General features: G+C 43.1%; 6 protein-coding genes across 9 annotated transcripts; 5 read left to right on the top strand and 1 right to left on the bottom strand.

Moving 5' to 3' along the window:
- Positions 1 to 58,984: 58,984 nt before the first annotated feature.
- unc5db (unc-5 netrin receptor Db) lies at positions 58,985 to 292,381 on the top strand. The gene is made up of 17 exons (XM_030104321.1): positions 58,985 to 59,167; positions 159,387 to 159,602; positions 190,196 to 190,339; positions 191,958 to 192,061; positions 212,175 to 212,355; positions 213,090 to 213,257; positions 235,851 to 236,015; positions 238,090 to 238,122; positions 240,527 to 240,712; positions 247,479 to 247,841; positions 254,438 to 254,522; positions 267,479 to 267,650; positions 275,729 to 275,956; positions 284,152 to 284,301; positions 288,593 to 288,757; positions 290,742 to 290,920; positions 292,129 to 292,381. Exons 1-17 carry the CDS (start codon positions 59,095 to 59,097, stop codon positions 292,379 to 292,381), a joined length of 2,865 nt encoding a protein of 954 aa, XP_029960181.1. The 5' UTR covers positions 58,985 to 59,094.
- A 10,643-nt stretch (positions 292,382 to 303,024) lies between these two features.
- On the top strand, positions 303,025 to 315,480 carry LOC115398517 (tumor necrosis factor receptor superfamily member 10B-like). Of its 2 annotated transcripts, none has more exons than XM_030105324.1 (10): positions 303,025 to 303,135; positions 307,606 to 307,744; positions 307,833 to 307,961; positions 308,061 to 308,172; positions 308,288 to 308,379; positions 309,464 to 309,559; positions 310,473 to 310,513; positions 311,011 to 311,094; positions 312,809 to 312,842; positions 312,938 to 315,480. In XM_030105324.1, exons 1-10 carry the CDS (start codon positions 303,118 to 303,120, stop codon positions 313,231 to 313,233), a joined length of 1,041 nt encoding a protein of 346 aa, XP_029961184.1. In that variant the 5' UTR covers positions 303,025 to 303,117; the 3' UTR covers positions 313,234 to 315,480. The 2 variants fall into 2 exon arrangements, with proteins under 2 accessions (XP_029961184.1, XP_029961183.1); XM_030105323.1 differs by having other exon boundaries at positions 311,011 to 311,268.
- A 6,028-nt stretch (positions 315,481 to 321,508) lies between these two features.
- Positions 321,509 to 325,347, top strand: cyb561a3a (cytochrome b561 family, member A3a). 3 transcript variants are annotated; one of them, XM_030105326.1, is made up of 7 exons: positions 321,509 to 321,527; positions 321,988 to 322,133; positions 322,991 to 323,195; positions 323,663 to 323,871; positions 323,955 to 324,109; positions 324,187 to 324,355; positions 325,149 to 325,347. In XM_030105326.1, exons 2-7 carry the CDS (start codon positions 322,014 to 322,016, stop codon positions 325,173 to 325,175), a joined length of 885 nt encoding a protein of 294 aa, XP_029961186.1. In that variant the 5' UTR covers positions 321,509 to 321,527; positions 321,988 to 322,013; the 3' UTR covers positions 325,176 to 325,347. The 3 variants fall into 3 exon arrangements, with proteins under 3 accessions (XP_029961186.1, XP_029961185.1, XP_029961187.1); XM_030105325.1 differs by lacking the exon at positions 325,149 to 325,347 and adding an exon at positions 324,578 to 325,142; XM_030105327.1 differs by lacking the exons at positions 321,509 to 321,527; positions 321,988 to 322,133; positions 325,149 to 325,347 and adding exons at positions 322,203 to 322,333; positions 324,578 to 325,142.
- A 7,759-nt stretch (positions 325,348 to 333,106) lies between these two features.
- loxl2b (lysyl oxidase-like 2b) lies at positions 333,107 to 366,035 on the top strand. Its single transcript, XM_030105322.1, has 14 exons — positions 333,107 to 333,169; positions 335,646 to 335,993; positions 336,149 to 336,324; positions 350,103 to 350,314; positions 353,623 to 353,839; positions 356,109 to 356,292; positions 358,718 to 358,869; positions 360,471 to 360,638; positions 361,655 to 361,820; positions 361,895 to 362,135; positions 362,359 to 362,474; positions 363,491 to 363,627; positions 363,707 to 363,818; positions 364,056 to 366,035. The coding sequence occupies exons 2-14, from the start codon at positions 335,657 to 335,659 to the stop codon at positions 364,124 to 364,126; spliced, it is 2,289 nt and encodes a 762-aa protein (XP_029961182.1). The 5' UTR covers positions 333,107 to 333,169; positions 335,646 to 335,656; the 3' UTR covers positions 364,127 to 366,035.
- A 7,782-nt stretch (positions 366,036 to 373,817) lies between these two features.
- LOC115398522 (golgin subfamily A member 7) lies at positions 373,818 to 389,293 on the bottom strand. The gene is made up of 6 exons (XM_030105330.1): positions 389,240 to 389,293; positions 387,166 to 387,291; positions 384,647 to 384,799; positions 380,192 to 380,293; positions 377,453 to 377,505; positions 373,818 to 374,454 (listed from the first exon to the last, which is right to left on the bottom strand). The coding sequence occupies exons 1-5, from the start codon at positions 389,246 to 389,248 to the stop codon at positions 377,464 to 377,466; spliced, it is 432 nt and encodes a 143-aa protein (XP_029961190.1). The 5' UTR covers positions 389,249 to 389,293; the 3' UTR covers positions 373,818 to 374,454; positions 377,453 to 377,463.
- A 37,690-nt stretch (positions 389,294 to 426,983) lies between these two features.
- sfrp1a (secreted frizzled-related protein 1a) lies at positions 426,984 to 444,940 on the top strand. Its single transcript, XM_030105328.1, has 3 exons — positions 426,984 to 427,500; positions 432,853 to 432,933; positions 443,527 to 444,940. The coding sequence occupies exons 1-3, from the start codon at positions 426,984 to 426,986 to the stop codon at positions 443,850 to 443,852; spliced, it is 924 nt and encodes a 307-aa protein (XP_029961188.1). The 3' UTR covers positions 443,853 to 444,940.
- The last annotated feature ends 50,081 nt before the right edge of the window (positions 444,941 to 495,021 follow it).

Below are 495,021 nucleotides of genomic sequence, written 5' to 3'. Positions count from 1 at the left end.
ACAGGCAAAGAAAAGGAGCTGAACCAAAACACATTCTCACTAGCTGAAAGTTCCTTCAAAAACTGTGTACAGCAGTGCTTTGAAAGCAAAGTATGGCCACACCAGATGCTGATTTCTTTCCTGCAAATTCATGTTGCAATTTGCATTTCCTAACAACAGTGAACCAGTGACACATAATCTTTGAAAGCACCCGTGCCGTGGCTTTGTCTGTTACCAAGGTGTCAAAATTAGATTTGCACTTGTTGAATAAAAACTACTGGAAGACTTTTTCAGGAATCTGAATTTGACCAGGAAAATGGCTCATTTATTTTGAATACAAGTAGATGTGACTGTCAGCGTGTGGCTTGATCATATTGACTCAGAAGATCAGAAATAGACTGAAGATCCACCAATCTAAAGTTCTTTACATGTTGGTTTAATTGACCTTTACATTTCTCCCTGTGCCTCCATACATTGGCCTTGATGCACAGCCCTGTGTGGGCTGTGATTAAAAGATATGTTATTGGTCAGGGATGCACTGATACAACTTTTTTAAAGGGTGAGTACAAGTACGAGTACTAACCTTTAGCTACTGTCTGGTACCAAGTACTGATACAAGTGGTTCATTTCATCTCTTTAATGGAAATAATTATTCACACTCACTTCAATTATCATTTTGATTGTTGCTTCCCTTTTTCTTAATTCTGGGTTCTTCAGTGATTGAAACAAATCGAAACTTTGTATCATACAACGCTACAGACGGTAGCCCAGTACCATCTGCAGTGCTTGTAGTCTTTACTCTGACTTTGTGATACATATTTTGGAAACAGGCACATGTTCATCTTCAGTCTTATTCTGTTCTTTTGCTCTCTGACAGAAGTGAACGTCAGTGTTTATACCTGCTGGATTCACTGCAGATGGTTCATCTGTTTTGACAAACAGCTCCTTTTTTGTTGGATTGACAACTACTTAATCTCAGAATTTGCAAGCCAAACCTCAATCTCAACCGTAGGGCGGTGGGGGAGAGCAGTCGCCTGACGATCGGGAGGTTGTTTGTTCGATTGCTGTCTCCCCCTGTCTGCATGTCGAAGTGTCCTTGGGCAAGACACTAAACTGTGAATTGCCCCCGGTGGATGGATTGAGTGCGTTGCATGGCAGCTGCCTCTGCTGGTGTGTGAATGGGTAGATTTGATAATGCAGTGTAAAGCGTTTTGCGCTCTGCTAATGCAGATGAAAAGTGCTATATAAGTGTAGTCCATTTACCATTTATCAAAAGAAACTTTGTAAAGATATGCGAGGGAGGTTTCCAGAATCAGTGCAAACTTCTCAAACAACTGTGGAAAATAATTCCTGTAGAGACATCGGGAAGGCCGAGGGGTTGGCGGGAACATCCAGGAGGTTGTTAGACAGCATGCTGCGGTCAAACAACACATTCTACGACCCAATGCATTTTGAACAGACTGAACTTCTATTGAGTTTTTATGAACTGGGTGCTTCAATCTGAATGGTACATGAGATCAGATTGTGCCAGTTGACAAATGTTGCCTCCCAGAGGTCCTGACCATTTGTCTCTTTTTCAATTTGCTCACAGTGTTCCCTCAGTTTGAAAGTGTAGACAGAGCCTACGGAAACATGCTGTGTTTGAAGTGTTTGCTGGACACCAAATGACATGGGCAATGCATGTGTGCTGGTCCCCAGTGCGTCACTACTGCACCCGTGGGAAAGTGCTCTTTGAACAAGATTGGCAATCTTTGATCTGTCCAGATGGAGCAGATAGCTAGGTCACGGGTTTTTTATATTTTAAGCTGAAGATAGGGCCGGGAGCACACGGTAGTCTCAGTTAGGGACAGATCAATATTACAGTTTACTATGTCAATGATAAAAAAGAAAGAGAGGGAAAAAAAAAAAAAACCAAGCCACTGTTTTAAACTGAACAACACACCTTTATGGTCTGTGTGATTTACAGCCTACATCAAAGTTCATACTATCATCAGCGTAAAAGAGCAGTGTAGGTAAATCTGTCCATCTAGCCGGGTCTTGCTTTACCTTTGAGGTCACTTTTATGAGTAGAAGCTCATGTCCCGACCCGGCTGAGTTTCCCTCCCCGACTGAAAATCACCTGGGTGAGGGAGTGACTCCGGGCCAAATCCCCAGTGATGGATCCTCCACCAGAAAAGGGGGGCAGATTGTGATAGATGGGCAGATCCCAGAGCCATTTCTCAGCTGCCTCCGCCAGCTGGGCTGTCCACGGTAATGGCCTCTACAGGACACTGCAGCACGGAGCTTTTTATATTTGGAAAACAGAGAAGTTGTCAGGTCTGTGCCAAAGTCAACGTTTAAGTCACCTTTACATGACAACCAGGGGTCTAAAAGTAACCCACGTGTTTCAGAATACTGATGCTGACACAAAACCACTAATCCTTTCCCAAATTCAAAGTTATCTTATGTTCCATCTTCAAGGGTCTCAGTGTGTGTCCATCAGCATTAGTTGTATCAGAAACCACATCAACCTTTTTTCAAAGCAGCTTCAATTCTAACATTAAGAGGAATAGTAAAAAATATTGACGAAGAACACTTTTGTAATTTTGAGCATTTTAGAGTTGCACATCATTAACATTCACCCACGTGAGTGCACATTCATTCAAGCAATCACACATAAGTGATAATGACTATCATGTACGGTACTCGGATCTTAGAGAACTTAGAGAACTCGTAACTTAGAGAAGTGATTTTCTGCTTGGAGGACTGCAAGTTTGAATCCCAGTACAGACACTGTCTGTTTCTGAGCAAAGCCCTTAATCCCAGCAGCCCACCATTATGTACTTTATTGATTGATAGGATGTGTTTATAGCTATGTGTTGCCATGAAACAACCTCCGCTGTGTCAACGCTACATGTGTGAGCCCTGAAACTCTTTGTGTCACAGCTAACTCTGCTGGTTCAGATGTCACTGGTGGTTAAGTTGCTGGTGTTGTACAATCTATCTTGGTTGTATCAGGAATCTTCACAGGTAAAAATCCACCATGCAGTATTGGTTCAAAAAACTGATAAGTCATCACGGTATCGGTGCATCCCAAGTTTTTTTTCAATATGCCATTGTTAGCCTTCAAGATGTGGAAGTAAATAAAAAATTGGATCTTGTACTAGAAAAATTATTGGATTTTTATGATATTATGGTAAAACTGTAATTTTACGTAGTTTCTTCATTGGATACTGTATAAACAAGGAGAATTGCATGTAAAAACTTCAGTGATAGTTGATGCTGAATCATTGCTGGGTGAGAAAAAGAACTGATCGCTTCTTCTGCTGATTATGAGTAATCCTCTGAATCTGCAGCACAGCATTTATCAGGCACACTCAAAAGCAGAGGCAAAGCGAAATGAACTGGCTACAGGTCAAAGCAACATAAAAGTGCTAAAAGATTAGCTTGTGATTGGCAAAGTCTGATAATCTGCTACCCCTGATTTCCCTGTGACTCGGTGGCCAGATTTGATAGCAAGCTTTACAGGAAAAAAAAGAGTGTTTTCTCCCCCCTCATTCCCCCTGCTTCTCATCCGCCCCGCGCCTTGAGAGGTAGGAAAATAGACTTGCCGTTTGAGCAGCTTATCTATGGCAACATATGAGGAGAGAGCAGCCATGTGAAGTTCCAGGAGAATGTCTTGTTTTAATTGCTTCTTTAAAGCCTGAGCGGCTGCGCTGAGAGAGCGGGTACATCTGTAGAGCTGCACGGTGGCTTCACAGCGTTCTGCGGGGGAACAGGCGACTCTTCCCTCAGAGCTCATTCACAGGTCTTCATTCCAGCACTTAGTGGGGGCTTCACGGATTAAACCTGGGTTTTTTGTTTGGATGCATAAGAAAGCAGAACTTACAAACAGCAGAAAGACTAAAAATGATGCAGTTAGTATGCCAGGCCACAAGTTGGTGCTGGTGGTTGTTTTTGTAATAAAACCACAAACACACACCAGTGCAGAGAACAATTATTGGGATGGATAATCAGATTTTCAGAAAAATGTAAAAACACATTTCACAAGCGAATTGCTTAGCTGAGCGATGCTGGGCACACCTTTCATACAATGTAGCTGATTAACCCCTCCACCCTGGAGCAAACACACACACACACACACACACACACACACACACACACACACACTGTAAATGACACCTCCTCAAGTGTGTTTCCAACACAAACAACCTCATGTTTCATACATGAGAGACAAAATCAGAAAAAAAAAAAAAAAAATCTGAATTACAATTTAAAGAAAGAACTTCAGTGAGAAAAAGAAGCTCCTGCTTAATCAGAGCTGTGAACGGGAGAAAACCGAACTGTCTTATAAGAATGAGTCAGTAATGGAAAATGGACTGAATCAAGGGGGGCGTGCTCACCTCCACGGCCTCAAGGTACTTTACATTTTCTGCTTTCCACTCCCAAACACACTCCCAAACAAGCATTCAAACACACGCACACGCACACGCACGCACACACACACACACACACACACACACACACACACACACACACACACACACACACACACACACACACACACACACGCATGCAAGTTTGCACAAACCAACAAACTTAAGAAACACACAGCACCAACATGGCAAAGACAAAAAGTACAAAGAAGAAGACACATACACAGACACATGTACGCAAACACTTTAATACAAACATACACACAAGTGCTTACACATCGGTCCCAAGTTATATCTTTCCAGACTTTGTCATCTCGAGTTATATCATGAATTATATATATTTATATATAAATATATATATGTATATATATATATATATATATATATATATATATATATATATATATATATATATATATATATATATATTGCTTGGTTTTTTTAACTTATTAGGAAACTGCTCTCTGACAGTTCATGCTTAGGCGAATGGTGAAGTCTATCTAAATACGTAACCATTTAATTTAGAACTACTCGGTAAGGGTGGAATCTGTAATTTCAATTAAGGCTGCGTTATGCATGCTTGAAAATCTATATGAACTCTAATAGGCGTAGAGGTACAACAGTTGTGCCCACCACTCAGGTAATCTCAGACATTTCTCTGCATTTTAATATAACCTAGCGAAACAGAGCTGTGTAAGGAAAGTAATTTCATGCCTTCTGGGGACATTTAAATGGCTTATATTAATTTCCTAAAGCCGACAACTCAACCTACCCCTGAATCCAGCCTTAGGTCTGCAACACTAATGACCGAAAGAGCCATTTTTGCTGTCTTCTCACGGAATGAATTTTCCTGGCATGGCATAACATGATTAACTCTAAAAATAAAGACAAGACGTTTTATAAACTGATAAAGCTGAGCAAACTGCCTTGCTGCATCTCCGCCATTCAGTTGTGGTCTCAGTGTTGTATTTTAATACCTCTTAAGTCTCATGTATGCTCTGTGTTAGATATGGACACATGAAGTCTTTGGTTTGTTAAAAAAACATTTAACAGCGGAAATTGCCTGTACTTTAAAGGGTTAACCAGGAACTTCCTGAGATTAGAATTGTTCCTGACACAGCGAGTGTTATCTGCAAAGTATTTTGAAAAGTGGAGGAATACTTTGCAGCACTTTCTATTCACGTTTGCTTTGTTGACATGCTAGCTACTGGTGCCATTCTGCTGTTGTGTCTGCAATGCTGCATTCAGGTCCTGCATGGAAAAACACCAACTCTTCCATTCCCTCACAGTCACAAGGATGCGTTCAGGTACTAAACATGGTACCATTAGATTTTCCGTGAATCAGTACTTGTTACCTATAAAAGTACTGAATGCGGTACCTATCCCTAGCAATAATAGAGTGAAACGGACTTGGTAACAAGTGAAGAACAGAAACAGAGACAAGGCTTCATTTTTTTATATCAAAGTATTACATCTCTTCTGAAAAACTATTTCTCTCCAAACCTCTGGCTTCTGCAATCGGAGCAACAACCAGAACCTTCTGTTATACTGCTGTGTATCTGGGTAACCCAACAGGAGTAACCACACACACACACACACACACACACACACACACACACACACACACACACACACACACACACAATGTTAAATTGCGTTTAACCCAAATCATAATGACTAACCTCGCCCTAACCCTTCTCGTAGTTCAGGCGAGTTGAGTGTCAAGCCTCCAGCGTCTTGCTCACGGCCCCTTCAGCAGGCTCGACAGGATTAGCACAGGGTCACTCTGACAATCCTTCAATTAGAGGACAAAAGTTGGTCACAGCAGAACTAAGTGGCCTCGACACTAAACCTGCAACCTTCTAAAAATCGCGATCGGTTGCATCGTAATGAGACCCGGACTGGTCTGGTCTTGTCTCTCAGGAGCCTCCAGGGTGGCAAAGTTTAGAAAGTGAACTTTGTAGTTTTGCACAGGAAACTCAAATTACTGTAACTTCTTTCTGGACTCCCACATATACGTAGCTGAGATGATTTTTAGCTCGAGACTGTCTGTAGGTTTCAGGATGTGTTGGATTCTCAGATGAAGCAGGTGAAGTGACTCGGCAGCAGAGTGAAAGTCTTCAGTGAAAATGGCTCCCTGGGGCTTCGCGCATCTGCGCCTGCTCTGCTTTGTAAAACACGGCTCCCGGTTATTTTACATACAAACACTGGAGATTATCTCAACACTTGCTCTGCACGCTATTTCTATCGTCGTCACTGTCACTGCAAGTGTTAATGCCACTAATACTTGCTCCAGGTTTTCTGTGCCTAACTTTTAAAAAGAGGTTTATTTAAAAGCCACATTTTCTAAGCATTTCTATTGTGTGATTTCAAACAGTCCTGGCAATTCAGCTAAAGCCTGGTCACATTTGTGGTATTTCAAGCAGAACTAATGGTTCCATAATGTATTCTGTTAGTTCACCACAATTGATTTCTTAAAACTGGAATTTGTTATGAATTATGATCCGTAAATATCTACTAATGTCTAGTCTATCTATACATTATTTCATATATTTGTATTATTTATATTTTCCATTTGTCATATATTTATTTATGATAGTAGTATTGGTTTCTGCTTGCTGTTCATAATTCTTTTTCTCTCTTTGATTAATACCCCTCCCCTGAAAGCGACACACTAGTTTTCCCTTTGATTACCTCACCTACATTCACGCACATGCACAAAAAGCAGAAAAAAAAAAAATCCAATATAGGTTTTCAGTTGAATTTCATGTGGCTGTCAGAAAGAATAACATGCAATCGTTTGAAAGGGCCACATTGAAAAGGCCTGATTGATTTTGCCATTCAGGTCTGAAACTAAGCAAGGCAGCTTTAGCATTCCACCCAGGTTATTCATGAATAATCTAATTTCTCTCCCAGCTAATCACGGGGTTGTTTCGCAGCCCCCCACCCCGGCGGGGCTTCCCTTGTCCCACCTTTATTTTACCTCCGCAGTGGGCTGCTCGCCACACTTTCAACACACCGTCTGAACCAAGATTGTGGAAGAAATATTACCAAGGGCCGGGTCATCCATCATCAGGGCTGCCCAGGCTGTGAAATACAGGCCGGGCCCGACCAACAATGAGTCCTATCTTGTATGTTAGACCTCATGCTTGTGTATTTATCACCTAAGCGGCTGCTGGTCGTGTGATTCATTGAACGGAGTGGCTGATACAACATGCTGACTACGTCTCTGGCCAGTTGGCCCTATGCTCTATCTATGATAATGCTCCACACCGCTCTTTTTTTCTTCCCCCCTCAGTTCCCTCACAGAAGGAACTGCAGCTTGTATTTGTGTGCGCGTTCTTTCCTCCTTTTGTTTTGCTGTTTCCGTTCTCCCACTGTCGTCGTGCTCGTGGGTTTTTTTTCCCGCTGTCTTTCAGGTGGCTTCCTAATGAGGGCCCGCCGCCTGAGGATCATGTCAGCAGGAGTGGGGAAAAGTCGGGGAGGCCACAGCGGTATTTAAAACGAGTAACAAAGTACTTTATGCAGGCTTGTGTCTGAAGGCAAAAGGCTCAGAAGTAAGTTTGTGAGAGAGTACGGTGAAGTCTTAAGTTTCTGGATTTCTTTGTGCACTTCTTACCCAAGGTCATGATTTCCTCTGGTTTGCATGTAAAATCAGAAACAGACATGATGATGGGCCGTATTGAGAATTGAATCTGATAACACGATCAATCGAGCGTGTTTGGCTCTGTGAATATCGACATCAGGTGCAGAACATTTCCTCTGCTGGCTCCCAACAACTTTTATATGTAGATTTATGGTAACAGGGTTTCTGTGTCGTACCCCTTCTTTAAGTCTTTCAGTCTTTTATTGAATCTCATCTTTTGCTTTGAAATGTTGCAACTTGGACCATATAAACAGATGCAACATTTCGATGACTTTATTCAGTGTTCATGTAAATGGGTCAATCTGATCCCAGAAATGAAAAGAAATCAATCAGATTGACAAGAAAGTGATGCAGTCGAGTCAGAGGAATTCAGACAGGAGCAAACGAGCTTCACGACATTGAGAATTTCAGCCATTGCAGTTGATTTTGAGCTCTGTTCTGAAGTAAACAGATACAAACCCACCGCCTGTTTGCTTCTTCCTTCACATCAACTCTTCCACAGTCATTTATTCATCCTTAGATCTCTTTGTCATCATCCTGCTGCAGGAAATCCCACCGACAGCAAAGTGAGTATAGGAAAGGACGACTCTGCTGGCCGCACGCAGACTTCAGGACAGATGCCGTTTGCTTGCTTGTAGACTAAAACCCGGCTGTTGATGGTGTTGTTACAACTGCACGCCTACCTGGCTACTTTCCTCTGTGAGTTCATTATGCACACAATCTGTGACAGAGTACATTAGTGGTACGCACTGTACAGCTGCCAGCCGCGGTAATCTAATAGTAATGTATAAATTCTTTCTGGCAGGCCAATAAAACTCAGATTAGTTTCCCAGCAAAAGGTACACTCGTGCGGCTGCTGACAGACATGCGACGAGAGCATTAGCATATCATCGCCGCCACCGGCTCTCCGGGGACGGAGGCGCTCGGTGCTTCCCCGTCAACCCGGCAGTCTCCTGGTGCCGCCGACACAGGAAGGCACTGATTCGGTTAACGACGACTTGATCGGACGCATGTTCACTCAGAGAGGGACGTCTCATCGGTTCATGAAGACTGCAGGTGCCGGGCAAAGTTAGAAAAAAAGGGACAAAAAGTGACAAAAGGATTATGGAAATTGGAAAGCGAAATCTGTTTTTTTAATTTGTTGCTTTGCCTAGAAAAACTGTAAAACACATTATTATCTTTGTTTTTTATTTATTTAAAAGGAGACAGTGATAAAGACAAACAATGCAACGTTAGCTTCACATGCTAAAAGTGAATTAAGTAAAAATGGGACCAAAACACATTTTGTTCTTTTGCATTATTCATAAAGAAGAGAGACTTACATGGATATTTTTTTTTTCTCTGTGCAAAACTGAATATGAATTTTTCTCCGGCTCGGCTGTCGGCTGTTAAACGCTTTAAGCGATCGCTGGATATTACCTCAGTTAGAGGCCAGTCATTCCAGCACAATAACGCTTCCATTTGTCCCCCCGCGTTATAAAACGGATGTGAAGGAATTGTCCATAAAATGAAGGTTTACTCTCCTCCCACACACACATAAAGCGAGCGCCGGGCGTATTTTCCAAATCGCGATCGGACATCCTCTAAGTGTATAAAGATGATAATCTTTGTGTTGTAGTGTCCTCGCCGTGCGTGTCGGAGGGTCACCTTCCAGGAGGAGCCGGGCAAAATGATGTTTTAGATGCCAAGCTGCTCTCCGAGGTTCCTCACACACCCCCCCCCCCCACCCCCACCATCCCACCCCACACACACCACTACCACCACCGCCAACAGTATGAAGCGTCAGCCTCAAGGCCTGCTCTATATTCATGACATAAACACTGCTCATACCTAATATTTGTGAATAGTTCCCATCGTGTTCCCGTAAACAGTGGCCGCCCCGCACACCCATGGCACCTTTATTGATCTGTACGCAATAAAAGAGCCCAAAACTACCTCAGGAAATTAGATTTTTTTTTTTTATATACAACAGAAATATGCTTGCTGAAATTGCATTACCTCAGTGCATTCATAACATTTTTTTTTGTCTTAAACAAAGTTAGAAATTAAATCCCGGTCCTGTGGGTGTTGCTTTTTTTGTCCCCTGAATTAATCCTCGACCCAGCTGCTATCAACAAAAAGATCTTTAGTAACTAAAAGAGAATTTCTGCCTTGAGGGAAGGTATTCATGAACATTATTCTTCTCTTTGGTTACTTTATGAAACGCCGGGCCAGTTTGGGTGAACCGGTTTGGGTGGCCGGATTGTAGAAATTTCCAAAAAATCATTGATTTTTTAAGAGTTTTGGACACAAATCAACACTGAGACCTGAACTTAGATACAAGTGATGCACGCATAATGCAACAGCTACAAAAGTTCTGCGGAGAATTCACTGTATTTAATGAAAGTTTCACTAAAACTGGCTTTGTGTTGAGACTGTAATCATTTACAGTCGTAATTGTTTGATTTTGTGTGCATATCAACATTTTCACGTACACGTACTCTGCACCACAAGAAAGACAAGCTTTAATGTTTGATTTTTTTTTTTGTTATTAAGCTTTTTATTGAAAAAAAAAAAAAGAAAGAAAGGGACACATCTTATACAATAAAGGTTATCATGGTTCTGGTTTACCTGTCCAGCTCACCCAAGGCGAAATTTTGACCTCTGAACTGAACGTGTTTGACCCCCTGTTGTAAAGAAATGATTCTCATTCCAGCACAAAGCATTTTCTGACTCACAGAATGAGGTTCAACCTTCCCCTGCTTCTTCAAACTGTGTATGTAATCAACCAGCAGCATAAAATAACTTTTTTTTTCTTCTTCTCCATTGCGAGGGAATATCTCCCTTCAAAATGCTCCATCGAATTCACTCATTTTCTCATTGTGTCACATTGCTGCTGGTGTGGATCTCCCCTTCAGTCCTCTGTCTTTTGTACTGGCTCACTCATGCTGCCAGTTTGCATTTTGTATTCATACATATTCAATGCAAAGAGAAGCTGCTCGCTCGATGCTCATACAATGTAATGTGTTTCTGTGCGAGTTGGCCGATTGAGGGAAAACAGATAAATGAACCACATGATTACCTTCGGCTGGTTTCTGATCATTTCACAGCGACTGCAGGAAAATTGTTCCAGAGAACCGCCTTAATGTGGCCATTTGTTGTGTGAGTTTCAGCCCGGGCTTACGTGAATCATAAATATGAACGCTTGCGGAGGCATTTTTGTTTTTACTTTTATAGAACGACGCCGCCATCCTGGAGCACAGTAACGATTTCAGCTTCAACAGTTGTTCTGGCGATCAAACCAGGCACGTGGAGCAACAGACACCTGCAGGGAGCAAACCGCTGCATCTTCAGATCACATTATTAAATACCCTAAAGGGGCGTTATGTAAGATTTAGGTCCTCTGTTGAGCACTGGGTGGGTGTGTGGAGTTACTTGAGCACTCGTCTCTCCATTTACGTGATACTGTCTTCAAATGAAAAAGAAAAGCTTTCGCTGAGTTTTGTTTATACGACAGTGGTGCTCCAAACCGATGAACAACGCAACGTCTGGACGCAACCAGTTTGGATCTTTTCTTCAACACTCTAAACACCTCCTCATTTATCAAACAGTTTCACCGGCTCTTGATTCATTTTCTCTTCGACTTTAAAAACCCTCTCATCACCTTCACAGCCCTTCAGATTGTTCACACCTCACAGAAACCCTGGAAACACACACACTGCTGAACCCTCAGTTCCTCCTTTCCTCTGTAGGATCAGCCTTTTAGGCCTCGTTTACACGACATTTGAAGTGAAAATTTAAAGTTATTGTGCTTTTGTTTCAGAAAAGCTCCACGTTTGCAAGCAAACATTCTGAAAATGACGACGGCGGCGGAAACACTGACGGCGATGCAGTTAGCATGCCGGGCAATGCTAACTACAAAACGGATTACCAATGCACAGCAAAAGTGTTGCATTTTCACTGGAAATGGTTGTAAACTCTGTCATTGTCACTGTCTCCAAGCTTCCAGGACGTCGAACTGCTCACCGTCAAATCTTCACATCTTAACACAGTCCTGTTTAGATTGACCTTTCCGTCTCAAAAAGATCTGACTTCACATCATCTGTCTTTATTGTCTTCATCTCATTGTTTGTATGCTGTTTTATTGATTCCCTGTGCTTTCTGTATTTATGGGATGTTTGATTATGTACGGTAACCGTGGCAACCTTGAACAGGTCCTATAATAAAATGCATTTTATTCTCTTGATTAACCTGCACAGCAGCATGCTCGGTGAGAGCTGTAACGAATGAACCTTGCCTTGACCAATCCCTTTTAAAAACAGGATTTATAACCACACAGATTTAAAAATAACTTGCTCTCTGAATTGTTGACGTTTTACACATTCCTGTCAACTGTTGAGTAGCAACCACTTCCAGAAAAGATTTTCATTTTTTTTTTTTCTTTTTTGTGAGCAAAACCCTTGGATATATTATTAATACTGAAGCTGTCAAGTTTGCCGATATACTGAACACAACAACACTGCAGTTATTCAGAAATAGGAAAAATAATGGTTATTGATTTGACATTAAATGCATGTGCACCTTTATTTTTGATGGGTACAAACTTGTAATCAATGCTTAGTAAAGTAAAGAGCCCAAAGTTGTAGGAATTAAAAAAAAAACCAAAACATTACTTGATCAAATGGATCCAAAGTGGACCATGAAGAGGAATCGGTTATAAGTAGTGTTGCATTTATAACAATACCAGTGTCCAGTATCAGTCCAATACTGCATGGTGTATTTATAAAAGCTCTTTGATCAAATCCAGTAGGTATTACATGACGTCTCAGTGCTCGGTATCGGCCAGGAGCGAAAGGTTAGAACTCCCAATCATCCTTTAATAAAGTGATATTGGTTCAGTCGTAGTTTTTAGTCAAATCACAAAATGAACTCAAAAATCTTGAAAAGCAGTGCATGAACCTAAACTGAAGTGTGCGGCACATGTACCGAACAAAACTTCAACCGAACCCTCCTGGGATCTTTGCAACTGTTTTTCTTTTGCAGGATCCAAAAATCAGCTTTATTCTGTGGGATTGTAAAAAAAATAACTGATCTCATTTTCCATTTAGTTTTTTCCCTGAAGCATAAAAACTCAGCAGATGTGTTTGGTTCCTTTACAGGTAGAGCCCAAGGCCAAATGAATAAAAGTGTAATGCGAATATTTTTCTTCGCCCTTAAGCTTTGAATAACTGCAATGCAATTAGGTTGATAAAATGTGCTTTCTCAGTTGTGACGTACCAAGAAGTGAAATAATACTTTCACAAGAGGCCGTCGGGACACTTTCGCCCCTGAACGCGCCGCCCGGCCCCGGGTTGGATGACCCTGCAATACATGCATAAAGAGATGAATGAATAGGATGGCGATCTCCATTCTGTAATACTACACGAGCCCCCACCCTCCAGCAGCATCTGCCAGAGAGCCCAGGCAATGAACTCTCCTCCTGCGGGACATTACTATTGATAACCGAGTTACGAATCATTTAATACCATTAGAGTCCTTCTCCCCCCGTGCCTCACATGGAAATATCATTCCTAGCCCGATCTCCCACGCTGTGAGATTACCAAGGGTTGATGATGCAGTGGAACGGCGGAAGATTTGTCAAGTTAATAAAATGAGCTCCGGGGAGAGCTATTTCATGGCATCACTGAAGTATGTTTAAAGTAAGTGGGGGCTGATGGCGGCCTCTGCCATGCGCACAGAATCCACTGCAGAGAAGCTAAATCAAACGCCGGCTTTTGTTGACTCACACCGGTCACAGACGACGCCTGGGTTTACGGCCGTGTGGTTACCCCCTGGAGAATACGAGGCTGAATTGACCCCACATAAACCAATAAAGCACAAAGTCATCTTTTTGTCTGTTACTCTGCTGGAGCACACTTTAACTGTGGACAGAGAAAGAAAAGAAAAAGTAGGAGTTAGATCCGGGCAATTAGCAACCAATTAAAGCAGATTCTGCAGAGCGGTGTGCATCGCCATGTGAGACTGTGGCATTCAGAGTTTAAAAGAAACACGTATAACACAGGCATCATTACAGCAGCAGTGGACGATTAAAATAAGTAGTGTAAACCTTGATCATTATCTAGCTAGCATTCAAAGTCTACAGGAGACAGGTTGAAATAATGACTGAAATCTGAACTGATCCAAAATACTGACACACTGATGCTTATTGTGTCACAACAGTTTCATCAATCAGAATATTGAAAGATTATTTTGACTAAACTATCATTGGCATGCACCAACTAAGGCCCCATTTGACGAACAAGGTAAACTCAAACAAACACATGCATGCAGACGACAACAGGTGAGGAAACGTTAACAATGGGAGCTTGTGACTGTAAATAAACCTTGATAAGCATCATGTTTAGTTTGAACCTGATTTGTGCAGAAACCCCCAAATAAAAAGACGATCACGATGACAAATCCATCACTCCAGCCCTTCTAGTCAACACGGCAAACGTGAAATTAGCTCCCAACTTGTCAGTTTCCTTTTCGACCAAGTGTTTTGGCTCTCGTTGAGCTCTTTGTCCTGGTGTATGACAGTGCCTTCTAATTAAAACTTAAATCTTCTTTCAACCCTGTTTGGCAGCTTGTTTCAACAAAAACTTCTCTTGGACAGAAATCAGGTTTCATGTGTCTGCTGGCTGAGAAATGAGTCCAGTGTTTGCTCTGTTCAATTTTCCAGGTTATAATACATCGATATTAAACTGACGGTTTGTTCTCATGCACATGAAATCAAGACTACAGAAACGTACAACAGCATACACATATAGAAAAACATTCCAGTGTTTTGTTATTTCCATATTGTCTAATTTACGTAAATTCAGTGTTGATGATTGGTAGAAAACCCTTTTCCTCCCAGCGAACCGTGCTCACAACTCTCTGTTTAAAAATTCAACGTGAGCCACACATGTTGAAAGGTGAACTTTAACAGGAATGTCTTCCAACTTCTGATGTCTCACCAACTACGAGCAACGCGGGGCTTTGTAGAAATGCAACACAAGCCAGACACAAAGCGCAGACTCCTGACTGCGCTTTTAGATATACCTTTGAACTGTGTTGGTGTAAAAACACTGCAGCGCCGCATCGCTCCGAGGAGAGAGCGCCGCTTTAACAAAGCCTGGGTGAACGGTGGATTCCTGCCGGGGCCACATATGCTAAAAATATATGCGTGGTCATGGTAGTATCATGCACTTTGAATGAAAGCCTCCATTCAGCGGTGAATGTCTGAGGAGGGCTGCACTCTGCAACATGTAGAAATGAATAAAAATTCAGCCCTTTGGCTACATAACGTGCCGTGTGGTGGATTTCGTGCATGAATTCGATGAGAGAAACGGGATTCGATATGAAATCTTGGCTGTCAGAAGCTCAGATATACATGTGTTGGGGATGTTTGCACCTCTCGTCAGGATCGTATAACAATAATAAATATGGCGAGTGACACGTGAGCGTCTTAATGATACCAAACACCCACAGGATATGTTGTTTTTTAAATAACAGGCATGCCCTTTCAGCCCAAAGACACGCCCCATTGTTTATGCATTACGTTCTTTCATGCACGACCTGCACCTCGTGTGCCCTGCACAACCAGAGCCATCCACATTTCACTGCAGCAGCAGTCTGAACGTCTTCCTCTGGTCTCCTCTCTCCACTTATTCTACTGAGCTTTCCTCCTAACATCACATTTCCTTGGGCCCGTCTCATGAAATAATGTATAATCCACATGCCAGGGTTCTGTGTTGTGGCGTCTGATCTGTCTACCCCCCAGGTGGGCTGATTGCATTCCTACCTGGAGTCCTGCTTTAGATTCAGCGAGCACCAATTACATTAGCACAGCCATCTGGAGAATAATGGCTTCATGTGGGTGGTGGGAATGTTCTGTATGATAACATGCTCCAATACCGAGCTTTAATCAACACCGATGACTTCAGTTTCTTCATCCTGGAGTCATCAGAAAAGAGATATTCTGGTAACAGATGGAAATTATCCAATATTGTAATATAAGGTGAGACGAAGCTAGACTGAGACCTGCTGCTAACATCAGTCCCTGATAAGATCACAATTCTAACACAGTGTTTGTGTCTTTTGATTGAAAGGTGGTGGTGCTGCGGCCTTCTAGAGCATCTTCCTCCTCTAACATTGAGATTGTCTTATTTCTGAAACTAATTTTGTGGTTTTTGGTGATTAGGGAACTCAATGGCGTTTTCAAGTGAAAATGAAAACCTTTTGCTGTGTATTTAGCGTTCGTTTACGTGACAATGTTGCAGGGAGCCACTAAAAACACGACTCCCAGGGTGGAATTTATTGAGAAATGGGAAAACACGACTTTTCTGAAACTCTGAAACAACCAACAGCACCCGCTAGTGGCGCTACATTAAAACAATATTACTTTTCTGCCATTTTCATGTAAACAGACTTCATTTTCCAAACGTAGCAGTGTAAGGGTGAAAGTTTTCTGAAATGAAAAACACAAAAATTATTTGTTTTTTTTCTTGAAATGTAGTATAAACGGGGCCTCAGTCCTCTGGATAGTTTTGCACAAATACATGTTCAGGTTTGTGTGTTTGCTAATCTTTAGTTTTTCCAATCATTTGTGAGGCAGTTGAAGTTTTATTTAAGTCTCCAAAAGGTGAGAAACTGAATTTTGAAGACGTTGTAATGTAAACCAAAGCAGTAGGCAAGAATATATTTATTTATGAAGCATATACTGAAGGTGCCAGTGTGGATTATGACAAAGTGAAACGCAGCACTTTGCAGCAAATTAAAGCAGCGAATGCATGCAAAGGTCAGCCTTTGCGTTACAGTATGAAAGAATAAAGATGAGCGATCCACTGAGTGGGCTGTGTATTATGAAACACTGGAAGTCGAGCAAAAATCAAATCTGCACCATTGCAAAGAACGAAGGAAGGAAAAAAAAAGAAACAGCTCTTGCATTAAACCCTCCTCAGAACGGCTGTGAAGTGCAGTTGTGTTTGCTGGATTGTGTGATGCTTTACAGAAGCAATTAGCAGTGCAGCCTGTGATGCTCCAGCAGCTTGAACTTAAAGCAGCGGATGATGACAAACATGCAAATGTCCCCCCGCAGCCGCTCAGCCTTTCTGCATGAGGCTTTCATTGCTCTGCTGTGTGTGCTCTCTGCTCTCTGTTCCAGTGTTCTACATCCAATCTATTTCCTCAGCCTGAGCGCGGTACAACAGGATTAAAGATGCATGAGATTATCCCCATGTCCAGCAGGCTGGAATGAAGAGAGATCATGTTGAGCACATTGACCTTGTTGGAGGAGTTATTGGCCAAACCCTCACCTTTACAGAGAGCGTCTGTATTTAACACTGTGTGGGACTACTTCATTAGCGGCTTGGTGAGCTGCCAAACTGTTGTCCTCGGACACACAGTCTCACCGCCTGCCGTCGCGCCAAACAGTCTCCACTGCTCTGTCCTTTGGATTAAATGCACAACAATTGGAGGCTTAAAATAGTTGAAGTTTTCATTGTTAAACATTTTTTCTTTCCTTCAAACTGTTTATTTATTGATAGTATATCCAGGCATTTACAGAAATATTGTATAAAGACCATATGCATCATGCATGCACCACTTGGCTTCACCCCTTTACGATGTACATATATTGTTGAGGGGAGGGAAAAACAGAAGAAAGCTGAAATAGTTGCAGATCAAGTACTATAGTGAAGTCGAGTTTTGGCCTTTCTGTGCATCTGCAAACAGTTCCTCACCTCAGTGTAAAAATCTTATGTTTGAAACAATATGACTTTTAAATAGCACAGGGTCAATTCAGTCACTCCAGAGTATTAACTGTGGAAAAAAAAAAAAAGAGTTGGCGTGACTATAAATTCAAGTGCATTTCATTAGTTATAGTCAATTTCAGTGGGTGTAATTCAATAATTTCAGCTTGAACCTGCTCCTGTAAGCCCTCATCAAGCAGCACTCAGGGTAGATATGTTGAAATTACAACCACATTTTGAATTCCTGTCCTCTGAGGATTGAGTTGACTGATTGTTACCATTTCAACACCCTCTCACGGTCTTTTCCTCCGCACTTGCTAACAGTGAAAGGATGATGCATGCTTCATATTGTAGCAGACTCAGAAGTCACATGAGCGGTGGCGGCGGCTCTCTGTGGCAGCGAGATTCAGTGCACATCCCATCCATCATTTATGCATGGCTCTCCATTACAGGTTCATTTGAATGAGGGGACGCCGCACCACCCCAACCTCCCACCATCCCTTCTTCTTCTTCTTCTTCTTCTTCTTCTGCTTTTTCCTTTTTTTCTTGAGCTGGAAAGGTCAGTGATTGAATATAGCCTTCATGCTGAAAGTAACCTGATTTCCCTCTCGTAGTTGTGCAGTAATTCCCGGGCTCTCGCGGTTCGGTAAATAACAGTGCAGAACTTAGTATGCCTCAGAAACATTGCATTAATCTTTCCGTGGAATTGGTGGGATTACTCTCTGTCAATTTATCGTCTGGAATTGGGTTTGCTGTTCAAAGCGCTGCCACGTCCTCGTGTTGCAGCGTGCTTGATGGCGCCCAGCATGTGTCGAGCCACCTCTCGTGTCCGGGTAGCTCTGGTTTCAGGTGACCAGCTGTTGAGAGGAGGAAATGAGCCTCACCGTAATGATTGTCCTGCGGTTTTATGCACCTGGCCACTGGTTTATAACGGTCTTTCAAATTAACTTTGGACTAATGTCTCCTGGACGCCCTGATGATGGGGGGGGGGGGGGGGCGCTCTGTATCATTCCACTGTATCAATTTCTACATGGAGGAAATACAACTGGTGTCTCAACAAAGTGCCATTCTCAATTAGCAGTGGAAGCCTTCTCACCTTTCCAGGGAAAGGTTCAAAGTGTGAAAGGGGAGATTGAGGCCTGGAGGCTCCATCATGGATTTTTCTCCTTTAATGCACTGTGATTGATGATACTTTAAGTGGTTTAGCTTGCTTTGTTTCCGCAGATCTCTGCTTCAGAGGGAAGACGAACGTCTCTCAAGCTAACGCCGATGTGAGCAACACCAGAGGCGGCTCAGCCTCTCTACTCAATGCAACAATGATTTTTTCTTGTCTTTTTTTTTTTCTGGAACATGGACAGCATCGGCTGAGCACAGAGCTGATAGAAGCCTCTGATGTTTTCCATTGCTTTGGGTGAATAAACTGTAGGTCTCTCTGTCCTTGTGCAAACATTTTATCGCACAAGCAAAGACAAAAAGGATTTAACGAGGGTGTTGATCACCATCCTACACATTCTGCATTCTACAAAAAAAAAAAAAAAAAAAAAAAACCCGAAAATGTGCACATCACTGCGATCATGTACAAACAAACCATTAGCAGCAACTACACAGTTGCCCCTAGCATTCCAAAGCCCGGCGTGAGCAACTCGCTTAGCAGAGACATGAATTAGTGACGAGCCAGTCAGGATTGAGTGGGATTTAGTCAAACACGGGGGATACTTTTTGCATGGGCTCATAGAGACTAAACCAAGGGGGAAATGGTCTGATGGTGAGGAACATCGTATCGTAAAGAAGATTATTTTATCATCTGATAAACATACTCACTGCAGATCTTTGCCTATTGTCGTGATTACAATAGGAGAAAAGGTGTTGTACTGTAGTATGTTGGCAGAAACTTTTCAGCCAGGATTGTTGGGAAGGAGTAAATGGCGTCTTAAATTCTTAAATTTGTGTTTTTGTGGAGTAAACTGAAAGCCACTCTGACACCTCCCTGATCGTGCTGCATTGACAAATGAAGGACTAATAGTGAAACATATAAGATGTCTTTCAACTCTGTTGTTCTATTGTTCTCGCATGTTTTAGAGATCCGTATGTGTAGGTAGGCAGGTAGCAAGGTCTGCCCGACCTCTCCCTTCGAGTGGGGAGTTGTAGGCGTATTGTACTCCACTGCGTTGTGCGGACTGCAGAACTCAGCCAGTCACTGATAGGCTGAGTCAATGGCTGCAAGACTGTAGCTGAAGGACACGGAGGATCCAACGGCACTTCAGAAAAGAAAGGCACGCCAATAGAAAAGGGGCTGCTACAGTGTTACAGCCACACTAACTTTCCTGGAGTGCATCTGCAAAGTTTCAGGATGCAGACTTGACCTAGTTGGCAACAACAGTTATCTTTAAGTAAAACAATAGTCTCACCACAGAACACTGTCTTTGATTTTTACTGCCCTATATTTCCCTGCCACATTGCAGAGGTACATTTTAGTTAAGAATATATAATGGAAAAATACTGCACTGTTATCGATTCTAATGAGATATAAATTAAATATCGCCTCCATCAAGCTCAACCACAACTTTAACACGCCTGCTTATTATGTTAATGCACCAATAATAAAACATAATATACGTTGCCAGGGCTGCGCCCGGACAGCGGCTGGAAGCCCGCCAGCCCAGACGGAGAAATATGCGGCTATTAATTTCACATGCCCAGCATACCTCTAAAAGTCCGTCTTGGCTGTGCGATGTGTACATTGTGGAAATACTGCTCACTCCGCTCTGAAATTCAAGTGAGAGAAGACTCTGTACATCCAGGTTTCACACCGTAACTGTCATTTCATTAACCTGCTGCTTGGAGGGGGGGTTCACCTGTGAGTAGCCGGGTTAGTTGTGCTCCATTCAAACACAGAACGGGCTGAAAGACTGACCGCCGACGGCCCACTGAGCCACACACAACACTGGTGCTTTACAGTTAATGATACGGCCATAGTGCCAGTGCCAGCCGAGTGGCAGTTTCCACTGACATTTAACAGAGAAATTCCTGCTGCTTGATGTATTTTGCTAATGCTGAGGTTAACGAGATGCTGTCTGCAGAATCGAGACACATCCACCATTTCTTCAGACTGGCGTCCTTATGTATTTGCTGGAAATATGATTTTATCTGATGCAAATGTCCACTTTACAAGGGACGATTGCACCATCTTGTAGAATGTAATACTATTATAAATTAGCCTTTTATGAAGGTGATAAGCTTTGTTTGAGGTGGTCAGAGAGGCATTAGTGTGCAGTGGCATCAGGTATACTGAAACCCTGTATATGTGATGTGTTCAAGTCAAAATGCAGAATTTTCATTGCATTTTGGGAGTTGGAACTATATCAAATCCATTTTTTGAAAATGGCTCCCAAGGTTGGACTTTTGAAAATGCTTTAATTAATGAAGTTTTGGAAGTAATTGTTCAAATTTGGGGGGAAAAAAATGACTTTTTAAAAATGGGTACTCTGTGCCACAATAATAAACTGTAGTGTAAATGTACAGGTGATTATGGTCCTGTTTCACCAGACTGGCCCACTAGAGAGGGAGTTTGGTTGTATGTTGCTCCTGAACTAAAGTGTGTGTGACAGCCCTGCTCTCAGGTTTTCTTTTGAACATCTTCAACACAAGTAGAGGGTGAACCCACGACACTGGGATTTAACAGATATAACATGAGTCACAGCCATCCTAGTTCATGTGCATCACCTCTTTAATGTACACACAAATGGATAAACACCTTCCTTTGTGAATGATACAGTCTCCAGTACCCCTGAAAAAAAGCACAATGAAATTAAAACCCCTCTGATGATCCTGAGCTGAACTAAACACAATTATCTGAGTCCATTCAGAATATATGGCAGGAGCTAAAGAAGTGGCTTGGGAGAGTATAATTTCTTAATGCAGAACTCAAGTTGTAAAATATATTTAAATGGTTCCACTTGTTTGAATTCACAGACCTGAAATATGCACATTCCTGAGTTAAAGTTCAAAGCCAATAGCAGCTTCTCATAGACTGTCACTTCCACAAGCAGCTTATTATTGCCCAAGTACATCCCCCTGGTGATTTTAATCATGATCAGGATAAAGGAGAACGTAATGTAACATGAATCGAAAGCCACAAAGATGACTTTGAGAGGAAGTAAAGGTAGACAGACAGATTGAGATTAATGCAACTCCAATTGTGTGTTTGTCATATCTGGATTTTCCTGTAAACTTAACCAAATATGTTGTGTTCATAAACCAAACCCATTCCCTGTTTCTAATTCATTATGTCTTTGAGTCTTAGTGCCCTGTCATTATAAGTCATAATGTGTTGGGAGACTAAATCTGTTGTTATTCTGATAGTGATCAATGGTGCTTCACCAACAGATGACCCAAGATTAAAAAAAAAAAGCATTCCTCAACATACCTAAAGCAGGTTTGCCAAATCAGTTCGTATTTCTAAAATATATTCTCTCAGTGATGAGCAGCTCTGGCTCATCCTCCATGTTTGAACTGAACCAGATCCAAGCTTCTTGTCAGATGATGTATCCTGTATGTCTCCTGTTGAATGTCATTCAATGACCGGCAGTCATCAGTAATTACACCCAGATTTGTTCCGTGATTTCATGTCCTGAGTGACATGGTGTCAAGATGAGGACTGAGCTTTAAACCTTTCCTCTTTGGAGTCAAATACAATTAATATTTTTTTTTTTTTTCTGGTTTAAGTTATAAAGCAATCTGACACGTCCACTCATTAGTTTAATTGATGTACTTACTCAGCAGGTTGTGGTCATTTGTTAACACTGATTTATAGAGCCATGTTTCATCTGCATAATCATGACCGGAGATGTTGTAATGTTTCATGATTAGTGTCAGAGGGAGCATGTAGTTAAATGAAAGAGGTCCGAGGATGGGGCCTTGAGGAACACTATGAGTGACTTTCATATGCTCAGATTCGTAATTTCTTATTGACACGGAACAGTCCCATTTTGCAGGTATGATTCAAACCAATTTAATACAGGGCCATATTTTCCCAACCATTGTTCAAGTCTGTCAAGCAGTATGTTGAAGTCAACTGTGCCAAAAGCAGCACTGAGGTCTATTTGCAAGACAAGGTTTCAGGTGAACTTACACTGTTTCTGTGTTTTGCTTTCAGAAAAGTTTCATGTTTCCAGAGTAATGGCAGTAACAATAAAACTGAAACTCTAGATTCCAATCTTGAAAGAAACTTAAAAATGTTTGTTTTCAGATAAATATTTTACTGTGTTGACTCATGATTTTGTCTCAAACCATGTTTAGAATCGGCCTTTGACGCCCCTACAAATATTCTGTTTGCTGCTGTACCCCTTCTAAAGCTCTCTGACAAGCTACACACTTTTCAAAAAGAATTTTTTTCAACCTTGTCAATTTTAAATATAGTCGCCATTGGCTCAGAAAGACTAATTTTCTTCGCCAACACTCGGAGGCTCTCAAACACTTGAGGCTGGGTTTGTATGACCAGAAGTCTGTATAATACGCTCATGAGGTCTTGTTGGAGTACTGCACGTAAAAAGCTGTGATTGTAACCTTTAGTGACCGGCTGCTGGCCTGTGAGCTGCTGGCCCTCCTGCTGTGGCTGTGCTCTGCAGTTTCTCCCCAGGATCCCATTTCCATGTCACATATCTCTCCGGTTCAAACCACTTGTGGAAGCAGTGGGCCACACTTAATATGCTGCAGTGCTGTTACAGCAGTCTTTTCCCACAATCGTTAAATGCATTCAAAACATGATTTGGTGTCAGTGAAGCAGCTTTTAAAGCATTATCTGTCACACTGGCCACATGAATGGGGATGCCGCGCACACACCTCATTTAAATGACGACTGAAGGGATGTATTCACAAAAGGACACGTAGGCTCTCTATAGTCCCAACAGCGTGAGACATCAGACGGCTTTGATAACAGCAGCCTGGTGGTCACCCCAGCTGGGGGGCTCAGATCAACCAAGAGAGACAGCTGGGGGCCCAGCAGAATAGACCATCCATGGCACAGCTTGAACTCTGGATCATCCCTGACTGTGGTTTCTTCTTTTCCAGTCCTCTGGAGGATGAACTGGCGGGCTTTGAATTGGGTTTGGATCAGAGTGAGTTGGGCTCATCTCGGCGGTGCCGATAGGATTTGGCATTTAGGTGTGTAATTATTTATTTTGCTTCTTTTTTCTTTCAGCCCCAACACATGAAAACAAATTTCCTCCCGTCCTGATACGTGATTTGGGTTAATGGAATTTAAATACATTCTGACTCCGATCCCCACAAGAGCTTTTAAGCTAACAGTGACGGGGAGCCATGTGTAAAAGCGATGGAAGGGCTATAATTACTTGCCAAAGATGTGACTTTTATATAAACAAATTACCAGGTGTACAAAGCAAGCTCTGTGGTCTCAAAGAACGGGCAAAAATAAAGCCTCCCTGCCTTTTCCTTGCGGTGTTTGTCTCTTGCCTGTAATCCCATCAAAGACTCCCCTGCTTTTTGTTTTTCCTCTCCTGAGCGCTGAGATCCTCCCCCGTCATGGGCTTACCTCCCCTCGGGATTGGCATCTTGGAGTACGCTCATTGGCGATTACTCACTCCCAGACAAACATCTGGGAGCGTAAATACGGCTAATCCCCTTCATCACTGCAGTCTCTCCACTACAGTGAGCTCTTCCTCAAAATAAATACCAAAACAAGACAAAAGACTGACGACGGGAAAGAAGCACCTACAGCATCTGAATGGAAGCACGAGTCGCTGTTGTTCTTCGATGCCTGTTGAATGCAAGACATTAGAGGCTCCGGCTGTTTCTCTTTGCCTCAGCCAAATGACAAATGAACATTAAATAGAAGTACAAACATTGGCAGCAGTGTGTGGCCTTGGCAAATGAAGTGGCGGCTCTTTTAGTCTCAGAGAAAATAGGTGTTCAGCAGGGCCATTACCTTGGCAGGGGAATACGCACCTGCTGGTGAAAAAATAGTGCAATTTCTTGGAAAAATGATTACTCTCATGTTAGGGACAGGAACATTTGGACTGAGTTATTATGTTTGTGAAAAGGAAAATTGGCTTTGTCATGTATCATATTGTGTAACAGATAGCTTCAATACATGTGTTGATGTTCAACATGTTGTCTGCAGTTAATTTAGACATCAATTTCTCTCAGTGTGTCAAAAGCTTTATCCAACTGGTGGGATCTATAGTTGAGCATTAGTAACATTCATCTCGTTTCAATGGTACCAGGATTGTCTCCTGTCAGAGTAGACTCATTGACGACGTTCAGAGGAAAACTGAGACTTGTACTTCCACAGGTGGAAATGTTGCTGCCACTGTGTTAGAATTCAACATCAATCTACAGAAAGAAAGTAAATGATGGTCTGACATGGTGGCAACAGAGGAAGTTAATTTAATGTTTGCAAACAACAGCGTGCTATAAACATCAACAATGGGAGGACTTTTGAATGGACAGACGGTGATTTGGATGTGAGTGCGTTGACTGTCAGCTCTCAAACTACCAGGTCAACAAACAATAGGACATATATTGTTCTCTGCAGCCTGTGTCTGTGGTTTCATCACAAAACAACCAACAGTGCCAACTCCTAGCCTGACATGCTAACTACAATGTTTTCAGAATGTTGGTGTTTAAATGTGAAACTTTTCTGAAACGAAAATGCAAAAGCAATGTGTTTTCACTTAGAACATCATGTCAGCAGGACCTTAAAGTGAGGCGCTTCTCTTTGTTATTGGCGTTAAGCTGTTTATGTTCTTTTTGCAGCACTTTTTAGTCTGTTGTTGAATGTTAAGAAGAGAGGAAAACATTTACAATTACATGTAGTTTTTATGTTTTGAACCCTTTTTCTCACTGTCACCTCTGTAGTCTCCTCCATACCTTCACTTTCTGCCTCACTTCATCAAATGTCTGCCCTTCCCAGTCGAACATCAGCTTCTGATGTAAATGGTGACATGTGGAGTCATTCAGTGTGGATGTAATTCCTTGAATGCCGAACTGAAACTGTCACAAACGTCTTCATCGAATCTCGTCTGGATTACAGTAAGTCCCTGTGCTTTGACAAGTAGAGAGACGCTTTGTTACAGCTTTCATCTTCGAGACACGAATGACAACTGAATATTACCCAAATCCCTGCGTCACTGCACCCCAACACTTTAATTTCCCTTCCGAACCAAAGGGGGAACTGGTCATGTCACCCATGAACAATAGAAAATATAAGAGGCTGTCAGACATGTCACGATATTGAATCTATTAAGAACACCTTGTGAAGTGAAGATGGTTAACTTTAGGGGGAAAAAAGAGAAAATCCACCTCCCCACTTTTACCAATTAAAAGTTGAATTCAAGATTTATAAAGTCCAACTTTTCTCACTTCAGTACACTCAGGGATTTTACTGCTGTAGCTTTACTTGGTCTACTATGGCCAATAGCTTATGATGGGAGTTTGGCAAGCTACAGGTAGATATCCCTGGATAACAGACATTACCAACTATACTGCTTTTAAACATTTAATGCACTTCATCTCTCTCCTCAGTTTTTAGCAAGAAAGTTAGCAGGTTTCAACTTGCAAGATTTCTTCTTAACTGTAGCATTTCCATATTTGCTCTTTGCAAACTGTGCAGGAATATATTCTTGCTTGTTGGTTGTAATTTCTTTTTGAAAATAAGGAAAAACAAAGTGCAATGTTTCTGACTCTGTGTCTGATCTCACAGGTGGAGCCTTTATTTCCGTTCAGTAATGAGCAACAAACCGAAGGGAAATGTGTGCTTTAACGGCATGGCCGTCTCTGGTAATGAAGCTCATGCGGTCCCTTCATCTCGTGAACCATTTACCTTGGAGGAATATCATTCTCTGTGCACTTGCCAAATGCATCTGAAAAGAAGCAGAGATGGTGTTGGTGGATTGGCTCCAGTTTTCGTGAAACCACTGCACGGCCTTTGCAGAAAAGACCCGATTGGCCTCATCATCCCAGCATTTCACACACTGCAGCAGCAGTCAGGCGGCAGCCAACGGACGTCTTTCTCAACTAAATCAAATGAATTATCGATTTCGCCTCAATGCACTGACTATTCCATTTCGACAACTGCGACCCTGAATTCTCCAAGACAGGTGTACAAACAAACACGACACACAACTCAACCAATTTGGTTTTTAAAATGAATTAAAGATGAATAAAACCAACTTGATCTGCGATTCAGCTCGATTTTAGAATAGCAACCCGGCAGAGAAGAGACAAGCAAAGCAGTTATGGAGGTACTTAGCCACAGAGAGCTTTTCGCAAATAATACCTGCTCAACAATTATAATAATAACAAACCCTCAATGTAAACCACATCATGTTGACAGTTTTTTTCTCTGCAGCAGCATGAGGCACATTTGAAGTATGATGATGTGAAGTCATCCAGTTGTTTATTCAGATTGAAAAGGTTATTGCATAAGTCAAATTGGTTTTAATCCACACTGATTATGACAAAAAGAAGCACCAAGCACTTAAGTGAACGTCACCGGAAAGAATGAACCATCAGTCAGAGATCAGTAGTGAATCCAAAAGCAGACACAAAGTGGATTGTTGATTGAAGTTTTAGTCGAAGGTGAAGGTCTCCTGAAAGAGGTAATCCAAAGGAAAGTCCTAAACATGAAGAGAAACACAAAAAAGACCAAGGGATGTCTTGAGACAAGCCACAAAGACGATCTGGCACAGAGACAAGGGGGAAGGAGACACAGGTGAAACACAAACCGGACAAATGGACAGGAAGGGTAAGTGTGTAACAACAGAGACAAGAGAGGTGACTGTCAATATAAAACAAACCGGGTAAGAGACACAGCACTGGAGCTGATCTAAACAAACTGTGGCAAAGACAGAGTATGAAGGGTTAAAAGAGAAAAATACTATTTCACAAACATATATAGGCCAAGTACAGCCAAAATTTCTGCATGCAACCACAGATAAAGCTAATTTAAGCCATCATGGCCAGGGCTCCAAGAGGTCTTGCCATATCAATAAGAAGTACTCTGAATAAATGAAGGTTAACTTCATTAAATAGAGCAAAAAAAATCTGATCAACAGTCAAACCAGAATCTTTGAATGTAAGAACATTTTTCAGATCACTTCATCAACTTCCCAGCTGGTATAAAATGATTACTTCTGCGTGATGATTTGATGATCCCACAGAGTTATATCCCTAAATGATTCCTTGCTCTACAGGAGCATTGTTCAGTACTTGTAGCCTTTGGGATCAATGATCAAAATAAAATATTTGTTCATTTTTGTGAATTGAGATGTTGGTATTGTTTCTCATCCCATTCAGTCAGAATCCACTCTGAGAAATCCTCCAAAGCTCTAATTTTCTCATTGAGAATACACAAGGTTCAATCTTTTGCCACGGCACTATGCTTACAGCTTGTTATTCCACTTCTAAAAAGCCTAGAAAGCCATTAAATGCAGATTGGACCAATATGCTATCCACGTATATTTGTAAGTACAAGATGTCACATCTCTGAGCACTGCTGGGTTATTCAGCCCGGAGTAAAAACCATCTACGAGTCCAAATCAATTCCAAGGCCTCTAATTGATTTGGAGAAAGCCTATTGGGGAACTAAACAGGCAATAAAGGCTACAGTGTACGTCCATCTGAATGATAAAGCAGCTCCAAGCCACACATTTTCTTCCAGTTGGCATCAGGTACAACCACACGTGGAATCTCACTCTGAATATTTCAAGCGGCTTTAATAAGTGACCTTTTGAATCTCATAACGCTTGCATTACTTCTTCCCTTTCTCACTATGTTAAACAAAATTGATTTCAGCTGCACACCTTTGTTAGTTCTAATTATAAAGTATGTGCACACTGAGGCGGCCCGAGGCGCCTCATAAAAGCTGTCATTTGTTAGAATCACCGAGGCAAAACTATGGATGCTGAACACAAACGTATATCGACAGGAAAACTAAGTCAGTGCTCATCAGTCAGGTCTGTCTGCTTTGGAATACACACACGTGTGTTCATAAGGAAATAATTTACAATGGTGAAAGTTTTTTTTCAGATATTTGGTATTCAGTAGCTCCGCAAACTTTGTGACTCGAAGCTTCAGTATTAGAGGAATGCATTGGGCTGTAAAATGTATCTGGCTCATATGAAAGGTTTTCAAATGAATGCAATTGTTTGAAGAATTGTTACATATGCAGCTTTTTCTTTTTTACCTCAGTATTTTCCTCTAAGTCTGGGCTTCAGCAGAGAAAGTGTCGTCAGTGAATTCTGTTTTGTTTGTTCACCGCAATGTTCTCACAGACTGATTTCTCAGAGATGATTGAGTGGGCTGTTCTTGTCCGTAAGTCCTTGTCTGGCTGACGGCACTCACTGGTTTTCAATGAAAACCATCTCCAAATAGAGAATGTCTATCTCCCTCTTCAGCAGCACTTGCTTTTTTATTCATTTCACGGCATAATGAAAAGCTCACCTCAGAGTGAATCTTGGGATTTGAAACTTCCATGAGTTAAAGAATCTATCAAAGTGAAGACAATGTCACCGTTTTGCCGCCATAGAAGGCTGATCTGAAAAGTTGTTACTAAATTACCATCCAACAGGAAGTTGACGGAAATTCACCCAAAGCTGCAGCTCTGCTGTGATGGATGACGGACTGTATGTCAGCCAGACTGCAAGTCTCTGGAAACTGTAGAGAAACAAATGGAAATGAGTTTCTGCATGAAAAATGCATTTAATAAGTTTGGTTATGTTTCACAAACCAGAAAACATTAACATCAGTATTTTTCTCATTGTAAAAATAGAAGGACGATTTTCTTTTTTCTCATTTGGGGTTAGTTTAAGATTATTAAGACTCTTGCCTCCACACAGACACATTGTAAATGGATTTCACTGATACAGCACTTTTGAGCCGCTTGAGCAGTCCCCAAAGAGCTTTACACTGTTAATCACATTCACACACATACTCACACACCAGTGGAGGTGGCTGTCAGTCCAGTCTACACATGTAAACTCCAATGCCTCCTCCAGAATCTTTGGTTGAGAAGTGTGACCCCCCCCCCCCCCATCATTGGCACACACTCTGCAGCTCCCCTTCTTGAAAATGGAGACCACCATTATTTTGTGCCTACGCAGGCACAAATTGTTATTATTATTTTTTTTTTATCACATGCAAAGCACAATCTATACCTGCAAGGATGCAAATTAGCACAATTTATTCAGGATCTCATTAAATCCAGTGGTGTAGAGGTATGGCGGCGTGCACCAACGCAGCGACTTTGTGCTCCCACCTTCAGTGCGTTGCTTTATTTGTTTAACCCCTGGACCAGCAGGCAGGCATGGCTTTCCAGCGCCTCAGCAGCTACAAACCTGCCATCAGAGCTGCTGAGGTGGCAGAACAACTCAAACTCTTCTTTGCCCGTTTCAAGACCGAACCACCAGGAACAGCCACGTCCCCACCAGCAGCCGGGGGAACCCCCCCTTACAGTGGGGGGGCATGAGGCGTTTCTGGGCACGCTTTGAAAGACTGTACAGACCAGCTCGCTGGTATCTTCACCAAGATTTTCAGCCTTTCACTGCCACAGTCTGCAGTCCCATCCTATCTTAAAACCTCCAGTCACCCTCCTACCCAAGCAACCCCCACAGCCACCCTCAGCGATAACCGGCAAGTGGTGCTCACACCAGTAGTAATTAAGTGTTTTGTCAGGAGACACATCATGACCTTCAGAACTTCCAGCTTGGACCCACACAAGTTTGCCTACAATACAAACAGATCAGCAGAGGACGCTGTGAACGCAGTGCTACACACAACACTATCCCACCTGGAGACACAAGGCACCTACACTCGCCTTCTCTTCCTGGGTTACAGTTCAGCTTTCATCACAACCATTTAGTCAAGTGAAGAAAATGCTGAACCTTGGTCGACCTCATTCCACTTGCCTCTGGATTAAGGACTTTTTCACAGAGCACCCACAGAGGGTCAAGATTGGTCCCCACCTCTCACACTCAACACTGGTTCCTCCCAAGGCTGGGTACTCTTCTCACCTTCTGCACTTCAGACTACACCCCCATCCATACCAGTAGCATCTTTATGCAGATAACACCACAATGGTCAGCTGCATCCCAGGAGGTGGTGTGTTCTCTTAAAGGGACGAGGTGCAAGAGCTGACTGTGTGGTGTTGAGACAATAACCTGCTGCTGAACGCATCCAAACAAAGGAGCTCATTGTTGACTAAGGACCCACTGGACATTCAGCACATTCTCATGGGTGAGGCGTGTGTAGAAAGAGTCAGTGACTTCCGCTTTCTGGGAGTCCACATTGAGGAGAAGCTGATCTGGAATCACAACTCTCCACCACTGGCAAAAAGGGCACAAAAGACTTCAATTCCTGAGAATCCTCAGGAGGAATAACATCAGTCAGAGACTGCTGGTGTCCTTTTACTGCCCCACAGTGGAGAGCATCCTACATACTGCCCCTGTGCGTCGTTCACCAGCTGCAGAGTGGCAAACAGCAATGAGCTCCAGAGGATCACCAAGAGAATACGACTGGGTGCTCACTGCCCACACTGGAGGACCTTCATGGCACCTACTGCTTCAGAAGAGCCAACACCATCCTGAAGGACTCACACCATCCGGAACACTCCGTTTGACCTACTGACATCTGGAAAACAGTACAGAGCCATCAAAACGAGGACTAAGAGACTGAAAAACTGTTTTTTTCCCCCAACTGCTTGAACGCCACTTTCTGTTAACACGTGCAAAACCTCCGATATGTGTAATATTTTCAATGCAATGACATTAAAGAAAATCGAATCACTAATCGAGGGACGGACGGATGGATGGAAGGATAGTCATGTCAATGGCAGTCACTGTGGACTGACCACAGTCTGGAGTCAGAACAGACATATCAAACACTTTCAAACACAGTGATGAATTCTTGCCCTCCTTATATGCCTTGATCTTTAATTCTTTTCATCTTTTAGCAAGGAGAAAAGTGTCTTTTACAGTGCAATCCCCTTTCAGTTATATATTATACATACCTAATATTTTTTTGTCTTTAATCCTGGCCTTGCACCTACATTAAAATCATGGCTAAATGACTTTATATATAAGTCCCACACATCTTTTAGTGTCTCAGTACAATCCTTACATCTTTGCTAAGGGTTGTGGGGCTCTTGAGCCAATCCCAGCTGAGTATGTGCAAATAAAACCTTATTAAAAAAAATCATTGGTCAAGGCAAAATAAGCAGACATAAAGTAAAGTAGAAATTCTTGGTGTGTGCCAATTTAGATTAACACTATAGCACATATTTTATCTCTAAACAATGTCTTTGTCTCTTCTGTCTTTTCAATAGCCTCTTATAATAATGTATCTCCAATTTGCCTCTTCACCTCACACTGAAGAGACGCTGTTTGACATGCGTGTAAGGCTAATTCTTAGCTCTGTTGACACACATCCATGACTGCCTGCCAACTGTGATGGACTGGTGAGTTGTCCAAGGTGTGCTCTGCCTGACTGATTAGGCACTCTCTTCCTAAAGCGTCTGTTTGATGATGACTATACATTTCTCAGACTGGAGACCTGACCTGCAAATGTAAAATTAGTCGGTCATTGAAAGTAATTTACAAACATTTTGCAGTTTTCTGATCATAGAATTTCAATCATTTGACAGCCATGATTGCCTGATACCTGGTGGCCTCAGCACAAAAATAAAAATGACATATTGGTGATTAATTGACACATCTTGTGACAGTTTTATCTTTTTCCTCCCTATATCTGAATACAAATATCTCTACATCCTTTATGTTCTTCAAAAGGTTTGTTTTTGTTTCTTTAACCTCTATGAGGACAATGGAGAGTTGCAGTGAAAGCCTGGAAGCAGCTGATGGTAACAGTAGCTGCAGAAGAGATGGATTTTCAGAGCCATCAATAATGGCTTAATGCCAAGACTTCCTGTTTTTCATACAAAAGTGTGTTTTTCTAATGTTCTATATGATTTCCACCCAGTTTGCCACTGTTTTATGAGTATATAATGCAGTTCTTGACTCTTAAACAAACAATATCAGTTAAGGCAGGTGTGGCCCGGTTGGTAGAGCATATCGTCTCTCAGTCAGAATGTTGCAGGTTTGATTTCCCCAACTTGTCATATTTCAAAGCCTCCTTGTTCAAGTCTCTGAACCTCAAACTGCTGCCAGCAGATGGACGGTAAATGTGACTAATTCTGTAAATCCCTTTGGGGCTGTTATCAGTGGAGAAGTGCGATATAAGTGAACTTCATTCGTCAAAAGATTAAACGTGATTTATGTGTTTGCTGATGTTTAAGTATATTAATCCATGCTGATAGTTCTAATTACAGATGCCACAAGCAGTACAACTAACCTTTAGCTACTTGCCAATATCAAGTACTAATATGAGTACTTATTAAATGCCATAAGGCCTAATTTATAATCCAAACGCAAATGATACGCGAAGGCTGTTTGTTCCTCTGCATTGATGCTGAGCACATCTCCAACAGCCGACAACATGAATCACACAGTACGCATCTTCTACGTGTTTCTGTATGTATAGCTACTGCAGACTGTAGAGTGGAGACCAACATGTCTGGGACAACCCTTCAACAACGCCAACAAACAAGGTTCCACATGTCTTAATAGTCATAGTGCATAAAAAGAATAATATTAAATAAGACTGATTTTACTAAAATCATTTCTTCTACTTGTATCAAAGAATATGCACTTCTCCTGAAGTCAAGTATGTGAGTAGATTCGAAATAGTTGCTTAACTAATACAAAATGAAACTCTCCCGGCCTTTCAATGAACCCTGTTTTGAAATCGATCTTCTTTTCATCACAGGGGAGGCAGACACTTGATTTTCTTTTTTTTTTTCTTTTACAGTACTTTCAAATGCAGCGACGTGGCTCATTAACTGATGATTTAATTGGAACACCTTTACTCCGTTAAAGCCTCTCTTTGCCTCGGGGTCTGGGTGTGAGTTGTCCAGTATGATCTGTGGTTGAATCCTGCTGTGTCGCCACACCAGCTGCAGGCTGTAGATATCATTCCTCCAATACTTATGACTCATTTTCTTCAAAAAGACCAAAAAATAAGAAGGAGCAGTTCCAGACGACACAGTGCAGCACAGCTATATGCATCCTCAGCAGCTTTTCAGTTCAACATTATATCGACACAGCTGAGGCCCTTTAGTGATTCAATTTAAAAGATTTGGAAAGTGAAATTAGTGGGATTGTAATGTTACTGTAGCATTCTGGATGAGTCTGGGTAGTTAAGGCCAGAGATGAGGAACAAGATTCATCAGGAGCAACACAGAGTGAAAATGAAAACAACACTCAGGTTCCTTTAAGTAACTGTAATTATTCTCTTAATGATTTATGACCTAGAGTTTAAATCTTGTTCCCCCTGTTAGGTCTATTTTAGTGAATTGATCAATGCCTCTTTGCTTTTCAAAGTGCAGCTTAAAAAAAATAACACACACTGCATTTCCCTTTCATCACAACAGAAACATAAAATATTCTTTTTGCAGGTCACTTCACTCGCAATCCTCAATTTGCTTCATAATCAGTCGTTTTGACAGTCTGAGGAAACCCTCTACAAATAGCAAATTTAACGTTCAGTCCTGCAGCTCTCTGCAATCCAATAGTGGAGCAGATAACTCACAATCATGCATTTCCAGAAACAAGTCCCAGAATTGGCACACATACTTATTGGGAATTGCTCTTTCGATAACACCCATTAGTCACCTAAACATTTCAAGATGATGGCCATTTTTCAAGATGGCCATCATATTTTGCATTTAAATCACAATCTTGTTCTAGCTGAATGATCTTGGTGTCAAATCATAAATTTTTGACTATGTAGAATCTCAATTTGGAACCAGAGATTTGGAACCAGACCCTCACCAGATTTGCTTGCCTCCATGAGATATGTGACTGAAAGTGCCTGAGGATGAGCATCCTCTTCGGGTGCAGCTCCTCTTCCCATCTCTTGGTGGCTCTGAGGTAAGTCCTCTCTCTTTAAAGTTTTAGGCAAATTCATTAAGTGTGTTATTAAGGTTCTTCGTCATAACTTGTCTGAGTTCACAGGGCAAGGATTCTTTGTCTCATGAAAAAACATATTGGTCCTTCAAGGTTGGTTCTACACAGCCTGGTCTGGCTGAGCACTCACTGCTCTCCTTTTTCTGGCTCTCTTCAGTCTTTTGTTGTTGAACATTATGCGATAACTTTGGTGATACCATGCCTCGTTCCTCTTCAAAGTTTCTTCAGTTTCATCACAGAGTGGCTGGATCCAGAACAATAGGCATCTCATTAAGTGTGTGAAAGAGGGAAAAATTAGTCACAATCATCGTGCAGCAATCACCGTGCTCAACAAGGTATATGATCCCATTAGGTCTGGGACTAAGACTGTATGACCTACACCTAGTCCAGAGGTTGGCATTCCTGGTCCTGGAGAGCCGCAGGCCTGCATGTTTTCCATGTCTCCCTGCTTCAACACACCTGAATCTCATGAAGATTCATGGCCAAGTCCAGCAGAAGCCAGATAATGAGTCTCATTGCAATCAGCTGTGTTGAAGCAGGGAGACATGGAAAACATGCAGGGCTGCGGCCCTCCAGGACCAGGAATGCCCACCCCTGACCTAATCCGATCATTCATCCAGTACTATTTAAGTCCCGCGTGATCTGTTCAGCATCCGGGTAACTCCATGGAAAGCATTGTAAACCCCTGTTACCCTCGGTACAGCTCTCCTCCTCTGGCACACCCTGGCAGTCCAGGCACAGCTGTCTAACTAAACATCTAAGGCAAACTACATGTGAAAGTGATAGGCAGTATTTGGGATGCTTAACTAATCACATAGCTACACTAAGCATGGGGGTCAGTATCAGCTGAATAAGTGGAGCGGCGCTCCCAGTGTGTCCTGGTTGGGCATTGACGTCCGCTTTGTTGAGGTACTACTCTACACCTTCTGCTGCAAGTCTCTCTCCATGTTTCCAAATTTGGTTCCTACATTGTCCAAAGTGTGTGATTTGACACTAAAATGTTTCAAATAGGACAAGCCTGTGATTTTGCTGCAAAGTGCACACAAACAGGATGTCCCATGAGCATTTCCACCTTCATATGAAAAATACATAGTGCAATGTAATCTGAACAACCTTCAGTGTTATGGAGAAATATATTGAAACCAATTTAAATAAAATTGACTCTATTTGTCAAACTTTATGCCACTGAAATGTTCAGCAGTGTTAAACTTACACTGCTATTCTGTAGCCTCAAACCCTGTCTCCATGTACTTTACTTTAGTAATAATCTAAAAATTGCACCGGTTTTCACCTGAAGGTCCCTCTAGGCTGGAGTCACTGAGCCTGACGCCTCTTTTTCCTCATTCAGTGTAAAATATTCTAAATCTGGCAAAATGAAAATACTTTTCGAAAGTTCAATATTTCAGTTCCAGGCAAGTCAAAAAAGAGCTATAGGTCAGAGGTCAGCTTGGCAGAATGCTAAAGTGACCCAAAAATCTGTATGTTGATATTACAAGCAGAGTTAGTATAAACTGTTCTGTATGGAATCCCATTAAACTGTAGCTATGTAGCTACATTTGACACGAACATGTTAGAGAAGGTAATGATGTTATAACCCACAGTGAGCCCAATTCGGCTACAGTCACATCACACTAAGTTGGATTGAGCAGTATAAAAGTTGGAAGGATGGTACCAGGCACAAAAAAAACCTTTCAGTTGGAGGAAAACAATAAAAGAACATAATTTTAACCACTTAAGGAAGTCAATCATCAAAGAGACGAACAGTGACTCAACATACTTTTGACGGCTGAACGCCTTAAAGGATATGAATACTTGCTCCACCACTGCATTACACACATGCTGAAATCATATTTGCAATGCAATAAAAGAAAAAAAAAAGCTTTTCAAAGCTTCTCAGAGAAATAGCAAGCAATATCCAGTCCTCGCTAAATAATAACAGTTCCAGGACATCCGCAAATACAGACTCGGAACACAATGTTTTCGTGAACAACTCGTTATTGGCCTCAGTTTGACAAATGTGTTGCCCTGTCACACATGCCATTGATCTGCGGTGAGATAAACCCACATCCCATTGTTCCTTAATGTCTAAAGTCTCCCCAGAGAGCAATGCTGTATGCTCAACTGCCTCTGCCAGCCAAGACCGCTCCCCAATTTGCTGCCACTGCTCTTTCTGAATTCTGATCCCAACTCAATGTCCTTTTGAAGCCATGCATCAGCACCAATCCCAGCTGTAAACGCTGCCAAAATGTTTAATCACTGAGACCGAGCCGCACGTGAAACTCATTAACTGCTATGATGGCTTCATTTCTTTGGAGATGCATCAGCTCCAAGCTGCATCGCTGCTGCCAAACTCCATTTGCAGGAGTTTTACCCGGCACTTGTGTGTGGAAGGGTGCTTCCTGTTTGAGCACAAGGACCCATTAATAGCAAGTTGTCTGTGAAGTGCGTTAATTAAGAGTGAATCTTTAGTGTTGTCGGCCTTCCCATTTGTACATACCAAGCTACCACAAGGAAGAAACATTAATATTTTGTAGTTTGTTTTCAGCCTACGCCTTCTATTAGTCATTCGCACCTTGACCACCCTTTATTTTTCATGTGCCGATGATAATACGTACAGGCCACTGTGAGAGAAAAATTAAAGATACACATCAGGCCAGCAGTATCCCCCCTATTTCTAGGCATAGCTAATTTTTAAGACAAATTCAAGCTTTCTTATCTCTTCACGAAAAGCGCCAAAGACAATTTATCTCCTTGAAGTATTGCTGGAGGAGCGTTGTAACAGAGATCAGGAGAGACAGAGGAGGAAAAGTGTTCCTTTTCAACAGCTGCTGCTGCTCTCTGGGTATTCTCCCGGCGTGGAGTACGACACTCACAGACCTGCTGCTGTTTTATTATCAGGCAGTAATAATGTTTTTTTGTGTTGTGCTAAATGTGTATCGGTCCAGTTTTCTTTGATTGCTGCTTCATCAAAGTTTGTGGGGTCTAAACTTGAGCTTCGAGATTGTTTGTCCATGTGATTCAGATATGGTGCCTTGATTTCTCCTGAAGACATCAATAAGAGATTATAAATCAAATAAACATTAATGGACATGATGCATGTTGTACCGCTACTTTACTTGTACTGTTTTATCAGAAGACTTTTTTTTTAATCATCAATTCTATCCCTGTGATTCCTATTCGACGGAAGTGAACAGCATCTACAAATAATTACTTTAAAGATCAGCAAAATGATCTCCCAATTTTTCTCATTCATCCTGTATTTGCTCTGAGAGCCGACCCAAGCAATGACAAGATTCCACACTGACAAATCCTTTAAATTCTACTTGTAAATGCTCTTTGACTATATAGTTTCATATGCTTTAGAGCAGTATTTTGTTTGGACGTTGTTGAATTTAAATTTTCTTTGTAACTAAAACTACAAAAGACTTTATTGTAAATCATATTTCAGCTCTAGTGACACAAGAAATGTGAAAAGAAGCCTTGGACAGTCATAGTCTTTGTTTCTGAAAAGTTGCTTGATTACAGTCGTTTTTGAGACATTTTCTAGTATCCTGCTCATTTCCATTAATTTTAAGCCAAATATAAAGACTGAAGTCCCGGTTTGTCACCTGTAAAGGTGGAATACCCTATTATCACCTCTTTATGCCAAAGGAGAACCCTGCGTCACCTTGATGAAGAGAGCTCTGGTTAATGATCTTGCACACATGTGACAGAGTGAAAGAAATACCTGGCTTGTCTTTAAACCAAGAGAAAGATTAAAGGAGAGAGTAGCTGGTGGCAAGGCTTAGTGTCATTTACATAAGAAGGAGAGGTAAAGGTAAGAGCGAGGCTGGCTGAGTGAGCAGTCTTTCGGGCTGAACTTCCAACTCTTCCATGTGTGGATGGGTTTGCATGTGTATCGGTGCATCTGTTGTTGAGACTGTCAGCTGTGTGGGAAGACCTGCTGTGTCCCCCCGGAGTTCAATGCAGGGACACACTATCTTGTATTTTTAGTTTTTGCCATCAGGGTCGTTCCACAATACAATGTTGTTGTCATAAAAAGTTAAAAGATGGAAAATTCAAAGATATCCTGGGAGAGATCCCCCATCCATGGAAACGATGGTTCAAGTGTCTGTTTGCAGCGCTGCAGTGGATATGAAGCCATGCAGCATTACGGCCTAATTGTTTATTCTAGCTTGTGGAAGGGGATGTAAAGTGGCTGCTGTCATTGTTAATCCAGTGGAAGCCTGTCAACACAGTCCATTCTGGCTTTCAGTATCAGACAAACAAAGTGGTTGCGTGAGTTCTCGCTGACAGCGAGACGTCACTTTTATCTGTCGCTGAGACACATTACCTATTTTTTCTTTCAGTCCGACACACAAGTATCAAGTCAGCTGTCAAGGCAGTTTTCAGCCTTGGTAAAGTTTCATATGTATCCCATGAGCAGGGCTAAATGCTGTTCTCTGACTGGGTTTCAGAGGAGGCTCCATCCTTCTCAATGAAGACATTCTTTGGAGTTGAACTTAAGTAACCTGCTATCTGATTACCATGTACAGGATTTCTCTCCTGTCAGCAGGATGCTATGTGGAACTGGTGTTTCAGCTGCCCTGCAGTCGACCTCTGCAGATTGAATCTGATTTTGTGAAAGACACGGAAGTCTCACAGATCTGTCTGGCTTTTATGCACCCATTTAGCTTTTTTCCACTTATCACCGATGCTCAAACTTACTGACCGATCTACATAAGAAAAATAACCAAGCAATAAATTCAGCTAGCACCACCCCTGCAGCTAACAGCTGGGGGAAGAAACGTGGTCCTTACAAGCAGCTAAAGCTAACACAAACCGTGTGCCAACAGAAGGACTCGGCACCAATGCAAAGAGAGCACAAATAGTGCACAAATCCATCGGCAGCGGCTAAAGCTACACTAGCTGTGTTTGCTGAACAGCCAAATTAGATACCAATAAAGCTGCCTTCATTCAGCACCACCTTCTGAAGGTCAGTAGGGATGAAAGAACATCCAATCTCAGCACCTCCCTTGTTCACGTGATGTGGTCACTTACCAGGCTGAACCAATCACATTTACATCTGTTTTAAAGAGGTCATTATGACGACGTCCTGCTTGAAGCTTCAAAACGGGCTTCAGAACGCCACAGGGGACGTCAAGTAAGTTTCATACCAATTTACCCATTTACCTTCTGACTTACCCACAAACCAAGCAACTAATTGACAAAACATTCTATCTCACTGCTTAACTTCCTACCCATCCACTAAATGTCAAGACAAGAAACCTTCTCCTTAAAAAATAAAAAAATTAAAAAAAAATCATCCACTGGTGAAACATATTGGAGCAAAATAGTTTTTTTGGGTAAAGGTAGACAGAAATTTTAAATAAAGAATGAAGAGGGAAAAGTCGAGAAGTTCACAGAAGCTTTACTCAACTAAGCCAATCCAGACTGTTTCCAAACAACATTTTTGGTAAATGTGACCAAACAGTCATTACATGGCCATGCTCTATTGTTGAAAAAAAAGTACTAAATAATTTACTCAATTAATTTTCATTCTTGAGGTTTTGCTACTGTTTTCCTCTGTGCAAACTTTGTCCCTCTTTCCACTCCCAGCGTACCATGACCTGTACTTTGTACTCACAACTGTGCTGTGAGGAACATCAAATAAGCTGCATTCTGTTAGTGACTTTCTAAATCTTTTTGTGGTATTGCAATTTATTCATCAGTGGATGGAGTTTGGCCAGGGGTCATGCAAGTCTACTTGACTACAAACAAGTGTTTGACATTCCTTTTCGTTTTTTTTTTTAAAGATTTAACCTCTGATTAGTAATGATTTTTTACAAGAAAAGCATTCATGCATTCAGTGCTTTCAAGAGATCTGTGCACCCTCAAGGACACTCCCAAAGGGTTTTTGCTAAAAACCTTGAAGAAATCATAACCTCTTCATTCCTTCTTCATAAAAATACTTCCGTCAAAGGGAAATCTACGTAGTGGATTAAAATAAATGAATGTGAGCCAGCATATCTGATAGTAGTATTAGAGCATCAACGAGTTTCTTCCTTTTGAAGACCAATTTTAAATTGTATGAATGATTAAAGGCCCACACACTAACTTAATGTGGGCTTTTCTAGCCGGTAATATATGAAGGCTAACGTGCTAAGATGTGTTTGAGAAAAGCCTTGCTTGATCTGATCTTGTTTTTTACCCATTAAACCTTTGAGCTCCGGCTCCCTCTGAGCTCCCGTGAAGCCATCGATGTTAGAGATTGTGCTTTAACATTTAGAAAGTTTGAAGTAAAAACGTTTAGACTTAAAAATTCCTACAAAAAAAAACAAAAAAAAAAAAAACAGGAACTTTAAAGGTGCATTAAGGAGTTTTACAACCTTAAAAATACTTATTTTCCACCATAAATATGTTACACATTTTTAATGATGTGTACAATGTGCCCTGACATATTCATTACAAGTACCTCTAACAGCGCTAAATTGTCACTTGAAAGTTGCAGTGCCGGTCCGGCACCAGCATTTTTTTGGGGAGAATTTGAAAGGAATGACGTAATGCTCGCTCCGGCTCGTTGGGTTTCATTATGTCCACCATTACTCTGCCAGATGCTTAGTGAGCAACAACTGAGCAGGATCTTCCAGAAAGTAAGAAAAGACTGGCTTCTAGCACTGCCACAGCTCCAGCACAGACTCCACCAGGTAAAAGACACTTAAATCTTACTTGAGCGCTTCCAAACGAGCGAAGACGGAGTCCCCCTCTTCCGTGCACGGGAGCCACAGGGACGAGTTTTTCACTAAGCTGCGTTACACCCAAGGCCTGCAGGGGGTGCTGTTTCGCATAAAACGTGCAAACTCCTTAAGGCACCTTTAATGTAGCAGGAGATTTGTGATGATTTCAGGACTACTCGGTTACTCTTTTTTTCAGGGGTCTGTTGCTGCATCTTTGATTGAGCTTCACAATTTGTAGATTTGAAGGTGATTTTTCATTTTGTCACTGTAACAATTAATTTCTTCTTACACAATCTATCAGTCTATCATAAACCAACACAGTGGGACCAACAAACACACATTCTTCCAGACGGGTAATTTAGAGTCAACAATGAACCACAAATGCATGTGTGGTGGTGGGGCGTGGCCAAGCTCGGATGTGGGCCAGAGGGAGAGAGGTGGCCCAGTCGGCCATTGGGGGAGCGGCTGGGGAGAGTTGATTGGTGTCACTTGAGGGTGACTATTGATCGTTCCCCCCCTCCCTCTCCTTGGCCAAGCAGAGGCTTGAGAGGGCAGGGCGGATGGAAATTGACAGAGAGAGAGAGCGAGAGAGAGAGAGAGTTTCACCCACTGAGAGAGTTTCAAGCACAGAAAGTTCACGGGCAGAAGACTGCAGACGTCGGGAGGCGATGGTCTGCAGGGCAGACAGGTTTTAAGTAAGTCTGCATGATTAATTGATTTTAAATCGTAACTGACTTTTTGGGTTAAAAAGGTTTTAAAAACGCTGAAATCGTACATGAACGATTTCGGCTTTTCACATGAACATGCCCTTTTTGGTGCCTCTAAGCCACCGTAGTTTCTCAGGGCCAATCTCATGACGTCATGATGGAAGTGCGCGCCTGCCTTCGCTCAGCGTCTCGTAACTAACAACAACAAGCATGGCTACTGCCGGAGAAGTTAAATTTGCTCAGGGAAGTGAAGTTTTAGACTGTGTTCATACCGACTTGTTCATCTACGAGGGAGAACCGAAAAAAAACGGACACTGATCATAACATTTCATTTGTTTTATTTTAACAATTATTCAAAACTGTCGCCTTCAAAGTTTGAATGCACCGTTGCATCCGTGTTTTCCAGCTCTCAAAGGCGTTTGAAAACTCATGCGTAAGGATGCCGTGCAGTGCGTCTTTCGATTTTTGTTTAACCTCCTGGACGTCCTCAAATCTCTGCCCCTTCAGCTATTTTTTCATTCTTGGGAAGAGAAAAAAATCACACGGTGCTAAGTCCGGCGAATAGGGCGGATGACGCAGCAGGGTCATCCCGTTTTTCGCCAGGAACTGCAATACACGCAGGGCCCGGTGCGCCGGCGGGTTATCGTGGTGCAGCCACCACTCACTATCCCGCCAAAGCTCCGGACGCTTCTGCCTCACTGCTTCTCGGAGCCGCCTCAGGACTTGGATGTAGTAGTCCTGGTTAACAGACTGCCCAGGCGGCACAAACTCGCTGTGGACTACCCCTTTCGCGTCAAAAAAGCAGATCAGCATGGCTTTTTACCGCTGACCAGGACTGGCGTGCTTTTTTCGGCCGAGGGGAGTCCGGGTGTCGCCACTGGCTCGACTGCTGCTTCGTCTCGGGATCGTAGGCGTGACGCCAGGTCTCATCCGCCGTGAAGACTTTGCCCAGCAGCCCAGGATCCTCTTCAGCGTGCTGGAGGATTTCCCGGCACACATCCACGCAGACCGCCTTCTGCTCCGGAGTGAGGATGCGCGGAACCATCTTCGCTGCGACCCGCCGCAAGCCCAAATCCTGGGACAGGATCTCCTGACAGGAACTCCACGGAACCCCCGTCAAGGTGGACACCTCCCCGATCGTCCTTCACCTGTCAGCCAAGACCATGGCTTCCATCTCGCAGATCTTTTCCTGCGTGCGTGAGGATATGGGTCGTCCGGAGCGGGGCTGGTCTTCAATGGACATTTTGCCCCTTTTAAAGCGCCCATACCATTCAAAAACTTGCGTTCTCCCCAGGGCACCATCTTTATACGCCTCCTGGACCATGGTGAGTGTTTCTGACGCTGATTTTCCCGGCAGAAAACAAAATCTGATGCTTGCGCGCTGATCGCATTTAGTGATGTGTTCCGCCATTTTGTGCTTTTCCCAAGAAGGGGGTCCTGCTGTGTTGACTTCGGCGCTGTGTGTGCTTTCCCTGTGTAACTTTGTGAGACAATAATTTGCAGAGATCTGCACAAGAACATGCTGTTGCGAGATTGAACAACCAAGAATCTGAAATCATTCTTGTTTTAATTTTATAAACACAGTCCGGTTTCTTTCCGGTACCCCCTCGTAGATCAACCTCGAACCTCCTCCTTGAAGCGGCCCTGGCTCGATTCAAAAGTAGGTCGACCCAACATGAAAAACGTGTTCACACTGTCGCTCCAGGCTCGACCTCGAGCTGCTACGTCAGTTAGGTTTAGCCAAATACCTAGAGGTATATGAAATCCGTTTTATTTTTTCCCCAATTCCGTTTTATTTTTTCCCAAATTCCGTTTTTTCCGTTTTAATATTTCTGAATTTGGTATTTTGTTTTTTATGCTCATTTTTACCATAAAAAAAGGTGTCTGGTAAGTGGAAATGAATAAATGTCCACAATTTAATAGGATATAACAGTCGATTTAATGTTTAAAGTCCTGCAACAAAGAAATAATTTTCAATTAGTCGCATGCGTCCTTGCGAGTCCAGTCCACAGTATGTTGACAGCATTTACGAAAAAAGCTTTTCCCCTGAGGCATAAAAGTCCGTGTACTGTTCTGCTCTGTATTTAGCGCTTAGCGTGGAGTTTCATAACTTTCTTGAATGTGTGAGAGGGGAGGGAGCAGCTCGCTTGGACATCGTGTTGTTGCGTCGCGTCTCGTCGTGGCTGGAACGCGCGTTCACATTTGTTTTCAATTGTATTTTGACGCAAAATTGCGGAAAGCATTTGGCGTTGTGAACGCAGCTTTAGCATGTTAGCAGCGCTGTGGAAGTGACGTACACGTTGAAGCAGCTCGGGCGGTCCCCCCGGCATGTTTGCTTTGCACTATAAGGTTCCATTTTCTCCCGAAAACTGAATTTCAAACCAGATTAGGACGAATTCCGCAATATTCCGCGTTTTATTCCAATTCGGTTTTTATTGGCCATTTCCGCGATTCCGTCCGCGATTCCGTTAACACGGATTTCATATGGCTCTACAAATACCTTTGGTGTGAAGGGAAATTGTGACTGTAGACAGGGGCCTCCAATTCCAGTCCTCAAGGGCCCCAAACCTGCATGTTTTCCATGTCTCCCTGCTTCAACACAGCTGATTGCAATGAGGCTTGTTATCAGGCTTTCTGCTGAACTTGGTGACGAACCTTGATGAGATTCGGGTGTGTAGAAGCAGGGAGACAAGGAAAACATGCAGTTCTGCGGCCCTCGAGGACTGGAGTTGGAGACATCTGCGCCTGCCTTCCTACCTCACCTGACTGACTGACTGGCTGACCAACTAACTGACTGAGGTTTATTTTACGATGTAGGATATTTTTCTTTAACAAAAAGTGACTTTATTCATTTTACTTTTTGTTTTAAGTAAGAACAGGGACCTGGGGTGTGTTAAGATAAGGTGCTCTTAATCCCAAGGGATTCTTGTGTTTATTTGTAACAGAATTAAGTTCACTGGCAATAAGGATGCATATTTGAGATTGATTGTTCACTTTGGATTTTATAATTAACAGTTTTGCAGTATTCAATCAGTAACGTGATTGTAACTTTTGGACTTGGGATTTGTTGAATCCAAACAGAGAAAATAAGGTTCAATAAAAGACATTCAAAGTACTTTATTCATCCTTTTTTTAATTTTTTAATTTTTTTATTTTACAAAAAGTCGTAATCGTAATCGAAAAATCGTGTTTGACAGAAAATAATAGGGACTTTATTTTTAGGCAAAATCGAGCAGCCCTAGTTTTAAGTTGTTGTCTGGAGGGAAGCCAGGGAGGCTCTCCAGGCAGTCTGCTTTTTTGACTGAAAAATAAAATGACCAAAACCCCGAACCGCCTGGAGACCTCAGTGCTGCTGCACCCACGGGTAGGCAGTGACCTGTATGAGATACTCCTTAAGAGAGGCTCAGGAAGAGCATGCATACAGCTGAGAGATTTCCCCAGCCTGCTTTTAAACCAGGGACATTCCCAGTGTTCTCCACTATAAAGCCAAAAGGTGGCACCTTTGATTAGTGAACTGGAATTTTATTTAAAACTGCATTGCTGCAACAATTCTGTCACTTTTACCAACATCCAAGGGTGTCACTGGGACCATTAGAACTGAGAAACCAATCAATACAACTCACAGCCCGGTTAAATTACAGCAGCTCCGAGTTGACATAAACACCAAAGTCACATTTTTTATTGACTTTTCATTGAAGGTTCAATAAAACCCAGAGTTTCCCCTTTAACATGTCAGTGAGTCTCTGTTGTGCCCTCGGATCAGCTTCACGGACGACGTCGATATCTTCAGCTCGGACCTGAAGAAAGCCTGTCTCAGCAGTCAAAACATATCCCCACAGCTGCGCTCGACGCTGCAGACCTCCTCTCGCTGAAAACCATCCTCCACACAATGCCTGTGCCTCCACACGGCTGCAGCCCTGACCATGATGAATTACACTCCCTCTCCTCCCAGGATTTTGGTCCAACCTGCAGCGCGTCGTCGAATCTTCAGGGAAGAATAATGTGCCGAAGCATCCAGCAGACCTGGAGGATGAGCACGTACAGTTCAAAGGTCACAGCGAGCGCCGATCAGGCCCGAGTGTTTTTCCAAAGTCAGTAAGGTGGACCAGAAGAGACTCTATGCTTGGACGTGTTTGACAGCTCTTGAAGAGCGCTTAGCCTTTTCTTTCCTCAGGAGTCTGCCTGACTGTTGTCCTTATATTCTCCTCTCCTGGGCCACATTTCAATGATAAACGCATCATTTTAGTGTTGAAAGCGAAGAGAAACAGCAACATGCAGGACCGAATGAAGCTGCTGAATTGTTTTTTTCTCTTTCTTCTTTAGACAGAAAAGCCTTGTTTCTCACTTTTACTCCTACTACTTCTACATCTCATACTATCACAACAATAACCAATCCTACTGATACAACTACTACTAAGATAAAAGCCAAATACCTTTTGTCAACAAAAGAAAATCGTAAATAAGAAGTTGCAGAAATTCTAAAATTACTTTTTCAAAGAGCTTAGCATCATAATTCAGGAGCTGTGTACATGTTGATGCCTGGCAATAACAGAAACATGAAGTTTCTGCTGGTTGGTACAACATTTGGACCATTTAATCGTGAATTTTGAAAAAATCCATCTGAAAATGCAGACCCTGGTCTGTTCTGACAGTGGTGAAAGCTTCCTTCATCTCGAACATGATGCAGGATAACAAGCCGGGTTGTTAAGACGGCTTCAAAGTGAACTGACATGTTTCTTGTTCGATGTCTCAGCTCCTAAACCCAGAATTTGCATCGTCCGCCTCTCATTGAAAATCTATAAGCATAGAACGCGTCACATCTGCATGCTGGAGTCACCTCATCGGTTACTGGATCTCCTGGGGCTACCTACTGTAATCTTCCAATAGACAAAGCCTTGAGGCAGTTCGGCTATCAAACACTCTCACCGCCGGTTTGTTTCTGGATTTTCAACATGTTCCCTTGAAGAAATTAAGGTTTATCCCCGCAGGACGTTCCGCATTGCAACCACTCAATACCGTTTGACACAGAGGTGCCGAGAACCGTGGTTCTCGGAGCTGAAAGCTTCCTGGCTGGCGTGCCGCTCACCCAAAGCAAAAATATATAAATAAAGATGTCCAATAAATTTGAAAATGCATCCAGAAGATGTGCACTGTGAACTCCCTGCATGAGAAAATATGTTTGATAAAAAAAACCCAGCCTCACGTCTGGCATGATAAATGGTGCTGCTCGACACCCCGTCCTCCGAAAAGGCAGCCGGTGGTAATAAGAATACAGTAAGTAGTGTCATTCATCCTGTGCTTGGAGGAGCACACTTCAAGCGCCACATGCCAAGAGTAGCACTATTCTGCAAATGGAGAGCACCTTGCAGAAATAATTGAAAGGCCCATGCATACAGGGTAATAGAATTGTCTTCTTCTTTAGATGCTGCTGTGTGGGCAAATAGAGAATCAAAGGACCCGTGGCATTCCGTTCTGTGCTTTCTTAATGCATTTTCTTATGTATTATATATAGGGAACATTTACACATGGAGCATTTCAGCTGGGGCCACTGGCAAAAAGCATTCATTTTAATCCGGCTGTAAGTCAAACAAAAACAGAGCTGCTTTACATAACAAATGGCACCATAGCAGTTGTCATGAACCAGAAGAAACGTAAGGAAGAAGAGTCTTACCCCCATTATGCTCTGTCTCTCACATTGTGCTGCAGAATGCATTGTGACAAACCAGACGAAAATACATGTGAAATGTACTCATGAAAACCGGGAGGCCAACTAGAGCCTCAGCTGAGTGTGTTTTTCATACTGCAAAGGCTTGAAAAGGTGTGACATGAGTTTTCCAGTGAAAATGCATCGTTTCTGGGTTTCATTTTAGCAAAGTCTGCATTTATATGGAAACTTAATGAAATCAATGTCGGCTTATAGAGAAATGCTGAAAACAATGTACTTCACGTCAGGTCACGAGGTGCCACTGTTGATTGCTTTTGTAATTAAATCACAAATATGAGCAGAAGACAAAATGTCATTAACATGAGCAATTACAAGTACACAGACATCGGTGTGACAGATTTCCGATTTATTTGAGATTTTCTGACTGTACTTCAATGTTTTCTAAACTTTTTAATCTCTGAAGAAACTGCAAAACTCTTGAACTGATCCCGTCAGAGAGGACTTTGAAAATGCATCCAATAGAAAAGTCATTGGGGATAAACTGGGAGACAGATGAGGGCCAACAGGAGCTACTGTGGGCCACCCAGCCCATCAGACAGCACTGATTTCTACTCCTCGCTCTCATTTTTCTTGCACTTTTGGCCCGATTTGAGATGCAGCTCACTGAGGAACATCCTCATGGTAGCTGCTCCCCTTCGACCTCACCGGCAATCACTGAATTTTTAAAACAACAGGTGGGACCCTACTTTGAAATATATCATCATCAACACCAGTATTGTAAATTGCTGTGGAAAAATGTGCTAAATATGAAATCAGGTATTCATTTTTCATCTGGGTGGAATTAAAGCCTCACACCCAAGGCTATGTTTTTGAAGTTTTCACATGAAAAACACGTCTCCACATTCAGCCAGGAACAGCTTTACAAATATAAGGACTGAAAGAACCACCTTGGGCTCCCTGGACAAGAAATACTTGATTCATTAAAAAATAAAAAAAAAAAAGAATACAATCTCTCTCTTTGTCCTCGTTGCCAGGGCTGACTGAGACGCTCAAGTCTTGCGAAATAAGACATTTTTATGGCTGCCTGTCAATTAGAGAGTGAATAACAGGCCTGTAAAATGAGCCAGTAAACAGTGAAGTTAATAAACTTTCTCTGCAGCCTTAACACATCCGATGTGGCAGAAATTAAACACAACATTGCATCTCTTTTTATTCCTAGTCACTGGGTGTTATGCAAATGTACTATAACCTAACTTTTGAAAATGGTGCATGGCTTTTATGTGCGCGCAATACATCCAGTGTGACATAACGTTAACTATTGCAACTTTAATTTGGCAATATTTCACCAGTCTGGCCCACTCAAGATGAAATTGGGTTATAGGTTTGGCCCCTGTATTAAAATAGTCTGACACCGCTGGTTGAAAGTATTTCAAATCACAGACACATTTTTCCAACATGTAGGTCAAGCTTCAAGCGGAATGTGAGCCGAAACCTTGACTGAAAACTTTTAAAGATCCTTCTGTTGAAAAATGTTTCTTACAATGTGTCCTGCTATATCATTCATACCCTGTGATGTTTTATTGTAGCTGCGCATTGAAAGTCCTGTGAAATGTGGACTTCAGCTCAAAAGATATACACAAACCAAAAACAAAAAAAGAATTAATAAAATGGACTCAAGGATTCATCCAGTGTCATTGGATTAAATCAAAAAAGGTTCTATTGTTCTGTTGTGGGAAAAGGCTTCCAGATGAACAGATAGGAGTCCTCCATCTGAATGAAGAGTTTTGGAGGGACATCATCTTTCAAGTGGAATTAGTTGAATTAGTAATGAGTGGGGGACACGATGGGAAAGAGGTCAACACTGTGGCCTGAATGTATTCATCAACAAAAACTCCATTTAAGGAGTTGGCGTTGAAGATAATCTAAAGTGGTCACCATGATACCCAGCTTCCTGCGTCACGTCGCTCTCAGTTTAAGGGAGGCTTCTGTTGGTGGCAGGCGGATCAGATGAAGGGAAGCTGGAGGGATTAGGTGATGAAACTTTAAACCGTGTTGCTGGTTCCCCTGAAGACAGAGCTTTGGGTTTTGTTATGTACATCAAACCTTCAGTCACACATCAGAACAGTTCATCTGTCCTGTGATGAACTGCGATGGCTGATATTTTTAGAGACGACCTTTCTGTTTCACGTCACATGTCAGGAAGTGACCCTTCACTCAGGAGGTGCTGGACTTTTTAAAGGTAATATTTTCCTCCCCGATTGATACAGAAAGGAGAGCCGGAGAAGAAGTCAAACTGTAACCAGCCAGAGTCATAGAACGGGGTGTTTTATCTGCCGCCCATTAAATGGTAAATGCTAAATGAACTACACTTATATAGCGTTTTTTACACGGCATGAACAGAGCCCAAAGCACTTTAAGTTGAATTAAGTTGAATGTGAAGTGAATATCGTGTCATATTAGCGATTAAGACATTCAGATGAACTTTAAAAACGTTCTGGGTGTGGCTGTTTCGCAGAGTAGATAATCTTAGGCTGAGGCGTCACAGAAAATAATAATAATGATACTGAATGTGAATAAATAAATAATCAAAATTATTCTAAAAGGTCAAAAAGGAACTCTGACCTATCAGCAGCCAGTAACTCCACCCTGTCAAGCTCACAAAACTCAAGAATATTTTTTGTGTAACAGATTGGTTTTAGATTTCCATCCACAGGCTGTGAAGGTCTCAAGCCAGAGGAAAGTGGAGACAGTGGAGAGGACGGCTCGGATCATCCACAAGAGACCTGGATTCACTCAGAGATCTCACCTTGTGAAGGTGAGAGCGGTCAGGTTACTGCTGTCTGGCTGCACTCGTTCCTCATCCTCTACAGTCTTCTCACATTCAGAAGGTACAGTGACCCAAAGCCAGCAAAAAAGTAAGAAATGATTCAATTAAACTCAGTCAAACATTTTCCTTAAAGTCTGATTGGTGAAAAAGTGCATCCACTTGACGATCAAAAGTCAATTTTTCTCTCTGAAGTAATTCTACTTGTCGATTACCTCAACTGCTCGGCCATGTGTGATTATTGGATGATTTTCTTCCATAAATCAGTCACCATCTCCTTTTGTCTTGGCCAGACTACTGACAAGGAAAGATTATGAGCACTATTCAATAAATTCAGACACAACAAGACTATAAACACCATCACTGAGGCATCGGCAGTTGTCGAACAGTGTTTGTTGTCTGATGCTCGCCTGGTGTTTCCATCCGCCACAAACACCACGATGACTCTCTGCTCCAAGAGTGTATCAATTATCAGCTCAATTAAATTTAGCCATATTGTTTCAGTTTCATACAGCAGATTGCGTGACTGTTTTTTAATAATGCCAGCAGCAGATCACCAGGTGGAAATCCCGATATTGCTCGTGTAATTATGTTTTATTGTAGCCTAATGTGTTTCTTCATTGTTTCTTGTTTGGGAATCCCGAGCCTCTGCAGGCGCCACTTTTAAGATAAGCAATCAATATTAACAAAAATAGCTGTAAATATGTTATTAACCTTTTGTGGAGAAAGCCTTGGGCTGTTCCAGTGGTGACAGATTCATACAGGAACAAACAATTAATTGCTTTAAACCTCTGAGGGCCGATGAATTGTGAGGAAACGCTCAATTCAAACCTGCTAAAAAAGGGTGGATTCACTTCTCTGGAGTCAGGAATACCGTCGAAATCAAATAAAAGGTGAGAGATGGAGAGAGGAACCCACTATGAAATGTTTTCTCACTTCGGGTGATAAATTCTTCTTCATTCTTCTAGTACATGTGCATATATATAAATTACCATACCTGTGCCGTGACCAACTTGTTTGTTTGTGCAGCTTCAACACTAAGCACAACAAATGAAATAAAACTGAAATCTTTTCTCCATAAATGATTTCAAACATGAATTAACTTGATGTAGTCAATAAATGGAAAGGTATAAAAAAACTAAAGGAAAAAAAAACCCTATAGATATAGAAAAGGCTCGGGGGTCACCAAATGCACAACCAAACAATAGACATAAACACAGAAGAAGAAATAAATTCACAGATATACAATTGGAAATGAATAACAACAGCAGTGTATTAAGGAAAACACGAACATTTTGAAAACACTTTGACTCCATCTCTGAGAGATCACATTTAAATAATGCTTTATAGATCTTCCTATTTTACCTCCGCCAAGGAGGTTGTGTAATCATGTCGGTTTGTTGGTTTGTTAGCAACATTATGGAAAAAGTAATGTACGGATTGAAATGAAACTTTGTGGAAAGGTGGGTCTTGGGCTAACTTAGAATCCATAAAATTTTGGTGATAATCCGGATCACTGTCTGGATCCAGGAATTTTTTAAAGGATTCTTTATCATTGAGAGATAGGGAGTCTTACACATAGTTGGTCAGGCCCGCCGACAGGGGGGACAAACGGGTCTGTTGTTCCGGGCCCAGGGGAGAACGCACTGGACGCGGAAGCGCCGCGCACGGAGTTTCTGATCGCTTTCCATGTTAACCTATCTGACTGCCTGCACACAACACGCAGGGGAGCGCCGCACGCGTCGCGGCTCGCGCTCTGCAGTGCGCCCGCTCCGCTTCGTTCTATTTTTCACGCGAGCCGCGAACGCCGACAGCGCCATTTGTCAAGCTGGATCAAGCAGATCGGAAACAGAAAAGGCAAGAGAATCCGGTCAATTTTCAAAATAAAATAAATTAAATGACGATTAGTTACGGACGGTGTTGCTCGTCCGTCTATAATTTGTCACTTGGGTCTAATCACAAGAGAGATGGACACACACACAGACAGACATACGCACGTACGCACCCAATCAAACAAACAAAAATACATAAATACACACACACACACACACACACACACACACACTCAGCGACAGAGATTCACGTGATGCAGAAAAAAAGAGGTCAGGAGGAGAAAAAGTCTCTCCGCAGGTCACCAAAACACACACATCCATACTGGCAGAGGTAGAGTATTGTTGTTGGTGACTGATTTGAGCTGTGGCGGAGGTCTGCGCTCTCTGAGTGCCAAATTCTAGTTTAATATTCAGATGTTTTAATTCAGTTCTACTGCACTGGATTCTGAGATTAACTCTTTACTTCTGTGTTTCCCACTGTGAAGAACTTTAAATTGTATTGCATGAAAAGTGCCATTGAAATGACGATTAATTGATTCCTACTCTCGACTTGATTTCGTCTATGGGTGGTTTGACTTCTTTTTTTTCCGGATGGGTGGATTCATTAAGTGGTCAATCGACTGCATGACTGGAGGATTGATCAGTGTTCTGTCGGTTGGTTGTTTATTTGTTAATAAACTGATTAACTGGTGGATTTTCGCATTGATTGATTGGTCAATGGATCAAATGATTGTTGTTGTACTGATTGGTTGAAATGTGGTTCTGTTGATGCAGCTTGACCAGTTTTTTTTTTTATTATTGATTGGTTAATCAGTTGATCATCTGATTGGCCAAGTGATCAATCAATTATATAACAATTGGTTATTGGAAAAAAAATGAATAATTTTTCATTTAAGCTGCAACACTGTTGGGAAAGCCAAAGATCACATTTGACAGAGACATTTTTCATGATGTTAATGAACCTAATTGATGTTTTCTTCATTAATCGTTCACAGTCCTCCTCCTCCTCCCAGCTGTGTGTTTAAAATGGGGCTGCTGTACACGAGTCGGCCCACTGCTGCTCTCCAGTCAAGCATCCGGCAGCCAGTTGTGTACACTTGGCTCAGCTCTCGCCGTCCGTGAAAATAAAGTGCTGCCCACTTTGTTTTATCTGCATGGCTGCGCGTGCTTACAACTTGCTGCACTCCCAATCACTTTAAATGAAAAGCTACAAGAGGTGAGTCATTTTAAGCGGCTGTCCTCGAGTGCACCTTTCACTTCCATTACTGGCCTGTCGCAAGCCGCCCGTCCACAACAGGATGTTCTGAACGCCGTCAGCAGAGGTTGTTACATGAAGATCTCGGTTCCCTCTGAGCCGGAACGTGTTTCTTGTCTAGACGGTGACAATCAAATCCGACGTGTGGTGAAGTGCGGTCCTCTCCTATCAAGCAGCTGATCAATGGGTGGAATACTGAGAGGTCTGGAGGAGATGACAGACTGACAACCCCAGTGTTTTTCAGTGGCTTCTCTTTTCGTACAGTCTCTCATGAGTTCCACACAGAAGTAAACAAAAGCAGACTTCTCATTGCGATGACAGATGATTTATAAAATTAAAACCGAAAATGAAGAAAAAAGCTGTCATTATTGTGATCTGACACCGTTGGAAACTCTCGCCAACTGCTAATTCATGTGAAAACAGCAGGCCTGTCACAGCATCCGCATGTCAGTGACATGAAGACCATTAAAACCTGAAGCTGGAAGTCTTAGAAAGGGTGTTTGTCCTTCGCCATGTGTACTGAGGGCTTTCATTCCCTACATATGAATCCTTTGTCCTTTTTACAATTCTCACTCCCAACTGCAAAACACATCAAACTCTTCAAAATAATACATATCAAACAGATCTATTAGGTTTGAAATTACATTTTTTTTTCTAGACTGGAACAAGCTCACCTGAAACGTTGGCGACGCCTGGCTTTTCATTTAGTCTGCGTTCGCTCATTACACGAAGCCACTAAGGTTTGTCTTTTAATAAGATTTGTAATGTTATTACGCTCTGTTTATTGCTCTATTATCAGACATTGTTTCATTTCAACAGCGCCTTGTCTGCTTCTCCCACAAAGCAGGAGGATAAAAACAACAACATGATGAATGGACGTAGATGGATGGATTAATTCAGGCAATTTCTATCGAACGAGAAGGTGAGATTACACCGCTGTTACAAACACTCTTTCAGGCTTCAGCAAGAGAAATTATTAAGAGCCTTTCACTGCTTTGACAAGAGGAAACTTTTGAGTTTTGGCCACTTTATATTAGTTAACGGTTCTGTTTTGGTTTTCTGACAACTAATCGATAAGTGCTTCAGTAAGGCTGCCACAATTATGACAGACTAATTCGGATCTGGGCAGGCAGTTGTTGTGAGTATAGCTCCCCCAAGTATCTCATTTTCTTCCTGCCTGCGGATGGAAATCTAAAGCCATTCTGTGTGCAGCTTTCTGCTGGCCCTGCTGATTACCGAGCATCACTTCTGTGTCAGATGAGAGCGGGAATATAATCGAATGCAGAGTTTGTGCGACGCCGAATCAGGTCAAGAACTTCCTGACTTAACACCCTGAGCTGTGCTTGATGGGAAAAGAGCTCGTCTGTGATATTCTTCAACCTCAGCAGCGGAAAGTCGCTGAAAAATCTCTGGGTGAGATTACAAACAAGACTTTGGAAAGTGTTGACTTGGAGTTATTGTTAAAATAAGTGGAAACGCTCGACAAAGGCTGAATAAAGGCAAAGCATTTGTTTTTTTTGTTTTTTTTTTCTGAGGAAACACGTTGAGCTAAAAGTGCCGGCTTGTTTTGCTTTCACACTTTTTGTCCGTTTCATCCCATATCAGCTCGATGGGTTTAGATCTGGATGTGTTGAAGTTACCATCCTACTCATTTTCCTGATGTCGTCTTGGCATAGCTTGGACTCCTGACTGACTGAGCTCATACTAGAGGATAATGTAGGAGATGTTTGGGTTCATTGTACCTCTCGCTTTGTATCTGGACACCCTGGATCCAGTAAATCAGTCTCAGATCTTCACACTTCCTCCTCCCTGTTGGACAGTCGGCGTCACTCACTGGGGAACCGTCCTTTCGCCCACTACATGGTAGACATCCTGCAGGATGAACCCCAGATTTCAAATATTGACTCATCGGACCATGAGACCTTCTTCCGGCCTTCAGCAGTCCAGTGGTGGTGTTTCATGGTCAAAGACTCTCTATGGAAGCGTTTGGAATCTCCATGTTCTTTCTGTGTGTGGAAAGGTTTCATCCTTCAGCTTTCATTGTCAACATTTGGCAAAACATTTGCAACTTTTTGCAAATGCTCTGACTCCATCTCTGTGGAAATGGAGGAACATACATCTTTTCCGCAACAATTACTTCCCATGCTCAGTAGATGGTCGTTAACATTTTCCTCCTGAGCATCATGACTCGAAGTCCAGATTCCCCTGGTCCTGGTTCCAGTCCATATTCTCCTGTTAGGACTTATTAGTTTTAGAATTGACAATCTAACAGACAAGCCATCCAAATAAAGATGGTAGAAAGTTTTCAGATGAGTTTTAAACGGGCAGCAGAAGGCACGTATCATATTCTCACATTCAACTCATTCATTTGACTCAGTCAAACAAAAGTATACTTCTATTACAAGATGAATCATTGGCACTGTAGTGGAGTGATTGGCACTGTCTCCTCACTGTAAGAATGACTCGTGTTCAGCTCCGGGATCAGAGCCTTTCTGTGTGGACTCTCCATGTTCTTCCTGCTCATGGAGGTTTTAATTCAGGCCTTCCAGCTTTAATGGGGGACACGGAGGTCAAGGCCTTCTTAATTTTAGAATAGCTTGCAAATTAAAGTTCTTTAGAGCAAAATACAGTCTTTAGGACCCTTCTGAAACCATGAAATCAAAATCAAGCAGTCTGCAGATAATTATAGTCATGAAAATGTTCTTTCCCCCACCAAGAAACATGACATGCAATTTGCCACCTTGGTTAAGGCTTCAGGTCTAATCGTCCACACTTCAGAGTTCGGGGTTATTTTCTCCAACAATGGCTTGTTGTGAGTGTCTGTAAATGTCCTGCTCGGCTGTTGGAAGTTTCTCTGACTGAAGTTTGTTCACACTGTGGAACAATTCAAGTTCCAGCAGATCGTGACGTCCAGGCACTCGGTCTTGTTTACAGCTTTGTTAGTGAGTTGCTGAGTCTGGAGTGAAATCATGGTCCTTCTGAACGACTTGTTGAAGATGAATTTGAGCTTGTTTTCAGGTTGGGAGCCTTTGCCAATGTTGTTAGAATTCAGGGAAAAGAGAGAGTTGCACGAACCAGCATCTTTTCGGGCAAAAAGGTTTGAACTTCCTGCAGCCCTGACTCTGATTGAAACTGGACATTTATCTCCTGGTGCAGACGCTTGAAATCTGTGTCGTCTCCGACGAACACACTCCACTAGCATAGTGTGTTTCGCTGCAGTCTCAACTAACTTTAAATCGTTCACACAGAGTTTTCCCATTTCATTTTTGAAACGTCATGTAAACGGGACCTTACTGATGACTAAATGAATAGTCTGTAATGATGAATGTGAGTGTGTGCTTAAATATCTGTCTCTAGATGTGTGTCCTGTGATGAATGAGTGACCCGCTCAGGTGCCTGTAACCCCGAGTCAGATAAAGTGGGATAAAACATGGATGTGCCGGCTCTTCTTGATGTTAAATGTGTCAATAACACGCAGTTGAACACCAATAAAGAGGAATTAATTTTATTAATCACTCATTGCTTCTCCTGCTGTTCCTGAGCATTATTACACCTTCTGACTCTAATGACTGGGTGTGTTTTGATTTTGTGGCAGTAGAACTGTCAAAAAGATACAAACAACTAAGTTCTTGTGCCCCTTTTTACAAACTGTCCTAAACTTTAAATATGTGGCAGTTCTTCATTGTTACTGTGTATTTTTGACCTAAAACTGTGTAGCTCAAGTTTAAAATGATGGTAAATCTTATGTGTGTTAGGGTGGCCATGCTGCTGAAGTCCTGGAGGGGAGAGACTGTAACGATGATCTAACACAACGTAAAGCTTAATTTCTCTGCCATCTGGTAGCTTATACTTATGAAAAGTATCAGATATCAGCTCGATCTCTCATGCCAGACCTTTTTTACCATTACAATGAATTTGTTTTTGTGGATTTTGTGCAGCACTGGCAGAAAGCAGCAGGGCAGATGCAGAGATATTTAAACTAGTTTTTATTCACATGTTCATCCATCCATCCTCTGCAGCTGGATACACCTGGACAGGCACACACATTCATATCTAGAGGCAATTTTAGGGTCACCAATGAACCTCAAATGCTGTGGGAGCCACCCCCCAACGTGCGCGCACGCACACACACGCACACACACACACACACACACACACACACACACACACACACACACACACACACACACACACACACACACACACACACACACACACACACAATCGTTGAGCATTTAAAAATTCAACTCAATTTAATTGGGATCATTTGAGTGGATTTTATCAAATAAAACTTCTTCATTCTCTTAAAAATGTTAAGTTTGGTGGATAAATTAACACCACTTTCATTATTTTCAATGGGTGATCGCCCACCTGGGTTGTACATTTACTGATTTGGATTTTTTTCTATTTTTACGCATAAATCCAGTTGCCAGGATTGAGGCTCTTGAAGCTCTCTGTCCACCTTTTTGTCCTGTACAGAAGCAATCTTCACATTTATTCATTGGTGACAGTGACTGAAGGTTCTTATGAACCAGCAAAACAAGACTGAAATGCCTAACTGGATCAGTGAGAGGTGCCATTGTACTCTCTGTAAGTGAGTGACCCTCGACAGTTAAAAGAAATACACTGATTTCACTGTTTTCTGCCAAATTATGTTATTTTATGAGGAAGAACAAAAGGACTTGCACTCAGTGAGATTTGACTCCCTTGTTGCCTTCTTTTCGGCTCTTGCTCCAGCTGAGGTGGAGTTGTGTGTGTGTGTGTGTGTGTGTGTGTGTGTGTGTGTGTGTGTGTGTGTGTGTGTGTGTGTGTGTGAGGAGCAGTCTTAGTGTGATCGGTCCTTCATGTTGGTCCTCGGTCTCCTCCTCTCCGCCTCCCTTCTCCCTGCCATTGGTTAACGCACCGCGGGCTCCGGGATGATGAGGATGATGATGATGCCTTGAAAAAAAAAAAAATAAGAAAAAAAAAAACGGGGGTAAACTCGGAGCGCCCGTCTCCACCGCTGCGCACACGCGCACAGCCAAAGTGAAGTGAAGATGCGTCTTCTTCTCCCCCGATCCCCAGTCCAAGCCCTGTCACTTCTCCCTCTGCCGCTGCCGCCGCTCCTGCCTCTCCTCTCCCCGTCCGAGGGGAGCCTGGCTGCCCTGCTCCCTGGTCCACACGAGGAACTTGCGCAGCTCGGAGGAGGAGGAGGAGGCGAGAGGAGGCACCGGAGCTCCGGAGCGCCGGCACCTCTATAGCGGATCCGTGGACAGCTACGCGTCGGGATGGGTGGACGTTACCTCTTCACGACGGGCCTCCTGCTTCTAATTTATTGCTTGACCACCGTGATCTGCAAAGGTAAGCGCATGTGCGCGCGTACGGATACTTTGGGTGTGCTTTGCGCTTTTTTCCCCCGGCTCTTTCTTCTTTCTTCCTTCTTTCTTTTCTTCATATATATATATATATATATATATATATATATATATATATATATATATATATATATATATATATATATATATATATATATATATATATATATATATATATATATGAAGAAAAGAGATTTGTAATTACTCCACTGTGCACGTTGGATTTCCAGCTTGCGTGTTTTTGTCCCCTCTCTCTTCCGATGCGCGGCAGAGCTCTATTGATTGATCAGATCACGGCTTGCATAGTCAACTTGTTTATCCTTCTCAATTTCCCCGTCAAAACATCATCAATACTCCCATTCTTTTCTTTTCTTCTCTCGCTCTCTCTTTCCCTTTTTTTGAAACTCCTCTTTCCATGGATCCGTCTTCATGCCCGCGCTGCGTTCCGGGCTCTCTGATGCAGGCACGCCTGAGCAACAGGCACGTCGCTGTATTTTCCCTGGAAGAGTTGCGGTGCTCGTCCCTCTTTCTGTTTTCTTGAAACACTCCCCTGAAGTGGTGAAGTGGACGGTGTCAGGGAGGGCGGCTTTTCCTGCAGGACGCGCATTTAATTGAGATAAAGCACCCTGCCACTGACGCACCCAAAACGCTTTTCTGGAAGGGAAGCAAAGGGGTGCCACGCACTGTTTGATAGCTGGGAAAACACAATATACATGCACAGTGGTGTGATGGATAACACTCCTGCCCTACAGTGGGAAAATTCCAAACCTGAATCCAGGGTTTTGGAGTTTGCACATTTTAACTTAAGGTTTTCTCCTTTTAATTTATTTTCCTTCTGCAAGCCAGAAATAATCTATCTGCCATCACCAGTGGAGACTCACACTGGCCACATTGCAAAGCTTTCTTAGATAAAGTTTGATCATATATGGATTCAATTGAATTTGAATGACTTTAAATTAAATAGCGCAAATTACTATATGGTCACTTTGAGGCACTTTCTCAGAAAAAAAAGTAAACCCTCATAAGCAAGCATCATAACATAGGAAATAAAATAATAATAAAAAAAATCCATTTAACAGTAAGAATCTTGCAGACTGCTGTTCCAGTTGGGGTAAGGGGATGGGAGGAGAGGAATAGACAGGACAGAGTGGGGCAGTGAGCAAACAGACATAAATTAAGTAGCAGACGGATTGAAGCAGGAGGTTGACCAGTTGATAAACCTTGTTATCAGTGGTGTCCAATATATTTCTGTTGTCGTCCATGAAAATTGCTGCTCAGAAAAAGCGTGGCCCTCCTCTCCGATCTGATCCACACACCCACTATTACCTTAACACAGAGGCAGAGTGCACTTTCCTCTCTCTGTTTTATATTCCAGAAAGTGTCTGATTATGACTGTGGGAGGTTTTCTGATTACAGTTGGGGAAAAAAAGGTGCTTTTTATCTTGGTGCAAAAAAACCCTGTATCCTCAATGTTGTCTCACTCACTGTGAAGCCCATTTTGAAAACCAGGATTACACAACATGTAGAAAGTCGAGGAAAGAAGGATGTTTTATGAATTTAAAGTGGCTGTGTGTTTTGAATCTGGATGTTTTTCTATTTAAAAAAATCAGCAAAAGGGTTGTTGTTAAAGATATAAATGTTGAAAGTACACAAACATGAGTGTCTTTAGGTTATTTTCATGCAAATATCTAGTGCAGAGACTTGAGGGTGTTCCAAAACAGGCACACAGTTCTTATCAGATCTGCTTTGCTGTCATCTGCTTCTGTTCATGTGGACATTACAACTTCATTTCGGCTGCTCACGCATCCAGATTTACCGATTTAAAAATCTGCAGTGCATTACAGGCTTGTCAATGTAGGTTAACTGATACAGAGCCAGGTTTTCAATCCCATATGAAGTTACTGTAGCTTCCATACACAGTTTAAGCTGACCGTACGGCAGCCTGTGGAGCTGAACCGACTGCAGCAGTGATAGATTCTCACAGCATCATGACTCCATCGAGCTATACTGTGAAGACCAGCCTTTTTATTTTTTTGGATCTTTTTATTGAAATGTGTTGGACGATAATTTATTACCACATTGTGTCCAAATTTTGACACAGCATGCTGTGAAAACCTAAAATATACCTAAACTATGCAGACCTTATGTTGAAAAAGACGTGAGGAATGATGAAAGTACATCAGATTGATTTCCTCCTGAAACTTCCCTCCAGCTGGCTGCATATATTTATGAGGTATGAGACATTAAAGGAGCAACTCAGTGATTTATTATTGCCCCCTTTATAAAGCTGAGAAATCAGTTTTGAAAAAAAAAAAGTTTCATTAAATAAAAGCAAGGCCAAGAAAACCCTTCATGGCCCTTGAACCCTGTCATGATGCCACTCCATAGCTTCTTTTCCCACCTTTAGATAACTTTAAGTCACAGTTTGAAAAAACATGCTTTCATTGTGGGATCCAGCATCTTAGTGAAATCCGTGTTGATCAGTGGTGATCACAGTATCACCTCATCAGCGTAAGCAGGCATTTCAGGGTGAGATTAACTGAAATTTGACAAAGAGTTAAAGAATTTCATGTGTTTTTTTTCCTCTTTCCTGTCCTTTAAATTACTTGTTTTAGTTTGATTTCTGCTGGCTTGGATCAAAAGTTACAGCTAACTGAAAAATACTCCCGACATTCTAGAAAAGTAGGCAGAAGCTAAAAATAGAAGGGGTCTGACTGCAAAGTGTACAGGTCGTCCATTGTTGCTATACTTTCTGTGAACTCGCTGGCTCTCGATTGATCGTTGACTAATGATCGAGAGTGCTTTCTGCTACCTAACCAGAACTGACAGATAGTCAGTACATCTAAAAACCAGGAGGTGAAACAGAAGTACATGAATAACCTGCTGACTCTCCATTGGCTGTTGTAGTTTGCGACGTCCTGGGTCACTGGGAAGTGTCCCAATACTGTCAGACTGGAGGGTTACACTCCCGTACATGTAGACTGGGGAAAAGTCAAATTGAATAGCTACTATACTGTCAGCTTCAATCTTTGTCCTTCTTATTACAATAACTGAAGCTTAATGGCATTTTGTTTTATAATATTGTGAACTTGTAGAAACTAATTCCTCTTTGTGTGTAGAAATATAGCAACATGACTTGGCTTTAAAAGCACAGAAAGATCTAAATCTTCTCCACCACATTGTTTCTGTTTTGGCTGATGTGAGCAAAAGCCTGTCACTTCTCTGGGCCGTGGTTCCTTCAGCCTTCAGTATTTATGTTTAGACAAATTCACCTTCACAGTCTGGCTTTGATGCTAATACTACTTCACAGTTTAGAAGTTATAGCCTTCAGTGCTGCTTCACACTTCTCTCTGCTAAGGTCTCAAATGCTGAAACACGACCGTGAGTAAACAAACTGGAAACAGTAGTCGTTCTTGTAAGTTTTAAACACCACATGGTGACAAATTGGCTTCTTGTAGGACCCTTTAAGACAGTCCCAATGCCAAGATTTTTGTAAAAAATCTTTTTGTTCCTTCATATTATGTTTTTCTAAAGTTGACTCAATTGGTAAAGCATTGTGTTGAAGTGCCCTTGAGCAAAACACTCGGAATCACTGCATTCAGAAGTTTAAATCCAAAACTGTATTGCCAGTACATAGACAAAACCTATATAGTCATTGAAAATTGTTTATATAGTATATCATTACCAAAGCTGTCAGAAAATCTGAGACTTTGTGCTTTCATGTCAAAACAATTATTCATTCATTAACCTTTTGAGTGACAGAATCAAAGTAACAATTTGCACACTGTCCAGCTCTACAAATACACACCCCCGCCCCCGCCCTCCGTGTTACCAATTCTTTGTATGTCACATCAACTCTCAGGGGCCATAAATGTAACGACAGGTGTCACACGGACGTTTTCCCACAAGGTTAACTCTATGAAGCAAACAGCGCCCGCCAGGAGGCCGCATTAGAGCCCCGACAGCACCGGCTCACACTCAGCAAGATTTAAGCTCTTGAGATCTATGGTCGATGTTGGCGGCGCGTTGCTGGACTCACGCGAGGCGGGTCACGGAGGAGAGCTCCTCCACGAGCAGCGCTGTGAAAATGGCGTGGCCCGGGGGGAAACTTTAAAAGGCTTCTCAAGTGTCTCTCACAGTTCTGATAAAATGCATGAGAGACACAACAAGATGCATCTTGGTGAGCTGTGATTTTACTCCCCTATAGATGAAGGAGTGACGACCAACACATATTTATCTCCTAGTCAGCTCTACACAGACGTATAAAAAAGATATCGTGCACTGATCTGTAATATCACTGCTATCCGGGCTCCATATGAAGTGCTTGTTGAGTTTGTTTGGCATGCAGGTGCATTTAATTGGGATTTGATGATTAATTTATGGGATACGTGATCCGCAGGAGGAAAGGTCGCGTGTGGAATAAGGAATGTAATAAGGAAGCAGATTACCAGATATTTCACTAAGGATTTCAGAAGTCATCCGCTTCATTTATTAGTGATTCTACAAGCTTCACTGTAAGTTTTTCTAATGCTCCGTATGATTACATGGATATTAGAGTTGGGAGCATCCATTGTTTACCTTGCTGGAGGGAGTTGGATTCTCCATGCTCCCGGTCATCACCTCATTCCATAGACAGGGACGCACCGAGAAGTCGATGGCTTCTGCCTCCACCTGACGTCCTGCCACATCACAATTTACAAACCATCTTACTTTTTACGTTCTCATTCATTTGAAAGAATCTCCAAATTCCAGAGTTTTCTCATGGTCTCTTGCATACCTGCGGCTGACGCTTGATATCGGGGATTTATCGGGGATCTTTTTCCAAGTATGTGTACTCTGCTCAGTATCGAACCCGATACCAATATTAGTGCCTCCCTATCGATGAGCATCAGCGGACGGTGCCGTCTCCCCTCAGCACACTCCTCTCACTGAACTCACCGTCCTCACATGGCGAGTGGCGCCTGGTCTCTATGTTACCTGTCACCGCAGCCTTACTGTGGATGTGGACTTGTCAATCCTCCGCAGGCTTCGCGTCGACCTCGACCTTGCGCTCGCAGATTGCGCGTCTCTGCCCTTCTTCTCACGCTGGCATTAAGAGACAGAAGGAAGAAGAGAAACAGAGTACAAAGGATGCAAACAACAGGATACTTTTTGTTTTCGGGGGGAAAAAAGAAAGAAAATCTCAAGGTTTTTTTTTTTGTGGTGCACAGGGCTTTCATGAAAACAGACAAAGGTCAAATCTGTTATTTTCCCTCAGAGAAAGTAAAGGGGCTCTTATATTTTCCCTGCCGATCCCGGAATGAATCATCATCGTCGGGCTGCTGTGGGTGACAACGTGTGCAGTTCAGTGCCCAGATTTACATTTAAATGAAACCAAATGGCCGTACATTCAGAAATGATATACAGTAATGATCATGGTAATAAAAGCAAAGTCCTCTTTCATATTGGAGCGGCTCGTACGCGACTGCGCTGTCATTTGGGAACTCTGCAGGTACAGTCAGTGAGTAATGTCTTGGCTATGTCAAGACTATTACCTTCACATTTCAACGAGTGGATTCATCAGCAGGCTGCCTAAGAGGCTTAATGTAGTCAGCAATCAGCCCCTGCAGCTCATTGGGTTCCTCTGTCCGCTGTGGGGCTCAGCGCTGCTGAGCCATTCAGCTTTTTTCCAGCTACTCTATGTCATATGGATTTGTAGGTTTATGCTGTTTTGCCAATGCAGCAGTGCATTCACAGCGTCCTATCCAAGGATTTCTCCGTCAGTAGGGCCATCTGAGGAACGTAATCTGCCTCTGCCCGAGATGGCAAAACCAACCAAACAGAGACGTCTGCAAAAATGTCCGAGGCGGCTAACTGTTAATGTCTAAGGAGTCACTCATGCAGATATATTCTATATATTGCCAATTGATTCCTCTTTGAGAAGTTTTAGCATCTTTGAGCTCATTGTTTTGTTTGCACATCATACTTAAGCACCGTTTACACAGCAACACTTCAAATGAAACTGTCTGTACTTGGACCCTGAACTAAAAAGTGTTTGACACTCCCAGAGTGCAGCGTGTCGGCTCGATGACAGACTCTCCACATCTGCAGCTTTAGTGGGGTTTTTCTTCTCTGTTGTCTCGGTCCATAGGGGTGAAGGGTTGTCAGGGTCATGGACAGTCAGCGGCTCAGCGATGCGTGGTGCAAACTGCAGGAGCTGAGGAAAGTATCGGGATACACGGAGCATCGCAGCTTTTTTACATGTGAAGAAGTGAAACAGAGACCTAGACTGGAGAAAGTGCTGTTTACATGTTTTCAAGTGGAAACGGAAACCTTTGTGTCTCCCAGTTATGAACAGTCCTGTCTTTGCTCCATTCTCATGGCTGACACAGCAAGTCACTGCGAATTACAATTAAAAGAATAATCAGTTTCCCAGGTTACAGCTTCCAACAAATTCTAGAGTTAGTAATTATCTAACGAACATTTTCCCTGAGTTCTTTTTAAACCCCTAAAGAACAAAAGATTGTGAAGAGTGGTGAAAGTCTGTAACTATGCATCATTTTGTGAGCTCTGTAGGTTGGTAATAACGATGCAGAATGTGCATATTTTCTATCATCTGTTTGCAACTACAACTACACTCAGCAGCTTTTTTTTTTTTTTTTTTATGAAGTGAACATAATAGTTATGTAACTACTGATTTGTTGCTACATTAAAAAAAAACAAAAAAAAAACAACAACAATGCAACATAAAGCTTAATGGACACAGTCCCACAGCAGGGAGGTAGTATAAACCACGAGCAGCTCAGAACGTGACATTTTAGTGATCCGTGCTTTTCTTGCTCGTTCGCTCTCAACTTTGCCATTTCCCCGAGAAGCAGCTGTTATTTAGACTTCCTCCAAAAAAGAAAAAAAAGCTCGAGTCATGATGGGCTAATCTGTCCTGGGTGAACACGATCTCTTCCATCCCACTTAATCTGAGGGGGTAAGGCAATCTGGACGGGGTGAGGAGGGAACTGCTCGGTCAGAGCGCTGAGCCACGGAACAAAGCTGCAGATACTCTTCATCCATCTGGGTCGGCAGATCCAATCAGTCCTGCTCTTTGATCCACACGTCTTCATTTCACAGTCCCGTCTAGACTCCGGCCGAGCAGGTTTCTTTTTAAATATTGCAATCGTTGTGTATAAATCACGAGGACACCGCTTCCCTGAAGGCGAGAAACACTTCGGATTGAAATGTGGTAGGCGGAGGATTCAGTTCCCTGTATAATGATGACAAAAAAGCTTTGCCAAAGCAAACACTTTAGAAAGGACAAGGCTTTTTTTCCTCACAAATGGTGACTCAGGTAGAACAACAGTGTTTGTCCCAAACTTCTGATTGGGAGTGAGTCTCATCTCTGGCCCCACCTGTACATGTGTCAACCTTCACTTTCTGTGGGTGGGGAACTCATTGCACGGCAGCCACAGAGTGCTTCGGTCAATGAGTTTGTGAATGAGAGCTAAACTGGTGAGTATCCACATGCATTATGTCAATAGAAGAGTGACAGAGGTGGAATCCAATGAAGCGAGAGATGAAGGAGGAAAATATCAAAACCAGCCAGTCTGGTCCATTGAAATGCTTCATGGATTCACTTATCTCCTGCATGAGCGGTCCCTATTCACCCATTCACACACACATTCACACATGGAGGCAGCTGCCATGCAACGTTCTCAGTCTTTCCATTGGCAGCAGTTTCTGGCTCTTCAACATGTGGACATGGCGAGACGTGGAATTGAACGTGCAACCTTCCGACCATTTCAGAGGAAAGGATTAATATACAGTGCTGGTCCCCAAACCTTATTGCACCCTCAACGGGTTTCAAGCAACACGACAGAGTTCAGAGTACAAAAATACAGGTGGTGTATTTTTAAAATACTGGTGGAAGTGAAGCGTTTTTCAAAATAAAATCCAATGCAGATTCATAAATTTAAATGTACACTTTCAAAATAAAACTTCATGATATCTTTGCAACCTGGTACCAAATGCTACCAGCCCAGCACCCCCGTGACCCTGAATCTGTTAAAGCAGTGTTGTAGACAGATGAATGTTCATAATTGCTGAAAAGCCACGGCCGCTGGTCTGTTTGTTTCCCTGTCAAGGCCAGCTGTTGCGGCTTCTTTCTTCTTGGACTAGGAAGTAGGAGTGTAACGGTATTTGTATTCGTCCCGTACCGTCACGGTACGGGGGTCACGGTTCGGCACACACAATCACACGACGAATACACCAGTGAGTAAAAAAAAAAAAAAAAATTCCAACCTTAGATGGCGGTAATGAGCCTAAAAGCTGCCGGCAACCACCATTATCACAGAAGAAGAAGAAGTAGAACAAGCAGGTCCAAACATGAACAAACAAAGAAGAAAGTACAAGCGGAATGAGAGCTGCAGCGTGTGGCGGAGCGGATTAAACGGGAGAGTATTTGTTCCGCGTGCGTTCCCTCATACGGAGTGACGTGTGACGTGCCAGTAAACGGGAAGCAGCACAGTCAAAAAACCAGCAGAGAACGCCACGGTGGTGGAAAAACACTTTTTTAATACAAAACCCCGACATAAAAACCATTGGAGAGGCGAGATGGAACCAAATCGCGCAACAGCGAGTTGTATAAAGAGCTCTATAGCAGAATACGTGCGATCGCCGGCTGGTGTTATGGATTAACTGGTTCCCGTGTTAACGAATGACAGCGGAGGTCTGTGTAAACACATGCTGATTACAGCAGTTGTTAAAGTAAGACTCACAAAAGACTTTAAACGTATACACTCACTGTAACTGTCGATAACCGACGTTCGCCAGAACGACAAGATGTTTCAGTCATTATTGGTCACAAGTTAACACGGGCACCAGATAATTCGAAACATCGGCATGCGGCGCAGAGCTCACACCGAGACGTGCTGCTCCGCACGGCGGTGCTGTGGTCAGGGGAGCAGCCGCTCCTTCAGCAGCATATCATGGAGATTTTGGGACATTATTTGAGCAGATATCAGCAGATAAAAACTCTCTGCTTGGCGCTGAGGACTGCTGCTGCAGAGAGGAAGACCTGCAAGTTCCTCGTGAGACTTTGTGCGCATGGATGCTTTGTATGCTGTACATGAATACACTGGCGTTTAATACTATTGTTTACAATCGGATTGAAAAAACACCATGTAAACTGGGCCAATAATGTGTCGCATGGGAAAGCTTGGGAAAAATGTTCTGGTACATTTGTGAGCTTTTTTTACTTTTTCCCCACTGTACCGAAAAACGTACCGAACCGTGACCCTTACACCGAGGTACGTACCGTACCGTGGCATTTGTGTACCGTTACACCCCTACTAGGAAGTGATTTAAAACCGCAAGGAGAAGCCCGACCCTAACCCTAAGGAAAATGCTAAGTGTTTTGTATCTTCATCTTCTTACCGGAGTCCCACGGGATGAGACCATAAGTTTCACGGCTTATACGTTAAACACTTTTCAAAGGAAATGGCTGCAAATCATAATTGTACTTTGGTGAAATTTGGAAAATGCTGCTTTTATTTTGTGAAGAAGCGTAATGGAAACACAGCTATTGAGACCCTGGGCCTATTTACACACTAAGGATTTCAAGTGAAAATGCAAAACTTTTGCTGCTCCTTGGGAGAGTGTTTAAGTGACAGTGGCACTCGGAGTCACTGAAAACACAATTTAGAAAAAAAAAAAAAAAAGGCTCCTGAGGTGGATTTTTTCAAAAGTTTTCCATCTCGGTCGTTGACTGAAGCGCCCCCAACCTAGATTCATCAGGAAGATGAATGGATGAAATCTTTGTTTGATTCAGGATGTAATGTTTTTCAACTGCAGCAGCGATGGTCTGGTTATATCTGGGAATGAGGAAGTCGGGGAAGTCACTTTTTTGTAATTTCCTGGTTTGCCCTTCAGCCAGGATGTGACACATGGCAATACCAAACAGTTTCAAGACACTCTGCTGAAGTGATAAATGAATCTGTGCAAAAATATTGATAGCTAATAAGCCAAAGTCATTTTCTTTCTGTGAAGAATCCTACATGTGCCTTGAATGAACACATTCATTCCTGCAAACTCTAATTAATCACTTTTGTAGTATGTGGCAATTACTCTCAAAGAGACGACGCTCTTCATGAAAACGCAGAATTAATTCGGCTTTTTGCAGCAGACTGAACGCTGGCACCACATCTGTAACAGTAACGTACTCCAGATCTAGAGATGCCAGGTTGCAGCGGCTCCATGAACTCCTCCATATCTGTGTTTACAGATGGTGTGCACCAGATGAGCTTTTTACAAGGCTGCTTTATGATAGCATCCTATTTAGCAAACCACCAAGCGACCGTAAGACTGTCCGGGGGATGTGTGCATGTGTGAGTGTGCCTGTATGCACACACACAATTAGGAAACCCACACACACACACACACACACACACACACATACACACGGGCCTGTGTAAATTTTATTTATTTGACATTGAAATCACATATTGGATAGCATCTAGGTGTGAGCTCCTACAGAATCGGAGTCAAGTGAAAGGCAAAGCCTCATCTCTTATCAAGTTGGAGGGAATTCAATATTGTTATCGGGAAACATGTCCTGTTGATGTATGGGTCATGGCGTGAATCTGTGTCAGCTGATCTCCAGTAAATGGACTTTTGAATGACTCCAGTTTCCAAGCGAATCCTTCAGACTCCATTCACTGAAACCAAGGTGGAGGAGTGTCATTATTCCCTATACTGCCTGTTCCTAACCGCCCTGCTTATAATAGCCATGCCAGCATGGCTGTTTAGATGGTAATAGAGATCTACTGGTCAACTCAGGGTTTTGTGGTACACCGTAGAGAAGTTGGGTCATTTCTGTTAGACCGCCTGCTCAGATGTCAAATAAATAAAGTAGTGACAATAATGCTGCTGTCCAGTTGTAACCTGGATCGAGTTACATCACCTAAAAAAATAGATTCTAGCAATCCAGGTTATTGCAATTTTAATTCACTACAACTAACTCGATACACGCAAAAACACTGCAGCAGTGCTCTTCGCATCAGTCATAACCACAGTAGGAAAAACTTTCTGAACCTTAAAGTACAGTTTATCTGAAAATGCAGTGTTGAACTGAACTCCAGGTTCTTGAAGATGAGATGACTTTAATTAGAATGATTCCGGTTGTCAGGATGCCAGTGTTCAGTTTGTTGGGACAGAATCCAGTTTTCAAGCATAATATTAAATATAATTTAAAGGGATGCACTGATATCAGTATTGAGTACCATGTGATGTCCTTGGTTTGCAGATTTTGTGATATTAATGAGAATGACAGAAGAAAGACGGACTGTAAATTACATTATTGATACGTATCGATACTCCACATTGGCAAGTAGCTAAAGGTTATTACTCCTCCTTGAACTCGTCCTTTAAAAATGTGGAGTCGGTACATCCTTAATAATTAAAAGTAATTGATAAAGCAGGAGACAGACACTGGTAGCATAACGTTACATTCGGCTTCAGAAGTCTTCACCTCTTCTCTGTGACGTGCAGATCACATTAAAATCTGTGGCAAAATATGCATCCATGCCTCTTTTTTTCGCACATTTGTAAGGTCTGTGCGCCTTTTCCTCTAGAAGAGGGAGCATTCCGACCTCTTTCCACATATGTCTGCAGATCACAAGGCATTATATCGAAATGAAGGGGAAGAGAAGCATTGTGCACACGCTGTTCCAGCTCCTAATGGGTTGATTCAAGCCCTCAGCTTCCAGCCCGGCTGTAGACTCTTCCTCTTTCTGTACAGTATCATCTGAGTAACTCTGCCTCTGATTTTGCCCTCTCAGCTCATTTTGACTCGCTGATGTGAGCATCTGCAGGTTTCCTTTATTATTGTCTTCTTCCATTACGCCCGTAGTGGTTGAAACAAATACAGAGAACGAGGGAAGCATTAACTAAGACAGCAGGCGGCATCGTAGCCGAGCAACGTGACTCGGCTCCAGTGAGGGACCAGTAAGTGGAGGAAAAGCTTCCCAGAAAGCATAGATCCCCGCCGTTTCTTCCTCCTGGACGCCTGATGAATGGCCTCTGATATTCCAACCCCGATGGTCCTCTGCTGCTTCTGTACCTACTTTCGTGGCCTTGGGTCACCTGTTCAAACATGTCCTCTGCTGATCCATGGTGTGGCAGCAGGCCTACCGGGAGAGAATAACGCTGAAGGACAAGCTGTGATGAATGGAGCGCCGGGCTCCGGCCCCGGCTCGCTGTGCCCTGTCCTGCCTGGAGGACCTCTCAGCCTCGCTCACGGTCACGTGCTGCTCATTCCACCGTGCTGTTTGTGAACAGAGACCACTGGTCTCTGTCTTCCTCAGAGGAAAATCAGGGTTTTGCTTTGGATTCTCGTGCACACATGGCACATGATCGACCAATTTCTTCAGAATTATCTGGAATCATTGAAAAATGTGTCAGTTTTCAATGCCTTTATGAGGATGTATTCTGCCACTCTCAGTTGGTGGTGTTCTTTTGCTTGTTGTGTGGCAGCTTTAACTCAAAAACAGGGATGTCCCAGAATCTAAAAGTCAAGGGATGTTTTGAGTGTCACACACATAAAGACTTTTCCATTATGACCTCTGTTTGGAGAAGTTCTAGACATCATAGACTTGACATCAGTTTGATGCGAATGTTTCTTTATTCCTGAGTCCTAAGACTTTTCTCATGGTTCACCAGTGATGATTGATCCGTTTACCACCCACAAACACTTCTGTGGCTAACTTTTGTGGAAGAAAATCAGAATATCTTTGATTAAACCCTGACACACTGGAACTCACAACCTCCGCAGAGTCTCTGAGCCCAGCGTGAGTACTGAACTGTCCTGTGTGGTCCAGCAATTATCCAATTGAGGATATGTGAAGAGATTAGCAGATTCACTGGAGAGCTGAAGTGATGAATCTGTTGAATGTAACATAATTATCGAGCTACAGAATAGTCTGAATGCTGCATTTAAAACGGGAGAACTGCAGCTCTTCTTTTTTCTATTTATATATTGATTAAATCTGAGATGTCTCATAGATACAGAATGTGGTGGGCTTCCCACCATGCCACAGTCTGTTGGTGTATAGCGGTTAGTGGTGTCACCACACCACGAAAGGACCCAGGTCTGATTCTATACCATGACTTTGAACCTTCAGGTGATTGTACACTTTCAACTTTTACTTTAAAAAGACTTTCAATTTATTGTCTTGAATCACAGGATTAAACACAGCATTTATTTTTAAATGAAAAACAAAAGTGGCACACTTCCCTCTTCCCTCCGCTCGGCTTTTCAAGTTGAGATGTTACAAATAAGCCTTTAACAACCCGATTTAATGAAAATCTTCACATATAAACGCAATTCCTCACCCACTGGGAACAAAGTCTCAGCATCAAGCAGATTTGCAAACCCAAATCTGATCTGCAAACGATCTGTCCAAGTCAGTGTAATTGCGGTGAAAACATTGCTAACTGAACAGTATTTGTCGCACATGGATTAGCCCACACAGTGAAGGACGGGGTTCAGGAGAAGTGAGGCGCCTGTGTTTGATAAGGCTGACCCACGTTTGGGTCCACATCAACGTGCGACACCGAGAGGAAATCTTTGGAAAGTTTGCTTTTCAGTTGAAACTTTTCACTTTGCATGAAGGGAGTTTCACATCATCCCCCCTGTGTGGATGTCCTCGCTCCTGCTGGGCAGCAGAGGCAGAAACAATCCTAACGAGTCAGAAAAGAAAAAGAAAGAATGCTCTGCTTTTTGTCAAACGATAACCTCCTAAGATAACCTCCAGCCCCTGCAACCCTCCCATGGACTGAGGTTATTTAAGATCGACGTGTAAATGCTTGAATCGACTTTTGCAAATAGTCTATTTGTTTAGCCTTTGTGTTTCCTAAACTCTCATTTTCAACATACTCATATAGCCATGATGTGAGTGAACCGAAAAGGAAAAAGACCACCGCTATCCAACCTTTTTCATGAAGGACCCAGTTTTTTACCATCATAACTCGAGATAACCGACTCAGAACCTAGACATCACCAAACCCTGGACCTGCTTGCTGTGAGGCAGAAGCGCTAACCACTGCTCCACTGGCATGTTTTCGTAAGAACATGTACATGGATTTTTTTAATCATGTTCTTTTTAAAGACTCCAGTTGTAATTACCCCCCACCCATCCGTGGTTCAAACATTTTATCTCCCACATCGTTCATGTTGGTTGAAACCTGTTGCTTCTCAGTTCGCACCGTTTCACAGCCCTCGGCGTGTGTGTTCTCATGATGCTACTTCTCTATTTTAACAGCTGCATCCCCGATTTCTCGGCTCATGTCTCACTATTGCTATATGTCTGCTGCTTGTTATGGAACCGCGTGACCCTCAGTAAATAAATCACAAACAGCGGCTACAGGCTTCATGGCCACCGTCTATGTTGCACGACTGGAGTTAGTAAACTGCGGCAGGTGGCTTTGGCCGCCTCCCAGGGAATTTAACACTTCCGTCATGGAGGGATTGACCTGCACACTGATCTAAGCTCTGTTTGGATTGGCCACTTCCCATAGTTCTAAGAGTTGAAGCTAGCAGATGTCTGGAGATATCAGGGGAGCAGACGAGTTAGTGTCGGGTATTTTCAGCTTTGTCTTTGTTGAAACCGGGTGTTGAAAAGTGGCTTTTCAAGTCCAGACTTGAAGCATTTGGACAGAATTCTCGATATACTGGGTTGACATTCTTTGATTTAAAACGCTTGACCACAGTGTTATTATTTTTGAAATTACATTTACTCAGTCTAATGTCTTTTAGCTTCCAGGTAAAAGCTAAATTAATTTGTAGACATTTGCAGAATGGGCAGCGATTACAGCCTTGCAGGTTGTACTGCATACTTTGTTCAAGTATGGCACATAATATGTCATAAAAATATTCTGTTTCATGATTTTAAATTGTCAATCTGCCTCAAGGTTGAACTTGGAAAAAAGAAAGTGTTGTGCCTCCCACTACAGCAGAGATGTGACGAAAGTTCTGTCATTTATAATGTACAGGTGATTTCCTTCAGGACTGAATGTATAGTTAACAGAAAGATCCCGGGACGACGGGCAGGTTTACCTGGTTCCTGAAGATTAATCTCCTAATGGAGACTTTTGACTTCCTCCTGTGTGTTTACTCCCTGAAAACAGAAACATTTTGCCTCTGAAGCAAACTCCAGTAAAAACCTTGGTATAAATTTTGGGGAACCTTTTGTTGACCCTGTGGGACTCCTGCCCTGCATGTTTTAAGGTGTCCTCTTGCTGTGCAGGTTTAGTGTGATTTCTCTGGTTGTGGGAGTCAATCGGAGGAGTGTGAATGCTGCCATGTGTCGATCCCCCTCCAAGTACGTCACTGTGACATTTCAGAACCCAGATACACGACGATGACAGTGAAATCACATTGCTTTTGTCTGGAATTACATAGCCATGCAGGCAAATACACTTAATCAATAGTGTGTGTTGATTGGTGACATGTTCTATCTACAGAAGAGTCATTTAGTGCTAACCATTACACCACTCTACCACCGTCCTAACTATTCAATCATCTGAATTTGGCATGTTAGAGGAACAGAGAGGCTATAATAAGATGCAATGTTCTACGTTTATGGTTAATGTTCAAATTAAAAGCTGTCACCAACACAGTCTTTGGTGAAAAAGTTAAATCCTGCGATGATTGGTTGACATGTACAACATGAGTTGCTCACTGTTGGCTTCAAATAGCCAATCTGACGCAGCACACTTGGTGGTTGGGTGAATGAAGTTTGGACTGTGTCTGAGTTATTGCTTTCAGATAATTCAGTTTTCAGATGGCCAAAATTACTTGTTTGCATGTTTTACCTTCATACAATAGTGTGGAAATGCTTCAACTGGCACTGAAATTGCATTGAACAGATAAGTGGCAGAGCAATTTAGTGTTGCTTGAATTGATGTCATGCTATTAAACTGCAGGGTGTGTGTGTGTGTGTGTGTGTGTGTGTGTGTGTGTGTGTGTGTGTGTGTGTGTGTGTGTGTGTGTGTGTGTGTGTGTTTGTGGAGTGAATTGTTTCTACTAACTAAATGTTTTCCCCAAGCTTCTGTTTTGCCGGACTGGAAGATATATCGGTAATCCCGCTACGTGTCTCGGCGTCGTAGGTTTAAATCACAAGTGGCTGATGTTTTCTTGGCTGCTGCTAATAAGAAAAGCAGCAGTCACGGTGGAAAAACTGTATTGGGATGATAATAGATTTAATCATAAATGCAGCTGTAAACTGAGCAATAACCATTTCCACAGCTGCAGGTCCAACCTGCACAGGCAGGCAGAGCAGCTGCAGCCGTGCTCATTGCCACTGCCCGGATAATGTCACTGCTTGGCCTTTTGGGAACGATAATCAGCGCCACACGTAGGGTGTCGTGGTGGATTCCCTGTCTCTGCAATCTGCACATCCTCTGCTTAAACTGGCAACTCTATCAAATGCCAAAGAAGACACACAAAAAAAAGCATGCTAATACTGTTAAAAGTTGTAAATTGAAAAAGTGTTACCGTCATCTGACATTCAGATTTGGCCAGGTGTGTCTGTCTTAATAGATTAGACACAATGAAAGAAATGTTGGCGTTTTCAAGCAGATGTCACTGCATCAGTGAAATTCAGATCAGTTCACAGTTAGTAAGTAACATGGATTTAAAGGTACTTGGTACTTTTGTGATGCTGCTTTCTAGTTTTTTAGTCCAGACCACCTTTCCTGAGACTGAGTCAAAACCAGAACATCCTGAGACAATGACAGGACCAAGACCTTAAAGGACAGAGACCAGAAAATTTCAAGTCCACAGTTTAAAGGGTCGAGATCAAGTCAAGACTATGACCAGAGTGTTCTATGGCCAAGACGAGACAGAGACTTTAAGGGGCATTTTGGAATTTTTGATGAATCAGAGCCAAAGTTGACGAGTCAAGGTGTTGACGCTGCACAAGGAGGATTTTTTCAGGATTGCAGAGGATGCACGCACAAATCAGCTGATTGAGAGCAAGGCTGTTGCTCTGAGGAGAATTCAACCCGACTCTGGCAGGACTTCCGGCCACGCCATGTCATATAGCCAGATCTCACGAGACTAGCAGATGTTGTTTTTCAGGTGAAAACATGTTGGTTCTCAGGGGAACAGTGCCTAGACCAAGTAACTTCAGACAAAACACAGCGTCCTTCACGCTGTGTTCCTGAGAAGTTGAAAAACAAAGCATTATTCCATATCAGCCAAGATAAACAGGTCTCCAAACCAAGACCGCTCTCGAGTACTACACCACTGTTTCCATTGATCAATATTATTGTGTTCATATGGTTTGATTCCTACCTCTATTTTAAAGCCACTTCTGATTTGTTTGTTGTTCACTTCTAATTGTTCTAAATCATGATTCACTGTGAGCATCGATGGTCCAGACATGGATCTCTTGCATCCTCCTGTCAACCTTTTGTTTTGTTTTGCTCCTCAAAGGCACCTTCTTCAATCCCTTCTCTGCGTTATGATCTATTTGCCTTTGATAAGTCTGTTTGTGCACCGGCCACATGAGCCAACATTTCTCATGTAACATTAATCACCGCAAGTATCAAGGCGGATTGACGAACGATCGGAAGCGGCGCCTCGACAGTCCTGTCCACTGTGAAACGGAGGGTAATATGAAAATACATTTAAAGCCTGTCACCGTGGCAGAGACATCAGGCATTAGTTTACAGCATGCAGTGATGGGTTTCGGCATATTTCAAGATAGACTTCTGGACAGGAAAATGAGGTAGCCGTGTTTTGATGATAGCAGACAGCTGCTGCTATCTCCGGAGTTTTCCTTTTTTTTTGCTGGAAGGTGATGAAACACCTGGCATGTTTTCCCCCCTCTATTCCAACCTTTCACTGGCTGCTCAAAACAGTTTTTTTTTCTCCTTAGTCACTAGTGACTAATACATTACTCTTTCAGTTATACATATTCAGTTTGTTTTTAAGGCATTTTAATGAGCACGGCGTTTGATGCCGGGGAAACCTGTGGGATTTTTCACTGACTGACATAAAAGGTCCTGACAGGTGACTTGTAACCTGGTGAAGGATTTAGAGAAATGAATATTGCAGCGCGCTGCGCTCTGCTTTGTCTTGGCGCGTATTGGCAATGTAACTCTTCAGTTCGTCGTGTGCCTGAGGCTTCCTCCCACTTCCTTCTTTTCATGCTTGAAATTTTTCCCTTTTGAAACTCATTTTGGCTTTTGATACAATCTCAGAGTTCCTGAGGGTCAGCACCGCTGTGGATTACTCAACCCTCCCATGTATACCAACATGTATTCATCTCAACCTTGTGGGCCACGCGGCATCTTTGCTGATTTGCAGTGTCTTGTGCCCACACAGCATCAGTAGGAACAAATGCTTCTTTTGTTTGCTGCTGTTTGTCTTTTAGAATTGCATCAGTGTTGGATTTGAATTAATAGTGATTATGAAACCTGGTGGCGTGCAGTGTGTGACTTGCCTGAAGCCGCTGCGTGTTCGGGAACATCTCGTGTCGGCTGCTGCGTGATTCAGTCTGCTTCTTCCTACAGCTTATGGCATAAAACGCCAACCAGATGAATCCCGTCTGAACACATTCTTTCTGCAAAATGAATAATCTGCATTGAGCAGTGCTCAGTATATTACACAGAAAGTCATATATTGTGCTTTGTCATATGGTGATTGTAACAGAAGACGACTTCGCTGCATGCTACATGAAACGCTGTCACGCCAAATGAGCATATATTTTATTTTAATATTTTTAATATTTGTGGAGCATGCATTAAATATATAAAACTGACAAAAGAGGGCTGCTTGTACATGTATCAGCTATGGCCGGGTGATATGGGTGATATGTCTCAATATTTTTCCTCGAAATGATGATTTTTCTCTCAAAGATTTACCACAAGTACAGTTCTGCACAAGATAAATGTGAATTTTCTAAATAAATAAATAAAAAAAAAGGCTGAGAAAAGAATAGGGTGATTTTAGGGTTTAATCAGCTGTGTCAAACTTATATTAGTTCAGAGAGAAATAACAAACAGATATCCATAAAGCCAAATGTTTCAGTGTAAATTTAAGGGGTGACAGTGAGAAAGGGATTGGGCCATGAGTGCAGCTCGTCAGAGTGACAGAGGCTGCGTACAGGTGAGAAATAGGGAAATGGAGCAACTCTTAAAACTAACATTTTCAAGGAAAAAGGTTTGTAGATATAAATAATATTGTATTTTGGAAAAATCTAAAAATCGTAAATTTAAATACATAACCCAGCTCTATATCACATGTGCATTCTTAAACTGTCACGCATTCTAAAACTGGTGGCGTCACACCTGGTGGTGTTCTGGTGGGCGGGTCAGTAGGGGCTGTTGGCTGAGCCGCCGGCGGACTGACTGCTTCGAGGTGATTCACTGGGTGGAGAGCGGTCTCAACTTCCAGGACGGTGGAGGGGAGATTGGTGCAGTGTGCATCCCGAGATGGGTGGCCACCATACTGCTGATGTGCAAAGCTTCCCACATGCACAGCCTCTGCGTTGGCGCTTCATGTCCCTCCAACAGCGTTGAAGGCTCCACCATTGTACCTGCGTCTACAATAAGCTTAGAGCGGTGAGTAGTGTCTATGTACATGCTGCGCTGTGCGTACTGTAGACTGTAAGGCCTTTGGATGTGCACGTATCGTCACTGCAGTGGTTGTGTGGCGGTAGTTTGCTGTCACATATACCCTGGAATTTATAATTTGCATATGGATCATGAATTAGACTTTATAGTATGTAATATGTACTTGTATCGCAACACGGCATCAGCAAGAAGCTAAAGGTTAATACTCGTATTTGTTCTCATCTTTCAAAAAAAGTGGTTTCCTGCATTCCAAGTTCACATTTAAACGCTGTGGTAAATATCCAACCACTGGCGTATGAGCCATTGAACGCCTGCTATAAGTATCTCTCCTCAGTCTTTGAGAATGGCAATTTAATGTCATGTGTTCAGCAGAGGGACGCGATAAGAGTCATCTCTTTTTCACCAGCCCCCTCCACGCTCAGGGCATGTGAAATCCATATCCGCGCCACGAGCCCCGGATCTCCCGCAAAGTAACAGAAATCACCTCCCAACACTAAAAAGCTTTTAACGTCACCCGCCAGCAGGTCGAGGATACACTCTGCCATTAGTGCAAACAGGGAGACAGAGCAGGACTTTGGGAAGAGGAACATTTCAACATGATTTGATAGGCAACTGCACTTACTTATTAACTGCTGCGATGTTTTGCAGAGCCATGAATTTGAAATAAAGACTAATTAATGCAAAAATCATTGACTGGTGCTGACAAATCCATCAAGCAAATTGAGCCATTTAGTTTGAACAAACAGTGAGGTGTGCATTAAGCATGGATTTGTACACCAGGCAGCTTTTCAGCAGTTCAAAAGAACTCCGAAGAGGTGGTGGAGACAGACATACCAGGAAATAAAACCCCAGTCATAAAATGTCACTACTGATTTTCTTTAGAAAAGTCTCAGCCTCCATGGCGAGCTGCTGTAACTCAATAGACGCTTGCAGTATATGCAGACTGTGCAGAATAAATTGAAGCAGTCCATCACTACCTTAAGTCCTTGAGTAATGAGAAGCCCTGGGGGCTGTATGGAAAGCAGAATGGTAATTGTAGACAAAAAGGGTTTGAAAAACCATTTCTCGACGTTCGGTTGCACTTCAGTGGCATCCGGACTGTTCTACATTTAGTTTCCACCTCTGTCTGCCACGGGGGAGAGGATAGAAATGGAGAAACACATGTCCTTCTTTTAAATTTACTTTCATGGCACTAGTAAAAAAAAAAATAATAATACAATAAGACAAATATTCAGAGGAGAATTAAGAGGCATAATGGATTACATACAATTTAAAGTATAAAACCTTAAATCCGCGTCACTTCTGATAATCCCTGTGAGCTGCTTCTGCTTAAGAAACATCAAGTGCTGCAGAATACAGCGCCGCGCCGACTCTAAAAGCAGCATTGATTGGAAGACCCTCTTCTGTTGCTCTTGTAGTGATTACTAAGGTTTTAGTGTGCTTCAGGGAGGTGTGGCCAAAGGCTCAGGAGAAGTGAAAAAGCGTTGAAAAGATCTGGGGGAAAAAATACTGCAGTTACACTGCATAAATTCTACTTTATTTTGTACTTGATATCAATCAAGGTCCTGGTGTATTTACAGTTTTCATTTAAAGATTCAGACTACTCATCCTGAAATCTACTGAAAAAGAACTTTAAACACTGGATACATCTTAATTTGATTGCATAAGGTAGATGTGTCCAAATCTCATTTCTCCGACAAATAACTAAGAATGCTTACTCAGGATGTACCGATGCCAGTATGGGGCATGCTGGTATCTGCTTGTAGACGGCCCTGCATACACAGTGGTTCCCCCCGCCTGCAGACAACTGACCAACTAATTGCTTTAGTTGCCTTCAGAACGCCACGCTAACCTTGGATAATTCAACAAAGAGTGCACTGTGAAGGAGGTCCGGCGCTCTCGCTTATCCTCCTCTGCACCCGTCCCCGGGGCAAGCCCGCTATTGATAGTTCCATGTCGTTTGTTCTGCGTTCACTTGGAAGAACGGCGTAATTGAATCTCCATTTGCAAACGAACACAATCAATGAGGAACGACGTGGCTCGAGAGTTTACATTTAATGCTATGGACAACCACAAATCGCATTAAGGGAAACAGCACTGGAGCGTTTCCCTTACATGTTTGCGTCCTTCAAGCAAACTTTGGCTACATCATTTTCAAACTGTTACAAAGACTTACATCATCATGTTTTCATGATCTGATTCAAGGAAGCAAATTGCATTTTCAACAACAACACGGCCAAAACTTCAGATTCTTTTAATTATGTTTTGGTTTTAAAAGCACAGTGAGATATAAAGGGTTGTTCCAGTGATTTAGACAGTTGCTGCCTTGAAGTTTGGGAACACTGGGCCTCATGCAAGAAGCGCTCGTACAAAGAGATTTGTGAGGAGAAACTGCTGCTTTCACTAATTTAGATTTTTTTTGTACCATAGCAGTTTTCTGCCCTGTAATTTCTACTTTGATAATGAATTCTGGATTTTTTTTACGTTGGCCCAAGTATTGACACCTTGGTTCTGGACACTGCATGGCTTGACACTGCTTTCAGAGTACTTTTTCATGAACTGGCTGGCTAAGCTAACAGCTGACTGACACTGGACTCATCAAGAGGCTGTTCCTCTGGTTGGTATTAAAAAGTCAGGTTTCTGCCATCAGGCCATCAGATTGGGCTGTGGTTTTACACGTACTGAGGGCCCGAGTCTGACAGTAAGGGTTTTTCGTAAAAAAACAAAACAAAAAAAACAAACAAAAAAAAAAAAACTGCCTTGATATGAGTTTTTATATACATTGACTGCATGTTTGACAATGTACATCCAGTAATTTGCCCAATGTGCATCACTAAATATGGTATCTATGAGACAAAACACAATGCTGTTTGTTAATGTCAAGTTTGAAACAGCAATGTCTTTTTTTTTCCCATAATCTCTATAGGGCATGGGATCCTGCACAAGCTAACTGAGCTAGAGTTACTAGTATTCAGGGTACAGGAAGAAATGGGATATTACCAAATGAAGTGAGTGACGCTTTGGGATGTTGTGTGTTATTTTGCTTGAAGTAGTAATCAGAAAATGGTACTCCATGGTTTACAAAGGAATGTACACCTTTATTGTCACTAACAATAATCAATGGATCCCACACCATCAGACTTCCAGCAGTAGCCTGGTCTATTGATCCAAGGTATGGGATGATCAGTGTTTTCATTTTGTTTATGTCAGAGTCTCAGTCCATGTTCTGAATGCTGTTACAGAAACTGATTTTGGTGCAACGTGTAGATTTCCAGTTATATCCAGACTACAGTGACTCTCACTCTAGTCTTTGGCTACTTTAATCAAGGGTTCAAGGATCAGTTTTTAGTGATTTTCTGAGGCATATTATAGCTACATTGTGTAGATTTTTAAGTTTCTCTCATCTGTCTGTTGTTTAGGAGCAGTTTGACTCTCTGACCTTTGCTATGTAAGTGCCTTGCGCTTTGCCAGGCCTTTATCTGTTAACCGCTGAGCCACAGGTGACCCTACCAGGAGGGAAAGGCTCCTGCCAGCATCGCTGTCGGAGTCACTGAGACAATGAGCCTATCAACCATGGCAAGGTGCAATCCCCACACAAAAACAGTTGTACAAGTCATTCCGAAAGTTCACAAATGGAAGCAGAAACTTTCAAGAAACTAAAACAGATGAAGAAAGAAAAAGAATCCAGCAAAGGACCATGAGTAACTAAGGCCATAAAAATGTCTTTATAGTAGTTCTATTTCAGAGAAAAAGGTAAACAGGGTGCAGAAGCCAGGCCAATGCTTGAAGGCACTAAGATACCGACACCAGGATGGTGAGCTAATGGATGCAGTGATTGTTGGTGTGTCCGATGAATATAATGTCCAAGTTCTAATCTCCAATTGAACACCTTGTTCCATTATTAATATCCAAAACATACAGCGCCCAGTGCACTGACCTTTCCCAGACGTCCAGATGTGCGTCCGCTTCAGCAAATGCAAACTGCTCTGTCTTGAGGACATACAAAGTTCACCTGTCAATTACCTCTTGACACCCAAGACACTGTGATAAATGTACGTTACACATACAACGAAGCTGACTTCGTCATGGCCCTGTTCTGTTTTTAGACTTTGAAGCGATTGCGCCTGTGACACAGAGGAAGTTATACGATCGTCTTTACAGGCTGAATACCACTTGCCCTGATGAGCAAACTGAAGATGGAGGGTGCCCATTTAATTTAGTGGCGAGGCCGCTGCAGGTCGGCACTTTCATCACCATTTACGGTTTTGACTTTCAGTTATATTTCACGAGGGTGATGAAGGATCCTGTCCAGACGGTCGCTGAGACTTCACGCGATGTTTTAATTTGATAAATGGCATATCCCTTTGTTGTTTGGCTTTGAGCGGCTCTGGTATTTAACGCTGATAAATGTTACTTTGTACGGATTGTCTGTGGTCAGAGGACTCTTTTAAAGGCCATGTTTGTCATAATCAGTTCTTTGCTTCTAAGTGTAGTGAACCGTGCTTACAGGAGAAGACAAGAGCTTTAAATGTCAGCTGGAAGATGCGCTAGAAATCCTCTGCAGTTTGGCAAGGACATCTTGTGTGGCTCTCTTTGGCAGACAGCAACTTGAAGTAGTAATTGCTTTTTAGCATCACCGGTGTTTGAAGCCAGAGCGGATGTAAATACCATCAAATGAGATTCTGATGGTGGCCGGAGACGCGGAGGGGTGAGAAGTAATAAGAAGAAATGATATCACTGGGGAGAACAAAGTGCAGTGATTACATTTATTTCCACTGGCCTATTACTGGAGCGCTGGGGGAAAACGAACGCTGAGCTTTCTGTTTTCGCAGTAGGCCACAGGCCGTTAAAGAGCCCACAGACCTTTTTTATTCATGACGTGTCAGGAGAAACAGCTTGCTTTTACCATTGTCCTTTGAGGATTCCTGGATTATTTAGGTTGCATTCATTTGTGGGGAAAAGTGTTTTTTTTTTTTTTTTTTTTTTTTTTTTTTTTGTCGCTGATAAATTTTCGATTCTGGCTCTAAATACATAAACATGTACGTGTAGAGGATTGCTAGTTAACCACTTAGTGCAAATTCAATTTATAATTGGCAATGACAAGTGGTCTATTGATGCCAGATATTCACTTTCAGACAACAGCATTGCAAAATGGATGTGCGTTAAATTTTAAATTTTGAAATGTTAAAAGCACAGCCAGAGCTTTCATACTTCCAGAGTTGTGTTTGATGGTGAGCTCTCTCACACAAATATATTACTGGTTCAGACCTTTCTGTGTGGAGTTTGCATGCTTTCCCTCTGGATGCAGGGATTTTCTTCAGGTACTCCTGTTTTTTTTTTCTTTTTCTTTTAACAAACTCAAAAATTTGCAACAGACGTTGAATGTATCAAGTGAAAATGGAAAACTTTCATTGCGTTCTGGATGTCCATTTGCATGCCAGTGTTGCTCGGAGCCAGTGCAAACAGAACTTTTTGAAAATGGCTCTCAAAGTGGAGCAATTTTCAAAAACCCTCCAAACTCTGCCGCCATGGAAACAGACAAAAACACAAATTGTATGTAGCACTAATACTGTGCATGTCTGCCACAGTCATGGTAAACAGCTGTTCTGCTCAGTATAATGTTTTCCTTCAGAGTGCCATGACTCCCGGTCCACATTGTCCTGGTCCTGGTGGTTTTAGAATTGACAGTCACTGTAATAACAATCTAAATGGATGGTCTGTCCATATGAATCTCTGTGTTCTCCCAGTGTTAATGGTTGCAGGGCATTGTTCTCTACATGCACATGTATGTAGTTTCATTACAAAACAACCAACAGCACTGACCTAGAATGCCAGACACTCCGTTTTCACCATTTCTGTGAAAATGAACACTAATATACAACCATGCAAACTTCTCTGAAACAAAAATGCAAAAACAACACATTTTCACTTGAAATGTTGTATCAACGGTGCTTTAATTACCTTTAGGTGCACATGTCTATCTCTCTATTTACACTGTGATGGGATCCGCGTCAGCCCCTAACAACAATGACTTTCTATAGAAGACGGATGGATGGTTTGACTTCTCCCTGAAATTCATTTTCAGATTTTAGCCTCAAACACTGATGATTAATTTATTGTTTGCACAGCATAATTGGCAAAGCAATCAAAGCGTCTCTTCCATTCATCATCAGCTCACTTCCAGGTGTTCGCCGTGTCGTCCCTGCTCGCCGCTGGCGCCTCATGAGTCTGGGCGGCAGTGGCAGTGGCAGTGTCCTGACTGGCAGACATGATGGATACCCATCCATTATCAGGGCGTGCTTTCCTGCCCCTCATCCTGTGGGACTCGGGCCGCACGACATTTATTAATCGACTGCAGATAATTCCTAATAAAACAGCAGAAGTGCCAAGGCTGCACCGCTGAGATGTGGAAATGGCGCACATTGCCCAAGACATGATGCATTACCATGCCAGTGCTACCCCCCACCCCCACCCCTCCCGACGAGTCACTATCATTAGCTTAACTGTGGTGGTTTTTGCCTCCGAAGTCTCAGCTGGAGGATTGGACATCTGGGTGACGTGACTTTTCAGAGATGGTCAGATTAAAAACCTGTTCTTATCTCACCTGTGCTGCTGTCATTAAAATGCTTCACATGTAGAAAGAACAACTGCCCTTGTTTTTTCAGTTTTTTTTTTTTTTTTTTTTTTTTTCTGTTTAACAAAGCCACTTCAAGGATGTGTGAGTCATTGTAGCACACAGTGTGGTGACTTTTTTTTTTTTTTGTGGATTATTGTTGCGATTGAAATTTTTGTAATGAAATATTGACTGAGCCGTGCACATTGCCAAATCAGTGCTCCAAGAGAAGCCAGTGCATTCAGCGCTGGTTAATTTTGTATGTGACAACACCAAAAAAAAAGCCAAACCCTAAGTCTTCTAGAAGAACCATCATATTTTTACACGGAAGAAGTAAGAATTATCTCACATTTTCTCTTGAAAAGTGAGCTGACATAAAACTTTTAAGCCTCGTTGATTTCCAAGCCCTTCCGTCCTGTCAGTTTAACCACATTCAGGATTTTATCTGACACATAAAAACTACATTCTCAGTAATATCAAAGCCATTAATCAGCTTTTTCAGAGCATTATTAACCTTCTCACATTAAAACATAAGGTATTTCTGATCCATGAAGGGCAGGACTCAGCAATTTGGAAACAAGGACTGTAGCTGTACTAGTGGTTAAGTTTTTTTACGTTTTTATGGTGTGAAAGTAGGTGTGGAAGTCAGTGTGTGTATAAGACTGTCTTGGTGTGTTTGCTGTGATTTGCAGGTGATCTGTCTTCAGTTATGATCAACTGAAATTAGCTCAAGCAACCTGAGAGTCTAAACAAAATTTCAACTGAAAATACAGAAAAGCTGTAACTGATGTTGCCAGCATGCCAGACCACGAGTTGGCTCTATTGGTTGTCTTTGTAACAAAACCACGCACGCTCAAAGAGAACAGTAGGCTATAATCATTATCAATGGCAAGTACACCAAGTTGGACTGATATTCTGGAGACTGTCAGCCCTAAAATGACCAAATCCCAGGAGAACATGTACCAGGAGTCACACTGGAGACAAACATTGCTCTTATTGTCCATGGACTGAATTATGTAAAACAGCTGTTTACTACAAGCGTGGTGCACATGTGCAGCAGCAGCAGCACTTGAGAAAAGTTGTCTTTTCCGTCATTTCCATAGAAAATAGAACTGGAGGGTTTTTTTAAAAAAAGTTGCATTTTCTGTGGCTTTAAGCACCATTGTTGTGTGAGGAGACAGTGTAAACACAGCTAAAGTTTAGCATTTTCACTTGAAATGTTTGCTGTGTAAATGGCCGATGATCAGTAGCATTTAATGAGTCATTGAAATTTAATGATTTGGAAAAATCCTTTGTGAAAAAGGTAAACATACTGAAAGACTGATTGTTCATTTAGCGACTGACTTCATGGGATTTTTAAATGCCTTTTGTTTGTATTGTGCTTGCTTTAATGGTCTCTGGTCTGTGAGCTTCGGTTTGTTTTGTATCTTAATCTGTGCCAATTAATTATCAGTAAAATCTGTTGTTGGTGTATTTTCACATCAGTTCCCTTCTCTTGTCTTCTTTGAGCAGTGGGATCAAATTTCTGATGACTCATTCCACACTCAAGGCCGTTAACACATCCTGCATTAATCGGCGATGCGACGGCAGCTTCCGGTGTCTCATCTGCACTGAACTGACTTCAGATGATGGCTTGAACTGACTTTAGTATGTGTTACCTTGATTCAATGGAGTTGAAACTGAAAATGTCTCTTATACATTAAAATTTTGTTAACTCACGCACAGTAACGTACTGATCACTAATACACCATTTCATGTGGTGTTTGATGTAAAACCGTAGCAGAATTAATTTAAAAGTGGATGATGAGCTGCTGGAGGGTCTTGGTTTTCCTCTTAGGTCACACATTGAGATGGCTTCATTCAAAGAGCAGTTGTACCACATTTTGTTTTAATCCAACAAAGCCTCCCGAGCACAAACACACTATACCCCGAAGGTCCTGGAATCACTCGGATTGCATTCAGACAGTAAACAGTGATTGGAAATGTGCATTCATTTACTGAAGACCACCAGCAGTTTCATCACAGATTTCCCAGAAACACACACCAACGTTTTCTGGGATTAACTTCTTGAGGTTGTTTCCTTAGTGCCTTTGTAATCAAGGCTTTTTGGCTTGACTTACACTGGGTGCTAGTGAGTTTGAGGTGAATACTGTGCTGAAATCTGAGGGAATTCGGTTTTAATTTCCCTCCTGTGGAGCCTGTTTTGCTCATTTGACGACCTGAGAGCCTTTAATGCGGCGCACCGCTCCGGGTACAGTGACACCTTAAGTTTGAGAAACAAATGTCAGTCACTGTTAGCGTGGCCTGCAGGTCGTCTTTACCTTTACCCGGCCCTCACTGTGTCCGCCCAGGTGCAGCAGCTCCTCTCGTGCTGCAGGGCACAGCGAGGGGCACTTTGTCAGCTCTGGCTTGCCAGCAGCGGGGGTTTGCTTGTGCTCGTATTTCCAAACAGGCAGGCCTTGCTATTCACCACCTTTCCCATCATTTCCAATGTCATGATGTTCCTGAACCTGATGTCCGAGCCCCGTGCTCTTTATACCAATGCTTTTAAAGCTAAAAGGTGCCAGCGTATCAGCAAGACACTTCTTTGTTTGACAGTTCAGAGCTCCAACATTGTGATTCTATACGCTTTGCACGTCTCATCATTTCCTGCTACCTGACTTTTTTTCTCTATTTTGTGGAGCCAAAACATTCGATGCCCATTCATGGAGGGGAGCTGCTTTACTGTTTTGCCAACGAAATTCCATTTCACAGCTCCATGCTGAGAAATGGTCGACGCAAGGCAGTACACAAGATGGGCCGGCAGCCAACGCAGGAAAGAGCTTTTCATTAGTCTAATATTCCTCCTGTGCATTGGCTGCTTTATTATGCTCCTGTTTCCCTTACCGGGGAGACAGCCAGAGGCGGAGATAGGACGATGCAGCAGAACCTCTTGACCTTACATTTAAATGATTTGAAAAATTCCCTCAGTGCCGCGATAAATGACAAAGATGTATTACTGTGCTCTCAATATTTCTGCCATTTGTTGGTCAGAAGCCAACAAGAACATGATAAAATGTTTTACAACAGCTATTGCAGGAGTTCAGCTGCATTGGCTGTCATGGGGTTCCATTTCGACATGATTTGTTGAGGATAAAAAAGAAGCCGTCCGGTGTCCAGTTGACTGCAATCACCACGGCTACTTGCTAGTCAGCCCGGTGTCATTAGTCTGGCCACAGTGTGGTGTCTGAACGGTGCCAGCGATGTTTCTCTAATGGGAGTCGTGGTGAGAAAAGTGGGCTCCGCTTGACAGAGAAGAAAATAAGGCTGAAATGTTCCCAGCTGTGCAGATTTACCTGACCATTAGTTCACATATGCTCAGTGGACATATATATTTGCATTGTTTATAAAGAAATATTGCACCATTGGTTTCCACCTTCGGTGCCATTGGTCATTTGGGAAATACTTGTGCAGGGTTTGGCCTTCCCCGAAGCTAGCGTTGCTCAGTAGTAATAATCTTAATAGAGTTATGCCTCAGTGAGCATTGAAACGAGTTAAAAGAACCAATTTTTGTGACCAAAGCCCAATGGAAAAGACGGCAGACTGGAAAACACAGCTATTATTGAATCTGGTGCTGTTGTTGCTAAGAGAAAACTCTGCCCAATGGAGTTATCAAGGCTATGGATAGGCTATTAAAAATGAATGGAGAACCTGTGCAGACCATGAGTTTGAAATGGGGGTAAAAGCACAAGTCTCCAGAGTCAAAAGCGAATGCATGACTGTGCTTTTAGTCACAGTATATGACCATTGTGATATTACTTACAAAATTCATGGTTTCAAAAAAAACAGCTCTGTAGATTTTTGCTCCAGATTCATCTGTGATGATGGAAGCGGTTTGTTCTGGCTTTCATTTTTCCATCCTCATTTGAGAAATGACTTTATTTAACTTTATTTAACGACTTTACTCAAAGTAGTTAAAACAGGAGTGAAGAAAAGGTGATTAAATGTGAAGTATGGAGTGTGAAATGAATAAATGGGTTTAACAGAGGACATTCCTTCAAAAGACTTGGATTTCAATCCACTGAAAAATCAACATTATGCCCTGAACGTGGATGTGTAAGCTAAAAGGATCATTTTATCAACAGTGGTTTGCTGTTAGCAGTGAAAATATTCAGTTTGAAAGTGGGCAACCGCCACGGGTTTTGACTGGCCAGAGGTTATTTGACTGACATGTTGTGACTTCCTCTTGTTACCAGGCAACATCCTCATTTGACCAGATTTGTCACTGACAGAATCCTGCCTGCCAACATCTCTGCAACTGCTGCAAGTAGTTTTACAATTTCTGAACAAAATGTGTGAAAAAAAAAAAAGCTTACAGATATCAACATGTAACGCCGAGAAATTTTATATGATTCTTTATTTTCAAGAAAATACAGTTTCTGCCTGTCCAAATGTCATTATGTGGTGAAGTTTCCCGGTCTGCTGCCGTGCGCTCTGTGGTGGCAGCCTCCCTACGTTTCCCCTCCCCTCCTGGGTCTGTGTTCTGGGCGGAGTCGGCATGTCTGGCAGTCGAGTGGAGCTGCACACCTGGAAACTACCTTCATAATGAGTCTGGATCCTCCATTGTTGGTCTGTTTACCCTCCGTGGCATACCGCTCTACCCAGCTCCAGGATCTCTATGAAGATCCTTGACTCTTTTTCTGACCCGTAAGTTCCTCTGTCCTCGGATCCCATGGCTCTGCGGAGTTATTTCGGGGATCTACGAGCTCTCCGTTCATCTAATGAGCTCCTCCGTCCCCCCAACACCTTTTATTATCAACCTTCAAGCCTTCAAGTCTCTTAAAGACATAAACCAGTTCAGTTCTTTTTATTTGATGTAATTTCAAGCCTTACAGACGTGTCCACTGATGTACGTTGCACGCATTGTGCTATCGGCTCGGTCTCAGCCGGTGGACTCTGTGAGCCTCTTAACTCACTCCTGAAAACTGTGCTTCTCTGACTGCTCCCATGGAGCTTTAACTAAAACAAAGAGATTAATTGTGCCTCCAGAGCAGCTCTGCCTCTGAGAAGAATTTAGATACCTAAAATCCCCAGATCTGCGATTAAGTGCTGTGTGAACAGAAAAAAGAAAGACTGAAGCGTTGTTATTCCAGCATTAATTAAGTTGATGATGTGGAAGTGTTTTTAGGCATAGAAAGGCATCTTCCCTCCCCCCCCAATTCTGGAAATTACTACACATATAATTAACAGGGGATGCAGCAGGCTGCCAGGCTCTCTTCGTGATGTATTGCTTGTATTTTATTGCAATTCTTCAAACAGTAGAGGGAGTTAAATTGGTAAGAAAAAGTACTTAAAGAGCAAATACTCCTTTATGCTGCATTGGTCTCCACACTGGCTCGTGCCGAAGTGACTCCTCAGTTTTCATCACTAATCCAAGAACAGTTACTCTTAATTAAGTCCATCATTTGCCTTTGTGTGGTGCTCTGTTCCTGGCTGCGCATGTGAAGGAACTGGGAAAATCAATTAGAGGGATAGAGATCTGTGTACCTGAAATTAAAAACAGAAAAGACGTAAAAGGCTAAAGTCCAATCCCCAAGGCCGGGCTTGGCAGGAACGGTGCCATATCTTTGAATTCAGCTGGGTTAAATCCTCGCTGCCTGCAGGTCTGGAAACGGAACATTATTTTCTCAATCATGATGTCTAAATAGATGTTCCTCTTGGATCTGAGGACAGGTTCTGCAAGAAAGTGGCCAAGTCAAGCAATTAGGCTGTAAAGTGCCAAGTAAAGTGACAGCAAGCCAGAAGCAGGCTCTGCAGAGCCGCTTTCCTCTCCTCTGTTTCAATTAGATGGAAATAAATTCTTCAACCCACCACCGCCATGGAGAATAACGCGCTACTGTGGAGTGCTGCTGACGTGGAACCATGCATTCACACCCTCCCTGCATGAGTGCAACTCCATCCCTCTTTAGAAATTGACAGCAAGAGACAGGTGCAAATTATGTCCACTTAGCCAGATTATAGTGCTTTTCCACAGTCATGGAAAAAAAAAAAAAAAAAGAATAAAGGCTGTTTGGTTCCCTCAGTCATCATTTTTAATAGATGAAAAGCGCACTCTGTTTCCGGATTTAGAAGCGGGAGAGGTGTGTCCGGTCATCTGGCGTTCTCTTAGCTTCAGTAGGTGTAGCAACGGCTGGTATAGGGAAGCTCAGACAGCCTCTCCATATGCTTGCTCTCCGCCTTTCTTTTTATATCAGATCCTCCAGTAGACAGGAATAAACAGCTCCTGCATGTGCCACCATGCCACCATTAACATTTCAATACAGTAGAATTGTAAACTTTGCTGTTGGGAAATAATAACTTATTAAACAGCAATTCACCTTTTCATTTACTGCTGCACAAATCAGCATGCTGAATTTATTCCTTTCTGAGTCCTTGAAACATGAAAAGACCAGAAGAAAAAAAAAAAATCAGTTATTTGTTGGATGGAGGCGTGCTGCATGTGCAGCACTTTAGTGGCACTGAATGGCGTATCCATATCTCGAGGACGTGCAGCATTGTTGTTATTAAAAAATATCCAAACTGCAGACATCGCTGGTCCTGCTGCCTGCTGCTGATGCTGCTGACAAATGACGCCATGTCGCACTGGCCGGGTTGATTTGGGGATCTTTGAGAAAGATTACCTCCTGTATTAATGGACCACCAATACCCAATACCGGCATCGGTATCGGCCTGTCCCTAATTCATACCTATTATCCTGCCCTATATTTGTACTTCAGCATCATTAAACACAACTTAGAAACACGAACATGATTTAATGTGGATTTAACCTTGAAGCTGTCAAGCTCCACGCCCCTTTAATTTTACTTTTAGCCCAACCTTGAGATGAGATTCTACTCTAGAATTCAACCTTTGCACGTAAGCTGCTGCTGCCGCCGCACTGCCAGATCCATCACTCGCTGCAGTAACGCCTATCATTTCAATGTGTCACATATAGGAAGGCGGGCGATACATAACCGTTACCTGCCATGTCGGGACATTGTTCATCACTCACTGTGAGTGGTGAGAGACGTTCATTCCTCTCTGCAACTCAAAAAAAAAAAAAAACAGAAATACAAATGGGGGCTGTGTGGTGCTGCTGCTGTGTCCCTCAGGCTGGTAGTGGTGGTGGGAGGGAATTCAGGCCCCGTTTCAAGTGAAAATGCTTCGAGTTTGCATTTGTGGCTCAGAAAAGTTTTGTGTTTACGCGACAGTGTTCTGACTGCGGTGTCCGTTGGCATGGCAACGACAGAAACCCTGAAAATGATGTAGTTAGCTTGCCGAGGCCAGGAGTTGGCGCTGTTGGTTGTTTTTATAATGAAACCGCACACACTTGCACAAAGCTAAACCTAAACGTTAACAATGGGAGAGCATCTGGTTGTTTCCACTGATATTTTTGCCCCGTCTATATTGTGATGGAGCCAGAGAATTTTCGAAAGCTCCACCTTGGGAGCTGTTATGAAAAAGTGGCTCCAAGCACCTTGTCCTGCAAACGGACTCCAAAACACAACTAAACTGGAATGAAGAGCCCCAGGACAGCAGGGGGCATGGTAGGTGGTACATGTGCAGGTGAATGAAGAAGCAGCCTGCAGGAAGCTCTAATCGGTTTCCCTCAAATGAGCCCAGAGCCGCGTTCACCCTCCATGGCATGCAAACCATGTCTATCCAATCAGGCGCGTCACATGCAGCGTGGCCCCCATCGACTCGGCAGGTACATGCCTGTTTGTTGTCGGCATTGTGCTCAGCGTCTCTTCATTATTTCCTGGCGTATAGGGAGAATTTGCCAGATAAGAATAGCACCCTTGGTATTAAAGTCATTATCGTCTATTTGGGTATTGTTTGCTGCGTCTCAGAGGAGATTTCAATAAATGAAGTGTAATTAAGATGTTGGTGCCTGGATCATATTTTGGTCTCTGTTCTTGATATCAGATATCGTCTTTGTTTGTTCAAATAAGTTTTGACCATTTCCTTTATTGAGCTGCAGAGCTGCTGTTCAGCATACGAAGACGACACGTGGCAGTGTGTTCTTGAGTTTTCTGTGATAACTTAGAGAAGATTATGTTATTTTGAGGGTTTGCGAGCTCCCTTTGCTGCCAGACTGTACCAATTACATTTCAAAGACGGAGGATTAGAGCAACTTTTAGCTAAAAGGAAGGAAAAATAATGTCTCGAAATTTGTAACACTTATTATTTCCAGGCATTCTCCAGTATGAGCATTATAACTGAGAGACAGATTAAAGTATGGAGTTGATAAAGCAGAAGAAATTAACCCTTTGGGCCTAATTAACATTTTCTAGATTAGCATAATATTTTCCACTGGGATGTCACTTCCTCTTTAGCTCTTTTATTTATGAAACATCAAAGCTGAATTGGCTCTGAGATATCCCAAGCCTCCCAATTTAAGCGAGAAGGATGCGGACCCCGTGGACCTCCACCAGAGAAAATCATTGAGGGGATAATGAGGCAGCGGAGGTGTCAAAGGCTCCAGAAGGTCCTGCATTGGGAGATTATTACTCTAACGTGGATTCCTCAACAGCTTGCGCTGCCCACTAAGCGTTCATCCTTCAGTCATTTCGGGGTTTCTGTTGCAGATTTGCTCTCTTAGAGGACAGTCGGCTTGCTGTCTCCTGGAGTCACGTCGCAAACAGTCGGACCCACACTGACACTGAATTTATGCAGATGAAGTGCTGTTTGCCTAACTGTGCCCTGCCTGATAGGGCCAGACTGATGGATTTGCCAATATGTCGGGGCGACGCCACCTGGTCATCCACCTCCCATATGATGGATGCCATGTCGCCCGATTGATTCATCAATACTACAGCGGTTGCCTTATGAGAAGGCCTTTTCCTGAATTGATCAAATTACATGCAGGTTTGCATGAATATAGATGCAGCCTGATTAATTTGCTTTGTGGGCCCCGGGCAAAAATGCCCCCCCCTTCAGTTCCACACTTCCCACCTCATGCCTGAGCATTGTGTACAGCATTGTGATGCCGGAGTAATACGCAGCCTCAGGTTCACTGTGTGGTAATTCAGTTACAAATGAATTCATTTAGCATATATAGCTGCAGCAGTGGTTGAAATAAGGAAGCAAAGAGAATTCACAACACTTCTCTTCAGGACTCTTGATCATAAAATAAAAAAGGAGAAACTCAAAAGAAAATACCAGTTTTATATTGGTTAATAATTTGATTTCTGCAATCCATATTCTCATATTCCAGAACAAATAAAAAAGTAACCATATTACCACAAATCAAATGCTACACAGTAAACCTGAGGGCCTTCAGGGACCTCCGGGCTGGTGGGCACTGAGGCAAACTGTGGGGAAATCAGATTACATTTGACCTTCATATTGAGATGTATTACTTTTCCTCCAAACATCTTTTCAAACTAATTTGGATCTCCATGCAGGATAACTTTTATTACACAGTGAATCACTGAAATATGGCTTGGTTTTTTAACCACAGTGAGGTATTTTGAAACAAGCCTAAATCCAGGAGGCAATAAGTCTGTCTTATCTAATTTATTTATTTATTTTATCTGATCTAATTTCAGCTGAACTGAAGGAGCAAACAAGGTCGTAGACAAAAAAACAAAACCTATGTTTTGCCTGATTTTAAATTTTTTGCTTATTTCCATTTTCAAAATCTTCCATTATTTTATGGTTATCATGTGAGCTATGTTGCAGTAAAGAAAGAGTGACACAAGTGTGTGTGTGTGTGTGTGTGTGTGTGTGTGTGTGTGTGTGTGTGTGTGTGTGTGTGTGTGTGGGAAGAAATTCATATTGCTGTAAATAGATGGGTTTTGTGTGTGTTTTGACAAGTCTGGTACAAATTAGCAATAAAAAAATGAATAAATAAACAGACACATGAAAACATAAATTCAAATTCATGAATTAATTTTATCTATTGATGATGAATAAAGTGAGGATCATAATGTGCAGATAAGCTAAAATGGTAAGAAATTGAAGACACAGGCAGCGTCTGGTTTAAAGTGAAAGCCGCCGTATCAACTCCCACTGCCCCCCTCCACCAGAATCCCATAAGAAGTGATTCATCAGAGGAACCAAAACTGCCCGAACACTCAGGAATAATTGCTCTTCTTCAGTTTAAAATACTGCTGTTCTATTTGTAAAAATCAAAGATTCGATTTCAGGAAATTTTAACAATATCCACAGTTTGCAAAAGATGTGACAATGATGTCATTTTTTTCCTTTTTTAAATAAAAAGATACACTTGTCTCGACGAATCAATCCATCGAACTGCTCTGATTTTCAGTTCCAAACATAGAGTTTGAATATACGGCTGCTGTAGAGCAACAGATTTAGACAAAGGTTAGTGCTGAAAGTTTAGTGTTAAGTAGCGGCGCTTCGGCCGTCTACATGGAGAAAGTTCCACCAAACAAAGACCTAGAGGGTAGCTCTGAAAAAACAGTGGATGTGACTTGTGTGTGTGTGTGTGTGTGTGTGTGTGTGTGTGTGTGTGTGTGTGTGTGTGTGTGTGTGTGTGTGTGTGTGTGCGCGTGTGTGCCATGGCCTGGCGAGCTGTTGGGCTGCAGCCTGCCCTTGGCCTGCTGTCAGCTGCAATAGGCTCTTTCTTGTCACGACCCCAGCTGAGATAAAGTGGGTAAAGAAGATGGATGGACGGCTGAAAACTACTGCAGATCTCAGACCCAGTGTTGTGGAACGTGAATCTCTTGCTATGTTCTGCATCACACCGCTTCGCTGCCATGGTACATGAGATCTCTGTACTTCATTCAGCAGCCGTCAGAGAGCACAAAGACTGTAAACTGTTTACATGTTGCAGTTTTCATTGATGTTTTAACCCATGATAATCCTCAGGATATGTAAATGTATCCATGTTCCAGCATAGTTTTCATGTGTAACTGTGAAAAAGAGTAAAAGGCTTCATGTTTTCATTTTGAGTCAGGTTAATAGCTTCCATAAGGTTTGAGAGGGAGCTGCTGTAATTCAGACGGTTAATCTCTGGTCGTCGGGTCGAATCAGCAGCTAATCTACCATTACTAACCTCGGTGCTTCTCACCTTTTCACCTCCCTGCATTAGACCTCTGAGTAGTTTCTCGTTGTGATCTCTCCTCCAGAAATACCTCTGATGACAATGTTTTCGCCTGCTCTATTTATCCATTCACCCAGAGACGTGCTGACATGAAACCAAAGTTTTTCAGCTCAGTCATTTGAGACCATGCAATTACAAGTTCTAATTTAGTTAAAACCCCAGATGTTCAAGCCAGGCAGCTTGCCAACAAGGTTAGAAAAAGCACCTTTTTGTTTCTTGGTGGATGACAATCCCAGCACGCTATCGTCGGGAGTTCAAATATTCTTTTTTGGCAAGGTCTTAAAACATTAAAACAAGTCCACATAAAATGTGCATGGGGGTTTATTTGCTCTAACTGTGCAGAAGCCTGGCTCGCAGCAGAAGCCATCCCATATTAATGTGAGACAACGTGGATTCATCCTCCAGCAGATAGTTGACTCAAGCAGTTTTTCAAATAAAGTCTGGAGGCATTAGGTGAAACTTTGTTAGCTCCCCCAGCTCCTCCCAGCAGGTCTCCTGATTGCTCCGTGCCCATACCGAGACCAGGAAAAGCAGATGAGTGGATCTAATTGTGGTTCCGCTGCGCTCCGTGTCAGTGCGCCATCTTATACCACCGACTCCCGGCGAAATTAATATCACCGTGCCTCCTCTTATTTATTTAGCTCATCTCTTATTATATTCCTCAGGCCTCCAGACCTTATTGCTCACTTTCCCCCTCTTGACTGCGGCTTGCGGCGTTGACACGTAGACATTGGAGGCTCTTGATGAGCCGGGTCTCGTCTGAGGGCGCCGAGGACATTCACAGGTGTTTTTTTTTTTTTTTTTTGGGGTGCGATCCATCTCAAGGTGAGAGATGCACCCTTTCTGCTGCCAAGCCAAGGTCAGCCTGATTGGCGGATGGTGGAGCTGCTGGAAGGGAGGCGGTGCTCCTTGTTGTGGCCTGCCAGCGGGCTTCATGGTCCAGCTGGACGCCGCAGAGCTTTCTGCAGGGTCTCTGTGTGCAGTAATCAGCAGCACTGGGAATTCAAAGTAGCGGCTCCTCCAGGTACGTGATTGATGCATGATGATGTACATGATTGATGTAATTAGTCACCGAGGGAAACTATCTGGTGTAATTAACTCTGCAGCGTGGAACAGCACTTGGTATCAAGCCCTTGAATTTAGCTACAATTTCATGGCCTGAATTTAAAAAAAAGGAATATGACACTAAATGTTCCAGATTTGAAAATGAAAGAATTAGGCTCCCATAACATGAACATAATGTTGTGTCCACTGCTTGAAACCTGACTGGAATTACTTATTTTCCTCAGCTGGTGTGGCTTTGTGGTTAGAAACCTAATCTGTTGATTTAATTTTCCTTAAAAAGAAGAAAGAAAACACCGTGTGCCTGAGCCAAGCGCATGATGGATGTGTCACTTGGCTTATTTGACGAGTTAATTGAAAGCTGTGCTCTGTCCCCGGCTAGATTAAGTGCCGCGAATGACGGGTTACTGTCAATGAACAGGACAAATGCACCAGCCGTTCACTTAACTGGAAAATCAGTCATCAGCGGAGCAAAGGAAATTGTTCCGTCTGAAGAACGCCTTTCACATAATTCTGTCATGTGCCCCATTTGCTTAATTTGATTCACATGTAACTAATTCATTATAATGCAAAACAGCCTGCAGTTATCTGCTGTTGACTCAGTGAACATTCTGTTTCAAATTGGGAGTAAATTAATAAATATGGTCATTTTCTGCAGTTTGGAGTACAGTGAGTGTCACTTGCAAATATTGAGTAAAGCATAAAACCTACATCAGTAGATATGACCAACAAAGAAAGCAGACGCCAAAGTTGTAGCATTTTTCTACCTACAGGCATTGCTGATGTTTCTTTCTCTTGTTTCCTTGAGTGATTCTGAAGTCAATTTAGTATATGGTCCCCCAAGAGCAGGTATAAGAAGCCTCCGGCAAATGTATGGACAGCTCCTCGGAGAGCCGGTGCAACTGACAGACTTCCGATAGGCAGCCGGCATGGAAAGCCATTACAGCCATCAGTCCGGCTCTGGCGAAATCCATTATATGATCACCAAGATCAATCCATAAGGTAGCTTTTTTGATGTCTGCATTTGAAGCAGCCCAGGGTGATGGATGATTTTAGCCTCCGGTTTGCAGGAACCTGTTTGAAATTCCCCCTTTTTTTCATCTCAGATTGGTCAGTCAATACCTTCTCAGAAGGCACAGCTCCACATCAGTGGTTTAAGGTGGAGGTGGACGCCAGGGTACGGTACCACTGGGAGCGGGGAAAAAGAAATGGGAACAGACAAGGTTTTCTTGAGGTTCTACAGACGACAAAACTCATTATGACCCACCACCGTATTCCCCAAGCAGACAAAACGCAGTCCCGCCATTGAACAAGTCCATTACACATTGCACCCAAAACATAAACATATTTTCCTCCCTGGAATGTATTGACTTGACATGATAGATTGCCATTGAAGAGCCGCCATCCATCAGGGCCATACGAGCCTGTGTTGCTGGAGGCAACAAGCACACTGACAATTTTTTCTCAGAGTTTAAATGAGCATGCTCATTGGAGGCAGCACGGATCATTAGTTTTCCCAAATATCCGACACACTCTCACATGCAGCCCCCCACCACACACACACACACACACACACACACACACACACAACACATTCTATTTTTGGCTCAATGCATTTTACTGCAGTAAATGGCAATTCACATACAACTGCAGTAATGTAATTGAGCAGTGATGTACTGCTTGTTGACTCCTCTGATTTAATGAGCTGTCAAACTCTATGAAGATGCATCAAGAATCTGTCTTGCTTTCTTCACATAAAGAGCTGCAAATCAGACATGGCCATTAGTTCAGTGTCTGACATTATCCCATGACTTCACATTGTTCAACAACCTAGGAAGAAACCTTTCAAAAATCATTGTCCGTAGTAACTGCGGGGAATTGCTCGGGGGAAATGACTAAGAATTCAGTAAGCATTGCCTGACTCTTCTAATGGCTTTTCGCAAGAATTGCTGTGCACCATAATCATTAACATTGAAATATCCCCAATCACTGTGTGCGTGGAAAGCCCATCAGGAAGCAGGGGCCGGCCGCGATCCCCCTGCAATGCGCAGAGCCGTGCAGCAAACAACTGGTGTGGCTCTTGTCGCATTCCTGTCTAATGACCCTACGCAAACGAGCTAATGGGGATCCGGCATGATGCCGCCGTCCTACCTTCCGGCTTCATCGTCCATGGCTAATTGTCACAAGCCTAATGATCACCTAAATTAGCTAAATAGAATCTGGACATGTGTATGTGCTCAAACCGAGTGGAGAAGTGAGAACGATATGGATTTTCATAGAAAAATGCAGGGACCATGGGCAAATTGTCACCATGCGATCCATCCGATTGGCGCGCGCCATTTGGTCCGAGGGTCAAGTCTCCATTTGAAACGCTGTGAATTCCACTTTCAGAATATTCTACCGAGGCCCCATGGAGAGGCAGGTCTTAATATTGTGTTTCTCAATAGACAGCGGCTTTGCCCACATGTTTCTACCAGGATCATCACCTCTGTGTTGCGCACTGAACCAGAACCTGTTGCTATATTCAGTTTGCAGAGCTGGTCAGCCACAAACTCGAAAGCAATTGCAGTTATTTGTATTTGTTTGCAGTCCCTGTCCCATTTTCTGGCACACTGAGCCAGAACTGAACCAATATGGTCCCGAGCCAGGTGCCACCCAGTGTTTTCTTTTACTTGAGCGTGATTCGATACGGTGCCATTCATCGGGCTTCATTCTTTTTCAGATCAGTGGGATCTATGGGAGATTTCTTCCACACCTTATTTCATACTCTGGGGTGCCAGGGGTGGCAAATGAGGATAATGTGCAATATTGCAAGAAGAATTTGTTACACCTGGCTTATCAGGACCACGGCAGACAGAGCGAGAAGCTGTGATCGAAATAATAATCGCACCAGTCTGACTGGAGAAGAGTCAAAGTTATTGTTTTCTTGGAGGTACACCCCCAAGGTTATTATTTGCTGGATGTTAACATTTTTGTACATTTCCAAATTACACACCGACATGCACCTGGATCCTTGCTGTTTATACCTGGCACGATAGTAAACTGATGAAAGAGGAATACGAGCCGCATCGTTTTTAGCCGTAATGGCAATAATTAAGCACTTTTGATACAATGCAGGCACTGAGAGGAAGAAGAAACGAGAGGCGCAGACAAACAAAATCAGTCCTCTTTCTTCACTTTAGTGTGCCAATTAGCATATGATAATTAGTTATGGACAATTGGCCTCCTGGATGGTTTCATTAAAAAGTATCACACTGGGACCTCATTAGCACACTAATATACAGGGAACTGTTAGACCTGCTTTACTCTGGTGGATGGATCTTGTTTAAACTGGAGCAATGTGTTCACGGCCTGAAATGTTTGAAGTCTCCCGTAAAGCGAAGTCAAGTGGTGCGTTTGATTTGCTCGCGTCTTAACTTGTTTTTTTGGAGGTTTTATGAATATACCTGAGCGTTATGTAAAGTGTTTACAGAGTGCTCATCATGTGCTCAGTATCCCCAGGCGTGTAATTATTCACGGCGAATTGATTGATTGCAGCCACCTTGATGAGTGGAGCCAGGAGAAGACAACAACAACAACAGAAAAGGTGCTAATTTGAAAGAAGTCAAACATAATGCCTCTAAATCCCCCTGCTGCTTTTAGCAACTGTCATTGACGGGAAAGGTTACCGCCGCTCGCTGCCAGCCGAGGAGGGAGGGGAGTCTCCCCGGATCTTATCAGAGCAGTCCCATCCAGCGCGGCGTTCCACTTCCCTGCCCTCCTCTCCCCGCGTCTCCACTGAGCTTCTGACAGCTTCAGGTTATTTCACAATAAACCAGAGGAAGGCTGCATGGAAGCCATACTGCGAGGATAAAGAGCCAGGGCCACAGTCCCTCTCTTTTTCATGAACCCGTCTCTCCGCCGCCGTGGGAGAAGAATTGAGCCATCCTTAAGATCACACAGCAGATTCAAACTCGGCTCCCCTGTCGTCACCCCACGCTCCCAGACGAATGCTTCATGTAGATGAAGTGCAGCGGTTAGCACTCTGCTGTCACAGCGAGGCAGACCCCAGCTGGATGGGTGTAAAACATGAGGGTCATGGGCTAAAACAGGACCACAAATGGATCTACTCCTGACCACTGAACCACATACCACGTTTTAAAAACTTGAAAGAAAACACTGTTCCTTTTTTTTTGTTTTTTTTTTAGGAGTAGCAGATATAACATGACACTGAGACTTAAGCTGAGATATTAATGATACTGACATAAAAGTTAGCGATGTCGCTACTAGCAAACTATTTCATTGCATTTCCCACCAGTAACTTTGACTAAAATGGTTTTCATGCTGAGATTCTCATCATTCTCAGTTGTAATTGTCAGGTTTTGTGAAAATACAGACTTTCTCATCACACATGCTCTGCACCACAGCAAAGACAAACTTTACAATTTAAATTTAAAGGTTACCATTTGACTATTTTACCAGTTTGACCCACTCAAGATGAAACTGGGTTGAATATGCAAATGTATCATTGCATGGTTGACTCCCTGTCTGTGTTTCCCTCTGATGGACTCCTGACGTGTACAGGGGATATCAGGCCATCTTCCAAAGTCAGGAGACAGCTGGATGAATAGATGTCCTCTGATATCTCCCCAAGCCCTCCTCTCCACACAGAGCGCAAAGGCTTCCAAATAAAGACAGGCGGTGAGATGGAGGCAGCGTTCGGGGGACTTTCTAACAAGATTTGTTTCATAACAGCAAAGGGAGTTGAGGCAGAAGATGAATTATTGATATGAACTCAACTGTGACCCGCCACAGATCAGGGCGCAAAAGTTCAGTCTGCAAATCCGTGACAGCTCTCATTAAGAGACCGAGCCAGCCACAGCAAGACGCTCCCCAGTACCTGTGTTGCTGTCCACCAGGAATACCTCTTCAGATCTTATTGGGTGCCAGATGGTAAAACCACAGTTTGACAACAGGTGTCAAAAGCTAAAACTGCCAGGAAAAAAAAAAAAAAAAAAACAGCTCAACTCTGGAGTGCAAATTGCTCCACAAAATCTGAACCTGAATGTATAATCACACTTTGTGAAGGTGATTTCCTCAGAGGTTTAAGGTACTTGAAAAAGCCTTGCAGTGTTCTGAAAATCCTCAAGTATTCACCTTTGAGAGGAAAAATGGCTCATGTAAAACCGCACAGCGAAAAATGCCCTCATTTCTCACAAAACTTGAACCTCATTTTACTTCCGCTGTACCCGCCCAGCCTTAGAGGTGCTGCCGCCTGATCACGGTGGTTGGACTCAGTCGAAGCTCTTGTATATGATTATTTTCTACTTTCGCACGTTGAATCCGTTGCATCCAAATCTCACCTTGACACTATCAACTGGAGCCCATCTGTTGACTGCAGGGTGTGTTCGGCTTTGGAAACGAGCACCTCAAACTAACAATCACAGCCGTACGGAGAACGTCATTACTCACATCAACACCGTGCGGATATTCTGCAATAACAACCTGAAGCCCTGCCAAGATGTGACTGAGTCAAGCGGCGCAACACGGTGACATCTATCATGTTAATTTCAGATAATTAACTGTACTTTTTAAGTCACCGGGACCGTAGCCGGCTGAATCTAATCGTCGGACCTTAATTACCACCGCATGTGGTTTGTGCCGCCGCGGCAGACGTGATGAAGCGCGAGGAACGCGTTCGAGGGTGTTGGGGAGCTGGAGCTCGAAAGGCAACAGTGACTGAAAGTGCAACACGGTCATTCATAACAGCAACTGCTGCACATGGTGTAGAAGTGGTTTCCCAGAGCCGCACATAATGAAAGTCATGAATAAAATCCATACTCTGACTGTGGTGAATGGAAGACTGAGAACACAAAGCAGCCCATTTCTATTCAAAGGACTGCTGTCCATCTATGTGCCTGAAGTATTAGCAGCGAGAGTGACGTTTATACGCAGCTTACGGATATTCCTCTCTGACCATTTGATATTGCTAAACCTCGGCAACATGAGAGGGAATTTGATTTAACGTGATGGAAAAGTTCTGGCAAAATGTCACATGAAGGAGCACAAAGATCAGACACCAGTAGTTACTGCCACTGCTAATCACCAGATGTCTCTCATTAGCTTAACTGCAGCTCCGAGCTGTGCTAAATGCTACATGCTACATGCTAAAGTTTTAAACCACAAACTTTCAGTTCCAGTACTTTCATGCTTTCATGATTTTGATCAAAATTCTTATGGTGCTATCATAGTTTATCACAACTCAGAAAGGTTTTGTGTTTACGTGGAAATGTTCTGAAAACGCTGTAGTTTGCATGCCAGGCCAGGCTGAGTTGGTGCTGTTGGTTGTTTTTGTAGTGAAACCACACACACACACACACACACACACACACGTGTGCAGAGAAAAATACACTCTAAACATTACCACTGGGAGAACACAGACGTTCATATGGACAGAAAACCAGGATGGATTGTTATTACGGTGACTGTCAACTCTAAAACTACCAAGTCCAGGAGAACTTGGACCAGGACCAGGAGAATCTGGACTGGGAGTCATGACACTCCGGAGGAACACACTGTTCTTATTGTCCATCTACTGAGCTTGAGCAGAACTATTTCCTCCTGCTGTTGTGAGCATGTGCAGTTGCAGTATTCCAGAAAATGCATATTTCCTTTATGTCCACCTTCATAGCTCGAGCAAACAAGATCAAAGATGACTCCACCTGGTCCAAGGAAATATGTCTTATACTCAGACCACTGCAGTAGATATATTTATATTTTTGACCAACATTGTCTTTTATGTAAAAGTATCAGGTTTAAAACTTCTTAGCGATCTTCAGACCCAGTATAGCTGGGGGAAGTGGGTCCGTTATGATAGACCTGGCCTTTGTTAATTAGTGAGTCAGTGGAAATGTCTCGGTGGGAGGGCGGTGGTCTGTTTACGATGTGCTCATCCACCCTGACCACCTGCTGCGGGTCCTTGCTGCGCTCCTCGGTACAGCTGGAGGAGCACACAGAGCAGCGGGAGCTCATGAGCCTCTCTCCGGCTGACTGATAGAAATTAATCAGCAGGGGATGGAGGAGATGAACTCGTGTCAGCCTCCCGAGGAAGTCCAGACTCTGCCTGGCCTCTCCCACCTCTGATCGATTTCATCTCTTCAACATAACCAGAACTGGTTGACATTACATCCAAAATTCCCAATACACTTGCTTTAAGCAACCTATCAATATGAGCAAAAGATTAATTATACTGTGCCAATCACTTCACATCTTAGAGGTTGAGGGATTGCATCAGTCTGAGTTTTTTTTCTGGATTTTGTTTTCCTACCTCAGTGAAACGTGCCGATTTACTTGACAGTTTGTACATGCACCCCTATTAACCCGCCTTCCTGTGTCTCCGGCGGAGAGGGGGGCCCCAGTCGCTGGTCAGCGAGAGGAATGTGAAGGAGGCTTCAAGATAATTAACATTTCATTCCCAAGCAACAAGCAACCTGCTCATGAGCGGGCTTTGAAAGCTCTTCAGGGAAAGGAGCTGCTCTGAAATAACCCAAATGGGCTTTCCTTGTTTGCTAAAAATCCTCCTGCATGCAGGTGCTTCGGCTTCCAGGAGATTTTTGTGTGGAGGTGTCGTTTTTGCCTTCAGGCATTTTAAAATTTGGAGACTTTAGACAGTTTTTATCAACCACTTGTTGCAGCACACAATCAGCCTTTTTGTCTTTTGTCAGAGTTGTTTGATGTGGTATCAAATCTCTTCTTAGATTAAAGCCATGCGTCTCCAGAACATAACAATAAGCTTCCTTCAGTCTGGTTTCTCACATGGAGACCCGAGGTATAGTTGCTATAGACTGGACTGTGATTTCTTGGAGAGACAAATTGCTCTATGGAGTGCTTTTTACTGGGGATTGCTACACCATATGTACATAATATGTCTCATGTAGATTTAATCACTAACCTTTCCGACACTTTCAGACCGCAGAACTGGACCAATGCACCAAATCCCACATGAGAGTTTTAAATTATCATACAGATTGAAGTGGTTTCCGGTGTGTGATTCTTCTGATTTCCAGTACTTAAGGTGGAGGCAGGAGGTCCGGCTGCCTTGAATAGCTGCTGATCAGCCAACGGATGCAGAGCCGCAGGAGGAGGATCCCAGCAGGACCCTGGATTTTGACCTAAATGAATTTTTCGGTGGTCGCTGTGAAATCGACAGCTGCATTAATGCAAGAATCACTGGTGGTCACTGACATGTTCAGAGACTGGATGCAATGCGTAGCTAACAGTTGTGAATCATACATAAGCCCAACTTTTACACAATATTCCTTATTTATTTGCAGCCTTCCAGGTATCAGTATCATACATACAGTCTGCTGTTCAATGAAGCTTTAATAGGATTCTATACTGGACGTGCTGAGTGCATATTCATTTTCATCAGAGGGGTCCCGGGAGGAAACTGCACCTTTAACCTCACAAATCTTAGGACCACTTTCTCCCTGTTATGTTACAAGGCCGCTCATTCCAGTTAATTGAATCTGATTCCGAGTCTATCATCATGTACAGTAAAGTCACTTTAGCTAACCTTGACGTGGAAATCGCTAGGCGGGATTTCACCCGGTGGAATTAATCTGCCACTGGCCGTCCTTTTGTCCCCGCAGTGATAACATAATGAAGAATGAGACGGTGACAATATTTTGACATTCATCTGTGTGGCTGTAATCAGCAGTGAATCAATATCTCATCTGTTATCGTTTCATTCAACAGCCTCTCCACAGAGGGTCGGTCTCCGCTGCAACATCAGTTTTCTATCAAAGCGTCGGGCTCCTGAGATCTTTATCTGCTGAATCCTGAGCAGGCACAGATGCCCTTGGTGACATATAAAGGCAAAATCATGGATATGAATCACTAAAGTATGGAGTGAAAATATGGGGGAATGGGTAGGCGGGTTGGATTTTTGGCCTCTGAGGCGGTGTGACCACCTTCTCCCCGCTTCCTGTCTCTGCTCTGACGGCCGTCCAGCTCTGCGGCTCCCCAGAGACGACGGACAGGCCGAGTCGGAGGGAGCAATTAAATGGCCATGCTTGGTTTATTTACTTTCTGCAGAGATTAGAGCAGGAGTCCCTCTGATTCCTCTGTCCTCCGGCCCGACTCCCTTGACAGTAATTCAGACGACGCGTGTGAAATATCCCCCTCAATCCCCTTCACCCACCATCTTTAAGGAAGGAGACCAGGCATGCAAGGGGAGATGTATTTTGCATCGTCTGAACAAGCAGCAGAAGGGTGTTTTCCAAGACACGGGGGCTATTTGGATGTGATTTACGTCACTTCTTGCCAAGAAACCAATGACAAAAAAAAAAAAAAAAGGCCCAACCTCATTCAGAGCACTTGGAAGATTAAGTGCTCTCCAGTTCGGTGCCATGCTCATTCCCACTTGTCGTGTTGTGTTGAATGAAGGGACGGTTCTCTTAACCCTCGTTGTGGTATAGCTTTTGGCTTTGCTGCAGAACTATTTGCTCACAGTTAATTCCCGCTTCTGTGTTAACGTTTCAACGCCAGCACATTATTTCCCGCGACGGATCCTGAAAAGTCGGAGGCAACCAACAAAGCAGAGTGATGAGACGAATCATGAAAATGATACAAAGACCTTCTCCATCTGTTCCTATGTTTTGGCTGTGGGGGAGCAAAATGTGCCCTACAGTGGTGCAGTGGTTAGCATGCCTGCCTCACAATAGGCACGTTTACATGCGCTTGTAGGGCGAAGCGGATTGTAAATGTGTCATGTAAACCCCCGAGTGGATCCGCTTCACTCGGAATGGATTGTATTTTGGAGCCGATTGTACGAGGTGGTCTACACCAGTCAACAATCCGCTCCGTGTCCCTTATAAACGGCGCCTGACAGCGGAGCGGATTAAACGGGGGAATATTTGTTCCGCACATCCGTTCCCTCGTACGTAGTGACGTGATGACATGCGCAGTAAAATCAAAAACAAGCAGAAGAACACAACAGTGGTTGAAAACCACTGGAGAGGCGAGATGGAAGCAAATCGCACGACAGCGAGTTGTTCAAAGAGCTCTGTAGCAGACTACGAGCGATCGCCCGACCAGTGTTATGGATTAACTGGTTCCCATGTTAACGAGTGACGGCGGAATTCTGTGTAAACACATGCTGATAACAGCAGCTGTTAAAGTAAGACTCACAAAAGACTTTAAACTTATACATTTACTGTAACTGTAGATAACCAATGTTTGCTAGAATAACTACAGGTTTCAGTCATCTATTGGTCACAAGTTAACATCCAAGTTAATTCGAAACATCGGCATGCGGAGCAGAGCTCACACCGACACGCGCCGCTCAGTGGGGTGGGACTTCGGACAGGGGAACGCCCGTTCCTTGAGCAGCATATTATGGAGATGTTGGGGCATTATTTGAGCAGATATCAGCAGATAAAAACACTGTACTCGGCGCTGAGGACTGCTGCTGCAGAGCTAAAGACCTGAAAGTTCCTCGAGAGACTTTGTGTGCATGTCACAGGACGCTGTATAATCTGCTTCACCCAGGGTCCTTGTAAACGAGGATTCATCATGGATCGCTTTGCATGCCGTACATGTAAACACACGCATTTAATGCGATTGTTTACAGTTGGATTGACAAAACACCCATGTAAACTGGGCCAGTGAGAAGATTCCTGTTTGTGTGTGAATGAGTTTCCTCTGGTTACCTTCATTTCGTCAAACGAGCCAAAAACATGTGTTTGAGGTGATGTGCTTGACTCCAAAATTGGACTCGTGAGCCTCATGATACATGAATGGACATTACAGCAAGGAAGATGTCTTCTGAAATAAAGCTGTTTAAACTCTGAAACAGAGCTCCCCAACTCAGTGTGAGACAGAAGGCGTGGCCACATACAAATTAATAATAGAACATCCTCCATGCCTCCAAACACGACTTCAGTACCAAACAAATTAATTACCAAATATCAAATGCTATTTTCTCAACCCAGTTGCCATATTTTAGATGTGAGCATCAGTTTACAGAACCTGTAAATTAGATGTGTCAAACATAAGACCTGTGGACCAAAACAATGTGGCCAAATGACTAAAAAATGTTACAAATTTTAAAGACAATATTGATTTTTAATCAGTTTCATAACAGCTGCAGACACAGCACAACACTGAGACCCTAGCTGAGATATCGGTGATGCTGACATGATGCTAACAAACTAGCATTACCGTCAGAGCCATGCTGTCAGGGTGAGTTTGTAAAATCACCCATAATGCAACAGCTGTAGGAGAAGTTATTGTGATATTTTACTGTATTTTGCACCAGCAGCTTTCTTTAGAATAGATTTTATGCCAAAACTCTAGTCATTTTCTGTTGTAATTGTTTGGTTTTATGAAAATAAAGACATTTTCATCACATGTCGTCTGCACCGCAACACAGAAAACGCTTCAGAGTTTATATTTAAAGGTTATTATGGCACTATTTTACTGATTCTGCCCACTCAAGATGAAATCGGGCTTTCTTTGACCTCTAATGGCTTTTACACCTCTGGTATAAATATAATGAGTATATACCATACCTCAAAGAATCTGCATGATATCACTATTTTGTTTCTTCCTGTGTCTGATCTTTTTTAGTGTTTTGCAGAAAAAATAGATTTTGCCCTCAAATGCACATCAGATTCATTTGGCATGTGTGTATAGCCAGCTTCAGTGGGTTAAGGACTGGTGGAGGTGGAATGCGCTTCAGTCAGCCAATTCGACGAGCTCATCTTGGATGGATTTTCATCCTTTTAATGTACGTCTTGACTCATTTGCGTCTGCACATAATTAATCCCTCTTCCTTTGCTTCTTTCGCCCAAGGTAACTGGGTGTTTTTAAATCCTCTATAACCCAGACATCTTTCTCTTGATACCCGTGACCATTTTTTTTCTTCAGCGTATTCTCCTCAGATAGGAAACAGACAACTCTCGCCTCTGCTTTATGTTTGGATCTATTGCTAATGCTGATAATCCTCCTCTGAGATTGAATATGACCACATTTGTCTTTTTTGCTGTGAGCTGAAGAGCTCATCTGGCCATTCCAGTTATGAATGAAATACTCTGCGGACTTACAAGTCAGCACTTTAGCTTTTAGACACTTAATGCCCCGACTTACGGTGAAGTCTCCACAGACCGCCGATGACTGCAATGACCGCCACTCTCCTTATTAGCGTAGCATTAGCCAGGCGGGTATCTAATATTTAAAGAGCCTAACCTTGTTACCTGCTGGGCGTCTTCCTCTGTAATTTGAATATGCTTTGTGAGGTGTTTACTAAGGAGGCTGCATTAAATGGCCCATTGCCTCGCTTTTTATGTTAATAGTGAGAGTGATGATAATAATAGCTTTAATATTTGAAATGGCAGATGCTGTTGGGACCACAAGTGGCTACCTAATTAGACAAGCTTCTTCTCAGCACCTCATTTTGTACCTTTGACAAAGTTAGATAGGAGCATGTCAAGTGGAAATGAAATGGAGAATTGCTCATTAAAAGTGAACTCAGTGGAAGGGAACGTAGGAAAAACACAACTAATTCACTTGAGGACTGAATGGAGGACTTAATCATACTCCCTCGCCTACATGTCTCTTCACAGGGGTGCTTTTTTTTCCCTGTGAGAATCAGACAATAAAATGAAACAGTCACCTTTGACTGGGGAAAAAAGGCATGAACAAACATCACTGACATCAACTTTAAACCTCTCTGTGCAGATTTGAGGCGTAAGTAAAGAGAAGAGAGAAAGGAAGAGGAAGGGGAACAGAGCACATTTAATTACTTTGAGCATCCATGTGGTGTAATAGCCTCCTGCTGTTCAAACAACTAGCAGCGCCTCTTCAGCCTCTCCACAATGAAAGCTGCTGACGCTGCAGCTTTACTCCCATCTCATAGTCTCTGCCCTCAATCTCTCTTGATCAGGATCTTCTGAAAAAACTTGCAAACTTATGCATTTTTTTTTCCCAGAGCCTGCAGCAGCCCAGGAAGTCAATCTGACAGCAAATGACCAGGGAGCAAAGAGAGCTTTTACATTATCTTGGATAGCAGCCATCATGCAAATTGCACAAATGCTCTTTATTTGCAGTAAATTCAGAATATTGCTTGTGATACAGTTTCGGACGGCAAACACAGTGCGCATTGCTGAGTGCTTGAAGTAAATTGCAGGAAATAACCCTTTGTATCGGTTTGTGTATCTCACATTTATTGAAATGGTGATGCAAGGGAGTAAAACAAGCCTCTTCCATTTACAGATAAATAAAAAGCTGCATAAAAGACGCTTGACCTTCATAAAAGTCTGTGGCTCATTCGCCGCGGTCAAGAACATTGTACCAGCTTTTCAAAGTCAATTGAGTTTCCACCGAAGAGTTAGGTGAGTCCAGCTCCCAGCTCAATCTCCAAGGCTATTTTTATCCATCCGACTGACAGATCAAGTGGCACTGATCAGCACACCTGCTTCTCTGCGCTGAGGGGAAGAGGGAGTGAAAAAAACTGGAGCTCATACATCAATGTGTCACCGGCCAGGACTGTCCAATAGACCCCTGGGAGCGAGCTCCCACCGCTAGGTCGTGACCGGAGACCCACCCAAAGTCCCACATCCAGACTGGGCTGGCCTGCGCGCCACAATAAATGTCTATAAATTTCACAGTGGGCGTGTTGTTAACTGCTGCCTGGACCTGTTTCTTTCCCTCCCGACTTACTTCAAGGCAGTAGAAAGAAAAAGATTGTGAGGAAAATGTACTATTTTACTTTCGGAAACACTGACACAGCTTTTTAAAGGATAAGTAGATGTACGAGTACCAACCTTCAGATGCTTGCCAATTCTGATACGAGTACTTATGCAGCCCGGTAGACCTCTGATGTTGTTTGCATCTTGTTTAAGTACTGTTTAAGTATGGCTTGACTGTTTCTCAAACGTTTATTTTTTCTTGATTCTCTGTAATAAATCATTTTGACACAATATCTGAACCCTGTCTTGTTAATGAGTTCTTCGCTCTGTGGATCAAAACACAGAAGCTCCTTCAACACCGCTGATGGTGGCATCTTTTCAAACATGTTAATTATTTCTAGGGATGTCCCGATCAGGTTTTTTTGCCACCGAGTTCCAGGCCGAGTCCTATCATTTTGAGTATCTGCCGATTGCGACTCCCGATCCGATTCTTTTCTAATATAGTAAAATATGTACATTATCTATAAAAAAAACTAAAAAACTTATGAAAAGTTCTCCTTTTTATTTTCTTAACGTCAATTCAAAACAACACTTAGAACAGTGCATTTCTGTGACTAAAAAGAACAATCAGAAAATAAATACATTTTCTCTGTAATTACATCTTTCTGTAGCACGGAAAACCTAAATACATCTCAGCCGGGCACGCATTACTGCTGAAGCATGCTTCAGTGTGCAGCAGTGGCCAGAAACGTTCAATACAAAGTTAGGAGGCAGTGCAGCAACACGATCTGTACCCGGAAACAGGATCAGTTATGCATATGCGCGAGTTTGATGCATTTCATTTCCGAAGAAACAGCTGATTAGCGCAAAGAAGAAGAAAAAAAGACCCGGCGTCAATGGTAGAACTGTGCAACAGCGCTTCCGGGTTTAATGATAGAATTGTGCAATAATTCCACTACCGTAAATGTGTCCCGGCTTCAATGGGTTAAAAAGGAAATTAAAGAAAAAATAAACATATGTATCTAACCGAGTCCAAATCGGGAGGAAACTTCCAATCCCGAGCGAGTCCGTAATCACGTGATCGGGGCCGATTTCCGATTACGTGATCGGATCGGGACATCCCTAGTTATTTCCATTAACTGGATATCCCTGACCACCTCTCTTAGGTCCTTCTCCCAGGAGAGAGTGCTTGAGAGTTGTCAGACGGTCAGTATTTACGCTGTATGTCTCTCTTGATGAGGTGAGAGCAGCAGTCTGTAATGGTGCGGTGAACACTCGGACTGAGCTGTGACGGTCATGGAAACAAGGCTTTCAGGTTGTGGCTGTTGGCCTCGGCGGTCATTTCTGCCGAGTGATATGACAGTGGTAGCGTACAGGTTTGACAGATGGGAGACTTCTGATTCCATCTCCTGCTGGGCAGGTGAAGCCTTCTAATTGGGACCACAGCACAGAGACAGCATCGGTAGACCTCCAGAGGCCTTGTCACACCGCGGATGACTGCTGATGGTGGAAATGTTACAAAGGACAGGTCAGGATGGAGAAGCATGGGCTTTAAAAGAGTTGCTTGTTCAGGAATACTGCAGTTTCCTCTTGGATGCATTTTAGGCACCAAGCAAAAAAGAATAGAATGCATTTTAGCTGTTGGCAGTCAGCTCATTGGATGCTTTTTAGCATGTATTACGCAACAGAAGTTTAATAACTTCGCCGAATATGCTGTATACCGGGGTAAATGTAATTGTGAGCTTGTTTCAGTGGCGTATTTACCAGCTGAGAGCTCATAAAGAGCTTATTAAACTATAAAGGCATCAGAAACAGTGACAGCTATTCCTCTGTTGTGCACAACAATAAACGATGCCCGTCACACGCTGCGTTTGGTTGGCTTCGAAGTCCTTATGCATTTGTTCTTCAGTCTCAGTACAACAGAGTTTGTCTTGACATGGACAGAGACCAGCTAATGGGGTGGAGGGGACTCTGTCCACTTGTTTTGTCAAGTCTGTAGAGCAGCATTCAATGAGAGCATCGTCGAGACCCATCCACCTGTCTGATATACCAACTTCATCCTATTTAGTGTTGCCGGGATCCCTGCTGATTCCGGGAGTCGCAGGACAAACAACATGGAGACGTATCACTGACTTGAGAGCCACCAGTTAATCTAACATTGTTGGGCTGTGTGAGGACACTGCTGCTCTCAGAGGAATCCAACACAGAAAGCCTGATTGGTGAAGTTAGCTGGTTGTTTACACCATGAGGAGACTTATCGTGGCTTGCACTTCTTTCGGTTATTTGCACTAATCTCAGTCTTTCTTTCCTCTCTGTTTTCATGTGCTGGGAACTCACTGAACCTGTCACCAACCAACTCGTCAACCAGGTGAGCGAGCTTTTCTCAGATTGTGCTGGTACTCTTTCATTTCATGGCAGCTGCGGCTAAAAAAACACTGTCAAGATTTTAGATGATTATCTCCAAACTGAAGTGTGATCTGTTGAGTTATTAAAATTCCACAAAAGAAAACTTCAGGCAGTCCTGATGATTCAGAACTCAATATGAAACGATGATTTGAGTGAAACTGAAACTCCGATGACTTCTATCATGAGCAGTAGATGTGGTTATACCTTGACTCTCACTGATGAGGGTGAGCTGGTGTTACTTGCAGGGAAACTGTTTGAGTCTGACAACAAACGACCATTTTTAACGGTCTGGGTTTCTCGATTAACCAGGCTCCGCCCGGCTCTGCTTTTCCAGTATTGACAAGTGGCTGTTTGATTCATGTCCACATGGGGAGCCATGCATAGATTACTACAGTTTGTCCTCCATTGGGAGGAAGTGTCTGAGTTATCCGGCCAGCCCTCAGTTGACCAGTCATACGTCCTCCAGTAGAGCTCAGTGTGGACTCGTGGAGAGTCCCCTTGGTCTTCCTGTCCTGCTGTTTGTTGTATTTTCCTGTTCTCCGTGATGTATTGTCCTAATAATCAGTCCCACTAAGTGGACCTAGAATATACTGTGAGACAGCTGGCAGTGCCGTGGGAGAATCTGCTTCTGCAGTGGTGAGTACATTACATATTATTGAAAGGGTAGACAACATGGACCTGGAGGCTTGTTGGGTTGCACTGGGGACTTGGGAGGACCTATAAATCTGCAGGTGCAATATTCTTCAGGTTAAATAGGATTTTCCAACCACATACGAGACTGTAATTAATCTTGATCTTCAACTCCAATGCATAGTATGCCATCTGTCCGCTAGATCCTCGAAAAGGCCAGCTGAAATATGGAATCTGAGCACGAGTACAGGTGTGTGTATGTGTGCGTGCGTGTGATTGTGACTGTTTGGAAGTCTTTTGTTGCAAAATAGCTAAACTCTCTCTACCAGCACTGGCACAGATTTCCGATTATTTTTTGAGAGAGCAGCATATTGGCTTTTTTTTGCCGCATTGAGGATTTGGCTCATAGAGACGCTTTGATGAATGTCTTGACACATCTGTGACCATTATTTTAGAACACTCCAGAAAAATCAATAGTGTTTGCTCCGGCTGCCCGAGGCAATGATACCCATGAATGCTTTATTTACCTCTTTATGCGTGAAGATTTGAAGCACCATTCATTGTTGACTAATGAATGAACTGCCCTGCCAGACACTCCAGTGATGGTGCACAAGAGTATCTAATCACCTCCAAATGTCACTCGGCCTGTCTCCCCATTCATATTCCGTTCACCCTCCACCTCATCAATAATAGGTGAGCAGTGAGCTCAGCGGAGTCACGGCGAGGAGGATGCGCGTCCCTGTGCCCCTGCGAGGGCCCTCCGAGGCCCGGAGGCGAGGATGGCCGCTCCCGTTTCTCTCAGCTAATGAGGCAGATGTCAGTTAGGCCAAAGGAGCTCCTCCTCAGTGCATTGAGTTTCCAACCAAATCAGGGCCCACCTTCATAATTGGCACCTGATGTGTGGGATGAGCGCGGCACGCTGACATTCATTACACTTAATAATGCACTCTCGGCTCGGCGCGGCCCTGTCTAACCAGCTGTCTGCCCACAACCCTAATGCCATTAGGCTTCAAAGCCATTGTGTCAAGTACTGCTTTTGACACAAGTCCTCTGTGGCGTCCGAGCTATTTGTCCAGCAGCCCCGTCCTGCCCGCTTGGCCGTCCATCACTCCGGCGAGCTGGAGAGCGCCATGTTGGGCTGAAGACTGATTTCCTCCAGCCCCGTGTAGATATGCCCAGGGTACAGGCGGCACTTTGAGAAGAATGTATGATTATGGCCGGCTGTCATGCGGGCAGCATGGAGACAGCCTTATCTGGCTGAACCTCTCTGTCATCAGGTGTGCCGCTGGTGAGCCATGCTGGCTCTTTGCTGCCAATCAGAGCCCAGTGGACCGATGTCCCTGCCAGGGCGCCGGCGCACATGCCGAATCCCGAGCGCTCTGCTGGCAGTACTGGACCGGCCTGTCCTTTCCAATCAGGCTTGAGTTCCCCAGTATTGCTGCGTGTGCAGGAAGCGTGTCTGGGGAGAGCAAAGCTCCTTCAGCTCAAGGATCACAGGCCTTGCTCTGCTGCATGAAAAAAAAAAAAAAAAAACAGCCGTCTCTGATTCTGCCCCTCTACATTTTCCTGCCAGGGCATGCAAAGGGGAAGTCAGGCTAATAGCACTGCTTCCACAGTTTACTTCCTTTCTTTAGTATTGAAATGATCCTTCACTAAATAATGATATGTTATGATAATGATCACAGGAACTGGCATAATCACAGCAGTTCTATTTTTAATGTCACAGTCCGCTCATTAATTGTATGTTGTAAAGAGTTCATGATAGATTCACAAAAAATTCCCCTCTGGGAACAAAAAAGTAATCTGAATCTAATTATCAAAATTATTCTTTTATTCTTATTCATATATTTTTTATAAATTTGTTCCAGCATACTAGCAGCAACACACAGCATACCTAACCCTAAATACAAGCACATCCCAAAAAAATCTATTTAAACTAATAGACATGTAGCCATAAATATGCATATAAAAACCATACATACATGCAAACATTTGCGTGTGTGTGTGTGTGTGTGTGTGTGTGTGTGTGTGTGTGTGTGTGTGTGTGTCCGTGCATCCCATGTAAATAAATCTGTATTTTATGGCTATACATATGCACAAAGTAAATACATCAGTATGGAATATATTCTAATGTCTGCTCATTACACCAAATCAATTAGAAAGATTGAAAGAGTTATGCTAACATCGCTACTTGTAGTAATTATGATCATTCTGTGTAACACAGTTATCAACCTGTTATTAATTCTCCTGCTGCTGTTGCTCATATCATTCCTGTTTGTCACTAATTAGCCTCAAATGCATGTATTTGGACTGTGGGATGAAACAAAAAGACCACAAAAACGTTTTTTTTAAGGGTAAGTGATGATTTTCAAAGGTCTGATTGGAGATATAGAAACTTCCCCTGCACATGGCCCATGGGAGAGTTTTTGAAACAGGAGCGATTCATTTGTGTGAACAAACTTTCAGAAATAAAAAGATTCCTTCCAGTGCAGGATGGACCTGTCAACATGAAGAGAAACTCTTTAGCATGTAGCATTTATCAGAACAGTACTGGTATCAGTATCGGTGCATCCCTGGTCAACATGTTTTGCTTGTGATTACAGTTCAATGTGACGTGACTGAACAACCCTGCATTGCTCCGTCCTCGCTGTATCAGAAAGTTCTCATTGAAAAGCAGTGAATGTAATGAAGACGAAGAGCAGATAAAAGCTCCAGACTCGCTAAGAAACTTGAGACAGCCTTCCTTTTTATGTCCGAGTGTCTGCGCCCAGCATGAGGCTGCTCTGCAGCTGCAGACTCTGTGTGCCGAGGGTGACCAGACACTGATGCTTTGTCGGGCTGATATCACTCACTGTAGGAGCGGCGATGCCGATGGCGAAACGGGGCGGATTTATAAAACAGGTGCTTGACTGTGTGTGTTTGTGAATATGCATGCTGCAGAAATTAGCCGTGTTCCTTTATTGAGGGGAAACCTCCGGTGATAAGAACACAGGCTGCAGGTCTGCTGAGATAAGCGTCTGGATAAACCTGAAGCTTGTTCATGTGTTTATGGTAGCAGGCGATCTGGAAAGCTGGCAGCTGACATGTTTTTCTGCCATTAAGTGCGTCGTTTTAATACTCTGGTGAAGTTGTTTCCTTTCGCTCTCACCATGTGAGTTCACGAGCTCTCGCGCTGCTCTTCTTAACACTTCTTTTCTAAAGTTCCTTCTGAATTACACTGTAAAGTATCTGCATCCAGTTGTTTTGTTTACATGGTAGCGTTTTGAAAAATGGCATCTGTTAGTATAGCAACGGCAGAAACATTGAAAATGATGCAGTTTTCCTGCAGGGCCTCGAGTTGGTGCTGCTGGATTTGGATATGTGCAATAAAGCAAGGCCAGTTTATCTGTAAAGCATGGTGTAGCGTTGTGTTATTTAATAATGGTGCAATATGTAATAATGCAATCAATTTTTGCCTCATTATATAGTAATGCCATATTTCAATAAAAATCTCCTGCATATTTCAAAAAGATGCTTGAACACATTTTGTTATAAACTTTGTCACATTTTGTAATAACTTCTTACGTATTGCACCAATATTTTGGCATGGCACACCTTTCATACACTTAAAAGTGATTCACATAGTCAAAGAAATATTTAAAATCACATTAAAATTGTACAATATAACAGATATTAAGAAACTAAAAGAACAATACAATACAGAAGGCAATAAAACAGGAGAACAAATATTAGCAAAATTTCAAATGAAGCCAATAAAGATGCATTTGGAATGGTGTACTTTGTGATTTTCCTATGTTGCTATATAGTATTCTAAATCAGGGAAGCAGCAGCGTTTCCACCGTCTACATGGAGACAGAGCTGGAATGTTTTGGAAAAGCTTGTTTTTTGGGAACTGCTCTCGAAAAGTTGTGCTTTCAGTGACTCTGAGCCTCGCCGTCGTGTAAACAGAACCCCCAAAATGCAACAAAAATTTAGCATTTTCTCTTGAGATCATTTTGTGGTAAACGTCTCCGATTCAGATGATCCACACACAGCAGAACTGCTAAAAGCTGCAACTGATCCAATATTGTTAATTCAGCTCAACACAAAGGTCTGATCTCATGAAATTGATTTAGCCTCTCTGGAACGATACTTTCAGCTTCAGCCCCACTAAATGAAGACAAGACTACAATCAGCAGTGGTGTACAATCAGACAGTATCAATTTTACACCATCGTCGACAAGCTGAAGAAGAGGGGAACCCTATTGGCTGCCTCCCACCCAGTTCTTCATGGGGAGAAAAGGCTCACATTACATTGACTCATTATGTATTTATTCATTAGGCAAAAAGTTAAATGATAGTTGAGCGTCTTGTGGCGGCGAGATCGTTGGGAGAAAATAATCGGACGCATTCTTGTCTGATATTGAACCGCACAATAAAGCCTGTCAGCAAATTCTGGGCAAAGTGGAGCAGCTGAGACAAAGGAGAGATGAGAGGCGTAGATAATGACTGGTGTTGTTTTATTCATCGGCGGCAATGAATGCTGACCAGTGTTTGTTTGTGTTGAACTCATTGTGTTTGCAGTCAGAACTGTGAATCTGTGAGTGTGTAATTAATTCCCTTCTGACTGCCGGCCAGCTCCGGCTTCTGATGTACAGGGAGGGAAATGGAGTCTGGTTTATACTGTCAACACAGCCGTGAACACAACAGTTGTTTAAGTGACACTTCGACCTCTTTGGAAAAAGACCCAGCAAAAGTCCAGTTTTCAAAGTTTGCAGCAGCAAGTTACATTAACTACAAAGCTTTGCTTCAAACGCTCGCCGGCGGCTGGATCGATAACAATCACTGCTGTATCCCAGTCACTGTTTTTTTACATGGAGATTGTACAAAAAAGTAAGAAAATTGGTTTCCTTTGGTAAAGTTTCGTGGTAGTCAGTTGGAAAGTGAGTTAACTTCCCTGTAAAATGGCTCTACATGTGAATTTGTGGGATTACTGAGCAAATCAATTGTAAAATGGAATGTAATTTGTGAGAAAAGAGTTCACAATGACAAAATGCTGAATTGAATTGAAAATGTGAACAAATAAAGCAGAGAAAAGTTGTCAAACATAAAGCCTGTGAACTGAAACCAGCTTGCCAGACAATTGGAAATAGACATTTCTAGGGCTGTCAAACGATTAAAATTTTTAATCAGATTACAAATTAATTCATCATGATTAATCACAAATAATCACAATTTCCAACTATGTCTGAAATATACCTTTTTTTTCCTGTATTGCATTAACAAAAAAAAAAAAAAAAAACACAGGACATGATTACATATATTTAACATGTGATGTGTTTTTTTTTTTATTTTTGTGTCCTTGGGCAAGACAGTTCACCCACCTTGCCTAGTATGAAAGTTGTGAGAGTGAATGGTTGGTGGTGGTCGGAGGGGCCGATGGCGCAGATTGGCAGCCTCGCTTCCATCAGTCTGCCCCAGGGCAGCTGTGGCTACAGTAGTAGCTTACCACCACCCAGTATGGTGTGAATGAATAATGCAACGTAAAGCGTCTTTGAGTGTCCAGAAAAGCGCTATATAAAACCAATGCATTATTATTATTATTATTATTATTATTATTATTATTATTTAAGGCTCCAAATAAAAAAAATATTCAAAAAACTAAAACATGCACACCACAACGTAATGTCTGTGTGTGTGCAGTGTATCTGTACGTGCTCCGCGCGTCACCACGCCGCACCGCTGTGTGTGCAGGGTATTTGTATGGATGGATTTCTTTATCACTATTTTGCTGGTCCAGACCAGGTTTGACTGAACTAGAAGGAGTTTGAGATAGGGGGAGACATGCGCACGCGCGTGCGTGCGTGCGTGCGTGCGTGCGTGCGTGCGTGCGTGCGTGCGTGCGTGCGTGTGTGTGTGTGTGTGCGTGTAAACTGGACTGAATGAGCAGCTGTGAAAAGCAAACTGACGTCTGGCCCGGTCCACAGGTCCGAACCAAGTCATTTCAACATGACTCTTAAATCTTGCCTAAAAACGGATATAAGGAAAGTCAGAAGCTTCACTGCTCATCTTTCAAATGCATTTTCGCTATGAATGAGTAATGTTTTTAAGAGAAGTAAACCGACTTCCTACTTCATAGGAACCAGAAATCGTTGGTTCAATAAAGGAATAATCTGCCAACACAAGTTTCCTCTCTTTCTGGGGTTTTTGTTTCATTAATAATGAGCTTTTGTTCCGGAGTCCTGGACTCGTCTACATATTCACCGCCGTCTCGTCTCGTCGCGCGGCGCTTGTTGTTGTGCCACCAGGAAATCGATTAAAGTTTGAAAGGACAGCCTGAGCGGCGTTCCTGCCAGGCGGCATTAACAGTTCCTCAATGTGTCGAATCACAGTGCTGCACCACATCCAGATTAAACTTTATCTTCCCCCACTCACAATCTGAAGGTTTAAAAAACTGTGGTACACACACACACACACACACACACACACACACACACACACAAAGATTCTTAGTCAATACTTGTAATAACAGATTGTCCCAAATGTTCTGGAAGAGAACAAAGCTCCCATGAAGGAGCCGGCAGAGGAAAACATCCTCACACTTTGTGCTGCTTGATGTTGAGCTCAATAATACATGATGCGCACCTGTTCTGTTCCTCCAGCTGTTTTTAACCGTCTCCTCACGCAGCAGCAGGGAACTTTGAGAGGCGGGCAAATTGAAGATGTGGAAATGTCTCGTTAATCTTTGCTAATCGATTCAGCTTCCCCCGAACCGTAAAGTGGAGTCACTGCAAGAAGAGCTGCCTTGGATTGTTCAGACCACCTGAGACCACCTGAGAGCGCCGCAGGGCGCCACAAGAAAGAGACAGAGCTTTTTACCTCTTTACCTCCTGCCTGCATGAAGCAATTACACAAAACCTTCTGAACCGGACGTCTGTCTGCGCAGGAACGGTGGAAATGATGTTGAGCCACAAGTTAGCACTGGTGGTTGTTTTTGAAATGAAACCACACACACACACACACACACACACACACACACACACACACACACACACACACACACACACACACACACACACACACACACTTACTTACCTGCAGAGAGTCATTTTCTTTCTACTCACACAAGTAGAACTATTTACCGCAGTAGCAGCGTTTCAGAATAGTTGCATCTTCCCCTCCATTTCCATGGAGACGGAGACAAACATTTTCCAAAAGTTCCACCATAAGAGCCCTTTTCAAAAGCTCCCTTTGCAGTGTCTCTGAGCACTGAAGCAGATTTGTGTTTCCACTCAAACTCATAGATGTCTAAACGGGGCCTTTGAAGCAAATTCATGAACAAGGAATGGACTCAGATCATTAATAAAGGCTTTAATTCATAACAGAATTACTGCAGCTGGATCACTTGAATTAATCATCATAAATGCATCTAAAACAAAGCTGGTGGTTTTTCATGCTCACATACTGTAATTGTGCAACAGCCCCTGGAAAATGTGGATGTTCTCAATCTTTACCTTTTCTAGAGCAGTCCAGAAACTGCTTTTCTAAAGAACCAGTGGCATTTAATGTAACAATCCGTCCATCGTATTTGCTCACTGTCACATGAATCTGGTGTAATTTATCAATCGTGACATTTGGCCGATCGAAGGATCCACCCCAAAGTTTTAACTGAAGAGAAATGAGCAAGAATCCCTTCCTCTAGTCAGGAGAAATGCAGAAGCCCTTCAGAGCCTCGGAGTGGAGAAACTGCTCTGGATGGACTCTTTAATTGACAGTTAATCTCTGGGAGTTGCGGTGCACAAATTGCACAGTGGTGTAAGACAGAGTAATAAAGACGTCAATTTAATTAGTTTCACTGAATTTTCCCCGAGATGATGAAATGAAATAAAATACCACACCTGTCTCGAGCTGGAAAACCAAGATGAGAGGAAGTGGAACTCGGCCAAAGTTCCTATTTTGTTGATGTAGCAAGTAGAAAAGTCCATATTTAATTCATATCCCAGAGATAACTGGAGAATCAAGGAGACACGTAATTCCCCCCCTGCAGAAAGACTGACATGTTTGGGAAGCTGATGGTTCGCTTCCTGTCTTCCATGAAACATTTAGGCGCTTTGTCTTGGTGCGGCGGGATGAAACAGTCGTGCCCTCTGTGTACTTTTGCCCTCCGCTAAACTTGGCAGCCGGCAGCACTTTCAAGTCTGGCGAATGTGGGTCACACAGCGCGGCGCTTGTGGTCTCCGTGGTCTCGCTCTGCATAAATAACGACGCCTCAGCCGCTACTTCAAACGGGCTCCGCGGGGCCCAGAGGAGGCGCGCGGTGCCAAACGCCGGTGGAGACTTCCTTGTTTGGGAGACACTCGCTAAATTGTTGGTTTCACCCCCAGGCCGGGCGGGAGATTCGTCCAGGACGTTCATTAAATCTAAACGGGTCTCTCTGGATGTGTAAAGTCTGCCCACATCGGATTGGACCACAGGTTGTTGTATTTCAGTGATGCCCCGTTCTTCCATCCAGCCCGCGGCGTCCGACAGACTCAGCTCTGTCGCAGTCGAACCCACACGCCGTTATCTTTCCGTGGAGCCCCTCAGCAGCTCCTCTCGGGGAGATAATGAGGCCGTCGGCGGGGAGGTGATGTTGAATAAGTGGGATCTTCTCTGTTAAGTGTCAGTGGAATGAAGTCGAACCTTTGGCTAAGCTGTCCAGGCCGACCTGAGCCCAGCTGTTCTTTCATGAGGGCCTTTAAAAGCCCCGTCCTCCAGAACGTCTCTGTTCTTGCGTGCAGGAGAGCCGCTGCTCGTCTCCCGGAGCGCCGAAAACCGACGGATGCAGACTGAGAGCGTCGGTCTCACCCTACCCGTCACTCTCCGTGACGCTAAGTGGTGCGCTGACCTGCCGTGAAGGGCAAGAATGACAAGTTTAGGATGGAAATTTGACAGTGGAAGCTCAGCTTTTCCTGGAATTCAGTATTAATACTACAGATAACCCAGTCAAGATCATCAAGGTTTTTTTTTTTTTTTCCTTTTCCATGAGAAGCCAATGACTGAGAAACTTTAAAAGAATATTATTGAAGCAAACCTGTACTCCCTTTTTGTCTTTCAGAATCTCTCTTGTACAAACTGGATGGTAACATCATTTAGCTCAGATCTGATGTGGGTTCAGTCGCTCTTTGTAAAACCACATATATTTTTAAATTGAGTCTTTTATTTTGGAGGCCCTGAGGGTCAGACTACAGAGCTGATCACTAATCCTGCTTGCGGTTCAGCTGGTCATGAGCATAAATATCCATATTGTTGTGAAGATCAAGTTGCAACCTGTTGGGGGAAAAAATGGCATCAGTGATAATGCTGTCTGTTTTTAATCATCTGGGCTCTGAGCGAGCCATATGTTGCATTTCCTTTATTTGTGTAAGGCAAATTATCTGGCTCTCCATCAGGCACACAACTGTTAGATCTACTGGTCGCTGTAAATATTTAGTAACCGCTGAGCGCTGTGCAGTTGGCTCTGTGTTTAAACATATTGGCTGTGCTTTATGTCCGATTCATTTCATGTGGCACACACACTTCTACGCTGCTGTTTTTGGAGAAAGAAACAAGGGAGGATTACATGGTTTTTATTTTGATTGTCAATCCTGCTTTCTTTAAATCGTGCCGACGGCAGTACGGGCTGAAGTGTTGAGGAATCGCCTCCAGCAGAGCGAGATGTGGACGGAGAATTCAACATCACTGATCAGCTTATGAAGTTTCCATGCGGTTTTAGTTCTCTTGCCTTGTCTTGAGGCTGTTTTGGTTTTGAATCCCACCTCTGAGGAGTTTGCATGTTCTCCCTGTGCATTAGAGTACAGTTTTTTCCTAGAGACACACCGACACCAGTATTGGGTCCGATATTACCGGAGCACTGTGGTGCATCCCTATTTTTCAGGGTTTTTAATATTTGAAGTTCCACTTTGGGAGTCGTCTTCAAAAACTCGCCTTTTCAGCATTGTTGTCACATATTTGGACACCCAGTGTGTAACTGAAGTTTTCTCTTTTCACTTGAAAACGCTGTTGATCACATGCATTGAGGGAAAATTAAAAAAAAAAGAAGACATCAGTTGGTTTTGTGTGCAGGAATTGAAACATCCAGGTTTCTTTGCGTCTCATGATGCTTCCATCGATAGGCAGGATCAGTGGAATGGGCTTAACGGGAACTTATAGCACACACACACACACACACACACGCACGTATGCACACACACAAACACACACACACACACACACACACAGGTGAGACTTTAAACACTCGTCCTCTGATGTGTTTTCTAGCTATGCCGGCATGTTTTGGAAGAGCTTTTATCTTTCGCTGCTCTAATTGTGGGGTCAGTTGGAGTGAGTGCATCCCGTCTTCACGCTCTGACAGCCGTGGTGTAATATTTAAAAATCCTGTGTGTGCATCCTGTGTGTTTTCTTGTGTTGGAGATGCGCTGGCAGGCACTGGCTGCCAGATTTCACTCCGTCTCCGTGTCTGTCATTCAACTCCGCTGCTGACTCGGCGCTCCTGCTCGGAGAGTGGAGACAACAGCCGATCCATGGGAGAGATCAGGCTGTTTGGGGCCGCCTGCCTTTCTCCACGTCAGCTCTTCTCCATGCAGGAGCAGTGTTCAGGCGCACACACGCACACACACACACACACACACACACACACCCGTCTCCCCCTTTGAAACAGCTTATTTGACTGCAGCGGGGATCTTGAGCGGGGCTTGAACTCAGCTGCTGGAGCCGACCTCAAAGAAAAGGCACAAGGTCAAACGTGCAAGTATTGCCTCACACACACACACACACACACACACACACACACACACACACACACACACACACACACACACTCCATTCTTAATAAGCATTAATCGCCAGCTCTTTTGTAAATGCTGCCAATTACCAATGATTAGGCCCTACTAGCTGCTGGGAAAGTGACGGGGGTCAGAGCGGGAAGCTGCCCTCTCTTTGGCCGGACGCCTCTCTGCAGAAACCTGTGCGGTGAAAATATTTATCAGAGCAACCATTTCTCTTCTCATCTGTCAGTCTTTGATCGCCGATCGCCCGGTTCAGGAGCTTAGGGAAAGTTATAGGAGGGAAAACCTGCTGCTCACCTCGCTGCAGCCTCCTCCGGACTCGGTCCAGCTGCCGTCTGTCCCACTATTTTCACCACTTTCTCTCTGCAGAGGTGAAAATAATGAGACGCTTCAGTGAAAACGTTTAGTTTTTCCATTACCATTAACTTGTTTTTTAGCGTTTCTGCCATTTCTGTTTAAACAGACACTGTTTTCAAAATGTTTCCATTTTAAACGCAAAGCTTCCCTCAAATGAAAACCCAGAAATTCACTTGAATTGTCGTATAAACGAGGCCTTATAGTCTGGATAAAATCATGTGGGAGAGACGTGGAGTCTGCAGAGCGCCCGTGGACAGACTCTCGCCTTTTTAATCACAATCAAAGAATCGATTTCAAAGTGCAATTACAAATTGATTAATAAAATGTGCATTTAAATGATGTATTAAAGAACGTGCCACTCAATTTCTCGCTCTGTCTTTTTTGCATTGTAAATACTTTAATGCATTTTCATTGCACTTTGAGTTGCAGCAGACAAAGAGATGAAAGCATCTATTCATCAGCGCTGTATAAATATTCACACGCAGCACATATAAAATAATCATTTTGGCAGCGCACGGGGAAATATCCCTCAGATTTCACCGCCTGAGGGGAATTCTGTATATCATAAAATTAATGAATACTTTAAAAAGAATCGTGAAAACTTGAGACCGTTTCTCTTTAAAGTTTAACTCGGTGACTTGAAGTGTTTTCTACTTCGTTTCACTGCAGAGCATCACAGTTCACTCGCCACTGATCCTCATCTACCTGAGGAATCCGGAAAGTGGCATCAGAGCTGCAGAGCAATCATCGAAACTGTAAAAAACTCTCTGGGTTGTATCGGGATCTTGTGCAAGTATCGGGCCAAATATTGGTATTGATGACAAAAATGACAAAAACAACTCTCTCTAAAAATGTCCTACAAACTAAGCCCAAAGACATCCTGGTCAGTCTTTAAAGATCCGACATTGGGACACTACTGAAAAATGAAATGAGATCCGACCTGCGGAGCAGCAGCAGGAGCTTTGATCGGCCAAGTGCTGCTGCTGCTGCTGCTGCTGCTGCTGCTGTCGTCTGCTGTGCATAAAAACAGGCACACTGGTGGATGTGAGGGTCACAGCTTCACAGCTGTCCAGTCATGCCACCTTTAAAAAGGCTTTTTTTGCACACACATTTTTTAACAGTCCTTTTTTAAGTTTGAAATGAATGAACAAGCTGGACGCTATTTTATTTTATTTATTTTTTTTACATTTTTGATTACTACTACTCCCCAATGGATGTGTGCAACCGAAAAGATACACTCCCTTTGACAAGATATTAATTACAAGTTCCAAGTTTTGTATATTTCAAACAACAAAACAAACTGAAGACTGGTTTTTAATAGCTAATTTATAGGATGAATAGATTAGGATGTCACAATTTTCAATGGCAAAATTTCTAACAACATTTTTATAATATCACTTGAAAATTAATGAAGATGAAAATTGTATCATACAGTCTCCAGGTGAACCTCTGTTGCTTTATGTATCCTGACAGTGAATTTTTCACACACAGAAGTTCCACATTCAGTGCACAAACAGAAAGCTTCAACAATTATTCTTAACAAACTTACTCTGCAAATGTGGAAAATAATGAAACCTGACCAGATCTCTGACCGAGTAAGAAAACTGTCCATCATCTTTTCTCTTTCTGCAAAGATTTAAATTACATTCCTTCCCAGTAATATGCCTGCTCTGTGCTCGCCAGACCACAATAAGCAGAGTGAAGATTGTGGGCGGGCGTTGCCAGGCGACAGTAATGTTTGTCTTTTTGGCGCGTTCCCTTCTCTTCTACCTTATCTTCAGCTTGTGGTGGAGAAAGTGGTGGAAAATGTGTGAAAATGTAGAAACTGCACACAAATAGGACTTTCCGATGTATGATTCTTCTTTCCTTTTTCTTTTTTTTTTTTTTTTTAAAGACTGGTGCAAATTGGCAACTCTTGATTGCACCCGAGACTTTCGTTCTGAGGGACTGTGATCAGAACTTGACGTCTGCTGTTGAAGCCTCAGATCGCTGAATTATGTTTTGCTGTCACACTGTGCTGTAGCTGTGCTGGAAATGTCTTGACATCTCATTTACATTTGGCAAAAATAAGAAAAATCTGTCTGCAAATGAGGGAAAAATTGGACTGAGAAACACAGCCTTGCTGTTTTATTTTGTGCAAAAGGTGCTTTGGGGCGTATTTTCCCTTTAAAAATCTCATTTTCATATTGGCTGTAATTGCATCTTTGACAGGCTTTTCTTTTGAATGACATGAAAATGGGATGGCAATCCAATCGTAATGGCACACATTTTAGTAATGAGCTTAAAAACATTTACTTATCTTCTTAACTGCTGAATAAAGATAAAGCTTTGCCCCCAGTCAGGAATGCAGTGCTGAGCTGTGAAGCAGAGGAAGGGGGCGCAGATAAATAAATAATGGGAGCAGAAGGCAAACAGGGGATTTGAAACTCATTTGCATTGCACAATTGATTTCTCGCAACTACCCTGTCCGCAGTGTCAGTCATCCCCTCTTTTGAGTTTTAATTAAATCCCCGACTGAGTTCTGTTCGAAATTCTGATTTGAAACCCCCAGTCAATAGCGGCAAAGTGTCCAAAGACCGGGCCCCGTTCACTAAATCAATTCCAGCAGCGCTTCCAGGCCCGACCCGGAGCCGAGGGAGCCGGCTGCACAATGGGTGTCAGAGGAGATAATATCTACCCGCTTGTACCCCTCCGTCCCTGCTGGAGGGGGTGGGCTCTCCTCCACAGGCCCAGCACTCCGCCTTCCTCCTGATATCATCTCATTTCACTGAATTATAATGGGATGCCGCTCATAATGGATGGTAATGAAGATTGAATTATCCACAGTTTTAGCGGATCGGGAAGGCCTGTATATATCACACACTCACTCTCCTTATATACAAGACCATGTGCCGCATATTCACACCCGTCACACAATTAATACCCATTTATGTTAAATGATGCGTGCAGGGTTCCATTGTTCACACGTGAGTTTTTGTTGTGTTTGTAAAGTCCGATGAAGCCTGATTAATTTGTATCGTACGGCTTCTGCCAAAGGAAACGTGGGAAATCTGAGGCCCCAGACAAAAAGCGGCATGGCAGCCAAGGCGAACTCCACCGGCTCAGGACCCAAGCGCCTGCTTCCGCTCATTACGCCTCACCTCCGGCAGGTTCTCTGTTGCATTTTTAATGAAACGGAGAGCACGGCAGCGGCTTTCATTCCACATCCCGCATTCCTTCACACAGCAAAGTCGTCTGTCAGCGATGATAAACTCAAGTTTGGTGAGAGGTCAAGTGAAATATTAACAAGGGCCTGCAGCGAACCACCCCAATCAGTTACAGAATGATATATTCATAAATCAATGGGATTGAGCTGACAGCTGAGAGACAAAATGCTTTGGCGCAGTATGATTGGCATATTGGCTTTCAGAGCAAATTAAAAGTTTCCTTTCATCTTTGCTGGTTGGTTATGTTACAGTAGAAGTTCCCTGATTCCTCTGCTGGTGATCGCCCGATATGCCGCAGGATCTGTATTAAAAGTGTTTTGAAGTCAGATTTAGCAAGTTACCATTGTAATGACAGGATTTCACCATATTTTACAGTTTATCAATGACATTAACTGATGAATTGATAATATCTCATCATGTTTGGTCTGAGTAAAGTGAACCCTGAGCTGATTGTTGCAGTATTGTGGACCAATCTGTGGATGTTTGAATGCTGCCTCCTCGTGCACACCCAGTGGTGTCGTGGTGCCGAGGGAAGGGGCTATACTCTGGCTTTCTGCCTTCTTCTAAAGCAGTCCAGAAACAGCATTTTTTGAAACAGTGGCATGTAATACCACTCTATTGCTTTAATAATGTGTCCATAACATTTACCAATTCATAATATATTTCTGTTTCAGATGACTCTGATTGGCTTGTGCTGCACAGTAAACAGAGACAGTAACCAATCAAATCAGTGAATGCAGCAAATGTTATCCGATTGGTGGAAGAACGAATGGGCCATGCCTTCATCAATCCCTTGTTAAAAGAAAAGCGATCCGTCTCATAGATACTGAAGAGTGGTGCATCATGCACCGGAAATTCGGAAGTGGGTTTACGTAATGCTGACTGGAAAATAAGTTTATATAAAGCCCCTTATACCCTGGACACAGAAATGGAACGTGACACAAATGCCCTGCAGAGAAGCACAGAGGAAATGAGCTCGCACCAAGACATTAGCATCCATTCATCTTCAATACAGCTTTACATAATTAAGGATCAAAGAGTCAACGATGGGCAGAGGCAGGGTTCACCTGGACAGGTCGGCGGTCCATCACAAACACAGAGAGCCTGACACACATGCTCCTGTTTGCCATGATGAACCAGCTTAGATCACCAATTAGCTTCAGATGCTTTTATTTTGGTCTGTTTGACCAGGAAAACAACCCGCAGACACCAGGGGAGAACATGTAATATGAACCTCACTCGGAAAGCCTGAAACATTTTCCAGCTACGTTACCACTGACTGCCCACATCTTGTGGTTTCAGGAGGTTCAGTGTATGAGCACGCACGGATCTGTGCTGGACTGTCCTTGAGAATGGAAATAAAGCCAAGAAAGTCTGAAGTGTTATCTCCTATCTGAAGGGGAAAGACTCCCGAGTGAAACCACCTTTAAAGATTACCTGTATGAAATACACAGCTGTTTTACTCACTGATAACACCTGACAAAGGTGCTTTCTCCATGTCTTTCCTTTGGCAAGCAATAAAAGAACAAAGAACAAAATTTGAAAATTGGACAAAAAATATTGCTCAAAGTTTTACTCAGAGAACAAAACCCAGTATTTTTCCTTCAAGTTCAATGAAAGTTTAATGGAAGTGTCAAGGCAGCAGCACGCTATGGGTACAGCAGATCTAAAGTAAAGAGCACAGTGGATGACTTCCTGCCGATGTTTTGCCACTTGTAAACATTTCATAAGGCGTTGGTGTATTTTTCTTGTGAGGAAAAATCCCTCCACATTAACTCAACATGATAGAGAATGTCTAGAACTGTCTGGGATGCACGGGAATGACCCAAACACAGGTGGAACACCGGCTTGACACTGACGTTTCTTTGTTTTCTGTAATCGAGGTAGACGGCCACGAGTTGGTGCTTTTGGCTGCAATTAAACGAGAACGATATGCTATAAACAGTAATAATCAGAGAACACAGACATTCGTATGGACAGACCACCAAGTTGGATTGTTGTTACGGTGACTGTCAACTCTGAAAGTACCAAGTCCAGGGGAATCTGGTTTATTGTTGCGCATTCAGTTGTGTTGGTCTGAAATCCTAAAACAAGGCGTTATTGGCATCACCTGGACAGAGCTGCCGGACTGTCCACCTCTCCCTCTCCCGGCCCACGTAGGCTCCAACCCAATGACCCTGAAAAAGTAAACGTTGTTTAGAGAACAAAACAGCATGTTGAAATTACTGCTGCACCAACAGTGGAGACTAGAAATAAAAATTCAGCAGAGCCAGAGGGTTGAATTAATGCATGGACTCTATCTGGGCTCTCTGTCTCTCTGATTGTGGGAGAACAAGTCTGGTGAAAGCACCTTGAGTTTTTCTCGGCAGTCTAAGGCGAAGAGTGTTAAATAAGATTTATCAGAGCCGCCTCAGCTTGGGTTTAGAGGCCATTTCCCCTGAATCCCACCGTGGGCCCTCTGTGGCCCCCATCAGCCAGCTTGTAAATAAATCAACCCCAACCGTATGGCTCTCGTCTTTTGAGATTCAATTTACCTCACGACTGCTGAGCCGCTGTGCATCTCTCTCACGTCGGGAGGCGGCGGCGAGCTGGACAGTTAGAGTTTAAGGAGTGGGTGGAGGAGGGCAGGCTGAGGAGGCAGGCTTATGCAGAGTGAATCTCCAGTTTGACAAGTTCCAGCATCCGCCCCCGTGCTCAGTTTGACAGGGGAAATGAGTTGGAATTGGAGCTTTGTCAGGCAGTCACAGTTGGTAATTAGTTTCTGGCCTTTCAGTTGAAATGTGCCAGGAGACGGCACAGGTAACGCTTAAGGCATTTGGCAAAGCTGAAACAGTGATCAGAGCTATTCAGTCAGCCAGACACGTTCCATTCAGAGCAGGCTGCAGACCTTTTCGCATTTCCAAACGAGGTTCAACCGTCTCGGTTCAGAAAGACATCGTCTCACTGCTGTTTGATGTAAGTCTATTTTTATTTAAATGTCGCAGTCTATACATAGCTATGCCTTGAAAGACACTTTTTTTTTCTGGACGGAACTCTCCAATGATAAACAACATTAAGCTGAGGGATGAAGGTGTTTTGCAGTATATGAGGGAACTATGCAACTCTGAAAGGACCTGCAAAACAGCAATGAATGTTTCACAGTTTCTCTTGAAGTTTTTACAGCAAAAATGGTCCTTTAAACTCTGTTCCCAAACACACTGGTTTGAAAACTGACCATTGTGTTGACAGTCAGACACTCACCAGCCTTCACTGTTTAGTCGATATCAAGTGAATTTTGTGCATAAGCACTTAAGTTTTTTTTAAATTTAATTAAAATATGTCACACTTGACCAGTTTTTCTCAGTCTTGTTGAAATGTGAGAACATTACCCATGATTCAGATATACAGTCAACGGTTCAGAGACTTAAATGTGTTGCACTCAAGTCCCCTGATCGCTGATAAAACCTATTCCCAACTGCAGCAACACCCCTGAAGAGCTGTGAACTGACTCGTAAAACCAAGTCTCCTCTCAGTATCTCTCCAGTCAATTAAAGAAACGTGTCAATCTACCGTCTGCTGTTCACGACAGTTGCAGGTTTTTTTAGTGTGTCGCCCCTCACGCGCGCTTATCCCTCATTTTTGTGCCAGAGTTTCTGCTGCCATCTTTCTTGTTCTGGCACAAGAAGGTAATGTCCCCATTGTTAATCCCTCCTGCAAAGCTCTGATTAGCTCGGTTGATTTACCACCAGCGGCTGCAGTCATTGGTGCACATTAAAAATTCACTTTTGCTTAACGATCAAAGCCGTGCTTTTAATTCCGAAAACTAACACTCTCACAAATATGTTTAAAACCATCACTGAGCAGTAGAGGAGGAGATCAGTTTCATTGATGTTGACTCCAATGTTCTTTGGGTTTGCATGACTTTTCTCTGATTTCTTTGAATAATTGAAGAATGAATGTAGATGATGTCAATACATGTGAGCACTACGAAGACACCCTCCTGGTGGACCCTGGCACTGGTATCCAGTTAGATGGGATGGACGTTGTAAGCTTGCTTGTAAATGAATCGCTCAACAAGAAGGCTTGAATATGTGACTGGTATGGATATGTATAGTGATTGTCTCTAAAGAAGTGCCTTCTGTGAATCTGTATTCGGGCCTTTCTTAGTATTTCATATTTCTCGTGTTTTACATGCCTGTAATATTGAAAACTTAATATGACAGACAGATGGCCTGCACTCTCACAAAATGTCAGCTGATATGGACTCAAGCCTGTGTCTAGAAGTCAGACAACATTAGCTTAGGGATAGATGAACATCCATTCATCTTTTATACTCCATATATAGTTACATTGTGTTCAAGGTTATTTGAAGTTGAAGCCAAATCACTGGGTGAAGGCAGGGCATGCCTGGACACGTCAGCAGGCCATCACAGGGGTCTGCACTGCTTTATTCCATTCTTTTTCAGAAATGGTTCAATATCCATGCTAAAAACAGCTGAAGAAGGCAAAATCTGCAAAACTGCTAAAATTAATTGCCAAAAATACTCAGGAAAAAGAATCCAGAACACGTAAAAAATGACTAAAATCACTATAAACAGCCAAAAAATGTAAAATTGTTAGTATGGCTAAAACTGTTCCAAACATTATAAAATAAACACTAAAGTCAAAAGATAAAACTAAAGTGACTACAATAGCCAAAATGTCTTAAATGGAAAACTGATACAAATGACCTCATAAACAGGAAAGTGTAGCTGTGAAACGTTATAAAGGGAACCTCAGTTTATGTATGTTTAGCAAAAAAATGTTTTTTAAAGGTGCATTAAGGAGTTTGCACGTTTTATGAGAAACAACGGCCCCTGCAGGCCTTGGGCGTAACTGCAGCTTAGTGAAACATTCGTGCCTGTGGCTTGCGTCCATGTACGTGCACGGAACAGGACTCAAGCCACTTCCTCGCTCTTTAAGTGGCGCTGGAGTAAAATTTAAGTTCCTTTTACCTGGAGGGGCCTGTGCTGGAGTTGTGGCAGTGCTAGAAGCTGGTCTTTTCTTACTTTCTGGAAGATCCATCCTCAATACTGCTCAGTTAAGCATCTGGTGGAGTAATAGCAGACAAAATGAAACCTAAGGAAATCAGGTCAGGGGGAGCGCACATTACGTCACATCATCTCAAATTCTCTCCAAAAAAATTCTGGTTGCACTGCAACTTTCAAGTGACAATTTAGCGCTGTTAGCGATACTTACAATGAATATGTCAGGGACATTGTACACATCACTGAATATTTGTAACATATTTATGGTGGAAAATAAGTATTTTTAAAGTTGAAAAACTCCTTAATGCACCTTTAAGATGTTTTGTCTTCCTTTCAGATAACTGGCATGTTTTTTTTTGGTGCAGCCAAATTTTCATCTGGGGGGGGGGGCTGGAAGACGGGTTCTTTTGGCCCTGCTGCAGAAGTTCTTTCCTGCTCAGCCCCTCTCTGTGAGGGATTTCGTCTTGACCCCGCCATGCCACGCCATGCCACAACCTCACCTCGAGCTAACCTGTGGCACTGCTGCCAGGCTGCAGTCCTTGTGACTCTCAGCACGGAATAAATCTGTGCAAACCTCATCTTGTCTCCGTCTCTCTGCGCATGGGTCAAACGGCACTCCAATAATGACAAGTTTGAAAGGAAACTGATATCGAGCAGACACCTCAAAAAATGTGGCCATGGAGCCAGTCACAACTCAAGATCAGATTTTGTACTTTATTCTTTTGGTATGAGCAAAATAAATGAATGTAACATGAATGTTGGTAACCACACTGATTAGCATTCATGCTATAGATATTCCAACCAATCACAACTTCTGCTGTTTTCTCCGCTAGAAACTCTGGATTACACAAATATCATTTGCTTTTTGTTCCAAGAAGAAACCAGTAATATTAGCATGGAAATATATTTTATTTCTACTTAAAATATTCTAATCAGGAGCTTTTGGCCCTTGTACTTTCACACGATTTTACATGATAGGGTGCCAGCTTGAAAAATGTTGGACACTCTGCGAATGAGAATAATTAAGAGCGATTCACTTAATATGAACTTTCCAAAAGCTCCACATCACAAATCCGCTTCTTCAAAGGCAAAGAGACCTGGGGGAAAGCACAGAGAAAAGACAGAGAGGAAAGAGCACTGATTCCAGCAATGACACAAACAAAGTTATTGGCATAATTTATTTATAGGCCCTGGAGACTTTCAGCTGTGATGTGTAATAACCACTCAGGTCTCCCTGCAGTTTGGCACGATGTGCCAGAATCTACTGGCTTCGCTGGAAAGGTGGAAATTTCTCTGGACGGAGTGTGTCATAATATAAAGGTACATACTATCACTGACTGCTGGAGGTCTCTGTATGACAACAGAATGCTGCTACGGTACCACAGAAAAACCTCGATTTCCATCGTGTTTGACTGACAGAGCAAGAAAAATGTTAACAAATTTCAATCAAATGTTATAAAAGATGCAGCGGAAAGTGAAAACACACCTCAGAAAGACATACAGTGTCTGAGAAACATATGAGGAGCTGAAAAGGAGGGAAACTGTTGAGGAAGACAGTTCATGGAGGGATAAAAGCCCGGTAGCTCGAGCTGGAAGAAGAGACACAGATGTTTCTCAAACTGGTTGAGGTTCGTCAGTGGTGCCGTTACATCTGAAGATGTAAAAATTAAAGCTTCCTTTAGAAAAGTGCAACTTTTTTAAGTTGTCTTTGACTCTGTGATAAATTCTTCTGATAAGTGAGTAAAAGATGTGCATTAAAGATGGTACCTCAGCGATCTAAACTTTCAACAGCACAACTATGAAGACGTTGACGTCCTCCTGAAATGACAGAGAAACATTATATTAAAATAGAAAAGCAGAGCCATTATTCATACTGTACGCTATCTTTGAACTCAGAAACAGTCAGCCGAGCTTTCAGTGTCATCATTTTCCCTCACCTGCAGCTGCTGTCTGCAGTGATGAGAAACTCAGCAGCCTCCCGCTGGCTAAAGGTCGAGAAGGTGCGGTTCTCTCAATCTCACAAGTGGGTGTGCTAAGGAAATGATTCTGATGCCACAGTTTCGTGGCAAATACCGCTTGCCTCAAAAATCAACCCTAAGTTCAGAGCAAACAGATTCCGAGAGGAGAGCAACACATCTCCTCCTCCATCTTCTGGACTTCGGAGCTGGTGAAGGTGGGCTACAACCTGAACAGGTCAGCAGCCAGAACAGTAGCTTTTCTTTTGCTAAGACTAATCCAGAAACATAAACCTGAAGACCAATTCAAAGATCTTTATTAGCAGCAGGGAAGCGGTCTATCTCTGTGGCACTGAGACCTCGAAGGGAACCAGGAACGCCACAGACCGTGCCCAGCAGTATGGTAACCAGTGTCTGCACTCCGTCCTTTGGTAATCTGTAAATAAAACCATGGCACACTAAATCCACAGACAGGACTTAAGGTGGATCAATCACAGACTTAGGAAACCTCAGGACGATGTGAAAAGACCAGAACTATCTCGGAACTGGGCCGCCCATAACGGAGCAAGAAACAATCAGTGGAACAGGATCTGCATCACATTGGCTCAGACTAAAATAAAGCCATCAGATTAGATGATGATCGTTCGGCGGTGGCGCCGTGGTTAGCGCTCTTGCCTCAAACCAAGAAGCTCTGGAACGATGGCTAGTTCGAGTCTGTCAGACTTTGGTTTTAATGCCTAATATTTTTTGATGTAAGCCATGTTTTACATTTTGTTCAGTACTCAGAAAACACTTGAGTGATGGTGACAGGCCAGGTTAGTCACTAGAATGTAATCCAATTGAGCATGTGTTTTTTTTTTTGTTTTTTTTTTTCTTAAGCTGCAGTGACAGGCGAGTAGGAACAAAAAAACCTGGCTGCAGCGCAGGCATGTAGGAGTGTAAAAGTACGGCGTGTTTGCTCATGCGTGTCATCACAGACTCCAGATTATCACTGAAAAAGACAGCCGAGAACATGGGGGAGAATATTAAACGCGCTACGGTTTTTCTCCAGCACTTACCTGATGCTGCAGCGTGCCAAATGAAATTACAGCAGCGGCTCTACGGCCTCAGCCGATGTGTCAAATATAGGATTCTGCAGCGCAGACCAAACAAAGAAACACCTTTGTAGATAAAGTGTATAATCTACCTTCTCTGATGCTTTTTTTTCCTCCAAGTCTTTCATTATCACTCCCTGAAAATTACTAGAAGCAAATTAATTTAAACCACAAAACGTCTTCAAACGTCCCGGCACATCACAGGACGTTAAGGCGTAAAATTAATTTACCTCGTTGCATAACGAACTGGCTCTTTTGAGCAGGCGACCCGTGTCCAATCGAATAAAACCTGACAGCTCATCCGTCTGTGTCTGTGTATTCCTGTTCGATGCCCCAGGATTAACGTTTAATCTGATGAGCCCGTCATGCATAAAGGCGAGGTGAGCTGGGCCGCGAGGCGATCCATGGCTGGCGATGGATTCTGGGCCCATATGCAAATCGCTGTCATCAGTATTTCCGACAACAACGTTTCAACAGTGGCTTTAAGTCTAATAAAGGAGCGATTGATTCAGCAGTATTGTGGGGATTAGGACAGCAGATGCCCCATGTTTATGCATGAGACCCAAATATAATGCTGATGAGCCGGCAGCTCGCCGGTGGAGACATCGGTATTCATTTGGACTGCTAACAATGCTAACAAGGCATCTCAGCAATGTTAATAGAGTATTTTTGTTCTCTTCACACAGAAATAAAGTGACTTTACAGTGTGGTAATCACATTTTGAGGACTTCTCTACATGTTAGTGATGTGAATCAGGAGTTCCTTGTGCTGTGGCGTCCATCCAGAATTACATAATTGAACTAATAAATGTTTGTGAAATTAAGCAAATTCAATAACATAGTGTCGTGAGGGAACAGTGACCTTTCCAGGATGTGTCCTGCCTCCACGCTTATTCCAGCTCAGGAGACTCTCCACCCTCAATTGGATGAAGCACTATCAAAGAAGGATGGATTACCTTGATTGAGGTTGATTAAGACATTACCTGAGATCATGCTCTTCTTTTACATCCCACTCAGAAGCAAGGACATCTTGTGAAGTGAAAGTAAGCAGTTCCTGTAGAAAGACTTGGGTGACCAACTTGGTGACTTTCTCATTAAATTTGGCAACCATCCAAATCCTCTTTGTGACTTTCAGAAAACTCTGAAAGGTCTCTCAACAACTCTCAGCAACGTTTTGCTGGCGTTGTTTGAGACTTTCCTGGAGTTTTGGACACTTTAAATGAAAGCACGTCTGGTTGTGCTGTTATTGTCCTCACCGGGCTGTGAGCCACTCAGCGAGGACCCAGTCCTGGTTCAGAAGTCCTCCAAGCTGCAGTCACAGCAGTATACTCACCCCAAGGTGACTGAATGATACGCTAAGATGGCTGGTCCTGCTCCAGTTAAACTGTGACTGGGGCACCAGTCACACGATAATGTTTCAAGTGAAAGCGCATTGTTTTGGTGTTTTCATTTCAGAAAAGTGTCCAATTTACATGGCAACACTGCGAAAACAACATAAAAGTAATCAGGGACTCTAAAACGTAAACCATGCTGATTCATAACACCTGTTATTTCACTTTAATCCACATGGCAGCCCTGCCTGTTAGCTCAAAAAAGCATTTTTTTTTTTCCAATTCTCTAAACTTTAGCGATTCACCTCCTTCATGTGAAGCTTCAACACGATCAGCCGTGAAACTGAACGTGATGCACCAACCGCGGAGCAGTGTCGACACACACTGGCTGAATAAACCTTTCACACAAAGAATATGCATGAATCATGATGTATAAGCACGGACACCTCCCCAGTATTTTGCACATTCAGATAAAATCATCCCCCATCAGACCTTCATGCAGTCTTCTCTGACTGGTGGCTGTTATTTTGCACATCCATCCATTGCACCCATCACTGCGTCCTCTCAGCATATCAGCTTTAACGTCTTTGCACAGATATCTCCTTACTAACGTCATCGGGTCATTTCTGTTGCCCATTCAAACTTCAGCCCAATCAGCTTTGTCACTGAACCTCAACACCATCAAGAAGCGTAAATACACACACGGACCACCTATTTTCCAAAGTCTGGGTTCACCTATTATCTATTAACTAAACCTTTCCCTAGTTATTGCATAACAATGTCTTTTTAAATCAAGGAGCCTTTTATCACATCATGTCACTTTTTATTTTAGCCCCCATTCATCATCAGGCTTCTATTTCATTATGTCACTCCTTGTTTCCATTTTATGACATTTTATGAGGTTATGTCACTTTTTATTTTGTGGCAGCGTTTTTCTTTCAGAGTGATGTTTTCAGTTTCATCAAAATACTATAATCTGTCTTGATTTCTCATTATATCACCATTTTATGTAACTTTCTGAAGAAACTTTCTTTCATTGCTGCGCTTGCCTTTTTTGCATCTGGGGTAGGCAGTTTGTATATATCCAGAGCTACACATTTCAATAAACTTTTATCATTTTCCACAAATAGTGAATGTAACATTTCTTCAGAGCATCAAAATGCCTGCTCACTTCTCTCAGTTTGACCAACAAATAAATATATATTGCATGTATGGACGTGAGCATTCCCTTATAATCTGCGGAGGTTTCACATTCATCCCTGACTGGTATCAGCCCGTTACCCATAGTGCACTGCGTGTTGGATCACTGCACGGACTGATCACACTTATTTGCTGAAAATAGAAAGTTATTGTGGAGGAAAGCAATCTGAGACATACAACGCACTTTTTGGAAGCAGGACTGCACGCGGTGTGGTGGCTGGATCCCAAGTTCGACTCCGGTTGTTCTCCTTGTGTGTGTGTGTGTGTGTGGTGGGGGGGGGGGGGGGGGGGGGGGGGGGTCTGGGCATCCCAAAAAATTTAAAGATGAGTCTCTAATATTTTGTTAGCTGGAGTAAAAACTAACAAAAGTTAAGCTTCTTTCACAGAAATGTAGTTTATTCTTGTAAGTGTTGATGAAAATAAGTAAAGAAGTTGGAAGGAATTCACTGTACTTAAAGGACAATGTAGAGAGTTTATTCCAGTCAAGATATTAGAACAGTGCTCTCTAACTTTTTCTATAATGCAGATTCCTTTTAAGGAACAGATTTTTTACACAAACTGGCAGGACAGTGTATAAGGAGGCCTTAACGAGAGCTTAACAATGTAAATGAAAAAAAAAAAAAAACTGAGTGCAGGAAAGAAGCACTGATGGAAGTGAAGTGTTTTTCAAAATAAAACCCAATGCAAACTAAAAGAAATGTAATGTACATTCTCAAAACGAAGTGTTTTATTCTCTCTTCGTGGCTCAGAACCAAATGATCCACAGACCGATAACACCAATAAGACCCTTGTCTTGGAAAATTCTGAGATTTTTGTGAAGAGATTCCAAACAAACGGGATCCTGTCAATGTCACAAAGCAGGTGTAGACAAGAGGTCAGTCCATCTTACATTGGTAAGTGAATTTCACTGCCCAAAGTACTTCACACTCTCAATCACTTTCACCCAAAGAGATGAAATGGAATTGAACCAACAACCTCCGAATGACAAGACAATCAAGCCACAGTCACCACACACTGGCAGAGTTTCTTTATCAGTAAGGACAATGACGGATCAACTGCTTTCTCTATTCAGTAACTTTGTGGTTTCCTCCTGCTGTACAGGTTTTACTGTTTCAGTACTGGGTGCTCTGGTGCTCTGTGGCCTTCATTGTTATGTGTTTGGCATGGATTTGGCCTCCCTTGTTCATGTGTTGATCAACAACTAACCGAGCTGCCGATGCCAACTTTCCAGCAGCCACACAGAGTGATGAAGCCCGAGCTCGGAGGATGATTGAAATGGCTCTGGTACCCAACACAACACCTGAATGCATGTTAATGGGGAAATTTCTCTCCTTGTCTGTGTGTCATCTTCCAGGATTTCACAGGTTTTCATCGTTCCATGTGTTGACATGGAAAATATGCTGGGCAGAAATGAGATCTGACAGGGCCACAGTATGTCGAGATTCAGGAGTTTTTTACAGGTTTGAGTGGAGCTTGGAGTGATTGGCTGTATATAGGAGCTGAATATTGTAAATAGCATTTTGCCATTGATTAACAGCCACAAAAGCACTTTAGAATATTAATCATATTCACCCATTCATGAACCAGTGATAGTGGCTTCCATGCAAGGTGCTCAGTCCATCCATTAGGAGAAATTATGGGTTCAGTGTCTTCAGCTTGCAACTTTCCAATGAGAAGACTGAGATTTTTTTGCTCGTTAAAAGGAGAGCTTGGCTTGCAGAGCCTCTGTATTTTCCCATTCTAGGAAGGCTAAGGCCTATAACTGTCTCAGTAAATGTGTTTTGTAGTTGTGCTATGATAAATACTTTTTCTAATAAAACTCAACATCTAATCTAAACTAATGCAAAACTAACACTGTCACAAGTAATGTAATTGTTAATGCAAACAATAAAGCGTAACACTGACATTTGATATTGACATTTTTGATACTAATCTTCAGAAAGAAATCTGTTCTATTCACTAGAACAGGGATTTTTGATTATTAGGATAAATGTTTGGTTTGGTTTTGCCCCATATTTAAAGCATGAATTGTCATTTGAAGGACAAAATGTTGATGAAACATGACACTATCATCAGCATAGAGGCTGAATCACCTGGACCAATATTGTTATGGTGAACCTTCTAATTGGCTTGACGTGTTAGGTCAACCTAATTAGCAGTAAAGACATTTGAGGTCAGTATCGTAACTGTATTGACATTTTGTCCATATACGTAGTACGAGGTATGCTATTTACACAGCTTAAGTCATTAAAAAAGTGTTTTTGCCAATACAGTAGGGATTCTTCATCATTTAGAGATATATATGATTGTTTTGACACATAAATGCAAGCATGAACTGTCATTTGACGGACAAAATTTTAATAGAACATGGCAGTGTCATCAGCATTTAAACTTTTTAACCTGTACAACATGTATCTCACAATACAAATGCTAAAAGATGGTAATTATGATCACATAATTATCAGTAAACACGTTTGACTATGGAAATGTTGTATGTACCTGTCATGATGATAGTATATTACAACAGAGACGCTCAGAGGCTTGACTTTACGTCTGATTTTCATAAGATCAAAAATGGTACTTGTTCCATTTGCTGATTAGCTTGAAAAAATAATTTGCACATGTTAAAACTGCCTCCAATAGTAGAAATTAACACAAAAATAAAAGGTTTGGAGAGGCTGAAATAAAAGAAACATTGTTTTTGACCCAGTAATTGTAGCTTTGGGTTGACCTGTACTACCATGTATTGTGGCTACAGAAGGGTTTTTTTTGCTTTGTATCCAAACAGATGCTCTGATGTTCTACTCTGTATTTTCATTTTTAAAATGTATTTGATTGGACTTTTGCACTTCAGAAATTTTTGCCAGACTTCACCTTGACCTTACATTTTTGGAGATTTAGGCTTTTTGAAATGCTTTGATCGGCAAAAGCGTACTAGAGAAAGACTTCGTGAAGCTTTTTTGTGCTGACTTAAATTTATTTCTAGCAACCGGTCACAGTAATTACTGTATGAAGGTTTTTTTTTTCTTTTTTGGTTTTCAAGTGGAAAAGGGTCGAACAGTTGCTTTTATGAATACAGCCTAGAAATGGCAAAGAACAGCAGGCTTTGTTGTTCCACTGTAGGGTCACAGAGGTATCACTTGAGAATATCATGAGTGGCAGATATTTGATATTTAATAAACAGCTGATATCGACCCATCAGTCTATGAGAAACACCTTCAAATAATATAAAAGACAACATCCCACAACGAGCCTTAGCAGAGACAGGATATGTGAGGAGACCCAACATGGGGATTTGCTTCCCGGTGTTTTTGCCTCTTTCTGTCTCGGTTGCCCTTTCTGGGAAGTGCAGCAGCCTGTCAATAACTGTCAGAGGCTGTCTCAGTCAATCAGGCCTGTAAGGCTGCTCGGGCCTCTGGTGTAACCGGAGGATCTAACAGAAACGACCTATAACTGACACAGCTCCAGATCTATGCACTGTAATCACTGGGGAGCCCACCCCTCAAACTGCAGCTCCGCCGGCCGCCTGACAGTGGACACATGTGCTGTGTAATTGCTTTTCATACCATTCAACCTTTTAAAATTGATTACAGCCCGTGTAAGAGGCTTTACAGAGAGGTGCACAGGCGGGATAGAAGTGGGAATATTGCTTGACAATGTCATACTACAGAACGTGGATCGGTAAACAATGTGGCCGGCTCCTCTTTCAAGCACACATTGAGTCATCACCCACAAAGGGTGTAATCCCCCGGGGGCCTGTGTTTGACAGACCACATAATACATGAAAAAAATACCGCTCCTCCCGCTTGAAGAGTTATTTTCTTCTCAATTACTTACCTGAAGCAGCTGTTTTGCTCCGCAGTCCTGTGTCCATGAGGATGTGACCTTGTACATGTCTTGTACGGATATCTGCGTTTGTGTTCTCAATTGTCTTGAAGGGCTTGTGTGCACCTTTATTCTTGTCTGTATACACAGTCGGGGTTTATGAGTATCTCTACGTATGGTCACCCAATGATTAACACAATTATTTTCAAGGTCACTGTGTGTTTTGGAGCTGAAACTCCATTTCTGCCAGTGGCTTACATTTCATACTTTGCAGATATAATCAAATAAATGGGAACTTTCATGTGTCATTGAAAGCAGCAGGGTTTCATGCATTTGAGCCTAATGTGCTTCAGGGTGTTCAATGTTCCCTCTTGGTGCCTGTATAGTATTGTCAGCCTTAATTCACTGATGGGATTAAACGCGTTTCCAGAAAAACCTTTGAAAAAATATTAATCAGAGTCTGTTTAACCTGATAGAATGAGACGTACATACATGAATTGGTGTCGGGGTTGCACATGAAAGAAACAAGGCCGACGCAATGCAGCATGGTAGCATCACACAAAAATCACACAAGCACATGAAATCTTTATCCATGAATGATAAAATACGTGGGTGGAAGTGCAAACGTATTAAATCCCACAATCTGTTTATGAGAAACAATATGCCTCCATTCTGTGTTTTGCATAAAAGACAAGTGGATTATGAAATCCTCATCCTGAGGAGAAGAATGGGTGGAGGAGAAGATGGACAATAACAATGATGTTCGCTTTGGAAACACATTCAACCAAACAGCAAACAGGAATAAATAATGTTAAAGGACCTTAGTTTTTTATGGGTTTTCTGTTTTAGAGGACGCTTATGTCTCAGATGAGAGTTTCTAAAAAGTACTTCAATGCAGAAATGTGACGGCGTCTTCCTGCCCAGGAGAGTGAACGTATTAGTATGGAATGATAAATACTGTCACTCGGACAAAGAAGACAGAAATGCACCCAACAAAGCTTTGATGGATTACTGTACCAATCTCGAGCAAGTGTGTTGACTTTCATTCCATGCTGGAATAAATCACAACCAGTAGCTGCCAACAGATATCCCACAATGCTTTTGGGGAAAGCAGACTGGCAGTAATTTAAAGCGTTGGAAGCTCAGAATGCAAAGTTACCGTTCCTCCGATTTTCAAATCAGATTCAGGGTTCGAGTTAAGGTGAAAGTCAGATTGTTTTTTGTTGTTACCGTGTGTGTGTGTGTGTGTGTGTGTGTGTTCGGTGGTGCCGCTGTCCTTTCAGCGTCTCCGTCACCTGTGCCGTGGAGTTCACTCAGCGGTCTCCCCGCTCCGCCGTGTGCAGAGCCTTTTGCTGCATTTCTCTTCAGCCACTCTTTCTCCTTTAGTGTCAAGGATTAGCCTGACATCTCGACTCCCTGCCTTTCAAATGAGGAGGACTCCCGCTGAAAGGCTGAGAGGGAGCTCACCATGTAAAGCCCGTACTCACACTGCTGACGCTCCCCATCCCCCGCCTGTCTCAGTGCCTCCTGAAGAAAAAAAAAAAAAAAAATCTATGAGAAGTCCCCAGTGATCTCACGGATGTGAAAGGAAGAGTGTGTGGTTTTAGAGGACTTTTGCTGCGGAGCGGCTGTGTGAAATCGTAATGCCTAACTCAGTGAGGAGGCCCGGTGAGGAGGCGCGTAAAGTGCTGTCAGCGTGATCTTTCAGGAGCTCTTCTCTTCCCCGTGTCCATTTTTGTAGCTTCTGCAGTGAATTTATGCTGAGGCTAGCTGTCAGTTTTGTGGTGAGAACAGATTGTGGCTGTGACACAAACCTGTGTCATCATTTTCCTTTTTTAAAGAAGGGATCGAGGCCAGGCCTCTCTTTCACGCCGCTGTTTTCACTTTGGAAAATCAGCCGTCACGTTCTGTTCTGCCGTTTGTGAAGGTCACTAGATCTTTTCTCTGTGCTCAATCGCTGTCAGAGCCCGATTGGCTTCGGTTTACCTGCACATTTTAAATAAGAGAACAGCATGGAAGACCGTCCTCTGTGACATTTGAGTTCAGACCAGTCCCTTCAAAAGCGGGGGCTCCACAGGAAGCGTTTGCAGCAATGAGAAAGCGTCAACATGGCTCCTTCAGTGAGTGATATACCAATTTAATGAGTGTATATTGAGAGAAAAGATGAGAGAAGCTCTTATTAATACTTTAATTTGTTCAAAGAATAGCTTGGGTTATGACAAGACCAGGCACTGCACCTTCCCAAAAATAACCACAAATAGATATCAGCTGTATTAACAGAGCAAAAAGCTCTCAAACTGCACAGTTTATGGCATAAAGTGAATAAATGATTATTAAAAAAACGGGATTAACGCTCTCCAGTGCTTCACTGCTGACGTGCATTTTCTACAAGGGTCAGGAAGATATATACTGATTTAGGCCCAATCCCAATTCTCTGCTTAATCCTCACTCCTCAACCTTGATCCTCAATCTCAAATTAAGTGCCTCCTCAAAACAAGTGTTAAGGAATGTAAAGTCACTTGGAAATGGGACAACCCTTAAAGACAGTTACGTCCTTGGACCACAGGGGGCAGCACTGCGCAAGAGGGTAGAAGAAAGCTGGAAGTGCAGTGTTTCCTGCAGGAAAAAAGTTTTGGGGGGGGGTTCGGACCGTCGGGAGGGTGCTAGGGGCTCGCGCAACGCTTCTTTGGACCGTCCGAGAGAGAGAGCGCACACGCGTGGAGCGCTGTTTTTGGGTTTTTTTTTCCCTCCGCAATAATTTTGTAATAATTTTGGTCAATGATCCATAACAACGCCCTTTATAACTGTAAGTAATGCGCCCTGCTTTAGAAATGTTTAACATTTTGCATGTGTGACCTTGTTAATAAATGCATTCAAATGAATTTTCTTGATTTCTTTCTAATAGGGTTTGTAAATATTATCTGTGATAGAAACTTAATACAATTACTCCCAAAGTATTATACAAGATTTTTTATTAATAAAATAACAGCAAAACGAACTATTTAACAAGCATTCTGGATTATCCTTAACTCCAAGGTAGGTCTGGTAGAATCTCAAAATGAAAGGAGATAACGCTCCTTAAGGAATGGGACAGCACTTAACTTCACGGGAGCGCGCATTTTGAGGAATGAGGAGTAAGATTGAGGATTAAGCAGAGAATTGGGATTCGCCCTTAGCCTTTCAATCCAGACAACGTCAAAACACCTTCACCTTCCTCTATATGCTCTTACATATTTCACTACTGTTTACTAATGCTCCTCCCAAGCTAAACTTGGAACTGCTGAACAATACGACTGACGCCAAAAGAAGAGCTCAAGTCTTTGAATGACATCACTGAGGAGACTCTTACTGATGTTTCTTTCTAGCTGACCTTGGAAATTTGATCGGTTTTTGTTGCTATTGGTTCAGTAAGTGGTTTGTCTCTCAGAGTAATGAATCAGGTCAACAGCACTTGGTCTTTTGTCTTGGAAGGCTGTTTCCTTCACTATGCTGGTGGGTCAGTCAGCCAAGGTTAATCGTGCTAATGGGTCGTAGAGCTCATGGTCCAATAACACGACAAACCTTTGGCCATTTGTGCCGAAGGCTTCAGGGAACTTTATCCTGCCATCATTAAGGATGAACTTGAATTCTCAGACCCTGCTAAAACCGCATTTTCAGGGTTTGGTGTTTTTTGGGTGGAACCAGGGGAATAATTTGGGTTAAATGAAGAAAACTGTATTGCAAATCTCCTGTGATTGCAAAATTTAGCTCTGAGTGTAGCATAGATGGACCCCCTGGAATGTGACGAGGATTATAGACATGCCCTTCATTTTGACTCATACATTTCCTGAGCAACCAGAACATATCATCTGGTGATAAAACACCACCACAATAATCCCAGCAGTGCATTTCACTCAGCTCGCAGCACGGTGCTAAACGTTTGAAGGTTCTGTGACGCGATAAACATCACAGAAATGTACAGAATGGCATCTGTTACCCCTCCAGGTCGGCTCAGACAAACAGTAGCTTGACTACAACAATGGATCCGGAGAATCCATTGTGACTGAGATTCATCGTCAGGGAAAAATGAACGGTTGACATAATTACATGGCGCTCTGCAGGCGCTGCATTCCCACAGCAGCGGCACAGCAGCAGATGGTCGGATTTTCTTGAAGTTTGCTGTGGATATTTCTTTTCCCATGAGGATGGATCCCGGTCATGTTAATGATGGCCTGCACTTCTCCTCTGAAAGCATCACAAATCTGTAAAAAAAAAAAAAAAAAAAAAAAAAGTGATTCAAGATGATCATCGTCATCTTTTACCAAAGGCCGTTTTGGACAAGCTCAAGCTGCACATTTCAAGACTTTTCCTGGTCCCGGTTTCCAAACCTGTTTAATTTCACCTCAAAAACAGCTGCATCATGTAGTGCACTTTAGAGTTTTATTCAGTGCAAGTGCAAAAAGAAAACAGACGGATAGAAAGACATTTTTTAAATTCTTAGTTCAGATACTGACCTGTCTGGTACATTACAGTGTGCACAGCCGGGCCCCCCTCCCCTCCTGGCTCCGGGGTCCTGTCAGCCTTTCTGAGCCGTCACTGACGCCATATTGGATTCTCCACCCCCCACCTTCTCCTACTGCATGCAGACTGATACCCGGGGCGTTGATCAGCGGCAGGTCCGCGGCGCCGGTGTCGCGCCCAGTCAGGTGGAAACCCCCTGACTGGCAGCACGCAGGGCGGGGGGCCTTTTAGAGGCCGTGTTAAAATTAACCAGCGTAATGAGGAAATAAGTGACTTATCGGCGCCGCAGTCATTTCCTTCATTAAGGCCGATATTTATGAGCATCCATCACGGGCGGAGCGGGCAACACGGCGGCTCCAGGTTTATGGAGCGTGGATTGTCACCTTGTTCCAATTATCCGCCGCCTTTTCAACGCGCTGAATGCTTAAGCATTAAGAGAAAAGGACGCGGCACATCATTAGTTGTCGCGCAATGGGGGGAGAGGAAAAAAAAGAAAAGTGAGAGGAAAGGAAAGGAGGCTCAATCCTGTCAGATTATTTTTATTCATCACGGCAGCAATTAGCTGATTAGAGCGGAGAAGCTCGGTGGCAAGGAAGGTGGAGGCTGGAGGAGAAATCCATGCCCTCGCCATTACATGTGTTAGAGCTTTAAAAAGCCTTTTCTCTCTGTGTGAACAGCTTCGTTTTTACGATCATGTATTCATATTAAAAAAAAACCTGAACGCTCTCTCGCTCTGTTGTCAGCACAGGCGTTCACGCTTCTGTTTCTGACATTTATGATCAGTAATTAACAGGCTAACAACAAAAATAAAGGGGTTTACAATTTTAATAATGGCTATATAATCACATCAGTGCATTCGCTGATGTTTCTTTTTTTTTGATAAATATGGTAATTATGTAACATTTCAAGTGTTTTTTAATGAATATTTGCAGGAATTAACATATGAATCCACTTATTCTGTGCAGCAATAAATGTGAAATATTGAGTGTTAAACTCGTGAATAAAGGGATGATTGGATGTGTCACACGGGGTGAGAGAACCACAGACGTGGAATCTCGAGAAGCCTAAAGGAACGAAGGAGAAACTGAGCTGATAACAGGAGGGAAACCCGGCACAGCGGTGAGTTGAAGAGGTCACTCTGACATTAGCATCAAACATACGTTAATTTAACCATTTTTTTTTTTTAATTTGCAGTTAGCACTCAATTCAGAAGTAGCCTGAAGTTTAGTGGGCTACATTAAGAAAAAATGAAAATACCATGTGTGATATTTCTGACGTTGTCAGCAGGTGTAATCTGGACAATCAGATTTGGGTAACTGGATAAAAAATGTGTAACCGTACAGTCCAAAACATTAGATTTATGCTGCAAATCCGATCTTAGCCTCAAGCGTTGATCTGCTTCATTGAAGGCGAGAGCAGAGATCAGCGTGGACTTTCTGATACATTTACCTTATTATTTCAGTTCAAAACAACACTTCTGTCAGCCTCCGCAAAGAATAATAAAACCACTTTAACCTTTGTGTTTACTGCCAATACCAAATCCTACAGTCTTGGTTGAAAGCATTGAATCTGATATAAAAAGGGCGCTTGTGATTTTGTCTTTCTTGTTAGCTTAAAATCTTTGGTCTCAATTGAAAGACCCGGGTCGAAATGCAGATTAAACCCTTTCACACTGCCATGAGGAGCTGATTATGAGCTGGTTTAAACATGTTTTTTGGCCAGTGTGAAAGGGACTTTAGTGTTAAGAACTAAAAGAACCAACAGAACTGAAACAGGAAGTGACGGTCAGAACTACATCACCAAAATAAAAGTTTCTGTGTCCAAAAGGAGGTAATCTGCCACATCTCTGCACACAAATGCTACTGAAACAGCTACATTCTCAGCTCTTACTTCTTCTTGGAGTTGTTACTTTGTTGACTGTACTTTGTTGAGATTGTTTTGTCTGATTCAGTAGAGAATGACAGCAAACTCTCATAAATTGCTGCCTTACTCAAGTATATAAAGTTCATGTCTTACAGTGCAGCAGCAGTTTTAAGATGACTAAAATCTAGGAACCTTTGAAATTCACTTAAGATTTAGTAACATAACTTTCATAGTTTAAAGAGTTGTTCAGGTTTTAACATCTTGCTGGAACAATTTTTTTTTTCCAGCAATGATTTGGTTTTGCAGAGTAGGATGATACAAAAGCAAACTGCTCAGAGACTTGATGAAAGCTTGTCTTATTTCCAAGTAATCCAGTTTCATTCATGGACTGTCACATTATTGGCTGCAGTTTTCACTTGTTGAAAATAATTCTACTCCTTAATGGAATAATGCATCATATTATCTGCAAAATGTTATGACAATGGCTGAAATATGCTGTCACGCCATTGGCAAGCTATTACAATCTTGGCTTTATTACCTTGAAAAAGGCCCAAATTGTTATTATTATCATTTATAATCTCATATTATTATCATATTATCATTATTGATTTTATTACATTAGAAAGAGTACGAAAATATTATATTATTAATATTATTGGCTTTATTACATTAAAAAAATACCTAAATTATTACTTTATTGGCAACTCAAATGCAAGTTTCTCTCACACATCAAAGAGTTAAATTTGGAAAGCCGTAATGGACATTTTTTTTTTAGGTACTTTTTTTTACATTTCAGAGATCATACCATTAAACATTTAGCTGGGAAAATAATGAGCTTAATAATTCATTATGAGCCTTTTATTTTCTGTCCCAAAATGTGTCCAAACCTTCCTCCCACTGCAGAGATACAGAAAACTCTGGGACAGCCTAATAAATAATAGAAGGAACCATTAGAGGACAGCTGTGTTGCACAGCCTTTTTTTCTTCTCACTGCAGAGTTTTTCAGCTGTAAAACATATTTTTATCTGTCGCTCTGAAGCCTGGTTAATGCTGCTGATGGCAGTTTGAGAAAATCGCCCAATAACGTCAATAGAAAGTGAGCAGGAGCAGAATTTTTAAAGGTTCGCCACCTCTAATTCTCCCAGCGTGTCCTGGACTGGCGCTCTGCGTCGGGGCTTGTGCATTCATTATTTGTCCTCATGTGTTTATTCAGGTTCACCTGTCAGCGAACTGTGGCTATAATTGGATGAAAACCTTCAAAATGCATAATGTGGAAGACCTAATGAAGGCGCCTTGACCGCCAACAAGTGCCTTTCCTTTGTTTTTTGTTTTTTTTTGCATATTTTGGCATCAAATAACTCCAAGGAGAGGATGCAATAATTCAGCTTAAGTCATAACTTTGAGTAAAATCTATATTAAAAAAAAAAGCAGGGAGCGTTGTGAAGTATTGTTTTGCTGCTGTAATCATCTCCCTAAATGATCCGCCTTCCTGTTTACAGGGTTATTTAAAAAGCAGATTTAATGCTCATTGTTTTGTCGAAATTGCATTAGAGTTAATAGTGGCCATTATTTATCCACACCACTCGCAGGCACTGTGCTTATTTATTTATACAGCAAAATTTAAATACTGCTTATGGTGTTGTGGCAGTCTGACGTTAATATCCGCCGTTACAAAATGATGTACGACAAACATTCTGCCGTCTGCTTTTCTCATTACGCCGCGCACAGACGGGGAAACTTTGCAGGAATAAAGTTTCTGCCGATGCTGACGATGATGTTCTTCTGAAAACAGCTCTCCCACGGACCGGCGACGCGGTGAGCAGGGCGAGCCGGGTCACACACGGCGTTTACTTTCTTTTTTTAAAAATCCAGTGGTTCCACACAAACATGAGAGTGATAATTAAGCCGCGAGGTGTCACAAAGTGTTCCTTGTTGGAGAAAAGAAAGGAAATGAAGCTCTCTCCGTCCTGCGGTCGACACGGCGAAGCGCCGAGACGGAGGCGAGCGCGGCGTGAGCGAGCGGGCAAACAGCTTGCGGTCGCCCCTGTGGCGCCTTGCCTCCACAGGCAGTCATATATAGACACGGATAAAGAAAGCCTGCGGCCCCTCCAAGACCTGGACCTCGGATAAATGCTGCCGCGCCGGCTGTGATCATCGAGCATCAGAGGGATCGTTAAAAACTCTGATTTCTGTGCCGAGTTTTTGTTTTTGCTGTCAATTCATTAAATTTGTCGAAGGAATTAAAAAGTTGACGTTTTGCATCAGGCTGAGTTCCTCCACACAGACAGAAATAATGATGAATTGATTTCATACTGTACACAATCCCCCAAACTCATCTCCCAGCCTGTCAAAGGGAATCTAATCGGCACCTGAAAACAATCTGGCGGGACTTTTTCACCCGTCGCTCACTGATTATTCCGTCGTTGGATCTCATTACAGAGTCGTTCCAGGAGGTTTTTCTGTTTTTGCGCGCCGGTTTCATGTTGTTTACTGCGTCAGAGGTCAGAGTTAAATGGAAAACTTGGGTATATGGAGGATTTAAATCTGCCGCAGTCTGATGGGGAATCTACCGCTCTCTGTCCATAGGATCCATTTACACGACAATTTTTTGATTAAAAATCCATCATTTCTGTATTTTTCATTTCAGAAAAGTTTGGAGTTTTAGTTGCAACTTTATGAAAATGTTCATTTACACAGAAACAGCTGAACTCGGCTGTTTCTGTCTAAATGAATACTTTCATAAGGTGTTACGAGCGAGTGCCATTGGTTCTTTTAGGAATGTTGCGCGCAGAGTATAAGACACATGTGTCAAGTACTTCTTCCAAATGTTTTTCCATGTTTATTTGTCTGAAATGTCACTGGAGGCCCCTGTGTGTGTCATCCTCCTCCTTCACACGTGACTGGAGCCTTGACTTTAATCTCTTCCTGCGGCTATTTGAGTAATTGGAATGAATTTTCATATAAATATTTCCCTTTTGCCCCTCGCGGTGGCTTTCGGGGGGGCGCCCGTGTGTATGTTACAGACAGACAGGAACGACACGACTCGGGGGGCTTATACGAGCTGCGTTCAGGCGCTCTCAGTCAGCGGGGTGGTCTCCGCCGGGGCTCCGCCACCGCTGTGGCTCCCAGCTGACTCCGATCCCACCAGCCGCTGAGTCGAGGCTAATCCAATCGCACAGCTAGCCAGGAGCTGGTGGAATTAATAGGCAAGAGGGAGGGGTTTTTTTTTTTCTTTTTCTTTTTTTAATTAGCATCATAAAGATAAGAGCAGATAGTGTGGAACTGATGTGGAGCTCACATGGCTTTTCCTTTATTGATCAGTGTGTTCTCTGCTACTTCCAACACGTGTCCCTCGGATAACAGAGCACCTGCAGAGCTCCACGTGCTGATCCGGTCACCGTCGCTCCGGCAGCACTCGCTTCAGCTCCTCCTCGCATGACAACATTTACATCTGTGTGATCAACGTTTCTCCATCATACGGGCTGAAAAGTGCGGTTTCACTGGAGTTACTGGATTTCTCAGGAAAAATTCAAAGGCAGGCGTGAAACATTTGGAGGTTTAAAGTCATTTTAAACTGCCCCGTGTTGAAAAATGAGAAATCTATGGAGCACGACGTGCGTCGCAGCGGCTGGCGCCATGCCATGTCTCGTAATACGGAAGGAGGAAACGCCAATCAGAACACAAAGTGTGTTGGACGTCGCTGTGAATGCTGATTAAAAATCCAGCTACTGTTGACAAGGCTTTTCAAACCGTCTGAAATGGTTTCCACACAACCTCGAACTTAAATTTCACTCTGACCATCCTCTTCTTTTGGAGATATAGGTAAAGCAAATTGACAGTTTTCAAGGCTTTATGCACACTCGTAATGGGATAAGTGTGTTTTGAATGGTTTAAATGTCGCTGCCTGTAACTTCGACCTCCTGACGGAGATATCCAGAATCTCTCCTCATGCTCAGATCATCTGAACCTGGCTTCTCAGGTTTTCTCTCTAAACCGGCTCAGCTTTGACTCTCCGTCTGATCTGTTCATCTTTAATCCTTCCTGATGAAACTCACCTTCATGAGTGTTGAATAATCCCTTGCTGATGAGTGAGGCTCTGCGGGTGTGGCTCTACACGCGACTCCTCCAGATTCAGCGGCCTCATAAGTTTGTTGAGTAAGACTGTAAGTCTGACTGTCGCGCCTCAGTGAATCAGAGGTGACTGCCGCTACAACGCTCATAAATACACTGGACAACAAAGATACACTGTACTTGAGTTAAGATACAATAAACACATGAAACAAATGGAGGAATGAAGAGTTTCTAGTAACATTTCTGTGCAGATAAAATAGTTCAGCATTGAACTCGGTTGAAAATGTGGATTTCATTTATCTACATTAAAAGTCTGTCTCTGTTGCAGTAAAAGCTCTTAAAATATTCACTTCTTGACAACCTTGCAAACTGGATGTGAGCATATCTATCATCACTTCAAAAAATATTTATTTCTGGTCTCCTGTAATCTAGTTTAAGATTAGAACAGACTGTAGAGTCTAGTAGAACACAGAATGCACCAAAGACGGGACACTAATTCACTGCGGGACACACACACACTCACTTTAGGGAAACCAATCAATACCTTTTTTTTTTCTTTTTCTTTGCCATTGTATTAAAAAGTACAACCAAAATGCCTGTTTTTCAGTCAGCAATATATAATTATGGATAAAACACATTTCTGAATTGAATTGAATTTCCATTCTTGTGTTCAGACTGTGGGAGGCAGACAGGTCAACACAGGAAAAACATCCAAATGCGACAGAAATGCTCCAAACACCCTCAAACCCGGGGATATTTTCACAGTGAGGCAACAGTGCTAAAGGCCCGGTCACACCGCACGAACTTTGCTGGAGCGTTCCTTGAACGGTAGGGAGGGGGGCCGAATTTCGACAACGCTCATCACCGTGCACAAAATGGGAAAAAAAATCGAAAACACGGGCTTTGGCTTAGTGGTGCACCGCTGAAGCTGGCGCTGCTTTAGCGTTGGTCTAGCGGTGACGCGAGCGTTGGTATAGCGGCGTGCTACGCATGCAGGCGTTGGCTTGGCGGGGGTATAAAGTTGGTTTAGCGGCATACCGCTTGTGACTACGGAGCTGAACGGATCGTTTTGATACATGTTCTGATAGATTTTAATAGAAGTCGATTATTCAAGTTCATTATGCGACGTGGACAAAAGAAGAGGAAAGCTGGCGAAGGAAAGGCAGCAGCCTCCAGGAAGATCATTACTGAGCAGGCAGCTGAAGCAGTGGAGTCAGGTAAATAGATGTGGCCCACTGGTTGTGTCAAGACATATTTAACAACTGTGAAAAAATACTGTTATGTATATTACTTCAACCTTTTTCATTTATTATTCCATTGTTATATTTTGCAGAGACCAGTCAGGCCACAACAGCAGCCACTGCCAGCAGTTTTACTGTAACTTTGAGCAAATTCGATATAGATGAGGTCTGAACTCAACGGCAGCTTGATTCCAAATGAGTTCCTGGTCCATTTCTGTCCGTATTTATAGCCAAATTCTGGTCCCGCTCCGACACCTCTATACCAACGCCAAACCAGAGTTCATCGCCGCCATGAATCGCTGCTTCAACGCCGGACACCGTTCCAGCAACCCCGTGTCCGCTTGTAAAACGCTTGCAACCGCTCCACCGAAGTTTGTGCAACGTTTAATCGCCGCCCGGGCAACGCTGGCAAAGTGGTGGTGGACCAGCGTTCAAGATTTCTGCGTTGGCCTGGCGGACCCAAGCGTCCATGAACTTGCGTCAAGCGGTGCCAAACTTTGACTGGGCATTGGTGGAGCCGGGGTGAACATTGTCGGGGCGGAAAATTGCCCCCTCCTCACCGCTCGCAATATTTTATGCTGCTCAAAACTTTCGGAGCGGTAGGAGGGCCCCTCCAGAAACATCAGTGGTGGCCGAGCGTATACGGCGTTGCTTTAACGGAGGCCAACTTCTGTTAAACGGCGGTGAACGGTTACCAGCGGTGATGAATTTTTTTTCACCGCTCCAGGCATGCTTCAGCGAAGTTTGGGCGGTGTGACCGAGCCTTAACCACTACACCACTGTGCTGTGATAGCACAGTTTTATTTATCCCACATGACCCAGTGATAATCATCTGTAACACTAACAACAGGATTCAGCTCATGAAATATTAACATGACATAAGTTACTATCACAGCATCAATTAGCAATAGTGCATTAGTGAAATGTGGCACCATTAAAACTATAAGAGATATACGTCCATAGGTGATATAAAGACAGAAGGCATTTTTCCAGAGAGGAAGCTGTGGAGACATTAACCTGTAATGGAGAGAAGCTTTATGCTTCTGTCATATTGTTTTAGTCCAAACATGTCAAAGTTGATATGTTGAAAAAACCCCACCTCCCTGAAGAGAAGAAAAGAGAAAATACTAGTTCCTAATTTTATCTGTAATCATTTTGATGTATTCATTAACGATGGGAAGCATACGTTCATTCATTTTTTTTTTTTTTTTTTTCTCCTGCATATCTTGTCGATATGTCAGAAAGCCTTTTGTTGACACGCTGCTTGAGGACTTGAACACCTGATTTAGAGAGCGGGAGGCTCTTTGTTCACGGTGTGAGATCTTAAAATACAATCTGTGGCCCAGAAACTGCCTGAAGAAGTTACTATTGATCGAAATACTGCACGGCAATTACCAATAAGACACCGCTGGAGAGCGGCGGTGGCGGTGGCGAGCAGGCTTTTTCTTAAGCAGGAATAAAAAACCAAAGCAGGTCAGATCTAATCACGTTGGTGAGATTTGTTTGATGCTATTTTTCTGCTTTCACACTGGGTACATTCTGAGTACTGAGTACTTAAACCCATCGCTCCTGACATTAACCTAAGAAGTTCACCAAAATGTGCTGCTTCAGACAATCTCCAGGTAATCTGGGAATCTGATGCCGATCTGGCCCAAGTCCTGCAGGACGTCTGTCCTGAGAGAAAACCATCACCTTACCATGATGGAACGGTTTGACTGTCTCCATGAAAGCTACAGTGGATATAAAAAGTCTACACACCCCTGTTGAAATGCGAGGTTTTCATGATATAAAAAAATAACAGCAAGACAAATAGTTTCACAACTCTCTACACCTTTAATGTGACCTTTAACCTTTATAGCTCAATTGAAAAAACAAGCAGAAATATTTCAGGGAGTTGAAGTAAAAATAAAAAACAGATTATGTGGTTGCATAAGTGTGTGCACAGCCTTTTATATTTTTATGGGGATGGGACAGTGTTCAGAATTAACCAATTACATTCAAACTCAGGTTAAACTGGAGTCAGCACACACCTGTCACCAATTAAAGTTATAGACTGCTTCGGCTCTGGGGCGACTATCAGGTCCATCATCGCTAACCTCTCTGATATGTTCGGTGATGTTTTGGTCACAAACATATCTGTGGAGTGTGCATAAACGCGGGGTCCACTTTCCCTCATGTTTACTTTACACAAATGGCAATAATCGTCCGGCGCCATTGCGAAAGAAGTAAACACAGCAATGCTTCTTCTTCTTCCTGGTTTTGCTGTCACTCTGCAGTTACGTCAGCGGCTAGAACTGACACGATTGGCTCTGGGTTTCAACAGCCCCAGACTGACGGACATGCGCGGCGCCCAATCAACAGCTGCGGAACAGTTTAAACTGCTCCTCCCCTACGAGAAAGTGAACAAGTGGCTCCCAGCCTGAATCTCACTTGTGGTCCAGGCGGCGTTAGCCAGCCGAATGCACTGCAGCAGGGAGAGAGCAAAAACATGTAGGGTCACCGGCCTTCCGGGATTCACTTTGTGAATTAGGTTTAAATTATGGTTTAAATTATGGATCGTTCATAACTTTTCATTCTTTCTGTTAAAAAGCTCTATAATCATTATAGGGCTTTTATAGTATAATGTACACTAGACTACCAAAAACAACAAAGAAAGGGTTCCTCCCAGGGTAAGACCATATGCTAGTGCAGTAGGCCTTCACTGTAACGTATGTCAATTTGTTTCCAGCTGATTCCACGATGTAACTCTTTTACATCAAGTGTGAAATCATCCTTCCATATATTCCATTTTACAGATATTATTTGGCAGTTTATATCATACAGTACATCATGTTGAACTCCTTGGCTGTCTCAATTAAGCATGCATGTAGTTCATACATCAAGCAGACTTTCCTGCAGTTAAGATGGCCAACAAAGGCCATGTAACTGCAGGCTCCTAGATTTCCTATGATCTGAAGAGAGCTGTGCACAGGAGATACCCTCGCAATCTGTCGGATTCGGAGCAGTTTTGCAGAGAATAGTGGGCAAATATTGCCACATCAAGATGTGCCACACTGATAGGCTCCTACCCCAAAAGACTGAGTGCTGTAATAAAAGCCAAAGGTGCTGCAACAAAGTATTAGTTTAAGGGTGTGCATATTTATGCAACCAGGTTTTTTCAGGTTTTTTTGATTTTATATTTTTCATTTTTGAAGGTTTCAGTTTTGTTTTTTGTTTTTTTAATTGCATTGAACAGTTTGTAGATCACATTAAAGGTGGGAAAAGTTGTGAAATTATTTGTCTTGTCATTTTTTTACATCACGAAAACCTGGCATTTCAACAGGGGCGTGTAGACTTTTTATATCTACTGTACGTCAGCTGGGGGCCAGTATTCCAGGAAGGGTACTGATGCTGCATCAGAGGGTAGAAAGCAGACACAGAGTGATCTCATGGTTGGGGAGTTGAAGTAAAACTTTAAGTGAAGAAACGTGGGCATTGCCATGAGCTACATCATGCTTTCGAATGGAGGTTTATTCTAAAGATACACATGTACGGTAGTGGGTGTGTTTGTGTTATATCAGCGCGCTGAACTCAGTGTGTCTTGACAGTGGCTGAAATTCAGTTTGATGGAGATGTTCACCTGTCCTGTAGTCAGTAATATTCCCCATTCTCCCCCTCCTGTTTGTTTTATGTGTGGCCCCTCTTTACACCTGCATCCATTCATTTACCCATTTAACAAGGACAACATTGATTGAGAGAGGTGGGGAGAGGGCCGATTCGATTTCAGGGGACAGAATTGGATTTGCTGGTGGGGGCATAATAGCTTTCATGGGCTTTTACGGTGCTCAATAGCTTAGCTGGAGCCGCCGTGATGGGCTGAGGTGTAATTCTGAGAAGGATCCCGGGGATGGCAGGAGCACAAACATCCTGTTCCTCATTGTCCCGGCCCACACAGCTCTCTGGTCTTTCACCCAGTGGAGGCAAGCGCAAGATACCGTGTGAGGCCAAGACCTCACTCCTAGCTCCAAAACAAAGTCACGCTTTTGCAATCTCAAAGATCAGTGTTCCCAAAACTGTGCTCAGATCAATGAGCTGCCACCATGAACAATAAGCATGAACAGGGCCCTGGCCCGCTGGTCAAACTGAAGTCGAGAGGAGGAGGCGGGGTTGTCTAACCTGCCATGATTCGCCGTCTAAGATGGCGACACGTTGGCGCCAGCACAAAGGCTGTTTTTGTGCGAAGTGAAATCCAGGCCTTGTGACCGAGATAAGATGTATTCAGACTCCACAGCCACAATTTGGGTAATCAGTCCCCTCCTAATTCCTCTCCACTTGTTCCGCTCTGATTTCATTCATCTGCAAATTGCTCTGAGGAGAACAGTTTTGCAGGAATTGTGCTCAGTGTATACTCTGCCGTTCCCGCAATATGCTCGCCTGTGATGAATGGGGAACTCAAACGGCTGTCCACTGAGCAATCTTTTTAAATTTGCAAGCAGTTGCTCTTATGCTGCTGTTGGTAAAACAAAATGCACTTGAATGCTTTTTCTTTTTCTCCTTCCCTTCAGAACTAAATTGCTCACATGGCTGAAAACAACAGCCGCCGCGCTGCCTGCTGTCCGGTCGACTGCCGCCTCTCTCGAGCCAAACGTGGGGATGATGAAGCAACTTCTTGTTTTGTTGTTGTTTTGTCCGCAGGTGCGGCGGGTAATGCTCAGCCCGATGCGCTGCCCTCGGTGCAGGGCACGCTGCCGCACTTCATCCAGGAGCCCGAGGACGCCTACATTGTCAAGAGCAACCCCATCAAGCTGCGCTGCCGAGCGGCGCCCGCCCTGCAGATCTTCTTCAAATGCAACGGCGAGTGGGTCCACCAGAACGAGCACTTCTCCCAGGAGTACAAAGACCTCAACACCGGTGAGAGCACACCTCGGGCCGGGGCTGAAACATTTTAGGGTTTTAGAAGATCACTTTTTTCTTAATCATTTTTGTGTCATTAGACTGTTCTATTGGAAAGTCACTATTAAACAAGTTTACAGAGACTATACGGGATGAGTTTCACACAGTTCTACTTGGTTTGTATTTGTATTCTGCAGCATCACAGTGGAGTTTAAATGCCATGCAGCTTGATGGAAGATTAATTGTGAACAGCAGTGGCTGTCTTTTCATATAAGACACAGAGTAAATTCTCATACTGACACCAGAATTCTCTGATTATTATACACAACAGTGAAAGGCCCTGATGGGCAGAGGAACTGAGGTTTTCATTGCTGTTATTGAGTTCACACAAGGAAAACGTGTGAGTTTTGGGTGAGTTATGCTCACTTTTATAAGAAATAAAACTCATCATCAGGTACTTTACCCTTCATGAGTCACTTCTAGCTTTTTACTTGTTTCTTCAAAACTAACCATTTCAGGTTAATGACCATCTTTCAGCAGAAAACACATTGTTTTGCAGGACAGTGGCACCATGTGATGATTTGGATGAGACAGCAGGATGTGAAAGCTTTCTGAAACCGTCCAGTGAGACTGTTAGCCTGTACAGACACCACCTTGCTATGGATTATAGTCTCATTTTGGTCACTTCTGAAGCTTCCAAAAAACTTTGGATAAATATAAATACCATTTGACTGCATTGTACAAAAAGTAAATCTTGAAATATTCAACACCCAGGTGCTAAAATGTATTTTATTGTAAGAGGATACCATTGGTGAGACTAACTGGAGCTTCTCAAACACCACTAAAACTCATCTCAAGCTTATTTTATACAATACAATTTGGTTTCAGTAAAATTATATTTAACTTTATGCTTATAAACCTGAACAAATCTTTGTTTGAAAAAAAAAGCTAATGATAAACCTGTTTAAATCCATATTTTGTGGTTTGTTGGGTTTGTGGTCGACAACATATATTGAGGTTTTCATGACTACTGATCACGGCTTTCCTCCTTTGTACCTTTGAGCCATGTTTTCTTTTTCTGCTTGTCACTTCCTGTTCCACACACTGCATTGTGTCCTGTGTATTGTGATGGTTTGCAGAGTGATCAAAGCTGTTACTGCTATTGGTGCTGGTAAGATTAATACTGTGCTTTTCTCCTGGCTGTGAGCCGCCCTTGCATCTGGTGCTCGGCATCCTTGTAAAGTCTGAAGGCGCTTTCACCTCCGTCCGATGTGGAGATTTGACAGAAAGTAGACAACAGATCTCAGATGTTCTGTCAATGTGGTTTCCCTGCGCGGAGACGACACCAGACCTCTCATTTCAGCAATTGGACGAATATCAGCGTAGTCTGAGAGGGTTTGAGCTTAAGAGCCAACAAAGGCAGAGCGAGCGGCGCTGCTAATCACAGCTGGGGCCAGCAATATGTGCAGTATGTACTTATTTTAAGCTCCTGGCGGTGTCGGATGGAGGGTATAGTTTATACTGCACCGCATCAGCACATATTCAGCCGCTTTCACACGAGTCGTCGCTCACAGAAATTCCGAGGACTGATCTTGAATGCTGAAAAAAAAAACAGAAAAATCTCTGAATTAGCATTAAACTGTTTTCTTCTGACCGCAGCTTATTTGAGCAGCGGTGGTAAAACAGGTCTGCTGCACATTTGACGATTCATTTCTCAAAGTTAATATTTAATTCAAGAAGTGCTTCCTTGGAGTTTATGGAGTAGATGTTATGGGTCGCAGTCTGAAAGAATTTCATTAGTGTGGGTGGAGAACAGAGAGCTTCATTAAGTTCTCAAAGCAAACAGCGAAATGCTTCAAATTTGGCTTGAAAATAGGAAATACTTAATGACATTGACACTTTCAACTGCTGAATAATAGTAGAGGAGCTCTGTCAAGTTAAAAGCTCGTTCTGGTTGAGACATTATGTTACCAATCAGTTACTCTCATGCACCCTGAAAAGCTGGATTTACATATTTCTCTTCAAAATTAAATATTTATGGCAAAATAAACTGCAATTAGAGTCAAACTGCAGAAATAAAACATCAGATTAATTTGTTGCTGGACTGTAATTGGTACTGAGAATTGTGGATATTACTTTCATCCAGCTCGCTCCTGCAAACTGCAGAAACCCGCTGAAGGGTCCAGCCCAGCTTGTGAGGTGACGATAACTACAGTACAGAGACAGACTGGTCCAGTCCACTGGGTTTGGAGGCTGTGGCTTATTTAGACACTTCCGGATGGTTCTATTGCCTATTCTGCCTTGTAAAGGTCTCTTGATGTGTTTTACTGAACAATAAGTTGGTCCCAGTAATGTTAAAGGTCAAAGTTCATGTAAAGTCAGACACTATGCCTCCTTCCATCTCCATAAAGCAACAGTTCCAACAGAAGCTGATTGTTGTTCTTATTCTGTTAATCGGTCACCCATCTTTAATCCTAATTCATCGCAGCATCCTCTTTGAATTAACTGCACTTTTCTGGTATATTCAAAATTCTGTATGAATTTGTAGAAACATTGCTTATTATCATTCAGTCTTTTGCTGATGCTGGTATCGCAATAGCGATGACTCTCTGAACAATATGCCACAATCATACACACACTCAAAGGCCAAAGATATGCTGTCAAAGCCTGCTTACCTGAAGAGAAGAAAGTACCTGATTAAGCTTAACTATAATTTAATTTGAGTCAAGTTTCAAGTTTGGGTCCATTGAAGGTTAAATACAGGCAACTGCTGACATCTGATCGGTAGTCTGCACTAGAGATGCACCAGTACCCCTTTTTTAAATCATAAGTATGAGTATTAACCTTTACCTACTTGTGGAGGCTGAGTACTGATACAAATAGTCTTCAATTTGCTCATTAATCCAATAATCCAAACTCTCATGTAGCAAACAGCTTGTAGCACAAGTGTCATTGATTCTTCAGTGTTTCATGAACTAGTTTTCATCTCCTCTTGATATTTTCACATCAGAACACAATTCACCATCAGCATTACTCTTGTCATTCTCATAAATAATTTCCAAACCGCTAACACCACTTGTGTTTTGCAGACAGTTAACGTCACGTAGAAGTTGCCATGTTGCATTGTGGAACTTTCATGAGTATTCAGTGCCGTATCGGACCCGATGCTGGTATTGGATCGATCCATCTGGTTGAAATATGTGAGATATAGCTTGTTCCTCCATCTTTGATTTATACCGTGTTTTCACCATGCCTGTAGTGAGCCTCTCAGCTCGGTGGAGACACACTGGTGACTGCCTGTAGCGCCTCTGGAGCGTGACTTTTCATGTCTTTATCCGTCACGGGAGAGCTCCTGCTTTATTGGCCCCTTGTTCCTCTGATTAGGCACGTAAAATGCTACGCTCTGAAAATTAAGAGTTTTTCTTTTTCTTTTAGAAGCATCAATAAAGGTAATTCATCACTTCTAAAAGCTTGAATTGGAAGAATTAAAGAGATGTTAAGTACTTGTATGTTTTGACCACGACCTCTTAGCAGAGGGAATGAACCTTTGATCTAGCATAGCAGGAAACCTCAAAATCATGTCCGAGTGCTGTTTAAAGAAAGACAGTACAGCTCGGTGGAGGTTATGTGGAAGGAAGCGGTGGCGTGCCACAATAATTAAGTCCCTTTAGTTTTTGTCAGGTGGAGGCTTGTTGATTAGAAGACCTGACGGAGGCCTCCAGGAGGGATTTTTGGCAAACAGCGAAGCCGGCGTGACGTCTCGGCTGGAATACTCCGTGATTAGCTCGAGGAAGCCCTCTTTCTCGTATTCATGAAGGTCCCTTCACAGGAAGGAGGCTTTAATTGCCTCTGGAAGTTCATTATAGTGTGATTGCTGTGCTGTGAAATTGTTGTGAGCTTGATAATGGCGAAATGAAATTTGGAACTTCAGTTGTTTGCGGTTTCCGCGTGCAGCGGAAAAACCATCGAGGGGGAAGATTCACTTTGCAGAGATCCGCCAGCTCACTTCATATTCCACATCAGCATCGCGCATCCAGCAGGAGGGAAGTTAATCAGTGGATTTGACAGATAAGAGCGCGACGCTATACCGAGAGCTTGCACTGCCTCAAGGCTACAGCAAAGCAGCTGCTGCGTGAACAAAAGGCCAAAGTCAAATCAGAGATTTCTGAAACTAGATTTAACGTGAGGCTGCTGAGCTGTTAGAGAATGAAGCAAAACACATTTCTCCTCTTGCAGCTGATGTGCTGGAGCCATCAGTAGAAAAACAGGAGTCAACTCACTCTGCTCTGTTCTTCCACGGTGATTTGTAGCTGGTTATGCAAAATGAGTTGGTGATGCAGGAACCGATTTACTGAGAGCCTGAGATCCAGTAACTAAGCAGCAGTGTCATTTCAGATTAGGTACATACTGTATCTTTGTTCAATTCAGCTTTTTAACGAAGATATGATACAAATTTCAGTCTTTACTGTCTCAAACATCTCCGACGGTTGCATGGTTACAACAATCAGGGCACAAGCACATAATCATCAGATTAGAACTTATAATAAGACCACTAAAGCATTTGCTGCACGTTGTTGTTGGATCAGACCACTTTTATTAATGTTCCTGTTTCTGTGCCACAGAAGACAGTGTGATTAATGGCTGAGAAGCCTCCTCCTACGGAGTCGCAGCTTCCCTCCAGTGTTCAACCCCAAACCTGATCTTTTCTGTCGAGATGCTGCTCTGATACCCTTGTGGCTGTCTTTGTGCAAACGGAATAATTAAACATTGCTTTGCGTCGCTGGGAGGAAGAGTCAAAGTGCAGACGGACTCCACAAAATACAGAAGATCAGAGCTTCAAATACATAACAGAAGCTTGGATTTGGATTAACAATTCCCTTATAAAGCAATTTTTCACATTTTCTTCCTGAAAATTAATGTGTAATTAGAAATATCATTTAAAAAATTACATTTATCTGTTGTTCACAGCATATGTCATTTTGATTAGTTCCACCTGTGTTTTCCTCAGCCTTGACAGTATGTGGTGAAAAATAGCCGATTATTGAACGGAGGAGCTTTACCGTCATTATTATTGGATTATCGGTGTCGATGTAAACAGAGGCTGTGTTGAAAGGAACTAAACAATGAGGCGTAATGAAGGGACAACACCAAACGCTCCAGAGTAATCACTCATGCCTTTTACTGATAATAAAGCTGCGAGCAAACACCGAGTAGATATTTCAGCACGGTGACGGATAGTCCGCCAGGTTGGAATACGAATGGTGGCGTCTGTGTGAGAGAAATGGATTAAAATGTGGCGATCAGGTGAGCTTTATAACCGGTGAGGAGCTCAGCCTTTTAGAATCAGAGAAGAAAGCACCGTAACAGCAAACTTTTGGGCTTCTCTCATTGACGACTGAACCCGATCGAACCACCATGGTGGGGCTGTGCTTTCTGAAATGACCCTATACTGTTTCCCTGCATATGAAAGGATGAACTGCAGAAAACAAAACAAAAGAAAAAAAAAAGCATTTGGAACAACTGTGTCTCAACAAAGCTTGGAAATCCAATCAATGTGTTTGTGGACACAGCTATTGAAGTCCTTGTGTAGATTTGTCCTTGGACTTGCATATCTTGTCCTTTCAAAGTAATTATGGAACATGATCAAAGAAAACTATTTTAAAAAAACCCATGTTCCACCATATGGTGATGTTCTGCAGCGAGGTATATTTATCTACGTCATTACAAGGTGACTCACGGTGTCGACTGCATGCATGCAAGAGACTACATGTGTTCAGAAGAAAACCAGGCGATGTAAAGCTAGATTTAAACTTAAATCGGAATCATTAGAAATGCATACTGAATATGAGCTACTTCACTTGAAAAACTTCAGGTATTATTTGTAATTTTGTGGTCATATCAGAGTCAATTCCCCAAGGATCCAGTTGATCCCTTCAAAATGTCTTCAACATTGTGACAAGCTGTTTTTTTTTTTTTTCTTAAATACAGTTGGCTGATATTTTCATGCAGTTTGGGATGATGGTGTTGAGTATTGTGATAATGATAAATACAGAAGTGTTTATGCCGATAATGTTAATATCTTTTTTCTTCCCAGTAACAGTGCTCGCTCTCTTCTAGGATTCAGTCCGAACCACATGCATAGACAGTTTATTAAGAGCACACAGAAATTAAAAAGTGAAAATATTAAGGAAGAAGAGAGCAAACTGTAGAAGTGTACTTGTTTCTACTGGATTTAAACCAGGTGTTGTTTCTGACTCGGTTGGACCAGTGACGTTGAACAGGATGAGCTGTGGAAGCTCCTTCTTGGATGGAGACTGCAGGTCTCTACTCCCACAGTCCACGACTGATCTCAGCTTTGCTAAGATGGTGAAATCCAATATTCATTGACACTGCTTTTCTAAAGTATGAGTATTTACCATTGCATACTTGATGATACGGAGTACTGAACTTAAAGCCTAATTCACGGCTCGGTAACACTTTACTTGAAGCACCCCTGTATAACACATTATAAGTACATTATAGCACTGTATAACTGTAGTTATAAACACTCATAAATGATCACAATGCTTTATAACATCAGGACCGAACCCAAACCCCAACCCAAACCCTAACCCTAACCCTATGCTGTATAGTGGGTTATAAAGCATTATGATAATTTATGATCGTTTATAACCACTTATATTGTGTTAAACCGGGTGCTTCAAGTAAAGTGTTACCCACGGCTCATACACAGATGATATGCAAAGGCCGTGAACTACCTGCTCCTGGAGCAGAATGTCCCAGAAAAAGACCACTGTATTGTAGAAAACAGATTGTACCACAGTGACGAAAGATGTCTTAACAGACCGAAGATTCTCGCCCTTCTCGGTATTTGGAAATGACTTTAGCCTCCCATGTGTTGTTTGTCCTTGTCCGTTCATTATTGAGGTGGGCACCCTGATATTTACCCGGGATGTTCAAAAATGTGATGGTGTGTGCTTTAAGAACTTTGATTTTTTTTTTCTTTTTTTCCCCCCTGCTGTTCGGTCCAGCAGCATTTTAGTGAAGGAGTGTTTTGGTGGTTTCTGTCATTTTTCTGGATTCTTTTGCTTTGTGTTTCATTTCTTTTTACCCTGTTATCACCAGATATGAAATAAAGTTGAAGTCATTAAGTAAAATAAAGTTATTTTGAACCAGATCATAATTTAGTCCGTTTATTCCAAATATTTCCATTGTGATAAATTTTCCATATATTATCCAGTTGGATTGGTAACTGAACCAACAGTGTAGTAGTGGACTGATTTCAGATTAAACCAGGTGAGACAGTTTTCCGATGTTTTTCCCAAATTAGCCGGCTCTTGAAAGGTGGCGTCTCCCCTACAGGTGTTAAACCTTACAGATCGGAGATTTGCGGCTAATGTGTGTAATCTCTAAATGCTAAACAGATTCAAGGTAATGTCGGCCATTTTCCCTTCCATCAGTTCTGCTCTCTGCAGATCATTTTCAAAGAGCAAATTGGAGCATATTGCATATTCATTAACTCAAATTAGGCCCGTCTTGCTCATCACCGCTCCCACGTCAGTAAGTGCCTCCTGCCATCGCCGCTCTCCGCTGACTGACAGTTTCTCCGCCACTCCTTTTCCTCACCTCCTTCATTATTCACGCCATTTCACCTTCTTCCTTTCTGGTTTAAGGGGAGTTGAAAGAATTATAAAGCATTTTACCACAAATTATTCCGTCTCCCTGCACCGACTGGTTACTTACTCGCTACGATTGCGGCACTTAACCGTCCGTGACGCCGCCGGGGCCGGGTGGAATTTCCTCGCCATCGGCTGGTCCAAGTGGATTAGCAATTAGAAGAGCCTGAGGATGTCTTGGCTGTAGCCTCCAGCATGGCCTCGCCTGCTATCAGCGGCGAACGGCGAAAGCAAAAACAAAAACAGATAACGGCAGTCTTAACGGGCGGCTCTGTCCCGGCGCCGTAATAGACAGAAACATTGTGTATTGGATTAGTCTGGCTAATCAGAGGAGGAGATCAGTGAGGAATTGGAATGTTATTGATTAGGACGCATAGGCCCTCAATGCCACCAGGAGCACTTGATAGCATCTCTTATTTACCAACTAGCCTGATGAATCACTGGGCGCTGATAAAGCTGACAATGCCCTTGAGTTCAGCAGCAGCCAGCACGTGGAGAAGATCTGCAGTGTGTGTGTGTGTGTGTGTGTGTGTGTGTGTGTGTGTGTGTTGTACAACAACCCGAGGACAAGCAATCCTGCAAAGTGTGTGCTCAGATATTGATTGCATTTTTTATAGATTATTCGAGTCCCATCCATAAAAAAACACACTGTCAGCAGCAGTTGGCAGATTAGATTTTGAGCAAGTTCATTTGAATGTCACTCGGGCGCCCAAATCTTGTCAAATATTCGCAAACGAACGCGACCTGGACGTCTCCCGTCGCCAGGTTTAAGATCTTTTTCTTTTTTTCTTAAGACCTGGCCACTGCCGTTCTGGACCCGCATTCAACATCGATAACACAAAGAAATCCATCACAGAAGAAAAGGAGATGCCTTCCCACTCACTGTTGCCTCGCCGGACCACAATGCAATGCAGCCAAAAGGCACCTGGCATTTCTGAGCAGGGTCCAGGCTGCAGGCGCGCCCCGGTGTTCACACACAATCCGGCTTATGAGCAACAATATACTGTATTTATTTGCTCACAAAACCCCTTCAGGGAGCGAAGGCTACAAGCTTCACAGGCCTTTGCTGAAAGGCATTGTGGGATATATGGAGGTAAAGTAGAAGTAGATGAGGGGAACTGGGGACAGCAGAGATAGCTCATCTCAAAGTACCTCTCCGATGCACTCAGCAGGATCACAGACTGATGATGTATAGATAGATAGATATATATAGGTGTAAAAGGAAGAGAGGGAGGATTTGTCTCTGAAGATTGGTCTCAACAATCTTGTCATATAAAAGTGGATTTCAACACTTCTGCAGGCTTCAGAGTCGGATAAAACACAGGAAAAGATTCTTCCTCCATGATAAAGTTCCCACCAGGTCAGCTTCATATATTACAGCAGCTTAATAATGCCCACAGACATCTTGGATCAGATATGCAGTGGACAGGAGAAAAAGAAAAATCCTAATAATTTGCTTTATTCTGAAGGACCGCGCACACAGCAGAACTCAATGCAAGGCCACTGCAATTATCCCAGCGTTCTGATGAAGTCTGGACTAAATGCCTCTGTGCTATCAGAGAGGTTTCATCCAGCCATTCTCATGCTAACTAAGATGTGCTGAAGTCCTAAAAGCTGTCCGGCAATATTGAAAATAGATTTTTTTTTCTTTTCTTTTCTTAATTCAACAAAAGGTTTGGTGCAGTCTTGAAGCCAGACGTCTTATTTGTGAAGATCTTCAGGAGATTAATGGAAAAAGGATCCTTCAGTGAATATTGACAAAGGTTTAAACATGTTTAAATGCTAAAAACATGTGATATATATGCACTACGTCGTCCCAGATGAAGCTGGATTACAGCTCTTGGGACATAAATGAGCTCATTCAGTAGAGCACATTTACTCACCATTAATTTCACTACTTCGATAAATTTGAAGCCTGCTGGACTTTATTTACCAACTTTTATCACAACTCGTGCAGGGTCTTTTCAAACTTTCTTGTATTTTGATCTTAACCGTGTTTTATATGCTGTGTTTTCACTTAAAGCAGTGTGGTATAAATGGAGCCTGTGCCGTGTCGCACATCATATTTCCTTTAGTGGTATAACGTGCTACTATTATTTTCACCGAGCATGAATGAAATGTCGATTTGTTACTTTCTGGATCTAGCACTGATGCTTAGGAAATGATCATTTCCATTTGAAATACCTTTTCCTCACCTTTGTTTTGGCTTTCTCTGCCTTCATATCAGGCACTGTGATCTCCACAGCTCCTTCCTCTTCTTCCACTGGGTAGTCGAGGTGGCAGCTGTCGAGGGTGAAAATACTCCGCCGTTTCAGTCTCATGAGCAACTCATCCGGATACTCTGTTTTTGGCTTACGTCACAGTGTGAACTCACTTCCGTCCTCAAAATAGCATGTTTAAGTTAGGAAGAAGGCTACTGTCAGTCGTCTGCAAGTCCACATGAACTGGTCCGTGTTGTTTTAAAGGTTCAGTCATTTCTGTGTTTCACCTCAGAAGGAAACCATCCCGCCTGTTCTCTCTGCAGTCATCAGCTTCATAGAAAGCTTTCAGACAGCCATTGGGCTGAGTTTGCTGTTTGACATGAAGTTTGTTGGGTGCATATCAACACAATGACCATCTTCAGACAGAAGATATGGCCACCGTTCTATCCTTCCAGATGAGATGAGGAGTGTCATCCAATCGCTTCGAGCTGATTGGCTGACAGACTCCCTGCAGCCATGTGGGTTCATCCCCAGCACAGGCTCCCTGGATGCTCTGCGTCTGTCTGGGGAAATAATGAAGCGGCCATTTATAGTGGAAGTCAATATGTGTTCAATAAGAGATTCAGGCCCATGGGCACCTCGACAACGCTAATGCACACATGGCTTCCAGGCTGACTTCTGGTTCTAGGTCTCCACTATTTCGCCAATGTTTTGGTTGCTTTTATGAAAATTAGTGAACAAAGAACATAGCAGGAAGGTTGCTGGTTTGAATCTCAGACTGCCAAGCGATTTGAGTGGGGAAAATGAAAACCCACCCTGATTACCAGCATTATGTGCCCTTGAGCAAAACGCCTAATGCTCAGACTCCTGCACAGTGGGTCAAATCAGGGGAGTCAAGCACATTTCAGTTCAGGGATCACATATCTGCAGTGGGCCGGACCGGTAAAATAGAGCCAGCTAAAGTTTTTTCTTCACTGTGGTGTAGAGTATACGAAAGTTACGAAAATGCATATATTTTAACAAATGCTCCATAAAATAACTCCAGTCGTAACATAAAGTCAATTTTAATGAACCCTCACAGACCGTTAAAGGAACCCAAAAGTGTGCATATATATATAAGTTTAATTTTTTTAAATTTCTACCATTTCCTTGGTGATTTGACTGGATCCACTTGCGGGCTGGTTCTGGCCCACAGGCCTTATGTTTGGCACCCCTGGTTTATGTCCACATCTGTTTGAGCTACTGTGAGTTCCTGACAGTGATTTCTTCCTCTCCCTTCATCTATCATCAAATTTCATGTTTTCAGACTGAATGAATTAGAAAAAGAGACATCTCTCTGAAGAACAAAGGGAACCTGCTCAGTTTTTAAAAGACTTGTTCCCTTTTGACATTTAGTGAGTTTGTGTAGTTTCTGCATCATTTGGCTCACTGTTAAATAAAAACACCGACATCTGCTTTCATTAAAATCATTTTCAGCGTATTTATGACACGTGTGATACCAGTCACTTCATCACAGGGCTGCTTGGACACATAATTAGTCAAGTGAATCCGTCTGTTGGAGTTTGGATAAGTTGCTACAGCTGCCTAATTTTTTTTTTTTCTTTTTAAATCTTTCTTGCCTTCTCCTCTATTAATAACTCTGTGATATATATCCAAGACATGAAAGAGAGAGAGAAATATGAGGAGAGCTGTATGAGAGGAATATTACTGAGGCTTAGACCAATATGGGATTAGGATTTGACTCAGCGGTGTTTGGGGTGTCACTTGGTAAAGCCCGTAATGGATTCTACCGTTCCCCTTCATAAGAAGCTGCAGCCAAAGAATTTCATTAGTGTGGCTTTCAGCGGGGAGTTCATGTGTCTCACGATAATCTCCAGGAAGAAAATCTGCTGGAGAAAAACACTGAATGCAATCAGGTACACAGCTACTTTGATCCCTTTTGAGGAAGACACTTCTCATACTGGCTGAACACCAACAGAACATCTGCAGTCGTTTATTTACAGCAAAGATGAAACAAATCCTGAAAATCAGTCGATAAAGTTCAACCATTAGCTACTTGCTTGTATCCAGCACTGTTACAAGTACTTATTGAAGGCCTGATTCGTTCGAGTTACAAATACAAATGCAAGGTTTTGTGTATCTATCATGAAGTTGGGACTTTTGTTTTTCAGATTGGGATGCAAAAATATGTTTTGATACTCCGGAAAAGCCATAAATCTGAATTTTGACCAAATGCTTTTACATTGAGATAATGTGAAACAAAACAAAAAAGTCAGATGGTAAAGAGACAGTAAAGCGGTGGTTGGAAATAAAAGTTTTCCTGCTGCTGGAGAGGCCTCTGTAGAGACCACCGTCATCGGAAAATGAGCAAACTATTGCCTCAGAATGGAGCAGCACCGTCGACTGCCAGTGTTGCCTTCAGTGGTAATACATCTGATCTCCAGTGTTTTAGACTGTTCTTCACTTCAGTTTGTCAATTTTTCTCCAGAAAAAGCCCCGCTCGGTGGAGCTGAAGGGGTCGGCTTGTGGTTTGCGAGCTTTCTCTTTGATTTATTGTGCAGGTGAAACAACAATGATGAAATCCACACACAATAATGAAAAGATGCATTTTATGCCCCTTGAAATCTTCAAAAACGTCTGTTCCTGTGATGTTCCCAGGAATTAGAGATGATTAGGATTCACATCAGCCTCGGGAGATTACAGCGCTGTGTAGGTGTTCTTCTTTCTCCTCCTCGGCTCCGTCCCCTGAAGTAGACTCCGTCCTATTTCCTATTGTGAGGCCGTCCTCGGCATTTGCTCGCCCGTCTCTGGGAGACGCCGAGCAGGGCGCCCGCTGGGAGAGCTGACGGAGCTGCGGGTGCTGGGCGTACACCCGTCCCCTCCCACCCATATGTCCGGGACAGCGGGGGGGAACCATCACTCATCTGCACCGCCTCTCCCGGCGCCTTGCTAATCGTGATTACTGCCTCCAGGCGCGAAGTGTGAGAGGAAATCAGCATCCACCTGGCTCTATCAGGGGGAAACTCTTTATCCTTGTTTGTTCTAAAAGAGGAGACGTGTTTATACTGTTAGGACTCGCACGTTCTCCTTTATGTGATTTTAATTGAGGCAGTTAAGCCTCCCTTGGAGGAAACTGGCGATTAAGTACTTGGAGTTGCACACAAACATGTTTTCCGTATAGAAATCCTGGTGTTCAATTTTAAACCCGTCGTGAAGGAAGAGGGAAAGAAGAGTGGAGGGAGGAAAAAAAATACATTGACCTTTATTCCCAGCATCTGTAGAGTGTGAATGTTATCACTGGTGAGCAGCGAGCGGACAAAGCACTCCAAACTGCATTGTGTGTGTGTGTGTGTCTATAGTGACATGAATTTATTGCTGTTCCGGGGACAAAAATGTGTTTATATGGTCTTCATATTATGAGGACTTGTGTCCCCTGTGGAGGAAAAAGTACAAGTCCACAAAGGAAATGTGTACAATTAATAGAGTAATTAGAGTCACAGTGAAACAAGCAGCACAGTTATGGTTGGCTGAATAAATGTATGTTAAAGCAATGTTCCACAAAAGCACAGAACCAATGGGCCGTATTGCTCGGAGATGTGTGGACGACGATCCGATGAAAGGATACTCTGAGAATCCTACAAGTGCAGGAAACAACAAACACTTCAGATTTAGTACATTTACCTTCATCAATATGGAATATCGGTATTGAGAGGAGATTACTCTAATGGATCGATGTACATGCTTGATGTGACTTCAACCTCCATTCATAAGGTTACTGCAGAAAAAGATGTTGCCTCAACTGGCTCGCCACTACTTTAGTTTGTAGACTTTATTCTCTATGTTCTTCCTCAAATTTTGCCTCTGAGACTGATCACCTCCCACGTGGCTCTCTTTCAGTCATATTTATTACTTTCTTCATAAATTCTACATTTGTTTGTGGAGACTCAGTGATTCATCCAGTGATGAATGAAAGCAAACAAACACACAGGCAAAATCATTTTTTATAGGTTGAAAGGAACTTTTAATTCATTGAAAACCCTCACCAGGATTCTGTCTGCATGCTAAGGGGGTCAGAAGGACACATGGCTAAAGAGGAACCCGAGTGGAGGCCAGTGGAAAAGAGACATTAGATACCACCAAAAGACAGGGTCAGATGGCGAATGCTGGTGGAATACCTCTGTTCTGTCAGGAGCAAAGAGGAACAAGGTGCCAGTGCGTCGGGTGTGTGGTCGGTGTTTCACCTTCATTCGCAGTGACTCATGCAGACTCCTGCTTCCAGGAGCACAACAGTGCAAAACGCATGTTAATGCAAGTTCAGGGTTGATTTATCCAGCTGATCGTGATCCAATTTAAAGGCGTCTGCAGTGATGAAGACGTGTGTGAATGTGAGGCGATGATATGTGGGTGAGTGGTAAACATACATTTGTGAGCATATTTGGTTGTGTGGGATGTGTTCATATGAGAATGAAGGCGTGTTAAGTGTGCAGCAGGTTGCCCATCTGGGTGTGTGTGTATGACTTATATATGCTGTATCTGCTGGTATTTCACATGCACATACTGCATGTACACAATGACACAGTTTGTGTGTGTATGCGCAATGACATGAGGATATTGGAGTGTGTGTTTGTGTCCTGGAGGGATGTGTATGTATTCGTGTGTGTGTGTGTGTTGGTGCATATGCCCTTGTTTACATTGTATTAACAGTGTGTGCTTTAGCATAGCTCCGGAGGCCCATATGTGTATCCGTCAGTGTGAGAATCTGTTTGTTTACGTGAGTGTGTGTGTGTGTGTGTGTGTGTGTGGAGCGCAAAGGCCTGGGTAAAGCAGATAAACAACCTCACCTGCCAAGCGACGGGGGGGGGAGGGGGGGGGGGGGCTGGAGCCCGCCGTTGGGGTGTGTGTGTGTGTGTGTGTGGTCAGGGACCGGGGTTGCCGGGTGGGACGGCGGGTTGGTCTTGACAAACGGGCGGTGACACCTCGCCACCCTTTGAGCTACTCGGCCGCCGCAGCCTCGGCTCGCTTCTCCAGCACGCCGTGTATATCTCCGGTGGAAACGTAATGGCCTCTAAAGCCAGGATTGATGTTATCGTTGCCCCGGGGTTGCTTTGTGAGCCAGTTAATGGGGTTGTTAACCGGATGTGGCCCGGACAATACACCTCGTGCACACACCCGCTCTCTCCCCACCATCATGGACTCCTGGGGGGGAAAGGGGGGGCTATAACTTCTCTTTCTCCTCCAGATGATTTTATTTAGGCCCACCGCATGTTTGCTGCCTGAGCTGAGGACTTAGGCTGTAAAAGACTTTTTTTTCTTCTCTGGCAGGAGTGAATGAAGCCCTTTGTCGCTCCTGATGACTCAGCAGTTTTGGCTTTAATACCTGAGCTGTCACAGTGCTATTGATGCATGCACTAGTGTTTTTATATCCAATTTTCATTTTTGTGATGGGGCTCAGTGGCTTTTAACCGTAAAAGTGAGGAAGCCTTGTGGAGCTGCTCAGAGTTGAATGTTTCAACAAGTTAAAATCAAGAAGGAGAGGTTCACTACGTGCTTTTCTTTCTTTTGAAGCCGTAGAGCCGGCAGTGTAAACAGACAGAAGCTTTCTTGGAGAAGACGTCGTCATCAGTGTATCACAGAATCGTCTCTCCCTTTTCTCCTTGAACATCCTCACATTCAGTTGTTGACTTCTTTTCTCCTTCACAGTAAAATGAACACACAGCGCCTCGGTCGGGTGTTTACAAAACCAGTGGAGTTGCTTCACTCCCACAATGGCTCAGTTGGTACAGTGGGTCATCCTGAAGTCAGAAGACTGTTTGATTCCCCATCCTGAATCCTCCCAGTGCTACACCAGTGTGTTTAGTGGAACTTGCATGATTTTGTGGATCAATTTAATGACATTTCATTAAGTACAGCTTAACTAAGACTGAGGTTCAAGAAGAAACTTCAGAGAAGAAGCTTCTGAACATTAACTAACGGAGCAAAAGAAGCAATCACTCAAGAGGTGAGATAATCAATCAACCTGCAGACGACACAGTGAGCTTGTGCTTATTTAATGCTCCTAATGGAACAGAGCTGCTGTGGATAAACATTATGGAAATGATTTATATTTACACAGAATTTACAATGAAAACAGTGCAGTGAGCATGTTGGGCCACTAGTGGGTGCTGCTTTTCATGAACTCGTTTCATTTATTACTTTATTTGAATGGGACAATGCATGTTAATGAACAGACATCAGTGCTGTAAATATGCCGGATTTAGCTCAAGGCTAATTTCCATCCGTAGTCCCATGGGGTAAAAACATACCACCAAGACAAGAACATACAGGAGACACGACAAAATACAAAATACACACAACTGAAGCCACTGATGTGTACTGCAGACTTTTGGGTTCCTTTAAATTGGCTTTCTTTATCATTTTGACCCATGCAGTTTCTGCAGGTTAGGAAAGAAACGTTCTTCCTCATGCAATCAAGTGCACTAGAAAAGCACTGTTAAATTCAAGCGCGATCAGCAGACACACTTCTCACACATGCAAAGAACTATTTACTGTGACCTTCATGTGCACTCTTGGCTTCAGGGTTTGAGAACAGCTGCATATGGTTTTCCTTTTGATGCCAGGAGGACCAAGCGATTTCAAGGTTAAGGTGCTCTTTCTTCAGTAAACAGGAGTTCAGTGCAACGTAACAGAGCTGCTTTTTGATTCATGTGAGTCAGTTCAGTCACTAAAACTCCATCACTTGTTCCTGTTCCATTAAATTCTTGTGAAGTGTTTTTTTCTGACTTGTATTTCTTCCTTGATCTGTCTCCTCTATACATTTAGAGCTGACATCTCATCTGAAATGAGGACGCGATTGAATGGATTTGATGTGTTGATTTATTGATATTCCATACTTTTATCCAGCCAGAGTTTTCCTCTATAGCTTCCAGTGACGTTGACCCACTGACTCCGGAGTCCTGCTTCAAACTTTTCGGGCTTTTTTTAGCCTGGTTCCTTCATGTGTCAGTGAACTGGAGTCACCTCTTTGCCTCAAGCTGGACTTCCAGGTTCTTAGGTCAGGTCTTCATGTCTGTTCTTCATATCAGCCTCAAAGCGGAGCGAGACAGCTTGTGCAGTCCTGACCCCGAGGGCCGGACCGCCCTGTCCCTTTAAACTTAATTGCAGATTCAGCACACTCACAAAAAGTTGATAGAAAAAGAAAAGAGAGTATTTCTTCAGGCTGGATTTTGAGTAGCAATTTTTTGTGCTTTTCGTTTGCTTTTCGGTTTCAGTTTTGTTGCTTTGTTTTGTTTTATTGTAAAGCATAACTTCTGTTCTTCAGAGATGCAGTATAAAAACACTATATTTAATTACGTTGGTTCCTACTTTGTCACTTGAGGTATTCAAAGCGAACCCTCAAACCTCACCAGCTGGATATATTTCCAAAAGTGAAAGCAGTGGTTGTTCCCCGAGTGCCTTCCAGATGTTGAAGCACCTTCCCCTGTCTGCATAAAAATCCATTTTAATTTGAAAGATGCTCCTGAATGTTGACTTTTTAAAGCTACAAAACTTGTTTATGTATGTTTTGACCTCTAGTAGTGAGAAAATGTAAACGGGGCCTGATTCACCTGCAGTTTCAAGTGAAAACGAAAATCTTTCATTGGGTTTTAGCACGACAACAGTATGTAGAGCCACTGAAGACACAACTGTTGAGCACAGAATCTGTAAAAATAAAATGAAAAATTAATTGACAGCTGTTTGGGACACATGCACAGCTGCTGCTTCTTTTTTTATTATTTGAATCAAATCTTTGTCATCAGGAATGTTTCCTTCATGTCACCACGACAACACAACATCTGTATCTGCTCTTGACATTCCTTCATCTGTTGCTGGAAGTCAGAGTCGTTCTATCACCTCAGCATGAGGATGCTTTCCCAGCCCCCTCTGAGAAGGAGGGTCTCCATCCCTGACCCCACTGTCTCGCTCACGGCCACAGGTGAGGGTTGTGTCACTCAGTAAATGGAGACCTTCAGCCTTAGCTCCCTCTTCATCACAGCAAGGCAGCACGGCGTTACTGCTGACACCAGCTGGAGGGATGTCTTCCTCATCAACTGTACGTGGAGAACATGCTTTCCTCCTGCTCGTTAAAGAAAACACCCTGAACTTCCTATTGCAGGTTCCTTGCATTTCATTTTCCATCAGCACCTTTATTGCAAAGACAAACATTTTACTCCAGTGTTCTCAGTATAATGAAATCCATTTCTCATGTTCTTGGGGACCTTTGCTGAGCTGTGGATAAACCACATATGTAAACCATATTGCAAATCACCATTCAGTCCGACTATGTGGTACAATTGAAATAACCTTTATTATGCTGTGGGAAAAGCATCCAACGCACTAATTTTGGGTCATGGCCACCCCAAGATGAAAATCACTGACTTAGAGAGTAAAAATACATCAAGACACTCCAACAGAGAAAACCCCACAGTTCACCATGACCAAATAGTGGAAAGCAAAAACACATTTTTAACAGAACCTGTAGAACCACTCTCAGGAGGCCTTTTTCTGCTAATTCAGTTGAATCTAGGGGATAGTAGGAGAAAAAAGCACAAGCGGGCAGATTTTGGAGCGGGATTCAAACCTGGGTTCAAGTCGGGGGTGATGCAAGCAAAAAGCAGCAGACAGATTGTCATTAATTCACTCGCTGTGTGATGGGATCAGGTACATCAGACCACAAACTAATGCAATGCACCACTTCTGCAAAGCCAATTAACTTTTTTACATTTTTGGAGTTCCTGTCAAAAAGCAACGCAACAAACATGCAAACTGCAGGAAAGACTCCCAACTTCAGACTGGTGTACTCACAACTAACTCCCACAACTTCCAAAATCTCAAGGAAAACATTTCTGAACTGTGATGAGAATAAACTAAAACACTTGCCTGCCATTAGTGGACTGAACTGCTCCAAGTGTTTCATTCCCACAGGTTCATTTTTGAAATTGCTGCCTGCTTAGCTCTTCAGCAATGCTCTGCCACAACTAAATTACTTGCGCTTGCAAAGAAAATTAGCCTAATATGGTTGTAATTCAGACAAATTTTACCTCAACAACACACACAAGAAAAGAAGTCCTGATGATTAGGAATGAATGTGCTCAATATGAGGTTGTAAAGTTTTATTTTGAAGCGACTGCCAGTCCCCTGACACAATAGGCTCCTCTGTTTGTGGTGACTGTTTGCTTGAGTGGGCAGATTTGATGTATCAATCTGCATTTAGCTCCTCCACCCGGACACAAACAAATAGAAAACGACTTCCAGTTGTTCTGTTTGTGAGCCGCTGTAGTTTTAATTACCGCTTGTGCCACATTTGTTGTCACTACCTCATAACAATGGAAGACGTGTCAGTTGTCAGCTGAGTGTTTTGTGTTCGGCGCTCTTGATTTCACATTTTGCAGGCTGGAGATTGGGTCTCATTTCAAGGAGGCACAGCTGTGGGTTGGGACTGTCTCCGGTTCCCGGGCTCAGTGGGCACAGGGCCTAATGGAGTCCACAGATAAAAGTTCCACTTTTCTGGGAGGAAGAAAAAAAAAAACGGTGCACTATCAGATGTCCCTCCCTAAAAAAAGGCAGGTAAAATGGACTCCGCTGGCTCTTTGCTAGTGCACGTAGGAGCGTGCATGCTCCTGTGGTTTCCTGTATGCGAGCCAGATTTGTTGGGATGCAGTATGAATGTGGGCAGAAGTGAATTTGAGGATTGGTTTTGCACAAAGTCCGAGTCTATCAGGTGTTCCAGTTAGTGATCAGCAGGGTCCCGTAGGACCGGGAGCCAGACCCTGGGGGGTGATGACGCTCTTAATGCTCAGATCTGAAGTGTTGTGTCCTCGGCTTCACTCGCAGGAATCTGCTGTGGCTCTTATGGCATGTGGGCGGCACAAGTAGAGGCAGGCATATGGGAAAAAACAGATTAAAGGGACTGATTATTGGCTACTATTAAGTGCTGTCAGACAGACCTTTCAGAATCAAGACATTTTGCAATTATAAACACAGAAATTACAAGTATATATATATATATATATATATATATATATATATATATATATATATATATATATATATATATATATATCTTTAGAAGATTGAAGCAGAAACAGAAAAGTTTCTTGTTTATTTTTGTCCACTGAGCTTTCAGTGAACCCAGACACTGTGACACAAACAAACTGTATGTTGACAACTTGAAGAAAATAGTTTGATTTTCTTCATTGCAATTAAACCGTCAAAGGAGTCCAGACGTGTTTCAGATGTTTGAGGACTTGGAAACTTTCTTAACGCTTTACATTCCATCTGATTATTAGATTCCTTCACAAAAAGATAGTTTTCAGCATAACTGAAAGCATTTTTCCACCAACTAAATCATACTGATTGATTTTCTTTTCTTAAATAAAGCACTTTCTCTTATATGAGCTGACTAAAGTGTGTGTCTATCAGGTTGTTTCTGTTTTTGCTCCTCTTCCTAGATCTTAGCAATTAGTTTTATAACAGTAAAAGAGTCAAATTATGGTGGAAAAATGCACAATAAAATGAAAGGCTCATCCTAACTCTTCCTTAAAAGATGTTTCACAAGGCTACATATTCAACGCAGTGTACAATAAATGCAACATTTCCACACATCAAGTAATATTAATGGTCTTAATCATGATTTCATGACATAAAATTCAGATCAAAGTTCCTCACATTGAACAAACACACCAGCATAGTTCAGTAGAAAAAACACATGCTGGCAGAAGTGCAGCATTCTTTTATTTATTTATTTATTTTTTTTTTGGAACTTAATTTTTATTTCGTTTTAACACTGCAAATGCTCACACAGGGACATCTTCAGTGTTACATATGGATACATAAAAATAATTAAACAAACACATACATTCACATACATTCAATTCTGAAATAACAGGGCATTTATAGGACTCCATCTCTTAATAAACAGGTCTCGTTGTTTTCTCAATGAGAAAGTAATTTTCTCCATCCTATAGATTTCTTTAACTTTGTCAAGCCTGGTCCATGGTCCATTTTTAACCACATAGTGCGGCGATGCACTTCAAAGCGGCAGTCGGTAGTATTCGCAGAAGACATTTCCTACTGTTCCCATTAAAGTCATTTGGCATGACCCCCAAGATGGCGAGACGAGGGTCCTTAGTGAATGTCCGTTCAAAAACCATGCCAATGGTGGTGAAAATATTGTCCTAAAACAATTTTGGAAGTGCAGCATTCTTCAAAAATAAAAGTCAATGCACACTAACAGAAGTTTAATGTAAATTTGAGAAATAAAAACTTCTTACTCTGATTTTGTAGCCCGCTACCAAATGATCCACGGACCGGTACCAGTCAGGTGGTTTGATTTGGAAGATTCAGAGACAATAGATACCTGAACCTCCATATTTGAGAGGAAACATGATGCCGTCCCGACGGGATTTAATTAAAATCTCCCAAAACTTCCAAAAGCTCTTTCAGTTGACGGCCCTGTGAGAAGGACAACTGTTGAGGGTCCTGGCGCCAGAACAAATAGACAGCAACCTGCAGCTTGTTCTGTTAGTATGCAGTGACATTTGTGCTAATAAGGTCAGAAATGGGGGGAAAAAGGCTCGAAGGTTGGCAGATATTCATGATGGAATGGTTTGTACCACTGTCAGAAACAAAAGACGAACTTTGATCGATGTCAGTTGCAAATATCAAACATGAATTGGAAAAAAGGGAATTATTCAGGAGCTAAACCAGACTGGAACGGACATGTATATTCATCTTCTAGACAGTTTCAAACTTGAGGATTTGGTAGAAGAAAAAAAAAAATGTGCTTGTCAAAAATTAACAACTAAAATACATAATATTTTATATTTATTTTCACTGGAAATCATTCATATAGGTTCACACTGCGCAATAGTTTCAGTGATGCTGTCATTTTCTGAACTTTTAAATGCAAAATGTCTCTGAAATGATGTGCTTCCACTTGAGACGCTGTCATGCGATTGGGGCCCTGATGGTGTAAATTAAAAAAATAAGTGATGTACAACTCTTCAATCCTGCTCCTCTGGTATTGATGTGGGAAGCTGTTTGGCATTCAGAGCAGGAATGCTAAATCAGGGAAGAAACTGGCCCCAGACAGCTGCAGTGAACAGGGGCTAAGGTAAAAACCTGGTGTTGTGATTAGCCGTGCTGCCGTCTCCACTTGACACACTTCCATTTCAGACGTTACAATTAGCCGCTCAGGCAGCGCCGCCGTCTTTCAGCCATGATTGCCATTCAGTCGATTCTGTCATATTTTTTTGTCCTTTCACCATGGAAATACAATCCATAAACAAATGTGTGGACCGAAAACTTGAGTGTAGCAGATATTGACTGGCGATAATGTGATGAAGAGCTCCGCTGGTGAGCTGCTGCTGCTGATGAAGAGCGGACTCCTTCCAGCCACGCGTGTTGAGTTACACTCAGTCTATATGTACCATAATTGAGAAAACGGCTTCGGGAGCACATAATATACCTCTTGCTAACAAGTTGAGCCCCCGATAAATAAAGTGGTCGAGCTGTTAGTCAGATTAGCTTTATTAGCATGCAAGCACACAGCAGCAGAAATTATATCCATGGCAGATAAGAGCCGCTTCTCCACCGACTGTATGCTTCAGCCTCAGAGGGAAATCACGCCAGGCCGGTGTGCATGAAAAAGAAAACATGCTGATAAGGTTCCTTTCAACATGCAGGGACACAATGTGATGTGCTGCGTGACGTAAAAACCCAGCGTCCATTTTAATCACGCTAACAGTGGAATTTATGGCCGACAGCAGCAGCAGAAGATCTTTTCTCCTGGCAGCACCGGCACAGCAATAAAGTCTTGTTTTCCTTTTTCTTCAAAGCAGACAAAGGTTTATCGAATTGAAAAGAGCAAAAGAGGCTCTGATCGATGGTTGGTAAACCCTCTAACTCACCAGCCACCTTGGTGATTTACTTGCAGCTGGTTGCAGCAGTCTTTACGCTGCTTCCCGACCTAGACATGCTAATTTAAGAGTCCAAGCTTTGGGGCTTAAGCAGGGTTTGATTTGCAGGTCGGAAGGTCTGTCAGCAGTATGGTTCACCCTCCTGCTTTTTGAGGGAGAGCGATCGAATCAAATGAATTTGGACAAAGGCAAATTAAAATAAGTGTAATATTTGCACTTGTACCAAAACAGACATCGTCTACATCGTCTTTCAATTGAAAACACAAAAGGAGGTCTGGCATTTGACAAAATATACCTTCTTAGTGTCAGACTGAGAATTGGTGGTGGGGGAGTGTAAGGTTGAAGTCTTTTATGTGAATCTGTCTTGATAGGTGAAAACTGGTGTTAAAAAATCGCAGTCTCTTCATGGCCTCAGTTACATGACGTTTTCAAATGAAAAGAGAAACTTTCATTATGTGGCGTATTGACGATACAGTTTTCTGCTGTTTTGGTGTTAAAAATGCTGCTGTGTAAACGTCAAACGTTTAAAAAAATGATGCATTTTCACTTGAAGTGTCTCTGAACAGCACCTCGTGTGATCTAATGGTTGAGTAACACTGATACCAATTTGAATGTTTGGTAAAAGCTTTTCCTCGTTTCCTGCATTAATAGTCTGTTATAATAATCTGTTAGACTCATCGTTAGGGCTTCCACGCGAGCTGCTTTCTCACCATCGGGGGAAACTTGGGGTTCATGGTCTCACCGGAGGACACTTTGAGACGTAAAGGGTTTGGTGCTGGGAGTCAAGCTGCTGTGCCAGCTGAGCCACGGCCACCGCAGATGATAAAAGTAATTCTGCTGAAGGGTTGAAACGTAAACCATTTCCATTCCCCCTGGCGAGTCGCACCCCGTTCCTAAGCCGTCAAATCCAGCCCTGACCATGCTAATTCCTCACATGTAATCTCTCAGGGATTGACAGACAAATTGGCAGCAGAGAGAAAATCATCAAACACAGCAAACCACTGCTGAAACCAGTGAGAAGGGAAGCCGACATTTGGTTTATTTTAGCATCAGGTCATCAGTTGTACCATCAATGCCTGAGCCGTGGAGGCAGGATGCACCTCCAACAAGTCAGCAGACACTTGTTGACTTTCTGACTGTGGAAGGAAAAAAAAACATGCATTCCCAGAGAGGGGCAAATGCCTCACAGAAAGGCCCTCAAGCCAAAATGGAGACGGAAATAGGAATTTTGTTGTCGAGACTGTCAACCACTACACCATCCATCGTGACAAGTGCAATCTCATTAAGGCACGGCGACAGTTAGCAGTTGTATGAAATTAATGTATGAAATTAATGTATGCGTGCTGAGCTCCACTTGTATTTCACACCTGCTGCTCGCTGCTGAGCGACTCGCTGCGGAGAAGACACACACCAGCAGTCGGACCTGCAATCAATACCCTCATTCAAAAGCCATTACCTAGCCGCATTAAGGTAAAGACACAAAGAAAGCCTCTGATCGGCTCGCTCACTGCCTCTTCAAACCACAACCTGAATTACTGGAGCAGCCAAACAAGATGATCTGCTTCTTCACCTTTCATTTCAAGAAGCACCTGATGACTGTCATCCTGTTTACTGTCGTCATGGTTTCAAGGAGAAAACTAAATTTACATCAGAAATAGAAATTGTGTGATACATATTTTCATATTAGAAAGAAGAAAAACATACATCTTATTTTTCTAATCTGTTTTTGAAGAACATCTTTCCTCAAATATGTATTAATTTTTTTAAAGCTTTAAGTATTTAACCATACAGTCAGATCCCTGAATCTATCGCTAAATCCACATCTAGAAGTTTTAGGATTTCAGCCCTTTACATTACATGAAACAAATGAAAAATATCAGTAATGAAGGACTCAAAAGGAATCGTTCAGCTTTAATCTGATGGTTTTTCTCTGAGGAATTAAAAGTGATTGGGAAAACTAATATAATCACAAAGCAAATTGTCTGTTTTCTTATTCATATCAAAAGCCCCAAATTATGAGTTTTCACCTGAAATGATGCATAAACAGGGACCAAAATGCATGATTTGGACTGTAGGAACAAGCCAGGCGAACTGCACAGAACACAGAAAGGTCAGACTACAAACCGCTACATTCCCATACAGCCGGTATGGAGCTCATTCCAATTAGAGATTATTTATATCGGCCTCTTGGGAAAGCACTTGGCAACAGTGGTGAGAAAACAAACTTTTCTGCAGGAAGCAAACCTCCGACAGAAGCAGACTCGGGGTGGGTGACCATCTGCCTCGACCGGTCGGGTGAGAAGAGAGCGGCGGGAGAAAACCAACAAGCACCCGATTGTGTCTGTGTGCAGTCGTACATTCAGCCACTGCTTCTCAACGCCATTCCAGCCCTCAGCGGCGTATTATCTGCTGAAATGATCATGGATCAATGCTACACCCAGGGGAGCACATTCGAATGGAAGCGTTGTTTGATGTTATAGCAGACACCGGCCCCGATGGCTCTGACAATCAAGTGAACATTTGAATGAAATGATTTCCCAACACCATAACAAATATTTGTTGCCTCCGCTGGTTATTGGTTGATGTGGCACGGGGTGAAAACATGCCCCCGCTGTACAGGTGCTGAGACAGCCGCCCCCGGCGCTGACAGATGCCCCGATAATGACTTCTTCTCGGTAAACGCTGATTTTATTTGCAGGGTGAAACCTCATTTCATTCAATGGCCCTTCTTTTTCTAAAACACATGATGCCTTTCGCACTCTGCGACTTCTGCAGCTCTCCATTAACTCTGAGAAAAAAATCATTAAATTATGATACATCCTTCCAGTAAATTAGTCATCACTGCATTCAGGTAAAATCTTTTGCATGGCAGCCATCGCCCGTCTCCTCTGGTGTTCTCCAGGGCTTCATCCTCGGACCCTGCCCTCTTCTGAGTCTATCTATGGTTCTGTGTTTTGGTTACTAGACTTTTGGAGCCCTCTCAAATTGCTTCAAAGTTAAACCTTTAGTTCCCTTCTTTGGTGTCTATTTTTTGCCAAAACATTGTGGTGAAACCCAACAATGGACACACCAAGTTTGCAAAGGCAAGAGGTTAAAGGTCAAAGCATTGTGAGGTCAGAAAGTGTCCTCAACTCCAGGTTATGAACCACTGCTGAAGAAGTTGTCTCAGTTTAATTAACCTTGTTTTTCTAACTTGACTGAGTAACATTTCAAATATAATTAGTGACTTATTTTCCAAAACCTGTTGAGAAATTCCTCCCTCTTCAGTTTCCTTGTCTGAGTCAGACGGTCTCGTAACAATGTTGCCCGAGTTTTGAACAAATCTGCTTACTTTTGTTATGTAAAATACTCACATAATCATTGTGAATGCCACAGACTCGTATTGAACCGTTCTCTTTTTCGTTTCCAAGAATTACAAAGTATGAGAAATAAGCAATGAGCCATCGGCATGTCGCTCTCGTCTTCATCTCAGCTGGTATCCTTGTTCCGAAGCTTCTGCACTTCTTTAATGAGCGCAGCTTTACTTGATGTCCGACAACAAAATGATGACTGGACTGGGGAGAGAACCCGGGTTTGGACAGACTGTGCTACTATCGCCAAGCATTGGTGCGTCTGTTGTCTTCTCTTGGTTTAACACCTTTGTTTTCTGGAACACGTCACCCAACAGAGAAAAGTTCCCCCTTATATAGACAATCTGCCACACTAATACACTGTGTTCCCTCGATAAATAAACAGACTAAATGGACAGCAGTTTTATCAAAGTTCTGATAACCTCACAGATGTGCAGATCTAATATCCAGCTTCGAAATGACTTTTGGGTGGCTGTGAAGTCTAATCCTCTGCTTCAAAGCTGTTGGAGCAGTTTTTTAAGCTTGCCAGTACATGGCGCAGATATTGCCATTTTCAGAAGTGTAATATTGATTTATGGGACAGCGTCCATCCTCGTGTTTCTTATTGGATGCTTGATAGAGGAGAATATCGGGAAGTGTGTGAAGGGAGGAAAAAATGTATGGAACAAAAGTTTGGTGCTCCTCTCCAAAAAGCTGAGAGTTGAAACCTCTTTAGGCAGAAATGATCCTAATGCAACATTTTAATGAAGTTCTTGTCATCCACGTCCAAGTTAATAAGCTCGACGCGGGCTGAGCTGTTAAAAGCGACACTCGCTGTGCTCTTCCATCCAGTCTGAGGAGCCCCCCCCCCCCACCCCACCCCCGACTCAGTTCTCATTCCAGTCGTCTCGCCAGTCTTCCTCCGACTGATTCAGCCATTTTCGGAAGGATTTATCAAGTGACTCAGGAAACTGCGAAGAGCGAGGAGGGGACTGGGGAGGAGAGCAGATCAAGTGCTTTACTCTAATGAGCCCTGTCAACAGTACTCTGCCTATAAACAAATAGGGCTGACAGATGACACAGTGGCAGCGCTCGTCCCCGTCTCGCCGGCGAACCACCTGTCGACGTCGCTTTGGACTCCAGGAAATGTCGCTTCGACGGGAACACTTTCCACCGCCTCTCCTTCCTCTCTCTATCACTCTGACTTCGTCGTCTCTCATCCTCGTCTCTGAAAAAAACAAAAAGTGGCTCACACATTTCAGGGCATGGTGGAAAGTCATTAGTCATTATTTTCTCTGCTGTCTCTCTCCCCACACGTTCGCTGTCACTTGGCAGCTCGCTGCCCCTGCTCCAGGAATGATGAGTTATGCTCGTGTCTCACTCTCTGCAGGGTCTGCCACTGGGAAGCGCCCACCGTACAGCTGCTGCTTTGTTTAAAACCAGGGATGCACGGATGCCACTTTTTTACAAGACCAGTATGAGTGCTAACCTTTAGCTGCTTGCGGATACCGAGTACCGATATGGGTCCTTATTAAATGCCATAAAGGCTCTTTCATGCTCCATAGGCGGGCAGTGTGAGACGGCTGCACCCAGTGCATCCCTATTGAATGCCCCTCCACTCTTTTCCAAACCCGCCGGACACGCGGCGCTCTGAGATGAACCGCCTCATTTGTATTGGTGTCCTGCAACTCCTCACCTGCGTTCGGTGTGACAAAGAGGAAGAAACTCATCTTATTGTTGTTGTCACTTCAACCCGGAGCGGCGGAGACCGCCTGCCACGAAACATTCTCCATTTCTTAATTCTACCTGGAGCACCAGCATGGAGCCCCTCGCCATACAGCTGCTGCCATTCACCGGGGTTTAATTGGTATTCATACGGAAGTCTGCTCGGCGCAGCGCAAGCTGTGTCGTCACAGCATGAGGCTGCTTGACTTCAGTGAGAGCGTGCCAGATTAAAGTGTTATTTATCAGAGACGGTGGAAACAGCAGAACCAAAAGAGTCAAAGGGTGGATTCTGGGTCTTTTGCCATCCAAAGCACATTGCTACACATTGCTTGCCTTTAATCCAGCAGAGGGTATGAGGCCCAGAGGCTGCAAAATGCTCTGAGAAAACACATGTGACAGGCTCTAAGCCGATGACTCAGATTAAATATGGGTGCTGTATACCCATCTGAAGCTATACGACAGGGTGACAAACACTTCCCACTAGGGGCTTGCAGCGTGTTGCCTAAGAGGATTTTCAAATAGGGAACGTCTTTTTTTTTTTCCCCCTCCTGTCTTCTTTAATGCATTCAAATATAATAGGAGCATGTGTGACACACTGTGCTCACATGCCTTTTGTATTGCATAATACGGCGTATTGTTGTGGTGCTGCTTGCGCGGGGAGTCTGCACGCTGTTAAGTGTAGTCCAAATTATTAATGCTAATTCTGCTACAGCTGATTTAGCTTTGGTCTTGTTAGCAGCATTGAGCAGTGGAAACATACAGCAGGATCCCCCGGGGTCTGTGTTTCTGCCAATTTCCTCAGTGATGCTCTCAGAGCTCAGTGGAGAGGAGGGGAAAGCAATGATTTAGGAAGTGTGTCAGCCCTTCTTAAGAACTTATGCATAACTAATCCTGTAAAACCCATTGATCACTGGCACAAGCCTTTAGACGCATCAAGGTATTGATTAAGGACTCTTTAAGGGCCCTGATTTAGCATGCTGGGGTTTCCAATTTCAGGTTTTTCTCTTTTCTGCTGCTCAGCACACAAATAAAGCAGGCCTGAGTCTGGCTTTTAGGTGCATCTTTAAGACGAGGAACCTGAGTTCAACCCAAAATCCAAAGATATCTTTAAGGGATGCCGCTTTCTTAAAGGATAAATACAAGTACTAACCTATTTGACAATCCCAACACCTGATAATAAATGGCATTAAGAGCCATTGATACTTCATACACAAATATGTGTATCCCATGCATTGCCACAAATCACTTCCAAAGCTGATACTGCTATTAGTGTCAGTGCATCACTAGTATCTTTTTCTTTTTCAAATCTTAAAGTGATGGAGTTCGTCGTTCCAACATGTTTTTACTGCTTCAGCAGTCTCAAACACAAGATTAGTCACATTCTCTCACACACCCACCCAGTAATGGCACTGTCAGCCATGCAATGTGGTCGCCCACCATTGTGAGCACCTTGTATATCAGTGTCTTGCTTCGGGACACTTCGACACATGGACAGGTAGTGAATATCTGTCCACAAGCTTGGGAAATTGGAAGATGGCCCATTCTGCAAGCTTAACTCAAGCTGCTGAAGTGATTAGCAGCATCTATTCCTCTCAGAAGTAAACACACCACCGATTACTGAAACGATCCCATTAGGTTTTTGGGTCCATGTACTCCCACTGTTAATGTCTGTGGCGTATTGTTCTCTGAGTGTATTCGTGTGGACTTCATGACAAAAACAAACAACAGCGCCCACCAGTGTCCCAACATGCTGACTATATCATTTTGAGCGTGTTGCCGTGGAAGTGGACGTCGTTTTCAACATGCTGTCATGTAAAAGCAAAACTTTTCTGAAACAAAACTGGAAACATTGTCACATAAGCAGGTTCTTAGTGGTACTGCACAGTCAAAAATGAATAAAACTTTGTGTTTTGCTCACGTCCTACAGGCACACTCAGCTTGTGGCGATGGCACAGAATGAATTGATGGCACCATATCTGCCAAAACCCCACAGACAGATAAGAATAGAACTGCATTCAATAGAAGTGAATGCCAAGAGATGCGTTGGTCCTCTTCTAATATGGTAGCGATGCTGAATATGCTCCAGCAGTTACAGCATGTCTGCGGTTGACCTGACCATGGGGCGGGTACAGCTGACATTCAGCCAATAATGCTGATTTTCTGACAAACCTCACTCGTATGTTCTGTTCAACAAAGACCTATCTTCTGAAAACGTGTCACATGAGAATAGAGTCCATGTTTACTTCATGATTCAAAGTCTGCTGGCAGATTTCAGCAGGCTCATCACAGTTGATTACAGCCACACATTGATAGATGGTCACAGATTGTACAGAAGGCAAACATGGTCAATGGACTGCTCTTATACTGAGTTTCTCACTGCTTCAGCAGTCCCAAAGCATTTCACACTCTTAGTCAAGTGATTTATTTATTCAATATTTCCCCGCAAAATTACGTTATCACAGGGAATTGATGTACAATTTTGTCCTTCTCTCCAGTGTCATATACATGCCACCTCTCTCTCATCCACAGATAAGTCTATTGATCCAACACAGCACTTTCAGTCATATAGATTTTCATTGCCACCAGAGAATGACACCTCACGACACAATGCAGCTGACAGCTACAACTCCTGGTAGAAATAATGTCATTGTGCACAGACATGAAACTTGTGCACTCCCTTGCCGCGCCCTCATTCTAATGATTTTATCTCATCTCTTGAACCAGGCCTGAAGGTGCGCGAGGTGATGATCAACGTGTCCCGGCAGCAGGTGGAGGATTTCCACGGGCCAGAGGACTACTGGTGCCTCTGTGTGGCCTGGAGCCATCTGGGAACCTCCAAGAGCCGGAAGGCGACGGTCCGCATCGCCTGTGAGTATGAAGACTTTTCAGACTTTGTCAAGAGCGCAAACATTTTATTCAAACCGTTGCTTAGTTCCAAGGGGAACGTTGGTGTTTAACTAGCTGACATTATCTTTACACTTTTTTGTTGGTTGATTTGAATTCTTTACAATTGAAGAAACTGAACGTTCCCTTTACACACACACTGAATAAACTGATTAGAACAATCAAATTGACATTTGATCTGCTGTCAGCAGCTTCTTTTTCTCACAAACTATACTCAAAGTATATAACACAGAATGTCAACGCTCCCTACCAATAAAGATCTCCCAAAACAGGGAGTCGACACTGGCTGAGACCTGACTCCTTTTTGGAAGAAGACCAAAACTGGCTCATGAAGAGGGTCTCAGTCCACTTGTTTCATGAGCACAAGAGTTCAAATGGCAGCTTTTGTGTCTTCTACAACTGCCGTGCACCCAGTGAGCAATCACACCAGAGCCTGTTTTAATTGGGCAAAACCTGCCAAGTGTGAACGCACCCTAAACCAACGTGATACATGACACTTGTAACAATGAAAAAAGGGGAAATGTGATCCCTGCAGATATTCAGTCGCTCCTCGTTCACCAGGAGAACAGACAGCATGCAGTGAGACGCACTCAAGCAAAATTCACTGTCAGTCATTTAGAAAACACTTGAACCCCCCCCAATAAAAAAAAAAGGTCTGTTGTATTGAAATGATGCTAATTGACTAGGCTTCAGAAGTCTGTGTGCCCCCCATAACAAACTGAAGCACAACAGGGGCTTTTTTTTTTTAATTCTCATTTTGATTTGGACTGAATCGCATGAGCGCAGCAGGCCGATGTTTCCCGAACAGAAACTGAATCAGATTCATCAGCAATGAAACAATCAATTCCACTGAAGGCAATGCTGCCTAATCAAGTTAGACTCAATCAGCTCCTCACAGCCACTTGCTGTCCAAAACCAATACTGCTGCTCGAGGGGGGTTGAGGTTATCTAAAAGCCCTCCTCTCTGATGAATTTACTATTTTTTATGTTTTGTACTGACTGAAAGCACACACAAATCAAGCCTTGTTCAACAACAGGCAAGAAAAAAAAAAAAAAACATATTTTATTTTCCTGAGTCTGCAGACGATGACGAGCTTTCAGTTCATTTGGACTACTTTCTTACTCGCCAACAGAAGTGAGCTTTCAAACTGGAGGCTGTGTACAGAGTCCTTCCCATGGTCCGAACCCCAGGGAGGATGAAGCCCATTGATAACCGATTTAAATATTTCAAACGCAGAGTCGTATTTTCCCCCCAAAGCTCCCATTTTTAAGGTTCTCAATGGAAAGCTGCAGCAAAGGAAGCCGTCAAAGGCGATATTTTTTAGAAATGGGCCAAATAGGATCCGTCACTACTGTTTGCACATGAATGCCCGGGATGATTGGAGCCATCCTCCAACACTGCATCCGTCCTGTCCTTCAATCCACCTTGTCAACAGATCAGCCAGCGCAGGGCGATCGGATCCTCCCCATCCTCCAGGTTTTGAAGGTCACTGGTTGCGGGGCAGAGGGGGACGGGGGGGTTTGAGACCAGGCCGACCGTGACACTTGACACCTGACGACTGGCTCTTATCTCCCCTCACAGACCTGAGGAAAAACTTTGAGCAGGACCCCCAGGGGAAGGAGGTGCCAATCAACGGGATGATCGTTCTGCACTGCCGCCCACCGGAGGGAGTGCCGGCGGCCGAGGTAAGGCTGCTGCTCCTCAGCGCCTCCGCTCCTGAAAGAGGAGACGCTTATACTCCCACAGAGCAGAAAAAGACGTGCACCGGAGCGGCCATCCTTATTCTGTGAGAGTCACCCTGCGCCACACAGACAGTCGATTCTACCTTCAGCTCCTCTCGCGCTGACCTTTAAGAGATTGATATAGTTGTTGAGATACCAGCGATAAGTGCACATAAATATTTAGAAATAAAAGTGCTGGCTCCAGAACGAGGTAGCAACCTTCAGATGAAGCGAGTTCACAACATAAATTTTAATAAAACCCTCCACATACAAATGTATAAGATCACACGTGCAGCGATTCTCAGATTCAAGTCGGAGCAGCAACCTGGAAAAAAATGGATTAGACCACAAATTGAGCATAAATGATGTTTCTCCTCACAAATTCATTTGGAATTGAGTTTCATCTGATGGTTTTTTTCTTTATGGGTAAACAATCCAGCATTCCTGCATGGTCAAACATCTTGGGGCAGTGTCGGATGCAAAAGTCATCCAGACTGAATGGGAGCGAATATCTAAATCGATCAGTGAGGAAAAATTAGAGGAAGGGACCCAGAGGGACCAGGGCCTCATTTAACAGCCATGCAAATGCACAGATGTGCATACGAGCATTTCCACGCAAAGTCTGGAATTTTTCAGCTTTGTCAGTATTTATGAATGTGTGTCAATATAAACACAACTTATAACCATGGTGACACACAAAATCTAGTGGTAGAATGATGAAGCTACAAATAGATAACATGAAGAGAGTCACACTTGGTGAAAAGTCCACATTTGTCCTCTGCCAATTAGTAGTATCATCTCGATAGAAACAGATGTTCTGTATGTGGAGTGAAAGGCTGTAAAAGAAGACAGCTGGTTGAAATGTATGAGAAATACTCACAAGTTTCGCCAAACAATGAGCTCTGCAGAGAACGAGTTTTCAAAGTGCAGCTGATCTGTTTGTTTGGAGCACTGAGCGGCTTCTCAGGAGGGAAATGCACCAATTAATTTATTGTTTAATTTGTTTGTTTGTTTAGTCCGCGGGTTCTCCCGGGTTCTGTGGATTCAGTGACGCGGTGACAAAAGCTTTATAAGCGTCAACCTATAATACAGTGACTGGTAGTCCGGTGTCAGATTTTTTATTTGTCATGTGGGAAACTGGGGTTATAGTTAGGATCCATTTTTGATCTTTTTTTTTTTTTTCTGGCCAAAGCAAATCTTAATGGATTAATGCTGTGATTTGCACACTATATTGGAGAAAGAGACAAGGAGAAGCGAAGCCGTTCCAGAGCACATTCAGCTTCTTTCCGCTCAGGGATTACTTCCACTGACTTTAACACGAAACCACTTTTTTTTTCTTTTTCTTTTTTTTGTGCCTTCTGGCGACCTCAAGTATGGTGATTATGATCAAGTGGGATCCATCAACACGTTTGATAAACATGGATTTTTTTTTTTGTACTTTTCTTTCTATATTAAATTCGTAAGACAGAATTTAGAGCCTTTTGTACGCACGGTTTGATAAATGAGGCCTTAGGACTGTGGAGATGTTCGGCAGTCATGCCAAACATTTAAGTAAAGATGGAAAGAGGAGGGAAATACCCATCTCGTTTTTTTACAGACCTGTTGATCATCTTACATTGTACGCCCATTCTGTTGAACAAAACTCGATCTGGTTTTATGGATGTAGGAACGGAAGACCACAAACTCTGAGCTCCTCGGTTGTGAAATCCTAGGATGCTACAGCTAAAAGGACAAAGAGGAGAGAGAACAGACGACAAGGACGAGACACTGTGTGTTTATGACATGGAGGAGGGAAATACAACCGGTTGGAGAGTAAACAGCGTGTTGAATGAAACCTACAGCAGTGTAACCTTGAAAATGGTTGATGGTGATCTGATACAGCCTGAACTATCGACCTTATGAAATAATAAACAGCTTCCAGCCTGATCAGCGATGCTCCGAGACTGGAAACACTCCACCAGGGTGGAACTTGGAAGAAGGTGGAACCAGTAGAGATAATTTCTGTCGGTCCTCTCACTGTGATACTTTTAATCGACCACAGGCAGAAACTGTTACTGCGAGGCGTAGATCTAAGCTTCGATCTGAGCCAACATATGAAACAGGTTTTTTGCTGTTGGACGCATCGACAGCTGTTCGTGACTTTCACGTCTTCATGAGAAAGTCATGAAACAGAATTTCATGGCTGTGTTCAGCGGTTGCAACATGTGTCTGAGGAATGATTCATGAGTCTGCGCCTTTTTTTCAGTCCAGTAGATTCTTCCTTGAAGTGGACGGTGTTGATCATATATTGAGCTGATGGTGAAATCCTTGATAATCTGTGGCTTTAATGTGACCCGCGTTTCAAACCTTCTGCCAGGCTTGTATTGACGTGACGTTATATTGGTACGCCGGGTTACAGTGAGCGAGAAGAAGCTGACATTTAAAGATAAGAGCATCCACACGGCTCGGTATTACAGCTCGAAATGAACGAAGCAGCTTAGAAAGAGCAAGTTCTTTGAGTTCCTCAAAGTGCTGATGAAATACGAATCTCTGAGGTTTGAAAGTTCCAATTTATTCCTAAAAGAAAACATTTTGATACTCTGTATATTAAAACATACATATATTGGTTGCACAAGCACATAATGCCAGTACTGATACTGGTGCATTCTTGGAGCTGCATTCAAACTTTCAACTTATTGTATTTATTTATTTTTATTTTTATTTTTTTTGATGAACCATTGATTTAGTCATTTTTTTCAGCATTTTTTGTTGTTGCTGTTGTTGTTGTTGTTGTCATTTTACTGTAAATAAATTGTGATCGTAAGATGATGATGAAGCTACTAGCAGTTAGTTTTCATTGTGTTAGGATTCCAACAGCCACTGATATCATTTAATGTGAAAAAGATGGTTCAACCGAACTTTACCACTTTCAGTGTGACAGCTTCACCTGATGTTGAAGACCCGTTTACACAATGGTTCAAGTGAAACGTGTCCCTTTCTGAAAAGTTGCCATGTATGGCCACTAGTTGGTGGTTTTGGTTGTTTTTTGGCCCCTAAATCGATCCAACCAAAACTCAACGAAGGCTTTGCGTTGAAGTCATTGTCATGTAAATGGGCACGGAAACTGTTTCAGGAAAGACTTAAAAAAGTAAAACTTTCATCGTGTTTCTAATTATTTTACAAGAAATGCATGGAGCAGGAAGATGTCAAAGTTGAGAAAGTGAAATGACCTGTGAGGGAAAGTTACTGACCTCTACTGAGGGAAGAACCACCTGTCCAGAATAAGTTCTAGATTTAGTGTTGATGGAAAACCTCGGTCCCGAAAAGCCTCCCTGCCCTTGGAGGAAGTGGGTGTGATCTTATCAACATTTCCTAATCGAATGCCGTCTGCCTTAAACCAGTCAGAACAGCATGAGAAGGAATAAAACTAAATCTCATGTGAAATCAACATCAATCAATTCAATCACCCCGATATATTACCAGCAGTCAGGATTTGTTTTTCGCAATCTCTCCTGGCTCTTCATCACATCTGAATGTTGATATGAATTGAAAACGCTCACAAATTAGTGTCTCAGGGAAATAAATAAGCTCACAAGCTGGGTGGATTTCACATGTTGGTAACTTCTCCTGTCTCTGTTAAAATACAAAGTATTTCTTCAGTTTTTATTTGTAGTATTTCTCCTGGTCCATCCATGGTCAGGTACAGGAGCCCTGGACAGCCAACATCAAGACAGTATGTGATGTGAAGTGGCTCACCATTATTGTATTTACACTTCCTGCTGAAAATCAAAATAAGTACAAAAGAAAAGGCTGCATGTTAATCCAGTGTACATACAGCTAAGTTATGTAAAGAGGCAGCATGTTTAATTCCTTGATAATGTTTCTAATGTGACGGGACTTAATGACTTCCACAGCAGAGCAGCGCACTGAGAGCTCAGCAGGAGCTCATCTATAAGTCAGGAATCTCTCTGTTGCACACGCCGAAGATCTGCTGCACGGACACGGCGGTTTGGATGTCTGTCACATCCTGTGTTTTGGCGGGCGGAGACGTCTCTGGTGTGTGCTGCGCAGTGGTGCAGCGTTACATTCCTGTCACATCACAGTCACAATGTTCCTGGTTTGAGTCTCCCTTTGAATGGAACCTTTATGTCTGGAGTTTGATGTTCTCCCTGAGTCTCTATGGGGATTATTGAGTTATTCCAGCTTATTTGCACAATCTGAAGACTGGGTTAATTGATGATGGGTCATATTTAGTCTGCATTACAGTTTTTCACGATTGTCAACACACGTTTCTCAACACAATAACGGCTTTCTCAATACTGCACACACAAAACTGAAAACTGCACACACAAAATGCTAAACCTGACACTCCCTTTGCAAGAACACTCTTGTCATCAAATCTCTACATTGTGTTCACATAATGGAACTCATGTTTTCATTTGCTACACACAGTCGTATCTTCCAATGACACATACCATTCAATGAGCACACATACCAGCTTTTGCTGCACACTACCAAGCATTTACAGCACATTGTAGTGCAAAATTGAAAACACTACTGTAAGATGGAACACACCATATGAATGACAGTGACTCTGGAAAATAAGATATTTCTCCTTTCGTAAAAATGACTCAATGTAGTCTACTTTTTTCATTAAAAAAAATTTAAACTTAAAACAGCACACAAATATGCAGCCAAAATGTTTTATTTTTGGACATAGTTGAGGAATTACCATGATCAAGCATCATCATGCCTTCGGTTTCTGTCAGGTCAGAGGCCTCGTCCACATCACAGGCCATGTTCTCCCTATCTAGACATCTCTGGAAGAACCGCCTTGGCGCCGTGGCGCATGAATCCCTGAATGGACTCGAGGCTGACGTCCCCACAGGCTCCTTCCATGGCCTGGATCAGTGGGACCTGGGTCTGGGGGCTTCGCTCATACACCTTCAACCTCCAAGCAGAGAAGAACTCCTCTATGGGGTTGAGGAATGGAGAGTACAGTGGGAGGAATAACACCGTAAAGTGTGGCTGGTCCTGGAACCACTGACGTACAAGCAGAGCCCGGTGGAAACGCACACTGTCCCAGATGACAACATAAGTCATTCTTTGTGGATCATTAGTGTGATCTGGTGGAACAAGTTGTTCGTGGAGGTCATCAAGGAAGGCCAGCAGCAAGTCTGTGTTATAGGCACCAAGATGTACATGGTGATGCAGGACACCATGGTGATTTATTGCTACACACATAGCCCGCTGGTCTATGATATTTCTTCCCCTGCACCTCCTCTTGACCAGATTACAGTAAACCCAGCCTCATCTGTGAAAATAATGGTAGCACTTTACTTACAGTTTTTGCCCATTGCTTGAACACATTTTGCAAAACTTGGCTCATTGTGTCAAAACTCTACACACAAGCAAATGAGACACAACACTGGGAAATAAACCATTCACATCTATGTCAAATTGAAACTCTGCTATCAAAACCTAACAATCCTTTGTCAAAATGTCACTCTGATGACAAAATGATACCCACTTGCATCTTATGAAAGCACTTTCAGATCAGTAGCAACACACTAGTCTACTTTATATAAAACACTGCAGTCTTTCATTTTCACTCTTTTTATTCAGTTCCACAGAAGGCACGTTTTCACAGCAACCAAAAAATAAAATACTTAATCCAAAATCATTACATTGCAGTAGCGCATTTTACAATACAGTAAATTCAGTTAAAGCAAAAATAAAACAAAAAATATACTGTCAACACAGAAAAGCACAATTGTGCGTGGGCTTACAGTTTTTTTCGATTGCTAAAACACAAAAAGCAAAAATTTGGCACAATTTTCACAATTGCACCCATTTTGTACTGTAAATGTAAAGGACTGTTACAGTCACCTGTACATATTCATGTGGAAGTTCTTTGACCATCACACTGTTCCTCTCAAATAGGACCCTGTACAGTTGCTTCATGGTCATGTTGTGCTTTACCAAGATGCGTCCGACAGCGGAAACGCTTATTCGATCTATGTTGTTGAATACGTGCCAATCTGCAAGTATTTGTTGCTGTAACTGGTGGAGACGCATTGCATTGTTTGCTCTGACTGGGTTCACTATGGACAGTTCATGCTGTTGGGTGAACAGGCGCTGGCGCCCCCCCCAGGAGGTCTTCCAGACATTCTGTAGAAAAATGCAACCACAAATAGTTATTGTTTGCTTTTTTTTTTACTGTACTGTATATACTGTACTTAACTGTATTTACCATACACAGTACTGAAACATCTCAACACGTTATCACAGTATGTTTCACAAAGCAACCACTTTTGTTTGAAAAAGAGCGTTAGCCACCCTGCAATACAGTACATGTGATACGGTAACGTGATATGGTACAGTACTGTAAATACTCTAGATACAGTCTGAGTAGAGTAGAGAGTTGAAGACATACCTGTTGTCCAGTCAGAATGTCCTGATTATGGATGAAACTGTGAAACGGCTTAGATTAGGTTGGATCCTCTGCCAGCTTCCCTCACAGTCAGACCATGGTTTATGACCTGGTCCACCAAAGTTGCTCTTATGTCATTCGAAGTAATGGCCCTTGCTTGGCCTCTTCGACCACGTCCTCCTTTCTCTCTCTGTCTTCCTCTTCCTCTGCCTCCGGCTCTCCGTGCCTCCATGCTTGAAAAGTTCTCCAAATGGCTTCACTGAGGCCTTTTTGCAGCTGGCTGTTTGGTGTACAGTTTTGCAAGTAAGTGTTTTCAGGCACACGCCTAAGTATTTTCAATTAGGCAATGTGTGTTGTATTTTGAATAGATGTGTTTTCCCAATGGTACCTTGAGATTTCATTTTTGAACTAAGTGTCTTACGTATGAAATAGTGTGTAGTGTGCAGGAGCAAGTGTGTTGCAAAAAGGAGCAAGTGTGTTACAGAATTGCAACTAAAATGCAAAGCAGCACTTTTGTTTAGGGTATGGTTACACTTTGTTTAAGGTATAGTCACAACAACTTCAAGTTATGTTACTTTGGTTTAAGCATGTGTCTATAGTGTTCAAGCAATGGGTAAAAACTGTAAAGCAACACTAAGGAACTTTCAGTTTTTGTTGATTTTGGCGGCGCCAGTGGACAAAAGCGGTAGTGTTTTGCCTGAAGGAATACTACAGTTCCCATGAGGACTAGCGCGTGACGTCGTAAAACGCTGCTCCCGGTGGCATGCTGTCAGACTGAACTCACCTTCATTTGTTTCCAGTGGCTGTGTGAAGGACGGATAGCGACGAGGTAATGAATCTAATGGTGGCTAAACAATGTTATATCATGATGTGACGCATGCCGTAAAGCAGTCCGCACATTTGGAGTTTTTTAGTGTGCAGGGTTCCTACCACCCTCCTCACAGCTGCTTAGTCCAAGTGAAAGCAATACTGACGCCCTCAGGCCGTGACAGAGGGGTCATTCAACTAGTTATAAGTTGATGTATCATCACAAAAGATATTGAAATGTTTTATTACGGTTGAAAAGTTCCTTAGTGTCAGTTAAAAGCACCTCTGTATAACACATTATAAGTACATTAAAGCTCTGTATAACTATAGTTATAAATACTCATAAATGTTCAACATGCTTTATAACATTAGGCTTGGGATAGCGGCGGGAGCTACAGAGGCATACACCTGCGGTGCGCGGGGGGTGGGGGGGGTGGGGGGTGTCCATTCAACCTACAACACACTTGTGTGTTGTAGGTTGATACCACCAAGATGTTACATGAGAAGTGTGTATAATCACAGAACGTGTGTAGTGTTTTGACAAAAAGTTAATGTGCAATTGACTGCAGAATGTATTGTTGGTTGAAGCTTTGTTTAGACCACAAGGTGATGTGCAATTGGCGTCAGAGTGTAAAGAAGGAAAGTCAGAGTCTAGCGGAGTCATAAGGGAGTGTGAAGTAGTGACAATTCGAGTTGAGCGAAAGGTACGTGAAGTTAAAGTTGTGCAAATTGTCCAAAACAAAGGTTCTTTTCCAAAGACCAGGGAGGTATTTTGTTATTGACCTGACGGTTTCGGCAGCTGTCAGCTGTCTTCTTCAGAGAGTCACGTGATGTTGAAGAAGACAGCTGACAGCTGCCGAAACCGTCAGGTAAATAACAAAATACCTCCCTGGTCTTTGGAAAATAACCTTTGTTTTGGATTATAACTTGAAAAGACCAATGAACCTTTTTGGACTATTGTGCAAATTGTGCCAAAGTTTAGATTTTTGCGTGTTAACAGTCATGAAAAACTGTAAGAGTGTGAAGAAGAATTCTGGGTGACTGATCCTGCACTGCTGGGCTTATCATTCTGCTGCTGCTGGACTTCAGAGAGTGGAGATTTCATGATGCTCTTGTGGCAAAGAGAGTCCAAGTGCTTTAGTAATGTCTTGGAGTAAAATGGAAACATTTGTTGTGTGTGGATGAGCAACTGAAAATGTAACTGAAAACGACTCCCAAAGTAGAACTTTTTTGAGAAATCTCCGACTCCGTCTCCATGAAAATGATGGAAAATGCATCTTTTCTGAAGCTCTGCTACTCTGCATGAGCACCACAGACGTATAATTCTCGCTACCTACATTGTTTTCTGCTGTTTCTATGCATAAAGATATTGTTTTTAACATGTCGCCGTGTAAATAAGGAATTGAACTTTTTACTCTGCTCCAGAACAGAAAAGACAGAATTTATCAGCGTTTCAGAAAATTCATCCCCCCCATTTTCCATGGTTTCCATGGAGACAGAGTCAAAGCATTTTCAAAAGGTTTGGTTTTCATCGGCTCTGAGTGCCATCGTCGTGTAAACGAACACCTAAAAATGCATGTTTTGTGTTTTCATATAAACACTGTTTTTCAATGTAAATGAAACTGGAATGTTTCCATTGTCCTATGTTTAGTTGATCATATCACCAAAACACAGAACAAACTAGTGACCTGCAATCGAACCTTCAGCCTCTTTACTGTTTGTATGGTGATTATTATGAAAATGTTAACATCTGACTATGAAACTTTTCTGCCCTGTGGTGAACTCTGACCTGTTCAGGCTCAGATTGGATGTGGCTCGATGTATTGATCTGGATAAAGTGGATGGCCTGTCATCACTGTGTCTTCACTTTTGTGAAAGTACTTTTGTGCTTCACCAAACCAAACCTGCCAGGTTTGGATTTGCTGTGTTGAAAAAAGAAGATTTCACGCTGGCTTCATAATAACAGTTGATTCTGTGCTGTACTCGTCACTTTGAGCATTTAAATCATGCCTCGTGGCAATCCAAGTGCTGGCTGCCGGTGAGACGCAGGACAGATGTCTCTCTCAGTTTGAATAAGCTGCAAGTCTATCTTTTCACCACAATCAGACTGTCGCTGTCTGGTTCAAAAGGATGTCACACGGCACGCTTCCCTTTATAAACGCACATTTGTTTGGCGCTATATTTGGCGTGATGACAATCAGCATTAACAATGAACGATGTGTGTGGGGAAGAAAGTTGGGGGGGGGGGGGGTCAACCTCGGGGCCTCTCACTCTATAAAAGATTCAACAAGAAAATGGAGGAGGGATGTCAGAGTCCACAAGCAGGGATAAAAATAGTTGAATTGCAGCGGGAAGACCGAATCGCAATCTCCTATCTAGTCCTTTGTCAACACAAATGAGCCCCACCACAAGAGAAGGGAGTGAATAATGTAGGGTGCACAGGGCAGACGTCCCAGAGCCTAGTCAATTCCAACACACCTCGTCCATGAAATATTGAGGCGGCGTCCGGGAGCGTGGCAGTGTGAGGTTTCAGAGTGGAGCCAGTGGCGGACGGATGCAGCCCTGCGAACACGGAGCCGGAGCCTGCGGTTACACTTTGTTTGGAAATAAGGCCTCGTCAGCAGGGATGTCGAGGGGAGCTAATGAGTCTCTAGTCACTCACAGAGGAATCATTTTGTATCGTGTGGTCACCAGGGTTTATTTCAGCCTGCGACTGAAACCGAGCCGGGAGGTCTCCGGCTCTGTGGAGGGAAACTGGAATTCACCTCTGATATTCAATCCAGTCTGCAACTGGATCATTTTTACCAGAGCCAGTTTAGGGATTACTTGTTAAGTTTGTTCAGTTTTTCATGTTGGACTTTTAAAATCATTTTGGAAACAATAACTTTGAATTATATTGTCCATCAATATTTGCAATCAAATTTTCATGCATTGTTCGAAATAAATACAGAAAATCATTAAATTGGATGGATACCATGGGACTGGCAGGTTTCGACATTCTTGGTCACAATATAGAACATGTGAAATCAATAAGACGGAATTACCACTTCCTGGTTGAAATGGTCATATTTGGTCATAGTGTTTGAGTTTAACAGTGCACTGCTACGTGTTTAACATTATTGCAGTATCATCGACGTAGAGGCTGGGTGGGGCGCCCAGACTGAAAAGGTCTGGTGCAAACCCTGAAGTAGCATGTCGCTTCCTCAGTCTGCCTAGCTCTGCCTGTTGCTATGAGACCCTCCGCGCCTCCTCCCCCTCCCTTTTTGTTGTGATGTAAAATGCGTAATTTCCTGCGCGCCAGCGCGGAAATGTCGCCGGTCGACAAGCAAAGCAAGAATTATATACGAGGGGGGACCGGAAAGAAACCGGACTGTATTTATAAAATTAAAACAAGAATGATTTCAGATTTCTGGTTGTTCAGTCTCGCTACAGCATGTTCTCGTGCAGATCTCTGCAAAGTATCGTCTCACAAAGTTACACAGGGAAAGCACAAACAGCGCTAACGTCAACACAGCAGGACTCCCTTCTTCGGAAAAGCACAAAATGGCAGAACGCATCACCAAACGCAATCAGCGCGCAAGCATTAGATTTTTTTTTTTTTTACTGGGAAAAACAGCGTCAGAAACACTCACCATGGTCCAGGAGGCGTATAAAGATGGTGCCCTGGGGAGAACGCAGGTTTTCGAGTGGTATGGGCGCTTTAAAAGGGGCGAAATGTCCATTGAAGACCAGCCCCGCTCCGGACGACCCACATCCTCGCGCACGCAGGAAAATATCCGTGAGGATCTTTTTTCTGGAAGCCGAACACAGCGAGTTTGTGCCGCCTGGGCAGTCTGTTAACCAGGACCACTACATCCAAGTCCTGAGGCGGCTCCGAGAAGCAGTGAGGCAGAAGCGTCCAGAGCTTTGGCGGGATGGCGAGTGGTGGCTGCACCACGATAGCGTGCTGGCGCACCGGGCCCTGCGCGTAATGCAGTTCCTGGTGAAAAACGGGATGATCCTGCTGCCTCATCCACCCTATTCGCCGGACTTAGCCCCCTGTGACTTTTTTCTCTTCCCAAGAATGAAGAAAGAGCTGAAGGGGCGGAGATTTGAGGACGTCCAGGAGGTTAAACAAAAATCGAAGGACGCACTGCTCGGGATCATTACGCACTTGTTTTCAAATGCCTTTGAAAGCTGGAAAACACGGATGCAACGGTGTATTCAAACCAGCGGGGATTACTTTGAAGGCGACAGCTTTGAATAATTGTTACAATTAAACGCATTAAAAGTTATAACTACTGTCAGGTTTTTTTCCAATTCTCCCTCGTATATTGAAAAATCCCGCGAGATGTTAGAGGAGCCGATCAACTTAATCTGCATTTTGTCATCTCCGCTAGTAGTGGCTTGGCTAAAATGGACATTCATAGACATTTTAAAGTTGCGCACTATGGCTTTAATTGAAAAAAAAAAAAAAAAAAAAAACCTACAAAAATATGAAAAGTATGTGTGGAATGGATTTACACAGAGCTGTGGGGATATGTGGAAAAATCTATTTTAAAACAAATTAAATTTAAAGGTGCATTAAGGAGTTTGCACGTTTTATGTGAAACAGCGCCCCCTGCAGGCCTTGGGTGTAATGCAGCTTAGGGAAAAACTCGTCCCTGTGGCTCCCGTGCACGGAAGAGGGGGACTCCGTCTTCGCTCGTTTAGAAGCGCTCAAGTAAGATTTAAGTTTCTTTTACCTGGTGGAGTCTGTGTGGAGCTGTGGCAGTGCTAGAAGCCAGTCTTCTCTTACTTTCTGGAAGATCCTGCTCAGTTGTTGCTCACTAAGCATCTGGCAGAGTAATGGCGGAATAAATGAAACCTAACAAGCCGGAGCATGCATTACATCATTCCTTTCAAATTCTCCCCCAAAAAATGCTGGTGCCGGACCGGCACTGCAACTTTCAAGTGACAATTTAGCGCTGTTAGAGGTACTTGTAATGAATATGTCAGGGCACATTGTACACATCATTAAAATTGTGTAACATATTTATGGTGGAAAATAAGTATTTTTAAGGTTCTAAAACTCCTTAATGCACCTTTAAATTGTTTGTTGAAGAGACTCCTCCCTCACCCAGAAGCAGCTTCTTTGCAATCAAACAACAACGATGGCAGACAGAAGCAGAAGAGGATATCGGATTTTTTCCATTCATCTGTTTATGTTTTTTTTTTTTTAATCTATAATCTTTATAGATTAAAATAATTTTTAGTCCTTACTACCTGTCATGTCAGAGGTAGTGAGTTTTGGGGTATAGACCAGCCGCCAACCTCCACTCATAAAATATGAAGATAATGCAGAAGTGCAAAAAAGCTGTAATTCCAGGGTTATTCCAGCAGAGGGCGACGATGCTGGTTTCAAAAAGAGCCCCGGTCTCATTGGAACCTATTCAAAAATGCCGATTTTCAGAGTGCAAATAAACATATGAAGCGCCCGGTTTCAGAACATGTTTTGGTCTCTATCACTAGTTTCTATAACCGTGCTGCTTCACCAGACTCTGATTTTCACATAAATCATATGTTGATTTTATATTACGAGTTTTGCATGAATTGCCCTATCACAGCGCCTCCTCTGTCCACATCATGCGGTCACATGACAGGCCGGACCAATCACATTTACATCCGGTTTCAAATGTTCGATATGGAGATGTCCTGCTGGACTCGCTAAAGTATTCAGAACGGGATTATGGAACTCTATGGGTGACGTCAAGGAAGCGCTATCCATTATGTTTCCAATCTATGGTATAGACCCACCTGCCTGTTTTTTTTTTGTTTTTTTTTTTTGCATCTTCAGCACCAAGGACAGCGCTTAAAATGGCAGTGATTTACTGCTGAGAAAGTGTTTTTGTTCTCGTCTATTCTTGTCATGTGGTGAATTGCTGCTGACCTCCTTATGGAGAAAAAATGCAATAATATGTGAATTTTTTAGAACTTCTTAATGCAGCAGGGAAACAATGCAATGACGTCACTCCTACATTCATTCAGTTGGCAGCCCCCTCTGCTTAAAACACCCTCCCGCCTGCCCGATCAGCGTTGCTGTTTCTTTTTTAAACGGACATTGTTTTCAGAGGCTGCCTGAAAAACGCTATTTTACCAGCAACAAAATGAAAATCAATGTGTTTTCACTTGAAGCGTTGTTGTGTAAACGATCCTAAGTTGTACGTAAATGTGAAGGTGAGAGAGCGTGTTTTCGACTGCAGCGGTGTTGAAGCTGGTGAAGCTTTGTCAGTTTGAAAGCTGAAGTTTCTTGATTTGATTTCCACTTCCAGTCGTCACAGCGAGAAATCAAACATTCTGCAAAAACTTCCTATTCTTCCCTGTATGTTGTGTTTTCATTATTGTTCTCCTTTGTGTGGAATATTTCAATAATCAAGACGTGTTTGTCAAATCTTTGTACACAATGTTTATCGAACGTGGTTTTCATTCAGCTGAAGACAGAGCTCGGATAAATAAATGGACAGTGTTTACTGGGTAGGAACTGATGTTTGATGATTGTAATTTTCATTTTCTTCTCAAAAATGTTTCTCTGAGACTGTGTTTGCACACGTGGCCCAGTTCCTGGTTTAGACCAAAAGAAACAAACAAACAAACAAACAAACAGCAATACATTTGAGTACAGTTCTCTTTGTGCTCACTTTGGCATTTTAATCATCGGACCATAAGGACACAAACAGAAAGTATGTTGGATGCTGTTCTGATGCAGAACTTTCATAACTGCAATAACCCTGAGTGCTTGGCTAAAAGCCTTCCATTTTATTCCACATTTTGTGCCAAACATAGCTGCTTTTGTTATTGTTTCTGTTTTAGTGTTATTTTTTCCCATTATGTTGCTTTGTTATCACATTTTGTCCCTTGTGACGCCAATTATATTTTGATTATTTCATTACAACAAGTACTTTGGTTAAATTGGGTTGTGTTGGCCATTTGTTGTTTGGCTTGTCTGATTGTTGATGCATTTTTTTCTAGTCAAAATAAGTAGAAAATGGATTTGCAAACAAATACAAACACACATTTTCAGAATAACAGATGAATTTCCGTCTTGTTTTAATTTTCCTTGATTGTCGCGTGTCACCTTGCTTGTCACAGAAAATTAACTCTCTGGAGATTTCTGCCCGTACCGATAAGAAACTACCAACAGCGGCAGATTTTTTTTTTTTTTTTTTAAGAATCAGAAATTATTGCATAACCAAAAAATATTACTAAAGTTGAAATTTAGTTTTTTCACACCACATTTGTAAATATCTGGAATGCAATTAAAATATGCTGTTTCCATATAAAACTGTTTTCGTGTGAACAGGACCTCAGTCCAGGGATGGATGTCACCAGATTCTGTGGGATTCACTGTCGTGAAGACTGAAAATGTGGAAGCTTTTGGTGATGTGGCTCGTTTGGGGCTGCGTTGCTTTGAAGATTATTTGTTTGTTTTTCTGAAAAAAGTATTGTCATGTTAGGTCTTGAAGTTTCTTTTAATTTTAATTTTTTTACATTTTTTTGTTATCCTGGGAAATATGACTACATTGTTTATGCATTCAGCCACTGGATTAACTGTTCTGTCTACTTTTTCTGAGTGACTCGCTGCACTACTTTGTGGTACAAACTTGCACTGCAAGACTAAATAGGCTGGAGGAAAATAGAAAAACTTGTGCTGAATATATTGACCTTGATTTAACAAAATGACTGATTTATTTTTAGACTGGGTCCATATTTATTACACACAAATATTCCATGTTATATCTTCAAACTAAAAGCTGCAGGCTTCATTAAATTATTGTGCAGCATCTCAAGTGTCAGTATCATTGCAAAGACGTACACAGTATTTACATTTCGGAGATCAATGTTAATCTCTCCATCCTGCAATGATTTGAAAAAAAATAATAATAATGGGAGTTGTCTGAATATGATTGACAGATCAGCCTGGAGATGACTGAGTTTCTCCAGTAATAAGATCCTCTGAGCAGCCGCTCCTGCCCTACCATCCGCGCTCTCCTCTGGCTGTCTCCTCGCAGTAACTTCAAGTCGCAGACTTCCAAATCACTTCTGCTCCGGGTGCCACAGCAGCTGCAGCTACAGCGGAGTGTGCCGAGCAGCCGCCAGTCGTGAAGCGCGCGACGACAGAGCACTACACAAAAACACATTCAGAACAGAAAAAAAATACAGACTGACGAAAAGGTCTGTCTTTTAGATTCGTACGCCAGTGTTGAAATCACAATAGAGCTCTAGTCACCGATGTCACTGCAAGTCCAAACACATTTAGCCACATTACCGAGGCAGTGGAAGGAGGACGTTCAAGATGTCTGACTCAAACAACCCCAAAGCTGCATGACTACACTGGAGTTTATGTTTTTATGCTCCTTAAACAGAAAAGGAATTATTTATAAAGATTTTGTATGATTATTGTGATTGAAAGTGTGAGTGCTGACACTCCCCAAAGACACCAAAGTGGAGTTGGATACATGTCGGAGAGTTTCTGCAAATAAATTAAAAAAGTAGACTTCTACCCTGGACTGATGTTGTAAAACCAACCTTTAAAACTTTAAGTTCATTTTCAAACTTCTTTTTTCATTGAAGTGAAAATGTAAAACACACAAAGTGAACCACAGCAGAGTGAGTCTCCTTAAAAACTCCATTAAATGTTCAAAAATAAATACCTAATTCATAATTTCACTAATTGTCTATTCTTTGAAGTACTTTAAACGCGGTTCAATCAATCGCTATTGTCGACTAAGTTGGTTCTTTGTGAGAGCAACCGAGACGGACTTTAATACCCAGACATCTTCAGACATCCATTCAATGGTTAATCAACCATAAAGCACTCATCTGCACTCGCTGTGAATTTAAAGTTGGGACACAGGTGGGTGAGCATCTGTTCCACCATGAAAAATGTGAAGTATTTCACTTCAAGAGTACTTTGATTCCTCATATCAGGCGAGCAGACACTGCGATTTGCTTATGTTTAATATAACATAGAGGCTACTTATTTGTGATTTGGTTTCAGTGCTTTCCAATCCCAAAACCAATCCCCTGCTTTTACTTCACAGATATCAAGAGGTGTGAAAGCGCGGCAGATCTTCTAATTCCTGAAGAAAGGAGTGTATGAGGAGCCTGTATAATGAGTTTCTTTTGAGAGGTTTAGTCTGAGAGAAAGTGTGAAATGAACAACCAAACTGGAAGCCAATTTCTACGTGGCTGAACGAAAGCCTTTAATCCAAGATGAATCCCCTTGATCTACAGTAGCTCAGGTAGACAGGCCGGGCGAAGGTACAAAGGGGAATTCTCTAAATGCTTCTGCACTGCCATACAAGCTGTTCGCTGTTGAGCTTCACAAAGACATTGCAATGCTGCTCCGAAAACAAGTTAGCATTTAACTCCGTCCCACCTCCTGCTGCCCCCGTGCTTGTTACCTCTTTCTAATCCCTCTCCTGTTATTTTCCTTATAGGTCAGGGAAAGTGTCCCAGGGGAGCAGATGATGAGCTGCATTATTAAGCCAAGCAATTAGGCCCCTCCCAGTCCATGCTCGGAGCCGGGCGCTCCCTCTGTTTACCCCGTTCAGATAAGACCAGGAATGGCAATGCATGGGCGGGCCGCTCGGAGGGGAGGAGGGGTGGCATTTGAGGAGCCACAGGAGAGGCGGGCGGGGGAGGCAGGGGAAGGCAGGCCCACCTCGTGTTCTCCCCCGTATCTTTTCTGATTAACCTCCAGAGCGACGGAGCCGAGCTGAGCTGCAGACTCTCCCTGCTGCTGCCAGGCGTGCGGTTCGTATGAACACGCCGAGCCCCGCTGGGTTCAAAGCGTCTCCCAGCATTAGGTACAATAAGCACGCCTTTCTCCCGCACGTGCTGCCGATTGGCTGCAGGAGGACGATCCGTGGGGTGGATTAGCTCCATGCTCGGCGGTGTCACTTTTGATATGCTGCTCAGTGGGTCCCCCGCCGGCGTCCCGTCGATCCCCGGAGAGTCGGCCTGATGGAGAGGCTTAATCCATGTAATTGCATTGATGAGACGCTCGGCAATTAAAAAGTTCTGCCGCCCACATAAGTGGCATCGCAGGCAGCTGAGCGCTGTCCAGAGGACAGGAGAGCATGCTGGAACCGCCTCACCTCACGCTGCCTCGCAGCCGTCTTCAGAGGTGTGTTGAGGTCGGCTCTCAGCTGTTCTGCTACACTCAAGTCAGAATCATGAGTTTGAGGTTTGGATGTCAATACGACTGTTTAAAGGTCTTTTATCGTTTGTTCACATAATACTGTGTCGTTACTGTTCTGTCAAAGTGTTGGCCTTTGGTTATGAAATTCCCCTTCTCTTTAAATGGCGCAACATTTTTTTATTTATTCTCATGCGGAGCTCGTTTAGGAAATCTGTTAGACCCAACTGGAACCCTGCTTTCCATGCGGAAACGCTGGTCTGACTCTGAATGTTGCCTTCATGCAAATGGGAATGCAAAAACATTTACAGTCAAATTAGACTTTCTTTCTTTTTATTTTAACATCATTTGATGAGGACTTCATGAGTTATCGCTATTTCTTCCCAGGTTCCCAGTTCAGGGTCATGAACTGTTCCCACTCTGAAGCGGGACTTTTCCCACTTCCCCGTTCATTCCCGAGCACAGCAGAGGTGTGACTCAGTAGCCGTTTTTCTCCAGATGTGTTTGTCCTTCGTCACCTTGACGTGGAATGACCATCAGACCCGGTGAAACAGTCCGCGTCAGATGGCGAGGTCTCGATCAGCGCTCTGCTCATGAGTCTTCGTGATGACTGCGACGCCGGCCGCTTTACATCGCTCACCCGTCCTCTAATTGCCCATCCGCCGCCACATTACTCAGCATCTCATCATCAGCTGTGTGTGTGTGAGCGGAGCAGGAGGACGACTGAACCTGGCCATTTCGCTGAGGTTTAGAGGAGGTGACCTTCAGGGGAGATCTGAATAATGAAATCGCAGGGAGGAAGCCCCCCCCGGAAACCCCTCCGTCAGGCTGACACTGATGACCACATCCTAATTGAAACAAATGTGCCAATTAGGCGATTCATTTCTCACATCCTCCGCCACACACTCGCTGGGCTAATTTGTATTTGTCCCTTCATCTTTTTTTTTCCCTCCCCTCCTCCTGCCTGTCTGTCCCTCTCTTTGTGCCCCCCCCCCCCCCCCCCCCCCCCCCCCCCCCCCCCTTTCTCTTGCTGTTTTCTTTTTTTTTTTATCATTACCCAGGGACCGGTGGCCACAGACAGGCAGTCAACATGCAGTGCCCCCCCCCCCCCACCCAGAGCTCTGCTGGGCCAAACTAATGCCACCCGTTAATTGCCTCTTTGAAGTCACAGAGCACCCAGGATGAAAACTGAAATAAATACAGAAACACAGGAGACAGGAAGTGACGTGAATTGCCTGTGCTGCCTGTGTCACCCATGAAAAAAGGTGGCCATGATCATGAGAAACTCCATTTACACGATGACGTTTCAAGTGAAAACTCTCATCTGTTGTGTCTGTTTGTGATTGTTATAATCTTTGATAGAAATCTCTAAGGCCTGGGTCATGGCTGATGTTTCCTTCTGGGTTTTTTAAAAGCAGAGATTGTGTTTTTCTCTCTTTTTTTTTTTTTTTTTTTTTTTTTTTAGCTGATCGGCCAGGAATCTTCCAGAAAACATGCAATTTTTACATTTTCATTTCAGACAGGAAACACTGTGAAAAATATTTTCATCCTGTGAAAACACACATTCCTCCTCCTGCCAAGAGTGGCAGAACTGGTCCGAATGAGTTTGGAAAAACGACAGAATGTGAGAGATGATTGCTGTGTTATGATGTTCATTATCATTTTTATTCATGTCAATATATACCTGCAATCCATCACTCCTCTGGTCTGTGTGTCATTTCTGTTTACCCGCTGTCTGCATGCCCGCAGGCGCTTCCCATTTGCATCCAGCCTTAGTACTGTTGATTACAACGGGTGCCGGCGCGCTTCCTATAAATCCATCAGCCCGGCCCATTTTGCCGCGCTTTGAATGTAATTTGCAAACGCAGCGATGCAGCTCCCCTTACCAGGGTAGGAGCAGTAAGGCGTCGCTAAGTTTGTGATTCATAATTAGTTTCCCTCTCTGTTGCCGGTAATTGGTTCTAGTGCTGCTTTTGACTGCTTAATGACTTTAGCGTTGGTGGTTGCACTGCCTGGTTGGGGCTAATCAGCAGGGCGATAGTAAAGTGCGCCTGACCAGCATGTCTGTGTGGCGCCAGACTTCACACACTCCTCACCTCTGAATATGTAAGTTTGTGTTTAATTCTGTCGATTATGTCAAACTGTATCGACGCAAAACACATTTGATAACATTTAGCATCATGCAGTTATTGGGATGTTCTTGAGGTCTGAAGATGTGACGGTCGAGAGATCGACCTTCTGTCAACATGTCTTCACTGAGGAGCTGTTAAAGTTTTGTCCAGCCAAGAAACTTTCTTCATATAAAACATGCAGTTCGCATGACGAGGAGGAGAGCAGCCAGCCTGCACTTTTAGAGGAGCCACTCAAATGGATGCAGGAAAGATCCTCCCCAAGTGTTGTTTTATTTAAAGAGGTCATGAAGAGGTCAGGCTGTTTTGAATTATTAAAAAAGACACAAATAAAAATGAGCAGGGATGCACCGATACTACTATCGGCTCTGATACTGCACTGTTGTACTGGTAACGTATCGCCGCCGCCGCCAACATTTATAAAGAGTAGATCATGTGTACTCTGAGCCACAACAAAGCAAATTGTGAGAGTTTAGAATCAAAGGTTACTGTGGCACTATTCCACCGCTCCCTCAGGTGATTCGAAGTCAGACTCCATGTTGCAGTTCTTCAGTTTTTCCTCCTTTGCAGGTGGAGTGGCTGAAAAACGAAGAGCTAGTGAGCTCCCTGACCGACGACAACATCGACACCCGGGCGGACCACAACCTCATCATCAACGAGGCGCGGCTGTCCGACTCGGGCAACTACACCTGCCTGGCCAGCAACATCGTGGCCAACCGCCGCAGCGCCACGGCCACCGTCATCGTCTTTGGTACGTCTGCTGTTACAGCACATTACAGGACAGTGACACAGTGTTTACATGGCACTTCAGCTCAATTTGTTTGACTTCCTGCTCCCCTATACACAAGTGATTAAGAGACCCATCTCAGTGTTTCCACAGAAGCGCAATGTTTCCTTTTTATTCCAATGAATGCATTATTCAGAGACTCAATTTACTGCCTCTCATTTGAAATCAATGTGTACTTTATGAAAGGAAATAAGCCACTGTGTCTTAATCTCATTTAAAAGGAGTGTTGCTTATTAAGTATTTATTTGCCAGAGGCCTTCCAGAAACGCGGGTTCGCCCGCTAAACGCTGTTCCTCCACACTGGCATTAGACGGAGAGATCATGGAGTAAAGTGCTTCAGTCACGGCGCTAAGTGGGCGACTCCAACCTGTCGACCAGTTTGAGTCAGTGTCGCCTTCAGAAGTGGCATTTCCCTTTAATGGTTGTTTTCTTTTGCCTTCACACAGTTCCACGCCTTTATCTTAATCCCAGAGCAAGGAACATTGAACTGGCAATTAGAGAGAGGGAAGCATGCATTCTGCACCGTGAACGTTCGCCGCTCAATCTGCTGCAGTCGTTCTGCTGTGCCGCCTCGCCATGCCTCCCAGCCTGCATAATCATTAATAACCCCACGCTTGTTAAGAGTGTTTAACGGTGCCAGAGTTCTGCAATAACGCAAAACGCCTTGTTGTGCACTCACTCTGCTCCCACCCCCACAGTGAACGGCGGCTGGTCCCTGTGGACGGAGTGGTCGGCCTGCAACGTGCCCTGTGGGCGGGGCATCCAGAAACGCTCTCGGACCTGCACCAACCCGGCGCCCCTCAACGGCGGGGCTTTCTGCGAGGGCATGTCGGTGCAGAAGATCGCCTGCAGCGCGCTCTGCCCAAGTAAGTCCCTGCTTCCCTCAGCGCCTGGCTGTTGAGCCAAATGCGACCCGACCAACGCCGTTTGCCCATGAACGCTGTTGCTGTGTCGTCTCTCTATTCCTGATTCAGTGGTTCGTTGTTTGAAGGTTTTTCTTCCAGGAAGAGACATCAGTTTCATATTTGTTTTCATATTGTGGTTTCTATCAATTTGCACAAGTAAAGGCAGAAACAGAAAAGTTGAGATTGTAACAAGATTTTTTTGTTGGTGTTTTTTTTTTTTTTTTTTTAAGCATCACATTAGAATTGAGACCAGTTCTTGACTACAGATTGCTCCCTGGATGGGAATGAATCTTGCTTTCCATGAAGTGTTTCATTTTAATGCAAATTCTGGACTGCAGTCCAGTGTGGTTATCTTAACATTTTGCACGAATAAGTATGTCTTTCTGTGAAAATACTGCAAAAACTCAAGTTCTTTTCACACTTGTTTTTAGTCAAAATGTCTCCTCGCACTGGATTTAAGATAAATTCATTTAAAAGCTATGTTTCAATCACATCGAGGGACTAAGGCCCCATCCACACGAAGACAAAACGCTCATAGTTCCAAAAACGTTTGCCTGTAAAGACGGAGTTGATTCAATATTTATGACCGTCCACATGACTGTTTTCAAAACGGCCGAAACGTTGCAATAACAGGCCAGGCCATTAGGTGGCGCTTCATTGACAACAGCTGGAAATACATGGCAATATCATAGCGCCTCTGCCTTGTAGCTCCTTGTGATTTTTTTCATTGTCGATCCAACATTACATGAAGCATCCTGCTGACCGCCTCTTGACAAGATATAAAAGGGACATTGATGTGAACTGTTCTGTCTGTGGAAATCACCCTGAAACAACTCAACACCTCTTTTGGACGTGATGACTCCAAGATCTTTTGGAAGGATTTCTGTCGCTTTGCAATTAATAATTTATACAAGGACTTTACTTTGAGATAGGAAAATGTGTTTTATTGTTTCTTCAGAAAACAGGAAAAAGAAGGACAGATTTTTTTATCATCAATTTACTTATCCTAAAATCAAAATTCTTTAATCATAAATGCAAATACAGCAGGCAGAAGCCATCATTTTCCCCATTTCAGAAATGTACTCTCTTGTATAAAAATGTTAAAAGACTCTGAAAACAAAAAGTCTGTAAAAACTATCAGTATCTGTGAGAAATTTAAACCGTTTGAAAAAAACTGCTCGCTTATTGTGTACCCCCTGGCCTAATGTTTGCCATGTACGTGTATGTTTACAAAAAAAAAAAAAAAAAAAAAATATATATATATATATATATATATATATATATATATATATATATATATATATATATATATATCGGATCTGTTCACCCTGGGACCTGGTTTCAAATGCTGAATTCGTGTGGATGACAGGGTGAATTGATCAAATATTTTTGCGTTTTGACCTGGATTCGTCTTCGTGTGGATGGGGCCCTAGAGTATTTGAAGACAATACATCTTAAATCAAGACAACTTTAGCTTTTTCTGTCTCTCACTGATTGTATTTCAAAGTGAAACTACTTTTAATGAAACCACGTCAGGATTTGTTGCTCTGGTTTTTACAATGAAACTTGTCTTTGTACAAGTCCAAGTCAGTATCATTGTTTTCGTCTTCCTGTTCACGCATCTACAGGATTTTCTCCCACTTGATTGACTTGTACAAATGAAAAAGTAACTTTATACCTGTCAGAAGTTATTAGTCCTGGAATGAGAGTGATTAAGCTCGACAGGGTATCAAAAAACACTGTTCACCTTCACTTCTCTCTATTAGTACATGACAACCCCTTAATTATTTACACCTCCGGCAACATTTTCCTTTCACTTTACTTTTCACTTGATGCACTTTATTACTTATTATTTCTTTAAAGGCACTTTCCATGATCACAGCACGCCGCTGATCTTTAGAGTGTCTTAATGAGTTGGGTGAACATTAATTCCCTGCTCATTAGCATCACAGACGACCAATAATGTGCAGTGCAAGAGACGAATCCAGTAGTGACCTGACAGCAACCCTTCGCTGCTCGATCGATCGGGCTGAGGACGGAAACGGAGAGGAGGAGGAGGAGGAGGAGGAGGAGGAGGGGGTTATGATGAGAAATGAAGTGAGAGGAGGAGGCAGCGGTGAGCGAGGGGACATGACTCAGTGTGCTTCGGGGTGAGGAGGTGAGCTGAGCTACGACTTTACTCCGTGTGAGAACAAACACGGAGGGACTGTGTTGTGGCGTGGAAGAGGGCGGAGCCTGTTCCCACAGAGCCAGAGGTGATCTGGGAGGCGAACGGCGCTGCGTAGACAGACACCCTCACCGCCATGGACGTCTCGCTTCTTTAAAGGCACGGCTGCCGGAAAAGACTTATCGCTGTAGTTGTCCTCAACACGCTGAGGCAGGAGCACCAGTGAGCAACAAAAAGTGCTTCCAGATGTTGCAAATAAATAACCAAAATTGCACATGTGATCGTATTTCAACCGAAACTATCGGATATTAAAAATCCGGAGAAGAGGGAGCAGAAGTGGATTTTTTAATGTGCGTGATATACAAGCGCAGCACATGGAAACTGTAAACTTCAGCTTGAATAAGCAAAAAAAAAAATTTATCCTCTTTTTTTCTTGTTTTTTTTTACAACAGTGAAGGTGATGCACTGAAACAAACGAGTCTTTGGGTGGAGCTGCTATTTCTCTGCTTCCCCACCCAACCGTAGCCGTGAGCGCTCATCAGTGTGCAGGAGCGAGCCGGGCTCTCCGTGCACGGTGCTCCCCGCCTGAAGACTCGTTCAACCCGATTCAGAGAGCGAGGCACACAGAAGCAGGCAAACTTTCATCCGAATCTTCCAACTATGTCTGGAGCAGAATCTGCTGGAGAGAGAGCCGGAAAGAGCTCTTCTCTGCTGGTGAATAAATTTACTTCATTCACAAAAAAATACAATTTGAAATCCACCCGAAGTAGAACTGACACCGCTCACATCCAGGCTTCGTTTACACTATGTTTCACGGGAAAACTGGAAACGTTTGATGTGTTTTTGGCGTACATTTACATGGCAGCTTGACAACACAACTTTCTGTAAAGGAATCCAAAAGAAGTTGAAAATGCTCTACATTGCAAAAACTCAAAATCTTATCAAGTTTTCATGTTTTTACTTTATTTAAGATAAATCCACTTAAAAATTATGTTTCAGCAAGATAAAAAAAAAAAAAAAAAAAAGACTTGTTTAAGAGAACTCTTAAATCAAGATAACTTGTTCTACTGGCTGATTTTTTTTTCTAAGGTAAAATTATCTTTATTTAAGAAAAAAAATTTGCCAAAACACTTGGTAAGATTTCAATTTTTTGCAGCGTATGTAGTAAACAGCTCCTCTTCACATGCATCACACTGTTTAGAAAGCTTTGCAGTGACAACCCCAAACTTATCTGAAAGGAAAATGCCATTTCCATTTCTCTCTACATGAGACAGAAATTATGGATCAGAAATGTCAATAGCTATGAGTGATCCATGACATGGATGGCAGGCGACAGCTTAAACGTCTCTTACAACCAACGACTTGAAGCATTTATTCAGGTCCTGTATTTTCCTGCTTTTACAAGGGAGATGGGATCTTTATTTCCACCGGTGCATGGACTCATCCTGTCAGGCCTCCTGCTGTGACTCTATTCCATCCTCTCTCCCATGCGGATGTTACTGATTTAGGTACGTCAGGTAGGATAAGCTTGGACTGCATGTTTTCAATGTCGACTGAATCAGCGTTCCAGATTGTTATTACATCGGTCAATATGTAAGAAAAGCAGTGATATCCTGTATTCCAGCCGTGCAGCTCCGTGGTTTCATCTGGAGATAACCAGAAATGAAAACATTGTTCTTGGAGCATTTCTATGTGTCAAGTACATGAAAATATTTTACCTCCAAGAAAATATGTGAGCCTGAAGCGTGTTAGTTGCTGTTGCTGCTGCAGCAGACACACTGTTCCCAGGCAGCAGAAGGCCTCTCCTCAAACAGCCTCCCTCATCCGGATCGCTCTGCGTTCGGTCAGAATAAAGGAAATGTCTGTTGCCGCCTGCATCGTCGTCGTTATGAGAGGAAGCAGGAACGGACTCCGAGATGGGATTCTAATTGAAGACTGTTCTAAATGGGTTTGAGTCGTGAAAACACAAAACTTCCGTTGTGTTTTGGGCTTACGTTTCCGTTACCATGGTGCTTGGAGCCACAGAAAAATTCAACCTTTGAAAACGCTCCGACTCCTTCTTTTCTTGAAAATGCTCCAGCTGTGCATGAAAACTGCTTCTATAATAAATAGTACCTCTGTCCACGCTCCAGATGGACGGTAACAATCAATCCAGCTTCATCGTCCGCCCAGATCAATGTCTGTGTCTTCATCATCGTCATCAGTCTGTGAGCGGCAAACCCCCAGGTTTTTATTATTTCTACCCCACTGCACATTAACGTTGTTGTGTCTATACGCACAATTTCACTCATTTTACTGCACTGTTTCTCTCCCTTTTAACCTTTGTCTTCTGTTTTATATGTTCATACTCATGAAGCTGCTCTGTGTGTCTCAAATTGTCCTCTAGGGAGAAATACTGTAAAGTCTTTTGATTTGGTCTGATATTGATTTTAAGTTATTGTTCATGTGAATTGCTCCTTGTGCGTGTGAGAGCGTGGTTTCATTACAAAGACAATGAACAGCGCCGACCCGTGGCCCGGCATGCTAACTACATTGTTTTCAGTGTTTCTGCACAGACATCCTTTTTTAAACATTGCTGTCAGAACATGAAACTTTTCAAAACCACAGAAAAGCAAAAACGACGTGTTTTCACTGACTCAGTCAACACATGACAAAAAGGTTTATTCTCATTGGAAGAAAACTGATGAAGAACGGTTGAAGGAGGATGGAACGAATGAATTCTCCATGCAGAGATCCAAACAGAACGAGGAGTCGCAGTGGAAGCAGAACCTGAAAAGAAACAACAGATCAGTGAAACCCCGTCATGTGAGACGCGGAAGACCACCTGCGGTGAAACAGACGATCTGGCAGTGAGTGGAGGAAGTGAAGGAAGAGACTTTGTAGAGACGTCGATGGTGATTGATGTCAGGTATGCAGCTCAACCAGGAAGCTGCTCATGCAGACTCCGCCCACCACACAGCACACAAAAACTCCTGTTTTTGAGCTGAACAGACCAAAATCTTACAGTTTGAAACATTTTAAGCAGAGGTATGAATAACGGATATGTGTTCAAACGTCATGGGCTGATGAAGACGGTGATTATTATCTTGTCCATTCTGTGAGAATAAATGTGTCTTTATTTAGTCATATTTTGAATGTCTTTCTATAATAATAATACTCATATTGATGATATTGTTACATTATTTTCATGAAATTTATGTAGTTTAAATGTTTTCAACATATAATAGTTCTAACATGTTAAAATTAATTGATTATTAAATGAGTTGTGAGTTAATGAAGTCCTTATTCATGGAGGAGTGTTAGGATTTAATGAGCTCCACTTCTTCACACTCCTTTTTGGACATCCAGAATATATTGTCCTGCTGTCATTTATTCATTCATTAATCATTTGTTTAGTGAGGTATCTTTTTGATTTTGGAAAATTCCCATCCAGCTCAAGATACAGGAAGGTTGAAAAACCATTAGGAGAAGAAGAGAGTAACTTCAGGAGTGCCTGTAACCTGTTTCTGTGACCTCTTTATGACCTCTTCAGTCAAACCTGCCCTGCTCAGCACGAGTAAAGCTGTAACGATGCATGAACTCCTATTTACTGAGGAGACGAAGTCTGAAAGACTGAGAATAAATGAGTTAGAGATGAATAAATGATAAACACTGCAGTGCCTTCATCTGTCTTTATAGCTCAGGCTTTATCACAGTTAACGCAGTTTCTCAATGCATTGTGCTTAAAACGACACACTGCAGGTTCAGCTTCATTTCCTCATTTCAGTATGCACACAACATCAATATACACGCTCGGGGCGCTCCGCTGCGGCCCGGCTTCTACCAGGGATCGGCGCAAAAATCTGAAAGATGTCAGGTTATGCTCTCATAATATGAATTCTTAAAGTCATTTCTTTGAACAAGTTACTGCAGCGCGGAGCCTCGGGCCTCATAATGAAATCGATGGGGAGAACGGGGGGGGGGGACTGCGGAGGAGTGGAGCGATGGAGGGATTTATAGTTACATTTACACACTCTTCTCACAACACAGGTGAAAAACATGAAAATGTATTCATCCAGATTCTTACAGTCAGAAATACTAAAGAACAGGCAGAACCATTATCTGGGTGACGTTACTGTACCGGAGACCAAGGTCAGGCCTGTCTCAGAAGCATCAAGTCTCCTGCGATGTTCTGACTGCACAGAGGCAGCATTTCTGCCTCACTCATCTATTTAAAAAATAAAGTTGAAAGGTCTCAGGATTGTACCTTACTGAAAACAATGATCAGAGCAGTAAAGTGTAATATCAACAGTAAAGGCGCCAGAGCGTTGTAGTGAGTCGCCTTTAAGGAACAAGTGTGTAGTTGAAGAAGACGACTTACGGTTCTTTAAATTCATCCAGAACGTTTCATTGACGCTGTTTTTTCCTCTGCTCCTACAATAAATGAAAGAGCATTAAAATACTGCAGCAAAAACATGAGAAGAAAAAAAACAATTTGAGGACTAGAAAATTTGGTTCTCATTGTCAATTCCAGCTCTAAACCTGAAGAACACATCAGGAAGCTGCGATACACTGCTGAAGGAGACACTGGGACAATGAGTAGAGTGAGCTGGAGCACTTAATGTCAGTATATTAAACACAGGGATGTCCCAGCCTTCTCTCATGACTGCTGGTGTTCCACAGGGTTCATCTTCTACCTGTTTCCCCTCTGCGATATCGTGTAAAAACAGACCTTTTTCACTGCATCTCTACGAAGCCCTCCTTGATTCGCTGATTGGTTAAATTAAATTAAAACCTGACTGATCTACAAATTTCAAGCTGAAGATTGTCTAAATCTTTCCAAATCCACATTTCAAGCTGAAAACATCAAACCTCCTTCACTCAGTGGGACTCTGCTGTGGTGGAATGTTGGATACGAAGCCAATCAGCCTCTTTCTCTTCTTGATGATGTTCAGCACTGCCAGAGCTGCAGGCAGAGCAGATCACACCCTTTACCATGAGCGCTCCGGACCATATGACTCCTGTGTGGAACTGAGAATGAAATGTGCCGCTACCGTCAGTAAAAGTTGCTTTCTGGAGGCCTTGGTGGAGCTCTGGACGCATCAGAACAACCTGGATGGAAGAAACACAGACAGAGGAAAATAAATGAAACTTCACACTTTATGCTGGAGGAATGAAGTTGGAGGATATGGGATATTTTGGAGATTATCCAGGATATTAAGGAGGGTGTACTGACATGCTGTACCTGCTAATGAGTGGGATATGATGTGTTAACCTGCGTGCCAACATTTCTTCTCCTCTAAAGTGAAGTGTTAGAGCAGCTCAGGGAGAGGTTTTATTACTTATTTCCTATGCTCCTCACCTGTGGGACAAATTCTCTCTCGTCTTTAAAATCAAGGCTTAAAACACTATTTTACTCAATCAATGGTACATATTTTATTTCCTTTATCTTTCCCTCTATGTACTTCATTTATTCTCTTTTTTGTGCTATTTTTAATGAGTCATCATCATCTCAATCACTTCAGATGATGATTCTTAATGGATTTATTTTCTTTGTAAAGCCCTGTGGTGTGGCTGAGGTCTCCTCCCATTCTGTGATGACTATAAACATCCATCCATCCATTATCGGGTGGCTGGAGCCGATCCCAGCTGCTGTGGGCGAAGGCGGGGTACACCCCGGACAGGTCGCCAGTCTGTCGCAGGGCTGACATAAATGGGGCTGCACGGTGGTACAGTGATTAACGCTCGTGCCTCACAGCAAGAAGGTCCTGGGTCCAATTACCGACCGGGGCTAAGGCCTTTCTGTTTGCATGTTCTCCCCGTGTGTGTGTGGGTTCCCTCCGGGTATTCCGGCTTCCTCCCACGGTCCAAAAACATGCATGTCAGGTTGATTGGTCACCCCAAAAAATTGCCCCTAGGTGTGAATGGTTGTTTGTCTATATATGTATATTTGTCAGCCCTGTGACCGTTAAACAAAAAGGAAGTTGTTTTTTTTACATGTATTTTCTAAAGACTAACTAGGAAAACAGAATTCTAGAGAGAATTGATTTTACTGGAATCCAACAGCTTACCTGGGTGTCTGTGTTGCGGTTTCCCTCCTGTTTTGAAAGCGAACACACAACGCTCCATAAAATGTTCAGTTTGCTCCGGATGTCCTTTGTTTCATCGGACCAGATACTCAGGAAAGGATGTTTCTGATTTATCTGAAAAAAAATATATATAAATGACCAAGCAAAATGTGAAAGTGGTTGCACAGGTTGACAGTTTCAAACTGTTGCATCATGCAGACGACACGCACCACGTAGTTTAAGTGGTGAGGCGCGCTGACCATGTGGTCGCAGGTCTCACACAGGAAGAACGCCTTCAGACGAAACCCTCGACACTCCCACACGGAGCCCAGCCCTGTTCAGACAGACGTTACCTTCAAAAGGCCACGTATGTAAAACAGAATTCAGTGTGTTGGATGGAAACTCACCAACGATTGGCTCGGTGTTCAGACCCTTCACCAGCAGGTATTCGGACAAATGACTGCTCTCCTCAGTTACCTGTCCTGTGGAAGGAATGAATGAATGTCACAAAGAAAATAAAAGAAGTAAATGCTAACGTAGATTAATACCAACCAATCACAATGCAGAGGTACGTTGGGGATTGACGGAACACTGAAAGAGGGCACTTCACTGAAGAACCTGAAATAACAAAGGACTTGCTTGAATAAGAAGTGGTGTGATGTTCAGGAAATTAATTCTATGATTAAGCAAAAAGAGATATAAAGAGGATTCAGCAGGACTGCCATCTTCAGCGTGACCACGGATGTCTCTGAGCTTGTTTACACGCCAATGATTCTGTGAAAACGCAAAATTTCCGAACTTTCTGAAAAGATAATGCAAAAACAATGCGTTTTCACCTGAAACATCTGACATTGAGGAGCCTGGCCTGAGGAGGCATCTCTGTCAGGCTGTTAAAGTGCACCAGAGTGTGTTATTTCGGCTCACAACTGTTGTTCTGCATCACTTTTAGGCCCAAAAGTCAACTCGACTATGGTACATCAAGTTCACGCAAAGTGCTCTATCCAGGGAATCAATCCTTTGACTGAGGGACAACCTGCTCCACAGCCGCCCTCACAGCTGACAGTGGACCTGCTGCCTTGTTTGTCCCAGTAAAGAGACACTTCCTGAATGTGTTTCCTGCTCTGGACAGAACGATACGAACCAGTTAAAGGATCCGGCCATTTGACTGTCTTCTTCTGACTCGGCTCTCCGGGGTCTTCCTTCGGTTCAGTCATGGATCCAGAGTGTTGAGGAACCGGAGATGACTCCTCCTCCTGGAAATGTGGTGCACCATCCAGATTATTTCCATCTCTACTGGTAGATTTCTATTTCATCGTTTACTTTAGCCAGTGATCTGCTGACCATGTTGAAGGTGACGCTAGCTTTAGAGGCCTCCTCCACTGATTCAGGAGCGTCTTCGGTACTTCTGGCCACAGGTGGAATCGTCTGAAGGGTATCGGGTGGTTCAGATCCACCTCGATGCTTTTCTTCTTGTAGTTGATTTGTTTCAGAAGAGGCTGCAGCCATGGCAGACATGTAGTATGCTGCTTTTTCTTCTTCGTCATCATGAATCACTATCACCTTCACAAAAAACACAAAAATCCCAGGAGCAAACAAACAGAACATACAGATCCTTGTGCAATGAATGTTTTAACTTTTGCGATTACTTTCAACAAATCAATGCAATTCTAGCTGCTCCAGTCCTTTTTATTTTATCAAATTAATGTCACAGTTGAAACAAGAAAATGTCTTTTTATCTATTAAGACATCTTCACCATACTTGATGCTGTTAAGCTGGATCTAGATCCCAATGTTGAATGATGGATGAAAAAAAAGGAATTTCTCCAAGGGGATTAATTAAGCATGATTAGTTTAGTTTAAAATTAAAATAAAACATTGCAGCACAGTCCCCAGTTCAACTCGGGAGCCTTCTCTGTAAATGTTCTATTTGTAAATTTGGACCTCTGTTTCAAACAGAATTTCGAGTTTAAAGGGCAACTCCGGTTTTTTGACACCTGGACCTTATTTATAGGTGTGTGCATGCTCATATACTCACTCAGACAAACATTGTGCAGCTTCGAGTCCTTCAGAAGTTATTTAGATCCAACCGATTTAGCCGGGGCCACGGCAAGGGAGCTTCAGCACGGGACATAATCCCTGCAAAATCGCTCATTTCGGCTATATTTTTTCATCCGTCGCCAGTGTTATCATAAAGTCAGCTCGTCTACCGTCTTCAGGTGGGTCAGCCCATATATAAACATGAACTCGAAATAAACGCAATATCCTCTTAATACATTTAATCAACACTGCCGCCACAAAAACGCATTCTTACCTGTTGATGTGTTCATAACAAAACAATAATCCTGTTGTGGTTTAGGGCAAAGGCATCTATGATCTTTTCATGGTCCAAGGCTTGGGTTCAGTCCGAGTTTAAAGCCAACAGTGCCAGGTTGCTGCCCTTCCTCATCTCTTTGGTCCTGTTCTGGTCGTGGCATCTCAAGATTATCATCAACAGAGCAAGCCTGACTTGTTTCCCCACCGTCAGAAGTTTTTTTTTGTCCATCCTTGGACATTTTTGAAAAACAAAGCAATCCATCTCTACACCGTTCACCTCGCAAGCTACCAAGTTAACAAAACATGCCTCACTAGCCAAAAACGGAAGAGTTGGGCCAAATCTCGTGCATATTTCAGCTTTTTTTTAATTGACAGTTTTTATATTTTCTTATTCAAAGTTAGTTTGAATGTGTAATGCACAGCTGCAAATAAAATTACATAAAAAATTTAAATCATTGAAATTTTTTGGGGGTGCTACGGGGGTGCTTTGAAAATCCCAGGGGTAGCTGAGGCACCCCGGCGCCCCTCCCCGGCGCCCCCATGAAGTAAACTTAAACTTGATTCCACAGTTTATTCATCAGTTAATTGCGGATAAAAGCAATTACTCGGTGTAAGGTGAAAAAAAGAGACTCCCCTTAAGCTGTAAAGTATTACTGATGTGCTCAGTTATGAATCTGTCTGCCTGATTTGTGAATGCCAGTGAAATCCAGAGATGAGGGGCATTCAGAACCTTCTCTATCTTGATACATCTCAGCACATTTCAGATTAACACAGTAATATGTTTAATATGTAGAGAATTTTATACATTGCACAAATAAATATTCTTCCAGTTCACTTTTTCGGCATGCTTACATATACTGTACACACAAACACACACACACACACACACACACACACACACACACACACACACACACACACACATATACACAGTATATGTGCAAAATATGTTTGGTAGACAGAAGAACAGGAGATTGAAAGAGGTGCAACAAGGCGCCGTTTAAAAGGACAGAGCTTTTTTTTTTTTTTTTTTTTACTTTTTTTTTTAGAATAGTTCTTCCATCATGTGTGCTTTGATGTGTGGCCTATAAACTTATTGATCCTCAACTCTGCATGTCCTAACGTGTGATACCTCGTACCTCTGAGGACCCAGCAGTCTCAGCACACAGACGCTCATTTGCCATGCACGCTGCAGTTCTTGGTCTTTGTTTTCCCAGAATACCGGCAAAGCTCGGATTGGGTTTGTTGACGGGGGTCGGCGAACTCGGCCGCCTCGTGTCAGTTTGTTCAGACTGGGAGTCTTCGCCCTGTGGAGACACAGCTGGCTACTTTAATGACAACTGTGCAGGAGATTGGTGGGGAGATGTTCAACAGATGTCTGTCAGAAGTTTATGAAATAAGTTTTGAGCCTTTTTTTAGTCACATTTATTAGTTTGAAACTACTGCTAACAAATGTGAAGTGATATTTCACCTAAATGAACTGTGCATTGTGCGTGCATATGAATAATCATCTTCATTAAAGTAATAAATTAAGCGCAACACAATGAAGGAACTCGATTAAATATGTTTTTTGGAAAATATTGTAACATAATTTGGATTTAAATTATTCTCTGCAACAACATGTTTTTCTCTGAGTCTTAAAAGGCTGTGATTGTGTCCTCAATAATAAAGCAGACGAGCTTTACAGTTTTTGTGCAGCCTACACAGCATTGCATAAATAATTCAGCTCTTTTTTTTTAATATAGCTCTCAGCTTCAGTGGTAAACTTTTATTCCATTAATCAATACCAGTGAGTGGGTGTTCCTTTATATTTTCAACATCTCACTTTGAAAACCAGGCTGCATATTTATTCACATACAGGCCTTCCAGTTAAAACTACCAGCATCTTTTTTTTTTTAATGAAGATTGCAGAAAAGAATGTCGAAGCTTGGATGTCATTGGTCGGGAGGAGAAGCACTCTGATCAATAGCAGCGACTCAGCTGTGGACTTTTTGGGGCTTTTCAGGGTCGCTTCTTTGGCTTTCCCCGTGGGAACTGAACATTAGATTTGGTCGACACCTAAATGATGAAATGAGCCAAAGTTTTCGACTACCTCTGAGAATTAAATGAAGCCTTTAAATTCCTGACGTGAAATCATTCTCAACAAAATATCATAAAGGACTCCGATCTCAAAAATCCAATTTTGAAATTGGTTTTGGTGCCAGACAAAATGAACTTTCCATCCATCTTCTATATCGCTTTATCTACCTGGGCGTTGCATGGAGCATGGCTGCATACCACTGAATTTATTTTGAGGATGTATAGTTTCTGCTCCAGGATCTAATCCCCGGAGCACGAAGTAGACCCAGATCTGCCCACCTCTTATCCAGCTTCTGCTCTGCTTTATGAAACCGAGGGCCTGGAGGCTTCGGACAGTCCCAGTCAGCTCCTCCATTTGTTAATGCGTTGTTTACATGACTACATTCCAGGTGAAAATGCATCTTTTCTGTGTTTCTTTTCAGATAAGTTTCTTATTTACACCACAGCATTTTAAAAATTACGTTCGTTTTTTGGAAATGGACCTTATACAGCACTTGCTTCAGAGTCTCATTCACATATTCGCACAGCAATGCAAGGTGCCGAGCCCATCTATTTGGGGAATCAAACCTGCAACCGTCCCATTGAGAGACAGCTCACTCCGCTAACTGACCCACGGCTGTCCAAAGGTCTTCATATGTAAGGAGAAAAACCTCCAGTCTAAAGTTTTGCTTCTGTTTGGAGTTTGCATTAAAAAAAAAAAAAAAAAAAACCTTCTGATGATCCAGGCCTTCCCTCTGAAGGTGAGATAAGCCGAGCTGTGCTGCCGCGGCCTGCAGGCATCGCCGGGTGACTGAAGTGGCTTCAGGAAGCAGTTATCGGGCCCATCTGTGTCTGTGTGTGAGGCAGAAGATGCGGATAGGAAGGGAAGCACACGCTGCATTGAAGCCGTCTCAGTTTGCTGACTGACAGCTCTGGCCGGTTTTGACCAAGGCTGCACAGATTGTGGCTTAATGATGTGTGAGGCAGGAGAGCACGAGTAGGACGGCGAGGTCAGGGTTCGCCGCCTGACAGGGACGATAGCAGCCTAACAAGGATAACAATCCTGTAGAAACAACTCACTCAATACATATTGGCAATTTGAAGGTATGAATTAACCTTCAACAGGAACCCGTCAAGAGCGGCCCCATTTATAGAATTTGTTCCAAACTGGACATCATGAAAACAGAGAAGAAACAAATATTATTCCTCTTGCACAGAACTAAAAAAAAAAAAAAAAAAAAAAAGATGTTTCTTACTTTATTTCACTCAGCAGTCTTACTGTAATTTGATGGGTAGCTTTTGGGGGATAGTGTCAGCTAATCTCATCCAGCCCTAAGTGAATCGTCCTCCCAGAGGAAAACACTCGCCGTCTCTGACACACACCAGTCGTCTCTTGTTGTCACTGATGAGCGGGTTGTTGTGTGATGGTAATTTTCTCAGCCGTCAAGGACTGAGTGGAAAAACACCGAGCGATTTGTGCACTTATCTTGGTAACAGCTTCAAATGCTTTGAGTGGCCTGCTATCTATCAGAAGTCTGAACAGTAAGCATTTCACACTTTTCCCCCCATTTCTTTTTTTTTTTCAGGTTCTTATTTTGAAAATACTGCAGCAGCTCAAAGGAAGTTAAAATGACTTCACTAAAAGAGAAGCTTAAAAGTTTTCCAGATTAAAACACAGAATTAGAGGGGGTAGCCGAGAGACATACTCTCTCCAGCGTGTCCTAGGTCTTCCCCGTGGTCTCCTCCCAGTGGGACATGCCCGGAACACCTCCCTCGGGAGGCGTCCAGGAGGCATCCTAACCAAATGCCCGAGCCACCTTAGCTGGCCCCTCTTGATGTGGAGGAGTAGCGGATCTACTCCAAGCTCCTCCTTGGTGACTGAGCTCCTCACCCTATCTCTAAGGGAGCGCCCAGCCACCTTACGGAGGAAGCTCATTTCAGCCGCTTGTATCCGGGATCTTGTCCTTTCGGTCATGACCCAAACTTCATGACCATAGGTGAGGGTGGGAACGTAGATTGACTGGTAAATCGAGAGCTTCCCCTTTCGGCTCAGCTCCCTCTTCACCACAACGGATCGATATAATGACCGCATCACTGCGGCCGCTGCAGCGATCCGCCTGTCAATCTCATGCTCCATCCGTCCCTCACTCGTGTACAAGACCCCAAGACACTTAAACTCCTCCACTTGGGCCAGTGTCTCTCACCGACCTGGAGAGGGCAAGCCACCTTCTTCCAGTCGAGGACCATGGCCTCGGATTTGGAGGTGATGATCCTCATTCCTATTGCTTCACAATCGGCTGCAAACTGCCCCAGTGCATGCTGTAGGTCCGGGTTCGATGAAGCCAACAGGACAACATCATCTGCAAAAAGCAGAGATGAAATCCTGTGGTTCCCGAACCGGACCCCCTCCAGCCCCTGGCTGCAAATAGAAATTCTGTCCATAAAGATTATAAACAGAACCGGTGACAAAGGGCAGCCCTGCCAGAGTCCAACATGCACCGGGAACAGGTCCGACATACTGCCGGCAATGCCGACCAGACTCCTACTCCGGTCATACAAAGACCGGACGGCCCTTAACAAGGGGCCCCGGACTCTGTATCCCCGGAGCACCCCCCACAAGACACCACAAGGGACGCGGTCGAATGCCTTCTCCAAGGCCACCCACCGAGGGAACCGTAGGGGCAGGGTGCAGTGTGGATTGGGTGGCAGCCGACGGCAGGGTGCCCGGCGACCCGATCCTCAGACACAGAGACTAGCTCTAGGGACATGGAATGTCACCTCGTTGGCGGGGAAGGAGCCTGAGCTTGTGAGGGAGGTTGAGAGGTACCGGCTAGATATAGTCGGGCTCACCTCCACACATAGCCTGGGCTCTGGAACCCAACCTCTCGAGAAAGGCTGGACTCTCCACTTCTCTGGCGTTGCCCGTGGTGAGAGGCAGCGGGCTGCAGTGGGTTTGCTTACAGCCCCACAGCTCAGCCACCATGTGTTGGAGTTCACCCCAGTGAAAGAGAAGGTCACATCCCTGCGCCTTCGGGTCAGGGACAGGTGCCTCACTGTTGTCTCGGCTTATGGGCCGAACAGCAGTGCAGAGTACCCGGCCTTCTTGGAGTCCCTGGGAGGGGTGCTGGACAGTGCTCCGACTGGGGACTCCATTGTTCTACTGGGGGACTTCAATGCCCACGTGGGCAGCGACAGTGAGACCTGGAAGGGGGTAATTGGATCGCACGGCCTCCCCAATCTGAACCTGAGTGATGTTTTGTTATTGGACTTCTGTGCTAGTCACAGTTTGTCCATAACGAACACCATGTTCGAGCACAGGGGTGTCCATAAGTGCACTTGGCACCAGGACACCCGAGGTCGGAGGTCGATGATTGACTTTGTTGTCGTGTCATCTGACCTCCAGCCGCGTGTTTTGGACACTCGGCTGAAGAGAGGAGCAGAGCTGTCGACCGATCACCACCTGGTGGTGAGTTGGGTTCGCTGGCAGAGGAGGAAACCGGACAGACTTGGCAGACCCAATCGTGTTCTTAGGGTCTGCTGGGAACATCTGGTGGAATCCTCTGTCAGCATGGTTTTCAACTCCCACCTCCGGGAGAGCTTCTCTCATGTCCCTAGGGAGGCTGGGGACATTGAGTCCAAGTGGACCATGTTCTCTACCTCCATTGTCGAAGCAGCTGCCCGGAGCTGTGGTCGTAAGGTCTCCGGTGCCTGTAGTGGCGGCAACCCCCAAACCCGGTGGTGGACACCGGAAGTAAGGGCTGCTGTCAAGTTGAAGAAGGAGTCCAATCGAGCCTTGTTGGCTCATGGGACTCCCGAAGCAGCTGACAGGTACCGGCAGGCCAAGCGAACTGCAAAACGAGTGGTTGTGGAGGCAAAAACTCGGGTCTGAGAGGAGTTCGGGGAGGCCATGGAGGAGGACTATCAGTCGGCCTCGAAGAAATTCTGGCAAACCGTCCGGCACCTCAGGAGGGGAAAGCAGGTCTCCGCCAACACTGTTTACAGTGGAGGTGGGGAACTGCTGACCTCAACTGGGGATATTGTTGGACAGTGGAAGGAATACTTCGAGGACTTCCTCAATCGTGTCGCCACGTCTTCCATGGAAGCAGAGGCTGAGGTCTCAGAGGTGGACTCGTCCATCACCCAAGCTGAAGTCACCGAGGTGGTTGGTAAGCTCCTCGGTGGCAAGGCACCAGGGGTGGATGAGATTCGCCCTGAGTATCTTAAGTCTCTGGATGTGCAGGGACTCTCTTGGTTGACACGTCTCTGCAACATCGCGTGGCCGTCAGGGATGGTGCCTCTGGATTGGCAGACCGGGGTGGTGGTCCCCCTGTTTAAAAAGGGGGACCGGAGGGTCGGCTCCAACTATAGGGGGGTCGCACTCCTCGGCCTCCCTGGGAAAGTCTATTCCAGGGTACTGGAGAGGAGGATTTGACCGATAGTCGAACCTCGGATTCAGGAGGAACTATGCGGTTTTCGTCCTGGTCGTGGAACAGCGGACCAGCTCTATACCCTCCATAGGGTGCTCAAGGGCTCGTGGGAGTTCGCCCAACCAGTCCACATGTGTTTTGTGGACTTTTAAGAAAACCATGACAAAATATATGACTGGAAAAACAGACCTTTTTAATTTAACAGTCACAAAACAATGCAGGTGCATTTTGTGATCAGGTCTAATGAGGGGACACCCTACAATCCAAATGGTAGTGTCCCCTAGAGACAGTTGTCTCTTTAGAGGGACAGGCTATGAGGACTAAATGTAGGACATGTTTAAAACAAAAGCGTTGGAGCTCATTGCTGAAAAAGAATGGTCAAAAATACCACTTGAGACTTGCAAGAAGCTGCTCAGTAATTATAGGAAGAGTTTATTTGCTGCAATAGCTAATGAGGACTTTTATTTTATTGATAAGGGTGTGAATAAATCTGGACATGACACTTTTAGGAATCATTTTTGGCTTAAGTGTGTCTGCATCCACAGGACATCATGAGAACGACTCAAAACGATGTAGTTCGTATTCCAGGCCATTAGGCCACTGTAACTCTAACTCTGCTGCAGAAATACACCAAAGCAGAGAAGAAGACACGTAGCTCCACACTCTGCTGCGCTCTGTAAACAAACGCAACACAAGACGATGAAGCTTTATTAAAGGAGTCATATTATGCAAAATTCACTTTATAAAGGTGTCTTTACAGTGATATTGCCTCCCAGAGCCTCTGTATGATCCCCCAGAAGTGAAAAATTCAGTCACCTCCCTCAATTGTGCACTCCACTTCTAAGAAAATATACACTCAAACACGCGTTTCTGAAATCTCCCTCTTTCTGACGTCAGGAAGAGGAACACCACTCCCCCCCCCAGGAAGAGAATCCAGCCTTTGGCCGGCCCCCGAAACAGTCGCTCATTTCGGCTGTATTTTCTCATCCATCGCCAGTGTTTTCATAAAGTCAGCTCATCTGTCGTCTTCAGGTGGGTCAGCTGACAAGCTGACAGTTTTTGCTAACTTAGCCACAATTAGCTGGGATGGGAACGTAGCGGAGCTCCTCTCCCCAGCAGACAGGCACTTTGATTTCGGCTGCGGCTGTGACGGCGCCCGGGCGTCTGACTTCCAGGGGCCGAGTTGGGGCCGATTGGGTAAACGGCCCGGAGCTGCTCCATGGAAGCTGGTCCCGAAGCTGGCGGAGACGCACGGCTCGCGCGCAGCCGCTGGGCCGCTCCTCTCCTCGCCGGGAGGCTGCTGAGCCCCGGTGCCCAGTGGAAGCGTGCGGGGTGCAAACTCAACACACACCGGCAGCGCCGTCCGGATGAAGAGGGCTGCTCCTCTGAGAGGCCGTCGTGCTCTCAATATCACACGAACAACACATGATATAAACAGAAAATAAAAAAAAAAACACCTCATTTCGCTTCTGTAAGGTCGCTCTGCTCGTCCAGCCACATTGATCTGTAATTTATAGTACTTCCAGCAAGGATGAGTACATGGTTTATGTTTTGATCTCAAATGAGTCCTTTTCTTTATCCAATAGATACTTTTGTATGGTTCATTCTATATAAAAACGGTAATTTCCGCGTTTGCTACTGTCTGGGACACTGTTGAGCTGATTCTCGTGCCTCCCGAGGCGGTGGAATAACAACAGATAGGAAAAAGTTTACGTCCGTGAGGTCGTGCATTGTGTTTTATTTCGAAACTTCCAGTGTAACTTCTGTAAGGTGCTTTCTTAACGACAGTGAATTTACGAGATGGGCGTGGCCAGATGCGTTCAAGTTCATCACGGAAAATAGGCTGTCAAAAACAGGCTGTTCTGAAGAAGGCTCCTCAGAGCCACTTTTTAGAATGCTCAAACTCCGAACATAGGATGAATTTAGGGCAAGCAAACTTATATACTATGTTTTTAGGTGTCTGTGACCTATATGACGTGACTGAAAAATAGCATAATAGTTCCACTTTAAACCGGGAAACATCAGTATCTTCTGCAGAGCACTGTTAAGATGAACTTAAAAACTATTTTGACCGCATTTTGGTCATTTCCCTGTCAGATCCACTCTGTCAGGTGTGTGCTTACAGTCTTGTAGGCTTGTGCCTTGTGCCCAAGAGACAGCTTTCCACTTAAACGAGCAATCCCGTTTAATCTCGCGAGAACTCGTCACACCCCCAATGTAGACCCTGCTCATCCTGATATATTGTTTAAGGTGAGTAATGGGAGCTTTTAACTCATCCACGGGGGCATTATATTCATTAAAACCAGTCAGCGAGAGTGAATTCCATCTCTGCTGCACACAGCTATTTTTCTTCCTTTTTACTTTAATGTCATTCTAATAATATTTCACAAGTACAACTCCAAGTTTGTGAGGATTAAGTGTTTTCTTCCTGGCTACTTCAATTTTAAAGGTCATGATGCAATAACTAAAGCAAAAAAAAAATGGTGAACTGTGTCTCTTTATGGGAGTTTTAAGGAGTTTTGTCACTTAATGAGACTCTACTGCAGTGGCTTGGAGCCAACATGTGAAGAGCAAATTTACAGGGTAATTCTAATTGTCCTTTTGGATATACACTAATTTGCTATACATTGGCACTTTTTGTGTGACATGACAGAGGTTAAATACACTACCAGTACATGGAGACTTCAACATGAGCTGGTTCACGCACGAGAAGTTGTTTTTCAGACAAAAGGAAATTGCGGTTCAGCAGAGAAACTGTCTGAACCAAGAAAAAAAGGCAGAAAATCATGAAGCCTTGTCTGCTAAGCAGCAAAAATGTCACCAAAACAAATTAATGAGAATCTGGTGAGTAGCCAGAGCATTAAGAATAAAGAAAGAAAGAAAGAAAGAAGGCTTCATATCCAACCCTGTTTTTTAGACTTCTGTCTGAAAATTATCATATTTGTGGCCTGAACATGAAACTACTTTATGATTTGCATCCCTGTCTTTTCTATGGAAACATTTAAACTTTAAACATGAAACCTAAATCACGTGTTTTCACGTGAAGTGTCATGTAAACGGGACCTGACTGCACTGAGTGGATGAAAACAATAAAGAAAGACAGTTAATTCCCCTCTCAGTTCAATGAAAATCCTGTTGTTCATGTTGCTCACATGTTCATGTAGCATTTTATAATGCTACATGAACATGCGTTGAGAAAAGTACGCTCAAAATTGCATTTCGGAGTATTTCCGGATTCAAATAGCTGTGAACAACCAGAAAATGCAGAATCAAAAAGAGTGGACCTGTTACATCACAAATCCACTGGGCCGCCACGAGCTCGCACCCCGCCTGCTCCACCCTGCCCACTCTGATGGAAGCCCGCTAATGCGCCAAGCACATAGTGTCAAATAGCTACAAAAGGGGATTGAAGTGGAACGTTAATGAAGTATTTGTATTCAGTGACATTCTGAGGACACTTTAATGTTTAACGTGTTGTTCTCTGCTTAACTTTCTTTGTGGATTTATCACATTAAAACAGCAATAAACAGTGGCCCCACATGAAAACTACATTGTTTTCAGGGTCTTTGGCTTTTCCGTTGTGTCCTAAATGTGAAAAAGAATTCCAGAAGTGAGTTAAATATTTTTGTGTGAATGGAGTTGAAGTTTAATGAATGGCAGTGAGGATGATGGGAGGAGCAGACGGAACTGGAGCATGAGAACAATAAAAGCTGGAGAACATTCTGCAGTTTTCAGCCCTGGTTCACACAACCTTTAACATAGGTTGTTCAGACTCAGGTGAGCTGATAGTTTCTCCCTCAGAACTGAAGGATTGTCTTCCAAGACCCTTCCATTCCATCTGAATGAGCTCATTGTAATTTAATGACGTACACAAGTTTAATCTACCAACACTTGAGTAGCGTTTAACTTAAAGTACTTGATTGCTCTGACTCAAACCATGAGCTGAAGCCTCAGTGAGTTCCGTTGAGTCAACGTGTTGGGTACCACCTCCAGAGATCAGTCATCTCCACCGGAACACAAACATCTCTCTCGCATTTTAAGTAACTGAGTGAGAAGGCCACGACGTGTAGGAAGGCGGGGAGCGCCCGGGGAACATCACAAAGGAAAATTACCTTCTCCACCACCCACCAGGCTGCAGCATCCAACTGCTGCCAAGAAGTCTTCAGGCGCCATATGGCCGCCTCGTATTTGCTAAGCTAAGCCCGATGAGCTCCTTCTTGATCAGATAACGGAGCGTGGCAGAAGAATGGCGGCCATTAGCATGCACCAGGATGCCTTGGTTTCATCGCCTTGCATCAAATCTCATTATGTAAACAGGCCCGGGGGTAAACGGGGAGAAAATGGCTCTCAAGCTGTAGCGCCACGCCGCCACCATCCACTGTGTGACAAGAGGATGCTGAAAACACACAAAACCAAAAGTCATGAACAGTCATGTTCAGACATTTTTCTTATAAAGGATTTGTTTATTCGAAGAATCAAAGGTATCTGTCATTATTGCAGTATATCCTTCTTTATGCTTTATTTTAGTTAATAATCAATCATTTTCTGAAAAATGTTAAAATTTGGTGAAAAAAGTAACAACTATAATGTACTGTGGTTATAAGTATAATATACTGCCAAAATTGAAATAGCATTTTGCCGATAATTCTAGTGATGTATAGAAGTAGTAGTAATTTAAAGGTTGTTAATAGAAAACTGTTGGAAAATAAAATAAAACTGCCCAAAACGACTTGTGAAGAAAAATCTGTAAATAAACTGGTATGATTCTACACTTAGTCATCTTTCTGTATGCATATGTATTCTGCCCTTGTGTATATCTACAGATGTTTTGACTTCTTCCAAAAGTGTAAAAACGTTTGAGGTGAATTGATAACTCTTAGCTTTCAAAGTAGTGAAAGGTTCTTCTGCACATTTGTGAGAATTTCAACAGAAATCGTTCTGCTCACTCTTTGATATTTAACAGCTCTTCTCCAAGAAAGTGTACATTTACCATCGACTCATCTGCATACGAGGAGACATATTAACGTTTCTAGGCAAATATACTCACATTTCCTTATAAAAAGATGCCAAAATGGATCTTTTCTTAAGTGTGAACTGCATAAATATTCTATTTAAGATTAAGTGATGAGTATTCTCTTTACAAGCAGCTGAATCGGGAAGACTTCAGTGTTTATTTAAGGTTTATTGAATTTTTCCATTAAAATGCGCTTGTGTGCATGCGTAAGTGTGTGTGTCCAACCTGTTCCGGCTTGGTCACTGAGCTGAGGTGATGAATATTAGACTGAAAATCTCAGTAGTTACAAGCAACAGTAATGCATATCCTGCAGAACAATCTGATGATAATCAGTGAAAAGTGACTCAGAAATATTATAATGTAACTGTTTATTTCCATGAATCTGATTATGGAGAATTTTCAACAAATTTAAGAGAAAAAAAAAAAAAAAAAAAAAAGATGGCTAATTCGAGTCCAACCACAGCTGAATTTTCTGTCGTTTCAACGTCATGACGGTGCTAACTGCTCTGCGCCTCCTCCCGTTTGCAGTCGACGGAGGCTGGGACGAGTGGAGCGAGTGGACGGCGTGCAGCAGCCAGTGCGAGAGGCAGCGCAGCCGCGAGTGCAACTCCCCAGCTCCAAGACACCGAGGCAAGATGTGCGACGGGAACAGCGAGGCTACTGAGAACTGCACAGATGGACTGTGCACCCAGAGTAAGGCCTGCCCCCACCCACCCCCACCCCTTCTGCATATCTCCGTCATCATTACCAGCATCGTTCTCATCCCTCCACTCGCTGTGGCAAATCATCACTCGCATGTTTGAACAAGAGCAAAGAAACAAAGTGACGACGTGGACTGACAGTGGAGTGCCAGTGCATGGTCACGGCAGCGCTCTTGTGCGCTGCTCACTTGACATGTGGCGTGTCAGGCTGAGTCCGTCACCGGGTGAGACGTGCACGGTTCACTCCTGACTGACGCTCGGTGCTTGAATTGAAATGTCATTGCACATGCAATGGCGTCCAAAGTGATTCTCTAGACTGTACCTCCCGGTGGGAACACAGTTCCAATGCCTTGAAAAAGACTGTCGCACTTTATATCTGTGCTGTGATTTGAAAAAAGACATTTTCAAATCAGAAACTTTTTTTTTTTTTTCTGACTTCCAATAAATTGTCGGAGGTCTGTTAAAACTTATCTTAGTCAGCGACTGCTTCCTGCAGAGGTAGCCATCACTAGCAAATGTGCACAGCTGCAGCGAGTTAATGCTAATTCAGCCTTTGCCAAACCGCTCAATGTGATTCTGGGCTGTTATCCGCTCCGTGCATGCTTTTGTCCATTCTCTTCATTCTCGGCCGCAGATTTGGTTCGTGGAAAAAGAAATGCCGCTCTGTATCGACTTTGACATTTGAACAAAAGGGAAGGAAAAGGAAGTCACAGAGCAGTGGGTCTTTTTCTGCATCAAGATAATGGCTCTGAAGCTAGCTTAGCAGCTGACGGGCAGAAAGAATAACTGGCGGGGTGTGCATCCACTAAGCTCTGAGCTAATGCTTTAAGGTGCTGCTTATTTACAAAAAGCAAATAAAATAAAATTTAACTAAAATATAAGGCCTCATTAACAAAACAACATTTTCAAGTGAAAATGTCAAATTTTTGGTTGTATTTTGGGTGCCCGGGTACACGTTAAGACAATACACTAACGATGCACCAATACCACCTTTTATAAAGGACGAGAACAACTAACGTTATTGACTTATTAAATGCCATGATTCAAATGCAAATGATACCCTAAGGCTTTAGGTTGCCATGAACCATTTCTGCACAGCTGCAACGTCATGTCTGTCTACACCCTGCAATATATATATACGTGTATATATATATATATATATATATATATATATATATATATATATATATATATATATATATATATATATATATATATATATATTTATAAACTTCAGCTCCCTTGCTGTTAATGACTGGCTCATTCATATTTTAATAATGTAGCATCAGTGGTGTGTGAGCCCAAAACGCTTCAGTAGGTAGCATGTTGCACGGCTTGGCGTTACGTCCAAATGTCTCCACTGGTTGATTTACTGGTGTTGCCCCAACTATCTTTCTCCTTTAGCGTGATATTTTGACAGAACGTAGTTTACAGTCTGTCTTACTTTTGTCCTTCTCAAGATTAAAGAATCTCCGAACTGCGGACTTTGCTCATGCTATCTTTTATACAGGGAATATTGGTGTATCCCTGCAAGAAACCTAAGTAAAAACTACAGAAAACTGCAACAGTTGTGAGTTGTAATTGTTTCATAGTGAAACCAGGCGTAAAAAAAAGTAATAAAGAATGACCGAAAACAATGTTAAAAACTGCGCTGCTCATCAGACACTGGTATCTGGATTACAAATCTTAAAAAAACATGAACTGGTCACAACCAATGTAAATCAGAAGCAAGAGAAAGAGCACTGTTATTAAGAAGAGAAAAGCAGGCAGACCAGACGTAAGCTGCTATGTTCCGAATCATGCCAAATTCTTAATCACACTCGTTTTAGTCGTCCAGTCCCTTCTAAATATCTCAAAGTTGTCTTCCCGCTTCTGCCAAGTAATAATTATCTCTCTTGAAGCCACCTTTAGCCGCCGTGCGCCTCACGCAGGCTGTCACGCCGCCTCCCCGGCCATTATCAGTTCCTGTGTTTTGAGACCTCTCCTGCTCGTTACTCCACAGCGGCTCGGACTTTAATCACCACTTTCTCTCCTCTTTGTCTCACTCTATCTCTCTGTCTTTGCAGATCGAAAGCTGCTACATGACGTTAAACCTCAAAGTGAGTCCTCCTCTGTGGATTTCTTTCATCCTCCACTCCCCCGCCCCCTTCTTCCACCTGCCACTAATATGTAGCGTGCCCTGAATTCGGGGATTCAAAGGCGACGTCGGTTTTAGCAGTCAGCGGAAAAAGAGAGAGGCGTGTGTGTTTGCCTTGCTCGGCGCAAACTCTGCAAATAGAAGCATCATGGAATTGCCACCGTTTACTTGACTTTGATCTGAGCAACTCGCGGCGTTGACCCAGTGAGCGCTCATTACGCCGTGGTGTCATTATTCAGCGCCTGACTTTTTATGACAGGCGTGACATCACAGCTGCGTTTCCACTTCCCGCCAGGAGATATATTGGTTGTGACAAGTGAACATGTGCTACGTTGTGCAGGATTAATGGCTTGTAATCATTGCAAACGAGCTAATTTGACCAATTTACGGGCGCTGTCCCCCACGTTCCCGTGGCGGCTTCAATCACCCGCCGCGGTTTGCCCGGCTAAGTGATTGTCAGGTGCTAGCGTAGTCGGAGCGCTTTCATTAGCGTGCCACTTTAGCGTCAAAGTCGTGCTCACTTGCTGCCTTTGCAGGTTTTTAAGGAAAAGACGGAATGACTGAACGGGGGATGCATTAAGCTGGTGTGCGGCGAAGGATTGCCCTGCTAGGAATACTTTAAATTAATTTACCTGCGATTGGTCCTCGTGGCGACCGGTGACCGCCAGCTACACGGCGTGCGCTCAGATTGGCCTCGCCGCCAGAGAGCCGTCATAGCTGGTGGATGTTAGACCGGTGGCTCTAAACGCACTGAAGCTAATCAGTTTCCACGTTGGCTGCCTGAGCGAGATGTGTAACAGTTTGAGGGTAACGGCTGGATATTTATTCCTTTCTTGTGGTGCACAGCGAGGCACGGAGGAGGGAGACAGATGGGCCGCTCCGTCCTCGCCACTCTCCATCCCTCATGCTTCATTTCCATGCTGGAGCCGGTGTAACACGTCGTAACGCTTGCCTGTGTTTGCCCTTGAACATCCTCATTATTACAGTATTGTTTCCACTTGCTTTTCTTCATCTCCTCGCCGCTCTGTCTGCCCGTCTCTGTTAACCCTTCGCAGGCTGCTGGCGAGAAAGAAAAATACTATTTCAAGCCATGAACATGTAATCAGATCACTTTTTAAAGATACACTTGTTTCAGAAATTACTCAAGATAGACAGTCCATGGCCTACAGGAGGTTTGAGCGTATCACGATGTGAAAGCTGATCTACTTCCACAGAGTTGTCAAACATAAGGCCCATGGGCCAAAACTGGCCTGCAAATGGCTCCACTCTGGTCAAATCACCAAGCTAATGGTAAAAATCTTAAAGGGAATTTCTATATTTGACACAGCACTGAGACCTGAGGTGAGATAGTGATGCTACCATGAAATCTGGCTAAGCCATGGACTTAAAGCCATGCTGTCAGGGTGAGATTGTAAAAACCTGAAAAATGCAACATCGAGAAGTTTTTTCTTTTGACATTTTTCTTAAAAAAAAAATCTGGACATTTTATTGTATTAAATGTGTTTGACATCGATGCACTAACAGGACATTCTGACAGTTGAGCCTGACAGATGTGCAAATTTACACACGACATCAATTTTACTTCATGAATATAGAATATCTAGTGTGTTTTCATAACCGTGCAAAATGCCAGCATGAGTTTATGCTGATTGATTACTATACAACATGCTGTGTGTTTTCCTACATCTTAAAATGTTTGAAGAAGTAGGTGCAAATCAGACTCTGGTTTATCTTATTGATTGAATGTTTTTCTTTTCTTATCACGTTTTGGCAACAATGCAGCTCATGATGGGCTCAGCATGGATTTGAACCACATATCATTTGGAAAGTTTAACCAAGTTTGCTGCCAATGCAGTTTAATTATGTACTGCTTGGTGATTTTGATCAATTTTAAAACACAGACGGAGTGAAAATAGCTGAATGAACTAGTTGAAGTATGTTTCAAAGCAGCCGAGCGGGAGAGTAACAAGGTGCAGAAGCCCAAGAATGCGTGAAAGAATTTGCATGAACTGCTGAAATTGAAGGAATTTATTTATTCCACTCAACTTTATTTCTAGAGCACTTTAAAAACAACCACAGCCGAAGCAAATGGACATAAAGATATAAAAACATGAGGTGCAATCAGTAAAATACGATAAAATACAATAAAATGGCAACAAATAAAACAGGAGCAGAGTCTCAGGCTGGTTTAAAGCCAATGGATAAAAATGTGTTTGAACATTAGCAGTTAAATGAAGCCAGCAGGTTTTACTGTGATTGAAATTACCCAAGCATTAAGGGTTTTGTATGTCTTTATTTGTGCCGTGCTGAACCATGGTTTGAAACCCCCCCCCCCCCGCCCCCCCAATCCCTTCTTCTTGTTCCAGGTATGGACAGCTCCAACGACGTGGCGCTGTACTCGGGCCTCGGAGCCGGCATCATCGCCGTGGCGATCCTGGTGGTGGCCGTGATGCTGTACCGGAAGAACCACAGCGAGTACGGCGTGGACGTCATCGACTCCTCTGCGCTGACCGGGGGTTTCCAGTCCTTCAACTTCAAGACCACCAGACAAGGTGAGGGGGAGCGTGATACGCTGACACGAGTCGGCGGCCATGACGGGACCGCCGAGGTGATTGATGGCGTCGGTTTGTATGGAGCAGAACGGCACGCAGCCTCCCTCCCATCTGACCAGGATTTATCCCTCCATGATCAGTGAAAGGACCTGTCCTTCTATTGTGACAGACCTGCTGCTCTGTTATTGTGAGGCAGATGATCAATCTCTGATAGACGCCGCCGCCGCCGCCGCTGCGCCTCCTCTCTCCCTGCAGACCACACATTTGACTGTCAATCAACCAAACCCCCAACCCATCATCAGATTACACTGGCTGAAGCCACTAAGGGATGAAAGCGGGGGCTGTGGAACAGTGGATATCAATTCTTTTTTTTGTTGTGCGCAGCAATAACTTGTGTTGCTGGTGCGACTGTGGCGGCGGCGGCGAGCCTCGCTGCAGGCGTTCATATCAACTTCACTGACACTTCTGGGTTAGCACAAGTGATGGCCGCCGCGGCGACAGGCGATACATCCCTGACGGCACCACGCGGAGCCCCCCACCCCCCTGCCCCTCGGCTCCCCCCCCGAGGCCGTTTCCAGTTGGTCAACCCTCCCAGCGCTCCGGTGCACGACGTGGAGAGATGTGAGGAAAACAGTGGAGAGAGGAGGACAGGCGGGCCCGGGTCCACATCCAGCAGGTCATCAATCCTATTTAAATAGGCCAACTCTCCCCCAGCCTGCCTGCTGTGCCCTCCACCGGCCACAATCACTCTCTCCCATTTTCCTCTCCATCAGCCCAGCCGAGGCGCCGCCTGAAATGTGGAACACTTCCTTCCTCCCCTCTCTCCTGCACTCCGACAGCCCCAGTTTGTTTTGGAGGAACTCACAGAGGCATTGTGCATTAGCCTACTTGTGTTGCTTCCTTAATAATTCACTGTTTCTTTAATAACTCACAGCAGGATTTGAATTCAATTAGATTTTATTTCAATGGCTCCAAATACGACACAGTGTATTTTCAGTGTGTCTGAGCACCGGCAGTGTGGAAATCGACACCTGAAATGCAACAAAAGTTTTATGAAACAGTGCAACCTGTTGCTAGAGCAGCTTCCACACACTGCGCCTGCTTTCAAATGCATTAAGCCTTTAGCAGATCAAACCCGAAGCGTGTGTTTAATCACTTATCAGTAGCTTTTTCATGCCTAATAATCACCTGAAAGAGAAGGAGAGTTTGCGGATGCATCCGGATGGCTCTGTGCTGCCTGAGCTGCAGAATGAGTCTTCGGCCCTGACCCTGTCTCTCCGCATTACTTCTCCTCCTGAGTGATTTTTAATCAGAGGCCCAATTCCAGACCCATCCCTCAAGGTATTCAACCTGAGGTACATTTCATTAACTTCTCTCATCTCACCACTGCCATTCCATTTTCGCTGCACCATTCTTAAAGATGCACACTCAAGCGATAATCAGATCATTCTCCAGCCGACCGGAGGGGGAGAAAATTTAGCAGCGATCGAATGTCGGCCGCGGAGGGGTAATGTCCGCCAGCGCCGAGTGCGCTCGGGCCCTCCGGTAGGTCTCGCTGTCAGCCAGCAGTCAGAGCTGAAATGAAAAATGCATCTTTTCATCTATTTTTTATGCAACATCATCTTAACAGCAATTACCAGGGAATGTTCCCGGGTCTCATATGTGCTGACACTTTGTATCATTTATAATGCAGGTGCAATCATCGGGCATGTCGGCCCGGGGAATGGAGTGGACTGCAGGGTGAGACTCTGCAGTGACAGTGCAGTTTACAGAGCTGGAGTCTGCTGTGTCCGTACCCTCCACTGGTGTGTGAATGTGTGTGTGAATGGGTGAATGTGATAATGCAGTGTAATGCGCTTTGGGCTCTGTCAATACAATGTAAAAGCACTATATAAGTGTAGTCTATTTACCATTTACCATTTACCCGGAACCTGGATGGCCTGAACAGCCATTTTCACCATTTTCCACCTCATGAAATTTATCTGGAGCCACTAAACATGATTAATATCTGGCATCAATGAAAAAAAATCGTCATACACACCAAAGCTGAGGTTACATAGGTGAAATATTACCTTTACAATTTCTGTATTTGATTACATTTTTAGCTTTGTGACCATTTTTAGATGTTTTTCTAGCTTTATTTTTCACAATTTTTTTCCATTGTTATATATATATATATTTGTGCTGTCAGTTTTAATCGCATTGATCGCAATTAATCGTGATTAATTCATGGAAAACTGTCAACAATTAACTTTTTTAAAGTAGAGATTAATCGCAATGATGAATCTAATCCTCATAAATCAGTCCCAATGTCAGGAAAAACACTATTATCCTCTAGTTCTTTTCTTTGACCCAATTGGCAGACCTCAATGGATTAATCGCGATTAAAACTGACAGCATTAATATATATCTATATCTATATATATATATCTATATATCTATATATATATATATATATATATATATATATATATATATATATATGTATATATGTACTAATTACAACAGCAGATGTACAGGCAAGAGTGGCCAAAATGAAGAGCTGGACAGCTCCAGGGCCTGACAAGATTCACACCTACTGGCTTAAGAAGCTAACGGCACTCCATGAACGCCTTGCAGCACAAATGAACCAGCTGCTAATATCAGGGACCCACCCAGAGTGGCTAACCTAAGGTCGGACAGTCCTCATCATGAAGGACACCCAGAAGGGAACAATACCATCAAACTACCGGCCTATGACCTGCCTCAGCACCACATGGAAACTCCTATCAGGCATCATAGCGTCCAAGATAAGTAGGCACATGGATCAGTACATGAGTAAAGCACAAAAAGGGATTGGCAATAACACCAGGGGGGGGCAAACACCAGCTACTGGTTGACAAAGCAATCGCCCAAGACTGCAAGGCCCGCAGCACCAACCTGTGCACTGCCTGGATTGATTACAAGAAAGCCTCTGACTCAATGCCACACATGTGGACACTGGAGTGCTTGAAACTGTACAACATCAACAGGACTCTAAGGAGCTTCATTCAGAACTCAGTGGGGCTGTGGAAGACAAGTCTAGAGGCCAACTCAAAGCCAGTGGCACAGGTGAGCATCAAATGCGGCATATACCAAAGTGATGCCCTGCCCCCCCTGCTGTTCTGCATAGGCCTGAACCCCCTCAGCCAGATCATTACCAAGAGCGGCTTTGAATACCGGTTCAAGAGCGGAACAACTGTCAGCCACCTCCTCTACATGGATGACATCAAACTGTATGCCAAGAATGAACGTGACATCGATTCCCTGATTCACCTCACCAGGATATACAGCAATGACATCGGGATGTCATTCGAACTGGATAAGTGTGGACGAATGGTATCTAGAAGAGGGAAGGTGATCACAACTGAAGGAGCTGAAGTGCCTGAAGGGAATATAACAGACGTGCAGGACAGCTACAAGTACCTGGGTAAATGGTAACCATGAGGAGGCAGCTTGAAAGTTAGCCACAGCCAAATACTTACAGAGAGTAAGACCAGTCCTGAAGAGCCAGCTGAGACGCTGCCATGGACCCTCTCATGGTATTCGTCTGTAAAAGCATGCATAATGCAGTTACTTCAAGAGAAGTTTATATTGGATGTTTCACTGTATTTTGCACTATAAATTAGTTTTAAATTTGGCTTCATGTTTGACATTGAAGTAGTTTTTGGTACTAATTGTGAAACATTACAAAAATGTAGATTTCAAATCTTATACCTGGTACTACAACAATTAAAAAAAAATGTTTAAATTATAATCGTTACTGTGACAATATTTTACCATTCCACATGAGATGAATTTGGGTTTTATGTATAAACCCTGAAATTAAATGGTTCAGTGCTAACAGCTCTCCTAACAAGTTCTTCCTGAAACACATATGCAATGTATTACTGCTTTGAATCTGTCATGTAGTTCATGTAGTATAGGTCACATTCAATACTTTACCTTCTATTTAACTGGACAGTGTCCCATCCATTTAATTCTCATAAACACAAACTATAATTTAACTGTATCTATAGTAGTACTTACTATAGGAATACATTTCCTCTGTTAAAATGTAGCCAGTGAGAGTAAAAAGTTGTAGCCAAAGAGCTTTTTCAAGTAGCCAAACTTGCAATGTACATGAGATGGCTGCCCGAGTCAAGCGACTATACAGCTTCTCACTGGAAGAGAAATGCAGACAGGAGTCTTTAGAGTCTGAACCCAGCAGTACGTCACCAGTAATCAAAAGGAAAGTTCTGCAAACACACGCTGCATCGATTCAGTGATCTGTGATTCAGTACTAACAAGCACTGAAACCCGTGTTCATGTGAGCTTCCTGCACTCTGAAGAGCGAACATGTGATTGGGCGCGATGCAGTTTGTGTTTAAGTCGAAATTTATTGAATTTGTTGATCTGCTTTCAGGCGCCCTCCTTTTCAAATCATGCAGAGAAACGCCTGGAAGTCAGAAATGAAGAGTTGATTAATCAAAAATCACTTGGAAGTTCACACAAACAGGCATCAGCAGCACATGGGCTCCTTAGCCTGCTGATACATAATACTGTTTCTCCTCAACGTTTTAGCTTGACAAGGAAGGAAGGAGAGTCAAGACCGACACTCTCCAAAACGCTTATCACAAATCACCCACCCGGTAATTAATGATTTCCCTAAAAATAAAACAACATTAGCCTCCCGCTTTGCACCCCTCGCCAGGCAACAGCTGGGCAGCAAGGACTCAGTGACTTCGCCGTTATCTTGGCACGGCTCATCCGGGGCCGCGCCGCGTCTGCCAGATCGATGCGCCGCGTTCCCGCTCCGCCTGGCAGCGCCGTCAAGTCTTTAATGGTCACAGACGAAGACCACCCCCCGCCTCGTCTTCCTTCCACAGGCTGTTCGGTCCATACCGGGAGGAACCCCCCCTCCCCCCCCACTCCTTCACAGAGCAGTCACCTCGACCCCTCCCGGCCTGTCGGCCCGTCCTTCAGGAGGACGGCGCGGCGCATCCCGGGGAGCTGACTCCAGCAGATGGATTATGGAGATCAAGCTGTGTGTGTGCTTGGTAATTAAATCTAACGCTCTGACCGTGGCTCCGAGCCCTGCACCTTCTGTCCAGGTTGCGCTCCCTTACCCCCGATGCTCTGGTCGCCTGCCCGGACATGTTGTTACAATCAGTGCAGGAGCTTCACTGGTCAGGAGAAGCAGGCCTTAACCTCTCAATGGTCGCATGAAATCATTTTGACAGAAAGAGAAAAAGGGTCAGGCAGACAGACAGTTTGCTTTAATATCTGGTGCTGTTGCTGTAGCCTCGTAAACCAGATTTTGGAGCTGGAGAGGGTCTGGGGACAAGGCAATACAAACTTCCTTCAGGGGGTGTCAGTTACTCCTTTGACTGACAGCACACTTCAGCCAATCAGCGCTTCAAAACAAATACGCCGTCAAAATGCGTTAGCTTCTCTACTCGCAAAGACACACGAAAACGTCCTTTCCTGTTAGAAACTCACCAGGCGCAGACTCTTGCTCTTGCTTGATTGTTGTAATACTTGGTATGTTTCGCTATAACTTTACTTACTCCAGCTTTCAGACGATGGTTAATGTTCATCTCCGTAATCTCCGTTATGTCTGTTTTGCAAGAAGCTACGCGCAGTGATGGCGTAACTTCCGGTTTTGCCACCGGAATTCGCCAAAAAAAATTTGAAAACAAAAAGCGGCAACACTAATTGGCTCAGCGGCTTCACTGCTCCGTCGCATTCTCTTTCTATTGCCTTGTCCCCAGACCCTCCCCAGCTCCAAAATCCAAATGTGGATGAGGAGTGGGCGGGGCTAGTTTACGAGGCTACTGTTGCTGTGAGCTGGTGTTCTAAATGTGAATCTTATATGTGGTTGGTAGGTCGTGCCACAGAAGGGCCGGGGTCATTGAAATAAAAGCCTCAAGCTCTGTTTCTCTGATTTATGGAAGTTTTTTAATTTCTACATGTCGTAAACAGTGCAGGAGTTGAAGTGTGGACATCAATTGAACGTATTGTAAGACCTGCTGTGGACAAGTAGGAACTGATACTGTTGTTGTGATTTTAATTCAATCAATCAATCAATCAATCAATTTATTTTTGTATAGCCCAGTATCACAACAACAGTTGCCTCAGAGGGCTTCAAGATGTTACATTGATTGGTAAAAATAAAAACAGTGAATAAGCATAATATTAATATGTCAAATTCACAGTAACGAGACAAAACGAAGCAACCACCGCCTTAGACCCTCACATCCGGCAAGAAAAAACTCCAAAAACCCAGTGGGAAAAGAAGAAATCTTGGGGAGAACCACAGTATGGAGGGATCCCTCTCCCAGGGACGGACAGCTTTGGCAACAGCTAGCATGAGACAATAAGAAGTAAAGCTAGGACTATGTTGATTCCAAATCTACTGTTGATTTCTTGTGAACTGACAACTGTGTTGAATGTAATCTACTGTGCTGTGCAACAAACTGAAAAAAAAGCCCTTTATAAGATATAATCCACTTTCTGTCTTTTATCTTTCCCCTGTTTTGTCAACTTTTGCTCAGTTAAGAATTAAAAAGGAAATAATAGATTCTTGACCTTGTTTGGTTGTATCTGGGACACTTTTCAATTCATTTTCTGGATCCCATGTGAGTGCAGCTGAGGAAACAAAGAGCTTTGGCTGGTATTCATTAATTAAACGCTGCATGATGTGAGTCCCTGGTGTGGAGGTCGTGTCGGTGACGGCGTGTCTGTGCCCATCTCTCCATCTCTGCAGGCAACCCGCTACTGCTCAACTCCTCCATGCAGCCCGACCTGACGGTGGGACGGACGTACAGCACGCCGCTCTGCTTCCAGGACGGAACGGACAAAGAGCTCTTCGACCCGCTGCCGGACATCAAGGTCAAAGTTCAGAGCTCCTTCATGGTGTCGCTGGGCGTGGCCGAGCGGGCGGAGTTCCACGCCAAAGGGCCGGCTGAGACCTTCCCGAGAGACCTGAGCCGTGACTACTGCAGCACCATGGACCGGAGGAAGAAGGGCACGCTCACGCTCAACGGACCCTTCAGCGCCAGCAAGGAGCACCTGAGGACCAGCGGCGTGTTCGGGTACCCGGGAGGCCGGCTCGTGGTGCCAAACACAGGTGAGAGTCGCTCTGTTTGCCAGAAAAGGTGCTGGTAAAGAAAATAAGCTCACATGATAGGCTGCAGTGACTTCTCAGAGCAGCCGGCATGGTTCAGCTTTGGCTCCAGTCTGCCAGCACATCCAACTTCTGAGATTTCCCTCCATTTTTTTTTTCAGCTGAAACAATGCTTGTTGTTGTTGTTGCATGTTTTTGTTGTTGTTGTTTTTGTAAGCTGCCTGCTGTGCGTGCATCATGAAAGCACAGCCTGTCTTTGGCATATTTCCTCAGTGGACACAACAAAAAAGTGAAGCTCAAGAAGATGGCAGTCTGCCCAAAACCATTTCCAAAACAGCCCTGTTTGAGCATTTCCGTTTTAGTACTGCGCCACAGTGGGAAGTTATTACGAGTAAACTGTATCCATAGAGCACAACGAAATTATACATACAATTACCAAAAAACAATGTCTGATTGACATTTTGTTCTTTATATTTCTGATTAAACACTTGAAATTTGAGAGTCTGTGTTACTGCTTTAATTAACATACTGAAGCCAATCACAGTTCATGCTGAACTCTAAAGTCAGCTGTGCAGGGAAGATGCCCACTTAGCTACGGAGGCATTTTTACAAATAAACAGCCTATAAGAATCAGTAAATTACTGGGATTACTGCATGAAGTCAGTTTCTTTGATATAGAGTGAAGAGTTCAGTTGTCTCAAAGTCGCTCCAAAGCAACCCCCCGCCGGTTCCCTTTGAGGTTCACCATGTCCAACTGTGAGGACGTCCATCCAGGTGCTGTCTGAGCTACAGTAATATATCTCGGGTTTGGACAGGGGCCAGATTGGAGGCCCCCAGAAGAGCTAAAGGAAGCCTTGGGAACAGGGATGTTTTGGCTTCTTTGCTCTGCATTCTGCCACTGTGATTCAGAGTAGATTAGATGAGAGGAGATGCATGGATACATGGATGAATGGGCTGCACACACTATCATGGCGCAGGCAGATATCATGATGAATGTATCATTAAGAACCGAGAGAGTCACGGCATCTGTGCACCGCCAATACCCTTTCTTGTTGATATGTGTATGACCCTTTCATGCTGCATTCCAAGTCACCAAAATCATAATCTCTCATCAAAGACTTCACTGGGTGGGTCAACCAGGTTGACATTCACTCTTTGCATAGCTAGATCCACCAGATCCTCATGAAATGAAGACAGGTGATTTTCCAAGAGCTCTGATTGGTGGTTTGGTGGTGCTTGATACTTGCTCTGCTCGTTTCCTGGTCATAGCCTGCTTTAGAGCAGGTTAGGTGTTTAGCATCGGCCATTATTGTGAGGTATTTGGATAAAAAGGTGACCTAGGTCATAACGGACAGATTCATCTTTGTGTCCTGTCCTGTTTCCCAATTGAATATACAGTAGCTCTCAGAAGTGACAGACTCAGACTGAGGGAATTCAAGATGACATCTATCAGGACTGTCAACCCTCGACCTCTTCACTGTGTGTCTGTGGTTTCCAAAGTTTACATCTCAGATCCCAGCTTCCCTGTTCGCAAACCTCCTCTTCAGAATCAGAATCACAGCTTAGTTTTCTCTTTTAAACCTCACATCTGTGTCCATGGTTGAAACTTTTGATTCTACAAAACAAAAGCCATCAAGATCACTCAGGCAACAAACAAACAAAAAAAAAAAAAAAAAAGGCAGAAGAACAACGAAACACCAGTGCACCATCAGTGAAAGAGCTGGCACAGCAGCTCTATCAGCAGACGCTCCCCGCAGTGCAAACAGCTGAGCAATGTGATGAGCTGCCGCTCGATGCCAAGCTGCTCTGTGACTCTGAACTCTGTAACACTGAACTCCGACCATTCACAAGACGCGGGGTGTTGGAAACATGCTGTGTCATCACGTCAGAATCCAATCCCAGCAAAGCTTTCCAAATTACTCCTGATTTAACCCTTTCAGGGGAAATGAAACTGTTTGGTTCAACTCCAACATCTCTTTATGTTTTCTTCTTCTCTGCAATGGTGAATTCAGGACATTTATCCAGATGGCTGGGGAAGTGGTGTCATGGCCCCTGGAGATGTGGGCATACTCTCCATATTTTACCTTCTTTGCATGTAAGATGTCTCTATGTAGTGATAATCTGTCTCATGTATACTGCCGAGTGGTGTATCTGGGGGATTTAGAAGAATTTGTATACAATGCTGACTGGAAAAGAAGTGGGTGTACGCCACTGAGTTAAACTAGCGAAACATACCTTGTTAATCATCTTGGGACAGATTGTTTTTGCACATTGACCCATACTGTTTCTAGGATGTGGTTAGAAGCCACATTAGGGGTCTCCAGGAAGCTGATGGGGTTCAAGAGTCTTGCTCAGGAAGCCACAGTGGTGCTCTATTCACTCTGGGAATCACTGTGAGGTCTGCTCCCCTGACCTCTAGGCCACCTTAACTCGGGTTAGTTTATGTAAAACAGCACGATTTTTTCACCTGAAGATGTTTCCGAGGCGTGGACAGCTTCACCAAAATCTCGACTTCCTGGCTGTTTCTCCAATGACAACATGAATGCTGTCCTGGCAGAATGGACACTGTATGCCGTTGCTAGGATCCAGCAGTGCTGTTGTCAAGGCAGGGAGCTGTTTGATATTCGTAGACTCTCCCAGCCCGACTGGGGGTCACGTTGTCATCGTGTCCCACCAGCACAAATGGACCTATTGGAGGAGTCTGCACGGCATGTCTGTCACGAGGTGAGCAGTCCGAGCCAGACGTTACGTCCGCAGCCTTCTTCAGCGTGTGTGTCCCTGAGCGGTGGCGAGGCGAAATCAGCCTCCTGCGGTCATCTCTACGTCCGAGTGGACTGAACGGGCCGCCGCTGTGGAGTGCAGCACTCACGCAGGCTGTCTGCAGGGACGACGACTCATTAGACCGAATTGCCGGCCGTGCTCGGCACTTCAGAGCACATTATTGGCACTTTCTGGTCACCTTAGTGATGCAGGATCCAAAATAGCAGCAGTCAGAACTACTTCTCATTTCAGCCTTTCACAATGTACATTCTCACTACATCTCAGCACAATGTTAAATGAAAGTACTCACTCATACGACACTCCAGGCATCAACATTTCTCTTTAGAAATGGTATAAATTAGCCTTAAATTACCCATAGGTATGAATATGTGTGACTGTCTTTCTGTGTGTGTGTGTGTGTGTGTGTGTGTGTGTGTGTGTGTCCTGTGATGGACTGTCCAGAGTGTTTCACCACACTGAGCTGGGATCATCTCATCTCCTCGTATCCCCGAGATGAAAAGAGTGTTACAGAAAATGGATGGATGACCATGTGAGAAGGGTTGGACACAGTTCCTTTTGGCTAATGCATAATACAGAATTTCCTCACCTTTGGATGCAACATTACTCCATTATTTTAAATTTTAATTTTCATAAATAAATGCAGCGTCTTGTCAGGCACAGTATAGAATTGCATGAGGAAGATAACTTTCGCCCTGCTCTGACTGGATTGACTGGATTCAGCTGGATTTTCTGGTAGAAGTGAGTGTTTCTGTCCTTTTTTTGCCAACTTCAAATTTAATATAGTATCTGGCAGTTCTTTACTATGTGTTTTTGCTGAGAAACTCATTAGAAATGTGTATTACGCTGATGAATCTCTGATTGAATAGTCATACGTGTAAAGTCCTGAGTACCATGGAAAATGCTGTTTTTTTGCTTCCAGACAGTGATTTTTAAGATAAAAACAGTCAAGCTGTGGCTATAAGATGCTAAAAGGAGATGACAGGAATGTAAAGGTAAATGAACAAGCCAATAAAGATATTCTGGGTACTCAGTAGCATATCAATTTTGTACTGAATAATTAATGTTGGGGTTGACTCCTTGTAATGGCAACGTCAGGTGTCCTAATCCTCTCTCGAATCTTCTGATTCACTCTTGGACTGGACGTTTCAGACCCCCCCCCCCCAATGCACTGAGAACACTCCCAGAGAGACTTCCAGGTGTCATGCTCATCTTCCAGCAGCATCATCTGAGCTCTGTTCTGTAGGAGTGTCTGAACTCGTAACCCTGTCTTCCCGGGCGGACAGGAGGAAAGAAATTTTGGACTGAGAGCTTCGTTTTGGGGTTCCACTGTATCACAGCACAGAGAATGAGAACCCTCACGTCCGGAGCACTTCGCTCATACGCTCTGTGCATCAGTTACAACCTGGGAACCTGGAACAGCAAAAAAAGACACGAGTCATGACACTCTGGTGGACATCTTTATTTTTAAACAGAAGGAAACAAGGAATACTATGACAATATACTCTTTTGTGAAGAATAAATATGCATTAGGCCTCATTGTATCTCATCCTAATGCAGCAAAGATAATGAACCAAAAGGTGGGGGTCCTACGACGAGACCAACTGAATATCTGTCAACCTTTACCTGCTACTAATACCTCCCAGACTCAAGTGAGAAATGTACGAGAGGTTGGATTTCATCCAGAACTGGGGTCTGCGTTAGTCCCTTTTCGAGCATTTATCTGTGATAAACTGTGTATGAGGCTGAATACACATGAGAATAAGTGGGTGAATCAACAACTGATTTGGGTTAAGCTGTAAACACGTCCGTGCGAATGAGTCACTTTGATCTGGAAGAATTAAAACACTTGTTCTATTTGCTCTGATCTCCCAACCGGGCACATTTGCCCAACTTCTGAATATGCAGCATCTTTGAAGACGTGAGCAGAGATTTTTCTGCTGTTGTTGTCAACAGATCACCACTCACCCCCCTCCTCCCCCTCCCTCCACTGACACCATTCATCTGCCGCCATGCGAAAGGCAAAGCGTTGGCACTGAAGTGCAGAGAGCGTACAAAGGCCCTGCTTTACAAATAAAGGGTTCAGAGGGGCAGGGAGGGAGTCGGCAGATAGAAGTGAGGTTTTGGCAGCGCTGTTAAAAAAAGATGAAGATTTTGTACCATGTTTGAAATCCACGTTCTAACAAGTGTGTTTTCATGTGTAAGAGGAGGCTGCGATGTTGTGGTCACACAAGCCAAAATACACAGACACATGACCACATTTCATACAGCAAGAGAAAAGTCACCCAAAGTCATTCCTATTTTTCAAGTGTTAAAGTGCAAGGACTGCAAAAACTTGAGTATCTGATGGTGTGTCAGGACCAGGGATGCACCGATACCATGAGTACGGAGCCCTGAAACTCTTTTGCATGTAGCATGGCTCGGAGTAAAATCCTCTTGATCCACTGAGCGGTTAAAAGGATACTTCAACATTTTGGCAAATTGGCCCATTTCGCGCAATTCCTTAGTCATTTCGAACAGCACACTTACTTTTTTTGTGAGGGCGAGCTGTTGTTTATTCAGAGGCGAGTCGGGGAAGGTTTTCGGGATGGACACAATGGAAGTGAATGGTATTTTTGGTTCCCCTCGTCAAACTCATCAAATACACAATCCAACAACCCCAAAACACTTTGGTGGACACGTTATAATCCACACATTCACTACACTGTGGAACACCAACAAATAATATTGTAGCGATACGACACTGAAGCAAATACTGGGAACTACTTTTTCTTTTGAAATCACTTTGCCCAGACGCCATGTTTAGTAAGTAGTTCCTTTTTTTTTTTTTTTTTTTTTTTTTTTTTCCTTGTCCTGTTCAGCAGCTGGGGCGTGCAATATTGTATGATTGTAGCCTTTTACTATCTGAACAGATTTTAATGTTAGCAGCAGGACGAGACTGAGTCTCCTCCTGCTGCTGCCTTTTTTTAAAGCTGGCATTCGGCATGGCTGCCGGACAGGACCGGGACGGAAACGCTCAGAGAGCAGGGACAGAAAGAGAGAAAGATAAAGAGAGGGAGAACGGGGGGGGGGGGGGGGGGGGGGGGGGGCACAACCTATGTACAAAAAAAAAAAAAAAAAGTAAGTAGTTCCGTCTGAGCAATCTTCGCATAAACAACTCAATCTCGTAATTTTGCATTAATTTTTCACAGCGTAGTGAATGTGCGGATTATAACGTGTCCACCAAAGTGTTTTGGGGTTGTTGGATTGTGTATTTGATGAGTTTGACGAGGGGAACCAAAAATACCATCCACTTCCATTGTGTCCGTCCCTAAAACCTTCCCTGACTCACCTCTGAATAAACAACAGCTCGCCCTCACAAAAAAAGTAAGTATGCTGTTCGAAATGACTAAGGAATTGCGCTAAATGGGCCAATTTGCCAAAATGCTGAAGTATCCCTTTAATCAGGTGACGTCAAGGAATCCAAGCCCGGTCGTATCGGAGATCTTTTTCAGAGAAAGAGTCCTCTGTGCAGTATCAGACCCAGCTGTGCATCTCAAATGGTTAGTAAAATGGATAGTGTTTGTTTTTACTGCGACGATCTTAAAAATCAGAAATTGCAGCTTTCCCTTTGGGCAAAATCCCACCAAACACTCCTCCATATTACAATATATTCATGATCTCTGACTCTTTTGTATCTAGTAAAGTCAGGTTTTTGTTTTGACTTCAGATTTCATGCAGTGAAAGTCATTTTGTGTTGATATAAAGTCTGTACGGGAACCCTGGCCTAGTAAGCCTATCCATCACCTCAGCGTCTTCAACTTTGTTTGTGTGTTTTTCAGGGGTCAGCCTGCTGGTGCCTCATGGAGCCGTGGCTGAAAACATGTCCTGGGAGATGTACATGGTGATCAATCAGGGCGAGGCAAGGTGAGCCCAGAGTTTACCCAAATATCATCTCCGGCTTCAGGCTTGTGTCAGTCTCCCTCTGTGTGATCATCTGTCTCTCCATCCTCTGTCCTCAACTTCCTCTGCTCCAGCAAAAAACTTACATCCTGCACAGACTTTGGCAATTTGTTCTAGTCAGCTGTAGTGAAGTGCAGTTTCAAAGCCCTGTTCTTTATTTTATGTCAGTAAAAACTATTCAATCAATCGCTTGCTTCACTTTAAATAATATCAATAAACTGCATCAGCAAAGCATTGAAACAAGCTAATTCATGGTTCCATGAACTATTGTGCAAACATCTAGTGGTGCCAAATAACAGGGAGCCAAGCAGCACATTTTTCAAATTAAGATTCATTTTAAGCCAATAAATGTGAAATATGTGTAATTTTGTTTGTTTTTGGTTTTTTTTACATTTTATCAAGTGGAAACAGAATAAACAAGCGTTACTGATAACTGTCCCTCTGTGAAGTGTTTGTCCAATGTCCAAATACACGCATTTTTGTTGCGCCTTGGGCTTACGTTTTCATGATTACGGTGCTAGGAATCACTGAAAACACAACTTTTAAAACTTTAAAAAATAACGCTCCCAAAGTGGAACTTTTTTAAAAGACTCCAGGAAACGGGAGAAAATGCAGCTTCTCCGAAACGCTGCATCGCTTTCAGTGTTTCTGCCGTTTCTGTATCGAAAATGCAAAAATCTTCCAGCTCCGGAGATGAATGAGAGGATTTGTTTTTAAAGAACAGGCGAATGTGAACATGCTATAGTCCTCAGTCACTATGTTTGATCTGAACACATGAAGAAGTCCAGTATGGAGGGAAACCTGCAGACACTGAGCTGAGCTGAGGTTTTACAGTAAAAAGCAGCTGGCTCATCACGCCGCTGGAGGCGGCCTATAAAAGCAGCTCTGCTGGTTCCCGGAAAAACGCCGAGTCATCACCGTCATGCTCGGACAGGGGTTATTATGTTCGCGCCCGACAAGTGCGTCCAGCACTCTGTAAAGGTCACAGATATCCTGTCCCCCGACCGATTCATTAGCTCGCCGTAAATCCCCGAAAGTCTCCGCTCGGCCAGCCAGCTTCACTTTCCATAACATACACCAGAAGCAGGAAGGTAGCAGAACCAGAGGCTTTTATTTGTCACGTTGCTGATCTGTGGAAGTAATACATCACAAGGTAATAAAGAAAATCTCATCTGAGCCGATTCAAATTAAAACAGGGGCGACAGGATATTGCAGGAATCAACAAATGTGCAGCCACCTGAAATGCTGCTGTCCCTCCAGATGACATCCAAATGTAACAAAATAAATAGAAAAGGCGCCTGAATGCACAGTTCAGTCTGCTTTCTCAGATTTTGAGACAGCTCAATAACAAAGGAACTCTGCAAAAATCAATAATGCAATATAATGGTACAAAAAATGTTTGAAGTTTGGTCGGTTTTAATAATCAAGCAATAAAATTATAAAATAGACATATCAAAATGTATAGCCAAAATAGGACGTTTCCTCGATGAATGAATTTGACCACTATGTCATCCATAATAACTATTGTTTTAAGAAAACTGGACAAAAAAAGATTCCAACAAATGCAGCCCTTTTCATGTCACGGATGCACAAATACTCCTGTTACCATTAGTGATGGGTTATAGTTACACATTAAAAGGTTAAAAAAAAAGGTAAAAGCAAGAAATAAAAAGTTAGATTCAGTCTTTGAATGAAGTGCTAATTTCTGCCTGCTGACAGCCGACGACAGCAGCAGTGACTAAAAGACACATTTCCAGTAAGTGCTAGTTGTTTTCTGTCCTCCAATTATGAACATGTTGCTTTTGTTTTTTATTAATATTTTAAATGGGTTGTTGTCTGGAGTCAGGAGACATTTAAAGCCCTCATTTAAAAAGCCGTCCTGTCGTCCTTGAGCCTCCCAGAAATGATAGATAAACAGCTTTCTTTCGGGCTGGTAGCAGGTGCTTCACTTGCCCTAAATTACCCGTCTTCGCTTCGACGCTGATAATCTGTGCTGAATCCAGTCCACCTGTGTGCGGCTCGGATGCAATCAAAAGGTTTGGATTCTGATTCCCAGCAACGAGCTAATGCCTGCCCGAGAGAAGCAGCTGCAGCCAGGAGCATGAAGGAGGATCCACTGCTGTTTAGCTTTATTGTTAATCAGGATCAACGACTGAAAAGATGAATGTTAAAAGTTCCCCTTGAGTTTTTGGTTTCTGTTGATGAACCCTGAATGGATGTGCTCTTGACCTCCTCTCTGTCTGTGACTGGAGTTCACCGACGCTTTACACCGAAGTGTAAATCTCAGCACTCAAATACTTGGTTTCATCTTTATCATCATTCAGCTTCACTGTACAGTCATTTTTATGGAGTCGGTCACCCGTTGAGGTGTTATTCCTTTGTGTGCTGAAGGTTTTAAACAAGCAGCGCTGAGACGTGCGCGCAGGTTTGGACCTTTATGCAGCTGGAGACCATTCAAGTTTTTGTATTTGGGAGAATTTTGAGCAAGGTTGAGCTTCATATCAGACACAGTGATCCTGTAAATTGTGACTATTTTGACTTAAAACCCATTAACCATTTAGTAACTCAATAAGTTCTTTAATCCTCTCAGGATTGAAAAGGAGTTCAATAACGTGTTTATGGACTTGACTAACTGGAGGAGCCGCTAGAACCTTCAAGATGTCCTTTGAGTGCCGTGATATCCATGTCAGACACTGAAGGTGGCGAGCAGCGAGAGAAGAGGAGCACTTGACCCTGAAGAGAAATGCAGCTATTCTCCTAGATCTCTGTAACAAGGAGTGATTGTGTTGAGTGAATCGGCCATCAGACCTGCTGAGATATAGATATAGAGTTCAGAATGTAAAGGAAACATATGAGGGACTGAAGGAAAGAAGAAAAACACTTACTTTGGGAAAAAAAAAGGTTAATTATCAGCTCAAAGCATGTCGGCCTGGAGAAGTGTTTTTCAGTTACTAATTTTCCATCACTGGTTTTTATTGCTCAAACCACCCAACAGTAAACCTGCCAGTACTGAGAGTTGATCTGTTAATCTCTTAACCAGCCCTCAGTGTCGGCCAAGTGCGCCGGACGCTGTTTAGCATATCATCACGCCTGCTTACAGAAGTAAAGTCCTCCAGGTGGGGATGTGCTAAAGTGCCTTGATCAAGGACACAAGTCAGAGAATCTCAGTGAGGCTTGAACCCGTGACCCGCCGGGAGCGGCCCTGACGCTCCGAGCTGCAGTCAGTCATTGGATACGGGGGAAGCGACATGTTTTCATGTACAGCAGCCCTGAAACAAACGGATAGGTGTGTTGGCGTGCGGAGGGTGGTTTTGTGCGGCCGCCGCCGCCGTGTCGATCGCCAGATGGACCCCTCCCCCACAACAGGGAGTCTCGCAGCGATGGAGTCCTTCATTTAGCCAACTGACTGAAAGTCAAGCCTCCGATCCTGCAGCCTGCCGCTGCTCCCCGCCGCTCCCAGAGTCAATATGTAGTTATGCACTCCACTCGTCAACAGCGTGGCTCAGTGGGAAAGAGCTCCGACCCGGGAAGCTTGTTTAAACCATGATGAATGCGCTGATGAATGGAGCGCCGTGCGCTGATGGACATGCACGGCGGCGGCGGCGGCGCAGACGTCTCCCGAGGCCTTTCATCTCGCCACCACGCACATTATGCATTCCGATCACACCGCCAGGTAATGACCCCTGGATGGACTGAGCGGCTCTCCGTAGGGAGGCGGCGGCGGCGGCGGAGGAGGGTTTCTCTTTATTTCCTCTTGCATGTTCTTCCCTACCGAGAGCCACGAGGGTCTCCAGTTTTCCTTGAAGTGTCAGTGTTTTTTTATTCTTTTATTTTTTTCTCACCACTCCACTTGAACAAGGTGCAGAAAAGCGACGACACAAAACGCTCACATTAGCAGGGAGACGACGGGGCGTGGAGGTAGATCGGTTTGATTAGGCTGTGAAACAATGAGGGACCAGAAACACTCCACACACAACCTGTCGTGACCCACACACACTTTATGTCTGACTATGTAACAAAACGCTGCATTATTACATAACAAGGTGAATAATCCATCATCATTATGTACATCTAGTTTTCACAGATGTGATCGTCAGTGTGTTTGTAGATCAGCTTTCAGCTCTTTTGTTTTAATATGTATAAACTCCACCAGTTGAGACGACTCTTGAAGGATTCTATTCATATCGTCTCCTGGTACAGATTCCTCCCTTTCAGAATAAAGCGTCTGTTTTTCTCCCGCCTCAGAAAACCCTTCAGAATGCTCCCAGGCTCCGACCCGGCAGTGTTTGGTTTCGGCCATAGCCAGGCTTTTCAAGTCGCTCGCTCTCCCTTCCCGCTCGGTGCGAGCCAGCAGATGTTTACCGTAGGCGCCCATCTTCCTTCCCGCTCGCCGCCGCGCTCGGCACCTCGCCAGCTGCCAATCACCGTCCTCATCCTGGCAGGCCGGAGGACACGCACAGAACTGCATCCCTTTTCTTTTCCAGCCTCAATCTCTGTCTAACCTCCTCCTCCACATCCAGCCCCCCTTTTTCTTTCTCTTACCAAGATGTGTTCTTGAAGCTTTTCAAAGGCTCATCTAAATCTTTTGAAGGCGCGGTTTTGCTTAGGTCAGACATATTCCCTTTGCCGCTGAGGTTTTATGTGTGCTTTGTATTGTAAGATAAATCCCTCAACCTATTGAGGCAGAAAGAGCTTTGTCCTCGTAGGAAAGGAACTTTTAATGATCAAACTAGTTTCCATATATGTGCACTTTATGAAAGAGACCCAGTTAAACATTTGGGACCTGCTATTGTCTGTTATTTATTGTTGTCTCCACGCCGCCTGTTAAGTTTTCCTCCATAAATCACCGACACGAGCCTTTCAGAACGCACAGAGCAGCCTCCAGATGTCTGAAGTGCTTCAGGATTGTATTCCGTTACCCACGGCTGTCAGTGGCGCGCAGGTGAGACACGGTTTCCCGGTCGGATGCTGAGCGCAGCCCGCCGGCAGCGGCCGACCCCTCCCAGCCCCGCCCAGCCCCTTTCTCTGGATGGAGAGCGGCTTTAAGGTCTGAAGGTCTCCTCAGTTTCAGTCCCTGGCTGCCAGCTTCCTGTGTCACCTCGCCAAGGTGACACTGTGGGAGAGAGTGTCGTCTGAGCTGAAGCTGAAATCCACCTCGACCCAGATAGAAGGAGTCATCTGGAGCGTGATGAAGGTGGTGGCATTTCTCCTCTCAGCGGCTCATGAGCTGTAACTCAGCTGGAAGTCGCTCCTCTCATATCAGGACTTGTATCAATAACTGCATCGTGACGACGTGTGAGAGACTGGTTTGAGCTTTCTCAGGAGCGCGGAAGACGTTCAGAGTTCACTGCACATAAATTCCAAGCCCTTCCTTCTTCTCCTCTTTCAAGACAGATTTATTTCATTAAATCCACTACAGTCACTTCCTGTTTGCTGTTCTGCTTGAAATGATTTTGCTTCGGCATCAAAACTTCCAGCATCCCTCATTGAAGAGTGAAGGTTTTTATTGTCACTGTTGCACAAACCAATTAATTAATTACTCTATGTTAGCAGCATTAACTAGAGAAATATTAAACAGATTAAAATATACTTACAAAAAAATGAGTGGAAAATGTGGATCATAGATGTAAGCATAATTATCTGAAACATCGGAAATAAGTTATTCCCACATTAGGCCTTGTTTACATGACAAAGGTTCAAGTGAAACGTTTTCTTGTTTTTTTCATTTCAGTAAAGTTTGGTGTTTATACAGCAACATTCTGAGACGATGTATTTAGCATGCCAGGCCACGAGATGGCGCTGTGGGTTGATTTTGTGGGTTGATTTTGCAGTGAAGCCACACGTGCACACATATGCTGCAAATGAAATGGATTTTATGAGGCTTGAGTCTCATATAGAAGTAAAATATGTACTGGAAGTTTTAAATGTCTCATGATCATCAGGACTTTCTCTCTGGATTCCAGTTTCTGTGGAGTTTGCATGATTCTCCTGTGCTCGTGCTTCTTCTCAGAATCTAGAAGCATGTGTTTGAGGTGAGCTGGTGACTGAATTGCCTGTGAAAGTGTGATTGTCTGGCTTTGTGCGGCCGGGCTGTGATGGACTGCTGACCTTTTCCTCGAGTGCCCGACTGACCGGCTGTAATTGGCTGCAGCACCTTCCGACTCCGACTTGAATAAAGTGAGATGCAGGACGAATGGCCCTCCATAAATAGTGTTTTCTCAAATTAAAGACGACAACTCAGTTGACCAAATCAGTGTAGCTTGTGCAAATTATCTTTCACAGTTCCCGCCTAACTTGATTCTTTGTTCCAACCGTGTTAACTTTTGGAGCAAAGTGTTTGATGGTTCTGTGATCAACACCCAATACTGCTGCAATTGCAAGCAGGCTGTTTTCTGGCCCGTTTCGTCCTAGGAAAGGAATCTGCCGATCGTCATGCACTCTTCAGAACACACAGTCCCTCATCACACACACACACACCCGTCACCTGAAGTTGAGTTAATCCAGTTTTAAAGCAGCAGTCCAGTATTTTGTTCTACCACCAGAAGCTTCTTGCTTTCTTCATATAGTGGATTTTTACTGCATGACTAGAAATGTTTGTCCATAGGTCATGATTCTTGCAGAAACTGTGGTTTATTTAGGCTGTGAAGGATGAGTGGAACGTCTGTTAACGCCCCTGCACAGCGAACCACAGTGTGAAGTGTTTATCTGTGAAGCTGACGGCCATCGGAGGATAACTCATTAGGTTTCATACAAGGCCAAAGGACAACAGCATATTTCTCAGCAGTATGGAGAGTCATTAAAAAGTTATCACGTTAAATAATATCTGAACTGAGAGCATGACTTTCATTAGGATTAAACTTACATACGATGCTGTCCCCCTGGAAAGGTTTATTCCAAAAGGGTGAGCGGTAAACTGGACATTGATTTTTAGTAGAGCCAGGCTCATGACTCAGCTCATCCTCACACACTCTCACACTCACACACTCTGTCTGTCTTTTATTGACGCTGTTAAAGCAACACCACCAACGCCACATGGGAGGGCGATTCCTCGGTTCAGTTATTCAGGATCTTTCAGGAACTCGTCAATGATCGTCTGATGAGATTAAAGGTTTGCACATATATTGAACATGATATGGCAAACATATAAGTGGAAGTTACTCTACCAACCCAGGACTCGGCAACCTTTATGACCAGAAAAGCCGCTTTTGTGATTTTACATCAATTAAAATTTGTCTGGAGTCACAAAACCTGCTCATGATCTGAGGTGATGAAAATGCAAAAAATTTGCAATTTAGATAGTTTTTTTCAATTTTCCTTCTGCAGCTAATTTTTGTATTTCTTCTGCTTTTTTAACAGATTTTTGCCGTTCTAGCCACTGTGCATTTCCTGATAGAACACTTTCAATTATATTAGCAATTTAGTTTTTTCAGTGATTTTATCAATGAAGCTGTTTTTTTCCCCTTTTAATAATTATTTTATCAGTTTTCGGTGTTTTGCTTTATTTGGCTGTTGTTCGCCAGGAAATTAGTCCATTTCTGCAAAATGTTTGTTTAGAGAGAATATTCTCTGCATCTGACTTCATGAATATGGAATACGCAGTATATGATCAAAATAAAACACTGAAAGAAGGTTATGCGAAGAGTTGAAAACACAATGTAGAACTTGACGAATGATGTGGGAAAGTGTTGAATTAGAGGTAGCGCTGATACGGTGGTCAGAGGCATTTCCCCAGCTGGCTCATTATGACCTCTATTTGTGTACTATGTTAGTAGTATGTTACTATGTTGTGGGTGTTGTGCTCCATCCAGTCACTGCATGGTGAACGGACACGAACAGAAAACCATTTCCAGCTAATCACTCTTGTCTACCCACTGATGACCATTCTATTTGCATTTATTCTTTTATCTGATCCCGTTTTGTACAGGATCTCAGTAAATAGACCGAGCAGGTATGAATTGAGATTTTATTCTCGTCCCATACGATGAGAAGCCGTCTGTCCCTCTGTTTTTGCTGTGTGATGGACTGGTGACCTGTTCAGGGTGTGTCCTCTTGTCCTCATCATGAGCTGTGATCGGCTCCAGCCTCACAACCTTAGATTAAATTAAGCGGTATAATAGATGATTGGACGGATGGATGATTCCCGAACAGTTTGAATTTAATAGAGGGTAGATTGAATGTCTTAGATGATAGAACAAAAACCTGATTTGACTTTTACATTTACATACATCAGTGTCAGTCAGGGTGTGATGTGTGGCGACCAGCTGACAGGAGGCAGATAGGGACGGAGAGCTGATATGAGCTGACAAAATGTTTTCTGTTGAACAGAGAAAGCACTCTTCACTCTCATTGTTGCTGATCAGCTGTGCAGTCTTTGTCTTATTTCAGCCCAGACCAGTATTTCCATTAAACGAGCGGTAAACCCAGTGTGCACCCAGTTGCATTCACACACATGGCTGCCGTGCAGCATGCCTGGACACCTGTGGGAGCGATCTGCAGTTGGGTGTCTTTCCCAGATGGAGCCTCAGATCATGGGATCAGAGGAGAAACTGCTCCACCACCTGAGCCACGGCCACCTTCAAGCTAAACTCCCCAGGAGGTCGTCACTTTTACCACATACAGCAGTAGGATGCTGCCACCTGTGTGCTGATTTGAGGTTCGAGACCTCCGGCAAGATGTTGAATATCGTGTATGGGCCTGTGGAGAACATGCAAACTCCACACAGAAAGTCTGACAGCAAACTTCAGTCCTCTCACTCTTGAGTGTGAGCCACTCACACAGCGTTCCACCTGGTTTAACACATTACAGCGTCAAATAGATGTGATTAGATAAAACTCCATTGATCCCTTTGGGACAAAACTCTGAAGGAAATGAACGATGTGTTCTTATTATCCTCTAATGAGTATTAAGAAGAATCCAGATTATCCACAAAGCTCTGAAATCTTTCTGTCTGCAGCAAAAACAGAAGCAGAGGAAACGGTGTGAGTATAATGAGGACTGGTTGTTCAGCATCGGTTTGGCTTCAGTTTCAGTTTATTCTTGTTCTTGGTGCAGTTTAAGATTTGCTGTCAGCTTCGCAAAAAAGAATAAAACAACAACAACAACCCAAAAATACTGAATAATTCTTCAACTTGGCAAAGTACACTATTGTTGTTTGCCAGTTATACAAGTGCTTGAAGCATGTGTTCAACTTGTGCAGTGATTTGACATTATTTTTAGGTATCTGGAGTAGCGCTCTGGGCGATAAGTGGCCTGATAGCGTGGCGAGTCGTTCAAGTGATTAGCCTGGTGGCTTACACTGGTCCTCCCAGTCAAGAGGGCTGCAGCTCACCTGAGTTCTCTGGAGGCGGAGTCTCATTAAAGTCGTGGAAATATCTCTAATTGTCCCGCATCAAGGTTCGGTGCCTTGTGAGAGTTTTGGTTGATGATTCTTGGAGCCTATCATGGAGTCATAAAACGTTGTGTGGACAGATGGCCAAGTTGGATCACAATGAAAGTTTCACGTTTTTACTTAATTTCCCTGTAAACGGGGCTGTAGCTGCCGGATGATTCAGTCAAAGAAATAAAACTGTGACGTTGAGGTGCATCACAAAACTCGACCTCCAGAAGCCTGTTTGATGATCTAAAGCACAGTGAGACAAACAGGCGGGAGACTGCAAGCAAATGACAGCAGCGCCAATGAAGCGTGCTAACTTGTGCATTGACTGCGCCCGTCGTCTTCTGCTCACGACCCGGCCTGCTACCGAATCCCCGAGGAGTGTGTCATCGCTCCCTTTCAGTAATGCACCCTGTCGGGGAGCCCCTCACCGTGTTGATGAGTGGAGCCGTGAAGGCAGAACGCTTAGCCTCGGGCGCTTCTCCAAGCCGTCCGCGGACTCCGGACTCTGGCACCTGGAGCTCAGGTCTCCTTATGCAGCTGCTAATCTGCTCCTCGCACACACTTTGCATTAACTGTGTGATCAGGCTCAGCGCTGTTGGCGGAGGGATGGAGAGCTCTCCCAGGACCCCTGAAGAGCCGAGCTGCTGTTGACACAGGTGAAAAACCCACAGCGAGCCGCGAGAGGGGCCGCGGCGGAGTGAATGAGTAAACCCTGGCCCTCCAAAGGTCAGGCGGTGATGGCGAAGTCTGGCGTGCATGTCAATACCCAGAGACGCGTTCTTTTAATAGGCGCTCCAAGAGAGACGTAGCTTCAATTAGATCCATGATGCCTTTCATTCTTTATTCATTTATTCTCCTTTCAGGCAAGAAAGGCTTTTTCCAACATGACATGTTTCAGCATCTCCACTGAGTTAATCAGAAATGTATGTTGAAAAAGTTGCCTGAACAGAAGGAAAGAGACTTTTTGTTCAGACTGGCAGCAGCAGCAGCGAAGGAGCTTGTGTAACCGGCCTCTTTGCGGAAACTTTCCCCGGAGGTGGGGGCAGGTGTCACAACAAATAAATAAAGTTAAAGTATCATTTTAGAGGCTGTTAAGACAATCAAGACTGAATAAATCAGCGCACTGTAAGTAAATAGTGCGTTGTGCTGCGGTGAATCATACGCCTCCTAAACGGATGCATTTATCCAGATGCCCCTCAGTGATGGCGCATATTTCCTGTGTGGCGGGCGGCTCTCGGTGGGAAACAAACCATCCACCTCCGTGGGTTTGACGGTAAGCTTCATCTGGCGAGCCGCTCCACAACATGAGTCAAACTTCGTCTTTCTTCACAGAAAAAGAGATGAGCAATCGCCTCTAGAGAGTCAAGAGAAGAAAAGAGGAGCAGTAACATATGTTGCTTGTGTTGTGTTGTTCATAGAATTGTAAATACCAGGTTTCTGGGATTGTTTTGGAAATTGCAGTATTTGGGTGAATTTTAACCATCATTTCACTCATTTTCTGACAAATCACCAAATTTTGGGGATTTTTGTGTGTGTGAATGTCACAGCACAGAAAGATTTTGCATTTATACGTTAACCTTTTGAAGACAACATTCATTTACACCACTATTCAGTCGATGCGTTCCTGTTAGGAGGTTTAATCAGACAGATACCCTCTAACATTTACTTACTTCTTGCATGTTAGTGTGTCTGCAAGACGTTCGATACTCCAAATCCCTGTTTCTGCCTCTCATATTGTTCACCTGCCATATGAAAGTGAGACCTTTTGAGGTTTATCCAGTGATAATCTTCAACAAGGTCACCCAGGCCCCGCTGTTCAAGCCTTTTACAGCCCTGTGAACAACAGCAGCGGTCAGAGTTTGACGGACGGCTGTGACGTGTAAACAGAGGCCTGCCGTGTCTCCAGCCTGAACAGAAGCAGCAGAGCCTTCCAGATCATGACTTTCTCCCTCTGTTTGAGTTGTTACATCCCGATCTCACTCTGTCATCTCCGCTTCCACGATGGAGAAAACCCTTTGAAGAGACGCCGTGATCAGAAGCCATGGGGGAACCATTGCCCCAGTTTTATGTCATGCAGGCGTCTCTTGCTTCGCGGTTCAGGTTCATAGTTTTTCTCAGCAAAAGCAGGCCTCAAAATTAGTGAAAGTCAGCAGGCAACATTTACAGTTCCCTCTTTTCAGTATCTTCTCCTGCAGAACTCTGTGTGCTTCAAATGACTGGATATGAATTACTGCAGATTGTGCTGACTCCCACATGAGTTTTTTAACCTAATCATGAGCCATCCCTCCTCACTGAAGTCCTTAAAGCCGCTGCTGTGCACAGAGGCCGACTGAAGAGAGGGAATCTAAAGGAATGGACCCGCTCTCATCTGTGACCTGCGATGGCTGACAGTGGCTAACAGAGCTTAGTTGAGGCGCTGCTCTCCTCTGTCACCGTCCCGCCTGCCCTCTTTGTTTTCAAAGTCCGGCAGCCGCCGCTGCCGCTGCCGCCAGCAGGGACTGTTTGTTGTAAGCTGCTTTTAATGAGCGCGCTCCAACTCGCCGGCAGAATCGCAGCGACTTTCTCACCTGAGAACTGAATCTAGCAGCAGAAACTGGACTGAGGGAGCTGAGAGTTCATGGACGACGCGCTCACTCACAGCCAGTCGGACCGAGAAGTCGGGGGGGGGGGGGGGGGTGCAAGCGATCCGACGGGAGCGGAGCGGAACGTTGCAGCGCGCAGAGCGCTGTGCGGAGCAGCACGGAACAGCGCGGTGCCTGCATGCTGCGTCAGGAGCCGTGAGTGGGGCGCTGGATGGGCCCCCCCAACTTTAATTCTGGGCCCCCCCCCAACCCTGGGCCCGAGACAACACACCCGTTTGTTCCCCCCTGTCAGCGGGCCTGCGAGAAGTGCCCGAACTCCCCGAAATCATGAGAACAAACGCCAAAAACCGGCCTCAACGAAAACCCTCCCACAGCTTCAGCTCCTCCTCCATATTCTGATTTCATCCAGAATACAACAACATGCTGTATTTTTGCCATTCAATCATCATAAAGTCAAATGAAATTTGCCTCAAACGTGCCTGAAAACAAAGACCCAGATAAACAATGACAATGCTATTTTAATCAAATATATTAAAAATGTGTTTTTATTAAAATAAAGAGTCATTAAAAACACCAGACCACAGCAATCAAGTAATAAGCCTCTGAAAAAGGATTAATTAATTCACTCTGGAGTGCCAATCAAACTAATTATGCCGAGTAGTATTGGCCTGATGTGCAAAAACATATTTAAAAGTACTTTGTTACAATAAGTCAAATCAACTGATCAACAATAACAAACCAATTAAAGCTTTGATTTGGGATTAAATGGGAGCTCTTGCTCGAGTTTTAAATACTGATTGCTTAAATTTGCAATAAGTAATGATGCTTGCCAAAATAATCGGGGTGGTATCACAGAAAAAAGTAGAATTAATGAGGCTACAGTGGGTGAATTTGCTCCAGTGTGTAGAATATGGCTGAATACGCCCTCCTGATCATTTCTGATCTGCTTCTTTTTTAATCAGCGTCCAAACGTTTGACGGCTGTGAGGTCCTCCTGGGCCCTGAGGTGACGTACGGCCCTCCAGGTCTGGACCTGCTCTGCCCGGTGGCCATGACCATCGCTCACTGTGCCGAGGTCGACGCCGAGAACTGGAACATCCAGCTGAAGAGGAAAACCCCGGACAGCAAGTGGGAGGTGAGCGCCGCCTGGACGGAGCATCTTATTGACCAACCTTTTACGTACGCTTCAGTTATTTTACCTCACAGATCATGGAAACACTGAATTCCACATGAACGTAAATCAGATCCAATCAAAGTGACGTCCATGTCCCTGAACACCGATTGTAAAGTCATTGCTTTCATGTGTCTGTAAATTGGACAGGTTTCCATGCCACCTGTCACATTTAAGGAAAGCTACAGTCGTAACGACTGTTCCCAGAGTGAACAGTCCCTGTAGCTGCTTGAGAGGAGTCATTCACTGCCGATCAGAGGTTCAGACCTCTGGACAAGTCGAACATATCTGATTTTAATTTATTTTATTTTATTTTTTTTCATGAAGTTTTCCTACATGCAGTATGAATTTCCTCCTCCTTATCAGAGGCTGGATCCACATGATGGCGCAGTGATTACTGTCGCTTCACTGTGAGAATATCCTGGTCTGAGAGTGAGATTTAGGGTATTTCTGTGTAGAGAAGTGTTTTGCTGTTCTTGTTTTCAGGCAAGTTTTTTTTTTTTTACTACAAACCTTTTGACATGTTGACATGTTCCATTTGAAGATGATGGTCTTGGCTCAGTCCGAGCCTCTAAATTCTAAATGCTACTTTACAGGAAGGCTACATTCTAATATCAGAAATAGTGAGATTGAACAGAACAGTACACATGATCAGACACCCAGAGGACACGTTTCCTCCTCTTTGAACCTTTCTAACCAGTGGGACATCTCAACTTTAAGCCAACAGTATTGATTGGTCTTTAATTTGGTTTTACATAAATTAGCCTTGATTTACTGTACTGGAAATTTTTAATTGTGCAAATTTAGGATTTAGCTATATTTTTTTTTCCAAAGACAGTTTTGCTCAGCTGATTCTGAAGAATCTTAGACTTAATTAACTTTGTAGTCTTCGTATCTCATCTCCACTTGCTGCCATTTAGCATAAAGCTGGCCTCTCCTGTCTGCTCGGAGCTTGCTGACCTGGAGGTGATTGTTTCTTCGTTCTTAATGGCAATGCTTCCCTCTGTCAGTCGGCGCTCTGACATTCGCTGTCATGGCAGCTCGGCTCGCTCTCCCCCCGCTGCTCGCTGACCTTTCTGGTTTATGTGTTCGGAGGTACAGTTAGAGAGCGCCGGCCGGGACTCGTAAATTATGTGCGAGCCGTAAAAGACGATAGAGGCTTTGTGGGCGATCTGATTGATCCGGCCTCGAGTTCGCCGCCGATCCGCAGGGTGGAATAAGGTAACGGCGGGAGAGAAATAAAGAAACAATTACAGCGTGTGATGTCCGGGAAGAGACACGGCGGCCGTCAGTCAGTGAGGTGGGCGTGACCTCGCCGGACGGACTCAGTATCGATCAGTGGAATTGGGAGGAGATGGTGCAGACGCCAGGATCTCAGTTTGCCTCCGCTCTGCGAGGCCATCAGCTCCGCGGCGCCGTCCCGTGTTTTGCCGGTCTTGTTAGCTCCGCTCTGACGCTCTGCTGCAGGACACACTGTGCTTCCCCAAATCTTTATGTGTGTGTGTGTGTGTTTCCATTCCGACCGTGTCAGCTCTTCTCCCTCCCCTCCAGTGAGGAAGATTGTTTTTACTGGTCTGGATGAAGTCCCGAGAGCTTAATCCCCAACCCAGCGGCGCCGCACCGCCCCGGCCGCCATTGTCACTTTGCATTATTTGCCTGCGCTCCAGTAAGATGATAACAAGACATGTGGGGAAAGAGAGGAAGATTCAGTCAGGCGCTAATGTAAATGTAAAGCTGACGTAAAGTTTTGGCAAGCCGAGCATGGGTCAGAATAATGAAGGGCGCAGGTTTGCCCCCGGCTGTTGTGCTGCTGTCAGAGCTTAAAAGAGCTTGTTATTTAGACCGGATTTGCCTCTTCTCCACAATGTCTGCCTTTGTCCCGAATTAGGTTTTTTTTTTTCTCTCTCAGCTGCTATAAAGAATATTGAAGAGCGGCGGCGGCGGCCTCCGCACGCATACCTCAAGCGAACGATGCAACATAATGAACCTTGGACTGAACAACCCGAACAATGGTTTTCTTTCTTTCAGGGAGCGTTGAGGAACTTTGCAGCTCCGAACGAGCAACAAGGCCAACTTCACCGTTAACAGGTTTCTTTTCCCTTCCAGCAGTTACTCAGTTCAAAATCCTTAAAGTACATAAACCTTTCTGTAGTTTCTTTTAGATGCTGAATCTGCCTAGTTTCACCTTCCTCACATTGACCAGGCTGGTGAAAATATTGAGTGTTTATTTAAACTGGGAATGCATCGATAACTATACCAATATTTAAGATAGCAGCTGAATGAGCGGAGACATGTGGAGCAGCAGAGTTAGATCGATGTGGTGTCAGTGCTTCACTCATTTAAACTTAATATGTATTTTCCAACAACTGCTAAACAAAAAAGCGCTTTTGTGTTCTTATGAAGAGAAAATCATTGGTTTGTTGAGTCTGAGGGAAAATGCCGGTGCTGTGTTTCTACATTGCAGATCTGCGGCTTCCTGCTGTTTGCTGCAGATTTGTTTATCACATCTCCACACATCTGTTGCATTGTAAATTGCATAATAACTTTGTGGCATTTTAATATTTCTGCAGGGATGGCGCTGCGGAAATCATCTCGTCGACTCGTTGCTCGGTTTTAATCGCCTTGGTTTTATGCTGTGGGATGAACCTCATTCACGTTCCTGCTGAAGGAATGATCCAAACGTGAATGCAGCCTCAAACTTTTTCTTGCAAACTAATTTGTGGCAGTTTTACTGATTTTATGTTCGTCTTTTGGAGAAAGCAATCTGCCTGTTTGCTGTTAGTCACAGCAGAAATGTTGTAATGTGGGTCAGGACAGCAGCAGACGTCACAGAATGACGTATCTGTGTTTTCTTTAACATATTCATACATACAGTGATGCAGTGTTCCAACCCCAAACTTCTCCCAGCGGATGGACTGAGCCAAGTTATCATGATATTAAATAATCACAAGTTTTGTGGTGGTAATCTGGGCTGCATGGTGGTGCAGTGGTTTGCTCCTTCTCTGGTTTCCTCCCACCGATCAAAGACATGCGTCTGAGGTCAACCGGTGAGCGCGTGGCGGTCTGCGGAGAGCGTAACTTCATCTTCGCTGAGCCTCTTCTGGGACTTTTCTCTGGTCAACATCCAAGCAGACACATTAGCAGAGGCTAAAACAGAAAAAAAAACGGTCGTCCTTCTGGTCTGTGGTTTGTTTTATGTCCGTTCCTTCCACTCGGTGCGTGATATGTCAGCGGAGCGGACTCCCCCGGGGTCGCTCTGCTCGAGGTTAACGTCGTTTTGAGGAGCTCCTCCGCTAACGTCTTGTTTGCCTGCAGAAGTGTCACCGCTCTCTGTCACTTTCTATTTCATTTCACTCCCCGCTCCTTCGAGGTTCGGGCTCATGTTTACCTAACCTCGCCTTTTACGAGCCCTCCAGGTTCTGCCATTGTGCCGCTCACGTCCAGAAAAAGGATTTCTTTTTAGTGTAAGAGGGCAATTTCTCAAGATGTGCGTGTGTTACAGACGGGGAGAGCAGAGGGAATGTGAATGAATACAACATTCATGTCACTTTGAGATTTCACTCCTGTATTAAAAGGGCGCAGAGATCCTTCCAGGCTCACCGCTGGAAATAATGACTTACTATTGAGGGCGAAGCTAAAGAGAGAGAGAGGAAAAGGCGAAGGAAGATACCTGCAGACGCCCGGCGCCATTAGGACACGGCGGGTTTTATCAGTCATTAAAATGCACATGACTCACAGAAGAGTCCTCAACACTCCCAGCCACAATATAATATTATTCAACGCCATATTGCAGTGCGTTAAGCTGCGCTTATGAAGATGCAGGAGGCATAAGTAGGAGATGCATAAACATAAAGTATCCACAGGAGTCCCGCTACCTGACTGGAATCTGGCAGGACGCAGTGAGCGCTGCGAGCTGCACTCAGTCTGATTAGAAAATATCAGATGATAAAGTGGCGTTGCCAACAGAAAGTAAATTAGGCTTGTATTTAAATACATAAAACTCAAATCTACTGAGTTTTGATTTTTTTTTTTTTTTAATCCTGGTTTGAGCGCTGGCCAAGCTGTCCGGGACACTAATTATTCCCTCAGTTAGAATATTGCTTCCTGTCTGAGGATGCCATTTTTATGGATGATAGATTACCATAAAAATCCAATAAATGCAAACAAATGACATTTATCTGAGATTTCAATGTGTCATAAGGCCTTGTGATGGTGGCGCAGTGGTTAGCGTTCTGTCCTCACAGTGAGGAGGTCATCAGTTCAAATGCTGTCCTTAATTTGCATGTTCTTTCCACGTGTTGGACAGACATTTTCAGTCAATAAAGATGGTTTAAGGGGTTTTTCTGCAGCTGAAAGCAGCGGGGTCACCACCAGGGCCACAGCGGCTCTGACTCACCGCTCACAGAAGCAAAATGGTTCTAAAGAGCCGCCGGACGACTGTGATTGGTGTGAAAGCTTCCATCCCTCCTCTGAGTCAGCGCTCAGTTAAACCTCAACACACAAACACAACGAAGGTTCATAAACAGCGTGAAGTCCCTGAAATAACTGTCTCTGATGGAAACAGCACACTCATATGCTTAATGTAACAAGAAGAAACAGGTTTAGATCCGAGGTGACTCCTGATGAAAACACATCGTTTCACTTTTTGGTTTCAGAAACGTTTCACCTTTTAAGCCCATTTGACACTGGACACATTGTGACTCCATTGCATCGTGCTGCAGCAGTATTCCATACTCCAGTTAATGACTGTTATTCCACAACACAAGTCATCCACAGCGACTCTATTTTCTCAGAGTGCTGCAGGCAAGGCACAAGGGAGTAGAGGAAGATGCTAAACATGGATACTTTTAGAGCACAAACCCAGCCTGGGCTCCTTGATCCATGTCGTTAAACCTCAGACTACCGTCCAGAAATGTTCTACACATCGTTAAATGTTTGGTTTTCACTTCTTCTTCTAAATATAACAACGATACACACTCAGGGACACGTTTAAAACTATTTATTAACATGTGCATCAAGTTCAGAGAGGGAATCAGCTGCCAGGTAACTGAACATCAACTGCAATACCCACAATGCCTTGTGTCCATCTGCACTATGGCAGCCCTAGTAGTTCAAAATACACAATGTTGAGCACAATTGATGAAAAGAAATAGATTTCTCTTCAACGCAAAGCCGACGCATGTGGTGGGTGATGGCATAAACTCACTGTGGAGGACGACGCATGATGCGACGTGGAAAAAAGGAGGTTTACACAACAGCGTTTTAAAAACGACGCCCATCCACGTGGAATGGTCAAACGCTGAAAAAGACAGTTAGCATGCCAGGCCACAAGTTGGTGCTGTTGGTATTATAACCCAATGTAATCAAAGCATCACACAAAGAGATGTTTCCACAGAGAAAACTTGCATTTTCAACACTTCTGTTGGAGCTGGAGCATTTTCAAAAAGTCTCCAGAGGCTTGGAGCACTGTTGTCGTGAAGAACACAACAAAAGTTTTAATTTCCGCTTGAAACTTCGATCCTCAGTGTGTCCTGTTGGTGGTGTTGAGTGTTTGTCCTAAACCTCGTCAGAGTAATTATTCATCAACGAACAAGCAAAATGAGGATCAATACGACCAAACATACCAGGCGTTGGAGTAAACACTGTATTTGTTGTGGATTACCGTCAGCTGCAGACTAATACCAAACAGTCTCAGCACAAGGTTATTCAGCAGCTCAGAGACAGGCAGCAGCTCCCATGCTGCTCCGGGACGTCCTGCCATGAGACCACTGCTGTTTCCGAGGTCAGACGACCACAGCGAGCTTCGGCCGTGACGCAGGACGGCCACCTCATTTGCATGTTGCAGCAAAAACGGTCACACGGGTCTAAATATGTCAGCGTGAGGCCGTAAAGGTTACAAAGTCTGAGAAGTGTGATTCTGCTCTCGGACATGTGGCGGTTCACCGTCGAGCGCGGCCCGACCGCAGGAGGCGTGACTTTTAATTGGCGTTTCGCCAGCTAACTTGTGATTATTTGTGAGGGAATAAACGCAGATCCCCTCCGGCTGCAGGCGTTTGCTCTCTCAGCTCCTCATTAAATTGTATAATCACATGAATGTCATGGACTCGGTCTGCTCTGCCCGGTCGGGGATCGCGGCGTGCGGCGTGACAGCACCGCGAGCTCAGGTTCAGATAATCGTAAGAAGATATTCGAAGGTGAATTTGTTGCTCTTCGCCTTGGATCCCTGCATGAAAACCTGACTGATGGTATATTAAACTGTACATCTCTCATACGGCTGCTGTAGAATCCCTTTGAAGTGAGCTTTAGAAGCGGAGAAGGCAAATGGTGGGAAATAATGAAGCGCTTCCCGGCTGCCGCTGCCGGCTCATAAATAAAACACACCGTATTGTTTATAATGTCTGTTTTGTGTTCTGCCGTGTTGTACACCATCACTCCTGTCTGAGATGGTTCTCCATGTTCTCTGGAGACTGCTTCCAACCTGCCTCCTGTTTTTTTTTTTTTTTTTTTTCTTTCTGCTTTGTGATTTAAAGTTGAGTTATGTCGCCTACATGATTATTCATCAGCGCGGCTCCAGAATCCGTAATGCACTGCGCTGTATGCACAAGTTCATTTGCACAGTTTTGTAGTCATAATATATACGCGGCTCTCGGCATGAATATTTAGTTGCATAACAGACTCCAACAATGTGGAATCGCAGCTTTTTTTTTTCAGGGTTTTTTTTTTTTTTTCCTTTTTGTCTCTAAAAGTGCCTGAGATAAAGTTTGAATCATTTTTCATAGTTGCAAACTGAAAGAATTGTAATAATTTGCCTTGAAGGATGTTAAATTGTGACGTATTTTCTGTGATAAGGCAGATTAACGGGAAATGACCTGGAAATGCATCATAAATAACTGCAGATTGCTTTGGGTTGTACAGTGTGAGGTGACTGATGCAAACCAGCATCCACATGGGAATACCAGAAATTCTAAATGATGTTGTATTTTTCTGATTTTTTTTTCCGTTTTTCACTCTCAGATTTACAGTTTGGAAGCTTTTCATCTTTTGAATACATTAGTTACCTCTTTCATTTTGTTTTAACTTATTTAGCCCATATTATGGTGAACATTAAACTAACTTAGAGCTTTGTCATTTTTTTTAGTTATACATTTTTTTAAATAAGTTAAATCTCATTAAATAGCATGTTGGTTATTTAAGACATCGAAGAATGTTGGTGATTTTTCATTTATGGAAAATGATGTAAAATGTATTATTGTTTTACATTTCTTCTTGAACATGCTACATTCATAGATATTTGTAATTTAATTTATTCTTGTTTTATTTTTTTATGTGTTATTGACGATATATCATTTTACTATTTTCAAATTCTCAAATTTTTTTGGCACATGTAGATTTGTTTAATTATTTCTACAAGTCAATTTATGTAGTTATTTATTTTTTGTCTATTTATTTATTTATTTATTTATTTATTTATTTATTTATTTAACTTTTTCTTTCATCAATTACTGATTGATTGATTCATGTATGAATTTGCTTGTTTGTTTAATTCATTCATTCAGCAAATAAGCTAGTTATACATCTATGAGTTTCTTTTTGTTCTCTCTTTCTATTTTTCTTTATTCATTTCTTTACTCATCCATTCATTGTTAACTCAATATGATTTTTAACTCATTTTTTCCACACATTTAAAAAAGTTGAGTCTGCATTGAGTGATAAACTGAAGATGTAATAGAATAACATAAAGAAGCTCTCTATAATAAAGACCTTTACACTGATAGATAGATAGATAATTAATTTTATTTCGGCCATAAAGAATACATGTCATAAGTTATGTATGCATACATATAGATATACACTTACATACATAGACATACACAGACATATTTATGTGCACATACATACATACACTTGAACGCACATACACATGTATACACTGACCTTTGAAAACAGTTAATTGCTCGATTGGTGAAAGCTAAAGAAAGAACACGTTGAAATGTGGAGCCTGGTTCAAATTTTGCGTCTTCTTCTTGTGTTCTGGGTTGTAGGACGTGATGTCGGTGGACGAGGAGTCCACTTCCTGTTACTGCCTGATGGACTCGGCCAGCTGCCACCTGCTGCTGGACCAGCCGGGCTCGTACGCCCTGGTGGGCGAGCCGCTGACGCAGGCTGCTGTCAAGAGGCTGAAGCTGGCCGTGTTCGGCAGCATGGAGGCCGGCTCCGTCAGCTACAGCCTGCGGGTGTACTGTGTGGACGACACGCCGCATGCCTTTCAGGTGAGCCCAGGACGCCGCCGCCGCCAATGCGCTTTTTCTTTATCCTGCAAAGTTTACATCTCGATCGGCAGCAGTCATGTTCCCAAGGCTCATTTATTCATAAAGTTGGCTAATAATAATGGCTTCAAGGTTATAAGCTGCTGATTCCCAAAGCGAAGCCAAGTTAATGCTGGATTCTTGTGTTTAAAAAGGAAGCAGAGCTTGTACAGAATCCTCTCCCCTGGGCTTCAAAGTATTTTCCTGCCACTCAGGAAGAATGCAAAGCGTAGCCGCTGTTTGGTCACTTTGCCAATGCTTGATTACTTCTTCATCGCTTGTTATTTTTTATGTATGGCGGCATTATTTCTCAAAGTTTGCAGCTCAGAAATGAGTGTAATAAAATATTAATACACCTCATCACGCTGGGTGCCTGCAGCTAATGGAAAATACTTTACAGTGCAGGGTTGAAACTGCCGTGATCAATATTTTTATGCCGTTTATGAATCAAAAGTCCATGAGGAGAAGGGGGTCAGTCATCTACTCATATCTTGACAAAGATCCTGAATGAATCCTGCTAAATTGCATGCTCACTCAAATCAATCGTGTCTTTCAGTTTCCGTGCATTTTACAGGTGTTCTACAAAGAATCACGCTGTGGGTGACATTGCTGCAAAGAGGAGTGTTAAATGAGTGTGTTATGTGTTTTAGATCTTGTCTGCATGGGACTAAACTCTATCAATATCATATTTCTTTGCTTGCGTTCATCATTAGATGGAGCACTGCGTGCTCCACAAACACATAAAAAAAAAACAAATATGTCAGAAAATACCAAACAAGTATATCAATTTGGCCAAAAACAAAATAAATTGTCTCTGGGTGCAGGAATCAGTTAATTTGACTGTGAACTTCATCTTTTTTGTTTCAGAAAAGTTGTGCATGTGGACAAAACGCATAAAAAAACCACAGTGATTTTCATGCAGTCTCCACTTATGCAGATGATGGTGTAGTAAATGTTCACCTCACTGGAGAAGGGCTGCTGAGTTCTGAAGAGTGAAAAGCACAAGCAGCATTTGGAGTCATTGTTATTGTGGATCTATTCACGCAGCACCAATGTTTCAGAAAAGATGAGTTTTACCTCTTTATGCAGAGTTTAAAGAAATTTCCAGTTTTAGTGACTCCAACCACAGTTACCACGGAACGCAGTGAAGGTTTGAAGGATTTTGCATGAGGATGTTAGATGTTGTGTAACTGGAAAGAAACAGGAGTGCCTGGAGGAAAAACACACACTCAGGGAGAACATGCAAACTCCACACAGAAAGTGTCACTGTTTCACTTTCAGATCTGTTAAATCAATAAATTCCATGTCTTATCTAGTTTCCTCCTGCTGGAGTTTTAAGAAAACTACATTTTTTCTGTTGGTAACTTTCCACTGCCGGTCAGCCGGAGTCATTCAGTCCTCCATCGGCCCCCCGAGCTCGCCTGTATCTCCTGACGGACGGGCCTGGAGGGAGGTCCGAGTCTTTGTGGATGGAAGAGATTGAGCACTTCAGTGGGATTTACATTTTGCTGGAAACACCACATGAGATTACAGTTCCTGCTATCAGGCTGGAGCCAAAATGTAGTTTCATCTGAGATATGCATTTCTAAAATGGGGAATACAGTCTGCACCGCCTCCTGTTTGTGTGTGTGTGTGTGTGTGTGTGTGTGTGTGTCCATGTGGATAACGCACACCCACCATTATGGGTCCTACTTTTTTCAGCAGTGGGATGTTTCAGAGCAGTAAAGCTGGGCAGTAACTCCCAAAACAAAAAAAATCTAAACACCATCGAGGAGTTGTAAATAAAACTGGAGCAATTTGTTTATTTAATCCCCATTGAAGCAGCAGGCCTTCAAAGGGCTGCTCCAGTGAGTAGTAATTGTCCTTTTTTGTTGGCGGAATTAATTCTCAGCAGTGTGGCAGACTTCGCCTGCACATGTCCGTCACCACATTTCTCCGTCTCTCGGCAAAAAAAAAAAAAAAGTCTACACAGTTTCACTTGAGCGATTTCTGCTCTATTAGGGAGCGCATATTGTAGGTCGTGCCCCAGATTTCACACTGCACATCTTGTGTGTGGTTGTTGCCCGTGCTCTGCGAGGCAGCAGGGACCTCAACATGTGCTCCCCAACAGCTCGAGCCTGTGAGCGATGGCACATTCATCACCGCCGTGAAGCCACACTGCAGCGTGCCGGAGACTCTCTCCTCCGTTCTAATGGACTGAAACAAAGGCTGCCGTACTGTAATCACTGCCATTCAAATCTTCACCAGTCGCCGCTTCTTTTTTTTTTTCTTTCTTTCTTTTTAATCTTGTTTGATTTGATTATCCTTCATCGACCTGTAGGGTTTTTAAGCATTGAAATCTCATCAGCGAGCATCAGGGAAATCAAGCTCGTCGTCGCTCCCCAGAGAGCCGGGACTCAGAGCGGCGGCGAGCAGAGCACGGCGAGCCGGGCGGAGTGACTCTGCCTCCCTGTCATGTCGCCGCCGTCAGCGGCAGCTGGCTTTAAAATGCATTCTGGATTCGGTTTGTGAATTCCCAGCCCACCGAGCAGATGCCAGACTTCTCTTTGCGCGTCCCCTGGGTTCCTGTCTGTTAGCGTGTGTGTGTATGTGTGTGTGTTTTTTCCAAACACACCGCACAAAGTCAATCAGAGACCAGATTCTGGATCAACAGGAAGCCCGACAAGCCCACACAAACACTGGGTTCAGCCGGGAGCGAGAGCGACTGGCGATTGACAAGGTTGCAATATTTTTATCTGAAACCGCAAAAAGCTGCTGTCTCTTTAAGCAAAGGGGGAAACACAGGGATGCTGCGATACCGACACCAGTAAATATCAAGTAAAGTGTCAAAAGGAGGCGACAGACAGCTGGAACAAAAACCAGCAACTTAATCGGCAAAGACATTCAGACCAGCAGAGAACCATATCGCTTCATAGTTTTAGTGCTCAGTTAAATAAATTAAGGTTACCTGTGTTTAATAAATCCTTATGCTTGTATTCATCATTTGAAAACATTCGGGTCACGTTTTAAATCATCCAAATAGATATTTTTGGGTCAACTGCGCCACAACAAAGATGAAGCAGAAGTCCTGCCGTTGGGAGCTGAGCAGAAATAATAGCTCTCCACCAGGAAGTCCATCTCCAAGGTCACAGCATTCAGATGGTGTTGGATAAAAGCCTCCTACCTGCAAATACCACCCGTTTTAGTATTCTGCCTGCAGACATCGCCATTCAGTGTAAATGCTATCAGAAAATACCTTTCACCTCAACCTTTGGTCTTTAGCCTCAAGATCGCTCCTGAATTCCAACCAGATTAATTAGTTTCCTTTTTCTGATGTATAGCCTTCCTTTAATCCCTCTGTCGTCGGCTCTTCATCCAGAGCATTTCTTCCTTTCAAAATCATTATAGTGGAAATCATTGAACAAACCAGGAAGTCTTTATGCAAATCTCAGGAGGCTTAAGATGAGTCACCATCACTTGTCCTGAAGCGTGTTTGTTCAGAAGAGATTTGCACGCTCTACACATGCACGCGCAATGCAAAAAAAGATCCCGTGATCATGTGTGAGAGCATACATGAGAGGAGGCAGTCTCATGTCTCAGTTTCCACAACCTGGGGTGTGAACACGCTGTACAAGAAAACCGGATGAATCAAGAACAGAATGGAGGTTTTTCATGGATTAAATAGACCCTGTGAAATTCAAGACAGGCATCTGTTGTACTAAAGGGGCAACGCTGAGTCACGAGCGTTCCAGTAGGTAAAAAATAATGCTCACAACCAGCTTCGGCCATTCCTGTAGGAACTGTTCCTCCTGGTGCTTCTCCTCATGACTCAACACACCATCTGCTGGTGAAAACATGCATTACAACAACTAACAGGCTGGGGAGAAGTTGGGAAAACTTTGACTTTCATTGATACACAGTCAATACATCACAAAAGTGTCCGTCCAGTGACGTCTTAGCTTGTGGCTCATTTGTCTTATTAATGGATTTTTTTTTAAATATTACACACTGTTCAGTTCTTTTGAAGCCTATTCACATTTTCCTGCTGTCAAAAACGTAATTTATCCCTCGAGTTCCAACTTCGTTTAAATACTGGATGTATTTTGTGAAATGAGTGGTGTTTGATGGTATTTATAGTGAATTCTTATGAAAAGAAGCCAGCAAGCCAATGAATCTTCAAGGCTATCTTATTAAGCCAGAGATGTAGCCACAAGAATCAAAGCACAAAAGCCTATCCTGTTGTAGAACTATGATACAAATGTGCAGTCTTTTCACTGACAGGGTGAATAATGACATCCAGATGAGGTAGCGTGTCCGTCTTTAAGCCATGCAGCATACCAAATACTCCTCTAATCTTGTCTGATGCAGACAACATAACATTATAGCTCACCAGAACATAAGGCCGATTCATCAGACAGCAGGCATTAAGGTTCCTGTATATTCAGGAAGGAGGCAGATCGACAAATGCTTTACTTTATTCATGGAAAAAAAAAAATCCGGAATCATAACAAAAATCCACAATAACCAGCAGTACAGGCAGCGGATGTTGCAGAAAGGGGAAGGAAAAAGAAAGATCGACTCAAATATTGCACAGGGTGATATCAGCGGTTGTTGAAGTGTCTCATGGCACTGGGGACAAGAGATCAATGGTCATAACTCACTGAGGCTTCGGTTCAGTTTGTGACAGACGGCAGACACAGTCTGGAGCTGAGGTGAAGAAAACTGTCTGAGGGCTGTGCTGTCATATGTAAAGCTGACTTATGGAAGACTGTTACTGTCCTAATCAAGGATTTAAGTATGAAAAGCTACAATTTTATTGCGTAAAAACATCTTGGATCATAAGAATCACGTCTGCTGTTTGTCACCAACTAAAGTACGTTCAGGGAAAGTTCAATGAGTTGTGGGTATTTAAGTTAAAGTCTAGATTAGAAGACAGAGACGTCGTCTGCAGGTCTCTGTGGTAAACGATACACAGCGGCTGTACCTGCATGCCGTGAGGCGGGAGTTCACGCTGCCACTGAAACTCAGGAAAACATCTGGGCTGATTTCAAACAGTGAGCGTACTGACAGAATGTTAGCCTGTGTCCCGAGTCACAGCTGTTGCAGCCACTCCTCTGGTTGCCAGTTTGCCAGGTGCTCAGATTGTTGAACTAATCCAAAGACGTTTATGCTGCCTGTTCGATCAATAAGAAATTAAGGCAAGCTAACATTTCTATTGATCAGCTAAATAATGTTTGGGCAGCACTGTGGTAAGCCACCAGTCTTCGCAGCAAAAACACTTTTCAGAGGCCTCCGTGTGTGGGTTTTGCATGTTTCCCTGGTTGTTTAGTGAAAATATTGGCTTTTTTTCAGGTACCTGTCAAGTGATCTTGTCAGCAGTAAGATCTCAGCTCTACACAATGTGATGACTTTATATGTAGAAGTCAGTTCCCATTGAAGAAAGTGAAGGTAAATCATCGTCCAGAATGTCTCGTTCGGCCCTTTATTCCCACTACAGTAACCTAAACAAAGTAAAATGACACACTGAACTGTACCTTGTGGGCTTCTGTCTTAAGGCCACCACACACTTCAGGATGATCGGGCCGAATTTGAATTTATCGTGAATTTATTTTTTTTATATGTCTTTTAGTGTGGTCTCTGAATCGGGGAAGATTGAAAAAATCCTGTGGTGTGTGGTGGCCTTTAAGTGTATTTTAATGTGTTGAATGTGTTTTTGTCACCATTTGGAGCAGTCAAGTTTATCTTATCTTATTCCTGAATTTAAGTTTCACATAAAGAAATGATGTTACCCATAAAATAAATTAGAATATATCTGCAGTTTCCTGATGCGAGTTCTTACAATTCAATATTTTATTTTGCTGTAATAAAGAAACCAATAAAACTGCATGGTATTCTCATGTGAAAAGCAATGGAAGCATATTGTTAAAATAGTACAGTGCAGGCCTATCACAGGGTGACTTTTTCTTGCCAAAATAGTAGCTTGTGTTTTTATCACAAATTTGACCTGGTTTTGGTGGTTGTTTGCTTTTCTGATAGTTTTCTGAGCTGCTGAGAGAATTTGAAATGTTGCCAGATATTCCAAGTTAGAAGCCTTACTGAAGAGTTTTCTTTGTATTTCCATGAATGCAGTTTTTAAATGTACTCACTCATCCCATCCAGTGGAGGTCAAACTGAATTTGGTCCAAAGACAACGCTCTTGAATATTGGTGGGCTAAAGATCAAGTAGCAAGTCGTTCTGTTTGTTTCAGACAAATTAGACCTGGACTTGGTGGAAGAATCTCAAGGATGCAAAATGTTTTTCAACTTGCTGTGCAGCAGCGAAGACTTCAAATTTTCAGTTGTTCATCATGCCTTGTTGCTTGTGTGTGTGGTTTCATCCCATGTGTTTGGGGCAGTGGTGGACCACAGAATGGAGACGGGAGCTTAAGTTTAGAGGTTTGCAGGTTCTGATCCCACCGCTGACTAACGCTAACTCTGTAAAAAGATCGGTTAGAAACAGAGAAGTGGTTTCCCCAAGAGGGATCAATAAAGTATGCCTTGCTTTTCAGCTTTGGAATGATGTGAATTGACGGTGTGAACGTGTGTGTGTGTGTGTGTGTGTGTGTGTGTGTGTGTGTGTGTGTGTGTGTGTGTGTGTGTGTGTGTGTGTGTGTGTGTGTTATGGACTGGTGACCAGTGTGTATCCTGGTATCACCTGCAGCCCACTGTGACCGTGAGGTGGATGAATCGGCTTAGGACATGAATAGACTGACGGATGCTCTTTAACTTGAAATGATCCGTCAGAGACCCGATCAGACTGCTTTCCTTATATTTCCCTCCTCACAGACTTGAAGCTTTGACCTTTAAGATGCGCTTGCTCATCTTACACACTGTTGGTTCAACCGATTCAGTCGTCACTTACCATTAAAAGTGCAAGACGACGATCTTAAAGAGTTTTGCAATTGATACTGTGAGGTTTTTTTCCCCGCTGGCTGGATGTCTTACACTCAGTCTGTATTACAACATTCTCTTTGCTGTATAACCAGATCTGAGACACATCAGTCAGGCAGGACGCGATCAGAAACAGGCACAGTCGACAGAACGCTTCAATCACCACGTCTGGACGGGTCTGTCGGACGCTGGCGAAGCTCCGTGGCGGCCGAACCGAAACCCAGCGATGTGCAGCTGTGTGACAGTTTACGCTTCACAGAAACAGAGGAGGGAACCGCGTGTTCACGGTGTCACGTTCACAGCGTGTCCGTGAATCTGCCTTCTCCCCACAGCTGCCAATAGCAGGCATCACCATACCGACATCCAAACACACACGACAAATCTCGTCACGGCGCCTGCTTTCTTTTTTTTTTGTTGCCTTTCCCTTTGTGAGCGATCTGGGTAAAGGAAAGACGGGCCAGACAGACGGCGAACCGTCCCACCGGGAGGCTGAACAATGATGACAGATGAATTCCTGCGAGCGACAATCAAAGTGCTCTTTCATCATCGCAAATTCAATTTGGTAGACGGACGTATGGCCCCCACCTCCGCAGCCCCTCCGCCCACTCCCGGCGTTCAACCCCAGCCTCGGTCTGTTCTCGTCGAGGCTGCAGACGCCATGCTAATGGGAGCTGGTGGGATTTGCTCGCCGCTGCTCCCCGGCTGTCCGCTGATAATATTCCACGAGTCAATTAGTGCGGCGTGACAGACGAGAGGATTAGCAACAGGTGTGTGTGCTGATATGCAAAAAGAGTTTACCTTCCAAACAGCAGCATCTTTGTTTATCGGTTCACTCTTGGAATAAATTCACGTCTTTATTTCCTCTCTATTCTTTGTTTTCCTCCATTTCTTTGTTTGGTTTCTGACCCTGTCACAGTTCTGAACGCTGAACTTTTACTCATCTTCTCCTCTGATTTCTTTCTTCATTATTTTCTTTTCCTCATCTTTCATCTGCCCTCATTAATCTTGATGCTCTTTATTTTAATCTGTATTTCTTTTCCTTTCCTCGTTCCTCTCCTTTATTTTTATTTTCTAATTTTATTCCTTTCCCATAATTTCATCTTTTTGCTCTGCTCCATCTCTCCGCTCATTTTCTTTCCTCTCCCCTCTCTACTGTCTCCCTTCCTTTGTTCCATCTCATTTTCTGTCTTTGCTGGTTCTCCAGGACCGTACTTCCTCTGATTTCCCTGTATTTCCCTCCTCCTGCTCAGGGAGTGGTGGCGGCAGAGAAGACCAGGGGGGGTCAGCTCCTGGAGGAGCCAAAGATGTTGCCTTTCCGAGCGAACACCTTCAGCCTGCAGGTGTCGATCCAGGATGTTCCTCAGTTCCTGTGGAGCATCAAACCCTTTACCACATGTCAGGTAGGAGTGATTCGCGTCGGCACGTTCACACTCATTTCCTTTTCCCAGCTAATTGCTGAGTTGTCTCTGCGCTGCTGGGTTGAAGCATCCGTCAAACAACATGAGAGAAATGTGTTAATGAAGTCAGATCTTCGAAAGCCGACTGTATTTTACTGTACTCCGCATTGTAATAAGGCGCTCTACCAGGGGATTTCATACCCGGGGCTTATCCACTTTATTCATATGAAAACAAAACATCCTGAGTCTCTGAAGGGTTGAAACACACATTTACCAGACATCAACGTTACACCATCTATTTGTTGGAGGCTGCTGGTGACAGATCGTGAACAAAATTATTTCCGCTTTGCTTTCTTTTCCTCTACTTTCCAGTGTTTATCATGTTGTCCTTTGTTTACCTTTAATTTCCTATGTTTTAATCCCTCATTTCCTCTTGCTTTCTGTGTACGCTAATTTCCTTTTCATTTCCTCTTCACTGTAATCTCTTAAAACTCTTCTTTTTTTATCCTTTCTTTCTTTCATTACTGTTTTCTTCTCCTTCGTTCAATTAAACGGAGCATCAACAGAGCTTGTCACCTTCAAAGGTGCAGTATTTATTATATAGTATTATATAGTATAATGCAACTCTTTGCACCATCTGGTGGTAAGAATTTGAACTACAATGAGGTGAAACCTGTTGGATAATTAAAAACTTCTATTATTATATTATTCCTATTATTTCTTATAACAAAATGTTTCTGAAGCTTAAACACTCCTAAATTTTCATCTTGTAAATTTTTTCAGGGATTATTTCAAACGTGTTAAACTTAAAAACATCACAAGTTAATGAATTGCAATAGAGATATTTTTTTCTTTATGACTTACAATTGCTGTGTTTCTAAATGTCACTGGATCATTAAAATTGTATGTTGTTTGACCTATTCCTGTTCCAGTTCATATAAATATGCGAATAAATTATTTAAATATTCAATCATGGTAGTGCATTATGAAAGTTTATTGTGTTAGCGGCCAAATCATTGATTGCATAATTTATCTCCTTAAGGTCGAACAGCATCTGCAATGAGTCCGTTTGTAAGGAATCTATTCACCATTCGTGTTTATCTTTCATGGAGCATTTTAAAAAGAAATGTTTTCATGCAGACATTAGACAGCATGGCATTAAATTTTAATGACTTTTTCAAGGTTTATACGTATACTGTAGTTATTCTAAACACGCAGTAAACATCCAGTGTGGAAAAGCTTTCAATTTGATGCTTATCAAGGACATTCCTCCAACAACCGTCCTTCAGAAACTGTGTAGCATCTGCTCCACTGTTGGGGCAGTTCCTCAATCGGTCATTTTTAATCAGCTGATTGGCTGAATTCATCAGGTTGTGTCTTGAACTTTGAGTTTACAAGACTCGGGTTTGAATCCCAGGAGACGATCGTGACACCAGTGAAGTCAAAGGAACTCGTCACAATGATTGGGGATCGCCGAGTCTCAGTCAGAACGGAGAGTTTTCCTTTCATCCTCAAGGTTGGAGGTGTGATCCCCCACATTGCCCTGTCCATGTGTTTCAAAGTGTCCTTGAGCAAGACGCAGAAGCCAAATTGCTCCCAGTGGTGCCTGAGCACCAGGCATGACCACACTGTGACATGAGTTAATTTCACGGCTCATATAAAACGCATTGAGACGCTCAAACTGTGAAATGTGCTTAATAAGTAGATTCAGAATCTATTTACAATTTACTTGCATCGGCCTTGTGAAAATATTGATATTTTCATCACGTATGGGCTGCGCCACAACAGAGAGAAAAAATATATCGTTTAAATGTAATGGTTATTTAGTCACTGTTTCATTGGTCCAGCCCAGTCAAGATAAAACCGGGCTGTTTGTGGCCCCGGAACTGAAATGTGGATCAAATTGTTTGTGTTTACCTTTGAGATCTATGACCCCCACCTCCAGCTCCACCTGAACGCCTCCAGCGTCGACAGAAAAGACATCCCAGCTCCTGTTCCGCTCGCTCTCTCGCTCTGAACCTTCTACTATATGCAGACCCGGCGTGCGAATCATCAGCCGCCTCGAGCTGAGAACACATCCGTCATCGAGTGTTTACCCAGCAATGTCTCATTGTTGTCACATGTGCAGCAGAAGAAGAAACCGGGTTTGATGAAAGTGATTTCCGTTGGGCTCCCAACACGCCGTGACTCACTCTTTGTTTGTGTTTACCTTTGTGTTCCCTCAAACTGCTCTTTCGCCCACATCTCTGCTGAAGAAGACAGACGTGTCCAGAGATTAACAGCTCCTGCGTTTGTTGTGCTTGTCGCCACGTTACGATGCAAACGGGATGGGATTGATCGCTCGGCGGCAGACGCACAACGCCGTTTTGTCCCGCTCGCCGCCTGAGCGCCACTGCTGGTGTTTAAAGACGGGAATGCAGGGCGAAAGTGTTGCAAAGACACTTTTCATGGCCTTATTTATGTGGGACTGGGAGGAGGCGGGCGGCTGCGCCCTGCTCTGCTGGGCACAGGTCCAGAATAACGGCCGAGCGGCGAGCCGTACGTCAAGTCAGCTTTTAGCGCTAAAGAGCGTCCCAGCTCCTCCACGTCCATCACCCCACCCACTCCGCTCCCAGACTATATTATCTGCTGCTGGGAGCCGGGATCAAAGCCACCGGCACGCCGCCGGGCTTCACCTGGAATCGTTTACAGGCCTCTTTTAATATGCAGATAGACGGAGTCCAGCAGAGGTCAAGGGCGTTTCCCTGCAGATGTGTGAGGAAATTAATTATCCATCAAAGGCAAGCTTCTCCTCTTATGTACACATATCAGGCTTACAGTCGTTAGCCAACATGCTAATTCTGCTATCAGTGACTGCACAGGGGTTCAGGTTGTATTTCTACGCCTGACCAGGACTTCTTCTGTTTCTATTCCCATGAATAAATACGTCAAACCAATGATTCATCAAAGTTCAAAGCCTACGCTTACCTTTTACCTCGGAGGAAGTGGCATGTGGCCGCCTGCAGGAGGAACGTCTTATTCAGGGTGCAAGTTGAAACTGGAAGATTCCTTTTCCCTCGTTACGATTCCGAGGTCTAATTTATATAACCTCACCTTGAATCCTCCTCAAACTGTCTGGAGCTATTTCTCCAAGAAGATAATTGAGAAAACTCACAATGCAAGTTCCTAAGCTCCACGAAATTTATTGGACAACTGTGTGTGTAGAGTGGTAGTTTCTCAACTGAAAAGTTGACGGTTCGATTCCCCAACCTACCACTGAGCTCCAAATTGCCCTCCATGTATTGACTGAGCGCCTTCATGGCAGTGGCGTCTATCAGTGTGAGTGAATGTGATTAACAGTGTAAAACCCTTTGGGGACCACTAACGTGGTGGAGTGTTTTATATATGTGACTTATAAAGTGTTATATAAGTGAAATCCATTGAACAGGCTGCAGACAGTCAAGGTAACACAGCTACACTAGTCACTAAGCTAATATAGCTAATATAAAACTAGTTATGGCTCGCAGCAGTGGGTTTGTCAGCATTTGTTAGCTTAGCTTAGCTTTGTAACAGTCATTAGCATTTGATCAAGCGTCTGGGTTTGCACAATCACTTCCATTCATATGAATTATTTTGCATATATAACAAAACCACAAAACCGCTTTTCCCACGATGAAATTGACAGTGAGGACACAACACACACACACACACACACACACACACACACACACACACACACACATACACACACACACCCACACACCATAAACTAGGCAGACATTGATTTATAAATAATATTTAGGTTTTGGATTTGAGTAGCGTCCATGCCATGAAAGGTGAAATATTTCATATCCGTGGTCTGAAACTGACTCGTTGGTCAGGATCTGTGATACCACTTTGTACCACATGGTGGTGCTGTGAGTCAGTCATCTGTACCCAAAGTGAATGATCAGTACCTGGCTGGCGTGTGACAGGTGGAGCCAGTCTTCTTTAAACCTCTGACATTTAGGCTCTGCTCCTCTCTTTCCTGTGCCGAGTCTAGGTGTGGCTCTCTGGAGGAAGGTTGTTGCTGTGTTGAGTGGTCAAAATGATGCCAACTGAATTATTCCCACTTGAGGAAAAATCCTCAATCCAAGGAAACAACTTCTATAGGAGTATTAAATGCAAATATTTTAATATGAAAAACTTATTACATTATTGTTTTTATTCCATTAAAATGGCTGCAATTGCATCATTGCCTGTCCATGTGACTGAATCCTCTCCTGTGGAGCACGTGCTCACATTTCAGTGTTTCCTCTTCTTTGTGCCACTGCAGGAATTCTCCTTCCCCCAAGTGTGGTGCAGCAACCAGCAGCCCCTGCACTGTGCCTTCTCTCTGGAGAGATACAGCCCCGCCACCTCCCAGCTCTCCTGCAAAATCAGCGTGCGCCAGGTCAAAGGCCACGAGCAGATCCTGCAGGTCTACACCGCCGTGGCCGAGGTGAGACTCCGCCTCCCGGCGACCTTCCTCCACCCACAGCGGGGGCCGGCTCTCCTCGGCGCATTAATAGGACGCTTTGTTTTCACAGATTCATGCTAAAAACAGACACCCAGCTGTTCGGGGTTTTTCATTATTTATTTATTTGTAACCTCTGAAGCATCCTGGGAGACACGTGTTCCAGGAAATAGCTGGCTTGGCCTGTGCCAACACCTGGGAGCAGCTCCGCCGGAGCAGACCGGAGCTCCCGGGCCTCGCTCAAGAGCACCTTGACAGTCGCTGTTAAGTGTTACTCATTGATTTTTGCGCGACAAGCAGCCACCGATGTGCCGGTCCCACCTCCAGGCCGCCGTGACTGCTTAAACCCACAGTCGGGCTCAGGTGAAATATTAGATTTCCCTTTACGGTTTGATTAAAATCCGACTGCGATGATTAGTCGAGGGTTTTCTCCCAGAGGAAGACCAAATAAAAAGCTTTTATAGGACGCTGTGTGTGGAATCCAGATCGTCAACACGTCAACATGGACGTGGCCATCTGGAGACGACCGCACCGAGTTTTACGCTGTGGGTCACCGGGATGGATCAATACCATCAACACACACACACACCCACACCCACACCCACACCCACACACACACACACACACACACACACACACACACACACACACACAGCAGAGCAGCAGGTTTACAGCAGCTTCTCCGAACAGCCTGGAGTCATTAATCAAGGTTTCATCCAAATTTAGCTCCTTTTTTTTACTGAATTTTCAGGAAGTAGGTAAAGGAAAGACGTGTGTTTCTGTTCAGCGTCTCAGACATGATTGTGAAGATAAACAGCTGGTGGTGCTAATTACCCAGTCAGGTTTAATTAAACCCGACTGGAAGAGAAAAAAAGGACAGCGAGGAGGAGAGATGCAATTAACCGAGCACCAGTGAAGAAAGTGAGAAAATCTTATGTGAAAATGGTATTTCTGTTTGTTCTTGGATTCACTTGAGACAGATTCCTGTAAATCCACACAGAGCCCGTGTTGATATCCCAACATTTCCACTTCAGCAGGGTGTGGAAACGCTTTCTACTGTCTTTGTTTAGAAAAAGAAAATTAAACCTGGAACAGCACAGCAAGTGAAAGAAAAAACATTGATGAGGCAGTAGCTGATCTTCCAGTTTCAACGTTTGAATATGACCTTCTCCCACTGACCGCTGACCACTGTGCAGCCCAGCTTGATTCACTGAAGCCTCAGTCACATGACATTTTTACGGTAAAACCTAAAACTTTCACTGCCTCTTGGGTATTTATGTCCACACACAAGCTGCCGAGAATATTTAACTATATTAACAAGGGAGAACACCCACTTTCATATGGACATAACACCAACTTGGATTGTTATTACAGTGACTGTCAACTCCAAAACTATCAAATCCAAGAGAATCTGGACTGGAACCAGGACCAGCACCAGGAGAATCTGGACTGGAACCAGGACCAGCACCAGGAGAATCTGGACTGAGAATCATGACACTCTGAAGGAAAACACTGAATTTATTGTCCATTCACTGAGCATGTGCAGAACAAGTACTTACTACACCTGTGGTGGGCTTGGGCAGTCATAGCGTTTCAGAAAAGGTGCGTCTCCAAAGCTAAACCACATTAGTGAATCCAGACATCTACAAATAACAGCAGGATCCTTAAAGTGAGTGCAGTGGACCGCCATCCAGGTCCATTCTGTACCAACGAACCCTCAGACCCTCCTGCCATCTCTGGTGCTCCTCTGACATAGGTCCCACACCCTGCTTGAGAAGGCTGGGCATAATCTAAACCGTTCCAGTCTGGTCTTCATCTTCCACCTTTGCTCCACTGATTCTGTGTTTTCGCTAAAGTGTCCTGATCCAGCTGAGTCGGCCGCCTGGCTCAAGCACAGAGCATCAATTGGAAACCTTGTGTGACGCCCCCCCAGCCTGATTATAGTCTGTTTTATCCTCTGCTCCTCCAGACTGAAAAGGAGTCGGTTCCATTTTTTATGCAGACAGACTGCACCGTCACGTCCCAGACGGGGCCCAAGGCCTTCAAAATCCCCCTGTCCATTCGCCAGAGGATCTGCGCCACCTTCGACACTGCCAACGCCAAGGGCAAGGACTGGCAACTCTTAGCCCAGAAACTCCACTTAGACCGGTGAGTGTGTGATGTGCAGCCGCTTCGTGGCTGAGCGTGTGTGTGTGTGTGTGTGTGTGTGTGTGTGTGTGTGTGCGCGCGCGTGTGCACACGCTCCATCCTCTCCTCGATGGCCTCGCCACACACACTCAGGGATGAGAATGTTAACACTCCTGTGAGCATTGTTAACCTCCTGAATGAGGTTTTACATGCAGCTTGTTGTGGATTCAGGCTGCAGGACTGTTTATTTACCTGTGGAGGATATAAATGACTGTTTTCTGTCATCGTCACGCAGTCGTTAGCACCCAAGGCTAATGTGACTGCTAAAAACAAACCATTCTGACAATTCAAGCTGTGATTGGATTTAATGCAATTACCCCGACTCGGACAATAAATTGATGGAGAGGTTCGGTTAGAATAGTTTGGAAAAGTGCATGAGAAGAGCACAAAAACTCTGAATAAGAAAGAATACTAAGAATAGAGTATAAAAAATATCTCATTGTACTGTCAATAGCAGACATTCTATTCAATATAACCAATGAAAACATCAACATTCAAAGCATTTCTCAAGGAAACCCTGAAGTTCAGATCATACATGATATTTATGACAACAAAAACCCAACAGAAGTTTTGCCTTATCTCTTGAGATGGTTGCCGAGTAAACGGAGCCTAAGAGTCCTCTGAGGTTCCAAATTAAGCAGAGAAGCTTTTCTCTCCACACTGTGTGTGTTTGGCTGCAGCCGGTGGTGATGGAGGTGGGGGTGGTGGTGGTGGTGAAACACTGCCCCCAGCTGGCCTCCATCTCCACCTCAACGCACAGGGAACCGCTGTGCTGGATTGGCATGGCAACAAAATCTCCTTCCTTTTCATGTGTGCAGAAGAACCTGTGAGCCAAATCCAGAACCAAACTCTGCCTGCCTGTAATCACTAATCACTCGTGATGGTAATTTATGCCGGATTAGTGTTTTAATAGCCTGGAAAGGTCACGCTCTGCTTTGTTTCACCTCCTTGTAAAAGCAGATGGTTGTGTTTACTTCACCAGGACACAGTTTGGGTGAATTAATTAACGGTTATTGATGTAATTACATGTTTTTTATGACAGTCAGCTGGAAGTGAAGCGAGACTCATATTGGGGGATTTGCAGAGAATTAGACTGAATGAATGAACTATATCCATTTTGAATACAAAATGTAATACATGATCTTCATCCTGGCTGTGCTCCTCCTCAGAAACCTGGGCTTCTTTGCGAAGCAGCAGAGTCCCTCGGCGGTCATCCTCAGCCTGTGGGAGGCTCGCCACCAGGACACCGCCGACCTCGACTCTCTGGCCAGCGCCCTGGAGGAGATCGGTAAGATCCACTCCAGGAGCTCACCGAAGGAGGCCGACGAGCCGGAGTGCGACCTCGGCCGCATACAGGCGGCCGGCCTGTGCGAGACGGCGGAGGAGGCGGCGGCGGTAGCGACGCCTGAGCACACGGGCTGAGGGAGCGGCCGCAGACCGACCGACTGACTGACTGAGGCGGAAGTGTATCTGTGTTCACGCACGGCCAGTGATGGACTGACACACTGCGGCGGTGCGCTGGGAAAGTCACGAGGCTGTCTGCGAGTAGACGGCGCCGGCAGTCAACACGTCCACCAATCACAACGGGTCAGGGTGAGCCGGCGCCCGCTGTGGATCTGCCCCCTCCACTCTTAAGAAGATGGACTGTAAATCTTTCTTTTTTCTTTTTCCCACTGCCTTTTCACTCAGTTACGTTCCACCTTCTTTCGGATTGATGGTCTTTTCGCCTTTTCTCCACTCTGTTTTGGAAGCAACGGGAGCTCATTTCCCAGCAGTCCACACCGTCAGAAGACACGGCCTCCAGTTTCTTAAAAGTGTATGTTTTCTTTATTTTTCCACTGTTCTGACAGAAAAGAGCTCCTTTCCTGTCACTTTCCAAGCAGCCGGATGCAGGCAGGGTCTGATATGCAAATGAGGTGATACAAGTCGTGACGCCACTGTGGGCTCACCTGTATTTGTGTATTTGATCCAGATCTCCACCTTTAACGAGCAAATCCGGACTTTTATTCCTTTTTTTTTTCTTTATCTTGTTCTTTTTTTTTTTTCTATGTCCAGTATTATATTTTTCAAGCTACTGACTGCTTAAATGTCGTGATTGTGAACTTTCCAAACCAGGTATCTCCAAGTTCACACATTTTCACTGCTTTGAACGAAAAAAAAATGGTATTGTAAGTTTGGCACTTCTAATCAAATGGAAGAGTGGATTCCCAGCCTGGGATTGGTGCTAAAGGTCACTGGTAGGGCCCGAGGCTTTGCTTGCTCTGAAGTTCTAAAAGGTAGATCTGCAAGAAAACCAGAACAAGGCGTTTATCAGATCATGCAGCTTTTCTTGGAGGCAATGTGAGGAGTTTTCAAGAATAAAAAAACATGCAAACATCAGCTGCTTTAACTGGAAGAGACGACAGAGGGATGTCTGGAAGAAAAAAGAGAAGAAAACACTGCATTTGAGGCATTTGACGGCAGAGTGACATTTCAAACCGTGGCATTACTGGTCATTTCCTCCACTGGCAGATCAACACAACGGAAGCTGTAAAACATGGTTTCCTGGCGCCTTGGGGAGCGCATCGCTGCGTTTTATCAGGCGGCTCCCACCGCTGCACCCGTCACACAGACCCCATATCAGGCAGTGACACTCACATCACCCGCCACACACAGTTTCCAGGGCTGCGGAGGTCGTGTGGTCGCCACTATACGGCGAGCGGTGAAGGCAGAAAACACTCGGTGGTGTCAGCGTTAGAAATGCCACGAACAGACGTGGATCTGAGACCATTTCTGAGCATGTGAGGGATCACCGATCAACATGTGGTCAAGGAGTGAAGAAAACAATTCACCTTTCAAGATGATTCCAAAGGCTGCAGTCAGTTTGAATCACATGCTTCATTTGGTTATTCAGTAAAAACTAGAATTGGATGGACTTCTGTTATATGATGCTTTTCCAGCATATGAGGGCAGTTTGGGGTTCATTGTCTTGCTCAAGGACTTTGACGTGTGGATGGGCGTGGGGAATTTAACCTACAACCAGTGAAAATCTTGTGGAACAGGTGGCGTCGCTTAGCGAAGTCCAACAGAATTCGAGATGCTGCCAGCATTTGTGATCTACTGGTTTCCATGGTAACTGTACACCGCCCTCTGTTGGTGGCGTCGGTCATTGTTCATTGCTAAAAAAAAAAAAAAGAAAAGAAAACACTGTAGATGCCGTCCTGTTAGCAGCTCATGAGTCATTAGTGTGTTTGAGTGAACGTTCCAGCGTAACATAAGAAAAAGCTACTCCAAAGTTCCAAAAGTTTGTTGAAACCTCATGTTTTTTAAGTTTGTACAAGTCTCACGTACGTGAGCTCAAGAACTACCATCGCTCATGTCACAAAGTGTCGCGCTTCATCAGCCAATCAGATGGTCTTTTTACTCCAAATACACTCAAAAATATATGCATTATTACAGCAATTCAGAAGATACTAGACGAGAACTTAAACTTCAGTCATCCAGCTTTTAGAAGGTCAGTTCAGGTCAGTTCCAGCCAGTCATGGAACCAACAGTTCAGTTCAGTCGCCAATAATCAGAAAACTCACACATGCGAAAGAACATGCAAACTCCCCAACTTAGACTCAAACTAGGACCCGCCTTGCTACAATACGAGTGTGTTAACCATCAGGCCACCATGCCACCTCTTTGAGACCAATGTATTTATTTAAGTCCAGTGACGAGGCTGCAGAGAGGTTTACACACTGTTATTGGAATCAACGGTCTTCACTTCATACCAGTGCATTTGAGGTAATTAAGGCCCAGTTCACGCTTGTTCTCCTGGTTTTATGACTCTTAAACAGTGAAGTACTGAGGTGTTTGTGACTGAGATTCTTTTCACCGTCCTTCACGGTGTTTGTCTCGTTTCTACCACTGCTGATTTTCTGTCGGATCATGCCGTACTGAAGGTAATGGATGTGATTTTTGTAGAGCAGTTAATGAAATTAATTGGTTTGAAATTGCTTGGCAGAGGCTTGAAGTGGGATAAATATGTGACTGCAGACGTCTGGAGAACACAGTGTTTGCCTCAAACCAGTCGTAAAACCAGCATTTACAGGTTGGCACAGAAAGCAGTGGCGCTCCGTCTGTCTTCTTAAAGGTTTTATTGTTCCAAACAGACACCGAGCGAAGATCAAACACACTGACAGATTTCACGTGAACACGACGCTCAGTGCTGGGATAGAGTAGCATTGTGGCTGGAGGTCACGGTAAGATGTGTCGAGGCATCATGACATGAGGGAGGCACCGATACCTGATACTGGTATTGGTAATCAGCGCATCGACACAAAACAGCACATTTTATCTACCATTCCACTGGACTGTCTGCTCATACACTCACAATCAAACTGCATCCATCCAGTCGTCATATAGTGCCATATGACCTTCAGATAACCTTTAAAGCTTTTTTTTTGGGATGTGGTGCAGATGATGAGAATATTTATATTTTCCCAAAATCAGACAATATCAAATCAAATCAAAACAAATCAAACTTTATTTGTAGAGCACTTTTTCATGATAATAAAAACAACGCAAAGTGCTGAACAGTAAAAAACAGTCATAAAAACAAAAGAATAAAAACCGCACCGTCCATAAGTACACACCACACACACACACACACACACACACACACACACACACACACACACGCACACACACACACGCACACAAACAGACATACACCCAATTTTTTGCCCATAGCAAAGCAGAGGAGACATGGCATGGCACAAAGCATCATGGGAAAACACTACCAGTCGGGCCACACCAGGAGAAGGCGAAGGTCATTAATACTGGGGCCCCAGCGCTCGACCCCCGACCCCGTCAGACCAAGGGGAACCCGCACACCGAAGTGTGGAACCCCCAGGCCAGCCAGGACCGGAGGACTCGAGCACCGTGACCCCAGCAGAGCAATGATGACAGAAAATGACTCCAGTCTGAACATAAAACCAGTTTTAATAAAACCTTCTGGTGCAGAATACAGTGAAATATCCGGAAGATTTATCGCAATTGCATTCTGGACGTTCTTCACCCTGACAGCATGGCTTTGAGGATAATGCTAGGTTGCTAACTTTCATGGCAGCATCTCTGATATTGCTTCTCTTAAGAAATGTGTCAAAAATTGGAAATATTTACCATTTTCCTTGGTGGTTTGTCACCTGGATTGGAGTCTCTTACAGGCTGGTTTTGGCCCATGACCCTTATCTAAGCCTTGGTGTAGACCAACCGATAAGCAGAGTGTCATCTAAATGTCTCAGCTCCCTCTTCACCTCTATAGTGGAGCTCACTGAGTTACTGTTCGTCCAAGCAAAATTCTATTGCTTGAAAGGCATATAGTTGTGATTTTTACATGTGGTATTAAAAAGCCTCTCAAGTGCTCAAACCAAGATGAGATTAAGATCCAATTACCTTTCTCGGCTCACATCAGATCCTGCTTCCTCAGACATTATTAGTCTTTTTTGCTTCAGTGTTAACTCAATAGTCCTTGAGCACTAACCTTTGCTGAAAGTCATCCCAGAGTCTCTTGTGTGGAGATTGGTTTGATCCAATGCAGAGCAGAAACACCTGTAAGTTCATGTGGTCAAACTCAGACGGTCTTTACACAACAAATTTTCAAGTTAAAATGCTTTATTTTTCTTTCATAAAAATGTTGCCATATTTTCAAAGTGAGCTTCAGCTGCACCAAACAGATGATGTTATTTAATGGTGACTCAACTCCACCAAAACTACCAAGTCCCAGCAGAGTCTGACGCTCCAGAGGCTCAATTTTTTTATCGATCAGACTGAAATCTTTCCAATTGGAGGATCAGATCAGCTCGTTTACGTGAACACTGGATAAAGTATTTGCAATGCTGTGCATGTTTTGATGCACCAAGATGTGATCCGATTCATGTCAGTGGATCAGTCCCATAATGCTTTGCATTGTGAACTGCAACTTCAAAGAAACCTTCTCTTAGTGCAAAGTGTTAACATTAAGAGATGAGCACTGGATGCTTTAGTGTGTGGGTACTCTGTCACGTCATGACAGTCGATGATCTGACGTCACAGACGTGCACAAAGCCCCGACTGTAGGAAATAATCTGACGTGCCGTTTACATGGACTATGATTTTGGTTCATGTATCCACAGCTACTGTCGTTATTGTCCACCTAATCCCACATGTGCAGAACTACTGACTACAGCTGTGGTGTGCAGGACCAGGACCAGCGTTTCACAAAAGTTGCGTTTTCACCTATTTACACAGCGAAGGAGTGGGAGGGCTTTTGAAAAATCTTAACTGTTTTCACAAAGTTGTGTTTTCAGTGTTGGTGTGTAAACGAGCACTGAATGTTTTGGGTTTTTACTTGAAGACAGTGTGATTTAAACATGGCCTAAGATTCTCCTGGTCCTGGGCCATATTCCCCTGGACTTGCTAATTTTAGAGTTGACAGTCACCGTAGTAACATTCCATCTTGGTGTTCACTCCATCATCTTCAGTCATATAAACAGACATCATTTACATCAAAATGTTGTTGCAATTGGAAAAAAAAAACCCACATCATTTTGTCTTGAAATGTTGTCGCGTCAACAGGTTTGAATAAAACGGAGAATTTACCTTCACTTCCTGCAGGACCTCACTAAATCTGTCTTGATATTTTACGATTTGATTGTGAGGTTGTAAAAAAAAAAACAAAAAAAAACAAAAACAAAAGATACCACAGCGTGTTGAGTTTATCCATTTGAGCGACGAGTCCTGCGGCTCTGCCTCTGAAGTCTGGAAAATCTCTGTGCAAACAGCCAGCGTGAGGACGGCGGAACAAATGAGAGAGGAGGCTTGTAGCTGCACACACTTCCTGCCTTGTTTGTTTTGGTGTTGCCCCCCCGCTGAGCCTCCTCTTTCCTCCACTGTCCGCACCTGAGCCCGCGGTTCCCGCAAATCCGAGACGTCCTCTAATCTCCACGCCGACGCTTCACATCTCTGCTCCGCTTCCAGTCAGAACTCCTCTACCACATCATCGGTCCTGCCTCTCACCTCCAACCATGACCGAAATGCATAATTAATTTACATAATGAACCCCTAAAAAGGAGAGAAATCCTGGCTGTAAGGCTGATGAATGCAGCCCACAATTCACAGTTCCTGTCTCCAAATCCCATCATTCTCCAGCGTGAGTCTAAATTTTATCAGCTGTGTTTGGGAGATGTCTGTGAGACGTTCACGCCGAGTGTTTCTGACCTGGAAACGCTTTCATCCTCGTTTTCCTACATTTCTAATGGAATTAAGCTCATCTTCTATATGATTTAGGCCGGTCAGTGAAGAACGGAAGAGGGAGTTTTTTATTCTTTCTTTCCCCAATATGATTGTTTCTTTAATTGTGACTAACTGGATTTTGACTTTCATCCCTGGTGGGAAAGTGAAGAGTGTCAGAAAAAGGAAATGTGTGCTTCAGTGATGCTTGGCAGTGGCTTGAGTTGCATCCGGAGCGTCACTCACTCCAGCGTTCCCCTCCATTCGGGAAGTGTTTCGTCTCCTGTGTTTCATCGACGTGTTGAAATGGGTTTTTTTGTTCTGTTTTTTTGAGCTCACACACAAACACACGGAAGCGTGTCCTCACTGTGTATACTGCTTCGATGTAAGATTAACTCTGTTTCATGAGATGAAAAAACAAAAAAGTTCACTGTCACCTGAGTTGGTCGGCTCCATGCTCTTTTCTTCTTCTTCTTCGCTTCACGCATGGCCTTGGGCTTCATATCACTATTCTTGTGCCTTGTTTAACAACTGTAAATGGTGAATGTTGTAAAGTACAGATGGGGATGACAAAAAAAGAACAATTAATCACACTGACATACATTTAAAGGTACTAGTTGAAAAAAGTATTTAAGATTATAATATTGAAATAGGCTGCAGAGCTTTTCTAGTGCTGAACTTCTATGTTTGGTAACGCCAGGGCAGCTTTGTGGTATATTGTATCTATAATTATGGACATTTTGGATGTTTTCTGTACAGTAGAATTTGCAAATGTATATGCAGCCTTTTGGAAATAAATGTACAGTTGAAAGATCAGCTCGTCTCATGGTGTTTTTTTCTCATTTTTTTTTTCTTTTTTTTTTTTTTCTTTTTGTGAATCTCATGATCTGTTATGTGAACAGAGATGTATCATGTGAAAGGAGCACAGCAAGGGGCAAAGCAAATCCTGCAAATCTGCAGGAAAATTTGTTTGTTTTCATTTTATTATTCCATACAAGACTGAGGCGTTAAGACATTGTGATCACAGGACTTGAGCTCCCGCCCCTGCAGACAAACATTCTTCCACTGCATTCTTGAGGAATTAAATAAAACGGCTCACCTGACGAATGACTCACTGATCAGAAATGCTGGACGGCTTCACCTGCAGACGGAGCTGCAGGGCGTGGCGCGAAGCTGCACAATACATAAATGGTAATAACCCTCTGCAAACAGCCTGTGGGGTGAAAGAAGGCCATATTAAGGCACAAATCACTCTGTTTGCAGAGCTGAGCCCATCAATACAAATATGGAAAGAGTGAGTCAGTCAGGATGGCAGCAGTGATTATTATCCCTGCTTTTTGTTTTACTGAAAAGCCTCCATTGGTGTGTATCGGTTCCATACACATGGTGTCTTAGGAGTCCTCTGCCGTCAGCTGGAAAGATTCACAGCAATACATTTCTATTATTTCAAGAGGATAAATCGCACCTGATTATAAAAAACAGGTATAGAAGTTCCTATTTGCCACTTTGGTGTCTTTGACTAGTTCTTTTCTCGACTGTTTGAGCTGCTTGGTTAGTGCAAACCAGTCAAACATTTAAACACACTATACACACACTTCTCATTTAATGTTCATTATCGGTTCTCACTCAAGGCGTCACAATAATCTTGAAAATATCGTGGTTGTTGATGGTGCCTGGAAAGTCTTCTGCTAAACTCATATGGTGAACAATTTCCTTTTAAGGTGGTGATTCGCTGCTTTTTTCATACAATCTCCCAAAAAGCTTTTTAAATCAATATTTTCCATCGTAAATGGGACTTATCCCAACATTTGGGGATATATCATTGGTTTGCCGTCATTCATATGACTGTATGTTATGAAGACATACATTTTCATCAAAAGTGGAGCATTCTGGTAGATTTGAATCCTTTTGGATGTCAGAGTGGATATTAACCTTTTATAATGAAATGGCGTTCAGGAAAATACCATAACTTTGAGTGATGTCATGGACGTTTTTCCCTTACTTACTGGTCTTTTATCGAATGAAATGGCTTGTCAATGTCAATAAAGCCAACCTCTGAATATGGAGTGAGGGTTTTTTTTCTCCATGTCACTTCTGGCACAAAGTCTGGAGACTAATTGATTTCTCTTTCTCTCGCAGTTTTGCACCCCACAGTTTTAACGTTCTCCTCCACAACACGACGAGCTTCTGCCTGAACCGTTCATTTCAGTGGATCCAGGAGGATTTCACTCCGAGCCGTGCTACATGCTACATGCTACATGCTAAAGAGTTCTCAGGCTCACACACCAGTGATGCTACATGCTTAACATGATTAAAGTGTGACTGATACTCATTAGCAGTGAGCTGGAGTGTGTGTGTGTGTGTGTGTGTGTGTGTGTGTGTGTGTGTGTGTGTGTGTGTGTGTGTGTGTGTGTGTGTGTGTGTGTGTGTGTGTGTGTGTGTGTGTGCGTGCGTGCGTGCGTGCATGTGTGTGAGGTGCACATGCAGAGGTGGTTTGCCATAATTCAGTAGGATGTATAAACGAGGCTTTGTGGTATTTAATCAGTACTCGTTTCGGTACTCGGTACCAGGAAGAAGCTAAACATTAGTGCTTCGACTCATCCTTTCAAAATTTGCAATCCTAATGGAAACATCATTTATCTCAGTTCACTCAGTCTTTTTGTGATATTATATATAATATTAATATGATTAAGTTGTGATTAACTTTTTGGCCCTGCTTAGGTTTTTCTTTGATGAGGTTCAGATCGGAAAATAGAGTTAAGTGGCTTCAGATGCTCCCAGAGGACAGTTTTCCTCTGCACCATGAGTCAGGAATATCTCCTTAAGGCCTTCAGTGCAACCTCTCTCCTTTGACTCCATATGAGAAGAAAAAAATATATATTTTCCATATCATTAGAATGGATCTGGACCCAGATCCAGCCAACGAGCAGAAAGTATTGAATTTAAAATTCATGCCTTATCAGGAAAAGAGCGTGGCTCAGAGGTTTCAGCCTCCTCCCTGGCCTTATCATCAAAAACACAAGTTGCGGCGGCACACGGGCGTCAGCGGTGCAGAAACCCAGAGACGCAGGCGTCGGGCTCTGAATGATTGTGCAAATAAAATGGGTAAAACCAGAAATGCAATGCTGCACTGCAGAAATGTAGAGTAAGATGTTGATGAGCTGCGGTGCACGGCGGGGCCTGTCGAGCGACCCAGCCGTCTCCATTCCTCAGCTCCGCCCGGCGGCCCATGAAACCATCCGTCACTCCACCCCGAGCCCAATCTTCGGGTCCCAAACAGCCGCAGCCGCTCAAAACCGCTAGATGGCTTCGGCTACAGCTCAGAGCGCCGCAGTCAGCCAGCCGAGACAGAGGTTTTATTCATTTTTTAGCGTTCTCCAGGCAACTCGCCGCTTCCTGTCGGGCTGCATATCTGCATGCTGCAGACAACTGTTCATTAGATAATGTTAAACTGGCACTCTTCAGGCATGGGCTTCGCTAAACGCTGCGATGATGGCCGACTACACACAGGCTGTGATGGGAAGGTTTCATATAATCGTGTCTGTTTTCCTCTGAGGGCCTGACAAGCTGGGAGAGGAACCGCTTGGGACTGTTCCTCACTCTGCAGCAGGCACTTCAACGCTGAGCTCATTCAGCTTGAAACCCATTGGGTTTGGTTCATACACACAGAGGATGCAGCACAGGACGTACTCATGAGAGTTTTATTTTTTTTTTTATTTCAATTACATGTTATATGCTTTTCAGAATTTACAAAGTAGAGTAGAAGTGGAGCTGCAGAGAGCCTCAAACACAAAACTTCACTCGAGTGCTTTGGATGTAAACAGATGCTAGACTGTCAACCTGCTGTAAAGTAGAAGTGTGTTTCAGCCAAACTCTTCATGCACTGAGTGACCTCGAACAGGCTGCTGCAAAGTTATGACGAACGCAGCTCCAGTTCCCTCACCCTGCTGGGGTCAGAGTTTCAATCAATATGTGGTTTGATTCATAAGGTAAGGTGTGTGTTGGACAAAAAAATAAATCTGGATTAAAAAAAAAAATCTCATTCTTTTCCAGGATTTTTCAGACAAGTTTGACATGTCACAAAACAACAGAAGAGAAATCTTGCATTAATCGCCGGGGAGAATTCCTTTGCTTCACACAGAATTAAAAATTAATATATACGAAGCTCACTGGTGACTAATGTAAGCACAGAATGGATGAAATCAACCAAAACACAGCAAACACTATTCACAGGGAGGAATTAAAGAGTCTCCTGGACACCGAAATGAAGGACATTTTAGCTTTTTTAACTATTTTAAGTCTTTTCTAAGCAGTGGGGTTAGGGTTAGGGTTTTATCCCTTCTTCCTTCCCTTTTAAAAATTATACTCATTTGATCATTTTTTTAAAATCATTTTAGTGTATTTTAAGCCTTTTTTAAATCTAAGATTAAAAATCCTTTTGAAAACGACTGTCGTGTGAAAATAAATTAAAAACAAGAAAATATTTTAATTTGAGTCTAATTTTCTGGTAAGCTTCAAGGAAACGCTGCATAAGAGCCAAATAGACACATGGCTCCAGAGCCGCAGGTCCCAGACCTCCGGAAGTCCAGATCCGTTCTAAATCGGGTCTAAACTGAGAATCCCTCTAAACCTGGTCTGAACGGGAGAAAATAAAAAAAAATGTAATTCATGAAGGAGAAGAAAACAGCTCTCCGTCTGAATGAACAGCCCTTGTAAACAGGTGATTTCACTCACAGTAAACAGCCTGTTGCGTCATGGGGGCTGCGCGATGGGCGTGGCTTCCGGCTACGTCACCACGTACCATGACATTAAGTCATTTTTTACCTGAGTTCCGAAGGAGCAGCACGCGCCGTCCGTGCGCCAGAACGTTTTCCGCTGTCTGTGTGTGAAATGAGCTGAATTCAGGAGTTCTAAAGAAGAAGATGAGAAGTTTTCTGCTGGTAAGTTCTGTTCAGTTCTTGTCTTTGGTCACAGTTGGACTTATTGATCCGCGGATGGATGCGAGACGCTCGGACTTGTCCCTGCGGCTTTTCGCTGACATGTCGCATTGACGTGTGAAAAGTTTTTCCTGAGGTGTGAAATTCCTCATAGCCTTAAAAAAAAAAGTTAACTCCCTCTTTCTTGAGCTGTTTTAGACTTAGACTGCTCAGTAGTGTCTGTCATAGATAGTTTGAGTGTTTTAACTTAATGAAAGAAAGAGCTAACCTGCACTGCGCTTCAGTTCCAAACTGGAGTCTTCCTGGTTTTCCTGCGCAGATCCTCATTGGAAAAATTGCTAATTTAAGAAATAAACTGATATTTCCGCCGAGAGACGCCCTTAACTCGAATTATGAGGCATGTGAATTATTATATAGGAAACTTTGCTCAACACGGGTGTAAAGATTTATAAAATATTGAATGAAACGGGGACTTTTGTAGCATTCTGAGATCAAAATACACTAAAGTTTCTTCCACCACCCGTCAAATGTGTTATTTAAGTAGTCAAATTTCAAGCATGTGGTTAAAAAAACCCCACATAAACCTAGATGTTTTAAATAATCTGCATATGTACTGATGATCACATGAAAGTTTTATTCATTTGGTTTGAATCAGACAAGTCGATTTCAGCTTTACTTTCAAGTAGGATGCACATCTTCCCACACAATCTTATTACTAATCTGGATTATTATCATTATGAACGCTCTAAGTAATTCATACATACATTTTTTTCCTTTACTTGCATGTAAAACTCTGTGGTGTTCCAAACTTATTTCATGCAAGTGTTTTGGCTCACTCATAATATATTGAGAAGTTTTTGAATACTTCGGCTTGAACATTTGTAGCAACAATATTATCATTTTCAGTTGGGTCCAGTCCAAGCAATGTGACTGTTGTTTTTGATTTAAAACTTTCTGGACTCTTTCGAGCTAAACCAGGCCTGCTAAACATAAGGTCCGTGGGCCAAAACCAGTCTGCAGTAGGTTCCAAGCTTGGGAAAAATTACAAAGAAAACGCTGAATTTATGACAAATTCCTTGAGAAACAGTGACCTGAGCTGACACATTGGCACTAGCAAATTCGTAGGCCCAATATTGTCAGGAGGCGCTTCACTGTATTTTACATCATTAAAATTAACTCTATCTTGATGTTGAAGTAATTTTCAGTCATAATTGATTATTTTGCTGAAATAGATGATTTTATCATGTAGCCTATACTCTGCACCATAACGAAAAAAAAAAAATTAAAGGTGCATTAAGGAGTTTGCACGTTTTATGCGAAACAACGGCCCCTGCAGGCCTTGGGCGTAACTGCAGCTCAGTGAAACACTCCTGCCTGTGGCTTGCGTCCATGTATGTGCACGGAAGAGGGGAACTAATTCCTCGCTCTTGTAGTAGCGCTCGAGTAAAATTTAGGTTTCTTTTGCCTGGTGCTGTCTGTGCTGGAGTTGTGGCAGTGCTAGAAGCCGGTCTTTTCTTACTTTCTGGAAGATCCATCCTCAATACTGCTCAGTTGTTGCTCGCTAAGCATCTGGCGGAGTAATGGCGGACAAAACGAAACCTAAGGAAATCAGGCCAGAGGGAGTGCGCATTACGTCACATCCTCTCAAATTCTCCCCCAACAAAGTTCTGGTGCCGGACCGGCACTGCAACTTTCAAGTGACAATTTAGTGCTGTTAGCGGTACTCGCAATGAATATGTCAGGGCACATTCTACACATCATTGAATATTTGTAACACACTTATGGTGGAAAATAAACATTTTTAAAGTTGAAAAACTCCTGAATACACCTTTAATTCTGAGATTATTATGGCACTGTTTTACCTGTCAGGATGAAATCGGTCTGTATGTGGCCGCTGAACTAAAATGTGTTTGACGCCTTTCATCTATAGCATGTTATTCTGTCACCTTTCACTTACTGGTGGCCTGAGATGGGAGAGAAAATGTGTGTGTGCGCATGTACTCAGAGATGCTTCTTGAGCAATGGAGTGCAAGTGTGTTTATTTCCTTATTTGGCTTTCTTCACCTCCTTTCCATGTTGCTGACTGTATTTGGAAGTAAGGTACAATGGGAATCATGTGACAGGTAGCTGGTAAATACTTTTCCTTTCCAGATAAAACCTGTTCTGCAGGTTTACAGTGATCTGTTTTTAAGATTTTTTTCCAGATTTGAATTATTGCTTCTGGTTCCATCGGGCTTCTAGTTGCTTCTGTGGACTTAAGACTTGTTGAAGGAAATTCCCCCTTCTTGTCAGTCACACCCACCTGCTTGGCTCCAGTGTTAGAAAAGTGTTGAAACTGCTGTGATGCAGTGTAGCGCCATGCATTGAGCTAATCACGCCACAGTGAAACGTTTAGGCTCCTCCCACACATCCGATGAGTAGTTTGAATCATTAAGAATAGTCAAACATGCTTTTTTACATTTAGCTTGAGGCTGTCATTATCAATGTCAAATACACAACTGTAAATGAATAATTCCAGTCAGGACAAGTCTGTGTTAATATGTAACAACAGGAGACTGTCAGCAGATTTCTCAACTTAATTCTCATCCCTGGTGTATTCAGCTTTAATCGGCTCACAGGAGATCATTAGACGAACTGAGATTACAGATTCCATAACGTGTGATCCAGCATTAAAAGTCAGGATCTCAGCTGCCGTTTATGTCCAAGCTACCCATGAACACTTTGTCCAAAAGCTAATTTTGTAAAAGCAGCACAGGCATCATTTTAGTTTTTTTTTTTTTTTTTTTTTTAAACCTCTTTTGACTAAAAATGAAGGTTTGGAAACATGCAAGAAACTAAAGAAATCGTTCAAAATCACAAAATGACACCATGCGGTGTGTTTTTATATTCTCTCATCCCATTTTTCAAAGTTCTTTAAATAAAATTGATGTAATTCCCCCAAACTGGTTCCACTGATGACAGAAGGATACAGATCATTCTAAGAACATTTGAATTAAATTAAAATACAATTGTGAACTTTCTTTCAAGGTAAAAAGTAAAATATAATTAATGGCATGCTTTAGTGAGTGCTGCCATGAATTCTTGTAAGGAGTTAATTTCTCCTTAATTCCTAAAGTTTGTTTTAGTTAGATTAGTTTTGACTCTTTACCGGCTCACCGTCGGATCTTTTACTGCTGGTTTGAGACACGATCGGCCCAGAGTGTGTGTCCTGACTGGGCTGAAGCTTTATCAGCGTCGAGCACATGTTCACCTGGAAGATTTCAGCTCGGTGTGTTCAGTGATTTCTGACCCACAAACACTTCTTTCCTTTCGTTCTCTTCATAATGCTTGTTTTTTTTTCCACTTAGCCTTCTTTCAACTCATTTTCTTTGTTTTCACGTTCTTTACATCTTTATCTCTAGTGTCCAAACTACGGCACGTGGGTCATTTTTGGCCTTTGGTTAATATTTCATTACAAAACTACAATTATCTATGACTTATACTGGCATCCTCTTTTTTTGAATTCTGAAATTGTCTCAAGAAAAGAAGCTGCAATGAGAGGCTAAATAAAAAATGTTTCTGCTGTTGACCAAAAATAATCGGACTAAAGTTCATCAGGAAGTGTTTTGTTTTTTGTTTTTGTTTTGTTTTTTTGCATACGAGCATCAATGGAGCATAACACAGGTCCCACGTCCACAAAAATGTACAAGTTTCTAATTAAATTTAAAAAAAAAAAAGTGCCGTTTAAACCTGGGTTTGTCAGGTAGGATTGTAAACTGAGCAAACAATAAAGTAAGGGACACCTGTGGGTGCATGTTACTTAAAAGCAAAACTCATCTCAATACGCACTTTTTGCAAAAGTTTCACTGATTGTCTGAAAACTAGCGTTTAAAGATTGTTGGATTTTTTTTGTTATAGATGTATTAAAGGTTTAACTAATCCTAATAAGTTGCTGCAGGATTACTGAGGGAAGTAAATGATCTGTGTCAGATGAGGGAGCGGCTTCCAGCTTCAGTTTGTCCGTATCGACTCTGTTGAAGTAAAACTTATGGGATGTGAACTTCATCCTCATTCTGTGGACCCATTTAAAGCCCTGTTGACTATGTTTGACTAGATTTCTGTTCTAAATACTTCTAATACATGAATATTGTGAAGTCACGAGTAGTGTGTGTTTGTATTTTGTTTAATTCTTTCATTAAATTACCAGCCATGAAGTCTGATAAGGCTCCGTTTACATGACGATGTTTCAAGTGAAAAGATTTTGTTTGGCTGACGTGTTACCTTTACTGGGCATTATGTTCCTTTATTCATGATAAAATCTGTTAAAGTGACTAAAAAATTGCATGTAAAAGTGCATGATTGACAGCTAAAAATAGCATGTTGGCCTGTGAACGGACTCGTAAAACACAGCCAACATTTTCCATTTTCTCACCTCTGTCGGTGAAAGATTCTCTTCCTGGTTTAATACGTTGCTCTTGGTTTTGTCTTCCACAGGTTTTCCTTGCGTGTTTGATTGTCCACACGGGGGCAGCCCCTCCCAGTTCGGGGCTCAACAGGACGCAGCGTGGCGCCCCCTGCAGGCCGGGTGTGGAGTACCGGCGCGGTAACCTCTGCTGCCTCCTCTGCCGAGCCGGTAAGACCCGACGGAGCGCCGCCGCTCCGACGCGCAGCCGCCATCTTCCCGGCGGGGATTCGTCTAACGGCGCCTCCTCTGTGTTCAGGGACATATGTGAAATCCCACTGCACCACGTCTGGGGCGGCGGGGCAGTGCGAGGAGTGCGACTCCGGGACGTACACCGAGCACGACAACGAGCTGACCAAATGTTTGCCGTGCACGCAGTGCCGCTCAGGTAATCCCGCCCGCACGCCATTGACCGCCAGCGGAAATGGAAAAATCAATGCGCCGCTATTCAGGCATTAACCAGGTGTGTTTGACGCCGCTCTCTCAGATCAGGAGCTGGTGAAGCAGTGCTCTCACGCCGAAGATGCCAAGTGTCAGTGCAGGCCGGGGAGGTTCTGCCACCCCGACGAGGCGTGTGAGGTCTGCAAGAAGTGCGTCCGGTGAGTGTAGAACACACAACACACCTGAGTCACCAAGACACTCTCATGATTCACCCCGCTGAATCTACGGCCGCTTCACGGTTCGTCTTCTTCCTTCTCTCTCAATCAAAACTAGGTGCAAACACGACGAAGAGGTGGTGAGAAACTGCACGTCCACCACCAACACGGAGTGCAAGAAGGTCCAGAGCAAACCCGACGCTCCCTCAGGTATGTACTGACTACTTACTCAACGGAAAGCACGTCGATGTCGTGTGTTTGTTTCACTAAAGATTCTCGTTCACATGGCAACTTTTTAAAGGGATGTCCGATTTGTGCAGATTGCGTTGCTGCATTTAAATTCGTCACTCCCACAACAGAAATGCGGCCATACTAAGAAAACAGTCCACTTAGATTATGTTTTCCTTCTCTCAACTTAAACTCTTCGGTACAAACAGGAAGTCTTCCATTCGGAATAAACGATCCTCTGATAGTATTTCACATGGTTTTAAAAAAACACAATGTCTGGAACTCACCAGACAATAACCAGCATCGTCCGAAAGCTTTTTTCTGGAGTTTGATTAAAACTATATAAGTTCTACACACATTTCCTCAAATCCCAGCAGGACATATATAACAAATGAAGAGAGAAATAGAGAATATGCAGCCTTTTTGTACTCGGCTGATTCTGATTTTCATGTAGAAATTCAGGATTTATAATGCAGCCATATTCTGAAGTATTATTTTTACCATCAGGTGCTTTAAATCATTTCACTGTAGCTCTGAATCGTCCTCATCGAGGTTCAGACAAGAAAGTTCGAAGAATGTGCAGAAATACTGAGATATTTAAAGAAAATCTGAGTATAAATACTTGGCTGCTCCATCATCAGTGTTGGTTTGTAACAAGCAGGAATGTTTCCATATAATAAAGCCAAATATTGTAATAAGACTTTCAGTTCTTTATTGTAGTTTCATCAGTTAAACATGAATAAAGTAGCTTTAAAAATCCGAATCAGACATTAATAACTGCAGACAGTCATGTAATAATGCAGAAATACTGCAGTATTTCTTAGTAGTAAGTTTGTTTTTTGCAGTTGTGCAGTTTGCTGACCAAAAATCGGTCTTGTGGAAGAGATGATTATGACATTCATTCACTGAGGAAACCAGTGCTGCAGCACTTTTTCAGTTGACTGCATTATTATCAGAGAATGGCCAAAACGAGTCGCTACATGGTCTTTTTTCCAGTTGTGTTCCAGTGGAGTGACGCTTCAGCGCTGTGCCGTTAACGGCTGTTGTCTCCTCGTCTTGTCCTCAGATTTCACCGTGGCGATCGTGGTGTGTGTCCTGCTGGGTTTGGCTGTGTGTGTCATCGTCGTATTAGGCCTCTACAAGTGGAGACAGAGGAGATCAGGTGAGTGAGACTGAATCCTTTCAACCCCGGTTCTCCACATGTCTGCTGGAATAAGCTGCATTTCTCTCAGGAAATGTTTCCTCTCCATTATCGCAATGTCAATATTTGCTTTACACACGTCGCAGAAGAACGACTGAATGGTGATAAGTGATTTTTTTTTTCTCCGTGCATTCAATCAATTCAAAGGAGCTGCAAATCCAAAATGAGTTTCGAAGGAAAAGTTGGATTATTACAGAAATGATCCCTAATTATTTTCAACCATCAGAGGCAAGAATGCTAGCAAATTTTAAAAAATGACAAAGAAAACTTTGATTTAATGTAAAAATAATCTAAAAATGAAAAGGAATATTTATTCGCGTTACATATGGAGGAGCTGAAGAGCCACGGGTTGAACACCTCTGGATTCGATGGAACAAATGAACGTGACGCATGTGACTGTAGAAAAGCTGCAGAACCTGCTGAAGCAGGCCTCGTGATCCGCCTCGCATTGGTATGAAGGGTATTCAGCCCGGCACCGTCCTGCAGGGGCGGATCCTCCGCTGTTCAGGCCAGACTGGGAAGGCGCTCGCTGTCGGCTGCTGGCAGCTCCGGTAGCATCCCTTCCATCTGGATCGCGCCTGGATGAAGCCCGTCGGTGAACCGTCCCCGCTCCAGCACGAACTGGCAGCGTGTTAGTGTAGATGTGAGCGATGAAAGTCCCCAGCGGCGCCGCCGGTCGGTGCAGCCAAAGCTGCCGGTTTGGACTGGCCGGAGTGCAGCAGTCACCCTCTGACCTCTTCCCCAACTCGGTGTAGATTTGATTGAAAGGAACGTAATGCGTATTTAGTTTTCCTAGAGAGCAAATGGCTGCTTGTGTGGGATTTTTAGGGGATTCCTGAGAAGTTATGAAATTCTCTTTGTGTTGTTTTCCCAGACCCCCAGCCTGATCTACCGGATTCAGTGAAGGCGGAGTTGGTGAGTCACTTCCTTCATGGACTTGAACAGACATGACGTACGCCACACGCTTCTCAAGTGAAAATTAAACATTTGTTCTATTTTGGGTGTCTGTTTACAAATGGACGGCGCTCAGAGCCACTGAAATGCTACTTTATTAAAACTGCTGTTAAGGTGAAACTTTTTGAGAACAATCCAACTCCATCTCCATGGAAACGTTTCCATCTTTTTAGCATTTCTGCTTATTCCATGTAAATAAATGACGCCGTTTTCCAAATGTTGCCATGTAATCACCAAACTTTAATGAAAGAAAAATGCTGTTTTCACTTGAAACATTGTCATGTGACGGGTTTTAGTGTCAGATTCCAGTCTGGGCTTGAGGGTGTTTGTCTGGGTTCTTCCATTTTCCTCTTGATGCTCTGCTCTCCTTTTCACAGAATGGATGAAGAAACAAGCTGAGGGTGATAAATTCTGCCTGAACTGATGTTTTTTTTTGTTTTGTTTTGTTTTTACTCAAGCAATACAGCTTCTCCTCAGTTGTGCGCGGGGACGCGGAGCCCTGGAGGCCCAGCAGCAACAATCTGAGCCTTCCCCGCCAACTGGTGAGAGTTCGACCCACAGCCGGTGTGGAGGAAGAGCGCGAACGTCTGTGCGAAAGCCTCACCAGCTCAGCCAGTAACTCCCAGCACAGCCTAACCGGCCTGCCCGCCCCCGCTGCCTCCCCCATGCCCGGCCCCCGAGCCGGCCTCGCCGCGCCCGGGCGGCCCGACAGGATGGTGAGAGCACGGCTCCTCTCCACCGCTCCTCTCCCCTGCTGCTTCTCTCCTGCTTCGCCTTTTCCCTCTGCGCTTCGCTGGATTAATTCAGCCGCGTCGTAGTAACACCCCAGCAGAAGTTTTCTGTTTTTACAGTTTGTGTGTGATCAGAGTGGGATAAAACTCCTCCTTCAGATTTACTGTCAGAGAAATGAAATCTGTCTCCTTAAATCTGGACGAATTGGTCCAAAAGAATCTCAACTCGTACTGGCGCCACTCGCCATTGTGAGGTTTAGGGTGTGGTTTACACTGAATTTCTCTTAAACGAGAAGAATCTCTGAAGTTTCTACAACTTTTTATTTTTTTCAGATTCATTCATAAGTTGTCTTGTTTCAGAGGAACAGTATAACCTCTGAACTGCAGCATCTTGATTATGTTTTCATATAGTGTGCATATTATACAGGTTATTCTGAGTCATCTGAGGAGACAAAGGTCACACGGGTGCACATGTTTAGTTAAAACCTCAAATTTTATTGGCTTATGCTAAACAAAAATCCTTCATGATTCAGTGATGAGACTCTTCGTTGGTTTTGGCAGCTTTTCATTTCACAGGGTTTCCTCTGGTTCATGCTCATGGTGTCGTTTCTCCTCATACTTGATAATGACTGTTCTGTCACAAAGAAAGCTTAAACACAAATAATCTATGTTTCCGTCCCGAGCCATTTGTTTTGTAGTCACACTCAAAATCCACCCTCGCTCCCATCAAAAGCCTAAACCCTCCCTTCCTTTCCCCGCCCCCGCCCGTGATTCCCCCAGTTGTCTCAGTGGTGAACAATCGGACCGACCTGAGTCACGGCGAATCGCAGCGCCGCAGTAAACGACGAAGCGCGGTGACTCACTTTATGATTTGCTGCCACGTTGCTCAGGTTTTCAAGCTTCCGTCAATGCCGCCTTCACGCTAAATCAACAGTAAAACTCCCCGCTGGAGACACGAGGACGTGAACCCGGTCTGGATTTACTACATCGAGCAGAGTCCAACATGTCTTCTGTCTTAGATTTCTGAAGTCTGTTGATCATTGATGGAAACTGAAGCCAGTCAGTACCGGATTAACATCCACTGCTGGCAGGAAATTTTCACTCACGTGTCCCGAGCGGAGGTGTCACAAGCTCATAGTTATTCAGTAGTAAATCTTTGGTTTAGTTTTGAAGTAGACATTGTTTTCACGTCTAGAACAAATAACAAATTTAGGCTTTAAATTTCAAGGCACTATTCTACCTGTCCTCTCTGCGGAAGGCCACCACAGCATCCAAGGCCCCGTTTACATGGCGTTTCAAGTGAGCAGTTGTCGTGGAAACGGACACCCAGAACACTACTTTCTGAATCAAAGATTTGATCGCTCGCTCAACCCGATGCGTCACCAGGGGAGAGATCCTCTCTGACTCTGCTCTCCTGCTCGTGTTTCTGTGCTGGCTGCACGTTTTGCTGCTGCCATCGAGTGTCTGAATCTGAATCCGTCCAGGACTCAGGTTTTCACTCACTGCTTCTCTCCTTCTCATGCAGGAAGAGGAATTCCCAAAGCTTGTTCCTTTGAAAGGTAAAGCGTTTTAATCCATCGACTAACTTCTTACCTGAAGATCAAGACGGAAGCAGTTGACTGACTTGAGAGTGTGTATTTATGTGTGTGTGCAGGCGAGGAGTCTCTCAGGGCGTGCTTCGAGTACTTCGAGGACCTCAGCATGGACTACTACAGGCGGTTCTTCCGTTCTCTGGGAATCAGCGACAACGTCATCAAGAGCTGCGATCACCAGCAGTACGAGGACCGCATCCACGAGCTGCTGAACAAATGGGTGGAGAAAGAAGGGCGAGACGCCAGCCTCAACCACCTGCTCAGGGCTCTGCTGGACCTCAGCCAGAAGCTGACCGCCGAGACCATCAAGGATCGGGCGCTCCACGCCGGACACTACCTCTGCGAGGTTCAGCACTAGCCGGGCCGGATCGCCCCGTTGGTGAAGTTAAACAGTGTTAGCGGTCATGATTGTGACTCCTCCCACTGCCAGTTTTCAAACGGCAGAGCTTGACTGAAGTGGCCCTGTAAGCATTTGATCAGGTCTGAATCTTCAGCGTTAAGCACCAGGCTGCTACTGGAGTTATTTCTTCTTGGTAGTTTCAGGTTATTCTGCCTCAAACACAAGTTAAAAACGCCTGAAACACTTGTTTTTTAGTGCGTTAGACTCAACCTGCTGTTCTGCTTCCTGTGCATCGTTGACTGCACTGGACATCACGGCTGTGATGAGAGTTTTGGTGGGATTTCCTTCCAGCAAGCTCTTTTCCTTTAAAAGCAGTTTCTTTAAAATTTTCTGTTGTATATTTCAAATCAGCAAGTTTTATGAATGAAAGCTGCTTAAACTGTCCTATTTAAACTTGTTCACTGTGACTCGATCTAGCTATTCAGGATCAATGAGCTAAAGGTGTGTTCTGTTGTTAAACTGGAGAATAGTTTGTTTAAACGCTGGATTATACACGTGTTCATTGATCAAAGCAGCTTATCGTCAGTGGAGATTCTCGTTTGCGCTGCCATGTTTCGGGTTCCTGTCGTTACATTTCAGCCTTAATCGCAGCTGTCAGTTTTACCAAATCGCAGGTTCTGCTCAGGTTTAACCATCGCGCTCCAAGCCTGTTCTTTTCTCCCGAGAAGTAGACGTGTGTGTCGTAACACTCCGCCTGCTGCCCTCGACGTTTGAATGGATGTAATCCAGAGTTAATCCCAATGTTACAGAGTTTTGGTTGCTTCCTGGTCATTCAGATCCAGGTTTGTTTCTTTCTACTGAACTAAAATACAAAAGGCCAAAATAAACAATACTGTGTGGATAGATCTTTGTTTTACATTTATGAGGACCAATAATGGAAAATGATGCCTTAAATTATTTTTTTTCCTCAGGGAATTCATGTAAAATGTTTTTGATCTTAAAGGTACAACATGACAATGTGCGTCATCTCTCTTTTGAGCATTAGGCGGCAGTAGTGAGACATCGAATTACTCCGTTTGTCTTCTTTCATTAGAGTTTGGCTTTTGCCACGTATTGATTTTGACTGTTTCGAATCCGGGTTTTCAGCATAAGAAAGCCACCCAGAGTAAAGCTGGATAAGATGGAACTGCATCCACTTGCTATGGAAACCTTTTTTTTTTTCTTTATTGATACCAAGCACTGAAATCTTTCATTTACTACAGGTTACAGATTAGCTTACTAACTTCAGCGCACGTGTCTGAAACAACACGTCAATGTAATGTCATGGCTGCTGCTGTCTTTTATACGCTTATTTAAAAGTTTTGCATAAAAAAAATGAATGAATTTGTATTTAAGTCAATTACACTTGGAGTTTTCATGTAACCGTTTGTTTATTGTTAAATTTATACTTGAAAATTGGACATTGTCCTCATTTTGAAAGTCAGTTTTCTTTACAAAATGTTTTTTTTTTCTCCTCTTAAAGCTCCCCTAATGTGCCATCAACTAAACGTCTCTCATTTGATGATTACATTTGAATAGTTTTCCGTCACGCCAAGGCTTTGCGTTTTAAAAGAAAACCAATCAGGAACTTGTTTTGAGCTGATAAACTCTCCACACTTGATCTCAATAGGAGCCATCTCGGCTGTTACAGTGTTTTAAAGCGTGTGCTGGAGAGATAACGGCCACCGCGCCTCGCCGCTGGACTTTTAACCAGTGCATGTAGGAAAATAAGGCGTGACGGAGGTGACTCACACTTTCCTCACAGACACTTTTCTCGTGAGTGATAAATACGTGGTGACGATTTGGCCTCTTTTCCCTTTTTGACGGTGGTTTGGTTCTTCTCTCTGAGTCCACGAAGCGAAATCAAATGAAATGCGTCCATGATTAATGCTCTCATTTCCTGATGCGCCCTAAAGCCTGCCGAGATTAAAACCCATCGTCATTTTTATTGTAACCACCAATAAATCTGTAGATTAATCTCTGGAGCTGCTGGTAAATTTTATACGTATATATTTTTGGAATTGCCGTAAGAAGTGCACTACAAGTTCCCACAGCCCAGAGGAGTCCTCGGTCTGCGTCTGCAGCGGTTCTGAGAGGCGACAGTTTGAATGAAGATGTTCAGTAGAAGATGTGAGTGTCAGCTTAGTGCTACGTATGGTACAAAACATTGTTTGTCATCCTGAAATCGATGTGCTTTGTACTCGAGCCCTGGAAAATAAAGCTCCATGAAGCAAACTTTCTCAAGCTTCTGTCTTTTTTTGCAGACCACATTTTTATCATCAGTTTAATGAGGATCAAATTCAGGAAGCAAATGAAGAGCTGCAGCATGAATGTGTCTTTAGAGGTGTGTCTTTAAAAGACCTGGAAATGGACGTGTTTTCACTGATGTGAGTCTCAACTCCATGAAGTGTGTCCTGAACAGAAACTGAGGTACCAAAGACCTGAGAATCGGCTTTTGTTGAGCTTGCATGTCATTGGGTTTAATTGTAAAGCAATTAGAAAGTACACTTGAGGCTAAGTTGTCCCTCTGATGTACCCTTTGACTCTGAAAACACATCGTTTATGTAGAGTTGGAACACAAATCAGGGGGTCCACATGTCCAAAACGTAACGAAACTGTGTTAACGGGGCCAAAGTGACTGTTATCAGTACTGCTATTGAAAGTTTAAAGAAACTCTACAATTAGAAATGTAAATGTGCTTCAACCGTGGCAACAGAGCCCCACCATTTTCACAAAGTGGATTCATGTTTTCAAAAAGTTGGCTTTTCAGTGGCTCTGAGCACCGTGGTCATGTGAACGGAAGCCCAACATGCAGCGAGAGCTATGCCATGTCAACATCGTGTTTCACACAGTGCTCATCATTCCAGAGAAGGAGTGACTTCGCCGGGCTCATTCCTCGATGTCAGATATGTCTTTTCACGCAGAACTTGGCAGCTCATCAAACCCATTCACATGATCACTATTATCCGAGCTGCTGTGTTGAAATAACTGGGATTGTTTCTTGTGCGGAGGACGTGTCGCTCCATTGTAGCGCCGCTGGAAGTTGCGTCAGGAGGGCCGAGGCCAGAGGATGGCTGCAGAGCTCCACCCAGAACCCCGAACAAAGGAGCCTCTGTGCGTCTGGGAGGACGTTCTCGACATGACTCAGCAGGTGAACGAGCAGAAAGTCTCCTGACAGAAGAGAGACTTCTGTCCTGTGAGTTCCCACATCCATCTGCCCTCAGGTGCTGCTCCGACTCCCCTCCGCTTGACAGTCATGTCAGTGGTTCGCCGCCTCATTTTCCCCCTCATTCTTCATTGAGCAGGTCGGCCGCCGCTTAATTCGCCCCCGAGACGAGTGTCTTTCCCTTACATTACCGTTATGAATGTTGATGGGCTTCAAGCGTGCGCCGCCGGTCGGCTTGCCAGCCCCTCCATCCAAGAAAAGCCGGCGCGTTTAATAGAAGTGTCACCCAAACGTTCGGGGTAACTGATCGCGGCGCCGCAACAAATCCGCTTTCTGACTCCAATGCATCAGGCTAATGCCCGCTAAGAACGCCATCAAGCATCCTGTCGCGGTCATCTAGTGCGGCGGCCAAATTACCGCTCGGGAAAGGAGGTTTGAAGGTACGTATCTATTAACGATCTGAGAGCCGGGCCGCTCGCCGCCCGCTCCGCTCTTTGTTACATGAAATAAAAGTGTGTCTGACTTTGAGGAATCAGTCTGTTGCTTCAGCAAAGCTCCCTCTTCGACTCCATTTATTATTTTGAGGGAAAAATGAGTCTGAATCAAACGGATCGCAGCACTTCGGTGGACGAATATGGGAACTACTTTTCTCAAGCTCCATTATTCCTCTTCACACTGAGTTAGTGTGAACGGCGTCCAGCAGAAAATCACAATCTTTACACTTCAAGTTGAAATTTGGAACAAATGCAATCAGACAGAAATTCATTGAAAAATTGATAAATTCAGTGTCCGTTCTTTCAAAACTTGGCTCACCCAGTGTCTTCAACGTGAATTATGAGGGTTATAGGTCGTCCTATCGAGTGTACCCACCGTTTCACACATCAACTTTAATCATTCACTTGACATTTTGTGATAGCCTCAGTCTTTAGTCAGCAGTTTTAAAAAAGTGCAGGTCAAATGCTAACAACTGAGAAAGATTTTATGTGTTTGGCAGTTTGATGAGAGTTGGGTCAGGATGGAGGATTTTCAGGAATTATCCACATGCTAATGAAGGAAGCACAACCTCCTGTTAACAGCGGAAACTGAGAACTTCTATTGCGTTTTGAGTGTCTCTTTATACGACAGCGGTGCTCGGAGTCTCTGAAAACTCAACTTCTTGAAAACGCTCCAACTCTGTATCTGTGTAAATATTGGAATTGAAATTTTTTTCCACTTTAAAAGGGCCTTATTAAAAGAAAGCTTTATGTTTCTTAAAATTTTACTCGTTTGATTCCTAGGTGTGTGTTTTGTTTTGTTTTTTGTAACGTCACGAAGAAAGCAGTCAAGTTACCAGATTTCTTCATCAGGGAATCTCAGATTTGTTGATTCTATATTGCTGAAGCTATGTTGCTGCTCGGACTCTCGTCCTATTTAAACACTACCAACCTTCGTTTTAAAGGTTTTCATTCTTCTGGATTCTTGTATTCTCTTTAAGGTGCAAAGACAACAAACGACTCAAAACAACATGACCTGTATTTGTTCTACATTGTTATGTCCGCCCTAAAAGACAGAAACTGGTTTTTCAAACAGCCCTGCTTCAGACGACACACTCCTTCCTGTGATAATACACACTCTCAAAAGAGCCTGACGACTGGAAACAAGACGTGAAGCTCAGGTGCACACACGAGAGGGATCAATCAGGAACAGTGTTTGATCCCGCTCGCGAAGATAAAGCAGAGTCACGACTGCCGGAAGACACGGAGATTCAAAGGAGACGGCGCCTTGTGATGGCTGAGTCACGCTCGCTCTCTGACATGTTTTCACTGATATGATTCCACTCCGTTAACGGAGCCGGATTATGTGGTGGAAATAGAGGCGTTCAGCCGTCGTCTCAGACAGCAAAATGATACTGATGGGTCTCTGGGAGTAGATCTTGTCAGATTCCTCCTCTATACTTCCAGATAATACTGAGATAACGGAAATCCTCTGTGTGCGATACTGATTAAACTGCTGGAGATCATTGAAGGCAACACACAAACGTGATGGAATATATGAACAAACCGTCATCCACAGATGTGGATTTGCGTCTCACTAATGAGCTTTGCAGTGGATTAATGAGTGATATACCATACTGCTGGATTACAGCGTGATGCTCAGCTGGTCATAATTACCATTTCAAATCAGCGATCTTGCAGCACATACGGTTGATGGAGCCGCTTCACGCAGTGATGCTAGCTGTAAGGCGCTAACGGGTCGGCGTGCCGCTTCCAAAACTTCTGCATTAATCAGACCGTCGTCATGGATTCGGCTCAGTTTAAGGCTCTTTTTTACCCCCATCTTTCACCCCCTCAGAGATTCAGCAATTTGACTGCCGTTTCCTGTGATTATTGGTGAGACCCCAAGAAGCCCAGCTGCCACTCCACAGACTTCATTCTCATTCTGCGATAACAGCTCCATTGGCTCCGCGCAGCTGCCAGTGGCATCCACCATCCGAAGGCAGAGTCCCAAAGCCTCTTGTCTGAGCGTGTGTGTGTGTGTGTGTGTGTGTGTGTGTGTGTGTGTGTGTGCGTGTGTGTGTGTGTGAGAGAGAGAGAGAGAGATGGTGAGAACCAAAAGGCCTTTGGGACCACACTGACATCCAGTCGTGATATTTCCACCGGTTTCCTTTTGGAGGAGAGCGCGGCTCTTGAGTTGTTCCCCCATCGCTCGCGACACAAAGCCCGTAATGCGGCGGCGCTCGGTTAGCGTGCCCTCAATTCCAAATCGCATTTTCACCACCATTGTCCCTACAAGAATAAATTAGATTTGCTGGAAAATGATCCCGCACAATTCCCATGTGAGCGCCGTTTCCGACGAGCGGCGGGTACTTGTGGGTGAATGGGGCCTGATTTTTGGATGAAAGCTATGATGATCACTACATTCAGGCCAAGGAAGAAGGAGATAAAGCAGCTTGCCGGTCTTGATGCCAAGAGTTCTGGTTATCAGTGTAGAGAAGAGAATAAAAAACACAAAAAAGACTTCCATATTTCTTTTTGTGGGGGGTGGTCTCGGGTTTTCTACACAGAACTTGAAGGACAGTCTATGTGAAAAGGAGCTTCAGAACATACTGCCTCTCTGGAAACAAGAAGAGATGTTCCCCGTCTCTTAATCTCAACCTGTTATACTGATGGAAATCTTACCGGTGAATACATTTTAAAAGGTAGAAAGGTCACAGTGGCAGAACCAGCGATGTCTGTCAGAGGAGGTGGGACGGCGGGGGGTCATATCTGATTCACGGAGTCAGCTTTTCTCCTCGCCGCCGACAGAGCGACTCGGCGCCATAGATCAGCGAGACTTCACACATTTCTACTTGACTTCTGGGTTTGCCCCAGGACAGAGTCGTTTACTCCGCACGTTCTGTGGCACGATAAACCAAATGTCAGGAGTCGTGGCGGTGCTCGTATTTCCAGGGAGCGCGGCGAGTTTTCTGACCTGCTCTAGTCTGTAAAGTCACGATCTTAAACCGGCGAGCGGCAAAGTCCTGAGTAAAATTCATTATTATCACCGTTTCAACAAGCAGGAGACATTTAACAGCTCAGCCCCTCAACCCAATGAACCTTCTGAAAAATTAACATGGCTTTCACCGTTTCTGTTACCGATCATTTTCTGAGACAAAAACGTAAAAACGATCTTGAAACGCTGGTGTTGAAGTCGTCAGACTTCCACCGGCTCACTCAGCTCTGATTTTTATGCACAGCTTCGCAGCAAAAAACACTTTCAATTTTAAAACAGGTAAGCATTTATCAGAAAACACCTTCCGTGCCCTGAAGCGTTCACCATCTGCTCCATCACAAAGAGCACCAACAGCTCGTGCATGAGGGGAGTGTGTGTCCACCGTGTGTGTGCGTGGATTCCTTTGTGTCCCTTCAGCAGTTTCATCCCAGCAAATGTGCAGCAGACACCTTGAATCCCCCCGTATGCAGACATGTGAGGGGTGATGAATAATGTGTGTCACATGGTGATCTGAGAAACATCTGAGTGTGGGACGGTGCTGCTGTGGTTACCACCGAGCACCAACGGAAGAAAATATACAGAGAGGGAGCACAAGGAGTGGATGTGTTCGAAAGGTCAGGAGTTTCTGGCTCATACTGTGAGATCCAGAAGATACTGTGGAATAAACTGTGCGCTTTAATTATTGATGTTCTTTTCACTCTTGTTTCATCATATTTCAGTGCAGGGTTGTCAAACTCATTTCAGTTCAGGGGCCACGTTGTTTGATTTTTTAGCAAGATTGATTTTATTTGATCAGTTCAAATTACTTTATAATGAGTGAAAGTCTTGCCGCTTCATTCAAACAATAAAACAGGATGAAAAGTCACTTTGAATGTGGAGGACCGCCTGCTGCAGACATCCTGACTAATACTGCCTCCAGGTGGAGCTGAAACACAACACATCTCTGCAGGTCGCGTGCAGCCCTTTTCTTCTTCTTCTTCTTCTTCCTCCTCCTCCTCCTCCTCCTCCTCCTCCTCCTCCTCCTCAATCCGGACAATTCCAGTCTGTTTTATTGGCTGCAATGCCTCATGGGTTTATTGTTATATTGTTTGGTTTTCTTCTACTGTAAATGCATTTGTATGAAGTGTTTCCATAATAATTCTTTATGAGAGCTGAATTTCATGTTTTATCCAGTCAAACTGCATATTTACAGATATGGCAATGAACAGGTGCTGTTTTTTCAGGTATCTGCACTTCATGAGATCATTTTTCTTACATCTGCAGACACACATCTGAACTTTTCTTCTACTTCTTTTTATCATGCAAAAGCTACAGGAGACAATTTGAAAGTAGTCAAGTTGCATTATATCTGCCCAAACCACTGGTTTTTGTTAAAAAAACAAAGAGAAATTCAGTTTTACATGAAATCCAACCAGGTATTGTTTTTTTTTTCTTTTACTTTGATAAATGATTTGGCTATGTGAGCTACTTGTATAGATATAGAAGGTATTTGTACATCACTTGATTAAATAACGTGGGAGCTTATTGAGAACGTTTCAAACGTGTAGTCACAATGAAGCGGTTCAAGGTTTATAAATATGAGAATACAAGACTACATCTCCCATAAAGCCTTGCGCGGGACCAGGAAGCTGGTTAGGTAAATACATCTTCGTCGGATTGAAAGTGTTTTTCTTGTAAATGTATCTTTCATTCAGTCATATTTTAAGGTTTTGTGTCGTCTATTTATAGTTTTCCTTTATCTAGGATAGGTACACAATTATACAATGTCTGGAAACGTATAAATGTTTGATGTGACGCTCAGATGTAGTCATACGTAACTTCGCCAGACCTCGTTTGTAAACATGCTAATTTAAGGTCGCTCAAGCTAAAACGAGATAAATCAAACCGTGTATTTGCATGTAGTGACATACAAATTTCAGTTTTGTTGAAGTTGTTTAAATCGGCGCAGGTAAAACTTGCGTGAGAGGTATGGTACGTATTTATGGATTAGTTGTAGATGTTGACATTGCTACGTAAAAGTAAATCCGCATTTGTGGCCTGCGTCAGGAGCGTCAAATAATTTATTTATTATTTTAAATGCTTTCCATGGCTAAAAGAGACGTCTGACATCTGGAGGTGGCAGATGAAGCGGGGTGACCGATCTTCATCCTCCAGCTGTGCCCCCGTTTCTCAGTGTTTCCCCCTCCGAGCGGCTGCTGCTGCATGTGGAAGTGAGACCTCCTCTGAACCGCACAGAGACCAAGTGAGGACACACACACACACACACACACACACACACACACACACACACACACACACACACACACACACACACACACACACACACACACACACACACACACACACACACACACACACACACACACACAGTCAAACATTGTCCAGGGCTGTCATGACACGACTGTAGGAAGTGTTTTCAGTGTCAGAGCTGCTTTGAACGAGGTGAGACAAACTTTCCTTTATTTAACACACACACACACACACACACACACACACTGCTACAAAGATCGAAACTGTTAATTGACAGTACATTCAGTGTTATTTTTCCATGACAATGTGAGGCTTTATGTCACTTCATTAAGCTTCGACAGTGTGTGGTCAGCGTTCTTTCTTCTCATATAAGCTGAAATGTGTGTGATGGTTGTGGTGTCTCATTTCCTTACATGTTTGTGTGTATTTTCACTAGTTTAATCCTCCATTAACATGGTTTCAAGTGAAAGTGATAAACTTAAATTGCATTTCGGTGGTCCAGTTACATGACAACAGTTCTCAGAGCAGATGAAAATGAAGCTTTTTTAAAAATTGCAGCTCAGTGGAACTTTTTGAAAATGTTGTGTCTCGAGAATCTGGGAAAATGCACCTTTTCTGAAAGTCTGAAACTCTGCATGCAGACCACAGCCGTGTGAGGGACTTCATTCCAGAAACCTGGAAACCTTCAGAATTTTCAAAATGTTGCCATGTAAACCATGTAAAACCCAAAAAGTCAGGCGGATCGTGAAGCCCCGCTTCTGAAAGCAGTGTCTTGTGACAGACTGGTGGGCCTGTCCAGCGCGTCCTTCCCTTTCATATGTCTTCCTGTTCCGTCCTCTGTCGCCGCAGCGAGCCGGCGTCCTCAGGATGAGCTCCATCACCACCTTCTACGCCTGCCACCTGCTGCTGCTGGCGCTGAGCCTGGCCTGCGTGGTGTGTGTGTGCGTGTGGAACAGCCGGTGGCGCGGCGGCTTCGCCTGGGACGGCTCCAGCCTGCAGTTCAACTGGCACCCGGTGCTGATGGTGGTGGGCCTGGTGGTGCTGTACGGCAACGGTGAGGGACTTTTCTTTTTCCCTTCTTCATTTTTTTTTTAAAAATACTATTGTGATTTTCACTTCTGCTTCTCACTTCTGCTCTTCTTCCTCATGACAGACAGGTTGTATTTAGGTAATTACACCCTGTGAGTGTTTTGGAGACTGAGCATGTAATTTGGTGTATTGTGAGACTGGGTCTGCAGTCACTGTTCTGCCACAACTTTCTTTCAAGCGTCATTTCTCACTGCCTGAACGTCGTCCACGCTGTATAATCTTCCTTCGTAAAATAAATGCTTGAAACTGGAGCGAGTGCCACTAATGCACGTCAGACTTCATAATCCTGACATTCAGACCGCGTTTCTACAATGTTTCTAGTGGAAAACGTGTTGTTTTTGTGTTCATTTCAGAAGATTCCTGTTGATGTGGCAACATTTTGAAAACAGAAACGCAGAACGTTAAAGCCAAAGTTTTGTGTTCCCACTGCAGGAGCGGTGCTGTACCGCATCCCTCTGACCTGGGGTCAGAATAAACTCCCCTGGAAGATCCTCCACGCTGCATTCATGCTCCTCGCTCTCATCCTCTCCATCGTCGGACTCTGCGCCGTGTTCGATTTCCACAACACCAACAAGATTGCAAACCTCTACTCCTTACACAGCTGGATCGGAATCGTAGCCGCCGTTCTTTTTGCCTTTCAGGTAAAGGGATCTCTGTTTGTGTTTTGTTTTGTTTTATTTTCTCATTTGGAGTGCGTTACATGTGCTTGTGTGCGTCCACGCAGTGGGCGGCAGGAGCTGCCGGCTTCTTCCTGCCCTGCTCTCCTCCCGCGCTGCGTAGACTCCTGAAGCCCGCCCACGTGTGGTTGGGAGGCGCCATCTTGATCCTCAGCATCGCTGCATGCATCTCTGGTATCAACGAGAAGCTCTTCTTCGTCCTGTAAGGTTTCTTTTCTTTCATGTTGCATCTGAAAGTGTTGAATTATTCACCTTAAAATGTGTTTCGTCTTCCCGCAGGAAAGGAAATGATGGCAAGAGTCAGCCGTACGCCTCCCTCCCCTCCGAGGCTCTGCTGGGGAACTTCTTAGGGGTTCTGATCGTCGCCTTCGGTTTGGTCGTCTTCAGGATGTTATCCAACCCGCTGTGGCAGAGACAGGAGTCCAGCCCCCAGGACCTGCCGTACTCGGTGAGAATCCCCTCACAGCTAAATTATATTGAACACGATAGGAGGATTCAGGCCTCATTTACACCACAACATGCCTTTACTCGACAGTGTTTGGCCGATAGTGAGCGCTGTTGTTTGTTTTTGTAATGAAATCACTTTAACAATGGAGAACACAGACATTCAAATGGACAGAACACCAAGATGGATTGTTGTTATGGTGACTGTCAACTCTAAAACTACCAGGACCAGAAGAATATGAACTGTGACCAGGACGAGGAGGATATAGAGGGGGACAAGGACCCGGACCCGGAGGATATGGACTGGGACGACCACGACCACGACTTCGACTATGACTTCGACCACGACTATGACTAGGACTGGGACCAGGATCAGGACCAGGGATCACTGGGATTCACACCACTCTGGAGGAAAACATTGTTCTTATTGTCCGTCTGCTGCGCATGTGCAGAGCAACCATTTAATATTGCTGTGGCACAAATGTGGAATAGCTGCATTTTCAGAAAGTTGCATCTTTCCTTGTTTCCACAGACACGTGGTTGGAGCATTTTCCAAAACTTGTGTTTACGTCCATTTCCACAGAGTTGTAATCGGAGCGTTTTTGAAAAAGTTGAATTTTCCCTTGTTTCCATGGATTTGGAACATTTTCAAAAAGCTCTGATTCCAGTGGCACTGAGCACCGTTGTCTTGTAAACGGACGCCTAAAAAGCAACAAGAGTGTTTCCAGCATTTTCATTGTTGATCCTTGAACTCTTGAATCTTTCAGTGATTGTCCTGATCTGCTTTGTCTTCACAGCCGCTGCTTCAGGATGAAAACCAGTGAATGTTTGAAGAAAAAGGAAAAATCGCTCTATGAATCAGTAAAATCAACGCAAACTAAATCTGAATGTAAAAACAGCTTCTGAAGTGTTTTCTCTGTCATGGGTGTAAATATTTATTTGAAATTATATTTAAGATTGCTGTGTCCTTGTGTTCACACAATAAAAATGATGTTTTTCATGAAACTTGAGGTTATTCTCTCCTTCAACCTGTCCCAGGATGCACTGCAGCTCTTCTCTCCTGGAGCAAGATCATTTTCTAAGTACTGGGAATTGTGGTTCCAGAAAAAACAACAATCAAATTTTCCTTTTATTCCACAATTTATGGCAAAAAAGTTTTCCTGCAGCAGAACAATGACACCTTGCAGATGTGGTGAACATACTCGGATCAGCAGATATAAGTAAGTATGGAATAAACAGTGGAGACGGAGGTGTAGAGTGGTAAGCACCGCCCCCTCACATCAAGAAAACCTGTGTTTGAATCTGGGCTGACTTTATAAGTAAACAAACAGGATGTGGTATCAGTAGCATCATAGGCCTCTTTTTTTTCTCCTAAAAATGCATTTTTGATGCAAGTAGATGTAGACAGTGGAATTGTTGTTTAGGTTTGCCGTGTTGCTTCACATCGTGAAGACTTGGGTCTGATTCTGACTGGAGAGGTTTTCATGTTCTTCCTGTGCCTGCATGAACTTTCTCCGAATGCTCTGTTCGTTTGTGTTGTAATGTATGAAATCCCACCAAACCTCTTTAAATCCAGTAGTTCTTTGCTAAAGGTGCTGCAGAAAACTCTTTTTTGTCTTTTGCAGCATTTCTCCCTCTCAATGTTTTATTGCTTTTTTGATTATTAAACCATTTGAAGTGCACATGAAAGAATCCGTCAAAACGCCTCTCGTCAGATTTGAGGCCATCTGCTCCAAAGACTCTCTGTGAAACCATGGAAACTGCTTTCATCCTCCCAAAACTATAATAAAAGCAAACAATCTGTCAGAGTAAACTCCCATCTCTATTTAGTGTCTGATTTGAGAACCACTCCTGATTCTGCTGGAGGCTTTTCAGCTTCTTTTTTCTGACTTTAAGGTTGCCTGGGGTTCATTGTTGATGGCTCCAAACAGCTTTCTGTTGACACTCAAACAATGCTGCGGCTGATATCCCTGGAAGACTCCTCACACCGTTTTCCCTGAAATATGAAAAAGTAATGGCTGCGGCCGTAACGCCAGTGAACACCAGCCCAGCGCAGACAGCGCACGGGGTTTGTTTGTTGACCTTCACGTCCAATTCTTCCTTCATTTGTCAAAAAGCCACAGAGCGCAGAAGTTGAGAAAAGCTCGGAGGAAGTCTGCAGAGAAACCAGTGAAAAAATATGGCTTGGTGTCGTTTGCCAGACGTTTAGACTGCAGTGAGGTGAGGCTGGAAAAAAACCTGGAGGTCTGATTGAAAGCATGTGGCGCTCTGTGGTGACTCACAATATGGCAAATCTGCAAATCTCACAGTGCAGCATTTTTAGTAATTCCTCTTTTTTCCCTCTTTACATGGAAATGTGAGTTATGAGTACCACACTGGTGTCAAAAAAAAAAACAAAAAAACCCGAACTAAGCAGTTTCTGGAATGCAAACTGAAAATGAATACATTGGCTAGGTTTTCTCTTGATCTTAGACCTCGTTCTAAAGTACATGACACTACTGCAGTTTATGGGTCCAGTTTACAGTTTAATGATGGAGAAGGTTTAAAGGGTTGGAGCCGTCTCGTGATCATTTATAGCCATGTTGTTGTACAATAATCCAAATAAAAACCTTTGAGGTGAGACTGCCCTCATAAACAGTGCTGGGCAAGATACTTTTAAAGAGTAATTAGTTATAGTTACTAGTTAAGTCTTCAAAAAAGTAACTGGTTAGTAGCTAAGGCTGCTTGCATACCAGACTCAGTTCTCCTGCGTAGGTGGGAATCTATCCTCACCACTCCATGTCTGCTCACCAGACAGTTTCTAACTCTTTCTTTGTGCGCCTGCTTCTTCTGACTCGTGCCGTTGGCTTTGTTTATTCTGCTATCTGCTCCGAGACAGATGTTCTCAGGGGGTCCAGAGTTCACCAAAAAGATCCAGATCTTTGATCAGGGAGCTTTCACACATGAATAAATGATGAGGATTTACCCAGATAGTCCTGATTTAGTCAAAGGTCTGGCTTTCACACGGCTGGTGTGAAAACACCCAAAGTTACAATATTTTAAAAGTAACTAATTACTTGGCAAAGTAATTATTGTGTTACTTAAAGTAAACATGTTTAAATACGTCAAAGAATTTGGAACCCCTCTCAATGGAATTTTAAGATACATGATCAATTATTTATCATAAAATTGAACTCATGATTAATGAAATAAATGGATGCTTGACAGACTGAATTACAAACAAGAAACACGACTTTGTGACAATCAAACTTCATTTGTAACTGTAGATAGAATTTCTACATTTGTACAAGAAAACACAACAGATATATGTCAATAGATGTATGTGCTTATATTTAAAAGCTGCCTTTGAATGATCAGGACTCTCTGTAGCGGAATCTCTGTCCTTTCACGTGACGCTCTTTGCATCTATATGGTTCCAGCATACTCCACGGCTCAGCTGGACTCCAGAGGAGGAAAAGCCAAGCTGAAAGCGATGAATGAAAACCACACCTCATTTTATTGTCAGTGACACTGGAAGTAAACACTAGAAAAAGTAATTAGTTAGATAACTTGTTACTAAAACTAGTAATGCCGTTTATTTTGATACCGTTGCTCCCATCACTGGTCTAAAGCGCAATTTGACTGAGATTTGATTTGATTTATTTGGATCCCCATTAGCATGGCAATGCCAAAGCTATTCTTCCTGGGGTCCATACAACATCTTCACAATGTGTTAATGCAGCCACATTATCTACAAAACAATCCATATACAAATACAACACAAGAGAGAGCCATGCAAACTAGATGATGGTGTCATTCAGAAGTTTCCTGAGGAGTTGCAACAACGTATTAGTTTTGAATGACGTCATCATCTTGGTTGACCTAGATATGCAAATGAACTGGTATGCAAATTAGATGACGACATCATTTTAGAACGTTCCTGACGAGTTGCAACAATGTATCAGTTCTAAAGCAACATTGCTTTTTTTTTTTTACAAAACACAATAAAGTGCATCATATTTATTTCAATTTTTAAGCATTTGATGTAAATATTGTCATTATTATCAATACAACATTGATGTTACTCACTTTCATTGAAAGGTGCAATAAGTCACATAACCTCCCCCACCCCCTCCTCCCCTTGGGAGAGTGTAGATTTTAAGTGAGTTACAGCGTTGCTTGACTGACAGCGCGGTTATAAAACATACAGAATGTTGGGCTGCTTGATTGGCAGCCTCGGTAACTCATATACGATTGGCTCTATAACCCGGAAGTGTGACGGTCTAGCCCCGCCCACCGAAGCGAACAACCCCCGCCCACCGAACCACACCGAACAACTCAGTTGGTTAGAAAAACTTGACCAAGAGATTTTGGATGGAGATGACAGCTTGTTTAAAGGGAATGTTTCTTCAATGGCCAGTAAAAAATGAAAATGTATTTAAACATTTTTGCAGTATATTTCCCACTTATTGTACCGGTAAATCATTACGAAAACTGTAATATGTGCAACAGAACTCACCATTCAATTGAATTCAGCTTTATTTATATAGTGCCAAGTACAACACAGTCACAGATACTTTTACAGAGAAAACCCCAACAGTTCAGTTCCATATGAGCAAGGATAAGCCACTGAGCACGAATGCTATTTCAGCAACACATCTTCAGCAGGGTAAAACTAACCTGTCTCACAACGACGTTCTAATCCCAGCCCAATAATTTACATCTCGTAATTTACAATTTCTTTAACATGTTAAGAAATTAAGATTTCTCTCTTTGCTGATGACTGATTCTTGGAGCAATCAGGTTCCAAAGTTAGTTTCAAGCCTTTAAAAATAACATTAGAGATTTCCAGTTTCATTTTGACAGAACTGGAGAATGTGGCGATGTTACGGTTCAGGAAGCTCAGCAAGCAACACCACTGAAAGGCTATTGTGATTATGAGAGACCTACTCAGTTGCTCTTATTTAAAAACTGTAATTTTTTTCAAGGTTCCTGTCATGATCTAAGGCAGGATATAGGTTTCTTCGTTTATTTCACTAGCTCAGCCCAACATTGTGATGTCAAAAAACTCTCAGGCTGTATGCTCCCTCACACACAGCCCTGCTGGCTACGGTAGTCTCATTTGGTCAAAAGGCTGTCACACAACACTTTCAACACTGATGAAAATCCTAAATCTTACAGTCAGAGATGTAACACACTTTTTGTTCTGTGGAAAGTCCGTTTTCCTCACCTCTACACGTCGATAAATGAAAGATGTGGTCATTCGGACGTTCAAACGTTGATTTTATGATTTTTAAGTTAAAAATCCCCATATTAACAGCTTTTGGTGTACTAATTCAGTGAATAAAGTAAACAAATGACAGAAATTTGCTTTTATTTCTGAAGGAACCGTTAACAAAAAAGTTGATGCATTCTAGTATGTAGAGTTGACCCTAAAACCCTAAACCTGACCAATGGCCCCCAACCTGAAGCACTGAACTGACTCATGATGTGTTATTATAATTCTAGTTTTGTGACAATGTATGCTTTGAATGCATCATGAATGACACCTGGACTGGCTCCATGTGGTGAAGACGTTTCACTTCCCGTCCTGCAGGTTTCCATTCCTGACACACTCGGTTAAAGCTTGCAGAGAACCTGTTGTTTTGCAGATCAAACCCACGTTCTTTCCAAAAAGGTGACATTATTAATAACCCTGATTAAAAAAAAACTGTGCGAATGTGTTCTGCAGATCCTTCTCCTGAAGTCGTGACAGCTGAGGTTTCACCCTGCGCTTCGTGGCAGCGTCTCCGCCCAGACATTAAAGAAGGGGAAGATGAAGTGAGTTCATGCAACACTGATCACGATCAGTCACAGCTTGATGTGCCATCTTTTTTTCTCAAATATGAAAGATCTGGCAGCAACGCACCTGCAACGCACAGACCGACGCCGCAAACGGCTGACAGCGAGACACATAATCATCAAATGGCACAATGAAAGCGGCAAACGGTTTGAAGCCTCCGTGTTGTAAAAGCACCAGCACGAGCCGGGAGTCACACAGCAGAGGAGGAAGGCAGAGCAAAGAGTCCCCAGCCTTTCATCTGCTGGTGAAACAGTCGCATGAGCGATGCAACTTCAAGACTTTTCCTCCAGTTCAAAACAACACGCTGCCAAAGCTGCAAAGCCACTAATGAGCCGGCTGGATTCTGCTGTGAGGGGGAAATAAAGAATCAAGACAAGAAACAAAAACCCTGTAAGAGGAGGTGATCTAACACATCTGCAACTTTATTTCTGGAAATCAGAGTCATTTCATTGGACTGTAAAAAGTTTGCCACGTAACTTAGAGAGCTACACCAGAGCTGAGTCCAGTCCAGAACCAGTTCCGATACTCCTTGTAGCCCATTAAAACATGACTTTTCAAACCCCAACAGTGGAGCCACACTCACTTTGTTTTAGGCAGCATCTTCAGTACAGCAGCGCTCAGCGCATCGGAGAACCACTTTGAGAACGCTCCGGAAATGCTTAATACAGTTTTCCTCAGTAGTGTTATGGCACCCAGTCCAGATTCTCCTGGTCCTGGTCCTGGTCCAGACTGTGCTGGACTTAGTAGTTTTGGAGTGCAAACACAGCAAACACAACAAACGTCCTGTAAACGGTTCCTTATTCAGTTGTTTTTTTTCTTGCACTATTTTGGTCCCAATAGGAGCTTTTGTCCTTCTTGTAAAAATAGTACTGCTTCTAAATTCTCATTGGACGTCATTAACAAAATTTCATAATCCTGCGTTTTTATTGGAAAAGTGATGTGTTCTGTAACTTATTCACTTCAAATAGTTTTGAGGAAATAAGTAGAAGCTGGCAGTCACTTGAAAAGTGCTGATGCAGAAACTGCTTCAGCCTTTTATAAACCGTTTACTGTAATTCAACTTTTCTGAAAGTGCAATGAAGTTATCTACATTTTCATGACTTTTTCAAGTCAGAAATTAATTTCTTAGGCCATCAATAGATACGTTTTTAAGTAGGAATCTCATGAAAATCACATTTATTTTAGAATTTAAAGAAGAAAACTGATTGTCAAATAGTTAATTTATTATGAGTTTTTATACATTTGATTTATCTCCAAACATGCACCATATGATTTCAATTGCTGCTGGTTTTTGTTTGAACAAAACAGGAGCACATCAGACTCCACCCATTTCCTCAAGTGAGTCCACCTGCAGACTTGGTGAAATAGATGGAGTCTAGTGTACAAACTGTAACATTCAGCACACATAAAAAAAAAAATCAAAATTTTGATAAAAAACATTTAACAAGTGTACAAATTTGAAAAGAGGGGACATTATGTCTCTATGACGGTCTTCCTTTGTATCTAAACTGCTGCATTTTCTGTTTTTAATTAAAAAAATCAATGATTTATATTCCATAATGTGTTTCAATATGTAGAAAAAAGTTGGCATATATTCATAACAGTAATCACTCTTCCTAAATTGACCATGAATGATTTTTTTTAATGAAAAATTAAAACCTAAAAAAAATGTTTTTGGGCCACATGGGGGCAGCAGTGATAAACTGACGAACCAAACACTCAACTCTAGCTTGAAGCTGTTTTTCCTTGATGTTCAAAATTAATGCAATACTTTGGCTTTTAGACAGGTGTTTTGAGAATAACCAGACATTAATAGATGATACTCACAACCTTGAATTAAAATGATTTTAAAACATATATAAGTAATAGAAACTATAAGTCAATGATCAAACCATCTTGGTCCATAGTGTTGCTGGATCAGCTTCAGTTGTTTCATGACTGTTTTAAGAATCAGTTTAGATCAGGGATGTCAACATAAGGCCTGTGGACCAAAACTGGCCCACAACAAGCTTCAATCGGGCCTGCCAAGCCAACAAGCAAATTGTAAAACTTCCCAAGAATACAGTGATATCACGTAACAGACAGAAGACAACAATGAGATGCGACCTTGATGAGGTGATCGGTGATGCTGCCATGACAGCTAAGAAGCTAGGTTAGCCTCAAAGCCATGCTGTCAGGTGGAGTTTGTAAAAACATGCAGAATGCAACAGGTGGAGATGCTTTTTTCCATTATATTTTGCCATTAAATTTGTATTTGAATTTAGAATATAGTTGTTTTCAGTAGTAATTGTTTGGTTTTGCAAACATATGGACATCTCCATCATGTACACTCAGAAAGAAAAAATAATTTCTATGAGAGCTGTTTTAATCTATACAGGTTTTTTCAAGTAACATCAAATAATATATTTTCCTAATGTGAAAAAAGAGGCAGAAACTGACCACTTTCTGATCTCCTGCAGCAGTGATGCATCATTGGAGTCTTGTTGGATCACTTTAAAGGCACAGTGCAGATATTACAGGCCAACGAAATTCAAATTAGATAGCTAGTAAAACTCTAAATAAAAAACCATAAATTAAAAGATTACTAATTATTGTTTTCTGAGATAAATGATCATTAAAGATACATGAAAATCAATTTTAAAGACAAAAAAGTAAAACCAAAACAAATACATCAGTTGTTTTTCCAACTTTCTTAATTGTGTCCGTTTTTTTCGACGGTCCTTGAAAGCAGCGTGTGTTCCAGGTGCTGGCACGCGCAGTCTTCCACGTCCCGGCCCAGCCCCGGACCCTCCGCTGACCTCACCCCGGAGGAGGGCGGCTGTGGGCGGGGCCGCTCCGGACCGCTCCCCGCTGCAGAGCGGGGGGGTGGGGGAGGTTTGGGAAGCAGGGGGCGGCTGGAGGAGAGGAGGACTGCTGTAGTCCGGGACCGGGACTCTCTCTCTCACTCTCTCTCTCTGCAGCTTCAGGAGGCTCCTGCTCTCACCACAGGGACGAAAAGTAAGTTCACTCTCAGATTATAGCTTTTTATCCCTTCTGCTTCTGACCCTGATGAGTTCCAGTGATGCAGCACTTTCACTGCTTTATACTTTATGTATAAATGACACATCTTGCCTTCTTTTACATAACTTTACTTTTTCAGACTGCAAACAATGTAAAGGACCTACCTATTAATATACGGATAAAAACAAGAGTTTCTGGTTACAGTTTTTTCAAATGAGGATTTTTTTTGACTATTTCAAAAGTGTTTTGTGTGTCTGTTTAAATAGATGTGGAAAACATTATGCAAATTAAATAGAAGTAAAGTCAGCTGCTTTTGCATCAAGTTTCAAATGCAGCTTTACTGTTCAAACTGTGCTGAAAGTCCTGATGGAGTAGAGAAAAGAGCCTTCTTTTTTCCTCGGTGTGTGCTTGAAGTCTGGAGGTCTTCAAAAGGGCAGGAAGAGACAGGGTTGACATTCTTATAAACTGACATCTTGACCTTTCGGGTCACTGCACAGAGCCCCTCCGGCAGCAGGTGGGACTGTCCCGCACCGCCTTAAAGCTGGAGTCACGTTCATGCAGCCGATGGCTTTTGTAACTAATCTTTGCAGCACATGCAGATGTTTCCGAAGGGGCCAGTTGGTGTTTCACAACTGTCAGGGTTTCTGAAAAGGACTGGAGGTTTCAGATTTCATGCTTTCTGGCTCGGCGGAGTTCTTGACATGTTGTTTTCCACTTGAAGCTAATCGGAGCCAGAAGTCTCCTGGATCAGTTTGATCAGGATGCGGTGAAGTGGCCGCAGCTTCGTGCATCTCCTCCTGAGAGATGAGCGGATTCTAGCTGCCCCACACACGACACACCAAAATCCTGTGTGCGCTCTGGCCGTGTGGCTTCCAGGATCACGTTGGCCATGTTTTTGTAATGACAGCACCGTGCTCAGGCCCGGAGGCTCCGGCCCTCATTCCATGTGCTCATTCTGTAATGTGTGCGTTGATTTCAGCTTGTGTAACCGCTGCCACGTTACAGCGAGGAGAGCAGGAACCCCTGAGCTTGATGGATCTTCCCCGTCCCGCCAGATGTGCTCGCACAAAAAGAGCTTCATTCGGCGTTTAGCATTTTGTGGAAACACAGCTGTTGATGAGTCAAGTAGGCGGTTACAGTTGCATAAACTTCAGCGACAACACTTTGTGTCAGACTTTGAATCGTGAGTTGATATTTCATCTGTGAGCCATAAAAGTAAGGATAGTAGGGAGTAACAGGAATGCACCGATACCATTTCATTAAAGGCCGAGTTTGAGCACTACCCTTTATATGCCTACTGATACCGAGGACCGATACTTATTCAGCTTAATTCATACTCCATGTTATTAAAGACTCTCCAAACCGTGGACATGGCTCGTGCTCTCTGGGTTGGATGAAGACAGCTTTCAGTACTCCGTGCAGTTTCAGACCCGATACTGCTGTTGATATCGGTGTCTAAACCTACAGCAGCTTACCGAGAAAACAGATGATGTAGAAATCGTGGAAATTAACATGCAATTGTGCTAAATTTGCAGATGTTACACTGGTATCTTAAATATGAGTTTTCTCACATTTTCCCACAAGTTTCCTGATACTATGATTTCCTCTTGTACCAGATGGGAGAAACTCTGGCAGAGTCAAATCTGTCCACATGAGTGCAAGCCTGGTGCCGAGGAACTCAATCTCCAATCTTAACTTTCAGCACTTGATTTTATGTCTTGCCAAGGTACTCATAGACAACATTTATTTTCAAAAATTCATCTGATTGTTGTACAGAGCCAGTCTGAGATCTCTCCTCAAAAGCATTAGAAGTGTTGGCAACAAGCAGGATCATTTAAGAACTGCTTGGATGGTGGATTGGGGGTTTGGGATCTAGTTTCCATGGGAACTGTCGACTGAGTTCCAGTGGTGCCAGGAGTTTGATTTTGGTGAGATACACTCTTCTGTGTGTCTTCTGTATTGCTTTTTCCATCTGTTGGAGAACAGGTTATCAAGTATATAGGCGAGATTGACCCTGGACTGACCATCATAAATCACAGAGCAAACACATCCACACCTAGGGTCAATCTGGGGTCACCGGTTTGCCTCAAATGCATATTTTTTATTAACTTCAGGAGGAAGTCAGAATAGGAAACGAAAGCATGCAAACTCCAGACAACAAGGACTTGCCAGGACTCATATGGCGTTCTCACTGTGAGGTGAGAGAGCTAAACACTACACCTCTGCAGCTCTGTATTTCTGTTTGACAGATCAAAAGAAATGAGAAAACAGGAGACAGCTTTCAGGGGGAAAAAAAAAGAAAGATTTGTAAATCTGAAAACCAGAGGGGACTCTTGGTTGTTATTAGCCACTCTTAGCTTGTTTATCGACCTTCATGTGGGAAAGTGTGATTCCTTCCTCTCTGGGATGAAAAATATCTGAGACAGCTGCCAAGTAATTTTAATGAGCTGTTCTCTCTTCCTCTGCTTGTCAGTTTCAAGCAAAATGACGGCCGCCCACATCCTGCTTGTCCTGCTTGCGCTGCTCCAGCTGACCTGCGGCCAGTACGAGCACCTGGGCTACCCGCCGGGCTACCCCGAGCCGGAGCAGGAGCAGTACACCCCCCCGCAGCTGGCGCCGGACACGCCGCGCATCCAGCTCCGCCTGGCGGGAGACAAGAGGAAGCACAACGAAGGCCGGGTGGAGGTTTTCTACAACGGCGAGTGGGGCACCGTCTGCGACGACGACTTCAACATCCACTCGGCGCAGGTGGTGTGCAGGGAACTGGGCTACCTGGAGGCCGTGTCCTGGTCTCCGTCCTCAAAATATGGAAAAGGAGAAGGTGTCTCAGTCTTTTCACTCTCTCCTGATTTTCACCACTGGCTCAGTGTGTGTTTGATCTTTCTGGAAAATCCAACCTCACCGTCCAGAGAACTGTCTGTTTTTCTGGGTTCGTTCCCCGTGATGCTGTGACGAACATCTCCTGTCTCTCCTCAGGACCAATCTGGTTTGACAATCTGCACTGCACCGGTAAAGAAAAGACGCTGGCGCTGTGCCCGTCCAACGGCATCGGCGTTTCAGACTGCAAACACAGCGAAGACGTGGGCGTGGTGTGCAGCGACAGGAGGATCCCGGGGTTTAAGTTCGTCAACACGCTGCCCAACCACGTGGAGGTAAGCCCAACTCAGCGCGAAGCTTTTGTCTCCGGCTGCCTGAAAGGTGACGGCTCGCACACTGACAGCCGGTGTCCGCGTCTTTTCTTTCAGTCAGTTTGCAGAAACACACCTGCAGGTCTGTGAACGTAATGGGGTTGTTTTATGAACAGACAGGTGTCCTGTTGAAATCAGTTTTCTGACAAAGCCTATTTCCAATAGAAACTGTACGACCTTGAAAAATTCAGCAAGGAACTTGTGGAAAGTACAAAAACAAAAAACAAAAAATCAAGGCATTCGAATTCTAAAATTTCTCTCATTTGCCTCAGTGTCCATTTGGCTACCGGAGGATCAGTGAAAGTGTGTCACAGGTGGAAGTAACTGATCATTCATAACTTACTTGACAAAAAAAATACTTCATATCAGATTTATGTGAAAATTTGATCCACTTCTTCAAAAATTACAATGAAGGATAAAATGTTTTAGATGCACAAAATATTGACATGGAGAGAATATTCTTTGATGCCGTAAAAAAAAAAAAAAAAAAGCTGAAAAAGCCTGCTGGAGTCCTTTTCAAACATGTCACCTGACCTGGTGTCAGCTCAGCTGGTTCTGACTGGAACAGAATCATACATCATACATTTAAATAACACAGAACCTACTACAATGAATTTTCCATGCCTGACATTTATATAAGGATCATCGAAACAAACACTCAGCTGCTCCCAGCTCTGAAACTCACTGAAGTAAACTGTTTGTGTGTTGAAGTGGTGTGAAATATGCCAGTGGTAAACACCCACCGAAGTTACAGAACAGGCAGCTGTTTGTTAGGAACATGTTAAATATGTGACGTTGGTTTCAACTGGTGAGGAAAGTGATATTGCAAAAAAAAAAACAAAAACAAAAAAGCTGTCCCCTGAATACATTTTTTTCTGCAGATGCGGGCCCCACGATTTCAAGTAAAACACAAAACCCTCATTGTGTTCTTTCTGGGTGTTAATTTGCTGAAAACGCAATTTTTCTAAAACAATGTCCCAAAGTGAAACGTTTGGGCTCCTTCACCATGTAAACTGGGGAAAACGAGACTTTCTGGAAACACACGTCCTTATTGATGGCATAAACACTGCAACTACACACCACAGCCGTTTCTTGTAGTTCTTCTCCTCATGTGTGACCAGATGGATCGTAACAAATATGGCGGCTCCTGAGTGGCTTGACTCTCAGTCCATAATCTAGTTTTATCGTCCATATTAATAGAGTGACCACAAATATCATCCAGCTTGGTGGTTTGTCCATTTCAATGTCCTTGTACTCTGGATTGTCTTCTGTGTGGATGCGTGTACAAAAACAACCACCAGCGCCACCTCCTGGCCTGGCATGCGGACGGCATGGTTTTCAGTGCTCCTGTCTTTTTTGTCTAAATGGACGCTGCCCTGTAAACGCTCAACTTTTCTGAAACAGAAATGCTAAAACAATGTTTTTTCTCATTTGAAATGTTGTCCTGTAAATGGATCCTCAGACAAAACTCGCTGCAGTTTTACTACTGATTTATATGTTTTGTAATAAATCTCCAGTTTTTTTTGGATGGAGACAACTCTGTACACTGAGAGTCAATAACCTTCCCTAATCCTTTGTCTTAAAATAGTCCATTCTCAATATCCTGCAGGGGGGAAGTGTCAGTGAAAGCCAAGTTAAACGGATAATTGGTAGGTTGCTGCCCTTGTAACTGTCAGAATCGTCTGGCCGGACCTTTAAAGGCCCCCGCAGACCGTCGCTTTGTGGGTCAGCCAATAAGCTGGGAGCTAATTGCCACCACAGGCAGAATGTTATCTTTCTGCTCACAGTGCCGGCCTCATGAATCCACATTCCAAAGTTGTGAGCAAACTGCAGACCAGAACTAACTTTCTGACTCTCACCCACTCCTCTGCTTTGTTGGAGAGTAAAAACTCCCCAGCTTTTCTCTTTTTTTTTTAATGTATTGTACCAAAAATATGTGGCCAACTCAGAAAGAGGTTTTTCATTTTTGCTTTCAAAAGCGACTGGAAGAATTAAAAAAAAAAACTACTTCAAGCTCCTGGGCTTCTAGAGCTTGTTAATGGAGAAGCTTTTGGCAATCTTGAACTAAAAACACTTCAAATGATGTGTAAAAGTAATAGGGAGTTGACTTAATGCTTTGTTGAGGCTCATTGCTTGGTTATAGCTTCCCAAACTTCAGTGTTGTGCTTCACTTTCATCCATCTTATTGAACAACCTGCTCAACACTGCAACACGAGTAGCAAAAGGATTTACGAAGAGAACCAGTAGAGTGCTGAGCCAACACCAAGAAGATATTCACCTTAAATACCCAGAAAGAACCCAAGAAATGCTGACTTTGCACTTAAACAGCTCAGTTTTCTGCATCAACTCCAGGAGCTGTCTTTATGCAGCCTCCCCGTGCTGGACCACACCTCGCAATGTTTTCATAAATATAAAAGACACATGTTCCCTTTTTTCTGGACTGTAAGTCACATCTGTCAAACATGTTTCTATGTCCTTTAGCAGCATTCTGTTGTCATAAAGTCACATCTAGTGGTCAGAGATGATGCTCCATCAGCCAATAACAGTCTAACAGTCTAAATATGATCATTTATGAACGCTATGGAAGGTGTTTGATCTCGCTGGGAGCCGTTTATTGTTCAGTGTCACATTGATGCTGCATCGGGGCAGGATGGGCCGTTGAACCACAAATTAGCATCCCACTAGCATCTAATTTATCAACTGTCCATACGAATATCCATGTACTCGCTGTTGTTAACTTAAAGCTCATCATGTATCTGATCTCTGGTTTGCTACTATGTGGTAATGTAACAATTAAAGATGAGTTCAATTTTATTACTAAAACACCCAACAGCACCGACTAGTGGCCTGGCATGCTAACTACAACACTGAACTTTTCTGAAACAGACGCAGAAAAACCATGCGTTGTCTTGTAAACGGGCAGATTTTCTTCTTTTCCAGACTTGAAAATAACTTTCCAGCTTTCAGTCTGACTAGAAAAACACCACCTGAGGGTGTTTATCACCGTTTCCCTCTTGGAGGCACAAAGGCTTTACGTGACTTCTTCGCATTATGCATTCATTTGGCCCAAGACCTGGAAGCATTTTTTTGTAGTGTAAAAAAAAAAGAAGAAGAAGAAGGAAGGAAAAAAAAAAGAATCATTCCCCCTTCATGTCTGCACGTTGGGAGCGGAGACATCCTCCTGACTTCCTGTACAGCGGTCTGCAAACACAAAAGGTTGTGAGAAGTGCGGTGGGAGAGGTCTAGACGTCTGGAGTCAGGCGGGGATAACAGCTGAGACGCACTCAGCTTTTCCATTCACTGAACGGAGTCACATGGGCCCCCAGCGTGCCACTCCGCCGGGCTCCGGCCCTATCGTCTGCCTACTCACCGCCGGTGGCGGCCATGATGTCATGCTGTTAGCGGGGCTCGGTGGTCGGAGATGATTAGTGGGCTTCGTCTGGCTTCCCAGGTGATGGTGAACTGAGCACAATGAGCGACCGCAGAGGAAATACCTGGAGTGTGAGCTAACAGCGAGCTGAAACATGAGCTGCTGCACGCACGTGCTGCTGACCTTTGACATGTGCTCTGCTCCTGTCGGATGGAAAGAAGCTTATTTTCCAGAGCTTCTCTCAGTGATCCTCTAAATGTGTTCTTTTATGGTCAGAGGCTTTCTCTGTTCTTTATATTAAGCAGCCGGACAGTAAACAACACTGACTGACCGCCGCTGATCAGCTCTGTCACTGTTTACCTCCACTCCTCTTCCTCATTTATTTATGCAGCGTATTTCCTGTGTGTGTGTCTGAGGAGGACTGTGGCGCTGCTGCTGGAGCAGAGTATTCCTGAGGTCAGACCTGCGATGCTGAGGAAACCTGAGGAATCTGAGGGGAATATGAAATGTGGCGTTTGGCGGCTGCCTTGTACATTGTCCACGTCGGTCCAACAGTGACCCAGTCGGGCTTCTCGACCTCATTTATTCAAGTCAAGCACGGAGAAATGGATGAAAACAGCTGTTGGAAACTTGTGAGGGATATTCTGCCTGGTTGGAAAAGAGAAGGACTGGAGACTGGAGCACAAAGTGGCAGTATAGAGAGATGTATTTATGGAGCAGGGCTGTGATTGTTTGAGCTATTTCTGGTGCAAATGTGCTCAACTGCTGGTTATTAAAACGTTTTTAAAAGGACCAGAAATAGGTTATAGCATTGGTTTATAAGGGCAAAACAATGGTGTGCTTGTTAGAACTCCTCAAAGATGGACGAAGACTTCTGTCCATCTTTTGGATTCATTACGTGCTTACAGATGCGTAATGCCGCTGATGACCTGTGGAGGCAGTGTTATACAGGATAGCTCTAGGTGACCACGGAAAGAAACAAGACAACAGAAATGGAAGGGATATTCAAGGAAATGCTGTGGAAGTGTGTGTGTGGAATACAGGGGGAGGAGGCTTACAACTCCAACACAGTTTCCGAAGCTTGGGAATATTTCACTGAAAATAAACCAGCGAATCACGTTCAATACAAACTGTAAAGCTCAGCTCTCATTCTCATGGTAGCACTACTGGGGCGGTGCACGAACACCTCAAACGCCAACGCCCCGGAGCCGCTGGATCGTCACGTACCACAGAAATAAAGAAGATAATCCTGACTGATCGACTAATTGAAAAAAATAATCAATAGATATGTCAAGAAATAAAATAAAGGTAATTTGCAGCCTTAAACCCTGGTTTAGTGGCCATATTGGAGTCTCTCATGGACCAGTTTGGGCCCACATGCCTTATGTTTGACACTCCTGATGTAAACCATATTTCCCATATGAAGCTGGTAAATCCTTCTGTTGGTGTCACATTAATGAGGAAGTTGTGGTGAAATCCGGCTCATCCTGTCGCCACAGCTCCATGGCTGGAAGTAAGCGTTGTGCTCGGACAGGCAGCGATGAAATCTGACGGTGTGGAATTATCAGAAGTCAAGTTTGGATTTTTATCTTCTGCTCTTTTCTTCCATGAGTGCTGCTTCGCCTCCTTTCCTCCCGCTGCTCTCTTCTCTGGTGAGGACGTTACAAGCAGCCATGAAGTCGCCCCAAGCAGAGTTTATAACTCCCATTTTCCTCTCTGTAGTCATATTTTCCCCTCCGAGCCCTGAAGGTCAAATCTTCTGCCTTATTCCCTGTAAAAACCCCCAACCATGCCGCGGCAGGACGCCATAAATCGCCCTGTCAGCCCTCCGGCGGCTCTGTACAGTGGATTAATACACGGCTGCTCTGAACTCTGGGTTGTTGTTTTTTTGGGGTTTTTTTTCATTATTTTGCTCACATGGCTGGTCGATGTTTGTGCAGCCACGCTGGGGTTTTCGCCTCGGGGTGAGCGGATGTGTAGCCTCTGGAGCTTCCAAAACTCCACTCGGTTGGGACTCACGGCAAAATAAAAGTGCAGGAAAATGTGTGTCTTACTTCAAAAATGACAAAAACGTGATGTAGATGTTAAACTTTTGTAAACGGAAAATGTAAAAGTGATGTGTTTTCACTTGAACTGTTGAGGCCTGCGTTAATGAAAACAGCTTATGTTCTACTAGTCTTCTCTCAGCGATCAGACTGATCATTTGTCAAAGGAAGTCTCTGATTGTTTCGTTCCGTTTGGATGTTTTCCTGCTCATGTGGAATAGATTCATTACATTTAATACGCTGTTAAAGAGGCACGGAGCTATTTTATTTGTCTGCCAGTTTTCACCGTTACTGCTCATGCTTTTTGTTTTTCCAAGTTCGACTTCAGTTTTCAGGCGTCAGGAACCTTTTTAAGCTGATGTGACAGAGATAGTTTCTCCTCTTAGTTCAGTGTTTGTGTGAAAACATTCTGCATGCAGGCTGGAAATCAATTACATTACAGTCCTGATACCTTATATTACCCAATACTGGTATTGGTACTGGAGCATCCCTGGCAGTTATATCGACTCCTCATCATATGATAACTCAATACACGACTGTCAAAATGTTATTGCTACATTTGAAAAAGCTTAACTTATCATGCTCTTAGTTATTATTACATTTTTTACCTCTATTTATATGACACAGACTGAAGAAATCTGAATAAATTGACTTTTTTCAGTTTGTTTCAGGTAGAAAAAGTCCTTAAAACAAATAGCTTTCTTCCAAATCATGTCGATAAAGATGATTTCTCACTCATAATGCTCTTCTCTGCTTACCGTCCAGTTGCCGAAGAAATGCCTTCTAATTTAACTCAGGAAAGTGTTATTACATCTGAAATAAGTGTAACCAAACAGGCGTTCTTTGTTCCACCGTGGAAGACTTTTTACGCTAAATTATAGCCTGTTTTTTCAGTTGCAGCTGTGTGTGCACAAAGATTTGCGTGAGCTTTTAAGACACACTGTAAATGTTTCATCAGTACTCCTCTGCTCTGCAGGAGGTTTCAGGAATTTCACTTGATAAAGACGCCGGCACACTTGAAAACATTCGTGTGGTATATTATTGAAAGTAGCAAAAAATCATGGGAAAAAGTATGACTAGTCCTGCAGACTCTGAATATAGTAATACTATGAAAAGCAAAGGATTCTGGGAAAGTTTAGGGCTCTGAAAGATGCTCTGAAGTGAATAGAATCTGGTGAACGTGTTCAAAGACAATGTTTATAGCTTTATAATGTCTTTTAGGAATCCTTCATACAAAAACCAACATGAGTTAAGATCCATTTTGACTGATGAAAACTAAGACAACATTTACACGACAGTTTCGAGTAAAAACACCGTTTTCTTTTTTTTGCGGTTGAACTCATTGTGGTGTAAACGGGTCCTAAGAAATTAGCCCCACCTGTCGGACCCTCAGGCCCCGTGATCGCACACAAAACTGTGTCTTTTTATTCCCACGTCATAACGCCACTTCAGTCGTAGCAGCGTATAAAAGCTCTTCATTTCCATTCCATCATTGTGTTTTTAATTTACACCCCAGTTCAGCTCAGTTGTCACAACTTTGTGCAACATCTGTTTTCACTTCAGTAGCCAGAGAAACTTCCTTTAATGGATTTAAAACGAGGAGCCGCACACTGCGAGGCAATATTCTCAGCATTAAGGAAACACTGGCAGCATTAACAAATGCAGAGTTCACTCCTCAACTGGTGGATTCTCGACTCCCTGCTCAGAACCCGGGAATCCAGCTCAAACCAGTCAATGTCTAGAAAACCAGATAGGACGTTGGAAAAATAAAAAGCTGCCTTGAAGTGACTGAAATTCCCCGAAGTAGACATGAACACCACACTGTGTGTGAACTCGGGGTCTCGGCATTTCGCGGTGGATGTGAGGTGATTTCTGCTGGCAGGGCTCGGGCGCAGGTCTCAATCGGAACCATATGTTCCTGAGCTGTAAGGAACCGAGCGGTTCAGCGGCTGATCTCTGTAACGATCTGTGTAGGAATGTAGAGTCTGTGAGGGAATATTTTCAATCCTGAAGCTTTTGTCATTGGTGTTGTGTAAAAGGAATCTGGTGTCATCTATTGGAAACTTGGACTGTTGAAGAAGTTAAATGTCAGGTTTTGACTCCTTGCCTGTTACAATGAACCTGGAATACGAAAGGAAAAGTCTCCGATCTTTGGTTTCCGCAACATTACAGTGGAGCCAAACACCAGCCAACGAAATGAGAAGTAGTCCAAAATGAAAGTTCAGGACATTTTTCCAAGTCCGGCCTGTCGTGCTGTGTCAATCATCACAAGATTGTTTCAAGTGAAAACACATCGTTCACGTTTACACAGTAACGTTTTGAAAACGAGGTAGCAACAAAAATGGTGAAAGTGATGTAGTGAGCATGTATCACTGTCACCATATCTGTTGCTACCTCGTGTTCAAAACTTTAGAACCATTTCAGAATAGTTTGTTTTCTTCCTCTTACATTGAGTCCGAGCATTTTCAAAAAGTAGCAATTTTTTCCCCCGTTTCCACAGAGACAAAGTTGGACAAAGTTGAACAATTTTTTCAAGGACCAAACTAATGTTTAATATTAGAAAGTTGCAATTGAGTTTGCTTAGATGCAGAGAGGAAGCTCCTCTGACAAAAAAGAACCTGTCAGCAGGAAGAAGCAGCAACAAAGGAGGTGATTTTATAGAAAGCAACAGAGTATCGATGGACACAGGCCAATGATGATATGTACAGTACATCAGGAAACAGAGTGCAGTGGATTAGTCACATCGCTGCTTGTCATTAATACTAAAGCTGACAGTATTCATTGAGCAGAGCTTCCTAAATTTATTTATATGCTATAAGAAGTAAAGAGCAATGATTTCTCTAAAACTTCAATGACTTTAAGAAAATCACGCATGCATTGCTTCACATCGTATTATTTATAACCTCCTTTTATCTAGTCCTACCTGGATCTGGCTTCGTCTAATTCAGTCTTTTGCTTGTAAACCCTCAGGTTTGTGCCACCTTGAATCAAAACATTTGGTGAAAACACAATAAATCACTGTTAGCTGCACTTTTTGTCTTACTTTCAGTCTCATGAAGTCACCATGAGGTATCTTTAGTCATGTAGTTCTTAATAAGTCTTGAGGAAAGAAGATAAATCATTTAGAAATGCAGCTTGTAGTCACATTTCCTACTGCAAGGCAATACTTTAGCTCACTTTATGCAACTTTATTTGACTAAATACAGTCGTGGATTAATACATTTGTGGAGGGCTTTATGGTTTAAATGCTTTAAGTTATTTTGACAACCTCATTCAATGCTGAAGTGCATTTACTGTCGTTTCTATTTGTGAGTGAAGTCCATTCAGCATCTCATCAAACTCCGCCTTATGCTAAACAGTCATCTCTTACAGTAGTGTTGTGAAAGATTGCATAGAAAAAGGGTTTTCAGAAATTAAATCTGGTAATAATGTTGTGTATGAAACGTTAACATCAGGCTGATTCATTAGTTTTGTTTCTGCAGCCTGCAGAAGCCTTCAGAAGCAGTGGAGACTCGCTGGCTTTGATGTGTGAATTCGGTGAATTACATCCAGTGTAAAATATTCTCATCTGGTTCCAATGAGCCTCTCTGTCTGCCATCTTCTGTGAGCACGGTGAGTTTTTTTAAATCCTGAGCTGAGATACCAGTTTACTCTGTTACATCAGTTGGTTTGAGTAAGATGTCCTGAAGCCGTGAAGTGCACGAAGGATTGGGATTGAGAATCATTGGTCTTACACATGACAAAGTCACTCTTGAAGCTACTTTATGTTGTATGTACCAACATAAACAGAAACCGTCAGTTTTCTTCACTGAGTATAACCGTTTTGGACGCTTTAACCAGGACCAAGACTTTAGGAGACCGAGTCAAGACCAAGACCAGACCATTCCAAGACCAAGACCTTACCAGACCAAGACCAGACTAACGGGAGTCATCACATCCAGTGGTATTTTGAGAAGCTCAAAGGAGATTTGGTATTTAATTCTCAACTGAATGCCAACTTTACTTTAAAATGTCAACCTTTGATTCTTCTAATTGACTTTTTCCACATATTCGATCAATTATCTTCAACATAGAGTTAGTATCAGTATATAGTCCTGCTGCATAGAATTCACAGTTTATTCCATTTTCGGTTTCCTAATTTAATTTCACATGACAGCTGCGCTACTGGAAGAAAGGTGCTCCTTCTTGAGCGTTGGCATTGGTGTTTCCACGGCACAGCAGTGCTTTTAATGAAGAAATCCTCCAGTAGTGGAGGAAAATTTGAAATGGCAAGTCAGACTTCAAGTATTTTCTCTGTGAATCAGACCTGTGTTGCAACAACTCGAGGCCCACTTCACCTTTCCTGGACAACTCATCCCACTAATGTCTTTTCCATCCACTTTTCCTCCTGCACAGGACTCAGGGAAGCCCCCACACACACACGTAATCCGTGGAGTCTGCCAAAACGAGACACACATGTTGGAATTCTTCCCCTTTTCTCGAAAACGTGCTCGTGAAACATATTAGATCTGTAAACAGGAAATTAATTAAAATAAATTCTTGGATGAAAGTATGGAACAAGTTCAGTCTGTCACGTTGACTTTCAGTCCCACGTGACGCATTTTCTTGTTTGTTTGATGTCTTGTTTTTGTCACGTCTTCATGTAAACTCACAGTCAGCAGACACTCACTCAGACAGTCAGCATAAGCGCTACGTCTCCAGATAATTCAGTTCCTCATGATTTTAGCCTCTCTGCAGTTTTATGTCTTTACAGTTCAGACCTCATCGCCTCTGACCAACGATTAATGTGGTGATTCTTGAACAGAAATAGCAGAAAAACTGGTGATTTGCTGGTTTCAGTCTGGTGGCATTCGCCCATCCCTTGGGCAGTAGGAGGAACCCGTCCTTACTCATTATTTGATGTGTTCTTGGCCGCGCCTGAGAGGATTGTGCATCAGCTCCATCTGCTTTCTGAGAACACATGTTTCACCCCCTGCAGCCAGACTGAGCTCCCTCCAGCCAGCACGGTCCACACGTAGCACATGGATGCTGCGGTGATTTATGAAACAGGATGATGTTGACTTAACCCCTGATTGTTGACTGACTCCTGCTGCATAATTAGTGAATCACAACCATTTATTTTCAAGTCTGCATTAACAGAATCATGGAATTATTGCCAGTGGGTGTTTTACTAAAGTGTGAAGTATTTTTCAAGTTTTCGTAACATACTGCAGAGATGGTAATGCTTCAACTTGAAACTTGACAGAAAAATGATTGAATGGCAGCAAACAAGTGTTCATTCTGTCAACTTACAGAAGAAACATGCTGGAATCTGAACAGACTGTAGTCTGCCTCAGTCTCTAGCTGCGGCCAATACGTTACACTTTAACATAATACATTACTGCATCTACAGGACGCAATAGGGCAGCATGTAGCCTTCTGGAAGTCCCGCATAGATTGTACGCCGGGGGCATAAAAATGGAACGTACCCTTTATTGCTCTGTCATAATGAGTGTTTTGGCAGAAAAATTGGCAGTGACGCAGTGAATTTTAGCTACACCTGCGAGCCAGCGCACAGTAGCAGTGAGCTAAAAGCTAGCTTCCTTCACGGTGTGCAAAGTGTTGTGGATGGCACCCAAACCAGAATTCATTGCCACGTCTTAGGGCGGTGTGTGTTGTTCACTCTTGAACTGACCAGTTTCTCCGATAAAATGCAAATTCCTTGCACCATCACCTGGATCACGTGGAGTTTCATAGCAGAGGACCAATCACAGCCATCATGGTCTGCGCACTTCCTCTTACATTGTTTACTGCACTGAAAATGTAGCTCGATGCTGTTGTAGATGTGTGTATCGTCGACATAAAGGCTGAGCTGAGGTGGTTCACGTCATCAGAATGCACCTTTTTGTGCCATTTTCAGACACTGACCTGCAAAGTGGATTGAGTTAGTTGGAGTCCGAGACACTTTGCTAAACTGAAGTAAAGAGAGATGAAGTAAGCATCTGTGTGAGTATGGGTACCTCGGAGGGACAAAAATGAATATTATTCTTGTGTTTTATCATGCAGCCTTGCTTTACCCAGCAATCTTTCTAAGACACAAAATATTTAAAAATTGTTTTAAATACAGTCAGAGGAAGCATTGAACATAGTTCAAAGGAGGAAGAATCATCACCAAACGGTTTACTGCCGGGCTTCAAACAGCTACAGTGTGTTATGATGTGGTAACAGTCCAGCTTTCTGGAAGCGAGCGCTTCCTCCACCCTGAACATCTGCTTTTCTAATGTGCTTATCTCGTACGTTCACGCTCCGTCACTGCTGTCCAACTTTCACCGATGCTTCAGATTTATGGGACCGGCACAGAAACGACAGGAATCCGGACGCCGTTTGTCCTTACATCACCTCGCTCCTCTGGGAGGAGGCCATTTAAATTCTCTGGACGGCTTTCACACGACTTGTTCTGTGCACTTTAAGTGAAGTACACAGAGTTTTCAGTTTTACATCAGAGCATCCACAACCCTGCACATGTCTCATAAAGTCATTCTCCTGGCACTGGCTGAATGAAAGGCTTTTTTTTTCTTTCCTGCCTCAAACAGTGCCTGATAAATATGTGTATCGTCCTGGCAACCGGATAAACTGTGTTTACCCAGCTGATTGCTAACTGTGCAGTTTACAGTAATCAGAGGTTTTTTTTTTTTTTTAGTTGAATGTTGGTTGGAAACAGCTGCCTGCCGCTGCTGGAAACGGTAGTAATAACAGCCAGGGCTGCGAACGTGACTGTAAAAACGTTACGCTGTAAAATGTAAAAAAAAAAAAAAAAAAAAATCCCAGTGGAGGAGCTGCAGACACGAGTTTGCCGACATGGGTTGAACTCACTCTCTCATATTTCATCCCTGATTAAAACGCTGCAGAGAGCCGCCGCAGTGACACACACGGCGTGCGGCCGTGTAAGGAACGCTGTTAGAGTATAATCACAGTGTGCTGCTCAGCTGTTTGATTATAGACATTAACCGTTGTTGCATTATGTCTTCCATTAAGTTTAATGGTTTACATCCGTGTGGTTTGTACAACAGGAAATATTCCGAAAATGCAGTAAAGTCAACAAAATTCATGTTTGTCAAAGCAGAATTTATTCATCTGGAGCTGATCTACATCTCTTGCAGCACACTTGAGGTCCCAACAACGTGTGTATGTGATAACACAACTTTTTGAAAACCGCTCCCGAGGTGGAACTTTACAAAAACACTGCAGAAAAGGGGAAAGGCACAACTTTTTGATCAAGCTTCGACACCATGCAAACGCAACTTTTTGAAGAAGCTCAGGCTCCATGTCTGTGGAAATGGTGGGAATGCTGGTACTGCCCATGTGCGCCATGCCCATGGTTAATGGTTCTTCTGTCCATGCCCAGTAGATGGACAGTAAGAACAATGTTTACCTCCAGAGTGGCATGAGAATGAAGACAGACTCGAAGGATCAGCGGAAACTTTAAGAAAAGCAAAACAACGAACTGAAAAAAACTAGCAGACAGCCGACTGAAGAAGTCAGAGCATTCCCATTTCCCATTTTCCTGTAAATGCACCATAACAAGACAGTGGGAATCAGAGAAAACTTGTACGTTTTATATATGAAAAGCACAAATATGGAGCTCAAAGAGGCTTTAGAAGTGCAGCTTGGAAGTCAGAACTTTCCCACTCCCCACATCGTCATAATACTATATACAGTACATAGCATACAGTGAGTGTGTGTTTCTCTGCTGAAGTGTGTGGTGGATGGCGATGATGATGATGTAAATGCTATATTTTATTTGGGGAGAGTGTTTCTTAATTACCTGTTGCTGCTTCACACTTGTGGTGCTGCGTCTGTGCAGTTTTCCCCACACTTCAACGTGTTGCACGTGTTGTTGCCACAGAAACCCCTGTGATGCCTTTGGGCTGTGAGAAAAAGCCCAAGTCGGGCGGTAGCGGTCTTGTAAAGCATCAATCAGGCATTTCTACTGTAAAAATGTTTGAACAGTCTGGAGGAGGTTTATGAGAGGGGCCGAGCAGCTGTGGTTACCGTGCTCGTGGAGGGGGTGAGGTTGATGGGTGGGGTTTGGGAGGGGGAGGCGGGGGTCTTTGGTTGCATGTTATGTCAGTTTCCAGACGTATGTCAATGCATCTCTTGTTTACGTGACGTAAGACGTTTCATGAGAAACACACTCGAGACACAGAAATGAATGAACAGGTTGTTGAAATGTTCACTACAAATAGATATTGATATAGATAGATATAGTTCAGATATTTTCGCGATCAGCACGAGCTGTGAGTTCCCAGACGGTTTCTTGACTCACTTTTTGTGCACGCCGCCCACAGAACATGGATATCCAAGTGGAGGACGTGCGCATACGAGCCATCCTGTCATCGTACCGCAAGCGGATCCCGGTGACCGAAGGCTACGTGGAGGTGAAGGACGGAGGCAAATGGAAGCAGATCTGCAGCTCGGACTGGACCGAGCTCAACAGCAGAGTCATCTGCGGCATGTTCGGCTTCCCCGGGGAGAGGAAGTACAACGCCAGAGTCTACAAGTGAGTGTGTGTGTGTGTGGTCCAAGCAGGAGGTCACTGGACCAGAAATCCACCGTGCTCTGTAGAAGAATTGCTCTAGTGCTTGGTAGATTCTGATCTGTTTTCCGCCTGTTCCTTCACCACATATTAGTCGTTGCATGCTGAGCGTGAACTGGTGGTGCCTCTGATGAGTGCATGACTTTATACATTCTCTAGATTTCTTGACGGGCGTTAACAAATTGCTTCAAAAACAGGCGTGGAGCGTGATTCCCTCTGGTTAGTTATGCAAAAACCTGAACCCGGAATTTATCCAAATTGAGAATCTGCGCGTGTCCAATCACAAGAAAGAATGATGAGGTTCAAATGCATCATATTTATCCTGATTGATTGGCATCGCAATGCTTTACGATTGGAAATCAATGCAAACACATAGAAGATGTTGGTGTCTTTGCAGAAATGTATTCTTCCTGCAAACAGTGTTCTTTCTCTTGTCCCTAAATTTCACCACATTTGAAGTTCTCTTGTTTCAATGCTGTTTTTAGTTCCCAGTTGCAGTGTTTCATCTTACAAACTTTGCCATGATTTAGGAAAAAATAGAGCTGTAAATTAATTCATTTTTGTAATCGTACATTTAATCGCCACGCTGTTACGACTTTCTAAAACTTTATGTATTCACTTTAATGACCAAAAAACAAACAAACATAAAATAGGTAGATTTTGGACTTTGTGAGGTAACATAATTTTTTTTCATTTTTAAGACATAATAAGGTAAATCTGTATAAAACCAACAGAAAAAAGTTGAGTGACTGGCCCATCAAATATCCAGCAGTTAGACTAAACCTAAATGTATAATCAAAAAGGAATGAGATGAAAACTTATGTGTAAACACACAAGCTGAAGGATCCAGCTTTTAATCCAACATGTTATTCATTTCCAATCCATTGTCACACCCTTCCTCTTCCTGAATCCTCGGTTGTCATCCAAACAGCAGCAGCTATGTGGTTCTTTTCTGTCTGTTTCTCCAAAAATTCAGCTCCAACCAAAAAAAAAAAAAAACAGTGTAATTTTCCCACTACTCAACCAATCCTCAAGAATTCGTCGTGCCCTAGAAGTGTCTTGATATCTGAGACCTGGAGTTATTTTCTGTCGGTCGATGGAGCCCCGGTCAGCCGTCTGGCCTTCGAGGACCTCGCGTCAGCTCAGCGAAGCTTCGCCTGACGTGTGAACTCTGCCCAGAGGTTCTGCAGTGGAAATAGTTCCTCTCGGAAGTTTCCAGCCTCATGGTAGCCGTCAGAGCAGGACACGACTGAGTCAGCACTCCGGGTCCAGCTCCAGTCTGCCGTTAAAACACGGCTGCTCAAACTAAGAATGTAGTTTATCAAATGCAAATACTCATGTGAAGCACAGCGGCAAATTATCAAGTCTGAAAACTGCATCTCCGTTTGCTCCGGCGCTTCAGTGGAGAGGAACAGCTGGTTGTGAAACAGCGGTGCCTTTCTGTCAGCACAGCTTCAAACGTGTAAAAGTGCAGGTTTCCCTGGCGCTGCAGCCAGCGGCAGCCAGCTGACACGTCGATGGAAAGAGAGGCCGCCGTGCCGCGGTTACCTAAAGCGGAGGAGCCTTCCATCCCGGCCGCACAGTAAATTCAAGGTTAACTCCAGTGCTGGAAACTTTATGGTACGCCACCATTAACCTGCGGTCGTTTCCTCTTGTAAGCAAGATTTAGATCGCTCAGCAGCCTCTTGAACATTACGAAAGCTTCGTGGAATGAAAAGACGATGCATGTGCAGGAGGCAGATTTATTTAGAGCGTTAGTCACTGTAAATTTCAGAAAATTATGAGTGAGTCTTTCCTTAAAAGCCTGTTTCTCTAAATGAACTAAACATGCATGCTTTTGGTGTCAAACTCGTTTTAGTTCAGGTGACGCCCACAGTTCAATCACTGCAGAATGAGGTGAACTGGTAAAATAGCACAATGAGAACCTTTAATTTTAAACTTTAAAGTTTTTCTTTGTTGTGGTGCACAGTGTACGTGATGGAAATGTCTATATTTTCACAGTTTGTAACATCGCTGGTGTGCATACAGCGTGTTGCACGTAGTATGGATCTTTTTTGGAGCATCGATACCAATATCGGACCTCATACTAGTGTTGGTATCAGTGCATCCTGAATAAAATGCAAATAAATTCTCATAATATGAAGGTAAAGCTGACTTTGTGGAGGAAATGAAGCTCTGAAGACTCTCGACTCCCTCTTTGTTGAGTCACTGAGGATATTAAACCCCTCTGATATGTGTTCAGGTGATGTTTTGGCCATCAGCTCTGGATGGTTTGCCGTCTGCAGCCTCCCTCTCACCAGCTCCTAAATGAAAAACAAATGCATCCTGTCCCATTTTAATCTGTTTTGGGTTTGTTTTTTTTTACACACATAAGACAGGAGGATGGGACATTTTGCAAATGAGGTTCATTAAATCCATAAAGTGGGCTCACTAATTAATGGGGAGGAGATCAGTGCTCCAGCCGGCCTGAAGGAGCATCATTAACCCCAGTTTGTTCAAGTTCACCTAGAAGACTGTGAACTCCCCAGCTGTTAGCTAACCTTTTCTTTTGCTGGTAATTATGCAATATGCTGATATCATTAACCTTCACTGTGTCAAGTGTGTTGTGTGGATTATCCACTCCATGACTTTTTTTTTTTTCTGCGAATAATTGAGCTTCCAAAACTTCAAAATTACAGTAATTCAATAAAAATTCTGTCCTTTTTCAGACCATACAATGTAAATTATTGGTTGTATATTTTCCGCAGAGCTTTTTTCTCTGCTCTTTCTACACTTACTTTAAATTTTCAACTTTCCAATCAGCCAGACAACGTTCTAACTGCACAGGAGTTAAACAAGCCTAAGCTAGCTGCCACGATATAAACACCATACAGCCTTTAATTTCAGTTGATACCACTGAAAATACTGAAATGACCCCCCCCCCCCCGAAGAGCTGACGATGGAGGTCCGAGCCACTTTTGAAAACACTCCTCTGTGTCTGTGGAAACGGAGGGAAAACACAACTATTCTGAGATGCTTCTGCTTCGCATGCTAATCACCTGCTAACTACATGCTAACTTCATCACTTTCCGTTTAAGCTGAGGTCATTTTGAAAACATTGCTGCGTGAGCTGAAAGTTTTCTGAAATGAGATACAAAAAAATGGAGCGTTTTCATGAATACAGAACCTAAATGTGTCATTTTTTTATCTTCTGAAAAAGATGAAGTAATCAAACAATAATGGCTTCAGACTAGTCTGTGGAGTGAATTGATCTTCGCTTCATTTCCCCACAGGATGTTTGCTCGCAGGAGAAAGCCGTCGTACTGGGACTTCTCCGTCAACTGCACAGGCACCGAGGCACATCTGTCCAGCTGCAAACTGGGCCAGGTCACCTCGGTGAAGTCCAACGGGACCTGCAGCGGCGGCCTGCCGGTGGTGGTGAGCTGCGTTCCCGGTAGAGCCTTCGCCCCGACGCCAATGACCGGATTCAGGAAGGCCTTCAGACAAGAGGTGAAAAAACAAAAGGGTGCGGGGCTGGCTGGGGCTGTAAACAAAGCTGACATAGGAAATAGCTGCTCGGGTTCAGCACAGTTCACCGGCTTTAATGTCAAGAGGAGGAAGGATGTTAAGGAGCTCTGAAACTTCAAAATGCTTTAATGAAAGCGAATTATGTTCATCTCAGGGTTTAAAGCAGGAAAAACAGCTGGTGTCAACACCTCTGTAACCAGGGTGAGTAGCTACATTCTCATGAAAGCTTCAAGGTGTTTCTCTCTTTAGCTGCTTAAAAAGCTGCACAGTTTCCTTCATTTTTGGGAAATAAAGATAAAGCTGCAGGAACCTGTCGGTTCAGAGATGTCACTGACAGAAGCAGGTGATGGTTTTCCTGAAGGCGTGATTTAGTCACGTCTGAATCCGGGATGGAAAATGTGATGATCTCTTTCTTTGCGACACATTTTCGCTGCGATGCCTCTTTGTGATTCTCACTTCAGGCCTAAAGGCACCCTGTGGAGTTTTCCTGTAAACAAACAGAAACTCCCTCTGATCCAACAAAACAGCTTGAGGTTGAACAAAGAGACTTGCTTCTTTGGTTATGAAACACTTTATTAAACTCCCCTGCTCTCAAGCATCTCGTTTTCTTTAACGTCATTCAGGTTCTGTGTAGGATATGAAACCAACTTGCTTTACTAAAGAGTTATTTTATCTCCTGGTGGATCTATTCTCCAGCTGTGCATTACGTAACATTTTTCAAACAGGGAATAGATCACAGTTTTGCAGCCTTCAGGCAGTGGTGACGTTTCTGTGGCATGCCGAGCGCCTTAAGACCGACGGAGGATCCAAACATCGGTCTACAAATGATGAAATCAAATATTCAGTCTTTACAAAGCATGGCGGCATGAGGGACAGAACTGGATAAAGTTAACAATGTGAAGGATGGTCCTTTATGCTCGATATTCTAAAATCCGACGGGAATTTAAAGAATAAAATACCCCAATTACACTATGTGCAGTCATCTTCATAGCTTCATCTTTTCAGGTATCACTAGCAAAACGTGTCGGATGAGGAAGTACGTCACACAAAAACAAATCTGAAGTTGTTGGGCAACAGTTTCGAATGTGAATGCAAAACTCTCCTTGCGTTTTGGGGCTTCGTTTAGCCGACAACAATGCTCAGAGCGACTGACGATGCATTTTCAGTTGTGGTTCAAATCCAGCATGGTTTTATACTAAAAGTTTGCATGTGTAAAAACAGGTGCTGGAGGCCGCACATCCAGTTGATCTAAGATTACAACAAATCATCCATTCAGCTACTTTGCCCTCATGAATGTGGAATATAGAGAGTGTTTTCAACCTCGAGTTCATACAGATAGATTAACAGTTTCATCCAGCAGGAGCTGCCTGCATGTGAAGACATGGTTTTACAAGCTGCCCTTTCAAATTAAGCTCCAGTGAGTCAGTTTTGCTGAGCGTGTGTGAAGATTTAGGACGTGATGTCAGGATGGCCTCACCTAGCCTCGAAACCCGGCTCGAACCCCACAGCTGGCACCAAGGCTCCAGACCTCACATCCACCTGGATTGAAGCTATACAGACTCATGTGGGCTTGATTCAAATGAGCTCTGGCTATTTATTGATCGAGTGAGATTTTAAAAAAGAAAAACTGTTACAGTGTTGTATGGAAAAGGTCAAGCTCGATTCTTTAACATGAGACACAAGGAGGACATAAAAGGTTGAACATCTTGGAGAGACTGCTGTGTGATCCCAGATCGCATGTCTTCATGTTGCAGCTTTAGCAGCCCCTACTCTTCTTCTTCTGTTTCCCTGAAAACCTGCTGGTTTCAGGTACTTCTCTGAAAACAAAAACAGTACATTTTCACTTGAGTTGTAGTATAAATGGGGTCGCGTCAGTGTTTGAAAGTTGCTGCATCTCGCTGTAATTGCGTCGCACACTGTGAAGCGTCTCGTCTGGATAAAGACGTGATCCTGGCCACACATGAAGACCCACCAGGTTTTATTCACTGAACACAAATCGCAGCTCGACAGATCAAACTGTTTACTAGTGAGATGAAACACTTCCAGTTTGTCTAAACAGTTAAGAGCAGAAGAGCGTTAGCGGCCCGTCCTGTAAACATCCAGTCAGCACCCTCTGCTCTCTCATCGAAAAGAGTCAGAGTCTCAAAGTTTCAGTCTGCTATTTTCGAGAGCGCCAGAATAAGTAAAACATGTGGTTTTCTCCTCTTTCACTTTTCTGTCACTTCACAATGTCTGGAATTGTCCTCTTCAGCAACCGCTGGTGCGCCTCCGAGGCGGGGCCATCGTGGGCGAGGGCCGAGTGGAGGTGTTGAAAAACGGAGAGTGGGGCACCATCTGCGACGATAACTGGAACCTGCTGTCGGCCACCGTGGTGTGTCGAGAGCTGGGCTTCGGCACTGCCAAGGAGGCGCTCTCCGGAGGCCGCCTGGGACAAGGTACGCCACCTCTTCCCTTCTTTCTCTGAGAAATGACCCCATTTTCTGGGAAGGCCAAAGAAAATGTTCAGAAATGTGGCGTTCTTGAAAAGAAGAACTCCAAGGAAGAGAACATGAAACATAAATGATGGCATAAAACCTCTATAAGACTTGAAATCTGAGCCGCATGTAAAGAAAGGAACAACCCCAGACGAGCTAATTATAGCGTTGATCTGCCCGTCCGATGCCAGTGAGCTCAGAATGACAGTCTTTATAGCTGGAACAAATGTCTATGTATATTTCCTACCAGGCGTGGGGTGGGAGGTTATGACTGTCAGGTCAAACCACAGACCCACGTACTGTAATTCCAACTTTTCCTTCTCATATTGTTACCCTTATGTCAGCAGAGGGCCATGAACCCAGTGGCGGCGTTATGTAAATCTGCACGTTATTAGGTAAAAAAAGCACCAAATGCAAACACTAATGTAGACGACGGTCCCGTCCATGCTTGGTGCTTCTAATCCAGAGCAAAACTGTTTTAGAAGTCAAGCAGGCTGGTGTTGTAATTTTATCCTTTTTCAACACTGAGATTTTGTTCAGTTGGATTAAAACGTTGCTTTAGCCAGCAGGAGACTCAGGGGAACCACATTCCTACTGAAAAGCTTTTGGAAGTCATTTTGTCGTGTCTTGGTTTGACCATGTCTTGTCGTGTCGTTTGTTGTGTTCTCATATCTGGTCCGGCTTTGTTGTAAATTGTCTTGTGTTATTGTTTCTTGCTGTCTTGTTCTATTTTTGCATTGCATTTCATCAGAAATCCCCTTGTCTTAATCATATTTTATCTTGTCATGTCTTATTCTGACTTGCTGGGTCTTGTCTTGTTTCATGTCGTAACTTGTGTCAGATCTTGTTTTGTCTCAGCCTTCGTTTTGTCCTTTCTCTATTTTTGCGCCTCTGGTCGTATCATACTTTATATTAACTTGTCTTTGTCTTGTTTTTCATTATATTCTCTGCAGTCTTGGTTGCTTTTCAACTTAATGCTCCTCCACTGTCATTAAACACATATAATTAATACTGGAGTTGTTTGTGATGAAAATTGCTGAGTCTGAAAACAACAGAAGCCAGCTGTGATTCTGAGATGTTCAACAGATGGTTTAAATCAATAAGTTTTCAGTTCACTTGTCAAAAAAAAGGATGGAGGATCGGAAAGAAGAGCTCTTATTTTACTACGTTATTTTCAGAGGATGACCTTCAGTTTGGGCTGTTGTTTAAGTGGCTGGGAGTTTTACAACAGGAAAAATAGGTTTGGGAGTCAGGATCCCCTCAGTCACCTCTGTTGACCCACTTCGAAATTAGCTGCAGCTGCTATTTCTGCTCTGTTCCAGAGCTTTTTCACCAAAGCCCACCAGTTATCAGGTGTACTGGAGAGAAAAAAAAAACACAAAGTCTTCTCTGTGCAACACTAAGTGCTGAAAAAGAGGGAGAAGAGGGTGTTTTTCCTTCCTCGTAAACATGGATATTGTTGCACATTCCAGTCATGTTAGAAATGGAAAGTGTTGAAATGGAGGGAATGTGGCTTTTCCATAATCATTTTCCATCATGATTTCTCATCACTGTCAAAACTTCAGGAAAAACAATGGCCGCATGGAAAAGATGGGGGGAAAAAAAAAGAAAAACCCAAAACACCAAATCAGTGCTGGTGCAGCGAGGGGCCAAACACCATCCAGAAAACTTAACAGGAGCGAGTGTGTGAGTCAGGCGGAACCCTGACTGGTCATGCGGGTCTCTTTCATGATTGGTCGGTTATCCGATTCAAGCTACATGCTTAGTTTATTTTTCCTGATTGATACAGTCTTAATTTAAAGTTTTTACTTTCTAGTTTTCCACAGAACTCTTCAAGGCACCTTTCAAACGGCATCGATTCCAAGTGAAAGCACAAAACATTGATTGCTGTTTGGGCCTCTGTTTGCGTGTCGGCGGTGCAAAACAGTTTCCTCTTAACAGCTCCAAAGGTGCAACTTTTTGAAAACATTTGGACTCCACGCAACACAGCCATCGGAAATCAATTTTCTGCACAGTAGATGGACAATAACAGTCCAGATCCTCCTGGACTTGGTAGTTTTAGAATTGGCAGTCTCTGTAATAGCAGTCGAGCTTTCTGTCCAGAAGAATGTCCGTGTTCTCCCAGTGTTAATGACTTGCATAAACTTGTTTTTATCAGATGTACACTGGTCTTATCTATTTATAGCAGCCTTTTATAGCCTTGTCTTGTCTTATATTCTATTCATTCCTATCAATTTTATGTCTATATCTTGTTTTATTAACTTGGTCCTTTTTGATGTCTTTGATTCTTGCACTGAATGGGTCTTCACACGCTTACATTTCAGCACAGCGACAGTAAAGATTCTCTCCTGTTGTGTCGTGTTCTTGACTTGTGGCTGTTTTGCAGGTATGGGTCCGGTGCACATGAACGAGGTGCAGTGCTCAGGATTTGAGAAGTCCATCACAGAGTGCTACTTCAACAAAGAGTCTCTGGGTTGCAGCCACGAGGAGGACGCGGCCGTCAGGTGTAACGTCCCCGCCATGGGCTTCCAGGAGAGGGTCAGTTACACACACTGCTGGGATTTTTGCACTGCTGTGGTGTAGTGGTCAGTGCTGACGCCTCACAGTGAGGGCAATTGAGTCTATTCTCACTTTGTTTGCTTAGATTTTAACTGGAAACGGAAACCCCACTTGCAAAAAATCGTCCAGTTCGGGTTGGTTTCTAAGTGCCTTTTCTCATTGACTTGAAACTAGACAACATGTCAACGACAAAATACGACTTTTGGACAAACTATGTCAACAGCAGAAAGCACTGACTTTGTGTTGAATGCAGAGGCGTTTTGCTTTGGGAACAGCTTCTCCGCCACCTGGAGCTCCTCCAAACGGTCCCCAGTTCGTTCTAACATATGGTGGCCATTTGTCAGCTGCTCCTCCTCCACTCAGCCTGCAGATGATTTCATCTCAGACTGGCTCAGCTGGGTGTAGACGGATGATTGTTGATTCCAAATCATCCCGTGCAGCACGACATCGCTCTGCAGAAAGCTAGCTTAAAACAGCCTCGTAGCCCTGCTTGAAGGGCTGCTGCTCCGTCTTCTTGTTGGAATTCACACATGCAGACAGCAGATGCGACTTATCTGATTACATTTAACGTCCCTTCTTGACTCAAGCTGTTTTCTTCTTTTTTCTTTCGTCAGACCTCAGTCTCCTCCCTACAGTCGGTCTTTCCGTGTGTCTGCTCCTTGAACTGTTGAAAGCATTGATGTATAAGCTCACGTGTGGGGACAATTAATGGTCCCTTTCTTGAGTGGGTACCACATGTAGGAGCTTAGCATGGAAGCCGGGAGTCCTTATGAGACCCGGTCTGATCTGAGCATCGAAAGGTTTCTACACTGGACGAAACGTCTCGTAGTTATCCCAACTTCCATGCCTTTAAGTGATAACAAGAGTGGAGAGGTTCTGGCCATGAAAAGGATTACAGCAGCAGTTAAAGTGAGCAGTTTGCACTACCTGGACACAACTCAACCAGAGTGGAAAGTTCCTTTAACGGGGGTCACCACACCAAGTAACCTGGGATTCAAATTCCAAGTTTCACAGTCCTCCTTCAGCTTTGAGTCAAGATGTTCACTTGGTAAAGCTTTTACCAGGAAATCGAACATGAATGGTGAGCAGTTTGTCAGATGGGCGAACACTCCGACTTGACATGGAAGACCCCAGCTTGGACTCAAACCCATTAATGGGTGAAAGGACTCAGCACTACACCACCGTGCAGCCCTCGAGATCTACAGAGGAATCCTATTTAGAGCAACTGACTTGTATTTTTGTTCTTATTTCCACACTGTTTAATAGTTTTGATAAAGGAAATAATCCTGACGTCTCTCAATCGGTGGGTTGCAGGTTCAAATGAATGAATTAATTCACCCATAAATGGCAGAACTGTAAACCGAACCAAAATTTACTCACTTAAATCACACTAGTGGGGTTTCTAAAAAGTACTGTCACAAATCACTCAGTTTGATTTAAATTAATAAAAATAACCAACATTCAACTGACTTTCTCTGAGAAATTTGATTAACGTCATGTGTTTTCTTCACAAATCTTTAATCTCAGCTCTAACTTCTCCTCTGCTGATTTGTTCTTTTTCTTCTTCTTCTTCCCCACAGCTGCGTCTGAGCGGCGGTCGGAACCCGTATGAGGGCCGTGTGGAGGTGCTGGTGGAGAGGAACGGCTCTCTGGTTTGGGGCACGGTGTGCAGCGAGGGCTGGGGGACCATGGAGGCCATGGTGGTCTGCAGGCAGCTCGGCCTCGGCTTCGCCAGCAGCGCTTTCCAGGTATGAGCGCATAAGATTGATGCTCGCTCGCGATGAACGTGAAAACAAGCCGTTTTAGTAGGAAGACACAGGAGCAGTGGATGTTTTCCTTTGAATTATACACTTCAAACTCTGATTTTCATATATGTAGCAGTAATAAATGGAAGAATGTACTTCATACATGCAGACATGTAACAGTGAGAAATTCCAAGCAGACATCTTAATCTTTGTGAGTTTCTCAGCGGGAAATGTGTAAAGGTTCATGGGTTTGAATCAACCGGGTGAGCCCGAAGCTCTGTTTGACCTGAACAATGTTAACAGCTGGAAGGTGAAGAGCTGTGTGATTACAGGTTGTTTTCTCTCTTCTTGTGACATCCTCACCACATAATCCATAATTACTTTCTTTACTTATTCTTTCAAAAAGTAACATTTTTGAGACTTCTTTTCTGGAAAATGTCACAATCTAACAATCTGTCAATGATACAACAATGAAATATGACCTGAGCAGCCGAGATATTATAACCACCGGTGAATTAAACTGTTAAAAGCAGCAAAGAAAAAGGAAAAACAAATTTTAATCCATAAGTGTCAGAGTAAGTAACGTAAAATGGTTGGAAATGGTGGTCATAATGTTGTGGCCGATTGATGACCAGCATATGTTTTGCTGCATTTTAGATGTCTTGCTGTTCCAACACTCCTGATCACTTCACTCATTCATCATATTAACCTTTGTTTCTGTGGAATGAAATAAAGTGGAAAATGATCAGGTTGTAGCAGCAGCACTGTGCGCCCTCTAGTGGTCTTTTGGGAGGCTTGAAAAAAAAATTACTCAGAAGGTTATTTTTCCTGATTACCTTCCAGATTTACTCAGATACTGTTGGGGTATGTCACTGTAGGTTGGTGGGGGTGAACAAACAGCATGGAGTCACATAGCTGATATAAATATAGAAACAGGAGTTATTAGTTATTAGCTTGACCTTTAGCGTTATGAGTGCAGGATATGAGACGTGGCTGATGATGCCGTGCTGGGTCTGCAGGAGACGTGGTACTGGCCGGGCGAGGTGAGCGCAGACGGCGTGGTGATGAGCGGCGTCCGCTGCTCGGGCACGGAGATGTCTCTGTCTCACTGCCTGCACCACGGAGACCACCTGACCTGCAATAAAGGAGGCGGCCGCAACGCCGCCGGAGTCTCCTGCTCCGAGAGTAAGGCGCCCCGGTTCACCGTGCTTTCCTGCAGTCTTCAGACGTTTAGCTGAACGCCGTGTGTCATCCCTCAGCCGCCCCCGACCTGGTGCTGAACCCACAGGTGGTGGAGCAGACCACCTACATGGAGGACCGGCCCATGTTCATGCTGCAGTGCGCCTACGAGGAGAACTGTCTGTCCTCCACCTCCAGCCAGGCGCCCGCCAACTCCTACCGCCGCCTGCTGCGCTTCTCCTCGCAGATCCACAACAACGGGCAGTCCGACTTCAGGCCCAAAGCCGGCCGCCACTCCTGGGTGTGGCACGACTGCCACCGGTCAGTTTCCCCACTCCACCACAGTTTGTTCTGAAACTGCAGCGAAATCACTGCAATGAACTGTGAACATGTCACACAGCTTTTAGCTCATGCTAATTACAGCTGATGTGTCCAGGTGTCACTACTATCAGAAAACACTCTGTGTGTGTGTGTGTGTGTGTGTGTGTGTGTGTGTGTGTGTGTGTGTGTGTGTGTGTGTGTGTGTGTGTGTGTGTGTTTGCAGGCATTATCACAGCATGGAGGTGTTCACCGTCTACGACCTGTTCAGCCTCAACGGGACCAAAGTGGCAGAGGGACACAAAGCCAGTTTCTGCTTGGAAGATTCGGAGTGTGACGAAGGTGGACATCTGAATTTGTTTTGCTTGAATGGGAAAAAAAAAAAATCAAAAAAGCAGATATTTACATCATCAGTAAAGCATTTTAGACAGTTTTTATGTCAGATGCACTTCCTGCCAAATCTGAGAGTCAAACCTGGGTCTCCTGCACTCCAGCTCTCACTCAATAATAGAATAGAAAGTTAATTGATTTCAGGAACAAGCCTGCAAAGAATTGGTAAGCATTGCTATATTTTTTCTCGAGTAAATATAATTTTAGCTCGTTGTTTTGCAGCCAATAATTTAATATTTCTTAAGGATCTGCCATGAAAGCAAACAGTGAACAATGGCGACTGAAAGTGAGAGGATGTTGTTAGAAAGCTGACTGACATTCAGCAGCAAATACTAAAACCAAGCTGAGTTTAGCATCAAGTGTCACTGCGACTGCCAGCCAGCAGGATTCCAATGGAAACTGTGAAACGAGGAGTTTCTGCTTTGAAGGACCCCTATGATGAAAATTTGACTTTTATGAGTTTTTAATATTGTTCGTGTGTGAATTCCCTCAAAAAAAAAACTTCAGTTAAGTCAGTGTTTCCCTTCATTCATGCAAGTTTGAGTAATCAATATGAATATTCACCCAACCTCGCCCCCAAACGACTGGCCGGCCAACACTCCACATCAGGCAGTGGAACCAATGATGAAGCTCCAAATACACATGAAGGAGAACCTCTGACCTCCTCAGACTTTCATTCACTGCTGCTTCACCACAAACTTCCACAAGATGGTGACATGTAAGCACCATAGATAGATACAATATAGACTTGGTAGTTGTGTCCATCCACTTTCAGCATTGAGTCTCTGTATCTTATATATATATGCTCCTCATGGTTATGCTGTTGTGCTGGCACCAGGATAATGTGAAGTCCAGTTGTTTGGAATTCTGTTTTGAAAAGTACTCCATAGTGCTAGATAATGGAGTGTGATAGATAAATGAATACGTCTCCTATATTACAAAGCATGTTTTTGCCTTTGTTCTTGCAGGTATCGAGAAGGTGTATGAATGCGCTAACTTTGGGGAGCAGGGCATCACTGTGGGCTGCTGGGATACCTACCGACATGACATTGACTGCCAGTGGATCGACATCACCGAACTCAAACCTGGAGACTACATCTTCCAGGTGAGCTTCCATGGTTTTTGTTTTTAGCCGTTCTGTTTGTTACTCTGCAATCACTGATCATCTCTCCTTTCTGTTGCAGATTGTAATTAATCCGAACTACGAAGTGCCAGAGTCGGATTACACCAACAACATCATGAAATGCAGATGTCGATACGACGGCCACCGTGTGTGGATGTACAGCTGTCATAACGGTAACGGCTCTCATTAGGTCAAGGAAAAAAAATCTTTGGTCCGTCAAAGATTTAAAAGGAAAAGTTACTTTTATTATCCTCTGCAACTGGTGTCAAAGAGTATTGAGGAACTTGTCTGTTTGTAACAGAGGTTTATCCTCGTATGCAGATGATGGTGTGGTGAATGTTCAAGTGTCAGCAGCACCAACACTCTGAATCCCCCACTGATCACTGTTTACTGTGCCTCTGTTGTTGCAGGAGGCTCATTAAGCACTGAAACGGAGCAGACGTTCCCCGGCCTCCTAAACAACCAGGTGACCCACAGGTAAACCAGCAGCAGGGGGCACCAAGTACACCGTCTGAAGCCCACCGACCACCTGTTGAATCGCTGAATCATCAAACCTTTGAACCATCGAACCACTGAACCGTCTCCGTCTGTGCTGACCACCCTGACCTGGTCCAACCCGTTCCTTTTCATCCAAATCCAGAATCAGATCCAGAGACTCCTCAAGAGATGGGTGAAACTCTGTGGATGCCTTTTTTCCCTTCCTTTTCCTCAGTGCAGATGTTTCATTCTGGGAGGAGCTTCTTTGAATTGCAGCACTTTACCAGAACCGATCTCCTTCCACTCTGGATTTCAGTGTCAGATCGTCCGACAGCATCCAGACAAACAGCAGCTGCGCCCACTGTTGTCAATGTTGAGGCGCCTGAAGTCCAGAGGTCCTGAGGTCAGGCCAGCATTTCCTCTGGAGAAAGTCTTCAAGAAGCAAACACAGCATTTGTCGTGGATTTTTTTTCTTTTAAGTAACTGGAGCGTTCACTCTGGTGTTCTCATGGACGAAGCTTCAGTCACATTTTTGAAGAAGAGTTGCACTACGGTCCAGTTGGTGTCATGAAAATGTGTCTGAGGCAGTCTTATTTACCCAAATACTCTATATCTTTCCTTTTCATGATATGTAGCAACATTTAAGCTAATAATAATAAGGGACCTCATGTCTGTCATTCTCTCCGCTCCTCGTCAGTGAAGCTGTGCTGCCCTCAAGTGGTGTAATGGAGTACTGCACAACTTCTGGGTTTTCCAGCCTCTAAGAAAGGCTGTTTAACTCCTTTGGTCTCAGAATTACCACAAAACACAGGTACACACACACACAAATAAAAAACTGAAGAAGGGGTCCTGGGCAGCAGGTTGAACACCACCGGGTTGATGCGTCAGTTGAGGCTCATGAAGAAGATTTGCATCCTGGTGTTGAGTTTTCATCAATTGCCTTCGGTTGATTGGTTTCCATTTTTTGTTCGTTTTATTTGAACTTTAAATCTAAAAACAATGTTTAATAACCAATACCCGAGATCCAAACATCATTCTGAGCTCAGGCTGAACAACATATCACATTGTTACTGCTTTGAAGTGAAGAAAAGCAGTTAATTGAAATTAAAGTAAGAAAAAAGGGTCAAGTTATTAAAATATCAATCAATTGATGATGTTCTCCTGAAACTGTTCAAATTTCAAGTGTCAGTGGACTTTAGGGCAAAACATGGCCGATTTATTCCTTCTCGCAATGACAATCTTGCTGTTTGCACCAGTGCTTGAGTCTCTCTGTAACTAAACAAGACGTTGAGATCTACATGTCTGAAGAGGCTGAAGAATATACCGACATCGATACGTGGAATATACGAATCACCAAAGACTGTAAATATAATGATGTTTCTGTGCAGTACTGAGGATTTATCTTTTGCAAATTGAACCAGAATTTTTAACAATTGTAAAAAGATTAATCACAAATAATGGAAGAAAATGCTGCAACCCTCCATTTCTTTACTGCCTTGAGGCGAAAACCACCCATGCCGAGAGAAAGAGCACTGTTACTTGGAAGAACCAAGCAGAAAGACTTGAACATCATCAGAAAACGTGTTTGTATTTAAGATCATGTGGTTGTCGTGATACTTGACATTTATATTCTCAACTCCTTTTTCTAATCAGATGTCGGATGTTCACCCTGAAGTGTCGTCACTAAAAACAGCCTTACTCTTACTATCAGGTTTCTTTAAACCTTTTTTTTTTTTTTTTTGTGGAAAACCATGTGAATCCAGTATTTTTCCTTTTTCCTTTGTTCATGGTGCTACGGAGCTGGCCCTCTGTTTTCTGAGGGCGCAGCTCATGTTGAACAGCTCCGTTATGTATACGAACCGTATACTTGGACTGACAATGTGCTTTGTGTGTTAAGCTATAATAAAAGTTATGGAGCAAACACAAGTCGGACTCATTTGGATTTCTCCCAGTGAAGAAAATGTTTTGAGTTTTTAGCTCGTCTTCATCGTGTGTGACAAAATAGAAAATAGAGTGAGATCTTTTTTTTCCTCTGAACAGGACGGGACTTTCAACCATTTCCTGTCCAAACGCAGCTCTCAAATAGAAAAATGTAGAGTGTCTTTCACTCCTCGCCTCTCTCCTCTTGATTTCTCCTGTTTCGGCTTTCTTTCCCCTTGTCTCTCTTTATGTCACTTTGGGTTTTTCTTCTGTAATATATTAACCCTCTAGTCCTCGGATTCTTCGGATTACTGCTCTGTTCTCTTATGTGCTACACGTTTCTTTAACTTCAAGAAAAATGTGTTAAGGTGTCATCAATAAAATGACCATTTAAATAGAGAACTGCTTTGTCCCTCCGTGTTTGTACACACATATTAAAGTTTCTTTATTTTTACATGCAGTGCAAAAGAGCTGGTCGTCTGTCTTGAAGTGATCCAGGGGTAAGCAGGATACACTCTCTGCAGGATGCCAGTGAACATGGTCATACACAGTGTGTTTTAAGAGTCATCCAGGTCCTTCAGACCAAAGTTCACTCCAATTGGAGTATCATTTGTGGTAATATTAAATCGGCTATTGCTTTGCATTTGAAACAATGTGAACATTTCCATTTAAAGAGTTCATAGTGATAATTAGCTTTAATAGAATATTTCTGGCGCTGCCTGAAGGCCACAGTGCCCTTAGCATCTGCCAATTTTGCCTAATGGACCAGCTCTGCTGTAAACCAATAAAAAATTATTAAAAAAAATTAAACACAGGGACAGTTGGGTCACTGTGGCCGATCAACCATTGAAATAAGTTCCTTAAAACTCAAAGATGTGATTTCCTTTAAGCCAGCTTCACCAGCTTCTCGCTGGCTTCCCACAGTTTCTTCGCCACGTCGGAGTCTCTTGCAAAAGGCCGCAGAGTGGCCGGCCGGCAGTCCACGAAGTAGCCCCCGCTGTGTTTGGTCGCCTCGTCCGACACGGCGCAGTAGACCACGGTTTGCGCTCCCATCCCAAAAAACGCCGCAAAAAACATCCACATAACGACCTGCATCAGGATCTGGAACAGGAAGGAGAAGTGACAAGTCCAGCCGCTCTGGACAAAACCTGCAGTCACAGACAGAAGCACACGAATGTCAAACTGGAGAATTCGGATTAAAATGATCGAAATCATGACTTGCATTCCACCAGCCCCATGATTTGAACACATTTTCAATGTGCATGTTTTGCAGTTGTTACAAAAAAAAAAAAGAGAAAAAAACGTGACTGCTACTCAAAATTAATTTCTGAGTGAGTTTGCCAGTGAGGATATCCTCAGTGTATTGACTGGCAAACTGGAGTTTTTATTCTGTTTTTTACATTTATGAAAATGTTCCTCTTCACTCCTAATACAGATCCTATCAATGCAATTTCTTTTCTCACAGATCCCACAAATTTAATATGGTAGTGACATGGCAGACATCACCGCTTTCCTCACTGTGGTTCGTATTACTTTTGTAAAACCACTGCCAGGCTCAAAGGTTTCTTCTGAAGACGTTTCAGAACTCTTCAAATGTTGGCATGACAGCAAACACTTGTACATCGCCTTCTCATTGTTGGTTATCAGTCCCACCACAGCTGCGTCATCAGCAAACGAACATGGACAGTTTGTGTAATGATTGGGAGGCTCAAGTGGAGTGAGGACTCAGCTCTGGGTGGTGTCAGTGTTGAGGACAGTGCAGGAGGAGACCAGGTCTCCATGTCTCACGTGTCGTGGTCTGTTGGAAAGGGAAATCCTTCACCAGCTGCAGAGGTGTTTCATGGAACTATCACTACTTTTTTCCCTCATGGACTGAACAATAACACTGAGGACATTGATGATTTTTGAACACGTATTTCCTGAGACCATTTAAAAGCAGCATATCTCATGATCCTCTCCATCCCAGGTAGCGTGGTAAACAGTTAACAGAATGTTGTGTGAATATGAGAGAAAGTGAGTGAATGCCCCACCTAGAAAAAGTTCAGCGTAATTATTTGTTAAATTTGAATGAAAGTTTTCAGTTTCTCTGCTTCAGTTCCACTTATGTGACTTATCTTTTATCTTGTAATTTTATGTCCCTGCAGAGCTACAGCACCATCACTGTAGGAAGGAGCAGCTCCTTCAACAGGAGACAGACTGCTGTCCAGAACAGGAGGAACCAGAACCTCCACACATCACAGAGGAACCAGAAGAACCTGGATTTCTGCAGTTTCCAGAGGACCAATCAGAACCAGAATCTCCAGATACTGAGGAGCGCAAGGATCTCGGCACCAGCAAGATGGGAGCGCAGCCTGTGCTGAAGTTTGAAACGATACCTTTAAGTTTCCTTCTATTGAGGAGCAAAGTGACCCAAGTGAACCAGAAGGAGAAGCAGACACTGAACAGCTCCTTTCTCAGGATTCTGGGAAACAAAGGACTGACTTTCCTGCTTCAGAGAAGCAAGCTGGATGTGAAAAGCTTCTTTGTGAGGAAACGTGGTGAAATTGTCCATAAAAAACGGAAATCCTGTCGGAAGGCAGGGAAAGACACTGATAACAATAAAACTTGAGAAACATGTGGGAAATGTTTCACCAGCCAAAGTGATTTTTTGATCCACATGAGAATTCACACAGGTGAGAAGCCGTATCCTTGTAAAACATGAGGGAAATGTTTCCGTCAATCGTCTCATTCGTTGGTCCACATGAGAACTCACACAGGTGAGGAGCCGCATTCTTGTGAAACGTGGGAAAGGTTTCATTCAAAAGAGGCACTTTATGACCCACATGAAAACTCACTCGTGAGAAGCTGTATCCTTGTTAAATGTGTGGAAAGTTTTTGTTCAGTGTTGCTCCGCATGAGAGCTCACTCAGGTGAGAAGCTGTATTTTTATTGAATGTGAAAAAAAGTTGTTCATTGGTGCCGGTCATGAGAACACGTAAGAGTTTGTGTGAAAAAACATTGAAATTTCATCATAAATAAAATGTTGACATGAATTCTATGAATTCAATGACTTTCTTTTTCAGTTAACACAACTTATCGTTCATTCATTCAAGCTTTTCATTCTTTTTCTGTTTCACAGAAGAAAAAATAACTTTTTGCTTCTATGCACCACATGACTGCTGACATGCAACCATTGAAAACTTGTGTAGAGAATGTCTTTAAACTGATTATTTGTCATTGTATGTCATCCATTTCTTTAAAGGTTTATTTGAAACAATCGACTAAAACATTCACACAAGGTGTTTTCCAGACAGTGTCTGTCACAAAATCGAGAAAACAAGAGGATATGAGAGCGATGACCGAAGGATGGTTTATGACAATCAGAAAGAGCAGAGAGGACCAAATGGAAAGGGCCGAGAGGAGAGCAGAGTGAGATGAGGGAGTAGAAAACACACATTTCTCCAACTGAATTTGATCCAACCAGCTACAAGAAAAAAGAAATCATAAGCTGAACAACTTTATTTTCATCAGTTTAAGTTCATCAATTGTAACCATAATTATCCTAAATCAAAGGCTGCTAAAAAAAAAAAAAGTCGGCATAATTCTCTAGTCAATGTAAATCAATGTAATGTTTCCATGTGAAAACCTGTCTACATAAAATAATTTATTTAAAATAAAAATATCTCAAAGAAGTTAATCACTCAATCCAGTTTAAAAAAACAGAATAACATTCAATGGAACAATAGAAAATTAATGAAAAATAAAATGATAAAAAAAAACTTCGAATATTTTGGTTTCAATATTGTAAATATCAGCAAAGGTTTAAAAAACAAAAAGTGCAAAAATATTTTTTTTAAAAATGAATGCATGATTAATTTCAAAATATTAATATAAGGAATATACGAGTAAAAACAAAATAATGAAACTTAATGTGTCATGATCACAGGCGGAGTGTGGGTCTCAGTACAGAGGGGGCGGAGCATTCTCGGGCCCTTATGATAATAATCTTACCATTCAAACAATACCTCATCCTACCGTCAAACAACACACTAATGCTCACTTTTATTGAGCCAAGCAAACCTCTATGCCTCAGAAAGCAAAATAAAGTCACAAACCAGTTCACAAACTTGTTCTGAAGAACAAATACACATACGCACGCACGCACGCACGCACACACACACACACACACACACACACACACACACACACACACACACACACACACACGCTCAGTCTTGTATTTCTATCCTTGTGGGGACCGTCCATTGACTCCCATTCATGTCTAGCCCCTAACCCTGACCCTTACCCTAACCCTAACCCACACCACAACAAAGCCTAACCCTAAAGAAATGTTTTTGCACTTTTACTTTTTTCAGTAACAACAACATGGTCAAGAAAACACTGTTTCTCCTACTTAGGACCGGAAAAAGGTCCCCACAAGGCACGTCGTTTCACGTTTTGCTATCCTTGTGGGGACATTTGGCCCCCACAAGGATAGAAATACGAGAACACACACACACACACACACACACACACACACACACACACACACACACACACACTATGCAGCCTGACAGCTGTCAGTCTCCGAGCTTCCGCTGTCCATGGTGCTGAAACTCAGATAAACACTCACTGGCTAAATCTGTACCATCTTTGACACAGTTTAAACATAAAATGAACACAGCTGGTCTAAAATTACACAATCTGTTCAGATAGATACAGACACAGCTATCTATAGCTTTTGGAATTCACGTATATTAGAGAAATAAATAGACTCAGGTCTCTTATTGCTGAGAGCAACACAAGGCACATTCAAATAGGCAGAGGTTTCAGACCACAGCATTCTGATAAAGATAATATTTTTGAAGGTTTCACTGACTCACCAGTGGCTCCGATGTTAGGTTTTGGGTAGTACCGCTAGCAGCTAGCATAGTGTTTAGCTTACTGTTTAACTTCCTTCCAAAGAGTTCAGATCAAGTGCAAAAGAAAAACCTCGTTCATGCCGCACAGCCAATCAGCGCTGGCTTACAGCTCTGATGCATTCATGGACAGTCGTAATGTAAGAATTGGCAAATTGGAGCCCACAATCATATGTGGATACCTTCTCGCACACACTGCACATTTTATTATAATAATTTATTTACGAGTAAATATGAACACATCACATGAAACGGGGCCCTATGACCTTGTGGGCCCTGGGGCCACCGCCCCCTTGCCCCCACTCTGGATCCGCTACAGCTCATGATAACATGTCAGCAGGTTTATAAAAGTTTATTAGGAAAAAAACAATGAAATAAATGTTCTGAAATACAAGGAAATTCTACAGCTAATTCTGCAGCTTCATATATGATTCTGCTTAAGGTTTAAAAAGTTAAAGGTTGTAATTGTTAAACTATTAATAAAATCAAACAATAAAAAAAATTAATAAAGCTCAGTGCGTCAACATTATCATTATTATTATTATTATTATTGCAAGAAAATGAAAACCTATTGAGTAATAACAACAACAATCCAGGTTAGGCCTTTGTGCGTAGCTTGCATGTTCTCCCTGTGCATGACAGGGTGAATTAGTGACTTTTTAAACTCCTCATCAGTCAGTTTGGATCAGTAGATTCAAAGAGACTCATTGTAGAAGTTGAAATCCTTCCCTTTTGTTCTGAAATGCTGACTGTTGTTGAGCAACACTGACCTCTGGTGGCCAGAAGAACACAGCGCGGCCTGTCCAGCAATGACAACTTATAGAATAGAATAGAACAGAATAGAATAGAATAGAATAGAAATACAGAGAGGAACATTCTTTGAAAGCATTCCTTCATTCAATTTAGATTAACAGAAGTACAGAACATAAACATGAAATATGACATTTTAAAAAGATTTCTCTACTGGCAAACTGTAGTAAAATGAGCTGATGTGAATCCAGTAAACATACAAACAATAAGGATAATAGATTTTTCATAGAATTAAATGGATTTATTTCTTAAATAGTATAAAAATGTCATTATTCAAAAACTTCAAGAAGATCATACGATATGTGCACTTTTGGTCAGTTTTTTTTCCAATAAAATTCTTTTAAAATATATATTTTGTATCTTTTTGTAACCACTCTTTAAAAAAAATCATTAAATTTGAAATTGAAAAATCGAAATAGGACATTACTGAAGAATTAGGTTTAAGTCATTGTTTAAAGTGTTATGTGAATAAAAACTAAATTTTAAGACAGATTTTCTTCTATTTAAGCATTTAGAAAAATTAGTTTCGACTCCAAAATGTGAGGAATGATGTTACGTATTGTACAGGAAACTGAGGACACACTTGGAGGAAATAAATGTGCACCAATGGACAAAAAAAAAAAAATCTGAAAATTAGTAGTTACTATTTTTATAAACTCCTGTTATTTTAATTATCCTGAACTACGTTATTGGATGTTAAACTTTCAGACATTTTTCAAGTAAACACCAGGTAGTCAGACAGCTGTTCATTTCAAAGTTGGATAAATGACAGCAGGAGGCAGAGAGGCGTAAAAAAAAAACAGTACATGATTTATTTGAGTATAGAGCACTTTCATTTTACATTAGAACATTGACAAAAACAACCCATTTAAACACTGAATTCCGTTTTAAATAAAAGAATACAGAAAAACAGAAGGTGAGTTTCTTCACATAAATGTGGCGGTTCAATGCATCTGCCGGTCACATTCACGAGGCGTCTTCACACCACAGAAAACTAACTCGATATCAATACACCATCCTTTAGATCCAGGCTTGGTCACACCAGAAAGACGCCCAAAAGTTAAAAAGAAAATCATGTAAAAATCGCTTCAGTTTTTGAATTTCTTCTCAGCAGGGGCGCCAAAGCAGAAGAGGTTTTAATCCAGATGACAAAACATTATGTACCAAGAAAAACAGATCAGATTTTACAATTTGTGCGATGCAAGATATTTCCTTTCCAATCTGATATCAAGTAAACCATCAATACCAATACTACTGAATGAACAGAAGCCTCGTGTGTGTGTGAGAGGCCACACCCTGAGATCACGTGGAGGAATGAACGTAAATAATGAAGTTTTAAATCGAACACAAAACTTAACTTGAGATTTGATCGGACGGCTTATAACCTTGGAAGTATCGGCGTATCAGTATCACTACTACAAAGTTAGCGGCCGTCGTCTGACAGTACGATAACTTCCGGCATGTTTGGGACGAGTGTTCAGCTGTATGAGCTTCGTCAATCAGGAAATAAGCATGACGAGTAATGCAGGCAGCAGGAAAAAGCTACTAAATACTGGAAATTTTTAACTTACACAAGTATTCCTTCACCAAAGAATTAAAAACACTTATTATTATCAGTGTTACACAATTGATCTAAATACAGACATACTATTAGTGTTTTGTTGGGGTTAGGCGTCAGGTGAAATCATCTTGGCTTCAGAAAGGATGTTGGCGATTGTCATCAGCTTTACAGACATGTTTTTCAAAAGGAGAATCTGAAATATTGGGGTTTCGGTATCAACAGGCACATCACTAAGGAGAAGGATTTCACCTCATTCTTTTGTTTTTGAAAAAAAAAATTAAACGATTTTGTAAAGAAAAAAGCAGGGAATGTGAACATTTTCCCGATAGATTGCTGATGGTGTCAGATCGAGATTAAACTGAACACGTGAGCCGATACCAACGAGAGTCTGACATCCCTGAACATCTTGAAGCTAATTTGCTGCTTTCCTTGGATTCCTGGTGTGACCGCTGCATCAAAACTTTTTTAAAAAAAAATATGTAAAAAGGCGACATTCAAAGCCACTGTCAACAAACAAGAGCACTTTTAATATTTCGGTCAAAGGCAATCTCACTATATGAGGATGTCGTCACCAGGCATGAGTCCAACATCAGCAGCAGTCACTGAACGCCATGCATGGCACAGGTTCCAAAAAACAACAAGAAAAAGAAGGAAAGGATGAGTGGAGTGGTTGCACTGATAGTTCCACATGCTAAATACAGAGCGAGCAGGACATGGCTTCTTTCAATCATGAAAATAAAGTTTAGAATATGTTCAAATTGAAGTGGAATGTTCCGGAACATGCAGGGGAAAGGAGACCGGCACAGGAACACATGCAGATACAGTGAAGAGAGATGAGTTACCCTGTGTCCACTTCCTGATTCCAAAAGGAAACCGGATTATAGAAAAGTTCTTCACCAGCACAAACTCTACTGTTGAAAAAGTGAGATTTAGTCTGAAAGGTGACGGCTTGACTCTTCATAAACGGCTGAGTCTTCCTCTTTTGTGCTGAAGATGCAGAAACGTGACGGATCTGAAGGAAACGGCCAGAAGAAGAATCTGAAGAAACGTCAGATGAAGAGTTTTGGACTTGGAGATGAGAGCGACTTGCACGGATTGTAGAGACGCAGTGTGGAGGGAGGCGGCGTTCGCTCAGGGAGGATGCTGGGGAAAAAAAGGAAAAAACAAAAACACTGATCAGACCATGAAGCCATGAACCTGGTGGTCAGGTTGAAGAGCTGCTGTGAGAACCTCAGGCGGCCACCGAACCCTGCATTCCTCCAGATCAGCAGTCATGTTCAGTTCAGAGGATTTCAGAGTAAAAGCCGATTCACAGCTGACTGGCTCTACAGCACAGCAAGGATCCCTGAGAGGCAGTCGGGTTTGATCCCAGCAGAGGCAGATCCGTCACACTATCCACCTGGGAAGCTCGGAACAATCCCGCCGTAAGCCTGCTCGGCCCTCAGCCACACCCACGGCGGAGAGACGACGAGAAAGGAAGTGTGAGAGGACGGGAGCGGCCAGAGGACGGCCAGATTTCACCTTTCAGGATGAAAACGCCTCAGTTCTCTGATGTGAAGAACTAACGGAGCTCTTCTGTGAGGTTTCAACAGAAAGTCAAATGATCTCATATCAAGTGACTTTACTGTTTGACACCATTTCCTGTACTGTTTGGACTGAAAGTCATACCAGAGTACGGATCGGAGAGAATAGCTGCACTAAAAGCAGGTTTCATCTGTAAACAGGGCGGTCAGATTCTAATCACTGCGGTTTTACACTCAGACCAGCGGGAATGCCAGATCTGGTCTGGTGGTGGAGGGCTCCACTTTCCTGAGTGTGATAAATGAGCAGAGAACGCAGACTGATTACTGCTCTGCAGAGATGTTAATGATGAATGAACGTGACAGGAGAAGAGGCCGATTCCCTCCCGGTCCATAGCTCTATCAGTCCAGGCCGGGAGACGACGGCAAAGTGGAGCCGCTGGCAGGATAACGAGGCCTGAGCTCTGGGAGAGATGTGTGTGTTCAGGCTGTGGTCTCCTGTCTCACTGTGGCTCAGCTCCAACGTGCTCCTCTATCAACAGCTACTTATAAAAGTCCAGGGTTTACATTCCTCCACAGGACATGTATATGTATGGAGGCGCTCGGCAGGAATCTCATAAGAGCAGATTATTCCCCGTGCGCCTCTGTTCAGCGGTGGGGCGATGCTTTCTCCATCCAGCCACCAACAGGCTGCCAAGCACAACATTCCCCTGCTCGAACATTCACCGGGCATGTCTGACTCTACGTGATGGCAGCGCCGGGGCCACGGCGCACTGCTGGGTCCCGTCCAGATTCTGTGGAAAGTACTTTTCAGTATGATTCAGCTTCCCTTTCGTCTCGTTCTGTTCTGAACACCAGAGAACAAACAGGGACTTCCTGCTAACAGACATTCAAACCAGGATCCTGAGAGACCTGCAGGAAATCCATCTGGACTCCACCGCCACGCTGCGTCTGCTCCTAAAAGGCTTCTGCAACGTCAGGAAGCAGAGTGTGTGTTGTGGTGTGAGGAGCGAGTGCAGCGGGATGAGAAACCTGCTTGAACACCAGGCTGAGCCAGAGGCTCATTCTGCTGTGAGAAGCACATATCTGTCCTTTCAAGTCAACGACAGAACCATAAATTAACAGCTGTTAACATGCCTCTCTTGGTTTTCATTCTCTTCTATTTCAGTAGAAACAAAGGATAATGTGATGCAGAACACGGTAAGAGGTTTTAAACAAATCATGAATGTCATGCAAGTTGTGGGTTCGACACCTTGGTTTTAGGGATCCAAACAGGGAACTGAGCTCCTCCTCCCTCACTAGATGGCCCCAGTGAGTCAGCTGGGCCCATCTGGAGCCATACAGGCTGAGGACTTCTTCACTGAAGGGTTTCAGGTGAAAATTCAAAACTATGCAACTTCCTGAAAACAGCTCCCGAGGTGGAAGTTTTCGAAACTTCTCAGGCTCCATCGCTGTGGAATCAGGTGAAAACGCCACTTCATGGGAACGCTCGGGCTCAGTGAGGAGGCTGCTGCCGTGCACGAGCACCGCGGCCGGGGTATATATTCCTGCACATGCTCAGCAGATGCACAATAACAAAGATTTCTTCCAGAGTGTCATGACTCTGCACACATGAATGGTTTCATCACAATAACCAACAGCAGCACCAAGTCATAGCCAGCCATGCTAACAGCTAACGACATCGTTTTTATTGTTTCTGAAATCTTCTCGTGAAAACACAAAACTCTGAAACCCCAAAAGGATGCATTTTCACTTGAACATATTCGTTTCACTGCACTGAAAACAGATAAACACGTTCTCTGTGTATCAAATCCTCAAATTTCAACAGTTTGACAGAAGTAAACTCTTCAGGACTGATTATGAATCAATCTGCTACATAACTCAATCTGATGGCTGGAAGAAGTTAAAAAGAACCATAATAAGACAGAAATCATAGGAAGCAGAGGCAGAAAGTGCATTTCTCTACTGGCCCACTGTTGCTATAATCCAGCTAACATTTGTTGTTTTAAATTTGTCTTTTAAGCTGATTATGGAATTCCTTCCCCTCACTTCCTCCAACAAGACAACCGAGTGGTAAAAACCCAGCGGGCAGCAGCATAACAAGGAAACGGGCCGTTTGGACTGAAATTTGATAATTGTTTAACTGCACCTCATAACATGTAAGCAGAGCGACACGGGTCGGCATCCATGGGAGACTCCGTCGTGTCCTCGGTGTTCAGTTGCTGGGTTTTGCTTCAGGACGTGTGTGTGTGTGTGAGTCCCTCAGTGAAGGCGTGAGGATTCAGCGAGCGCCGTCCCACACCGCGAGCGGAATGCGGTCTGGAGCGGGCCTCCCGCCGCTGGAGCAGTTAGCCCACATTACTCACACACCAAAAAGCTCCAAACTTTGATGTGGCTGTTTCTCTGAGAATGCCGGGCGGGCTTTCAGCATGAGGACGGCGGACGGCGGGGGCAACACGGGGGGAGAGAGAGGGTCCACATTTATTAACCCCCCCCCCCCCCCCCCCCCTTGTGGTTTGTAATTGGAAAAATGGATCAGTGGAATTGGAAGACATTTGCTTGGCTGTAACGGTTAACGGCGCTGAATCGGTGGTGTTTGGAGCATCGATCATGCGACTCACCGTGGCAGCTTCTATCTGGTCAGGCTTCTGTCTTCAAAGATGGTGACTTCAATCTGGATCGGTCTGGTCAAGGAAACAGGGCGAAAACACCAGGTGACGCTGCAGCGACGCTCTGAGCTGAGGGTGGAAACAGCAGCGAGCCTCCAGGTCTCTGGGTGGCTGCCCGGGGGCCTGCACGGCTCGGAGAAGCTGATGGCTTCACAGGAACGTAGTGTGGCTTCAACCTGAAGCGATGCCTGTCCTTTTATGAGGCTGGGAATTAACTAGAGGTTCAGATTCAGAATTGAGGCCACTGGGCCAAAAAAGGAACTCCATACTGGTTTCTTTCTACAAGATCAACACATTAGTTTACTTATCTCCCTGTGAAGAGGAACCCAACACACGACTCCTGATACATGCTTCTGCAACGCTCCACAACATCTGACATGCATTGTCGTGCAATTGCAGGCCAACAATACGACGTCACAAACGTCTTTTCCGCTCCTCATGAGGAGAACATCCACATCGTTTTCTTTAATGGCCTTTATTAAAGTAATATTGAAAGTCTGCTGAGAACCAGGCTGAACAGCACTAAAAACCAAGGGGTTGTGGGAACAATGAGGCTCAGCTGCACACTTCATTCTTCGTACACGGGTGAACACTGCAAGAACACTGACCCTGAGTGCAGCTGCCACCACACACACTTAAATGTCGCAACAGATGCATACAAGCAGATGATTTAGTGTCTAATGTAGATTTTTTTGATACAAGTTCCTTGTATTATGGGATTGGTATAGATGGAAAGATGGATTACTTTTAAAGATAATTCACAACATTCACCAGCTAGTTGTGATGGGAGCGACTTAAACTGTTAAGCCAGAAGGTTTGAACCACACTGATCACTTCCTGTTTGTTCCAAAATTACAATAATAAGTCTAGGGAATACATGGGTATACAAACATCCAGCTCCCTGAGCCACAGTTTTCTTCTAATGTGATTTTTCTCAGTTTAATGAGCATATAAGAGGGCACATCGTCATCAAAATGTTCAATTATCAAGCATTTCAATCAACTACAGTGTGATTTCAACCAAAAAGATAGACGTGAAATGTATCCATATTAGCTTCACCATTCGCATGTGTGTGTCTATAATCTTGGTCTCCAAAGCTAAGAATTCATGGAATGTAGCATCACTCACTATCACTATAATAAATCAACTAAAAAAAAAAGACTTTCTCATCTTTGTCTCAAATATGACCTGATTCAGAAAGTGTAAAACATTATGTTAACGATGCTGAGATGCAACGAAGTTAATAAATTAACTCCTTGATGCTTCAAGTTAGAGCTGAACCCGACCCACGGCCGACTGTTGGGCGCTTACAAGTGTGCATGTTGTTAAAGTGTGCTAAATGTGTTTTTCACCTATTAAAAGGGAATCTGACTTCATTATTGTACTAAATATACTTTAAAATATTGAAACTGCAGTACTGAACTGGGGAACGGCAAACAAATAATGACATGGAATAAGGAAAAAATGTTCAAAATCATAGTAACACTTTAAAGAATGGTGCGGACGCTTGATGTGATACGCTGACCTTATCTCATCTCATCATTTAATTGTATGGTTACAGCAGCAGCAGGCAGGACGCTGAGGCTGGAGTTAAATTACGAGCACTGAAAGGTTCATTGACTGCAGGCTCAGTGCTGCTGAAACACAAGTGTTTGAACAGATGAGGTCGAGTTTCCATGAGTTGGAGTGATAGAAAGTAAAACAGCTGGGTTAACTGTGAAAAAGATCGAGTTCAAGACATTTTGATGGCTACAAAAAGTTTCAAATGAGGATAATAGTCCTGCTTTAACATTTGAAAGGAGGGAAGTAATTTATAAAACATCCCTTAAAGCAATCGGTCCGGGATGAAAAAGGCACATTTTGGGAGTACAGGTGGTAAAATTAAGTCACTACACGATTGGACAGCTACAAACATGATGATGTTTCCTCGGTACAAATGTTAAAACCACGGCTCAAGTGAGACATTCCCATCAATCAGCCGGCGCTCTCGGGCCAAAGTCAGCACGGCAGCTCCACAGCGCCGCAGAAATAATCCAGATCACTGTCAACCCCATCAAACCACCAGGCAGGAGCGGGAACAGAGCTCAGCTGCCAACAATTTCACTCATATTTTCTTATCCTTAATCTCCCATTGCTGCCCTGTTGCAATTAATTGGGATGTTGAGTCACCACACACACATTCACACACACACACACAGGCTGGGACGGCCAGGATGTCGGTGCACTCGCTGATTTCATGCAGATGCTATGGATTACATAGTAACTTTTATCTGGTGTTTTTACAGTGTATCCCTACATAGCGCTGGATTTCCTGTAAGCTGCGCTGACTGCTGCTTTCCATTTTCAGCCAGCAGTTAGTGGGGGCAGAAGGCCTGTAAATCACTGCATCTATTAGCTCATTGTGAAAGCTCCTTGTTCTACTTCAAACTGTGGCCACATTACGTTCCCATTTCCTGGTCTCCGGCTCTGTTTAACAAGTTAAAAAGTTGAGCAGAATATCCAGCACAGCATCCCTCTTCCCGTACGTCCCGGTTCAGCCGTAACGACATGGCTTCTCGTTGTGAAAACACTGCGGCTTTCAAACTCAAATGTGCTTCTTTGATGCATTTTCTGGTGTGAAAACTGAGTGGATGATTAAGCGTGTTGCATTTCGTCACACGCACGCACGCACGAACACACAGAGTAGGATACGGCTCGCAGGCCTCTCTCGATGGGGTCGGTGAGCAGGAGACCTCGAGGTGCGTAGATCTTGTCGTTCTGCTCCTGGATGTACTTTGCAATCTTCTTCAAAACCTAGAAAACAGATCAGCAACCACATTTTAGAATGTCTTTGATAAAATAGGTTGAACAGCGGCTCAGCAAACATTGTAAAAGCCCCTGAGGGGCTGGTGACTTGGGCCCTGTTTACACAGCAATGATTTAAAGTGAAAAACACAAGACTTTGGTTGTGGTTTCTGTGTCCATTGATACAACGGTGCTGAAAATAACTTTTTGGAAATGGTTCGCGAGGTGAAGCTCTGTGCAGATGGCGAAAATGCTGCTATTGCACATGTATCACAGTCAGGGTAAATTCTTCTTCTTGTACATGCGCAAGTTGATGGACAATAACAATGGCAGTCTCCAGAGTGTCGTGACTTCCAGTCCAGATTCTCCTGGTCCAGGTCCTCCTGGTCCTGGGAGTTTCAGAGTTGACAGTCTCCATGATAACGACCCCACTTCGTCTGTCCGTGTCTCCCATTGTCAGCGTTTAGAGCGTACTCGGCCAACAGCACCCACGACATCCAGACACTCCATGGTGTTTAGCCTTTCCACCTTTGCCGTGTAAATGGACATTGTTTGCAGAACGGCGTTGTGTAAACATGAAGCTTTTCAGAAACGAAAATGAAACGGCCTTGAGTTTTCAGTTGGAATGTGGGGCCGTAACTGATGCATCCTTGTGTCGTGTTCGTCATCGACTCATGGGGGATGATTCATTGATCACTGGTGGAATCAGAAGAATCCCATCCAAAGGGTCCCAAATCCATTATAATCTGGTGAAACACACTGCCGTAGCACTAAACAGCCTTATTAGTGCTCCTCTATGGAGAAACAACTGCTATCCGATTGAGTCAGTCCTGTTCATTCCAGGCTTTCAAGCCTTTCTGTGCTGCTGAGATTAGAAGTGGATGAGGATAATGAATGAACACCTTTAGATCACCTCCACCAGGTGACTATCGTCCATCTAAAAAAACACCTTCACTCTGTATTTGACCAGCATTTTGATTTAGAGCAGTGCTTCTAAAAGCACTCACTCACTCCATTGTTGTACATTGAGGTCATTTAGTCACAGAATCTAAAAAACAATGGAAGTAAAACAGACGAGTACGTTTGACGCAGATAGTCTGATGTTTTAATCTTTCACTTAATTACTCATCAGACAAAGATGCTCTTTGGAAAATTGTTGGGATGAGAAAAGGATGTTTGAGCTTATTTCAGAGAAAAGTGCTCAAATCTTTCCCAAATGTAAACTTTTCTGAATCTTAAACGAAAACATCAAACCAATAAACTCTTGGATTATAAGCTACACGTTGCAGACAAGCCAGGCGGAAAAGGTGTTTCACGTTAAATGTTGAGATTACTGACCTGATTCAGATCCTCTGGAAGTGGTTCCAGAAGCCTGGAGAGACTAAAGACGGCACAGCCGAATGTTTTCCTTCTACTACTTCACACAAACTACCAGTGAAGAAGCAGAAGGTTTGAGGGGTCGCACAGGGTCACCGACTAATAAGTAAGTTTGTCAAATAGTCTGATTTGAACCATGTTCTGCTTCCTGCTCTAATAAAGGACTTCAGAAGAAAGAGAGAATACTGTAACCAAACAGACTTTACTGATCCCTCCAGGGGAAGCGGCTGGATTTAACCCTTCCTGCTCAGAATTAACCTTGACTTTACGTCTTAGGAGCAGTGGCTTACCGCAGTGTGACACCCGGGGGCCGTCAAAGACAGCTACAGCTCTGACCTTCACGAAACAATGTTTTCAAGAGAAGACAGAAAACCTTTGCACACGACAATGGAACTTGGGTGGACAGCGTACGGTTTTCTTTAAAATTTGATTTCAAAATGTGAAACTTCACAGGAATGAAAAGCATCGTGTAAATGAGGCCTCGCTTGTTCCTATAGCATCGTGAAAAGGAGAAATCATAATTAAGTCACACTAAAACACACACTAAACACACTCGAAGAAAACCCACCACATTCCTGCGTGGAGCAGCCGAACAACAGACTTCATTTTGACTTTGGTAATGATCAGTCCATTTAAATTGCCTGACTTTATGAGAGCTCATAAAACCCAGACCAAGCCAAATGTTTTTCACCCCAGATCACTCCTGTCCATTAGATGAGACATTCGGAGGATTACGCTGATATACACATTCATTTACATTCCGCATAAGCTCAACCAAAGGGGGTTTTCGATCTGGATAAATCATATATATCTGCAGGCTCTCACAGGAGCAGTAAAAACCTTGTGATTTACAGCCCAGCTAAAAGGTTCCACGCAGACACAGGAGCAGGAAACCGCCATGGTGCACGACATCTCCACGCCGTGTCGTCGTGAGTCTACGAGCAGCAGCGAACACACCTCTGGATCTCAAAATGGTTTAGACCTTTCAGATATATGAGAATCAATTGTCACCAATATTTGAAGCTATTTCTATTGAATAATAGTTATGTTGGTTTAGAGTCACCGTTTCTTGCTATGACGTACAACATTTTTTCTGTTTCTAGCTGTTTCAGTTGCAGGGGTTTATAATTTTCTTGGTTTTGAGCAGAATTTTGGCAGTAAATATCAAATATGATCAATAGTTACACACTCCGGGGTGTCTAGACAACAGCAGTGCTCGGAGCCACTGGTTCAGCTTGGTCATCTGTCCATACCAATGTCTGTGTTCTTGTCTTTAACAACCAACAGCGCCACCTCGTGGCCTGGCATGGTAACTACACTGTTCTCAGTGTTTCATTTGACGTAAATGTGAAACTCTTCTCAAACGTTTTCACTTTAAACGCTGATGTGTAAACAAGGCCGAAGTGCTTGTTTGTTCATCATAATCGTTAGTTTTTGTGCAGTAAACTGTCAATGGTTTTTGAAAAATTAGAGGAGATGTTTCTCTAAACAAAAGCTAACATGCCCTGATTCACTGATTCAGATGACAGAAGGTTAGATCATCCCTTGGTTATACTTCAAGTCTAAATCTAAATCATGCACTAAGCCAAGGAAGTGTCTGTCTGGTAGATTATTTCTTTGTTCAGCAATTTCCTTTTCAGTAAATCTAAAACCACTGGAAAGATTGTTTTTTTTTTTTTTTTCCTTTTCAGAACGTGCCAAAATTGAATCTGGATTTATGGGACGAGCAGCAGAAAAAAACTGGCTTTCCAGCGGCATCAGAAAATTGTTGCACGTAATGATCCTTTATATTCTAACTTAGCGCTCTATAAATACATGCATGTTAATTTTATGCATATACTGCTGAAACATCCAGTTTCCTGAATTTTTATTTTTATTTTTTTGTAAGTTCTCAGATTGTCAGGGACTGATTTCACTCATCGCTGAGCAGTTTTCACTAGTCCATCTTTGGCGAAGTGTAAACGCTCCACAGGCTGTTAGTAGAACAGGAGCCGTGTCAAATTCCTCATTTAAAGAAAGGCTGTTTAATGTGTTTAATGTGAAAATCCAATAAACCTCCCCCGATGTAGTAATCCTCCCAGATTAACACCTCTAAGTGGCCAGATCACTTTTTCTACATTGACTGGGTGGAGCTGACGAAGCAGGATTGCTTTAACGCAACACGTCGACTGATTTAACGAAGCTCTTTACTGGAAAAGTGTTCAGCAGGTTGATGGTTTCAACACTGATCATAATACTCCTCGTATATGGATCACATCAGTGTGCTTGTACAAAGGTTTTAGGAAACTTTGATCAGTATTCTTTCTGAAGGATGGATTTCTGATCTGTAGTGTGGCAGACTTCATTTAAAAAAAAAAAAGAAAATGTCTGACAGTTTCAATAGTGGTTGGAATTTTTTTTTTTCCAATTGTGATGCTCTTTCTAGAAGCAACACTGCTTTCTGCAGGAGTTCCATCTCCGGTAGCTAGTTGTTTGGACCGCTTCATGCATGCCAGCTGCTGCTCCAGTAAGACTTGGCCACCCATGACCCTGTCGCTGGTCCAGTTTTGAAAAATACCAAACACTGTGGGCTGGGAACGGCACACAAGAGCTGCAGGTTTGGAGCTGCTTTGACACAGTTGTCGAGTAATTACGATTTCACCCTTGTCAAACTCAATACTCTGTGTTTGTAATAGGTCGCCTTCCAGAATGTAACACTCACTCGCTGCAACTGTGAGGTGGAATCATGAAGAGATAATCAGTATTATCCCTTCACATGTCAGAGGTCATAATGTTACGGCTGGTCTGGACGGGAGGACATGTTTATACACTACCGGTTATTTCTTGTTTCCTAAAAATGACTAGTTGGGGGAGTTGACTAGGGTCAATGGTCGCTGGGTTGGATTGTCCATCAGTCTAGTAAGTCCTGTTGATGTTTATAAATATTTTAAGCTGCTGTTGAGTTTGGAACAGCAGAGCAAAGCACCCGAACAATCTGAAACCCACCTTCTCGTAGTGAGTCTCCATACACAGGAAGACGGTGTACGCCGTCAGGCAGGCCAGGCAGCCTTCGATGTATGACTGACTCCCCAGTTTCTCCGCCTCGGCGTACAGGTTGTTCAGCGTCCTGACCGTCTCCTCGAACTGCTGCTTGTCGATCTGAAATGCATGCAAACAGAGCGGAAAGACCAAAGGGTTAAAAACCAAGGGCAGGGAGTCAAAGGGGTACGTTTGGACGGCGGTACGTAGAGTGGAAACACCACTGTCTTCTTAGCACCGGATCGTGTTCTCCCGTTGTTCCCATCTGGAGATAAATGAGGGTCTGAATTTTCTTGGACTGGTCGTACATCAAGGGAATACTGGGCCTCCGTCCCGCATTTGGAAGCACCTCCTCAAATGATTAGGATGCCTTGGCCGTGTGTTTTGTGAATGTTTCCACTTAATAACTGACAGGACAGAATGCAGCTTAAGAGAGACACACACACACACGCACATACACACACACGCACACACACACACAGTGATGAGGAGGAATCTTGAAGGTTTGACCGTCTCTGTGGCAACGACAAGCTCTGATGACGGTAAAAACCCATCACGGCTGTTTTGTAGACTTGTTGCGTGGTTTCCATAATTAAATAAGTATAAAGGCCCTAATGCGGGGGAACAGTGTGGTGGGTGGCTGGAATCGGATAGTTCTGACCGAAGGATTGATATGACTTCAATGCTGGGGTCCAGAACAGTTCAGATGATCTCTCCACGGATAAAAAGACAGTTATTCAAACAAGGACAGACAAGGAGGCCAGCAGGGGCTTCCTGGGTCTCTGGAAACCCTCCAACGTTCTGCTTCCTGTGTGTGAGGAATGAAACAATAGACTCCAAAGCATCAATAATCCTGAGGCGTTGGTTACTGACCATGCAGACCGGTACAAATCTCTCTTCCTGAGACCAAAGCTATCAGCAATTTATTCATCTCCTGAACTATCACAGGAACTTGGGAGATAGAACTTTGGCCAAATTTCCACAACAACGTATCGTTTTTGCATTTCTTTCAGGAAAGTGTTGTGTTCACACAACAACATTTAAAAAAATTATCTGTTCAGACAGAAATGGCATAAAAACATAAACAATGCGAGAAAACAGACATTCGTACAGTCAGAACCAAGCTGGTTTATTACATTTATTAATATTTATTAATATTACAGTGACTGTCAACTCTAAAACTACCAAGTTCTTGAGAACAAGGACTGGAACCAGGACCGGGACCAGGAGAATCTGGTTTGATTTCCTAGTTATTTGTCATCATTTCCCAAAAGCATCTGACTACAAACAAGCTACCAAAGACAATAACTCGGATTGCCAAAGACAATATTATAACATGCATGCCTCTGCAGAGCGAGTCCATCTGCATAACCAAATCATGTCGTCTCAAAAAAGATGAGTTTTTTTCCTGATGTCTGCAGACGGCCATAAAAACTGACATAAATTAGTGTCCTACAAATGGAAGCAGCTAAACTCGCTGGAACGCTGCTGCATATTTCACTAAAAGCAAGGGATTACGCAAACGCATTAAAAAGTATATGTGGGAAAAAGTTTTTATGATAGAGGAACTTAGGTTTTTTTTTTTTCACCTCACGGAGGAAAAGCATTCTTCATTCGCCATGGTGTGTTTGTGTGAACCGGAAAAACATGGTCGACCACCCATTCCACAGGGAAGTGCCGATAAACCACCAGTGAGCGGTTGAAGCGCTGTGCGTTTCATGTGGTGCGAACATTTCAAACACTGCAGCTCTCCATCCTGTGAACTCTGAAGCGTTTTGGATGGCGGCGGCTTTAATGTGGCGTGGAGCCGGCTCCGTCTCGGAGACCTGCCTCTGCGACCTCGAGCCGGAACTTCCACCGAAGGTCACGTCAGGACAGGGCTGAGCACGGCTGCCCTGACTGGGAAAGATGCTGACTGGGTTGATTTCACTGTTGGCTGCATCTTCAATTAATTCAAGTGTGTGTGCATGTGTGTGTGTGTGTGCGTGTGTGTGTGTGTGTGTTTTTGTGCCACAACAGGCCCAGAATGGGATAATTTGATGAGTGTGCCACATACGCACAGTGCTATTGTCAGAGCTGAAGAGAGAGCATGTTTTAATTAGGATAATGTCCTGTAATTACCACATTTCTGCAGCAGCAAGTGTTCTGTCAGTGTAGTTAGACATGATGTGTTCAAGAGCCGGGGGTCAACCACAAGGAATGAACTGCGTTAGGTAAACATGCAATGTTAGATCGTGTTGCCCAGTACTGCGACGACGGGATCTGGTATAAACACAGGCGAGTTTGTGACGTTAATGTCTTTGTGCTTTGAGATTTGTCCTCCCTTTCTGACCCCAGTTTTCTTGTTTTCTTTTCTTTACCATCATGCCGTTCGTCTGCAGTTCCTGCCACCATCAACCAACCAGATCAAACAGAAGTCCAACAAACATGAGGCCAGTCTGTGATGATCGGACATGTTTTTGGAAACCGCAGTGCGGAGAACCTACCCTGGTCTCCAGCTCAGAGGGGAACTTGGTCTGGAACTGACACACGGTGCCATTGGTATAATCCCTCTGAATGAAGACTTTGGCAGCGATGGCCGCCTGCTGCCTCATGTCCTGCAAGCTGTGAGTCTGAGATAAGACAAAAAACAGAGTAGAATAAAACACCTCTCTTTGTTTTGTGTGATGCACCGTCACTGTGGAGAACCTACTATTTACATTTACAGGATTTTTGACCAAATGAGGTTTAGTAAAACCTGATCAGGCATTTATTTTGAAGACAATGTCAGTTTACAGGAAAATGGCAGAAACACTGAAACTGATGTAGCGAGCATGCCAGGCCACCAATTGGTGCTGTTGCTTGTACAGCGAACAGTACCCTCTTGTTTCTCCTGTTTATCTGTGACCAGTGGAGATTCACGACATTGGTGTGGACAGACGACATACTGGATTGCTGTTTTTGAGTTCTACCCTGCTGTTTTTAGCACATTGAGTTTTTCCATTAATTTACAGTGAAACTACATAGATTATTACATTATTGGATGCTACTGACTCTCAACTAGAAAACTACCAACATGAACAATAAAACTCGAGTATGGGCAGAGGGTCGTGACACTTCAGGCTGCCATGTTTGTTATTGTTGATCTACTCGCACATGAGCATATAATCTATTTACCACAGCGGTGTGGAGCACGACCAGTGGCAGTGTTTCCTCTGTCTACTCCAAGTCTAACTTTGGGAGGCTTTTTCAAATGTTACGTTTTCAGTGACTCTGAGCACCGTCATCATGTAGATGGACATCCAAAATGCCATTAAAGTGCACAACCCGCTTGTTTCATAATCGGGACTTTAAACACTATTACACTATTACATACTCAGGCTTTACATTAAACTACAGATTTAACATGTTTTAATACCTTTATCTTAATAAAACTTTTATTTTATTCTCCCCATTATGTTGATTTTAATCCATATGTTTGAATGTATTTCAAGACCTTAACCAGTTAAAATTAAGATTGTTAATCACTTGATGTACTTATTTTATTTCTTTTTTCAAGTTCTGTGAAATGCCCTGTGTCTAAACTGCACTATGGAAATACATCTGGCTTGCCTATTCTGAGATTCAATACATTTTGAGAGCAATAAGTCAAAACAAAGCACATTCAAACTAAATATTTGAATTTTTGTGTAAAAAATTGTACAGTTTCTGAAAGTTTCATAAGATAAATGTTGGTGGGAAGATTTCTTGTTCACTCTGGAGTTCAGATGATCAACTCGAGGATCTATACGTTTTCCCAAAGATCTCCTGCTTCTTCACCCAATTCAACCACCTTCACCATAGTCTGTATCCTTCCCTCCGGAAAGCCTCCTCTGAGTCTGGATCTGCAGATAGTCTCCTCCTCTGAGTCAGGTTTGACGGGTTTTGACTTTTTCCATTTCCACCTTCTATTCTGCTTGCTCATGTGGAATTGTTGCATTTCTCTCATCTTGAGATGACTGTTGTACTTAGTGCTACATAAATTAAATTGCACTGAAGCACGTGCAGGTTAGGTTAATCATGAACTGTAATATGCCTGTCGATGCGATTGCTGTGATAAAACTGTGGATGCGACACTGCCTTTCGATCAAATCAAAACAAACAAACAAACAAAACAAACTGGACTCGTATAATAATGTCACAGATCCAAGACTTCTCCGTGGTGTTTTTAGAAGCATCTGTGCCTTGTTTAGTGGACTGAGCAGCACCCACACATCATTTTATCTGCTCGCTTTCAGCTTCAGTTTAATATTTAAATACCCTGACAGTCCACAAGCACAATCACAAAACCCCCTCCATCATTTTCAAGCTGCGAGGCGATGAAATCTGTATAAAATCAGACTATTCATCGCTAAATTAAAATTAAATGCCGATTTAGCCTTTAACACAGAAGCTAACTAACAAGCTAAAAGGCTCAGCGACTTTTCTCTCCGTTTCTCCCACAGACATATTGACAGAAAATTTAATTCGCCGACTTTAGAGACAAACTGTCCACACGCAACTGCCACGAGCAAAATACTCAAAAATCGATTCCAAGCTCACCTCTGCCATGTTTATCTTTCGCTAGCAGCTTGTAGCATGTATCACAAAATAACACGTCCGTGGGGGAACATCGGTTTGATGGTAAAAGTTCCGGGTGGCGGTGAGACTCACGAGAGATTAACAACAAATACATCAACAATAACAACGATTAAATTCGGCAAAACGTGAATAATGTTACAGCTTAGGAAGTAGTACAACACAATATCTTTTTAACACAAAAGAATAGAATATAGCAAAATAGAAAAGAACAGAGTTCTTCATCAATCCCCGAGGAAAATTCTTTAAAGCATTGTTCCACACAGAAAAATAAAAACCAAAATTAAAGATAACAAAAATAGAGAAAAAATCTTAAATTGTAATATTAGAAATTCTTATATACAGGGGTATGTGTTGACTGGGATAAAAAGAAGGACAGTCACAGAAAAATAGGACTTGAGAATCTGCCTCTTCAAAAAATATGTAATAGATATTTATATAAAGGAAAACTACAAAAGAACAGATGAGATGAAATCATATAAAGTCAAAGTACAGATACAAAAAGGAACCACAAACTAAAATGGCTCACAGGCTCAAAGACTCACAAACTCAGTCAAACGAGACTTTAAAAATTAAAATAGCTGCAAAGTGACCCTTAAAAAGATACAAAGTGACCACAAGACACTTTTTGTGGGAAAGTTTGGTGTAATCTTAAAGCCTGTGCAAGTCATGCTGGGAAGTAATTACATGGTTTTTAAATACCCAGCTGGTTAACATTTGATTTTTTTTCTTCCTTGCATCATTTGACAGGAGCACATTGTTTCTTTTTAATTCCTGTGTCTATGTTTACAAGCTCAATGCTTAATTAATTTGCAGGGAAAATGGAGAACATACTTCATAAGAAATAAGCAGGATTTGGTGCCTTCCCCACAAAAAAAAAAAAAAAATGCAAGTAAAATCAGACAAAATGACAATTAAAATCATGGCCAAAACAATGATAAAGCTGTCGCAATGAGAAACAGAATGTACAACAAATACAAAGCAACCTTGAGAGATTGAGACCAAATGAGATTCCAAACCACTACTGGGCCATAAAGTGACCAGTATAGCAAAGTAGTTTAATGAGTGCAAACAAAGCACAGATGCAATGATTCTGCAGGCATTACATGTCCGCACATTAAATGTCTTTTGGTCTTTTTTGAAGTTGTTGTGCAACATGTGCAAACTTATGTATTGAACTTTGTTGTATGACTTTGAAATGACAGATCTATGCTGAGAGCTTCTTGTTTTTGGCATTTGAATATGCGCTGCTGGGAGGCGTGGACAGTGGCAAAGCAGATTTACTTGAGTCCTTTGCACTTCTATGACGAGCCTCACTCCTTACTTTTAGGTTTGAAGTTAGGAGATGAAATTTATTTTCTCTTCTAACATACAATCCTGTATGCTTTGTTCAGGTAGAGTTGCCGTACTGTACCAGACACTCCGAAAAGACAGGTAAGTAGAGCAAATGTTAGAAAGTTGGTAGCGCTAATAATGTTGACAGCAGACACAGATGACAATTTAATACAAGATCACCCATTGATTGATATTACCCATTGACAGGTTCTATCAACAGGTGAGTGCAGTCAGCAGGTTGTTTCAGTTGTTTGGTTGTGTTTCACTTCTATTGGAGTAATATTTGAAAAGGAGTATCAATACTTTATTAGTACTGAGTACTTTGACCACCACTGGCTGCTGGTCAGTAAAAACCAGCTGACTGCTGTTGGATCTTACATCTGAGAGTGTCACAGTTTGAGAGTCTCCAACATTGGGTGCGACAATCAACTCAAACAGAGAATCAAGGAGTCAGTCAATGTTGCTATTCAGGGGATAACATGCAACTCAACAAGCTTCATGAAGGGATTAAAAAGCATAGACACACATCTACAGGTAGATACAAGTGTATACAAGTCTCACACATACATAAATATCAAAGTGACTCACCAAAGTAATCAGCTATAGTTACTTCTTTAAAAAAGTAAATGAGTGATAATATTTTAAAAGTAACTAATTACTAAGCAGAGTAACTGTTGCACTATTATTAAAAAATGTATTTAAATATGTTGAAGAATTTGGATCCATTCTTAATGGAACTTTAATATGCTTGTTCAATTATTTATAATAAAACTGAATACAGGATTAATGAAATAGACAAACACTTGACAGATGAATTACAAACAGGAAACAGTACAGTAATCTAAATGATTCAAATGTTTCTGTGTGACAATATGAAACCAAATTTCATTTGAGACTGTAGATAGCATTTCAACATTTGTACAAGAATAATAAAACACAATAAATGTCTGTACTTTCATTTAAAAGGTGTCTTTGAATGATAAGGGCTCTCTGTGGCTGTATCTCTATCTCATTACTTTGTACCACTAAGGTGATACAATGTATCAGTTTTAAATGATGTCATCATCTAAGTTGTCCTTTATATGAAAATGAGCAGCTATGCAAATTAGATGATGACAACATTTAGAACTTTCCTGACTGAGGAGTTTGCAACAATGTCTCAGTTTAAAACAACTTTTTTTACAAAGCACAATAAAATCAATTATACCGATATTTAATTAATTTATTAAATTATTAAGCATTTAATTTAAATATTAGCATTATTTCACATTTTGCATTTTCATTGAAATTATTGTGACTTTGTAATATGCATAATACAACTCACCATTCCATTCAATTCAGCTTTATCTATACAGTGTCAAGTACAACACAGTCATTTCGAGGCCCTTTTACAGAGAAAACCCAACAGCTCCATATGAGCAAGAAGAAGAGACTGCGAAAGGAAAAACTCCCTTTTAAAAGGAAGAAGGAGGGGGTTACAAGAAAGAGACAGAGAGAGAGTGAAAGAGTGCACACAGGTCATCAGACTACTGGAGGGGTCAAAAAAGTTTGAACTGCATGGATCCATCTCATCATACCGATTCTTGAGTCACTCAGTCAAATGTTGCGATATTGTTCATAGATGCTCACCATAAATGGAAGATTGATGGTCTTTTGTGAAGCAGATTTTGGGTTTTCACAAAACCTCAACACAGAAATATGATACCCCACTTAGCTTAAACACAAATCCTAAGTGAAAATACAAAACTACAATAAAGTGATACAAGAACACTGTGAGGCAAAAAAATGCATAACAACCTTAATAGTGAACAACAAACACTACAGAAATTGGCCAGAACAGAACCATGTAGACAGAGCGTTTTCAAAAAGTTGCATTATCCCCATTTCCACGGAGACAGACGAAAGTTCCACTGTGGAAGTCATTTTCAAAAAGTTGCATTTTCAGGGTCTCTGAACTCCCAAAACACAACGGAGGTTTTCCGTTTTCACTTGAAAGTGTCGTCATGTAAACTCAGCTCTACTGCTGTTACTAAATCTCTTACAATCCCTGCAGTTTATAGCAGTGATTCACTTTCCTTTTTTCTTTTTTTTTTTTCTTCCCGTCAGTTTGTCCAGATTCACTCAGAATTGGCAGCAGGGTCCGTTTCCAATCACTGATTTGCCAAATTGTGCCGTACACAGTCCCTCTCACCGAGACACAAGAGCAACAGTCTTAATGAATCAGGCAGCTTCTCAGACCTGCTGCATGATCCAAAAAGTGCTTTATTATATTTTTTTGTCTGTCACAATGGCAACCATTGGTCCCATTGGCCTGTACTGATGATGATGATGAGGGATTCATTCTTCATCCTGGTTTTAGCACAACACTGCATCTCTCCACCGTTGTGCAGCACAGGCATCAGCCTCAAATGAGAATAAAATTGGACATAAATGTTTCCAAACAGCAACCTTTGTGAATCCGCTGGCTCTTATTTAGAGAAACATGCACAAACAGTGGTTTGACCATTTGACTTACGGTTTGTTCAAATGAGTTAAGTCTGTGAACAACAGCGAAACCCGGTTCGGGTTTCTGTTTCTACAACAGTCTCAAACTTTTCATACCCCAGAGAAGCAGATGCGCCTGGCGACGGACCATCGCAGACCCCAAAAGCCACAGTTGTGCAAGCAGATAAATTTTTAAATTTGGGGAAAAATGCATCTTTAACAAAAAAAAAAAAAAAGAAAAGAAAAGAAAGAAAAGCGCTCTGAGGCTCGTAACCTCCAAATACACAACAGAATATTAAATTACTTGGAAATCCATTCGGATGGGATTGTTGTTGAGGAGTCAAGAAGCCACTTAACCTCTCCAGAAACACACTGAGCAGCTTGCGTTGCCCCTCTGGTGCGTGAATCACAGGCCATCGGAGCAGCAGGCCTGCAGGGAGACGCTGTTTCTGGTTTCACAGCATCATGAGGGCCGAGTCCTGGCATTTCAGAAGGCTATTAGGGGATGCACATCAAGGCTTTTTATTGAAAACGCAAAGTTTTCGTTGCGTTTCAGGTGTCTGTTTCAACCCCCTAAAATATCTCCCGAGGTGGAACGTTTGGAAAATACTCCATCTTTGTGGAAACAGGAAAATCTGCGCAAACAGGCATTGTTTTCAAAATTTGCTGTATAAACACAAAAGTGGTTTAATTTGATACATAGCTGTGTGAACAGGACCTGAAAGTGTCGCTCCAGCTCCAGATTTCTCTGCCTCCTAGTGGTGGTGGTGGTGGTGGTGGTGGTGGGGGGGGGGGGCTTTACACGCTGTTGACCTGCACCGGGAGAAAACACTAATGAGCACCATTTGGGCCCCCTCATTTACAACGCATGCTGGTTAACAGCCCACGACAATGGATTTACTGCAGCCGAGGCCACTCTGGCAGGAGTGGCTCCTTAATGGAAACACTATACAGCCTCTGCAGATGACCGCGGCCTCCTCCTGCTCCCGCTCCTCCTGCTCCACTATTTAGAGACACAAACCACAGCTGGATCATGCAGCTCAGTAAATGTCACCCGTACATGGATAACACAGCATATCACGACAAATCATGTCACGTAATGAAAACAGATCCCCCAGGCTCCTCCTCCTCCTGGACCCGCAGCCACGCCGGACACACCGGAGCTGGCTAGGCAATGTGAAATGTGTTCGCTCACGTAGCACAGAGCACACTGGGAGCAGGAACTGGCTTCTGAACAGCATTTTTGTGAGCATGGAGGAATGAATTCGGCCTCAGATTGAGAGAAAATCTGTGCAATGTCATGTTTTTGCAGATCCTCCTGACAGCAACACGGCACTCAGGCTTGACCCTGAGTTTAAGGGACCAGGATTCGAATCTCGACTGCAGCTGGAGATGCATCCGGAGTGGATCAGAGCATCAGGCCTAGCCACGTTCACCACCAGTTACAATGATCCCTGTTAAAAGGAGCAGCGGAATAGACACTTTCAGCTCAAGAAATATTTACCGTATTTTCTTGACTGCTGGAACCTCAGGATTGGTCACATCTGACAAAGAAAATTCATCATGAGGACAAGAAAAAAAAAATCACCATATATACATATATACTGGTAGCACTGGGGTATAAGACACGACTGTAATTTTAAATAATCTACTATCTTAAACATCATCTACAAGAAGAGAAGTCAAAGTTATTCTGAAAATAATCCACATTTCACACATTCCCGCTCTCATCCCATTGAGTTTTTCACTTATTCTTGAAAGATTACATATTATTCCTGAGTTTTGCTGGCGCTGTCAGTCTAATACAGTATGAACGGAGTTTTCTCTGTTCTGTTGTCAAACTGTGACATCAGTGTTGTCTACTGGTGTGTACGACTATATTTTTAAAATGTAAGTCGCTCCTTGATATGAGTTTCTTGATCAAACAAACCCATTAAAACAAGGTGAAGCTTATAATTCAGAAAATACTGTAACTTTTGGTGTTAATACTCTTATCTTTAATTGCAGTGTTTGATATTCATCACTGAAAGTAAGAAAAATAAAAATTATGTAAAACAACAAAGGATTGAAAAAACAAAACATAAAAAAAGCTTCTAACAACACACTTTTTATTCCAATTTCCCTCCCAATATAGCTCTCCTGCCTTTATGAAATCAGAACTCTTTTGTTACTTTGCTGCTTTTCTTGGTGTGGAGACACTTCCTTGAATGACAATGTTCATTATCCAGATGAAGATGATAAATCAGGCAAAAACAAACATTGAATCAGTGATTTTAAGGCATGAAATTTAACCTTATGGGGTCATTTTAGTCAACGTGTCTCTTGTTCCAAAAAATATGACCAAATCCTCTCCACCCACACAAGAAACGGACAATATTTATCTATACGTCTGATCGCACAGAGGCCCAGTCTGAATAATAATGAAGCCTGTTTCCCTGATGTTTTTAGCAGAACTCTTCTGATCCGCTCTACTGGTACCAAACCGGGGGAAACAGAAACATCTGACAGATTTATTGAAATCTATTGAAAAGACTGATGTTTCATCTGAAAAGCAGCGAGACGATCAGGTGCATCACTGCTAAGCCGAGGACACTGCTGCTGAAGCTTTATTGATCCCATCCACAAGCATTTTTCCACCTGTGAACGTTTCCTGCTTCAAGCGCAGACTGAGGACAGGAGACACGGAGGAGAATCGGTCTCTTCTCCCGGCTAGTCCCTTCCTTTTGGCTTCATGACTTAACAGAACTCTGGAAAGACTCTGTGACTTGAGGAGCTGCAGCTTTCAGAGTTTCAACCACTTCACGTTTCTTTACTGGGTGGCGATTACTGAACATTAGCGCAGGAATGCTCAGTTTCAGTCTGACGTACCCAGAGCAGGAGCTAAACTGCTCTATTCTGTTACTCATATTTGTAGAACACCTGTGGACACTCAGGTCTCTCATTCTCAGCACACTTTAGACCCTCTTTAACCACATGTTAAGTCAAAACAAATCGTTTTTGTGTGACTTAGTTTTCCACAGAAACAGCAGAAACACTGTTTAATAAAAACAAAACTGCTGTCGCTAGTTTTGTTTTTTTCATTGTCTACCAACTGAGCATGTGCAGAAGAACTACTCACTACAGGCATGGGGAGTGTTGTTCTGTCATTAAATATTGTTAAATGTGAATTCATAGCATTGTTCTTTCACCATGAAATTCTGTCATTGTGATGTTGCAATGCATGAAACGAAAACATCATTTATCGCAGTTCAGGCAGTCTTTTCATAAATGTATGAATATAATATCAATCATTTGCAATCTACTGTGGATTTGAATGGTGCTTCCCGGAGTTGGAAGTTTACACGTTGTGGATTTATCAAAAAAAAAAAAAAAAATTCTCATAGTGTATTTTAATAGGAAAGGACCATTACAGCAGTTTATATTACCGGGGTCCTTGAACTTGAATTTATTATAGCATAAACAATATCTCCAAGCTTCATTGGCCTCCCTCCTCAGTTTGAAAAGATCCAGATCACAGCGTAGGCCTTTCATGCTTTGGCTGAAGATCGTCTCACACAGGAGTCCTTCCAGACACAAGCTGGTTCCTTTTAAAGGAAGATTTATTGCCAAAAGGACTCACAATTAGGGGGCCGAACTGGGAGGCTTTGCCATATCCTCGTCCTTGACTGTGAGCTGATGCTGCCTGAAATCTTGATATCACTTCATGTTCCCCACAGCGCCGCATAGCCAAACTGCTCCCGAAGCCAAGAGGAGGCAGCAGAGGCAGAGTGATGCTGGGCTGCATGTGGCAGCAGCCCGCTCAAACATTTGTTCAAGGTGTTTTACTGCAGCGGCTTCAGAGAGATGGCAGGACAGACGGGCTGCTCAGGGGCCTCTGCTGGACCTGCTGCAGTCCAAACACGACCCACACATCAAATGATGGGAGAAATGAATGCATGAAGGACATACACCAATGCATTTTATCATGTAAAATTAAAATCCTCCGCAGCAGTAGATTTATGCATTTATTGGGTTTTTTATTTAGACTTGATGCATTCTACTGCTATAGACTGGATGTAATGAATTCAAATTTCACTTCAAGCATCCAAAAATATGCAAAATAAAAGACAAAAATGACAAGTTAAATGAAACTGTTTACTGAATTTTGCTTAATATTTTATGTTAAATTTTGGTTTATAAATAAATAAAGTCTCATTTTTTACTAATCTTATTTTAAACGTCATATTATTCAGTATTTTGATTTTCTGTGTTTGTTTCCTCCAAAAATTGAATTGTTTGTTCATATATATTCACTTATTTCACATGTATTATATGACTTGATATGCTATTTTTACTCAAATGAAGATATATTCAATTATGACTATCAGATTTTTTTTCTCAAGAAAAAAAAAACCTGTGTGGTATATTTTTCCTGTGTTTTCATTTTGGATTCATTTTTTCATTCCGCAATCAAGATTAACAAATCTTTGTTTTACGTTTTGTATTTTTCTTAAAATAATATTTTCCTCTGGACTTTAATATTTATCTTAAAAAAACATAATTATTTTAACTTTTTTGGACCAAGAAACATAAAGATATTTTTCTTCAGGTTACATATTTGTCCTTCACAGTCCTTTGAGAGTATATGCTTTTTTTCCACAGTTTCTTTTTTATTATTATTATTTTTTTTAATTCTGGCAAGCACACCACTCTCTGCTGGATTTAGTTGTGTATTTTGTGACGATTGTGTCGTATTTGTTTCGTGGCCTCCGAACTGGCCGACAGATTGAAAGTGTGTGTGCAGGAGTGAATTCAAACTCTATTCAGTTTCAGACTTTTTGTTCCACTGCTAAATGAGAGCCAGCACCTGCCCACATAATCACTCAGCCATTGGCATCCATCAGCGGGAACATCGACCACGAGTCGGCCCGCGAACGCCGCGTTTATCATTTCATCTCACGGTTCTGCTTTCTGATGCATTAAGCACGAAGAGGTGGCGGTTTTGTTGAGAGTTCAGATCAGCATGTCGCATTTCATGCATGAATAGCTCGGTCACACATGGCTTGTGTGCGGCGCTCAGGAGTCCCTCACACCGCCCCAAATTACAGGCGTAATAACGGCGTGTTATTACCTCACCTCCACATGACTCACTGGCATCAGATGTGGTCGACAGCGCACATTCAACAGCCCGTGGAAATTCAAACAATCACTTTCCTCAAGATGCCTGGGACGGATTTAAAGGGGAACATACATGCCTCTAAATGTTTATTAGCTGTTTAATATCCTGTTTAGGGTGTCTTTTATCAGTTTGGTGCTGTTAAGTCCCTCGGTTAAGTCACCATTTCCTGGAGGTGCCAGTGTTCCCCTCCTCCTGAGCCAACCTGTACCTCAAATATGCATCAAGGAGATAAAAATTAAACCTTCTCGTGGGCTCACTGTAAGCAGCACAGGTTTGGTTTCCTTGGACGCGGAGCTGTGTGTGCGCTGCGTTTGGTGGCGGCAGGATGTGGGTTGCCCCCATGTTGGGCATGTTTGGACTGGGCTCGGGGAGTCGGGTTACCTCATAATTCACTCGGCAGCCCGAGAGGCATTAATCATCCCGTTAAATCCAGACAGTTTTATTGAGTTGTGTGTGAGAGCGCTGCTAACACACCGCTTCGCCCAGGACCCCGCACACCCAAATGTCCGGCTTAGCAAGCAGGAGTAGCACAGCTGGGCTTCCCTTCACCGCTGCTATGACCAAAACGTTCCTCTACTAAAGCTCCGGCTAATAAAGTCTTGATTTATTAATCTATTGATTTAAATTTAATCCCCACCAGGTTTAGCTAGTAAAGACAATAGTGCTGAGGGTAGGATTTCATGCAGATGTGTAGGACTTCACCTTTAAGCTGGAAAAACAAGCTTCTGACCCCCAAAACCATCTCAATACATGAGTGACTGTCCAAAACTTGCACCATTACAACCCAGTCCTTCTTCTCCAAATTTGGAGCCTGTACATGGTAATGCTTTAGAAAAATGGTGTTCACAGAGAAACAGCTGAAAACTGTGTAGTTTTCATTTTGGATCATCAGTTTGTGCGGCTGGTTCAGTGGCTCTGATCAATGCCGCCACCCAAAACGTAATGAAGGTTTCTGCGTTTCACTTGAAAACGTCATCATGTAAACAGGGCCTACAAATGGCGCCGGCATCCTGTTTCACAGACATCTGTCACTCACTGATTGCTATTGAACTGGCAACTCTTCCTCGCCGCGGCGCCCCGGCCAGCAGCCTGCAGCTTCTTTTGATGAGCTGGAAGTGACGAAGTCGACGCGAGGGGAGCTGACCCCACGACTCGGGGAAGAGTGTCAGAGAACGAGCCAGTCCACTTTTATTTGTCTTCCCTTTCACTGACTCTCGCAAAAACAAGACACGAATAGAGCAATAAGAGAGAACTAATTGTTATTGTGACAATGCAGTGAAGAACTTCCTTACCTGTTTGGTCTTTTAGTCGCTGCAAGATAAGTTAAACTTCAACAAAAATGTTCGGCTCTTTTGAGTTTGAGCAACTTTTTATTATTTATTTATGTAAGAGCAAATTTGAATTACCCTGCCAGTGAAATGTGGTTTTTGCATGAAGTGGCCTAAATAGTTTGGATAACGAGGTAAAAAGAATTTTTTTAAAAATAAATCTGAGCTGAAATCCCATTGATTATTGAATGAATCGTTAGATGGATGATGAAGGATGGATGAAGAACTGCTCTTTGTTCATGGATAAAAACTCAATTCTTTCTTTCCTTCATGACTCAACAAACCCATAAAATACCACAAAAACACTAACCTGAAGGGACATTATCACTTAACCAACTTAAATGAGTTGAGTCTTCCCCAAACCAAACCGTTTAAAAAGAAAAAAAAAAAGACTCTGAGAAATATTTATGCAACATCTGTAGAAGAAAATAGCCAAACAGCTGAGTCGCATCAGGACGATCAGGTCAGACACTCGGTGTCTCTGTCACGTTGTGGTTTGTGTTCATCAGGTTGACCTTCACTCAGTCGGGGCAGGTGACCTCTGCCTCCAGCCTCACGCTGACTTCACAGGGGAAAAACGAACTCTTTCTTCTCTCATCATCTTTTCTTTCTCAGAGTTTTGGCAGTTTAGTTTGAGTTTCCCAAGTCTTCTAAATTCAATTTATGTTCAACCAGTTGATTTTGTTAACACTGTTTTATGTTTTTGTGCAGTAATACAATCCTTTGTCGAATAAAAATCCCCATTTCGGTCCTTCTCTCATCTGTTTTCCCTTCTCTCTATGCTCTTGTGAGGTTCGCCATAAAACAAGCACAAAAGAAAAGTCTTTCTTGACCTTGAGAGGAACGAGAACGCATGTTTCTTAAATTTGACCACCTGTAGGGCCTGAAGCTGTTGAGCTGAGCTTGGCTAATCTTCATTGGTTTAAAAGTTATTGTATTTATAAAGATCACATGCTTGGAGTGTTGATTGCATTTGAAGTTTGGGTTCGTCTCGTCCAGAGACGGAAATGAGACGCTGGCAACAATTCTAAAAAGATGAGACTGAAGAGTCACGTGGAGGTTTGGACTGGTAGGACAGAAACTGGCAGATGCTGAACAGACATGTGGCCGTCGGCAACAAAAGCTCCAAATCTGCCAAAGTGGCTTCATCCAAACACAACTTATGCTGTCTGTGACCAAAAGTTGTGTTTTCTCATTAAATGTTTGGCCAGGAAGCCAAAAAAACTCAACTCTGCAGAACTGTTGGAAGCAGGTAGTGAGTGCAAACTGCATGAGCAGCCGGTGTGGTCTAATAGTGAATCTTAACCGTGCTGGGGTTTTTTCAGTCAGTTTGAGTCATGTTTGTTTGAGAAAGTCTCCAAAGCTTTTCTGTTTTTGAGTCAAACATTTAAATCTTCTCCTTTTTACGAGTCCATCTTTGCACCTGACACGAATGAATTGTCTGTAATTCTACCCAACTTGTGGTTCCAGTTATGCTTTTTTTCCTGGCTGTATTATTGAGACACACTGTAAACTTGCGATTAGTTACTGCATCTGTAAAAAATGTGTCTCAAGATGTTTGATAACAGTTAAGAGGTTGTTTTGTGGCAGAATCTCATTACTCATTTTCAACAGTCCATCTATAATCTGTACCTCTTTATCCATTTCCGGTGGCAGGAGCTAATACAAACCTTCATTTCTTCCAGTTTTCTTCAATTTTCCTTTCTCTCACCACAGAATGCCATGTCATCTGCAAACAGCATAATCCCGAGAATCTCCAGTATCTTGACTTCCCCTGATATTCTCTCACAACAAGGCTGGGGACTGATCCTGAGAGTAATCCCAGCTCCACTTTTCAATCCATTATTAATAACACATACTGAGAGCTGCATAATAACATTTTTTTTTTTATTAGGATTGTGATGTAAACCATAAGTGTAATAACAGAATGTAAGAAGAACTCCTTTAGGGTATACAGTTTGTTCATCAGTACGTCTTCTCGGACCTCTCATCAGCAAGTTGTACCGAATTGCTTAAATTTTTAACTCAATCTTTTTACTGTCAAACATAGAAGATTGATTTATGTCACTGCTAGTTCTTATTATCAGCAAGTAAATAAGCATTATGGTATCTCTCTGCATGACAGCCCTTTGTGTTCCTACATCGAGGACCCATTTACACCAAAACCTTTTCATACGACAAAATTCGTTAAAGCCACTGAATCGGCAACCTTAAGAAAACTTTTTCATAAGGTTGCATATTTTTGGGAAACACTAAGTCTCCATGAAAATGGGGAAAACACATACTCCCATTGTTAATGCTTATAGAACACCGCTCTCTATACACATGTATGGTTGGATTTTCTCTTAAAAAAACAAAAAAACAAAAAAACAAACAAGAGCACCAACTAGTGGCCTGGCATGCTAAGTTCTCCATTTTCAGCAAGTATGCCATTTCTGTCTAAACACACATGGTTTTTAAAACGTTGCTGAAAAGAATTTTCGCTTCACTTTAAACATTGTATAAATGCTTCTTAATGTTCAGTCATCCGTTCAAGCAAGTAAAACATCAGTTTTGAGAATGTAAGCATTAAAAAGTGGTGACATTCGTGTTGAAATTTATGGAATAAAAAAGAAAAAGTAATCAGAAGGATTATCTCTGGTGGTGGTTGTGATGAAATTCAAAGTGCAGAAACTCAGAGTGAGCATGCAAAATTGTCTTGTTTCACTTATAAAAAGTATTGTTATATTTAATAGAAGAAGAGCAACACATGGGTGTAACACTTTTTTTTTAATTGCCAATGGAACAATTCAAAATTGTCTTCATATCAAGGGTCTAACATTTAAGCCCACATAATTCTTAGTGGTTGAGTATTAAGTATCTTTATTAAGTGACCAGAGACAAGACAAATGGATTTGGAAAGAATGTTTTTGTCTTTTCAGTAAGTTGGAAGCTGATCTAAAGGGCGAAGCTCAAACTTCTACCAGTCCATCCATTATCCGAGCTTCAGTGAGCTTAGTGAGGAACCGGCAGACAGAGACTGCCAGCGCAAAAGGCCCAAATGAGCCTCAGAGTCCAGTTTCTTATAGATGTTTCCATGAAGACACCTGAAAACAAATCTGTTTCGATTCAGTCCCAGTGACTGGAAGCCAGAGATGATTATTACAGTGGATGAAGTCAAGATGATGTTCATATGTTTTCTGGACGGCGGCTTTGAATTGACATTGACGGTGTTGAGTTTAGCAAAGTTGAGGAAGAAACATAGAGATACAATGTTAGAGTCAGTTTATAGATAATAACAGCAGAAAGGTGCAGTTTTACCATCACGCGCATCTTAAAAGACTGTAAATCCATGTTTTCTGTGGTATTGCTGCTTTTTTTTTTTTTTTTTTTTACACCTTGAAAAGGAAGCAGATGAGGTGGTCTGGGCACGAGTTCAGGTTGAATCAAGAACGCCTTCTCTTCGGAGGTTTTTCAGACCCGGCCAACTGGCAGCCGACCCCAAGGTAAACCCAGAACACACTGGAAAGATTACATATCCCATTTAGTCCTGGGAACACCTCGGGATCATCCAGTAGGAGCTGGAAATCACTGCAAGAGACGAAAACACCTGGACCGATAAAATGAATGAGCCAATTCCAGGTATGAAGCAGGAAATGGCTGAATGATTTGATAAGCAAGTATAATGTTGCTCATATCTGCAGAGGGTGTTGCACCAGGGTAGTCACTGATATTTTAGCATCACTTCCAGAGGACCCAGGATCTGATGCCTTGCAATGAAATCAAAATAATACATTAATAAGAATGGTAAACCCAAGCCCAAGATCCTCTAAAATGAACAAGAATTTTTGCTATAAGGCCAGAGTGCTAACCACTACCCCACTGTGCCGCCCTCATAAGCCAAATTCTCTGTGGTTCCAGAGACAGTCAACCACTGATTGACTGTTCAACCCAATAAATGACTGATTTTTACCAAATCTGTGATGTTTCTGTTTTGTTTTTGGCTCCACATTCTCTTTTTTTCTCTTTCACACAAGCAAAAGAGGTCACAGGCTGACAGAATCAACCAAATGTCACTGGACCTTTCATCTGAGTTCAGTCAGACCCATATTGTGTCGAAAACATTTTTGTTTTGCCTGCTTGTCCACAAGGTTTTTGGGTTTCCAAATAAATGGCTTCCCACAGAATGTGGGCAACGTGGATGCAATCCTCAAATGAAGCTGTTGCAGAACTTTGTAAATATCTGAAACAAGTTCAAACAAAATGTAAGAATGGCAGATTGTGGATGTCAATAATAAGACAAACGATGTCTGGAAACACAGAGAAGGAGGCGTCCCGTTCGGGCGCCAGTGTCCCGCTCCGATAAATCATGTTCTCAAAGCTTCACGCTTCATGCCGCTCCGTTCATGTTGCAGCATCATTTCTGAGTAACGCTGCACAGAAAACAAGCTAATTGAGACCAATTTGGAATAATGGGAAGCATTCCTGCTCTCGCAGGATTACAGGCCAGAAACTACCGGTTTCTCCGTATGTGTGAACCGAGGCTGCCAACAGTAGACCGGCACCAGAACTTCCAGAAGGTCGCCTTCCCATCCGGCAGACACACTTTCTCTGGCTTCTGTGCTGAAAGCCTCCGCAGAACAAGTCAAATCATTTTTATCTGTTGCTGTCGTCGCTTGCTATTGTGGTTTAAATCAGCTAATGGGATTATTTTGGCAAGGCGAGCCTGCCGTCGTTTACCTCATTGCTTTAACCACTCATACTTTATTCCTCTCTTTCATCAGTCGTGAAGGGTTGAGAACATCCAGCCAGCAGGGTAAATGTATATCTGCTGCACGGTTTGAAATGCCACCGGGGGGATTAATTGCACCGGGGCTTTTTTTTCTTTCTCTGTTCCTACTTGCAGAAACTGCAGCAAATTCTCACCCTGCACAGAGGGAGCAAATTAGGCTGATCAAAGCAGACCGCAGTCTCTCTGCAGCTCTCCCTCCCGACACTGTCGTAATTATGAGCTTCATGAGAAACATGATAGACAATCAGAACGACTGTCTTGCACTAACCGAGCTGTCTGGAAGACCAGTGGTGTTGATCCGCCTTCTGAAAACCGCCTGACACCCACGGCCCAGGACTGAATCGTCTCCCCGCTGCTCTGGCTTTCATTACCTTGCCTTGGAAGAGAGGCTGAGGAGCTCTTCTGTGGGGAAGTGGTATGCTCCATGTAATTTCATGCTGTGATTGCCAAACAATAAGGTGCTGGTGAAGCCTGTTGTCAGAGCGAGCTCACACGGGAGGCCATTGTTATGAATGGCCACCCTGCAAGTTGCCCCTTTCTATCTCCAGATAATTAGTTTTTTCGTCGTCTTCATTGACGTTTCTCAGGAGCTCCATTGGACCCAGTAAAACTGCAAATGGAACTTTTGAAAGACAGCCATGTTTCGGGATGTATTTACAGCTTCAGCATGAAACCAAAAGTGCTAAAAATTTTACAACCAATGTAAAAAAAAGAAAAGAAACAAATGTTGCAGCAATAATTTTACCCAGAGAAACAATGAGGCGAGCACACAGACATAAACGGTCCATTTTAATTCCCCTGCTAGGGTTGAGTCAAAGGGTTGCTTATGATTTTTTCATGGCGTACGATGTACTCTGAGAGAGTTATTAAATCTGATCATCACTCTTCCTGTCACCACCTCCAATAAATGATCCTTTTAGAATGCTGCTTAACAAAAGCATGTAAAAGAAGGATGATGCATTTCTTTAAATGAAAAATTAAAACGAAACAGGAACTCAAACTACTTCATAAAACATGAATAAAAGGGATAAACTGGTGTAAAGGTTAATAGTGGGTGAGTTTAATTGGCCTTCGGCCTTTGAATGCATGTGCTTCTTCTAAAATACTATTTAATTCCATCTGGTGAAACTTAAAGCTTTGGGAGCATTTCATAGCAAAGGTGATTGGGGTCACTCGCAAGATTTGAGAAATGGCTCTCACTTTTTGAAAACACTCCACTCCACTGCTGTGGAAATGGTCGAAAACGACGCTTCCTGGGAACAGTCGGCCCATCTCCTGGTTGGCGGTTTCCTGGATAAAGGTATTAATTTTCACTTGGTAAAATTATTGCGTTAACCTTTCAGTTTAATGTGTAAAATCTTTGGTTGAAATAGTTAATTCTACGTGACGAGGAGCCTCCTCCTGCATTTTCACTTCCCCACCTGCTGCACATTGGAGCCAGTGATGGAAAAGAAAAAGGATTATACTGAATTTAACTATTACAGTCAGATTCACACCACTAATTAAAAACCGGTTACTGCTGGAATACCTCTGCAGCTTGATGATCTCCAAAAGATGCTGTCAAAACTAAGAGAAAGAAAACACGAAAATGAACACTGAGTTAAAATTCTTGTGTCGAGATGTGTTACTTCGCTCCACAGACTTTGGAGCGTGTAACACGAAGTGACTCCACAGCTCGCAGACTGCGATTCTCTCCCGCCGAACAGAGCCAGAGCTCTCAAAAGTAGGTCATACCTGAGTGCAGGCCCGGCCGACACCAGGCCCTCCGCCTGTGGTGTCAGAGCTCTCCAGAACAGAAAATTATCTGGAATTCCCAAAGAGCCCAAAAACCTGAGGTGGTCTGGACTCTGGAGATGCAGGTATGACCCCGTCCAAGCAGGGACGGAAACGCTTCTGTTTACAAAACTCATCAAGAGAAGTGTCTGAAACCACAGAAACACGGTGGTATTTACTCCAGAAGGCCTGAGGTGGTTCTGTAAACCTGCCACAGAAATATTGAAACACATAAAAAGCAGAGGAGCAGAGAACACAAGAAACTGAAAACACATTCAAAGACAATGATTTATACATCAGAAAACAGTCTGAAATTGAAGAAATTGAAAGAAATTGTGGGCATTTGCCGTTAAAGCTTGAATAAACTAAGGAGCTTCTGTAGTGCAAACACAGCTCTCTGTGCCGCCATTGCTGATGGTGTTGATTGGCATGGTTACCACAGGAAGAGTTTGGTGTCATCATATGAGCAGCTAACATTTTCATTTTAGCATTTGTCTGCAGATTTCATCCAGTCTGGATTCTGGTTTTGCTCTTTGAAAACACTGTTGATGAAAATCGCTGAATATCAAATCCACCTAAAAAGCAAACGGAGGAAGGCTAAAGGTGCCAATAGTCCTGAACGCCAATGGATTGAAACTTCTGACGGTCTTCTATGTTCATCATGATTTAAAATGATTTCACAGAACTTGTGTAGCAAATGGAGTAATGCCACGGATTTCCTTTGGGGGCAGTGTGGTGCAGCTTGTTTACGACAGGTGAAAGGAACAGAAAAACAATGGAACTTGAAAGACAACAGAAATAACAATCCTTTCAAAGGAAGATTGTGAGTGTGAATGTGTATGTGAATAAAAACCAATCTCCAACTTGACCTTATCAGGAGAAAGAAGCTGACTTCAGAAGATTCAGTTCATGAATGTCTTGACTAGTAAAGTTGAAAACGTAAAGCAACGAATTATATCCCCAAACCAAATATGAAATAATGCAGGGTTAACAAATACTTGGTGTTGGATCTGTTTTCATCGATGATTTGTTTCGAAACATTGTCCAACAAGAAAACAGCAATGTGTGCAGCTCTCCACTGGATGTATGAGAAACCAGCGTCATGGACATGTGGGAGAACGAAGGCACGGCATGACGCATCTGAAATCGATTTCACATCTAACCTCAGCAAAAGAAGCATGTTTGGGCCTGAAGATGAAGATGTTTCAGAATCCAGCAACACCTCAGAGTTTTCTGATAGCTCATCACTAGCCTTGGTTACATGAGGTTTTTCATTACTTTATTCTGAATTAAGTAATTCCGAATTACATTTATAGACTTGGTGTTTACATGAGAAAAATGAAGGATTAAATCTTGTTTAATGCTGGGGGATGTGAAGAGTTCTCATTGGACAGGGGCCAAACATGATGTCCCCAGTGAAGCTTTTGTTTTTTTTTTTTTTTTTTTTTTTGCTTTCTAGATTAACTTCGATGCTACATCTTTAAAAATGTCCGTATTGTTATGCTCCCATCCATTCTTTTCTTTATATCCATTTCATCAAAGGCTCCCGTTAAATAAATCATCTCCACATGAGTGGAACGCTTGACATCGGCTGCCATTTTGGAATATTATAAGGGCAGGCATGCTCAGAACGAATGGATTGAAGTCATGCCTGATTTACATGATTTACATCCAGAATGAGAATAAACCCACCAGTTTATTCAGAGCTAAACTTACTGGCGAAAGTGCCGATTAAAGATTTCAGGTGCTTAAATGGACTTTTTAAAGCAAAACAACTTTTATTAGGGATTAAAGAGAAATTAAAAGTCTCATGTAAACACACCCACTGACCGGTCAGTGGTTGTGTTCAGTGATCCTGAGCTCTGGCACCTCCAGCAAATCCCGAGCTGCGATAGAAGGCAAGGAGAGAGGAGGAGGAGGGGGCGGGGGTGGAGGGGGGTGGAGGCGGGGTGGAGAGGGTTATATCCATGTGAAACCAGCCCAAACAAAGACTCCCTGTTTCTGGGGCCAGACAACCCCCCACCCTCTCCAAGCAAGATAAATAAATAAATACAAATGGAAAAAGAAACCATATACGCCCACTGAAAAGGCCCTGAAGAGAGTGACTGACAGACAATTGAAAAGACAAATTGTTGCATTGTCTTTGGGTGGGGGTGGCCAGGGGGCTGATGCGCAAAGGTAATTACGAGGAGCCGTGAACCGGGGGGTCAGGGGTCGGATATGTGTCTGACCCCAGGTTTTGGGCCATCGCTGGGGAAGAAAAAGCCTCTGAATTGGTCCAATGTCCCTCTGCTAACTCCTGTATTGGTCACCCGGTGACACAAAATGTCTTAGCTCTCTTTTGGAGGGTTTCCCTTTTCCCTTTCAATACTCTTTCTTTCAATACACAAGAAGAAGAAAAAGAAAACACACCAGCAGCTTTTCTATGGGCCGAGCTGAAAAACGCTGAGCAGGCATTTGTCCTGCAGCTACTCACCCATGTTTGATTTAATTGCTTTTCCACCCCTCTGTGCCACGGCGCTCTGACGGACAGTGCTGGAAGCCGGAGGGGAAGGTACTGTTATTTTGACAGTCAGGCGAGGAGACAAGGTTGACCTGACCCACGCTCACTTGGCTGGCTTTCCCATGGTGCTGCAGGCTCTGGGAACGGGACGGCTGGGAACAGCTCGGCCCGTCACCGCAGCTCTGCCTCTGGGCAGATCACAGCCGGCAGCCTTCAGTCAAAGAAAAGAAGGTAAACTTTTCCCATTTGTGGAAAGTCCACGGGACCGTCGCTCGTCTTGTTAATGACGCCACCTGATCCCTGACTTCAGGCCTGATCCGGACTTTGAAAACCATACAGACATGCAGAGGTTTTCTTGTTGCACATCAACAAACAAGAAAGAACAATGTGATGAAGTACATCGAAGTCGTCGGAGGAATCCTCTGAAACCGAAACCATTAGATCAGGTCAACTCGACTTCCATTCATCTGCAGTTTGACCCGATCAGATTGCCTCGAAACGTCTCTTACCTGGACAAAAGAGAATCCTTCTAAATTCTGGTTTTGAGACATTTTTGCTGTTGGATAAACTGAATTATTGGACTGTTTTTTCACCAGAATGGTTTCTTTTAAAAAGTCAGATAACCTTCATGAATTCACTGCTTTTAAAAAGTCCAGAAAAAATTAAACCTGTACTTTCACAATTTTGTAAAAATTCTTCTGAAACTCTTCTTCCTTGCTTTTCCGTTCACTTCTGCCTGTTTGTATCTTCATTTACTCCATCTGAGCCTTTTGTCTTTTCCTATACTTCTCCTCCAACCTTGTTCTACTTTTGAATAAGAAAAATTACTTTAAAATCTCCAAGTGTGCTTTATATTCATTATTTTCTATTGAGCTGTAAATGCAACCCTTTTAATACCTCTCATTTGCTTTGTTATAGTACTTTATATTCAGCTACAGTGGAGCAGCTTTAAGTAATTCATTTCCTTGAAAAGCCACTAAAATACCAGGACTTCTGTCAAGAGTTGAGTCATTTAACTCAAAATCTATTAAAATCTATTTCCACTGTATTCAGCTGCTGTTCTGCTCCATATCAGCCTTAACTCTCACAATATTTCAAGTAAAAGCACATAGTTTTGGCCAGTTCGGCCACTAGTAGGTACTGTGGTTGGTGCGCATGCGCAGTAGCAGCACCTCCACTGTCTGCTCAGGAAGGAACCTGTGTTTTCAAAAATTTGTGTTTTCAGTGGCTCCAAGCATGTGAAAATTTGCTATTCTCCTGTTTTCATGGTGACAAAGTTGGAGCATTTTTTTAAAAGCTGTTTTCCTCCATTTCCACTGAGACGGAGCTTGAAAGTTTTCAGAAAGCTGCATTTTTGCAGGTTTACATGGACTGAAAGCGAATGTTTTTAAAAAGTTCCAACTGGGTACCCTTTCTTTCAAAAAGTTGCATTTTCCTCCATTTTCACTGAGACAGAGGTCGAGCATTTTCAGAAAGTTGCATTTACCCCGTTTCCATGATGACAGAGTGGGAGTGTTGTCGAAAAGTTGACACTTGTAAACGGACACCCAAAACACAACAAAAGTTCTGCATTTTCACCTGAAATCCTTGCTGTGTAACCAGATCCTCACTGTGCTTTTTTCTGATAGTTTGATAGTCTTTCAGATTTGAATCCTTGAACTCAGTGATCTGTCTCCCCTCACAAACCCTCCCCCACAATTTAACCTTGGTGACTCCCATGTCCACGATTCTGCCAAAACCCACCGTCTGCATCTATCTTTCTTAAACCATTCTTAGTTCTGCTTCCAAAGCACAAAGAAAACTTTTCTGTTATATGTTTTATGTACATTCATTAAATTATTATACTGGTGAAAAATACTAGCTTTTAATGCAAATAAACAAAATAATGCCCCGGCATTGCTGAGTCTCAGGATGTTTAGCATATATTTCATGTTTTTTTGTTAAAAATGAGCCATCCTATGCCTGTTGGGTTGGTATTAATAACGCTGCAGGAGCTTGAGGGAGAAGCGGGAGCGGACTCCAGCTGAGATATGATTTGAACAACAGCGTCATGAGGAGAAAACAGGCGGAGCTGTGAGGAGAATCTCCAGTGGTGGAAGATGGATGAACTCAGAGCAACATGCTTTGTTGATTAACTGCTGTGAGTTCCTGTTGAACCCACTCTGGGGTCAGTTTAGAGGGAGGGGGGAAAAATGGGGAAAAACAACTGGAAGCGTTCCCATTTGGTTGTTGGGAAAACGAGAGTGATGCATTTGGCCCCGCATCAACACAGCTCGTGATAAAACGCAGTGAAACCTGCTGGAGTGCAGCCGCTGTCTCTCCGGATGTGGTCAATACCCAGCAGCACCGAGGCTGCTCGGTCCTGAGAGTGAAAACCTCAAAGTGTCGTTACAGTTTGGGTATTTGTTTACACCACAAATGTCTTGGAAGTCACGAAAAATGGCAAGTGCAATGTGAAAGGAGGCGAGGTGTTGGATCCACCAGGAGCAGTTTGGGATCCAGTGTCTCGATCAAGGACATTTCAACAGGGATCGAATCTGTAGCATTCTGACTAACAGATGATCAGCTCTACCAACTGTCTGAACATGTTGCTCTGGTTTCAGAAATGAACATATCAACTCCAACATGCTGTACATTTACTACATCGTCATCTGCATACAGGGAGCAAATACTGAGACAAGTGAAAATGGAGAACTTTTCAAAGACACTGCTACAATTCACCACAGCTGCAGTAAATATTTACCCTGCACATGTTTGGTAGATGGACAGTAACAACGTTTGACTCCCAGTCCATATTTTCCTGGTGCTTGGTAGTTTTAAGGGGCATCCACACCAGCCCTATGAAATCTGGATTTTACTCCATATCAGGACTTTTTAAGGTAAATCCTCATCATTTATGCATGTGTGAAAACTCCCTGATCAAAGATCTGGAAATTTCGGGTGAACTCCGGACCCCCTGAGAAGCCAGTCTCGGAGTGGACTGTCATGGGACTATTCAACAACTGCAGCGAGAGGACTTCATGTGGACCACAATGAGCTTGAGTAGCAAAATAAAGAAAGTTAATGGCAGAGTCAGAAGGAGTCAGATGAAGCAGACGCACAAAGATAGAGCTAGAAACAGTCTGGTGGTCAGAGGTCCGACATGGAGTGGTGAGGAAGAGCAGGCTCTTATTGATAGATGGTTATAAGACTATAAATCACAGTTAGCTGTTAGGTTAGCTGTCAGCTGCTAGCCACTTTCGGTCCGCATCAATCAAATGAATGGCGAGAATTTTCACGCCTTCATTTAGTTCGTCTTGTTGCACACTGCACTCTTGAGACCGTTGAGGGATGATTGGTCAATCCCTAATGTAAACATGAAACTTTTGGGGAAAAAAAAGGAAAAAGAATATGTTTTCACTAGAATCGTGGTCTAAGTGGGCCTATATGAAGAAGAAAGACAGTTTAAAGTTTGAACGTTATTTAACGAGTACCCTGGAATGCAAACTACAACACTGCAGTCTGAAATGTACTAGTTTCTGAAAAGCCAACATGATGTTAACAGAATCTTAATCAAATCAAAATTTTCTGCCCATAAGTGTAACTTGTGTTTTTTGTTTGTTTGTTTGCTTTATCTTGTAATTCCCGTGCCTGACTTCTGTGCTGCCAGCATGTGTTCTGGAGCACCAGCAGTGATGAAGCAGTGCTTTTCCTTTCTGCATCTGAAAAGCTCAGTGGTCACAGTATGGGCTGTTTCCATCTCTGTAGCGGGAGCGAGGAGGAGAAAAGGCCCCACGCAGGCTGTATTTGGGTAGGAAGCAGCGAGCTGGAGGGTGAGGAGTGTGTGAGGGGTGAGACTGGAGGGCCGGGGGGTGCAGCTGGGTTTGTTTATGGTCACACGCTGCAGCTGCAGCTTCACCCTCAAGGTGAGGGAGGGGACGCAATCAATTGAAAAATGGTCCTTGGGTGTGCGATCGGGAGGGCGGGGCGGTCAGCATTTAGCTTGAGCTGCCACGCAGCGCTCATTAATTCAAATGTTTATGCATGTTAATGTTAGCCAGAACGGCCTGTCTGCTTCTTGTCAAACAGACAGTGTGCATCATGGGAGATCCTAGAGGGCCCGTGAGTGTGTGTGTGTAGGTGTGTGTGTGTGTGTTTTTGTGAATGTGTGCCATCTCGGAGACGAGAGCTCCTCGACTGCTTTCCCTCAAGTGCGCTGCAGAGATTGAAAGTAAGTGAAAAGGTCCCACGGAGGAGCCCCCAGACTGCTATTTATCAGGGCTGTAAACACTCCCGCCCCCCCAATCACAATGTTTGGACATGGAGACAGAGTGGGCCATGTTGTTACAAGATAATATGGAGAACCGAGTGCGGAAGCCTTATTTACCCTGTGAAAATAAACCCTTTCTATTGAATTATGTCACCACGTGGAGCAGCAGCAGGACCATTCAATCTCAATTGAGTGTGCTTCCTGCAAACAAAGCGGTTGTCTGGCCTCCAAACAACCTTTGGAGCTTCGTCGGCAATCTACGCTCGTTTGTGTAGCAGGAATGGTTTAAGACTTTCCATCAGTTTCTCCAAAAAAAATGCAAAAAACATCCATGAAAAGATGAATTTGATGGGGATTTCTCATTTTAGGTATTATGTTGAACTCTTGAGAATCAGAGTGTGAACTGATGTGCACATGCAGAGACTCTTAAAACTGCTAAAAAAAATGTTGAAAATTGGCTAAAACAGCAAAAACATTGCAAAATTAGTAAAAAAAACCAAACAAACAAAAAAAAAAACTAAAATACCAAAAAGGTACAATTGCTAAAATAGCTAAAAATGACTGAATTTCCTGAGAAGTGTTATTTGGGGGAAAGTGAGCCAGAACAACTGCTGCAATGTTGCTCAGTTTAACACTTTTTGAAACATTTTTCTTGACCTATATCTAATATGGAGTTGTCGATGTTTTCTTCAAAACTGGAAAATAAGTCCTAAAACGTTTGCACATGCATTATGAAGTTCCCACAAAACTTCACATTGTCCCACTTTGTAAGATGAGATAGTTGAGCTTATTGTGAAGAAAGTGTTTTGGAAATTGAAATCAAATCTGCTTCTTAGAGCCATTGAGAAGTAAGTATAAGAGCTATTCTGAAAGGTATTTCCCACGTTCCATCTGGGATGTTCTGGGAAATTCCCACTTCATTTGGACCCACCGAAGTGAAAAAGTCCTGCAGTCCTGAAGCATTATTGTGGCCGAGCTGATGAAGTCTTGCGTCGGGTGAGTGGAGCATAATTACCTGACTCAATATTAATACCATAAATTAGGATGATGAATGGAGCTGCTGAAGCTGGAGTCACGTCGGTGTAATTATCCACAGATGGACGGCTTTTCGCTGAAGTCATGCTCTGTTCGGCACATGAACACAGCTGCAGCGCTTCCTTCACGGGACATCTCAGGTTTTAATCCTCGCCGTCTTTTAACATGATCTTGATATTTACCTCCGCCAGGAGGTTATGGAATCACGTCTGTTTGTTGGTTGGTCTGTTAGCAAGATCCCGGAAAAAGTAATGGACGGATTGCAATGAAACTTTGTGGAAAGGTGGGTCTTGGGCTAACTTAGAAGTTCCGGATCACTGTCTGGATCCAGGAATTTTTTAAAGGATTCTTTATCATTGACAGATAGGGCAGTCTTTCACATAGTTGGCCAGGCCCGCCGACAGGGGGCGACAAACGCCTGGTTCACACAGGACGTGCAGGAAGTGGAAGCGCCACGCACCGAGTTTGAGATCGGCGCCCCCGTTAACCTATCTGACGGTTCATACAGGAGGTGCGGGGAAGCGCCGCGTGCGTAGCGGCTCGCGCCGTGGAGCACGCCTGCTCCGCTCATCTCTATTTTCTCCGCGAGCCTCACGCGTCATGCACCGCCAGTTGTAAAGCTGGACAGAGCAGATCGCACCACACAGGAGGTCGGGAACGGAAAATACGAGAGAATCCGGTAAATTTTCAATTAAAATGAAGTTAAATAACATAAATTGTGTTGCTTTTCGGTTTTCCTTCATTGGATTAGACCCCCATTGACATTACATTTGCCAGTGAAAACAGAAAACTTTCTTTGCGTTCTGGGCGTCTGCTTGCTTGACAACGACGCTCAGAGCTCCTAAAAACAAAACTTTTTAAAAAGGCTCCCATTCCATCTTCATGATAATAGAGAAACCGTAACTTTTCTGAATCAAAAATGCAAAAACAATGTGTTTTTATTTGAAAAGCCTAAAATCAGGGCCTTGTAGGAGCCTCCAATGAGCGGTTTTGGACTCTGATAAGCCTTCACTCTCTCCCTCTCTCCCGCTGAGCGGTAATGCCGCCGCCGCAGCACGAGGTATGAGTTATGCGAGAGGCATTCTGCACACTGGAGCATCATTAAGTTCAGGCTGCTGCGGTGTATGTACTGTTTTTCCCCTCTTCTTGGGTTTTTTCCCACTCACACATGCTCGTCTGCGTCTAAATGTCACAATTGCTTGCATTAGTCACGATGAGGAAGTGCATCCGGACCAGTCACCACAGGAGCCGTGCACGCTGCAAAAACTCCCTCATAGTTTGACATCAGAGGACATGAGGTGCCAAGAATACAACTTATATTGAATATGAAACAATAAAATAGAAAAGATGGACGAAACACACAAACCAGTCTTATACAATTCAAGAAAAATACTTTTCCTCACAGCTTGACTGTTTACATGAGAGCTATTGGCTTTGTTAGATTCTCTAAGGATGAATAAACTGCTTTAAATTCAGACAGAAGTTTCTTTCATGGGTTTTATGCTGATTTTCAGTTATAAAACAGGTGTTTTTCTAAATTAAGTGAACATCAGTTAGTCTTCAGCTGCTTGGTTAGTTCTGCTATTATTATCATACTATTTATTTTAAATTCCTTTTATTCCTTTGATAAATAAGACAATGAGCAAGTGTCATATACGTTACACACAAAGTGGCAAAATATGTCTCAATAGTCTGCAAAATCCACGAAACTACTTCAGTAAACGTGCAGTTACGTTTAAAGTAATTCTTATTTGCCCTAAATAAGACTTTAAGCTGGTTTTATACATTCTACGCAAAGCTAAATGCATTTTGTTCTATTAATCCAATTAGCTTGCTCCAAAAACGACAGTGAGTCTCAGGCCGTCTCAGGCCCCATTTACACAACAGCTTTTTGAGTTTTTTCATGCACAGAGGCAGCGCTTCAGAAAAGTTGCATTTTCCTCTGTTTCCATGGAGATGGAGCATTTTCAAAAAGTTCTATAAGGTTCCAAGTTGCATTTTCAGAGGCTCAGTCCTTAACTGCATTGAATGTTTTCAGTTTTTTCTTGAAAACATTGTGTAAACAGGGTCTCAAACTAATTTAATGAAGAAAGAATGCACTGAATTGAGTAAACTTGATACTTAATTGCTTTTTGCCTGCATTAGTTGATGTGTATTATAATGAAAAATGGATCCACTTCATGGTCGCTGTTGGGAGTTTGGGTTTGTGGGTGTTTCTGTGTGCCTGATAACGATCACTGATTTTTCGACTTGTCAAAAAGCCACAAAAGACACTACAAATGTTTTCATTCACGACTATGATAAACTGATATTGACGAATCAGAAAGATGTCGCGCCCAGTTATTTGAAAAGAAACTTCACTGATGGACACAGACACGCTGGAAGCATTACTCGTTATGATACACGGATTGGATCTGTCCTTTTGATTAGATTTGTGATGATTGGATACATTTAAAATCGCTGTAATCAGCTTTTCGGCATTTTGGCGTCAACCACGCGGACTTGTTGCTCAAGAGGAAAAGTGAAAAGCAGATGTATTGAGCTGCTGACAGCCGGCGATCATTTCCATCGTCCAGCTGCGATCCAGCGCTGTCATTTAATCAGCATGTCAGCCACCCACATGTCAGCATGCCGCACCGCCTGCCGTGTGTTTTATGGTTCTCTCATGATCGTCTGTTTCATCGGCAGTAAATCATGAACCAGAGAGTGAGTGTGGATCTTCATGAGTTTGACCCAAGATAGTTTGTTTTCACAGTGGAATATGGGATCTTTTTCTCCTAAACAGATAGTCAAGAACTTGATGAAGTATTTCAATGTGCTGCTTGTTAATCAGAGCTTATTTTTCTAATTTGGTTCTGTGTTTTCTGTCCAAAAGCCTGAATGACGATGACACAGCTCCTTAACCTTCATAAACACAAAAATACTTTTCACACATTTTTTTCTTTTTTTTTTTTTAATGTAAAGCTATAATTAGCAGTTGCAGTATTTTTAAAAAGTCGTCTTCTCCAGAGGCGGAGTTGGCAAATTTTGGAAAAGTTGCCTTTCCACTGACTCCGAGCATCATTGTCAGATAAACAGACACACAAAAGGCAACAAATTTTCACTTGAAAGCATTGTTGTGTAAAAATGGTCAAAATCTGACACAAAATAACACGCTCCTTCCATTTAGCGTATCTGCCTTTGCGGATGTGGGATGTTCATGTTCTACATTACATGAAATAAAACGATGATTTTATTCTAATGGGTTAATACACAACCGCAAAATGTGATTTCAAATGTCTGAATACATTTATGTTGCTTAGTTTAGTTGCATCTGTTTTTGACACATTTGAAACAAGTGCTGGTGTTTCTGTGGTGAAAGACATTTCCTCAGCGGGCCCCCACACGACTTCTATCTGTTGACTTTATCAGCAGATATCTTCTCCGTGTTTCTGTATCTTTTCTTTTCCATTTTAACACTTATTTAATCATTTTCTCCATATACATTAAGAAAAGGTTTGGATGGACACTTCAAAAGAGACCTCCGAGAAGCACAAACACAAGATAAATCCGGGCCGAGTGTCCACTTGAGGTTCCTGGAAGGAGATCAAGCCTGTCATGTTCTGTATGTATAAACGGTCTCAGATAGTATGTACGGGAATAGAAGGGCCTGACAAGAACAAACAGCTGTCCAGTAAATTCATCACACGGGATTTTTTAGCACGGGAACTTGTGTTTCTTTTCTGAAACTCCTCTGACACGCTGCTTTTTTCCCGCACAACTTAAATTTTTGACAAATCGTCTGCCATGTCATATATTCTGTTTCTCTCTCTACCAACCCGTCCAACTAAATTTCTTATTGTGTCTGCAGGGCCTTCAATAACGACACTGTTTCTGGTGCATCGTACCGGTCTAAAACACACAAAACACCCATTCAAAACCCTGTTTTCTCATGATCTTACTCAGGGTGTTCTTTTCAGTTGATCACCCTCAAACAGGCAGTCACACATCCTGAAATGCAAACATTCTGATATAATAGCAAATGATCTCTGTGCTCTGTATGTATTTGGAGGTACAAACCCTTTCTGACAACCTCTTGAGAACAAATGATCGATACCAACAATCTGTGGGATGAAGGAAAACAAAAGTACTGCAGTATTTACTAAACTCAAAAGCACTAAGTACTGAGAGTACTGAGCTGAACCCTGTTAGCTCAAATAGAGAACACAATCCTTCAGTGGCTGAAGGGAATCTGAGCTCATTGCTGGTGGTTCCGATCGGCCAGCAATAGTCCCAGTTATATTGAAGAGCTGCTGAGGAGGCACAATGGATTAATGGAGTGTTCTTCATTCAGGAAGCTGCTGTAACACACCGGCAGTCACAATAGGCAGTGATTCTGTCATGACAGTCATCCTACAGGGTGATGACTGGTTCCCATGCTCTCGTTGCTGATTTGGGACGTTTGATCTCATCAACACAGAGACAGAAACATGTTTTCATGAAGACGAAGAGGAAGAAATGTGCCTCATTCACTTGAAACCACTGAAAACTCTGTATTTATGCCACCGAAAACCATGAAACTTCAACAAAAACCGAGAGGAAGACGCGATTAAACATGAACCTCAGGAGAACTGAATGCTGCTCTTGATTTGCTCACACTGATGGAAGAGGACAGGGAGATTTAGCTGTAAAAGTCTCAACAAGCTCAGTAGCGCTGAACCACGACCACAACTCGGAAGACCTCCAGGTTTTTTTTTTGTTTTTTTTTTTTTTACTGGTTTTTAGCAGAGTTAGCACATTGGAAATAAGTTAAGATGGTTAATGGTGATCTGGGGCAGCAACATCAGCATGTCAGCATTTTCTTTTTTTTTTTTTTTTTTTTATTGGAGAGGTTGGCAACAATTCTATACATTAATTCATTTTCATCCTTGTCTTTTCCAGTCTTGATCATCCTCCCCCCTATTTTTCCCGCTTTTTTTTCCCCAAAAACAAACAAACACAAAACAAACATTGGGGGCCTACAGGTATTACACTTCTCAAAAAATGAGGAGAAAATTATATATACACATGAAATTATAGATAATAAACTAAAATATTAGTAATACGCTAGTACATTCTAAACAATGAGCATGTGAGGGGTGTTAGGTAAAATCCTTCCGAACGGGGGACACAAAATGAATCCATTTATTCCAGATTGAGTTGAATTTGTCCCTTTGGATTCGCAGGGAAAATGTCAAATTTTCCATTTTAAATATTTCCAAAGTTATTTGCAACCAGTCATCAAAGGTTGGTGGGGTTTGATTAAGCCATTTTCTTGTAGTTGCTTTCTTACTGGCTGCTAGAAGAGCTTGGAGTAATTTTATATCCCCTCTTCTGTTCAAAGATGGTACCACACCCATATATAAATTGATAAAGTCTAAAGGAAATTCGACTTTAAAGACCTCTTTCAGAGCTTTACAAATTTCTAGCCAGTAGTGATGTAGTTCTGGACATTCCCAAAATAAATAAAAATGATTTGCCTCAAGTGATCTCAGCATTTTCACTGATGAACACGAAGTAGTGTAATGAGAGTTTTCAGATTCATCCTCGCTGTTTATTCAGCTTTAACATGATAATGGTGCTCAGAGCCACTGATGATGAAACTTTCAGGAAATTGGTCCCAAGGTCAAACTTATACCCCTTTCCCACTGGCCCAAAAACCCGTTTAAACCCGCTAACTATCGGCTCCTCATGGCAGTGGGAAAAGGTTTACCCGGGAGTTCGACCCGGGTCATTCAACCCGGCAATCGACCCGGTAATTTGCCGGGTCAGTTTGTATCGGCTTTTAGTGGGAGGGACACATCCGGGAACTTACATGATGACGTCGACGCAGCGCGGCTACATTAGCGTTCTAGTTGTTGTTTCTGGACACAGCGCTCTAGTGTGAGATATCCTAGACCACAGAGCTTCTCTTGATCCGTGGGGAAGAGAAGATTTGTCTACAACTGTGTTCTGTTGCATTGTTTACTTTCGTTTTGCTCCGTCGCGCTGATGATGTCATCAACGTGGGACACCATCAGTGCGGGAAAACGCAGCGTCGCGGCTCGCCAGCAGGCGGCTAGACCCGCGTCTGCATGTAGTGGGAAAGGAGTCTTAAAAAAAAAAAAAAAAAAGCCGATCGTTAGCGGGTCGAAGACACAGGTCGACCCGCTCGTTGCAGTGGGAAAGGGATACAAAATGACTCCATCTCCGAGTAAAGACAGGATAACGCAACTTTTGAAAATGCTTGGAGTCCATCTTCTTCTTCTTCTTCTTCTTCTTCTTCTTCTTCTTCTTCTTCTTCTTCTTCTTCCATCACAGTAACTGGCTCTTCTGCTCATGCTCAGGAAATGGACAATAAGAACAATGTTGTCCTTCATTGTCCAGATTCTCCTGGACAGCATTAGTAGTTTTAGAGTTGACAGCCACTGAATTGATAATCCATAAAGGTCATCAGAGATCTGCAAGTTTCAGTTCCACTTTAGGATGCTAATTACTATTAATGGTGTTTTTTTTTTTGTATTTTCTCACATTTTTCAGCTGCTTTTGTAGCAGATTTTTACTGTTTCAACAGCACCTACTCGTGAATTGGCAGACTGTGTCATTAAGTAGGGACGAGAGCAAAACAACGTCCCTGTGTAGAAGAAATCCCTCTCCGATCAAATACATCTGCGGTCTCCCTATGAACTGGATCTGTTCAACCAAAGATTTGCTCAAGAAAAGTTAATCAGTGCTATCAAATTCATCACATGGGGCCATTTTCCCCATGAAGTTATTTGCAGCGGCTCAGCTTCAAAACTAATCAGTCTGTAAATTCTCTTCGATCTTTGACACTTTCGTACGTTGGATATTTGTCCACGCAATGATTGTGGAATGTGACACCCTTCCCCAGATGCAGTGAGTAAATGATGGCAAATCCTCAAACTTTGGTTCAGATTCAAAAGTCGCTGCTTTTAAAAATCAATTAAATTTTATTGTTTTCTTTTGGAAAGCTTGAGGGAGCAATAAAAAACTGTCTGAGACACAAAAATACCACATTGATAGTTCACACACTGAGCTGAAACCTCTTTTAGAAGGATTTACTTCTGCTTGTTTCCCGAAATCCGTCTTGAACCTGCAACAGCGTGTCAGTAGATGAACCGGATACGTCTCCATATGAAACAAAGTCATTAGTATTATGTTTGTTGATGCTCCAACACTTTCAAAGTAGGAATAAGTCAATTCCAACACTTTCGATGAAGTCTGGAGACAATCACCCATGATGCAGCAATTATACTTTTGTTTTTTTTGTGTTTTTCCATGACAGCCTGTCTCACAATGCGCTCTGGGAAAGTCGAGTCAAGAACACATCCGTTCATCACGAAGGAAAACTAAATTAAACCCATCGACAGTCTGTTCTCTGATTCAAACGACGTCGTGCACGAGGACGGCCAACGTGACGTCGCTCACGACGAAAAGCAGGCGCCGGCAGTTCTGCTGCAAGTCACTGAAAAATAGTCCCGCTGAGTTACTTTCCTTAAAAAATAAATAGCAACTGAACACAAAATAGAACAACTTCCCTGAGAAAGGAGCTTTTATCACTGCTTTTTATCCCACAGTTGGCCCATATTTTGTTTAACACAATGTGTAAAGCTGTATCACTTAGGACTCAATTGCAACTACTATTACTAACTAAAAGTATAGTTGTTAAAAGAACTGTTAAACGTTAAACAGCTGTACAACAGTCAGTTACTTTTCACTGGCTTCTGAACATAATAGTAATAACAATCCAGTTGGTTGTCTGACCATTTAGATGTCTGTGTACTCGCTTGTTAATGTTTATAGCGCAATGATGTCGCTGTTATTGTGAGATTCTGAACATGTGCAGCTTTTCAAGTGTCTACGGGGAGACGGAGATGGGCTCTTTCCAAAAAGCATTTTCACTGAGATGGAGTCCGACTGTTTTCAAACGAAGATTGAGATTCGATTGAGTTGATGTATTTAAAAACAGTCGTGTTTTGAAAAGTTACGCTTTCAGAAAGTTGAACTTTCTCTAGTTTCCACAGATGGACGGACCGTCAGAGCATTTTCAGAAATTTGCATTTGCGTTCATTTTCATGGAGATGGAGTCAGAGCTTTTTTTAAAAAAAGTTACAGTACTTTTTCAAAAAGTAGCTTTTTCTTTCATTTCAACAGGGATGGAGTTGGAGCATTTTAAAGAAGTTGCCTCTTCTGTCATTTCCACAGATGTGGAGACGGACTGTTGAGGAGAAAGTTTCATTTTCAGTGTCTCTGAGCACCGTTTTCATGTAAACTGATGGCCAAAACGCAATGAGAGTTTTCCGTTTTCACTTGAAAACGCCATTGTGTAAAACAGGCTCTTGATTTTATAGGAATCAGTTGCTGACTTGCTGTTTTCTGCGACACAGTAGCTGCCATGACTGACCTCTGGCTAATGGACCGATCCAGGGTTCACCCGGCTGGCTGATCACAACACGTCTAATGAGATACAGGTTTGTCCAGAAACGCCCTGCATGGTGGAACCAGCACATGCTGGTGTGGTTGTGGTTTTAAATGGGGCTGAATACGGATGAGTCACACACCGGTGGGGGAACGTCAGTCCACCCAGAGGCTGCGGCATCCAAATATTTAGTCTTTGTGTTGTTAGCCGCATGCCGTTAAAGCAGCAGGGTTTAGAAAGTGGAGGTGGCGGCGATAAGAGGCTCATCCACGGTGACTCCGAGCCTCTATTGCTGTTTCTGTTGCTCCTTTGAGGTTTTCCTGGCTTGTCCACGTCTTGCCGGTGGTTTTCAGCTCCGCTATCGTTCTGGATAGGAGAGGCTTCCTCTGGTGTCTGAGCAAAACCAGGTCCTGTCTGGAGCAGGAGGAGGAAAACACACACACACACACACACACACACACACACCATGCCATCTCCTAAATGTTCCAGTTTGCTTTAGCAACCGTCTACACTCACACTGTTGTCGGATGCCGTCGAACCGCAGAGCAGCGGCCACAAACACGGCAGCCCCTCGTTAAACCATCACCGTTAACTTGAAACGTTAACCGAAGGTGTCGTCTTCTGAAGAGTGGGTCAGCCCGCCGTGGGATGGGCCTCAATGCTCCGGCATGCAGATTGCTGTGCAGAGATCTGACTTAATGGGCAATTTACGCCATGAGCAATCTGGGCTTTGATTCTGACTTGATTACTCCTCAGCAGTGATCTGCAGCGTCTTATTCTTCTGCTTTCTGACAAGTTGCTGTTTCTCTTCCAACTTCTGAATTTCAAGGTTGCCACCATTCATATAAAATGCATAATCTATAAAACAGGCCAGTTTGATTTCCAGGAGAAAGCAATGAGTATACATGACAAAAAAAAAAAGTCTATTTAAACATTGAATACAGAAAATGAAACCTTCTGGTGGAAAATATAGTGAAATGACTAAAAGACTTCCATAACGGTTGCATTATGAATGTTTTTAGAAACTCATGACGAGAAGCTATTGTTAGCAATCAGTACGTTTAGATGCAGCCAATAACCCTTTTCAAACCCTTTTCAAACTCGAATGTTGGCAATAACCCAATAGCGCGTGGCCATGTAAACACCTGCCAAAACCCGAAAAAGCTCATTTTCGAGATTTGTAAAACCCGATAAAGACCGCTGGGTTACTCCTTTTCAAACTCAAAAGTGCCGCCGTGTAAACAGATATCGAGTTAAGGGACATTGTTTTTGGCTCTGCGCATGCTCCCATCCGCAATGAATCATGGTCTTTTGAGTCAAGCAACGAGTAGGCGCGAAACTCACCACACTTTTGTCCATGTGAGGCTTCCGTAACGCACGATACGAACTGTTATTCTGAGCGTGCACATGGCACATGCTTCCTTCTGAAAGTCGGCGATTTGTATGGCCTGCAGAAAAATCATGTACAACAGAACAACCGTTCTGTCTGCGTTCCGTCAACAGAGCGGATCACCGCAGCAGCGTCTGCCGCTGCAGTCCAGTGGAGGAGGTTGCCAGATCTGTCGATCTAACCCGTAAAAAAATCTGAAACTCGTAGAAAGCAGCCCAAACCTCCATCTCGGTTGAAAATGCACGTTAAAACTGTATTTGTATGATAAAAAACACGTCATAAACACATAAGCATTTAATCAACCCATCCAGCATGTTCAAAGAAGAAGCTTGCTTTGGCGGAAACCCCACCCAATCTGGCAACATAAAGCCGCTCCGGTTAGAGCTGTTTTGTTTTGAGAACAGCATGACGCGCGCCGAGGTTTGGAAAGGGAGATCCCGATTGAATGCGCTGACTTATAAACGGGGTAACTCTGTCTGTTAAAGCATGTAAACGGGGTTTCCCTAATGTTTCAGAAACCCAGATATTGACCTGAACCCAAATTGTAGCTGCATGTCAACGTAGTCACTACTGAGGTAGATCGGAGGACCAGATTACAGACTTTTGGGGGCAGTTTTTTGGCCCTCAGGCCTTGTGTTTGACAGTCGTGCCTGAGATGAACTCAGTTGTGTTTGCAGCGTCCAAACTTCCAGTCAAATGAGGTGCTTTGCCTTCTTTCCTCTCGCTCCACAAGGACTGTTAACAACTCAATGGGATGCAAATTGTTTCCCATTTAAATGGAGGCTTCAACATAAGGGGCCTTATCATGGAGCCCGGGGGGAGGAGATGGACCCTCAGGGCTCCGCTAATCCACTGTACTTCACCTTCATTCGATAAAGAAGCAGAGGATTGTGCATGTTTTTGAATTGTCAAGGCTGCTAAATCAGTTTTCAAGTGTAAAAATGATTGAAATTACATTTCATTCTAAAGATAATGCTGAAAAAGATTCATTTCTTGATGGATTTTCTGAACGATGTATATAAAATACATGAAACACATGAATTTCCTTAGCAACAAAGTTCATTTGATCAAGCATTTAACTAAATCAAGTAAAAGATAAATAAATCCATCATAATCTTCACAATTTTCAAACTCTTCCCAAAGTTCCAAAAAAGACTTTTTATTCACTTCTTATTGTTGGTTTGAGACTCGTGCAGTTTGACCCTATTAAAGGGTTAATAATGCTGCAGCACATCAGAACCTGTAAGAATCCACTTTATTATGACAGATAAGTCAGTTTCCTTCTGGTATTTCATGTTTTCGTGTCCTCGGGGTGGAATCATGTTTCTCGCTGCACATTGTTGGAACCGCTGGAATGAGACGAGTCCCCGATCTGCTTCACGACTCTCACTTATTACGTTTTGAGTCCCAGAGTTTAAAAACCCCAAGCACTCCAAGGGTAACTGAAGAGTCTGCAGAGACTCATCAGCCGCAAAAGGGTTTCTCTCTGGATTCTTAAAGTTGATGAATGAAATGTCATGTTTCACTCTTGGATTTGTGCAACTTTTCTTAACACATGACCTCATTTTTTAACCATATTTTTAAACTAAATGACACATGAATATTTGGTCAGGATCCTGTGAGCACACGCTCCTCTGGGTTTCAGAATGAGGCTATCAGGTTTTTCCAACCACTGCTGGGTGTTTGTCTTCAGATAAGTGAGTTGCTTATCTCTCTGTGATTTGATTACGACACCAGCGGATGAGCGGCGGCTCATTTCATATGGATGGTTTCCTCTCATTAGGGGTCACGGAGTGTGTTGATCCCATTGTTTCCCTCACCTGTGTTTGTGCCTCATGTTGAAGGAAAGAGTGGCTAAACTCACCTTTATGAAAATATACATGCAAGTGAGAATTACTTTGAAAAAGTTTCATGCAAAAAGTATATTTTCTTCAGTTTATGATGACAACTTTCACATTTCTGAAGAATAGGGCCCTGTTTACACATTTTGAGTGAAAACTAATCATTTTTGTATTTTCGTTTCAGAAAAGTTTGCATGGCAACATTTTAAAAACCATCTGTTAGAAGAGTTTTCTTGGAAACAGAGCTGAAATTTCACCGATCCATATGTGGTTGGACCAGCGAGCCGATCGCGTTTAAGGTCTGCTGAGAAACAGGCAAATGTCTCATTCAGGCCTATTTCTACAACAACGGCATTTGGCGCCACTGAAAACGCAACTTTTTGAAAACGACTCCCGAAGTGGAACTTTCAGAAAACATTCCATCTCTGGTAGCAAACAGTTGTTCAGAGGAATCAGCTGAGAGTGCGGCTCTGCCTCCATGGAAATGGGGAAAAATGCAACTTGTTCTTCTGCACATGCTCAGTAGAAGGACAGTAGGTTCTCCTCCGGTGTCGGGATTACCAGTCCAGATCCTCCAGGACTTGGTAGTTTTAGAGCCAACAGTCACCGTAACAACAATCCAACTTGTCATCTGTTCATATTAGTGTCCATTGCTCTCCCATTGTTGATATTGAGAGTGTATTGTTCTGTGTGTGCGAGTGTGTTTCATTACAAAAACAACCAACAGTTCCAACTAGTGGCCTGGCATGCCGACTACATTGTTACACACGAAACTTTTCTGAAATGAATTTGCAAAACAATTAGCAAAAAGCAAATGGTGCCTTAAAAAGGAACAAATAGTGTGGAAGACATGTCTTGAATACTTGGAGTGTGTTAGTAACAGTGTGAGACAACATGCTTTACTTTAATCAAACTAAAGATTTTACGCATTTTTTGGATTTCTTTAAAAGACTTCTGCATACTTCTTCATATTCACGCTTCTTCTCATCGGTATTTTTGCCCTCACAAAGGAAGTGCAAGCCTGGGAGTAGTAAGAGGGAGGGGCGGAGAGGCTCCTGGAGAGTTTTTACACACTGGGTAATTAAGCGCTTTGACTGACAGCGCGGTGCCAAAAGGCGCAGACGCGCTCCGATTGGCCGCTGCGCACTTTACAATCCCCTCTTGTTTCCAAGCCCCGCTCGGGCAGAGCGCTTTACCTCCTGAAAAAACCTCCTGCAGGATCCAGACGGAGCTCAGCAGAGGAGCGCAACGGGGCTGCAGCCAGAGAGGAGACAGTCTGTGGACTTTACAAGCCGCGTCGCCCCTTCCTCCTGCGCTGTCAGGACTTCATGAAGTGAGCGCGTCTCCCGCACCGAGCTCTGCAGTCATTTATATTCTAAACAAAGTTAGAATTGAAGAAGCACCATGAGGTCTGAGTGCGCGTGGAGGATGATCCGGCTGGCTGTGACAGTGGCTCTGGTGTCCGCGTGCGGCGCGTCGGAGTACGAGTACCTGAGCTGGAAGTCGGACTCGTACCACGGCGGGCGCAGCTACGGGAAGCCCCCCCAGTGCGTGGACATCCCGGACGACCTGCGGCTGTGCCACAACGTGGGCTACAGCCAGATGCTGCTGCCCAACCTGCTGGAGCACGAGAGCATGGCCGAGGTGAAGCAGCAGGCCAGCAGCTGGGTGCCGCTCGTGCACAAGAAGTGCCACCCGAGCACGCAGGTCCTCCTCTGCTCGCTCTTTGCGCCCGTGTGCCTGGAGCGGCCCATCCTGCCCTGCCGCTGGCTGTGCGAGGCGGTGCGCGACAGCTGCACCCCCATCATGGAGGCGTTCGGCTTCCCCTGGCCGGCGATGCTCGCCTGCGACAAGTTCCCCCAGGATGATGTGTGCATCGCCATGACGGGACCCAACGCCACCGTGGCCACGCAGACCACAGGTAACCCCCCGAGTCACCCACACAGCCACCCACCCATCCATCCATCCCTCCATCCATCCATCCATCCATCCATCCTAACCTCTTCTCTGTGCGTCACCGAATCCAAACCCTTGGAGCAAAATTGGCATTTTCATTTCTTTTCCAGGTCATGCATTTCTGTTCCCTTTCATTAAATTTCCCATGATGTGACATGTTTATGCCCTTAAACTCCAAGAGAATTTGTGAGAAATGAGCAAAGCATCACCGCTCACCTTTCATTTAGAGAGATCTTCCTTTGAATGTCATGAAAACTATGCCTCTTCCCACCTTTAAGGCTATTTTAACTCAACATTTTACATAATCTGCACAACAAAATAGATAAAAATGTAGTGAAATGTAGAAATATTACTACTTTACTCAGATTGTCGACTGGTTTTATAGATCACTTTAATTTATTGAAGCTAAATGCAAGAAAATTGTGAAAAATGACCAAAGTTCATGGGCCAAGAGGCCACCACCCACTTTTCCAAGTGAGCAAAGTTTCTTGAAAAATGTGCTACATTGAGGTTATAGCAGAACAATATTTAGCATTTTCTTCATAACAAAGTCAATTAAAACTGACTGAAATCCAAAATTAAATGGTTACATAAGAGATTTTACCTGTTTTACGAATCCAATGGTTTATCTGGCTTAAACTGTAAAAAAACTGTGAGAAATGACAAAAGTTCATGACCTTAGGGACCACAACTCACCTTTACTTCAGCACTTATAAGCTTAGCACTTTCTTTGTATGTTAAAGAAATGCAGTCCTTTTCATCTTTAAGGTTTTTTCACTACAATTTTTAGCAGTATCTAGCAATGAAATGTGGAAAGGTCACCATTTCACTGATAATTTAAGCTGTTTTTAATTAATCCCAACAGTTTGCCTTTAAAATGCAGGAAAATTGTGTCAAATGACCAAATCCTTTAACCCGAGTGGTCGTCATCCACCTTTGGATGGATGACGACCAAAGCTGAGTTACCTTAATATTTCTCAAAGACAAAGCTACTATCTCACTTTAAAAACAGCATTTTGCATTCTCCACATCAGAAAATCTTTTAAAATAAGTCAATAAATGTAAAAATGTAACAAAACTTTGATATCTTAAGGTGAAAGCACACTGTTTAAAAGGACTTTTTTATGGCCTTTTCACCTCAAACATTAGCTTTTTTTAATGTGAGTTATTTGTTTTACCATTTCAGGAATAATTTCCATTGTTTTTTTAATAATCTCGTCTGTTTTGGGGAACGAAATGCAAGAAATTTGGCAGAAATACTGAAAGTCCTTCGCTGTAGCTCATATTTCTGTAAAATCGAAGCCTCCACTCAGTTTCTCTTCAAAACTTTGAAGAAAACTTTCAAGTAATTTTTTTTCATCCTAAAAGTCAGTTCTTCTTCTGTATTTTCTTAAAATTGAGCTTCTTCTCAACTTTTCTGAACTATTTTCAGAAAAGTCGGTCTAAACTCAATAAAGTGTAAAAATACTGAAAGTAATATTGTAACCCTTTGCAACTATATTTGGTAACATCCTCATCTCTTCTAATAAGTCACTCACAGTCACTGGTTAAATGCTGAAACAGTTTTATTATACATTGAGGTAAATGACAATTTGGACAACTTCTGCTTCAAAGTTTGAAGTTCTGTTGTGTCACATATGGAAAATTGCTCAACACTGTTACAAATGTTTGATTTTGTGCACCAATTGCAGTTGAGTGGGGGGGGGGTCATACATTTTTTGCAAATGAGACATCAATTTTTTGATGTTGAATAGTTTTCAGCTGTAAATTCCTGAAAAGGTGCATGAGTTTGGTCTGAGTGCAACTTTAACTCATGTTTTTTTTATTTAGCAGTCATGGACTTACAATAAGATCTCTGCCAACTTTACACACTGCAATAGTGAAAAACAATAATATTTTGTTCTCAAGAGTCTTTAAATAAGTGTCCTGTAAAGGGTTAAAGTGAAAATGTCATGTTCTTCTCTCCTGAATTTAACTTTTATGAGTTTAAACATCTTTGGATTTAAGTGACAGCACATTGTTGGGATGGATAATGTAATTTTCATGATTTTTTCCAAGTCATTGATATGTGTTTTCTGTTCTTTAAGTGACGTGTGTCACATTTTTTGGCCTAAAAAAAATGCAAGAAAATTGTCACTAATAACCGAATTTTCTCGAATTTTTTCCATGAACTTTTCCTTCAATGTTCAAAGTTAATTATTCCTTTTATTTGCTGATAATGTAATTTTTCAGACATTTTCAGTTGCAAAATTGCCATTCTTTCATTGAAGCTACTTTCATTTTATATCGTGTTTATTGACACGGAATGGTTCTTTCAGCTCATAAAATGCAAGAAAGTCAAGAAAAAAGGCCAAAACTGAAGTGGTCCCCACCCGCCCTCCTTTTAAAACTGTTGCAATTTTTTTTTTTCATCTAAAAAAAACCCTGATTTAGATATGTTTTACGGGGAAAGCAGGGGAAATTTTAGAAATGTTCCAATAAAGTTCCAATAACGATGGTGAAAAGCCTCATAAAACGTCTTTAAAGCAGAGGAAAAAACCATCCCAGCAGTTCTTAAACGACCCAGATTTCATCGTTTTCACAGCAGCAAATAGAAGAGAAGCCTCCTCTCTGTCCTCATGCAGTCCGGAGCTCCAAACCAAAGTACCTGACCGACAAAACCAAACTGCAGCACTTTTGCCGCTGTGTCAAAGTCGACACCCTCCGCGGTTAGATGGGCTTCGGCTTGTTTTTTCAGGGGTGAAGATGTGTTTGCAGATGCAAATCCCAGCACAAACAAACCCAGCTCGACCTTTGGGGGCGGAGAAAACCTGGACGTGATCCCGCTCTGCCAGCCCACCCCCGCCGGTGCCGCCCGGAGACGTCCTCCCCGCCGTATAGAACATGTTGAAAACCCTCCAGGCTCCAGAGCGATGGGGTAATATCGGCAAAGCTGTAACAGATGGTAGTCATTTATTCCAAGGTGTTTGCTGGATTGGAGGACAATGCTGGGAGGACGTCCAGCAGCGAGAGAGAGAGAGAGAGAGAGAGAGAGAGAGAGAGAGAGAGAGAGAGAGAGAGAGAGAGAGAGAGAGAGAGAGAGAGAGAGAGAGAGAGAGAGAGAGAGAGAAACCCAGCAAATACCTGCATCCATTAATTCCTCTTCTGCATTAAGACTGAAATCTGACTGTGTGTTTGAGCTCCCAAGGAAACACACTCCCACTATGATTTATCACCCCACTGCTGCAGATTCAACCAGACGCCTCGCCTCGCCGAGCATCAGCAGGCTGAGGACGTGCGTGAACTCGGTCCAGCTCTACGAGCTGACAAATACCGGAGGAAACCCCGAACAAAAACCCAAAAGCCGATCCCCCCGGGAAGACCGCGGCGGCTGGGTTTGGGTTCGGGAGGCGAGCGCCAGCATCGCCGCCGGTCGCAGAGGGGAAGAAGAAGAAAGGCACAACCACCTTATTCACTCCAGCAGTAGAACAGACGGGGGATTTCCATCATCACATCATCAACTCACTGACGTTTCAATCGGGGGCCATAAATACGCCACTTGAAGACGGCTCTCGCTCAACATGCCGCCATAAATGGGGCGACTGTGGATCCTCCAGCAATCATACAGAACTCACAGTATCGGCACTGTGTGTGTGTGTGTGTGTGTGTGTGTGTGTGTGTGTGTGTGTGTGTGTATGTGTGTGTGTGTGTGAAGGGGGGCTGGGTGCTACTGACTGACATGGTGGTATGGACGGCCCAAGTTTTTTCTGAAAAAGACTCTTTTTCTCCTGGTGGGAGGAGGAGGAGGAGGAGGAGGAGACCACACAGAGCTCCACGCTCTCCAGACGTCACCTGTTATCAGTCAGTCAGCGATAAGTGCAGCCTGTGTGTGTGTGTGTGTGTTTGTGTTTGTGTTTGTGTGTGTGCGCGCGTGTGCGTGCACATCTTGTCACCCCTGCACGCCTGCGGATTTAGGCTCCTTTGTCACAAATATTCAAGTGAACATGCAGAACTTTTGGCCATCCAGCAGCAGATTTGTAAAAAGCCACAACAAGCCCAGAGACACTTCTGTAAGACAAACGTAACTTTTTGTTGGGCTCGCGGAATGGAAATCAGGCAGTTGGTGGAGTTTTGAGGGGGTTACGTCAGCATTTCAGCATTTCCGTAGATAAAGATGCAGGAGCTAAGCGAGAGTTTTCAGATTCTATCTGCTCTGCTTCATGACAAGACTCCTGAGCAGGGTCAGGAGTGCAGAAGATGGATGAATGAATGAAATGAACTAATAAATGTCACATGACGTTTTCAATTGAAAAATGCTAAAATTCTGTAGTGTTTGGAGTGTGCCGTAAATGTCCGTGTCTTCTGCAGCATGTGTGTGTTGTTTAATCCCAGAAACACACAGCACTAGCCTAGCATGCTAACCACGGAGGTTTTCAGAAACCTGGACGTGTTTTCACTGAAAACGCTGTGGTGTGAACGGGGCCCGGGGTGAATATTTGCCCCCCGCCGCCGTCCCTGTCCTCCTGGAGGAGTTGATAAAGACGGCATTACAAGGGTCCCGGTTAATGATTGTTATTAGAGGTCAGATGGCAGCTGCTAAATGCAGTCGGGTGATAATTGATTTAAAGGAGAACCAGACTCCAAACGGGGCAAAGGGACGCGGCCACTCTGCAAACAGTGTCTGTTTTCACAAGCTCTTCACACCTGGGTGCTACTTTCACGAGCTTTGGTTAAACACGTGTAATGAACAACTGGCAGAGCTATCGGATTTCCATCCCGGTCTGAGGAGAGTGGCGGGCCAGCCGGCCGGGTGCAGGACCGTCTCCTCGCAGGTTCGGGTCCGTCTGGAAGCAGAGTTCAGCTGTTTGGCACCAGGAGGCCGTTTGTGGTAAAGATTGAGAAACCATGTTGGTAAAGTATTCGCAGATATGCCTCAAGACTGAATTACTTTCTGGCAGGAACATGTTTTGGCTCTCGTTGAGCTTTTTGTCTCCCAGCCCGCCATTATTACCTTTTTTTTTTTTTTTTTTTTTTTTTTGTAATATTTTGGACCGTTGAAACATTCCTGGGGTTGAATATCATCGCCATTCTGCATTTCTTTCTATCATCTCAGCATATACGGAGGTATCGGCGAGGCTGATCTCTTTGGAAAGCAGAGCGTGAGGGAGGCTTTCTCACTGCGCCTCTCGGTTACAGCTGGCTGTAAAAATGGAGGACATTCCTCACCGGGGTCAGGTCACCGGAGTGTTCCCAACCCGAGGGACGAGGTGGCTGACTCCGGAGAGCAGGCAGGACCTCTGCATTCCAGGCCTCATCTCGTTCTCCTCTCTCTCCACAGGCGACTCCCTCATCTGCCCGCCGTGCGACAACGAAATGCAAACGGAAGCCATGCTGGAGCACATGTGCGCCAGCGAGTTCGGTGAGTCGGACGGGCCTCAAACGCACCGCGATGCTGCACAAAATCCCCTGTCAGACCTTGAAAAGAGTCCATGAAGTCCAGAAGTATGCGAAGTGCTTGTTGTTTTGGCTGAGCTGTGCCCAGTATCTGGCTGGAAATGCTCATATTTGACATTCCGCTTTAATGTGTCTGCTCTGGGAGGGACGATGCTCTGTGACTAATGAATTGGGGTAATTAAAGGCTTTATGTGGCAGGTCTTTGCAGTAGTAAAGTGGGATGTTTGTTCTGCTGTCTGGGCTCCAACGTCCTCTGCACACTAAAACACTCTGTACGCTCCCCGAAACACAGATTTGGCGATAAATCCTGTTTTAAAAAGCACATCTGCTGCATTATCGATGGAGGTGTAATTGAAAAATAACTACTTGATGAGCTCATTGGATGATTCAGTCCTGCTGCGCACAGAAATCAGGACTGGTCCTGCTGAGAATTACGCTTTTCCTTCCTCATTTTGACATGTAGATGATCAGTTTATCAGTAAGAAATCTGAAATAAAATAAAAAATACTGGAGAAACACTGCTGTGACATGCTCCTAAGAGAAGATTTTGAAGCATGTGGACCAAAACCGGCCCACATGAAGAGCCAGCAATGTCTTAAGAGTAGCTGACACAACAGAATACTGAGACCCGAGCTGAGGACCGGTTCGTATGGTGACAGTTTCAAGAGAAAAAGTAAAAACTTCTGCAGTGTTTTGTGTGTGTGTTGACATGACAGCGGTGCTCTCCGCTCCTGAAAATGCTGTTTTCAAATAATTCTTCTGCTCATGCTCAATAGACGGATAGTAAGAACAGTGTTTTGCCTCGAGTGTCATGACTCCCAGTCCAGATTCTCCTGGTCCTGGTCCTGGTCCCAGTCTAGATTCTCCTGGACTTGATAGTTTTAGAGTTGACAATCATCTTAATAACAGTCCAGCTTGGCGTCTCATGGCCCATTGTCCTGACTACATCGTCACCACAATGTGCAAATGTGAAACTTTTCAGAAAAAAAAAACCACTGAAATGATTGATAAACAGGGTGTGAGACCTGACCTGAGATCGGTGATGCTGCGGGATGAAAGCGAGCTACCTGATTCAGATCACAGCAGCCTCAGAGCCATGCAGTCAGGGGATTTTGGAAACCCATCATGAAAAAGACATTGAGAGGTTTTGTGGTCATTTCACTGTATTTTACACCAGAAGTTTTCATTGAAATTGATTTCATGTTGAGACTGGAGTCATTTCTGGTCGTAATTGTTTGGTTTTGTGATAATATAGATATTTTCATCATGCAAACTGAACCACAGCAAAGAAAAAACTTCGTTTAAATGTTGTTTTGGCAATATTTCACTGGTTCTGCTCTCTCAGGACGGAGTGGTTCAACCTCTGAACTACGGTGTGTTCGACATCCTGGTTGTGATCTCTGCTAACAGTGAAATCTGACGAGCTGAATGATTACGAACAAATCATGTAGGACGTAACGTCAGTTTGGATCAAACTAAGTGAAAGTGACTGTAAACTGTTAAATACGTTCACTTTAATCCACGTTGTTTTCATACTGGAGACTTTATTTGTTCTGCAGTCAGCAGTACTGCCACATCTAAAAAAAAATCAAGCTGTTGTAATCAGAAATCAATCACAAATAGATCAAAATTCTATCAACCTGCAGTTTTAATGAACTGTTTCCATGTTGGTGGAAAACCTGAGAAAATCTTAACTTGTTTTAAGTTTTGATTTTTCCAAACAAGAACAAATGTCTCCACATTGCTGCATTTCTCCAACACAGCAGGAGCAGAAGAGCTCGATGAAAGCTGAAGAGGTAAATCACAGGTTGCTTCAGCAGCAGCTTTCAAGGGGATTTAACAAAACAGCAAAAGTCAGGCTAATATGTGCAGTGATGGTTTTAACATGCAGTTTGATAGCAGCGAGAAGTTTCTTATAAGAAACGATTCCTCCTCTGGTATGCTTTTTTTTTTTTTTGTCATTTCTTTACAAAATAAAAAAGAGTGAAATGACAAGTGACAACGGACAACAAAATGATTAAAGAATTTAATCTGTGAGTGAGTGAGCATGCTTTTTTTTTTAAGCAAAGAATGAACAATTTTAATAATTGCTGAATGTGTGCAGTGTCTTAGATGAAAGTAAAGATGAAGTTTCCTAATGTTCGGACAGTTTTAGCTATATTAGCAATTGTAACTTTTTGGACTTTTTTTTTCTTCGAGTAGTTTTTTTTTTTGTTTCTTTTTTTTTTTGCCATTTTATCCTTTTGCCATTCTGTCCTGCAGGTTGAACACCCCGAGCTCAACAAACAATCAGCTCCATTGTCTCGTTCCATTAACACCAAAACACTCAGATTATCAATCAGTCAAACTTTATTTGTAGAGCACTTTTCATATTAATAAAACAACAAGTGCTGAACAGTAAAAACAATCATAAAAACGAAAAAAGAACAAAAACTGCACCATCGATCATTATGCACATACACATACACACACGCACACATAGAGACAGACACAGGCAGCCAGGTGCACATACACACATACAGACACTCTCCTATTTTAATTCACCCCGAAGGGGGAGACATGGCCGGGCACTGAGCATCTTAGGAAACGCCACCAGTGGGGCCGCCCACACCGAGAGAACTCAAAGGTCATTAATACTGGGGCTCCAGCGCCCGACCCCCAACCCCGCCAGACCAAGGGAACCCGCACACCAAGGTGTGGAGACCCCCGGGCCAGCCGGGACTAGAGGACCCGAGCACAGTAACCCCAGCAGAGGACCCGAACCAACTCCCGGTGTGAAGGACGCCACTCAGGAAACACTGGAATTAAACAGCTAAAAACTTAAGAAGATATGACACAAAGTTAATATAAAATAAGTAAGATAAGATTATAAAGTAAAAAAGTAAAATAAGTTAGAAGTACATAATAAGATTAAATTACATAAATAAATTAAAATTACATAAATAATGATGGAATGAGAGGAATATAAAAGATCAGTTAAAAGCCTGATTAAAAAGGTGTGTTTTTAATCTCCCTTTAAAAATATCAACAGTCTCTGCGGTCCTGAGGTTCTCCGGCAGGCTGTTCCACAGGCTGTTCTAGCTTTAGGAACACACAGTAAGCCACTGCCAGAGGACCTCAGGGTCCGTGAGGTAAATATGGTAAAAACAGATCAGCTAAAAAAGAAGGCGTAAGGCCGTTAAGACATTTAAAATCTAATAAAAGAACTTTAAAATCGATCCTGAAGTGGACAGGAAACCAATGCAGCGACTGTAAAACTGGTGTAATGTGGCTCCGCCCCCTGGTCCTCGTCAGCACGCTTGCGGCTGAGTTTTTTAATAATTGCAGGTTTGAAATATTCTTTTGGGAAGACCAGAGAGCAAGGCATTACAGTAATCTAATCAGTAAGATTAGAGCACTTGGACTTTTTTTTGGAAAGGAAAGCTGCTATTTTGAGTTGAATTCTCAAAATCAAGCAAGAAATAAAGTCAAATCAAGGCACTGGAATTCAACTAATTATTTGTATCATTGTTATTATTTGTATTAAGATTTGGAGGTTCTGTCCCTAAAAAAGATGCAAGTTAAACAAAAACAGCTCTAACTGCTCAGTATGGAGTCCAGTCTTTACTGAACTCCTGACTGATGAAGGTCCAGTCCTGAACACATCCATGTGGAGACATGCTGTGAGTGTGATAGCATCACCTAATGAAGAGGAAATGTCTTTTTTTTAGTTTAAGCCAAGAATCTCAGACACTTCAAAGTTGTTGAGGCAGTCAGTGAGATCTCGGTGTTGATCTGTTGAGGATATGGTCAGCGTGCAATTCAGGGTGTGTCTCTTCATCGCTGCTTGCAGCTTTAAAGCGATACTTCAACATTTTGGCAAATTGGCCCATTTAGCGCAATTCCTTAGTCATTTCAAACAGCATACTTACTTTTTTGTGAGGGCGAGCTGTTGTTGTCAGACCCATCAAATACACAATCCAACAACCCCAAAACACTTTGGTGGACACGTTATAATCCGCACATTCACTACGCTGTGGAACACCAACAAATAATATTGTAGCGTTACGACACTGAAGCAAATACTGGGAACTACTTTTTCTTTTGAAATCACTACGCCCAGACGCCATGTTTAGTAAGTAGTTCCGTCCTAGCAATCTTCACATAAACAACTCAATCTCGTAATTTTGCATTAATTTTTCACAGCGTAGTGAATGTGCGGATTCTAACGTGTCCACCAAAGTGTTTTGGGGTTGTTGGATTGTGTATTTGATGAGTTTGATGAGGGGGAACAAAAATACCATCCACTTCCATTGTGTCCGTCCCGAAAACCTTCCCCGACTCACCTCTGAATAAACAACAGCTTGCCCTCACAAAAAAAGTAAGTATGCTGTTTGAAATGACTAAGGAATTGCGCAAAATGGGCCAGTTCGCCAAAATGTTGAAGTATCCCTTTAAGTTCTTTCAGTTTGTGTTGCTTTGACCCAAAAGGTCCTGACCTCCCTGCATTCCCCCTCACCATGCCACATTGTGCCTGTTTTCTTACACTTGGCTTGTGTTTGTTCAAGTTTTCAGGTGAGATATTTATCTGCAGGAAACCATTTTTGCAGCAACCTCAATCTGGAGTCAGTAGTTTGTGTGTGAGCTTTTGCAGTGACTGACTCACTTCCTTTCTGAAATCATTTTATCCTGCATTCAGTCTTTCTATCAACCTTTCAGATGATTTTGACCAAAAAATAATTTGTACTTTTCTAAATGAGCAGACAGATTAAATCTCAATGTCACCTTTGATAATCCGATACATGGGAAAAGACTTTCAGATCACACAGAATGAAGCTACAATTAAAACAACAGCAAAAAAGTGAATAAATACAAACTTTAAAACAGCTGAAGTTTGAGACCAGCTGGAGAGGATTCTTCATTCAGGTGCCTTAAGCTCTCGGTCAAAGTCAGACACATGATTCAAAACAGTTTCTAAAGATAATTCCTCTCGCAGAAATATCTCCTAACAGATGGTATCAATTTTAACTCAGAAAAATCTAGTTTTTAATGTGTTTTTTTTTTTCTCAGTCGTCGCAACTGCTTAGTGCCGATTCTCCAGCAGCACCATCAATAATTCTCCACTTCTGCTCCGTAATGCGATTTTTTTCTGGGGTTCGACTTTGACGGATTGTGTTTGAGTTTGTTTAAGCCCTTGTTTGTTTAAACTTCATTTTTTGTGATTGCAAACTCTCCCCCTGCATTTCTAACGCTAATTGATCATGGTGAAAGACAGTTGTGGGGAAACGTTTTTAGAGAGGGGTTCCTGTTGTGAGAACGTTCACGGGCACCGCAGTCTTAACGCTATAAATCCTGAGAGATCGTCCTCTGTCTGCTTGGATTGAAAACCAGACTGAAAACAACCCGGAGAGGACGGACCATCATCAGCCGAAGCTGAGTGGAAAACTCTCGTCTGAGGACGGCGAACGCTTTGGAGTTCAATTAAGAAAAACAAATGTCAGATGTCTCGCATTTATGAAGACTTCCTGGAATAATATGATGCAAACAAGATGCGAGATATTAAAGCTTTTAAAGCTCGACTTGAAAAGAGAGAGGAAGGAAAAAAACAAACCCTCTTGTTTCAGTTTGGACTCCAGGTGCCTCACGAGTCCGAACGCACATCAGAAACAGACGTTCAAGAAGGTTAAGGTTTTGCGGTTCGGCCTGCTGTTTCTGCTGCCTCGGGTTCCCCGGGCCGAGGATCTGGATTTAGGGGTCTGGAGGAGGGGGGGGGGGACCTCCTGTGGAATCCGACACGCGTTGATTGCGGCGGGTAAACAAGTAACGCAGCGTCTGACAGCAGATTGCATCTCGACGCGCGTCGCCGCAGATCTGAAGGCTTGTTTGTTGCTTTCTTTCCTCCCCAGCAGGCAGATGGAAATCCAGTTCTGATCTGACGGGAGGGGGGAAACTATAAATATGCCTCGCGGCAGCAGCCGAAGCCAAACATGAGTTAATGTCTTGTCTCAGGCAGAGAAGAAAATATGGAAAAATCCCAACCTTTAATCATGATGTGTTTTATCCCACCAATGACAGATAAGGCCGTCACCCTGATTGCGGCTGCGAGTCTGGACTTGACAGAAGGTGGACGTGTTCGAGGAGGCTGCGTTTAAAACCCTGTTTAGTTTGGAAGCAGACACAAGCCTGCAGTTCTGGGTCTTCTCTGACGGAGAACCAGAGAGGAGTCTGTGACTGAAGTCTTTATTAATCTGCGTGGGGCGACCATGTGTAAAATATCCACAGCCTGGCGGCAAATTAGCATTTTTTTTCTGTCTGCTGAAAACCAGATCTTACTGGAAGCCGGACTGCTTTCACTTACGTGAAATGTGAAGGCTCATTTGGAAACGATATAGTTTCTGTAGCTTCGCGCTGCGGCTGAGTGCTTTCACTATGATAAAGGGAGAAAATGCCGCGTTCAGACAGTTCTGTTTTTTGGGGAGGGGGGTCCGTCACAAGCTGTTATTTTTTAACCCAACACTTTTGAGTCACTGTAACGAGCAGCAGATTTTTGAGTCTGGTGAGGCCAGACACTCCCAAACTGTGCTGGGCTGGTAACAGATTTACAACAGATCCCACTCAACACTTTGTTCCCGCCACAATTTATCTCCCTGCTTAAGGTTTTACGGTACCTCATTGTCTGAAAAGACTCCTGCACCCCTTCAATTAAATCTCTTCCTCGCCTCTTCCTCGGACGACTCACTTTGTTGTTGTTGCCAAATTGCTCCTTCCCCTTCGCTGATGCGGTAAACAACAGGGAGGCCTCGCGGCCGGGGGACCGATCGCCACGGCTTATCGGATCAGTTGTCCTTCCATTATACTGAATGGGTTGTGTTACCCCCCACCTCCCACCCCTCCTTCGCTGGGTTTACGACACCCCGGGGGGGGGGGGGGGGGGGGGGGGGGGTCTGTAGGGTCCTGTCTGTGCATCTGATACCGGCAGAGGAAACCAGGTCGGGGGTCAGGGGCTTCCGCAGAAAAGGGTATTTCCAGCAAAATAACATATTTTTACCGAGATGAGCGTTAGAAATACACCTGGGTGTCTCATGAAAGCATCTGAAATCTTTCTTTCTCCTTCAACAGCAAGACCCTGAAAGTGACAGGATAACATCACTTTCTTGCACTTTTTGTTTTTTGTCCCTTGATATTTTTACTCTGTTTCTCCTCCATGTCGAAAACAGACTTTATTTGAACTTCTCTACTTATCTTCATTTTCATCGTTATTAAGAAATTTGTGGCATGTTTTCATCCATAGTCAAATACTTTAGATGTTTAGATGCAATAAATATTACATGATTTGGCAAGTCTGAAACACATGCTTAGTCACACTTTCTGTTTTTTCTCTGATTTCTTTTCACAGGAATAAAACTTGTCAGTAGAACAGTGTCAGTTGCACACCAGTGACATGGCATTTAAAGGTGCTGTAGGCAGGATTCCGCATCTCTGTGATTTGACCCATCTAAGATGGCGATTTGAAACCCAGCACAGCCAATCCTGTCCTGTTTTCTCTGACATCACGCCCTTACGTAAGTTAAGCCCCTCCCACAAGAACGTGCGACGAACGCCCCTCGACCAATCACGGTTAGAGCCTCAGGGGCTCTTCTGATTGGTCAAAGATACCTGGAGCTGTCGAGATTCCTTTTCAGCTCAGAACAGAGACAGATGGAAACGCTGCGCCCTCGTGGTAGTGCAATTATACTACACTCCTAAAGGATTATCAATGGATACTCTAACATTTAATCCAAAGAAAACAGAAAAAATAGCATTGACTAGCAAAATCCTGCCTACAGCACCTTTAAGGGGAGGATGAAAAACGGTTGTCGGGTTTTAGGTGTCTGTTTCGTCGACAACGGTGCTCAGTTCCAGTGCAAAGTTTACAGCCTGTTTTCAAAAACAATGTGAGAGGAAATGGGGGAACATTTCTGAAACGCTGCCAATGGACATGCGCACCACGGCTGGAGTGAACGGTTTCTCTGCACATGCTCAGTACATGGAGAACATGAACAATGTTTTCCTCCAGAGTGTCATGACTCCCAGTCCAGACTCTCCTGAAACTTGATAGTTTTAGAGTTGACAGTCACCATAATAGCAATGCAATGTCCGAATGTCCCTTTCTGTCATTTCCATCTAGATACATTGTTGTATATGTCGTTGCTGTGTAAATGCAAAAATGAAGTGTTTTCACTTGAAATGTTGTCATGTGAACAGTGCCTTAATTGACTGTCATATTACATGTAGAAAAGGGGCATTTTTTAACTTCACTATCTTCACTATCCTGCCTGGACAAACGCATTGACTCTGGGTCGTCTGGAGTTCAGACTGGACCAACATGGCTGATTGGTCACAAACTTTCTCTTTTATTACTAAAACAGTTAAGCAAAAAGTTGTTTAGAAAACCTCTGAGGTGAGAAATAAGCAGTGCAGTTGCTGATTCTGCCCTTGGTTCGGTCCCACCGCAGTGAGTTTAGAGGTTTTTCAAAAAGCTTTTCGATAAATCGGACCCCCTTCCCCCCTCATTTGTGTGAAGTTTGCTTTATTGAACACAGCTTGAAAGGCACCCCACCCACATGGTTCCAGCTCCAGGTGATCCAAAACTGGACGAAGCATTAAAAGAGAGGGAGAGATGGATATTTCAGGACTGTAACGAAGACGATATTAGGTGGATGGATATCGTGATAAATTTGATCACAGTTTTAATATGTTTTCTGTTCTACAGTCTATGAACAGTCTTGAACAGGGAGAACCAGGGCATACAGGTGTAGAGGCAGCACCAGCAGAAGACCTCCTCCTGAGTGGGTTTTTCATGCTGGAAGTGACAAGAATTCTTGAAACACCTCCCGGAGAGCTCTAATTATGTGCGGCTGTACTTGTAAAAATCTCACCCCTCCTTAAGCAAAGAAAAGAAACCGGACGAGCGACGCCAGCCTGGAGCGAGGAGATGCATTGTTGGCAGTTCTTCCATGTTAATGTCTTACTTTGTGTTGTTACTGAAGGAGCTTTAAGCCATCAAACAACACGAGGTGCAAAGAAAGTTCAGAACGTCGAAGGATTATTGAGGAAGGAGGATTTATCCAGATAAAGTCCTTTCTGGGGTGGGCCAGTGCTTCTCTTTATGACTCACTAATTATGAGAGTTGCCCATTTTGATTTCTCTGAAGCCTAAGCCTGCTCACAGAGGCTGTTTGACGGAGGATAAAAGTCTTAATCCCTACCATGTGCGCTCCTAATACAGGGGAGAAAGAGGGCAGATCTCTGCTAACACTCCAGCGATGGGAGATACGAATGCAGAAGGAGAGGGAGACATTTCAGAAAGTGACAGGTCGGGTTTTTTCTGTCAAGCATGATTCACCAAGTAGGACATCTAGAGGGATTTGGTGTCTGAAACTGTGGAAGACGTTAGAAGTTAAAATGTGTTTCATTCTAATCTTTCTTGGAGTGCCCACTCCAGCTTTTCCCAACCGACTGAAGATCATAAGACTTTGTGGCCGTGATCTGTCGGTGCACCAGCTTCGCCGGCAGGTCAGACATCACGCTCTGAGCCTCCATCTTAACTTTTTACCCACACTGTGGGTCAACGGGTGGATGGTCGCTGCGCGTCAGCAGGCCTGCACAGATTTGGACCACCGGAGTTGGACTTCTGCTTTGTTTCACAAGTTGAACTGAAGGAAACTTGAAGAGATTAGCAGGTTAAATAGAGTTTAGTGAAAGATCTTGTGTATTACGGGCAAAATAAGAAGAAAAAAAATCACAAAGAGCTGCCAGCTTGGTCCAGGCAGATCTCTTTAAAGACCTTTGATGCTGCCCACTTCTTTTCATATTCATGTCTATCATCATCTTGATCTCATTTGCATCTTTAAAACAGATATTTCAACATTTATTGTTCTCAGCTGAAAAAACAAGAATTGGGAGAATTTTCAACAAATTCTCTCACTTCACAAAGATTCACAATCATATGATTTCTATCAGTTACCATGAGAACCGTCGTTTCATCTATCCATCAGTCTGTTCAACCACCACAAAACCTATTTTATTCAAACTAGCTTTGTGGGTGAAATGATTGCGAGACGTCACTTCTTTTCTTTCATGTAATATATTCATTCACTTTTAATTTTCAGTTTCTTGTTATGTTAATGTTGTGGATTTTTCCTAATGGTAAATTTGTGATATCCTGTGGAGCCAATCCCATCCAGGATTAGGTGTACAGCCTGCTGAGATACTTTTCAAAACGTGCTTCTATCATTCAGTCTGCTGCTTCATAAAGGTTACTTAACACAGAAAACGATACTTAAAGAGAAAACTTTCAAAAGTTGCACTAAATCCAAATTGGTTGTTTGGTGACTAGCTCACTTCTTTCCACTTATTGTTGTAAATGTATCTCACTGTACAGCACGGAGATCCATATCATGCTGTCTAATAGAACACTTTGCTCAAAGTATTTTATGAGGAGTTAAAGCTAATAGATCATTTTAAAAAGAGGTGGAAATATTTTTTAAGCAAGACGATGAGCTTACCGGTCACTCTTTCCTCTGTTTCTCCGTTCACAGCTTTCAAGGCCAAGATCAAGGAGGTGAAGCGAGAAAACACAGACCGCAAGGTGATCCTACAGAAGAGGAAGAAGATGCTGAAAGCAGGCAACCTGAAGAAGAAAGACTTGAAGAAGCTGGTGCTGCTCCTGAAGAACGGTGCCGACTGTCCCTGCCAGCAGCTGGACAACCTGGCCAACCAGTACCTGATCATGGGCCGCAAGGTGGACAAGCAATACCTCCTCACGGGCATCCACAAGTGGGACAAGTCCAGCAAGGAGTTCAAAAAGGCCATCAAGAAACTCAAGAGCCACAAATGTCCTGCGTTCGAGAACGTCTTCAAATGATCCGGCCCGCCCCCCCCCCCCCCCCCCCCCCCCCCCCCCTGTCCCCGGTCACTTCTCATCCAGCGTACGAACTTGCACAAGCGTTCCCAAACTGTTGCTTTCTTTATTTCCCCTGTTTATATATATCTATATATCTTTGTATATTTCCAGATATACTTCAGAGTGTCTGTCGGTAAGTTTCAGTCTGAATGCGGTGAGAGATGAACCACGAATTCAAGGGTGGACATTTCATTGTTTTTCCCCTCTTTGGCTGATAAAATGGATATTTTCTTATAAAATCACATCTTCTGTTGAATGTTTTCATGTATGTAGATACCTTGTTACTTTCTTTGTGTGATTTGGTTGAGGAGTTTGGGAAACACTAAGTTTTCATGCTAAAAGAATGGAATATGATTGTACGGTAAAACTAGCTCAAGCTAGTGGAGGTTAGCCAAGCATTTTGGAAATGAGCGAGAACAGCGAGCTATGATGTGTTTGAACGGGGAAAAAAAACATGTTTTTGTGTGTGTGCACGCGTTTATTAGAGGAATTAAATGCAACATTAATTTGTGATATTTTCTTTAGGGTGGCGTCAAGCTAGCTATTTCCATTAGCTTTCACTGTTAATGCTAATGTAGGCTAATATTCCACCAAGTACAAAATAGAGAATTCTATCAAATTAAAAAGCTTTTTGATCATGTAGCTGAAATTCATCGAATCAATAATTAGACTGCAGATTTTTAAGCTTTAAACGCCTCATTTTGGGTTCTGTTGGATAATTTATTGACAGAAGTCAGAGAGATGTTGAACATTTCCACAACCTAGAGACTGCATGGCCTTTCAAAAATTTCAGTTCTACCTTTGCATTTCATTAAATATCTTATTTTACTTGAATGCCTGATTCAGAGAAGAAAATCATAGCCAATGGTTTGCATCACAAAGTTAAAGATTTATTAATTTTGGATAAAGATTTGTTTCATATAAAAGTGCAAATGTTGGTTTGATTGCTCGAGTGTTTCTGGTCCGATTAAGCACTATTTTATTTGGAAGATGAATGTCTGCGGTGCATTGCTGCCTTTACATGTACATACAAATTTTACATAAATATGTAAAAAACCCAAACAATTGTCTTTTTTTTTTGTTTGTTTTTTACTGAATTGCGTACCATAATGCAAAAGTATGTGGAAATATAAATTAATATTAAAAGCTGCTCAGAAACTATTGGACACTTTATTGCATTGCAATTCTGAATATGAATCAATTACCTAAATTCAAGCACATCAACATCTGACGCACCGTTAAAGCAATAATGTTTTTTTTTTTTTTGTGTCTTCCTATCTGAAAAGATTTTAATTTACACTGAACTAACAGAAACACTGAGACTGATGTAGTAAGTTTAGTAAGTATGCCAGCCAGGCCATGACTTGAAATAAAACTACAGACATGCTGCAGAAAACAAAGAACCATAAACATGAACTCAAGGACACTTCAGCATGTGGACAGCAGTAGAATCCAATCTGCAGACTGAGCCACAGATGATAAAGCAAATATTTAATCTTATTTGTATTGTATTTGCACGGCAGAGTCATTCTCAGATGGACTCTTATCTCTTGGCTCAGTGGGCTCTAATAAAACACAGAACAACTATAATAGGAAGAACAGATAAAACCATAAGAGATGGGGGGAAACATGCAAAAACAGCTTTAAAAAAAACTGAAAGAATTTAATGAAAGAAAAAAAACCTTCAAATAAGAAAAGAAAAAACAGCTTCAAAAAAGAGACAATATCAGGGACAAAAACAGCAGGAAATGGAAGAAAATGTTCACCATCCTGAACTGCAGCTGAAACACAACATCAACACAACATAAGACACAGTTTTTATACTTATATTTAAATTCTTTTTAAAACTTTATGAGCTGTTTGTTTGAGCTCCACTTAAATTGGTTTTGGTGGAAAGTCACAAAAATGCCCCTTGGGAACTGTTCAGTGGCTCCACACACCACCGTCGTGTAAACAGACCCCGAAAACTCAACAAAAGTTTTCCATCTTCACATGAGAATGTTGTGTAAACTGGGCCTTAAAATGTTGTGAAACTTCCCTCAAAGTGCAGGTGGTCTTTAATCTGCTTTTCACATGATTTTTTTTTTTTTTTTTTTTTTTTAAACAAGCTGCTGAAACAACTGAGTTCTGCTTCGTCAAAATATCATTTTCACGCTATTTTAGAAAGATGAAGCCTCGGCCTCCTAGACGTCGGCAGCAAACCAGGCGTCACGCTTGCGTTGCTGTTTGTTTTCTCTTCTTTTCACTGGCTGATCTTTCTGAATGATGCCAAGTCCTCATCTGGGGGTCTCTGGATTCAGGTTCCTGGTGGATTTCACAGGCTGTTGGTGTCCCGGTATGTGGCGTGTAAACGCTAATCCCGGTCGGTTCATACATCATTAATGGCTCGTGATGACGGTGAACCATGAAGCGTTCTGAAAGCCAGCACTGTCTAATCAGCTGTCAGAATTCCAATAAGATTTATTTCCCTGGTCGCTGAGTTGGACAGGCACAACTTTCCGGTGCCGCTTCCCGTCTCCTTTGATCGCACACACAGCATCCACAAAGCACTCAGAGGCTGCCAACCCCCCCAGAATAAGATCTGAGTAATACGGCGATAAATGTTCCAATCTAGATACTTTTAGGAGCTGAAATCCATCATGTCAGTGCAACATATGCGTAAACAACAAAACGTGGAACCCTTCTGTCAATAAAAAGCCTTGTTAAAGAACCAGGAAGTATCAAGCGGACCTACGTCTTGCCCATCTGGTTTCAGTAATAGCTCTGGTATTGGAAAATATATGTCAGATGTGGACTGTGCTGTCTGATCATTACTTCAGCTGCCTTCAAAAGAGCTCCAGAAAACCCGGGGCCAGGATCCAGCTTTGTCCTATTAGCAGATGAGCTGCGAGAAAACATCCTGTTGGATTCATCGTCCTGCTGAAAACCTCAAATTGACAGCGCTGATGAAGTGCCTTTCTGATCGGTCCCACGTCAACGGTCAGGAGAGTGTTCCCTAATGGGGATCCCACAGGGGTTTTCTGGATTTCAGTCCAGAGTCTCCCTGGATGGAGAGCTCTCAGCTTAATCATCAGAAGCCAAGCTTCAGTTCCTTCACTGCTTCCTGAGATTCGTTCTACACATGCATCTCAATAAATGCATTTAATCAAAGGTCTTTATGTATGCAGAGCTCAGCCAATCAGCTCGCAGGGGGAGGTCAGGCTCCCTTCTGACGACCAAATGCTCCATCACCACAAAAATAATCAGAACGTTTCAGAAACATTACCCATAAACCTGACTGCATTTATAAAATTATCAACATTGATGTGATTTTGAGAGGATTATTGATCCAAATAAGATCTACCATGTGATGGAGACAGGTGGTTTTGAAAACAACTCCAATTCATAATGAAGCACCAAATGAAAAATCCACTTTATGTATGCTTACATACTAAACAAATGAAATCGGTTTCCTCAGATAAGCAGAATTTAAGGGAACTGCATAAATAATAATCTTGATCTTAAAAGGCTGCGTATGTCAATAACTGTGTTTTATAAATGGGCATTAAAAGAGCAAGAAGTGAACCAGAAGGAGAAATAATGCAGATTTCATGTACCTGCCATTTTTTTAACTTTAGACGTGTTGCTGTGAGGCAGTGCCTGAACCACTGCGCCACCTCGCAGCTAACAGACTGACATACCTATAAAACATGTTGTGTTCTGTAGCTTCAAGCAAAAATCCAATCAAAGCTTCAACTGTATCGTCACCAAAATCCCTCACAAATACAAAACTTCAGCGTGTTGCTGCTGCCCAAAAATCTACATCAGAAAGCGTCTTGAGTCTGTTTCCCTCTCCTGGTTTCAGGATCACATGTGTGGAGCTCTCAGACACCGCTGTCTGCTCGAGATGCAGCTCCACATCCTCACATTAGCAGGAGGAAACAATAAAGTGTTATTAAGACTTATAGCACAAATATTTGGCAACAAGAAAGCCATCGTAACATGACTTTCTTTTCTTTTTTCCCCGCCTCTCTCTTCTCCAACTCCAAATGTTTTGGTTTATGGATCTCTGAACCATAGCTGAGACTTGAGCTTTTAAAAAAGTGAGGCCCTCCTCTGCTCTTAATCCGAGGGTGCGCCTTCAAAGCTGCCGCTATCCCCCCCCCAACTGCTATAAAACCATCCTTTGTATTTAATGGTATAGCTGTATACTCTGTTTTATGGTGCACCATCAGTAGCCAGCGACTTGAAAGGGTCATTTTGGAGGTTTTGGTGTGGGCGGTTCAGTCTGCCGTCATAAAGCTGGAACATCCATACAAATCACATTTAGATGCAGCGTTAAAAAACATTTCCCCTCCGGCTACAAATATGAAATACATCCTCTCTAACCGCCTGTAGACCGAAGGTTGCTTTAAAACACGCTACTGACATGACTGCAGCTTCTTCAGAGTGTGTGACTGCATGAATTTACAGCCTTGATTTGTTTTGGTTTTTTCCCCTCGTTGACTGTGAGCTATGTTGCTAACGGTTAGCGTCTCCCCCTCGAGAAAGAGGGACGAGTACGGGCCGGGTTCGAGCGGGTTCCTCGGGAATTCAGTCAGAACTGGCAGATTATTCCCATCAATCTGGCGGCTGAGCTGTCTGCTGCTGGAGGAGAGCACAGTGCTGTTATGACTAAAACAGCCATCGGTGGGGGGGGGGGGGGTGGGGGGGCAGAAACAACTGTTTTCTTTTTCACACAGGACCACGAGCCAACAGGAGGAGTGTGTGTGTGTGTGTGTGTGTGTGTGTGTGTGTGTGTGTGTGTGCGTGCGTGCATGCATGCATATTTGTGCATGTTTGTGAGCCTCTGTATGCATGTGTGCGTGCTTGCATTTGTGTGTTTGTGCATATGTGAGTGTGTATGTCAATCTGCGTGCATGCATGTATGTGTGTGTGTGTGCGTGCGTGCATGTGTGAGTGTACACATGTGTGGTGTGTGAGACTGTGTGTGTGTGTGTGTGCCTCTCCTGTGGCCCGGGGCCAGATGTTTTTGAATCCTCGCCATTAGTTTTAAGAGCATGATGTCACCTCAGGTCTGCTGTTCCAGTAACTATATTCCTGCAGACCTGGACCGAGTCCCTGAAATGACTCCGGCTCTGCAGGGTCCGTGTTGTTCACCCAGGAAGACCAGTAGGAATGTGCAGTAAACATGACCAAGTGTGTGTGTATGTGTGCTTCCTCACCTCCATCATGTTAATCTATAATCAAATCAGGCCTTTGTTGTATCAGGAGTTACAGACACACACAAGCCCAAGAAGGAGAGAGGAGCAGAGAGAGAGAGTCTTCACAGCTGTGCTCCATCTTTGATTCCAATTTGCAGCTTTCAGCGGGCAGTTAAAGCTCTTCCTCCTCAGAAGACGGCCGGGCCGAGTGGGGCTGAAGTCCGGGCCGAGCCAGTGTCAACACGGCCACGCTGCTCTGGGAGCACTTCGCTGACTATCAATCACCAGCGACCGCCGCAAGTTGTAAAAACATGTGGCGAAAAAAGAAAAAAAGAGAGAGGGGGATTTATGACGGGCTGTTAAAAACCATGACGACCTGTCAGAAACAAGCACAGAGGGCGACTTCAGGCTGAGCTGTGATGGAGGCAGAGAGGTCAGCTGACCCCAGAAGCACACAGCAGATCATCACTGATGGTGCTACTGAGGAACAAACTGATCAGCAGTAATGAAGCATTTCTAATCAGATTTAATAGTGTAAGAGGCCAAAGATATTCAGTGAAAGTCTAAATAGCTGCAAAGGCAACATTTGGAAGATGAAACAAGCGTCCCTCTGTCCCAACATCTGAAGTGAAACGAATCATTTTAGTGTATTCATTTCAGAAAAGTTTCATGTTTAAACAGCAAACTTTTGAAAACATACTTTTCATGCTGGTTTTATTTATATAAGTCTCCCTTTTCCATAGTGACAAAGCTGGAGTGTGTTCAGAAAAGTACCGATTTCCCCCACTTTCCATGGAGACAGAAAAGTTGCGTTTTCTTCCATTTGCATGAAGATGAGTACCGTTGTCATTTAAAGAGACACCCAACACCCTTGAAAAACATGTCATGTTTTGTCATTCTGTAAAGTCGATGATCATCAGAAACACTAGAAGTATTTCTTTATTCCCGGTCGGATTGCTCGTTGCTCCAGGTTTCACCGTCTCGGCTTTTCTGCAGATTAAACTGCAGCATTCCACTTGTTTTACTGCTGTACATTGGCACAGAAAAAAGCATGGCAATTAAGTTATTTACTGGTTGGTAGGTTTTAGGAGACAAAAAAAAAAAAAAGCTGGATCTTCACTCAGTAGCTATAAATTCTCATGCGGCCAGTCTGCAGTTTATTATAACCACAAGATTTAATCTCTTAAATTTCTGCAAATTTCTGACTTTTTTCCCACTTTTCAGCACATAGATATCTTGCATCATCCTGCTGCTCTGAAAATATTTCTTATGTGATATGTCCTCACATACAGGCCTGCCGACAGGGGGGGACAAACGGGTCCCGGGCCCAGGGTTGCAGGGGGTGCAGAACTAAAGAGCTGTCAGTTGGCCCACTCATACAGACTGAAATGTGCTCATTCTCACACTGTGACTGCTGCAAGATTTGATCTTTAAACTCTTCTGCTTCTGAAATTGTGGCGAGTTTCACTGCTTACAGCGTATGCAAACATTGTATCCTCACCCTTTTCAGCATTTGCAGTTCTTGAAAGATAATCAGTCATCCATCAGATCACAGTTTATTAGCTTGAAAACATGAAACAACTCAGAAGATAAAACTGCTGCATTTTACTTGTTTTTCTGCTAATAACACATTTAAATCAGTTCATGAGGATTCTTATGATCTCTGTTTTCTGTTTTGTAGGTCAGTTTAAGCTTTCATTGTCTTTTCAACTTTTGCAAATACAGTTTGCACGGTACACATGCATGATAAATAGCAATTTTGGTGCTCCTCAACAGGCTTTGTAGTATAAACTTTAAATACAGAAACTTTCTATTCACATAACCTTGATCATTCTTTTTACAGCTAAAGGTCTTAAAGCTGATGTGCAAAGTCATTTTTTCCAACAAATTCTGCATCACTCCAGCTGCTGTATGAAGAGAAATCATTGACAATGATTCTGATTTTTCATAAGACATTGTTGAAACATCAACGATCCCTCCTTCCTCTTCCTGCACAACCCCAGAAATCCTGAGTGGATTCCATAAATCGTCCCGAACAATAAACCACGAGCAGCTGGTTCGAGCAGCTGGTAGAGGAGGGAAAACACACTTTACTACCCATTTAACTGCTCAGATCTTTACTGCATGGTTTATTTTAATTGTTTTCCATATACAAATCTCTTGTTTCTAATCAGATCATTTAACAAATTCAGTGGAATTGGATGATGTGGAGTCTGTGAAGAGAAGAAAAAGGCAAATAGCATCAAAACAGAGCTTCTGGGCTGATGTTATAACGCTGTGCTATCATTTTAAAAGTGTGACTGGAGACCTGCTGCAGTGTTTTAAAGGGAAATGTCCACGGCGTCCACAGAATTAATTAATTAATTGAAATGTCCAACAAACAGGAAGCTTCAACTTTGGACCATTTTTCATGCAGGTTCAGCCCCGTTCACAGGACAACTGCTTCAAGGGGAAACAAAAAAGTTTGGTCGAGTTCATGGTGTCCAGTCACAAGGCAGGGCAAGAAATTCAAACTCATCTGCTTGTTTATATGAGTAAAATGTCCCTCTGAATGACTTAATTTGGTTAAAAGTTGTCTGGATAACTATAACCAGTTGACCAGAGAACGCAGAACCCAGTGCTGGGTCAGCTGCTCACTGCCAGCTGTGGTTCTCTGAGCTTCGTGAAAAACAGCGTCCAGCGTCTGCAGCGCTAGAAGAGTCCCTCTTATAAACACTGTCACCATAATCAGTGTCTGGAAAGAAAGTGGCAGCTCAACGTTGTTTCCTGGCCCCTGTGTCCGGCAGCAGAGGAACCCTGACTTCACTTTCAACCCTTTAAAAGCTTTTCATCGTTGGATTTAAGAGATTAACTGATTAGGATTTATTTGTAGCAGTCTGCATAGTCAATAGGAACACACTTTGATTTGAAAACTGACGAAACTTTTTGGAAAAATATCACTGTTTTGATCTAGTAGCAAACCAATTATGTAACAATATCCCAAACCAAAATATCTGCCAATAAATTGACTTTATTGGCAGATATTCACAGTCACTGACAGTCACTTTGGTCATTTCAATAGTAATAAACCCAATAATGCCTGTCATGTGTTAAGAAACTCTAGCCAATAGTTCTAATAATTTAATAACATTAAATGGCTAGTTATTAGATTATTAAAGTAGCATTCAACATCTGGTTAAATGATCAATGTTTAAAAACTAAATTTGGAACATTACTGACCTTTATTACATTGCTCATTGCTTCAAATCCTCAATCCTTGTAAAATATATAATAAGGAAAGCTAAAAGGCAAAATGAACTCAAAGAAATAGTCTTGATTAACTTACTGGGTTTTCGTAAAGTTATCCATCCATCCATCCATCCATTTTCTACCGCTTATCCGGGGCCGGTTTGCCGCGGCAGCAGTCTCAGCAGGGATGCCCAGACTTCCCTGTCCCCAGACACTTCCTACAGCTCTTCCCAAGGCGTTCCCAGGCCAGCCGAGAGACATAGTCTGTCCAGCATGTCCTAGGTCTTCCCCGGGGTCTCCTCCTAGTGGGATATGCCCGGAACACCTCCCTAGTGAGGCGTCCAGGGAGCATCCTAACCAGATGCCTGAGCCACCTCAGCTGGTTCCTCTCGATGTGGAGGAGTAGCGGCTCTACTCCGAGCTCATCCCTGGTGACTGAGCTCCTCACCCTATCTCTAAGGGAGCGCCCAGCCACCCTATGGAGGAAACTCATTTAGGCCGCTTGTATCCGGGATCTTGTCCTTTCGGTCATGACCCAAAGCACATGAACATAGGTGAGGGTGGGAACGTAGATTGACCGGTAAATCGAGAGCTTCGCCTTTCGGTTCAGCTCCTTCTTCACCACAACGGACCTATACAGCGACCGCATCACTGCAGCCACTGCACCGATCTGCCTGTCAATCTCATGCTCCATTTTTCCCCGACTCATGAACAAGACCCCAAGATACTTAAACTCCTCCACTTGGGCCAGGGTCTCTCACCGACCTGGAGAGGGCAAGCCACCTTCTTCCGGTCGAGGACCATGGCCTCGGATTTGGAGGTGCTGATCCTCATCTCTGTCGCTTCACACTCGGCTGCGAACCGCCCCAGTGCATGCTGTAGGTCCGGGTTCGATGAAGCCAACCAGGACAACATCATCTGCAAAAAGCAGAGATGAAATCCTGTGGTCCCCCGAACCGGACCCCCTCCGGCTGCTGGCTGGGTCCGACTTAGGTCCGACTTACTGCCGGCAATGCGGACCAGACTCCTACTCCGGTCATACAAAGACTGGACGGCCCTTAACAAGGGGCCCCGGACTCCGTATTCCCAGAGCACCCCCCACAAGACACCACAAGGGACGCGGTCAAATGCCTTCTCCAAATCCACAAAACACATGTGGACTGGTTGGGCAAACTCCCACGAGCCCTCGAGCACCCTATGGAGGGTATAGAGCTGGTCCAGTGTTCCACGGCCAGGACGAAAACCGCATTGTTCCCCCTGAATCCGAGGTTCGGCTATCAGTCGAATCCTCCTCTCCAGTACCCTGGCATAGACTTTCCCGGGGAGGCTGAGGGGTGTGATCCCCCTATATTTGGAGCACACCCTCTGGTTCCCCTCTTTAAAAAGGGGAACCACCACCCCGGTCTGGCAATCCAGGGGCACTGTCCCTGACCGCCACGTGATGTTGCAGAGACGTGTCAACCAAGACAGTCCCTGCACATCCTCAGACTTAAGATACTCAGGGTGAATCTCGTCCACCCCCGGTGCCTTGCCACCGAGGAGCTTACCAACCACCTTGGTGACTTCAGCTTGGGTGATGGATGAGTGCACCTCTGGGACCTCAGCCTCTGCTTCCTCCATGGAAGACATGGCGACAGGGTTGAGGAGGTCCTCGAAGTATTCCACCGTCAAACAATATCCCCAGTTGAGGTCAGCAGCTCCCCACCTCCACTGTAAACAATGTTGGCGGAGACCTGCTTTCCCCTCCTGAGGCGCAGGACAGTTTGCCAGATTTTCTTTGAGGTTGACCGATAGTCCTCCTCCATGGCCTCCCCAAACTCCTCCCAGACCTGAGTTTTTGCCTCCACAACCACTCGGGCTGCAGTTCGCTTGGCCTGCCGGTACCTGTCAGCTGCTTCTGGAGTCCCATGAGCCAACAAGGCTCGATAGGACTCCTTCTTCAGCTTGACGGCAGCCCTTACTTCCGGTGTCCACCACCAGGTTTGGGGGTTGCCGCCACGACAGGCACCGGAGACCTTACGACCACAGCTCCGAGCAGCTGCTTCGACAATGGAGGTGGAGAACAGGGTCCACTCTGACTCAATGTCCCCAGCCTCCTTTGGGACATGAGAGAAGCTCTCCCGGAGGTGGGAGTTGAAAACCATGCTGACAGAGGGTTCCACCAGACGTTCCCAGCAAACCCTCACAACACGTTTGGGTCTGCCAAGTCTGTCCGGTTTCCTCCTCCGCCCGCGAATCCAACTCACCACCAGGTGGTGATCGGTCGACAGCTCTGCTCCTCTCTTCACCCGAGTGTCCAAGATACGCGGACGGAGATCAGATGACACGACAACAAAGTCGATCATCAAATTCCGACCTAGCGTGTCCTGCTGCCAAGTGCACTTATGGACACCCCTGTGCTCGAACATCGTGTTTGTTATGGACAAACTGTGACTAGCACAGAAGTCCAATAACAAAACACCACTCGGGTTCAGATCAGGGAGGCTGTGCGATCCAATCAACCTCCTCCAGGTCTCACTGTTGGTGCCCACGTGGGCGTTGAAGTCCCCCAGTAGAACCATGGAGTCCCCAGTCGGAGCACCGTCCAGCACCCCTCCCAGGGACTCCAAGAAGGCTAGGTACTCTACACTGCTGTTCGGCCTGTAAGCCGAAACAACAGTGAGGCATCTGTCCCCGACCCAAATGCACAGGGATACGACCCTCTCGTTCACTGGGGTGAACTCCCAACACATGGCGGCTGAGCTGCGGGACTATAAGCAAACCCACACCAGCCCGCCGCCTCTCACCACGGGCAACGCCAGAGAAGTGGAGAGTCCAGCCCTTCTCGAGAGGTTGGGTTCCAGAGCCCAGGCTATGTGTAGGTGAGCCCGATTATATCTAGCCGGTACCTCTCAACCTCCCTCACAAGCTCGGGCTCCTTCATCCCCAACGAGGTGACATTCCATGTCCCTAGGGCTAGTTTCTGTGTCCGGGGATCGGGTCGCCGGGCACCCTGCCGTCAGCTGCCACCCAGTCCACATTGCACCCGGCACCTACAGTTCCCTCGGTGGGTGGTGAGTCCACCGGAGGTCAGGCCCACGTCGTCCCTTCGGGCTGAGCCAGGCCGGGCCCCATGGGCAAAGGCCCGGCCACCAGGTGCTTGCTTACGAGCCCCAACCCCAGGCCTGGCTCCATGATGGGGCCCCGGCTGCGCCATACCGGGCGACATCACGACCTTTGTTGTCTTCCTTCTCATAAGGGCTTTCGAACTGCTCTCAGTCTGGCCCATCACCCGGGACCTGTTTGCCATGGGACACCCTACTAGGGGGCATAAAGCCCCCCGGCAACATAGCTCCTGGGATCTTGCAGGCTCTCAAACTCCCCCACCACGATAAGGTGGCAACTCTAGAGGGAGTTCGTAAAGTTTGTAAAGTTAGTCGGAAGAAAATGTTCAACTCTGTTGTTATCAATGATCCATGTAAGAATATTGATGACAAACGAAGACACAAAAAAACTGAAAAAAAAGACATGTCAGCGCATATAAGTAAATGTACTGTAGATACATGTGTATGTTCTGAGGACTGAGTTAGTTCAGGGAATAGTATCCAGCTAATGTAGCACCGAGACAGCAGCTTTTCCTCTGAAACTTTAGTAACTACATTAAGTTTATTAAATTAGGAATCAGTTACTAGAGATTCACTGCCACATTTAGTGATTAGATATTCAACTTTCACACTGGAATATCTTCTTTCAAATACCAGTAAAAGAGAATGAAACTGTATGAAATGTTTGCAAAGCTAAAACTGGGGGGGTAAGGGAGTAAAAGTGTGAGTTCTGACCCCAGTACTGACACCAGTATCTTGTACTTTTACAGCCAACTAGTTTTGGTTTTAGTAATATGCAGGTTTTACAGGAGCAGGGTTATCAGCCCACTGTCCAGGGGTCCATCTTCATCTGGTCTTGACTCTTCGCTGGTCTGAACACTCCAGCTGACAGAAGCTATCCCACCAGGTAGCAATCCCACTGGGATGGATCAGGCTGGTGTCGTTGGTTAGAAATGTTTCCTCCTTCATAGGATATCCTCCTTTTCAACAACCTCGTGAAGAGCCAGCCATTACAAACTGTGCAGCCAAACTCTTGAAGTGATCAGTAAATAATACTGACTTCCAGCATATGTCCCAAAGTTTCCAGAGATAACAAACACAACAGGGTGAATTTCAGGGCAAGTTTTGTTTGTTTTTTAAAGCTGATGGACTTCTGCTGCTTTCAGGGTTTGACTGAGCTTCAGGGACAGGCTGGAAACAAACTGACAGTAAATGCATCACTGTGTCACAAAGGGATAATATCATTTTAACAACCTTGATGTTACATCAGTGGGAAAAGTGAGTGTAAAACACAACTGTCTGATTGGCTTTCCATCGCAAATGCCGTGATGTGCTGAAAGGAAACTATGCTCACATTGTCAATCTGCAAGCTTTTGAACGTGACTGCCAATTTCAGCCCAACTCAGGTCCAGAAAAACATCCTTTTGATTAGTTTCTGGAGTCACAGACCACAAAGAACCTCAACAATCACACAGGAGAGAGTTATTTCTTTTTTGTATTCCACTGAAAGGTTTAGAGCTGCTTTTGTGAGTCCTGCTGACATGAAATGTGTTTTGAACCTTTCAGTTTGTGGGCAATAAACAGAAGAAGAACTGGATTGTAAACATGAGCGTTGATCCCCACAAACTGTCAAACAGAAGCACAGACAGTCTGCAGAGCATGCTGGTGGCACCAGGAGCCGGTGCAGCATGTGGGGGGCAGCAGGAGGAGGTCTGGGTGGAGGGTGGGCATGAAAAACACACATAAAAGATCCACATAAAACACTACTTGAAGTTTTTAGAGTTCAAGATCAAGAGTTTTTCCTACTCTGAAGACATCAAAATTGACTACATTTACTACAGCATCATCTGCAAAAGTGTATTATGTGGACCAGATACTAATTGGGCTTAAACAGTGAAAAGAGACATTTTAATGGGAGCTTGAATATCCATATAAAATAGTTCTCTGCAAAAAAATGTGTGTGGTTGAGTTACAAGGAAGATGCACCAACTAGTGGCCAACCAGGAAAACAACATGTTCTGTGATCAAAACTGCAATCTAATTGTGAAACTCTGGAAAGAAAACATAAAACCGACGCGGTTTCCAGTCGATCAGTGTCATTTAAATACAGCCATTGCTTTTATTTTGAAGGCTCCTATGATGACAGAGTGGATGTGCCTGTAAACAGGGTCTTAGAGGCATAGACACTCTGCATGCTCTGCAGAAAGATGACTTTCATCAGAAGCATTCCAGGATAGTCTGCAGGCTTTGGCTGTTTTCATACCAAATAACTTTTTTATCACTCATGTCATTAATATCAGACACAGTAAAGTCAAGGTAGACTCACTGCATTGCTGTCGATTCCTGTTTATGTAACCAAAAACCATGGGAGTTAAATAAAAAATGGTTTGTCCTTTGCCTTAATTGCATTTCAAACTCTTGGAAAAACCATGAAATTCCTGACATTATGACTCTCAATTGCCTCCAACTAAATAATACACGTATACATTTTTTTCCATGATCTTTTCTTTTTTCCATGATCTTTTCCATGTCATAAATTTCCATTTCCATTCAGCGACACTTCCTGAGATGGTTCAAAAAACAATTATGAAAGACATCGGCTTGCCGAACCATAACAAAAGATCTGACATCTCCTGGAAAAACCTCTCAGACCAAGAATTCCTTGACTTTAATGCCTTTGATTATTTCAAACCACCCACTGGAAAATTAACTGCAGATCCATCAAAAGATGAGTTAGTCATTCATAATGGCAGCTTTCACTGCCGCCTCTCTTTCTCTCAGGTTAGTCCCGTCATGTCCTTTGTAACTCCAGTGGCACATCGGTGATTATTCTCAGGGTCGACTTTACTGTCTCACTCCTTGGGGGCAAGTTTGAACTGTAGCTGCCTACTTATTATGTTATCATGATATATTTATGCAAAAAAGACAGCTTTATGGGGATTTTCCACCTGAAATAAATACACATTGCATATTTAGTTTTCCTGGCATGGCTCCTTTGGGGGGAAAAAAAAGGCTGAGGTGGTCTTTAAAAAAGATTTCCCACGTTCCCCACGTGGTAATTACAAATGCAATGTGTTCTCAGGTCACAAGTGAAATGATAAAGAGTCTAAAGAGCATTATGTTCTGAAACGTGTGCCTATCAGTAGCATTGGGGAGCAAAGGTTTCATTAGAGCCACTGTCAAAATCTCAATTACAGAGAAAAGTGTGGCGTCTTGGACTAATCGGAGATGTGTGAAAGGGCCATAATATCAAGCCTGTTAATATTATACGGTCTCAGATAATTCTGTAAATTATGGTTGATGGTGGCTGCGGGTGATGTGTAAAGACAGTCTAGTGTCTGTTTTCTTAATGGCCTATAATTTGGACGTTGGAAGCTTATAATTTTGATTGTTGAGGCAAATTAAAGATAACTTGAATATGCTGATTTGGTACGTGGGCTGGATCGTTCCTGTGAGTCATTATGCGACTTAAACAACGGCTCTAAAGTGTAAACTGCCAGGATGCGTTCACACCTGGCAGGGTTTTCTCCTTGGTGTGATTGAGCATGTCTGCTGAACGTCACTGTGAGCCAAATCCACGGACCGAAAGGTCGACCACTTCTAAAGACAACCGAAGAATTGTACCGGAGAGATCTTGAATCCAATGGAGGTTTTTCCTGAGGCCCCATTTAAAGGACGGTTCAAGTGAAGATGCAACATTTCAGCAACATTTAAAAAAAAAACATATCTGTTTCCACAGAAAAAGAAGAAACACTGAAAGTGATGTAGTTTCCATGCAGGGCCACCAATGGGTGCTGTCTACATAACATTTCAAGTGGAAACACACAATGTTTGTTGCTTTTTGGGTGTCTGTTTACAGGACAGTGGCGCATGGAGCCACTGAAAAAGTTACTTTTTTAATCGTCTCCCAAATTGGAACTTTCTGGAAGCACTCTGGAGCCACCTCCTTTTGACGGCAGAAACACTGCCACTGATCATTGCGATATGGCAGTGGTAAACAGTTTTTTGTGCAGTAGGACTGTAACAAACATGGTGGCCTCCAGCCACAGTCGTATTCTCCTGGGACCCAAGCGTAGTTTTTAACAGATGAGTCTCACAGAATAGCAACCAATTTGTTGTCTGTCCTTAAAAAATTCAGACTCTCCATTGTTAAAATTTATAACGTATTGTTCTCTGGACACATGTGTTTTCATTACAAAAACAACTGATTGCGCCAACTTGCTGCCTGGCATGCTGACTACATCAGTTCCAGAATGTTAACAAGAACATTTACTGAATTGAAAATACAAAAACTTTGCATTTTCACTTGAAACATTGTTTTTCCAAACAGGTTTTGATATTATATTTAACCTATTAATCAACAATACTTCCTTTCATTTACTCCAACTGGCAATAAAAATGCTTTAGCAGACGGGGATTTGTGGGAGGACGATCATGCCCTACCTAGAAATGGGTTTTAACATTCCTTAAGGTGTGTGTGTGTGTGTGTGTCACACACTTTATGTTTAGCTTTGTTTAGTGTCTTCCCAGCCCCTGGATTCTCACCTTGCTTCCCCGCTTCGCTCTCATCAATCAATCAAAGTTTATTTTATAGCGCTTTACAATAACCAGTGATTATCCAAAATGCTTTGCATCCATAAAAAAAAAAAAAAAGAATTAAAAAGTAGCATCTGAAGAACTAAAAAATATTTAAAATGCAGCTGTACAATACATTAAAAATGCAAATATACAAAGTACAAGTGCATACAATAAATACAGAAAATTACAACAGGAATTTATCCAATCTGTAAAAATACATAAGTAGAAAAAAAATTAAACACTGAAACCCAATTTAAATAAATGACTCTTTAGATTAGGTTTATAAAGAGCTGACTGAGCTTGAACTGTTGTGAGTTTTTGGCCTTAAATTGTTCAATAGTATCAATATCTCAGATAAAGATGGTGATCCAAGCCTGTGAATGGCTTTAAATGGAGGATTCTTTGATGTTAAACCCATCAAAGTTAGGTTCATAAGCACATATCATTTGCAATCCTTTTTGAAATGTTGCACAACATATACGTTATCAAATCCATCCCCCCATATAATAAAAAGTGCCTAAAGATGTTGCTGGTAGCAAGCCCCTTTCATGGTTGTTTTTACACTCAAAAAAAAATTGTGTAAAATTGTGAATGATTTATTATCTGAACTTCTAAAGCTGTAGTCTCAAAGTTTCATGTTTAAAGTCTTGAAACGACTACAAACCATGAAACAAACGCTCCCTCTCCAACTTCTTCTCCCTCTTCTTCACAGGTGTCAGCGTTTCAATCCACATCACACAAGATCTGGCCTTCTTTCTGTCTCGTCTCTGTTTGTTCACCTCTGTGCTTAACACTGAGCTGCTGCCAAGTTGGAGCTCATGAAAAAGCCCCAGAGGCGACTTGGCACCCTGTGATGAGCCTGTCAAGTCCGGGCAGGGCCTTTGACAGTGGTTTGTTCACAGCGTGTTTGATGATTTGGCCCTTTGTGTTCACTCTGATTAAATAAACTTGAAACTACAAGCTGCTAGGAAAACACTCATAAATTTGATGTCAGGATGATAATCCTGTGGGAGGGTTGTTTTTTTTTTCTAGCCTGATCTGTTTATATAGCTCACTTAAGGGAAACAAAGAGCAGATTCCCTGGAGCCTTCTGCTCACGTGTGTGTCGGCGCACACACACACCGATACATATCTACACATTTTCCGCCCATATCTCACGGTTCGACAGCGTTGTCTGACAGTTACAGTGTGGCGAGAAGAGTTTGTCAACATGCTCTCTGCTTTGAAGTCTGAAAAACTGTCCTCATTGAATCAGCTTAAAAAACATAAATCCAATCCAGGTATCAGTGATAATCACGGCTGCTGGCTTCTGACTTCAGAGGGGTTGCATTTGTGTGAGATTATTCACTGACGAAACTAATATTTCCCAGAAAGCCTTCTTTGTAGTGTTTTAGTAAAGGCCACTCCCATGAATTATAAGCCATAAAACAGGCGATGCTGTTTCTTGTAGGTGATACGCTTAAGAATTGTAGGCTATAAATAAGAATAGCCAGTTGAAAGTCAACCTCAGTAATGATAATGTGTCATGTTGTCAAGCGGTTTTCTTCAGTTCCTCTCAAATGAAGAGAAGACGAGCCAATGTCCCCCGTTTGGAGATTCTTTATTGTTCAAGAGAATGGCAAAAGTAAGACAGGCTCTAAATAATGTTCAGATAAATTATCAAGAGGAGGAGAAAGATAGTTGGTTCAACACAAGCAACTTAATCAGCAGAGACAAAATAAATGACTAACAAACAGTTGCTGGTTCAAATGGACATCGTCTCACTGTGCCTCGCTGGAATTCACTGAATTCACCGACCCATTCTTTCAGAAACGTTTGTGAAAATAATCTGTATGTTGAGGTGCTTGATTTTAAAAACCTGAGTCATGGAAGTGATTTTTATCACCTGAATTTAATAAACGGGAGACCTGAGTAAAGACTTTATTTACTCAGGCAACACAGTGTGAATTCACAAAGACAACAGCAGCCAATATGAATGAAGTTAAATCAGGCTTAAATAGCCTGAAGGTGTTCACATAAACACCCTGGGGCCCCGTAAGCTGGACATAGTGGAACTGAAGAAGGCCGGACAATAACTGGTAAGAAAGAAGAAAAGCAATGACTTAACACATGATTACAAAGTTGTGCAACACCCCAAGAGAAGAGCTGCTTGCACAAGATTTCTCGATTTCCTGAAAATGATTTAAAAGTACTTTGTCCCATAAACACTGCCATTTGTTCCTCTTTTTGCTTTGGCAAAGCAAACCTCACTCCAAGTCAATAGAAATCCGTGACGCAGAACACAAAGTATGAAAAATGTTGACAGTCTAGTTGACAAAATGAGTGGCAATAAAAATAGTGAAAGTGACAGTACATCATTTGCCCAGTGCCACTAATAAATCACACTAAGCAGACTTTTCTTTATTTTACAACCTCTGTGAATTTTATTCAGTAGCAGTCAATGGTGTTTAAGAACATGTTTAAATAATCTTTTCCCTGAAGTCAAGAGAAACATTTACAGGAATATTGAAGCTATAAATGGTCAGTTCTGAGTGATTTCAGTCATTTTTTGATCCAGATTCCTTTATGTTATGTGAAGTTTTGGCCCAAGCTTGGGAAACTCCAATGTGTCCAGACTGACTTTCAGGGAAGAACTCTCCCATCTGGTTCTTCTGACAGATTAGAACATATTTTCTCTGTTGTATCATCATTAAAACTGCTAAACCAGCAGACTGAAGTAAGAAAACCACAATTTAACATTAAATTTACCTCTAAGTAAGGCTTCTTCTGACTGTGTGATTTTTATAAACCTTTCTATCAATCTCCATGGAATCAGAGGTGACGTTCATGTACAAACGGTGAGCGGTGGTGTTGCACGGTCACAATGTTGCGTTCATGATAGTGGCTGAATGATATGGTGTTTAAACAGGCTTCTGCTCCAACAGCTGTACGAAGTTGCCCTCTTTTAATTAAACAGTGTCATGTACCTTCACTACAATCTGTCAATTTGTTCATTTGTCACAAATCTGTGTCTGACAAGGTGATTTAGGTGATCAGGCAACTGGGAACTCAATATACAAATTACTCATTTTACGTAATATCACTATGTATCCAAAGTATTCAACATACCCAATGTACCTGGTGTATCCACTGTCAACAGTACACTCAATGTGCCCAGTACAATCAAGGTACTGAGCGTCTCCAATATACCCAACATATCCAGTGTATCCACCATAGTCAACATGCCTGCCCAATATATTCAATGTACCAAATGGATTCAGTGTGTTCATTGTAGCCAAGGCACCAAGTTTACAGAATACCTTATGAGTTCTGTTTTGGTGGACCAGGTGCAAGTGTGGCACGCCTGCTCTGCCCCTCGGCTGCACTACAGCAACAAGGTGTATCCAGGGCATTTTACAATTTTCGTGCACGGCACAGTCTGGCGCATGCCTCTGTCCCTCCCCCCAGGGCAAGCGCTTGACTGTAATGCCGACCAATCAAATGAATGCCTCTCTTCACCTTCACATGTGCTGCTCCTCGCCACTTCAATGGACCAAGACGCAGCAGCAGCAGCAGCAGCAGCAGCAGCAGCAGCAGCTCCAGGCACCAAACTTCTGACAGGGAGGAAACTGAGGTTCTGGTCCAGGAGCTCACAGTACCTGAATGTATGGTAATGCAAACAGACCTCCATGGACTGATGATGCAAGAACAGCCTGGGAGGAACTTATTGATATTTTCAATCAAGTTTGCACCAAACCAAACATCTGAATATGTTTGATTAAGTGTTTATTGCAACATAACCAGTTTCTGCGTCCAGTCTCATTAGATGAAACCGAGCGGCAATAGGAGGAGGGAGAGGGAGATAGGAGACAGCGCCTTGCAGGACAGGTCGCAGGTGGCAGCGGAGATCCCAGTCCAAGCATGCTAGGAGGAAGAGGACTGAGATGCGTTTAAATAAAATGTATTTGTTTCTTGGCAAATTTTTTGGATCTTTAATGTGACTATTTTAGAGCACTCTCAGTAGTGTTTAGATTATATTTCCTTGATTCGTCCCACAAAGTGAGCTGAAGAAAAACGCTAAATACAACATAAGAGCAGAATAAAAAACATGGATTATAAATATTAGATAAAAAGAGAGTTGAGGATAAAGAGTAAGCAGTGAAGAAACAGTGAACAGAAATGTAACACTGTTTACTTCTGCTTCCTGCATACTAGTGGGCCTTTTCTTTGTTGTGCAGCAGACAGGAAAGATCTGTGGTATCTCTCCTTCATGCAGCTTAGAAGAGTGGTCCCTGCACTCCGAAGGACCTCAGCCTCCTGAGCAGGAACGCTCTGCCACCGCCCTTTTTCACAAGGGCATCTGTGTTCTTCATCCAGTCGAGGCTCTTCAGGTGAAAACCCATGGACTTGTAGGACGTCACAAAGTCAATGTGTATCCCCAGGATGCTCAGCAGTGCAGGTGGAGAGTGGCCACTCCTGCAGAAATCCTCCACCAGCTCCTTGGTTTTGCTGGCATTGATCTGGAGTTTGCTCCAAAGACACCAGTCCACAAAAAATTAAATTACTTTGTGATTATGAAGTTTTTAGCCAAAATCACTAAACCTGTACCGTTTTCCAGGACACTGCATCAGCTGAGCTCTTGTAGCTCATAAGCACTTCACCACTGGGTTGTGGGTAGAGTCAGTGCTGCTCCGTGCCCTTTAACTGTTCGCACTGGAGACCCCCCCCACCACCACACACACGCACACACACGCACACACACATGCACATACACATACATAGGTTGCAACAACACATCATCAGTAGTGTAAAACTAACCTGTCTCACGATGGTCTGTGTAGCGTGCAACATGCAACAAAGTCTGCCACTGTCAGTCTGCTGTGAGGGTTTTGGTAGCGTGTGCGCACTGAGCGCCTGTCAGTCAAATTACCACTAGACCAGGTGTGCTCTGCCTGCACTACGAATAGACCAGGTTGGAGGTGGGGAGCTTTCAGCGCACCTTTGATACAGAGTTTGGCAAAAAAATATTCTCTGCGCCAAGCTGAACCTGTCAACACCTCCCCCTGGTGCACTGCGACACCCATCTCAGCACAGACGGTCAACCAAATTAACATTTTGGCTTCACACCGATGCTACACCAGACTAAAAGCCTTAAGCAACAAATATTGTTATCATCAAACTTTGGATGAAACCTTGTGACGTATGAGTAATGTTGCATTCTACTGGGTACACACTTTAGTTAAAACATTCATTCTCATCATCTCTCCATCTAAAACATCACACCTGTCTTCAGCAGATTTGCACTCTGTGAATGTCTTCTCTGTCGATCCTCTGCCCAGTTCACAACCTCACCTCTACAATAACCTGACACACCCAAAACCTCCACAATAACCAGATACACCCAAAACCTCTGTACCTCTGTAGCGCTGGTCAGTCAGCGCTACAGAGGTACAGAGGTTTACATCACTTGCACCTAAGCACACGCACTTTTGCTCCTATCGTGAAACATTGCACAGTTCCTGTACTTTTTATTGTTTTAAATGCTTTACTGTTTTTAATTGTCTATTGTTATTTATTGATTATGTCTGTCTTGCACGCTGTTATGTCATGGTTTATTGTATGTATGAATGCATGCAGCTGCCACTATGGGACCAAGACAAATTTCCCCTCGTGGGACAATAAAGTTTATCTTGTCTTAAAAAGAAACACAGCCTATAGACTCTGACAATGAGGTTTATTTGTATTCTACAGTCATTTCAGTTATGAGAGCCAGAAAATGTGGGATCGAGGGTTCAAATAATCATATTAAACATGAGGCACACATATATTCAGAATACATCACAAATGAGCCTTCATTATATTCATAAAGCGGTTCTTGTTGGCATAGTCACTGACTGAGAATGACATTTCGTTCTTCCAACATACTGAAAATATTTTCTGGTTTTCATCTTCTCATCCGTTTGTCCATGTTTTCTGTTGCCAGTAGTCTTACTCACCGGGGAAGTTCCTATCAAAGCTGTGATGACACATATTCTTAGTAAAAGGGATGAACTTCAATAGATTACTGGAAATCAAAAAGTGGTGGACTTTCTTAAGCCAAAAGGAAATTCTGGGAAACACAAGTCGGGTTGTGTTTTCTGTGTCTGCTGAAATGACCCACCAATGTGGTATTTCACAAGTGAGGAAGTGGAAATTAAAATTTCAAACGGTCAGATCTCATGTTTTCTCACTTACATCTGGTGCGCATGCAGGTGATTTTCACTTGGAGTGGCTCGGATTTCAAATTTTCATGATTTAGGTGTGAATGAAACTAGTGATAACTGACAGTGAAACTGGATGATGTGTTTCAGAAAACGCTTCAAATGTTACACTTTAGATTTTTTTGGACTGGATTTGGGTACACTGTAAAGTCATGTGATAAGATTACAATTAAGTTGAATTATTGCTATTGTAAATCCAAACTGAAGAACTCACAGGAAGATTGTTCCAAACAATATCAGGAAGTGGCACTCAAATACAGTGTGTGCCATGCTAATATAAACTTAAAACAAGAAAGAAAATAGGGCAGCATTTTGTTCACTATTGCAAAAGTTGTGCGCACAAATCAAACAAAACACAACAGAATACCATGGCCATGGAACATCAGTCTGGAAATTTAACAGCTGCCAATTCATGGGCCATAATGTTAATACATCTTTATGCTGATGACACACTAATCTAAGGTCATGCAACATCAATTGCTCAGGTATTTGCATACCTTCAGTCTGCTTTTAACATTAATGGGATTGAGAAACTAATCTCACCTTCATCTCAAATGAAGTCCCTCTCAAAATCCAGGAGTCTTCAGCAGAGTGGACACATGTAGGCTGACTGTTGTGCTCTTTTTGGTGGTGACTTCCAGTCTTGCTGCCTCTCTCATGGTTCATTCCAATGATACTTTCAAGTACGGGAAAGACTGCTCTTTTCTAACAGAAAGAGAGTGCCTGTCCCTCTGCCCTGTATTTTTTCTGCTCAGGGCACCCTGATTGAGTTTGTGACAATGAGACATCTTAAAAATAATAACACATTTCTTTAGTGTGTAAAATTAATTTAATAAACTCAATCTGATAAACGACAGGCAGAAAATCTATGGATGTAGGATTGAAAATGCAAGGTTCTACTTAAAGTATTTTACCTCTGGATGAGCTCACGGTGCATGCTGCCTCTTCTTGGTACTGAAGATTGAAGTTGTAGATTGTGGAAAACAATGCAGCAAGCCCCGTCAAGAACGTGGGTTGAGTCCCCTTACACAGGATGTGCCCCTCAAGGCGGACCGTCCAGCGCTGAATACCTGCCAGGTCACCTGAAACTTAGAAATGAATCCATCATGAATGTCTTGCCTACCTGTATCTTAATCTTAAAGTGATAATAGTAGAGTAACATGGAGACATGTTAAGTTTTTTTCTTGTTACAAAGTAGTTTTTGTGCATCTGGTTGGATATGCAGCAAAGAGAACAGTTGTTGTTTTTTGATGTTCATACAGTCATGGTACAGTTGGAGGAGCCTTTGATGACAATCCAGTCCTGCCTTGAGTCACAGTCAGTAATAAAAAGTTTAACTCGGCAATTTAGAAAGCAATATTGTCTTGGGATGGAACCGTCAATAGAAAATGTTGTTGCTTGCATATGCAGTGGTGTAAACATACCAAGTAGTATCAGACGAGGAGTTTCAGGTATGTTGATGGTCCTCTCGACGTCAGCTGCAGTGGCAGATCCCTGGGACATAGAAAGTGATGTTATATGTATGGTGCAGCCTTAAAAAAATGATAGAATAATAATAATTTATTTTTCTTTAAAATGAAATAATGTTCTTTTGGTTTGACATCATGAAATACAATATTCTCTTTTACAAACACAATTTAACATGAATTTAACTACTTTTAAACACAACGGAAACATAAGGCTTTTAACAGTCTTAACTTTTTTTAAAAATCAGTCATGAACTATATATTATTCAAATGTATCTTTACATTTCAGCAGGGTTACATGTGCATGACTGGTTGTTGAAAAAAAACGAAGCTTAGCAGAAAACAAAACTTCCAAAACAATTAATGACTCCATCCATTCAGTCAGTCTGTAATCATTAAGTTGAAAGTTGTAAAATACATCAACAACAACAACAACCACAACAACAACAACAAAAGCAATAATAATAATAATAAATATGGGAAAACACACAGTTCTTTTATTAAAAAGTAAAAAAAAACATTAAAACTAGTTTAAAGAACTATTTTATTATCATTCAACAACCTGCTGTTCCCCTGGTGTCCAGCAGGTGTCAGTATGAAGCTGACACAGTAACAAACAAAAACAAACAAACAAACAAACAAACTGCAGAGAAGAAGTTACTTAGCATTTTTTAAAGCTTGTTGTTTTTCAGTTGAAACAGTTATTTTTCAGTTATTTCTCATCTTCTTGAGGAACATGGCTGAAGTCCAGACTTTCCGAGAGTTTATTAAGGACCGACTAGCTGCTGTCGCTGGAGAAATCCTCACCCTGGTTGACCAGCTAACCCTCCAACAACAACAAGAGACTGATGGACAGGACGGATCTCTGGAATTCAGCACAAAACCTGAACTGAACGTCTCCAGAACAGGTATGGAAAATTCTAAATGAACCTGTGAATGGTGGAGGATCCTTACCTTTAATTTTGAAGCTAACAGACTGAAATTAGACTGTACTTCTTGTTCAAAGTGAAATAACAGGAGTGATTTTCAAGCAGAAACCTTCAGCATTACACAGCATCTGCACCATAAACAGAAGAAACGAGTTTGTTCTGTTTTCAGATGGAAGAATTGATTGATTGACTTGTCTGAGCTAACATGCTAATGCTACTTATGGTAGAGACATTTCCACTGCTGCCAGGATCTAAAATATCTCTTCCTGGGCTCCAGTAAAGCCACCCACTGGCCCTAAAGAGCAAATCTTTCAGAATTATGATGCTTTCAAGTTTTGCTGGGATTAGAAATAAACCTGTTTGACTGCATGACACTGGGAGCTTCCTGCTAATGACTCTTTTAAAAACAATGAGAACCGTGACACAGCAGGTCATGTTCAAATTGTCCTGGCTTTCTTAAAGTGTCACCTGTGTCTGATGAGTCGGAGCTGTCAATGCTGCCTTCAAGTTGACGTGCACGCTCCAGTCACGTGCACGCAGCAGCTAACATAGCTGAGGAGGAGTGAGTGCAGACTGGAGCAGAGCCGGTGTTTCTGATGAACTGGTTTCCCTGTTAACTGCTGACCATCTTCTTTTCTTGTTGTTGCTGGATGTTAAAAACAACCAGACAACGTTCTCCTCCTTCATTCCTTAAACCATACAGTTACTGTCAGTTTTATTAAACTGAGCATTTTATTTAAATGTAGCCTGTCCGGCCTCGTGCCTCTATCTCTGTAAAACATTCACATCCATCACATCAGTGACTTTCTCGTGTTTCCCTCCAGAGATTCCACAGCAGCACGTTGGCGTCCAGACGACGATCTCCTGCCTGAAGCAGGAAGAACATGAAGCTCCACATATTAAAGAGGAGCCGGAGGATGTTGAGGAGTCTGCTGCTGATGGTGGAAATTCCCTGGACTCTGTGAGAGACTTGACCACCCGGATTCTGACTGCTGCTGCTGAGGAAATCTCCTCCGTGCTCCAACAAAAGATCGTCCGGTACGAGGAAGCGGTTGTTCATCATCACAGACTGCTAGAAATCATCCGGAAACCTGAAACCGAGTTACACAGAACAGGTATGGAAAAGTCTGAATGAACACATGAATCTGACTGGTGGAGGATCTCCGTCGTTATGGCTGTGTGTGGGTTATCCAGTTTTCAATATTGTAATCAGCAGACTGATAACTCCACCTCCAGATACACTGACTCCTCTTCTCCACTTTCTCCTTCAACTCAACCACACAGCGCCCCCTGTGGTGTGGAAATGTGGAAGAAGTTTTGAAATTTGGATTTAAGAGTTCAGTTTCACCGCTTTGAGTTCCAGTTTTGTTTTTGTTTTTTTTAAGATGGAACTGTTTAAGAAGTATAACTGATCTTTTTATCCTGCACATTGTTTGTCCCAGCAGAGCTCCAACAGCACCATGGCCACAGGAAGGAGCAGCTCATTCAACAGGAAGCAAGCCACTGTCGAGGGCAGGAAGAACCACCACTTCCACAGATTAAAGAGGAAGAAGAAGAACCAGGACTTGTCCAGGTTACAGAGGACCAGGAGGAACCAGAACCTCCGCAGACTGAGGATCACGAGGGTCTGGGTACCAGCCAGAAGGCAGAGCAGCTTATTCTGAAGTCCGAAAGTGAAAACTTCAAGGTTCCTTCTCCTCAAGAGCAAAGTGCCCTGACTGAACCACAAGTAGTACCAGAACCTGAGCAGGTCCTCTCTCAGGACTCTGAAGTCCATCATGAGAAAGAACATCTTGATTTTCCTGTTTCAAAGAAGCGAGCTGAATGTGACGAAACATGTGGTGAAACTGTCCGTAAAAAAAAGAAGCTTTATCAAAAGGTCGGGCCGGTCACCAGTAATGTTTGTGAAACGTGTGGCAAAAGTTTCAGTACAAAGAGTTCTGTGTTGGTCCACATGAGAACTCACTCAGGTGAGAAGCCACATCCTTGTGAAGCATGTGGGAAAAGTTTCAGTCAACGCAGTAATTTATTGACACACATGACAATTCACGCAGGTGAGAAGCCACATCTTTGTGAAGCATGTGGGAAAAGTTTCAGTCAACGCAGTAATTTATTGACACACATGAGAATTCACGCAGGTGAGAAGCCACATCTTTGTGAAGCATGTGGGAAAAGTTTCAGTCAACGCAGTAATTTATTGACACACATGAGAATTCACGCAGGTGAGAAGCCACATGCTTGTGAGACATGTGGGAAAAGTTTCTCCCGACGCAGTAGTTTTTTGACGCACATGAGAACTCACACAGGTGAGAAGCCACATGCTTGTGAAACATGTGGGAAAAGTTTCAGTGACAGCAGTAATTTATTGAGGCACATGAGAATTCACTCAGGTGAGAAGCCATATCTTTGTGAAACATGTGGGAAAAGTTTCAATGACAGCGGTAATTTATTGAGGCACATGAGAATTCACTCAGGTGAGAAGCCATATCTTTGTGAAACATGTGGGAAAAGTTTCAGTCAGCGCAGTCATTTTTTGAGGCACATGAAAATTCACTGATGAGCTCATTGAAGAGTCTATGGAAGAGCTATTTCTGGAAGTCAGTTCAAAATATAAAGACGTCCTGTTCGTACTGTTCTTCATGATTTTTTTGTTTTTCATTTGTGGCTTTGTTTGACAAATTTCGAAAATTGTAAATAAAACAAAATTGATATTAACCCAATGGGTTTTGTTATTAAGTCTTTCTTGTTTTAGTTAACATGGCTGAATTGTAATTTAACTTTTCACTCTCTTAAGCCTTCATAGAAAACAGTTTTTGCTTCCCTGCAACACATACCTGCTGTCAGGGACTCCAGCACCGGTAAGACTTAAACATGGGGTTTAATGAGACCTTCAGGGGTCAGAGAGCCCCCGATACAATGACGGAGGATCTAGACCTAGTAGATGTGTGGAGTTTTTTTCACTTTAAGGCAGTTCTTGTTTTAGTTAACATGGCTGAATTGTAATTTAACTTTTCACTGACCACTTATAAATACTTGGGCATGACAGTCAATGACAGCCTTTCTTTTAAAAGTCACATTAAGCTATTACTGAGGAAGCTTAAACAAAAGCTAGGTTTCTTCTTCAGAAATGGAGCCTGTTTTTCGTTCAATGCCAGGAAACGCACTGACGCAGCCACGTTCTTGCCACTCCTGGATTACAGTAATGTTTATATAAATGCCTCTGCTTACTCCTTATATCACTTGGATGCTGTGTATCATGGTGCCCTGAGGTTCATAACTGGTTGTACACCTCTCACACATCACTGCACACTGCACTCTATAGTAAACTGGGCTCTTCTGTCTGCACGGAGAACCATGCATTGTTACTTTTTTATCTATAAATCCATTGTTGGACTGCTCCCCCCTATCTGTCCACATACATGGCACAGAAACAGTCCCATCACAGCCTCCACTCCCTGGGCTACATCACACTCACCATCCCCTCAGTCCGTACCGAAATAAAGGTTAAATAGAAAAAAAATAAATAAATTGGCACGCATCCAGTCCTTGTATTTCTTTACAATCATGTATGTGTTTCATCTTGCTTTGTTCATTCTTCACAGCCTGCTGCTGCTGCTCTGGGTTTTTGGATTTGGTCCTCAACTTCGTGTTGGACTCCCCCTTCGATTGATTTTGGACTTTTGAATTTCTGTGTTTTTGATTGGTTTTTTGGACCTTGTTGAACAATAAATGACTTTTACTCGCATCTCTGACCGTGCCTGTCTCCTTGGGTCCTCCTTGCTCAAGTGACAGCATCCATCATGTCACTGTCCAAAAGATGATCTTGTGGACAGTGCAGGGGACACATTCTGACAAGTTGACCAATCCACCTTAAAATGAAGCTGACAACAGATTAAAGTCTAACCCTGCATTAATGTAACCGCCTCCCCTTTCAAAATGTGATTTTTAGTAATCTATAACCCACTTTGACATTTCAAGTGAAAATGCATCAGTTTAGTGCTTTAGTTTTTACATTTACAAGGCAAAAATATGAAAACATCCGTTTTCACGGAAACGCCAGAAATGTTGAAAATGTAGCTGGAGAACTTGGGCCACATGCACAGTAGCAGTGGTTCCACCGTCAGCAAGGATACGTTTGAAGAAACTTTTCAGCAGCTCTAATCAGCACTATTTGAAAGAACACCCAAAACGTTACTGAAGTTATTCATTTTCACTTCAAATCATTGCTGTATAAACGAGCCCTTAGTGGTAATCAGTATATATTTATTATCCTGTTGCAATTCTGATATTTCCCCAGTAGATTTAAATCTGAAGCAGACTCTGTGTGAGGTGTGTTAATCAGTGTTTGGCATCACTCTAGTGTTTACGGAAAGGGGTGTGTTGGGAGTTATTGTTGCTGACTAAAGATTTTAGAGCAAATTTAATAACAAAACAGCCTTGAATGATTTCATTTTTCTTCAGAGAGAGATTGACATTTGGGCTCAGCCTCGATTTCTGTGCATTTCAGGTTCAGTCACTTCAGCACATGCATGGACCAGTCCTCATTTTGAGAAAACTCCTGTTTACTTCAGAGCCTGATAGCAAGGCATGTTTCCAGAGTGTGAACGCCCCACCCTGCTTTATGTGGAAGGTCTTGGCTCCAAATGGAAAATGTGCCACCAGCCCCAAAACTGCAAGTTGAAACTCCACACCAGTGTTTATGAGCACTTCATGTTCTTCTTAAAAAAAATATCTGATAAATTCAGAGTAAAAGCACATGCTGCAAGCTCGTTCACCTTGGGCGACCCTCGCATGGAACCCAGAGGCCTGTTCTGTGAAGATCCAGTATGAGACGAGCAAATCACATGCTCATGCAGGAAGACTGCACATTTGGTTTGCAATATTTCACAGCTGATCAACTCAGACTGACATCATGTGTAACAAATGAAGGTTGGCTGTGCACTGGACTAAGTTTACACATGAACAACCTTCTGCAAATGTCTTTCTGTTCACCAGGAAGTGATTGGATGGAGTGCTCAGGCTCCACAAGCAAAAACATTCGGTGTCATGGAGCTAGATGTGTTGGCATAGGATGTGATCAAATATGTTGGAATGTTACAGCAAATAAACTGGGCAAAAAAGGACAACACTATTTGGGAAAACACAATCTGGGAGATGATCAGTCAGAATTTGCGGTACAACAAAGAAAATCTCTTGTAATGAAGTTATAATGCAAAGTGAGAGCCTGTTTACAAGATAACATTTCAAGCCAAAGTGCATTGTTTTTATGTTTTCGTATCAGAAAGATTTCACATTTTAAAAATATCAGTTTACACAGAAACACCAGAAAACAATGTAGTTAGCCTCCAACATGAACAATGGGACATTCTAATGGATAGGCCATGAAGCTGGATTGCTACTTCAGGTGACTGTCAAGCTGACAAGTTCAGGAGAATATGCTCTGGGAGTCACAACACTCTGAAGCGAGGTGTTGTCACTGTCCATCCCCTTCATACTGTCTCTGGTTTCAGGCTCCTTGATTTTCCATCTTCATGTTGGATTGCTTCTCTCTGTCCTCATGTGTTTCACCTGGAGCCTGAATTTATGATCGTCTTCACCTGGTGACTGCACCATATGGTCAGTTTTTCTTCCGTCTCAATGCGAGGTCAAATGTTTCCTGGGCTGTTCATTCCAGCTGTCTGTTCTGACATCCATGTTTCCAACTTACCCTCCGTTGTGTGATTATTGGTTTCCGACCCTTGTCTGCGTGACTTTGAAGGGATCAAGCTGTAATAGGTTTATATTCATGATGAACTTTAGGAACCCTACTGGTCACAATGGAAGTCAAAGCTTTATTCGCACTGTTAAGCAGCTGAAAGTCTGTAGCAGGGGCAAATTAAAGCTCTGAGAGGATGTGACTAAGGGCAAGACTTTCATTCAGGATGCTGGTGTGTTCCACATACATGAGTAACGTATTCAAACATTATTCGAGCCAAAAGTGAAGTGTTTCCCCAAAACCAAGTGGCTCTGATGCCAAGCCTAACCAAGCAGCAACTGTGTGACAACATTAACAGCGTGTTTATTGTTGCCAAAGTAATGAGTAACACACTCTCACTGGCCACTTAATTAAGTACACTTGTACACTCTAATGCGATCCAGTAGAACAGCTCCAATAACTTACCCAAGTTTCCACCGAGGCGGCCAAACCATAGGAACATCTCTGAAAATGATGTGGTCCATCAAACTGCAACCTCAGAAGTGAACATACAGCTGTATCAAAACTGGTGATTTCAGGCTTTAAAGTCTTTGTGAAAGTTAGATTAATGACAGAGTCAATGTGGACTGAACCCAATGAAGATGTGGTGTTCAGATATCTCAGAGCAGCTGAATCAGATCAACCGGACTTGGAAATACCAGGGAAGAGATTTCAGCCTTTATCCAGATTGTTTCATCAGTTCATGTTGTGTCCGTGACGAGACTGTTGAGTCTAAATAAATCATGAGGAGCTCAGGGATTCAGACTCTTTGGCTGTTGTATGTTGGTGGACCATAGAGCCACGGACTAGTTGGTTAATAAGTCACAAAATTTCCTTAAAGCCTCGCTTTTACAATCACCATAGAAAGAATTTAACCCAGTCGCCACATGTTTAATGTGGTGATGTATCTCTGGCAGCTTCCAGCATTCGTTAAGGTTGCTGACTAGTATGTGGGACCATGGAGGCCATGGAGCCAGGCCTAAACCACATGAATGCAGATGCGTCAAACACTTCTTGACACTCCATGAAACTCTAAACTAATTAAAGCTCTTATCAGAGTTTCCTAGAGCTGAAAAATGTGCTTAAAGTAAACTGGATCAGGTCACCATTTTCAAAATTTTGTATTTTAAGTGGCTGCTAGCGCCAATCGTTTTCTATTTTCACTGACTTTATCCTGACCCCAGGCAGAAAACCTCCACCTCTGAGTCTGGTTCGGCAGGGTTTTACAAGCTTTTCATGAAGGGTGTTTGGTGTTTCTTTGTAAAAGAGCCATGAGATGGCTAAGATGTAATCTACGCTAGATAAATAAAACTGAGTGGAATTTAAATGAATCAAAATGACTCGAGAAGAATCTGTTTTATACTTTGGTTCAGTATAAATAATCAAAGCAGGTGTAATAAGGAGGTTGGTTTCTTTGTTTTTGGCAGTTTTGTGGGATCTTTGTTTAATGTTAGGTTTTTTTTTTTCTTTTTTTAAAGAAATCTTACCCCAGAACGTCAACAGTCCTTTAAGAATGTGTGAATTCAGGACTTTGGCTGCGCTGAACTTCAACAAACATAATTATCATCAGGGATTAATCTTTCTCTCGGCAGAGTGATAGCAGGTTTCCTCAAACCCTTCAAGACCTCATATTGTTCTTTATGCCTCAAAACACCAAAGAAGAAGTTGAGTGAGAAAGAAGTTGAGAAATTGCCAGTTTGGCTCTGAAATGAAAGCAAATCTGAGAAGGATGGTTGGATTAATGGAAGCATTTTCTTAAAACTGAGAGAATCTACTTTTAATTCTAACCAATATGTTTTCATCTGTGGAATTTTTTCATTTGTTTTTTCTTATTTAACCATGACCAAGGCTTTATATAACTAAATTTGAATAAATTGTAGCTGTCAAAGTAACAACCACAATCTCAAATCCTGTCTTACTGTTAATTTTCAGCAAGTATCCTCCGACTGGGCCAAGACTGTATCGACTACATGCAGGCAGCACGGCTGGACTGAAGCATTGCTGCAGGGCAGGATGGAGCCTTGCTCTCATCATGTTTAACTTAATCCATATCTTCTGTCTGTGCACTTTATTTATCTCAGATCCCGCTTGATCTGCACCAAATCGTACGGGATGTGATTTACTGAACCCCGTTTAACGTGATGTTTCCAGGTGACAATCCAAAGTTTTGACTGGGTTTTAGGTGTTTGGAGGACGGCGGCGCTCGGAGTCACTGGAAACACAGGTTTTTGAAACAGCCCATCCCAGGAGTCTGAGGAAGCTCTTCTTGAATAAAATCAATCTGGAGCTGCAAAACATGTTGAACCTTTAAAAAGAGGTAAAATGGCTCATAAAATTGGAGATTAAAGTTTCAACAATCTGAAACACGTTTTGTTGTATTGTTTTTTTTTTTTTGTTTGTTTTTTTTTTTTTACATTTTTGAACATCTTTACATTTTTCCTTTAGTTATTTTTGTGGATTGGCTTTTAGTTGTGGCTTTCAGTTGTATTCACCTTCTTTTGTGCGTTTGTTTTGACCTTTGATCTTTGATGTTCAGTCTCGTTCAGTTTGTCTGATTTTCTCATGGTTTTAGGTTTTTTTAGTTGATGTTATCCACTTTAGACTTTTAGATGGATTTATTTGACTATTTTAAGTATTTTTGGCTTTTTTAACAGTGTTTAAATAATATTTAGCATTCCTGATTACACTGTATAATAGAGTTGATTACACTGTATAAAAGAGTCAAAACAACTCTATCCTTTGACCGTGTATTATTAACTTTATTAAAACTTACTGTCAAGTAAAAGTTCAGGGAGTCGCTACGAAGGGACGAAGGATGCCACAGGTTACAAACTCCTGATTCAATGTCATCATGTTCTCCCCCACTGTTAATGTTCAGAGCATATTGTTCTCTGCCTGCGTGTGGTTTCAAGCATCAGCACCAACTAGTGGCACAACATGCATGCTACATCGTTTCTTCTGTTTTTAAAACGTGGTCGTGTAAACAAGGCCTGGTTTTGGCAGACTGAGACGATAACCGAGTGATTATCTGTTAGAGCAAGTGATATAATATGAAAAGGATTTTCAGCTGCTTTAAAAGGTCCAAATGCTCCTTAGGAAAATGAGTAACGACCCCGAAATGCTGGAGCTGGCTCTCTGCTGGGAAACATAATGCATACCTTGTGTTGGGATGACCATTATTAGCAGGTAACAGTAGAAATAGAGGACTGCCTGTGACGGAGGGATAATCTGAAGAGTGAGCCGTCTCCTGTTTCACCGGCTCTCGCTGGGAGACTGAGCCGCCGTTTGTCCCATAATGAACCACACGGGGCGGCGGTATCGGGTCATTGGTCAAAACATCCACTCAGAGCCGGTTTGGAAAGGCCAGAGCGTCTCCGGTCACTCGCCGCTGACGGGAGACTGGATGAGTGAGAAACCGCTTTTAAAAAGCGTTCAAGGAAACTCCCATCGGATCGAACGCTGACGATGCCAGCTCACCCATGTTCTGGAGGAAATATAACACCGGTTTTCACATGAACATGTTTTCTCATGGATTGATCGTTGGAACCAGAATAAATGAGCAGATTACAAGAAGCAGAACTGGAGTGATCGTTTCTTCTCTCCCTCCTTCCAGGACAGATGCAGGGAAACCCCACGTACAGTAAAATCACCGCTCCCGCCTCTAAGGCTCAACATAAATCTTCATTATGGGAGTGAGCAGTGCGTGTCGGAGTGGGTGGAGGGGATTCAGGGTGTGCACGAATGGGCTTCGGCTGTTTACGTGAAAAACAAACATAAATCACCAGTTTTCTTATGCTCGCTGCTCCACAGAACACTGACTTTCCCTCACACGGCTCTCTCCTTTCCTTGTTTATTGTGTGTTATCCATGCATGAAAAAGACAAATAAATCAGGCCAACTCTGGAATGAGCAGGGATTTATGACCATGGTTAAAAAAACCCCCAAAAACTCCTATTTCATATAAATAGAACATAAAGAATATGATGTTATAAAGCAATGATAATCAGATTTCATAAACCCAGGTGTTTTATTTTCAATTTTTTACAACATAGAACACAAACAATGCATCAAATGTCTGAACTGAAACATTTTTGTTGAGTTGAGAAAAGACTCGTCGATCGTGTAGCTCCCCCCTTTTCTTTCACCAGCTGCCTCTAAACTGAGCAAACTTTTTGTAAATTCTTTTCTGAAGTAGGATCCTCTCTGATCAATCGTCCTGCTGGATCTTTTTGCAGAGACATATTGATTATACGGTAAGTCGATCAGTTGGTCAAAGCCACAGCTGGACAGCAGCGCTTAAAAAGTGCTTTTTCTTTCACCGAACACTGTTTGACATGCGGTGGATGGAAATTCTCATAATTCTGAGCTGGATGGAGATAAAGAGAGGAGATGGATGGATGACGTACAGTGGTTAGCTTTGTTCTCTCACTTGAGGAAATTCCGAGTTTGAATTTGACCAGAATGCTTTTCAAATATATTTGATATTTTTCAAATCATTTTCTCATCACTAATTTCATATAAGAAGCAAAATGTTTGCAGAAGATTCAAACTTGAACCTGCAGGTTTCCCTCAGTGGTGCGTTCATGTCTCCACAGGCTGTGAGAGGCTGGTGTAGGACGCCCTCTAGTGGATCATGACAGCAGGTTCAAAGCAGAAGAACTGGATTTAATGCAACTTGATGTGGTGCTTCTGGGAATACTTTTCATTTTCATTGAACATTACCTGCTTAAATACGTATGCAAGCATTTCCTGCATGGAGACGTTATTATAATAAAGTTTAAGAAGTATTTAACATTCTTCTGTAGTAATATCTGCTCCTGTAAACCTGCAGGCTCACTTAAAATGATTTTATAAAGACGTTTTAGAGCCCATGGCACGCATGGTTTAATTCGGCTCATCTATAGATTTCAGAAAATGTAAAGTTTTATGTGAATCAGTCAATGTTTAAAAGGGATTCTTAGATGGTGATAAATATAACTCTAAATAATAATTCAGTAATTTTCTTAATCAAATATGTGCTACATCACCGGTCGACTGCTTTTCCCTTCAGGAGGTAAATGTGTTGATCAAAAATGGATTAATATAGAGGAAAGAAAACCATGAAAATATTGAGTTTTACTCATTATCATCGCACATTTACCTTGATTCCCAACACTATTTCACTTGTGAGGAGATAAGATTAACTTAGTGAAAGCAACAACATCAAAGTGCTTAAAACAGCAAAAAAAAAAAAAGATGAGATTTTCTCAAAATGTAAATATCTAAGATTCTAACTGATAACAGTTTAAAGAGTGAAAAAAATGTTTCAAACGCCAACCATGGCTCCAAAGATCTAAAACTGTTAGAACAGCCTGAAGCAGATAAACAGTGACTGAAAAAAGTTAAATCTGCTCATGCAGTTGCAAAAAACCCTGAGACATCTGCATGAAAAGCCAACAAATGAAACTTTTCAGAATAGTGAAGGTCAAAAATGACAGAGAACAGTAAAGATGAGGAGCTGTCATCAGAAGTGAACAGTTGAGGTTCAGAGGAACCGTCAGAGCAGGAAATCCCAGCAGCTCCAGGTCATCCTCCTGACCCGTTTGACCTGTTTGACCTCCGGCCTCATCTCCAGATGCCGGCGTCCGTTCCGCGCTCGCCACTGGAAGACGAGGTAGACGCTGGTGGACATTTAACCCCATACTGGATCTACTGCTGGCAGCGCCGCCCGACTGATGCCTGCTCTGGATTCACTGAACAGCTGGATGATAAGAAAACATGGAGCAGACTTGAAGGACTCCACCTCTGAGAGCATCATGGACACCAACTCCTCCCCCACCTCATCCTCCTCCTCCTCCTCCTCCTCCTCCTCCTCCTCTCTCTGTTTATCTGGCGTCTCCTGTGGAAACAGTGCTGACTGCCTCTCTGTGGTTGCTGGACTGGGATGAGAGACTTTCTTTGGATTGAAGTGTGATAAAAATGAGGGGTGAGAAGTTGAAACGTGACATATTTCTTCCCTTTCACTTGGGAGAAAGGGAAAAGATCCCATTAAAAAAATAACATAATTAGACCTTTCTCCCACTCAGAAACCCAGTCTGTTGTTCTCTCATCAAAATAACCTTCTTCAGATTAGCTACATTAGAAATAAGATTAAAAACCACTGAACTGAGCTGAAAAAAAAGCACTAATGCCAGATTTCTTTTAAATCTGTTGTTGATCCACACCAGAGGCTCTCACTTGGGGGAGCACATCTCACTGGAGGTGCTTGAAAGTAGTGTGGAGTTTGCATGTTCTCCTGAGCATGTGTTCATCCTTTTTTGTTCTTGCCACAATCCATAAAGATGTATTTTGGTTAACTAGTGACTGTAAGTCGATCAGACCTGTGAATGTGTGTGAATGATGAACTGCTGACTTCTCCGTTATGTTTTGATTAGGTTTTTGTTTGGAGCATCACTTTATTGAGACATAGTTTGTAAGTATGCTTTTTAAATAAGTCTGACTTCCTTCACATATCAAAATACTTTACTTTTAGGGCTCACTTTCAGGACAACATGATCTCAAGATATTTGAAGATTTTTTTTTTTGATGTATAAAACAGGGAAAGGCATAAAAGATGCTCCATTATTCAAAGCACAGTCATTTTAAAGTCTCAACTGAGGACCGGAGGCTGGCCTTCACCGGGACCATCTGTCATCCAACCGCAAGCCAAACTTTTTCACCGTATCTATAACTGTGATCAATATCCATGTGAACGTGAGAAGGTCCAGTTTCTCTTCATTAGACGACAGAAAGCTGCATTTCTGTTGTTGGAGCGTCACTGTTGAATGTGTTAAAGTCGACTGTGGGATAAAATCCATTTCATGCTGTTCCCATTTGCATGTTATTGATCGATACGCTGCAGTTTCACCTGTTTATGCTTGAAATTCATGTTTTCTTCTGAAGTGTGTGTGGAGAGCATCTCTGGAATTGGGACCAACAGACGATTTCACTGAAATATAACAGTGATGAGCTGAAATAGAGATAAATCATGTGAAAAGACAAACTGCAGCCAGGAGGGGGGGGGGTTTGTTTCAGATTTCCACCAGATGGCACCATCCTCCAGCATGACCGAGAACAGGAACCCTGACTCTTCTCTGTATGCAAACTACAAGAACCAGAAAACGGACTGAATCCTGTGAGGCGGCGGCGGCGGCGCCCCCAGGGCTGATCGTCTATTCATGGTCATGGAGGAGCGCTGCCGGGACGCCTCGGGGCTCCGCTTGTGTGAGGCTGATTGATGGCTGAGATCAACAGTGGGTTATTGATCTGATGCTACATGGATGCGATGCTTCCCCTCCACCTCCGTCCCCCAGAGAGCCGCCGATCCCGCAGCAACAGGCCGCTGCCCCCATCAGCAGCGGGGGAGGAATGATAACCAGGACATATTTATCCTGAAAAAAAGGCCACGTCTGTCCTCGTCAAAGCAAACAGACACACATGAAACTTAATTTTGTGTAAAAGAGACGATTACAGAAGAACTGAAGTACTTAAGTTAAAATGGCGGCTCACCATTTGAAGTGAAAATGCAAACCTTTCATTTTGATTGTGTCTGATTACACAACAACGGTGCTCCGAGCCAATGAAAACGATACCTTTCGAAAACATTCTGGCCCTGCCATTGTGTAAACTTGCAAAAACAGTGCTTTGTGGAAACAATCGGGCTCCGTCCCGAGTCGAGTCGAAGCTGAGGCGCTGCTACTGTTTCTCTGTGCACGTGAAAGTCACAAAACAACCATCAGCACCAACTCATAACCTTGGATCATTTTCAGTGTTTCTGCTGTTTCTGTGTGAACGGACATCATTTTCAAAAAGTTGCCGTGCAATTGGAAAACTTTTCTGAAACAAAAACACAAAAACAGGGTATATTTATTAGAAATGTTGCTGTTTAAAGATGGCCTTCTCTGAAAAGAAAACGCAAACATGCAGCATTTTGACTTCAAATGTGGTGAAAACAAGGCCTCGGGAGTTTAACCAACTATTTAAAACAAGCGTTTTTGTTGGACGACTGTTTTGATGCAGTTTACTTTGGTAAATCGTTTCTACGATGAAAGACCTTGTGAGTTCAGATCTGTGAGTGTGAGTGTGAGAGCAGCCTCCCGGTTTGCTCCCGAGCGTCTTGCTCCTCTGCTTCCCTCTGCGTCTCGTGTCTTCATTAATTACTGGTGACAGTTCATCTGATTCTCCTCCTCTCTCCTTCTCTCCTTCCTGCCATCTGCTGCTCCTCCTCCTCGCTGTCGTCCTCCTCCCGGTCACCCACGGCTGAGCCCGGCCCCGGCGTGTCTTCTGGACGGGTTAATCAGAGCAGGAGGTCCGAGGCCTCCGTCCTGAATGAGGCCGGGCGGCAGCGCTGGACTCATGATGCTATTCTCAGATAATCACATGAAAACTGAAAAAAACAATATGTTTCGCTTAACTTGCAATTCTGCACCTTTTGTGCAGCATCTTTGCAATTTTTGTGAAGAACAAAAGCACATTATATAACACATTTTGCATCACATTTGACTTACCGGTAAATTTGAATACAGTGTTTGTTCATACATAAGTTATAGGGATCTTAAAAGCCTTGTTTGTATGTAACTCTATTTTTTAATCCATTCACCAGCACTTACTAACAGCCATCACTAAGTGCACATAATACACACCACAGCTCATTACCTGTGTGTAATTAATATTGATCCACTGCGTGAGACTTAACTCAAAATGACAGCTTTTCCATGGACAATAAGTGAACTATTGATTGTTTGGAAAAATCAATCCAATGAGCCGCCACATCATATTAATCATATCAGACCCTGACAACACTGACGAGTCAATATCAGGTCCTGACAGAGGCTGCAGTAGCAGCCCGTCATGTGGGGATATAAGGCCTGTGATGAGCGCAGGTGGTTCATGAATCCAGGGTGAGAAGCTGAGAGAAGCAGCTCCTTCTCCTGTTAAAGCCTTAATCAGGAGAGCTGAAAGCCTGTGGTGGCGATAAGGAAGCATCAGGCCTGGCGGCGCTCAGGATGGGGAGGTGTTTCTCCCTCATGCTTAAGTTATCACCTCTTTGAGGTTATAATGAGGCCGGCTGAGGATTTGCTGAGTGGTTTGTCACCCAGCGTTGTTTTGCCTGTGTTCCTCCGTCTCCTGTATCGCTGGCAGAGGTACTGAACTTTAATCCTCTTTTTTTCTCTGTCTGGCAAGGTGAGGATAAGTGCAAAGTAACAGCCTGGGGATGATTTCCAGTGCGAGATCCACTTTTCTTACTTTCTTTTTCAAAAAAAAAAAAAAAAAAAAAAAAAAAAGTAGAACAGTGGAGGTTTCATGTCTGGTGGACGTGGGTTAGTTTGAAAATGAAAACACTGGGCGTGGCTTTCATGTCTTCATATGATTTTGATGAGAAAGGATAAAGTTTCTACATAGAAAAACATGTAGATTATGGCAATCACTTACCGTTAATCACTGCTCCAACACCGTCCGACTCTATTTACAAAACAAGGTGGATTGAACTGAAACTGCTATCCAATCAAAATGAGCCTGAATGAATCATAAATGTTCAAACAAACGTCTTCTTTTCCATGTTGATTCAGAGTCATTAGAGGTTGTCATTGTTAACGTGAAGCCTGTAACTCATGCTGCACATGCCTGATCTCCATCAGAAACTCTGCAAACATGAGTGAGGCAGAATTCCTCCACACTGTAAAAGATTCATTACAAGTTATCACAAACGCTCGATTGCAGTGGTCGTTTGATTTAGGGGGCAAACACATTTTTTCACAGAGCCATGTAGGTTTAGGTATTTTATTTGTGCTGATGTCTTATTATTAAGTTTGTTTGATGATCTCAAATATTTCAAAGACAAAGACACAAAAAACTAGGAATCAGAGTTTGGGAGAGTTTGTGAGGGTGGCTCAGAGGGAGAGGTAACGGGGAACACCTGTGACTAATAATCATTCATTACCTGGCCTCTCTCTAACAGCAGCTGGGTCTCAAAAGGAGCCGCTCCAGTGAAGGAGGCGACTCTCAGCTGACTCCAGAGAGACCTGCAAAGACTCTCCTGGCAGGTCGCCTCTCTGAGGTCAGGGGTCAGAACCCCCAAACAGAGGCAGAGGTGGAAGTAAATAAAAGAGTGAGGCTTAGTTTGAAGAGAGGATCTCAAGTTTCAAGAATTACTTCAAAACCCAAGCAGCAGCACGAAGCCAGACTGCAGAGTTTTTGATGCTCCACCTCATGAATCCAATCCCACTGTTCACTTCCTCTTCAAGGCTCTCTTTGAGGAATCCTGGACAGCTCAGCCGAAGGAACAGAAATATTCCTGACACTGATGCTGAAACCGAACACCCTGCTTCAGTGGTGGACATCCGTTCCATTGGTTTCAAAAACATCTGCCATGTCAAAAAAGTGAGATTTTACATTGTGGAAACATCAGTTCCATCAGAGAGAATCTTCTCCAAGGCGCCTGTTAATCAATACTGACAGGAGAAACAGGCTCGGCGGTGGAAAGGTGATTGAGCTTCTTTCCTGAATGTCAATTTATGAGGACTTGGCAAATACTGTGTGATAGAAATTACATAAAAAGTTCAAAATAACAAAACAAAGATGTTAAAACAGGACATCAGAGTTCTCTCCACACTGGTCCGCAGTTATGTAGTTATTATTTATTAGTTTGGCTTGATTAAAAAAAACAAAACAAAAAAAAAAACCTTAATTTGTATTTGTATTTTTCAGAACCACAAAGTTTTCCTTTCAGCTTACAGAAGCAGAGTCTTTTTATTTATTTATTTCTATTTATTTCTGTCCAAATTGGTTTAAAAAAAAACTGCCTCAAAATTATTTGAGTGATACTTTCATATTCTCAATCTTTACATTGATACGTTTCAAGATTGTCTGTAACTCCTCATCCTAATCCATCAACGATGGGAAGGCTGCTTCAGTTTTCTGAATTTCTATACAATGGTAAAATTGTACTGTTTTGAATAAAGTTAGTAAAATTTGTTTTTTGCTCTACTTTTTTGAAGTTTTCTCGTTTACATGGCATGTATTGCCACTAGTGGGTGCTGTTGTTTGTTTCTGTAATGAAACCATACACGCATGCTGAAAGCAATAGGATAGAAACAACTGACAATGAGTTCACGGATATTTGTTTGGACAGGTGACCATGTTGGATTAATAAAGAGCAGCAGTAACTCGTGAAGCTCACCTTTTTAGTGTTTGAAGAATTTGATGTGTCTGTGGTGCTTGTTCTTACTATTCATCTTGTTTTAGTGATCTACAACTTAGACATTATATGATATATTGTATCATTTTCAGATTTTTTTATAATGTTCTTATAAACAGACCCGTAAGACTGTTCACCCACAGAAACCTGAGTCCCATCAATAAAATTGCTTTCTCTAAAATACCTCTCCATAATGTTGAGGCTGCAACGTCTTTCCAGTGCGAGGTAGACGTCATGTCTGTGATTTATAATGATCATTTAGACGGCACACTTCATACATATTATATGGTGCAATGATGTAATTGGATTTTTTTTCCACATGTACTGTGAAAATTGTACTTTTGGATGTTTGATCCAAAGGGAAGTGCAGCATGATATTCTTCTCCTTCATCGCTTTGTGTGCAGTACAGGTTTAAAAACAGCAGGTCGTCAGTAGATTTGACCCGTGACTGGTCAGACTCGATAGTGAGCACAAGAACACAGGAGGGTCCGCCATACGTCCTCCCCGAGCCGACAGCTCGGCTCATCAGCGCTCCATTTACTGCTCCCAATTTCACAGGGGCCTGATCGCTTCACTCCAACACAGAGCAGCCCTGAAAGATGGCCGCCAGTCCAGGTTCCACTGATCACAGAAAAACATTGCCGTGTGACACTCCCGAAAGAGTTCTGCTCCCACTGTGGTCGTCTGAGGAGAGAGAGGCGTTTCAATTGAAAGGAAATGATCCAAAAAGTGTTTATGTGAAAAGGCTATAAATCAAGGCAGTAAAGCTTTTCAGAACTGACAGAGTCGATAGCAACAAACAGGAGGCAACGCTGCGTGTTGGCTATTCACACATGTTCGCATGTTTCTGGCATGAAAGGAGCGCAAAGCTGCGGCTCCACTGCACTAAACCGCTAGCATGCAATGGGTCCGCGGGCGCTCAGGCACAACATGCAACATGGCAAGTGTGAGGCAGGGTGACTCCGAGCATCTGTGCATGCACGCTTCACACGGCGGCTCGATGCCTTGCTGGACTCGCCGCAGGCGGTGGAAGGACAATAGCAGTGAGTGAAAACTGCCATCAGCCAACGCCGCCATGCCGCAGGACGGATGTCAGGGTTTTAATTGGATTTTCAGTATTGGCCCGTAATTGCTTGCTGCCGCATTGGGGGGAGATGATGAATGAGATTTGCAAACCGGCGGCGTCGCAGGTCCGTGTAGTGCTGCTGGGAGCTGATCTAGCATGCGTTTCCCAATAAATCACCCAGTTGGACTGAAGCTCCTCTGTGGCAGACGCTTCGCACGTCTTGTCCAGACGCCAAAAACTCCAGGCAGACACGAAGCAGGGAGAACGGCCACAGGAGGCCATCTTTTGGTTCTCAGATCAATTAAACCCACCGGTTAGACCACATTATACAAGGGAAACATACACCAACTTTATGATGCTAGGTGGGACACAACAATTTAGACCACATTTTTACGACAATTCAGACAGTCCTTTCTTCCAGTTTGCTGTCAGAAAAACAAAAAGCACTTCAGAAAACACAACTCAGTGCAATCAGGTGTGTTTTAGCAGAGAGATATCTGAAATGAACAAAGCCCCATTAGCATCCTGATTTCTTTTCATTGTGTTTTTTTTCTGATTTTCAGTCCTAAATACACTGGTGACACCTTGTTCCTGACAATTGTTTTTTGGGTACTTCAATGGTCTTCTTAACTGTGTTCTTAATCGATGCTGAATGCCATGACAGGAAATCCTGACTGTCTCATCAATTACGTATTCCTCAGAAAACAAGAAGTGAGCAGCAAAGACTGTGATGAGGCGAAAAGGTGAGAAAATCTCTGCAGGAATCAAAGCTTGACCAGAAGGACAGACCTCTAAGTAACACTTCATCAAGTGGCCGCTGATTACAGATGAAGAGGACAGAGGTTTCTCTGAGTAACAGGCGTGTGACAGGCTGCTGACAATTCGCCAACTCATTTAAGAGATCAGTGGAAGCACAAGGACGCAGACTGTCTGGTCTGAAGAGACACCATCTCTAGTGTTTGGGCAGAACTCCAGGCTCAGTATCTGTAAACTCACGGCTGACTGGCCTCCAGTATCGCCCGTTACAGGAGACGGTTGCTTTATTAACAGGCCTTTTTATCAGTTGTTTAACCTGCAGCAGTGAAATTTGAACCTTTTTGTTCTTTTTATTCATTTTTAAAGTCAAAAAAGAGGAAAGAACTGAATTTCTACTTTTTTTTTAAATCAAACTCCAGGAAACCATTTGTCATTTGTTATCTGGGGCTTGTTGACACGATGGTTGTAAGTGAAAACACAAAGCCGTCTTTGCTTTTTGGGATTCTATTTACACAACAGCAGTGCTCGAAGTCACTGGAAATGTAACGTTTTCATCAGACCAACTCCGATGGATATGAATATTTTCTGATGGAACTAAAGTGGAACCAAAAAATGGACAGCAGAGCACATATAATGTTAAGACATCAATTTTGTTGTATGTTTAATATTTGAAAATAACATTGAATAACAAAACACGATAACAATTCAAACATGGTGACCAGCATTGCTGATCTCTCTAAATACATAAGGACAATAATCATAGTAATTGAGCAGCAGTGTTTTCATTTTGCGTCATTAAACTCTCCCAGAATCAAAATGGTCCATCAGAGAATATTGTCCTCTGGAAACAAAGCCTATTCCTCCAACCACTGTGCACTTCCACTGTGACATTTTGCTGTTGTGTTGTTTTCCCCCATTCCCAACGGAGTCAAAGCATTTCTAATAAAGTTTCACATTTGGATCCGTGTTCAAAAAGCTACATGTTCAGGGACTCCGAACACTGTTGTTGTGTAAATGGACCGGGAATTGACCTTCTTCACTTGAAAATGTAGCATAAACTGGATCTCAAATGAGCTTGGGATGTGATCAAACGTTAAATGCTGCGTGGTGTAAATACTGGACGTTACTGAGAAACTTTAACATCAAAACCAGGATTTTTTTTTAAGCAAAGTTTTGTGAAACTGTCAAGAAGCATCAGCGTGAAGCGTCCTGGACGTGTTTGGTTACAGATGACCGGAGACACATTTGTCACGACAGCAGAAAAACTGCCACACTATTGATTAATGCCACAAAATGAAACCCGATCAGTCCTGTGAGGAACGCGAGCGTCTCTGCTTCACACTGCATGAGTGTGTTACTACATGCCAATTAGCATGTGTGTGTGGGTGTGCTGTGCATCTGAGTGGAATGTGTTTGCATGTGTGTGTGTCGTCATGCAAACAGCTGCAATGTGTTTTCAGCATACTGAAGACTGGAAAAACGCCAGGTGGGGTTTTGCACGTTCGCACAAGCTGTGTGTGATCAGTGATCAGAGTCTCCTTTAAAAACACGAAGTGAGGAGGTGAACGGGGGACATGAGTTCCCAGCCAGGCGGTTCCCTGTCACACACACCCCGGCAGCGCTGCGGAGTCACGGCTGCTCCAGCGGCGGCCGCCGGCTCCCTACAGAGTGATGTCTGCGGTGACCCGGAGATTCTCGCCCTCCGGGGGCCTGAGAAGTCAAGACAGCGCACTGCCAATGCATCCTTGACTCAGAGCTGTGTGTTTGGGCTGCCAGCCTTTTGGGGCTCATGGAGCCAGTTAGTGAAAGTTCCTGACTCACGCCGGGGAGTTTGTAACGAAACCCACATCAGCTCCGCTATGTCTGTGACAGAATGCCATCTGAGAGAATAACTGAAATAGCTGAAGTGTCAGTGTGTAAACAGTCAGTTGTAAGTGGAGGTGTCACAACTCACTTCCAAGTGAAACGCGTTTCGGAAACATTTAGAATTTAGACGGTAATGTTTTGAAACAGCCTCAAAGAATAACTTTATCCAGCACCTCCATTTCAGCCCAGTTTTTGTTTCTTTCTCTGATATTTTGGAAAATGATTTTGCAACCTCTGACCAACACGCCATACAATAAACTTTTGGAAATACCAGATAGTGCTTTGCTTTGACAGGTAAATCCAATCACTGTGTTATTATTATTACTTGTCTTTTCAGCTGGAAAAATGAATCTGTGTGTTGTAAACCAGTGTTACACACATCACCCCGGCTGAAAAATGACAAAAAAACACCCCAAACAACACATTTTCGTTAACAGCTGCCGACATCGGCCAAGTCACTGGCGGGATCCTCATCCATCCGTGAGTGTGTAACTCTCAGAAAAATGTGTTTTGCGCTTGTTTTCTACTTAACCTCCGGTGCTGTTGTCTGCAGATCCATATTGTCTCATAATTGCAGTGTGTGTGTGAGTAATTGCCTTGTGTTCTCCCGCGATGCACCAAACAATTTCAATCAGGCACTCCACAATGGAGCAGCGGAGTGTGTCCAGCCTTCGCTGTCCGCTTACCAAACCCGGCGGAATATAAATCACCAGTCCTGCATTATTAAGGGGGTGAAAGATGGACAAGAGAGGAGCGACAGCGAGAGAGAGAGGAGGATACAATCAGACTGGTGAGTGAACCGTGACCCTGTGTGATCAAGCCGCCGCTGGTCTGTCTTATGAAGGGATAACTGCCGCCTCTCTGCTGTGGCGCTGTGTTCAATTCAGGAGATTTCCAGAAACTGAAGCAGAAATTTACTGACACAATTACATGTGATGATAATTTCAGCGGATCCGGTATCAAGTCAGTAACGTCACGGTTCACGTCTCCATCTCTGCTGCCATCACCTGCTGCACGGTTTGTGAATTTGCTTCTTTATTTGTAAAAAAAAAAAAACAAAGAAGAAAAAAAGTTTCCTCTCAATACAATTTAGCCATGCTGTCGTTACAGCGTACCTGGAAAACCAATTAAATTGTGTAGCAACTTAATTACGGGGCGATAAGATTGCATTAAAGAGAGCACCTAATTAGAGGAAAAACTGTGTATTAACCAGCTCTGATGAGATTATTAACCACAGCGTTTCTGTTTGGAATACGGGACATCAGGTTTGTTTCGTGTGAAATTAAAGTCAGAGCTGCTGTTTTTCTGATGCATGTTTACCAGTTGTGTCTGTTTCCGCTGATTTTCTTGGGCTCTGAGCTTTGCGGGTCAGAATCATAAAGCAGAATGGCTTCTTCTTCTTTGCTTCCCTAAATACAGCTGGAACTGAATGAAATATCCAGGGATGGAGACATCTGGCTTATTGTGCTTATAGCTTGCAAGGAACAAACAGTCCAGCCTGCTGCTTTATTTTACACCAACAAGGTGTAACTGTGCGTTGTCTTTCCATTCAGATCTCCTGATCGTTCATCCTGATCGTCTACTGGACATCCTCATCCCAGAGGTAGGCAGGGACATTCCTGCCCCGCTGTGAGTCCCTATGTCCCCGGTGTCCAGTCTATGTCTTCATCACAGAGAAAATGGGTCCTGCTGACACGCCACTTTTGTTTTCTTCATGTTTTTTGGACCGAAGGGAGACAAAAAGGATGACTCGACATCTTCTTCTTGGTATGTGAGATTCTGCAGTGATGTGTGAGAACTCCGAGTGAAAGAAAAGGAGGCATTTGTCAGCGTTAGACAGGTGTGTCTTCATGAGTGTGTGTGAGACAGAGAGAGAGAGAGAGAGAGAGAGAGAGAGAGAGAGAGAGAGAGAGAGGGAGAGAGGGAGGATCCTGTTGGCGTCTCGGGCTGCTTCCTGCATCACTGGAACTCATATTTCACCTGTCAGGATCTGTCATCTCCACTGCTGTCATGCCGTCCCCTGAGTCCACTGTCTCCTCTGTCTGGCCTATTCACAGAACCCTGTGTGTGTGTGTGTGTGTGTGTGTGTGTGTGTGTGTGTGTGTCTGAGTGTGTGTATATATGTGTACTGAGGAAATATTATTGCCAGTTTGAAACAATTACAATGACTTCAAGTAAAAATGCGAAACTTTTTGCTGGATGTGGGTTTGCATGACAGTGGTGCTCGGAGCCACTGAAAATTGAAAATTGAAATGGAGTTTTTACTTGAAATATTGTATAAAATGTGGGATGAATCTGTCAGGAGAAGATCTGCTGCCTTCTTACCTCTGAACAAAAACAGGAGCAGATAATGGCTCTCCTGTGATCCGCTCACATTATCATTTTACATTTCATTAAACTGATCTGCTGAGCAAACCCATCACCTCATACCTTCACAGATCTGTGCCGAATTGATCACAAGGGTTCTCACATCAAACGTGCGTTCAATAATTAGGTTTGAGTAAGAAACAGGGTCATTGCGCTGATTGTTTCATCAGCTTCTGTTTCACGCCGGGCAGCGACGTCCAGTCTCACAGTGGAAAATTACCTTTAAATCTGAGTGGATAATTTCAGGATGTTGATGCCAGGAGGCTTTTTTTTTCTTTTCTTTTTGTTCTTTTGGCAGCAATATCTGGAGTCAAAAAGTGATGTAACACACTGTGTCATTTCTACAGCAGGTTGTAGTTTGGCAGGAGCCGGTGTTGTAACCTCTGAAGCTGAGTCACGTGAAGCTCTTCTTCCTCACACAGATTCTATAGAAACACTGGAGATGGCTCGTTTCGCATCCTGACAATAAAATAATCAAACAGTGGTCTTTATTTCAGGGTCTGGTTCTTGTGGTGTTTCATATGACGGGGATCGGGTTCTAATTGCTCTCTTTGTGCTCGGACAGGCAGGGGTGGGGTGCAGCTGCAGTGGGATGCTGGGTTGTGGGTGGGGGGGTAAAAACCCTGAGCCAACGCAGCGTGCCAGCCGCAGCAGACAGGCGTGTGTGCTGCCGGCTTACAGCACGGCTTCCTTCAACAAACTGGGCCAGGCTGCGAGGCTTAATTGCCGTCGCCTGCTGCGCCTGGAATAATGTAACCTCATTCAGTTGTTTGAACTTTTGGTCAGACTCCTCCGTCTGCGCTGATGTCTTTTTCTCCCCGAGACCGGGTTCTGTTTCCAGAGGCAAGAGTTTCATCCATAAATCCTTAACCTTTAGGAAACGGCTTTGTGCTCGCTGTGCTGGAGTTTAAATCAAACCATGTAATGAAGAACCGGGAACACACTGATGCAGATGGGCTGAGCTGATAAAAGAGGTGGGAATCTGATTTTGGAAATCATGTGAAAGTGGGGAAAATCATTATTCAGTGCCGTGCTACAACCACTCCTCCATAATGCATATCATGAATATATTCCACAGGAGAGAACGGAGTAATGAGATGCAAAGGAATCTACAAATGAACCAAAATAGATCATCTGGCCCTGACACATTTTCTCTCCTCTCAGCTCCGGTTCGTCGCCAGCGAGCAGCCGCGATCAAAGAGACGCTTCGTCGCAGGGGGGCCGGCCGGCCTGGCAGCCGGGCCGGCATCCGCGCCCGACTGGAAGGCCACGGGTTTGATTCCCACCACAGCAGCCACACCTGATCCAGATCAGGTGTGGCTGCTAACCGGCTGCCAACCTGCTCTTTCAGTGTGCTGAATGGATGAGAAAGAGAATGTGTGGCGGCGGCGCCTCCGGGGATCTGACATGTTTCCTGTTGCCGACATAGCTAGTCGTGACGATTCAACCATCTGGACGATGGTCGCTGGTGCTCAAGGGCAGATGAAAGACTTCTGAATGCCTCAGCTTGTTTTTTTTTTTTTTTTTCCCTTGCCCCCCGTTTCCATTAAAGAGACTCCTGCTCTGACCTGCTATTCTGACCCAGTTGGAATAATCAGCAGCAGATATTTCTCAAATTGCATTGTCGACCTTATTTGCACATAAATGTCGTCCCACAGCTCGGCGTCGCCTTTAGGACTCAGCCGACATTCTGAGGCAGACCTTGAAGGAGAAGGTTTCAGGGGCAGCTCATCTTATCGTTTTTGATTTCATTGTTTTTTCTTTTTTGTCTCTCACTGTTTGTATAAACGTCTGCCTGGACAGGACAGACAAGTCGAGGAAGGACGACATGCTTCAGGGTTCGAACAGACTTTGAGAATCTTTCATGGACCTCAGTTGGCCCCGTCAGAGGAGAAAATGTTGCAACACAAAACACAAAGCTTTAGTAAATATGTACAGTATGTGTGTGTACACACAGACTTATGATACCATTTTACTTTCTAAACAACTCACGTTCAGTTTATTGGAAATACACTGAAAAAGCTAATTGAAAATTTCAATATTACCCCTCAATACACATCCATGTCCATCTTTATCTGGATTCTCTCTATTTTCTATTTTCACCTCCTTCATAAACATTTGTAAAGGTCGGCTCCTCACAATCCAGACTGCCAGTCCTCTCTGCTTCTCTCTGATGTATCTTATCTTCATCTGTAATGAACTCTCTGCAGCGTGAAGTCCAGTGAATTCTCTTTCCTTCCTTTTTAAGAAGAAATATTCTGCTTACTGTGAGTTTGCAGGTAATAAATGAATCTTGTGCTCAATGCATCAGATATAACCGCTCTACTGTACTTGGATTTTGAAGCCATTTCACACTGGTTTCCCTCCATAGAATAAATTGACTGGAGACCTTGCAGGAAGGTTAACTCCCTCAATGGGGCACATTGTTCTTCTATCAATATCCTCTATCAATTGTTTGAATCATTTCCAGTCTCTTGTAACTTTTTCTGCTGCAAATTCAGGCCCCATTTATGCAACATTTTCAGAGAAAAACGGAAAAGTTCTGTTGCATTTTAGCGCTCCATCTCTGTCTCCACGTCTTCATCCACACGGTCACCACTGTTACTGTACGTGTGTGAGTGTGGTCTCATGAAAAACAACCACCAACTCATGGCCTGCTGTGTTAAAGATGTTGCTTCCCTCCCGTTTCCCTGGTAGCGGACTTTGTTTTCAAAATGTTGCCGTGTCAATGCAAAACCTCTCTGAAATGAAAATTCAGGAACAACCATCACGTAAAGGGGACTTCAGAGTGCACAGAAGTATTTGGATGAACCATAAGGTTTCTCAGTAGATAGACAGATTTTCAGTGTGTCAGTGTTTGTGTTTCTCTGCATGGCTGTTGTCCGGTACTGTGAACATTTGTTCTGCTCGTGCTCAGTAGATGGACATTAACAGACATGGCAGCCTCCAGAGTGGCGTGACTCCCAGTTCATATTCTCCATATGCTGTAATTTTATGGCTGACAGTCACTGCAAACAATCCAACTTGCTCTTACGAGCATCAGTGTTCCCCCATTGTTAATATTTTTGGCGTATTGCTGTATTGAGCACATGCATGTGTGGTTTCATTACAGGAACAGTCAATGGCACCAGCTTGTGTCCTGGCAGTATACTGCATCCTTTTCAGAATATTGCAGTGAAACTTTTCTGCAATCTAAATGCAAAAAATGATGCACTTTCACGTAAAATGTTATTTAAACGTGCCCTAAAATCCAGAGCATTTTACGAATACCCCATGAATCTTTGGTGCCTCTCCATGGATGCAGCACTACCCTGGTTAGGAATTCCTGCTGTTTTGAATGAGAAGATCAGGCGACCGCCAGAGTCAGGTGTTGCTTTTAGTATGCATCCAACATTTCTCCAACAATCCTACTACTAATAC

This window comes from Salarias fasciatus, chromosome 12, assembly GCF_902148845.1.
Source record: "Salarias fasciatus chromosome 12, fSalaFa1.1, whole genome shotgun sequence".
Taxonomy (NCBI): domain Eukaryota; kingdom Metazoa; phylum Chordata; class Actinopteri; order Blenniiformes; family Blenniidae; genus Salarias; species Salarias fasciatus.
Note: the sequence above shows the minus strand (reverse complement) of the source record. Positions and strands in the feature narration are given on the sequence as shown.

Excerpts from the sequence above, each read along its gene's own strand:
- unc5db (XM_030104321.1), top strand. The coding sequence starts at position 59,095 with ATGGGTGGACGTTACCTCTTCACGACGGGCCTCCTGCTTCTAATTTAT. Across the intron at positions 213,258-235,850 it reads CTGCAGCGCGCTCTGCCCAA|TCGACGGAGGCTGGGACGAG; the intron begins GTAAGTCCCTGC and ends TCCCGTTTGCAG. Across the intron at positions 247,842-254,437 it reads GCTCGTGGTGCCAAACACAG|GGGTCAGCCTGCTGGTGCCT; the intron begins GTGAGAGTCGCT and ends TGTGTTTTTCAG.
- cyb561a3a (XM_030105325.1), top strand. The coding sequence starts at position 322,014 with ATGAAGCGGGGTGACCGATCTTCATCCTCCAGCTGTGCCCCCGTTTCT. Across the intron at positions 323,872-323,954 it reads CCGTTCTTTTTGCCTTTCAG|TGGGCGGCAGGAGCTGCCGG; the intron begins GTAAAGGGATCT and ends GCGTCCACGCAG. Across the intron at positions 324,110-324,186 it reads GAGAAGCTCTTCTTCGTCCT|GAAAGGAAATGATGGCAAGA; the intron begins GTAAGGTTTCTT and ends GTCTTCCCGCAG.
- sfrp1a (XM_030105328.1), top strand. The coding sequence starts at position 426,984 with ATGAGGTCTGAGTGCGCGTGGAGGATGATCCGGCTGGCTGTGACAGTG. Across the intron at positions 427,501-432,852 it reads CGTGGCCACGCAGACCACAG|GCGACTCCCTCATCTGCCCG; the intron begins GTAACCCCCCGA and ends CTCTCTCCACAG. Across the intron at positions 432,934-443,526 it reads CATGTGCGCCAGCGAGTTCG|CTTTCAAGGCCAAGATCAAG; the intron begins GTGAGTCGGACG and ends CTCCGTTCACAG.
- LOC115398517 (XM_030105323.1), top strand. Across the intron at positions 307,962-308,060 it reads GTGCACGCAGTGCCGCTCAG|ATCAGGAGCTGGTGAAGCAG; the intron begins GTAATCCCGCCC and ends CCGCTCTCTCAG. Across the intron at positions 311,269-312,808 it reads CCGGGCGGCCCGACAGGATG|GAAGAGGAATTCCCAAAGCT; the intron begins GTGAGAGCACGG and ends CTTCTCATGCAG.
- LOC115398522 (XM_030105330.1), bottom strand. Across the intron at positions 380,294-384,646 it reads TGGAGACTCACTACGAGAAG|GTTTTGAAGAAGATTGCAAA; the intron begins GTGGGTTTCAGA and ends TCTGTTTTCTAG. Across the intron at positions 377,506-380,191 it reads TCGAGAGAGGCCTGCGAGCC|ATTGAAGTCACCATCTTTGA; the intron begins GTATCCTACTCT and ends AGACCGATCCAG.
- loxl2b (XM_030105322.1), top strand. The coding sequence starts at position 335,657 with ATGACGGCCGCCCACATCCTGCTTGTCCTGCTTGCGCTGCTCCAGCTG. Across the intron at positions 360,639-361,654 it reads TCGCCAGCAGCGCTTTCCAG|GAGACGTGGTACTGGCCGGG; the intron begins GTATGAGCGCAT and ends CTGGGTCTGCAG. Across the intron at positions 363,628-363,706 it reads CTGGAGACTACATCTTCCAG|ATTGTAATTAATCCGAACTA; the intron begins GTGAGCTTCCAT and ends TTTCTGTTGCAG.